A 576716-nucleotide genomic window follows, 5' to 3' on the forward strand; every position below is an offset into this window, starting at 1 on the left:
GTAATTTGTTTTTCTATAATCATATTTTTAAAAATGTGATTGAGGATAGCTTGTATTTCTCTCTTCAAAACTGCCTATTAAAGTCCTCTGACTGTTTATTTGAAAACAGCTCTTAGTCCTGTAAATATGAATCAGTTCCTTATATATCTTAGAAATTATGCCTTTATCAGAGAAACATATAAATATTTTTCCTTTTAAAGCATTTCCCCGCTAATAGTTAATTGCATTAGGTTTATGCAAAGACATTAATTTTACAGTTAAAATGCCCACTGTATCATATAGGATTCTCTTTGTAGCTTGTCTACTCATAAACTCATCACATGCCTGTAAACTGAAAGGGAAGACTTGCTCCTATAATTTGTTTATGATATGACTTGCTATAACTAAATCTTTAATTCATCTGGAGCCGTATCTTGGTGTATTATATGAAGTGTTAGTATAAACTTAATTTCTGCCATTTTTGGTGCATTTTTAAAATCATATAATGAGTCCTTCCACCTAGTTTAAACCCAGTTTGGGGTCTTAAGAAAACATGATGCTTTTGTGTTGGTTTTCTTCTGTGTACTGTGTACCCAATATATTTCACTGCTTTCTCACTCATGTAAAAGGTGAAAAGCATTCAAACCTGTACATGGACTATTGGTGTTTCTTCAATTATTTAGGTCTTTCTTTATTTCTGCAAAGAATATTTTATACTTTGAGTCGTTTAGTCCTTGGATAAATGTTGGTCTGAATAATCCTTCTGTGGAAGGATTTGAACCCAGGTGCCTTGATTCTAGAGTACGGGATCTTAACCATTTTTGTGTCACACACCCCTTTGGCAGCCTAGTGAAGCCTATGGACCCTTCACAGAATAATATTTTTAAATGCATAAAATAAAATATATAGGATTTAAAAGGAAACATCCAGTCTTTTTTTTTAATGAAAAAAGTGTTTTTATTTTGACATCTGAATAAGTGTTGACTCCTCTGGCCTTTGGCATCTTTTCCAACTAATTTATCAGCTTGTTGCACTGCGCCTTTCTCAGAAACATATATGCCATCCAAAAACTTTCTGATATCCTTGTTTGTGACTGGGGTGGGCTGTTGGATGAAGGCATTTGAGTTTGATACAAGTTCAGTATCATTTCCTTCAAGCATTAACTCATTTTCGGGCTTGAAAAACAGCACAAACAACACCTGGTCTCATGCACACTCTTCAGATATATTTTTCACCCAAGAAATTTTAGATTTCAACAAGTGAGCCATTTCTTAAATAACATTGATGGGGAAGTGAGCATACACAGACCTCATCTTGTAATGAAAACCCAGGGTAATACCTTTGATCATGTTTTGCATACATGATCTACACACTACAGATTGTGCACACAGTTGCAAGTTCTTTTTGATTTCCCCACCACTTGTCCACCTGAAGCCTTTTCTCTTCTTTCCAAAGAGACTGAGCTCATCATCGATATCAGGGAAATCCCTACAAAGGATTCCTCTGGGCCCCTTCGCAATAACTGTCCGACCCTTAAGAGAGATGTCAACATTTTCTGGAATGTTGACAGTCTGGTTGCTTACAATTGTCTTCATTCTGGTGGTGAATGGGCCAAAGAGTGGAAACTCCCAGTCTTGAATCTCTAATGGCCTATCAAATATCTTGAACTGGATGTCCTTTGGACATCTTAAATTCACATGTCCAAAACTGGACTCATCTTTCCTTCTTCCTAATTTCTTTAGCATTGTTGATGGTACCACAATACTCCCAGTCACCCAAGATCCTAACCTAGATGCTATCCTCAATTCCTCATTCTCTTACCTCCTTACATCCAATCTATTGCCAACTCCTTTAGATGCTTTCTTATTAAGATCTCTAATATATGCCTCCCTTTTTTCCACATTGATGAAAGCCCTTATCACTTCACACTCAGTCTATTGCAATAGCTTCCAGGTAGTTTCTCTGCCTCATCTCTACCCACTTCAGCCCATCCTCCATTCAATTACACGAGGGATCTTTCTAAAAGGCAAGTTTTGACCATGTTTCACCCCCCCCACTTAGGTCAATTCCAGTCATTCCACCCTCCAGTGTCAAGTACAAAACTCTCTCTTAGGTTTTTAAAGCCCTTCACTTAGGCAAGTCACTGAATTTCTCTGCCTCTGAGTTTCCTCAACCCTTAACAAAATATAAGACCAAGCAAGAGCTATTCCCCAACAAATAGTTTTCAAAATGAATGGACAAACAGTTTTCAAAAAAATTTTGCAAACCATGCATAACATTATGAAAGATTCCTCCAAATTACTAGGAATAATATCCATGAAAGTTAAAAACATTTCTGAAGTTTTGCTTTCAGTCATCAAATAACAAAATATGACAAAAGATGGAGTCAACATTAGAAAGTCTCAGGAATATACTACTGATAGAGCTAGAAATTGCTGTTCTATTCTGGAAAGTAATTTGAAATTATTAGTGAAAAGTGATCCAGAGTACTGAGTACTTATAGGTACCCCCAAGAAAATGTGTCAGAAAGAATGGTCCTATGTATTGTGAAATACTCCTAGCTGCATATTTTGTGGCATACCTTCCCCCAACCAAAAAAGGAAAAAAAAAGCATGAGAGATAAAGGATGACAATTGACCAGGAGAATGCTGAACAAATTGTGACATCTATCATACATGTGTACATATGCATATATTAATATTATTTTCACATAATAAATGATGAATATGAGAAATTCAGAGAAACATTGGCAAGCTTTATGAACTCATGTAGAGTGAAGTAAGAAGAACCAAAATATACACAATGCCAATAATGTAAATGAAAAGAATAATAAAAAAACAAAGTTAGTTCTCTATAATTGTAACAGCCAATCTTGGCCACTTGAAAGAGATGAAGAAATGTACTATTTTCCTTGACCACATGGGGATTATAGGTGAAAAACCTTGCATACACCATCAGATGGGGTCATTATGGCATTTAGTTCTATATAACTTTTTTTTCCCTTTATCATAAGGGAAGACGCACTGGATAAAAACTTTTTCAGGAAATGACTGCGATCACAAGACAGAAAGCATCAATTAAATAGAAGGAACAAATGAGCAAATTTGACAGGATATTTGAGAACACAAGATTTAGTTAGGTTTATAGATCTGAAAGTATAGCTTAGAGATTGACAGGAGGCCCAGAGGAGGGACTATAATTTTGCCAATGAAATCAGATCTCAGGCAGGGGGCAAATGAGGAATATTCAGGGTTGATGAAGATACATGCCAGAAACTATATTGATTTTGGTTTTAGAAATACAGTTCATGACATAATCATTGTTCCACAAGTGGGGAAGTTAACCACCTACCTTGGAACTACAGGCAATGCCAAGGACAAATTCCAAAGACAGGGAAATAAACTTGTCAAAAAATGAGGTGGCAATTTACAATTATGGGGTTAGAGCCCAACAGAAATCCAGAAATAAGGAAGGACATTTAAGTTGCACAAAGAAACTCCTTACTATATTTATTTTCTCAGTAGGAATCCTTTAGAGCTCCTGGGAAAAGAAGGTTCGGATAGATTGGGGCATTGGAATATATTTCTGGTATCTTGATAAGAATGAAGAGTATCTGGTAACTAAAATGCATGTCTTTGGTATAAGAGCTAAGGTTGTATGAAACTATTTCTACATTTTGCAGACAAACAGGACAACTGATACAAAATAGGTTGGGATGATTTTTGGGTTGCCATGATTATGATAATGCAATTCCAAGAATGAATGGAGAGTGACTTTATGGAATGAGCACTGGATTTGCAGTCAGAGGACTTGGGTTCACAACCTAAGCCTGCTACCTACCTCCCACATTAATTTAGGCAACTGCTCAGATCTCTAAGCCACAGTTTCCTCATCTATAAAATGAGGGATTTTTAATGAACATCTTCAAAGGTCAAAGTTTTATGTTTAGGTTCATATGATCTTAGAGTATAGTTTCCCCAGAAGTGTCTCTCTTAGTTGGAGTTGTAAAAACTTGAGGAAAGTTAAACTAGGGGCCAAGTGGCCCAGATATACTTCTAGAATATCTTGACCTGAAATATATGTTTGGCAAAGAGTATTACCACCCCATTACAATTACAATTGCACCATAAACCTCCTTCCTAGGACTCTATAATCTCTCCCATCCTAAAAACAATCAAGACCTCATTAGATGCTACCATCCTTTCTAGCTGCTATCCTCTATCTCTAGTTTCACCTGCAAATTCTTTGGAAAACACTGTCTACACACTTGCTTTCCTCACTATCTCTTCTCAACCCTTGGTCATCTAGCTTCAGATCTCATTGATGACAAACGATGATATCATAATTGCTAAATTTAATGACTTTTGAAATTCTGTTCTTTCCTGACCTCAATGCAATATTTCACACTATTCATGACCTTCTCTTTCTGGATGTTGTCTTTTCTCTATGTTTTAGTGACATTGTTCTTTCTTGGTTCTGCTTCTGCCTGTCTGATCCACCCTATCACCCTATTATTTACTGGATCTTCATCCATATCAGTCCAACCAACTATGGGTCCCAAAGCTCTGTCCTGGGCCTTATTTGCTTTTTCCCCTATACTTTTTTATTTGGAAATCTCATTAGCCCTAATGTGTTCAGCTATGTAGATGACTTCCAGCAGTATGTATTGAAAACTAGACTTTCCTAATCTTTGGTCCTGTATCACTAGCTGCCTGTTGGACATTTCAAACTGAATGTTTCAAACTCAAAATGTCCAAAACAAAACTGATTATCTGCCCCCCCTCATCAAACACACCCTTCTGCTGAACTTCCTTATTATTGTTAAGGACACTAGCATACTTTTTCTTTTTTTTTTCCCAGAAGGAGCTAGGTGATGTTTCAGAAGTTAGAGTTCTGGGACTAGAGTCAGGAAGAAGTGAGTTAAAGTCTGGCCTCACACACTTATTAGCCCTGTGACCCTGGACAAGTTACTTAACTTCTGTTAGCCTCACTTTTTCAAATGTAAAATGGAAGGGGTGATTATAATACCAACCTTCCAGAGTTGTTGTGAGAATCAAATGAGATAATATTTGTAAAGCACTTAGCACAAAGAGGTGCTTAATATATGCTTGTTTTCTTCATTTCTTCCAATCACCCAAGGATTCACTTAGTCGTCCTCAATTCCTCACTCTCCAAAACCACACATATCCAATCAGATGTCAAAGGTAATTGTCTGTAACTCATATATAGGTGTATGCAATTTATATACATGCATATGTAGATGTGCATATATATGTATACACACATATATTTATTTATCTCTAAATAGATATAGAGAAAGCTATATATCCCTTTTTTTCCTCTAACAATATACCACCTTACTTCTAGTCCTTCCAATGTATTATCTGGACTGTCGCACTAACTTCATTATTGATCTTTAACCTTTATGATTTTCCCTATTTCAATTTATTCTCTAGATAGCCACTAACATGATTTTCCTAAGACATTCTGAGTGTGCTGAATAAACTGCATTGACTTATTATGACTAGGATAATATAAAGTCCTCTCTTGGACATTTGGAACTTTTCACAACCTAAGCTCCTTCCTATTTTTCCAGTCTTATACATTATTTCTCTCCAATAACTTTATGATGCAGCCATCCTGGCCAATTTGCTGTTCTTTATATTCAAGCCTCATCTTCTCTCTCATTGTCTTAGTATTGGTTTTTCCCCATGCCAGGAATGCTCCCCCTCTCTACCTTAATGTCTTCGAATCCTTGACTTTCTTAAAGGTCAGTTTAAAAGCTACTTTCTAAAGGAAACCTTTCTCAGTCCCTCCAGTTACTAGTGCCTTCTCAACTAAGGCGACTTTGCATCTTGCGTATAAGTATTTATAAGTGTATTTATTCTCTAGCCTTTGATAAAAGCTCTGCAAAAGCTGTCCCTTGGGCAGATAGGTGGTACAGTGGATAGAGCACTGGCCCTAGAGTCAGGAGGACTTGAGTTCAAATCTGGCCTCAGACACATAGCATTCACTAGCTGTGTGACTCTAGGCAAATCTCTCTCTCACTCTCTCTCTCTCACTCTTTCTCTCTCTCTCTGTGACACACACATTCACACATTTCTTCTCCCCATTAGAATGTAAGGACCTTAAAGGCAGGAATTTCTTTTTTATTTATATTCCCAGCACATAAAAACTACTTAATAAATACTTGCTGATTAATGATTAACGCATATGTTCCTGCATGTACTTTTGAGTGTATCATGTCATCCATGAAAAGCAAACATGCTGGTTCTGATCTAGGACATACAGAACCAGGCAGGTATGGCCAGACAACTGTATTTCTGCTCTTCTACTACTGAGCATAATCCTTTGTCATTGAGGAAGATTGCCCAACAATGTCCGTGGATTGAACTGAAAATTAGAATCCATTTCATTTATTTTAAAATTTATGGGTTTTTTCTCTATCCAGACTGATGATTTTTTTCCATCATAATAAAGGAGGGCTATGGAGATTTTACTATACTTGTCATCTGAACCATCTCAGCTCCCTTGCTGTGAGAGAAAATTATTCAGTTTCATTGAAACAAGTCTGATAAAAACTCAATGACACCTTCAAATGAGAACCTAGTGGCAGCCAACTGAAGCCCCAGGGCATCATAAAGGTGATGGATCATTACCCATAGCTGAGGCTCTATTTTAGTGCTGTATTACAGTGCCAGGTGCTGATTTGGCTTTCTCTTACCTAAAGGTACAGAGGGAAAGGCAGGGAGGGTATCACCTGTTAAAATGACTTATGAGCCACTTGACTGCCAAGATAAACTCATGGAAAATTAACCAATTTGTTACCTCAGTGTTATTGTATATCCACATACTATATTTTCCAAAAATCTCTTAGCCCCAGTAGCTTAAGATAAATTTTCTGTTTATAATGATCATGGGTTCAGGCCTTCTTTTTTGCCTGTGTCAAGGTCAACATTTTTATTTCTAAGATGAAAAGTGCCTCTAGTGATTTAAACATAGAAATCCTTTTGCCTGTTTCTCTGAAGCATTGTCACAAAAGAAATTTGGATCAGTCCTTGTAAGTCAAAAGGATAGGAGTGAGGAGCAGCTTTTTTTGTGAAGCAGTTGGTGTTAAGTGACTTGCCCAGAGTCACACAGCTAGTGAGTGTTATGTGTCTGAGGTCACATTTGAATTCAGGTCCTCCTGACTCCGGGGCCAGTGCTCTGTCCATGGTGTTATCTAGCTGCCTGGAAGAGACAGCTTTTTTAGAGCTTTTATCAAAGCCTAGAGAATGGAAATAATGTTCATACAGATTTTTTTTTGGGGGGGAACTGTATAGGCATTCTGGTTGGTGACGGAAATAGCAGTAAAACCAATTTACTTTCTACCCCCAAAATAGGATGGGTTCAACCTTCAAAAGAGCCAAAAAGAAAGGGTCTTGCTACAGCAATTCAAAATATTTCACTAGGGTTCAAAAGAGAGATTATACACTATGGTTCAGCTTAGAAGTAGAAGATTATCCTAATGTGTTAGAATTCTCTTGCCTTTTAGGGGGCAATTTAATATTTCCAAAAATAATAATAATCCAGATTACTACTTTGAAAATGCTCTGAATAGCTTATGAGGCTGCTTTCTGACTTCTCCCTACACTTAGTATCGCTAACACTTTTAAGATAAATCTTAAAATAGTAGGGCAAAGAGACAAAGAAGACAAAATGACAAAGGTCTATTTTGTTTCTTGTTAAACACAAAAGCTTCCTACAAATTTTGGAAAACATATATTCATAGAAATGGTTGAAACTGCTGATGAAAAGAAAATCTCAGTATTTTGAGGATTCCAATTATCATGAATTGGCTTCTTCTAGTGTAAGTACAAGAGGGAGAGTTGGAAGCCATCACATAAGTAAGCCATCATGGTCATCACAGTCCTTGGGGTCTGGGGTTTCTTTTCTTAAACTAAATATGGTTAATTGAATCATCTCTCTGAGGTATGTTTTGTGTGCTGTCTGTGTCACAGAAGCATCATCTATCTGAGCCTATGGGGATTTGCAGAAAAGATCCATGGAAGTGAATATATCTGTGATACAGGAATGCCTATAGGCCCAGTCATCCGCTGTTATTCTGAAGCTTCCTACCAAAGCTCTTACAATTAGCTTGAAGTTGTACTCAGTTGAAATATTTTTGTCCCTGACAAGTGACTTTTCTTCTTTAATGCTGCTTCTTTGTTCACCTTTTTTGACTGCAGTCTAGCCTAGATAGCTAGATCAAGTGCAAAATTTAATCTTAACATGGTGAGAGCAACTAGGCCCTAGGTTCATCTCCTTTAATTTCTGGTAGAAATGAGATTGACTTTACCAATTGGATTGGCTTTCCCGTGCATTCTAACAGGAAATCTTTTCTTCATATTATTTAGTCTCTCTCAAGTTATTCAATGTGGGCTCTACAGTAGATATTTTTCACTTCAGTGATTTGATCCCAGAATAATTTATCCCCTTTCTTTCTTTTCCTTTTCTGCCCTTGCCTTGCCCTTCTTTTTCTCCATATATTCTCCTATTTTATTAATAATGATAATTAGAAAACAATGAATGTTTTCATTATATGTCACCATGCCAAATACTCATAATCTTCCACTTATATGGAACAAAACAGCTTTCTAAAACACATCAGAATAAACAAAGGATGTGTTGATAAGATAAGGTGTATGCCATCCCCAGATCCTAACTGTTACTAGAGTTGTTCCAAAGATACTTTCAGTGAAGCTATAAGAGAAGAGTTCATCTGTAAAGACTTTCATCAAACAGCATTTATCAGGAGACTTCTGGAGATGGAACCAATTTGGTGGAGTAAAGAAAGTATTCAGAGTAGTAAAGGACAAATGAGTAAAGAAATGAAAGAAAACTATGAAAAGACAATTAACAGCTTGGTAAAAAAAAAAAGCCCAACAGTACTGAAGAAAATAACATCTTAAAAAATGGAATTGGCCACATGGAAAGAGACACACATTCAATTATGAAAATGACTCCTTTAAAAGCAGAATTGGCCAAATGGAAAAAGAAGTACAAAAACTCACAGAAGAAAATAATCCCTTAAAAATTAGAATTGGGAAAGTGAGACATGAAGAAATAATAAAACAAAGTTAAAAGAATAAAAAAAAACAAAGAAGAAAATGTGAAATATCTCATTGGAAAAACAAATGACCTGGAAAATAGATGGAGGAAAGATCATTTAAGAATTATGGGACTAGAAAACCCAAAGAACTCTCCCATTTTCATTGCCGTGGAGCATCCTCCTGTAATCTCCTTTACAAATGAGCTCTGTGGCCTAGCGCCCCTTTCCCCCTAGCCAGATCACCTGTGGTCATCCGGCCACAGCCCACTGCCTGACACGGGCTGCTTGGGAGCATCACTAAGGTTTGCATCATCACAATAAGAACAAGCAACATGGCAGCAATCCCGTCCAGCGGTTCACTCCTAGCAACCCATGACTACTATTGAAGATATCTAGGTTCCACTTCCAGCAACAGCTCCTGTGGAAGTGCTGAGTATTCTGGGGAAGTGATCCTCCATCATCCTGGTCTTCCCAAATCAGACCCATGCCACTCTTGGGCAAGCTTCTTCTTAGGGAAGTCGAGTCATTCATTCGTGACAACTGTATTGGAATCCCCAGAGCACTCAGGAACTTTCCAGGTTGCTCATGGCATGATCACCTGTGACCTGGCTCAGCAGGCCATGAGGAAGCAGCTTGTCAGTGAGCCCAGCAAGACCAGCACCGGTCCTTCTGCATGAGCAGCAGCACCCTTCTTGCTGCTCCCCCCTCTTCTGAAGTGTACTAGGCATCAGAGCCCATTTCCCCCTTCCCTCCCCTCCCCTTCCCTTTTCCCCTTCCATCTCCCACTATTCCCTTAGAATAGACAGGCTGCTTAAGTGTAGAAGTAGTTGTGTTGTGTGTGTGTGTGTGTGTGTGTGTGTTTTAAAGGAAAACAAAAGCAAAACACCAAAAAACAGTAAAAGAAATCACACTTATTGTTTGTTTTTTTACTATCTGAATCACCTATGTGCTTTCCAGCAGCCTCAGTAACTTGTTTACTTTGTACTCAATGGAAACTAATAAACTTTGAGCAGCCAAAAAAAAAAAAAAGAAGAATTATTGGACTACCTGAAAGCCATGATCAAAGAAAGAGCCTAGACTTTTGAGTGTTACTGATGAAAAGGCCAGAGCTAAATAGAAAATTTTACTTTCCAGTACAAGACTCAAGAGAAGCATAAAAAGGGAAACATGAAAGAGGAATCACAAAAGACTTACAAAGGTTAAACTGTTTACCTTTCTGTATGGGAAGATGGTGCTTTTAATTTCTAAGAATTTTATCATTTTTAGTGAAGTTAGAAATGTTCTAAATAGAAAGAGGGCACAAGGGTAAGTTGATTGTGTTGGGATGATGAAAAAAAAATAGGTGAGAAAGTAGGATGCCTTGGGGGAAAAGAGAAGGGAGAGGAAGAATAGGGAAAATTCTCTCACATAAAAGAGACATGCAAGGAAGAGTTTTTATAATGAAGGGGGAAATGATGGGGGGGTGGCCAATGACTGACTGAATTTCACTCATATCTAAATTAGTTCAAAGAAGGAAAATACATACATACATACTTACATACATATACATATTCATACACATTATATGTAGTTGAAGTAAAAAACACCACAGTAGAAATCTTAATCTCAGACAAAAGCAAAAATAGACTTAAGAAAATGGAATAATAAACAGGGAAACTACATCTTGCTACAGGACACCATAGACAAAGAAATAATATCAATTTTAAACATATATGCAACAAATGTTTTGGATCCAAATTCTTAAAAGAAAAATATTGAATTACAGGAGGAAATATACAGTAAAACCTCAACTTTCCTCTCTCAGAGCTAGATAAATTAACCACAAAATAGATAAGGAGGTTAAGTAGATGAATAGAATCTAATAAAAGGTAGACATGATATACTTCTGGAGAAAACTGAATGAAAAAAAGAGTATACCTTTTTCTCAGCTGTACATGACACCTTCACAAAAACTGAGTGTATATTAGGACACAAAAGCTTCACAACCAAATGCAGATGAGCAGAAGCATTAAATGTATCTTTTCCAGTCCATAATGAAATAAAAATTACATTTAATAAATGGCTGTGGAAACAGAGATTAAAAAGTAATTGGAAACTAAGTAGTCTAATCTAAAGAATGAGTGGGTCAAAGAACAAATAATAGAAACAATCCATAATTTCATTAAAGAGAATGACAACAGTGAAACAAAACGCCAACATTTGTGGTATGCCACCAAAAGAATAATTAGGGGAAATTTTATATCTCTAAATGTACACATAAATAAAAGAGAGAAGGAAGAGATTAGTGAATTGGGTTGTGATTTAAAAAAAAACAGAAAAAGAACAAATTAAATATCCCTTACCAAGTACAAAATTGGAAATCCTCAAAATCAAAGGAGAGATTAATAAAAGCCATTGAACTAGTAAATAAAAATAGAAGTCTGTTTTATGAAACAAAAAGCAAGAAAACAGATGGTTAATTTTATTTCAAAAAAAGAAGAAAAGCAAGTTACCAGTATCAAAAATGACAAGGGCAAATGTATCAACCAAGGAAGACGAAATTGTAGCAATTATTAAGAGTTATTTTGCTTAATTATATTGCAGTAAAATTGTCATTCCAAGTGAAATGGATGAATATTTACAAAAATATAAACTACTCAGATTAACAGAAGAGGAAAGAGAATACTTAAATAATCCTATCTTAGAAAAAGAAATTGAACAAGCCATCAAGGAGCTCCCTAAGGAAAAAATCTCCAGGTCCAGATGAATTTACAAGTGAATTGTAACAAACCTTTAAGGAATAATTAATCCTAATACTATATAAAATATTTGAAAAAATAGGTAAAGAAAGAATCCTACCCAATTCCTATTATGACAGAAATATGGGGTTTTGGTATCTAAACCAGGGAGAAGAAAAACAGAAATAAAACTATAGACCAATTTCCTTGATGAATATTGATGCAAAATTTTTAAAGAAAATACTAGCAAGGAGATTAAAACAGTGTATCATGAAGATCATTCACTGTGACCAGGTAGGATTTATAACAGGTATGCAGGGATGGTTCAATATTAGGAAAACTATCAGTTTTCAATTATCAATTGCAATCATACCAAATAACAAAAACAACAAAAATAATAAGATTTTTTCAATAGATAAAACCATTTCTAAAATACCAAGCTCATTCCTGTGAAAAACACTAGAAAGCACATGAATCAATGGAGCCTTTCTTAAAATGACAAGTAGTAAATATCTCTCTAAAACCAAGAGCAAGCATTAACTATAGTGGGTATAAATTGGAAGCCTTCCCAATAAGATCAGGGTTGAAGTAAGGATACCCATTTTCACCACTATTATTCAATATTGTGCTAGAAATGCTAGCTATAGCATTAAGAGAGAAAAGAGAAATTGAAGGAATTAGAATAAGTAATGAAGAAACAAAAGTATCACTCTTTGTACATCTTATGATGATATATTTAGAGAACCCTAAGGAATCAACTTAAAAAAAAAACTAGTTGAAAGAATTAACAAATCTAGCAAAGTTACAGGTCATAAAATTTTTTAGTCACATTCAACTCTTCATGAGGCCATGGACCATAGCCTCCTAATGAGATTTCTCTGGCAAGGATATTGGAAGGGTTTGTCATTTCCTTCTCCTGTGGTTAAGTGATTAAGTGACCTGACCAGGGTCACATGGCTAGTAACAGTCTGAAGCTGTATTTTAACTCAGGTCTTCCTGACTCCAGGTTCAGTGCTTTATCCACTGAGCCACCTAACTGCCTCCAGAATATGAAATAATCCCACATAAATAATCAGCTTCTTTATATAATATTATCAAAACTTAGAAGCAAGAGATAAAAAGAGAAATTTCATTTAAAATAATGGCAAACAATATAAAATACTTGGGAGTCTACCTGCCAAGACAAACCAGGGATTATATGAACACAATTATAAGACAATTTCACACCAAGACAAATCTAAATAATTTGAAGAAATATCAATTGCTCAGGGGTAGGTCAAGCAAATATAATAAAAATGACAATTATAACTAAGTAAATTTACTTATCCAAATTACAAAAGAATTATTTTACAGAGCTAGAAAAAATAACAAAATGCTCTGGAAGAACAAGAGGTCAAGAATGTTGAGGGAATCAATGAAAAAAACAATGTGATAGAAGGTATCCTAGCAGTTCTAGATTTTAAACTCTATTACAAAGTGGTAATCATCAAGACAACCTGGTACTGGCTAAGAAATAGAGTGGTGGATCAGTGGAATATATTAGATATACAATACACAGTGGTACATGACCACAATAATGTAGTGTTTGATAGAACCAAAGATCCAAGGTTTTGGGGTAAAAAACTGCTGGGAAAACTGGAAAGAAGTTTGGCAAAAATTTGGCATAAATCAACATCTCATCATATACCAAGATAAGTTAAAATGGACAAATGATTTAGACATAAAGGGTGATATCATACCTGTCAGATCTATGGAAAAGGGGAAAATTTATGACCAAACAAAAGATAGAGAGGATCACAGAAAGTAAAATACACAATTCTAATTGCATAAAATTAAAAAGTTATTGTGGGGGTAGGCAATGGGGTTAAGTGACTTGCCCAGGGCCATACAGCTAGTGAGTGTTATGTGTGTGAGGCCAGATTTGAACTCAGGTCTTCCTGAATCCAGGGCCAGTGCTCTATCTGCTATGCCACCTAGGTGCCCCTAAAAAGCTTTTAAACAAATAAAACTACGGCAGCCAAAATTAGAAGGAAAATAGGAAACTTAGTGAAAAAATTTACAGAAAGTTTCTCTGATAAAAGCCTTGTTTCTCAAATATATAGGAAACAGAACCAAATTTATTAAAATGAAAACCATTTCCCAGTTGATAAATGGTCAAACATATAAACAGGCAGTTTTCAGAAGAGGAAGTCAAAGCTATCAATAGCCACATTAAAAAGTGTTCTAAATCTCTATTGATTAGAGAAATGCAAAGCAAAACAGCAAAGATACAACCTCACACCTATCAGATTGCCTAACAGGACAGAAAAGGAAAATGACAAATGCTGAGGGGATTTGGAAAAATTGGGACACTAATGCACTGTTGGAAGAGTTGTAAACTAGTCCAACCATCGTGGAAAATAGTGTAGGGATGATCAAGTGTGAAAAACTTAGCTACTCTGATCAAGACAATGATCCAAAACAATTCAAAAGGACCCATGATTAACAGTGCTAGCCCCTCCAGAAAGAAAACTCATATCTGAATGCAGATTGAAGCATACTTTTAAAATATTTCTTTATTTTTCTTGAATTTTTGGTTTGTTTTCTTTTGCAAAATGGCTAATATGCAAATATGTTTCATAATTTCAGATGCATAATCAACATTAAACTGCTTCCTCAAGAAGGTGAGGCAGGCTGAGTGGGAAGGATGGAAATTGGAACTCAACATGTTAAAAATTAATATTATATTTTTACATTTAATTGGGAAATACCTAACAATCTAAACAACCTAAAAATCTATTTTAATAAAATAATTTATCTTGTCCAGCTATATAATAGTCCTTAAAAATTAAACATAAAAGAATAATAGCAGGATAATGACTTGTTTCAGGAATTTTTCCAAGCTCCCTCAAATAACATAACAGCAAGATTCATTCTTGTCATTATCGTAAGCATCATTTCAACTCACATTTGTAGAAAACTTGAAGGTTTGCAAAGCACACATTTTTCTCAATAGAACTACAAGGAAAGGGTTACTGTTATGCCCATTTTACAGCTGAGGAAACTGACATTCAGAGAAGCTACATAAGTTGTGCAGGGTCAGGAGCCCTCTTAGCTCCTTACAAACCTGCCTCTGAGGAACATCCACCCATTGATTCTTCTGAGAGTCAATTATATTCCCTACTCTGGTTATTCTGTCTTCTTCATCATATCTCCAGTCAAAGACTCTCACAGTGCTTATGCATTTCAAAAACATTTCAAAAACAACTGTCACATGCCTAGGAAGCTTCCTTTTGACTTCCACAATTTTAAATCCTGAGATCTCAGAGCTGGAACGAGGATTTGTATGCCTATGGCAATGATTGAAATAGTACCCCTATTTATTACTGAAAATGGACAGTTCTGAGCTTCATTGTAACACACAAGATGACATAAAATAATATGTACCACAGAAAGCAGAATTATCTGACATTATTAAAGTGTTCAATTTTTCAAAAGTAATGTTAAAAGTATCCTTTCACTGGACTCTAGGTGACTCCCTACCTAAACTGCTCTTTGTTTTGGCTTTGTTGAAACTTAATACCTTTATGTTAATGCCTCACCTTAAGCAACTTTCCTAGTTGGGGAGAGTGACCCTTAAGTCGATATGAATTTTAGGGTGCAGAGCATTTTGCCACAGTTGCATGCGTTTAGAATACTTAGCATTTATTATTTAAAATAAAGTTTCTATTGATATCCTTTGTTTTTATATCACCCACACTTCTGAATATATTCCTTCCCTGAACCCCTTCTGGAAAGTAACTGCTTATAACAAAAAATAAAAAAGAGATGGAAAAACAGTTGATGAAAACTAATCAATATATTGAAAATGGCTGATGTTTGTAGCCAAAGGTGTGCTGGCAAATATCTGTCAATGAGCTCTCTGGGTAGGGGGAGTACAAAGAACACACTTTTAAATTTAATCTGCATTATTAATATTTTCTCCATCAGTTTCTTAAGTCTAGACAAAAACAAAATAATAAATCAAGTCCTCATTTGCAGTATTTGCCAGTTTCTGAGTTGTAAATACACTGAAAATGTACCAATCCAGAACACCCTTGTATACAGTATACCACATCCATAGTCCTTCTCCTGCTCCCCTACAAAGAAGTAAGGCAAGGTGCCTTCTCATGCCTTTGGGTAAATTTGGCCGCTGCAGTTTTACAGAATTCGGTTTCAATTGTTTTATTGTTTTTTTTTCCATTTACATTGTTGTAGTGATTGTTTTCATCGTGCTCCTGGTTTTGCTGACTTGTATCAATTCATATAAATCTGGCCATGGTTCTCCATATTCATCCTATTTATTGTTTCTTATTGCATATAATATTCTGTTACATTTGTGTACCATATATTGTTTAGCTATTCCCCAGTCAGTGGGTATCACTTCATTTTCAGTTTTTTGCTACTAAATTGATACTCATTATTAAATATTATTTGATGCTAATGAATTAATAGAATAGCATACTAATTAGTCTCCAGAAATCCAGTCTCTTCCCCCATGATTCTGTCCCCCATACATTTACCAAACATATTCCTAAAGTCTGGGTCTGACCATATTTCCTTGCTTAAGAATCTTACTTAGGATGCTCCCTTTTATGTATATAATAAAGCACAAACTCTTATGTTTGACCTCGAAAGTATTGACAATGTATCTCCAGCCTATTATTCCAGGTTGATTACATGTTGTTCCCCATAATGAGTTGGATGTACTAGCCAAACATGCCCAATTACCATCCCTTGTGTAAGACATCCTATCTCCCAACAACGTTCTATCTCCTGCCTCTGTGACCTTTGCACTCTGTGTCGTCCACTTTATGCCTAGAAAGCTCTTTACTTCTTAGCATTTCTAGCTCTCTTCAAGACTCAGTATTTGTTGTGTGATCTCCTTCAAGATGCTTTTCCAGCTTCCAACAGTTGTCAGTACTTGGTTACTTTGTACTTTTTTTTTGTGCCTAGCTATCTATATATTCTATTATTTACTTATCTGTAAATATCATGTATGGCAGAGATGTCAGACTCCCAGGCTACAAAGGGATGAGGGACCCCCAAAACTCCTGAGGAGCCTGAACTAGGTTAAAATGTAATTGGGAAGTGTTTAACAAAATAAATAAAAATACAATACAACATACATAATTTTAACATGTAGTTTTCTAAAGCAATTGGCCATACAAACGCCTGGTAGATGTTCCTTCTCAGAGGCAAGGAATCACTGCCACCAGAGAAGACAGGGAAGAAAAACCCTAAGCCAATATAGCCAAAGTACTGTAATCTTGTTATCTTCTGCTAAACACATTTTCACTCCCTTGTATATTGTAATAAATCACACACAAGGACTAGTCATCTGACCAGGGCACACCAGCACTGAAATCACTCCGACTATCACCTAGAAACCTGCACAGAAGCAAAATCCTTGACATTCACTTCTAGTAATCTCTCGTGTCCAGTCCCAGCTGATCTTCTCCACCCTGATGTTGTTAACAGGATATGCTATTTTTAGAGTGTGAAGAACACCCATCTTACATAAGCAGGCTTGATTACAGTCCCAACCTCCCACAGTCAGACTTCAGATGGAGGTAACCAAAATTAGCAGCTACGTGCCAGGTAGTACCTAGCTTGACCACATTTGACCCAACTCTTGCCAGTGCCTTACTCAGCTCATAAGAGACCCACAATGAACACTTTTTCTGGTCTGGGGCAAGAGTTGTGTGTGGGAAAACCGTCTGCCAGAGGCTGAAATTGGGTTATTTGTCAGACAAAACTATTCATTTCTCATTCCCCAAAGCATAAAAAAAAATCAGGTTCTTCCAAAAAGAATAAACATAAGACATTCTGGATAAAACACAGGAATATTGGCACAAAAAGGATCCATGTGTCCCCCAAACCAAGTGATATTGGAACTGTAAGAAACTCAGAAGAACCTTCTTGGTTTTTGCTCTTTTCTGTCCTTTTCCAAAGTTTCTGTTTTCAGTATTTATCTTCCAGCTGTTAGTATTGAGTTTCCAAGGAAGATAACTGAAGCAATATTAGAAATAACACCAAAATTGAGGTTCATGTGTGGAAAGCACATGGGTAAGGAAGAAACTGCTGCTTAGCAGAAATGCTGCTTACTCTGAGTGAGGTATGTATCCTGCAAAAGAATCCCACCATAAGAAGTGCTTTTTGTTGAAGCTTTGTTATGATCAATTGTAGGAAGTGGCCCCAAAGACCTCATTCAGCTCACAATAGCTTGGCCACTTTCAGCCCAGCATCTAGCCTTTTCTTTCTTGTGTTGTCCTGTATGTGCTCAAGCAAATGATTCGCAGTGCCTGTCCACATGTTACTTTGCTTCTGCTGTTAGCTGAATGAATGTATCTTTCCTATTTTTCCTTCTATTAAAGTAGGTAAAATGCATCATTCATTCTTTTTGACCTTTTGAACTTTTCTGCTTTATGTTTATTTTTTATTGTTATTTTCACTAAGTGAACATTTATTAAATGATAATTCTTTGGCATTAACTTCAGATCTGGTGTTAGCATCTATTTAGAATAGATTTCCTTTTAATCAAGAATTATTGAAAGGCAAATATATGAAATACTTACCTGAGAGGTGAATCATTTCAAGTTAAGCTTTCTAATTCCTGAAATAGCAGAATTTGGAGAAAACAGTGCATAGTCTTCCTGTTTTAATGTTTTTATTGATACATTTTTATGTCACCATAATTTCCTCCAATATCTGTCTCCCACCCTCCCCAGAGAGCCATTTCATATGACAAATTGTATTTTTAAAGATGAAAAAAAAAGAAAAAATCAGCATCACTGTATATTGGAAAAGTCTGAAAATAAGACTAATGTGTAATCATTCTGGACCTCCATTTCTGACAATGATTGGTGTAGAAATTTCTCACATTTTTTTTTGAGCCAGATTTTGCAACATTTGTAATTTTGCAACATTCATTTGGGGGCTTTTTTGATGTGGTTGGTTCTTTAACTTTACATTGCTGTGGTCATTGTATATAATGTTTTTGTGGCTCTGCTTACTTCACTCTGTATAAGTTGAGGTCAATCTTTTCATACTTCTCTATATTCATCACATATGTAATCATATAACACCATTTTCATGTAAACAATTTGTTTAGCCATCCCCCAATTCATGGACATCTATTTTGTTTCCAAATCCTTGCTATTACAAAAAGTGCTGCTGTACATATTTAGGTGTAGATGGGGACTTTCTTCTTACCCATGGCCTCCTTGAGGTATAAGCCTAGTAATGGAATCTCTGAGACACTGACTAATTTTTCAATGGTAGCTAGAAATTAAATCCAAATGTCTAATGAAATAATACTGATTCATTTAGGTTCCTTGGATTTAACACAATGGTGATACCATTTTACAAGTGTACTTTTTTATGATGAAATTCATAACCTTCTTGATGACCTGATTAAAAAAGCATCCTGGCTAGGGCAGACCTATGCCAGAATGAGTTCAAGCAGAGAATCACTGAGTTATTAGATATCTTAGATCAAAGATGTAAACAACCTCTGGCCCTCATGCCCCAGTAATGCTCCTGAGAGCAAAGAGAACCAGATTAGAAGGTAATTGGAAAATATTTAAGCAAATAAAATTTTAAAAAATAGAAAATGGGTATTAATACATAGTTTTCTAAGCCAATACTGCTCACAGGGATCCATATGTAAGTGGCTCCTTTTCTGTTAGAGTTTGACACCACTGCTGTGGACAGACAAATTTGAAATTACCTTGGAAACTTGCTGAAGCAGGTACATGTTGGTAGTTATATCTTTGCAGAAAAGCCTTATATAGACTTTCCCCAGGTAGCCAAACCCTCAAACAGTATCAGAGAACTGTTTCACAATTAAACGTGGCTTAAGGAGATTCCAAGAAAAAGAATCTCTTACTTATTCAAACTCTTTTGCTTCTTTTCTCAGTGAGTGTAGATGGGTTTCATCATTTTTCCTCTTTTCATGCTTTTCTGTGATCCTATGTCTTTAACACATTTCTAGTAGGTTTGTTATGCTAATCACTCTATTCTCATTCAGCTCATCCTGAAATCCCCCTTCGCTCCTCTCTTAGTTTATAATTTCTTTATAATGTCTCCCAAAGGACTCAGTGAGTCCCTCACTGATAAATAGTTCAACTGGCTCATTCTAGGGGTCCAATCCTCCCATCAGGAATTACCCTATTCCCATGTCTCACTGGTAGCTCACTTCTACCAGGTATGCTATGAGCATTTAGAATAAATCTTTATTCAATGCAGCTGCATTTAATTACATTTCAATTTTCCTGATTTCAAACAGACTGATTACCTGAAAGTTTATCATACCTTTTGGCCTGTGAATGTTTTCACCACAGAGGGTATATACAAACCTAAGGTAAAGGGACTAGCTACTTTGGAATTTAAGTTATTTTTGGTTCCATATTTTAGTTTACCCCATCCCCTTTTCTTTAGCTCATATTCCTTTCACTATGAGAACATAGAACTCTCAGAGTAAAACGAAATGCAAATAACAACTTGAAGCTTTCCATGTCTCTAGATTTTGCCCAGAGATTTTCCTTGCAATAAATTCTTTTCTTTTTTTTTTGAGACACTAATCCCAAAGGTCAATTCCCCTGAGCTGTTTCTTTTTTTAATTTTTGAAGCTGGTTATTTCATGCAGTTTGTTATTTCATTCTCTACAAAAAATTCAGCTGCCCTAATATCTCTTTATGAAGTTGAGGAGATGACCCTGAGTCCCTAAAAGCTATGTTAATGGAGCCCAATCTCTAGCAGGTTTCACCAAGCCAGAAAGGCTTTGAGTATGAGGTTGGCAAGTGACTAAATCTTCTCTCCAAGGACCACCCCAGCTAAATATGGAGCAGTTCATCATTGGAATGTTAGCCACTAGGTGATGATTTCTTTGGCCATAGCAACCCATGAAACAGAAACAAATACAAAACAGCCTCCAGTTCACCACAGGACCATTTTAATTCTGCAGGAACCATGGTGAAAAGCAGAGCAGAGGATACAAAAAATTATATGATTCACAGTGTACATACAGACATTGATTTGATTGTTGGTACTCTTAATGTGAACTTTATCTCAACAATCAAAGAATTAAAGGAAATGAGACTCATCTATATTGATATTATCTGTTTAAATGTAAAGGGACATATTTTTAAAAGCTGCAACCAAATAGAAGGACAAATCACAGATTGTCCTCAAGTGAATGGAGTCTTAGTTTCATTGGTCATCCAAAGATATCAAGAAATATTTCATGGGATACCCGGTAAGGCCACCTCACCTTATGGTACTCATAAAAACCAAAGCAAACACACTTCCATGAAGATAACTATATCTTAGAGGCAAATATCTATTATGGAAGATGAAATAGAGAAATTCTATGAAGAACTTGACAAGGTCTTCAAAATTAAATCAATATACACATTTCACACCCAGTACTTCAATGCAAAATGGAGTACAAGGGAGGAAAACTATGTTGGAAAATACATTTCAGCATCAAGATCATCTAGGGCGGGAGTGCTTTACCTTTTATCTGTTGTGACACTCTGGGAAAGCCTGTGAATCACCTCTCAGAATGATGCTTTTAAATATATAAAATGAAAGAAAAAGCATTACAAAGGAAACAAGTCATATTGCAATAGTTATCAATAAAAAAAAATAGCTTCATGAACCTCGGGTTAAGAACCCTGGTCTAGAGGTTCAGGCATACATGGCAAACACTGAACAACAGTACAGAAAATAAAAAGCCCTCATGATTTGATTATATCGTGACAGGGAAATTGACTGATCGCTGAAAAGTCATTTCACAGTCAGTTGTATGTGTGCAGTTAGCTCACCAAATGGTCAAAATAAATACCCAAATCAATACCAAATTACAAAAAAGGGAAAAATTAGAATACAGTGCATGCTATTGGAACACCTACAGTTAAACCTATTAAAACAATTGACCAAAAAATAGGAAACTTTTCAGAAGTAAAACAAAAACAAAAACAAAACTGTCACTATATGTTAAAGAAGTTCATTGAGTACAAAAGCACTACACAATAAGTTCAAAAGAAATCAGAAATCATCACATGTAGCAAACATTTAATATCCTTACAAAGTGGAATTAAATAATGCAAGGACAACCCTGGTTTAGAGAAAGTCATTTGAAAATCATTAGTATGGGGGCAGCTAGGTGGCGCAGTGGATAGAGCACCAGCCCTGGAATTGGGAGGATTCGAGTTCAAATCAAATCAGACAATTGACACTTACTAGCTGTGTAACCCTGGGCAAGTCACTTAACCCCATTGTCTAGCAAAAAACAAACAAAATGAAAAAAAAATCATTAGTATGGGGGACTATGAGGAATATCACCTCATCAAGGAGTGAAAAGCAGTTAAGAAAATGATCCTGTAGAGAGACGGATTCCTGGATTTGGGCTCAGAGCATCTGAGTTTAAATCCTGGCTCTCCCACTTACTCCCACCCACTGACCATGGGTGAATCACTCCTTTAAATGTGAGCTCTTCAACTACTAAATGAAAAAGTTGGAATAAACTGATTTTTTAAGGTCCTTTCCAGGTCTCTGCCCATGATCCTAGGTAATGGTGCAAGAAGAAACACAATAAGATCATTTATAGATGAAACATAAAAAGGGACAACAAATAGATCATAAGTATAATTATGAGCTAGTAATTCTGGGAGTGGCTAAGTGCTTATAAACTCAAAAAAGCTGGGATAATATTTGAAGTCTTAGAAATACATGTTTTAGAAAGTAAAAGGAGACAAGATGATTATTGAAAGTCATGAAGCTTCATAAAACAAGTTGCTTTGATGATTGATCCATGATCTTATTGGTGAAGGTACTTTCTTCAGTGGTAGAGTACCTACCTCTTCATGTTTCTCATTCTATATAATTATTTCTTATGGAGGAACTATCCAATATACAGGATTAGTGATGTCAAACTCCAATAGAAATAGGGGCTCAGTAATTTCTGTACTTAATATGAGTAGGTGGAAATGACATTTAAGAAAACAAACATGAGAAGAGCAACTGGATCTGGACAAATGCACATAAAAGAAATTTCTTCTGGAAACAACACAATTGTATGGCACTTGGGAACCATTTTTCAAGATGCTTCATAGAGAATGAAATCCCAATAAAATGGAAAATACAAAATAATATATAATATAAATATATAATATAAATATATAATATAAATATATAAATATAATATAATATATAATATAAATATATAAATAAAATATAAAATACAAAAAACAAAAGTGACCCACAAGGCAGGACTGCTGACATATATGTCTACTTTCTTATCTCTTTTTACAAGATGGGGTATCCTCTCCTGCTAACTTCATGAAAACCTGAAAAGGGAATACACCAAACTTTTAGCTGATTTTCCAAAACAGATTATTTACTAGAGTGGTACACACTATGTTCTAGTGAACAGAGGGCTAAATCTGGAGTCATTAAGGCTAGGTTAAAATCCAAATTCTGACATTTGCTAGTGATGTGACCATAGGGCTGCTGCTTTACTCTGGAAAATGATGATAATAATCCCTGTAGTAGGCATCTCACAGGCTTATTAAGAGGTCAAAGGAGATAGTATGTGTAAAATGTAATGTACATATAAACCATTTGTGTAAGCCTGATATAGTGAGAGGAAAGAGTCCAAGCTGGACTTGAAGTCAGACAGATGTGGGTTCCAATCCCTCTTCTGGCACTTACTGGCTATGTGACCTTGAGCAGTCTGCTCATTCTCTCTCAGTCTAAATTTTCTCAACTGTAAAACAGGGGAAAGAATACTAAAATCACATGGCTGTTGTTGTGAAGATCAAATAAGATAATTATATAAAGTACTTTGCAAAAAATAAATGGATGATGATGATGATCATAGTAGTTCCATATTCATGGTACCAGAGAAATTGACTTTTGGGGGGTATGCCAGTAAATGTAACAATGGCATCAACTTATTTCCTCCTCTATGGCTGCCTATAGGCACACTATAAGCTGGCATTTATATAGCATTTCAGGGTTTGCAAAGTGCTTTACAGGGACAGCTAGGTGGTGTGGTGGATAGAGTGCCAGGCCTTGAGTCAGGAAGACTCATCTTCAGATCTGACCTCAGACACTTAAAGCAGTTCCTTCCTATTTGAACTAATAATTCTTGCACAAAAATAGGTGTTTAGCTCAATTTTTTTCTTCCAGTTGCTAAAAGGGGTATAAGTGCTAGGAGCACTGTTGAAATTTTGCTGCCATTTGTCAAAGATCTAGTTGCACTACCTTAGTTATAGTTCTACTAGGCTATATTGTCTTCCTAACATTGATGTCCACAAGAAATGGCATAAAACTTCAGTCATCAAGAATACACATGACCAGAAAGGGAGGTTTATTATAGTTAGGTTATATATCACAAATAAAGAATTACAGTACAAGTGTTATTCTAGAAAACACAAAATATTAAAAGAAGTCCTCCAGAACACAGGTAGTAAACATGTGTACCCTAGACACAGGCTGCAACACTCCCAGGTGAGACCTGAATGATATCAAAGTGTAATTGGGAGATATTTAACAAAATAAAAAATGTAATGAAACATAAATAACATTACATTTTAAGATTGTCCATATGTAACACAGGGATTTTTATATATGGAATGGCAGCCCCTATTTCTATTGGAGTTTGACATCACTAATCCTGTATATTGGATAGTTCCTCCATAAGAAATAATTATATAGAATGAGAAGACATGATGAGGTAGGTACTCTACCACTGAAGAAAGTACCTTCACCAATAAGATCATGGATCAATCATCAAAGCAACTTGTTTTATGAAGCTTCATGACTTTCAATAATCATCTTGTCTCCTTTTACTTTCTAAAACATGTATTTCTAAGACTTTCAAATATTATCCCAGCTTTTTTGAGTTTATAAGCACTTCAGCCACTCCCAGAATTACTAGCTCATAAGGCATTTTCTGGAGCCACTACCCTTGCTCTAATTTCACTGCCACCCCTCCTCATTCTTGACCATAGATTTACTTAATTCAATGTACATTATCCTCTACTCTCAACTCCTATGCCCTTTAGTCCTTTCACCCCTCTGGTCTTGCCAAGCCTCACTCCTACACCCAATAGCCTCCTCCTGTGGTGTTACTAATGAGCCACTGAAGAAAGCTGGAAGATCACATTATCTAATATCAACTAAGCCCTCACTTCAGCAAAGTAGACTTTTATTACTCCAGAATTTACTCCTTATTTCACTCCTCACAGAAATTACTTTAAAACTCTCCACTTTTTTAAGGCCTCTATACTTCTTCCACCTTTCTTTCAGGTAAAGATTTTGTCTCTTATTTTACAAAAAAAATTGAGGCCACTGATACCAATTTTTCCATTCTTTTCATCTGAAAACCTTTGACATAAACTTCTGCTCTTTCATCCTTTTCCCCAGCCTCTGACACAAATAGGTGGCAGCCCATTTTCTTTCTAAGTCTATTGCCTCAATATTAAGTTAAGCCCATCCCCCCTTCTCCTCCAGCATATTGTACCTTCAATCACCCAATGTCTTCTCCCTCCATTCTCTCTAACAGCTCTCTTCAACTCCTTATCTCTCTTTCCAAACCCCTTCTCTCCATTCCTACTCCCATCTCAAACATATAAAGAACCTATGATTTGATCATCATAGGGAACTCCCTATGATGATCAATAAAGATCAAAAGTGGGGGCAGCTAGGTGACACAGTGGATAGAGCACCGGCCCTGAAGTCAGGAGGACCTGAGTTCAAATCCAGCCTCAGACCAAACACTTGACACTAGCTGTGTGACCCTGGGCAAGTCACTTAACCCCAATTGCCTAATATAGATAGATAGATAGATAGATAGATAGATAGATAGATAGATAGATAGATAGATAGATCAAAAGTAACCACTCTCTTCACTAATGCAGATGGCACCCCATCCATAACTTAATAGCATATTAATAATTAATTAAAAAATTTTAAAAAAAAAAGAAAAAATAGTGCATTAATAGGTCATAGGATCATAGATCTATGACTGAAAGGGGTCTCAGAGATCATCTAGACCAACCACCTCATTTTACAAGTAAGGAAAACAAAGTCCATAAAAGGTAAGTGACTTGCTTAAAGTCATAGAGGTAGGATTTAAGCATTAATCCGCTGACTTCAGTGTGCTTTCCACTTGAGAAAATAAAGGTTAGGTGACTTGTACAGAGTCACATTGCTAATAAATAAGAGGAAGGATTTAAATGTCAGACTTTCTGACTTGAAACACCTCTCTGTTCATGTACTTTTACAGTTATGTTATACTGGACATAGCTCTTTGCTTAAAATGAAAAAAAAAAACCAAGAATCAAAAACAGGGAAACAAAAAAAAAAACCTCTCACACATCATTTCCTGTAACCTCCCCCCATGCCCAAGTCCATGTAGTTCTCAAATGAATACCTCTTGAAATTCTACACTCAAACTGAAAAACCTAATTCTAACCAAGAATCACTTAGTAATATCTATTTTAGCTTTTCACCAAGGTTTTATGTCTGCTTCTATAGTAGTAAGTCGCCTTCCAACGCTAAATTTTAAGAGCTTAATTCCATTAGCTCTATTAAAGCAAAATTATTATAAGGTAAATCAAAATTTCTATGGAATTTAAACACAGCCTACAGAATAGTATTTAGTAGCTTCTAGGAGAACTCTGTTAACAAGACCATGTGTTCTCTGGACTTCTATATCCACCCATCCACTTAGAAGAGTTCACTAAATAAACTGTTAGGACAAAGTAACCTAATCAGATGCCATTATAAGTCAAGTCAAGTCAACAAACATTTATTAAGTCTATATGCCAGCCCTAAGGATTAAGGACATAAAGAAGAACAAAAACTAGTCCTTAGTCTCAATGAACTGACAGTATAATGGGTATAGAAGATAACTCCACTGCCTCATGCCATACTGAACTATAGCAGATCTCAATATGTCTTCCTGTGTCATTAATTCTGGCCACTCACTCAGCCATCATTTAATGAGAGCCTATTCTGAATACTGTGTACTATGAGAGGAACAGAAAAAAAAATCATTCTGCAAGGAATGACAACTTTTTAAACCTACTTTGGCAGATAAGGTAGTTACATATATAGCTAGAATGATATAAATATCCTAAGAAAATATATTTCTAAACCTTTTAAGTAAACTTCCAGATGTTTCAAGGAAGAGAGACCACTTCTATAAGGGAAGTAATATTTGAGTTAAACTTTAAAGGATGGGTAGGGACATATGGGAATCAGAATGAAAAGCATTCCAGGTGGAACTGCAAGCATAAACATTGCAGGAAGTGGGAAGTTAAAAGTTGTATTCAAGAAATTACAAGTAGTCTAGTTTGTAGGGACTATAAATTGAAAAGATAGTGGAATCAAAAAATAATAGAATATTAGAGCTGAATGGGACTATAGAGCAGTGGGAGATAAAACCACATAATTACAATCACATATTACTTCCACATTCTATGCAGGAGAAACAAAAGAAACAGAAAATAATAAAAATGATATCTTGATCATCCATGTAAGAACCCTGAAGAAATAGTATATAATAGAAATTGTCTGCTCACTACCCACTTACAGTCTACTGTAGAGATAGATCATATACATGAAACACTATGAAAATAATTATGAAACAGAAGTACCAACCACAAGAAAACAGCATTTGTCCTTAATTATTAGAGGGCATGAAAGGATATTTTTGGACTTGATAGCAATGCACTGGATTCATTTGAAATCCCTGATATTTTCTCTATGATTTAGTAGTATACATAGAATTTATTCAATAAACGAACAGTTATTAAGCACATACTATGTGCCAAGAGCTATGCTAAAATCTGGGCATAGAATGAGAAAACAAAAACAAAAACAAAAACAAAAAAACAAAAACCTGTTCCTGACACCAAGGAATTTAACATGTTGTTAGGGGACAGGGGAGTGGTTTAACACATGAACGGAAAAATAAATACAAAATATACTATACCTGGTGGTTGCTCTGTGTGTGTATGTTTGTGTGTGTGCTATTGACTGGCTGAAAGTTGTGACTATCCTAGCCTTTCTACCCCCTTTGTCTATGGAGATTTAATCAACCAAACCTGTTAAAACAAATTTGTGGGGGTGAGAGTGGGAGTTTAGCCTAGGGACACTATAATGGCACCTAATGTCTTTATTGCTCCCTATCTTTGTTAAGTTATGGAGTTTAGATTAAACCAGAAGTTAAAAGTACAATTACAATTACAATTACTCAAAGCCTCCTCCAGAGAGATTTGGCTCTCTGTATTAATTTAAATTTACATTTATCTCTAGCTAATCCCTGACTACTTTAAAGTCAATAAAACTTCAAGTTTTTTTTGGGGGGGTAAAGAAACTAGTAGAGCATGGTACAGTGTCTGTTAATGAAGAGGTAAAGGAAGGGAAGTTGGAGAAAAAACAGGCTTTTATTGGAACTTTTGTCAGCCTTTGAATAGGGGAATACAACTCAGGCTTTTGGCCTGACTCTACTGTTCCAAGACCTCTATAGATACCAATGGCCTTCCTCAGCCTCTTCCTTCTTTGCCATAGTTCAGCTCTAGTCTCAGTTTCTCCTTTCTTCTCTTATCTTCCTTTGTTCCTTTCCAATTTAAATCTTGCACTGACTAGGCTGAACTCCTTGAGCTGCTGCTCCTCAGCTATTGATATCCCTACTATTTACTCTCAGTGTACCTCTCATCGACAATATTGCTTAAAAAACTCTGGGGTGTCACTCAATTCTACCTTCTGGCTTAAAGTTCTAGATAATATCAAATTACTTCTCAGGTCTGAGAAGGGAACCTTGTCCTTTTGAACTACAAATCTCAAGATTTCAGTCAGTTATCAAACCTCTATTACATTCCTCCCAGAGAATTGGAATTTTTTAATCTCTTGCAAATTAGGATGTAGTATACTTGACATCTAGAATTATCACATTGCATTAGCGTTTGATAGAACAAGGATGGTTAACCCAGTGTCCCAGGGAATCCTTTTATTGTACTATTCATAGCAAAAATGTATCAATAATACATGTAATAAAACTAATATCACTTGATATGCCATTTTGGTGGCAATAGAGCTGAATGTCATATATTACATACACTATATTTCAGCAACATATGCGTATTCATCTAATATAAAAATATGCATAACAGCAAACAGAATTTTATTTTTTTAAATTTAGTTCTTTTAGTTTTCAACGCAAACAGAATTTTTTAAAAATACAAAGTAAATTGAGGAGAGAGGAGGGCACTAAGAGATGGGAGAATCAGGAATGGTCTCATGCAGGAAATGATATTTGAGTTAAGTCTTGAAAAAGTCCAGAAATTTGAAGAGATAGAGGTGAGGAAGGAGAAAATGTTTGGAGGGAAGGACATCTGGAAAAATTTTATGGAGACAGGAGATGGGCAACAGCAAACAGTCCAGTTTGACTAGGACATAAAGCATGTGAAAGTGAATAATATGCAATGATCCTGGAAATGTTGATTGTAGCAACATAAGGAAAGGCTTCAAATGCCAAACAGAAGAGCTTTTATTTTATCCTAGTAGGAACTGGGAGCCAACCAATGGAGATTCTTGATCACGAAATTCACATGATGAGATATGCTTTAATAAAATTAGTTTGACATCTCTGAAGATGATTTGGAAAGGTGAGAAACAGGACAGGGGAGAGAGACCGATTATAAGGTGAATCATAATAAACTAGGAAGGAGGTGATGAGAGCCTAAAATTGAGTGGTTTCTAGTTGTTGAACTATATAGTTTCTAAAGGAGAAGACCAAGATCGAAAATAGGAGTGTTGGTGTTTGTATTTTCCAGGCTTTATTCAATAATGAAATTGAATGGTGAGAAGAGATCCCAAACAAATATCCCTCTGTAGTGATTCTTTTTTTTTTCTTTTTGGTTCAAGAGTTCGAATTGTTGCCTGTTCTTTCAAGTGTGGCTTAAGTGTTTATTAGTCTGGGCTGGTGAGTGTTCCCTGAGTAAGATGTTACTTGAATGCCAAAGAGAAAATCTTCTGTGCTCAATCCAATCTTCCATCATTATTCCTAGAAGATTCTTGTGACTAATTCAAGAGCTCCTATTATTTAGCTCAGTTTTATAGCTGATTTCTCTCAAGAACTGATCCCTTAGAGCCTTAACTCTCTATAGGACCTCTGATTGAGAGATAATGGAAGGTAGAATGTAATGGTGTTAAAAATTTATGTCCCCATTTTGGACATTAACAAAAAAAAGGATGCAGCCAAATGAGCTAGCCATAAAAAGGCAATTGCTATGATGCTGCTTTGAATACTCGTCACAGTCTCAGGGAAGATCAAAAGCAAAGAAGCACAGAGAATTTATGACAGAGATGCTTAAAGAAATAATGAAACAAAAAGAGCTGTCACATTCTTTTCAGCAACAAAAGAAAGCACTTGAGATTAGGCTGTGACAGCCCCAAACAATCACAAGGTAGAAAGGGCAGCACAGCAAAATTGGGCAGGGGGAGGGGAGATGAAGGGGGAGGGAAGAGGAGAGGTCAGTGTTCTCTTTGCTCTTTCAGGCAAAGACTAAACAAATGATATCTGAACAAACATGAGAAATCAGCTTTGATTGAAGCAAATAAAATTGCACAAAAATGCAAAAACTTAACTATATCTTCACCCCCAAAGAATTTAAGTTAAAAATGGGAGTATATGGGTATGAAGGAAGATGAAAACTGGATCCTGGTCTTTCCCATTCAAGTATGACATCCTGGAAGTTGGACCAGAAAACTTTGCTTAGACAATTTAAAAATGTAGTCTGGAGATCCTTGAGATTATAATATCAATGGGATAATGCATGGATTTCCAAACTTTTTTGCTCTAGTTTGTCTACAGTTTTATTAAAGTTTTCAATTTTTAAAATTTTTTTAAAATTATTTTTAAAAATGTAAAGAGAACTCATGAAATCTGTACTAGTCAATAGATAACTCATTGAGTGTATTTAATAGAGTAGTGATGTGGTCATATTTATGCTTTAGGAAAATCACTTTGTGTATTGATTGGTGGATGGATTGGAGTGGAAATAAACTCAAGCCAGGGAGATCAGTTAGGAGTCTCTTTCAACAATACAGGTGAGCTATCAGGCTTGAACTTGGGTACCAGCTCTGTGAGTAGAGAAGAAAAGGTAGAGATGACAGAATTTGGCAACTGATAGAATACATATGGTGAATGCATGTGGTGACTTGAGGATGACACCAAAGTTGTAAACTAGGGTGACTGGAAGAACAGTTGTACCCACAAAAGAAAGAAGGAGGTCAAAAGAAGGGTGAGTTTGGGAGGGAAGAAAATGACAAAGACGAGATCTGCAATATAGATTACAAGTCTACTCATCTTGTGTAACTTACCTTGTGTCTCACCAAAAATTAGGAGACACTCTTATTCACTGACCACTGTCCCCAGAGGGCAAAATCTATGCCTGGCACTACCACAATATGATGAAGGGTGGGGAAGATTTTGGCTGATCAATTCTCATCTATAATTGGAGGAGAATTGATGAGTTTTGAGTTTGAAGAGCCAAAGGAGTAGGTGGTTTGATTGTATTGTAGTCAATCCCTAGGATTAGGTACCTCAGAGATATAGCTGATATTACTACCCTCTGGTTGATTAATAAGAGTCAGAGAAAAAAAAAGCCTGATAAATAGATATAGAGAATGATAATATACATATGTATTTATATTATATGTGTGTGTCTAGTGGTAGCCATCTCTAAGGTGGGAGGAAGGGAAGAAAAAAGGGAAAAAAGAAATTTGCATGGCAACTTTATTATATATTTTAATGGAATAGTAAATTATAGATAACAGATTTGTAGCTTCATGTGCAAAAAAATTAAATAAAAAAAAGAGTCATGTCATGGCTCCTCACTTTGGAGACCACTGTTATAAAAGATAGAACCATGAACTAGGAGGCAGGCATACCTGAGTTCTAATTCTACTTCAAATATAGCTTCAGACTAGTTGTGATAGCAGTAAGGTCACTGAACTATTCTGAGCCTCAGTTTCCTCAGTTTAGAAATATAATCCCTATGTCCTAGACTTATTATAAAGTTAAATGAGATATTACATGTAAAGTACTTTGTAAACCTTAAGGCATTATATGTGTCAGCTATTTTTATTATTGTTATGATAAATTTGAAAATTCCTAAATGATTCTGTGATCTTGAACATTTGCTATTTTTTGTTTTAATGTGTAAAGTATGCCTGTGAGAAGATGACTTTCTAGAAATAATTTGTCAACCACATATTGTGGTGAAGTGGAAAAACCACAGGGCTAGAAAGTTGGAATCACTAGGTTCCAGTCCCAAATCTGGTGCTGCCTCCCCTCCCCTCCCGAAGACTGCTGTGACATTGGGAAAGTTACTCAGCTTCCAGGGACATCAGCTCTCTCATCAGTAATTTTTTTTTAAGTTATACTACATTTTCTTTAAGGTCCCTTTCATCTCCAACAGTCTATTTCTCAAAATTTTGATTTCTTTTTTTATAAAGAGAACTCTGTTCTTCAGGGTTCTACTACCCCAAAAGTTCGTATCTGTTTCTGAAGTATCTTTGCTGTTAGGCAATTTTGTCTTTTGATATATCTCTCAGGAAGAGGGATATTTTATTTTTTGCTGTTTTTTTTTTCAGTAAAAGACTCATTAAATCAGAAGCAGAGATTCAAATGAAAAATAAATGGTGACACCTCACACCTCCTATTGGCTAATGTAACAGAAAATAAAAATGATAAATAGAGGTCATGTGGAAACATTGGGACATTAATGTATTGTTGGTGAAGTTGTGAACTGCTCCAACCATTCTGAGAACAATATGGACCTATACCCAAAGGGCAACAAAACTATGAATACCCTTTGACCCACCAATACCACTACTATATCTATATCCCAAAGAGATCAAAGAAAAGGGGGAAATACCTATTTGTACAAAAATATTTATAGCAGGTCTTTTGTGGTGTCAAAGAATTGGAAATTTAGCAGATGCCCATCAGTTGGGGAATGGCTGGACAAGTTGTGGTACTAGTTGTTGTCTTTTTTGCTCGAAGAAGACCCTGACATCACTGTGTGAGATCCTAGGTATAGTGTGTATCCAATTGTGGCTGATCAGACCAATAGGAGCTCAGAAGGCTCTACCACAGGTTGGAGCAGAGATATCTCTAACTTTGCCCATCTCACACTTCTTTTGAGCTATTGCAATTCTGCTTTGCTTATAGATCACAATGCCTTCTTTGATGTAGGCACACCATGCTGAGCAGTTCTGTGCCACTATCTCCCATGTATAACAGTGGTTTCCAAACTTCTTTAGAAATATCTTGAGGATATCTTTGTATCATTTCCTTTGACCTCTGTATGTACTGCCTTGTGTGAGTTCTACATAAAATTATCTTTTAGGTTTGGCATTTGAACAACATGACCAGCCCATCAGAGTTGTTCTCTTCAGTAGAGTCTGAATGCATGGCGGTACAGCTTGAGAAAGCACTTCCATGTCCAGTACCCTATCTTGACTGACTATCTTCAGAATTTTCCTAAGACAATTCAAATGAAAGAGAGTTCATTTCCTGGCATGCACTAATATACTTTCCAGGTGTCACAGCATACAACAATGAGGTCGGCACAACAGCTCTGTAAATCTTCACTTTAGGAGCTTCCCAAATACTGAGCTAGCTCTAGCAATGCATGTGTCAACCTCATTATCTGTGTGTATTTCCCTGAAAAGTTTGCTACCAAGGTAAGTGAATTTATCCACAGCATTCAACATTTCTCCATTTGCAGTAACTGATGGTTCCACGTATGGTTAGTGTGCTGGCTGATGCAGAACCTTTGTTTTCTTGCTGTTAATTATCAGGCCAAAATTAGAACAAGTGGCAGAGAATAGATTCATACTCTGTTGCATCACAACATCTGCATTGAGTGCACAATCAATCATATGTGAATAAAAAGTTGTACATCAATTCTCACTCCATTTTAGTCTTGACTTTTGCAGCCTCTTCAAATTCAGGTGCCATTAGTATGGTGGCTAACCTTGATGCAATTTTTGTCCTTATTGAAGGTGTCGATAGCATCACTGAAAACATCATGCTAAAAAGAACGGGAGCAAGCACGTAGCCCTGCTTTACTCCAATGGTGACTGGGAAAGCATGAGAGCATTGTTCATTATCCAGAACCTGTGCAAACATGTACAACAAGCTGTGGCACCTGATTGTGATGGAATACTATTGTGCTATAAGGAAGGATGAGTAGGATGGTTTCAGAAAAACGTGGGAAGACTTACATCAGCTCATACAATATGAAGTGAGCAGAAGCAGAACATCGTATACAATAACAGCAATATTGCAAGGATGATCAAATATGAAAGACTTAGCTACTCTAATTATGACAATGATACATGACAATTCCAAAAGATCCAGGATGACAAATATTATTCACCATCAGAGAGAGAACTGATGAACTCAGAGTGCATATTGAAACATGCATTTTCTTTTTACTTTCTTAATATGTGAGTGTATATGTGTGTGTGTTTTCTTTTGTAACATGGCTAATATGGAACTATGTTTTCAATGACTTCACATGTATAATCAATGTCATTATACTTTCCTTCTCAGTGGGTGGGGGGAGGTGCACAAGGGAAGGAGATAATTTGAAATTTTAAAAAAAAATTAATAAATGTTAAAAAATATACATGTACGAAATATTTAATGAAACAAATAAAAGATATTTTAAAAAGGAATGGTGATGGTTGCCACACCTAGCTCTCATTTCTTCTACCAACACCTCAAGTAATTTCCCATGTACATATCCTATGGCAAATGTCAGTTAGGAGGGTTTTGACTTCAGATTGGTGGATTTCCTTCCATATTGGGCTATATCCTGCCATAATTCCTTATCCTTATCAGAATGTTTCTGGGAATTAAATAATTTGACAGGAGTTTTTTGAACCATTTCATATTGTCTTTGGCTTTCGAAGCCATGTTATTATGCAACAACTAACGCATGTACAGAAAGGCCATTTGGTAACCTACCAAATTCTACCCCATGGTCGTAATGATGGCAGTAGTTCTTAATTATCATTGGTGATTTTCAGTCTGTTCTGGGTGACTGTGATAAACTGAACTATTGTGTTCTCATTTTTCTAGATTCCCTCCAAAAAAGATGTTCCTCTCAATGTGTGAGCTTTCTAATCATGTAAGTATGGGAAGAATTTTCATGATCCTCCTACCTTCTCCATTACCTATTCTCCCTGTCCCTCAGACTTGTGACCTAGGAGTCCTCCTAGATTTCTCACTGTCTTTCACCGTACCTCCCCATATCCAATTTGGTGCTAAGGCCCATTGATTTAATTTTGGAACATCTCTCAAATGTATCCCCTTCTGTCTTCGGACGCTATCAACACTTTAGTGCAGGCCCTCATTGACTCATGCCTGGATTATTGCAATAGCCTGCTGGTGGGTCTTTTCTGCTCAACTCTCTCCTAACTGCTATAATCCATCACCCATTCAGCCACTCAAGTGATTTTCCTAAAGCACAAGTCTGACCGTGTCACCACTACCCCACACTCAATGAACTTCAGTGGCTCCCTGTTGCCTCCAGGGTCAAATGCAAAATGATCTGTTTGACAATCAAAGCCCTTCATAACCTACCACCCCTCTTTCCTTTCCTGTCTTTTTCCCTGGCACATACTATGTGATCCAGTGACCCCCTGGATGCCATACAAACAAAACACTCCATTTCCCAGATCTGGGCATTTTTTTCTGGCTGTCTCTCATATGTGGAGTGTTTCCCCGCTTCCACTCTGACTACTGACCTCCATGGCTTCCTTGAAGTCCCAACTAAAATTGCTTCTTTCACTGGAAGTTTTCCCTAGTTCTTCTTTATGTTTTAGTGCCTTCTCTCTGTTAATTACTTCCTATTTATCCTTTATATAACCTGCTTTGTGTGTATGACATATATATATATGTATATATATATATATATGTAGATGATAGATAGGTAGATAAATTGATATAGATATAGATATGTGTGTGTGTGCATATATGTGTATGTGGGAATATAGATATAGGTAGATACTCACACACACATGTTTGCAGGCTTTCTTTCTGATTAGACTATAAACCACCTGAGATCAGGGACTGTCTTTTGCCTCTTTTTGTATCCCTAGTGCTTGGCACAGTACCTGACATGTAGTAGGTGCTTAAAAAATGTTGAGCAATTGATTCACTAACAGAGAAATAATTAAGAATGCTTCATCTTGATCATCTTGCCTATTCTGCTGCCAATATGATTTTTACTGAAGCACAGATCTGGCCTTGTCACTCCCAAACTGGGTTAACCTAACTCAGTTGCTGCCTATGGCCCATAGGACAAAATACAAACTCCTCTGTTTACCTTTTAAAGCCCTTCACAACCTTGTCCCAACATGCCTTTGATGCATCAAAATACACATTGCTTTAGATTTCAGTCCCCATTCTGCACTCTGAGATCAGAACAAACTTGCATTTTCTGTTTCTCATGTATACTCTCTTCCATTTTTGTGTCACTGTTTTTATGATCCCCCAGGTCTGTAATGCTTCCCTCCTTACCTCCATCTAATAGAATCCTTCTTTTCCTTCAAAATGCAGATCAAACACCATTTTCTACATAAAATCTTTCTTGATTTCCCCAGCTGCTATTTACTGACTTCCTCTCATACCATCCTGTATTTAACTCATTGATATTCATTTATGTTTATTCTCTTTATATTTAGCTGATATATGTATATACATATGCATATATGTGTGTGTATACACACACAAATACATAGATGTATGTAAAAGCTTTATAAATGCTTTTTAAAGTATTTTAAACACAATATATATGTATATAAATATGTGTATGACATTTTATACATGCATATTACATCATCAGAAGTAATGAGTTAGGACAGATTGCAGGCTCATAAAGCTTAGAGATCAAAGGTATGACTCCATAGGGTCAATACAGCTTCATGTATATGTGAATATGTGTGTTCTCCCCAGTCAGAATGTAACTTCCTTATGATTAGGATTGTTTTGATTCTTTATAATAGTAATTCTTTATAATTGTATCCCTTTTGCCCTACCATACAGTAGGCATGCAATAATTACTTGTTGATTCATTGAATGATTAAAGCAAAAAGTAAGTGGGTAGGAGTAATTGTTGGTGCAGAGGACAGCTCACACCAAGAAATCTAGCCCAACCATAAAAGAATTACATCTATACCCATGCAAAGGTTGGAGGAGAAGCCAGAAACTAAGAGAGGAGGGCCATAACAACAGAGCATTTGAGGTAAAGTTAGTTGATGTGCATATATGTCATGGTCATAGGCATGTCACATTCAGCATAGAGTATTACAAGATCAATAAAGCAAAAAGCATGGGTACAGTAGTCTAGTAACAAATAGGGAGGTAGATTTTCACCCCAGAAAAAGTATTGGCACCTTGGGCAAAGCTCTGTTGACCCTACCCTATCTGTGTTTTTTTTTTCTCTCTAAGCTTGATAGGCTTCCAATCTGTCCTGATTTATTACTTCCTGTAGTTCATTTATCTGGTTTGAACTAACACTTCTTGAGAAACTCTTCAGTAATAAAACAATATATAAAAATGAGCATACAGAAACAGGATGAGATGTAAATTTTTAGTAGAAAGTATTATGTAGGATTATGGATTTAGAACTGGAAGGGACCTTAGAGGCCATCAAGTTCAACATCTTCATTTTAAAGATGAGGAAACTGAGGCATAGAGTGATTACAAAGAATCACACAGCTAGCATATAAAGTAAGATTTATATTTAACTTAAATTGATCCTTTTACTTTACCAGTGTCTTTTTAACCTCTTTCTTGGACATATACCTCTTGGCTATTCATATGGTAGGGAAAAAATGCTAAAAATAAGTTTAAGGTTAGTCACCTTCAAGGAACAAACATGAATTTGGACAGATTAATGAATCTCATATTGTGAATTTGTCAAGCTTCTCAAGCAGGCTTTAATGATCATTTAATAAGCTGTTAATTCATTTCAGTGATATTTTCCCTGAGGCACATTTTACCATTCATTTGTTAAATTGTATGTAATTTAATGTAAACAGAAAGGCTCTGCTTCATTTAGCCCAAGTCATCATTTTCATTTATTTAAAGAGGAATTTGATAGAGACTCATTTTAATAATATCTAATGGTGTTTTTTTTTAAGAGAGGGGAGGAGAGGAAGGAAGGGAGAGAGGGAGGGAGAGAGAGAGAGAGAGAGAAGAGAGAGAGAGAGAGAGAGAGAGAGAGAGAGAGAGAGAGAGAGAGAAAGAGAGAGAGGAGAGAGAGAGAGAGAGAGAGAGAGAGAGAGAGAGAGAGAGAGAGAGAGAGAGAGAGAGAGAGAGAGAGAAATGGCTTTACATTTGGCAACTATTCTCCTCCTTGTTCAGCAGAATTCATATATCATCTGCACTGTGAAATCCATCAACATTTAAGGTGTCCTGAGCTGAAACCTGTTGGATAGCCTTGTAATATTACAGCAGGCTAGCTGAATTTAAGTTTAAAGACATGACTGCTTATAGAATAACTACAGATCATGAAGGCTGATATTATCTGTTAGGTTCACAGTTCACTGAGAGGTGCTGGGGAGCTAAGAATTTTAACCCTCAAGTCTGATTGTGTAGGTAGTGTCCAGTTTGATATCTTGAATAATTCAATCACTGATTAATTACAGAGGCAAATATTTTTAAAGTTGTGAACACAAAAACAAGGTAAAAATTAGCTTTTAAAGTCTTTGAGCTACATGATGTTTACTTTGGTTACATCTTATTGAAGTCCATAAACGTTTGTTTATGAGCACTTTCTTCAAGGCCTAAGACACTGCTGCATGAAGCAGTATGCTTTTAGATTCAGAGATTTTACCATTAACTTACAGGTACAGGGGGCAGGAGACTGATACTGTACCCAAGAAGAAATGTGTAATAAGATTTAGAAACAAAAATTGCACATTTTAAGTTAATTTTAAGGATTTGGAAAATAAAGGATATGTTTCTTACTTCTCTGTTTTCTTCTGGAAACTGAGGGAATGACCATCAATTGGGGAATGGCTGAACAAGTGATGGGATATAATTGTGATGAAATACTACTGTGCTATAAGAGATGACAAGCAGGATGGTTTCAGATTAAAAAAAAAACTGGAAAGATTTATATGAATTGATGCAGAGTGAGATGCAGAACCAAGAGAACATTGTGCACAGTAATAGCAATATTGTACTGATGATCAACTGTGAAAGACTCAGCTACTTTCATCAATACAATGATTGAAAATAATTCCAAACGACTCATGATTAAAAATGCTACCCATCTCGAGAGAGAGAGAACTACTGAACTCTGTAGAATTAAACCTACTTTTTCACTTTTTTTGTTCCTTCCTTCTTTGTTGTTGTTGTTGTTGCAACATGGAGAATATGGAAATATGTTGTACATGATTTCACATGTCTGATATATTTCTTTCCTTATCTATGTGGGGGGGAGGGGCATGAGATGGGGGATAGAATTTGGAACTTAATTTTTTTTAATAAATGCTAAAAATATTTTTAAATAAGTACTCTTTGTTTGCCCCTTCAAAATATCATGACTTCTTCAACATCAACTCAAAGGACAATGCTTACCCTCTTGTTAACTTCCTGTCCACTCTCTTATCTCACCTGTAATAAGCTTGTTCATAGTGTGTGAAAGAGGAATGTCTTTCAAAGAAGAAAGGTATGATTTGATTTTGACAAAGCCTTTCAATTCTTCATTAGAAGGAAAAAAAGATGAAACTTCTGGAGACAAGGCACCAATTCGGGATGTTCCTCATCATGGATACGTCCAAAAAAGTTCTTCTTTTCCATTTTTATCACTCATTTCCCCTAACTAGTATTTACAGTCCTAGAGCCTGAAGTCTTACTGTTCCGGAGTCTCTCTCCAGGTGACCAAGGCTTTTAATTGTAGTTGGATGGGCAAACCTACCCATTCAACAGTTTAAACTAGCAGTTCTTAGCCATTTTTGTATCATGGAACCCTATGGTAATTTGGTAAAGCCTAAGGATCCTTTCTCAGAATGTTAATTGTCTATATTCACAATTGAAAGAAATGAAAATTTTTGAACAGAAGTTAGTGAAAATAAAAATATGCTTTTGCTACCCAAGTTTATAGGCCCCTTGAACTCTATCCATGGACTCTGAAGGGGAAGAGGATTCCTCGGAAAGCTTCATTATGCTCCAACATAGTATCTATCTCACTTAGGTACTACAGTATCACCTCTTCTGGGAATGTTTGCATGTTAACAGGGGATGATGTATTTAGCCCAAGCAAACAAGAATCTAATAGTGGAATTTCACACATTGGAGACCTACGTTCTATGGCGCAAAAACTTTTCTAAGCAACTGGAAAATCTTACAATGTGAATGGCTACCTTACACAGCCTCTGCAGTCCAACATTCACCAACACTTTCACTCCTACTCTTTTCCTAGCATTGATGGGTTGAAAGACCATTTTCATATCAGTCACTAAGCTTATGAAACTTAGTTCCCCTGTTTTAAAAGGAAAGCATGTAGAGTTAGTCGGTCAGGACAAATGATATCCCCAAGGGAATAGTTTTTCTATGAAACACAAATTGGCAATTTATGCAAAGAATTATACTGAATGGTAAAAACAAATCTAATTTTTTGCTAATGATGGACAAAAGAAGTTTGTATTCCTAATTTTCTAAATCTTGATTCATCAAATATATATATATACATATATTTAAATTTTATCTGAGCATCATAGATATCATTTTCTTTGACTGAATAAGGCCAACATTTCCATTAAAGAAATTATTATAACAAAACCAAACCAAACCTTAGATTTCATAGTTATATCAATGTACCATCATAAGGAATTAGCTGATCAATTAACCAATAAAGTAAATAAATCTCAGGAGATAATTGTAGGAATTTATTATTTACATGTATAAATATTTTTGTGCCAATGGTAGAAGCACTTTTCTGCTTCTGTAAAAGTAAGATAATGCCCTAGTAAACAATTCTGATATCAATTGAAAGTAGCCCTCATTTAGGGGCCTGCTTCAGAATGAGTACTTTCCGGCCTATACATTCGCACAATAACCCCTATTTATATTGGGCTTTAAGGTCTAAAAGGAACTTTCTTCACTATGGTGCTGTAAAATAGGCCATTGTTAGTCACAGATTTAAAACTGGAAGATGCCACAGTGCTCATCTAGGCTGGCACCCTCACTTAACAGACAAGCAAAATGCAGTTCATCAAGATGAAATAACTTGCCAAGGTCACACAGGTAGTTAAGTAGCAAAGCTAGGTTGGAACTGATTTGAAGAGGTGCTTTTCTGTTTCCGTGCTGGGCATTCTTTCCATTACATCATACTGTCCATTTTACAGACAGTGGCTTATTAGGCAGGCTAAATGGCTTGCCTAGAACCATACAAACAATAAATGTTGGAGCTGTAACTCTATCTTCAGCTTGAATTTTAAACTCAGGTTTTATGCTTTTCAATCTAGTGATCTTTCCATTGTACTACACTGAGATGCTCTAAAGATGGTTTGATTGTAGTTTCACTGTAGGACAACAGTATGATTCTAAATTAGGCCAGGGGGTCCCTATTTTGACCCTCTCTCTCTCTCTCTCTCTCTCTCTCTCTCTCTCTCTCTCTCTCTCTCTCTCTCTCTCTCTCTCTCTCTCTCTCTCTCTCTCTCTCTCTCTCTCCCCCTCTCTCCCCCCCTCTCTCTTTTTCTCTGTCGTGTCCCCCTGCCTCCCCCTTCCCTCCCTCATTCCCAAAGGACTCTTGAGTTATCCCATCTAAAAAACCCATTCTGTGATGTCTCATTCACATGATTGTGCAGGACTAATAACAAAATTCTATTCTCTCAGTAAAGATACTAAAATGTCTGGTATCATTCAGTTGATTCGCTATTTTTTTCTCGTACCCTTGATTACCCATAATCCTACTTTGATCATTCTGTGTTTCCATATAAGTCCAACCCTACTAAATAGAGGAAACACGGCTTTAAAAACCTAACTTGTAACACTACTAAAAACAAATTTCAGAATCCTTTTTTCCTCTTTTCTTCCTTTTTAGGAAGAAGACATTCTTGTCTTTTTTCTTCCCTTCAGCTCTGAATGTGATAGAATGATGCCACCTGCTGCCAATATTCAGGAATTGTCTGAAGCATTGTTGTATAGGCTTAGGTTGCCACCTCCTGGCCTAATAATATATTGCATAGATCCTTATCAAAGACGTTAACATTGGTAGATGTTCCCAGCAATGGGAAGATGAGACATATGAGAGACAAAATATGGACCAGAAAATAAGATAAATTTGAAATTTAAAATTTAATAAAACTTTTTATAAAACATTACACAGCTGAAATTGAAAATGATCTGAGGGGACTGAACATTTAAAACAGATTATGGAAATAACTGCATCAAATTTTCACCCACACCATTTCACAGTCCAAAATAATTCTCTTACTTTGGACCAATGTTTGTTGGTTTGTAAAACAAGGGATAAAGTAATGCATAGCTATGGAAACAGTGCTGAATCTGGAATAAGAAGGTGTCAGTTCTAGCTCTAAGTATGTGATCACATGACTCACTTTTTACAAGCAACTACAGATTTATTATTTTTAGATATTTAGAAGACATTCTAGAAATATAGTTTGAAAAACCCAGTTTGAAAAATCCAGCAGAATATATAGGAAAGCACAAGACTAGACTTCGGAGCACTCCATTTCTAGCTCTGGAGCTAACCTCCTTGGTTTTTTTTTTTATCTGTAAGATGAGCTGTTCAGTTTGGATAATGACAAAAATGCTTTCCTCTGACATTCTATGCTTCTATTGACTAGGCTGAGGGTTGATTTCCTAACCTGAAACTATCCCCATTCACTTGACCCTGCCATTTACTTAGTACACCTCTTTGGTTTCACCATCATTTGTGGGGAAATAGTAAAGGCTCAGCCTTGGCACCTGGAACTGTATCCTAGAATTGCTGGTTTGGGGCTCTATAATCTGGGAAAAGCGTTGGGGATACTGTGGGTAGAGAGGCCATACAATAGCTATTTAAGTGCATTTTCAGTTTTAATTCTTTTTGTTGGCTCTGTGCTTAGATGTAAAAATCCACTAAATATAGGGTCAGTGCCTAGTGCTTATCCATCAACTTTCGTAGGGGTTGGTAAATATGGGAGCTCAGAGCTATTCTGATTGGTTAAATCTACACTAACCATACCCCTCAAAGACTAATGAGATGAGCACTGCCATGAAAGAGATGCAGAGCTTGGAGAAAGAAGCTTGTCTACTCTCTTAGATCCTTAATAAGATACCCACTTCAATGGAACTCCCTCTGATCTTGAGTAAACAACAAAATTACTGGTTCTAACTATGAATAAGAACAATTTAAGGGCAACAAAGTCACCTGTTGATTGAATCTATAATGCCCATCTAACCATATCTTTCCCAGCCTCTCCCTACTCAAAAATGTTTGTTCGTTACTGTTTTGCAAGAAAATACAAAATCACTGGCTCTAATTCTTACTTACAATATCACTAATGTGAAAATATGTTTAATAGGAATGCATATGTATAGCCTATATTAGATTGGGGGAGGGAGAGAAAAATTTAAAACTCAAAAGCTTATGGAAGTGATTGTTGATAATTAAAAATAAATTAATTTAAAAAAGAAGAAAATACAAAATTCTGAGAGGCATTTATAGCCCTGCACAAAATATAGCACTCACCTGTGTTTCCAATCATCTCACACTGTTTTTCTTCATGCAATCTCTGTTTTAGCCAATGTGGCTTTCTGCTTCTTCCTGTGCAAAATATTCCATCTTTTGTCTACATGATTTTCACAGGTTATCTCCCATTTATGCAATATACTCCCTACTTACCTCTGTCTTGTAGAATTCCTTGCTTCCTTAAAAGCACAATTTACATGTCTATAAGAGACCTTTCTCAATCCACCCAGCCATTAACACTATCTTTCTCTTGAGGTTAATTTTTATAACTTCATATTTACTTTTTGGTATACATATTGTATCCCACATCCATCACCCAAATAATATAAGCTCCTTGAGTCCAGGGACTGTTCCTTGGGTCTATTATAGTGCGTCGTTGAGTGTATAATAAATGTTTGCTAAACTGAATTAAATTGACTCTTCAAAGGTACAGATTTCTGTACCCATCTTTGAGATACTATTTAAAAAACAAAATCTTTAAAAACCTACCACTGATAACAAATGCTTTCACTATTTACTAAGTAAATTTGCTGCCAGCTATCTCTGCTATAGCTATAATTTCACTTATGAGACAGGTGTATGTTAAGATTCTTCAAAACCTTCACATACCCATTAATTCTCCTACTTGTTCAATGTAATGTAAAAAGGAAGATCTAAAGTTTTAGTAAGTTTAGTGTAAATAAAGTCCAGACTACCAACTCAAAGTTTTAACCAGATTCCTTTGCTTTTTGTAGCATAATTATCTGGAAAAGAAGTGATCTCTCTCATTCTTCTACCATCACCTTCACATTCCTACCTAACTTGTAGGTCTTTGGAAATAATAGTAATAATAACACCTTTAAATTATGTGTGTGTGCATGCACATGTAAGGGAGACCATGGAAAAGTAGCGGAATGCCAGCCAGGGTAATGTACCATGTGTGTCTTGAGACCTTTATGATAATTGTAAATACCCAGCAAGTGCTGAATTGGGCTCTTGAGATACCACTGGTCTGGTTAGAGTCACTGTCAGGGTGATAAAACTGTTCTTACAAATAAAGAAAAAAAACATGGTGTGACACAGGGTGGTATTACTCATGATGATCTGCTTAACATGAGTGATAATGGATTGACTAGCTCTCCTTTGTGTTCTGGTAACACAGAACAAGTCAAAATCTCCAACCATAGAAATATTACATTTCCTGTGGCATTGATCACTAAGTTAGGCAAACCATGAGTGTATGTGAAAATAGACCAAGGAAATGAATAGTTTCATTGTATTCCAGTATGATATCATAACAAAATTGGGGGCAAATCTTACCAACAAGAGGAAAGAACTTAATATATCTCTTTTTCAATGGCATCAACAACTCTAAATTACAAAACAATGTGTTGCTAACCAGTGCAGGTCAATCATCAAGCAATTGGCATTTATTAAGTGCCTACCACATGCCAGACACAAAAAATAATTCATTCCTAATCCTAGATTAGGGGAAATTATATATAAATTTGATGCACTACTAAAATATGAAGAGGAGAAAAATTAAACAGCCCAAGGCAAATGAAAATCTTCACTTAATGTGAGCTCCAGAAATGACCCCTAATAATGATGCGGATGATAAAAAGAAGACATCAGTGTTGTTTTGAAACGAAGATGAGCATATTTTTACTGGAAAATTAAATACCCTTTTTGAGTTTCACAGAATGATCCATTAGAATACTGATTATAACTTCCCCCTAATAATTAAAAAATCTGGCATCTACTATAATCATCATTAATGAAAACATTGTCCCACAAAATTTAACAAAAAATACAAAAACATTTCAGGACTTACAAAAAAAATAATACATATGGACATTATTGCCATCATAAATAAACAAAAAAAAAACTAATGCAAAATGTAGAACTATTCACTGTGTCACCTAGCTGCCTGATCATAAAAAATAAAACAGACAATTTAAATTGCGTATAGTGAAAAGCTTTGCTTGTCTCCCTAAGTTACCACTTTTATTTTTTGTCATTTTTGTCCATTTGAATTTTCTTAATAAATTCTCCATTGATTACTAGTGATTGGAAAAAAAATTGTTTCATATGGTTATTGATAATTTGAATTCCTTCTTTTGAAAATTGTCCCTGACCATTTATTTTTAAGGGAATGGCTTTGCTCTTATGTATGTGTTTTTTTTCTATTCTATATGTACTTTGAATATTCTGTCTCTATCAGAGATATTTGCTGCCAATTTACCCCCAATTTATTTTGTTCTTATTCTAGCTTCTAGGTTGTTTTTTTTTATAGAAAGAATGGTGGATATAAACAAAAAACAGCAAAGTACCAATGATAGATTGTCCAAAACAACACATAAAAAAATATAATCCAAGAGAAATTGAATCACAGAAGGACATGCATTGCCAAGAGACATTTCCTAATGGATAAGAGTTCAAAGGATACAAATGATTCTAAAAAAAAAAAAGACTTGCAAACTATTAACAACCATGTGAAATTGTTCCAAATAACTAATAAGAGAGATGAAAATCAAAACAACTTTTTCACTTTGCACCTATCAAATTGAACCAAAATGTCCATATTATTTGAAAGAAGGAAGGAAGGAAAGGATGGAGGAAGGGAAAAAGGAAGAGCCCATATGTACTAAGTGTTTATGTCAGAAATTTTGTAGTGAAACAAAAAACTGGAAATAAAGTTGAAGCCAACCAATTGGAGGATGACAAAAATTGTGATAAATGAATATGATGTAATTTAACTGAGCTTTATTAAATGCTAAATATGAAGAATTCAGAGAAGAGAGGGAAGACATGTTTGAAGTAAGCAGAACCATTAAAATAATATATAAAATGAGTAAAATTATATAAATAGAAAGAACAAACACTAGCAACAACAAATGAGCACAAGCACATTGTAATTATCATGACTAAGAATGGCCCTGAAAAAGAGTAGAGTATATTCAACTACCTCCTTTCTTTAAAAAAAAATGAGGTGATGTGGGTGAGGGTCACCACATATACTGAAAGGCTTATTTAAGTTCTTGTTTGGTTTTGCTGAAGTGTTTTTTCTCTTTAAAATCCTTTGTTATAAGGGATGACTAAGTAGGGGAGGATGGAAGTATTATATTAAATGGTCACTAGGATTAAGGGCTTGATGTAAACACCATGCTTAATATTCATAAATCAAGATCCTGTTAAAAGGTTTTATGTACACATGCGTGTATTTAAAGGAGGTGGCTGGCTGCATAGGGAGAGTACGAAATACCAGACAAACCTAAAGATGTATTAATATTCACATAATGTCAAAAAAGCCAAATGGAAGGCTCCCACCATATTGAGTGGACTTCCTAAAGAGTACTTAATATGGAAAATAGGAGTTGCAAATGATGAGAAGACATGCAATGGGTTGCAATATGCACAATGAAAGGAAAGGTCAAATCAATAAGATTACTGACAGGGAGGATAATTATCAAATTATACACATTCATATTGTTAAAAACAAAACATCTGTTGACCAGTTACAACTAACAGGCAGATACCTACAAGCTAGATTAGCTGAAGCAGCCAGGAGTTCCAGGAGAGACAGGCAACAGCATGTATAAAAAAGGTCCAACTACCACCGGCAACAACTTGACCACCATTTTCCCTCCTACCCTGATGGAAAACCCAAGGAATAGCCTCAGGAATAACAATGTTTCTATCCCAGTTTCTTCATACATCATCCTGGGAAGCAATCCTTGTGATATAATAGCCTAGAAACTATTCTCGCTTGTACTACTGAAGATCCTCAAAAGAAAGTTCACGTCACAAGGATATTTGGCTTTGATAAATGTCTCAACATTACTGATATAATTTTATCAGTGGAAATGATGTTTAAAAAGATGGTATTACTACTTGTTTTGCCACTGAACCCTAAGGATCCTGGGACTTTTCGATCTAATTTACATTTAAAATCCCCATATGTGTTTTCTCTCTCATTAGAATGTGAGTTCCAGGGGCAGCTAGGCAGCTGGGTGGCACAGTGGATTGAGCACCAGCCCTGAAGTCAGAAGGACCTGAGTTCAAATCCGGCCTCAGATTGAACACTTGACACTTACTCGCTGTGTGCCCCTGCACAAGTCACCTAACCCCAATTGCCAAAAAAAAAAAGTATGTGAGGTCCATGAGAATAAAGATCATCTTATTTTCTGTTTGTATCCCCAACACTTAGTACAGTGCTTTGCACATAGTAATTACCTAATAAATGAATACAACCTCCCTTCTAGGCACTAAGAATACAAAGATGAAAAATAATATAATTATGCTCAAATATGCATAATAAAAGAGGCAAGAGTTACACTCAAAGAACTCCAGAAAAATTTAAAGTGGAAGCAAACTTTCCTGACAGGAGGTTATCAGGGAAGGGAGTATCATCTGAGCTAAGACTTGCAAGAAGAGAATGACTCCAATAGGCAGAAATACTGAGGAAGTGCATTGTCTGCATGAAAGATGGCCTGCATGAATGTGTATAAGCAGGAGGACAATGGTGGCAAATAGCTAGTAGTATAGTTATTTAATAATATGAAATATCCTGGAAAAGTAAGTTGTAGTCAGATGTTTATGTGGTGTTGTTGTTGAGTCATTTCAGTCCTGTCCAACTCTGTGACCCCATTTGGGGTTTTCTTGGCAAAGATACTGGAGTGGTTCTGCCATTTCCTTCTCCAGCTCGTTTTACAGATGAGGAAACTGAGGCAAACAGGATTAAGGGACTTGCCCATGGTCACACAGCTAGTAAGTGTCTGAGATCAGAATTGAACTCAGATCTTCCTGACTCCAGGCCCAGCACTCTAGCACTGCACCACTAACCAGATTAAGAAAGAATCAAAAAAGAGCAGTAAGAAGGGTATAAGAAGAACCAGGACAGTATAACGACATGAAAATTGAGGGAGAAAAAATTTTTGAGAAGGCAGAGATGTTCAATGTTGTGTAAAACAATGGAGATATTAAGGAACAGATGGACTTACTCCTCTTTGTATCCCCAGTACTTAGCACAGTGATTAGGGCAGAGTAAGTGCTTAATAAAAATCTTATTGACTGACTTAAAAAGGACATTGTATTTGGCAATTTAGAAGATCATTGCTAACCTTGTAGGGAAGTGTTTCTGTAGAGTTATTGAGGTAGAAGTCAAATTTTATTTACATAAGAAGGGAAGGTGAAGAAGTCGAGGTAACAACTATGGACCACTTTGAATAGTTTGGCAGTGAAAGAGAGGAAGAAATAAAACAGTTATTTAAAGTGATAACAGAATAGTGGGAAGGTGGTTGCTGTAGTTGTTATTTTCCCAAGCTGAGAAGATGAACATGTTATAACACAAGGGAAAGAGCTGGTGGAGAAAGGGAGAATGAAAAAATCAAGAGCAAGGAGAGAACAAAATCTGAAAAGAGGTAGAATCAAATGAGATCAAGAAAATCTAATTTTTTATCCCTTTTCAGGATATCCATACCATGGTCAAAAAAAAGAGAAGGCTTGTGATAGCTAATGTAGAGAATTAAACTTCTCATGTCATAATTTCAGAAAGAGATGTAGGTAGGTGGGGAAAGAGATATATTGGACAAGACATCTTCTTGGCACTTCTCAAATTATACCATACAAGAAACCAACTGTTCTACCCCTCAAAATGGCTGACCCTGTTTCTGACATTCTCTCCTTACCATTTTCTTTCTTTTAATGCCTTATCTCTCTCTTCTCAAATATTATGCTCAAGTATAATTTTTACATATTTTCCACAGCTCTCCCCTAGGCTCACTTTGCTCTAGCTTGTAAATCCACTAAATTTTTTACCAATTTTTTATAAGTGACTTAAAGAATCAGACCAGAAAGTTATAATTTTGGCCACTGAGACGGGTAGGTTCAAAATGAAAGTCAGCTGTATCAGTAATATTTGTTATTTATAGTTAAGTAAAAATATAGTGTGAATGAAGTTGGAAGTTAGGAAAACTGACTTCCAGTCCTTACTCTGTCACTAAATAGCTGTGTGACTTTGGACAAGTCATTTTACCTCTGTGGATGTATTTCGTTACCTGCCAAGTGAGGGATTTGGCATAGATTATCTCTCAAGTACCTGCCAGCTCTGCGGTTGCATTATTCTTTTCCTTACAGATATAAGAATCAATTGGATAATAGTAAAAGAAAATATGTGAGATTCTGAGGAAAATAGGCCACATATTAACATGGTTGTTTGCCTTTGTCACTAGAGAGTGATATGAGCAAAGGCAAAGTTGGGGAGTCATCCCATATGTAAGTAATACTGGGCCTGGAGTCAGGAAAATCTGAGTTTAAATTAAGCCTGGGACACTTACTGGCTATGTGACCTAAGGAAAGTCATTTAATCCCTGCCTGCCTTAGTTTCCTCAACTGTAAAATGGAGATAATAATACCACCTACCTCCCAGGGTTGTTGCAAAAACCAGATGAGATGATACTTGTAAAGTATTTAGCACATCTGGCACATAGTGAACACTATATAAATGCTTATTGATTTTCTTCACTTCCCTTTAAAATGTGTTCTCTTCCATAGTTATATTGCAGCTCATCTCTAGTAATTATCTCTTCCATGTATTCCAATAGAATATAGGTGTCTCAGTTAATTTCCACAACTGGAGAAATAGTTCACACATAGGCAGTGCTGGTCAACATTTTCACTTAAATACATGAAGGATACATGGAATGATATTGTCATTTTTATACATAATCACTCATCATTATACAACTTCTCCTGGCTAATTACATATTTGTAAAGTATTGAAAAACCTCTCTACAACCAGCATGTTCCTCTTTATTTCTCTTTGAGTAAATGGTAAATCCAGTTCTTTGAAGACTAGTATACTCATGACTTACAACACACAACATTATTGGAAGAATATTGGTATTAAAAGGATGAGATTTGATTCGGAGAATTATGCAATCATTTTAGAGAATCGTGCAAACTGCCGAAGACAACCCAGCCTGCTTTTCTTCTTTAGTCCAATTCTGGTCTCAGATCATTTTCTATTTGTAATTTCAATGCCAGATTATGTACTGATGGACAGGCTCTATAAGTTGCCATGGAATTTATTAAGCACCTATTCTATGCTAGGCACACAAGAACTGGCAGACACTGTTTTTATTCAGCTGATGGTGATGATGATAACACATTTATATTGCTCTCACTATGTGCCAGGCTCTGTACTAAGCTCTTCATAAGTATTCAATTCGATCCTGACAACAATCTTTGTAGGTCGACACTATTGTGGTCTTCATTTTATAGTTGAAGAAGCTGAAGTGGACATAGGTTAAATTACTTGCCAAGGTTTACACAGTTAATAAGTGTCTGAGGCAAGATTTGAACTTAGCTTTTCCTGACTCCAGGCCCAGTACTTTATCCACTGAGCCATTTAACTGTCTCTGTATGACAATCAATTTAATAATTTAACTTTTTCCCAGTTAATTTGAACACCACTGTATAGCCCAGGTCTCTTGTTATACAGGCTAGTAGTCTTTCCACTATTCCATACTATCCTTCGACAAGTTTTTGGTGTTTTGTAAATGGGCTGCTCTATTGGACAAGGGCAGCAGGGAGGGGAGAATCTACCTAGATTTTAGAAGTAGGACCTCCTGATTTTAAAATGATTGGAGTCTGTCTGCTTTCCATATGTGTGTTGGGGTCCATCAAGTAGAGAGCTCTGCATGGAGGGCAGTGAGCCAGTGTTCTTGCCCTGTTCTTTGGCAATGTCCCTTGCTATAAACAAACAAGAAAACATCAGACTATTAAACTGTTAAACATATCCTTTGATTGGAAGACAACAGAAGATGAGGATGAGCTAAAGGAGTGGGGTCCAAAAGCAGTTTTCCAGGCTCTTTTCCATGTATCCTCCACCCTCTTACAGCTGCTAGGTACTGGCCTGTGCATGTCACTGGACGGGTGTCTGTTACCAAAAACAAACAAGCAGACAAAAAACCCCATTACTTGAACATTACTCTGTAATGTGGCTTAAATGTTATGGAAAGTTAATTCCTAAATCTAAGTCACATTGAGAAAATACAACTGTAGACTTCACATCTGGTCTTTCTCTATTCATGTTATTGACTTGGGTAGAGATGATTTCTATTACTGTTCTACTTCTCTCCTCCCTACCCCACCCCAAGAAAGAAATATAACTAGAATTTAGTAAATTCCAGTGATGTATAGTTTCTTTACCAACTATTGGTTCTGGTGATGAAATCCATAGCATGTTCCCCCAAAGAACCCTCACCGCACACCCTCTTTTCAGATCTTTGGAGAAAGTTCTCCTACAGTTTTTTGTAATCTTTTGGAGATAGCCCAAAGTACAGTTGACTTGCTTTAAAATATATACCTCTAGAGATTAGTGAGTGAACATTAATAGAGGGTAATACATTCATCCTTAGTAAAGTTGGGCCCTTAAGAGAACAATTGCTGATTTCCTTCCCTCATTACTTCAATTATCATAAAAGACTCTGATTCTAGTTTTGAGCATTCAGTTGGATAAAGTATGGTACAAATCAGTGTCCAAATGCTGCAAATAAATGGACATCATACCTATTCTATGTTAATTCAGAACACCAAGCTGCACAAAAATGGGCACCATGTTTTACAGCCACAGCCAACACCCCTAGGATGGACTACCATCTTGCCTGTGGTCCTGAGAGAGGGTTGGAGACAGCATCTGGTCCCCCAATTCCTTTCCTTAGCCCACGATGAGCTGTGCCCCTGCTCAACAAATTTATTCCTTTCTAACAATTCTTTACCCCTTACCTAAGTCTAGACACTTCTGGTCAAAAAAGTCTCCTTTCTTTCCAATCTTTTGTTCAAGTAGGGCACAAAAGTGATATATACTTTCTCTCTTCTGGCATTTCTTGCTTACTAATTGAGTTCTGCCAAATAATTACCAGTCCTTTTTGTTTGTTTGTTTGTGGGTGGGTGTGGGTGGTACATAAGCTTGCGATATCATTGGTTTAGGGAAATCCAGGCAAGAAAATTACCTTTACCAAAGCAGAACAGCAACTGTGACTTCCAGAACATAGTTATATTCCCTAGCTACCACTCCTCTACACATGTCATCTCTCACCTTGAATATGAGCTCTTTGAAAGCAGTTACTGTATTGATTTTGTATTTATATCACCAGTACTAGCACATAAAAAGTGTTTAATTAAAGGTTTCCATTCATTCATTCATTCATTCACTCATTCATTTATTCACACCTGGAGATTTAAAATCTTAGGGAGTGTCCTGGGGTAAACAACTTAGTTGTGGTCATATAGGCACTATAGTTTTAAAATAAGACTTTAATCCAGCTCTTCCTGACTCCAAGGCCAACCATTTATCAATTATGACATGTTATTTCTCATGTTAATCCCCATGTTCAAGCAGGTTGTAAGACCTATTCTGTCCCTTCTGGAATCTCTTACTTACCAACAGAGGACTAAGGATTAGCTTCAGTCATAAATATTGATGCAGTGATGTGGAAATTACTTGGAACAAGCAATAACTTCAATTTACTTTCACTTTGTCCCAGGAATGGCCATACTTGTGTGCTTGTAGGCTGACTCAGAATATATGACCTTAACTACATGAAACCAGATTAAGTTAATTTCTCCATATTTACAAAATTCTCTGTCAGTTGAAGGCTAGGTGGCATGCTCCACACATATTTCATTGCTCTCTTTTGATGTGTTTTTAATTCAGCAGTTTTAAAAATAGTTATTACTCCAAGGAAATGTGAAACAGTTGTAGCTCTTATAGAGCAGATTTCAATGAGTCTTGGAAATTCAAGTATTTCATGGATCATTTAAGTCCACAATGGAAAAAATACCAGGTATACTAAGGCACAAAGGAAAGTGCCACACAAAACAACAACAACAACAACAAAATATCAAGAACTTACATAATGTTTATGTGAAACAGCCTAAACAATCCTCCAAAAACAAGCAGAAACCTCCAGAGGGGACTAGAAAATTAAAGGCCTATTATTAGTTCCCATAAAACACAAAATAGATTTTTTGAAGCTGGAAAAACAGTGAGAAAGCCAATAAAAAACAGCTCTTAACTATTGCTGTGAAGAATGAAAAATGTTCATTATGGGCAAGATAATAGAAACACTAGAGTGCGATGATCAAAAAAAAATGAAATTTTTACTGAATTGATTCCCTTTCTTTCAAGGCTATATCAAAACCATTCTCAGAAAAGTTTAGGTAAACTTGTAAGATATTCATTAGACTGTAAAACAGCCACTCAAAAATGTGTTAGTGGATTCTTCTCTTCTAGAGACCTGTAAGTCTTAGCCCTATTGAGAGAATGAAGAATTCTGATAAACATATTGATAAATATTGAGAAGCAGAAGTTTTACAGAATTTCAGAAATTCCAAATTAAAATGAGTTACTTGACCTTGTACCATGCCACATGACATGATTGGTTAAGAAATGTATTTAAAAAATAGAAATAAACATCCTTCAATGTCATTGGAATTTACTTAATTCAAATTGCATTATTAACCTGTAAACAAAAATTTTGGAAAGTTGAACACATATTAAGACCCAGAGGAGCCAGGTCCTCCACATATACCCCCAATAATGCTATATACACATGAAGGGAAATGGAGCAGCATCCCAAGAATGTCACTTTTGACTGAACCAGATAAAGGAAAGTTAAAACACATGTGTACACATAAATATACACACAAAGTTTATCATAGAAGTACCTTAAACTCAACAGGCAAATAGGCAAATACAGAAAGAGGGGATATGAGGACTCTAGGATCAAAATGTAGAGCAGGAAGAGACAGATAGACAGACAAAGACAGGCTATGACTGGAAAAGGATGAGAGGAAGAGAAGAAGGATAATTAGGCAGAAACAGACCACTGCCATTATAGTGTTAGTCTCATCAATTTCTTTATAAAGAGAGGAATGAGGGAGGGGGAGGCAAAGAGAGGAAAGATACAAGAGGATAAGGTGGAGGGAAATAAGTAATGATCATAACCATGGATGGTTTAAACTCAGCCAAAAAATGCAAACAGGTAGCAGTATGGATTAGAAAATAAAACCCAATAACACGTTGTCAACAAGAAATACAATTAAAATACGAAGATTCACAAAGATGTAAATAAATTGTTGGAAGAATATCTATTATGGTTCAGGGAAACTCAAAACGGTTTGGGTAGCAATCATGCTTTCAGATATGGTATTAAAAATAGGCAGAATAAAAAAGATAAAAAGGGATAATGCATCATGCTTATAGATACTACATATAAAGAATTAATATCAATAATGTTTAATCAAAGCTTAATATATATCACTGAGTGGCATTTTATTTAAATACTTAAAGGAAAAGTTAGTCAAATTGCAGGAAGATATAAATCTATCATGTAAGAGAACCTTATTGTACTCTCTGGAGAACAAGACAAATCTAAAGAAATAACAAAGCAAGAAATAAGTTAAGGGAGTGAATATAACTTTTAAAAAGTTATCTGTGTGTTTGCTTAGTGGAAATAGAAAGAAGTTTATATGTTTCTTTGTTGCTACTCTACCTTCATAAAAAATGATTATGGATTGAGGGATAAAATGTAAATGGACAAATGTACAAATATGAAACACATTCCTTAATTACAATGTAATAAAATTATATGCAATGAAGATATTTCAAATAAATGATTGAAAAAATAATTAAAGCCTAAGTAATTTAATCCAAAAGAATTGGAACAAATCTTTGAAATAATAGATAATTTTATCAAAGAAAATGAGACAATGTAAATTTGGGATGAAGCCAAAGCAGCCCTTTTTTAAAAAAAAATCTGTCTTTAAGCTCTTTAATAAATAGAACAAAAGAACACAAGGACATGAAAATGAATCAGAGAGGAAATACCAACAACAATTATAAAAAAAAATACTAAATACACTAAATATAAAATCAGCAATTCTGAATATGAAAGAAAAGATATGCAAAATGAAAATCGAAATATATTTTGATACAAATAAAACAAGAAGCATTTAAAACAATGAAACAGATAAAAAATTAGTCTGATTTTAAAAAGAGGGAGTGAACAAAATTATTTTTACCAAAACTTGACTATATCCAGTTCTGTTTTAACACATGTTTTGAAAACATGAATTTGTATTAACATAGTGCCCTATTTCACAATAACTCAGAAGCTGCAACTACTCTAATGACCAATTCTAGGAATCTTTGTTAAGGTGAACTGCTAGATTTATTTGATTATCTTCTGATACAGTAAAAGCTGTGGGTGCAAGGGGACTGATCCAAATCACCCCCACCTCCCACTGCCATAGCCTGAGGTCTGGAAATGCTGTTATTGTGGGATTTTTCATGGTCTTGGGCTGGTAGGGGGATTCATATATTGAGCTATTGTAGAATTGACTGTATTTTTCAAAGGAATGTGCAATAGCCAGTGGGGAAAAAAGTGTGTTTTCTTGATAAATAATGAAAGAAAATGTTTCAAAATCTGTGAACTCAGAGCCAAATCTGATTTTAAAAAAATATTTCAATAAGATCAACTTCTGGGAGCCAAGATCACAGAGTAAGCAGTAAATTGCTCTCATTCTTCCTTATTAACCTCTGAAAAACTCAGAAAATGGTGCCCCAGGAAAAATCCTGGAACAGCAGAGCCAGTGGAAAGACGGGGTAGAGCAGTCTTTTAGCCTGGGAGACTTGGAGGATTGCCAAGAAAAGTCCATCTCACTCATGTAAAAGGAGAGCCCATACCAGGATGGGAGGTGTCCCAGCAAGCCAGCAACAAGCCCCACCTCAGCAAAACAGCAGGAGATCCTGAGCTTCAGGGTGATGGAGGCCACAGGAGCCAACACCAGCACCTCACCACATGCCTTAGCATAGCCAGGGGAACCAGCTGACTCCACCTCAGAAAACCACCATATGCACCAACTCAGCCCCGGGCAACAGGTGTCCTCCAGCAGCAGACCTCTCCATGCTTCAGTGTAGCCCTGAGGAATGCAGAAAACTCCCATATGGCCTACGCATATTCTAGCTACCACCACTAGGACCCCAGCTGAGGACCAGGTAAGCTGCCAGATCTGTATGACCTCCAGCTGCCAACACCTAAGGTCCCAGCACAGAAAACCAGTGACCAAGCCCCTGGCCCACAGCACAAGAAACCTGAACAGTTCCCTCTGTGCCCCAGAAGCAGAGATCAGCTTTAAAAGTCAGGAAATAGGCAAACATCATGAATAAAAAGGAAAAATTAACATTGACTATGGAGAACTATTATGGTGACAGGGAAGATCAAAACAAAACTCAGAAAAGGACAACATTGTCAATATGACCTACATCTGAAACCTCCAAGAGGAATATGATCTGATCTCAAGCCCAAAAAATCTTCTTGGAAGAGCTCAAGAAGGATTTTAAAAGTCAAACAAAAGAAGTAGAAGAAAAATTGGGAAAAGAAATGAGAGGTGTGCAAGAGAAGTCAATGGCTTGGAAGAAGAAGGAGAAAAATTGAGTGGAGAAAATAATTCCTTAAAAAATACAATTGGCCAGATGGGGGAAAAATCCACTGAAGAAAACAGCTCCCCAAAAAGAAGAATTGGCTAAATGGAAAAGGAGGCACAAAACCTCACCAAAGAGAAGAACTTTGTAAAAAGTAGAATTGACCAATTCGAAAAGGAGGTGCAAAAGCTAACTGAAGAAAACAATTTGTTAAAAAGCAGAATTGGGCAAGTGGAAGCTGATGACCCTATGAGACATCAAGAATCAGTCAAAGAAAATTAAAAAGAAAAGAAAAAAAAAAGAAAATGTAAAATACCTCATTAGAAAAACAACTGACCTGGAAAATAGATACAGAACAGATAATTTAAGAATTATTGGTCTACCTGAAAGCCATGATCAAAAAAGAGTCTAGACAGCATCTTTCAAGAAATTATAAAGGTGGGGGCAACTAAGTAGAGGAGTGGATAGAGCAGTGGCCCTGGATTCAGGAGGACCTGAGTTCAAATCCGGCCCCAGACACATAACACTTACTAGCTATGTGACCCTGGGCAAGTCCCTTAACCCCATTGCCTAGCCAAAAAAGAAAAAAAGAAAAGAAAAAGAAATTATAAAGGCAAACTGCTCTTAGGTGCTAGAAGCAGAGGGTAAAAAAAAAAAAAAGAAAAAAGAAAAGAAAAAGAAATTGTAAAGGCAAACTGCCCTTAGGTGCTAGAAGCAGAGGGTAAAATAAAAATTGAAAGAATCCACCAATCATCTCCTGAAAGAGATCCCAAAATGAAAACTGCAAGGAATATCATAGCCAAATTCCAGAATTATCATGTCAAAAAGGAAATATTGCAAGCAACCAAAAAGAAACAATTTAAACATCACGGAACCACAGTCAGGATTTTGCAGGACTTAGCAGCTTCTACATTAAAAGACTAGAGGGCTTGGAATATGATATTTCAAAAGGCAAAGGAACTTGGATTGCAACCAAGAATCAACTACCCAGAAAAATTGAGCATAATTTTTCAGGGGAAAATATGCATATTCAATGAAATAAAGGACTTCCAAACTTTCATGGTGAAATTTTCTCTTCATGATGAAAAAACCAGAGCTGAACAGAGAATTTGAGCTTCAAATACAAGACTCAAGAGAAGCATAAAAAGGTAAACAGGAAAGAAAAAAAAACATATTATTTAATAAGATTAAACTATTTACATCCCTACATGGGAAGATGATACTTGTAACTCTTGAGAACTGTATATTTATTATGACATTTAGAAGGGGTATACATAGATGGAGGGTGTGGAAATAAATTAACTTTGATGTGATGATAAAAAAAATAAGGGGTGAAAAAAAGGATTGTACTGGGAGAAGGGGAAAGGAAGAGGCAGAAAAGGATAAATTACATCACATGAAGAGGTGCAAATACCTGTTACAGTAGGGTGAAAGAATGGAGGGAGGTGAGCAATGTTTTAATGTTAATCTCATCAGATTTGGCTCAAAGATGGAATAACATAATCATTTAGGTATAGAAATCTAACTTACCCTATAGGAAATAGGAGGGGAAAGGGGAAAGAAAAGGGAAGGGATGGATAGAAAGGAGGGGTGAAGGGAAGGAAGAAATACTAGGGAAAAGAGAAAGGGGAAAGAAAAGGGAAAAGGGCTGATATAAGGGAGGGCAGATTGAGGGGTGGTCAGAAGTAAAACACTGGTGATGAGGGAAATGGAGAAAGGACAGAGAACAGCATTAAGTGGGGGGGGATAGGATGGAAAGAAAGACACAATTAGTAATCATAACAGTGAATATGAATGGGATGAAATCTCCCATGTAACAGAAGCAGATAGCAGAGTGGATTAAAAACCATAATCCTGCAATATGTTGTTTAGAAGAAAGCACATTTGAAGCAGAGAGATATATACAGAGTAAAAGTAAAAGTCTGGAGCAGATTATATTATGCTTCAGCTGAAGTAAAACCAAAAACCAAAACCAAAACCAAAAACAAAAACAGGGTTAGCAATCCTGATCTCAGACAAAGCAAAAGCAAAAATTGATATAATTTAAAAAAGATAAGGAAGGAAACTACATCCTGCTAAAAGGTACCATAGACAATGAAGTAATATCAATACTAAACACATATGCAACAAGTGGTACAGTGTCCAAATTCTTAGAGGAGAAGTAACTGAGTTACAGGAAGATATAGACAGCAAAACTATACTAATGGGGGACCTCAACCTCCCCCTCTCAGAACTAGATAAATGTAACCACAAAATAAATAAGAAAGAAGTTAAGGAGGTGAATAGAATTTTAGAAAATTTAATATGGTGGATCTCTGGTGAAAATTGAATGGGGATAGAAAGGAATGCTTTTCTTCTCAGCAGTACATGGCACCTACCCAAAAATTGGCCAGGTACTAGGGCATAAAAACCTCACAATCTAATGCAGAAAGGCAGAAATATTAAATGCATCCTTTTCAGATCATGACATAATAAAAATTGCATGTAATAAAGACTAAAAATTAATTGGAAACTAAATAATTTAATCCTAAAGAATGAATGAATCAAACAACAAATCATAGAAACAATCCATAGGTTCATCCAAAAGAATGACAACAATGAGACAGCACACCGAAACTTATGGGATGCAGCCAAAGCAGTGCTTGGGGAAATTTTATATCTCTAAATGCTTACACGAATAAAATAGAGAAAGAAGGGGGGAAATGAACTGGGAATGCAACTAAAAAAGTTAGGAAAAGAAAAAATTAAAAATCCCCAATTAAATACCAAATTAGAAATTCTGAAAATCAAAGAAGAGATTAATAAAATTGAAATTAAGAAAATTATTGAACTAATAAGTAAAACTAAGAGCTGGTTTTGTGAAAACAACAACAACAACAACAATAAAATAGATAAACCTTTGGTTGATTTGATTTTAAAAAAAAGAAAGAAGGAAACCAAATTACCAGTATCAAAAATGAAAAGGGTGAATTCACCGCCAATGAAGAGAAAATCAAAACAACAATTAGGAGCTATTTTGCCCAACTGTATGCCAATAAATCTGACAATTTAAGTGAAATAGATGAATATTTACAAAGCTACAAATTGTCCAGATTAACAGAGGAGGAAATAAAATACTTAAATAACCCCATTTCAGAAAAAAAGAAATTGAACAAGCCATCAATGAACTCCTTAACAAAAAAAATCTCCAGGGCCAGATGGACTTACAGATGAATTCTACCAAAAATTTAAAGAACAATGAATTTCAATACTATGTAAAGTGCTTAGGAAAATAGGTAAAGAAAGAGTCCTACCAAATTCTATTTATGACACAAATATGGTCCTGGTACATAAACCAGGAAGAGCAGCCAAAACAGAGAAATAAGATTATAAGCCAATTTCCTTAATGAATATAGATGCAAAATTTTAAATATTAGTAAAAAGGTTACAGCAATTTATCATGAGGATAATACACTGTGACTAGGTAGGATTTATACCAGGAATACATGGCTGTTTCAATATTAGGAAAACTATCATCATAATTGATGATATAATTAAGAAAATTAAGAGAAATCATAATTATCTCAATAGATGCAGAAAAAGCTTTTGACAAAATACAACACTCATTTCTATTAAAATAGGAATCAATGGAGTTTTCCTTAAAATGATAAGTAGCATCTATCTAAAATCATCAGCACTATATGTAATGGGGGGAAGATAGAAGCATTTCCAGTAAGGTCAGGGTTGAGAAAAGGGTGTCCATTATCACTACTATTATTCAATTTTGCACCAGAAATGTTAGCTTTAGCAATAAGAGAAGGAAAAGAAGTTGAAGGAATTAGAATAGACAAAGAAGAAACAAAGCTATCACTCTTGCAGATGATATGATAGTATACTTAGAGAATCCTAGAGAATCAACTAAATATGATTTGAAAAAATGAACAAATTTTAAAAAGTTGCAGGATATAAAATAAATTTACATAAATCATAGACTTCTCTTAATGTTACTAACAAAGCCTAGCAGCAAAAGATAGAGAAATTCCATTTAAAGTAACTGCAGACAGTATAAAATATTTGGGAGTTTACTTGCTAAGACAAACCCAGGAACAATATGAACACAGTCACAAAACATTTTTCACACAAATAAAGTGAGATCTAAATAATTGAAAAAACAGCAGTTGCTCACAGATAGGTTGAGCTAATATAATAAAAATGACAATTCTACCCAAATTAACTTGCTTATTCAGTGCCATACTAATCACACTACCAAAAACTTATTTTATGGAGCTAGAAAAAATAATAACAAAGTTCATCTGGAAGAATGAAATGTCCAAAATATTGAGGGAATTAATGAAAAGAAATGCAAGGGAAGGTGGCCTCACTATACCAGATCTAAAACTGCAATCATCAAAACTATTTGTACTGGCTAATAAATAGAGTGGTGAATCAATGAAATAGGTTAGGTCCAAAAGACACAGTAGTCAATGACTATCGTAATCTACTGTTTAATAAACCTAAAGACTCCAGCTTCTGGGATAAGAATTCATTATTTGACAAAAACTGCTGGGAAAACTGGAAAACAGTATGGCAGAAACTAGGAATACACCGGCATCTTATACCAATCTTGGTATCAAGATAAAGTCAAAATGGGTACACAATCTAAACATAAAGGGTGATACTATAAGCAAATTAGGAGGGCAAGGAATAATTTATCTGTCATATCTATGGAGAACAGAAGAATTTATGACCAAACAAGAGATAGAGAACATTATGAAATGCAAAATAGATCATTTTGATTATATTTAATTAGAAAGTTTTTGCACAAACAAAGCCAATGCAACCAAAGTTAGAAGGAAAGCAGAAATCTGGGAAACAATTTTACAGCCAATGTCTCTGATAAAGGCCTTATTTCTAAAATATATAGATAACTGAATCAAATCTATAAGAATACAAGTCATTCTCCAACTGATAAATGGTCAAAGGATATAAGCAGGCAGTTTTTGAATGAAGAAATTAAACTATTTATAGTAATATGAAAAAATATTCTAAATCACTATTGATTATAGAAATACAAATAAAAAAACCTCTGAGGTACCACATCACACCTGTCAGATTGGCTAACATGACCAAACAGAAAAATGATAAATGCTGGAGGGGACATGGGAAAATTGAAACACTCATGCATTGTAGGTAGAGCTGTGAACTGATTCAAACATTTTGGACAGCAGTTTGGAACTATGCCCAAAGGGCTATAAAACTGTGCATACCCTTTGATTCAGCATACTACTGCTAGGTATGTATCCAAAGATATCACAATAATGGGAAAAAGACTCATGTGTACGAAAATATTAATACGCAGCTCTTTTTGTGGTAGCAAAGAATTGGAAATTGAGGGGATAGCCATCAATTCAGGAATGGCCAAATGTTGGTAACTAAAAATAAATAAATATTTTTTTAAAAAAATTCAATAAAAGGAAGACACATTGCATATTAAATATTAACATATAAGTTTTATTTTATTGCATATCAGTGTATTTTATTATTTTGCTTTGTCCCACAAAGCATATTTCATGCCATTATAAATATAGTTATTCCACTGAAACTTCTCAATCCAAAGTTATTCATGATCTCTTAATTGCCAAATCCAAATCTAAATGTTTTTTCTCAATGCTCATTTTCCTTGATTTTCTGTATCCTTTGACACTGTTGTTCATTCTCTCCTCCTTGATATTCTCTTCTCTTTAGTTTTGGGATGCCAGTCTTTACTGCTTCTCTTCCTACCTATCTGACTGCTTTTTCTCTGTTTTCTTTGCTGTATTCTCCTCCAGATCAATTCCTCTTACTATAGCTTTCTCTCATTGTTCTGTCCTGGGTCCTCTTCTCTTCTCCTTTTATATTACTTCCGTTAGTGATCTCATCAGCTTCCAAGCATTTAAATACCATTTCTATATGATTCTTAAATCTAATTTTCCTACCTATTTCACTCTTTTGTTATTTTGTTTAAGTCCTTCCATGTGTTTCTAAGATCATTGAGCTCATCATTTCTCATAGCACAGTAGTATTCCATATACCACATCATATATCACAATCATATACCACAACTTGTTCAGTCATTCTTCAACTGATGGGCAATTTCCAGTTCTTTGCCACCACAAAGAGAGCTACTACAAACATTTTAAAACAGGTTCTTTTCTTTTTTCCCTAATCGTCTTTGGAAATAGACCCAGTAGAAGTATTGCTGGGTCAAAGAGCACAAGGAATTTAATACCTCTTTGGGTATAATTTTGGATTGCTCTCCAAAATGTTTGGATCAGTTCACAATGCCACCAATAATGAACTAATGTCCCAATTTTTTCACATCCCCTCCAACATTTTTCACTTTCCCCTTCAATCATTTCAGTCCCCTTAAATCATCTGATAGGCATAAAATGATATCCCAAAGTTGTTTTAATTTGCATTTCTTCAATCAATAATGATTTAAGCAGGGGTGGATAGCCTGCAAGATAAGTTGAGGTTTATGGACTAGATTTCTTTCTTAAGGACCAAGCCTTAAACCCAAATCGCTCTGGCTCTCATTAAAGGCCAACAGTAGATCCCAGCCCAAGCCCCACTTGGTCTTTGTTTGGGCCCTGATGTCTCAGAGTGAATATAAATAGCAATTATTTCTATTTTGACCAGAAACCTTAAGGTTCTTCTCCTCCCAGAATGATTTTTTTTGACAAGGTAAAAGAGGCCATTCTTTGCCTCATTTCTTACCTAGCCTTAATTACTGAATGTTCATTGCCTCAGTCAAACTGAGACCTGGGAAAGACCTTAACTTTAAAAGGCCAAGGTCTCCCACTGCATCCAGTGACATCTCCAGCCATCCTGATCTATATCTTGCCACTGGGCTAAGATGGCTCCAGAGTAGAAAGTTGAGGCTGGTGACTTTGCATAGCCCTCCCTCACTTAAATCCAATTAATTTGCAAATCATGTCATTACTTGCCTGTCATGGTCCTCCTCAAGAGCAAAGGACAAACAACATCCTCTTCCATTCATCCATTATAGATATTCTCCTAAAATGAAAGTTTGATCATGTCACTGTTCTATTCAATAAATTCCAGTGTCTTCCTATTGCCTTCAGGAGCAAATATAAAATGCTTTGTCATTCCAGTGTCTTCATAGCCTAGGCCCCTCATACATTTCTAGTCTTCTTATACCTTACTCCTCAACATGTACTCTACAATCAAGTGACATTGGCTTCCTAGTTGTTCCACAAACAAGACACTGCATCTCTCAGATCAGGGCGTTCTCTCTAACTGCCCCCTATACCTGGAGTGCTCTCCTTCCTCCTGGCCAATTGCAGACCTTCTTGGCTTCCTTTAAGTCCCAACTAAAATTCCATCTTCTATAGGAATCCTTTAACAGGAATCCTTCCCTAATCCCTCTTAATTCCAGTGTCTACTTTCTGTTAATTATTTCCTATTTATTTTGCATGTAGCTTGCTTTCTGTATATTTGCTTGCATGTTGTCTCCCTTTCAGTTGCAATCTCCTTGAAAGCAAAGACTATCTTTTGCCTCTTTGTATGCCCACTCCTTAGCACACTGTCTGGCACATACAGTGGTAAGCATTTAATAAATGTTTATTGTTTGATTTATAGGTTCAAGTAGGAAAGCATCTCAACCATTTCCAGGAGATAGCATACAGAGATACCTACAATGATGAACCTAGACTGAAAACAAACACCTAATTTCCCTATTACGCAGCTCTTCCTGACAAGCTTATTTTTCAATGTGCCCCAACTACTTTTACAACAACTTTTATTCTCTGAGAATCATGGCCAGAGTTGGCAGCATCCATTTTGAAGCAACCTTCAGTTCATAAAGCTAGAATACACACTCAGATATTGCCTTCCTGTCCAGATCAAGGAGTCTTTTATCACCAAGTCTATGTGTTTAATCTAGGACTAATCTGAACGGCACTTGTTTATAAGCAATATAGATTTTATATTTGTCTATATCCAGAGAATTTTAACTCTTTGGTGACAGCAAGTGCTCTTTTAAAATTCCCCAAGTACAAAAATACAGTACCAAACAAATAGCCCTTCATTTAAAATTGACTAGGATAAAATTCAAGGTGAATTCAGTCCTCATGAAAAGACATTGTTCAAATTCTTTCTGGTAAATTCATAAAACCTTTATAGAACTTGGTCAAGTGATTAGAATGGCTTTATGAAAAAAGTGAGCATAGAGGTTTGGTAAGAGGCAAAAAAAGACAGAACAAAAAGTCCTTACACCCCTGAATCACTCTGTTTCTTCTGAAGATGAACTTTGATTCTTGTATTTTAATGTTTTGATTTAGCTATGATTTTATTGATGTAGCTACTGTCCTCACTAATAATTAAGATCACAATCATACAGTCATTCCAGTCTGTCTCCTAGGATTATAATATCATAGATTTAAAAGCTAGAGGGTACCTTAGAGACCATTGAGTCCAATCCCATATTTTTTCAAATGAGGACACTGAGGCACAGAGAAGTTAAGTGATTCCAAGGGTGTAAGTGCCTAACAATCTACCCACTATACCAAGCTGCCTTATCTTATACAAGCTAATAAAAGGACCCAAAAAGTCAAATAATTTTAAAATATATTTATTATTTGGAGTGTAGGAAGCACCTTTTCTTGTCCTCTCCCAAAATCCCCTTTCCCTTTTCAGTTTCTCAATGTGTCAATGGATTCATAATCTCAAAGGTACAGGTGGAGATCACAACCCATCTATGCCTTTTCATCCTGGGTGCTTCTCATCTTCCTCTCCCAAAGTTCCTCCAAAGCATCTACTTGATATATTAAAGGCCTTCTTGTAGGTTAGGGGTTCTTACCCTGAGGACCATAAACCCTGAACAGATGGTTTTCGAGGGGTCCATGATTTGCAATGGGATAAAATACACCTTTACTTTAATACAATATGTATTTTGTTCTATGTGTTTAAAAACATTAAGAAGGGCTCCATAGGTTTTACCAGACTGCCAGAGATATTCATGACAAGCAAAAGATGGTTCAGAATCCTGTTCTCAGTCTTTTTACATCTTACAGATATCAATGCAAAACTCATACTATCTATTATCAGTCCTTTTGGCTACCCGAACAGTTCAGATTGCTTTAATCATCTTACATTTCACCTTTTTCTTGTCCTATTGCACTGGTCCACTCAGTGTTTACATTATACACTCACTCAGAATGCAATAAAAATCAGCTTATCTTTACTTAGAGGCAAAACATATTATAAAAGTACAGACAGCAAATAAACAAGATTTAAGAGTAAGCCATGCCAGCTTGAGGCAAAGGAAGGGGAAGAAATGGAGGGTGGGAGAATGAAGTAAATTAATCCCACATCATTGTAGCAACAAATTCTATTCAGACAGATCACTCCTTAAGGGGGTCAGTAAACCAGGCTAGGTACTGGCTGATTACAGTAGGTTCAGAATAGCAGTCACCTTCCTTTGCAATTGGCTAGCCACTGATACTGACAAGCATCTACCTACATGTACCCAAGTCTCTGTCCTCTCTGAGGACTTCAACAATTCCAGACTTCCTCCATCCTATGTGGCTTCCTCCTCCCACAAGCCTTCAGTCCCTCTTTGCAGCTAAGAAAAACTCCACTTTGCATAAACCCATTATCTGATAACATTAAAAAATGTGTCAGAGCTAGTTATAAATGGATCATTAATTAACAGCATAATCAGTCCATAAAATTATCCTCAGACCAAGCATGATGATGCCCCCATCCACTTCACAGGCCCAAACTCCAGAATTTCTTTTCCCTTGAATTGCTCCCATCAGGAAGCAGACAAAGATATCTGGCCAATGTTTGGTTTGCTTCTTCTCTACCCCAAGGGAAAAATATCTACCATAAATCCATATCCTGGAGTGTGGTGCAGCTCCTTACCAAAAAATTAGCAAGGTGATGGAGTAAAAAGTTGCTCTCACCCTCCCCTATCAACCTTTGAAAAGCCAGAAAATATCACCCTAGGAAAAAAAAACCCTAGATCAGCTGAACTAGAAGAAAGATGGGGAACAGCAGTACAGCAGTCCAGCAAATGGGTCTCCCAGTGCCTCAGCAAAAATAAGGGAAGCAGCACTACAAAGGGCCCCAGGCAAATAAGCACCCTGCAGCATTCATCTGAAAGGAGCTGAAGAAAGCAACCTAGAGTCTTCCTAAAGTCCCAGCCTTGCTGATTCCAACCCAATACCAGGTAAGCTATCAGAACTCTACAGCCTCCAACTGTCAACCAGGACGAGATCCTGAAGTCCAGGTGGTAGGCAAACACCAACACCTGTGCCTCCTAGTGCCTCAGTGAGGGCAGGGTGAACCAGTGCAAACCAGCTCAGAAAACCACCAGGTGCCTAGGCACTCTACTGCAAAGGAATCTCCCAGTGCATTAGCAGAAACAAGGGAGGCAGCATTGCAAGGGGCCCCTGCCAGATAAACGCCCTGCAGCACCCATCTAAAAGGAGCTGAAGAAAGCTAAAGGAAAGGAAAAGCAGGCAACCTAGAATTGCCTGAAAGTTCCAGCCTTGCTGATTCCAGCCCAACATGAGGTAAGCTGCCAGAAACCTACAGCCTCCAATTGCCAACATAAGAGGCCCCAGCACACAAAGCCAGTGACCAAGACCTAGGCTCCCAACACAAGAAGCTTGGGTCAGTGCCCTCTGTTCCCCAGCAGGAGAGCTCAATCTCTTTAAAGGCCAGGGAATAAAGAAACACCATGAGTAAAAAGAAATGTACCATGGATTCATATTATAAAAAGAGTGAAGATCAAGACAGAAATTCTGAAGAGGACAACATTGTCAACAAACCCACATTTGCAACATCAAAAGGGAATATGAACTGGTCTGAAGCCCAAAAAGCCTCCTTAGGAGAGCTCAAGAAGGATTTTAAAAGCCTAACAAAAGAGGTAGAAAAGTCCTTAAAAAACACAATTGGCCAATTGGAAAAAAAGTACACTGAAGAAAACAATCCCTAAAAACACAATTGGTCAATTGAAGAAGGAAGTACAAAAACTAACAGAAAAAACTAATCTGTTAAAAACTAGAATTGGACAAATGGAAACTAATGACTCTATGAGAGAGCAAGAATCAGTCAAACAGAAACAAAAAAATGAAAAAATAGATGAAAACATAAAATACCTCATCAGTAAAACAATCGACCTGGAAAATCGATCCAGGAGAGACAATTTAAAAATCATTAGACTACCTGAAAATCATGATGCAAAAAAGAGCCTGGACAGTATCTTCCAGGAAATCATAAAGGAAAACTGCCCGGAAGTCCTAGAACCAGAAGGTAAAATAACCATAGAAAGAATACACAGCTCACCCCCTGAAAGAGATTCCAAATTGACAATGCCAAGAAATACAATAGCAAAATTCCAAAATTACCAGATGAAAGAGAAGGTGCTGCAAGCAGCCAGAAAGAAACAATTTAAATATCATGGAACCACAGTCAGGATTACACAGGACCTTGCAGCTTCTACATTAAAAGACAGGGTGGGAAACATGATATTCCATAAGGCAAAGGAGCTTGGATTGCAGCCAAGGATCAACTACCCTGCAAAAATGAGCATGATTTTTCAAGAGAGGAGATGGATATTCAACAAAATAGGGGACTTCCAAACCTTCCTCATAAAAGACCAGAGCTCAACAAAAAATTTGATCTTCAAGTACAAGATTCAAGAAAGACATAAAAAGGTAAATGGGACAGAAAGATACAAAATGTTGTTAGTAAGGGTGGACTGTTCACATCCCTACAAGGGAAGATGACACAACTCTTGAGAACTGTATTGTTATTACACCATGTTAAAGGAGTATACATAAAGGGGGTGGATATTAGTTGACTTTGATGTAATGATAAAAAAAAATCTAATCAAGTGGGTTAAATGGATCCAAGTAAGTGGATTAGTCTGATCTTAGAAAATGTACTGAGAAAGGAGGAGGCAGACAAGGGTAAATTACATTACAGGAAAAGACAGAAAATCCTATTACAGCAGAGGGAAAGAAGGGAGGGGGTGAGCATTGTTTGAACCTTACTCTCATCAGATTTGGCTCAAGAAGGGAATAACATAATCAGTTAGGTATAGAAATCTAGCTTTCCCTGTAGGCAGTAGGAGGGAAAAGAGGAAAGAAAAGGGAGGCGGGATAGAAGGGAGGGAAGAAGCCTTGGGGGCAGAGGGAAGAAAAGGGAAAGGGATAATAGAAGGGAGGAGAGACTGAAGGAGGAGGTGGTCAAAAGCAAAACACTAGTGAGGGTGGGAAAGGACAAAGGAGAAAGAAAAGCATAAACAGGGGAAAAAAGGATGGAGAAAAAAATGCAGGTAGTAATCATAACTGTGAAAGTTGAATTGCTATCCTTTTTTTTCTCTTCTGTTGACTTTTGTTTCCTCTTCTGATGGTTCCTCCTATTGGTTTTAATTTTTACTTACAACTTCACTAACATGAAAACATGTTTAATAGGAATGTAAATGTACAGCCTATATCAGATTGTGCACCGTCTTGGGGAAGGTGGGGAGGGTGGCAGGAAGGAAGGGGGAGAAAAATTTTTAACTCAAAAGCATATGGAAGTGATTGTTGATAAATCAAAATAAATTAATAAAAAAATAAATAAATGAACAAATAAATGTTAATTAATGGACTGAATTGTTCTGAGATTTAAAAAAAGAAAAAAAATCACAGGGGCTTCTTTGAAATCAGGGCAGTGGGTAAGGTCTCCTCTACAACCAGAGCTATTTAGTTGCTCAGACACACTCCTTCATTGTACCCTTTTCCTTTCACATCAGTCAGGTTCATGAGCAGGAGAAACTGTCCCTACTGGGGCACCATAGTCTTTCTCAGCAGCCAAAGAGCGAGAATTCTTTGCTCTGCTAGCAGGATGTTATCTGTTTTTCTCTTTCACTTTCTTAAGCTCTGACTCTGTGGCTTACCTCTAAGATCACCACCCATCTATCTGCTGGCCTTTTCATTGTAATAAATCTTGAGATGCAGATTGAGTAAATGGATTATACCAGAATGACATTATGCTGGCAGGGGGCAGTGCCTGACTGATATAATGCTAACAGCTTTATCAAATGACAACTGTGTAAAGAATAATACTCTTCCCAACATTATGGAAGGAATAGAAAAAAGAATGTGACATAGGACCCTGTCCTTGATGCGCTTACACTCTTAGCTGAAGAAATATATCCTATTTACATGGAAAGCATAGAGGAAGCAGTGTGAAAATAAGTGAAAATTAGTATTATGAAAAGTGAGCACCTCCCTGAGTGTGTATTGAACCCACAGTAAAGGAGCAATCAGTCAGGTGCAATGAAAAAGAATAAATAATGTTTAAGCATTGAACAAAATACTGAGTAGAGAGTCTGAGGTGGGGCAAAAGAGATGTCTTTCAGGCCTTTTCTTCTTGCTTTACAGTGTTAATGAAAACATCCTTCACCTTCAGACACAAATGCAACAAAAATCTTGACCAGCGGTCACTCAGGTCTTTTTTTTTTAAAGACTATGAGATTTTTTGCTATACAACAATGGAAAATATTTGTTCCCAACCACCTGGTAAGCTAATGTAGAATTTCAATTCATACCAGTCCTCCAGGTTCCCAGAAGCAGGTACTCAGCAACTTCCATAAGGATGAGATACAATCTTAGGTGGCCTACGCATTATTCAAACCCACCATTACATTGATAACCATAAAAAAAAAACAGGAAAACTTGATGTTTATTAAAAGTGATTGAACATTCTGCATGAGGTCCAAGGGGAGAAAAAAAATTACTAAGGTGGAAAGGGGAGCAAAAAGAAATGTCTTATTACAGAAGGTCAAATTAAATAATTCAGTGTTGTGCTAAGGGTCCATGAAAGCAAGTAGGTTATGGTGGAGATGTTTATTGTGAAAACTAATGTCAGATCAAACACTGCATTGCTGACAGTCCTTGGAATTTAAACATAATCTGCTTCAGTATTTGAAAACATTATCTCTGGGGTCTTGTTTAGAAAAAAAACACGTTGTACTAATTTGGGAATACGGGTGTTTTTAGATGATCACGAGTAGAGAATCTGAATTGTATTTGGATAAGTGTTGCAGAATGACCTCCATTTGGTTCACTTCAGAGTCCCCATAGGGCATGGTGGTTTAAATATTTTTTTTCCTTCTGGACTACATTCAAGCTGTGAAATTTCCTAAATATCATATATGCTTTTATAAACATAAATAATAATCATCTTGTAGTATGTCAATATTTAGAATAATATTCTGGATTTTCTTAAAAGTGCAAGATATGATGGAGTTATGTATGTAGAGATAAGGGACCTATTTTGAATTCTGTCTCTGATACCATCTGTGTGACAATTGAGAAGTCACCTGAACTCTCAGTGCCTCATTTTCTCATCTATAAATGACCAGAATGATGGTGATCTCCTGATGAATGCCTGAGATTCTGCCTATTCACCCACCCACATCAATTCATTCTAGGCTGTTACCTGGCATTTTCTCTCCCCTCTGCCCCAATCTCTCAGGTTCAAGGTAACCAAGAAAACTGCCAAGACTGGAAATGTTCATTTCTCAGGACCTGTGCATAGGAAAGGAAACAGAAAGGCAGAAAAAGGCAGCAAGGTACCCAAGGTCCAGGCCCAGGACTTCTAAGGCAAGCACAGGTTCCAAATGCCATGTGCTATGCATTGCACATATATAATTTGCAAATTAATAATTGCAAATATATAATTTATCTCCCTCCTCTCAGTCAGTATATATATATATATATATATATATATATATATATTAGATAGATATCTCCCAATATCTATATCTGTGTCTATATATCTATATATCTATATATCTCTATATATTGACTGAAAGGAGGGAGATAAATTCCCTCCCACTCCTCCTGCAAATCCAAGGGACAAAACATATTGAAAAAAATTCCAAAAAAGAAGGCCAAAATTATTTCTCCTTAGCTCCTAGAAATTCTTGGATAAAAGTCTCTTCTTTCCTCTCTCTCTGCAGTCCAGACTTTTTGACCACTCACTTCTCACCCGTAGTAACCCACTTTTGCCCAGGTGTCTTAGACACATAGTTGATTCTGAATCTTTTGAATCTATTCAGGAAAATGTCCCCCCTATTGACCTTGAATATTGTGGCTTGGGGTGACTGGGAGTAATTTTGGAGGTCAGTAGGAACCTAGATTTTAAGTAATGCTTAGTCAATGCTAAGGCAAAAGAGCATTAAAATAATGATGGCTTTTTATGCCATCGTGGGGCTCCTTCCCCAATTTTCTTACAGATCCCAAGCTAATGATAAGGCAGAATAAATTTTGAAATAGAATCTTCAGTGAACATAAAAGCAGCACAGAAGTTAATCACTATTCTTATATAGCTGATGGTTGACTTCTAAATGCTTGGCTGTGAAATTCATGTGTTAACAGAAATGGAGGAATGGACAAAATAGCCTTACATCGTCAGAGCACAAGCAGTTAGGACGAAGTAGGAGGAAGGCAGGTGGTTTTGAGAAACAGATGAACGACAAATACCTTTGATGATTTGATTAGGTTTTTTTTTTCCTAATGCTAGTAACCTAATGCTATCACTAACAGGCACTAATCAATACCACTAAATACAGTCACTGAACGATGCCCTGCTCACTTACATCCTAAATCTAGCTCTGGTCATTGGTTCAATAGCTTTGAGTAAGTCATTGTGTCTCTTGTTCTCAGTTTCTTCATATGTACAGTGAAAAGAAAACTAGAATAGATGGTGCTAAAAATTCTTTCCACATCTAAGTTTTATAACCATTGCTTTTGATTCTAGGACATCAATCAATACATAATTTGTTAAGGTAATCTAAGGCCAAAATGTAATCTATACCTATCCTCTTACTAGTTTGGGTACTTTTTACTGTGTGTAGAATTAGCAGTTAATAAAAGATTGGAATCTACATTTAATCTTGAATAGAAGTTTCATTCAATTTTACTATTTTAAAATTTTTAATAATTTAGTAAATTTGAGAGTATTGGGGATAATGTTAAAAATAATCTTTGCAGGAGAAATTTAATGAATTCAGATTCAGTGGTGAAAAAATACAAAAAGGGTAAATTGCTATTTTAGTTCCATTTTTTTAAGTCGACTCAAAGTGCTCTGCTAACTGTGGAAGGTATGCCATAGGTTTGATCTATGATAGAAAAGTGAAGAGCTAACATAATTTTCCTAATCAACCAATCATACCAGGGTAATTCAGATGAAAGCTATTTCTTCCAAGGGTACTTTTAATAAGTATCTCAATTCTCCAGTAGATTGTGGTAGAGAAAAAATAAATAGAAGATACATGTGTATGTAGAATAATGCTATTTCTCATAATGCCTAAATGAACAGATGACTCTATTAACTCAGTATCTTTTCTTCCTTTGAACATCTTCTCAAGACTGGGAGCTTCTCAGTATCTAGTACAGTGCTTCATTAAGAAAAATAGGTGATTAATAATTGTTTGCTGGATGAATAAACAGTTCATTCAATATACCCACTGATGTTCAGGGAAAAAGGGGTCAGTGGGGATGGGGGGCTTAAGGGAATGAAGTCACTGTGCCTTTGTTCCCTAGATGATAATTTTTAATTCAACCTACTTCCTGGTAGTAAGGCAAATAGCTTTAGATAACTGTCTGGCCTTAACTGAAAAGTATGTCTTTAAGAGAGACCAAAAATTTATGAATCAGTCCCTGTCCTTGAGAAATTCAAAATATAACTAGGGAAAACTACTAATTTTGCCCAATGTCCCTTTAACTTTGAGAAACTATTTCCAATCTCCACTTCTTCAGAATATAGAGCTTTGCATTTCATATTTTATTTTCCCTCATAACTTCAGTCATTGCAACTTTAAAGTGTTATGTAAACACTATCATTATTACTATTATTATTGCCATCATCATCACCACCATTACCACCACCACCACTACTATCATCATCATCATTATATCCATTTGCAGTCAGAAGCAAGACAACTAGCTTTAGAGTAAAAAGATCTGCTTAAATCCTGCCTGTCACTTGCTACTACTGTATGATTTGAGAAAAGCCACTTACCCTTTCTAGTCCTCTGTTTCCTTGTCTTAAAGTGAGAAGGTTAGATTAGAGTCTAATCTAGGGTCTCTGCTACTCTAAATCTCTGATTAACTGCTTTTTTAAAAGATAAAATAAGGCATGTTATGTGATAAAATTATCCATTGTGTCAGATCGCTCTTGGTTTCCTTTTCCTTGTCTAGGACAATAATTAATAATAATAACAATAATAATAATACTTTGATATAGCACTTGCTATGTGCCAGGTGCTATGCCATTTGACTCTCACAGAAACCCTGTGAGGCAGGTGCTATTATTATCCTCATTTTATAGATGAGTAAATTGAGGCAAACAGCAATTAAGCGCCTTACCTAGGGTCACAAAATGAGTAAGGTCTGAGGCCACATTTGAACTCACGACTTTCTGACTCCAAGCTCAGTGCTCTATCCATTGCACCACTTTGTTGGTCCCAAACTGTTCTGTCTCTCCTAACTGGTACACTTTTAAGGTGAAGCCAAGAAGTATGACATAGTAGCAGGAGCCCTCCACCTAGATTCAAAAAACTTGGATTTGAATCCTATCTCTGCTTCTTACTTCCTATGTACTTTTTTTTAATGTTGCTTAGCTTCTTTTTCCTTCATCTCTAAAATGAGATTGCAGAGCTAAGTTATCTCTCAATTCCCTTCTAGTTTTAAATCCTATAAGCCTATAAACCATGAAAAGAATTGTTAGACTTATAGTCAGAGAACCTAAATTCAAATTCTTGGGAACAAATTGCTTACCTCTCTGGGGTCTCATTTCCCTCATCTGTAAAATTAAGAAATTGGACTAGGTCACCTTTAGAGTGGCTTTCAATTCTAAACTTATTATTCCATCTAAAAGTATTAAAAACACTGATATTAAGGAATGAAGTTGAGATATTAGCTCCCTCTTCAGGTGACTTTAGGGAAAATGGTAGAATTCTTTAATCTCAGTGACAATTTTATATAAAATTTATATAAATGTCGAGATCTGGCAAAGATTGATATCTCTCTGTCATTGATATGCTTTTATTTACAAATGAGAAAAAAAATCTATGATATGTCAAACTTGGCAAACATGAGGAATCCCCATTTTTCAACATTTTTTTCCTCTTAAAAATGATTAGACTTCTCAGTGTGTATATAAACCCAAGTCAATAAAACTTCAGTGATAGTACTGATTGTACTGATATCCCCCTAAACTTATTCCACACCTCTTTCTGCCTGTTTGATACTTTCTGGCTCTTCATCTTTTCCACTTCATCCAAAGTGATACATTTTAGATCAACCATATTTATCTTCCAGCCATCACGGATTGAGTAGAATAAAGATCTTGACACCAATTTTGTTTTCCTTCCTCCCCCGCCCAGTCCTTTATTACAAAAGACAAATAGCCTAACACAAATGGATTTTTATCTCATGCTCAATAAATCCTGGATGTGTTTTCTCTTATTCTTTGTCCCATTGCAAGGAGAATTCTATTAAGATTAATACGTAACTCAGTCCAAGGCTGAGCACCAGACTTAGGCAGTGATAGATTCCCTTACTATGTCTCCCCAGATCATGTGCTTCCTCTAATAAGTGGTGAATTTCAAGCCATTCTGTAAATGCACCTGATATATTGGAAATCTGTGCCTTGGTATTGTTAGAATGTTTTTCATATTAATGTTCACAACAAAGATATAATATTTAATGTATAATGTTTTGAGGCTTCTGATCAGGATTTTGGAGGACTTCTCTCTTTTGGATTCTGTTATGTGGTACAATAGATGAGACTTGGAGTCAGGATAACCTGGGTTGGAATATGAGATCTGAAAGTTATGTGATCTACAGCAAGGCACTTGGCTTCACAAAAACTCAGTCTCCTCATCTAGATAATTAGAATAAAGATGCCTATAATGCCCACCTCATAGGATTGTCATAAGGAATATGTTTTTGTAAACCTTAAGGCCTATGTAATTCTGAATTGGTATTCCTTTTGAAAGTTATTTGAATTGTTCACAGTTGGGTATATTTTGGGGTATAGAGAGAAAAACAAATTTAGATACCAAGTCTATACATCTATGTCAGACATCTCCAAATATAGTCTAGTTCATTTTGCTGAATGGTTACATTATTAAAGGACTGAACTTATATGAAAAGCAGTACAATGGACAAAAAGATAGCTTCAGAATCAAGATGACCTGGTTTTGAGTGCAACCTCTGAGATATATTGACTGTCTGATACTGGTTGTCATTTAATATTTCAGTGTTACAGACAGCTATCCAATAAATTAAAGAAAAAGTGCTCAACTTGGTTGGTAAAGGGAGTTTCTTCACTGGGACTTCCCTTCATGTATGAAATCACAGATTCAAACAAAAAAAATCATTAATATAGCCACCTAGCATTGCAAATATATGTCCTAACAAGGAGAAAAAGCATATATGGCTAAGACATGATCAAATGTTTATTCATTAGGTTTTAAATTTTTTGAGTGACTTTAAAAATGCCAACAACCCAATAAGGACCAGTAGGCTGAATGTGACAATCATCTTCCATCAAATCTTGGCCCATTCAATGCAAGAACTGGACAGAAATGTGTTTGGCCCTTTTATCTTTATTCATTTTAATAAATGACATGAAGCATCAAATTCTGAATCAATAATAGTATGTCCATTCTAGTATTTCAATAACAATCTGTCTTACTCCAAATATAAATATCATAACATATATACCTATCTACACTCACTGCTCTTTCTAAAATTATTTTTGCTTATCTTAATATTTATCCTTGGAATTTCCACTCATGTGACCTTGATCACAGAATACAAGAAATTTAAAGTGGTCAAAATACTTGAAAGGAAATTCATTGTTCTATCTTTTATAGAGTGTAGAGATTTTTTTAAAAAAGTGATTATTGTAATGGAGAATCAGATCAGCAAGTTGAAACACATTCCATTTTTAAAACAAATCAATAAGCATCGATTGAGCCCATCTGAGGAGTAGCAGAAAAAGTGCCGAACTTAGAATCATTTTGACTAGAATTCAGATCCCATCCCTTACAATTACTAGCTGTGTTACTCTGGGCAATACACCTAAACTTTATGTCTCTGGAACAATTCTGTAGAATTTATCTAATAGTTATAAACTAATTATCATATTTTTTGGTAAAGAGAGTTTCCAAACCACTTATTTTGTAGGCTCTGGGAGAGGGCAGAAAGATAAATATAGGAAGGAACCCCTACTCTCAAGAAATTCAAAATCTAATTGCGTAGAATTGTTTGCTCCTGCTATATGGCCCTTTTCCTCTGATAACCTAATCCTTACTGTCACTTAATAATATTAGGCTTTGAATTTGTGTTGTACTTTTCCTTCAAAGAACCCGAAGTACTTATACATACAGTAGCTCATATTTTCATGACATCTCTTAGAAGTAAAAAAAAAGCAGGTGTGTTACACTTTTTTTTTTAAGACTGGTATAACAAAGACAGAGATAAATTAAGGAATATGGTCATTGGGAGAGACTAGTCACTGGGAGAGAAAAGACTGGCCTGCCTCCCAATCTATTTCTATGTCTATTTAGCTTGCATTGGTTTACAATTGAGTGAGTCATACTACCCAAGTTTCTGCCAGCTTGTGATTCGGTCTTGATTATGGTACATTTTTGTACCATAATCAAGTGATGTTAGCCCTATCATGTTGGTTGAGTCTTGGTCCATCAATGCAACAATGAAGTTGGAGCTTTTGGTTAATGTTTCTATTTTTTGTCTCTTCTCTAATTCATAAATATAATCCATAGTTATTTTGGTGATATTTTTATGTTTCTTGTGCTTGTATTAATTTGCCTAATGTACTCCAGGCCCTTGTGAGAATAAATGAAGTACCAATTTAGGTTGTCTGATGACAAATGGGTAGTTACTATGTGGTTGTTTGGTAGCCCACTTTGGAATAACTCAAATTAATTTTTTTCTTTATATCAAATCTAAATTTTCCTTTCTGCCACATCCACACCCTGAGGTAAACACATTAGATTTAATGGATAATAATGATAAATGCTATCAAAAATCCTTTATACCCTTATCTATTTCCAGGTCATATAAACAAGGAAATGAAAAACACTTTCAATGGAAGGGGTTGGAAAATATACTTGAATGTAGAAAGCATAGACATACAAGAGTGGTATTTGAAACAGAACACAGAGAAATAAAACTGACATGAGGAGGCAGCTAGGTGGTGTGATGGATAGAGTACTGCCCTGGATTCAGGAGGACCTGAATTCACATCCAGCCTTAGACCAAACACTCGACACTTACTAGCTGTGTGATCCTGGGCAAGTCACTTAACCCCAATAGCCTAAAAAACAACAATAAAAAAAAAACCTGACATGAGAACACATCAGCTAATGGATGTCTCCCCCATAGTTCATATAAGTTTTAAACCCAATGGACAATCTCTTCTAGCCATTTGCTTGTTTTGTTAGTATTATTCTTTCTAACAATAATCAGAACACTCCCAGAACTGGGAGAATCAGGAAGGACTTCACCTACAGTGTCAAAAAGCCACTTTGTCTTATCCAGTTGTTTGAATTAGCTTGTCTAGATCCAAGTAACCTATGCGTTCCTGAGATAATGAGAATCCACAGCAGAAAAACCAGGACACTAGTCTGAATTGATCAGATAATTTTAGGGGAAGCAGCTATTGATGAAAACTAGGTTTAGGTTAGGTCCAATCACTGCTTCACATCCATTCTCTATGCCACCAAGGGAAAAAGTATGAAGGCTTACATGTTAAACTCCATCACACTGCCTCTTCCTTAAATCTTCCCAAGTTCCATGCTGTTCTAAATTAATATCCACAATTCTGTTTCCTCTTGGAAGGAGCACTGGATTTGTAATCAAAAAGAAGTGCCTGGGTTCATAATCCACTTCAGTGATATTTACTGGCTGAATAACCTTGAAGAAGTCATTTTATCTCCTAGTTTCCTTATATGTAAAAATGAGGCGGAGACTCAATGATTTTTAACGTCTTCTAGATCTCAAATAGATGGTATTCTAAGAATGTATTAAACTGTGGCTTTTATTTGTTATTGAACACTTTTTCTTTTGGCTTCAGAGAAGACTATTAGTACCTATTTTGGTACCTATCTCTTCCACATTCTGGGACTGAGGGATGGCAGGGTGGTGGAAAGACTTGTCTAGGGGCCTGAATGAACAATATTGTTCAATTCCACCTTAGTGATTCAACTTCTTACAGGGATATCATTGATTAGTTCTGTAGTCAGAATTTAGCTGATGGGAGTATCGATGACGTGTCAAGCTGAATAAAGTACAGTTCTCTTTTTTCATAGCTTTACTAACCCCAGAGGAGCAGCAAGAGAAAAACATTCATTTGACGGTGGGCAGTGGGGAAAAAGACAATCCATAAATCAGTGGTTACATTAATAGAACTTAAATTTCATGTGATAGAGTTGTTTTACACACACAACAAATTAAATGAGATGTAAAGGTAGAAAATTAATCAAATTACAAAAATAATAAAGAAAAAAATTACTCAAACTAGTAGGTTACTCATAGAGTGAAATGACTTGTGATTGATTAGCAGGGAGTTCTTTTCATTGTTTCCAATGAATCGATTCTGAAGAGCACATAAGTGGTTTTGCAGTTAGTCACACTTAGCTTCATATCCCAGTGCTTGTACTTTTCTCTATTTTCTCATGTCATTTCCAAAGTCTTAGGAACCTGTGGTCAACCACAGAATTTGACAGACAAGTTGATTTTCTGGCTCTTCTGTATTTAGCTCTACACTTAGGAGAAAAGAGGATTCCTACGGTTCCATGATCAGAGAAACAAAGGGGCAAGTTGGAGTTTTCATGCATTATCTAGCAAATCCTTAAAACCATTAACCACCTTCCTAAACCAGCTTCTCTAAAGCATTTCCTCTAAAGCTGTATTAAGTGCAGAAGTTAACAAGTGTGGGCTGTCAAAGTATGAGCCTCTTGGAGAAGATAGCCATAACCAAGGGGATCAATACAATAGAAAAGAGGTCAGGAAAAGTAAAACATTTTTGAAGATTCTCAAGATGCTCTCAAACTTTAAAGACTCTCTTAATATAATGAATATCTACTTTTAAAAAGTTTTGATATTTTGATAGACTTCTTATCTCATTGATGAGAGTACTCTCTTGAATGATGTAAAGGAAAACCATCCATGTAGACTTTCCTATCCATATCCTACCTGGAATTTTCTAGGGGGGAGCATCATCTGAGGGATTTCTTCTAGGTCTCTTGAATTTATTTAGCTTACAATAGAGCAGACAGGCCATCCTTCAGTTATCCAATGTGGCATAGGGGGTGAAGTGCACAATTGGGAGGCAGGAAGACCAGAGTTCTAACCTTACCTCAAACTGAAACTGTGTGAACATGGGCAAATCATTTCACTTCTCTGAGCCTCAGTTCCCTCATCTACAAAATGGGGGTGCTAATAGCTATAATGCCTGCCACATAAGTTTGTTGTGAGGATAAAATGAGGAAATATATGTGAACCACAGGTAACCTTAAAGTATTATATGAATACAAATGATTTTCACACTTTTTTTTCACTAAATGATCAACCCATTTTTTTTCCTCCCCTGGTGATTCATCTCTTTGATGACATTCTTTATAATAATTCCTCTGCACAATTCTTTATTAGTATTATTCATTTCATTCACTCACTCCATTAATAGCATTCAAAACCACAAAGTGTTTCTCTAATGCCCTTTGGTTGATCTCCAGTTTTAATCATCAAATCCTGAATTAAGCACAACACCCAATCTTAAGCACAGAAAATTAAGTATTTATTTTAAAAAAACCCAGCCTAAATCATCATGTTGTTTGTTTCTCCAAAACTATTCTCTCACACTCCTTAAGGCTGCAGGCTACACGTCATAGAATTGTGTGGCTGGAAGTTACCTGGTGTGTACTAGAGCATTTAGAGGCCCTGTCACATTTGGGGAAGCTCCAGCTCTAAAGGGTACTCTCCTCTCTGCTAGTCAGGCATAAAGCAACAGCTTGAGGATTTGGTGGTGTCTAGTACTGCATTGGCATTTAAAGGGAAGATGTGCCTAAAACTAAAGCTTCCCAAATGACCCCAAGTAATTCCTGCTCTGCTCTGTGCTGGAAAGTCACTTTGCCCAGTTTCTGGACAAGGTCTCATTCCCTTATAATGCTGCCTGGACATCTTGACAACCCCATTCTTTCCTTCCTCCATAATATTATACTAATAATGTGAAAAGAAAAGTACAACATATACTTAGATGACCTCATAAAAAAATGACCTAAGCAAAGCAAGGAAAGTGATAAACACCATTCCATAAATGTAAATGGAATGAACAACTGCCACACAAAAAGTACAGATAAATGTTACAGAATAACAGAGCTCAAGCCTGATCCCAAAGAAGAAATAGAAGAATACATTTAACCTTACTCTTTTGCAAAGGTGGAGGGTTCAACTGATCAATATTGATCAGTTTGCTTATTTCCATTAATAAATTATTTCTGATAAGATATAGCTCTATGGGAGCATAGAAAGAACGGGAAACAAGATGAATCTAGGAAATGTTAGAAAAAAACAAAAATATCAATAAAATCTATTTTTTTTAATCTAGATAACCAGGAAGCAACATTATTATTTTGTAGTCCATTTCTATAAAATTGCACACGTAGCCCCTTATTGTACTTTAACCATGCTATAAAGATTATTTCAGTCACTCAATAATTGTAGAAAAAGAGATACTACAACTCTTCTTATTATTATGTTTCCTTTAAGCATAAAAATATGTACATGGTATTTTAAATTATATTTCCATATAAGACAATCATTTAAGACAGGTAGTATTTTCATTTTACAGATGAGGAAACTGAGGATCAGAGATGTAAAATGACTCATCATAAGTTACATTTTAGAGTAGTGATCAGAACCCAGTTCTCCTGTCTCTAAATCCAGTACATTTTTTAAAGATGAGGTCTCTTCATCTAACCAAGACTAGAAGTATAGGGGCTACTCATTGACTGATCCCACTATTACTCAGCTTGGGAGCTTTGAGAACTGTTCTGTTTTTGGCCTGGGCTAGATGCTCTTCCTTAGCCCCCTGCTCTCAAGGGCTCACTATATTGATATCAGACTTAGAGCTCATCTTATTGCACCTCAGTATTCTTGACCTCAAGAGATTCACCACCCTCAGCCTCCCCAGTCCCTGGGATTATGTGCAACCATGCTTTAATTTGTAGTTTGTTTTCTCACTGAAAATAAAAGCAAGTGCTCTTCTTCTTTCATAGAAAATCCATTCACAGACTTAAAACCTGATGAGTTCTCTCTGAGAGACACATAAAGAAATGACTTTGTGTGCTGTATAAAATAGAAACCCACTCCCTAAAAATCAATATCTAGGCATTTATTGGACAGCATTTCTTTAATTACTAAAGAAGTAAAGTTGCATTCTTGTACAAAATTGTTGAAAAGGGAAATGGCTGTTCATTCTGGAGTGGTGCCAGAACTCATTCAAGCCAACGAAAGACAATTATTAAATAGAACAGCAATGTACTGTAGTGGAAAGACTGCTGCAATTGAGGTCAAAAGAACAGTTTTTCCAGTCCCAGTGCTAATTCTTACTAGTTATGTGTCTTTTAATTAAGCAATTAAGCATTGATTATGTACCTACTATATGCCAGATACTGTGATTAGTACAAGAATATGATGAAGGAGGAGGGGGAGGAAGAGGGGAAGGAGAAAGAAAAGAAGAGAAGATGGAGGAGAAAGAGAAGATGGAGGAGAAAGAGGAAAGGGAGGAGAAAGAGGAGAGGGAGGAGAAAGAGGAAAGGGAGGAGAAAGAGGAGAGGGAGGAAGAGATAGAGAGAAAGAGGAGGAAAGGAAAGGAAGAAGAAGAAGAAGAAAAGAAGAAGAAGAAAAGAAGAAGAAGAAGAAGAAAGGAAGGAGGAGGAGGAGGAGGAGAAATAATTCCTCCTTTTAGGAGATTGCCTTCTTTGGTGGGGGGAGGGAGGGGCAACATATATATAAAAAAGCTATTTAATCTCTCTGAACTTCAGTTTCCTCATCTAAAATATTGAATTTTTTAAACACTACCTACTTAATAGGTAGTGAAAGATCAATTATCCTTAAGGCACCCTTCACTGTGTACCTACTCAGACTTTGGGAAGCAGAAAAATAGGAGAACAGTAGAGCAAGAAAAGTAAAGAGAAAGAAGGTGAAGAGTGAAGGGAAGGGAAGCTATGCAAAGGATGGGAAGGGTGCCCAACAATCCTTGGCATCTGCTTTGAAGTGACAGAGCAACAGGAAATCTGACAAGAGAAGAACCATCTATTTATTCCTCATTTTCCTGAAGTACTTCTCAGGACATTTTAGGGGATACATTTATATCATGTTTATACAATACTCATCAGTAAGCAAATCACATTTTAAAAATCAATAGTCTGGGGGATCATGAATCAGCAAAATAACAAACAAGCGAGGTAGTGGTCAAATAGAATTTTAGAAGGGTGACCACATTTTAATGGCCAAACAATTTAAGAACTGGGATCCTCTCTGGTTTTGGCAGGACTACCTGGGAACATTCTGCACACTAATAAAAAAAAAGTATTACCTTTAGTTAGTCCTTTAATGCTGATTTCACTTGCATTATTTCATTTTACCCTGTATGTCCTGTGAACAATCCTGTTCTTTCCCTCCTCCATAACATTATACTAATAACAGTGGAAAGAAGAGAAAGAAAGAAAAGAAAAAAGGAAGGGAAGGGAAAGGAAGGGGGAAGGGGAATAGGATGGGAGAGACAAGGGCAAGGACAGCGGTAAGGTGAGAAGGAAGGGGAAAAAGAAATAAGGCAGCCACAGTGCAAAAGGGCTTAATTTCTTTCTCTTGCCAAAGCCATTCTCTTATTCTGTGGCTTGAGGATGAAAACTGCAGCAACACAAACCACTTCTTTTAGGAAAGAAAAGATGTCAAGAAGTTAAAGGTACAGTAGATTGGCAGACATGAAAATCTGCTTTGTAACATCTTTAAGCTGTGGCACTTCTCCTGAGTTCTTCAGCTTTAGCTTCCCTGCAGTGTAAATACCATTTCCTTTTCAGGTTTCTTATATTCCATGGGTAGCAATTAGAGAAGGCAAGGTACAACATCGTCTTAATTTTTTTATCGAAGATTGCTAGGGCATGATATAAAAAGCATCCTGTAGGCAGTGACTCCCATTACGTGTTATCATTATCATTTTCCATTTTATTTATGTTGAGCTGCCTAAGTGTTTTATTTCAGAGGGTTCACTCTGCTCTTCCAATTTTACTAGAATAAAACTGAGATCAGTTCAGGCCATTTTTAAGGACACAATCAAATGCACAGTTTGAAAATCTGGGTTTATGAACGACCATCGTTAAAGTGGCTGGTATCCATTTAAGAAGTTGCTCTTAAACATTCAAATACATACATTTAAGCTAAATGCCCACTTTAGATTAGATTTTAACTCACATGTGTTTTTATCTGTCTATTTCAGTCATGCCTGAAGTATGTTGCATAAATTCCAAAGATTTTACTGTTCTTAGATTTTAGTTTGTGATAAATATTCAAGGAGAGAGAATTTGCATTTTGGTTACATGTTTTGGATATGAACAAGAGCAGAGATAGTTGTCCATTTTTAAGGTTTTAATTCGGTAACTGTGCATTAACTTTTTAAAAGTCAGACACAAATTTAAATTGGATTATCAATTTAGATAATATGATATACCAAGAATGGAATGGAAATCTACATGATTTTTTTAAAAAATTAACTCATATTTCTTCCAAAAGTGAGGGACACAAGAGATAGTATCATCAGTCTGTAGCAGCTTTATTTTTCAGTATACTTATGTTCTGAAGGATTTTATTTTTTACCTGCAGGTGGCAATGCAGGCAGATGGCTATGCCTGAATCTATCCCCCATCAGACTTCCTTTGAAAGGCTGATAGGTTTTCAGAACAGGCAGTGAAAGAACGGCTACTCTTTGAATTCTTATCCCTCAATTAAAATGAGATTCAAACTATTCCATAATATGCCACTCAATGTGTCTGCCCTATCCTAATCATTTTCTGTTTGTTGTTGTTGTTGTTGTTTCTATCTACTTTCCCCCCTGTATATCCAATGTTACAAGTAACAGTGGAATAAAGGATCATAAAGGACATAGAGCTTTAAGGACCACAGACACCATCTAGTCCAACCCTTTATTTTATACATAAGGAAACTGAGGCCCAGAGAGGTTGGGATTTGTCCAACACAAATACAGAAAGCATCTGAGGGAGGGGATATTTCAACCAGATTCACCATCCAGAAGACAGTATGCTTGCTGCTTTGCAGCCTGCCATGAGTTGCTGAAACAGAATCTTCCAGCCCTTTCCTATAGCCTATACTTCAGCCAAACACACTGTCTTGTCACTCATCAAACAACCTGGGCTTCCTATCTCTGTGTCTTTGTAGTGTTCTCATCAGTCTCCAATATTCTTCTCCCACCTTGGCTACTTGTTCAGGTCCCATTCATCCTTTAAGACCCAGCTAAACTCCACAAAGCTTTCCTTGATTGCCTCCCCTAAAGCAATTTGGTTCTTACTCCCTCACTCAACTGTCCTAACACTTTGGTTTAAGCTCTGTTTTTGTACTTACATGTTCTAACTTGTGTCATGATTATTCCCGGATGTATCTTATTCTTCTTCGTGAACTATCAATCCCTTTTGTCTTGAGACTGTTTCTTATTCAGCTGTTTATTCTTCCACAAAGTTCTGCACATAATAGGTGCTCAAAAATATTTACTGGATGTATAAAAGATTGGTCATGAATTGAAACCATTGCAATATCTTTTTCCCCCTTATTCAAATCCTGGGTTGAATAGTGAAGTAGAAGAAATTATCCTCTTTTTCAGTCTTAGAACTTTTCTCAGTTTCCTTTCCTTGTACTTTTCATGGGGCAGCCACAACATTAATATCTACTGAATGAATTAATTAATTAATCTCTAGGCATTCAAATGTAAAGCCTCATGTTAAAGGTTCTCTCCTGACATGAAAGTTCTACGTATATGTTGGACTCCCATTTTGCTGGGAATCCAGTGAAATTAAGCATATGGCAGTCCTCCAAGGGAAGCTACCAACCCTCTTTAAAAACATTCAAGCTTATAATATTTCTAAACATAAAACAGTTTAGTTATATACAATAAGGGACACATAAAAGATATGTATGTCTGCCCACAGAAAAGCACAAGCTTTCTACCTCCAGTGTAACACTCTCCACCAGGAACCTTTATAACCCCTGACATATAGTACTATCCTATAGTACTGTCCCCAAGGAAAGGGGCGGCAGGAATTTTCTCCTCCACATAGATAAGTATTCTTTTGGCTGGAAGTTCTCTTGTAGTGATACTTCTTGTTTGGTATTCCATTACTATCACTGTCCTCCCTTTCTGGTAGGGAAGTCCTTCTCAGTGGTATTATTGCTCAACTTTACATCATGGCTCACATCATTCAGCTCTCCTTCAGCAGATGCTGTTAGCTGCTAGCTCTTAAGGAGCTGACCTTTGAAGTGACTTCTGAAGATTCTCAGATAACCATATTATACAGCTCTTTCATACATGAATCTTACATCTCTTGAAATATTTATTAGGTGAATAAATGATTGGTCATGAATTCAAACCATTGAAATATCTTTTTTATTACCTCTTTTGAAACATTGTATTTTTTATGCCCAGGTCTCAGAACAATCCTCTTTACAACAAAGGTCTCTCTAAGTGACTATCAGAAATTCTCTTTCTTGGACTACACAAATTAGTTTAAATCTCTGGGTCGGCTTGTGGTGAGTCTATAGCCATTTACTTTTACCCTCTTCAAACTTATAGGCAGTAGGCTTTCTGCCCACATTGGCACCTCTCACTGAGTCATTTGGTATTCAGAAAGGCACTGATGGTCTCTTTTCCTTCTTCTACCTTTCTTCAGGGCAGCTGGGCCAGATTATAAAAATCTCCAAATGGGATTGGGAAGTGGTAGATTCAGCAGGTACCTGAGGCTGTTTTCAGTAGGAGATACTAATTCAGTGGGAATAGGGGTACTCCACTCTATATTTTTCCCTATCAAAAAAAATTGTGGTCCCTACAAATTACACTGGGCTCCTATGCACAGTTTATACAAGGTCATAAGAAGTTACGTTCTGTGCAACATATTTGCATCACATGTAGTCTTGAAGTTACATTGGGTTTTTTTGGGGTTTTTTTTTTTTGCTTTTAGGCAATTGGAGTTAAGTGACTTGCCCAGGGTCACACAGCTAGTAAGTGTCAAGTGGTTGGTGTGAGGCCGGATTTGAACGCAGGTCCTCTTGACTTCAGGGCCGGTGCTCTATCCACTGAACCACCTAGCTGCCCCAGTTACATTGTTTTTCACAAACCTCTTATAATAATCACTGTTTCCCATAGACGTCTTCTGTCATGGCCAGGTAATGAGTGTTTCTGCCTTTGGGTTCTATTTCTCCCTCAATGCTGTGATACTAGTGTATGTGACCCATGTATTTAACAGAAATTTGGGACAACAGATACTCTGTACACCACCCAAACCCCAGTTTTATTGCTTTCTTCCCTAGACCTATTGTATCTCTCCTTCTCTCCTTCCCTCCCTCTCCTTCTCCCTCTCCCTCTCTGCCTCAAATAATTTCCTCTCTTGATTCCTGCTTTTACTTCTACCACCCATATTTAAAGTTATATTCAATTGTTCTTTTCATTGCTGCTCAATGAAAATCTTGCTCTACCTTCCCCAAAACCAAATTATGTCATCTTTCTTTCTAATTCTTCTGTTCTCAGCAGAAACTTTTCTCCACTCTGCCCTCCTTAAAGCATATAGCACTATCCATATGTATTTCCTATTACATGTAATATATTTATGGCCAGATAAGAATTTGTTATTATTATAAATATTATATCAATTATGGATAACTTTTTAAAGTGATAATTCTGAAAGTATACATTCATGATGCTTGTATCTTGGTGGTTCTTTATCAAATACCAGAATTCATCTAGATTGAGAGTCTTTGACCTGGGATCCATGAACTATTTTTCATTTGATAATTGAATCTCAATATAATTAATTTCCTTTGCACTCTTACATATTTTAATGCCTTTATAAGCATTATTCTGAGAAGTGATCTATAGGTTTTTCTAAGTTTCCAAAGAGATCTGTGATCTAAAAAGGTTAACCTCCCCTCTCCCCCATGATCTAGATATGTTCATAATCCTGGAAATGAAAGCTGAATTCTGAGAGTCATTGTCAGGACCTTTAAATTTCTACTTAAGAAAACAGATCCATTAACTATGTTACTGTACAGGAGACCCTCACTCAATACTTTCCTTCCAAGGAGGAAAGATTATAATGGAGAATTTTTAAAAGGTTGTGTTGGAGCCCTAGGGCTTTGGAGGGCTGGGTACCCTTCTAATCAGAAACAGACTTCTCAGTTAAGCAAAGCTTCCTTCTTCATCCCAGGAAACATTGTTCTGGATGATATGATTCCAGCTATAACTAAGAGGGCCTGCTTCATGGAATGGAAGAGCTGAGGAGGAATCATCTAGTCTGTTCCTTTCATTTTACAGAGGAAGCTGAGGCCCAGAGAGAAAAAGTGAGATCTTCATTTAGGAATTGCTATTTTGGAAATGGTCTTTCACTCTGAGACACTGTTTTGTTTTGTTCTGTTTTCAAAAAGCAGGACAGAATCCAATGTCTCTTTAGCATGCTTCCCTAATGGGGGTTATCTTGGAAAAAATAATTCAGACCAATACTTCCAGCCTTCAGGTAGTTCACATTTTAAGAATGTTATATAGATCAGTTATAGTTTTTTTCTCTTATATACAGTTTTTCTTTGGGGGAGCAGATGGAATATAGGATAAGGAAGAAATAAAATAAAACAGTATTGTGAAGTGTTTTACAAACCTTAGGGCATTGTATAAATGTCAGCTATTATTATTACTAATACAAATTATAAAATTCCCCATTTTTAAAACCGTAGAAGGCAAGAAGAAAAAAAAGAATAATTTTTAGTTAACAGGTCCAGATGAATTGTACTCTGAAATACTGAAGGAACTGGCAGATATTGAGCCAATATCATCAGTCTTCAAAGATCATGAAGAAAGAGAACAGTGTCTCAGGACTAGAGAAGGGAAGATTCCCCATTGTCAAAACAGAAATGGGTGGATTCTGCACAATGAGCTAGATTTTGATTCCTGGCAAAGTTCTGGAATTAATTATTAGACAGACAGTTAATGAACATTTAGAAAGGGAAGCAGTAATCACAAAGAACTAGTGTGACTTTGCCAGTAACAGGAATGATAAAATTACCCTTACTTCCATATTTGGACAAATTTGCTAGACTATCAAATAGAGTGATGATACTTCTTTAGGTTGCCTATACCTTATCAAAGTATTTGACAGGGTTCCTTTTGCTGTTCTTGGGCAAAAGATATAGGGTTAGAACATAGATTAATTAGATGGATTTTAAAATGGTTGAATGGGTAGATATGCAAAGTAATCATTAGAGTTTTGATGCCAATCATTAAACCAACAACAATTGATTAAGCACTTCCTATGTGTCAGGAACTGAGGATACAGACATAAGGAATGAAACAATTTCTGCTTATGAGGCTCTTGTCATCTAATAGGAGAAACAAGTAGATATATGAGTGTACACATAATAAATATAAAGAATAAATGCAACTAGATGCAAAATTGTTAAATACAAATACAAGGTACTTGGGGAGGGTGGACAATAGCAGCTGAGGGGATGAGGAAAGGTTTCATGTGTGATTTGTTGCTTCAATTGCATTATCAAGAAAGAGAAGGATTCTATGAGGAAGAAATAAGGAGGGGAGTACATTTCTGGATTAGAGGATGGCCAAAGGCAAAGATACAGGGTACAGTATATGGTTTGAGAAACTGACTTTGGCTGCACTTCATAATGCAGAAGAAGAAGTAATGTCCAGTGAACCTGGAAAGATAAGTTGGGGCAACTGCGAAAAGCCTTAAATGTTAAGCATCAGAATTCATGTTTTATCTTAAAGGGAAGCACTGGTGTTAACTACGTAGGGGTGTGACATGGTCAGACCTATGATTAAAGGAAATTATTTTAACAGCCACGTATAAGATGTACTACAATGAAGATTTCAACTTGAAATTGGGTCTCCAGTGCAATGCTCCAGGCTTCTATGCTTGGACCTGTTCTATTTAACAGTTTTATTATTACTTAGATAAAGGCATAGATAGCATGCTTATCAGCTGTGCAGATGACACAAAGCTGGAAGGTAAATCTAACATACCACATGACACAGGAAGGATTCAAAACAGTCTTGACAGGATACAATATCTGGCAGGATCTATTAAGATATCATCTAAGTCTTATGTTTATTTTTAAAAAATCAACTTCATAAAAACTAGAATGAGCAGATCAGATCAGATACTCATCTGAAAAAGAATGTGAAAGCTTTAGTGTACTACAAGGTTAATATGAGTCAGCAGTGTGAGATGACAGCCGAGAAATTTAATTTAACCATGGGCTAACTTAAGGGAGCCATAGTGCACAAAACCAAAGGAAATGCTGCCCTTTACTCTTCATCCTTTACTCTGGGAAGACCACATCTGGTGTGTTGTGTTTTGTTCTGGAAGCCACATTTTAGGAAGAATATTGATAAGGTAGAAGGTCTTCTGAGGAGGGAGAGCAGGATCATGAAGGGCCTAGAAATCATGCCATAGAAGCACCAGTTGAATGAACAAAAGAAGTATAATCTAGATAACAGAAGAATGGGGGGGGGAATGGGGTTATTTTCAAGTGTATGAATAACTGTTTCTTGGAAATGGGATTAAGTTTATCCTTCTTGACTCCTAAGCACAGACCTAGAAACAACAGGGGAAAGTTTCAAAGAGGCAACTTTAAGTTTGACATGAGAGAAAAAAAATCCTAATAAGAGCATTCCCAAAATGGAAGGGGTTACCTCACAAAATAGTGCAATTCCCTTTCTCTGGAGGTCTTCAAGTAGAGAGTAAAGGACTACTTGTTCTTTTTCAAATATATATATATATATATATATACATGTATATATATATATATATATATATATATTCATTCATTCATTCATTCATTTATTTATTTATTTTTTTAGATATTTCCTAATTACATTTTTAAAAGGAAATTTGTTCCAAAATCTCTCTCCCTCCAGCCTCTCTGCCACCCATTGAGAAGGCAAGCAATATGCTACAGATTATAATGTGAAGTCATGCAAAACATATTTTTATATTAGACATGTTGCAAAAGGGAACATACACACAAAGAAAAATAAACAAAGCCAAAATGTATGATTCAATCTGTAGTCAAGAGTTCATCAGTTCTTTCTCAGGAAGTAGATAGCATTTTTCATTATGGGTCCTTTGGAATTGTCTCGGATCGTTATCATGATCAGAATAGCTAAGTCTTTCATAATTGACCATACTTACAATATTGCTGTTATGGTACTGTTGGCTTCTTCTGTACAGTTTTCCTCATTTCTGCTCATTTTCCATCAGTTCATATGAGACTTCCCAGGTTTTTCTGAAAGCGTCCTGCTCATCATTTCCTATAGCAAAATAGTATTCTATCAAAATCATGTACCACAACTTGTTCAGTTTCCCAATTGATAGGCATCCCCTCAACTTCCAATTCTTTGGGGGAAAAAAGAGCTGTTATAAATATTTTATGAAACAGGTCCTTTTTCCTTTTCTTTGATGTCTTTGGGATACAGACCTAAGAGTGGTATTACTAAATCAAAGATTATGTTCAGTTTTGTAGCCCTTTGGATGTAGTTCCAAATTGTTCTTCCAAATGGTTGGATCACTTCTGAATTCCACCAACAGTTCATTTAGTGTGCCTATTTTTCCACATCCTCTCCAGCATTTGGTATTTTCCTTTTCTGTCATGTTAATCAGTCTGATAGCTTTGGAAGTAGTATTTTAGAGTTGTTTTGTGTTTCTCTAATTAATAGTTATTTAGAAAATTTGTACAGGTGACTAATGATAACTTTGACTTCTTCCAAAGCTGTTTATATTCTTTGACCAGTTATCAATTGGGGAATTTGCCATTTGTTCTGTATGTTATAAAGGGAACTCTTGTTCAGTCATAGGTTGGACTAAATGGTCTGTGAAATCTTTTCCAATTCTGTGATTCTATGAACCTGTGAGTGTCACAGAATCCTTAAAGTGGGAGTTGTTAATGTTATTTTGCATCATGGATCCCTTTGGCAGGCTGGTGAAATCTATGAATTCCTTCTCAGAATAATGTTTTTAAAGGCATAAAATAAAATTCATGAGATTACAAAGAAAATCAATTAAATTGAAAGAAAGATGTATTCTTTTAGCCATCTAAATTGAAAAATCCCTTGAAATTATATCCACAGACTAGACTCCAGGTTAAAAAACCCTGACATAAAGAAAAGTCTTCCACTCATCCTCCATCTCCATCCTCACTACCTTAAGAAATCACTGCATAGGGGCAGCCAGGAGGCTCAGTGGATAGAGCACCTGCCCAGAAGTCAGGAGGACCTGAGTTCAAATCTAGACCTCACACCAAGCACTTGGCACTTACTAGCTGTGTGACCCTGGGCTAGTCACTTAACCCCAATTGCCAGAAAGAAAGAAAGAAAGAAAGAAAGAAAGAAAGAAAGAAAGAAAGAAAGAAAGAAAGAGAGAAAGAAAGAGAGAGAGAGAGAAAGAAAGAGAGAGAGAGAGAAAGAAAGAAAGAAGGAAAGAAAGAAAGAAAGAAAGAAAGAAAGAAAGAAAGAAAGAAAGAAAGAAAGAAAGAAAGAAAGAAAGAGAGAGAGAGAGAAAGAGAGAGAGAGAGAGAGAGAGAGAGAGAGAGAAAGAAAGAAAGAAAGAAAGAAAGAAAGAAAGAAAGAAGGAAAGAAGGGAGGAAAGAAAGAAAGAAAGAAAGAAAGAAAGAAAGAAAGAAAGAAAGAAAGAAAGAAAGAAAGAAAGAAAGAAAGAAAAAGAAATCACTACATAAAGTATCTTGAGGCAGCACCAACACCAAGCCTTGTGCCTCAAAGAAAATGCTTCTGATTCTGCTTGGCTGCATTCCAACTCAAAAGGATTCTATAAAATTGTGTTTCTTTTTATTCCAGTGTTTGAATTGGTGTGGCTGCAGTTCTTAAGGAAGGAACCTGTTTAGTCAGTTTTAGTTTTTCATGTGCCAGTTAATTATTTTCTTTCTTACTCCTTTTCGAGGAAATAGTTATATACACTAAAAGTGTTGAGTGATATATATATCACTTTCAACTTTGCAAAGCTATTTATAAACATTATCTCACTTTATCCTTAAAACAGTCCTGTGAAGTTGATGCTACATATATTATTATCCCCATCTTACAGATTAGGAAACTGAGTCACTGAGAATTGAAATGATATTTTTTCATATATACAGGTTGATCGGCATTTAATCTCAGTCTAGGGAGCATTCTTTCTGGGTCTTGTTTCCTGGGCATGATGGTTATTACTAAAAAGACATAGTATCAGTATGTCCTTATACCCTACCCAAGTGGAGCTGAGATGACTAGTAGGTGGCCCTCAAGATATGAAGCCTAGAAATTGGTAGCAGAGAGCTATCAGTGAGTCAGCAAGCATTTATGAAGTACTTACTTTGTGCCAGGCACTTTGCTAATCACTAAGAATTTGTTTTTAAAAAAAGGCAAAAACACAGTTCCTACCCTCAAGGAACTCACATGAGGAAGACAGTATGCAGACAATTATGTATAACTACATATACATGTGTGTGTATACATATATATTTTTATATATCTCCACTGTACCACCTAACTGTATTTATGTATGTATGTATGTATGTATGTATGTATGTATGTATGTATGTATGTATGTGTGTGTGTGTGTGTATGTGTGTGTGTGCAGGGGATGAATGCCAGGCCTGAAATCAGGAAGAAACCAGTCTTCCTGAGTTCAAATCTGGTCTCAAGAAAGTCACTTAACCCTGTTTGCTTCACTTTCCCCATCTGTAAAAGGAGCTGGAGACAGAAATGGCAAAGCATTCCAGTATCTTTGCCAAGAAAACCCCAAATGGGGTCACAAAGAGTCAGACACAATTGAAATGATTGAACAACAAGTATAGATCTATATCTATATTTCTATGTATATATGGGAGGCAATCTTATAAAGAAAGGGGAGGTGGCAACTGGTAAGGCATCTTATAGGCAAGATTTGGGACAAACCTTGAAGGCAATTAAGGAAAACCAGAGAGCAAAGAAGGAAGGAAGAGGGTATCAAGATTGCCAGCGAAGAGGAAGATGATACCAAGATTGACAAATAGCCTGGATGACTGGGAATATGGTGGTGTCCTCAGCCACTAATAGGTAAGTTTGGAAGACAGAAGAGTAAAACCAAGTCAAGAGGATCACTCTCAGGAGTCATAAGAGACTAACAGGGATCAGTAGAGATGTCACACCTAGTATGGGACAGACCCAGTAATATCTCTTTGGTTCTGTAGCATTGGAATGCAAGTTTCTCCTCCATATATGTGCTGGACACCTGTATTTCCTATGTTTGTGTCCCTCATGCATGATCTTTATGTTTGATGGTGTTTGTATTTAGGGAGAATATGCTCCAGGGTTGATGGGATGAATGTTCTATCATAACTGTTCTCATTATGCTTTTTTATTTAGTTCCTTTGCTTGGAAATTAACTGTGTCCTTTGGCTGAGTGTAAAAAAACACAGTGGGGTGGGATGGCATCATGAGCTCTGATTTTGAGAATACTGGGAATCCGTAGGTTATATTAAACCTGATATGACTCAAACACTATAGGCTGGTCCTCTATGGGGGATTCATTGAAAGTATGAACAAAAATCACATAAGATGAGAAGGCACGGCCAAGTCATAGCTCTAGACTGGGAAAGGAAGTACCCAAATCATTGACAACACAAATCCATTCTAGTACCATCAAGTAAAATGGAGACATTGGTGCTCAAATTGCATTAAAAGACTATCGTGGGTACTGAATGAGATAATGCACAGAGCCTTCTAAGTCATAAATTATTCTATTAATGTTAGTTATTTTAATTATGGTCTAGCAACTATGAAGCAAGGTTAAGCAGAACCTCTACCAAACATCCAGTGGAGCAGAAGAAATGTGTTCCTAAATTTCTATAGCTCAAAACAGTTAGGAAAATAGGTACAGTGTATTTAAATCATAAAGTCCCTCATCAGAATAGAAAGTAGACACATTGCTCTTATGTATCACAGACCCTTGGTTATGTACATATTTTATTGACATTAAATAATAGCTTCTATATACATGGCACTTTAGATATATTATGCATTGCAGAAACATTTTGCATACATTAACTTATCTGAGCCTTACCATCACTGCATAAGGTAGATAGGACAAGTATAATTATCCTCATTTTTACAGATGAGAAAATTGAGGCCCTGAGAAGTTGTGATTTGCTTGAATGACATAGGTGTCAGAGACAGGATACAAATGCAAATCTTTGTACTCTAAGGTTGAGCACTTTTCCCATTACAGCATACAATGTAGAAATGTGCAGAACTAACATGTAAAGCTCATTCCATGTGATTCCTCTTACTTTACATACTAGATCTTTTTGACCATGCTTATTGTAGCTTAAATCAGCCAGAGTTTGAAATGACCCCAGTTTAAATTCAGTCAGTTAGAAGCAGAAGGCATTTGACCAGAGTAGAGATTTTATATATCTCAGAAAAGATATGGATATGGGCTGAACCTGGAATATTAGCACTAATGCTCTTGGGACTAGAGAGAAATTAAATATTAGAGGTTTTAAAACTGAGTCTTTCATTGTCATTCATAGATGTATTTAAAGATTTATGATTCCATCTTTGTGGGTGTTCTATTAATACAGATTATAAACCTTTACTTTCATGAGTTTCTTTGAAAAAATAATTCCCTAGTGAACAGCCTTTTGGTGATGAGCATTTTCAAATAAGTTAGATTGGTTCTCCTATTATTCATACACAGTCCACCTGATAGCTTGTACCAAAACTTTTCTAACCTGGCAGGGCCACACTTTCTTCTACACTAATAGAACCTACCAAAAGTGAAGCTGTCTTGTGCCATCATGAAACATTAAATTTATCTCTTCCCAAAACCAAGCTTGGAAAATGCTTCATGGAAGTCTGTTACCAAACCTAATCTAATTAACTGCCATTATTGCCATTTTTTTCTCCCTAGCAACTACTCTGTGCAAAAGGCAAACTGGAAATAGCATTCAATTTGGAGTCACCGGGTCTGAGTTCTAATTCTAAAGCTACTATTTATTATTGTACAATCATAATCAACTTCCCAGCAAGCATTTATTAAGTGCTGTTATGTGCCAGTCACTGTACTAAATGTTGGAATACAAAGGAAGGCAAAAATAGTGTGCTCAAAAAGCTTATGTTCTCATGTCTATGCAGCCATTTCACCATTTTTTTTGTGAGACAGTTGGGGTTAAGTGAGCCATTTCACCATTTTAACTCTGTTCCCTAGGTTTGTGGCAGGTCAAAGAGGAAATAACTAAGAAAACAAAGGTTTGAGCTTTTGAGCATATTGAATTATTAATCAGTGCCTTCCAATTGCACAATAAATCAGGGCCAAGCTTCCTCAACTTTGGCACTACACCCCAAATATAGGGTGAGACAGATTTGTATGTACTAAAAACAGTTAATCAAATAATACCAACTAATTAAAAGAAAACAACTAACCAGGATACAAATTAGGTAATCTGATTTCTATTTGGAGAAAAGATTAGGGGCTTTCTGGGAGAGGGAGAGCAAACAGGTGCAATTCCCTGAAATCAGAAAAAAAAAAAGGTGTCCCACTCCTCCTAAGTGTGCATTCAATCAAAGGAACATAGAAACAATAACTTATTGATCAGCCAGTTTTGAAATAAGACATATGGATTGCTTGAGATGTATAATTGTGAAACAACTCCTTGAATCAATCTTCGGATCTTACTGGGCTTCTAGGCAGCATAACCTAGGTCCTCAGTTAAAGGTCTCTGAGCAGCATATACAGGTTGTACAATTTCCCAGTCATGTAAAGCTAGGCTCAAACAATGCAATAAGGTTTTGTTGTTGTTTTTTTAGCAATTCCTACAACTGAATAAAGTTTTCTCACAAGACAGAAATTGGACATACCCATAATTGAATAGAAAGGTAACAGCTAGCTCCAGAATTGAGTCAAGATGGAGTCAGCGTGGTTCACTCAGTTCCCACAATTCCCTCGATAATCATTAAAATCTCTTTTAGCTTCAAATGACATATTCCCCTTAATAGATAGTCAATTCATCTTTGTACCTTCTGTACTTAGCACAATGTGTACATACACTACTAATATACTATTAAATCTGTTATCTTCTCAATGTGGGTACTCTATACAGTGCATAAGATTTCAATCTATCTTATTCATGCGCTCTTGAAAATTCCTCACAACAGATCCATCCCATGTGCCTTGGGGTTTTCCTCTGGTTTTTTATTTTATTTTAAGAATTACAAGGATTTCAATGATTCATATGACATATCCATCAATTATCCCTCAGGTGCTTGCTCTTGCTGCAGGACCAGCCCATCTCTCTTTTTTTTTTTCCCTGTGTAATTTTTCATTTGTAATGTGTTTTAGCTCCCCACTCCCACAAGCCTCTCTATTGCTGTTTGGGTGGTCTTAAATATCATATTTGGTCCTATTCCATGATATGCAGCCATGCAACACCCTAAGAAAAATACGGTTTCATAAAATAAGATTATTGATGGGTATGTAGTAGGCATTTAATAAATGCTTCTTGAATTCAATTAGAGTCCTGGATAATTAGCACAAATCTTCTGTAGAACTGCCTGACTTTGGGGTATTTTAATCACTGGCTGTCAGAAGCTTTTTCAATTAATTCCATGCTGTTAGCTAGTATGGAAGAAAGGCAAGGGAGGAATCTTGCATATTATTTGGATAACTGTAGTGTTAATGAATTATAATGCCTTAGTAATTACATTATTTTTCCTATAAAAATTGTGAATTTAATTTTATCATCTTGTTCCCAGCAAAATTTCCTTGTATTCTCTTTTCAACTTCTCCTCCCCTTCAATTTTTACGCAGTTACTGATCTCCTGCTCTTTCTCCAATTCTTGACTTAAAAATCTACCTCCATGTCCTTTCATACTGAGAGACAAATGACTAAAAGCAGTTTGCCCCTCTCAGGATTTCCATTTTAACTGGGACCAAATCTTTAAGCTAAAAGCAGAAAGCCCTGGATGGTATTTCAGGAGACAGCCAGCAGGTGGAGTGAGCTCTTTTTGAGCCTCAGAGCCTTCTTGGCACCAATAGCATCATATCGCCTGTGAGTAACCCACTCTCCACCACCTGCATTTTGTGCCCCTTCATTTGGAGGCCTCCAGAACCTGCCAATCAGAAGACCAATTAGCACTGTGATTGTAGTACCTCTTTGACTGTTTCCCTTTGGTCTCTGAAGACTCTCTTGTTTATGTCCTGGAGTTGGGGAAATTCTCTGATGGGGCTCACTCAGAACCTGCAACAATAATAACTAGTCTTAGAACGACAATGCTGTTATAATTAAAACTTCTTTTTCATCTCCCAAGATGCCCAGACATCTTTTCAACTCTGTCTGTGGAGCTTTCCCCTTAAAATCGCAGCTATGTCAAGGCAAGGAGTAGGAAACCCAAGCATCATAGCAGGGTGATGAAAAGGGGGAATTGTGGTTTGGCTGCTTTGGAAGCAGATCCCAAAAGCTCCCTCCTCCCAAAGTGTCATCGGCTGTTAAATAATTACCTATACTGAAAGCACCTTCCCCAAAATCCTTGCTCAGGCTTAATTCCTTTTTGCTAAGGGGAAGGAAAGCCAACTCAAACCTAGCAACTTATAAACTGATGTTCCAGAGAACTTAGGCCTGCAAGAAATTTTCTTAGGCTCTCTGACATGTCGTAAAGAAGATGGAATCTTTTCACTTAAACAGCAGTCTCTGCACTTAAGAAAAAGCTGGACTTTCAGAATTCAACAGCTGATAGTTTCTGCCTTCGTCCAATATTCCACTGAATAGGTCTTCATTGTTTGTTTACCACCCAGGATGCCTGTTCTAATAGAATGGATGGATAGATATAGAGAGGTATGCATATACATAATGCATTTATAATGACTGTTGTTATTGTTGTTCAGTCATTTCATTCATATCTGAATCTTTGTAACCCCATATGGGGTTTTCTTGGCAAAGATACTGGAGTGGTGTGCCATTTCCTTTTTCAGCTCATTTTATAGATGAGGCAAACAGGATTAAGTAACTTGACCAGGGTCACACAGCTAGTAAGTGTATGAGGCTGGATTGGAACTCAGGAAGAGGAGTCCTCCAAACTCCAGACCCCCTTGCATTCTATCCACTGTGCCACCTAACTGCCCTCATCCATATGTAATAACTATAACAGTATAAATAAATATGTATATATGTATATATGCATATGTATGTATGTATATATAAATACAGGTACATGAAAGATATGTGTATATATGTATATAATTTTTCAAATTATGTATTATATATATATATATATAAATATATTATATGTATGTAATTTTTTCCTTAAATCACTGAATCCTGGTGCTAAAATGGGCCTCAGAAATCATAGTGTCTGACACATAGTAAGCACTTAATAAGTGTTTATTGAGGGCAGCTAGGTGGCACAGTGGATAAGCTCTGGCCTTGGAGTCAGAGTAGCTGAGTTCAAATCCAGCCTCAGACACATGACACTTACTAGCTATATGACCCTGGGCAACTCACTTAACCCCAACTGTCTCACCAAAAAGGCAAAAAAAAAATCCATAAATAAGTAAATGTTTATTGAATTAAAACTGAAACCCAGAGAGGTTTTGTAACTGGTTCAATTTTTGGCAGCTGGGTGGCACAATGGATAGTGATGGGCCTGCAATCAAAAGGACCTGAGTTCAAATTCCGCTTCAGACACTTACTAGCTGTGTGACCCCGGGCAAATCGCTTAACCCTGTTTGCCTCATTTGTAAAATGAGCTGGGAAAGGAAATGGCAAAACTCCATTATCTTTAGCAAGAAAACTTGCAAATGAAGTCAAAAAGAATTGGACATGACTGAATGAAAACAACAATTTTCCCCCATCATTTTAAAGGAATGATGTTTTCACATGATCATTAAACAGTTTCTAGTTAGATATTTACTTTTTTTAAAAAATCATGAAACTTCTAAAAGAATTGATCATATGAGAATCTTGCTATCTAAGTAAATGTACATGAGCACATGAAAAGCAGTGGTGAGAGACCACCACAAAGTGGTTTGAAAGAACACAGAAGAGGGAAGTTAGGGGGTAATGAAGTACTCTTCAAATTTGTATATACCCAGTTGTGTTTGGAACCCTAGTTCTGCCTTGATTCAGGGATTTTCTTCACTTTTCTTTGCCTTATTTTTTCCATAGAAAAATTGGAAAGATAAATGAAAACTTTTTTTGTGAAAACATGAAGGGTGGGGAGAGGATGCAAAGGAGAAAAAGAAACTATGCCCTACTTTAAAATGTTTTAATAATGCCTTTATTTGAACGTTGTAGCTATCGCCTACTCTCCTCCCAGCTTTAAAACTGAATTCTCCCTGATTACAAGAAAAAAAAACCTAAGCAAAAACAAAAGATACTGAGAACCGAGAAGCATCTGAGTATGTATGCAATATTTTGACCTAGTAATCCCTACTTTGCTCTCTAGAGGAATTTGTGTTTCACTACCTGTTTTCTGGAATTATTAATGGTTTTTCTGTTTCTCAGAGCCTGCATTCTTTTTAATCATCTTTTCATTTATTTATGCTGTTGTCATTATATATATATATATATATATATATATATATTATATATATATATATATATTCTGCTTCTTGTCTTTGTATCAATTAGTGAAATTCCTTACTTTTTTATTGAATTTTCCATATTTGGCAATTTTGCTTCATGAATTGTGCCCTGAGTATAGTATGTTCACCTTTACGAATACCATTATGACAATTGGCTCTCTGATGAGGGTATTTCCACTCCAGAATAAGAAGAGACAATGTCACAGTGGGTCTCCTGCTGCTGTTAACCACCTAGAGACATTTCTTCATCCTGCACTGTTTCCTTGTGTCTTCATCTTGTAAACCCCAGGACTCTTCAGCTACATCTCTTGGTATCACCATCACCTTCCTTTCTTTCTATATGTGGTCCTGTCTCCCTTGCAGAAAAGAACCAAGGTGTCCAACACCTAACCAACCCTTCTTCCTTTTGAAACAAGCACACAATTCTTCTGTTTCTAGTAATAACAATAGCGCAACTTGGGAGTCAGGGGTCTTGACCTATGATTTCAGTAAAATCATATAGGGTTTTTAAATAACAATCAAAAAACAGAGAAGTTGCGAAAGGACAAGGACACCTAAAAATTATCCTTGGCCTCTAATAAAAATGGAAATCTAGAGCTGATCTTAGCTATACTTTCTTAGCTTCTGTGTCAGTCCTGTACCAGTCCTGGTTCAGTTCAATGCTAGACCAAGCTCTCAGTCACTCATTTCTAGTAAATGGAGCAGGCACCTGGGATCCAAGAGACCTCAGTTCTAGGTACAATTCTGTCACTGATTAGCTAAGATGCAGTGTGTTGCCATGGGCATTATGCTGCTTTTAGAGTCAGTCAACTTAGGTTCAAATCTTGATTCTCCTAATGAATGACTGGGTGACACTGAGCAAGTCAAATGCCCTCAGTTTCCTCATCTGCAAAATATAGCAGTTAGACTAGGTCAGGGTTCTTAGCCTTGAATCTGTGAACTTGAAAAATACATGTTTTAATAACTGCATTATGATTGCTTTCTTTCTTAATCCTATGTATGTTTTATGCATTTAAAAATATTATTGGCAGAAGGAGTTCATATGCTTCACCAGATTGCTAAAGGGGTAATAGTAGGAAATAACAGGAAAAAGGCTAAAAACTTGCCCTAGATAATACCAGGTTCCGAGAAGCTCTAAATCTATGTTATTTAGGCAAACTGAGGAAATTTGGCTAGATGATTTCCCAAGTCATTTCCCTATGTTCTATTCCAGATTCAGCTAAATGTAATAGCTAGTATCTTCTCTTTGTTAGTTTTACCTGTGAGCTTGGTTATGAGTTTGAGTCTCTGGTTAAGGAAAGCACTTTCCTATTAGACCCTAAGAAATTGTTCTTTACTGTTAAATTTACACTGTGAGCATTTACACCTTGGAAACTGGTAAACACTACAAATTAGGGTTTGATTTATTATTTTGTTGATTGTCTAAAAGACTTAAGAAAGTAACGGAGAAAATATCAATAATTCAGATTAAAATTGAAAGTGTTTCCTGCATGCATTCTCTCCCCATCACTTCCCACTGAATTGGTTGTTAAACATCTTATGGGAATACCCCTTGTTTCAGTCCATCCTGCACTGATATTGGCAATTATCTTCTTCACTGTTTCCCCCCTTCCCTACAAAGGTTCCATGCTCTGAACATCCTATCTCACTTATGATTCATTTATCTCTATCCTTTTTGGTTTCTCAGCACGTTTATTAATTAGTTAAGTCTGCTTCCACCTTTAGTAAAAGCTCAGTTCCTTAAACATTATTGAAAACCAGCATTTGCATTCAGCCTTTGACGACTGCCACCTTCTGATATACAGAGTTTGTCTGTATTATAAAATTTTCCTTCAAAGATCAAAAACAGATTACTCTTTTTATTCCCGTTTCAAATCTTGTTGGATATCCTGCTTAGTTTCTGTGTTTCTGGGTCTGAGGGATGCCTCTAGCCCTCAGCTAACTAGTAGTGTTGAGATGACTGACTTCCTAACTCTAAATATTAGCAAACAGAGATTAGAAGTCCTCCTCATTTGCTTGATTCATCACTGAAGACCCTGGGGTTTCCCAGGATCCTGTCACTGCAATTTTACTATACAAGAATACTTTCAAATAGACTAATAATACAATTCCCATAAATAGTAAAAGGAGGATCTTTTCCTCAGAGATGACTCAAAAAATAATACTTTGCATACCAAATTATATGAATACTATCATGTAAAAAAATTCCACACAATTGTGTCCATGTAGAAATCACTTTCCAAAGGGAAAATATTTTTGTTGTTATCTATATGTATAATATCTCTTATGACTATGTTTGAATACAATGTAAAATAGTCTTGAAATGTTTAGGTTTTGCAAAAGGTCATATTGATGGTTTTATTTGGTTCCTCTTATTGTATCAAACCAGTTTTCAAGTTTGCTAAAATGGCTTTTAATCTTTGAGATTTGGTTAAGTGGTTAGTGATGGAACAGAGGTTCTATCTCATCATGGCTTCCTGCTTTCTATTTGAAACCACAAATGCTGCTAAAATTAGTCAATGGAAACCATTTGAAAATGCATCTTCAAATTAAGGAGAAATTCACTTGGGGGTGCACAGGGTATGTGCATTCATGCTGTTCTATGATTTGGATATTGGTGAGTCTCTCCCATGGGAAAAGCAGGCCAGGAGTATTTATATGGAACCAACCAGCAAAATGCAAAATGTCATTTTATTTAAACATCCTGTGGGCATGCAACTTTTTATTGAAGTATTTCTGATAGGAGAAAATGATGGTAGAGGCATTGATACTTTCTATCTATAAGAAGTAAATAAATCATTAAGTGATTTTCAGCATGATGCAGCAGAGATAACTGACTATTGTTAAGAGGTATGGATTCAAATCCTATACGTGATGGCAACTACCTCTCTGACTTTTAGCAAGTCACTTAACCTCACTAGGCCTCACTTTCCTTCTGTAAAAGTAGGTGGGAGTTAGGCTAGAAGGCCTCAGTGGTCCCTTCTCAATCAAGATTAACCTCACTAGGCCTCACTTTCCTTCTGTAAAAGTAGGTGGGAGTTAGGCTAGAAGGCCTCAGTGGTCCCTTCTCAATCAAGATCTTTGAATCTTTCTTTTTTTTTTTTTTGGAAAACATTCCAATCATGACTTTGGCAAGATGAGCTCTCCTGGAGGCTGACTTGCTAATTTTCTATGGTAAGCATCTCTCTTTGTTCAGTTGGTAAAACAAAAAAAGACACAGCTTTCAAAACAAAACAAAGCAAAAAGAAATGAGAAAAGGACCCATTTCTAACCTAATCCATTGGAAAAACAGTTCCCATGGTAAAATAACAAGATGCTACCCTTCTGCTCCAGACCTAGAAGTTGTAGGGCGTCTCCAGAACAATTGATTGACAATGATTAGGAAAGTCATAATGACCTGAGCAATCTTGATTTCTATGTCCCAGCTGGCTTTCCGTATTTCTGAATGTATCACACCAGTTCATAGAATTATCCTGTGACTGATCATTTGCACTGTTTTTGCACATCCACAACTCTTGCTACACAAGGTACATTTTGCGAGATGACTTTAAACAAAGCTTCTCAGCTAATTACTGGCAGCCTGGTGTGTTCTTCCTGCTTTGCTGAGAGTGGAGATAAACTGAAGGCCATTTAATAGAGCTGGTGGTTTTTCTTTGCCTTTCCTGTTTGGAGAAGGACATTTGCAGCTGTACTTAGTCGCTGACTCACAGAGAGCAGCGGACGTTTTCAAACCTATCATATCGACCTCCTAAACCCCAAGGCCATATTCTGTGCTTTCAATGCACATGATGAAACCCCCTAATGGCAAAAACGGTGAGGGAAAAAAGGAACTTGTACATTTCTAGAACCCAGATTTCAGGACACAAACATTATAGACTTTCAGTGGAAAAAAAAAACTGGCACGTTTATAAATGCGATGAATAATGTGATAGTTTTAAATGATGAACTCTTAACTTAAATTTTATTCAAAAAAACTTTTATTAAGCCTCTATGCAAATAGATCACGGCACATTGTGATGGACAATGAAGGAAAAACAAAAAGAAGTAGTTTGTGGTCCGCGTCCTTGAGGAATTTGTGGACTAGTAGTATTATAAGTCACATAATAATAGAACACAAATACAAACAAGGTATTATGGTAGGTCAGAAGAAAGAAGGGTCATTTCTGTTAGGAAGGATGAAGGAAGACTCCATTAAAGGGATAATGTTTATGATGGGTATTGAAGGATGGCTAGGAATTCAATTGGTAGGTATTGGGAGTGTGTATTTCAAGAATAAGGAATTGTGTAAAAAAATCACGGCATTGGGAAGGCACAAGATATGAATTGAGTCTGGCTTAAATGCCAGATTATCTCAATATTGTATTACTTTTATCAATGAAATCTCTTTAGGGAAATGAGCGAATTATCAAAACAGAAAACACCTTAGGAAAAAGTAGAATTCCCCAGTATTCTCTAAAGATAGATTGTATTATCTGTAAATCATAGTCATCAATTTTTGTTTCTTATTTTGCTGCTAGACCAAAATCAACTTGAGCTAAGGAAAGTAACTTAACTAAACTTTCTATGTCCTTCTGATAGGAGCAAGACTCTAAGGCCCTACTATAAAAGATGAAATAACTGAGGAAACAGAGGTCCAAGCTTCTGAGTATATCAGTTTATTAAGCAGTGCGTGCCTATTGCATAACAAATAGGGATCAGGCCTCCTCAGCTTGGAACTGGACTCTGGATACAGGGGGAGACAGATTTTTATGCACTAAAAGTAAATAATCAACAGAATATAAACCAGCATAAAAGGTTGGGTAATCTGGTTTCTATTTAGAGGAAAGATTTTCCCATTTGGAAGTTGGGAGAATGGGCAGGTGCAGTTCCCTGAAATGAGAAAAAGAAATGTCCCACTCTTTTCCAAATGTCTATATTCAAAGGAACACAGAAATAGTAACTGATTTATCTGTATGGGACCAGTTTTCAGATAAAACATAAGGGTTGCTTGAGATATATAATGGTGAGATAATTTCTTACATCAGTCTTTGGATCTGACTAGGTTTCTGGTCAGCATAACCCAGGGGTGGGGAACCTGTGACCTTGAATCCAACCTTCACAGAACAAATCCCCTTAATAAAATGATTTGTTCTGTAAAACTTGGACTCAGTCAGAAGGTTGCCCAAGGACCTAGAAAGCCACATGAGGTGGTCCAGTTTCCCAGCCATGCAGGTCTAGGTTCAAAAAATGCAATAAAGTTTTCTCACAAGACAGAAATTGAACTAGTCTTCATAATTGAATAAAAAGGGAACTAACCTAGCTCCAGAATTGAGTCACAAGATGGAGACAGTGTGGTTCACTCAATTCCCAAATTCCCAAAATTTCCACACTACCCTACACAGACTAGTCTGGTTTTTCCTTGAAAGACATTGGAACTGTCCTCAGGACTTAATTGGCTCCAGCGACTGAAAGTTGATAAAATTTCCTGGTGGCTTAGTTTTAAAAAGCCAGGGCACAGGGACTGACCACCTCTCCACTTAGGCTCTGACTGACTGGAAGATCAGCAGAGACAGCACAGGAAAAGGGGTGCTATGCCCAACTGAATCAGTACTGTATCTTTCCTGCTATGGTTAAATAAATCTCTTTTAGTTAAATGTTAGGTGTTCTATGAGTATCTCATTTTGTTCCAATCTCTACCTACCAGACCAGACCAGACCGGCTTCACTCAGACCTGTCCTATTATATTCTCCTGGAACCTAGTACAGTGCTTTGGACATAATAGGCTTTTAATAAATGTTAAATGAATGAATGAAGAAAAACATGAATGTCAAAGTGTGGCAGGCAATCGAAACAATCAGTCACTCTTGTCTTGATGGAATTAACTAACAAAATTCTATCTAACACATAAAATGTTTGCTTTTATCAGGTGAAAACACATGTATTGAATCAAAGCTTCAGACTAATTACAGGTAACCTAATTAATTAACTTGGAAAGGAGTAGTATGATTTCAGTCATTGGATTACATGAAATAATTCTACACAGGAAAGTATAATAGGATTGATTTAAGAAACTTTGCTATACCCTGTGGAGCCTGTATGAAAATAGTAAGCTGGTTTGGATTCCAACTTTCTAGTGGCAAGCCAGGAGAAAGAGCAATTACCTGAGAGTTAATCAGTATGAAAAGAAGGGGGGAAAGTGCCTCTGTCTCCTCTTTACCACACCCCTCACCCTCTATCAGGAGATGAGCTTATGAACTTCAAAGAGTCAGAAAATTTGAATTTCTTATAAGTACTCTAGCAGCATCTCCAGAACAGCACTAATTGGTGGTAGCACCTGCATCAAAAGCAAAAGACAAATTGAGCATACTGAGGAAAGAGTAGATTTAGGATTCTACAAGTTATAAAATGCCTAAATGGGACTCCATAAAAGGAGAAAAAGACTTCCAGCAACCAGGAACCATGCCAACATCTTTACTGGAAGCTTGACGCTTCACCCTCCTTTCTCTATGCTTTGACTTCTTCTTCACTGCCTCCTAAAATAACCAGATATTCTACATTCTTAGAAAAAACTGCAATTGACTGTTATTTTTCCTTTCTCCCCTCCCTTTCACTGTCAAAATCCAAGGAAAAGGCTATCTATACTCCTTAATTTCATTTCTTTACCTCCCACTCATTTCATATCTCTTTGCAATATGGCTTTGATTCCACCTATCAGCTGACACTCCTTTCTGCAAGGTTGTAATAACCTCTTAACTACTAAATCCAATAACCTTTTCAGGACTCATTCTCCTGAACCTTCTGACACTGCTGACCTTTCTCTCCTTCCCTCTCTTCTCACTGATTAGTTTTGGTTTTTTTTGTTTTTGATAGTGTGCTCTAAAGCTTTTCCTTATACCATTTTCACTGCTTCTCAGTCTACTTTTCTGGATCAGCAACCTGGTACCACCCACTTTGTGTGACTCTACTCCAATGATCTATCTACCTAGACCTTCTCTTCTCTATATATGATGTCTCTTTGTTATCTTTTCCACTCCCATGGGTTCAGTTATCATCTTTTTACAGATGATACCCAAATCTATACAACCAATCCTCATCTCTCTCCTGAACTGTAATTGTGACAAAATTTCCTCTATTTGTATCTAAAATTCAATATGTCGAAAAGAGAAATCATTATTCACTCAAAATACACACACACACACACACACACACACACACACACACACTTTCCCCTAACTTTCTTAAGTGTATTTAGGGCACTAACTTAAAATCATTCAGGTTTATAACCTTCAAATCATTTTTGACTCTTGTCTCTCTACCCACATGATCCCCACGTCCAATCAGTTGCCAAATATTTTTGATTTTATCCCTTTCCTACCTTCCTACCTTCCGCTGGCTTTTTCTCTCCACTCACACAGCTACCACCTTTGTTCCAAATCCCAACCTCCTTAGTCATTCACTTGCATCTATCCCTGCTACAAAATTTATATTCTTAAAGCAAATATTAACCATATGACACTCCTACTCAAGAAGGTTCAGTGGCTTCCTGATATCTCTGAGCATACAAACTCCTCCTCTGCTTGATATCTAAAATACTTTACAATCTGCTTGCAACCTGTCTTTATAAGGATCTCATAACAATTCCCTTAGCACAAGCTTGATTCCAGCTGAACTGGAATATTTGCTACTCCCTGTATACAATATTCTATCAGTTGACTTTACACCATTGTATAGGTGATTCCCATTCCTACAATACTTTCCCTCTTCACCTCTAATTGGAAGAATTCTTTTAAATATAAAGTCTCCCATAAGTTCCCCCAGCTAGGTTATTTTGTATTTAGTCTGTTTATACTTATCCAAGTATATGTTATTTTCCATCAGTAGAAAGTAATATACTTGAGGGTAGGAGATGTCTTATTCTTTTCTTTGTATCCTCAGTACCTAGCACAGTGCTTGACATAGACCAAAATAAAGAAAAATAAAGTGCTCTGTAAATACTTTTGTGCTGAATTGAAAACAAGACTCAAAGAGAATTTAAAGAAAATATGTTCATTTTATACATATATGTGTAAATACTATTTATCTAATTAATACTGTCAGCTCTAAAAATATAAATAGTTACTTTAAAAAACTTGGAAGGAATATTGAAAAGTAGTCTACCTGCTATTATTTCTCTAGTGGGAAAACAAACAAATAAAGAAGCTGGCTAACTTGAGCAATATACCAACTAGTTAGTACTCAACCTGGGGCCACAAACAAGACCTCAGTACCATACTGATTCACAGTTTCCAGGATGTGCTATAGTGGAAGGCCTACTCTGTCAAAAAAAAATATTAAGGAAATGGAAAAATAATACCATTAAACTTGTATTGCCTTGAGGTAGCCAACATCTTATATCTTTGTCTTCCCCTCAGCCCATCTGTTATTATTAATTAAACTTATCACAGGTGTTAGATAAGCATGCCTAAGAAATGAGAAAAAATAAGTTGACAATAATTTCAGTTCATTTAGATTCAGTTAATATATTGCTTGAGTTTGATTTTTTCTTTTCTTTTTAATGTTTTGTTATATGGGATGGCTTGAAGAGTAAGATGTATGGAAGGGACACATTTGGAAATGAAGATGATGGGAAAACAAAATATTTACATAAAAAATTTAAAGGGTGGGTCTTTACAGCAGCCTCAGTTATAAATCATATCATGTCTACAGTAAGTCTTTTTTCTTATCTATTTGGTCCTTTTAAAAGTGAAAGAACCACAGTATTTTTTATATTACATACCCACTAATAATCTTGAGATGATAATCATTGACACCCTATTTGGAGGAGTCATGCTTATTGCTGGTAAAGGTCAGATTAGTTAAGAATGAAATCGGATATTTTCCCAGTAGTCTAAGGAGTTCACTTGTACTTTTTTTCTTTTTTTCTTTTTTTTTCTTTGCTAGGGGATAGGCTAGAAGGAAGGAAGGGATAGAAGAGAGAGAGAAAGAAGGAGAGGGAGGGAAGAAGGGAGGAGGGGGAGAGAGAGACAAACAGAGACAGAGACAGAGCAGAGATAGAGACAGAGACAGAGAAATTGTGATTCTGACCTAGAAACTCTACTTCATAGCTTTGTGCTATGGACATTTGCTTGTTTTTTTGGAGATAGGCCAATCATTCCTAAACACTTTGGATTCTTTGTTAGGTTCAGGATATAACTGTTTATTGTGCTGAAATTGGCATCTACACATTTTTTTAAGAACTCAAAGTCAAAGAGTCATAAAATCGTAGAATTTTAGAGTGAGAAGGGATCTTAGAAACCAGCTAATCCTTTCATTTGGCAAATGAGGAAACTTTGGCACAGAGAATTAATATGATTTGAATAAAATTAAAAAGCTAATTAGTACCATCTCTAGAACCAGTCTTCTGATTCTAAATCCAGCTCTCTCTGAATTTTTTTGGGGAAAAAAATTGACATTTATATCACAAAGTGCATTATGTACATTATTATATTTAATTTTCACAACAATCTTGTGAAGTAGCTACAAGTATCATTATTCCCATTTTGCAAATGAGGTGACATGCCCATCATAAAGCAATTAATGTCAAACATAGGATAGAGGCCATATCTTTCCTGGCTTCAAATCTAGCAATCTTTCCATTATCATACATTGCCGATAATTAGTTTCAGGAATGAAAAAGTTGTTCCTAAATATATGAGCTCATATAAGGTTCAACTTCTATGCAAAGGGATAAACATTGGATTTTGTTGAATGGTTATGAAAAGTTTCAAAAATTGTAAAAGAAGTTCCCTTTAAATGTTAACAGAAAATAAGAAGCTTTTGAAGGCAGATAAAATTATAATCAGCCCTCAAGCTCCATAGTGTGTATGTGTGTGTGTGTGTGTGTGTGTGTGTGTGTGTGTGTGTGTGTAGGATGTCTCTCTTTTTTTTTCAAAAGCAGAAAACAGAAATATTGGTTCTCATACAAATTAAAGAAAGATACCATGAAAACTTCATTTTGTGATGGAACCAAGCAAAGATAGAAACATTTTTTAAAGCCATAGTCTTCTATTAATAATGGTCATATACTCTGTTCCAAACAAGGCACAAAGAACAAGAAAAAAAAATCTTCCTTTTGGTTTTGTGGTATTAGTCTTATATATGTTATAAGTAGCACTGAACAAAGTTATAATTCCAGTATTTGTAACTAATGGCTTACACTGTTTGCATTCTGAAAGAAAGCAGTAAATGTTATTTATTCAGAATGATTGGGAAATGGGATATCCAAGTAAACTGATCATTCTGATTAAGAAACAACTCCAAACCTGTATGCCATAACACAGATTAGCCATTTTCAAACTACAATTCAACAAAATATTAAATCTAGATTGAAAACAATGGAATGATTCCAAAGGTACTTTTAAAATTTTATAGTAATCTTGATTCATTAATATAAATGTAAATAGATATAGAGATTATTAAATCAGGATAGGTTTTCTATGTAGGCAGAGTAGGTCCCAGTTATGTGATTTGTGGAGTCCTGAAAATCACCACTCCCAGACTAAAAACAAACAAACATTTTCACTAATCTATTGCCATTTTTTGAAATTCTACCCTTGAAAATTAATTTCTTTGTTTAAAAATATCCTGTACTCTTAAAATTCATATACTTTTTGAAGAGGCACTATAGTAAGCTGTTGCCTGTTTCTGACTCTTTGTGGAAATGTGGACTATACTTTCCATGGGGTTTTCTTGGAGAAAACACTGGAGTGGTTTGCCATTTTCTTCTCCAGTGGATTAAGACAAACAGAAGTTAAGTAACTTGCCCAGGGTCACACAGCAAGTACATGTCTGAGGTGAGATTTGAACTCAGGTCTTCTTGACTTTAGGATCAGCACTCTATCTACTGAGCTATCTAGTTACCTCCTAATCATTTCCTAATATTTCAATATGAATTAGTTATAGGGCCATTTGTCCTCATAACAAATAGTTAATAAAAGATTCTAATGGATTGGAAGTTTTAAATGAATGAATAAAACATTTATTATGCCCTTTAAGGGGATATGAATAGAAAATAAAACAATCCCTACTATCAAAGAGCTTACATTCTAATGGGGAGACAAAACATAGATGTTCTTAGCTTCAGGTCAGATAGAAAAATCCTATAAATGTAGAGGCAAAGAAGATTGTAATGCTTCATCTTTAATGTCATTTCCAGTAATGAAATAATATCAAATTCTGATTTTAAACCATTTGACAATGCCAAGGATTTTGATGAAAACCTTTTCCTTTTCTGGCTCTTAAGTACATGTGACTGTGGTACCTATAGGAGCAGTTGCCAAACTGTGTCTCCACAGGGAAAGCTGAGGGAAATCTGTGATGATGGCTTGAGAACACTGAGCTAGAAATATTGTCATTCCCAGGCTCTTGAGTTCAAGGTCTTGAGATGTCTCCAAGAGGATCTGAGGGAAGATGGTGGTCAAGGTGCTGGTGTCAGTGATGGCCTGACTTTGTCAGCATGTATATGTGTGTGTATTCATTCATTCATTCATTCATTTATTCAAACATCTGGCCTTTCTGATGTCCTTGTTCTATGGGTGAATAGTTTCTTGCTGTGAATTGTAATTCCACTGAGTTCTTCCTTTGGACACTGATTATATACTTCATTTTCTCATTTCCTCCCTTTAGCAGAAATGTCACACCTCTAAGACTGCTGCTAATTCTGCCTTTTTCTTTTCTTGCCACATTTCATAATTGGATACTCATACTGGTTTCTTGGTTAACAGGAAAACCAGTTATTCATAATGTGCCTAACTGGCCATAAAATTATATACTCATCTATTGATAGGATTGTAATGCCAGCTCTATTAAAGATTGTGAGGATCCTAATTGGCTTTCTGGTCTCCCAATGTATTGTGTACCACACATAAACTGATGCTAAAATGCATGCAGAATATCAAATAAAGCAGTTTAGATTTATTTCAGAACTGTAAGCTCTTCCCTAGGGAAGTAATTTTATTAGTTTATGTTGCTCCCAAATTAATCTATTAAAACACTAGGCAGCATTGACAAATAATCACTATTCCAATGGTTCTCTAAAATTAGGGGGGGAAACCTGTCACTTTTCAAAAACTACTGACAGTAATTATCTAGAATGGAGTAAGTAGCCAAGTCATCTCAGACAAAACTTTCAAGCATTCCAAATTTGACCAGATAGGCATATAATCAAAAGGAGGAACTGATTTTTACTCTGGTCCCAGATGTGAAAATAGCAAATCACTATTTTTTTTATCCAACATAAACCACGTACATAGCCACGTGCTTGAAAGACAACATAAATGGGGTGTGTGGTCTGAATGAAAAGAGATTAAAACTTTAGAGGAACATGGGAAGAAATTGTCAGAAATGAAATATCACACTTGTTAGTCAACAAGTCAATAACAAGAATTTATTAAGTGCCTACTATGTGCCAGGTACTCTGCTATGTGCTAGGGATACAAGGAAAGGCAAAAAAGAATTCTTGTTTTCAAGGAACTGTCTAATTGTGGAAAGAACATGCAAACAACTATATAAAAACAACATATATTTCTGGGGGTAGGATGTACAAAATCAACATAGGATGGGTGCTAGAATTAAGATAGATCAGCAAAGGCTTTTTTGGCAGAAGGTAAGAATCTAGCCGGGACCAGAAGGGAGTTAGGGAATCTAGGAGGTGGGGATGAGGAGGGAGAGAATTCTAGGCATGGGGAACAGCCAGTAATCAGAGTTGGGAGATAGAGTGCCTTGTGTAGGTGATAGCAAATCTTGTTCTCTGTAATCCGGTTTTACTGGCTTATAGTGTTCACAGAAAGAAATAAAGCTGAAAGATTAGGGTTAGGGTTAGGGTTATGAAAGATTCCTTAAAAGTCAAACAAATGATTTTATATTTGGTCTTGAAAGTTATGGGGGAATCCATGGAGTTTATAGAACAGGGGATTACATGATCAGACCTGTACTTTAGGAAGATCTTTGATAGCTGAGTAGAAAAGAGATGAGAGAGAGGAGACACATGTCCAGGACACCAACCAGGAGACTATTGTATTAGTGCAAAGGGCCTGCTTTAGGCTGGTGGCAGTGTCAGAAGAAACAAAGGGTAATATATGACAGGGTTGTTTCCAAGAGAATCAACAGAATTTTCTTTGGTAAAGATAAGAGCTACCTGTCCATATAAGATGGGGCTGAAAGAGGAAATAGTAGCAGAAAGCATCTGAATGATGATGTTGATGATGATGAGGGAAAAGACAGAACTCTTTGTGAATAGCCTCAATTTTTTTAGTGAAATATAATGCAAGGTTCTCAACCGAGGGTATTGAGATGATTTTAAATAGCTATTGTGGTGAGTGGGATAGTAAAGAGATTAGCAGGACGTATTTTTTTAAAAAGTCTTTTGTTGAAGTAAGGGACCAGTTGAGATCATAACATAAATATGTAGAAGGCCCATTGAACATGGTTTCATGATTTTTCTCCAGCTTTGTTCAGAACTCAGCGTGAGAGTAAGAGAGAGTGTAGCAGAAAGTGGGAGTGATTTCAGGCTAAAGCTTGGAAAGGCAATATTGGCAATAGAATAAGGGAACAAGGAACTAAAGACAAGAGAATTGTAGTGTTCAATTGGTTTACCAAGGGGAAGGGATTAAAGCATACCAAATTCAGGGGTGGTAGCCTGGGAAATAACTAAGGGGTTGAATGATTAGAAGTCATGGTAAAGATAAAGAAAAGAGTTTGGAGTTTCAAGGAAGATGGAGAAGTAGAATAACAGAAGATTATGATGAGATAAAGGAATTTCAGAATTAATGAACATGGAAGTAAAACACTTGTGGTTGATAAAAGCAAGATCAAGGTATGACCATCTCTCTGTGGTACACAAGTATGTTAAGGAACTGGGATGTTAGGGTGTTTGAGGAAATATCAATATATATGTTAAAGTCCCTACTATGAAGATAGGAGTTGGAGAGGAGAGAAAGGTTGTGATCCAGACACTGAACTTCTTCAGAAAGGAGAGATGGTTTCCTGAAGGTAAGTGGATAATAGCTACCATACCTTCAATTGAGTGATAAATGTGGATTAAACAAACCTCAAAAGAGGTTACTGAATCATATTGATAGGGGAGAGCCTGGAAATAGTAATGGGGAGCAAAAAACTATTCCAGTTTCCTCATATCAACCAATAAGTTGGAGGTATAAATAAAAGTCCAACCAGTGGTGCAAAGGGTAGCCAGAAAAGTTGTGTCATTAGGAAAGAGTGAGGAAGTAAAATGTTAAAAGATGAAAACAAGTTTATTGCATATAGATAAGGCATTCCAAAGAACAAATTAGAAGGGGTGGTTGAACTTAGAGTAAGATGTTAAGGGGAGGAGAATGGGAATAAGATAATGGTCAGTAAGCAGTGGAGAAAAGGGTTTAAACAAGAACAGCTGGTGGTTCAGAACCACTGAGATGTCAAGAGAATCATGTAGTGGCAATATGTTAATCACTGAAGAGTCAGTTCACAGTAAGTTGTTATCTTCTTTTGTTTGGTTGAGGGGTGGAGTCCTCCCAGGGCATGAGGTGGTGTGGAGATCAAAAGGGAGAAGGGAGAGATAACCAGTATGGAAGTATAGGAGGCTGGGAGCATGATGACTAAAATTCAATTCAATTTCACAAACATTTATTAAGCACCTATTATGTGAATGGCACTGCCAAGTACTTTAAACACAAAAACATCAATGATCCCTGACTTCAAGGAACTTACATTCTACCAGGGTTTTTACCACATACAAAGCTAAGTATATATCAAGTATATGGAAAATTATGGAAAATAATTTCAAAGAGGTAGAAGGTACTAACAACTGGAATAGATGGAATCAGTTAAGTACTTATGCAAGGCTTTGAAAGACCATGGCAATTCTGAGGCAAAGTTGAGGAGGGAGTGAATTCCAGACAAGGTGAGACATGTAAAAACATGGAGACAAGAGATATAATCTTATGAGCAGAAGCCAGGTAACAGCCTGTTTCACAGGAAAAAAAAAAGAAAAAAGTTGAGGGGAATAAGATGAAATAAGACAGATGAGGTAAAGGGGAAGCATATGCTACATGCATTTGAGCATTATCTTGTTAGAGCATTTTCCCCCGAAAATTATGAACAAAAGGTGCAATCTAAGGATTTTATGTTAACCTAGAAGCAATAAGGATCCTTTAAAGTTTTGTTGGTTTGTTGTTGTTGTTGTTGTTGTTGTTGTTGTTTTAGTAGGGAAATATAATAACATGATCATAACTATTGTAGGAATACCAATTCTATAATTCTGTGGACAAGGGATATGGAAAGAGAGGAAACAGGGAAACTAATGAAGAAACTATTACAATAGTTCAAGTAAGATGAGTTCAAGGATTGAAATAGGATAGAGGCTGTATGAGTGGAGAGAAGGAGAAATATAGGAGAGATGTTGTAGAGATAGAATCAACAAGACTTGGCAACTGATAGCATATGGTGGGGGAGAGTGACAGAGAGCGAAGAGTCAAGGATGACCCCAAGGTTCCAAGCCCTGGTGACTAGGATAGTAGTGTCTAGAGCTGAAATTTAAAAAAAAAAGTTGAATGGGATATAATAGGCTTGGTGGAAAAAGGTAATTAATTCTATTTTGGACATGTTGATTTTGAGATGACCGTGGAATATTCAAGTGATAAGGTCTGAGGTCAGGGAATAAAGTTCACGGTAAAAACAAAAAATAGTCTTAGGAGTAGTAAGCCAAAAGGTTGAGATTAATGTCATCAACTAAAAGAATTTTACAATCTCAGATTATAGTGTTAAAACAGTTACAGATCATGGTGAGAGCAAATGAATAATCCTACCTGTGTGTGATTGAGGTAGAATGAAGGTGAGGTCAGGGGTATTTAGGAAGTTCATGAACTGAAAGTCAAGCATATCCAAAGAAATAGCAATGTGTATACTATAGTCAAGGGCTGGCGTAGAAAGGAAGACTAGGAGTCAGGTATTGAACTCCTTAAGAAAGGAAGAGAATGAAGTGAAGGCTATGACTTTGACAAGAATTTGTATTGGTTGACATATGGAATGAACTTCTGAGGAGAGTTATACAATGATCTTGGTAAAGAGTATGAGAATGATAATGTAGAGCAAGTGGTAAGCTTCCTTTGGAAGCATTATGAGAAGAAGGGGCATCAAGGACTAGTGACAGCAAAGGATCCAGGGTCTTCAGGGTCTTTTGTTAGCACAAGAAGATGGAAGGAGTGTGAAGTATAGAGATCCAAGATAAAAAGAAATGTCATCCAAAAAGGAGGAGTACCAGGGTATACAATGGAACAAGAAGACAGAAGATATAGATTGCGGTGGGATAGGGTTAAGATAGATAAGAATGAGAGTGTGGGGGAAGACAGAAGGCAAAGAGAATTTTTCCCTCAGCAGACGGGACAACGCTAAATTGCTCGGGTAGGAGGAGGGGAAAGCAAGAAATTTGCCCACCATAGCATGGAAATGGCCATTTGATTGGGGCCACCCAGTTTGGGTCCTGCAATAAAGAAGCACAGAATCATTTCAGGGCTCACTGCCTCTGACTTCCAGATTGAGATTGAATAATGATTTAGTAAGTGATTTAAATTTAAAATATAGTGATTTAGAAAAAATACTATACTGAACTATTATTTTGCCCAATCCAGAGCCTCATCCTAAAATGGCAGAAAATAAGGATGGGTAAGAGATATCTTGAATTTGGCAGAGACACACATACCTTGATAAGTAATATAAAGACATTGAACAGTTTTGTGTCTTTTTTATGAACTTCACAAACATGAGCATTTCCATAAGCGAAGAATAGAAAGAAGATAATATATGAAACTTCAAAGTTATATTATATACAGGGGTGTGTGTGTGTGTGTATTTTCTTTCAAAGTAGCGTGATCTGAAGCTACTACTATTTTTTTGTTTTTTGACAAAATCTACCAGTGACACTTCAACTTAATATGAGTTGAGGCCAATAATATCTTCCATTTGTACAATGCTTCAAGTTTTGCAAAGCTCTTTGTTGCAAGTACAGAAGATGAAGGATTCATAATGCACCTACTACTCTGTGTGAAGCCCTATGTTAGGTATTGGAGATACAAAGATAAAAATAAAACAATCTCTACCCTCAAGGAGATTACCTGCTACTGGAAGGATGGATATGTCATGGACAGAGACAGATATAATATTAGGTAAACAATCAATGGGGCAAAGGATAGCTCAAATAAATATTGTGGGGAAATTGCAACAGGCAGAGAAACTAACATCTAGGCTTCATAGAGGAAATAGCATTTGAGCTAAGCCTTGAATCAAGATTAAAAAATTGGAAAGACAGAAACAAAGAGGACTATATATTCTAAGTATAAAAGATAACTTTGTGAATAAGCTTCACTCAGCAATCAGAACCTCAGTCAGACCACCAAAAGCATTAAACTAAACACAAGACCAGGCAGAGTTTCCATCTGGGGGCAAATTGGACTTGGGGTAAATTATTTTTCTGTAATTAAACACTGTAATGGAAAGATCACCATTCTGTTAATTTCCGTTGCTTATATTATTTGCTGTTAAATGTTTAATTTTTTTTTTCAAATGTAGGCTGTGTACACAGAGACCCAGTAAGTTCATGATGAAATGAAAAGCTTAAACATCCTCCATAAATGGTGGTGTAGGTTTAATGTTTAAGTAGAGATGATGAAAAGCTGAAAGTTTGAAAAAGATCCCCTGTCATAAATGATGTCTTAAGTGACTGAAAAAAATACTTTGATTTTGATGCTTCCATAAATAAATGTGATTCAATAAATTACACTCAACATCCTGGGAATATTAGCACACACTAATAAAAGTTAACATATCTGATTCTACTGGATATTTTGTGGGTGGCAAATTTCATGGCCATTAAAGATCCCATTTCTAGTCCCTTCATAAGTGACCTAGGGTACATTAGTAGCATGAGAGAAGCAATGCTTGTGTGGGGGGGGGAGGGGGAAATGGAGAAAACCACAGTATGACCTTGGGAAATTAACTTTTCTGAGCTTCAATTTCCTTATGTATAAAATGAAAAATTTGGATTATATACTTCTAATGTTCCTTCTAATGTCCAACAGTCAATGTTTCCAGAAGCCTCCGGCCGAATACATTATCTCTCAGTTTGATTTTTCTGACATACAGACTAAAAACTACAAGGTGATCCTCTATATCTCTTTCAATATGTGCTTTTCTCTTTGTTTTGCTATGTATTGCAGTATGGGTCTCTCTCTTTTATTACTGTTTTTTTCTCTCCCTTCTGTGTCCCACTCTTACCTTATCTCCTTTCCATCCTTTCTTTCCTTTCCTTTCTCACTCTCTCAACTGAATTACATTTTGTTTTCATTATTTGAACATGTTTTCTGTTCTTTATTTTTTAAAAGCTATTGAGTAGAATATCTAATTTTAAAAAGATGCCTTATGTTTACTTGAATTTTCTTCCATGCCCCCCAAAGTGAGTCGTCTTCATAGAAAAGCAAAATAATTTTTTTCTCCCATTTGCTAGAAACTAAGCATTTTGCTCAGTTTAAGGGTTAGACTCATTTTGATTTCATTGACCTACTATTTTGGGGCACAAATATTTTCAGAAGGTAGGAAGAAATTATTCTAAAGATTTGCCTACAAAAATCTGTAAGCCTCATAATTGTATACCGAGCATACTTGCTTGTAAATTACTGTTATTACATATTTATATGGCACCTTCTATTTTCAGAGTGTTTTTCTATCCATTAATTAGTAGATTCTTAAGTACTTCCTCTAAAGACCAGTATTTTGATCTCCACTTTGTAGCTAGGTAAATTAAAGCTCGAAGCTAATTGTCATGTATAGTTGAGGGGTCAAGATTGGGGCTTCAAGACTTAAATCTATGTCTCGTCTTTATGCATTATGCCAAATTGTTTTTAGTGTCATTGATACATTTTAAATTCTTTGAGAAATCTAATTGATTCAAAATAGCAATGTTGTTAGAAACAGCTTACTTTTCCCTCCTCTTCCCACCCCTTCTACTCTTTTATTTGGGTAGGTTTGTGTTTGATTACCAAACCTCTGGACAGAGCCCTAGCTAGGAATCTTTGTGCCTGGGGCAAGTAACACAAATTGTGCCCAGGGCAGGAAGTATGAAGTACACCCTCAATTGAGTAATGAGGTGGCAAACTGACTCATAGGGAGGAAACACTCTTGTAAATGCTGGCTTGATGACACCAATAGGCAGAACTTCCTGAGAGGTCTGGTAGTAGAGTTGGGGGAAGAAAACTCACCCCCAATCTTTTATTTGGTAGCTTATTATTTTGACTTATTGCTCATTATTTTTGTGTTGTTTTCCCCATTAAACTAAAATTCTTGAGAGCTTTTGTGTTTCTTTGTATCTCCAGGTTTAGCTCAGTCATAGTACCTGGCACAAGGGAGGCACTTAATAAACATTTATTGACTGACTGACTGAATGATGGGCTGATAGGTTTAGGTGGTCTGTTCACGAAAGGCTGGAAAAACGGTTTTTTGAAAGGTTCCTCTTCCCATAAAAATAAATGAGGACAGGAATTTTTGACCCAGGTCTTGCAAATTCACAGGCCTTCTTCCTTTATTGAGTTTACAATACATGTTTCCTTTATCCCATAGGAACTGGGGTGACTAGAAAGGAATTACAGGATATTCTACTTTAGCTGCCATTGATAACTTCGGCAAGCAAGGCAGCATTGTTTTGATTCCACATCAAGTGACTCTAAATTGTTGTTTATAAATGCATTGCAGGCAGTGCCAATTGTGATAACAGGCGAGCAAATTCTGGCCAATAGTTTGCTGCTTGAAATTGTCACAAGCCAATAAATATTATTAAAACACTGTTCAACTAAGCAGAAATATCCCAAGAAAAGATGCATGAAAAATAAATAAGGATGTAGTTCTGTTAGAAGTACCAAAACAAATGTGGTGATTGAGAAACACCAAAGTAAATTAAATTATATTGGCAACATGTTGGTTCCTCCCATACTAACCATCTTGGCACTAACAGTCATTCAGAAGTCTAGAGACAAAAGATCCCCTGTCACAAAACCAGAAGATTATTACCTCCACCATAGCTAATTATAATTTGTTTGGCTAGTGCTCCTTGTTATATTTGGTAAGGAACAGATTAATTTAAGAAATCAGATACAGTAACAACATCTTTAAGTTTTATTAAGAGCATATTATAAGCACAGAAGTGTTCTAAGATTGCATGGAAAAGAAAAAAAAAGTTTTACTGTGAGTTCTTTTGGCAGAACAAGCTATTAGACCAAGTTTTACAGTGTTTAGAAACAATATATATATAAAAAAAACCCCTACAATGTCTATCTCTGAAGGATGGAGAGCATCATGACCTTAGGTGGCTATATTTTCAGTTATTCATCTCTTATTTTTATATAACGTATAGAGCTTTAATCTTTTACTTTCACAGTATACTTAGATGATACAGAAATCACAGAGTAGAGCTAATAACTCTACTTGGGAAGGAAATGAGGGCTAGAAACTTTACACATTGTTAATACATTGTATCATGGTAGTATATAGCCCTTAAAATTTATGCTTGCTATTTCTACTCATAACATTAATACTCATTTTTTTCTGTTAACCCCTGAAAATTTTTCCATGCTATTTTTTTTTCTTATGAAGAACCCCCTTTAAGTTGGAGCTACTCCCCCAACTCCCACTCACATTACATGAATACATCATCTTCATGTTTCTGCGGTTAACCCTGAAGCTCAGTGAGGTTTCTAGTGCTTTTCTCATCAGTTCTGGTGGTGGGACTTCCCACTGATTATCAGCCAGACTTAATTAGCTTTTATAATGTAGGTTAAAAACAGTGGATAGAGTGCTGGGTCTGGAATCAGGAAGACCTGAGTTCAAATTCAGATTCAGACATGTGCTAACTGTGTGAAATTAGGCAAGTTATTTAACTTCTGTTTGCCTCAGTTTCCTTACCTGTGAAATGGGGATAATAATAGTACCTATCTCCTAGGATTGTTGTGAGGAGCAATAAAGATAATATTTAGCACCATACCTGACACAGAGTAAGCACCATATAAATGTTAGTTGTTTTATTATTATTATTATTACATAGTGAGATCAGTTGTTACAGAAATAATCCCCCCAAATTGGGAACGTACTTAGTCCTTGCACACACGAGCTCTGCCAAGAGTAGATCTGTTATTGTTATTGTTATTGTTGTTGAGGGTGATATCTTGACTCGCTTGTGAACCGGATTTAAGTGAGGCAAATCTTCTCTTCACTTTCCCCTCCAAAGTCATTAAAGTCCAGTCACAAGACAAAAGTCAAGAGGACCAGTGATGGGCCAGGATGCAGTAGGTGACCTTGGCCTTTCTCAATTAAGGTCTTTTGGGGCGGATAGATGGTGCAGTGGATAGAGCAGCCACCTTGGATTCAGGACACCTGATTTCAAATCTGGCCTCAGACACTTGACACTTACTAGCTGTGTGGCCCTGGGCAAGTCACTTCACCCCATTGCCTCACCCCACAAAAAAATGAAATAAATAACTTAAGGTCTTTTCTAGGCCTCAGTTTGTCTGAGGCAATACCCATTCAATAGCAGATCTAAACTTTTAAAATATAGTAATAAATTGCAAGGTGGCTAGGTGGCAAAGTGGATAGAGTGCCAGGCAAGCAGTCAGGAAGATTCATCTTCATGAGTTCAAATCGGGCCCCAGACACTTACTAGCTGTGTGACCCTGGGTAAGTCACTTAATTCTGTTTGCTTCATATTCCTTATCTGTCAAATGTGCTGGAGAAGGAAATGACAAAGTATTCTAGTATCTTTGCCAAGAAAACCCCTAAATAGGGTCATAAATAGGCCAATAAGTACTTAAGAGTCTTGAAGCTTCCTTTCCCTATGTGTCTCTCAACCGCCAGTGCAAATATCTACAGCCATGGCTGCTCCCAGGACATTACTTGTAGCTCTAGTGGATACCACTACCATTGCTGATCAGATCCACAGGTATTTTAAGTTTCAGTAGGTTGTCCCTGGACAATCATGGTGGGGCAAAAATTCTTACTCCTTCCCCATATTTAATAGATTTGACCACCACTCATCTGAGTCACTCAAAATTAATTTGTTATTCTTATACATTTGACTGATTTTATGTATGTGGGATTGATTCTCTTTAAATCTCAAGCTATTTCCTGTGTGATGTCATTTACTTTAATGACCGAAAGTCCCTAAATTCCTTTCAAATAGATTAAGGACTCATTCACACCTAGTTTATTGTTGATGTTTGATTCAGTTCAGGTATTTGAGAGTTTTGCAATTAATTGGAGTGGAGTGGATCCCTATCCTTATGCATGTTTTGTTCTAAATTATTTCTAAGTATTTCTATTTATAGACATTTTGATATTTTCCTTCTTACTTTCTCTTTTGTTTTCTTCCCTCCCATCTCAATTCTATTTCTTTCTTGTTTTTCTTCCTCACTTTCCTCAACATCTGGGCTCCATCTTTTATTTCCTTCTATTTTTTCCTAGTAGATGGTCCCGGAGGGAAAAAATAAAAAACAAAAACAAAAACATAATGCATCTTGATTTTAGAGGCTCTGTGTTCATATCCCAGTTATTTACTATTTACATGACCTTGGGCTAGCCTCTATCTTTCTGGACCACAGTCTCCTCATCTGTAAACTGAAAGGGATCAACTAGGTTATATCTAAGGATCTCCTCCAGCTCTAGTTCCTGTATTTCTTGGTAATCATTTACCCTTCCCTCTGTTAGGGCTATTTGTCTGTAAAGTGTTCTGCAAAGCTTAAAATGCTGGCTATTTTTATTATCATTAATTAATGCTTTATCCTGGAAGAACATCCTTTCCTTGCTCTGAATGTCCTCCTTCTGCTATGGCCAAACAAAACTTATTTTCTTAATTTTGGAGAAACAACCAGGGGACCACCTTGAGTTAGGTCCAGCTGATGAAAGCATTTTAATAAACTTAAATGAAATAGGCTAGTAGAAGGGCTGTTTTCAGGAGAATTGGTTTCTCTTATTAGTTCTGACAGTTGCTTTAATCCCTACCTTGCTCCAAAATACTCTCTAAATTCCTTTCTCTAGTTTTTAAGGTCCTCCATAATCTTGTCTTATGTTAGTTTTTCAACATTATTTCCCACTATACCTCCAACAGAAACTTTCAACTCTAGTCAGTCCATTGTCTTACAAATCCACAGTGCTCTCCGTGGAAATAAATTTTTTCTCCTCTTTACCTATATAAGTCCTACCCATTAATTGAGGCCTTAGTCAAGATTCTTCTCTTCCAAGAAACTAACCCTCGTGTTCTACAGAATGTTATTCTCCATATTCCCCACACTTTTTCTAAACCACTCTATTTTTCCTCTACTGACATTTAAAATAATTACTTATATTCCCTCTGCAACACTTTCATTCTTTACTCTCTCTCCAACTACATGCTCAACTTTTGAAAGAAGAGACATACTTGTGCTAGGTAATATGCTCTCCTAGCTCAATACTGAGCACACAGTCATAGAATTGCTGAAGTAGACAAAATCTTTGAAGTCATCTACTTTGATCCATTGCAGGTACTCAATAAATACTTAAACACATTTTATTGATACCTTTCATTTTTATATTACATTCATTTCCAAACACATCCCCCCCTACTACCCAGAGAGCCAGCCTTGTATGAAAGATTAAAAAAGAAAGAGGGAGGAAATCAGTTCGGTAAAGTAATGGAAGCATAATTTGACTTTGGCAATGTATTCAGTATTCCCCACTTCTGCAAAAAAGGGAATTAGATCTTCCTCTAACAACATTCCCTCCCATACTCCTAACTTCTCCCTCTCTCTATATATACAGGTTTTGGTTTTCTATATATTGTTTACCTGGTTCCTTTTACTTCACTTTGAATCATTTCATATGTGTTCCCTATGTTATCTGAATTCTTCATAGTCATTTTTTTCTTATGAAATAGTAACATTCTATTTATCCACGAACCAAGATTTATTCAGCCATTCCCCAATGTCTATCCCTTTTGTATCCAGCTTTCTGCTATGAGTATCTTGGTGCATATGAAACTTTTCTGCCTCTGACCTAACTAGCAGTGGGAACTGAGTCAAAGAATATGAACATTTTAGTCACTTTCTTAACATTACTCTGAATTGCTGTCCACTCAGTAAATATTTTGTGATGGGGAGGGGAGGAAAAGAGCAGAAGGAGGAAGGAATAAAGGAGGAAGGACTACAGGGATGAAGAGAGTTAAAACAGTGAAATACATGGCGAGCAGCATGGGATGACAATTGCATCATTGGTTCTGGGTTCAGAGGACTTTGGTTTCAATCCCCGTCCTGCTGCTTTCCTACTTGTGTGGCTTGGGTAAGTCACTTAACATCTCTGAGTTTCAGTTTCCTCATCTTGTAAAATAAAGAGGTTGGTTGTACTACATCCTGTCACAGGACCCTTCCAGCTCTAAACCTATGATTCTGTGATTAAACCTTGCTGTCCTTCAGGTTTTAGTCAGTGAAAGATGTTCCTGTAATGTTTTTCTATAGAGATGTGTGAAAATACATAAATAAATAAATGATGCTAACTAGCATTTACACTTCATATTCATTATCTCACTTGAACCTCACATCAGGCAGGTATTATTACATTTTTACAGAGAAGGAAACTTAAGCCTAAAAGAACCAGGCCTGTCGATTAACACAAAAATTTGCTTGGTTTCTCCAGGTCTGCTTCAATTCTGGTTCTCCTTTAAATGACTTGTTCAGGGTCACACACCGTCTTAGGCAGTATTTGAATTCAGATCTGCCTAGTTCCAAGTCCAGAATTCTATTCATTAAGTCTTCTAGCGAATATCTGAAGCGTTATAAATGAAAGGCCTACAAAATTTAATTGTTTATGTGATACATTGTTGAAAGCTTCTAATTCAACAAACATTTATTGAGTGTGCCTACCCTGCACAAGGTGCCAGGATTACAAAAACAAAACAAAATAACAGCACATATAATGTCAGATTTTTCAGGTATTTATTCCCGTGAGCCGATCCAGACGTAACGAGCCTGAAATATTCTCTCTTCCTGCTCGCTCCATGACAATCCAGGTACCTGAGAGTATGGTAGACTAGCCAACACGCTTCCGTCTTTTTGGTCGGAGGCAATTTAAAGTTCTTGGGCAGGACTGTTTCCCTTTAAGAGACTGCTCGCGTGTGAGTGAGTGAGTGTGTGTGTGTGCATGTGTGAGTGCTGGGAAGTTGCAGCTGTTGCTCGTGATGCCTGCTCCGCGGCCGCCCCTTTCGCCCCTCCCGCCCGGCAGCCCGAGTCCCTGGGGGAGAACCTTGGCAAGCTCTCTCCGTGCATGAGCGGCAACGGCCCCAGCCGCCAGTGCGACGCGAGCAGGTGAGCTGAGCGCGGAGCTTTCCGACCAGGTTGCGCGGCTGGCGCGGCAAACTGAGCGCCCTTCACCGGGGGCTGGAGCCCTTGGCTCTGCTGGGCTCCTGGTGAACGCTGACATTGGGCAGGTAAGGCACTTTGTACTCCCTCGGATCTCTATCGGTGTGGGGACTGGATGGGAGACTGATTCCCGGCTTCGTAGCGGGAATGGGGAGAAAGTTGGTGATGGGAGAGGGGGACTCGCCCCTTTGGGATGCAGCTCCGTTGGAGCTCTGTGGCTGCAGGTTGCCTGAAGCGCTTTTAGGACAGGAAGCACTGACTGGCAAGGTAATCTCACACAGAATAGGTGTAAGTGAGAGTTAGACGAGGACATTGGACTGTTGAATCTGGGCTAAACCAGGTAAACTGCGGGAAGAGAGTTGTCTTCAGGAAGGACCTCCTTTGGCTCATTTAAAAGGATGCAAACTGAGTCCGCATTGAGCGTTAGGGACCGAGACACTGTAAAAACCTCTTTCTCCTACTGTGTGGTTAGATTATTAACCCAGATTCAATGGCTTTGAGGCTTCCCCCAAGCGCAGACATGGTGAATTCACTTTGAGTAGTTCTGTCCTTGGGAGATTCGTTTGTTTAGAAACATGTAAGTAGAAAACACTATTACGCAAATTACATACTTCCTCTGTTCAGACTCTCAGGAAAACTATAAACCATGTATTGAGGCAGACTTGGTAAAGGTTAAAATGACTGTAGTTACCACTCCAAGCAACATTCATGTTTGCTAACCAAATCGTGCATTATCGAACTTTAAATCACTCGAATTTTCACAATTGGTATTTTATCTTGTCTAAATGAAGTTTAGAGGAAGTCTTAGAGGTGTGAAGATCTAGCCATTTAAAGCATGTACAGGAAGTAATATTTAGCGTAGTCATAGTGGAGTATTTAAAACTCTCTCTCCTATTAAACCTGCTTAGGAATACGCAGAATTGCAAACCGGTTTTCTCTTGATTTGACTTTTAGTTCTCCCCAGAGCGTTTGTTTTGGTTACACTAGTGAGACTTTAAAAATCTGACACTAGGCAACTCTTAGTGTTTGTCTTCTTTGACACTGAAGTACAAAGTTGTTTTAAAAATTAATTTGTATGTGTGCAAAAGTAATCGTCAAATGGATATTTAGTAAGCTGCCTGGAAAGCTTTTTAATCTGTTTTCAAGTGCTTAAACATTGAGATATGACATCTTTTACAGAGTTTGAAGGCTATGTTGTGGAAACACCAAATTCTAAGGAGATAATAAACATTTATCAAATTCAAAGCATATAATAAAATGTTAAGGAACAGTATTTTATGGGGTTACAAGCCTCTGTGTGTGTTGTTCCCATATCAATAAAATGCACTCTTACCTGATAGGGATAAACTAATAGGTTTTTTATTCTTTAATCCTATTCTTTTTCTAGTGGGCGGAGCAAACCCTGTGTTGCAGGCTATAATCTGTTCATGCCTTCTCACTTTGTATAACTCTTGTCAATACATTTCCTGTAAATCCTCCACAGGAGTTTCACTTAGTGTACTCCTGATTTCACACTGTGTTGCAAAAGAGCATGTGGGCTGTCCACTGGTTTTTCCCACTGGCTTACCTTTTCTGGTCACACATTACTTGAAAAGATGGGCCTTTCTTTAGTGGGGAAGCTTTGGGTTGTTACAAATTTTGTACAATTTAAAAAATACAATCTAGCCCTCTCCTCTTTTCTTTCTATTGAATTCTGGTTCCTGTTCATTGTCCATCTGTAATGATTGTTTAAAATGGTAATGTTGGTAGTGTTGATAGACTAGTTGGATGGTTTCTCCAACTGTGTATCATAGACCTAAGCAACCCTTGGAATGTAAGTTCTTACCTTGAATAAGAAAGTAAATGGCAAATTTGAAAGATAGCATTGTTTGTCATATTTCTACAAGGTCTCAGAAGGGTCCAAAATGGAACTAGAAAACTGCAGTTAGTGACATTGCAGGCAGATTTTCTAAACAGTGATATTTTTGTAATAATTAGTTTTCATTCCTATGAAATAAAGTTCATTATCTTAAAATATATGTAACTTAATATTTATTGGCAGAATTTTGATTAGATATTTTTCAAATGTGTCCTATGCCTTGTTTGGTGGGGAAAGGCCAGAAATAGTAAAATAAAGTGGGAAAAAATCCAGAATTTATTAAATTTATGGTTTAAGTAAATGAACTTTAATGGCTTGACCTGTAAGTTGTTTTTAGTGGATATAATCTCCTTGATAAAGTTCATTATTCGCTATAGAATGGGAAAAGACAGTAACCTTTAAGAATTCCAAAGAATTTTTTCTAATGGAAGTAGGGTATTTCTTTACAACTTCCTAATCATTGCATGTGGTTACATTCTAAAATGGAGGTTTTAGATAGTTCGATAAATATGGTTTCATATCTGCCAGATATATTGAATTGGATATTCTGCCTGGATCAAATTTAGTGCTAGTTTCTAGCATTTTCATTTGACTATAAAATAAATGACACACAGAACAATTTGTTAGAGAACTTGAAAACCTTTCTGGAAAAGAATTTTTTCTGAAAATGTTACTTTAAATTAAAAAACGTTTTATAAGGACACGGATGGAATAGTGGAGCTGTTCAGAAAGATCAAAGAGTGATAAGCATAATAAGAAGGAAACCTTGTCTTCAAGACACCAAGTGGAAGAACTGTCAGACGGCCTAATTCTGTTTCTAGCTCTACTACTAATCCACTCTCTCTGCTTTGGTCAGTCACGTCATTTTTCTGAGCCTTGGTTTCCACTGAAAATGAGTTTTCAATAGATAACTTCTTAGCCTCCTTCCAACTACCTTCCAAAAAAAATCTATTTTTCTAAATGCCTTATATTTTGAACAGAGAAAGCCAATGTTGGGCATATAATAAGGTAAGAGAAAGAGAAGGTATACATGCCAACCATAGGTCTGACTCTTCTTATTATGGGACATTTCCTTGACTTGGATCAGCACAATTCTTCCCTCTCCATCATTATTTTGGGTACTCTTGAATCATGCTGCTGGTAAGAGCTCAATAACCTGTCCTCTGGGAAGTTTTTTACAGTTTAATTTGAATGCCAGAATCACAGATAACAGAATAATAAGTGTTCTACCTAAAATCAACTTTGGAAATCATTTAGTGAGTAATTTGAGGTCTAGAGAGGGCCTTAGCACCATAAGTGTCTCAGAGAGGACTAATGCCCCACTATCCAGATTTTTAATCTAATGCTTCTTCCACATCTTTGACCTTTTCCATTTCCATAGAAGAACTGAGTTTTTTGATTTGTGGCAGTTAAGTCATAAGTCTCTCTAGAATAATGATACCCTATGAGTTTTCATGACTAATATTATATTCAGTAAATCTGTTAACTCATTAGTGATGATACCAATAATGTTAGGCACCAATAATGTTAATATCATACATTACCAATGAATGTGAATTTTGTTCTTAATTGTAGCCCTCATTCTTTAGAAAAGTCTATTTTGACCATCATAGGTAATTTTAGTTTAGACAGAGGGGAAAGCCTGCTTCCAAGAAGAGAATCCATGAACCAGTCAGATTCTTTCCTTCTGACTCTGAAGGATGATACAATTTGCCCACCTTTCTGAATCACAAAGGGAGAAAATATCCACTTACTTTCTGCTTTAGTACAGGTCTCGGAATTCTCTTCTAGTGCCACTGTAAAATTTCCACTGGGGCTTTGGACACTTTAATTGGTCTGAATGAAAATGATTAGTAACTAACACAGTCAATATAACAATGTTAGCGGCATATCCATTAAAATTCAAAAATAGAATGTAAAAATTGAGTGTAAATGTGTGATAGGAATGTAAATCATACCATATTGTAATGCAATATACAATCTGTTTCGTGTCTTACTAATTTGTTTTCATGTCACCTATTTATTTTTATAGTCTGCTCATCATTTCTCTTTAATAAACTACATAAATATTGCATCCCATAACTCAGTAGCAAGCATAAATTCATATGTGCAAGGCAGAATTTCTTATTTCAACTGAAACTTGTCATGATACTGTCCCTGGAACTAAGGGTTTAATGACAAAACTGCAAGCATTCCTGCCCTCAAGAAGTTTAGAGTCTATTTGGGGGACATCATATGTGTACAACTAGACTACCGAGAATAGTGAGGCAGGTGAAAGCTCTAATACTTAGAGGCAGGGGAGAGGGTAAGGAAGATTAACCTGGAGAAGGTTATACCTTACTTGAGCCTTGAAAAGAGAAAAAAAAATTCTGAGGAGAAGGGAAACCCATTCCAGGCATAGGGGGTGGCTTGTGCAAACACACAGAGCCGAGACATAGAAAACCAAATTAATGAAAGAGCTTTATTATTGTGGGTGAAACAGATTTTAAGAGTCACTTTTCTAGAAAGTAAAGGGGTCATCACATGATTTGATGTAACAAATAGGTCTATTTTAACTTATTTTTCCTACCTAGATTGTATGTCCCTTGAAGGCAGTGAACTTTTCTTTCTTTCTTTATTTATTCAACCATTTATTTTTTTTATTTACTTATTTATTTAATTATTATTTATTTATTCATTCATTCATTTGTTTGTTTATTCATTTATTTATTTTTGTTATCTCCAAGGCCTAGAAACAGTACCGGACATGTAGCAGCTTAATAAATGCTTATTGATTGACCAGTTAAAAACTGGAAATAAGGAAACACTGCATGTCCAAGCTAACAAAGTAAAATATAGCATGGACAAATATAATATCCCATATTTAGTTTCAAAAATAAATTGCATAAATCAGGGTGGGGATCCTGATTTGACCACTTACTACTTGTATGACCATGTGCAGGCACCAATGACCCTTCCAGCTCTAAATTTTATGTGCTAACTCTAAATGCTAAAAGTCTCTGCTTCTGAATTAATCATATTACATGTACTTAATTAATAATCATCTAATAAATTTCTTGAATTGGTATTCCCTTAACACTACTTCTGTAAATGTTGTGAAAATGTTACCTAAAACTAAGAAATTAAGAGAGTAATAGCATTATTTTTGGTGAAGGGGGAAGAATAAGTGGAATAAGAGATCATAAAATAATCTTTGGTAAATTTCCCATTTGGGGGAATTTTCAATCATGTCCATATTTTATATAAAGAGTCTCCAAATTATGTGAATTGAAAGCTTATTAGCAAAGAACAATGTCTCACTTGAACCACAGAAACCTAAATTTTTGGGACTGTTCATATAACTTGTTGTCAAGATGACAGGTTTCAATGAAATCTACATTTTGATTATCCTGCAAGTAACATTTTACTCACATTTACCATTTCATTTATGGGAACAGAATATTTGAATGATTCTTCCACCAAAAAACAGCCTCCTTCTTTATAAAACACTCATTCTCTTTAACCTTGCTTGCTTTTTGATCCTTTCACTCACTTCCTTATATGTTTTAGTATTTTGAGTCATTCAGGAGATCTCGGCAGTGGGTATCCTCAGGATTTCAGACCTGTTTAAACAAGTAACATTTCTCTGACATTTTCTTCACCTTCCTCAATCCCATGTGAGCTGGCACACAAATACCTGGCTTCACCAACTCATAGAGGCATTGAAACTTTGGACTGAATGGAGCTGTAGAGATTATCTAGTCTAACTCTGTCATTTGCAGAGCAGTAAGGGAGGGAGTGGAGTTATCCAGAAATGTGGTACATTAGCAGTTTACGGGATTGATCTGAAAAAAAAATAAAAACAACAACACAGCAAATGTGAAGAAAGTACACAGTCAGTTGCCTTTAAACAACATAAACTATTTATGTGTGAGGGGAAAAAAAAGAGACTTTGCAGGTAGGGTGTGGTTCTCGTCATTAATAACAAATTGGTTTTTGAGATATTTCCTTCATTAACTTGTTCCTCCCCATCTCCCAGACTTCTGTTTTAGATAATTTAAAAAATTTATATTCAACTCCCTGATTACTAGAGTTTTGAGATTATTGTTTTTACTCCGTGTTCTGTGTCAATATGTGCTGTTTGAGTCATAATTTTTTTTTCTCCCAGTGGAAGAAAGCTCTTACTAAATACATTGAAATAACTATTGGGTGTTTTTACTTCTTAAAATTAAAAGCAATTTCAATGGCCTATCTGTTCAAAAAGCATAGTGAGGAAAATACTTTTTAATCTGTCGAAAATAATTCTGGCTTTCTTAAGCAGTATGATTATCCATCTATTTTTCTTCGGAGGCAGCATAACATAGAGCAAACAGCCCTGAACTACAAGTCAAAAGACTTGGTTTCTAGTCCCAATTTGGCCAAGGCCACCTTCATCAAGTAGGGACCCTATCTCCTTGCTCTTTCTAGCTCTAAGATAAAACAGTACTCTCTGAGGTTGTTGTACTGTACTCTTAAGCCTGAGTGCAGAAGTTAATCCTTAGAAAATGCAGATTATTTTGAACTATACAAGACAGGTGGGGAGTGGGGAGGGGGCAGACAGAGACAGACAAACTGAGAGAGACAGGTAAAGAAAGAGACATAGGCAGGCACAGAGAGACACTCAGACACACAAGTAAGAGATGTACAAGCACACAGTGGCACACACACATATATATACATACATACACATACTATATATATAATATATATTAGGCGTAGGCATTGTCTGCATTGATCGATTGATATATTCCTTTTGTGACATTTCCAGCCATGTGTGATCATGAGTAAATGTGACTGGTTGCTTTGATAAAGTTGTCCTTCACCTGACCCAGGTGATCCAATAACATTACTCTCCAAAAGAATCCATGGAGCAAGCCAAGAAATCATTTAAGTAGACACTAGACAATAGTTTGTTCACATGAGATATAGACTGCAGTTTGGTTTTAAAATAACATATTTTCTCCTGCAAGTAAAAATGTATTGGCATGTCAAGGCCCAAACAAAAACACATGGATGCCTGTTGTGGGTGTGGGTGTAGTTGTGATTTCATTGATGATAGGGAGCTTCCCTATGGGGGAACTGGGTCTACCAGTACAAATCAGTAACTATTCTACAACTTCTAGTGTTAGCCAGTAGCCTGGGGCACTGAAGGTGACTTTTCCAAGATATCACACAGCCAGTATGAGGCACAGGTGAAACTTGACCATGAGATGCTAGGTTTTTTTAATCTAATACTCATCAGCCTTGGTATAACAATAGAGCAAACTCTGGAATTTATATGTTATGTATATATACACACAGGCTCACATACATATATATATATATATATATATATATATATATATATATATATACACACACACACACACACACACACACACACACACACACACACGCGCACACACACACACACACACACACACACATAGACATACACACATATATATCCAAGATGTCTTGAGGGTCTTGTATAGCTGATGTTATCTTTGGGTGATGTTTTTCCTCAAACCAAATGCAAGTATTGGTTAACAATTTCAACTAAGAAGGCAACTAATAACATTCAGCAGATTGCCTCCATTCTATAAGCTAAAAGAGCTATAATGGTCTAGCTCTTTAATTCTGAGATATTTTCTGTCTTTCTCACAAAACATAGGACTGAAACAGTCCTCAGATCTTAGGATCTGGAAGAAAGTCTCTGAGTCTGAAGTGTCAGTCAATCAAAAGTGGGAGGACATAGTTAAGCCTCATTATAACTGAAATCTGATGCCCCAGATACAGTCCTAATGCACCTTTACCAACAGCCATCAAACTTGTTATTCCAATAAGTTTACTACAGTAAGAGGCCAGTTATTTCCCTCCTGTAACTTTATCTTACTTAATTTATTGAATGGAAAGGAGGGAAACACACATTTACTGAGGTGAACCTTGAAAGGCCTTTTTGATCATGCACTGGGCAAGTCTGTAGAGTGCAGACACTCTTGCTTTGCCTGGTGTTTCCTTCCATTGACCAGAGATTCAAAGAAAGAAAGCTGATTTGGCCTTGGAGAAGAGTAAGCAAAATTCCCTTACCTCTTTTGCAGAGGTGGGAAACCATGTGTTGTGTACACAGACTTTGCTGATGGCTGGTTTTGCTGAATTGTTCTTTTTTTTTTAAGAGAGATTATATTTGCGTATGAAAATGATTTAAAAACGAGATATAATTAAAAAAATAATAGTTTATTATTTCCACAGAAAAGAAAAAAAGGATCCAAATGATCAAAACAGCATTTCAAAAACTGAATAGAGGCATATTTTTAAATAATGACAAATGTTTTAGTAGGCAGGGAAGATTTTCTAAAGCAGATCAAGTTCAGTAGTTAGTGGGCTATGAAAGCTCTGTTCAGTTTTCTGAATTTCCATCCTTCCTTTTTAAAGGAATACTAAATATTAGTATTTAGTTAAATAGTTAATAAAATGCTAATTAAAGGAATATGAAGACTAAAAACTTAATACAAAGTTCTAAAGATAGAACTAAAAGCTGAAGTTGGTTGTGTGTCCATAGCAATGCATTGTGTCATAGTTATTCAATGTAGACAGAGAGCCCTTTGGGAAGTTGTAATCAGAGAAGGCTGATTTTCCTTAATCCTATTCTGCCCTCTCATTTATTCTAAGTGGGGGTCTTCACTGAGCTTTAGAAAGACAACAAGGATTTGGCTAGCCTGAGGCCATTTTCGTTTTGTTCCTTTTCCCAATTATTCCTTGTGGGAAGGGTACCTAGTTCCTATATTTGATACTTCTGATGTTGCCCAACTAGGACCCCTTACCCAGCACAAGAAAGTAGTATTTAGAGTCATCGGTATGTAGGTGGTACAGTGGATAGAGTACCAGGCCTGGAGTCAGGAAGACCTGAGTTCAAATCCGGCCTCAGACACTTACTAGCTATATGACCCTGGAAAAGTCATTTAACCCTGTTTTCCTCGGTTTCCTCATCTGTAAAATGAACTGGAGAAGACAATGGCAAACCGCTCCAGTATCTCTGCCAAACAAACAAACAAACAAAAAAAAACAAACCTAAATGAGGTGATGAAGAATTGGACATGAATGAAAAGAGTGAAAAACAACAACAATTTAGCATCATCATTCAGTGAGTGTGCCTTTATTAAGTGTCGACTACATGACAGGCATTATGCTAAGTGCTGAGGGTGTAAAGAAAGACAGAGGACCATTCTCACTTTCAAGTAGTTCACAATCTAAAGGGGGAGAGACAACATAAAAATAACTATTTTCAGACACGATATAGACAATACGAATTGGAGATAATAAATAGGGGGAATGTCCTAGGAGTATAGAAGATCAGGAAACATTTCTTATAGAAGATGGTTTTTAGCTGAAACATTAAGCCTTTAAGGAGGCCAAGGAAATTAGGAGGTGGGGGTGAGGGAGAATATTGCAGGTGTGGGCAACCGACTATGAAAATACACAGTCTGGAGATGGAGTTTTTTTTTTTAATATAAATTTATTTATCTGTAGTTTTCAACATTCATTTCCACAAGTTTTTCAGTTCCAAATTCTCACCCCTCTCACCCCCTCCCACCCCAAGATGGCATGCATTCTGAATATCCCTTCCCCTAGTCTGTCCTCTTTTCTTCTCTCCCCTTCTCTTATCCCCTTCCCCTTCTATTTTCCTGTAGGGCAGGATAGACTTCTGTACCCCATTTCCTGTATTTCTTGTTTCCCGGTAGCATGTGAAAACATTTTTTTAAACATATGTTTTTAAAACTTTGGGTTTCAAATTTTCTCTCTTCCTCCCTCCCCACCTACACTCATTGAAAAGGCAAGCAACTCAATATAGGTTGTGCATGTGCAGTTATGCAAAACATGTCCATAGTAGACATGTTGTGAAAAACTAACTCTATTTCCTTAATCCTATCTGCCCTCCCATTTATTCTATTCTTTCTTTTGACCCTGTCCTCCTCAGAAGTATTTACTTCTGATTACCCCTTTTCCCAATCTGCCCTCCTCTCTATCATCCCCCTGCTCTCTTGTCCCCTTCTCCCCCTATTTTCCTGTAGGGTAAGACAGATTTCCATACCCAATTGAATGTGTATGTTATTCCCTCCTTAAGCCAAATCCTATGAGAATAAGATTCACTCATTCCCTCTCACCTTCCCCCATTTCCCTCCACTGTAAGAGACTTTTCTTTTCTGTTTTTTTTGTGAGATAATTTACCCCATTCTACCTCCCCTTTCTTCTTCTCCGAGTATAATCCTCCTCATCCCTTAATTTTATTCTCCAGATATGACCCCTTAATCTTCAACTCACCCTGTGCTCTATCTATCTATCTATCTATCTATCTATCTATCTATCTATCTATCTATACATAATTTTTTCCCTCCAACTACCCTAATACTGACAAAGGTCTCATGAGTTATAAATATCATCTTTCCATGCAGGAATGTAAACAGTTCAATCTTAATAAGTCTCTTATGATTTCTCTTTCCTGTTTACCTCTTCATGTTCCACTTGAGTCCTGTATTTGAAAGTCAAATTTTCTATTCAGCTCTGGTCTTTTCATCAGGAATGCTTGAAAGTCCTCTATTTCACTGAATGACCATTTTTTCCCCTGAAGGATTATACTCAGTTTTGCTGGGTAGGTGATTCTTGGTTGTAATCCTATCTCCTTTGCCCTCCAGAATATTATATTCCATGCCCTGCGTCCTTTAATGTAGAAGCTGCTAAATCTTGTGTTATCCTGATTGTGTTTCCACAGTACTTGAATTGTTTCTTCTGGCAGCTTGTAATATTTTCTCCTTGACCTGGGAACTCTGGAATTTGGCTATATATTCCTAGGAGTTTTCCTTTGGGGATCTCTTTCAGGAGGAGATCTGTGGATTCTTTCAATTTCTATTTTGCCCTCTGGTTCTACTATATCAGGGCAGTTTTCCTTGATAATTTCTTGAAAGATGATGTCTAGGCTCTTTTTTTGATCATGGCTTTCAGATAGTCCAATAATTTTTAAATTCTCTCTCCTGGATCTATTTTCCAGGTCAGTTGTTTTTCCAATGAGATATTTCACATTGTTTTCTAATTTTTCATTCTTTTGGATTTGTTTTACAGTGTCTTGATTTCTCATAAAGTCACTAGCTTCCAATTGCTCTATTCTAATTTTTAAGGAAGTATTTTCTTCAGTAATCTTTTGGACTTCCTTTTCCATTTGGCCAATTTTTCTTTTTAGGGCATTCTTCTCCTCATTGGCTTTTTGGACCTCTTTTGCCATTTGGGTTAGGCTATTTTTTAAGGTGTTATTTCTTCAGTATTTTTTTGGGTCTCCTTTAGCAAGCTGTTGACTTGTTTTTCATGATTTTCTTGCATCACTCTCATTTCTCTTCCCAGTTTTTCCTCTACTTCCCTTACTTGCTTCTCAAAATCCCTTTTGAGCTCTTCCAAGGCCTGGGACTGATTCATATTTTTCTTGGAGGCTTTGGATGTAGGAGCTTTGACTTTGTTGTCTTCTTCTGGTTGTATATTTTGATCTTCTTTTTCACCAAAGTAAGATAATATAGTCTGACTCTTTTTGCTGCTTGCTCCTGATCTCGGCCAATTACTTGAGTATTAAACTCTTTGTTAAGGTAAGAGTCTGCTTCCAATGTGGAGAATGTACTGTCCCAAGCTTCAGGGGTTTGTACAGCTGTTTTCAGAGATACTTGTAGGGACCTGTAAATTTCTAGTTCTTCCAAGGTGGTATGATAAGGGAGGTGTTTTCCTTTCCTGGCCTGTGACCACAAGTATTCCTTTCTGTCCTGTAACTATGAGGAGGGGTTCCTGTCCACAGCCACTACAAGCTCCACCTCACCAGTGGTCCTCCTCACCCCAGCACCGCCACCCAGAACTGTGACCCAGATCCAAACATGGGCAAAGCAAGAGATTCCTGCCTCAGCCCTGGCAAAGAGATCCCTGCAGTCCCTCTCTGATCAGCCACTGGATTCCCCCTCATTCTGTGGGCTGGAAGCCCCCAGGGCCATGCTCTTGGAGAATGGAGCTGAGACCCTGCCTTCCTTTTTCAGCACCGACAGAAATAGACTTTTCCCACTGACGTTCTAAGTTGTCTTTGGTATTAGTGGATTGAGGAGTCGGGAAATCTTCACAGCTGCTCCTGATTCACTCCTCTGAGGCCTGCTCCAGGTTCGCTGCAGCCTGCGTGCCTAAGCCCGCGCTGCGCTGTGCTCCCAGCCCGGCACGATACACCTTTCTTTTCAATCATCCTGGTTGTCTTCGGCTGGAAATTTGTTTCACTCTGTCTTTTTGTGGGTTCTGCTGCTTCAGAATTTGTTTAGAGCCATTTTTTATGAGCATTTGAAGGGGTTTGGGTGAGAGCTTAAGCAAGTCACTGCTTTCACTCCGCCATCTTGGCTCCGCCTGGAGATGGAGTTTCTTGTGGAAAGAAAAAAGAAGCCAGTGCAACTGGATTACAGGATATGTAGAAGGGAGTATGGTGCAAGAAAACTGGAGAGAAAGGGAGGGGTCAAAGTTGTGAAGAGCCTTCAATGTCATGCCAATGAACCTGGAGGTAACAGGAGTCACTGGAATTTATTGAATAGGGATGTATCTCCCAAAAGTCTTAGAAAGGTTTTGAACTTTTAAAAACAGAAAACCGCACTAAAAATTTTCGGACACTGCTATCACACTAAATACATTTCATGACCTTTGGGGAATTCATTCTAATTGTAATGAAATGTTAGAAGTCATGACTGTTTAATCTTGTTTAGTAATTACTCCATGTTAAGATCTTATTTGCAACATTTTAGCCTAGAGTGAAAGTGTGCTATCAAGCTGCTATTAATTCTTGCCACCTAATTTTACAGTTGACATTCTCTGTTAAACATTAAATGAGCATTCCAAGAAAATTAGAAAAGGTTAGAATGGGGCAACTGTACACTTAAACAGTTATATATTAAAGTTCATTTAATAAAATTGAGATGGACATGGATATGATCAAAATATAGGGAAGATAAAAAATGCCTTAAAAAAAAGCAAGATTGTTTTAAAACTGGCAAACTCCATTTCATTCAAGAAATGTCCTCATCAAGCATTTTAAATACAAATGACATCTTTGATATTGGGTAACTTTTTGGGGAATATTGACATAAAGAGGATTAGTCAGTCAGCATTTATTAAATACATGCTATCTGCCAGTCACTGTGCTAAGAACTTGTGGGTGCAAAGAAAATTATTGGTAGGCTTAGTCTTCAAAGAAGGTACCTATGGCTTAACAAATGGAGAATTGTCCTAAAGTCAAGGAAACCTGGGTTTTAGAGTGCCAGCCCTGGAGTCAGGAGGACCTGAGTTCAAATCCAGCCTCAGACACATAACACTTTTTAGCTGTGTGACTCTGGGCAAGTCACTTAACTCCAATTGCATCGCCAAAAAACAAACCTGGATTCAAGTCATACTCATTAGCTATACTGGCACAGTGCTTGGCACATAGTAGGTGCTTAATAAATGTTGGTTAATTGATTGACTCTATGACCCTGGGCAAGTCATTTGACTTCTCAGTTCTCTAAGCAACTCTAAGACTGTTCCTTGCAGAGAAGGTACTGATATGCATGGGTGGAGTGAGTTTTCCTCACCCAGAAGTTCCCTATTCTGCTGAAATCACAAGTTAAGTTTTTATTCCAGTCTTCAAAAAATCCATACTTCACAAAGTATCTATTTAATCATATATTTTAACTTTAATTTGAAAGCAGGAAGGTTATAATGACTGTTCTCAGCTGGCCTGAATTCACTTTTGGTCATTCTCATTTGGCTCATTCAAACCTCAGGCTTGGGGAAGAAGCAGAGAGGAAGAGGAAGTCCTCACACATTAATTCCCTGTTAATGCTTTTCTCAATTTATTCCGCAGTTGTTGGTGGAAGGTAATTGCAGTTTTGAAATATCAGAGACCCCCACCAAACATTAGTAATGGCAGCTAGTTGGTGCAATGTATAGAGTTCTAGGCTGGAGTCAGAAGACTCATCTTCCTGACTTCAAATCTGGCCTTTGACATTTATTAGCTGTGTGACCCTGGGCAAGTCACTTAACCTTGTTTGCCCAAGTTTCCCCATCTGTAAAACGAGCTAAAGAATGAAATGGCAAACCATTCCAACATCTTTCCAGAGAAAACTCCAAAATGAGATCACGAAGAGTCAGATGCTACTGAAAAATGACTGAACAACAGCAAACATTAATGGAAAAAGAAAGTACAGCAAATGGCTGAGGATATTGGAATTAGTCATATGGGCCTTTATGTTTTGGTCATATGAGATATCTGTTATCAACTTACTGGCTATTTTTTTGTGAAGATGATTAGATAAGTAGTTGGTCTGTTTTGGAAAGGATTACTGGAAGGGAAAGTGCACTTGGGGTAGGGCACTGACAATTGGCTTTCCATGTTTACTTCACTTTATTGTGACCTTCAAAGAAGTCAGCTTTCCTTATTTAATTTATCTATTTTGTATCCAACAGGACTGAGTGTCAATATAGCATAAATTTTTTAATAATTAAGGAGCTGATTATATTAAAAGTGTGTTTTAAGTTCTGTACATTTATTTCAGTTTCTGGTCTGTCAGTATTGATTATAATGATAGTAAAAGGAATCACTGAGCAAAGTGACTTATAGGAAAATTAATTTGTCTGAGGTTTGACCACTGTCTCTCTTCCCATGCTCTTCAAGTGCAGAGTCTCATATATTTCTTCTGCTCTAGGACCCTTGGACTGAAGAACTGGAGCCTAGTAGTTAGATATTCTCAACAAGAATATCTTTGAAGATGTCTTAGATTCACAATTGTACAAAATCCAAGTTGAAAATGACTCCTATGTTTTGTGATTCTTGGTAATATTTCCTTTTCAATTACATTAGCCTTTTTGGAAAGGTCAGAAATGGAATGACCCCTTCTTAAATTAATTTCCTATGTAAACACCCTCATTTCATATTACCTTTTTAAGCTGTTTGTAGAAGATGTATTAGTCCTTCATACTCTTAGGTAGTCAGAACGTGTTGAGACACCTGCCGGAAATAGGAGCTTTCTCTTCTTACAATATGATCTTTCAACCACAGATTTTAGTTGTTTTGTAATGCTTACAGTGTTTGAATAATTTTGTGTACTTACAGAAAAAGGTGCTAAAAACAGAAACAAGCATATAGGCTTCTGCCCTGAGAATGAGTAAAAAGACAAAAAAAAACACTTGATTAATGGAAAGCATATACAGCAGTGTAAACTGTGCTGTGGTTGTTTAAGCACATGCATTTTCTTTCCAATCGATTAACTCTCATCTTGGGGGAGAGAGAGAGGGAGAGGGAGAAGGAGAGGAAAAGGGAGAGAGAGAAAGACAGAAACAGAGGCAAAGACAGAGAGGGAGAGAGAGAAAAATAGAGAGAGACAGAGAGAGAGACAGAGACAGAGAAATAGACAGAGAGACAGAGAGACAGGAAGAATGAGCAACTAAGCAAAGACAGAAGCACAATTCTAATTACCTAATTTTGGTACCTCAGAACAGAAAAAGTATGATGACATTTAAACTACAGATTTGTATGAAAGTGGAGGTAGCTAAAATTGAATTTTAATATTGACTTTAAAATAGAATTGGGACTTCTGGTGCCAAGAATGAGGAAGGAACCTTTGAAGACCTCCCAAATTCTACTGCAAAAAACTAGAAAACTGCCTCAGAATTGATCTAGGATCAGGGAAGCAGATTACCAGCCTGGCAGAAAAGGTTTGTCTCACTGGGGTGGGAGGGGAACTAGGTCCAAGAGCAGCAGCCAGCCTCACAACAGGGGGCCTCCAGCAAGGCCTGGGGCAATCCATAAGAGAGGTTCTGTCCTCCTGTAAGCCAGGAGTTCCCCAGGCAAGTGAGTAGTCTGTACAACACAGCAAGGGCCCACACTAGCTACCCCCCCCCCAGCACAGGCCATCCGGGAGACCTTGAGCCCATTGCTGGTCAGTAGTGAAGCCCCACCCCCTGGGCAGGTAAGCAACAAAATTACTCCTCTAGGGCCTGCCAGCAGAGAGGCCCTGTTTCCACAGCAACCCAGCAGTAGGGCCCCTACCTCTGGGGCAGACCTGCAACAAGATCCCTCCTCCAGGGCCAGCCACCAGGAAGATGCTGTTACCATAGCAACCCAGCAGCCAGGCCCCACCCCTGGAGCAGGCCAGCTGCTAAACCCCATACCCAGGGGAGGCCAACAAGGAGGCCCCTCCCCCAGTACAAGCCAAAAGGGAAGCCTACCCTCCAGAGAAAGTAAGCATAAGACCCAAACCCCAGCTCAAAAAGCTGGGAACAACAACAACAACAAAAAGCTGGGGACAGTGCAGGACCAGAGCCTCAATCTCACACAAAAATATCAAGTTAAAAGGCAGAAAAAAATAAAAATGAGCCAAAAAAAAAGAGCTTGACTATAGAAAGTTATTATGGTGATGGAGGAGATCAAGACATAAATTTAGAAGAGAACAATGGTGTCAAAATGGCTACATGTGAAGCCTCAAAGAAAAGTGTAATTTGGTCTCAGGCTGAAAAAGAATTCCTGAAAGTGCTTAAAAAGGATTTTAAAAAGCAAATTAGAGAAGTAGAAAATTAGAAAAAGAAATTACAGTAATATAAGAAAATTATGAAAAAAAGTCAATAGCATAGGAAAAGATATACAAAAATTTACCAAGGAAAATAACTTCCTAAAAATTAGAATTGTTCAAATGGAAAAGAAAACACAAAAGCTCACTGAAGAAAATAATTTCTCAAAAATTATAATTGAACAAGTGGAAATAATGACTCTATGAGACATTAAGATACAATAAAACAAAATCAAAAAAGCTTTAAAAAATAGAAGAAAATGTGAAATTTCTCTCTGGAAAAACAACTGACCTTAGAAAATAGATCCAGGAGAGATAATATAAGTATTTTTGGACTACCAGAAAGCCATGGAAAACAACAACAACAACAACCCTGGACAATATCTCTCAAGAAATTGTCAAAGAAAATGACCTTGATATATTAGAACCAGAGGGCAAAATAGAAATTGAAACAATCCACTGATCACTGCCTGAAAGAAATTCCAAAATTAAAACTCTCAAGAACATCATAGCCAAATTCCAGAGCTCACAGATCAATTATAAAGTATTGCAAGCAGCCAAAAAGAAACAATAGAAATATCATGAAGCTACAGTCATGATTACACAGGATTTGGTAGCTTCCCCATTAAAGAACTGGAGGACTTGGGATATGCTATATTGAAAGACAAAGGAGTTAGGATTACAACCAAGAATCACCTACCCAGCAAAACTGAATATAATCTTTCAGGGAAAATAATGGATATTTAACAAAATAAAGGACTTTCAAGCATTCCTAATTAAAAGACCAGAGTTGAATTAAAAAAAAATGACCTCCAAATACAAGAGTCAAGGGAAATGTAAAAAGATAAAAAAGTAAACAAGAAAGAGAAAAAAGGAATTCAATAAGGTTAAACTATTTATATTTCTATATGACAAGATAACATTTGTAATTCTTAAGAATTTTATTATTATAAGAGCAGTTAGAAGGAGTATATGTAGACAGAGGGTTTAGATGTAAAGAGACTTTGATGGGATAATACCCTCCACCCAAAAAAAAAAAAAGGGTGTGAGAAAGATAATTGCACTGGAAGAAGGAGGAGGGAGATTGAATGGGGTAAATTGTCCCACATAAAAGATGCATGTAAGTTATTATGATGGAGGGGAAGGGGGGGCATAGGGGGGTGGGCAAAGCTTAAACATTACTCTTATCAAAATTGACTCAGAGAGGATAACATACGCATTCAGCTGGATACAGAAATCTATCTTACCCTACAAGGAAATAAAAAAGGGACAGGGATAATAGAAGGGAGAGGGGAGACTGATAAAAGGGATGTTATATTGGGGAAAGCAGTGATCAGAAGGAAAAACACTTGTGAGGAGGGAAAGGGTGGGGGGTAAGAAAGAGGGGGCATAAACAAGAGAAAATAGCATGGAGGGAAATAATTAATTATCATAACTATAAATGTGAAGGGGATGAACTCATAAAATGGAAGTGGATAGTAGAATGGATTAAAAAACATAATTCTAAAATTTGTTGTTTATAAGAAATGCATTTGGAGCAGAGTAATACACACCAGATAAAAGAAGGGGCTGGAGCAGAATCTATTATAAAAATATACCTTTGATGCAGCTAAGTCTATGTCCCAAAGACATACAAAAAGGGGAAAAGGACCTATTTGTATAAAAATATTTATAGCAACTCTATAGCCAGGCTGACTCCTCCAAGGATATAGTGTCGATACAGTGTCTCCATCAGGCAGAGAATTCACTGAATTCACTTGAGTTTACTCATGGAAGCTTCCCATGTCTTGGTTGGATGGATTAATTTGCTGTTAGACTGGGCCAGACAAGTCATTCAATAATTAGGTACAGCTGCTTCTGATGTAGGTATGCCACTTGCTGCTGGACTGGGCTGGGCAGACCACTGTCACTCCCTGTACAGCTGCTGCTGGACTGAGCCACTAGGCTACTAGGCTCTTCTCAAGGCACACTGGCTCTATTAGATGGCTTCATGTGCTGGATTCTCTAGATTTACCCTTGGAAGGCCAGCTGAAATCTCGCTTGGCTGGGTACTACTGTACCCTATTTAGGTATAGTATTTCAGTGCTCTTCTCAACAAGTGCTACTGTGGGCTTTTTGCTAGGGCCATTGTGTTTAGTCTAGGATTGGCAACAGCCTTTCCTCTTACATGCTTTCAGGGCATTAGCTCTTGAGTTTTTCACCTCTAGACAATAGATATAATAGATTTAACTTCCCTTCCTTTTAGTTCAACACTAGTCTCCATCACTGTGGACTTCCTGGATTAGGGTGGTACACCTAATTCAGGGCAATTATACTGAGTGGCTAGGGTCAAGGTTAAGATGGCTAGTCTCTGCCTTACAGCCAAGTTCATTGGTTCATTGACTTTTTCACTCGCAATTGAGCTATTCAAAACTCTGGTTCTTTCGAAGGAGTGGAAAGTTTATTTTATTTCTTCAGACCTTTCTTTGCATTTCAGTCATTTGCCACCTCCCTACCTTCAACTTTGCTAAAGTCTCCCTGGGGCAAACTATTACATTCAGATGATCTGTTTTTCCAGAATTGGTACCCTTAGGAAATCAATATGTCAAACAGAAAGAAATTTCTGTTGAATTTAGATTTAGTTTGGTTTAAAATTGAGCAGATTCTTATTGCAAATTTTACTGTTAAATGTTAATTTTGATGGAGGTAAGAGACAATAATTCTGTTCTGTTGTGATTATAGTGCAAAACCTACTACTAATCATAGAGACCAGTATGCAAGACTTTTTCCTACAAGTTTCTCTTCCTTAATGTCAGATACGGGTGATGGCCGAAATACAGAATTTCTCACGTTATCTCTTATGTGCAGTAGCTCTATGTCATGGTTTATTTGTTGTGTAATGACCCTTGTTAGCCTTTAGTTGCTATGTACATATTAGCTCACTGATATCACACATTTTTACATCTATTTCAGATTTGAATTCTGAGTTTTTCTCTCTGCTTTATATATGTATAGTGTCTTTTTGTATGTTCTTGTGAACACATGCAATTCTTACATATACGCATGCCTGTGCAATACATAGGATATGGATAGGTCTATATTATTGAAACACATGGACACATAAAGCAGAAGCAGAGTGATATAACTGAGTATTGTATTTGGCATCTAGATGAGCTAGGTTCAAATCCTGACTAATATTTTTTTAGATGTTTGCTTTTGGGTAAGTCACATAACTTCTTTGTTCTTTAGGAAATACTATGAGAATTTATCTACTAAGTTATAGGGACAGCTAGGTGGCACAATAGATAGAGTGCAGGTCCTGAAGTCAGGAAGAGTCATCTTCATAAGTTTAAATCCAGCCTTAGACACTTACTAGCCCTGTGACCCTGGGCAAGTTACTTAACCCTATTTGCCTCAGTTTCCTCATCTGTAAAATAAGCTGGAAAAAGAATTGGCAAACCACTTCAATGCCTTTGCCAAAAAAAACCCAAATAGGGTCACGAAGAGTCAGACATAATTGAAATGACTAAACAACAAACCTAACTCATAGATTGTTACAATGGGCACTCATAAAGGGGTTACAATGCCATGAGTTTTCCAGAATCAAATTTATACATCCTTCTATGTGCAAGAGGCAATTAGGTGGCAGAGTGGATAGAGCGCTGGACCCGAGGTCTGAGCTCAGGAAGACCTGATTTCAGATCTAGCTTCAGACACTTACTTAATGTATTACCTTGGGCAAGTCACTTAACCTCTACCTGCCTTAGTTTCCTCAACTATTAAATGGGGATAATAATGGCAGCTATCTCCCAGAGTTGTGAAGATTAAATGTGATTGTGTTTGTAAAGCACTTAGCACAGTGCCTGGCATATAGTAGGTGCTTAATAAATGTTTCCTTCCTCTTACACTTTTTTGTCTGTATGCACATATATACATATGTACATGCATTTACATGCATACTATATATATACCCATGTGCATATATGTATATGTGTATATTTCTATATTTCTATAGTTCATGTGACCTAAAGACCAAACTTATTAAGCCTATAATGAAATAATGAACCTCAGTGGTTTAGTTGCTGCACTGCACTGGCTGTGAAGGATGTATTCCATTCTTCCCCTGTGATCCTGAAGCTATTTAAAATTTCACATTGTGAAAATACTTTCAGAGTTGGTGTGGAAGCTTGTGAACCATGTATTTTATATGTGTGTGTGGTTTGTTTGTTTTGCATGATGCTAAGTTTATTTAAAAAAAATACGTTAAGGCAAATCACTGGACTCCCAAAAGGATCAATGCCTTGAAATTACTTGTAAAACAAAATGTTTCTAAGTGGATTTATGACTTAGCAATGGGAACTGGGAGTTGTTGCTTTTTTTTTTCTTTTTTCTCTTTTTGTTGGCTCTGAGTGGGTCTTTCATATTAAGTGATCTGAGCTAAAAAAAAATCTGCAAATAAAATCATTCAGAAGCCAACGGTAGCATTAAGGAGAAGGGGGAGAGGAGGAATAATGCATTTTTATTTTTATACTTATGTATTGAAATGGTTATGGAAAGGCCTGAAAATAGCAAGCTAGGCAAAACATGCTAGCAATTTTAGTGTGAATATTATCTGTTATGAGGAAAAGTGGACGGCACTATGTTATTAAGCATAACTCAGTGTCAATTATTTTTAAGATGATGAGTGTAGTTTGAAATCCAAAGGGTCTATTTTCAATAAGTACAGCATTAATAAAAATACACATTTTATACAATCAAATCTTATCTATTTGGAACCTTAGGGAAGAAATCATTCTACAGAGCTCTCTTCCAGATACCTTATGGTTTATCCTTGTAAGCATAAATGTTGCAAAACATTTTAACCAATTTGAATGGAAATCTTCCTAAAATAAACTTTCTTGCCTCCTTAAACAGAGTATATTGAACATTTTTGAGCCTTTTCTTGATGACTCAGGGTCATCTCTGAGAATCAGTTATGTTACTGTCTATTATTATCATGCCCTTGGGAGATATTGAGATATGTAGAGATGTTTGTTCCTACTCTAAATGATATTAGACTGTTGGGTTTTTGGTCTATTTTTAAAATTGTTTTTTTCCCCTTGTTTCCTCACCAGCTTTCATCTGTAACTTCAGTGTCTGTCTCTAGATTTTTGCTCTCTCTTCTATTTTTCTGTATCCTGAGAAACCAGAAAATGAAGGTTTGTAGAAATCTGTGTAAAATGAGAGAAAATAGGCTCAGAGTCAGGGCCCAGCAGACTTCTCCCAAGGAAATCTTTACTGTATAGATTTTATGATATCATCTTTTTTGTTCAGAGGATTATTATCATGTTTGTTTTAAAATTTTTGATGCTTATTTTTTGGTTTTTGGCTGTTTCCAGACAGATGAAATTAATGGATAACTGAGTTCAAGACCGATAAAGTCTTATAATAACTTTATTAATATGCATAATGTGAAGCTGTAATATTATATTGTACTTTATTTGTCCTCTACTTCCAATAAAACTTAGAAACTGCATTTGACCCATTTTTGTCTCTACCTGGCACAAAATGCAATGTGTTACACATAGATGCTAAGGAAACTAATTTTGAATTCAGTTACCAAAGTAAGTACACTCCTTTTTTTGTTTGTTTGTTTGTTTGTTTTGCGAGGCAATTGGAGTTAAGTGACTTGCCCAGGGTCGCACAGCTAGGAAGTGTCAAGCTTCTGAGGCTGGATTTAAACTCAAGTCCTCCCAATTCCAGAGCCAGTGCTCTATCCCTTGAACTACCTAGCTGCCTGCCCCAGACTCCTTTTTTAAAACAATTTTTTTTGACAGATCTGGATTGTGATTTCAACAATGTAGGGGGCTCCTTGTGTGGAAACACACTCCACTGATGAAGATTTAGAACTCAGCTGCAATTTATTCTTTCAGAGAATTGATTAGAGCCTTGCAAGATAAGGCAACTGACATGCTAAAATTCACACAGCCAATGTGTCAGGGGTAACATTTGAACCTTGGTCTTCCTGATTCCAAAGTTGGCCCTTTAACCACTAGTATGATATGGTATGTGGAAACAGTATTGGCTTTGGACCTCAGTTCAAATCCTAACTTTGTCACTTAATACTAGTGTCACCTTGGGAAAAATCACTTAACCTATCTGGGCCCCAATTTCTGTATCTGTCAAATTAAGTGTTTTAACTAGGTGGTCTGTTAATTACCTTGTGATTCTTTAAGATGAGTGTAATTATTTATTCTTTTGTGCTTTTCAGTTGTAGATGTTTCATTACACTACACAGGACCTCGGTAACAATTTAATTAAACACAAACTTAGCAGCTACTTTGAGCAAGAACATTGCTCAGGAAGAAAGGAAGGATTAAAAAGTTGAAAGTAAATATGGCCAGTGCCATAAGCTGAATGCAGAGACGTAAACATGGCCTCTTGTCACCTATGACATTCCCAGTCTGAATTAAACTAAAATATTATTAGGACATACTTAACAAAACAAAACAGAGTATAGAAACTAAGTCAATATGTGATCCCCTGGGATCCTTAGGTATGAATTAGTAACCCCTATTTTTATTTGAGTTTGATGCTATTGCTGGAGAGAACCCATAGCTATCTACTGGAGCTATGAACAATTGTTCCAGAAATATTGCTCACCTACATATGTGAACCTATAGAATTAGGCTGGTATTTTTAGCATCCCTCTTCAGCATTTATACCACAGGGTTGGTTCCTAAATCTCCTATGTTTCCAGAGTCTTTTTATTTGATATAAACAATTAGAAAGGCACAAGTAAAATGTAACTAGTTAAACTGAGAGGATGAGCCCTGGGCTACCCACCCTCTAACATATGTGATTGTGGCTATATATCCCAAAGCAGCCAAACATGAGAAAGGCTACAGTTCTTGTACCAGCCACTATTTGAATCGGCACCATTAGCGTTTACTTCTCTTTTTATATTCTTTTGTCTTGAACAAATCCATGTTTTACACATAGGCTTCTCTGTGACTTTTAAGGGTGTTTTCTCTTCCTCTTCCAATACTATTCATTCTACTCGAATGCTAATATTCTGTGTAATTAGAGAAATTTAGAAGAAAGTGGTACTAGGATTTAGCATTCTATAAAGAATCCCTAAATGTAGTTTGGTTTCCTAATACTTCCTTATTGAAGCAATGAATTAAGGGGAGCTGTTATTATTATCCCCTTCACAGACAGACTTTTAAATAACTTCAGGGCCACATGGTAAATTGATAGCTTAACTAGCACTGAAATTTAAATACCTAATTCTAATAGAATTTTAGGGTGGGTTTGGAAAAAGGACTTTTAATAATGCCAGAGTTATTAGGTTATTGATAGCTATCAAGCTGTAGGATTGGGAGAAAGGAACTTGCGAGTTTAAATTAGGTCTGTAAAGTAAAGCTCAATAGAACGCTATTAATACAGAATCCTAGCTTTAGAGCTGGAAAGATCATCTCAACACCTTTATTTTGCAGATTAGGATGCTGAGGCCCACCTAGGGACAGTGGCTTGCCAAAAGGTCACACTGGTGACCAAGAACTCCAATCCTCTGAATTTAAATACAGAATTAACTAGATCTTATGTAGCATTTTAAGGTTTGCAAAGCACACTATGTATTTTATTTGATCTTCATAGCAGCCCTGTGAGGTAGACACTATTATTATCCCCATTTCACAGATGAGGAAATTAAGGCAAACAGAAGGTAAGTGACTTATTCCAGGTCACACAGCTAATAAGTGTCTGAAGATTTGAACCCATATCTTCCTGACTTCAGGATCTCTATCCACTGTTCCACCAGCTACCTCAGTAATTAAAATATGACAGATTCAAATGTCCTTGCTATGAATGTTAAAGACACTTTTACATTTTTTTTTCTTTCTTTCAGGGGCAGCCATAGCTAAATAATTTATTACCAAGTAGTAAATCTGCTACTGATGAATCCTTTGATACATAACCACAAGGTCAATAAACATTTATTATTGTTGTTATTCAATCATTTCAGTCATGTCTGACTCTTCCTGTCCTCCATTTGGGGTTTTCTTGGCAAAGATACTGGAGTGGTTTGCCATTTCCTTCTCTAGCTCATGTTACAGTTGAGGAAACTAAAGCAAACAGGGTTAAGAGACTTGCCCAGGGTCTCACAGCTAAGAAATGTCTGAGGCCGGATTTGAACTCAAGTCTTCCTGACTCCAGGCCTGGCACTCTATCCACTGCACCACCAGGCATTTTGCTAGGCATGACAGTTATTGGATGTCTGTGTTGCAGATATAATAGGTAAGGGCCAACTACTAAAACTTTTATTCTTCAAAACCTCTCCTAAACTCTACTCTGTCACTTCCTGGTGACATGGAAGGAGTCAATAAAGTACATCTTCTGACAGATACTGCCAAACTGGAAAAAGCTTCTTATATTTGGTAGCAGGAGACTCAGTGTCTGTTGTTCAACATTTTTTACATCCATACCTGTTCTTTCCTCTCATACAGTCACCATGCTAGTTTGAGCCTTCTTACCTCTCTTCTGATCTAGTGAAATTGTTTCCTCATAAGTCTTGTCACCTCAAAACTCCTTAATCCAAACTGTCCTTCACACTGCTACCAAAGCACAGGTTGGACATGTTCCACCCCTCACCCATAAAAGTGGTTTCCTGTTACCTTTAGTCTAAATACACAATCCTTTCTCTGTCATTTAAAATTCTTCACAACTACATATGTTCCACAAGCATACATATAGGCACTCTTGATGAATTTCAGCCACCATCCTCATGCTTTTACATGAGCTGACCTCCATGCCTGGGATGAACTCCTTCCAGTTTTGGGGACCCTTAGTTTCCTTCAAGACTAGGCTCAAGTGCTCTATAGCAGGCTTTTTAATAGTACCTTCAGCTAAAGATGCTAGTGCTTGGTGATCTAGTAGTTAGAATGCTGGACTTGTAGTAGGAAAACCTGAGTTCAAATGTGGCCTCTGATACTTACTAGCTGTGTAACCTAAAGCAAGCCATTTAACCTGTCTCTCTCAGTTTACTCATTTGTAAAATGGGGATAATAATAACATGAACTCCCATAGGCGTTTTATGGATCAAATGAGATATTTATTAAGTGCTTTGCAAACTTTTAAGTATCATGTAAATCTTAGTTATTATTGTTATCATTTGTATGTGTCATATATCTATATATCAATCCATCCATCTATAGACATATATTCCCCCTTTAGAATGTTAGCTCTTTGAGGAACATGACTATTTCACTTTTGTTCTTGTATTGCTAGCACTTAACACAATTCCTGTTATGTAATAGACACTTAATAGATATTTGTTGATTGGCTGACTTCAGGGACGGGGAGCCTCTGGCCTCGAGGCTACATGTGGCCCTCTAGGTCCACAAGTGTGGCCCTCTGACTAAATCCAAATTTCACTGAACAAGTCCCCTTAATAAAAGGATTTGTTCTGTAAAACTTGGACTCAGTCAAAAGGCCCCCCAAGGACCTAGAAGGCCACATGTGGCCTCAAGGCAGCAGGGTCCCCACTCTTGGACTAGCCTAATTAAGTTCAGAGTAGCTTATCATCAGTTGGTTAAAGGATGATAATCTTTTCTGTGGCAGGAACTCCTAAAAATCTACGTGAAAACGAGTTGTGTGATCTATGGAGAGTACTCACATCATGAAATTGCACATTCTTGAATTATTGCAGGGGTTGTTCAAAACATAAAACAAAACAGAACAAGACTTTTGTGTTATTGCACTTCTTCAGAGCATTAAAAGTGACATTTGCTTCCTTAACTAGATTGCTTTTATTGAACTGCCCAGCCCTGGTTTCTTTCATCTTCAGTCTCTTGAAATCAGGGTTGTGCATGTGTTCTCAAAGGAGAGGATGAATGGGTCAGAAGGAGGTGACATTTTAGAAAGTGTTTGAATACTTTCAAAGTGGTTATGCATCACCATTTTTTAAAGAATAGTTTTATGATCTTTCATACAGTCTCCTTTTTTAGTTCCTGTTTATAACTAGAGTTTTAGAATTTCTACTCTTGGGTGTTTATTGTCACTTTGTAAAAAATCTACTTGTATGGTTAGCTCTTATTCAACTCTTATCATTGGCTACATTTTTTATTGGTCTGGAAATCACATTTTGTTTTTAATTTTTAAAATCTCTGGAGAGAAAACTAGTGAAATAGACTTTTCTCAACTGTATGTTCAATTCTTGTGTAAACTTTTTTTTTTTGTACAAATTTGTAACTTCATCAGTGTAGAGAGCTCCTCTTGAGGAAGTGAGAAAATGAGGAAATTCCCTCTACCAATGTATAACTGCAATGGTTCTACAACCTGGTCTTAGAGTTACCTAGGCTGCTGAGAGATATTTTAAGTGATTTGCTCAGGATCAGGCAGACTGTCAGAGGCAGGATTTGAACCCAGCTTGTGCTGACTCTGAGGCCAGCTGCAGTTTCCTTATTCACTATACCAATCTGGCTCTACAATAAACTTTCTGCATTTGTCAAATATGAATAGTTTATATGTCTCTCGCAAAGACTTCCCTAGTGGGTATAAATAATGCAACACTTATTAAGGTCAAGGCACTGTCCTTGGTGCTAAGGGTACAAAAACAAAGTGAAGAACAACAATACCTTCCTATAAGAAGCTTAAGTTCTACTGGGCATAGTGTATTTATTTAAATAAATCAATTCAAGGTAATTTGTCTATGTAGAGAGCAGTAGGAACTAGGGCATTTAGGAATGGCTTCTCATTGGAGGCTGATAGTAAGTTGAGCTGGTGAAATAAGATAGGAAATATAAGTGTCAGAGCTGAGAAGGTGGGTATACTCCAGACCCTTCACACTGAAGCTGGTGATGGAATTCTGAATTTGGAAAATATTGCACTTGTCTTATGTGATCATTTCTATATGTTGATGAATGTGTATTAAAAAAAAGATGAAGCAAAATATATTTTGTATTCTTCAAAATGTTTTCCATTCTGACAGTGGTATATTAGTCATTGAACCCCAGGATGTGATTTATGGTTATTTGTCTAGGGTACGATTTTTTTAACCGGTGATAATGTTTTAGCTCTGTTACTTGGTGGGAAGCTAAATAAAGTCTGTCTTTGGTGTTCACCTAAAGTGGAATTCTTCAGGTGGGCATTTTTATAAAAAGATGTTGTATTCACAAAAGCTTAATGAATGAAATTATACGGTTTGACAAATTTCTTACTAACAAGAAGACACTCAGTTTCATTAAAGTAAAAGGAAGGGAACAAGCATTTATTAAGTGCCTACTATGTGCCAGATTCTATGCTAAGCACTTAACAAATTTCTCATTCTCACAACTATCCTGGGAGGTAGTTGCTATTATTATTTCCATTATACAGTGGGGGCAACTGAGGAAGACAGTTTAAGTGACTTGCTCGAGGTCATGCAGCAAGTGTCTGAGGTTGGATTTAAACTTAGCTTTTCCTGATTCTAGATCCAGTGCTCTGTCCATTAAGGGACATATTCCTCCTTCTTCTAAAGGGCAATATTCAGTACTGAGTAGCAAGCCAACTAAAGATAATAACCCACTGAATCTTCCCCTTACCATCTCAGTGTCAATACTTTATTAAAAAATAGCTCTTTAATCATAAAAAATAACATTTTTTAAAGAAGCTAATTATAATGGGCATTAATAAAGCTTTTTAAAAAAAACCTCTTTAACCTTGTGTTTAAACTGCTTCCTGTTTCTATAAAGGGTGGAGTGTTTTTCAAATTCACCTGCAAGGCTTTGTAAAGATTTACACAATTTTTATGTGACATTACTTAAGGTGGGGGAGGATGCTATAATCCTATTGCTTAATATCTTGAAAAGTAAGCTTTCTTATGTAATTTGTCTTCCTTTCAGCTATTGTGATAGAAGTAATAAAAGTTGAGTTGGCAAAGAATATAAGTCCTCTCTTTATGCCTCACCCAATGCTTGTGGAATACTTTGTGGTGTACTAACTAAGGAGTAGAGAGCCTTGCTTACAGTATAGTATGCTTTCCTTAAGTTTTCACAAGTGCTTGTAATTTCAAGACACATAGTAAATACTCCTTTATTTAGAATATGAACAGTTGGAAGATACAAAATGTTGTGTTTTGCATACTCTAAACTGTTTTATGAGAAAGTAAATGTAAGAAGACAATAGCTGGTATTTTGAAAAAGTAACTCCTAAAATTACTTGCCATATCATGTGGTCACTACTTAGTCAAATTTTCTCCACATTATACATCTATTATACCATATAGTAATTATCATTATGCAGAGGAAGGGGCTAAAAGAATAAGCATTTATGTGGAGTCTACTATCTGCCAAGTACTAGACTAAGTGCTTTTTGCAAATATTTTTTCAGTGATCCTCACAACAATCCTTTGAGGTAGGTGCTATTATTATTCCCGTTTTACAATTGAGACAACAGACAAATAGAAATTAAGTGACTTGCTCAGAGTCACACGACTAGTAAGTATCTGAGGCAGATTTAAACTCAGGTCTTCTTGACTCCAGGCTGTTCAAGACAGCAAACATTTATTAAGTGCCTATTATTTGATTTTTTTTACTCCAAAAGAATTAGAGCAAGTTCCCTAGCATATGTGTTTATTTTGAATTTAATAAATACCAAGATAATGAGCATTTTCATATATAAAACAGATTTTATATGAAATTACTCCATATCACTTGCTTTATATTAAAATATATAATAAATTCAACCTTACTTTAAAAAAAAACTTATCCTGCTTTTCTGTGCTTCTTTCAGAGCTTCCTTCCATACTCTTTTGTTTACTTTTAAAAATATTTCAAAAGCCTTCCTCTTTTCCTTTCTCTTTCTTTTGTTTTTTCCTTCCTTCCTTCCCTCCTTCCTTCCAACAGTGATACTCCTTCTGCCCCAGACTTAATTGGGGGAAGGGAGGAGAAGCTTATAATGAGGAGTCAAGCAAAACAAATGCACACTGTTCATGTCCAAAAATGAATGTTTCCTTCTACACCTCAGGTCCTTCACTTGGGTAAGATTAAGAATAAATACTTTCTGGTCTAAATTATGCATTCTCCTTCTAATTCTTTCTTCTAGAGCTTTCATTTATACTTTATGTCTTCTGGATATTCATGTAGTATTTATGGAAAATACATTTTTTTCTTTTAGTCTCTGCTTGTACTTGTTGTAGAATTGGATTTTGAGGTATCTTCAGATCTTTATAATAGTTCGTATCTTCTCCTTCCTCATGTCTCCAGCCTGATATGGGGTGTCTGCCAGGGCCAAGTGATTGTATCTTGCTGCACTTTGGGGTGGGCTGGTCAACTCTGCTTTTATTTCAATGAGCTAAGTTCTTGAACTGTCATCCATCTCCTTGACTTGGGTCCTGGGATCTTTGAGGTACAGATCACTGGATCTTTTTGGCCTAGTTCTTTGGTGTCTCACTCAGGAGACGGTAGTATGGACCTGGACTTAGAGAGCCCTAGAATGAGCTCAGCAGTGCCCAGATTGGTTGCACTGTTCCCAGTGACTTCCAATGTCTGTTCCTCCTTTGAGATTCTGTCTATCCTGGAGTTGCCTTCAGAGAGCCCTCCAATGTTGTTGCCTTTGGATACTGAGCCTTGCAGACTAGGTGTCCCTGGTCTACCTGGGAGGCTGCTATTTTATTTACCTGTGCTGGCACTGGTTTTGTTAGTAGCCCCTTTCCTTTCCTTTCTTTTTCTTCTGATTGATTTTCTATGCAGCTCTAGGACAGAAGAAGTCATGTACTATGGTTTTCTCATTGGATTTCTTGATTATTATTTGGCATAGTTCTGGAGTAGGTATGGTAGAGCTGGACTGCCAGTCTCTTTTCAGGCAGCCATCTTTAAATACCTATTATTTGCAAAGTGTTCGTGTTAGCAGGGGGGAGATCAAAGATTAAAAAGAGTACTACTTCTGTTCTCCAGAAAATTAAGATCTACTTAGAACTGACACAGAGAAACAAGTATATTCACCAGTGAGTATAGTTATATGCTCAGAAGGAAAGAGGAATTAGGATAAAGTACTAGAAGAAATTCAAGGGATAGGAAATCAATTGGTAGCACCAGCCACATAGAAGAGGTAGTACCTGACTGGGACTTGGAAGAAGTGGAAGAATGTACCTGTAATACTAGCTTTGTGGCCTTGGGCAAGACTCTTAAATTCTCAGCACTTTAGTCTCTTCAACTGAAGAAATGAAGGGGCTTGGTCTAGAGTAACAATCCTGTTATATAGCCACCTCTAAACTATGCTTTCTATACTTTGTCCTCCTCTTTCTCCTCCTTTTTCTCTTTCTCATGTTCCTTTCACCAGAGCTCTGATTCCCACCTCCACATCCTAGGCTCTGATTGGTAACATTTCACCTTATGTTTCCTGGTCCCAGGGCCACCATGCCACTTAGTGGCCATCTCCGAGCCATGTACTGTATGTATACTCTAACTCTGCTATATATGATAAATTCTACTATTATCATAGAAGATCTCAAGGATCTAAGTGATTTATTTTGCTTGTATTTGTAGTTCAAACACTTAATATAGTGCCTGGCTCATAGCAAGTGTGCAATAAATGATATCTTCATTCATTCATATGTGAAAAAAGTGCATTCCAGGCATGAGGAACTTCCTGCAACAGTGGGCAGATGTAGCAGGAGGCAGGATGAGACCAGGGAATTACTGCTAGTCATGCCATTTATCTGCAAGGTAGAATATGAAAAGGAGTCTAATGAAATAGTACTAGAAAGGTAGGTTGAAGCCAGATCATGGGAGTCTAAGCTGTATTTTCCCTATAGGTAGTAGGGAATTATACCTCCCAAAAAACTGAATAAGAGCTCACTCTATTGAATTAACGAGTTATTGGTGTTACCTGTGTTATTCATAATAATATCTGTATTTAAGGAAAGGTCATTTGTCATAGATGTGAAGATTGAGTTGCAGAGGCCAGAGATAGGAGGCAGGGTGTCTAGTGAGAAGGATATTACAATAATCCAGGCAAGAGGAATGAGGGCTAGAATGGTGACAACAGAAGTAGAGAGGAGGAGACAGGTGCTAGAGATATTGGGAAGGAATAAGGGACAATTCTTGGCATATGATTGAGTGTGAGTGATAAGAAAATAGGAAGAGTCAAGGCTGATTCACAGGTTCCAAGCCTGAAGGTCTAGATGGATGGTGGCACCATTAATAGTAAGGAGAAGCTGAGAGGCACTAGAAATCACCTAGCCTTCAGAATCATCATAGAAAAATTCCATTATTTTCAAGGTCAATGTTATCTTTATTGTGCTCTACTTCTTTGAAATGATAATATTAGCCCATTTAAACAGCATCTTACATCTCTGTGAGACAGGTAGTGGAAGTGTTATTATTGTCAGTTTACGAATCAGGAATCTGAGTGAGAAGTTGTGTAGCAAAATTCAAATCCAGTTCTTCTGTTTCCTGATTGGCGTATGTTCCTTTGGTAAAATTCAATTGATTGGACAATGCAGTTAATGTTACGTGACCCAACTATTTTGAATAAATAGGAATTGATTGACTTAATACTTTGGTTGTGAAAGGATGTTCTGGTCATAAAAGTCCATCGTAGGTGAGAAGGAAGAATTTTTCCCCCATATTCCACTTGATCCCTGATTAGGAAGAAACAAGGAAGGATACAAGTATTTATTAAGTGCTTACTGTGTGCCAGGTGCTGAACTAAGTACTTTGCAAGTATTATATCATATGATCTTCACTACAACCCTGGAAGGTAGGGCTATACCATAGTTATAACTCTTCTGTAGTTGAGGAAACAGAGGCAGGTGAAAGCTAAATGGCTTGCCCAAGGTCACAGAGCCGGTAAGTGTCTGAGGCCAGATTTGAACTATCTTCTTCCTGACTCTAAACTCAGTACTCTATATATTTCACTACCTAGCTCCCTTTGAGTAAGTGGAAGTGCATCTGTACATACTTATGGGAGATGTGCATTATGTAAAGTATGAGAGTAGGCAAAACTGGTACTATGCTTTGCAGTTTGCAAAACATTTTATGAGTGAGTTCATAGGGTCATAGATTTTGATCTAAAAAGCGTCTTAATGATTATCTAGTCCCATCTCTTTATTTTTGCAGATGAGGAAATTGAAGCCTGTAGAGTTTGTAAATTCCTCAGTCATACTAGTAGTAGGTGCCTTATTCAAGATTTGAACTCAGGTCCTCAAGCCAAATTAGACATTTTTTCCCCTGCATCATGCTGTCCCTACTATTCACTCCTAAGTTTATCATCACTGGAGATAACAACTTCAACTGCAGATACCTTTTCTTGCAAGAGCATTTCCCTTGTTTTAATTTGCATTATTTTGTTATTAAGTCTTCTACCATGAAAGAAGAGAATCTGTTTTGAAAATCTATTATTCTAAAGAGAAAGATAAATCCTCCTATTTCTCTAATTTCTGATTCTTTGTATGTAATTCTGTACCTTCCTCTGCCTGATAGGTATTTTAAGGTAGATGTGTTAATATTAAGCAAAATAAACAGTACACTAGTGATTTAGTGTTATAGTGAAATTAATTTATATTTGTATTTAATTTGGGTGGTGTCCACTGTAAATTCTCACTTGGGAAGTTAACTTTCAACTTAAAACTCAAACATTTCAAGGCTTCTTGATTTTACTTGTATTAGCAGTCCCTCCATTAATACAGATTCCTTCTCCTTGGGGACCTAGTAAATGTTTTCGGTACTGTGGCTCAAAAGTAACCCATCTTACAGGGAACTAGAGGATGAATTTATTCAAACTTAGTCATATTGGTCTTAACAAACAGCACATCGTTGGACCCTTATTTGAAGCTTTTCCAGGTTATCTTCCACTGGCATTGTCTTGAAGGATCCAAAGGGATTGAAGGAAGACTTTGGTAGAGGATTCTTAATTTATTTAAATCCAGACTGGCAAGAACAATTAGTAAACTAGCACATTCTTTTGTTGAACTTCAGTTCCCAAAGGTAAAATAAGTTAGTTTGTTCTAGTATTTTGATAACTGGATCATAGACATTTGCATAGTAACCTCTGACTAGCAGTTTTGTTCTCTATGTAAAATCAAGATTTGTGAAATGAGTGTATCCATAATTCCAATTGAGTTCATTTCTTAATTCACTGGTAATCATAATGGACCATGTTAATCAAAAATAAAAATAAAACATTATTTCTTAATAATGTAAACTTAGGATAATTAATAAATATGCTGATTTTCTTTTCGGTTATAGGCATTAGTGAACATTATTGTAACGAATCCATTATTGTTTGCCTGAAGTTTGTACCTCTAATTAAGTTATTATAATGAAGTCCTTCTACTTCAGATTTCTTAATGTGGCATCTGTAAAGTACTTTTAAAAATATTTTATAGCACTTTCAATGCAATTTTTTCCATTGTAATCCTATTTATTTTATTTTATTCACCTAAAAATATTAGACTGAGAAGTTTATAGCTTTCACCAGATTTCCAAAGGGGTCCAACATGTGCACACGCATGCATGCATGCACATACGTGTATACACACACACACATACACATGCACAGAGGTTAAGTACTCCTGTTCCTTTTAAATAAACCCAAATTAAAACAAATTCTTGTTTTATGACATATTTTAGAACTTTTAAGATTTTAGAATTTTTAAAGGATATTTTAAAGCATGATCTTTCTTTCATGTCATATTTAAACTTCAATATATCATCTTAGGAGGTCAAATAAATTTTCCTGGAGCTATTATAAAAGACTTTAATGTTTATAACATAAGGATATGAACTTACTATAGGCAGATTCTAATTATCTAGATCTTTTAAATCATTGATCATTATAGGATATTTCTCTACCAATATATTTTTATGCAGAACCATCCATATTGTTTTAAATGATAAAAATTAAAAGCATTTTAATAAGTAAACACCTTATTGTTGCTGTAGCATGATGACAAAATATTCCTTCACTAAAGTCATACTTCAGTACCTCATTGAATCATGAAAGTAACCCTGAGTTTTCAAAGGCTATGCTAGCAGATTACAATCCCTGGCAATTCCAATAAACAGGAAGGTCTATGACTGAAGCAGTCAACAGATTGTGATTTTCATAGCAGGATGATTTGGCTAAGTTAGCAGCTCCTCATAAGTTAACATCATAGATTCTAACCCCCTGTTATGTACAGACAATGAAATTAAGACTCATAGGATCATATGTTTAGAAATAGAAAGGGTATTAGAGTTCATCTGGTTCAAACCTTTTTTCCCCACCCGCATTTTCAAATGAAGAAACTGAAGTCCAGAGAGGTTGTGATATACCCAAGGTCTAATAGTCAGTGACACAGTTAGGATTTTCCCTCAGTTCCTCTTACTTCAAATTCAGTGCTCATTTCATCATGTTCTACAGAAAGTTTAATGACTTACTCAGGATCACACAGGCAGCAAGCTGCAGGGGGGAAATTGAACCAAGTCTTGTGACTTCAAATCCAAAATTCTTTCCTCTATACCTTGAAGCTTACCCTTGAGTTGCAGAATGATGGGGTTGTTTTTTTGTTTTTGTTTTTGTTTTTTGGTGTGGAAATGCTAGAAAGTTTGTGATCTGCCTTGAAAGAAAGTGACCCCACATTGACAAAAATTATATTGAAGTATTAAATTAATTATTGAATACCTTAATATAGGTAAAATTGACAAGTAGTGTGTCCTTATTTTGACCTAGGGTTGTTTTAAAGATATTATTTTAAATTAAGATATATGGATATATGTTCTCCTTGGTTGTCTTTTTCTACATTTAAAAATTAAATTTTAATTTTTCTTTTTCTTATCAAAATGTTCATACATAAATATTTTGATTTAGAAACAACAACAATTGAGGATGAGATCATGAATCTGTACCACATAGAGCTTATTTTTTCAAGTATACATTAAATATGACACAGTTGTAAAAATACTGCCTTCCATGATTGTGTCCCCTTCTGTTTTCTTCTGTATATTTTATTTTTTTCCTTAATAGTATTTTTTTTCCCAATTACATGTAAAGATAGTTTTCAACATTCTTTTTTCTTAATTTTGAGTTTTAAGCTTTTCTCCTTCCCTCTTTTCTTCCCCCCATTCTTTAGACATCAGGCAATCCAATATAGGCTATACATGTACAAACATGTTAAGCATATTTCCATATTAGTCATGTTGTGAAGGAAGAATCAGAAGAAAAGGGAAAAGCCATGAGAAAGAAAAAAAATTAAAAAGTGAAAACAGTATGCTTCAATCTGCATTCATACTCCATAGTTGGTTCTCTGGATGTGGATGCCATTTTCCAACATGAGTCTTTTGAAATTGTCTTGGATCATTGCATTCCTGAGAAGAGCTAGGTCTGTCATAGTTAATCATTGCACAATGTTGCTGTTGCTGTGTACAATGTTCTCCTAGTTCTGTTCACTTCACACAGCCTCAGTTCGTGTAAATCTTTCCAGGATTTTCTGAAACCCAACTGCTCAGCATTTCTTATAGCACAATGGTATTCCATTGCAGTCATATACCACAAGTTGTTCGGCCATTCCCCAATTGATGGGCATCCTCTCAATTTCCAATTATTTGCCACTTGGTTGTCTTTTTACTTAATAATTATATTAATTGTTTAAATTGGTAGATAAATTAATCATAGCTAAAACCACTAAGCATCCTTTATTAAGATTAATTAACTTACAAACTAAATGCTAATTTTATCTTTAGTTGGGAAAGCAAATTGAGTACAACTGTAAGATTTATGAAAGGAATAATAGTGGTGTTCATAGGCTCAATTACACATGTTACATATTTGACTGCTTTTAGGGCACATATTTTAATAAGGCTCACCATGAGTTATTGAGCAATATCCCAGTTGCAAAACAAATTGGGCATATAACTTGTTGAAACAACAAAGAAAACTCTTATTGCTTCCTACTAATAGACCTACTATCAAATCTTTGTTTCTCTGTTCTGGAGTTGTAGGCCACTAATAGTAAGGCTCTGGTGTTCTGGCAGTGTCATGGGTTGCATGTTGGACATAAGTTTTAATGAAATCATCTACTTCTATGTTTAGATCTCAAGAAAAGAAATCAGATTGTCACTTATAAAATGTATGCTTTTAAATTTTTGGCTTGCAACATTTTCAGTTAACAAACATTTATTAAATACATACCATGTTGTAAGCATTGTGCTAAAGGCAGATGATGCAAAGAAAGGCAAAAAACATGGGTTTTACCCTCAAGGAGTTCACAGTCTAATGGACAAAATGGCATGAAAAAAATTGTATGTAGAAACTATATAAAGAATAAGTGAAAAGTCTTCTCAGGGAGAAGATACTAGTAATAAGGGGAAAGTGGACATAGAAAAGACTCCTACAGGAGGTGTAATTTGAGCTGTGTTATAAAGAAAGCCAGAGAAGCTGTGATCTAGTGTGTTTTCTACAGTTTAATGATGGAGTAAAATGCAAAAGTAACTAACCTGGCCAGGAGTGAGGGTTACCCAAGGGAGTGTTATTTAAGCCTGGTACATTCAGAATATATAGTGCCTAAGCCTTAAAATGGCGTAATTCCAATTCTGTTGAGGATTTTATTATTTATTAGTTATGTGTGTGGTTTCACTTTTAATTGCGTACATGAGTTCTAAAATTGAGTGAGAAAGCAAATGAGTAGTTTCTGTGGCTGGAGTTATCTTAGTCATTAAATGATCTAAAACAGAAAATACTACTCAATAAGCTTTGAATCACTAACCAGGATAGTATTGATTTTAAAAAAGAGTTTGCTATATCATAAGGAGAACCTAATATAGACACATAAAAGCAGGGTTTGTTGAGTTGAACTGAGTCGCAGCTGAATGAACCTGAAAGGGCCAAGATTAAATCTTATGCTTTCCATTGATGTTTATTATTCCATTCCCTATCTTCCTCCACGCTCCTTCAGCTTCTTTTTGTTGTCTGAGCTGGCTATGACTGGTGAACGCAGATTAAATCTGGATCTAGATTAGAATCTGGCAACTTCTGGTGTCTTTCAGTCTTTTAGTTACCCATGGATAGCATAATCAATATAATATAAAGCAATATAACACAAAACTTCCGCCACTATGAGTTAACTGAATGGTTAGTTTAATTGGTAAATTTCTAACGTTAACACAAATTTGACTAACTAGATCCCTGAATTAAACAATATTTCTTCTTTGTCCTCTGTTTTTGAAGGAGAGAAGGACTACATGGGAGTAGGAGGAATGATAACAGACTTAGGGTAAAAAAAGAAACAGAAAAAAATTATCTGAACTGGCATCTGAAGTGTGTGATGATAGGGGTAAGGGGGGAAATGAGGGAGGGACCAGAATTGAGCATTCACTTAGGGTATCATTGATCAAAGAAGGAAGAGGCAAGCAATAAGGGATCAGATGCCAATGATTTTCCAACCTTGAGATCTAGTCAGGCTTAGTTACCAAAAGGTCAAGACATTCCTTGCTTCAAGTTAGGGTTTAGAAATTGGGGAGTTAGGAATTATAAAAAAAGAGAGAGAACCTGGGACCCAAGAGCCAAAGACCAAGTGTTCTATAACTTTTGACTACTCTGGGAAGGGAAGCTGACCCATGGTGTCAAAGTCCAGAACTAAGCCTTTCATATATAGTGGATCATTTACAATGGGATTATATAATAATAGGATAGCCATAGAAAGAGAGAACCCTTGGCAATGATAAAAATTGCACCTGGAGAATCTTATTCACTGGATGCTTTGAGAACATTCACTGTAACACTTCACTTATTTACCACAAAAAGAATGTCCAGGTGTTAGGAACGGTAAAATTCTCTAGCATGAAAAATATATTCACTTATGCAAATAGACATTAAAAAGTGCCCCTCATATTTCTGTCTGAGTTTTGCTTCAGACTACCTGCCTAGTTAATACCTGGTTCCTGCCTCTGAATAAGGAAGTATCTTCTGGAGGCAAGATTTGAGTTACAGAATGAGGAGACTGTAATCACTTTCCCTGATGCCAGTCCTAGCCATATCCTTTTTATCTATTTCCTCCCCTATCACTACAAAGGTACAGAAGAAGGTTAATTGTCTCTAAGATCCCTCCCATCTCTTGATTCCTATCATCCTTTGATTAAAGGAGCAAGATAATTTGACAATTCACTTAAACAAATATTTATCATGTCACAACACTTCACTAGGTACTGTGGATGCCAAAATTGAAGGAATTCAGAGAGTCTGAGTTCAAACTTCTCCTAGTCTAAAATGAAGAGAGAATAAAATGACATGATTAAAAGGTAGTTTAGGAGAGGACTTCTCACAGATGTAGAAAAGCTATGTAAGTTGTTAAAAGAAGAGGATTGTCACTGATGTTACTAAGTATGGCTGGTAGCCTCCAAACAAATCTTTTGAGTGCCTATTAGGAGTAAAGTCCAACTATATGCTATGGGTGTACAATATATAAAATGTATATCCTTTAATTCTTTTCCACAAAGAACATATGAGGATCAGTTGTCTTTTGTCATTTTTACCCTCCTTGGCCTAGGCAGTATTTAACACCACTAACCACTCCCTCCATCCTGATGTTCTCTCTTCCCTTGATTTCTATGACACTTGGACCAACATTCTCCTACCTCTGAGTAGTTACCTCTTTATTTGTCTCCTTTTCCTCTACCCATTACCTAAATGTAGGCATCTTTCAACTATAACGTCAGCATTATAGTTCAAACTCTCTAGCTTTTTCCTAGACCCTCTGTCTTTCTTGTGATTTTCCTTGGAAACATTTACCTAACTAGTTTCATTATCCCATATCTTTCAACCCCTTCCTCTGTTCTACTAAGCCCCATTAATCATCCTAAAATGTATTTGTGATTATGTCAGTTCCCTTGATCAGAAGTCTTCAATGGTTCTCCGTTGTCTATTGCATAATATCTAAACAACTCAGCCTGGAATCCATAATCTGGCCCCAATTCTCCTTAGCTAATGTCTCTCTGTCTTGGACCCTATGCTTCAGTCTAACTGGACAACAGAAGAATGAATGCCCTTTCTTTTCTGTTTCCAAGACTTTGTACCATTTTTTTTCTTCCTAGAATTTTCTTTATTCTCTTTTTCTGCCCCATGACCTTTTCTAGCAGCTTCCTATTAAATTCCTATCCATTCTTGAAGTTTTACTTTAATTGCCTCCTTTTTAAAATAAAGCTTCTGTGATTTTTGAGCAGTCACTCTTTTCTCTGAACTCCAGTAGTACTACATAATGATGATTTATATCATTTATATCATATGTTAAGATAGAAAATACTTTATAAATATTATCTTATTTGATGCTCACAAGAAGCCTGGCAGGTAGGTGCTATTATTACCCTCATTTTACAGATGAGAAAAATGAGACACACAAACATTTGCCCAGTGTCACACATCAATGCCTGAAGCAGAATGAAAACATATCTTTCTGACCGTAAGGACTGTGTTCTAACCGTTGTACTGCTTGGTAACATTTAGTTATTCTTTTTTTGTCTTTTATTTATTTATTTATTTGTTTGCTTGTTTGTTTGTTTGTTTGCTCATTTATGTATGTATGTATGTATGTATGTATGTATGTATGTCTCTGTGCTTGTGCGTGTGTGTGTGTAGTATATATAGTATGCCCATTATCTCTGAATACTAGAACCATATTTTTTTTCTCATCTCCCAGAATGTCTATTATAATGCTTTGCACCCAATAGGCAGAAAAAAAGTATTGAATGAACTGAACTATCTCAAAGAAATGGAACATTTATCTAATTTTTAAGCATTTGTAGAACAAGACCTTCCATTTTGTTTTTCTGTAGTCTGTTAAATCATGTCTATGTAGAATGTTAAATTACATCTGTTAAAAATCAGATTTTACTACATTTAAAAAATCAGTGTATAGCTCCAACCATTCCTCTTTATTCCATCCTTTCTAAAAAATAGGACTGATCTGGTACCACTCTCCTTATACTTGAACATGTTTATTAAATTATCCCTATACTTCTATTCTCCCCAGGTCCAATCTTTACAATTTATTCATTTTTCCTTATAGATTAGGGGTTCTTAGCCTAAGAGGGTCTTTAGATAGATTTCAGGGGGTCTTTGAACTTGGATAGGAAAAAATACATCTTTATTTTCATTACCTTCATGGTTAAATTTAGCACTTCTTTTAATTGCTTTAAAACAGTATTCTGAGGAGGGGTCCTTAGGCTTTATTTAACAAAGTGGTCTTGACCATATTTTTCAAACTTATAATAATTGAATTTGTGTGCCTCTGCAACTTCTCTTAAATTCTTACTGTTCTTCTGAAACTAAATAAGCCAACTTTAGGTGTTGTACTCTTACATAGATCTGACTATTTCCAAATAGAATCACAAAATTACTTTGCAGTTTCTCCATCACTGACTTTTGTTGTTGCATCATTTTTCTGTCATGTCTGACTCTTCATGACCCTATTTGGGGTTTTCTTGGCAACGATACTGGAGTGGTTGTCCAAGAGCAAATTTCATGAACAGTTTCTTCACATATATGCTAACAGGATTGCATTTTTAGTTTCTTCTTTTTGCCTCTTTTTTTAAAAAGGCCAAGTAGCTTCCTATCCCTTAATATCTTAAGTAGAACTTGGGCAAAGGTAGTTAACAAACATTTAGTTAAGTGTTTACTGTATGACTGGAAATATGAAGACTTTTGTGAAAGATTGATTGTATGAGGTAGCTATGATCCTGTGTAGTTTGACTCCTGATAGTTCCTACTTTACAGACCAGCCATACAGTCCAAAGCACAAACTTCCCTCCAATCCCACTTTGTCATCCAAATATCTATAGTCACTTTGATCCTGAGCAAGTTTTTCCAAGTTTGAAAATCTGAGAATAGTTAAAAACATAATCAACTGCATTACTATAATGTGTGCAAAGGGAAAGAAAGGAAGCAAGAGTTTTTGCATGAATTGGAAAACAAGGCAACTTTTCTCCCCACTGAAATACTTGGGTAAACAGAGGCTATTGTTGATACTTGAAATGATATCTTTATAAAAATGATGCCATTGGAATGGGATGCATTAGAAACTCCAGAGTTGACAAGTATTGGAGAAGAGTCAGTTAAGTTACAGAAGTGTACATTGTTTTAAAATTATTTCATTGGCAGTGATCTGTAACTTGACAGAAATCCAGTTTATTAATCTCAGCCGACCTTCTAGTCCAATGGATACAGAAAGTGTTCCCTAATATAACATACCTTACAAGTAATTGACCAGCCTCTGCTTGAAGGCTTCGGAGGTAGTGGAAACACCACCTCTTGAGGCAGCCCACTTAACTTCTGGGCCAAGTTTTTTTGTTTTGTTTTGTTTTGTTTTTTCTGACATCGAGCCTAGCTACATTTTGGGGGTAACATCTCTCCGTTGCTCCTGGTTCTGCCTTCTGGATTCCAAACAGGAAATAAGGATAAGGACTAAACCTGTGATTTCATTGGTAGAGGAAAGTCTCAGTTAAAGAAATGTCCTTTATCAACACAGATCAACACTTTCTCTGTACTGTTGTTGTTTTCTTGAACAGGACTGTAAGGACGAAAATAAATTGTATTTCTGACTTAATGAACAAATTAGAAAAGGTAGTAATTTTCCATCTCTCTTATAGCTATATTCCCATTAGGATTTAGAAATATTTGTCACAGATAAATCATGCTATCCTCTACTCATGTACATTGTTTTCCAGGTGTTTTATGTGTCTAGCTTATAAACTCATTTAGGTAAAGGACCACTTTGTCCTACTGTTTGTGTATTATTACCATCCTCTGTAGGATATTCCTGGAAACAGAGTTCAGTGTTATAGAAACAGAAAGGAGAGAAGGTAGGTTTCAATGTTATTCCATTCCTACTAAACGAATATCCCTCCCTCCACATTGTTAAAGCAGAAGTATAACATTTTCATGCAGGAGTAATAGGTGAACATAGTAAAGTTTATTAATATAGAATAAGGGACTTAGTCCATCAAATTTATTTTTGGCATGCTAGAGTTATCATTTTTCTTCTCTTTGTGTTTCTCTCTCTCTCTCTCTCTTTCTCTCTGTCTCTCTTTTGTTTAGAGAGAGTGTAATTATTCCTATATTAGATGGTGGAAAATTTCTGCAGTGGACTTATGCAGGTTAGGAAAATATTTTGGGACCAGAGTGCTTAAGATACTATGCGTTCAATAAACCAAAGAAATGCCTGTAGTGGTGATAAATTGTGTCATGTTGTTCAGTCATCTCAGTTGTGTCTGCCTCTTTCTGGGGTTTTCTTGGCTAAGGTATTGGAGTGCTTTGCTATTTCCTTCTCTAGCTCATTTTACAGATAAAGAACTGAGGCAGACAGGGTTAAATAACTTGCCTAGGGTCAAACAGCTAGTAAGTGTTTGTGGCCAGATCTGAACTCAGGTCTTCCTGACTCTAGCCCAGTACTCTATCCACTGTGTCACCTTCTGTAGTATAATTATATTAAGGTATGTTTTCAAATTTTGAATTTATTCCCAGAATCATCCCTTCTTTTCATTTGAAATGATGGGGCTGTGATGTGGGGGGCAGAGCCAAGATGGCGGAGTGAAAGCAGTGACTTGTTGAGCTGTCCCCCAAACCCCTCCAAATACTCATAAAAAATGGCTCTAAACAAATTCTGAAGCAGCAGAACCCACAAAAAGACAGAGTGAAACAAATTTCCAGCCCAAGACAACCTGGATGATTGATCAGAAAGGTGTATCGCGCCGGGCTGGGAGCGCAGCGCAGGATGGGCGTGCAGGCCGCAGCAAACCTGGAGCAGGCCTCAGAGGACTGAATTGCGGGCAGCTGTGGAGGTTTCCCGACTCCTCAATCCACTAATACCAAAGATAACTTAGAAGGTCAGTGGGAAAAGTCTGTTTCTGTCAGTGGTCAGAGAGGAAGGCGGGATTTCAACTCCACTCCCCAAGAGCGTGGCCCTGGTGGGGGGCAGCTGCTTCCCAAGCTTCTGGCCCGTAGACTGAGGGGGAATCCAGTGGCTGATCAGAGAGGGACTGCAGGGATCTCTGTGCCAGTGCTGAGCCAGGAAACTCTTGCTTTGCCCGTGTGTGGATCTGAGTCACAGTTCTGGGCGGCAGTGCTGGGGTGAGGAAGAGCACTGGCATGGTGGAGCTTTTAGTGGCTGTGGAGAGGAACCCCTCCTCACAGTTATGGGACAGAAAGGAATACCTGTGGTCACAGGCCAGGAAACAACTCACCCCTTATCACACCACCTTGGTAGAACTGAAAATTTACAGGTCCCTTCAAGTATCTCTGAAAACAGCTGTACAAACCCCTGAAGCTTGGGACAGTACATTCTCCACATTGGAAGCAGACTCTTACCTTAACAAAGAGTTTAAAACTCAAGTAATTGGCGGGGATCATGAGCAAGCAGCACAAAAAGAGTCAGACTATATTATCTTACTTTGGTGAAAAAGAAGATCAAAATATACAACCAGAAGAAGACAACAAAATCAAAGCTCCTACATCCAAAGCCTCCAAGAAAAATATGAATCAGTCCCAGGCCTTGGAAAAGCTCAAAAGGGATTTTGAGAAGCAAGTAAGGGAAGTAGAGGAAAAACTGGGAAGAGAAATGAGAGTGATGCAAGAAAATCATGAAAAACAAGTCAACAGCTTGCTAAAGGAGACCCAAAAAAATACTGAAGAAAATAACACCTTAAAAAATAGCCTAACCCAAATGGCAAAAGAGGTCCAAAAAGCCAATGAGGAGAAGAATGCCCTAAAAAGAAAAATTGGCCAAATGGAAAAGGAAGTCCAAAAGATTACTGAAGAAAATACTTCCTTAAAAATTAGAATAGAGCAATTGGAAGACAGTGACTTTATGAGAAATCAAGACACTCTGAAACAATTCCAAAAGAATGAAAAATTAGAAAACAATGTGAAATATCTCATTGGAAAAACAACTGACCTGGAAAATAGATCCATGATCAAAAAAAGAGCCTAGATGTCATCTTGCAAGAAATTATCAAGGAAAACTGCCCTGATGTAGTAGAACCAGAGGGCAAAATAGAAATTGAAAGAATCCACAGATCTTCTCCTGAAAGAGATCCCCAAAGGAAAACTCCTATGAATATTATAGCCAAATTCCAGAGTTCCCAGGTCAAGAAGAAAATATTACAAGCAGCCAGAAAGAAACAATTCAAGTACTGTGGAAACACAATCAGGATAACACAAGATTTAGCAGCTTCTACATTAAAGGACCTCAGGGCATGGAATATAATATTCTGGAGGGCAAAGGAGATAGGATTACAACCAAGAATCACCTACCCAGCAAAACTGAGTAAAATCCTTTAGGGGAAAAAATGTTCATTCAGTGAAATAGAGGACTTTCAAGCATTCCTGATGAAAAGACCAGAGCTAAACAGAAAATTTGACTTTCAAATACAGGACTCCAGTGGAACATGAAGAGGTAACCAGGAAAGAGAAATCATAAGAGACTTATTAAAATTGAACTGTTTACATTCCTGCATGGAAAGATGATATTTGTAACTCATGAGAACTTTGTCAGTATTAGGGTAGTTGAAGGGAAAAAATTGTATGTATGTATATATAGATAGATAGATAGAGGGCACAGGGTGAATTGAAGATTAAGGGGTCATATCTGGAGAATAAAAGTAAGGGATAAGAGAGGATGATACTCGGAGAAGAAAGGGAGAGGTAGAATGGGGTAAATTATCTCACAAAAAAAACAGAAAAGAAAAGTCTCTCACAGTGGAGGGGAAAGAGGGAAAGGTGAGAGGGAATGAGGGAATCTTATTCTCATAGGATTCGGCTTAAGGAGAGAATAACATACACATTCTATTGGGTATGGAAATCTGTCTTACCCTACAGGAAAATAGGGGGAGAAGGGGACAAGAGAGCAGGGGGGTGATAGAGAGGAGGGCAGATTGCAAAAGAGGGTAATCAGAAGCAAATACTTCTGAGGAGGGACAGGGTCAAAAGAAAGAATAGAATAGATGGGAGGTCAGGATAGGATTAAGGGAAATAGAGTTAGTTTTTCACAACATGTCTACCAAGGAAGTGTTTTGCATAACTGCGCATGTACAACCTATATTGAGTTGCTTGCCTTTTCATTGAGGGTAGTTGGGGAGGGAGGAAGGGAGAAAATTTGGAACTCAAAGTTTTAAAAACACATGTTTTAAAAAAATGTTTTCACATGCAACTGGGAAATAAAAATACAGGAAATGGGGTACAGAAGTCTATCCTGCTCTACGGGAAAATAGAAGGGGAAGGGGATAAGAGAAGGGGGAGAGATAGAAGAGAAGGAAGACCAGGGGAAGGGGTGAAAAAAAACAAAAAAGCAAAAAAATAAATAAAATGATGGGGGCCAGTGAGATCATATAGGTAAAGTACTTTGAAAACTTTAAAGCTTTATGTTGACAATAGTTGTTGGTTACCATTTCCTCCTCTCTGGTAATTGGTTGTTGGAGTCACAATACTTTTATGCACATGTATTGCTTTCTTAACCACCTGAGATATCTTGGAATGTAGGTGGGAAGGATTCTCACATTCAAGTCTGGGCCTATTATTAGACATTCTCTTAATTGCCCTGATCTGCTGAAAAGTGTTTTCAGTGTCTCTACTTCTATAAGTCCCAGAAGCATGCTTATTTGGAACTCTCATACGGTGAGAAACAAGGATCTTAATCTTAGAATCCCTCTCTTTTCACCTCTCCTACACCTCCACTTGCAGAAATCTCAAGGAAAACCAATCATCCTCTCATTGATCCAGCTAGGACATTTGAAGTATGGCAGGTTTTTCTCTGTTATGAGTAACTTTTTTTAATTAAGAAGTGACATGTCTTTATATATCTTTATATTAATCTAACATAGTGCATGACAGAATCAAGATCCAAAAAGATTATGACAGACTAGAATACTGCCCTCTTTCTAATTAGATTCAATCAATAGAGATAAATTAATCTCATGAATATATTTTAAAAGTTAGCTTGATGAATATGTAATGGTGGAGGTGTGTATGTTTAAAGAAGTTTTTTCTGAAAACAAAAACTGGTGATTTTGGTGGACTGAAAGCTCAATTTGAGTTAATAGTGTGATATGACACCCAACAGCACTAACGAGACATTAGACTGCATCAGGAGAGGCGTGGATTCCAGGAATAAGCAAGTATCTGCCATTTTGTACTTTGCCCTCATCAGACTACATCTGGAGTACAGTGTTTAGTTCTGGTAACTACAGTTTGATGATAGCATTTATAAATTGGAGAACACCCAGAGGAAGTCAACCAGAAAAATTAAAGGCCTGAAATACATGCCATATGAATCCATGCCACAACTGTGGATGGTTAACATGGAGAAGTGATGACTCTTGTGTGCATGATAGCTGAAATCAAATACCTAAAGAGCTATTTTATGGAAGGGGGAATTAGTTTTGTTTCATCTAGCATTAGAGGACAAAAGTAAGAGTAATGTTTAGAAACAGCAAAGAAGAAATCAATTTCCTAACAATGACAACTGTACAGATAGTGGTTTTCTCTCTCATCGTTGGCGTTTAAAATGGCCTGCATGACCACCTGTTAAGTATGTTGGAGTGGAGAGATTCTTTTTTGTGTATGGGTGAGACTAAATGTTCACTGAATTCCCTTTCAACTCTGAAGTTCTGTGATTAGGCAAACCATCAAATGTCTGAATCTAGGATGGTAATTTTGTTGTTGCTGCTGCTGATGTTTCCATTGCCCATTTTGAATAGACTACATAATTACTTCTGACATATTACTTGATTTCTAGACTTTAAGTCTATATCTTCATGAGGACAAACAAATATTTTGAAAAGAAAAAAAAATGGTCCACACAGTAATGGATGTGGTAAGGGGTATTTCATTCAACAGGCATTTATTGAACATCAAATATATGCACAGACCTGTGTTAATCAATATAAAGGTACAGAAAATAAATATTACATCACCACTGTAACTTTTTTAAGATTATAAATTGCAGATAAGCATCTGACTTAGATTAGTAGAGGCAATTTCCCCATCCAGGAATTCCCTGCGCTAATGAAATCACAGGTTCAGTTCTTTTCCTATCTAAACTAGCAAAGAGACTGTAGAGAAATACAATTGTTACCTTCAAGTAGTCATAGATGTTGAGCTTATTTTTGTTCCAGAGAGTAGGGGTAAAGCAAAAGATATAAGGAGGCATATTTTAGCTTTGGTACAAATAACTAGACCTGTCTAATGATGGGATGCTCTGCTTTGTTTAATAGGGAGCTTCTCAGAATGGCAAGTGATTGAGTAGTCCTTCTTTGAGGGTGGCATAGCATTTTCACATTGTTAGAGATTGTCCCCAATGACCTCTGATCATGCCTTGCAGTTCTAAGCCTGATTCTCTGCTTCTTTATAATCCTCCCCCAGTAGCTCTATCTGTTTGTGATACCTCTGCTGCCAGAGCAATTTCCTGGGCACTGAAAGGTGAAAGCTAAATATACTTTGTCAATTTGAGTCATTGATTTTGTCAAAGATTTGAACATTTGTTTATGCACAGATTACATTGTTCACATTTTAATCTGAGTCTTCTGGAAAGTATATATTGGATGTGCTGTTCTTCAGTTCATTTCTCTCATGCTCCAGGCAGGATCACCACTAATTCTGTTTAATTGAATTTTCTTGGCTATGTTTGCTAGCCTGTACTTTGGGATCTTTTGCTCCTTAATGAAATTTACCTTTTCTGTTTGACCTTGTTTGTTTCTCCTAACTTGTCTGTGGTGAAAAACTATTGACAACAATTAGTCCTCCTCCAGCTGTTGTCCTATGAATCTTTAGGATTTTATTATTACATTTTCCTCTGTGTCTAGGTCTTTGTCACATAAGCAGGGAGTGTTTGGTTGGAGCACATGTAATGTTTAAGAAACTTTTTTATTACACTTGACACATTTGGATTTGAGGACCAGAAAACTAATTTTAATGATGACTTGATATGAGGAAAGGTGAAGAATTTTCTTTCTGATCCTTAAACATACCTTTGTTCTATAATCCTGATCATGTTTTCCTTGACTGACCAACACATTTTGAGGAGAGAAAGCAAAAGGTATGAATAATGGAGAAGAGAAAATGGAAGAATATGCTCTTCAGTGATATATAGCTATTTGGGAGAGGTAACTGTAATTAAATTGCCAGAAGAAGAACTAGAGGGCCCTTCATAACCAAATGAAATGTTAACCTTTGACAGAATAAGCTGAGTTGGGTGTTTAAGGCTGGGACTCCTGGCTGGCTCGATGAGATCACCATGAAAGAATGGATGAAAAACCATTTGTAAAGTACTCACTCTGTGTGCATTCTAAACTATTAGAAAACAAATATGAAATATTCACTTCCCTCAAGAAGCTTTTTTTCCAATGAAGGAAACAATAAATATAGGGTATTGGTGGCCAGAAAAGGGAATGTCATTCTTCAGAGTCAGGGAGCATGAGTTGATCCGTAGGACAGCGGACTGATGTGCCTCTTACAGGACCAGTGTCAGTATAGGTTTAATTACTGCTCCTAGAACAGGAAATGAAAAATGCCGTTTCTCCTAAGCTGAATGGGATGTGAGACATGATCTGCTGTGTGGTAAATCAGGTGAAATAGGTGAGTTTAACTCACTCAGCAACTATGACAACTCTACCCTAGTGTACCCTAATACAACTATATGTTCCAGAACAGAGTGGATTAACTTTCTCAGGGACTGGAGACATAATTTCTGGGAGTCCAGTCTGCAGGGAGCTAATTCATGTGGGGAGAAAGGATCAAATAACCTAGACCTCAGCCTTTCAGGTTCACATAGCTTGATTTAACCTGGGTGATTGGAGGCTGAGTTTAATAAGCCAGATTTCTGAATCAGAATGTGAATTTATGAATTTATTAGAAAACCTGACCAGAGAATTATGACTTGCCGGGTTTACAGGATGCTCTGTTTCTGTATGATAAATCTGATCAAGGAAACAACATCAGAAAATTGTTTCAAAAACAAGATATCAGAAAAAGGAAACTGGATGTTGCCAAAAGGATCTTTACTTGTAGCTAATATAGCTTGGTGAGTTATACTTCCTTAGTTTAGGGATATTTTTGTCAAAAGACATGGGAAAGTTATGTAGATTCACAGTGTTCTTTGCTAGTCCTTCTACAGCATTCAATAAGTATGATAAAGAGTAATTCCTTTCTTTTGCTTCTTCTTTTACTGTAACATTACCTTTTGATGGGTTATGTTTGCCAAGATTATAACTTAGTCTCCATTAATTCTTTTGGGATGGATTCTCCCATATGGGAGCCTGAACTGTGAACCATTTTGAAATTACAGTTTTAAGTGAGGATCACATCTAATCTCATTCATTATTTTGTTGCTTCTTCTTTATATTAGTATAGAGAATGTCACCATTGATTTTATTCCTTAGGTTCTAGGATCCATTCCCATCTTATCCCTTGGACCTCAAACCCCAAGAAAAAGCATTATATAGTGGAAGGGATATTGAATTAAGAACTGGAAAATATAACCCTATTGTATATTATAATATTTTCCCTTTTTTAAACATTTATTTTTTGATGTTCAATTCCAAATTCTTTCCCTTTCTCTAGCTCCTACCCCACCAATTGAGAAGGCAAGCAATATGGTACCCTTTATATATGTGGAGTCATGCAAAACATACGTCCATTTTAGCCATGTTGCAAAAAAAAAAGAAGGCAAGAAAAATAAAGTGAAGAAATGTGCTTCCATTTGCACTTAAGAGTTCAGCAGTTCTCTCTCTGGAGGTGGATAGCATTTTTCTTCATGAGTCCTTTGGTATTGTTGTGGACCATTGCACTGATTATAGTAGTTAAATTTTTCACAGTTTACGATTGCTACGATATGGCTGTTACTATGCATAAAGTTCTCCTGGTTCTGCTCACTCTGCATCAGTTCATGTAAGTCTTCCTAGGTGTTTCTGAAACCATCCCCTTCATCATTTCATACAGTAAAATAATATTCTATCACAGTCATAGACCACAACTTGTTCATCCATTCCCCAGTTGATGGGCATTCCTTCATCTTCCAATTTGTTGTCACTATAAACAGAACTGCTATAAATAGTTTTGTTCATATAGGACCTTTTTCTTTTTCTTTGATTTCTTTGAGATACAGACCTAGTGGCAGTATTTCTGGTTCAGAGAATATGCATAGTTTTATAGCCTTTTGAACATGGTTCCAAATTTTTCCCCAGAATGGTTAGACTAGTTCACAATTCTGCCGAAGGTACCTTAGAGTGCCTATTTTTCTATGTCCTCTCTAGCATTTATCATTTTCCTTTTCTGTCATGTCAGGCAACCTGATAGGTACCTCAGAGTTGTTTTTAATTTGCATCTCTTTAATTAGTAATGATTAAGAACATCTTTTCGTATGCTATTTGTAGCATATGAATTCTTCTGAAACCTGCCTATTTATATCATTTGACCATTTATCAATTGGGGAATGGCTTTTATTTTTATAAATTTGACCCAGTTCCCTATATATTTGAGAAATGAGACCTTTACCAGGGAAACTTGCTGTAAATTGCACCCCCACTCCCAACTCCCTGCTTTTCTTCTAATTTGGCTGCATTGGTTTTGTTTGTGCAAAAACTAATTTAATGTAGTCAAAGTTAAACATTTTAACTCCTGCAATCCTCCCCTCTTCTCATTTGAATATGAACTTTTTCCTTATCCAAAGATTTGAGAGGCAGTTTTCCCCATTTATTTCAATACTTTCTAGTGTTTCTGAAACCATCCCCTTCACCATAGTGTTGTATTTTGTCAAAAGCTTTTTCTTCATCTATTGATAAAATCATATGGTTTTTGTTGTTTTTGTTATTAATGTGGTTAATTATGCTGATACTTTTTCTAATATTGAACCAGCCTTGTATTCCTGGTATAAATCCTGTTGGATCAATACCGTATATCTTTAGGATATAGTGCTATAACCTCCTTACAAGTATTATATTTAAAGTTTTTGTGTACATATTCATTGGGGAAATTGAGCTAAAGTTTTCTTTGTTTATTTTTGCTTTCCCTGTTTTAAGTATCAAAATTATATTTGTGTCATAGAAGAAAATTGGTATGACTTCTTTACCTATTTTTTAAAAATAGTTTATTTAGCATTAGAATTAATTTTTCTTTAAATGTGTGATAGAACTTGCTTACAAATCCATGTTGTTCTGGGGACTTTTTCTTGGGGAGTTTATTTCTTATTCAGCTTCTTTTTCTAAGATAGGATTATTTAAGCATTCTGTTTCCTCCTCTACTAACCTGTACCATTTATATTTTTGTAAATATTCATCTATTTCATTTATATTGTCAATTTTATTTGCACATAATGGGGCAAAATAGCTCATAATAATTGCTTTAATTTCATCTTCATTGATGATGCAGTCACTTTTTTCATATTTGATACTTGCTAATTTAATTTTAATTTAATCTTGTTTAGTTTTCAATCAGATTAACCAGTGGTTTAGTTTTTTAAATAAAACCACCTCCTATTTTCATTTATTTCTCTCAATGTTCAATTTTTTAACTTTCAATGTTATTAATTTCTCCTTTGATTTTTCAGGATTTCCATTTCGGCATTTAATTGGAGATTGTCAACCGATCAAATGGGTTTGGCTGTAGGGCAGATTGCATATTCTTTATTTATTTATTTATTTTATTTTTTGGCTAGGCAATGGAGTTAAGTGACTTGCCCAGGGTCACAGGGTAGATTACATATTATTGAATCTGAATAAAGTTTCTTGAGCACATTCTACACGTCAAGCATCTTGTGAATGGTTATGTGTCTGCAGGATTAAACAAATACAGGTTTTGAAAATGTTATGCACATATATGCCTACAGAGAATAATTATATATATATATATATATATATATATATATATATATATATATATATATCTATCTCATATATATTATAAAGATATTATCTCGTTTGATCCTCACAGTAACCTTGAGAGGTAGATGCTATTATTATCCCCAATTTACAATTCAGGAAACTGAGGCAAACAGAAGTTAAGTGACTTGTCCAGGCCCACACCAAGCTAGTAATTATCTTAGGCTGGATTTGAACTCAGGTCTTCCTGACTCTACCCACTCTACCACCTAGCTGCTTTTCCTATTTCAGCTCTTTACTTTTATTTTGAAAGTTCATCCCTCAGACAGGGCAACAGAGTCATGCAATCTCTATTAAAGATTTTCTCATGGTTTTAATTTTTTTGCTGGTAATTTTGAATACTGTGGTATTAGAGATGATGTTCTGATTAATGTGGGTGGGCAGTTGACCTCAAAATTAAGGACATCAGTGGGGAATACCTTTTCCCTAATATTTTGGTTTTGGGAATGGGAAGGTGTCTATGCTGATCATACCAGTTAAAGTAGTTGAAACTCTTTTAATCTATAAAATGTGTAAATAATCCCTAGGAAAAATTTGTCATTATGTCTTCCCTTGGGAGGAAAAGAAGGAAAATAGTTATCTAGATCATGTGTTCCGTGCTTTGTATGTTGCTTTTACTTGCCTGGTACTATTGTGATAAAGTCTGAAGGCCTCGACTCATAGCCAAAAAATATTGCATTTTCCCCAGTGGGAAAAATTACTAATTGAATTGTTCTCATTCTTGAGTCATTTTGGTGGAAGATCGGGAAATACAAATTGTATTTTCCTCAAAGTATTTTGCTCTAAAGTCAACCTATTTAGAAAGTTAACTACCATTCTTCCTATGTTGTGTTTTATAGGATTTGTTGAAGTTGTTTTAAATTGAAGCACTCCCCAACAGAAAGGATTTTTCATAGCACCTCATGCAGCCATGGATCTGGATAAACCATCTGTCTGGGGCTCGTTGAAACAGAGAACTAGGCCCTTGTTACTCAACTTAAGCAAGAAGAAAGTGAAGAAAAACTCAGGCAAAACTCTGGACTTAAGAGAAAGTTGTCGTTTGGATAGACGACTGAGCCTGTCTGTACCTGACATACTAGAGGCTGGGACTTTGGCCCAAGATGAACATTCATATTCAGGGCACCAGGCCTCATTCACGTCTGTACCTCATGGCCTTTCCACTGCAGGAATATCTCTCAAGAGCAGCAGTAGTTCCTTGAAACAATCTGAAGAAGACTCAGAGTGGAGCCAGGAGGAGGTAGCCCAATACAATGTAGCTGAAACAGATTCTGAAGACATGTATGCTTCTGTATTGGAGGAGAGAAGAGCATCTAGTGATGGGATCTTTGAAGCACTTCAGAAGGCAAACCTGGGAGGTGACATAGTAGAAGAGACAGAGGTGAGTAGGTTGGTGTGGAGGAAAGGACTTTATTTCTGTGAAATTTAGTCAAGATTTGTTGTTTGGGATTTATGTTTGAATCAGAATAGGAAAATAATGTTTTACTAGAATTTGTTAATGGAATGTTGACATCACTAAATATTTCCATGAGTTGTGGAACTGACATGCATAGTTTTAAATATTTTAAATCTTTTCCACAATATACTTTAGTTTATCAAATGCCATACTTGATATTTAGGGATTTTTGTTGTTGTTATTGTTTTAATGTTGAAAGCCTAAAATGCAATCTAATTCAATTCAACAAGCATTTATGCAAGCATGGAGAATCTGAGGCCTTGAGGCCATATGTGGCGCTTTAGGTCCTCAAGTGCAGCCCTTTGACTGAAAGTGGTTTGGATTCAGTCAAAGGGCCTCACTTGAGAGCTTAGAAGGTCACATGTAGCCTCCAGGCTACAGGTTTCCCATCCCTGTCATAGACTATGTAAAAGATGCTGTGCTAGGCACTGATGATGCAAAGGTAAAAATGAAACAGTCCTTATCCTCAATGAACTTTTATACACACACACACACACACACACACACACACACACACACACACACACACATGCACATCTACACATACATATGCAAATATATGCATACACACACACACACACACACATATACACATACATACACCCACACACACCCCCACAGGTACTCAGAGAAATATATATAGACTAGCACAAAATTAGTACAGAGTAATTAGAGGTGAGGAGAGAGCACCAACAAATTCAGGAAAGGTCTTGTGTAGATAGTAACCCCAGAACTAAGCTTTGAAGGAATTTATGGATTCCATGAAGTAGCGGTGAAGAAGGAAGGAAAGTGTTCCAGGGTAAGATTGGGGATTGAGGGAGGGAGAAGAATGCTTATGAGAAAGCCCAGGGGTGAGATATAATCATGTTGTATACAGAAGGTGGATGTGCTTGCAAGGCCTGATGTGATGGCATGGGAGGAGAGAGTTATTTATAGTAAGTCTGGAAAGGTAGGTTTCAGTCAAAGTGTGACTGGCTTTAAATGCAGAGCAAAAGAATTTGCATTTTATCCTCGAGAAAATAGGGAGTCACTTAGCTTCCTGAGCAGTCCTGAAACTGTAAGATCTTCAGCTCTGAAAGTCCCTTCTCTGATCATATGCTTCCACTTTTCTGGCCTCTTGTTTGCTTTTTACCACCCTCTTCTCTTACCTTATCACTTTTGATTTGACTTTATATCCCTCCCTTCATAGTCTTCTTATAAGAAAAAAAAGTTTAATTTTGATAACTTTCTTTTATTTTTACATCACCTTCATTTTCAGATACCTACTTTCCTCCATGCCCAATGAGATATTCCTTGGGACAAAGAAAAAAGCAGGGGGGGGAAGGCCAATCAGCAAAATGAGCCCATCACCTATGTAAGCCAATGTAAGCAGTTTTTCACACCTAGAGTACCCCACTTCCATGCACATTTTCTTATTTCTAGGCAGCTAGCTGGTACAGCAAATAGTGCACTAGACCTGGAGTCTGGAAGACCTAAGTTCAAATCTGACAGAAATCTTTGCTATTTGTGTGAGCCTGGGCAAGTCACAACCTTGTCTGCCTGGTTTTCTTTGACTGTAAAATGGAGATAACAACATTTTACTGCTCAGGATTGCTCTAAGGATAAAATGAGATAATATTTATAAAGTGGTTTGCAAACTTTAAGTGCTATATTAATGTTCTTGTTGTTTTAGTTGTTAAGCGATATCCAGCTTTTTGTGACCCTGTGGACCATAGCTCACCAATATTCTTCGGGCATCTTTCTTGGCAAAAATACTGGAGTGATTTGCCATTTCCTCCTCCAGAGGATTAAAGGAAATAGACGTTAAGTGACTTGCCCAGACTCACACAGTTAGTGAGTATCTGAGGCCAGATTTAAACTCAGGTCTTCCTGACTTCAAGCACAGCATTCTACCTACTGAGCTACCTAGATAGTTAAATAAATGCTAACAACTAGCTTTTATGTAACTATAATACATAATTATAATATAACATAGTTATTTGTAATCATAACAACATATCTTAATTTTGTATAATAAAATATTTAATGATAATATACAATATATTTGTAATAGTTATAATAGAGTTTATATCATACTACTGTCCTTACTGCTTAATACAATAATTATAATCATAATTCTCTGGTGATCATGAGCCCACTGGATTGGGATGGGGGCAATTCCTTTCAATTTCTGACCACTGCATTTGCTACCTACATCTATATTCCAGGATTCCTAGTATCTTTTCACTTAGCATGCTACCAAAATTGTATCCAAAAAATACCTAGTTTTGTTCTAGAGGGAAGCAATTAGTGGGGACTGTTACATAGCGGAATTCTTAGCTATGTAATGAACACGGCCAACATAGTATAAGGTGAACTGCCAAGCATGTGACCCACTGACTTTTAGGAAAATTCAAATAATTTCCATTGAGTTTTTATAAAGCTTTTCCTAAAGCATACACACCTACACATACACACACATACACACACACACACACACACACACACATTCACACACACACACACACACATTCACACACCCATAAATTGGAGGTACCTATCAAATACCTGCTTCCAAATCCAGTATTCTCCTCGGCACTATAAGATTAGAGTTTGTATAATGAGGTGGGGCAGAAGCAAAGAGGATAGGCACTATTAGATGAATAATAAAAGCTGGAATTTATTAAGTGCTTTACAGTTTAGGAAACTGAGGCAGGCAGAGATTAAATGATTTGCACAAGATCACACAGCTAATATATCTAAGGCAGGCTTTAAACTCGAAATGTGATGTATGGACCACTGAGAAGTACCTGCGACTCTTTTGCAGAGTTCATCAGGGCAAAATCATTTTCATAATGATACCTTAGCATTGTTTGCCTATTAAGTGTAAAGACAGATTTTCTTTATATACTTCAACAAAAATATTATATCACAATGGATTGAATGTAGATGCAGATATGAAAATCCAACTGTCTTCTATTAATTCAATCATTAAACAAATTTTAAAAATGTAAAACAATGTCACTCTTACTTTTGGGGGGAAATGCTAATTTTCATTAAATGTGTAATTTATATTAATTTTGCTGAACCTCATTAAAATGAAGGGATTTTACTGGATAACTCCTTAGGTTTCTTTCAGTTCTGAATTTACAATTCTATAACTCTAATATATCAACTAAATCAGACATTATAAACAATGTTGCACATTTGTATTCACCTACCTTTTCAAAAAGGAAATGAGGAACTTTCCTAAATCCCCCTTCTTGTGGTTAAGCTCTATCATTACAATTTCATAGAATTTATTTTAGATAGCTTTGTTTTTATTGTTCTTTCCATTTGTATTGCTTTCATTTTCATGTATATTGTTTTCCTGCTTCTGCTTATTTCACATTGCAACAGTTCATTTGTCTTCCAATACTTCTGTACATTAATCACAGTCATCATTTCTTATAATCTATCAACCAATCAATAAGCATTTATTAAGCACATGCTATATGCCAGGCATTGCACTAAATGCTGGAGATACACAAAACGTCAAAAGACAGTCCCTGTTCTCAAGGAGCTTATAATCTAGAAAAGTAATATTGCATCTCATTCCTATACCATAATTAGTTTGTATAATGGCTTATCTACTGCAAACTTTCTTTCCAGGTCTTTATTAACTTACACAAAAAAGTGCTGCTATAAATATTTTATTGTCAATGGTATCTTTCTACCTCTTTGGGCCATATGCTAACAGTGGGATATCTGCTAAAGTGTATGGACATGTTAATCCCTTTTTAAAGCATGACTAATAATTCCAAATTGCCTTCCATCAACCATATGTTAATGTGCCTGGCTTTTCATAACCCCTCAAACTTAATTTTTCTCATCTTTTGTTATCTCTGTTTTCTACATATGAGGTGAAGTCCTTGCATTTCTTCTATTATCATTATTGATTTGAAGCAATCTTTCATATTAATAGTTTCTAACTCTTCTTTTGAGAACTGTTTATTCCTTTTAAGTATTTACCTGATGAGGGCGGGGCCCAAGCCAAGATCTTCACCCTTTGCCTCAAAGGGAATCTGACTCACAGGCCCCAGACCCTCATCTCCCTTTGAAAGCCTCAGGCTCCCTTTTGTCTACAGGCCCCAGAAAGGCCTTCTCTGGTCTCAAACTGTTCCTTATCGACTTCCTTTATCTCCTTTTGAAAGTCCTAACCCCACCTTGATTTTGTGCAGATGCCTTTCAAACTTCTGCCTTCCTGTTCCTCCATTATCTATTCCCATTGTCTATTCAATCTCTCTGACCTCCCCAATTAGAATTGTTACCTACACCCTTTACCCAACCCCCTTCTTGGCCACCCAAAGTTACTTTAGTATTTAAGATCCACCTTGGCCCTCATTTAGATGCTGAGAATCTCACGCTCTAAAGGCTGAGAACCTCTCATGCCCTCTTGTCCTTACGGGCATCACCTGGCCTATATGTTTTACCACCAATAAACTTTTCCTCTGGCTGAAGAAGATTTGAGTTGAATTCTTTCAGGCAGGGCCTGGTACCACGATCTTGGGGTCCCAGCACCCCAAAACCCCTAGACCTCTTCATACCCATTGGAGTCCATACTGCCTTTGTTTTAGCAACATCAAGTATTACCTAAAAGCAGTTCTAGGGACACTTTTCTTCTCTGCATAAAAATTCTTTTTTTTTCTTTGAAATTTTCTTCATTTTAAACTTAATAATTATTCAGAATTTTCCTCCTCCTAACAAAAACCCTACTAACGAGAATGTAGAATATACTAATATTATTATATTGCATTCTGCCTTTGGTAGAGGGAGCTAAATGATAGCTACATTTGATGGTATCTTAAATTAAAAAAAAAACTACCTTAGGGTATACCCAGTTTTCAGATGGAGACAGTATTGTACTACCAATCAGAAGATCTAAGTTCAAGTGTGCCCTCTGGCACTTACTAACTCTGTTGCCTAGTGCTACTCAGGCTATGTCCTGGCTTCTGTTTCCTCACTTGTGAAAAAGCCAGCAGACAGCCTAATATAGTGTTTTGGGAGCTGGCCTAGGAGTCAGTAAGATCTGAGTTTCAGTCCCACCTCTGACACAGACTGGTTATATGATCAGTTACTTCACTTCTTAGTGGCCTACACAACTTGTTGGCATGCACTGGTACTATAGATAGAATTAGTTTCTTTACTGGGAATGCCACATTTGGAGATCAAAAATCATAACCAGGGGAATGGAACATCCAGCAAACATTATATCCAGTGCCTAATATATTCAAAAGGGGGCAGCTCGGTGTCATAGAAGATAGAGTGCCAGGCCTGGAGTCAGGAAGACTTTTCTTTCTGAGTTCAAATCTGGCCTCAGACTCTTACTAGCTGTGTGACCCTGGGCAAGTCACTTAACCCAGTTTGTCCCAGTTTCCTAATCTGTAAAATAAGCTGGAGAAGGAAATGGCAAACCACTGCAGTGTCTTTGCCAAGAAAACCCAAAATGGGGTCATAAAGAGTTGGACACTACTGAAAAAACAACTGAAAAATATGTTCAAAGCTCTGTGCTAGACATTATAGGACACCCACCCCTTCAGTCTCATGGAATAATTTAATAATGTGGGGACAAAACCAGTATGTCTGTATTTGTAGAATCTGTAATTTGATTACTGTTGGTATCCCTTCCAAACCCTTTTTTTCCGTCTCTTCAGGTCTCCAGGCCTTGGTAGATAGCATTCATAAGTTGCGGTGTTTTGGAAAAAACAATGATTAATTGGTGACCAATCTTTCCATGAAGAAGGTTGCAGGATTTGGGGGGCTTAGTCTTTGTTCCTGGTGACAACTATACATATGGTAAAGGAAGCTGTCTGTCAAGAAAGAGGAAGTTGTTAACATATCAAATGCTGTGAAGTGGTCAGGAAGAATGAATACTAAAAGAAAAAAAAGTCATTGCATTTAGCCATAAGGAGTTTTTAGCTACTTTGGGGAAAGCAGTTTTAAAAGAATAGAAGAGGCAAAAGTCAACTTCCAAAGGGGTTAAAGAGCGAGTGGATGATAACGAAGTAGGAAACCCTTCCAATTTTAAGGTTCTTTGAAGCAAATAGCCCATTCTTCTGTACTTTAAATATTCTCATTGCGGTAGGATGAAAACTAATATTCAAAGAATTGATCAGGCAAGTAGGAGAGGATAGACCACTGGACTCAGAGTCAGAAATACCTAACTTCAAATCCTACCTCAGATACTAATTTGTGTGACCCTGGACAAGTCACGTAATTTCTCTTAGCCTCATATGTTTCCTCATATGTAAACTAGAGATAATAATAGCATATATAAACTAGAGATAATAATAGCATATGTAAACCAGAGATAATCATAGCATAAGATAAAATGTAATTATCTTTATTAATGATAGAAACACTGCAGGTTGCTCAATCATATGCAACCAACTTTGTTTTTGTATTATAATGATAATAGGTCAGTATACACAGGATTTTAAGTTTGAAAAGTAGTTTGTTCACAACAACCCTGTGAGGGAGGTAGTGAACATGTTATTTTGCTATTTAAAACTGAGGAAATTGAGGCTTAGAGAGGTTCAGTGACTTAGCCATGGTCATCACAGAGGCAGGAACCTCTTTTCCTTAGTTCTGCCAGTATCCTTTCCACTCTAACACTTGGTCACTTTCTCTTATTTAACACAATAGGAGGACAAAATGAACTATAGAATGTTATTGTCCTACTAACTTACGTTGAAAGAAAAGAAAAGATTGCCTAAATAACCCTAGATGAATCCAAATATTAAGTTAATCAGGACACCTGATACTTCAAGACTTATAGATAGTTCAGATTTTACTTCATTTAGTTTCAGAAAAGAAAAGAGAGAAGTTTTCTTTATTTTGCTTTATCATAAAGGTAATCCTTATTCCATTGTCTGAATCTGGAAATGTACCTAAAAAGAACTGTCACTAAGAGCAGCTCACTAGGACTATTAGCCTGGCATCATATTTCACAAGCATTGAGTGCCCTCCTATGTGAGCATTCCATTCACATTCGTTACAAATTTCTGTATAGCCATTTACTTCTAAATTCTTAGGTCAAACAATCAGCTTTACATAGGGGGATAGAATGTTAGAGCCAGAAAGATCCTCAGATATCCACATCCTCATTCTACAGATAAGTTATCTGAGGTCAAGAGATGTCAAATGACACAGATAATGAAACGTGGTGACATAGCTAATGAGAGACGGAACCAGTTTGGGAACCCAGTTCTGTACCATCCAAGTTAAGTTCTAAAATTTCTACATACCATATTGCTTAGAGAACGTTGGAGTTATACTTCCACTTTTCTCTTTCAAACAAAGAGATATCTTTTAGCTATTCTATCTCCTGCGTTAAGCTTCCCTGTCTTTACAAACTGCAAAAGAAAGAATATGAGGAATGTTAGCAAGTAAAGCTTAGGAGTCCAGCTCATTTCTTTTGTCCAGTAATTCTTTATTCCATTATCTCCTTCTCTCCTTTCTGTGCTCATTAGACAACTTGGGGATATGGATTTTCTGTTTATTACAATATGTGCCTCAAGCATTCATGTATTTGGAATACTAATGCCTTTAAGTTTCAGAGCTAAAAGAAACGTCAACAATAATCGTTGGTGAGATTTTAGAGGGAGTTAGATCAGTGAACTGGAGGATATCTAGTAAGCAGTTTAATTAGAGTGATAATCTAGTTTTTAATAGCAATAGCTTCAGGCTAATTCTAAATTTAAGAATGAACATACTTTTTTCCAGTTTATGAGCAAATAGAAAGAGGAAGATAAAGATTGAATTAGCAGCCTAATAAATATTTTAAGTTTCTTCTATTGACATGATTGTGCCATTCTATTTACATTGTTTGCATGTATACATATTATACGTACTTATACATATATATGTATGTATATATACATTCAGGTATATATGTCTGCTACTACTTTGGTACCAGTTAACAAATTAGAAAGTATTTGTTTACAATTTCAGGCCCTATATTTGTTGTCAGAGGAGTAGTTCGGTTAAGTTCAGAGATGTTAATCTTGAGAAGGTTGTTTACCAGATGATGAATTTATTTGAGCACAGCAACTCACAAAGATGAGGACCAAACATTGTACTCCCTTGGAATAACCATAGAATAAAATGTATAGGACTACTTTGTGGATTCAAGATCTCATCCATCTGCCAAAATCAGAGGTCATACCCTACAGGTTTTAACCTTTTCACCTCTGGAATTTTTGACCTGGAGCAACACATACTGTCCTGATTGTGTCTGCCTCATCTGTCCCACTATTTCAAATAGGCTCCAAACATTCTTCACTTCATTTCCTCCTCTGCAGCCATCATCCTGATAGCCTTATCAGTCACCTTGCCCCCAGACTTTATGCCTCCAAACTTTAGTACTGGAACCATGATCAAATCAGCTCTGCCTCTGTCCTTAGAAGATATGTCAAGCTACTTCTCAAGCTACTCCACTCACCATTCCTGCAAGTTTCTGGACCAGATGTCCTCCTTTGGCTACCCTTGTCCTATGTGTGTTCTCTCCCTCATTAGAATGTAATAGGGAAGTGACTGTCTTTGCTATTATATTTATATTCCCAGTGCTTAGCCCATCCATTCATTCATTCGTCTGGGTGGTATGCCAACCACTGGTTTAAGATGCAAGCAACACACACTTTGATGCTTTGGATTATTCTTGTCTATGCCTTTCCATAAATCCTCTTCAAAGTAGCATCCAGGCTGCCCATTTGTTTACTCTCACTCTTGTTTATGTACAGGTCATCTTTTTTTCTCTTTACAGATATGTCTTGCATGTCACTTATTATTCATAAATCATCATTAGTAATATCTGGCAGCTTTTGGAGCATTATCATTTGCTTTTCTATTATTCTTTAGGTTACCTTGAGTTCAGATTCATTTAAGTTCCCATCTTGGTTTACAGCCATCTTGTATTATGCAACTGAAATAGTTGAAGATAAAAACATGCATATGTTTATTCTGCTAAAATAATTATATGTGCTTTCTGTTGAAGAAAATTCAATTCAACAGATTGAACAAATGTTTCTTAAATTCCAAATATGTGCTACATATTATGCTAGTCACTGGAGATACAAAGGCAAAACTTTGTTTTGAGCATCCATCCTCATGAACCCTATATTATCCTAGGGCATACAACATATACACACACAGACAAGGATGCAGAATGGCTAGTTAAATCTACTTATTTCATTAAAATCGAGTTAAGATGTCACCTCCTGCATGTTCTTAACCAATCTCTCAATCTTTCCTTACTCCTTCTGTAACTTTTTTTAGCTCCATTCCCTTTAACAATAAATGAAAAAAAAAAGATGCAGAATGGAAAATTGAGGAGAAAAAGAATATTAACAACTGGGAAATTAGACAGGGCAAGTCTTCATGGAAGAGGCAATACTTGAGTTGGATCTAAAGGAAGAGAAGGATTCTGAAAAATATTCAAAAAATGTTTTTATTGATTTATTTAAATAAAATAATTAGAAATTTTAAATAGCTACTTAAATTAGCTTTGGTAAATAAAATAGCCAAGTCATTAAGTAATTTTCTGATCTAACTCCACAAAAAATTTAAAAAAAGATCAACCTCTGAAAACCCAAAAATATCACCCCAGAAGAAAAACCCCCCAAAATAGCTGAATTAGAAGAAAGACGGGGAACAGCAGTGCAGTAGCCCAGCAAACGGGTCTCCCAGTGCCTCAGCAAAAATAAGGGAAGCAGCCCTACAAAGGGCCCCAGGCGGATAAGCACCCTGAAGCACTCATCTGAAAGGAGCTGAAGAAAGCAACCTAGAGTCTTCCTAAAGTCCCAGCCTTGCTGATTCCAACCCAACACCAGGTAAGCTGTCAGAATACAGCCTCCAGCTGTCCACCAGGAAGAGATCCTGAAGCCAAGGGGGCAGAGCAGGCAAACACCAACACCTGGACCTCCGAGTGCCTCAGTGAGGGTGGGGGAACCAGTGGAAACCAGCTCAGAAAATCACCAAGTACCTTAGCAAAGGAATCTCCCAGTGCATTAGCAGAAACAAGGGAGGCAGCATTGCAAGGGGCCCCTGGCAGATAAACACCCTGCAGCACCCATCTAAAAGGAGCTGAAGAAAGCTAAAGGAAAGGAAAAGCAGGCAACCTAGAATTGCCTGAAAGTTCCAGCCTTGCTGATTCCAGCCCAACATGAGGTAAGCTGCCAAAACCCTACAGCCTCCAATTGCCAACATAGGAGGCCCCAGCACACAAAGCCAGTGACCAAGACCTAGGCTCCCAATACAAGAAGCTTGGGTCAGTACCCTCTGTTCCCCAGCAGGAGAGCTCAATCTCTTTAAAGGCCAGGGAATAAAGAAACCATGAGTAAAAAGAAACGTACCATAGATTTATATTATGAGAAGAGTGAAGATCAAGACAGAAATTCTGAAGAGGACAACATTGTCAACAAACCCACATCTGCAACAACAAAAGGGAATATGAACTAGTCTGAAGACCAAAAAGCCTTCTTGGAAGACCTCAAGAAGGATTTTAAAACTCTAATGAGAGAGTAGAAAAGTCCTTAAAAAATACAATTGGCCAATTGGAAAAAAAGTACACTGAAGAAAACAAGTCCCTAAAAAACACAATTGGCAAACTGGAAAAAAAGTACACTGAAGAAAACAAATCCCTTAAAAATACAATTGGCCAACTGAAGAAGGAAGTACAAAAACTAACAGAAGAAAACAATCTGTTAAAAACTAGAATTGGACAAATGGAAACTAATGACTCTATGAGAGAGCAAGAATCAGTCAAACAGAAACAAAAAAATGAAAAAATAGATGAAAAATAAAATACCTCATCGTAAAAACTGACCTGGAAAATCGATCCAGGAGAGACAATTTAAAAATCATTGGACTACCTGAAAATCATGATGAAAAAAAGAGCCTGGACAGTATCTTTCAGGAAATCATAAAGAAAAACTGCCCGGAAGTCCTAGAACCAGAGGGTAAGGTAACCATAGAAAGAATACACTGCTCACCATGCAAAAAGAGATCCCAAATTGACAATGCCAAGGAATACAATAGCAAAATTCCAAAATTACCAGATGAAAGAGAAGGTGCTGCAAGCAGCCAGAAAGAAACAATTTAAATATCATGGAACCACAGTCAGGATTACACAGGACCTTGCAGCTTCTACATTAAAAGACTGCAGGGTGTGGAACATGATATTCCAAGGCAAAGGAGCTTGGATTGCAGCCAAGGATCAACTACCCTGCAAAAATGAGCATGATTTTTCAAGGGAGAGATGGATATTCAATGAAATAGGACTTCCAAACTTTCCTCATAAAAAGACCAGAGCTCAACAAAAATTTGATCTTCAAGTACAAGATTCAAGAAAGACATAAAAAGGTAAATGGGACAGAAAGATACAAAATGTTGTTAATAAGGGTGGACTGTTTACATCCCTACAAGGGAAGATGACACTTGCAACTCTTGAGAACTGTATTGGTATTATACCATGTTAAAGGAGTACACATAAAGGGAGTGGATATTAGCTGACTTTGATGTAATGATAAAAAAAATCTTATCAAGTGGGTTAAATGGATCCAAGTAAGTGGATTACTCTGATCTTAGAAAATGTACTGAGAAAGGAGGAGGCAGACAAGGGTAAATTACATTACAGGAAAAGACAGAAAATCTTATTGCAGCAGGAAAGAAAGGAGGGGGGTGAGCATTGTTTGAACCTTACTCTCATCAGATTTGGCTCAAGAAGAGAATAACATAGTCAGTTGGGTATGGAAATCTAACTTGCCCTATGGGCAGTAGGAGGGAAAAGGGGAAAGAAAAGGGAGGGGGAATAGAAGGGAGGGAAGAAGCAGTAAGGGCAAAGGGGAAGAAAAGGGAAAGGGATAATAGAAGGGAGGAGAGACTGAAGGAGGAGGTGGTCAAAAGCAAAACACTAGTGAGGAGGGAAAAAGAGAAAGGAGAAAGAAAAGCATGATGGGGGAAAAAGGATGGAGAAAAAGACTGATAGTAATCATGACTGTGAAAGTTGAATTGCTATCCTTTTTTTTCTCTTCTGTTGAGTTTTGTTTCCTCTTTCTGATGGTTCCTCCTATTGGTTTTTATTTTTACTTACAACTTCACTAATGTGAAAATATGTTAAATAGGAATGTAAATGTATAGCCTATATCAGATTGTGCGCTGTCTTGGGGAGGGTGGTGGGGAGGAAGGGGAGAAAAATTTTAAACTCAAAAGTGTATGGAAGTGATTGTTGACAAATCAAAATAAATTAATAAAATAAAAAAAGGAGGGAATAACATACACACAAAAAATTTTTTTTAAAAATTTAAAAAATATCATAATGATGTACTTTCTAAAGAAAAATCTGCATCTTGATTTATAAAATAACACATTGATAGTGTATCAGACAATGAGTTCAATTATTTATAAAGATTAGTGTAATTTTTATTTAAAAAAATCCTAAATTAGTCTCAACTCAGATCCCTGGTTTTCCTTTTTTTTAGTGATTATTTTTGCCTTTCTCAAGCTCCAGCAGTACCAAGAATAACAGTATTTACATAGCATTTGATATGTCAAATATAATGGTTCTGGGAGATAGGTTATTCAAATAGTATGAGAATCCATATTTTACAAAGGAAAACAAGACAAAACCAGGCTTAATGAGATGAAGTAACTTCCCCACAATGTTGGGACCAGGTCTTGAATTGGGTACTCCTTCCATTATGCACATGCCCATTTGCTGAGCTAAAAGGAGATATGAATGTCTGTTAATTAAGCCCTATTTGGAGAAAGTAAATGCTCTGTTTAACCATAATTCCCAACTTTACTAGTTCCTTCTATTTGGGAGTAACAATAAAAAATGATGCTACTGGAGGTAGAATTGGTCACTGAATCTTGAGAAGTTCTCAGGGTCTATAGCCATAAGTGATCCTCACTACCTGAGCATTTGGTGGTTGGGTGTGTTTTGTTTAATTTTTAGTTGTAAAGTGAGAAGAAAGGTAGAGGGAATCATTAAGTTCAATAAAAAATTATTAAGTAGAATGAATATTTACTATGTCTAAGATATTATGTTTGCTTTGGATATAGAAAGATAAAGAAGGACACTCCCTTAAGGACTTTACAATCAAATTTCAGAGAGTAGGAATAAAACATGTATACAAATAATTACAACACAAGGTTGAATTTAATAGGGACAAAGTCAAGGTTCAGACAAAGTATGGTAGAAAGATTTGAGTGGGGAGAGATAATTTTCAAGTGTGTGTGTAGCAGGGATGGTAAGGAGGTGGATAGATGATTTCCATGGAATAGTTAACTGAGCTGTGCTTTGAAGGGAAAGAAAACTTTAATATAACTAGTGATGGCATTCATTACAGGTGTGGTAGCCAGCCACATGGTCTCTTGCTAACAGGTTTTCCTGCTTCTACTCTCTCCATTGTCCAATCTCTTTCATTCTGTTAGCAGAATAAACTTCCTTATGCATAGATAGCTAAAAACCTTTATCTCCTATTACCTGAAGCTTCAAACTCTTTTCCCTGGAATTCAAGGCCTCCATTATTTAGCACCACCCTACCTTTATAATCTGTCTCATATCATTCCCTTTGTTCCTTCTATGTTCTTTGTTCCTGTGTAGCCAAACTAGACAATTCCTTGTCCCCAAACATGTCGTCTCTGTGGTTTTTTGTTTTTGTGTTTTGCTCAGTCTTTTCCATCATGCTGTAATATCTTGCTTCCTCCACTTTGCTGAATTCTTTTCAGGCCTTCAGGTAAAACCTAAATAATAGTATCATAAAATATGATTAAAGATATAAGCCTGGAATTGTCTCAGAGGCCATCTAGCCTATTGCCTTCATTTTACAAATGAGAAAAGTCGGCACCAGAAAGGTTGAGTCACTTGCTCAAAGCCACAAAACATCAGAGTCAGAGTCAGCATTTGAATGCAAGTCCATTTGACTCCAGAGTTCTTTCTGCCATACCCCACAGCCTCCCTCAAATATTATCTACTCTCTGAAGCTTTCTCTGATCTTCAACATTCTACTATGGACATCACATGAAACTTAGATGCATTTATAGCTGTTGTTCAGTCATTTAAGTTGTGTCCAACTCTTCAATGACCCCATTTGGGATTTTCTTGACAAAGATACTGGAGTGGTTTGCCATTTCCTTTTCAAGGTCATTTTACAGATGAGGAAACTGGGGCAAATAGAGTTAAGTGACTTACCCAGGGTCACATAGATATTACATGTCTGAGGACAGATTTGAACTCAGGTCTTGCTGACTCCAAGCCCAGCACTCTACCCACTATGTCACCTAGCTTCCCTTAGGTACATTAAAGAGATCCAAAATAAATATATAATATATTTTATAGCTATCTGTTTCTTTTCCCCTTACTGGATCGTTGAAGGCAAAGGACATGTCTTATCTAAACTTTGCATCAACACCATACTTAGGACAGTGTTCTACATATAGTAAGCATTTAGTAAATGCTTTTTAAATAAATCAGTATTTAGTATTATTAATTTATTTTGATTTATCAATAATCACTTCCATAAGCTTTTGAGTTTTAAATTTTTCTCCCCTTCACTCTTCTTCCCCTAGATAGTGCACGATCAGATATAGGTTATACATATACATTCCTATTAAACATATTTTTTTTAAATTAATCAATTTATTTTGATTTAGTATTTAGGATATCTGCTACAAAATGGCATATGTTCCAAAGTAAAAGTTCATGTTTCAGGTATTCTACATTATGATTGCAAATTTTTAGCTTCCCTTTTAGGATCATCATCCTAGTCCTACTTGTTATTTATGGTTATATCTTAGGGCTTGCTCCTAGAACCTTCTTCTGTCTTTCAGTGATTTCATTAGTTTTCATGAGTTCAACTCTAACTTCTATGTTGACGGTTCCTAGATCTATAGATAGATTCCCAAACTCCCTTCTAAAATGTAGCTATGTATCTCCAACCAAATCAATATTCCTAAAGCACCTGATTAATCAATAGACATTTATTAAGCACTTGCTAGTGCCAGTCACTGAGAAATACATGTATAAAAATAAAATGGTTTCCTTTCATAATATGCTTCATTATCATCAACAAGCATTTACTGTACCTACTTTGGGGAAGTGTGTTAAAGGGCAGAAGGCAGATTCTGGCCAGAGTAATAATTCAGGGAGATCTACTCAGGAGAACAGCATTTGGCTATTTGATATGGCACATTTTTCCCCTCTTAAATTTTGTTTTTCATTTCTAACTTCCATGGAAGTCATAAAGGCTATAATCAGTATAATTTTTAGTGAGCAAGGAAAAAGTATGTTTATAGATGTGTACGCACACATTTTATATGCCACATAACCATAAAGATAGGATATGTGTATGTAATATATATTGTATAATATGTGTGTGTGTGTGTGTGTGTGTGTGTGTGTGTGTATTCATATGTATTTCAGGGACAAGGAGGAGATTGGTTAAAAAAATAATATTAGAACTACAGCTCTCAGTAGACTGCACTTTAGGCTTTTTATACATTTGTATATGTCAGGATATTGAAAGTTATCGTTCCCCCAGTGGCAGTAATTCTGCCTTTTTGTGCATATGGAGTATTTTCTATTCCTCCATAAGGCAATCATTTTCTTACCTTTATATGTATATATAGTGTGTGACAGTTGCTGTTGCTGTGGGAGCCATAACTTTAAATTCTGTGACTTCTCTACAAGTGTAACCTCCATCATAATGGTGAGTTAATGGAGCTTGTTGCCTGTAATGCCCTTGTTGTTTTAAGGAGAAGAGTATTGTACCTGTCCATTTAGAAGTATGTAAATAAAATAAAGCGGTTAAATGGTGTCACTTCCTTACTTGCATAGAATCATCCTGTGGTGGAAATGTGTAAAGCAAACCTGGAGAGGCAGTGGGATGCCATAATTTGAGTGAGGTAGGTGAAAGGAGCTATTTAGATATACAACTTATTTTTTTTTTCTGGAATAGAATGGTTGTATGTACTCCACCCAAGTCCTACTCTGAGACCCTGCCTTTGTTTAGAAGGCGACCCTAACTTCTGGCAGGTTTTACCAAGCAGTAAAAGCTTTGACGGAAGAGCCTGACAACAATAGACTCTCTGACTTTTATCTGAGAACATCAAAAGGTTATCTCCAGAAAGCTGGCTATCAGATGTTGGGGTTTGGGGGCTATTGGCACTTGGGAAGAACATCTGTTAAAACTTGTAAGGGTTGTCATCTGTTGGTAGGAGGAGTTACCAACACCCGCAGAATAATTGATCTTTTGAGACGTTAAAGGAGAAATACAAGAGTACTGAGAAACAGGTTCTAAGGACTCTTTTCTCAATACCACCATAACCTAAGGTCAGTGGGAGGCGTTGTGAGATACAAAGACAAAAATGAAGTGGTCACTACCCTTGCAAAACCTACATTGTATTGAAGGAAATACCAAGTATCCTCATAAGTGGGTATAAAAGGCATACAAAGTTAAGATAAGGCAAATCAGTAGCTAGGGAAGGGCAGGATCAGGAAAGGCCTCATGTACTTTATGCTTGAGTTGAGCTTTGAAAGAAGCATGGAATTCTAAGAAAGGGGAGTGAAGAGGGATTGTATTTGGGTTTGGGAGAAAGCCAATGCAAGGCAAAGAGAAGGAAAATGAAATGTTATATATGAGGAACAAGCAGCCAGTAAGCTAATTTTGTGGGACATGTTTGTGAACTGGGGATAATATGTCTGTAAAGATAAGTTGGAGCCAGATTGCAAAAGGCTTTAAATAACTTTTTTCATTCCAATCCTCTGCTTAGCACTGAAAACCCTTCATACCTTTATATCTTTGCTGCCTCCTACCTTTCCAGTCTTCTCATGTCTTATTACCCACCATATACTTTGTAATCCAGTGACATGGGCCTCCTTGCTGTTCATCACACAAGATACTCTGTCTGCCAACTGTATTTTCACTAATTGTCTCCCATTCCTGGAATTCTTTACCTTCTCATCTGTGCCTCCTCACATCCCTGGCTTCCTTCAAGTCCCAGTTCAGATAGATAGATAGATAGATAGCTAGATAGATAGATAGATAGATAGATAGATAGATAGATAGATAGATAGATAGATAGATAGATAAAATAAAAACGGTGAGACTGTCCCAACTGCCGAGTTACATTGGAAGACACCTTTGGTGAAAGGCTTTTACAATGTTCCAGAGAATAAGAATCTCTTTACAGATTTTATTCTCTGGCTGAGTCTTTCTGGAGGAGAAATCAGTAACAGTAGTGGAACAAAGTCACTGCTCATCCTGGAACTTTCAGAATCCCAGATAATGGGGTTTTGTATAAATGTGAATGCTGGTAAACTGATAAGCTAGTTACCTACAAAGCACCAAACCAACCAACAATTTTGTAAACTAAAGCAAAGCTAATTTAAAGTAGAATTAGGCTCACTCTTAAAATGCGATTGAGGAGATTGCATCTTACAAGTATAGAAGAATCAAAGTCACAACAACTATGCTGAGTGGGCCTGATTGGCTTTGGGTGAAGCTTTCCTTATATGGCTTTTCCCAATGGCAAGATCAGATCCATGTAGTCTTCTTCATGAGGTTGGTGCTTTATTGCTAAAGAATACAGGGGTTTTCTCACTTGTTTGCTGGTTCGTTTATGTGTTCCAAGAGGTCAGAGATAGTCATTTGATTATCAGTTTCATGGGGGTATATCTGCAGACATATTTGGATGATGATGTATTTTATTGAGAGTGGAGATCCTGGTTAACATTGAAAGAAGCATAACACTATGTATGGAAATTCAAGAAATACTATTAGTGAAGGCTCCATTTCCCATTCTGAAGAAGTGAATGGTATCTGGTTGTTAATTCATGGATCATATTTAGCATGGTGTTGGACTGATGTTTGTTCTATGTGCCCATATTTGTGAAGTTCTGAATATGAGAACATACAGACCCCAAAATGGAGCCAGAGGTAGACATGACCTGTGGCATCAGGCCAAAGTTCATGTTATCAAGCTTCTCTCCTCCCATCCCATATCCCCGGAAGCCAACCTAAGAACCTGGTGTTCTAAGCATTTTTCTGATTTATTTATATTTTGTTTCCAAATGTGCTGATGAGACCACCAGCTTAGAAAGCCAAAGGGATGAATCATAGTAAGTTTCTTTTATAATTTGTATTATAATTACATTTATATTATAATTTATAATCACTGTTTCCTTTATAAAAGATCCTTGAAAGCAGGGATTGTCTTTTGCCTTTCTTTGCATCTCCAGCATTTAGCATAATACATAGCACACAACAAGTGCTTAACAAATGCTTCTTAACTTGATTTGACTTATTGGTAACTCTGTGAGTTAGTCAGAATATTATCTCCATTTCATAGAAGAGATGATTGAGGCTTACCGAAGTTAGTTGATTTATCTAGTATCATACAACTAGTAGCAGAATGAACAGATCTTCTTCTTAAATCCAGTGTTCTTTCTACTACATTCTCATGTCTGTCTATACTCAAATAATTGATGAAATAAGGCAAGAATTCACTTTAAAGAATCTAAAAAAAATAAACGAATTTTCTGGTTGTAATCCACATCAGTAACAAACTGTTTGGTACCAGGTAAGAAATAGCCTCGGTTCCTTCATCATTAAAACTACTTTTAAATGTGATGACTACAGCAATTATGGATGGAATGTTAGCATTTTGAAGCCCAACTTCATTGAACATTAAAAATCTAATATTAATCCAGAAAAAAAATGAACATTTCTAATTTTAAAAGTGAATAATGTGGAATTAGGGTTCTCAGAAGTCTGTGAGGTAAGTCACTGGTATTTAGATGGCCTCAAGGCAGGGTTAATGAGTGATGCTCCACAACTGGGAAAATAAAAAAAGTTTTGAGAAAACTCTCAAACCAGAACTCCTAATTCTATAATGTTTACTTTGATAGAAAGTCTTGACAAAATTAAGAGCCCTTCTAATTTCTATAAGATCAATCAATCAATCGAATCCCTGCTATGTGTCAAGCATTGTGATCTGGGCTGGGAATACATACACACACAAAGAATGATCCTTACAGTAAGCTTACATTCGAATTGATGGTATAAAGGAAAGAAGCATTGAACTTGTAATCAATAGTCCTGGGTTAGAATCCTAGTTCTAACTCTGACTAGTTGTGTGACCATGGATAAGGAACTCAAAAATTCTGCTTCTGTTACCTCATCTATTAACCAGGAATAATAATAACTACCTCATCTCTCCAAAATAGCTGACTTCAAGTATTTGAATGACTGTAATGTATTATATCTACTCTATATGGTTATGGGAGGCAGAACCAGGTCCAATGTATAAAACTGCAAGAAGGTGTATTTTGTTTTGAGTTATGAGTTAGACCAGTAAAACAGGGAGTCATTAGAACTTTTCAGTCAAAGGTTGATCAGTTGGTCATTTGTCCTGGATTCATGTATCAGATAGAAGTTTGAATTAGATAACTTCTGAGCTCCCTTACAACTGAGATTAAATTAAATTAGACAGCGGGTGCAAGGGCACTTTAACTATAAAGTTCTATGAAAATTTAAGGAAGCATTGCTAACCACATGTTTCATTAGTCTGTGGCATAATTTTCTGAGTATCTTGGCATATTCAAATCAGGAAATGAGCTGACATATTTATAAGCTGCGTTTATCCAGAGGAGTACAACTGGGATACTGAAGATCCATGATGCTGTTCAGCATGAGGATCACTTGAATGAACTCAGGAGAGTTCATTTATTCTTAGATTTGGGGAAAGGGAACATGGTATCTATCTTGAAATATCCAAAGGGTTTTTATGTGGAAGGAGGTTATATTTATGGCACTTATGGTGCTGGGAACATTTAGTGGAAGTTAGAGAAAGTCATATTTTGAATCAATAAATAGAAAAAAATTGAAAAAAATTGAAAAAGAATATGTGTGTGTTTGTGTGTGTGTGTGTGTGTGTATGTGTGTGTGTCTTTGGCAATTATTGCTGTCTCAAACTGGAGTGCATTGCTTGGGGAATAATGAATTTTTGGTCCCTGAATCCCTTTCAGTAGAGACTGAATACTGTAGATTAAGAATATTGTAGAAGGGATTTATGATTTTGGGAGTGGTTAGACTAGATGACTTAAGGTCTTTTCTAACTGCTTTTCTCCAATTCTGTGTCATGCAATGATCAACTTATTTGGAATATGTCTTTAAATCAGAGCTAATAAAAATTCCCTTTCCAGTTTAGTAAATGTGTAATCTAACAGCTTGAGACAAGATTGCAAATTCCACAAAGGTATAGTTTAAAGTAGTGCCATCAGGCCTCATTTTGAAAAGCTTCCCATTTTATTTTCCTTACTTATATTTCAGTTCCTGAGTACAATGTTCTGCCCAAATTGTTCTGTGAACTGGTCACCCACATCATACCACAGTTTTACCACACAAGAGTTAAAATGCTAAGTATTTCCTAGATTCGGCTGACGTAAAATGTGTAAATGACACATTTGCAAAGTGAGAGCCCTGGTGGAGAGCTGTCTTCAGAATCTTCTGATCCAGGCATAAGCTTTTAGCCTGTCAAATGTTCAAAGGTGATGAAGCACTTTCAGACATCTTTCTATGTTATTAGTCTGCTTGGTTCTTTGATTTATTATCAGGGTTTTAAAAAAATTTTTTTTTTTTTAAATAGCAGAATCCAGGTGGATCTAGTTATTTGGATACTTCAATGACCTCCCAGCTTTTTGAAGAGCAATCTGTGAGTTTGTGGTTATTTTATTTTTAAGTTCTCTAGCACTTAAGTAAATAATTCTAAGGAAATATTTACTTGAAAGCAAAGTTAGGTTTGGATTTGTTTTCGACTCTGTATAGATATTGAACACTAACCAACCTCATTTATAGAGTTTTAAATCATTTTGTAATAAACATACAATGACTTGATATCAACAATTTCTGTAATTCTCAGGATGTTAAATTTTGCACGACAATCTCATGACTGAGTTACAGGATGGTATTTGATTTAAGATAGTAGACAGTTAAGTGCTGACCACAGACAGAGTACTGGGCTTGGATAAGGGGAGAGACTGAGAAGGCACTGCTTTGTAGGATCTGACAATCTAATGGGGGTACAATCCTACTAGAGAATGAGCATCTATTATGTATTTATCATTTCTTATGTAATGATAAATACATAATAGATGCTCATTCTCTAGTAGGACTAGAGAGGAAACAAAACAAAGGACTACCTAAAGTTTAAAGATAATATTCATTACTAATGGAGAACAAAAAAGATTTCACCTAGTAAATGGTACATGAGGAATAGGATTATACAGTCTGAAGACTGAAGTGTGTATGTGTATAGAACTCATAATATACCTATCAACATTACACCCTTAAGAAGAATTATTATCTTTTTCCTTCCTTAAGGAAGAAAACACAGTTTGCTTTTGCTTTTGTTTTGTGCAGTGTGTCTGTGTCTATGTGTGTGTGTTTGCATACATGCATGCGTGAACACATGTGTGTATTCTCTTGCTTACAAATCGGGGAAAAAAAAGCAAATGGTTTCTCTATTTCCTATAGACTCTTGAAGAAGCAGGAGATTGCTTAAGTAACCTCCCCAGCCCTTTTGCTTACCTCCTCACCATACACCTGAAAGAAGGCAGGAACCTTGTCATTAGAGATCGCTGTGGTAAGGAATCAGTTTTATTTGATGCACTTTTTATGTTATTTTCTATATTTTCCTTTCAACTCTGGTATTGAACTGTTAATCCGCCAAATTCTGCCTTTTACTCCTTCCATATGTATTTAGACATACGTATTTTCAAGTAGGAAAAGAGGGTAAACTTGTTCATTAAGTTTTTAGTGGTGTTAGTTTTTTAAAAATGCTAATAAATGACTGTGTGGGTGCACTTCTGCACATCCTCTAACTACTGCCTTTACCTGTACTTTTCACAGATAGTATTTTTTTGGATGATTACTTTTTCAGCTACATTTTACTTGTAAATTTGATGTTTTCTAGAGGATTCCAGAGACGTCTTGTTGGTCATATTAGGAAGCAAGATATCATTAATGAAGAAAAATGGGGAGTTGAGAGCCTTAAAAGTTCTTAGAACTTTTCTGATAAAGAGTAACACTTATCTGTGAAGAAAAATCTTTGGCCTATAATGCATGCCTATTTGTTTCCTGCCTCTCTATCGAAGTTTTAGCCTGGCCATCCTCAATATTGAGATCTGAATTTGTCACTGTAGAATAGATAGGTGGAAGTAGCAATCAAGTGAAGAAGTGATTGAAATCATAAGAAATTGAAATGAAGTCATTTTTAAAATTTGAGTTTGCTTCTACCAAGCTAATTCTCCAGTGTCCTCGAATGTCAAGAAAATGTTATACTCTTATTCTTACAAATTTCATCTCCAAATTGAAGGTCTGATGGTTTTCTGAAGGGAGACTTGTCATGGCATGGCAAAAGACCTTTATTTATTATTTTTTGTTGTTAAGCTTTATGATAATGAAGGTAGTCTAGGTGTATGAAATGAATAAAGGACCTGAGTTGTAAGACAAGCTTTATTTTGCCTTCTAGGCCTATCCATGCTTCTTTTATGATCTTTTTTATTTTTTAATTGAGAATATTATGTAATGATAAATACTTAATAGATGCTCATTCTCTAGTAGGACTAGAGAGGAATATTAATTTGATAGATTAAAAAGACAAATCAACACTGAGAAACTGGTTATTTAGAGCTTTGGGCCCTAGCATACATTTCTGCTTGGTGGAAATTGGTTTAACTCATTTCAGAAACATTCACTTAGTTCAAGAACCTGTGAAGAGTAAAATAAACTGTATGACCAATGCCTGTGGTAAACCATAGTCGAGTCTTGATTTCCCACTTTGTTCATTATCTTTCTTAAACGTTTACATTCTCATCATCACCAATCGAATTATTCCAATAAAAGCAATATGTACAAAGTGTTTTGGGAATTCAGAGAAGGACAAAGAACACACATGGCCTGAGGAGATTTGTGAAATGATGTCATTTGATCTGTTGATCGAGTTGAACAAGGATTGGGAATGGAAAAGGCAGAGCTGAGGAATGAATGCCATTCTGGAAAGAGGGAACAATGTGAACCTAAGGCCCAAAGATAGGAAAACAAGGAGTATGGCTTCTTTAAAAGTCTCCTTCCATGCATATGAACTTCTTTTTTCTTTTTTTCCTTTTTTTATATAAATTTATTTGCTTTTAGTTTTCAACATTTACTTCCACAAGATTTTGAATTCCAAATTTTCACCCATCTTGCCCCTCCCCTGACCCCAGGGTGGCATGCATTCAGAATACTCCTTCCCCTAGTCTGCCCTCCTTTCTATCTCTCCCCCCCTTCTCTTATCCCCTTCCCTTCTATTTTCCTGTAGGGGACGATATATTTCTGTACCTCATTTCCTGTATTTCTTATTTCATTTTTAAAAATTTTTAAAATTTTTATTTCTTTTTTTGGGTTTTTTTTTCTTTTGTCTAGGCAATGGGATTAAGTGACTTGCCCAGGGTCACACAGCTAGTATGTGTTACGTGTCTGAGGCTGGATTTGAACTCAGGTCTTCCTGAATCCAGGGCTAGTGCTCTATCCACTGCACCATCTAGCTGCCCCATCCTGTATTTCTTATTTCCCAACTGCATGTGGAAACACTTTTTTTTAAAACACGTGTTTTTAAAACTTTGGGCTCCAAATTTTCTCCCTTCCTCCCACCCCACCCACCCTCATTGAAAAGGCAAGCAACTCAATACAGGCCATACATGTGCAGTTATGCAAAACACTTCCATAGTAGACATGTTGTGAAAAACTAACTCTATTTCCCTTAATCCTATCCTGCCCCCCATTTATTCTATTCTTTCTTTTGACCCTGTCCCTCCTCAGAAATGCTTCCTTCTGATTACCCCTTTCCTAATCTGCCCTTCTCTCTATCATCCCCCTGCTCTCTTGTTCCCTTCCTCCCCTATTTTCCTGTAGGGTAAGACAGATTTCCATACCCAACTTAGTGTGTATGTTATACCCTCCTTAAGCCAAATCCTATGAGAATAAGATTCCCTCATTTCCTCTCACCTTCCCCTGTTTCCCCTCCACTGTAAGAACCTTTTCTTGTCTGTTTTGTGTGAGATAATGTACCCCATTCTACCTCTCCCTTTCTCCTTCTCCTAGTATAATCCTCTCTCATCCCTTAATTTTATTCTCCAGATATCACCCCTTCATCTTCAACTCACCCTGTGCCCTCTATCTATCTATCTATCTATCTATCTATCTATCTATACATACATATAATTTTTTCCCTTCCCACTACCCTAATACTGACAAAGGTCTCATGAGTTATAAATATCATCTTTCCATGCAGGAATGTAAACAGTTCAGCCTTAATAAGTCTCTTATGATTTCTCTTTCCTGTTTACCTCTTCATGTTCCACTTGAGTCTTGTATTTGAAAGTCAAATTTTCTATTCAGCTCTGGTCTTTTCATCAAGAATGCTTGAAAGTCCTCTATTTCACTGAATGACCTTTTTCCCCTGAAGGATTATACTCAGTTTTGCTGGGTAGGTGATTCTTGGTTGTAATCCTATCTCCTTTGCCCTCCAGAATATTATATTCCGTGCCCTCCAGTCCTTAATGTAGAAGCTGCTAAATCTTGTGTTATCCTGATTGTGTTTCCACAGTACTTGAATTGTTTCTTTCTGGCTGCTTGCAATATTTTCTCCTTGACCTGGGAACTCTGGAATTTGGCTACAATATTCCTAGGAGTTTTCCTTTGGGGATCTCTTTCAGGAGGAGATCTGTGGATTCTTTCAATTTCTATTTTGCCCTCTGGTTCTAATATCAGGGCAGTTTTCCTTGATAATTTCTTGAAAGATGATGTCTAGGCTCTTTTTTTGATCATGGCTTTCAGATAGTCCAATAATTTTTAAATTCTCTCTCCTGGATCTATTTTCCAGGTCAGTTGTTTTTCCAATGAGATATTTCACATTGTTTTCTAATTTTTCATTCTTTTGGATTTGTTTACTGTGTCTTGATTTCTCATAAAGTCACTATCTTCCAATTGCTCTATTCTAATTTTTAAGGAAGTATTTTCTTCAGTAATCTTTTGGACTTCCTTTTCCATTTGGCCAATTTTCTTTTTAGGGCATTCTTCTCCTCATTGGCTTTTTGGACCTCTTTTGACATTTGGGTTAGGCTATTTTTTAAGGTGTTATTTTCTTCAGTATTTTTTTGGGGGTCTCCTTTAGCAAGCTGTTGACTTGTTTTTCATGATTTTCTTGCATCACTTCATTTCTCTTCCCAGTTTTTCCTCTACTTCTCTTACTTGCTTCTCAAAATCCCTTTTGAGCTCTTCCAAGGCCTGGACTGATTCATATTTTTCTTGGAGGCTTTGGATGTGGGAGCTTTGACTTTGTTGTCTTCTTCTGGTTGTATGTTTTGACCTTCTTTGTCACCAAAGTAAGATAATATAGTCTGACTCTTTTTGTGAGGTTTGCTCATGATCCCAGCAACTACTTGAGTTTTAAGCTCTTTTTTAAGGTAAGAGTCTGCTTCCAATGTGGAGAATATACTGTCCCAAGCTTTGGGGGGTTTGTATAGCTGTTTTCAGAGATACTTCTAGGGACCTGTAAATTTTCAGTTCTTCCAAGGTGGTAGGATAAGGGTCGAAGTGTTTACTCTTTTCCTGGCCAGTGCTCTGGTCTTTGAGTGACCAGCCACAAGCAGTCTTTTCTCTCTTGGAACTGTGAGGAGGCTTTCCTCTCCACAGCATCACTACAAGTTCCACTGCCAGCGCTCCTTCTCACCCCAGGACCGCTACCCAGAACTGTGACCTAGATCCAAGCATGGGCAAAGCAAGAGATTCCTGCCTCAGCACCAGCAAAGAGTCTTGCGGTCCCTCTCTGATCAGCCACTTGATTCCTCCTCAGTCTGTGGGCCCAAAGCTGAGAACATAGCCACTGCCCGGGTGCCCACATTCCACGCTCTGCGCTCTGAAGTTGCCTCTGACCTAGCTCCTCTCTCAGCACCGCAGAAACAGACTTTTCCCACTGACCTTCTAAGTTGTCTTTGGCATTTGTGGATTGAGGAGTCTGGAAACTGCCACAGCTGCCTGTGATTCAGTCCTCTGAGGCCTGCTCCAGGTTTGCTGTGGCCAGTACGCCCATGCCAAACTGCACTCCTCTCCCTGCCCAGCACAATATGCCTTCCATCCAGGCCATCTTGGGCTGGAAATTTGTTTTACTCTGTCTTTTTGTGGGTTCTGCTGCTTTAGAATTTGTTTAGAGCCATTTTTTATGGGTATTTGGAGGGGTTTGGGGGAGAGCTCAAGCAGCTCACTGCTTTCATGCAGCCATCTTGGCCCCCCCCCATATGAAGTTCTTTTAAAAAATGTTTTAGGAGTCTTCTGAATGTAGGATTTTTAAAATATTGGCCACAGTGCCTCAGGGAAGATTACATCCAACAGTTCTCACAATTGCCTGAATGTGGCTGTTAGTTAATGTTAAAAGTTTGCTTGTTCTTTAAACCATTTTGATGGAGTCATTTTGAATTTTTATCTTTGGGCTAAAATTTATCCAAAGTTATCAGTGTAAAGTCAAATTCTATATGCCAAATATATTTATACTCTTGCTTTCAAAAGTTCTAAATGTATAGAATTTAACGTCAACCACTTGGGATACATTTTAGTTTAAAGATAAATATGAAAATCATCGTTAATGGTAAATTAAATTAATAAAATTTGTATTAAATATTTCTAACAACAATTCACAAACTACAGTAAATTAAAGGGTAATGACAGAGCAAATGTTAATGTGGAGGTAAGAGACAGAAATTTGTATGTTAATAATACAATGTGAGGGACAGAAGTTGAAACTAAAACTTAAAGGTAACATACCTTACAAAGAATCCAGAAAAGTAAAAATATCTTTCCTGGGCTCCAGGTACAGAGCATATTGAAAACACAGTTCCTCTAAACAGAGACTGAGCCAGAACTCAGTCAGTGAGTCTACTGAAGCCAACCCCCAGGGAAAGAAAAAACAAGCCCTCTGGATGTTATGTCCAGCTTGGCTCCTTCACCTCAATTTTAAAGTCCATAAAATGTAATATGCGTATATATTATTGACATTGCTGCTTAATTCTTAGTTATTGTATCACTCTTCTCCTATCTAGTAATCCAGTTTTGCAAACATCCCAACTTCTTTGTCAATTATGAAACTATTTATTTTTAAGTCTTGTGCAGTTTGTATTCTGGAAAATTTCAACCCCGTGTGTGTGTGTGTGGGGGGGGTGGGTGTATGGGTGTGTGTGTGTGTGTGTGTGTGTGTGTGTGTGTGTGTGTGTGTAAAATAATAACAACTGATCAGTTCATGGAGGACTAAGCTGTAGTCTTAGACCAGTGACCTTTCTCAGATCCTTGCCTATAAAGACTGACTTTGCATAGATTTTTAAAAATTAATTTCTTTATGTCTTTTGTTTTTACTTTACTATTATTTCTGAATATATTTTACTTTGAATAAAGAATGACAAAAGAAGAGCTGGAAGAAGTTCAGCAAAACTGAGCAACCACCAGTGGAGTCTGACAGTCTATGAGATATCTTACACATACGGCTTCCCATATTCATAAAGAAGGGGGGGCGGGTCCTTGCATAGGTTTTCCTGAAATTGTTTTGCTATATTTCTCTTTTGTTCCTGAGTAAAATTTGGCTTCAAGAGTTGCCTATTTGTCTTCTAAAAGCATTAATCAAGTGCCAGACATGTGAAAGGCATGTGCTAGATGATGGGAATACAAAGACAACACTCAAAAAAAGTTTGCTATTGTCAAGGAGATTACTCAACTTTTCTAGATTTTATCATCATATTTCTTGTTAACCAGGTGGGTAGCTACTTCTCAATGCAGGAAAATAATGGGTTCCTAATTTCCCCATCATGAGGCTGATTCAACAATCTTTTCCCACCACCCCTAAATATCCATTTGGGACCCACTTAGTAGTTAGATGAGAACTTCATTAATATGGCTTTATTATATAAAATTTATTGGTACTCCAATTAGGAGATAGTCAAAATGTAGGGACCAGCTAGTAGTTCAGGTTAGTTACAGCACATGATACATTTGTTGTGGGAGATTAGGGTGGTCAGAGGTTATTTGGGGGATAGTAGAGCAGTGTTTTAGTCCGAGGCTGAAAAGTTTGGATTTTACCTTATTTTCTATCATTTATACCATTGCTCATCTCCATTACATAAGAGAGATGACCATATCTCTATTCCAATTTTCATTGTCAGCGTGTGGAAATATTTTTATTTTTTATTTCTTCTCAGATTTATGCCAAGAACATGACTTGTTTTGGCCTGTTTGAGATCTAAATTATGGGCCATGTTTTTGAAGTGGTTGAAATACATAGCATGTAACCTTATTGTTTCAAATTATATCAAATAGCGTTTGATACCTGCTTCAGATGATTTTGTTGGTAGATGATATTGGTCTGGCTACATCAAATGCTGGAACAATGCAGAGTTTGTTTGAAGAGATCCATAACCTTTCAATAGGTTGGCCTGACCATTCACTCTGAAAGACTAAGTGAATGAGAAATGTATTCTCCTTTGCTTACAACATATATTTGGATGAGGGGCAGCTAGGTGTGCAGTGGATAGAGCACCGGCCCTGGTTTCAGGAGAACCTGAGTTCACATCTGGCCTCAGACACATAACACTTACTAGCTGTGTGACCCTGGGTGAGTCACTTAACCCCATTGCCTAGCCAAAAAAAAACCCCCAAAATTAAAAAAGAAACATATTTTTGGATGGAAAACCTGTAGCAGTTATCTATCAATATGTATATAGAGAGCAGACATACAAATGAACAATGAAGTGTACTCAGACTTAAAGATTAGGAGGAACACGAGCTGGATTTTGTTCAGGGAACTGTGAATGTACTTTAGTGATGCCAAGCTTCTCCCAGAAAAAAGGACCATCTTTTTAATGCTAACTCTATACCAGCGTTGTTTTATGCTTCTGAGACGTGAAACTCTGTCTCTGTATTGTTAAAAGGAACATTCTAAAGAAGGTAATGGAGAGGTAAATGGGTATGCTGCAAAATATAATCATTGAGGAATTTAGAAGAAGAATAGGAGTAAAGAATGTCAGCAGGAAAATGTATGACAGCAAGAGAACATGAGCTGGTCAAATGATAAGGGTAAGGGGTAGCAGGTAGACAGTCCAAGTGCTTTACTAGTAGAAGGTGAGGAGAAGCGTTCATGGTAGGTAGATGCCCTGTGGTGAACATATACAAGAACAAATATCAGAGTCACAAGGGATGTGCAGGAATGGATAGGTTTCAATTCTGCATCATGGAGTGAACAACTGCGTTGATTGAGATCACAGACACTTTTGAGTAGGTAACCATTTTTAACATGACAAACACAAAGCATGTTAGGAAAGTGTAATGAGCAGGAGAAATCACAGAATACTAGAGCCATTAATAAATCTAATTTATTATCTTCATTTTACAAATGAAGAAATGTAGCCTACAGAGATCTAGTGACATGCTTATGATCACACAGACGGATCACACAGTGGAAAAATTAGGACTAGAATTCAGGTCTCTGGATTTCTAAGCCAATTTTTCTGGCACAAATAGTCATGTGCTGCTCTCCTTACTCTGCTAGTCATCTTTTTCAAATTTTGTCACTATCTACTTTCTGTCTATGCAACACCTACAAACCACAACAATATTTAGCACCTTTGTTCTAGAGACATTCTTAGATAGCTACGTCTGTAGATTGCTTTGATACTGAGATGAAAGTCAGCATTCAAGTACATTACTCTATCTTATTTTGGGCCACAAGGTCTAAGGTATAGGTTGAAGGTATATAAGGTATTGATTGAAGGTATAGATATTGACCAGGGACTCAAAATGAGAGAGACACATTGAAAGTAGGTTTCAAACTTGTGGACCTAATTACAAAGTACTCACTATTTTTGTACTTGAACCATCAAAGTACAGTCTACATTTCTCAACCTGGAAGAAAAACAATTTGTGGCTAACTTCTCTATTCTTTGGAAGCAGTCCAATGCTCCTTGGAGTGCTATATAATTAATACCTCCTTGATACCTTTTCCCTGAAGATTGTATTTGTTCTGAAATTGGACCTTTTGCTATGAAAATTTGCTTTTCTTCATGGATGTCAGGTAGAAACAATTTAGGTAAACAAGGAGGCTTTTATAATTAGAAGGAACCTCAAGTATCGTACATTTAAAGTTTAAGCAGTAGATGATTACTTCCATAGAATATCTTATTAGGTGATTGTAGGGGAAAATGGAGATGCTTAGGAAGTTGTTTGTTTTTTTAATCTACTATATTTCCAGTGGATGTCAGAGAAGCGAAGAATCAAGCTATTCACCTTGAGGCATGAACAATTTTGAATACCTCAAATGAGGTTCTTAAAAGGAGCCTAAATTGTCATTATGTCAGTATAGGAAACCTGCTGTCAGTGAACCCATCCAAAAAATATTGGGACTGACAGGAAGGTATTGCTCCCATCATCTGTTTTATGGTACCAAAAGGAATTCGGCAAGGTGCTATAGAACTGATATATAACAGGGTGAAGACTTTAGCCAAAGTATGTACTTCCCTGGCTTAGACAACAAGGTCCTTTGTTTGTTTTGATGTTGTCTTGTATGTTGTCTTATTTTGAAACGCGGAGGTTTTTGAGATATTCTGGGTGTAATCCCTGACAATATTTTCTGGAAACAAAAACAAAATATGTTTCTAACTCCTTTGGAAGAAGAACATGGACTCATCAGTGTTTGGCTCATCTCTATATACTCTTTCTATAGGGATTTATGCTGCCTTAGTCTGAATGGAATGTATGTACTTAGAAAGCACCAATAATTAGTGGATCATAAAACAGTACCAGCACCGATGACATATTGATGAGCATACCTTTTCTTCCACACATGCTTTTCCAACTCAAGCTCTGAGAATAGTAATTAAATTAACACTGACCTTCCTAGAAAGGACATGTCAATCAATGACTAAAACTCTAACCTCCATTCATATAATTTCCCTGTCCAAAACAATCTCCCTGGCCATCTCTTCCCTATGGGTGTCATCTTCTCCTTTAGAATGTGAACTCTTTAAAGATAGATACTGTCTTGCTTATTTTCAGTTGTGTCTCCAGGCCTTCATACAGAGCCTGGCTTATAGTGAGCTAGTAATAAATATTTTATCTGTTGATTTATATAGCTCATAGCAAGACTCCTACATCAATTATGATAAATAATAATCTATGACATGTTCCCATGTAAAATACATGAGCATTTAGACATGTAAAGATGACTAAGGGACAAGGAGGAGTCTGATTTGGGTAAGTATAGACTCTGAAACCAAAGTAGGACTCTCTACTCTCTCATCCCATAGTTCTGCCAATGGGGTCCTCACTGTTTGTTAGGGAAAGCCCATTCAACTGCTGGGTACTTCTATTTTTAATAAGATATTTACTCTGAACCAAAAAGTGCCTCTTTGATTTGTACCTTAATTTTTTTTCTCAATAGCAGCACAAAAAGTGAATAATCCCTGTTAAAAGACAACATACACACCCTTTCTCTGTTTCTCTGACATGTATACGACGCATGAAGTCGATCTTCTCTCACATGCAGCAAGGTTTTTAGCAATCTACATATATCAATCCTGTGGAAAAAGACATTGGATATGTGTTACAAGTAGAAAACAAAACGTCTAATGTATTCTAAAAAATGTACCAAACCTCAACCCCTTAGCCTGCTATTTTCTTCATTTCCTTATTAACCTTCTCACATTGGGTTCAAAGGTCATGTTCTGATATCATCTAATAACTTATGATAAATACAGAAATGACCTCAATTAATTAATTCTTAGCCCCCCCCCTTCCTGGTTTCTTTTTTTTTTAAAGGAAACAAAGAAAAAAACCCTCTTTTCCCCTAACTTTCTCTCCTCTTTCTCAAACTCCACTCTCATAGAATTAGAAAAACATTAGTATTACTAGTTATCTAATTTATTAACAGTAACCACTAATGTGAAGACATAAATTGATATTTCAATAATGTATCTGCTGTGAGAAGGGTCACAACCAGATACACCTCTAGGTATTGGTTGAAACTTCCATACGTATTGGAACCACCGTCTCAAAGTAATACAGTTCTGTCAACATACCAGTTAAAGATCTTTCAAAACATCTCCACAGCATAGCTACTCTACACAAGGAAAGTTAGTGTCACATTACTCAAAATGTCTCCTTAGGCTTTCTCAAAGATGACAACTCTCCAAGTCCCTCATAGACTTTGTCTTCATAGGTGACAGTTAACTTTCTAAGTTTCTTTGTGAAATAAGTTGTCTTATTTCTCTCTCAGAACCTTTACAGAGACTTTCTCTAAGTCAGGACGGTAATGTACTATAGATTACAGTTAACTGGCCCTCTCTAAGAGTTTTGTTCTCTCTCTTAAAGGTACAGAAACAATGACCAAGGTCTCTGTCAGAGTGGCTATTTATTTTGCAGTTACACATATAAAAACACCCAGAACATTTCAAAAACTTCTGGCAAAACACACACACACACACACACATATACATACACACATACATATGTGTGTGTTGTGTATATATTTATATATATTCACAAATATACATATATGTGGCAGGGGAAATAAAGAATATCTTATGGTCCTCTTTGTGATGTTCATATCGCACATTGAGGACCTGGGCAATTTCGAAACCTGTTACACATTTTTGAGGAAACCAAAACATAAATCATACCTAAGCTTTATATGTATTCTTGTTTCCTTATATATGTAAACATACATGTATGTATGTGTATATATATGCATATAGATATATATACTCTTCACTGTACCACATTACCTATACATAATGTGTGTATAAATAAAATACATGTACCATACAGATTAACTGTGTAATACACATATGTAGACCCATGTATGTTTATATATTGCCATTTGGTGTGTGTATGTACGCATGTATATTGCGTATGTGCGCATGTATATATGTGTGTGTGTATATATATATATATATATTATATATATATATATATATATATATATATATACAAATATATGTGTGTGTGTATGCATATACATATATATAGTGTGTGTGTGTGTGTGTGTGTGTGTGTGTGTGTGTGTATACTATAGAGAGGCAGTACGGAATAGTGGATAGAGAAACAGTCTTGGAGTCAAAAAGACCTGGGTTCAAATTCTATCTCTAATACATACTGACTGTGTGAAGCTGGGCAAATCCCTTAACCTCTCAGTGCCTTCAGAAAATTCTGAAAGATTGTAAATTGCAGGGTGATCCCAGTTTTGCTTTCTCAGAGAGGTTTTCCTAACTGAAAGCTTCCTATAAGAATGAGACCATAGGTCTGCCTTTCAACAGCCACTCCCCAAAATAAAAGCTCCCTCACATCCTATAATTATGCTACATGAGGTCAAGGAATGTATCTTACTTAAACTTTATATCTTCCCTGGTCCAGCATTTTACATATGCTAGGTGCATAATAAATGTTCAGTTGATTCAGGGGATTTGAGAGGAGGGATGCAGGGTAGAATTATGGAGTATTAGATCTGGAGTAATATGCAGATGTTACAAACTGAAGCCATAGCCGAGAATGATATTACTGAGGAAATATAAGTAGAAGAAAGACAGAGGAGGAAGGACAACAGAGGCTCACGTGCTCTTCCCACCTGGAGGGTGAGAGGATGATGAAGAATTAATGAAAGTGATTGGAACAATGGTAAGAGATGAGTTAGAGATAGCAGAGCCACAGAAATCAAAGGGGAGGGAAGAAGGAGATGGGACAAGCAATGTAAAATGCTTGTTATATTCTGTGTGTGTGTGTGTGTGTGTGTGTGTGTGTGTGTGTGTTCATAATACAAATTTATAAAACTGCAAAATAATCTTGTTGGGAAAGTTACAGAGGTCATAATTAGATAGCATTACAAATAAAATACTGGACTGTTCCAAAACTCCTTTCTTTATCTCTTTTGTTGTATCTTAAATTCTTCCCTTTTCCCCTGTACCTCTCCTTTTCTTCCCTCCAAGGAGAAAATCATGAGGAAGATCAGTTCCCTACAATGGCTTTATTCTCCCAAAGCATTTGTTTATCAAAGACCTGAGACTGAGCTGTGTACCCGGTCTTCTTGAATGACTCCTTGAGCAGAATAGATGTGATATTATTAATTCAGGGAAGCTTCTTTGAATATTTCTTGATTTGGATGTTTTTACATGAAGAGAGCCATAGTGCTATATAATTTAGTTCTGAGTCCCTGGCTTTCAGAGCCAAGAACATGCTATTATTTGCTCTGAAATCTTTCCAAAGGTGAATATTGAAAGTATTGATGGTTCCCTGGGATACAATCTCTGTGGATCTCAATTTCATCTCTGCAATGAGAGGGCTGGACTAGCCATTAACAGAAGGCATATGTAAAACTTTTTATTCCATGTATCACTGAATTTCAATCTTTAAGTCTGTCCTATCATAGTACAGTTTGTGCTAGCCATGAACTATCAACCTATATTTGTGTGTTCCAGACGATTTTCTGGGATTCCTTTGAAAAACATTAGTTCCTTTGTTCGAATACTCTTCCAACCTTGCGGTTTGGGAGCTGATTACAATAGGTTGCCACTTCTAGATAGAGAAGTACAGTATGTTGATGCCCTCTCGTGGCCATTTCAAATGCTGCAATAGAGAAAAAAGAACAACTCCCAAAATAGTAATCTTAATAAAATAATTTGCTAAATTTCCCTAGAGGGTTAGGCCCAGAAATTAATAGATTAATGTAATTTTGTTTAGTGTGAATGTTTAAATGTTCTTGTGAAAAGTCATGAGCTGTCTGTTAAGGTAACTGTAGGAACTGGCAGCCAGGTTCAGAAATAGACAACTGTCCATTTTTCAAGCATAGCCATAGCTAATTTTCAGATGATAAGGAAGACTTTGAGTACATAATTATGAATGTGTACATATGTGTGTGTGTGTGTGTGTGTATTCATAAAAGGCATTCCTACCAGTTGGTTTATAGGTTTTTATTTGTAGAGATTCTGCTTATATGCATGAATGCAGGATTTGTCAGTATGATGAATTACTTATTAAATTCCAGGTATTTTCCAGGGGCACAACTACCTCAAAGAATCTTGCCCAGGGTCACATGGCTAATAAGTGTGAGGGGTAGGATTTTAACCTAGAACTTCCAGACTTAGGCTTAGCGGTTTTTTCTTACAATATGCCAAGTTGCTTCTCTAACTCAGGAATAGTAGATAACATTTTACGTAAGTGTCGTGGTAGAAATATAACCAGACAAATAGGCAAAGGACCTGATTTCTCATTCTATCTATAATGCTACCTAGTCTAGTCTATTCTCCTCTGCCTTCCATCTCTAAAATTATGATTATACTATGATTCTGTTGGTGAATGATAGATTTTTTTAACATGCTTACTATTTATTAATGAATGATAGATTTTTTTAACATGCTTCCTATTTATTAATGCCCTATTTTAGTTAAAAGAACATTTATATTGCCTCATTACTTTTGGTTCCATGTAGTCACGTGTATATACTGCTTTTAAGAAGATATAAAGAATACATTAAAACAAAAGAAGGAAATGTATTTTTGTCAGTTATGGATGAATTCTAGTGACCATTGTGGCAAGTTTAGTTTTGTAGACAAAGATTTTATAGACCATTTAATGTGTTTCAAGAATTTGGAACTGTTTCTCTAACTCTTGTAGCTCATATCACTTATGTTGCTGTTTTTACATTTACTCTCCTTCTTAGGTTCTATTAGTACCATAATATTACTCATTCCTAGTCACTTGTTTTTGGTTTTTCATTCTCCCATTGTTTTGGCTGTCCTTCCTGTTTTACCTTGCATATAATCATATTGTTTTTAAGTGAGTTTGCTTGGCTTTTCTATACTGTCTGAAGTGGCTGCCTATTTCCCTTTACTGGCCTTTCTCAGTTTCATCACTTCCTATTTCTTTGTGTGAAATGTGGTTTCTCTTTAATTTCGGTTACCATTTTAGGATGTAGCATTTGTGTCTAGTAAATTCCAGAGTTCACTTGTGATTTCATATGGCTTAATTGTCCACATTGGTAATTAGGTGCTACCAGTTTTCTTAAATGTCATCATCATCTCTTGCCTGGAATTTTGCAAAAAGCTCCCAATTGGTTCGTCTGCTTCAAGAACCTACGCTCTTCAATTCATGCTCCACAGAACTACCAAAGGGATTTTTCTAAAGTGAAGATTCAACCATGTCACTCCCTTACTCAATAAACCCTAGTGGCTCCCTGTTGTGTATAGGATCAAATATAAATTCCTGTGATGGAATTTAAGGCCTTTTCACAACCTGGCCCCAACCTACCTCTCCAGGCTCATTCTATATTATTCCCTTCCTGTAGTCTGGCCCAACTGCCTTCTTACTATTCCTCACACATGGCCTTACATCTCCTGTCTCTGTATCTTTTCCATGATATATTTTATGATTCTTCCTTCCTCATCCTCCCTTCCTTAGAATCCCTTGTTTACTCCAAAACCCAGCTCAAGTACCACCTTCTCCATAAAGCCTTTCTTCATTCTCCTCAGCCATTCAACTTTTATCAACCCCCATAAATTACCTTGTATTTATTTTGATATATATTTAGATATACTCATAAATATACATTGTCACTTTCAACAGAATGTACACTCCTTGAGATCAGAGAAAGAAGGTTTTTGCCTTGATATCTCCAGTGCTTAGCACGGTGCTCTGCACATTATAGGTGCTTAATAAATGCTTATTGATTAATTTGATTGGTACCATAGTCATAGACAAATGCAAATAAAGAATTGCTAGTTACTCATTAATTCATCTGAGCCTTTTCACTTCATTCTTTCCCCCAAGTGCCAAAATAAAATATAAAATAAATTTAAGAAAACAGCAATCAAATATTGCTCATTCTACTTTTGCTGAAATCCAAGTTAAAAACATACAGTTCCTAAGCAGACAATTTCTAAAGAAACATTTTCAATCTCTCTTATCAACAGGTTCCTAGGAATCTGGCTAGCAGTGAGTATTCAGTCTTATAGTGACCAGAATACTTTTGCCACCTAACTTCCTTTGGGTGCTGCTATTAAAAACAATCAGTATTTGTAAAGTGTGTTCAGACGATAAAGAAAGGTACTATATAAATAAGGATATTTAACTTGGCCTTGATAATTTACCTTTGATTAGACTTCATTTAAAAATTCAGATTTTGTTTGTGGAGCAGTCAGAATTACATGATTTTGGACTACTGTTCTCATGCTGAGCCCTATTATTCTGTTTTACAAGATTAAACCCTGATACCCTTAGGGGGGAAAAAAAGGGAAATATGAGGATAGAGAGGGAGTGAGCTATTAGGTTATAGCTCTGAAATAATGGTTTGCCATTTGGGGTAGAGAAGAACAGAAAACAGCAGGTAATAGAGTTAAGAAAGAAAGAAAATAGGAGATTTTTTCTTTTTTTTTCTTTTATTAATTTATTTTGATTTATCAACAATCACTTCCATATTCTTTTGAGTTGAAAATTTTTCTTCCTCTTCCTCCCCGCCACCCTCCCCAAGATGGTGCACAATCAGATATAGGCTTTACATTTACATTCCTATCAAACATATTTTCACATTAGTGAAGTTGTAAGTAAAAATTAAAACCAATAGGAGGAACCATCAGAAAGATGAAACAAAACTCAACAGAAGGTAAAAAAAGTGATAGATTCGACTTCCATAGTTCTTTCTTTGGATGTGGACAGCATTTTCCATCCTGAGGCCTCTGGAGATGTCTTAGATCCTTGTAATGCTGAGAAGGGTTCAGTTTAACAATATTAGTCATTGCATAATGGCTGTTATTGTGTACAAAGTCCTCTTGGCTCTGCTCACTTCACTCAGCGTCAGACCATATAAGTCTTTCCAGGTTTTTCTGAAGTCACCCTGTTCGTCATTTCTTATAGCACAATAGTATTCCATTACATTCATATACCACAACTTGCTCAGCCATTCCCCAATTGATGGGCATCCTCTCAATTTCCAATTCTTTGCCACCACAAAAAGAGCTGCTATGAATATTTTTGTACATGTGGGTCCTTTTCCCATTTGTTTGATCTCTTTGGGATATAGCCCTAGAAGTGCTATTGCTGGATCAAAGGGTATGCACATTTTTGTAGCCCTTTGGGCATAGTTCCAAATTGTTCTCCAAAATGGTTGGATCATTTCACAACTCCACCAACAATGTATTAGTGTTCCAATTTTCCCACATCTTCTCCAACATTTATCATTTTCCTGTTTTGTCATGTTGGCCAATCTGATAGGTGTGATGTGGTACCTCAGAGTTGTTTTGATTTGCATTTCTCTAATCAATGATTTAGAGCATTTTTTCATATGACTATAGATGGCTTTAATTTCTTCATCTGAGAACTGTCTGTTCATATCCTTTGACCATTTATCAATTGGGGAATGGCTTGTGTTCTTATAAATTTGTCTTAATTCTCTATATATTTTAGAAATGAGGCCTTTATCAGAGAGACTGGTTGTAAAAATTCTTTCCCAATTTTCTACCTTCCTTCTAATCTTAGTTGCATTGGCTTTGTTTGTGCAAAAACTTTTCAATTTAATGTAATCAAAATTATCCATTTTGCTTTTCATAATGTTCTCTATCTCCTGTTTGGTCATGAATTCTTCTGTTCTCCATAGATCTGATAGGTAAACTATTCCTTGTTCTCCCAGTTTACTTATGGTATCAGCCTTTATATCTAAGTCATGAACCCATTTTGACTTTATTTTGGTATATGGTGTGAGATTTGGGTCTATGCCTAGTTTCTGCCATACTCTTTTCCAGTTTTCCCAGCAGTTTTTTTCAAAGAGTGGGTTCTTATCCCAGAAGCTGGGGTCTTTGGGTTTATCAAATAATAGATTACTATAGTCATTGACTACTGTGTCTTGCATATTTAACCTATTCCACTGATCCACCTCCTATTTCTTAGCCAGTACCAAGCAGTTTTGATGATTGCTGCTTTATAATACAATTTAAGATCTGGAATTGCTAGGCCACCTTCCCCTGCATTTCTTTTCATTAGTTCCTTTGATATTCTGGACCTTTTGTTTTTCCAAATGAATCTTGTTATTATTTTTTCTAACTCTATAAAATAATTTTTTGGTAGTTTGATTGGTATGGCACTGAATAAGTAAATTAGCTTAGGTAGGATTGTCATTTTTATTATATTAGCTCGGCCTACCCATGAGCAACTGATGTTTTTCCAATTATTTAGATCTGATTTTATTTGTGTGAAAAGTGTTTTGTAATTGTGTTCATAAAGTACCTGGGTTTGTTTCAGGAGGTAGACTCCTAAATGTTTTATAATGTCTACAGTAAGTTTAAATGGGATTTCTCTTTCTATCTCTTGCTGTTGGGCTTTGTTGGTAATATATAGAAATGCTGATGATTTATGTGGGTTTATTTTATAGCCTGCAACTTTGCTAAAGTTGTTTATTATTTCAAGTAGTTTTTTACTTGATTCTCTAGGATTCTCTAAGTATATCATCATGTCATCTGCAAAGAGTGATAGCTTTGTTTCTTCTTTGCCTATTCTAATGCCTTCAATTTCTTTTTCTTCTCTTATTGCTAAAGCTAAGGTTTCCAGTACAATATTGAATAGCATCCTTGTTTCACCCCGATCTTATTGGAAATGCTTCTAACCTGTCCCCATTACATATAATGCTTGCTGAAGGTTTTAGATAATGCTATTTATTATTTTAAGGAAGACTCCATTTATACCTATGCTTTCTAGTGTTTTTAATAGGAATGGGTGTTGTATTTTATCAAAAGCTTTTTCTGCATCTATTGAGATGATCATGTGGTTTCTGTTGGTTTTGGTGTTGATATGCTCAATGATGCTGATAGTTTTCCTAATATTGAACCAACCCTGCATTCCTGGTATAAATCCTACCTGGTCATAGTGTATTATTCTTGTGATAAGTTGCTGCAATCTACTTGCTAGTATTTTGTTTAAAATTTTTGCATCTATATTCATTAGAGAAATTGGTCTATAATTTTCTTTCTCTATTTTGACTCTTCCTGGTTTAGGTATCAACACCATATTTGTATCATAAAAAGAATTTGGTAAGACTCCTTCTTCACCTATTTTCCCAAATAGTCTATATAGTATTGGAATTAATTGTTCTTTAAATGTTTGATAGAATTCGCATGTAAATCCATCTGGCCCTGGAGATTTTTTCCTAGGGAGTTCATCAATGGCTTGTTCAATTTCTTTTTCTGAGATGGGGTTATTTAAGTATTTTTCTTCCTCTTCAGTTAATCTAGGCAATTTATATTTTTGCAAATATGTGTCCATTTCACTAAGATTGTCAAATTTTTTGGTATATAGTTGGGCAAAATAATTCCTAATTATTGTTTTAATTTCCTCTTCCTTGGTGGTAGCTTCACCCTTTTCATTCTTGATACTAGTAATTTGGTTTTTCTTTCTTTTTTTTTTAATTAAATTAACCAAAGGTTTATCTATTTTATTGTTTTTTTCATAAAACCAGCTCTTAGTTTTATTTATTAGTTCAATAGTTTTCTTAATTTCAATTTTATTAATTTTTCCTTTGGTTTTCAATATTTCTAATTTGGTGTTTAGTTGAGGATTTTTAATTTGTTCTTTTTCTAAGTTGTATGCCCAATTCATTAATCTCCTCTTTTTCTATTTTATTTATGTAAGCATTTAGAGATATAAAACTTCCCCTAAGAACTGCTTTCACTGCATCCCATAGGTTTTGGTATGTTGTCTCATTATTGTCATTCTCTTGAATGAAATTATTGATTGTTTCTATGATTTGTTGTTTGACCCAATCATTTTTTAGGATTAGATTATTTAGTTTCCAATTATTTTTTAGTCTATCTTTCCATGGCCCTTTATTACATATAATTTTTATTGCATCATGATCTGAAAAGGATGCATTTAATATTTCTGCCTTTCTGCATTGGATTGTGAGGTTTTTATGCCCTAGTACATGGTCAATTTTTGTGTATGTGCCATGTACTGCGAGAAAAAAGTATATTCCTTTCTATCCCCATTCAGTTTTCTCCAGAGGTCTATCATACCTAACTTTTCTAATGTTCTATTCACCTCCTTAACTTCTTTCTTGTTTATTTTGTGGTTAGTTATCTAGTGCGAGAGGGGGAGGTTCAGGTCCCCCACTAGTATAGTTTTGCTGTCTATTTCTTCCTGTAACTCCCTGAACTTCTCCTGTAAGAATTTGGATGCTATACCATTTGGTGCATATATGTTTAGTAATGATATTACTTCATTGTCTATGGTGCCTTTTAGCAGGATGTAGTTTCCTTCCTTATCTCTTTTGATTAGATCTTTTTGCTTTTGCTTTGTCTGAGATCAGGATTGCTACCCCTGCTTTTTTTACTTCAGCTGAGCATAATATATTCTGCTCCAGCCTTTTACCTTTACCCTGTATGTGTCACTCTTTTTCAAATGTGTTTCCTGTAAACAACATATTGTAGGATTATGGTTTTTAATCCATTCTGCAATCCATTTCCTTTTATGGGAGAGTTCATCCCATTCACATTCACAGTTATGATTACTATCTGTGTCTTTTTCTCCATCCTTTTTTTCCCCCTATTTATGCTTTTCTTTCTCCTTTTTCCTTTCCCCCTTCACTAGTGTTTTGCTTTTGACCACACCTCCTTCAGTCCCTCCTCCCTTTTATTATCCCTTTCCCTTTTCTTCCCTTTACTCTTACTGCTTCTTCCCTCCCTTCTTCCCCCCCCTTTTCTTTCCCCCTCCCTTTTCTTTCCCCTTTTCCCTCCTACTGCCTATAGGGCAAGTTAGATTTCTATACCTAACTGATTATGTTATGCCCTTCTTGAGCCAAATCTGATGAGAGTAAGGTTCAAACAATGCTCACCCCCTCCCTTCTTTCCCTCTGCTGTAATAGGATTTTGTGTCTTTTCCTGTAATGTAATTTACCCTTGTCTGCCTCCTTTCTCAGTACATTTTCTAAGATCAGATTGATCCACTTATTTGGATCCATTTAACCCACTTGATTAGATTTTTTTTTATCATTACATCAAAGTCAACTAATATCCACCCTCTTTATGTATACTCCTTTAACAGGTGTAATAACAATACAGTTCTCAAGGGTTGCAAGTGTCATATTCCCTTGTAGGGGTTTAAACAGCCCCCCCCATTAACAACATATTGTATCTTTCTGTCCCATTTACCTTTTTATGTCCTTCTTGAGTCCTGTACTTGAAGATCAAATTTTTTGTTGAGCTCTGGTCTTTTTATCAGGAAAGTTTGGAAGTCTCCTATTTCATTGAATATCCATCTCCTCCCTTGAAAAATGATGCTCATTTTTGCTGGGTATTGATCCTTGGCTGCATTCCAAGCTCCTTTGCCTTTGGAATATCATGTTCCACCCTGCGGTCTTTTAATGTAGAAGCTGCAAGGTCCTGTGTAATCCTGACTGTGGTTCCATGATATTTAAATTGTTTCTTTCTGGCTGCTTGCAGCACCTTCTCTTTCATCTGGTAATTTTGGTTTTGCTATTTTCCTTGGCATTGTCAATTTGGGATCTCTTTCAGGTGGTGATGTATTCTTTCTATGGTTATTTTCCCTTCTGATTCTAGGACTTCAGGCAGTTTTCCTTTATGATTTCCTGAAAGATACTGTCCAGGCTCTTTTTTTCATCATGATTTTCAGGTAGTCCAATAATTTTTAAATTGTCTCTCCTGATCGATTTTCCAGGTCGGTTGTTTTACTGAGGTATTTTATTTTCATCTATTTTTTCATTTTTTTTTTCTGTTTGACTGATTCTTGCTCTCTCATAGAGACATTAGTTTCCATTTGTCCAATTCTAGTTTTTAACAGATTGTTTTCTTCTGTTAGTTTTTGTACTTCCTTCTTCAATTGGCCAATTGTGTTTTTTAGGGACTTGTTTTCTTCAGTGTATTTTTTTTCCAATTGGCCAATTGTATTTTTGAAGGACTCTTCTACCTCTTTTGACTTTAAAATCCTTCTTGAGCTGTTCTAAGAAGGCTTTTTGGGCTTCAGACCAGTTCATATTCCCTTTTGTTGTTGCAGATGTGGGTTTGTTGACAATGTTGTCCTCTTCAGAATTTCTGTCTTGATCTTCACTCTTCTCATAATATGAATCTATTGTACGTTTCTTTTTACTCATGGTATTTCTTTATTCCCTGGCCTTTAAAGAGATTGAGCTCTCCAGCTGGGAAACAGAGGGTACTGACCCAAGCTTCTTGTGTTGGGAGCCTAGGTCTTGGTCACTGGCTTTGTGTGCTAGGGTCTCTTATATTGACAATTGGAGGCTGCGGGTTTCTGGCAGCTTACCTCATATTGGGCTGGAATCAGCAAGGCTGGAACTTTTCAGGCAATTAATACGAGATGTTTTTAAGACTGAACTACTGAGTAGTGTGTGTATTTGTATATGTGTGTATGTGTGTGTGTGTGTGTATATGTATGCATGCATGTGTTTGTTCATCTGGTAATTAATGTTTTAGTAATGAATTTGCCTACAATAATATAGAATGGTTCTAAAAATATGTAATCAGGTATGCAGTTCATCACAGGGGCTGTACACAAGCCAAACTCCTCTTGGTTAGTAAGTTTTCCCAGAACATGCATTCTGCTGGCCTAGTCATCAGAAATCCAGGGTCACCTCTATACCATGATGAGGCACTATAATTAGACCTTTGTGGAGGAACACATTGTATAGAGACAAAATATATTAAAGACTTTTGAAATTTTTATAAGATACTACATTTAGTAATGTTCACTTATCTGAAGATCAGATTACTGGGAACCTAGGCCATCCCAGGAGCAAAGAGGCAAACATGGAAATAAATACCAAAGTCCTCTTAAGTAGGGGAAAGTAGGTATCACAAAGCTCTGATACTAGAACTTATGTATTTTATTGCATAATATAAGTTTTTTACCTTCTCACTCAGAGCCTTTTTTTAGTACATAATACTGACAAGGTCAATTATTTAGTTTCCTAGCCCATGGCCATTCAGAAGGGAGGTGGCACTGCTACAGTATATAGCACACTGAGGGCAAAGTTATAATTATGTCAGTTATGATAGTTGGTTTTAGTCCAACTGAAATATACAGTGAGGATTCGAATAATTCACTCTGTAGATTCATTATGTGCGCTAATAAAGACCTAGCTGAAAATGTAGAAAAGGAGGATATAAGAATTGATAAAAATATAGCCATCTGGTACCTTCTAGCACAGAGGCAGTCAACCCTACATACCTCAGTAGCCTCTGAGAGCATCGAGTTTTGTTGGTTTTTTTAGGCAATTGGGGTTAAGTGACTTGTGCAGGGTCACACAGCTGGTAAGTGTCAAGTATTTGATCTGAGGCCGGATTTGAACTCAGGTCCTCCTGACTTCAGGGCTGGTACTCTGTCCACTTAACCACCTAGCTGCCCCTAGGGCATCAAGTATTACAGAACAAGACAGCATAGGATACTAATTTTGTTAACCAAAAAAGAGTGGGTTTTTTTAATTGTTGATTTTTGTTTTTATATCTCCAAACAAGACCATCCTCTATAGAACAAAGTAAAACAGTTATAGCAAAGCCAATCAGTCAATAAACATTAATTAATAATAAAAATTAATTAATAATAGTTAAATACTAGTCAATGATATGTCAGGCACTGTGTTAAGCACTAGGGATACAAATAAAAGGGAAAAAAGAGTTTCATTGTGCTCAAGAAACTTACAATCTAATGAAGAAAGACAACACACAAAAGGAAGCTAAAAAAGGGGGTGGGGAAAAGAAGAGAAGGTACTTGGGCTGGGCATGATGGAGGATGCAAAGATAGTAGAAAAAGAAAAGATGGCTGGCCTTGGAAAAGAGCTGTCCAGTCCTCCATCCATTCAGAGGGGTCCCAGGAGCAGAGGGCATTGATGAGAAGTGAGCACTGAGGCCGATTTGATCTTGCAGGATGACAAGGTACCTGTGGATATGATGGAGAAGTCCAAAAGAGGAAAGCTAGCTAGGAAATGAAAATTGAAAGTAAAATAGTTCAGTCAGATAGGGACTGGCATAATAGACATGTCTGACAACATATGCAGCATTCAGTATGCATTGTGTTGCATTTTGTTCAATATGATATGTTTCACTTTATATCCTCTAAGCCCAGTGCTGATCACTGCATCTAATCCCTGTTTTCATTTAAAGTATTGTAGTCATAGTGGTTACTATTCTCTTGTTTCCACTTTTTTTACTCTGTCAGTTCATACAAATCTTCCCTCATTTCTCTGAACTCCTCATATCCTTTTATCCAGGGCAATACTATCCCATGACATTCACATACCATGCCTTATTGAATGATTACTGAGTCAAGGCACTTGATTGTGTTTGTTTTTTTCCTTGAGAGAAAAAGTGTTTTTCCATTTTCATATATGTGGGACCTCTCTTTTTATCTTTGATCTTCCTAAGGAGATTCAAATTCATCATGGAATTGGTGGATCAAAAGATATGATTAATGGTTTTCTTGCATAATTGCAAGCCATTTTCCAGAATTATTGGAGCAATTCACAGCTCCACTAAGAGTAAATTACTGTTCAATATTGACTATGCCATTTATCTTCTTCATAGATTCAGTGGGTCTGATTTATTTCAATTTATACTTCTCATGATTAATAATTTGATACATTTTAATGCAGTTGATATTTTATATTGCTTCTTTTGCAAATGTGTATATATCATTTTAGCCTTTACATAGCTATATGATAGAGAAGACCTCTTGGTCTTATACCTTTGGTTCCAAAAAGGTAATATTGCAGTGTCACTTCATTGACTGAACATATTGAACATATGCTTTTAAATTTGCTGTAGACAGCTCAGATGCAACATATTAGAAACAGGACTCATTTTCCTTTGTATTCCGATCCTCCCCTCTTCTTAACTTCTCTATTTCTGTCAATGATGCCAGCATTCTCCCAGTGACCCTGGCTTACAAATTGAGTCATTCTTGATTTCTCCCCTCTTCTTGACTCCTTCCATCTGATTAGTTGCTAAGTCTTGTCAATTCTACCTTCACAATATCATATATTCGTCTTCCCACCACTCACTGAGCCGTCATTCTAGTAAAGATCCTTATTACCTCTTACCTGAGCTATTACATTAACTTCATAACTGTTCACTCTGTTTAATTCCCTACCAAAATGATATTCTTTAAGAACAGGTCTATTTGTGGCTCACCAGTGACTCACTGTTGCCTCTAGTAAAAAATTCAAACAGCTATGTTTGGCTTTAAACCTTTTGTAATCTATTTCTTCCTAACATTCCAGGTTTATTGTACATTACTCCTATAACTATATTTCAGTGAAACTGGCTTGATTATTGTCTTTCATATAGGACATGCCACATTCTGCCTTCATGCCTTTCTAATTACTATTCCTCATGACAAAAGTAGTCCTTTCATTAATGCCACATAGAATCCCTAGCTTCTTTCAAATCTAAGCATATATCCTCCCCCAGGTAATTGTTTTGCATACATTTTGTATTCTCTTATATGTATATACATTGTTTCCCCAAAAAACTGAAAGCTCTTTGAGGGCAACAACTATTTACTTTCTTTGTGCTACAGTAACTAACACAGTAGTGCCCGACACCCATTAAGCACTTAAAAAATGCTAGGCCAATTGAATTCAATTCAATGGGGCTGTCAAGGAAGGTCTATCCTGGAAAACACAGAAGAAAAGTCTAAGGACTGGTGTGCTGGAGAGTAGTTCAGAATAAGATATGTTTTTAGATGTTGGGCCCTTCAAATTGGGAGACATCTAGAAAGGCAGCAAGTTTTCTAAGATTGAGTCAGTTCAATTTGTGGTAATAGAAATGGATTAGTGAGAATTTTGTTTTAGGAGTAATATTTCATATTCACAGGACTCCCTTTTCAGGAAAGAACACTAGATTTGGGAAAGTTTTCCAAGAGTTGGGTTATATTATGAACAGGAGTACATTCGACAAGAAATTAGGTGCCTACCTCAGAAGGATATATACTCAAAAGGAAAACAATTCATTCCCTGGGGCAAATTTTTGTTTTAGGATTTTTTCTATAATCCTATGTCTGCTGTGTTCAGATTATATACCTTCTAAAGCAGTGATCTCCAAAATTTTGATTGAGTACCTCTATCAATAAAAATATTTTGAGCACACATTCCCATATATGTATATTTAATACTTCATAAATTATATAGATGCAGTACTTACTAGCAATTAGGTATATTATTAAACATTTATAAGTAGAAATTTTAAAAGAATGAAATTATAGTTTATCTTTCAGTCAATAGGAATCCATGGGAGTTTACTAAATCAGGATGTAGTAAGATCAGACCTTCACTTTGGGAAAATCTTTTTAGCCACAGAATGTAGAATGACCTGGATGGTGAGAGACTTGAGTAGCATATTAAGGAATATCCCTAAAATATGGTCCCTGTCCTCAACAAGCTTTATCCTTGTTGGAGAGATATAACTAAAACCTAGAACAATAGTAAAAAATATTAGATTACATATAGCAATTAACTTCTTATTTATGATGTATAGAAAATAAGGGCTGTATGGAAGTTTACCAGAGGAATAAAGCAGTGACATCTGGGGCTATCATGAAAGACTTTATATGAGACAAATTTGAACTGGGCATCAAAAAAGAGAGTATAATTTGGACAGGCTCAAATGGTATTCCAAACCTGGAGAAAACATGAGCAAAAATATAAAAGTTACAGATCCATGGTCTGTGATAAGATGGAGCATATATTAGAGAATAATGAAAATAAAGTTATGCTACAGACAAATAGGTCACGCTACTTCATAGAAAGCCCAAAGCTGAAATGGAGAATTTATGCACTGGAACTAGGGAACCATGGAAGGTTTTTGAATATTTTGATGATGTGGTGAAATTCCTAGTTAGAGAATAATAGCTAATAATAACTAAAATTTATATAATGATTGCTATGTGCTAGATACTCTGCTAAGCACTTTACAATTATTATCTCATTTGGTCCCCACAACAATCAGTAACTTGCCAAGGGTTACACATCTAGTGTCTGAGACTGGATTTTAACTCAGGGCTTCTTGACTTGAGGCCCAACACTCTAGCCTCTATGGCAAGTATAATCTTGAACTAGTATGCAAATTATATTGGTGAAAAGAAAGCCTGGGAGGAGCCAAGATGGCAGAGTGAAAGCAGTGACTTGCCTGAGCTCTTTCCCAAACCCCTCCAAATACCTATAAAAAATGATTCTAAACAAATTCTAAAGCATCAAAACCCACAAAAAGACAGAGTGAAACAAATTTCCAGCCCAAGACAATCTGGATGGTTGATCAGAAAGGTATATCGAGCTAGGCTGCAAGAGGAGCGCAGTTCGGCGTAGGTGCACAGGCCTCAGCTAACCTGGAGCAGGCCTCAGAGGGCTGAATCGTGAGCAGCTGTAGCAGTTTCCAGACTTCTCAACCCACAAACGCCAAAGACATCTAAGACGGTCAGTGGGAAAAGTCTGTTTCTGCAGTGAGAGAGAAGGGTGGGTTCCCAGCTCCATTCTCCAAGCTCTGCCCCAGGGCAGCGGCTGCCTCCTGAGCTTCTGGCCCATAGACTGAGATGGAATCGGGTGGCTGATCAGAGGGGGATGGCAGAGATCTCTCTGCTGGTACAGGATTCTCTTGCTTTGCCTATGCTTGGATCTGGGTCACAGTTCTGGGTGGCAGTGCTGGGGTGAAGAGGAGCACTGGCACAGTGGAGCTTATAGTAGCTATGGAGAGTAAAACCTCACAGTTCTAAGACAGAAAAGAGTGCTTGTGGTTGGTCACTCATAGACCAGAGCACAGGCCAGGAGAGGAGTAAACACCTCACCCTTGATCATAGCACCTTGGAAGAACCCAAAATTTACAGGTCCCTAGAAGTATCTCTGAAAACAGCTGCACAAAACCCCTGAAGCTTGGGACAGAAGATTCTCCACACTGGAAACAGACTCCTACCTTAACAAAGAGTTTATAATTCAGGTAATTGGCCAGGATCATGAGCAAGCAGCACAAAAAGAGTCAGACTATATTATCTTACTTTGGTGACAAAGAAGATCAAAACATACAACCAGAAGGCAATGAAGCCAAAGCTCCTACATCCAAAGCCTCCAAGAAAAATATGAATTGGTCCCAGGCCATAGAAGAGCTCAAAAATAATTTTGAGAAGCAAATAAGGAAGTAGAGGAAAAACTGCGATGCTAAAGGAGACCCAAAAAATACTGAAGAAAATAACACTTTAAAAAATAGCCTAACCCAAATGGCAAAAGAAGTCCAAAAAGCCAATGAGGAGAAGAATGCCCTAAAAAGCAAAATTGGCCAAATGGAAAAGGAAGTCCAAAAGCTTACTGAAGAAAATATTCCTTAAAAGTTAGAATGGAGAAATTGGAAGCTAGTAACAATTTCAGAAATAAAGGCATTGTAACACTAATCCAAAAGAATGAAAAAATAGAAGAGAATGTAAAATATCTCATTGGAAAAACAACTGACCTGGAAAATAGATCCAGGAGAGAAAACTTAAAAATTATTGGACTATCTGAAAGCCATGATTGAAAAAAGAGCCTAGACATCATGTTTCAAGAAATTATCATGGAAAACTGTCCTGATATTTTAGAACCAGAGGGCAAAATAGAAATTGAAAGAATCCACCGATTACCTCCTGAAGGAGATCCCCAAAGGAAAACTGCTAGGAATATTGTAGCCAAATTCCAGAATTCCTAGGTCAAGGAGAAAATATTACAAGCTTCCAGAAAGAAACAATTCAAGTACTGTGGAAACACAATCAGGATATCCAAGATATAGCAGCTTCTACATTAAGGGTCCGGAGGGCATGGAATATAATATTCCAGAGGGCAAAGGAGATAGGACTACAACCAAGAATCACCTACCCAGCAAAACTGAATATAATCCTTCAGGGTAAAAAATGGTCATTCAATGAAATAGGGGACTTTCAAGCATTCCTGAGGAAAAGACCAGAGCTGAATATAAAATTTGACTTTCAAATACAAGACTCAAGTGAAACATGGACGAGGTAAACAGGAAAGAGAAATCATAGGAGACTTATTAAGGTTGAACTGTTTACATTCCTGCAGGGAAAAATGATATTTGTAACTCATGAGTCCTTTGTAAGTATTAGTGTAGTGGGAGGGAAAAAGTTATATGTACAGATAGATAGATAGATAGAGGGCACAGGGTGAATTGAAGATGAAGGTGTGATATCTGGAAAATAAAATTGGAGGGATAAGATAAGATTATACTGGGAAAAGGAGAAAGGGAGAATTAGATTGGGATAAACTATCTCACATGAAACAGACAAGAAAAGGCTTTTACAGTGGAGGGGAAATAAGGGAAGATGAGAGTGAATGAGTGATTCTTATTCTCAGAGGATTTGGCTTAAGGAGGGAATAACATACCCAATGGGGTATGGAAATCTATCTTACCCTAAAGGAAAATAAGGGGGGAAGTGGACAAGAGAGCAGGCGGTTGATTGAGGGGAGGGCAGATTAGGGGATGAGATAATCAAAAGCAAACACTTCTGAGGAGGGACAGGGTCAAAAGAGAGAATAGAATAAATGAGGGGGGGAATAGGATTAAGGGAAATATACTTAGCTTTTCACAACAGGACTACTATGGAAGTGTTTTGCATGACCACACATCTGTAACCTATATCAATCAACATACTTGCCTTTTCAATGAGGGTGGGTGGGGAGGGAGGAAGGGAGAAAATTTGTAACCCAAAGTTTTAAAAACATATGTTAAAAATAAAAAAAAATAAAGGAAGCCTGGAGTCAGCAAGGCTTGATAGGAGTGAGGTAATGGGAATAGGGAGAAAGAAAAAAGTATGAAAAACTTTTTGAAGGAAGAAGTCAACATGATTGAGTGACAATGTGTGATAATGAAGGATATATAAGTAGCTGAAATTTCCCAAACTTGGATGACTCAGAGAATTGTAGTGTCATTGATGGAGTTAGAAAGGTAAGAGGAAGAAGATAGTTTGGTTTCTTTCATGCTTTTCACTTCTCTATAACATGACAGTCAGTCAGTTAACAGTGCTTACAATGTGCAAGGCACTGTGCAAACCACTGGCAATACAAAGAAAGGCAAAAATACTCTCCTCCTGCCTCAAGGAGCATACGTTCTAATGGAGGAGATAAGTAAATGACTAGGTGTGTATAAAACATATACAGATTTCATGAAGGAATCTTAAAGAGAATGTATTGGCAGCTAGGGGGATGGGGAAAGCTTCCAGCCAAAAGTGGGATTTGATCTGAGTTTTATGTTCTAGGCCAATGCCAAGGCATGAGGAGGGAAGATGGAGTGATATGTTGGAGAAACTACAAGTAGGCCAGTGTGTCTGGATCATCGAGCACTTCTTGCTGATTGACTTAGAGTTATTGGTCCAGCTCTGAAGGTCATGCAAAATTGAGTTTTCCTATAGGAATATCCACAAGGTCAAGTTTTTCTTAGGTACTTCCAGACTGCTCTGAGTTCTAACTAGAGTAGATCTGAAACACTGACCCCAGAACTGGCCCTTTTTTTTTCTGAAATTTCAAAGGTTAAGATAAGATGACTTGGACCATTCTTGGTCTCCATCATTCCCTACAGCTGGAATCAAAACATCCTCCAAGAGTTAGGAGCAAAGTGTTAGACTAATTTGCCTTTTTATGACAAATGATCTTTTCTATGATCATTTTTCTAGAATGTCTCTGATCCTTATGAATGTTCTAGGGTGGTTTCTTTCAAGTATTTTTTTTTGGCATGGACAAAAATGACTAAAGCTTCATTTATACCCTTGTCAAGAAATCATTCTAAGCTCTCTAGGTCCTAAGTAGTACTTTAGATTTGATAGTATACAATAGAATGACTAAAAGATTGATTTTTAATGTTTCTGAATCAGATTGTTTAGAATCAAGTTTATTTTGAGGACTCATTTTCACAATACAAATCTATCACTTAAATGCACCACAGGCTACCTTTATAGTATAAGGGTTCACATAACTTCTGATCAAAAGCATCAGTGCAGGCAGTGATAACTATGGCTGAATCTATCCTATAAGAAGTCCTGTTTCCAAAATGATTGTTAGCACTTTCTCCTTTGGGCCTCAGGAGGAACATGACTCATTTATAGGGTCCTTTATGACTCTACAAAGTGCTTTCCTCAAAGCAATGTTGTAAGGTAGGTAGTACAACTATATTATCCCATTTTACAGAAGAGGAAACAAGCTCCAAGTGATAAAAATAATTTGCTCGTGATCATAAAGCTATTGTCAGGACTGGCTGAGACCCAAATCTGGTTTTCTTTACTCCAAGATTATTCTTCTTTTCTCTATATCATGATGCCTTTCAAGGCTCTGTATAGGAAATTCATAAAGGAGATTTTTTGTATTATTATTATTATTAAAGATTTCCATCAAATTATTTTAATACAAACTGATATTCTCAATTCTGCAGTAATTCTGCAAATTTTTGAACACTACCAACTTAGAATAACCATTATTAAAAGTAATCTAAAAAGGAAATGTAAAGCTACATGGTAGACATAAGTGCTGTAGGCTACTGCACCATATTGATGATGACTTACCTATTAGAAGAGCCTTAAAAGATATCACTAGGGGACTAGATGATTAGAGATGCCAGTGGGAAAGTGATGGCAAGAAGAGAGAAAACAGATAACCCAATGGTACATCAATGTCTCCTTCCCCCAGGATATTAACTTGCAAGAGAAAAGTTGCTGACACATCAGGTCAATTCTCCTTGAAGGATTTCTTGAAACACATGAATTAGAATTGCTCAGAATGAGAAGACGTGGAGGTATTGTGACTCCTCTCAGGGAAGGGAAAACTCAAACAACTAAAATAATGGATCTCTCAAAGTATCAAAATTTAAAAGATTTGGATCCTTTAAAAATCATAAAAATATTAAATTTGGGAGGTACCTTAAAGGTCATCTAATCCTATTTATTGATTTTCTGAATGAAGAAACCAAAAGCCAGAATAGTGAAGTGATGCATGAATGAATGAATGAATGAATGAATGAAAAATTATTATATGAAAGGCACTGTGCTAAATGCTGGGGGTGCAAACTAGAAAATCAGGATGGTCCCTCTTCTCAAGGAGCTCGAAGTCTAATAATAGGGACATATACATATATGAAATGACGCATCCAGGGATATACAGGGGACCTTATCCTCCACTCCAGTAATGTCTGAGGCCAAATTAGATGAATATGTTTGCCCCTTAATAGCTGGTTGTACCTCAGTTCTCCAGGACTTTTACCATTCCTGAAGCTATGCTCATTTTCCTCTATAAAACTGGACTATGAGCTTGGTCCTCTGTTCTATTTTGTATTGCTCTATATCATCCAGTAAGCAAGCACATATATTTCATTAAGGTTCTGTCTGACTGCTTCAGGGATGCCCTGGAGCCATTCTGAAACAATGCAGCCTCGGATGCCGCCTGCTTACTGCTTTGTCTGTGTTAGAGACAAACTTTACACACCTAAGGACATATACTTAGGTTTAATTTATTATGTCTCTTCCATTTAGTTCAGTGGAGCTTCTCCATGATATTTGATTTTATCTGAAATCACAAATAGTTGATTTCTGGACCGGTAAACTGGGAGTGATTTTGTTGCTGCAATTCTGCTTTCACTTTTCACTATTTACATTTTGTTTTTGGTTATGAAAATGATTTACCTTGTAGTATATGTGTGTGGGGTAGGGCAAGTTAAAGGGGAGAGTAGCTTTTTGTGGCTTGAGTACAGTTTCATGTGCCAGTTATACTGGGAAATGAATCCTCTAATTAGCATTGGAGCATTTTATCATTGTATCATACTTTAATGTTCATAATATATTGAATGTAGGAAATAGCTAGACCCATACCTCCCTTCTTCAAGAAGGAAGTTACCATACCTTGGTTTTAAAGGGATGGTTACTTATGCTACTCATTTCCTCATATTACCCATCCTGCTGTCTCCTACATAGAGAGGAGAAGGCTAGGGCGGCCTTCAAAGGGTATGATTGTAGTTCAGGCTGCTATGTGGGAAAACTGATTCTCACAAGAGACTCTGTTGGCAAAAGTAGGTTTTCCCATTGACAGAATCAGATAGCAGCATTGTTCCATAATGGAAGAATTGTTAAAGCTGTGGTATGAGGAGTTCTACTTTAGCTTTTCTTTAGCCACGCCATTGACCATTTCCTTTCCTGGGTTTATGTGACCCAACAGTGCTTATCTATGCCACTATGCTATCACTATGATGCTGGATTTCCAGTGATCTAAAAGAGATATACATTATATCTAGATCTAGATCTAGACCTATAGGTGATATTGATATCTTCCCTATTAGGTACAAGCTGGGATAGTGGATATTGTCAGGAATACATGGTATATGCAAGGACCCCAGCCCTTGAGAAACTTACGGCTGCTGATTTAAGTCATATATGAACATGAAGATAACTATATAAAGCAGAATATGATGTGTCATCCCAAGTACCCTCACTCAAAAATGTCCCTTCAGTAAACGTCACAGAAATTTGCACAGCGTATTCACATGCTCTGGTATGTAGGAAAGAATGAATCAGAGGATATCTTAGAACATCCACAACATCTTTCTCTAGTATTTGTGATCCAGGTTTGCTTTAGAAGCCTAAACTTTGATATACCCTTTGCTATTCACCAGGCCTCAGCTTTCATGAAGATTAATTATTTGAGTCTACGAAATTAAGTGTGCAGCAGTTTGTAACCATTGCATTGGGAAATCTCCACTTAGCTGCTAGAGGGCAGCAAGAGCTGCTACAAAAGCATTGCAGGCTCTTTTTGGTGTTCAGCTGTTGTGCTTAGCAAGCCCCAAACAGCTATAATTTTAGTCCATGGATAACCATGCAAAAATAATTTGGAATCTTCAGAGACTTTTTCTGGCAAAGCCTCTTTCATTCAAGAAACTAAGGTTCCGAATGTGTCCACAGAGAAACATTTGGTTACTTTTGTTATCCCAAGGGGTGTGGGAAAGGCCAAACTCCTATTTATCTGTTTTTCTAGTAAAGTTTGTGTAGGATAACTGTGCACAACTATGAATTTCAACCTCTTGCAGTTACTATAGCATACAGTCCAGTGTGTACTATCCCTAAATACATTTCTGGCCTGGTAGATGAATGCTGATTTCCCAAAGAAATGTGATAATATAAAGCGATGAAAAATGTCTAAATTTAAGTCTATTAATAACATTCTTCTTATCCCTTTGTCGACCTTTCCTACTGAATAATTAAAAAATCAAGATCTTACAAAAATCTGAATCATTAAACAAATCCAGTTCCCACATTGGACATGAACAAAAATGTATGTCTTACTTTACACTATAAGTCCATCACTTCTCTGGAAGGAGGTGAGTAACATGTTTCATGCATAGACATTTAGAAATGGTTTGTTATTGTTTTGATAATAGTTCTAAAATCTTACAAAGTTGTTTTTCTTTAAAAATTTTGCTGCCAGTATATAAATTATTTTTCTATGTTGTTATTCTCATACAGATTTTTAAAATAAAGTTCCGTTACCTATGCAAACCTGATTGCAGAAAGGAACTGGGGGAAAAGGTGATATAACTTCATCAAGAAATCATTATTAATGAGAAGAAGAAAAAAACCTTTCATTTAAGATTTTCTAATTTAAAAATCCTTTCTCTGTGGAGAATTGTTCTAATGATTGGCATATACCTTAAGTAATAAACATATTTCTTGATTTCTGTCAGGGTTGAAAATTTTTTATTCAGGTTAATTTTTTGAGGGTGTGAGTCAATGATGTAATATTTGTTATGTGTTGAAACACCGAAATTTATGATTGTTGAACCTCAGAAAAATGATAAATTCTATTTTGTTTACATTCTTCATCACTACCCTTCAGCAAGTTAATTGTACTTTCCTCCCCAAATAGTCTAAATCACTAGGTTTTTTTTCACATTTTTAATTTAAATTAACAACCACCTTTTGAGAAATATATAAAATAGTATTTTTCTGCAATTCACAAATACAGAAATAGAACTAATTAAAATTTAAACAGCATAGAAACTTACAACCATAGGACAGTATAAATGTATATCACCATATAAGATATCTTACAGCATTATAGAAGGTTGGAACTGGAAGGAAGAGATCATCAAGGTTGACCTGCTTCATTTTACAGATGAGGAAACTGAGACCTAGAGATATTTGGAGTTACCTAAGATCACTCAGTAAGTTGCAGAGCTGTGACTTGAATCCAGGCCTTTTGACTCCAGGATATATATTTGTTTTGTTCCAGTAGCCCACTCCTATGTAGGAGACAACAAATGTCTAGCTATTACTAAATGAAATTGCTATTAATATACTCCCTCTTATTCCCAGTTTACTAAGTAATTTGGAAATTGTGCTTTTCTACAATTTTTAATCTTTTGTTGTTGTTCAGTCATTTCAGTCATGTCTGACTCTTTGTGACCCTCTTTAGGGTTTTCTTGGCAGATACTGGAGCAGTTTGTCATTTCCTTCTTCAGCTCATTTAATAGATGAAGAATCTGAGGCAAGCAGGGTTAAGTGACTTGCCCAGGATCACACAGCTAATAAGTGTCTGAAGTCACATTTGAATTTGGCTCTTCCTGATTCCCTGGCCCAGCACTCTATCCACTGTGCCACGTAGTTGCCCTAATTTTTAATCTACTGGTGCTATATCAAGGTAGAATTCATTAGGCTATTTGATTTTCTCCTTGTGCCTGTAACTGTGGGATTTTAGTAAATAAAAAAAAAACTTTTATTAAGTACCTACTGTGTTCCAGGCACTATGCTAAGTAAGGCAAGGAAAGACCAACTGTGTTGCATAATGAATAGAGGGCTAACCTCATAGAAAAATCTGAGATTAAATTCTCCCACTTAACTATTCTGGCTATATGACCCTGAGTAAGTAACTTAAACTTCTCAATGGCCAAGACAACTCCGATATGCATTTGTACAGGGAATTAGTTCTCTATACCAGTAAATCACATATCACATTAAAAAGAAGAAAAGAAAGAAAGAAAAAAGAAAGAAAGAAAGAAAGAAAGAAAGAAAGAAAGAAAGAAGAAAAAAGAAAGAAAGAAAGAAAGAAAGAAAGAGGGAGGGAATAAGGAGGGAGGGAAGGTAGGAAGGAAGGAAGAAGGAAGGAAATAAGGAAAGAAGGAAGCTAAGTAGGAAGGAAGTAAGAAAGGAAAGTAAAGGAAGGAAGGAAGAGAAAGGAACGAGAAAGAGAGGGAGGAGGGAAAAAATCACTTAAGGGTTTTGTGAACTGCAACAGGAAAAAAAATACATCTTTATTTTCACTTACCTCCAACTGAAATTGAGCACTTCCTTAAAATATAAATATAGAAAATAAATTTCATTCTGAGAAGGGGTCCATAGGTTTCATCAGTCTACAAAAGAGATCCATAACACGCACAAAAGAATTAAGAACAGGGCTCTCATTTTATAAATGAGTAAACTGGAATCTAGAAAGGTTCAATGACTTGCCTACAGCCACACAGCTTGTTAGTGGTAGCTCAGACAAGAACGTAAGTCTCTTGACTCCATTGTTCCTTCCATTACACCATATTACCTCTTTTTGCCACAAACCCATATTATTTGTGGAGCTCCCAACAAAAAAGTCAAAGTCCTATTTAGGTGTCATCTCATCATTTGTATAATGGGGGAGGTGTATTGTTGAGCAGCCGAACCCTTTTCAGAGCCTGCCTAGTTGAGATGTTACTTCCCTGACAGTAAGACATTTACGCTCAGATAGAAAACCACTGCATGCACCCAACCCCCCCATCCCCCTTCTCAATTATTTTCCCTAACAATTAATGCTGTACTAACTTGACACTCTTTTTCCTTGTTTGGCTTTGTAAACCATCATCCTTTTTTCTATTAATTCCAGACATTAATATTTTCTTTCACGCAAGTGCTGCTATTCACCCGTGAAGCAGTTTGAACATTATGTAGCTGTCAAGATGCCTAGGGATTACCCAGTATGCCTTGCCTGTGAGAAAGTGACACCACTGAGGCCTAGTTTTGAGATGTTTATCTTGAGAGTAAGCTGACAGGCATGAAGGCCTGATCCCAGAGTGGCAATTTCATTTAATTAAAGGCTTCTTTTTATTATAGTTTTTTTTCCCACTGTTTATATATATATATATATATATATATAGATATAGATATATATATATAGATATATCTATATATATCTATATATATATATCTATATCTATATATATATATCTATATCAGAATGATTGTTAAAGTCTGACTCACCAGAGCCCCTCTGCTGTACAGTAAAAGGGGGAGGGGGTACACTATGTTGCTTACCACCATTTGAGAATGGCTTAGAAAGCATTCATTTTACCATTCTTCTCAATGCTCTTAACTGACTGAGGCCAGAATGGGAGAAAGGGCTGGCATTAGTGTTTCATAGTAACTAAAATTATAGGGCAGATATGCAGATTATTGGGGAAGGTTTTGTCCAAAAAATACTTTTTCCAGTATGACCTTGGCCCCATACCCTTGAACTATTGCCCCAATTACTCTATTCAAGTCTTTTTTTTGCTTGTTTTGGGTTTTGCTGGCCCATTTGTGGAGTGGACTTTCTTCTTAAATAGAATAGCTGAAAAGTACTTTCACTTTTCAGTAATACAAAACAGTTTGGCTAAATAGGCAGATAAAGGTGGCTGAAGACAAATGTAGATTGAAGAATTTTAGGAATTAAAGATTTAATATATTTGGTGGCAGAGTATTTGAATTTATTTTATAACAGTCTTTTTAACCTGTAAGTAATATTGTACCTGATTTCTAGAAATATAAACATTTCCAATATGCAGTTATTGAATGTAATTTTCATTTCCATTTAAAAATATGTGTGTGTGTGTGTGTGTGTGTGTGTGTGTGTGTGTGTGTGTATATCAGTTTCTAAGTTTAAGTTGATATTAACATTATTCTTAAAATAAATGTAACTTTTGAAAGTATACTGGCAAAAGCTTTTATTTCTGTGTAATTGCCGCACATTTTCCAAAAAATTAGATTTGGTACATGCCTTTGAAACCTCATATTTGTCCCATATATGTAGCTAACAATACTATACTAACATCGACTGTTTGTTAGCCAGTGGGTTTTTTTTTTACCTAGTGGTTTGAATGTTACAAACATTTTTGTATTGGAACATTTCTCATGTCTTCATTGTAATTTGGGTTCAGAGGCTGTTGTAATAAGTGATTCTCTTAATCCCCTTGGGGTTCAGTTTAAAAGCACCACAGTAGGTGCCATTGCAGGTCAGAGATGTCAGGTCTGCAGCCAGCTGAGTAACTGGTTTTAAGTTCAGCTGGCCCTTCTGGAACAATATGTTAGGGCTTTATTCCAGGTGCAGAGAGTCAAAAAGAGATATTGACTGTCAATTTAATCTCTACGCCCTCCTTTTCAGTGACCGTTGTTTAGTCACATCTTTTGAATCTCAGTGGCTTCAGAGATTTTTTTTAAAAGAATCTGCAGGTCCTGTAGAGTCAACCATCTGGCCATGCTCTTTAAAGTGGTTTCTTTCCCTTTTGCTGACACCCTGCTGTTCCTGGGAGGTACGGCCTTCTTCCCATGATTTCTGACACTGTCACTTGGTGCCTGTGAATTTTTTTTCTTGAATTAAAAAAGAAAGAAAAGAAAAGAAAACAACACAGAACAAAACTGAGAACTCTATTCAGATGCTACACACTGAAGGGGCAGAAGGAATGTCATTTATCCTGACACATCATCTTTTTTTCTTTCTTGGCCCCCAGGGCCCTCCATATATAAGAGGACTTTCATTGAGACTTTGTGGATGTGGGTTGAGTCTTGAGGGGGCGTAGAAGAACTTTGTTTTGTGATTCCTTGATTTTTAAAAATATCTTATTTCTTCCTGTTCCTTTTTGGGTTTCTTCTTAAAGGTACAAGTGATCCATATGTGAAATTTAAGCTGAATGGCAAGACCTTGTACAAAAGCAAAGTCATATACAAGAACCTGAACCCAGTTTGGGATGAGATAGTTATATTGCCAATACAAAGCCTTGATCAAAAGCTGCGAGTTAAGGTAACCAACTATGGCTGTGACATTTTAACATTGCTTTTGCTTGCCCCTTTTATTTCCTCTGTTGAGGATGAAAGACAAAATTAATTTGAAAAAATGAGTACTTTATATTCAAGTGCTGTGCTTTTAAGATTTGAATACAGGACAAAATTTTGTATACTGATGTCCTTTGCACTCAAGATTATTGGGATATGAGCTACAGAAACCTTTAGTTAGGATAATTTTCTCTGCATTTAAGCTTTCAGAACATAGAAGTTATTACCTGTGATGCAGTGATGATAAGTAATAAAGGTTTCTTGCTAGAAATATGTTTGTACTTAACAGAATGTTAAGGTACCAGTTGCAAGCAACAATTGCTCTAACATCTGTGTTGAAACAGCCAGATGAGTTTTGCTACAGAAATGTATTTAACAAATCTATGCTTATTTGACAAATATGTTCCAAATGGGAAAAAAAATCTACTTGAAAATTACATGTGAAAAGAAGTATGTAAAATGGTCATGCATATGAATTGGGCTTTTTATCATTTTCTTTGGATGTTTCAGGAGGTAAAGGTAAAAGAGATAAAATCCCTGAAGTGAAGTGAATGCTTCCTCTCCTAGGGATCTCTTAATTGTGTCTTAAACAAACACACATATCATTATACATAATATATTATTTATTATAGTGTAATATAATATAGTATAAATGTGTATCTATGCACATAATAATATAGTATATTATTAATTAGTAATATAGAATATTATATAGAGTTCTATATAACTATATATTTTATATGCAGATTTTAAAAAATCAGTTCATAGTCACTCTCATGTTTTATCAGATAATGCTTTTAATAATATATTTGATAGCTATGAGCAAACCATGGATGATTTTTATTTTCTTCCCTTTCAGGTATATGATCGAGATCTAACTACATCTGACTTTATGGGTTCTGCCTTTGTAGTCCTTAGTGACCTTGAGCTTAATAGGTACAGTATCTTTCTAAAATGATTTTCACAAGAAGAACATAGGAAGAGATAATGAGACAATTTTTACCACAGTATATTAGTAGTTATATTTCATCCAAAAGAAATATATTTGAATTTAAATCTTTGGTGATATGATAAGTGAAGGGGGTCATACCATTTGGTAAAAATTTGGATTGGATTTTGAATCACTTATGTGACATGATTTACAAAGAACAAGCATATATATTAAAGCTAAACTGTCACCAAAATGACTAGTAGGAAAAGTAAAGAAAATAACTGGCTAGTTGTTAAGATATTATTGAGCAATTGATTTAATCAATTCTTCTCCCAACCCTCTACTTCTCCTACTCCACCCCCCACTTCCAACACCTCTCCTTAGCTGAATTGGGTGATGATTTTGGATATTGTGCCATAGTTTAAAAGCAAAAGTAGAAGAATTTTTCCATAATTTTCTAATTTACATTATAACATATCCTTTAGTTCCGTATATCTGAAAATGCTAATGCTATTTATTATTGTTTGCCTTTAGAACAACTGAACATATTTTAAAATTGGAAGACCCAAACAGTTTAGAAGAGGACATGGGGGTTATTGTTTTAAATCTAAACCTGGTAGTGAAACAAGGTGATTTCAAGAGAAATGTAAGTGACGGGAATGTGTGTGTGTGAAAAGAAATCTTGACTTCCATCTTTGATTACTCTGCTATTAGATTAAATATTGAGATCTGTACACTTATTTTTATGTTTTATTGATGTAGAGGATCTCTTGGTGTACTCTGCCATTGGGAACAGCCTCTTCTCTGCAATTAATAGTATTAGAGACTTGCCTTGCACACTGAAAGATTATATTATTTATCCAAGGACACACAGCCAGTATGTGTCGGAGCTCAGATTTGAACCCAGGCCTTCCTGATTTAAGGTCCACCTATGTACTTATTATATTATGCTGCCTCTCAGTTATCATTAAAAAGCAATGATTCAATTTATAAGTGGTTATATATTATACTTCTCCCTAGAAGAAGACGCTGTAAAGAGAAAGTATGTTCATTTTGGTTGTGCATATTATTTTAGAAAACTATAAAGAACATATGTAGCTTGTGGTTTTAGGGTTATGTTAATGATAGTCTAAATGATGACTGTAAGTATGTTTTGACAGTTTTGTTTACAATTTATGCTAGATTCCAAATGACCCATACAGTGCTCAGCTGTGAGGAATAATTTCCTTGATCTAAATGTTGCATCATATAGTTGTTACAGTGTTAAATATAAACTCATAGAACTGTAATTTATTTTAACCAACATGTTTTCCATTCATATCTTCTTCAAGATATACTTTTTGAAATATTAGAATTTGCTATAAGTGAATAAAAATAACAGTGTGTATAAATTATAACTAGGTGAAGAATTCCAGGTAACAAACAATGATTTCATCACAGTATTTATGAAGCACGATGTGGATGTGTTCTTTAAATTTATTTTATATTCAATATATTTTATATTTATATATTCAATATATGTTATATTCTATTGACTCTTTTTAGAGAATTAAGCTGTCATAAAAATATTTTTATGATGGATCCAATGTGTAAAGCAATTTTAAAAATACCACCACCTTATAGATGAAAAAAAAAGATGAAATGTGAGTTTACTGGTTTTTATTTTCAGAATAAATTGTGCAAACCTGGGTTAAATTAGATGTTCATCAGTTAATAAAATACTTAAATCTTAAAAAAATAAGTTTATATGTGGGGAAGGGAGTGATTATTGGAAAAGGCATGGGGTTTGGGTACAGGATGATAGAAATGAACTTTATATTTTCCCTTCATTTACCTTTTATAATTTTTTGCTTTTAGTTATCACTACTTTTTGTAATTATCTGAGGGAATTTTACTTTATCTAATAAAATCACACAGGCTTGTAGACTACAGTAGAAGTGAGATGACTACCTAGAATTTCTAATCCCTTATATAAGAATGGTAGAAGAAAAATGCCCAATGTGTATTCAGCATAACTAGGCATGCTTTTTGTCTATGGGTAGACTGAAGCAACAAGGTGAAATAACCTCACCAAAGTCTCTTCTGGCATCATTTGCAGAACTGCAAACAAAATACCAAGTCCTTGTTTTTATGTGTAACTTGCTTGACCATCCATTTGTTTTTATTGGGAATTGAAGTTGTGCTTAAAGTATTTACACAAAATTTAAAATACATTTTGTGTGCTTAGAAAGATTTTTTAAGTATACATAAGACTGGGATGATCTGATGGAATGTCAATTACCTGAGGATCTCCTGGATAAACTTAGTTTTTCTGACTCAAATTTCTTATGAAGGTACTTCATAATAATCTTACTACAGAGAAGAATAACTACAAAACCTCTATATGCTGTACAAAATAAGTGTTGTCTGGAGTAGCCTAAGTCGAAGGGTATCTAAAATATGGTGTATGCCAAATTGTCACAAATAATCAGGTGCTGTGATGCCTTGAGAAATTTACTTGTGTTTATGTTGGAGTCAACAGATGCAAGAGCATTACTTTGTAGGAGGAAGGTTAAGTTGGAGGTGATAGAACCAGTATCAATATACTTGGAATCTTAAAGAAATTAATTTATAAAATTTATGATCTAATTGCTTGAAAAATAATAAAACAGGAATTAAATTTAATATTCAGTTTGGAGTAATGCCATTTGTTGACCTTGAGATTTCAGTGGGGAAAATGGACTTTTAATGAAGAAAATAGCAAAAATACTACTGTAATGATATTTCTGATTTCAGTCTATGAAACGTATTTTCCTCTAAAAGTTACTTGTAATCTCATTCATACTTTGTTGGGAAAGTGTATTGGGAGAGAGAAACATAACATTTACCCAAAGAGTCTCCTCCCCACAATAAACATACCATCATACAAATAATACTAAATGTAGTATGCTTGATTATATCCATAATCAAGATGTAATCTCTAGCATTTATTCAAGTTTTAGCAACCAGTTAGTTGTTTAACTAAGCAGAGTGGAGCTTTACTGAATCAGGCAACAATAGGAATAATGAAAGAATAATATTGAAATAGGATTTTAATTATGAAATATTTTCAACTTGGGTATGACAAATGAGTGTTAAAATGGAGTATGTGTTAAAGCTTCCTCCTGTCTGAAAAAATGTTCTTTCCCTCAGTACTTAAGTAAATTAATCTCCATTTTTTTATTCATTAAGTAATGATCCAGATTCTTCGTAAGTTAGATTTGTGTGTATACACACATACATACACATGCACATACACACACACATACATACATATCCATGTATGTGTATTCCTATGAATCTTTTCCCAACTCTCTTTTAAAATAAATGTTCCATGCTATCATTTATTTATGAGACCTCTCAGAGTTGTATTTCTAAATGGTAGACAAATTTGATTGTTTCAGCCATCTTGAGGACGGATACTAATCAATGAGATCAAGTAGATTTCATGTATTGGATTCTGAACTTGTGTTTGAAGTCTGAATAGTATCTGGAGATACTTTATCTTTGTGATTTTTTTTTTCTCAGCTTGGTACAAAAGTGTAATTGTTTTTATGTGAATTTTTTCAATTGAATTTCAGACATAGATAATGTACTACAGAAGACTATTGTTTTCAACTCTCTCACTGTACTTTTATTGGAACTATCAGAAAATTATTTTATTAAAATTTCTTTATTTCTGAAATACTTTCCTTTGTAAAATAATGCTCACCTTGGCATCGAATTAATTCTGTTTGATTCTGATGAATTAGCTAGAAACTATTGTAATTACAACCCATTTTATTGTTACTAACAGTTCTCTTCCCCCCCCCTTCATTTATTTACATGAAATTTTGGGGAATCCTACTCAACAATTCTTAGAGATGGTCAAATCGGAAGAGGTTAAGTGCAAGTAAGGTAATTTTACTTTTTTTCCTCTTAAATTGCTTAATAAATTCTTTTAAGGTAATGTTTATATAGTCATAACCTAGAGAAACTGAATTATAGGCATAGTAAGATACATTTTTTCTGACATAATTTTTCTGATAAATGGGGCATAATGAATCTTTCTAATTGTATTTACTAAATAAATGACTGATACATTTCAACACTGGAACATGCAAACATTTATACAAAATTTATAGTAAACAAGACTGAATAAAAAGATAGCACATTCAAGTGTGCTTCAGTTGAGAACCAGGAGTACTTCTTCAATTGACTATTATTTTTAGTAATAATGTTTTCCTTACTCTTGGATACATTTAATTTTCTTACATTTCTTTTAATTAAAGGGTGTTTAACTTAGTTTAATTTTTTTTTAAATTTTAGTTCAGTTTTTTGTTTTAAGTTAACTTTAGTGATAATAGAAGCATAAATATTAGAATGTTAATTGAGAAAATTATGTGCTATCTTTTGAAAGCTTATATTGAGTCCCTTCCAGAAATCTGTATTGTATTTCTTTCGAGTGAGCAATTACCTAAAAATCTTCATGAAGGAATATAAAGTGTGTGTGTGTGTGTGTGTGTGTGTGTGTGTGTGTGTGTGTGTCTGTGTGTATAGCTTCTGAACTTATGCTGGAAGTCTATATGTATATGTGTATATATGTATATGCATATACACATATGCATGATATATGTGTGTGCTATCTTATTCACTCAGTCTTATTTGCTACAAATTTTTTACAAATGTTTATAGCTTCCAGTGTCATTAAAACTCTTTTCAGTCCCAAAGTAATTTTTAAAAGAAATATTAGGATATTTTTAACTTATATAGCCAAATACTAATACTAGAAAATATTTAGGGTGGTTAGGCAGAAATGAATAATCATTTCAGCAATTTTGAGTTGACTAATGTGAAACCAAAGGCAAATTATTAAATTCATCTGAAAACTGTTCTGTCAGGTAAATTGCCTTGTTCTGTATCTGTTGTGTCTATATATGTGTGGTATAGTATAAAATGGGGCACTAGAAGTCAATAAAGCTGGATTCTAATTCTTAGCCTGTCACTAACTGGTTAGATGACCTCTTTGGGTATCAGTTTCTCCAACTATAGTAAAATATCTGAATTATATCATCTCTAATATCAATGGCAACTATAAAAAAGTTTGAGTGTTTGTACACATATACATGTACATCTTTTAAGTTTGCAGCTCTAATATATGTGGAATGTGTGTGCATGTGCCTAAAATGTATAAAAAGATATTTTAGGTCTGACAGTTGCTAGATGCTCACAAGGAAAAAAAAGTTTAGTGCTTCAAATTATGCTCTTTGGTTTTCAGAAGAGCCAAAGTTCTGTCTGTGTTATTATCTTGACATATTATATAATCTTTGCATTTTTGGATCCTTTAAAAATAACTTAAGATAAAGCTTTATGTTATCCTGGCAAATCATTTGGTTCCCAAGGCTCTGGTCAATGTCTTAGAATCTTTTAAAGTAAAACTAAAAGGTGCCAAATAATGGTATTGGATTAGGGAAAATATCATGATTCATTTTCCTAAAAAATTCCCTAAACTTTTGCTTTGTTCTATTATAGTCACTAGAGGGTAGAAGAGCATCAGTTCTCACCAAAGAAGGCCTGGTTCAAGCTCTCACACATTAAGAAGAGTTTCTGTAGCCATCTGAAACAGTAAAGAATTTCCCAGAATGCTTTGGTGAAACCTGACAAAGCAGTATTTTCTAGTTTATTGATTCTGCTACTGCACTAAAAAACTAGTACTGCACATCAATAACCATCTTTAGTTAGGGAACTCTGGTCTGTGCAACAGTACTGGCAGTTTGTGGAAGAACATAAAGGCTAGAAAGAAAAATTGTGAGCTTGGGGAATATTGGAGTCTAGGGAGGACAGGAAAGGTTATGGAAGAATGGTCAAAGGAGTGGAGTGGGGTAAAAAAATGTTGATGGCCTGGATAAAGATATCAAAAATATGAAGGAAACATGGGATCCTGGAGAGCAGTATTATCTATATTTGCAGAGCTTGGTGATAGCATTCCCAATTCTCCTTCTACTATTAAAAAAAGGCTTAAAAATCATAGAGCACCCAGGGAATTCTTACTACATAATATACCATATGGTAACTGAATTACTCCAGAATATACAACTAAAGAGAGGTGTGTGTGTACCTGAATATATATGCACTACATACATACATACATACATACATACATACATACATAATACATATACACATATGCATATATACACACACACACACACACACACACACACACACATAGATACCCCCAAATACATATCATGAATATACTAATCAATGATTGGGATTATTGCTTATATGAGGAGGGGAAATGAGAAATGATTTACATTTTTTAATACAAACATATGGAGAAATCCATAGTCACTCATTAAAGACTAACAAAAGGTAATTTAGACAAATATGTGCCAATTAATTTTTGCTCATTTAGGGTTTTTTATATTCTCCAACATTAAATTTTGAGTTTTCTCCTATAATATTTTTTAAAACGCATTCCATAAGGATTTTAAGAGAACAGAGATAATTAAAAAGTATCCCAAATTTTAGGGGTTCTAAGTGACTGTGTTAACTGTGAAAAAGTTGACTTGTTCACCTCAATTTCATTTTACTGATAACTTGGCTTTGTATCCATAATTGCATCCACAATTGTATGAGTTAAATTGCATCATCTTAACCCATCAAACAGAAAGTTCCAAAGCATTACACCTCTGTGGTCTTTCTTTCATACTCTTTTCTTGACATTATATCTCAAGTTTTAAAACAGAATGTGTGAAGAATATTTTTAGTAGACTTGGGAATGAATCTGAACTCTTTGCTATCATTTTCCTATCTTTAAAAAAAAATAACATCAAGATGAATTCTCCCTTTCACTGAAAATTAAGTATAATTGCAGATAGAAGGTCTGCGTTGATAGTGTGTGTGTGTGTGTGTGTGTGTGTGTGTGTATGTGTAGCTATATGTAATCTGCAATACAGATAAATTTACAGAGTTTGCCAAATTTCAATTCTATTTTATATTTTGATGCTATTAATTGTAGATAACTGATAATTGCAATTGATATGTCTTAAAGTTTGAAAAATATCATTACTACATGATCTCATTTGTTTCTCCTAACTACCCCTTAAAGCAAGTAATATTCTCATTATTTTCCCAGTCTTGTACTAAGGAAACCAAGACAGAGAGGCTTCAGTGACATCTCTATCATCACAGAAGTACCTAATTAGTATCTCGGGTCCCTTCTAACTTCAGCAATCTTTTGACCATACCACATGTTTCTAGATATCATAAATGAACCACTGTTTGTCTTATTTTCCTTAAGCTCCTATGTATAAGATCTGAGATCCAAAGAGGAATATCTAAATGTAATGAGGTACCCTTCATGTACAACAAAGAGAATTCTTTTAACTCACTCTGAGAACATATACTGTGAGATACTGGTTTTTAATGGTGCTGAGTTAACCCAGAACTTTCTGTACACTCACTTGGCCTCCCTTGTGACCAGCAGCATGGATTTGTGAGCCAGCTGAATGTAATTTAGCACTCTAGCCCATGTGGAGCATTGTTTTGTTGTATGAAGGTCGATATAAGGGCTGAACCCTAGGCTTGTGACTCCCTCCAATAGCATCCTGCTATTTCCAACATTGGAAGTTCTTGGTTACCATCTAAGTAGCTTGTTAAGAATCCACTGCTGATGCTTTCTTTGTCACTAATTTTCTGTCCCTGAGATGATGGTCTCAGTCACCAGTATCCAGGCAGGCAGTAGTACTATGAAAGGGCTAGGCAAATAAACAATTTGTTTTGCTTGGGGAAACTCTCCCTTTGACATGCAGGAGGGTCTGCCAGTTTGAGTGACAGAGTTGTGAGCTATCCCTGTTCTGTTTCCATGTATTCAAGTCAGAGTGAACTGATTGAATAAATTGGCTAAAAGGTTATTTCTGAATCCTGAGAATTAATTTATCATGAGGCATAGTCATATTCTCTCCCACACTTCTCATCCCGCTTTAATTTTGTTTGTCTGCCTCAGTGTATTTGATTTTTCTAGAAACGCCCTTTGGCATTGGCACATCTCAAGGAGCAAACTCAGATGCCACTGGGTCCAGTGCCATCTCAGCCATCTTCCTGTCAGCTTAAATGGCTTTTCTTCTCCCCTTTCCCAGAGGGCAGCTGCCTCCACTGGCTGATTTGCTTGCCTAATGAGTGATACTCTGGAATTCTTTTTGCACATCATGGTGGTTACAGTCTTGACTTTGACCTAGTCAAAGAGATTTAAGTTCTTTAGTGCCTTCCTTCCTTCCTTTCTCTCCTTCTCAGGCCTTTCCTCCTCTCTCCCCCTCTAACCATACTCAGGCTGCCTTCAGAGTACAATGTAATGCATCATTTTCATTTGATATCTCCCTACCTGCTTATGTATTTTGTAGACTGTAATTTGCAGAAAGAGTGACTTGATGTGGGTTTGAGCACTTTCTTGGCTGGAAATTGTTTTAAACATTTTTAGCCACATGGTAGCTTTCTTAGTATGTGAATAGCTAGATATATAAGAAATTTTTTAAAGACGATGAGGAAAGAAGTAAGGAGAAGTGCTATTTATCTATGATATTATACTGCTCTGTGACTACAAAGGAAAGGGAATATTAGTGGTTCATTCAGATATGGTTTTTTGTTTGTTTGTTGATTAGTTACTTTTTGTATTAGATCAGTGGTTTTGTCTGTTTAGAGAGCTCCTGGTGAGGAACTCCCTCTATCAATGTAGAATGACTCCTACTAGGTCTTAAAGAGTTGCCTGGGGCACTGAGAGGTGACCTGCCCAGGATCACATAGCCAATATGTGTCAGAAGTGGTTCTTCAATCTAGGCTGTCCTGTTTCTTACGTCTGCTATATTTATCCACCACACGTGGTGTCAAATTCAAATAGAATCAAATCCCAGCAGACACATGTTGACTTAAAAACCACAAATTAACATTATCTATGTCACATTGTAACTTTATTAATATTTGTTAAATATTTCCCAATTACATTTTCATCTCTTTCAGGCTTCACTCAGTGTTTTGCTGTCAGAGAGTTTGACGTATCTGCACCATACCACACGGACCATTACATATTACATATTACATTGTTGGGAAAAGGAAAAATGATTCTCCCCCTCCTCTCCAAGTATATTCAAAGATTGCTCATTCACACGCTCTACTTATTTATTGAGTAGGAATCCCTAAATTTAAACACATTGGATTTGTATGTGATTGTACATACTGCTTGTGAAAATTCTAACCTATTTTTACATCTCACAGTTAGAGACAGATTATAAGAGGCAGAGAGAGAATATATTTCCTCTTCCTTTTCCATTTTCACTTCAGTCACACATATTCTCAACCCAATTCTATTTCCCATTCAGAATCCCATCTTACTCTCTTAAAAAAGAAAAGTTTTATTTTTCCTATCCTGAAGTTATGGGATTGCATTTGTAATTTTGCAGATGTATTTGTAAAGACAGCTACGTGGCTCTGTAGGAGTAAATAGTGAAATAAGACTAGTAGTCCTAGTAGGACTAGTTAGTTCCATTAGCTAGTAAAGGTATTAGAGCCAGGGTAAGGCATAACTTCTATCTGCTTCAGTTCATTTTTAAAAAATCTTTGTTCATTTGTCCAGGGATCGGGAATTAAAGATGCTTCCCCACATCCCTTCATCCCCTCTATACCACCAAGTTCTCTGCAAACTATAAAGATGCTAGTGTTCTAATACAGAGCCTAGGTTAAGCCTGGCAGAAATAGGTTAGTGGTAATTGACTGATTTTAATTGTAAAAGGTTGAGCTTCTCTATTTCAATGTTTGATATGTTAATGCATTGGTGGTCTCCCTAATGGGGATAATCCCCCTACTGATATGGATTATGACGTGTCTGGGCTTCTCATCTTGTATTATTCTTATGCTTCTACAACTACTGTTACTATGACTATTGCTATTATACTAACATTATTAGTAGCACTATAACTATATTACTAATACTACTGCTGCCATTGCTACTACTGCTGCTGCTGTTGCTACTACTATTACTACTACTGCTACTGTTACTACTACTCTCAAGCCCACTGCTGCTGCTGCTACTACTGATTCCACTACTACTATTACTACTGCTGCTGCTTCTGCTGCTGCTACTTCTGCTACTAAATTACTACTTCTAATAGTTAAACATAAATTGTACTTAAAGGTTTACAAAGTGCTATATATGTTATCTTATTTGATCTTCGTAACAGCCTTGTGAGGCAGGTGCTATTATTATCCCTATTTTACAGATGAGGACTCCAGGAATACCAGACCACTGAGCTGTTTCCCACCCAGACATACCTACCATAATGTAGGGAAGCATATCTACCATAATGTAGGGAAGCAACTATGTTCCTGTATTCCCTGCTACTGGGAGATTAAGAGAAGTGGGTTGCTTGAACTCAAGAGTTCTGAGCCACAGTAAAACTAAAGTACCTAAGTGCTTTCCAGCATCACTGTGAGGACCCTCCCCCCAGTAGTGGGGGCCCACCAGGCTCTGTAAGGAAGGGCAAATATGTTCAGGACTGAAGTGGAGGAGGTCAAAGCTTCGGTGATGATTATGAGTGCATCAGGCCAGTGAGGGACATTACTGTACTTCTAGGCAAGATAGGGAGATCTAGGCTGGGAAGGAGGAGAGAGGAGCAAAAAGGAGAGGAGAGGAAAATGATAACAAGACCTGGTAACATGCTCTGCGGGTGCTGTCAGGGCAGAAAAAATTCTCATCCCAAGTCTTTGGCACTGCCAAATGTTCAATATCAAACAAAGATATGTTTTATTAGTGGAAATCACATTAAAGAGCCATTTGTGACCACTGTGCCTTAAGGACCATGGGTCCTTCCCACTGACTTGCAGCTGAAATTTCTAGATACCTTATCTCCCTATATTAGAATGTAGGATCATTGAAAGTAGAGACTATCATGCTTTTTTTTTCTATTTGTATCCACAGTCTTTTACACAATTTGATTCATTTCGCTGGACTTTTACTTCCTCTATAGGATGACAAAGTTGGGTCAAATGATTTGTAAGGTATCTTTCAGATGTAATCATAATTTTAGGAAGGACATTTAAAAGGTAGAATTTACCTTGTGTACATACCTTGTGTTATGCCTGATTCTGTTAGCTCCATTTTCTTGTCTCCCTTTGATGCACTGATTAATATACAGTGTGATTTCACAGTGATGATCCACCAAGACCTGACCTCTGAGAATTTGGAAAACTGAGGTTAAAAGATACACCGTTGGTGAAATATAATAATTAAAGCAAAGGTGAGCTTTTAAGTTTGAGGACATTGCTTGGCACTGGATTACATTAGTTTTTAGAGCATTGTTGCTGATCATTGAGTAATCACAAAGAAGTCCTGAGAAAAGGAAGACATTGTGACAGAGGACAGTGTTTGAATTTCGGTTCTCTGGCTTTTTGTGCAAGTTTAAGTTCATACCTACAATTGAGAAAAATATGAAAAATCTCCTCTTAGCTTGTCTGCCAGCCTCAAGTCTCAGCCCTTTCCAGTTCATCCTCCATATACTTGCAACAGACATATATTCCTAAAATGGACAGTTGACTATATCACCTATCAGCTCATTAAGCTACAGTGCCTATCTGTTGCCTCTAAGATCGAATACAAGCTTCGTCCTTTAAAGCCCTTGACAATGTGATTACAACTACCTTTTAAGGCTTATTACACATTCTCTTTTCATACAGTCTATGATCTAGTCAAGTTGTCTCCCTTGTTATTCCTTAGACATGATATTCCATCTCAAATCTTCATGTTTTGTACAGACTTTACTCCTTCCCTGTAATGTATTCTTTCTTGCCTCCACTCTTAAAAATCCTTAGCTGCTTTCAGATGTCAGATCAAGTACTCTCCTACATAAGGTCTTTCATGATCCCCTCACTTTCTAGTGCCCTGTCCCCAAAATTGCATTGTATTTATTAACTTCTTACAGATTTTGTTTGCACTTATACATATGCATGTAGTTTCCAATGATAAAACATGAGTTCTTTGAGGGCAAGGACTATTTGATGTTTGCCTTTGTATTCCCAGTGCCTAGCACAGTGCCTAGCACAAAGCAGGCACTTAATAAGTGCTTGTTGATTAATTGAAATAGCTCAAAATCTACCACCATTTACACAACTCTGAATCCTAGTTCAATATTATCAAATAAGAGCCAAATCACATTTGGTTAGTGTATTGTATGCTCCAGGCATTTTGTGGTAATTAAGCATTTCCCTTTGCTTTGACCAAGAACTATGGAATAAGTAACCTCTACAGGCAAAAGCATGTTGGTCTTCTTTTCTTTTTTTAAAGGAAATAACTTAATGATGACTACCTTACTGTTTAAGTAGACTGAATTCCACATAAAACTTTTTTTAGCTAATGGTGTACATATTTGTGTGACCAAATTATTTTACTTAGACTTCATTTTAAAATTTAATCGTAGAACTACACATAAATCCTTACAAAATCATTTAAGGGAAAAAAATAAAACTTAATTTCCCACACAGGACATGGGAACCAGGAGAATTTATGCCTACAAAATCTGCTTCCTCCAACTTAAAGAAGCTGTTTAGTGTTATCTCTTTTGGAGGTCTGTTCCATGGAAGCATGGATATCCTCATGTCATTCCATAAAGTTTGTTGACAGGGTATAGTAGTTTCACATGATGAAAGTAAGGCCAGGGATATTTTGGGGAAGTGTTTTATAAACTGAATGTTCTTCCTTAACTCTTTCAGATTAGTGATCATCATAGGAATCATCTCTAGGTTAATGTTCACATTCTTTCTTAGATATTGTTAAAGAGGTATTTTTTATCTTCTTTATAGCATTGGCTACCTAGTTCCTAACAAGGACTTGGGGAAATTTTTTGTACATCAGTTGAATTAAAATATTATTAAAATTACTTCCTTTTTGTCAACACAAACCCCTCCTCCAAAAAAATGGCCTTTGAGAGCTCTGAGGACAGTTCTATTATTGGAGTTGGTAACCTCTGGCATGTATCAATCAAACAATCAATTACATATTTATCAAGTACATATGTGCTAGGCACTAGGGATATAAATACAAAGAATGAAACAGTCCCTACTTGCAGCAACTTACATTCTATGAGAGAGACAACATGTGCATATATAAAAAATAAAGTGAATAAATAAAACTATAGTAAGCATTTAAATAGATGGTATTTGATGTTCAATTTAATCCTTTCAACTAGCAGTTGAGGGCTTTAGTAAAGGCTTCATGTAGAAAATGGTGCTTAGTCTGAGTCTTAAAGGAAGAGAGAGTACTCTGTGAGGTAGACTTAAGGAGGAAGTATATTGTAGGCATATGAGATGACCATTTCAAAAGTATGAAGTTGAGAGATAGAGCATCATGTGTGAGGAGCAGAGAGAAGACTGGTTTGGCTGGATGGAAGAATGAAGCAGGCTAGGAGGGAGTAATGTCCAATGAGGCTGAAAAGATAGGTTGGGGCTAGGTTGCTTAGGGCCTTAAAAGCTAAACAGAAGAATTTATATTTTGTCTTGTAGGCAACAGGAATCCTCTGGAGTTGATTGAGTAGTGAAGTCACATGGTTTAGATTGTAAGGAAAATTTCTGTGGCAGCAGTAAGATGGACTAGACAGGGGAGAGATGAGGCTGGGAGACCAATTAAAGGGCCTTTGCAATCATTTAGGGGAGAGGTGATGATGACAGGCTAGAACTAAGATGGTAGTTGTGTGACTAAAGAGGGCAAGGTGGCCTCATTTTCCAGTCCCTGATTGCCACTCGTATTTGCTAAACTGGTATCTATACCTTCCCATTGCAGCCCTTGTCCTGGGCTTCCTAAATTGTTCTACATATTTCAAAACATAATGACTGCATAGCAGGAAAGCATTTATCTATGACTATATGACTTTCCCTATCCTATATTTTTAAGAAATACATTTTAATTAATGCTCTTTTTCAAAATTAGTTTTATCATTATGTTTTATTTTTTAGCATTATACAAGTTTCCTAATGTTTCCCTCTTTCCACCTCCTGGCCCTCAAAGAACAATTCCTTAATCAAAGAGCAGGAGGAGAGAAAAAAAAGTTCAAAAAAACTAACCAACATGTCAAAGAAGACTGATATTTTTTAAGTGCATAACACCCATAATATCCTCTCTTTGCAAAGAAGTGGGAGGAAATGCTTTATCGTATCTCTTCTTTGGAGTCAAATTTGGATGTTATAATTTTAAAGTTTTTAGTTTTGATATTTTTGTTGTTGATATTTTCCTCTTATGTTGTTGTAGTCATTGTATATCATTGTCTTGATTCTACCACTTCAGTTTGCATTAGTTTGTATAAGTCTTCCTATTCTTCACTGTATTCATAACTAATTGGCTCTTACAGCACAATAATATTCCATTATATTTATGTGGCATAACCTTTCACTTTTATATCATTGAAATTCTTGATTTTGCCTTGTGTAATTATCTCCATACCTTGTTTGGTTAAAAATTCATTACCTAGGGGGCAGCTACGTGGCTCAGTGGATAGAGCACCAACCCTGGATTCAGGAGGACCTGAATTCAAATCCCACATCAAACACATAACACTTACTAGCTGTGTGACCCTGGGCAAGTCATTTAACCCCATTGCCTAGCTAAAAAAGCAAACAAAAAAAAATTGTTGCCTAGCCATGGCTATTAATGGTACCTACTTTGATTCTCTTCTGCTTTTTTAATAATATATATATGTATATATATATATATATATACGTATGTATATATATATATAAACATATATATATATATATATATATATATATATATATATATATATCTTTTTTTTTTTTGGGTAGGCCATGGGATTAAGTGACTTGCACAGCTACTAAGTGTCAAGTGCAGCCAATACTCTATCCACTGTACCACCTAGCTGCCCCCAATAGTATAGCTTTTAATATTCAGGTCACATTATCCAGAATTTATTATAGTATATGGTACAAAGTATTGGTCTAAACCTAATTTCTGCCAGACTATGTTCAAGTTTTTCAAGAAATTCTTGGCATATTCCCCAGACAATTTATGTTTGGGGATTCTTCAGTTCAGATATTTTTGATTCTTCCTTCTCTAGTGACTGTTTTGTTGATCTACTTTTTTATATTTTTACAAGTAACAATTTTGATGAAGTCTGCTTTATAACATGATTTGATATCTGTAAGTGCTATTCTTCCTTCATTATTGTTTTTCATTGTTTCCATTCATATTTTAAATCTTTATTCCTCCTAATGAATTTTGTTGTGTTATTGAGCTCTGTAAAATGTCCCCTTGGTAGTTTAACTGGTATTACATTAAATGTGTGAATCAATTTGGATAGTATTATCATTTTTGTTACTATGTTAGAATGTTTCATGGTCCAGTTTGATATCATCTAGGTTATGGGAAAATATCAGACAAAGAAACTTAGGTTCTAGCACTATCTAGCTCTTTGATCGAATTAATAGTGATAGCATTTATACTTCAAAGGCTTCCAATTTCTTTGCCAAGGGTACTCCTTCTACCAGTACACTTCACAAACCCGCTTTAACTTAGTACATGATATATGAACTTTACGAACTTAGCTAGTCCAGCCTTTGGATAATAGATATGTCATTTGTCAATATATATGAAATTTATCCAACTTGCTAGCACCCAACACATGACATAGATGTTGAGAATCCACCTCCATGCCGTGAGATATTAGAAGATTTCAATGGAGAAATGATTATGATGATAATTATCATTATAAATTTATGTTAATGTGGCATTTTACTATTTATATTTATATTCATTTTATCTTACAATTCCCTGTGAGGAAAAGAAAGAAGAAATTATTATTTCCACTTTATAATTGAGGAACCTAAGACTTAGAGAGATCATGACTTGCCTCAGAGAAAGAGGGGATTTTACTAATTTTGGCATGTGTTTCCATTATATTTCACTGCCTCTCTTATATTCTCTCCTTCTGCAACCCTTTGGTAACACCAATGACTAATGCTCCATGCTGTAATTTCAGCCTCATTCCATTTTATACATTAGCAATGGCAATAATCCCTTCAAGGTTATTTTTTTCTTCAAAGTTTTAAAATATGATTTATTTCAACATGAGCATCTTTAATAAGATTCTCTTATACTTTATTACAGAATAAGGAAATTTTAGAATTGTAAGGAATTTTAGAGATTAACTCATACTCATAGATAAGAAAATCTTATCCAATGTCACAATTGCTTAGGAGCAAATGTGGAGCTATAGCTTAGATTTCCTCAGTACTAGTCCATAACTTGCTACCCACTCTGCCATGTTAGTCTCTTTACTCATAAATACTGAAGTATGTCTGTACCTTCTTGAGAGCAGTGTATATATCCATTTCCATTTGCATTACAAATAGATTAGAAAAGCAGATTAGCTGTTTTATGAGGTTTATACTAGGAAAGACAAAGCACTGTATCAAATTGTTCTAAAAATAAAGAGTTAGAGTAAAAACCAACTCAACGTATGTTCATCTTTATTTTATATATTTTTCAGGGGCAGGTTATTTTCCTATGTGAGGATAGTTCTTACAATGCTGCCTGATTTTTCCATTTATGTAAAGTTCCACGGTTCAAGTTGAAGGTAGTAAAATAAGTACAGTGTAATATAAAGGGGTTGGGGGAGAGACAGATAAAATAGATTAGTGTATGATTTTGATAAGTTGTTGGGGAGGAAAAAATGAATCCATATGAACTGAAGTACTTTTGTGAGGTGACCTAGGAAATTAGGACAGAACTGAACGTTTGACAAAGTTCAGGTGGAACGGACTTCCCTTTTGATAGTTCACTTCCCTTTCTTTCTTCACATTCCAACTCTGTTAGGATGGCTAATTCTACACACAGGCTCAGGCAAAGACTCAGGAATCTTAGTTGTACAGCCAAGTGAATTAGAGGAGATGAGATGATTTATTACTGGGAAAAAGGGAGTGCTAGAGGTTAGCACTATAGCACTCTGAGATCATAGATGGGCAGAGCAGCACACACAATGGTTCAGACCTCGGCCAACCTCAAAGAAAGACTTATTACCCTTAAAAGATAGATACAACCCTCCAGTCCTCAGCTGTACAAAATAAATGTGGAAATCATTAAGAATTCTATATGTATACATACATACCCCAACAGTATAGAGGGCTTACAAAGTGAAACTTTATTTTGAAGAGAACTATTTGATAGTTTTTCATAGATATTTTGGAGGAAAAAAATAGCTGCGTGGAAAAAAATGCAATTCTCTTTTCACTTTATGAACCATGCAATAAATATGTCCTCTCCCACCCTGTCTTTGGGAAAAAAAGAAAAAGAAAAGAAAAAAGGAAAAGAAAAAAAATGGACTGGATGCAGCAAGTACATCACATCAAACATAACTGTGTTAAATACTAAAATGTTCAAAGTACGACTGAGATAGATAAAGGCTTTGATGGGAAGTGGATATTTCCCAGGGACATTACAAGCAATAATCCAGATGTTATGGTGTAATGCAACGAGTGTCCATGGATAGATCGGGAGCTCAAGCCAAGCAGCGCCTGCTGTAGGCCTTAGCCCTCCACTCCCATGCTGTTCTGCCATATGGAAGCAATCTCTAGGCCCCTTTAATAACCAGCTTTGGATTCCATTTTCACAGGGCTCATAGAGCTAAGTGGAGCTGTTTTATGGACAAGTTAGATAGAAGCCTTTCCAAGATAAACATCCAATTTGAAATTAGGACATACCAAGCCGCAAAATTATTTTAGGGCATATTTCATGGAAGTACTGCCATTTTTCTTAGGCAATTGCCAGACTGTAGGATGCCCTTTGATCCCTTGTGGACATTACTCCCTTTTTTATAAAAAGGATTTTGAAATAGTTGCAGTGTTTAGGGAGGAATATATCTGCCGGGACTTTGAAGTATGTCCATGGGAACAGTCATGCTTTAGCTTTTTGGCCTGCGAGTCAAACTTTAAAAAAAAAATGCAACTGGATTTATGAATCAAAATCTCATTTTCTTTTTAAAGGTAGGAGGTTTCAGCCTGTGTCTCTAATAAGCCAAATAATGATTTAAAGGGAAGTATATTAACATGTATGTAGAATACATAGGCTTGCATTTGCCTTAATAAGTAAGTGGTAGGAAGTGTAAAGACATTTGTGTTTATGTGTCTTATAAACCTTTATTACTGAATGTGTCACAATCTAATTCTAAATTTCAGCCTTTAAAGGAATTACTCCTTTTCTTATAGCAGATGTATTTGTCTTTCTTTTCAACAGCCTTCAAACTATAGCCTTTGAGTATACTGAGGGAAAGAAAGAGAGATTCATGCAATTTTTCTATAGTGTTTCATTTTTAAGGTTGTCATAAAAGAATAGACCAAACATCCTCTGTTTGCATTGTTGCTTCATCTAATTAAGGATGGGATAGTGATTTGTATTGGATGAGGTAAGCCAGTAGATAATTAATATGGTGCTGACATACCATTTGTTCTGGTAAATTGTGACTAACGTGTGTGAGTGAATCTTTGTTTAAATGATTCCAGAAGATATATTGCACAGATGACAAGAATGAACAAGCTAAGTTAAGAATTCATCCACTAACTTGGATCCTTGGTGCCATTTAAATTTTTTCTGCCTTTCTCCCCTCCTGTTCAAAAAAAAATTTTAAAAAAAGATCTAAATTTTCTAAAGAATCTGGGGTTTTATTTTTTGAATTTTGAAATGAATATCATTCAGATGTCTCCATGTAACCTAATAATACAGACATTTAGACAGACATTTGTGTGCATCTTAGTTATCCTTAGCATTTATTGCCACCTCTTTCATGTTGTGGTATTTGTCTGACACTAAGAAGGCCACTGCTAGGTGGCATATGCCTATATTCCTTGCTATACTAGTGGACTACTTGAGTTTGAGGGTTCTGAGCTGTGGTAGTGCTAGTCAATCTGACAGATAGATAGATAGATAGATAGATAGATAGATAGATAGATAGATAGATAGATAGATAGATAGATATAGATAAAACAAGTCTGGTACCATTCTGGTGAGTGAGCCTCTGAGGATCAAGAGACCACCAGACTAAGGATGGATGCTAGATTTCTAGCTTGGGTGAGAGAAGAGAGACTTTGTCTCCCCCCCAAAAATGCCATCATTTATTGATTTGGGCATTGTTAGCTCTAGCTGCTATTGAGAATGCATTCTTAAAAGGTGATCATTTCAGTGGCAGCATAAGGAACTTAAGTTAAAGTGACAAATTCAAATGTGAAAGCAAAATTCAAAGTCATTAACTCAAATTACCTGAATTTTTTTTTGATAAACTATGCTTAATATTTATTCCACTCTTCATAATCATTCCTTCCCTCTCTTCTTAGTACTAAAATGGTTAAAGGCAAGGGTTAGCTGCTGTGATAAGTGATCAGTCCCAGTTCAAAACCAGGTAAACCTGTGCTTGACTCTGGTCACAAATTAAAATATGGCTAAGGATGGAGATTCCACCTATGAGTTAATTGACACAGGGAACTCCCAAGTAAGAGAACTCTATCCCCTAATGCATAATAGTGAGGCCATATTCTCTGCAACTCATAGTCTTAGAAAGTTGCCTAAAGGATTTAAAGATTCAATGACTAGTCATAGGTGACACTGTTAGTCAGAGGTAGCCTTGAGCCAGGAGTGTGCTGGTTGGTGCCAGCTCCTACTACTCTTAAGAGCTGATTGTTAAATTTTCAGCGAGAGCATTTACATCTCAGAAATCAGCAAATACTACAAATCAAGCTTAATGTATTTGTTTTGTTGATTGTCTACATATATACACATAGACTTAAGAACATGATGGATAAAATATTAATAAGGCAAATTAAACGTAAAAGTATATCATATGTACTTTTTTTTCTGGTGTGCCAGTAGTTAAACATTTACCAGCTCACCAGTTGGCCTGAACCCACATCTTCCTGGCTTTAGGGTCAGCTCTTTTACCACTATGACACAATGTCTCTCACCGTTAGAATTCATTATAGAAAATGCTATCTTAAAATTTTGTTGCTTGCTATTAATATCTTTAAATGAGGCTACAAAGTTTCAAAGTCAAATTCTGAAATCAGATCTATAGGATTATCGAGAGATTTTGGTAGCTAATTCATATATTTTTCTTTTCTTTTTAGTCTTCCTTGATACGCAACCTGAGACTTTCAGAATCCATGAAGAAAAACCAACTCTGGAATGGGATTATTAGTATTACTTTATTGGAGGGGAAGAATATCTCTGGAGGAAGCCTAGCAGAGATATTTGTCCAATTAAAACTAGGAGATCAGAAATATAAAAGTAAGGTAAGTCTCATCAATTTTATTTGAAAATAAGTACCTTTAAGGGTATTAGGGTGACCCTCTGCTTCTTTTCTTGCCCAATCCTTACCTTTCTCTCAGGTTCTGCTATAATAAAAACAATTGCTTTTGTATGTTTAAAAATAACTGTAGTGACTACATACATTTCAAAATATATTTTTCCATATCATTCAAGAAATGTGAAGGCTTGTTCATTTTATGAAATAGTCACAACAAATAATGTTATTTTATAGATTAATTATTTTGAAATAAAGCCAGTGATATTATGTGTGTCTATGTAAATACATATATTCATTCTATTACATGGAGATTCTGGTACTTTTTTTCCTGTAAGTCTTCAGTTTATTTTTTAATGACAAGTCTCATCATCATAACCTCCAGAAAGATTCCAAAGTATTTTCATGGGTGTAGAGGAAAAAAAGAGTCACTAACATAGTACATTGCATTTTTATTGAAATGATTACATATCACGCCATATATATTTTTTGTTAAAAATCTGTATTCTTTGATCTCTTTGCCTTGTCTGCATGGGAATCAAAAATAGTTAGTGATCTATTTTTTCCCAACTATACTACTGTTCATTGCTATTTTACTCTTGATTGACTCAAATATTTTTGGAGAAGTTAAAAAGAAATGCATTTTAGCTTCCTTGCTAAATTTCTCAACTTATATTTACCATCAAATACTCATTTTATTTTTATCATAAAAATATAAAAACTTATATATATATATACATATGTCATTGGCATTATTTTGAATAATTAATCTATTCCATGTATTATATATCATATAAAAGTTGTAGAATGTAAACATGTAAATTCCAAATAGATTCAGGGAAGCATTTATGGACCTGTAGCAATAGTATTTCCCCTACTGTGTCATTTTTAGAACAATACCAACTATTTAATAATTTCCACATCTACAAAATATGGTATAGAATTGAAGCCATGGAGTTTAGAAAAATCATTCCTTCCTTTGCTAGAAAGAGCCAAATAGTTGAGTAAAGGTGTTTACTAAAATATTTAAATAATGCAATTATTCACATAATTTCCTCCTTTCCCCACTTTCATTTGCAAGTATAGATTCTGACAAATCCAGCTAGTGCAACCAAATTTAGTCTATCCTCTGGATTAAGATTCATTGAGTCAAGTCCCAAGTGGGTCATGGAAAGAATTTATAGGAAAATGATTCATCACTAACCTCATTTAGCCCTTTTGACTAAGGTGAAGTGTAGTATTAGTTAAATATCTTGTGCTTTCTCCCTCTGGGGAATTCAGCACTTAATTTGTGGTTTAGTAGTTTTTTCTATTTCTGAAATTTTGTGATTTGATGTATCAACTCTAATGTGAAAAAACGACTGAAATTATTTTAAGTGATGTTGGCTGCAGCTGAGGCTCAGAGTTGCTGAGTGTTTAGCTCTTCAAGGATAATACACAATATAGTTTGAGAGTGAAATACTGGGTCCTACTGCTGGTCTGCTGAGCTCTGTATAAGCTGATGGCTAGTGTTTCCCTTTATCACTCTTACAAGCTCAATTCGTAGTCTAAATGCATAAAATGAAAATGCTTCTAATGAATCAAAATGTATATACATAGCTTAATTAAAATAGGGGATTGAACATAAATGCTTACTGATTTAAAAGTAGTTTTTAAGCTGTCTTTATTACTTGTCAGATTTCCTTTATTTTTAAAATGCTAGAGCTCACAATCAGGCCTTAGTTTAGCCTCTTACTGTCCAGAAACTGGCAACTGACCTGTTACAACATGCCCTGTGGCAGCAGATTGTAAGAATTTTCTTCCCATTCTGATCTCTGGCTATCCTGTTAACTATTCAGTAACTTCAATTGAAAAATCACTGACCATGTATATATCCTGGGTTTCCGGTGACAGACAATATTTTCACATGCTTTAATGTGTCTAGCAGATGCTAGATAGCTGCAAAATCTTTTCAGAAGACTGTTTTCTTTGCATTTTTTAAAAAAAATAACTGTACTCTGTTTAGAGTGCTTACTGATAGACCATGGCAATGAATCATAATATTTTAATGTCTGATTATCAGAACAATAATATCATCCCTAATTTGTTAAATTTATCTATTCTATGTTCTAACATTCTTATTCCATAGTCTGTATAAAAGTGTATTGGCATTAGCTATGTGTTGTTAACAACAATCACAATGTATTTATATATAATATACATATGATAATGAATAATATTCTTTCTCCTTTTGAAAATAATTAGTTCCATTAATAGCCCCAGAAAGCATCTAAGTCGACGGTTTTTTTTTATTAGAGAAATCCTTTAATACTCTTTAATGTGTTATTTTTAATTTTATCAAAAATTTTTGCATGTAACAAACATTGCCATTTGCTCTCATAGAGTGTATATTTAATTGATAAAATTGATGTATGAATACTATAGAGATAAATAAAGTTTTAAGAAAATAAATACTATAACTGCATGTTTTCTAGACACTGTGTAAGAGTGCAAATCCTCAGTGGAGGGAACAGTTTGATTTTCACTACTTCTCTGACAGGATGGGCATATTGGACATAGAGGTGTGGGGAAAGGATTACAAAAAGCACGAGGAACGTTTGGGGACGTAAGTCTTAAATGTCTAAATAATGCCAAAAGTGACACGAAAGATGTATGTTTGCATGTAGTTTGTAGCTGAAATATGGTTTTACAAATTTGTTGGGTGTGAGATGTGCTTTGCTTGACAACCCAGGTGGTGATAACAAAGTAAACCGCTGACTCTGGCTTCTCTGCCAGAAAGTAAGTGCTCAGGCAGCCTCTTTGCATTTTATTTTAATGGTCATTTTGTTATATTTAAGAGGACACAGCATATTTGGTTGGGGAGGGGAGGTGGGGGGTGGGGATGTTGGTATTAAGGATGAAGGGGGTATATAAAACAATGTATTTACTTTTGATACTGTTTAATACAAAAGGAAAGGAATAATCAGTAGACTTTTCTAAAACAAATATAATTTTCCATAGAAGAAAACGGTTCTCTCAGTCAGTAAAACTTTTCAATGACAGTGTAAAAAGAAACCATGGAGACCTAATTTACATTTGTACTTTTTTTTTCACTGCTTCCCTTATTCTATTTACTTTAGCGATTAGACCTCTGTGAAAACAACGTGTTTACAAAAACTTGACCTTTGTCCTCTATGGAATCTTGCCTTTTTTGACTCTGGCATAGGTGGGGTCTTGGTAAAGAGGAGAGCATTTCAATCTGTAGGGTTATATTTTCCTAAAACTTTTTGATGACTTTCATAGCCTTGGCAAGCTTGCTCTTGGGGCTCCTAGAAATCTATATACATCCTAATGGTATTATTATTGTTTCACTGTTTTTGTTTTACTGCTGGGCCTAGCTGGGGCTCACTCATGAATGATGGGAGGGAAATAACCCATGTCATTAGCTAGTTTTAATATAAGTTTTACTGGTACTGTTCATATGGTGAATAGTATCCTTTTTTCACTTATAGGGACAACATAAACTTTATCTCATTTTCTTGGCAGTTCCCTCCGTTTCCACCTCCCACGTTTCAATTTTTTACTGCATATCTAACTGAACAATATTACCCACAGACATCTCAGAAAGTCTGTAGACATGTTTGAATCACACACAGCTGAGAAACCTAGACACTGGCAACACTAATGGTCTTTGTAACAGACCTCTCTATCCTGTGCTGTGAAGATGTTGGTCAGATATCTCTAAGTGTGTAAAATTTCATCAGAACACTATTGGTGATAAATGAGTAGATTTCTATCATATATATATAATATATATAATATATATACATACACTGAAATGTTCTTATGTTTCAGATATCATTGTGAGGTTCCATTTCCTTTACATGATAGGACATGATTTTCCACCCAAATTTGCTTCTCCATGTAGAATTATGTATTTCAAGATATGCCTTTTCGCTTCAAGTTTTGTCATTTAGGCATGCATTTATTATTATAGATATTTCCTGTTTGTAACTTAGAAATATACCTGCACTAGTGATCAGTCTGGCCTTCCTCTCCATGGGCTTTAAAGGATATTTTTTGCATCCTTTTCCTTTTTCCTCTCCTGGGGTACAAGAGATAACAAAGTTCTCTCTCGGGAGCTGGTCAAAGTGCACAGATCACCACTGAACTTTCAGGTGGGGCCAAATCCCACTCTCAACTGATTTCTGTTTATTCTTTTTCTTTTTTTCTTCTTTTCTTTTCTTTTTCTTTTTGCACTTCAAAGCGATCAGTTTGTTAGGATTGTGCAAATAATTCTGATTTTCTAGATTCTTTGCAGTGTGGACTTGCTGCTTTTTTGTCATTAAAAACAACTTATTCATGGGGGGAACAGAGGGGAGACAGAGAGAGAGAGAGAGAGAGAGAAGAGAGAGAGAGAGAGAGAGAGAGAGAGAGAGAGAGAGAGAGAGAGAGAGGGAGAGAGAGAAAATATAAGGTTAACAGAGAGAAAATTTTAGGCGTATTATTTTCTGACTCTGGGGAAAAGGATCTGATGAATGAATGTTCTTTGCAGTAATAGTTTGATAGTTTGATACAAGATGGTTCAGATGTCTCCTAAGAAATGTAAAAGATCAATAAGAAATGGCCTTTTGGGGAAGTAGAAAATTTGGTAGCTACTTATTTAAATCAAGATGTGTTCTTTCTGGGGAAATTTTCCATACCAAAAATTCAATAGTGAAAATGGTTGTGCATCTTCTCTCAGGCTTGCTAATTTTTGTTTTCTTCTGTTGGACTGCTCTAGATACCTACTTTTATTTAAAACAAACAACCACATTTTTGATACCTGGATTCACTTCCTTTAATAAGTATTTCATCCTTTTTACTTCATTTTAAGCTGTTTTCTTCATGCCATAACCTAAATATTGATAACTGCTAACCAACAGATACATAGTTCTATAATTATTTTCCTCAGCCTTTGTATTCTTGGTGCAAATAATCACAATACTTTTACATTTTCAATTAATATGCTTATACTGTACTTTTATTCAGCTTTATTTTATGCCTCTCCTCTGACTTTGATATTCTCTGAATTTTAAAAGCCTGCTTAGACCAAAGAATAGAAAAACATTTTTTATAAACCCTCACTGATACTTTACCATTCCAACCCACGAGATTTTTAACAATTCTGATCTCTGGAAGGCAGTTGTTGCTGTTGTGGTTGATTCCAAATCAAGCCCTCTTTCTACTGGACTATACTGCCTCTCTTAATTAGCACCATCCCTTCTACTTCTCATGAGTAATTGCAAAAGATTATATATGGACCCTCACTATAAAAAGTTTGAGTAACCTTGAATCTGAGGCACTATGGAAAGTTCCTTCAGTTTATGAACATAGATCACCAGTGAACTTTTGCTTCTATTTAGAATCCTTGAAGGGATAATAGAAATTATAAAAGGAAGAGTCAATAAATAGGTCAGAGTTGAGGCAACTTCCTTCCTTTTGTGAGGCATGAGTTAGTGGTGGCTATGACGGAAACTTTAGTTGGACATGTTTGAATTTTCAAATCAAGGGATAATAGTCTGGATATAGAATGACACTTTTTGTTCCATATTTTAGAAGGCATCGCCAGTTCAGACTAGCATTATACTTTATACTGTTATTTTTTTTTTCAAAATTAAATAGTTTCATAGAGATAACAGAAATCATTACAGAATTTCTAGATTAATTTGATCCGGAAAATGCTTGAATGATAATACACAGACCCCTTTCAGCAGCTCTTTCTTAGACACTACTCAGTTCCAGACTTTGTCACATAAAGTTGATATGACATTCTGGCAGTTTACTTCACTGGAGGGGTTTGTTAGTGGCTCAGAGCTGGTAGGGAATCTGGGTAGGAGAGTTCCTTTGGACAGACAAATTGGACCCAGTGTCGTTGATCTGATTTTACAGCCAGACTTGACACATTCATAGTTTTCCTCCTGTTTTTTTTTCTCCCTTAGCCCTTGAGATTTACAGCTTTTAAAACTATTGCACTGTTTTTTGTCTCCTGCATTTAAGTTAAAAGCTGACCAGTCTGCAATATAAAACATAGAATTATGGTAATGAAAAAGGTTAAAAGCTATCATGACAAGTAAAACTTGAGCAGGTTTGGCTGACTGATATAGTAAAATTATGCATGGAATTAAAGCATTAAAATGCAGTAGAATTAATGGAGAGCAGAGAATGGGAGGGCAGTAGCAATGCTGTATCAGCATGTGAACTGCAAATGGGCTGAAGTGGGCATCTTAAATGCTCACTAGATACAGAAAATATTTATATTTAGGACCCTGCTGTCTTTGTCATGTTAATAGATTTGTAAAATTGTAGAATTGGATGAAACATTTAGAGATCACTTATTCCAGCTTTAATAGACAACCTAGAGTAGTAAAATGACTTACCCAAAGTCATATGGAAAATTAGTCAAAGTTGGATTTGGAGATTAAGTTTATTGCCTCTAATCCACTGCATTTTGCTTCATATCACCCTATTTTTGAACTATCTTAATGAAAAAGTGCAGAATGTATATGAACATTACTCAGTTTATTTATTTACTTATTTATTTATTTACTTGCTAAGTAAATCTAACATACTTATATGGGCTACAACAGTCCAGTATTTTATGACAATTTCCCACTGAGTTTGGAATCTTACAATGATGCATCAAGAGTAAAAGTATATATTTAAATTAAGGAAGGAAACAAACATTTACTAATTCAAGTATCCCATAAAAACTAAACACATAATCCTTTAGGTTCCATAGACTCCAGGTTAAGAATCCCTAAACTAGTTGAATCAAAAAGTGTTTATTAAGCATTTACTATGTGCTAGGCATTATGCTTGGCACTTGTTAAAAAATGCAGTGTAAGAAGTGTTTTCATTCATATCAGAATCAGGACTAGTGCTAGAAAAAGGGAAAGGCAAAAGGACTTTTTCCCCAAATGCTTTTAATTGGAAAATGACTTTCATTAAGTTTTCTCAGCTTAAATATATTTTTTAGGTTTTAACCCACTGTTCTTTATTAGAAGTCCTTCTGATTTAAGTGGCCAGCTTCTCACATTTCATGTTCATATGTATTACAAATCCATAAGTATTAATATATTCTCTATATTAATAGTAAGGCATGAAAACTGCTTTAAACCTAACTAGACATCTAGGAAAAGGAAGCAGGATGGTATAGCAGAAACCAATATATCGTAATAAATGAACATGGAAAAAATAATTTAATCAGTCATAGAATACAGAAATATCAGATTCTCATTACAAAAGTCAACCTACAATAAATTAAAATGACAACAAATCAAGATATTATTTTGAAAAGAAAGGCAAGATTTTCTTTGAATTTCATATCAAGAGTCTGATAAACATTACAGTATCTAGCATCTCTCCCCCCAAGCAAGAATAGGTTATAAAGTATCAACAAATCACCAGTTATTGTAGTCTTTTACTTTGGTTAGTGCTTCAGAGTGCCTAGTTGGTGCCCTGCCTTGGGCATCCTTCACCCTCTGGTAAATTAACATCTTGCTGATTCTCATGAAGATGACTGCAATGTTCTGGGTTGAATTCATTCTTGTTCCCCCTCCCCTAATTTGTCCAATGAGTTCCAATTCTTCTGTGAATTCTTAAGATATATAAGTAAACTGGAATAATTCATGATCAGGTTGACTGGGAAGATTATGAGCATGGGAAGGTTTATCTACTGGATGTATCAGTTGATATCCCTTGAGGTCATGTGCACTGTGGATCACTCAAAATAATTGTCCTAGGAAGGCCAGCCTAAATGGAAGATAGCTAGGAGTAGGGAGAAAAAAGTTTGTTCATGGAAGAGTATCAAAAATGATAGTTAGGGATAGCAAATTTGTACTTATATCAGTTATGAGATTATTTGATTAAGAAACACATTTTTTTTTCTTCTCTTCCCCTTCTTTCCTATAAGAGGAACGAAAACTTGGATTGGGGGAGGTGAGGAACAGAAGTGTTTCTTTTTTAAAGAAAGATATGTTTTTAAAAAATTAAAAAATTATACCTAGCTAGGTTCAACTAACCTAGCCAAACCAACAGAAGGTAGACCTTGAAGTCAGGACTACTTCAATTTTTTCCATCATATCCCCAGGATGTAGCTTGGCACAGAGTATATGCTTAATGTATGTTTATTGAGCCACATTAAGGTTTTACATTTTTGGTGAAGCAATGCTTAAAGTTTTTTCATAAGCTTTACTGTTAGAATGACTTTTCATCTAATGGACTTAACTAATAATTACTTTTCATGAGTTATATTGCATATGCAAAAGAGATGTTTGCCTAAATTATGCCTACCTGGTGTAAAAACAAGTCCATTTGGCCATTTCATTCAGTGTAGTAGAAAAATTCACTGCTCAAATAAAAATGGACACACCAGTGTCCCCATGTTATTAGTATCCGAAACTTCAGCCTTGCCTCTGTCAAAGAATTATTTTTCACAATCATATTTAAAATTTACAGATATTTTCTTTTATTTCACCATAAAGTAAAGGCTTAAGTCTTCAATTACATTATCTTAATAAACAAGGTAAAGCATAAAGCCGATAAAATTTCATAGTGGAATGAAAAAAATCAAAAGGTCTGTTTAATAGGGAATATCTGAAAAGCAATATATAATTTATATTCAAATATTTATTTCCTAGAAGTCATTAAGGGACTTTTGCAATTTCCCAAACCAATTCAATCTGGTCTTCTCTTCCCCTTCACCTCTCGGCCCAACTCTTGCATTTCTGTATATCCAAAATATACAGACCGATGAATAAACTCTAGGTCATCTGTACAAATGCATGTCAAGGTCTGAGTAATACACTTTATTTATTGGGCAAAATTGTATTGATGGTAAGGGCACAATGTTTTGTGTTGTCACGAATCTACTCCAATAGACTCTGCATTGATGCACTAGGAGCCAATACAATAATGAAATCGATTTTTATAACCCAATATAGCAAAGCTCCTATATTCAATTATGTGTGTGTGTGTGTGTGTGTGTGTGTGTGTGTCGTTACAGTGTCACAAAATCTGAGTTAGAAGGGGCCTCAGAGGCCTTCTATTCTAATAGTATATACCTAAAAAAGAATTTCATCTGTATACATACCTAGCTTTTATTTGAAAAAGCTTCTAGTGACAGAGAACTCACTACATATCATTGCAGACTATTCCACTTTTGGAGAGCTCTAATTGTTAAGATTTTTTTTCTTTACATCAGACCATTACTCTTAGTTCTGTTCTCAGGAGTCATGCATATAAGTCTAATCTGTCTTTCATATGGCAGCCCTTGAAATACTTGAAGACAGTGATTGTATCCCATCTAAATGTTTTCTCATACATGATAAACATTCCTTATTCCTTCAGCTGATCCCTACGTCGTTTGATCTTGAGCCTCTTCATCTTTCTGATTACCGGATGGTAACTAGACCCTGGAGGCAGCTAGGTGGTTCAATGGATGGACCTGGAGTCAGGAAGACCTGAGTTCAAATATGGGCCTCAGACATTTACTAGCTGTGTAACCCTGGGCAAATCACTTAATCTCTGTTTACCTTAATCCACTGGAGAGGGAAAAGACAAACCACTCCAGTATGCTTGCCAAGAAGACACCATAGATAGTATTGGTATGCTGTGGTCCACAGGATTATGAAGAGTCATATATAACCAAACAGCTTATCAACCCTAGGGAGTTATATACTTTTGACAGTCATGGCACTACTTAAAACATTTTGGAACTATCTATATTGGAATTACATTCTGAAACAACCAAGTAAGTTGCCAAATCTCATTGGTTCCATCACCAGAAAATATCTCTCTCGTTCCCTTCTCTACATTCACATACTTTAGTTCAGGTCCTCATCACCTCTCACCTAAATCATGGCAATGGCCTTTTAATTGGACATCCAACATTCAGTCTCTTCCTTCTCTGATTAATTCTTCATACAGCTTTCAAAGTCTCTGTATAAAAAGTTCTAGTGTTCCCTCTTGATTCTAAGATCAAATACAAACTCCTCAGCTGAACAATTGAGAGCCTTTTATAATCTGGCCCAAGACTACCTTTTCAGACTTCTTGCAATTAATTATCTTTCCCAGATTCTACATTCAATCCAAATAGTATATCTGATGTTCATAATACACAACAATCCTTCTCCCTTCTCTGTGCCTTTGCCTAGGCTAGTACCCATGCCTGGAACACACTCACTCTTTATTTCCAAGAATCCATAACTTCCTTGTAAATTTGGTTCAAATGATATCTCCTTCAGGAAGCCTATATTGATTTGTCTCTCCTACCCTAGTTACTAACATTCTTCTCTTCAGAAGTAACATTATACAACACATGTATGTGTGTATACATGTGTAAATATATGTGTAATATATACATGAACATACATATACATATTTGCATGTATACATAGATAATTTTATATATATCACCATATATAGTTATATAATATTGTCACATATAGATATATATATACATGTATATAAAATCAGATATAAATATATATTATATATAAATGTATATATTATATATAAAGTCTTATATAGATGCTTGTAACTATGTAGACAGTTATAACTATATATGTTGAGAGAGAGCCCAGTATCCCCATGCATTTAGATAACTATGCAATATTCAAAGAGATTCCACCTCCAGACTGCAAGAAATTTCACTGGCTGTCCCTCATACCTGGAATTCTCTCCCTCCTCATCTCTGCCCTCGGCTGCTTTGGCTTCCTTAAAGTACCAACTAAAATCCCATCCTTTACAAGAAGACTTTCCTTATTCCCTTTAATGCTAGCACCTTCCTTGTTTTGAGTATTTCCATTTTACTCCATATGAATCTTGTTTGTGCATAATTGTTTGCATGTTGTCTCACATATTAAACTGAGTTCCTTGAAAGCAGGAATGGTCCTTTGCCTTTCTTTGTATCTTTAGCATTTAGCACAGTACTTGACATATAGTAGGTGCTTAATAAATGCCTGACCATAGACAGATAGATAGATGGATAGATAGATAGATGGATAGATAGATAGATAGATAGATTAGATAGATAGATAGATAGATAGATAGATAGATAGATGGATGGATAGAGATATAGCGTACAGAGAACATAAACTTCTTTAGGGCGAGGGCTGCTTTGCTGTGTATCTTCACACTTCCAGGACCTAATAGTGCCAGGCAGATAGGCTCTTAATAAATGTTGTCGAATGTATGAATCAATGAATGAATGACTGAATAGACATTCATCGGGTTACATTTGTTCCTTCTCAAAATTCAATCTCATCTCTTGAAAGTCATATTTAAAAAAAATCAGTTTGTAATTCCAGCTTGACCACTCACTTTAATCAACAGCATTGATTCTGATTAACTGTTAGTGGTTTCCAAAATAGCAAATTTAACCTTAGAAATCTAATACTTGTTGCTGTTAAGAATACCACTGTATATTTTTGTCTTTGTATCTTTCTCGTCTAACTCAGTGCCTGCTGTATAGTGCTTAATAAATGCTTGTTGATTGATAGATACATCATTTCAGAAACCTCTGTTTTTTCTCACTCCCAATGCCCAGTCTCATTTGTTAAACAAGAAGTTGATTTCTTAAAAGGGAATGTACAGGAATATAAATCTGTATATGCATGCAGAAGTTGGGATAAGCTAAAATAATAATTTTTCTTTTTGAGGAAAAGAAGTTTGAATGTTTTCTCTCAGAAATGACTAAACTGCAAATTTACACAACTGTGCTCTTGACGGAAAATTTTACATTCTTTAAATATACTTGTATATTACCTATATCTCTATATTTAACATTATCTGTATACATATGAAGATAGATGATAAAGGAAAATAAGTCATCAAACCATCTGACCAATGATGATTTATGCTTGTACATGATACTGCTCTGAAACCTTTAATATTCATTTTCATTAGCAACTATGGAGAGAACAGAGCACAGAAAAAAATCTACACATTAAGGTACCAGGTACTACCTAACATTTTCTTAAGGCTTAACCCTCGCAGTAGTAGCACCGTATGTAAACAAATCAAGTGGGGTCCAGGCCAACCTGGAGTGTTTTCAGAGGCAAAGCACATAAATGGTTTAACACCTCAGTCTCTTTTCTGTGTGTTTGCTTCTGTATTTAAATGTGTTTGAGGTTTTCAACATTCTCAGAAAATTGGCTGTTAAGAGGCAGAAAACATGCAATTTATAGCAGATGGGTACAAACTCTGCCAGCAGTACAACTGAAATGGGATCAATCAACAGCACTTCATGCCCCATTTATCCAGAAGAAACCCACCTGGGGGAACCCTGTGGAATTTTTGCCTATTAAGAAACATCTTAACAAGTTTTCTTTAAATAAAAACTTGCCAGTTGGCATTAATCTGGCAGAAAATGGTTTCTCCATTAGCCATCTCTTTGTATTTCTCTTGTTCTCTTTTTAAAACTGTTATCCTTTGTTCTATTTACTTGTAAAAGACTAAGCCTGGAGAGGAGCTCGGATTAATCATGCCCAACCTTTGAAACTCGTTACATTTGTCCAATTGGCTTCATCCAGGTTTTATATACATACATACATACATACATACATACATACATATATACATATATGTGTGTGTGTGTGTGTGTATTTGCAAAGATTAAGCCCTCCTTATTTCTCCCCATTTGCTAGCCCCTTATTTCTTTCCTCTGTCTTCCTTGTTCTACCTCTTCCCCTTCTTAATTTTAAAGTGTGTCAGACCAGCAATGTGTATTACGAGCCTGGGGAACACCTGCAACCTTCACTACCCTTCAGGGAAATGGAGCAATAAATTGGAACCCAGACTTTGTGAGGTTTCTGAAAGAGACTGGCCTATGCAGCACAGTGTGATTTTAAAATAAAAATCAGTTGCTTTTGAATGTTCTAAAGGAAGCATGAGTTAATCACCCCTCTCCCCTTTCTTTTTGATTCACGAAAATGTTATAGGTGTAAAGTGGATATTGCAGCCCTCCCGCTCAAGCAAGACAATTGTTTAGAGCTGCCGCTGGAGAACCGTCTTGGCTCACTGCTTATGCTGATCACACTTACACCCTGTTCAGGTGTCTCTGTCTCTGATCTCTGTGTCTGCCCCTTGGCAGACCCCAGTGAAAGAAAGCAGATTTCCCAACGATATGTGAGTGTTCTGGAGTGACATGTCACTTTTATTTTAAAGTTAAAACAAACATCATTTTTATGATTAAAAAGGAATCTTTGTCCATAGTGTAATTGTTTGCCTCACAAAAGAGGAATTAGCACAGGTGATAAGCAGGTAAAATGAGATGCCATTTTGCATGCTTTTATGTGGTTTGATGTTTTGAAGAGAAAAGGTGTTTTCCAGTCTTAGGTTCTGTGTAAGTATCATACAAAAGAGATTTGTGGATTGTAGGAGCAAACTTTATCTTAGCATATTTACAAATGCAATGGTAATCATATGTATGTTATACCTATCTGAAAGTTACTGACTTTATCATGAAGCATATTTACAAATGCAGTTGTAATCATATGTTTGATTTATCTCTTTGAAAGTTGCTGATGATGTATTCATGAATATTTGCAAAAATATGTAAAGTCCTTATGAATTTTTACTCCTTATGGCTATATGATATCATATGATACCAGCGATTGTCAGTATACAATTTGGCAAGTGTAAGTAATCTAAATGGTCACCTAAACGGTCACTTTTTTAAATGAATATGTTTTGTTTCTTGATTTTATTGTGTATGAGCCTCTACTCTACGTTCTGAGTTTATAAGTTAATTTTATACATCTAATGTTATGTTGAGCTAGTACCTCCTCAGTTAATGGGCATGATTAAGGAATGGTGTTCTAACTGCAGATCAGTCTCTTCATACATATAATAAAATGCCTATCAATGTAGATGATAACACTACTTGTACTCTAAACTCTCTTTCATGTGCCTAGAAGCATTAACTAATCTCTCAGTTCTACTTCTTTTCATTTCTTTTTGTTTGTTTGTTTTGGAGGCAGTTGGGGGTTAAGTGACTTGCCCAGGGTCACACAGCTAGTAAGAGTTTGAGAATGTATTGAATTCACATCCTCCTGACTCCAGGGCCAGTGCTTTATCCACTGCGCCACCTAGCTGGCCCTCAGTTATATTTCTTGGGAATTATAGAATTTAACCAAATACAAGTCATTTAAAAACACTTTAAAGAAAACTTTTGAAAGTTGGAAGTTAATATATTTGATGATTTTTGTTAAGAGGCATTAGAAACTTAAGAAGCTAGAAGAGCTTCTAAAGAATTTTGCATTACTTGATTAAAATTATCAGGTCTAAGAGGCAGTATTAAACATGTAACTCGAAGTTGTTATTGTTGACTAACTTGTAGAATTAACTAAACTTGAATCTTAATTCATTCTTTCACTTACCTTCTACCCAAAAGCTGGCCAGTTCAAAACTAATCATTTCTATTACCTTTACAATGTTTTTTGCAAATGTTAATGCATAACTAAGTGAAGATTATTCTAATTTTCTCATTTTAGATGAAGAGTTAGTTACATTTATTTAAGGATGACATGTCTTCAGTCCACAGTTTCTCAGCCTGTTGAATTTCATTCATGACTGTAAATAATAGCTATTTTATATTTTTTCAGAAATATTTCTGAAATCTCTTTCTGCTACTGCAAAGAGCCAAATGGGCAGATTTTCAGTCCAGGCTCTTCAGGGTATGGCAAAGTCATTTGCCACAATCATTTTAGTCCTGGTTGTTTGAAAGGTTCTGGTTATCCAGATGTCAATTAACCAAAGTGTCACTGTTTAAGAAGCAGTGATAAAAATGTAAATCTGATGCTACTCTCATTCACAGTGATGATTAACAAATGATGATAGAAGATTTGCTTCATAAAAATTGAAAGGAAGAGAAAAATTTCATTAAACAATACTAAAAATAAATACTTCTGACTTTTGAGTTGCTTAAAAAAGTGGATTCCATGTACCTCCTTTGTAGAATTTAAACTCAATTACTTTGGGGGCTATTTTAAATTATTTGTATCCTCAGAGCCTAGCATCATACCATCTGTGCAGTAGGCACATAATAAATGTTTAGTGAATTGAATTGAATTTCCATTGGTAGGGAGACCTATTCAGGGGCCAAGTTCCACTATTTAATGTCCATAAGTTTGCATTTGTGGGATCAGAATAATGTGAACTTTCAGGGAAGTTCAGACTTGTTTTAGCAAAGAAAAAGGAATACTGTCTGTAACTTTATAAAGATTTGCTCTTGGAGGAAGAGGGAGAGTATGTCCAGTGTCACCAGGGAATGACGTTAAAGAGAGATCTTATATGGTCATAATGGTTTCATTTTGAAGATACAGCTGATTAATGCTCAACCATTTGCATTTTATGTAGCAGATATGAATGCCTATTTTGTTAATGGGTCCATTTTCTTAATGGGTTTAGTTGATTTTACCTGCATTTTTGCAGCCCTTCTTTAAGGATATAAAAAGGAAGATAAAATGAAAATGTTCTTCCATAAGATTTAAATGCCATTTAAAGAGTATATCAATGAACTATTTTTGTACTCACTTAATTCCTTTTTTCTCCCCAGTGCTTACAGAACTCCCTGAAAGATATGAAGGACGTTGGCATTTTACAAGTGAAAGTTTTAAAGGCATTAGATCTCTTAGCTGCAGATTTCTCAGGTACAATATATTTTCATTTATTCATTAACATTTATTTCTCTTTTGGTCTATTGGTGTCATTGCTTTTCCACCTTCTTTGTGATCTAATGGCAATGGAAAATATGATGAGCTAGGAATGTTTATAATAAAAGCGTTCTTTGAAAGATAGGCAGGGACTTAATCAAATTTACCTAATATATTCCTTTGCACTGGCTTCTTAGAGTAAGTTTCATGATGATTGGTTAACAGAGTAAAAATAGCTGGCATGCATAATCTTTTTTTTTTTAACCAGGAATTTTACATATATTATCATGGGATCCTCACAGTACTCAGAGAGGTAGACAGTACAAGCACTATTATATCGATTTTACAGATGAGAAAATTAAGGCTCAGAAATGTTAAGTGACCATCAAGATCAAATACTTTATAAGTGGCAGGGCCCAGGCCTAATTAAACTTACATCTTTTGTTGCTAGACCCAATGCTTTTTACACCCTGAGCACTGCCTCAGGCATTCTAATAGCAAAGGGGTTTGAGATTTTAACGGAGTAGGTAAATTATGAGGGTTGCCATGTTTTTAATACTAAGTTAATTTGCAAATAGAACTGATGTGATGGTGGCCATAAAGAATGAGTTATTTTACTTATTTCCTGCCTTTGATCAATTAAAAAAACCCTCCCTAGTTCCAGTGTCTTATCTTATAAGTCCATCTATACTGCAGACAGAATGTGTAACATATAAATTTTGATCATGACATGTATAATATATACTAGAACAACTTCACCATAATGATAAGAAGAATAATTCACATTTATATAGTGCTTTAAGGTTTCCTAAGTACTTTTCTTCTAACAACCCTGTGGGATAGGTAGTGATATAGAGTCTATAGCAGGGGATCATTCTATAGATAAGACAATTTTATGAGTTTCTTTTGGAAATCCACTAAACATAGATTCTTGGATGGAGACAGTGACAGTCATGCCTTATACAAAATTAAACTCTGTAATGTAAATCATGTGGGTGTATATATATATATATATATATATATATATATATATATATATATATATATATACACATAAGTATGTGGAGGGTAAGGATTGTTTATTTATACATATATATATGTATATACACATATATATACATATATATATATATATATATGTATGAATAAACAATCCTTACCCTCCACATACTTATGTTCCATGATGACTAAGCACAGTGTAAGTTTAGGGACAGCAATTTTGGTTCCCATGGATGTTCCTTCCAACACATGGAATTTGGGATTAGAGAGTGTGAAGAGTTCTTTGTAGAAGTCTCATCAGTAGTACTGCACAATTTGGGTCTCTCAGCCTGAGTTGAATTCACATCTGGTATGAGCCACTACATTGGTTCAAAGATGGTAAGGGAGGAGGCATTAATTCATTCATTTAACAAGCATTTATTAAGCACCTATTATCTGCCAGGGATATGCTGAACATGGTGGATACCCAGACAAAGTACATTTGTCTTCAGTTAAATTTATTTATAGACCAGCTTACTCTTTATTTTTTGGAATAAAAATTATTTCCAATCTATCTTTTGTGGGGATCATGTATTCCACAGTGAACTGTTTGAAGACCTAAAGGAAACATTTCAACTCCTGAGTGTAATAAGCAATCCATTTGGTGTCCTGATTTACAAGAAGGTTTAGATTAATTTTTTTAAATCTCAATTCCAGTTCCTTTGATATATTATAAAATGTACCTCAACAGAGTATCTACAAATTGCCTGTGGTTCCATCTGAAGTTAAAAGTGGTGGTACATCATAGTGAGTCCTAGGGGAGTTCATAAAATAAATCCTCATGTTCTTTGGAGACCTCTCATTTAGAAAACTCTGTGAAAATATCTGTCTAGTTGATCTGACCACATGGGTAAGTGTGACATTACAGTTATTCAGGAAAAGAAAGGTTGGCCAGTTGTGAAGAGTAAATAGATTTACTGTAAGAAAACTAGAGGTCCCCTTTTTAAAGATAGAGTCCAGTTATCAGCGATGAATAAGGTCAATCAGCAGTTACTAAGCACTTTTCATATGCCAGGTACTGGAGGATACAAGCCTAAAATTCAATGTCCCAATCCTTAAGGAGCTGCCATTATATGAGAGTAGACATGTACACACAAAAAAGGTAGAAATAGGGACTAGACCTATAGTTTGTCCTAGCAATGCAACGCCATCTCTGAAACTCACAATCTAGAATTGCCTAAAGCACTAAGTGACCTGCCTAGAGTCATACAACCAGTGTGTGTCAAAGGCAGGAGTTGAAACCAGGACTTCCTGGCTTTGAGGCCAGTTTTCTTTGCATTATGTCATATTGTCCCTTATCTTTACAAACATATATACAAAATTAAGTACAGAATAATTTTTGACAGGATACATCCTGGTAGAATCAGGAAAGGCCTTAGAGGGAAGGTGCTACTTCAGTTAAGTTTTTAAAGAAATTAGGAGTCTTAGAAATGGTGAGGAGGGAATAATATGTTCTATGAATGGGGGGAGACTTTGTAAAAGCATAATGATAGGAAATGGAATGTTATATGAGAAATAGCAAGAAGGCCAATTGAGCTGAATTGGAGAGTGCCTACAGGATATCCATTTTAAATTTCCAGACAGGCAACTGGAAGAAATGTGAGACTAGAATCCAGGAGAGAGAATTACTCCATTCTTTTTGGTTTCTTTGCTTAAAAATTTTACTTGAAAATAATCAGCAAGTTATCAAGTATGTGCAGCTAAGAGGTGCAGTAGATAGAGCTCTGTGTGTGGAGTCAGGAAAGATTGGAGTTCAAATCTGGCCTCAGACACTTACTAGCTGTGAGACTTTAACCCTGTTTATCTTAGTTTTGCCTTCTGTCAAATGAGCTGAAGAAGGAAATAGCAAACCACTCTAGTATCTTTGTTAAGAATACCCCAAATGGGGTTGAGTCATTTATGACTGAAAAACAAATTAAGTATGTTCCTCTTAAAGATTTAAAAGTGTCATGCAAGAGTAAAGGATGGAGGGATGGTTCTTTGGAGTCATTCTTACAAAGGATAGTATTACAGAGATTCTCCTGTCAAGAATCAACACAAGTTCACAAAGAACTTTTATTATAACTCCTGTTTTTCATGACTTATAATATTCCAAGATCTCTTGATTCCTAATAAATTCCCAGTCAGGTTCTCAAATTTTAATCAGCAACTTGAGTGAAGGAACTTCACAGCGGCTGTTGATGATGTTACTTTTGGAATCTTCTGGTCACCTAAAAGGGCTGTTATTTGTAATTATGCAAATTGTTTCACAAGAGAAAACTTAAAGGTACTTAAAAAATAGTCATCAGCTTTTCCACTATTTAAAACACTGGCCACTAAACAGATATTCTAGAGTTGATTTTCTTTTGTTCTTAAAAATAATAAAATTAAGTTTAAAAAAAAGTCAAGTCTATGAGATATTTCTGCAGATATTTCTCGTGCAAGCCTATTTAAGAATTAGTAATATCAAGCCTCTATTCAAACTTTCAAACTAGATAAATCTGTTCACATATATAACTTTTAAATATTTTGTCAATAAAGGGAAAAAGTAACTCATTCTTAGTAAGTCTATATATTAGCTATTAGGTTTTAAAATGTGAAATAAGGTAATATTGTCTATATCATGTTTTAAGTAATAATTCTTAGTAAATTTTTATATTCGTTCATTTCTTCTGAAATATTTCAGTATGAGCCTAAAATTATTTACATATTGGTCTTTATGAATTTACTTCCAGATAACCTACTGAATTTTTTATTTCATGTATTATGATAGTTGAATATAGAAAAGAAGTGTTTTTTTCTCATCTTAAAATAATTTATTTTTGCTATTATCATGTCCCTTTTACTTGGAACAAAGACAATCAATTATTTTCAATTCTGAAATTAACATTGAGTATCAGCTCCATAAGTGATTATCCTAATGGAAAAGTTAGTGCCTATCAGATATTTTCTATAGTTTGTCTTACAAACTTATGTCCAGTTGAGACTAAAATCCTCTTTAAGTAAAAGGTTATTCAGTGTAATGTCATTACATTGAGGTAATTCATGCCTGAGCTTTGATTCATGAAGCAAATGATAAATCGTGTTTTGAGGCTAGTGCCAAAGATAGCTGCTGTGTTATAGTGTAATGTGACCAACACATTCCCATTTGGCTGCTACTGTTTAAAAAAAATAGCATAAGTTCTTATCACACAAAAAGAGAATCATAAAGATCAACATTCTCTCCTATGCCATTGAGATATGATGAGTGCTGCAAGTACTGTTTCCATAATAATGCTTCCTTAAATGGTGCCATATTTCCTACTCTCCCTAGGCAAGCACTCAGATTTATGAATGAATATTGATAAAAGTAAAATCAGGGTCCCTTTAACAGCCTAATAAAGAGATAATCAAGAAGATAATAAAGATCTGTAAGGGTTAACTGAAGAGTTATGAAGGAGCTTTAAAACTTTTCATATGGTCAGAAGAGTATTGTAATTCAGTGATGATAACCTTACCATAGACTTTAACTGCTAAGAGGCATCAGTGACCGCCTGATGACCCTACATCTATTGTTCAAGTAAAAGTGCCCATAGTAAGGAGAAAGGATTTTTAAATGGACCTAGATAAACTAATTGCAGAAGAAGCACATAGCATAGCTATATTGTTTTAGGAGACATCAGTCCACATGTTGTCATTTTGGGGACTGGCTGGAAATGTAACTCAGAGAATGTCAATAGGTGAGTTGGAAAAGTCTTCCTTCTGCTTAATGTATACCCTTGAATATGAACTTAGCACTAGGATTCTCCTCCACCCAATTATAAAATCCAAATCAAAACCATTATGCTTTGTTAATAATACAAAGCTAGCTAGCAGGATTTAATGGATGTTTGAGTTACTGTACATATCATGGTTATGAGCACTGAATTGATCCTTGTCTGAAAAATACTTTAAGGTCTCACAAATGCTATCACATAACATTGAGCACACATAGATGATTGCAGGCAAAACTTCTGGGGAATGAAGGCAACCACGGGAAAGTGTGGCAACAGCATTCAGCACTCTTGCAAAACTGTGGGATCCAACTCATCACCAATAAGGAGGACACTGTATAGTTGTCTCTGTAAAACTGTCTACCAGGTAGATTACTGAGAGCATCAAAAATTGATTCTACGTCATTCTTCTAACTTGATTAAGAATGAACTGCTAAGGCGCAGCTAGGTGGCTCAGTGGAGAGAGCTCCAGCCTTGGAGTTAGGAGGAGCTGCGTTCAAAAAAATCCAGCCTCATAAACATAACATTGACTAGCTGTGTGACTCTTGGCAAGTCACTTAACACCAACTGCCTTACTGAAAAAAAAAATCTAGAGTTTTGTTGACTGCCCAACATTTGGAGATTCCTAGTGATCCAAACAAACAAAAGAGATAACTTGAAAAGCTGGCTTTATAATCTGCAGAATAATTTTTCAGTATTTATTTTATCTGGTATTTGTAAGATAAAAAAGTCATAGCTTTTCAGTTTTCTGAAGAATGTCAGAAGGATGAAACTTTCTGTGCTTCATTGAAGGGTATATATGGAAGACAATTTAATAATTATATTAAAGTGAAAAGATAAGTTTGCCCTCCATCCCTGAGAGGAAGAAAAACTTGAATGATTTGATATTGATAACTAGTTGACTTTAATAGGCATTCCAACATCATTAATAAGGTACTAAGAAGTATAAGGAACCTTCTACGACACAAATATATTAGCATCATTTCAGTTATAAACCAGATTTGGAAATAATTTCAGGATTTCAGGTGCCTCCAAACCCTTTACTAGCCTGTTTTTCAGATTTCCTACTCAAAGTGTTATAGGTTCCTTCTCCCTAGAAGTTGCTTATCCAGTACTTTCTGGAAGGGAATCTCTTTCAGGTCAGAGTTTGACTAAATGATTTCTGATATCCCTTCTAACTAACTACTAACTTCCATAATCCAATGTTTTTTCAAGCTATTGTTCATACCTCATAATATAGCTAAACTTTCCCTCCAAAATCCTACCATCCATGATGTGTACATCTCTTTCCCAGTCTACTGTGGGAGGCAAGACCTTCGTAGTTATCTGTTTTCCTACCTCTATATAAGACAGAAGAGAACTGGGAGCCTTGGGTAGAGAAAACGACCCTTTTCTCAATCCCCTGCTTTTCATATTCTCCCCATATAAATACTCAGAAAGTAAGTATCCTTGGTGGTGTATCAGCAAGTGTGGAAATCTGTTCTCTTTCATCTTATTTCTACTGTACGGAGATACAGAAATGAATCTGGCCTTGACCACCAATGGCTTTTGTTTTGTTTAGTTTTTTTTTAACAGGATAATTTGTATAAATATAATTTAAGCTATGTAAAGGAACATATATAATATAAAGGACCAGTAACTCAAGTTCATTCTTCCCGAGGTTCCAATACTATTGGGACTTCTCAGTAACGTTTTTAAAAACCTGTGTTTTCTTTTTCTCTTTTTTTTCCTGTTTTTGCCTGGACCTGTGATTGTACAGAACTTTCTATGAACAAACTTCACCAGCTAATATTATTGGCACCTACGAGATACCTGAGGCACAGAGATGTTAAGTGACTTCCTTATAGTTTCGCAGCCTATATGTGTCAGAGGCATGAGTATTTCTAGTATAATGGGAATATTAATGTTTATTGGTTTTTTTCATTTTTTTAAAATATAGACACCACCAAAATATGTTTGGAATGTGTTTCTTATTTCTGTTTCATGCTTTAAAAAAAGAAGAAAGTATACTTGCTTAATAGGAACATCCACCTTTTAAAAAAATTAGTTCGGTTTTTGCACACTAATTTTTGATAATCTAGATAATAGTTTTGTTAATATGAAACACCTCTTCTGCCTCATTGAATACCTTGGGTATGCATTAAATTGCTATTCTCAATAACTGTTGACCAAAAACAGTATTCAGAATACAAAATTATAGAGCAGGAATGTTCTTGGCGTATTCTATAACATTGCATTTTAAGTAGATTCTGTAAGTTAAGAACAGTGGCTGTTGTCTTTTGAAACACAGGTCTGTGTAGCAGAGGAGAGTAGTTCTATAGTTATTGTTCCCCTGGCATATTAATCAAAAAGTCTATTTTCTTGTTTTTCTTCCCATTGTTGGGTTTTGAAGCTGTATCCATAGCAATACATCTCCTCTTAAAGACGTTCTCATTACAAAAACATTTCTGTAATTGAAATTCTTAGAAAGCTTAATAGTAGCAATTGCATGCTGTTAATATTGTTTGTGAATATCTTGGTGATGTTTACCTAAATCAGGGGGAAAATCACTTTTTTAAACTAAAATACCATAACTAACTTTATCAGGAATTCTACTTTAAGACTATCAGAAAGAATGGTATGTAGTTTATTTAAATTTGAAGAATAAATGTATAGTTTTTTGCATTATTAATCAGTTACATTATGTGTATGAAATGCAGTTCATTCACTGCTGGAGTTGATGAATGGTTCCCTTTATATAGATAAAGCACTTCTCATATTACTGTGTATTTTCTTCATGCCGTCTTGTGAAGTAAATATTACTAGCTCAATTTTTACCAGATGATAAGTAAACTGAGACCCAGAAAGGCTCAATAACTTACTTACCTGTGGTCATACAGTTATAAAGTCTCAGATTTGAAAATCAAATGCAGATTTTTGGACTCCCAAGTCCATTCCTCTCTCTACTGCAGCATGCCACCTCAAAAATTTTAGCAAAGGAGCAGCTAGGTGGCATAGTAGATAGAGCCCTGAAGTCAGGAGGACCTGAGTTCAAATCCAGCCTCAGACCAAACACTTGACACTTATTAGCTGTGTGACCCTGGACAAGTCACTTAACCCCAATCGCCTAAAAAGAAAAAAAATGAAATATTTTAGCAAAGAAGTTACTCAGCTCTTACTGAAAACATTCCAACAGGAATTAAAGGAAAAATGTGATTGTGAACTAAAATGGTCAGGAAAAGCTTCATGGAGGAGAGAGATTTTGAGTTAGGCTTGAAAGAACTATAGATTTTAGATGGGAAGAGATGAAAAAAAATTAGATCAGGGAAGAGAGTGAACAAATACATGGACACTGGAATAACACTTCATGTGTGAAGGGTGACAGCAAATAGGTTAGATAAATTGTTAGAGAACATGTAGTATTAGGTTGAGGAATCTGAAAGTGATCTATTAGGCCATTGTAGGTTCTCCATCACTTCAAAAAGCCTGATAACAAATTTATGAAAGCAGTGTCTTAGAAAGACTAATGTGGCTTATTATCCTGGCCTCCTCACCATCAGCTTTTCATGTCTCTGTTTCACCTCCCAGAAAACTAAAGGGTAGCTCTTACTTCAGCCTTATTTTAATCGTATCACTTTAAGTAGCAGCTACGTGGATTTGGAGTCAGGAAGACCCCAGTTCAGATCCTTTGTCAGACACTTACTAGTTGTGTGACCCTAGGCAAATTACTTATCTTTTCTCACCCTCAGTTTCCTCATCTGTAAAACAGGATTAATAACAGTACTTACCATAATTTTTTTTTTAGTAAGGATCAAATGAAATGACAGGTAAACTTTTCCCTGTAGCCTCCTTGAAGGAAGATTCAGGGGTGTAGAGGAAAAGGAGTAAGTAAGCCTCAGGGAACCAAAAAGCACCTGTAATTTTCCAAATTCCCCAGTGTTGAAAGAATTGTCAGAATTGGGCATACGCTTCTGAATAGGGCATCCATCCTTGTCCTCTATACTGTGGAAGGTGTACCCAGGTCCATGACCTCTAAATGAACCAGTGGACCGATAGCCTGAGAGTGTCAGGCCAAGTGAGAGACAGCCTTATAACTGTCTTCCTGAAATCACCTCCAAGCCTTGCTAGTACTTGGAGAGTGACCCCAACTGCAGGGCATGAAAGAAGAGTGGAGGGAGGCTTACATATCTTTCAGTCTTGGCTGAAGAAGAACTTGGGGTTAGGCAGCTTCCTGTACAGGCCACCAAGAGGTTGAGGTTTAGAGGTTTAGGGGTGCTGAGATCCAAAAATCACAACACATGGGTCCTGTCCAAATGAATTTGACCCAAGCCTTCTTTCAGTCAAAGAAAAGACAAGGTTTATTAGAACATCTGCAATATTGGCCAGACTCTTAAGGAATCTGAACATTACGGAGCTGTTGGCTAGATTATAAGAATCTGAACAGTGGCTAGATTTTAAGAATCTGAGCCCCCATTTAATCTTTACTACAACCCTGTAGGTCCTTATTTTACAGCTGGGGAAATTGAGAAAGAAGTTAAATGATCTGCCTAGTACCACACACACAATTAGCATCTAAGATTAGATTTGAACTCAAGTCTTCCTGGCCCAGGGTTCTATTCCCTGTGCCTCCTAATTGCCTAGGCTGAAAAGGTAGATGAGGGGTTAGACTGTGAAGACTTTAAATAGCAAAGGGAAGAATTGTATTTCCACATATAAGTAATGGGAAGCCACAGAAATTTATTGGATTTGTTGCCCAAAACCTTTGTTCTGAAATTATTTTAGACTGTGCTCTACTTGATTCCAATTTTAAATTATTTCAAAATGGAAAATATTAGTAAGGTTCACTGGAGGCATGAGTTTGAAAATAAACCAGAAATACATTTATTCTTGACATAGTTACGTGGTAACTTTGAGGCTAAAATTTTATCGATAGTCATTTGCCTGGAAGATCTCTAGGATGAAGAAAAAAAAATTTGAAATAAATATACTTTTGCGTTAGGGTGTAGTGCTCAAAAATTTATAGAGGCTGATGGCAAACCCTTCCTTCCTTATGCCACGTGCTGTTACTTTCTAATACTTTTTATTTATTAAAGACGCATCTTTTTTTAAAATGTGTATGTATTTGTTGATTAAAGCTTCTGGTATATCAGTGGGTTCTTTTGTGGAAGATGGACTAAATTGTAAAGTATATCTAAATGGGATTATGTGGTGGTTAGTTTTTTTTTAATTTCCTGGTACACTACCTTCCTTGTTTATACTGTAATGAAGCATTTTAATGAGCTTTGACTGAATTATAATCTAAGAGTTCGTTCAGGGAGTTCCTCAGAGACATATTGGGAAAGTTCGCAATTTCTGAGTAGAAGTCTGTTCCTCATTAGCTGGGACAGCCAGAAGTATGCTTGCTCCACAGCTTCAGTGCCAAACAGAGAACCTGTGTCTCAAAAGGACAGGCCAGAGAATTTGCCCTGCTGTAGAGTAACCCCAGGGCTTTCATTAAAAGTGTCAGTCTGTTTCACTAGAGCAAGTGCTGATCGCATGTCATGTTGGTGCCTCTGGAGGTTAAGCACTGACACCCACTAATAGTCTGACAAATTGTTAAATAGATGATGTAGTTTTGGTTAAAGAAACAAATCACTAAGGCTTGGTATACCTGGGCACGAAATTGTAGAGTGCTTGCTCTCTTGATAAACATGAAAGCTGTTCTTTCACAGAGAAGAAAAAACAAAACAAAAGTCTTTGCAGAAGTGGGAACTTGTTGAGAACTTGGGTTAGTTATGTAGTTATCTGAACATAAAGTCTGATTCCTGACTACTGCTATTCTGGATAGCACTGGGTTAAGTATTCTTTTCAGACATGGCCCATTTGCAGTCCTCTAATCAATTGAATCAACTGATCACTGACCCTAGTCCTACGTCTGTCCATCTCCTTCCTCTTCCTCTGCTCTTTTATATGGGGTTTCTGTGTGTCGGTGATTTTATTGATGTAATTCCTCAGAGTTCTTAGTCACTAAATAAATTGGGGATACATAGAGTGACTCGAATGTTTGGACCACTGGGTTAAAAGGGCTCAATGAAGTCAGCATTAAACCCTGGCCCTAGGTCCTCCTTAGCCATTTGCTGGAAAAGCATCTGTTGTCCTGCTCCCTATTAATTAATTCTTCTCTGTTCTGTGAAGTGCCTATAAGGATGTAGGCCAACCAAATTAGGCATTTTGGGAATGTTACATGAACTCATTATAGAAGCATCAATTCTTTCCCTAATAATAACTTAGGTCCAGATTGAAAGTAAGGATACTTGCATCTCCCTTTACTCATTCTCGGGTTCTACTTTGGTTGTTTTCAATCTAGCAAGGTAAGGCCAGGGGAAGAGAATGGGAAAAACTGGGGAAGAGTCAAAGGCATATCTTCTTTTCATTTTACCCATAGACAAAATGCAGAAGTGGATTGTAACATATACCATAACATATCCTGAAATTAGTAATATCTGCCTCCTGTTCCTTCTGATGTTGTGGGGTTTTTTATATAAATTTATTTATTTTTAGTTTCAATATTTACTTCCACAAGATTTTGAGTTCCAAATTTTCACTCATCTCCCCCCTCCCCCCACCCCAAGATGGCATGCATTCTGAATATTCCTTCCCTTAGTTTGTCCTCTCTTCTATCTCTCCCCTCCTTCTCTTATCCCCTTCCCCTTCTATTTTCCTGTAGGGCAGGACAGACTTCTGTACCCCATTTGCTGTATTTCTTATTTCCCAGTAGCATGTGAAAACATTTTTTTAAACATATGTTTTTAAAACTTTAGGTTTCAAATTTTCTCCCTTCCTCCCTCCCCACACAACTTCACTGTAAAGGCAAGCAACTTAATATAAGTTATACGTGTGCAGTTATGCAAAACACTTCCATGGTAGACATGTTGTAAAAAACTAATTCCATTTCCCTTAATCCTATCCTGCCCTCCCATTTATCTTGTTCTTTCTTTTGATTCTGTCCCTCCTCAGAAGTATTTGCTTCTGATTATCCCCTTTCCCAATCTACCCTCCTCTCTATCATCCCCCTGCTCTCTTGTCCCCTTCTCCCCCTATTTTCCTGTATGGTAAGACAGATTTTCATACCCCATTGAATGCGTATGTTATTTCCTCCATAAGCCAAATCCTATGAGAATAAGATTCAATCATTCCCTTTCACCTTGCCCCGTTTCCCCTCCACTGCAAGACACTTTTTTGTTTTTTTTGTGTGTGTGAGATGATTTACCCCATTCTACCTCTCCCTTTCTTCTTCTCCTAGTATAATCCTCTCTCATCCCTTAATTTTATTCTCCAGATACGACCCCTTAATCTTCAACTCACCCTGTGCCTGCCTGCCTATCTATCTATCTATCTATCTATACATACGTATATTTTTTTTCCTCCAACTACCCTGATACTGACAAAGGTCTCATGAGTTATAAATATCATCTTTCCATGCAGTAATGTAAACATTTCAACCTTAATAAATCTCTTATAATTTCTTTTTCCTGTTTACCTCTTCGTGTTCCACTTGAGTCCTGTATTTGAAAGTCAAATTTTCTATTCAGGTCTGGTGTTTTCATCAAGAATGCTTGAAAGTCCTCTATTTCACTGAATGACCATTTTTTACCCTGAAGGATTATACTCAGTTTTGCTGGGTAGGTGATTCTTGGTTGTAATCCTATGTTCTTTGCCCTACGGAATATTATATTCCATGCCCTGCAATCTTTTAATGTAGAAGCTGCTAAATCTTGTATTATCCTGATTGTGTTTCCATAGTACTTGAATTGTTTCTTTCTGGCAGCTTGTAATATTTTCTCCTTGACCTGGGAACTCTGGAATTTGGCGACAATATTCCTAGGAGTTTTCCTTTGGGGATCTCTTTCAGGAGGATATCTGTGGATTCTTTCAATTTCTACTTTGCCCTCTGGTTCTACTATATCAGGGCAGTTTTCCTTGATAATTTCTTGAAAGATGATGTCTAGGCTCTTTTTTTTTTTTGATCATGGCTTTCAGATAGTCCAATAATTTTTAGATTCTCTCTCCTGGATGTATTTTCCAGGTCAATTGATTTTCCAATGACATATTTCACATGGTCTTCTATTTTTTTCATTCTTTTGGATATGTTTTACAGTGTCTTGATTTCTCATGAAGTCACTAGCTTCCAATTGGTCTATTCTAATTTTTAAGGAAGTACATTCTTCAGTAATCTTTTGCACTTTCTTTTCCATTTGGCCAATTTTCCTTTTTAGGGCATTCTTCTCCTCATTGGCTTTTTGGACCTCTTTTACCATTTGGGTTAGACTACTTTTAAGGTGTTATTTTCTTCAGTATTTTTTTTTGGGGGGGGTCTCCTTTAGCAAGCTGTTGACTTGTTTTTCATGATTTTCTTGCATCATTCTCATTTCTCTTTCCAGTTTTTCCTCTACTTCTCTTACTTGCTTCTTAAAATCCCTTTTGAGCTCTTCCAAGACCTGAGACTGATTCATATTTTTCTTGGAGGCTTTGGGTGTAGGAGCTTTGACTTTGTTGTCTTCTTCTGGTTGTATGTTTTGATCTTCTTTGTTACCAAAGTAAGATAATATAGTCTGACTCTTTTTGTGCTTCTTGCTCATGATCCTGGCCAACTACTTGAGTTTTAAAATCTTTGTTGAGGTCAGAGTCTTCTTCCAATGTGGAGAATGTACTGTCCCAAGCTTTGGGAGTTTATACAGCTGTTTTCAGAGATACTTGTAGAGACCTGCAAATTTTCAGTTCTTGCAAGGTGGTATGGTAAGGGGAGAGGTGTTTACTCCTCTCCTGGACCGTGCTCTGGTCTGTTAATGACCACAAGCACTCCTTTCTATCCTGGAACTATGAGAAAGGTTTCCTGTCCACAGCCACTACAAGCTCCACCATGCCAGCACTCCTCCTTGACCCAGGACCGCTGGCCAGGCAAAGCAAGATATTCCTGCCTCAGCACTGGCAAAGAGATCCCTGCAATCTCCCTCTGATCAGCCACTGGATTCCCCCTCAGTCTATGGCCTGGAAGCTCAGGACGCAGCCACCACCCCATTCCCCACACTCTGTGCTCTGGAACTGGCTCTGAGACCTAGCTCTTCTCTCACCGCAGAAATAGACTTTTCTCACTGACCTTCTAAGTTGTCTTTGGTGTTTGTGGGTTGAGAGTTCTGGAAGCTGCCACAGCGGCCTGAAATTCAGTTCTCTGAGGCCTGCTCCAGGTTCACTGAGGCCTGCACACCCATGCCACACTGCGCTCCTCTGCAATATACCTTTCCGATCAATCGTCCAGATTGTCTTGGGCTGGAAATTTGTTTTACTCTGTCTTTTTGTGGGTTCTGCTGCTTTAGAATTTGTTTAGAGCCATTTCTTATAGGTATTTGGAGCGGTTTGGGAGAGAGCTCAAGCAAGTTACTGCTTTCACTCTGCCATCTTGGCTCTGCCCCCTACTGATGTTGTGTTTGTGAGTGTGCATTTATATACTTAAAGAAATGAATATAGAGTCCCTCTCTTGGTCCTATGTTAATACAGATTAGTTAGTGCAGTGATCTGCCACTACCATCAAGCTCTGCTCAATTCTTTTTTCATCCTAGTCATATAGAGATTCCACAGGTTTTGCCAGATCTATGAGATCACCTTTCTATATCATGGTTTATATATTTAGAGTGGGAGGAAACCTTAGAGGATAAAGAATCCAACTTCATCATTTTACAGGTGATGAAACTGATTCATCGATTAAGTAACTTGTCCAAGGGCTCTGAGGCAGGATTTGAACCAGGGTCTTCCTGACACAGTGTAGCATTCTTTTCTCTACAACTCTTTGCCTCTCAAGCACTGACAACTTATATTAGCATAACAATTGCTCCAAAGTTGTCATTTATCTTTAATGTAATGGTATCATCTCTTTGACTTTCATGTATATTTTCTTTTCAGGAAAGAGCGACCCTTTTTGCTTATTAGAATTGGGAAATGACCGACTTCAGACACATACAGTTTATAAAAACCTCAATCCTGAATGGAACAAAGTTTTTACGTTGTAAGTAAAGGACATTAGCAATAAAATTAATCAGCCTTTTACCTGTGAGAACTTTAACTTATCTGACCTATTAATTTGTGCTGTTTCTTTGTACAGGTTGAGACAAAGGAGTAGAATTTCTATTTGTTGAGGGAAATGCTCCATTTTTTTTATTCCTTAAAATTTTTTATGTTTTCATCTAAATGTGCCCATAGTTAATATTGAAAATAACTATTTTGAACTGTATCATTAAAACAAATTATTTAATAGATAGATTAGCCTACACATTAGCCTCTTTCTACCCAGAATGATTCTAGAGTTAGAAAACCTAAAATATGTATGCCTGGAGTTCAAGGGACTGCAATTTAATAAATACGGTAAAGTCAAAATATCTTAAACTGCATATTTCTTAAAACATATCATCTATGAATTCTCATTGGCTTCAGATGGTTCTTTTCATTCTAGGTAATTTTAACTATCCAACTATTTTTAATCCCTGCCATGTTTCTCAAACTTAATCCAAATAGTTGGGAAGTTTAATAATCTCATATTTACTAGTTTAGATTAGAAGCTATAACACTTGGCAAGAAATTGAGTGCTTATGTTGTTTGAATAAAAGGGGGGTCCATTCTGTTAAGAGAACTGGTAATATAATAAGCTTACAAAGGAAAGAATGGGGTTGATTTGAAATTATGTAGGCTAGAGTAATAGAAGAGCCTGAAGAATGCAATAGCTTTGCTGTTAAAACCAGCAAAATTCCAGGTGCCACAAGCCATTTATTTGGGCACTGCCCCTTAAGAACTATTTCATCATGGCAGATTTCTACTGTAAGTCAATACAGTAAAATTTCTAGATACTTATGGAATTGTTCATATCTTATGTTTCAGCTGTAGGAACTGAATCTTTTAGTCAACTGTTGATTTTAAACAATTTCACCAAAAAGTAATTTCTCAGTTTAATATTACGAAAGTACTATTTTTTTGTACTTTGAAGTAACTCACCCTTACCCTACTTAGTCATCTTGCCCCTAATCTTGTTTCTTTCACAATTCCAGACTGACTTCATGTACACATAAAAGAATGTCATAGAGGAAAAGCTGACTTTTTTATTTTTCATAAGGAAGTCTGAACCTTCTATGATGGAAGGTTTGGGAATACAGTCAATTTGATTTAATTTTTGGAATTTAATTAAATGGTAGTTTTATACTCTAAGGAAATGCAGACTTAATTAGTGAAACAATTTTTTCAGATCTTCAAGGAACAGACTTCATTTTGTGTGTGTTTGTGTATAACACACTCTGTACTTCTTGTTCCAGTCCTATTAAAGATATCCATGATGTTTTGGAAGTGACAGTATTTGATGAAGATGGAGATAAGCCCCCTGATTTCCTTGGGAAAGTTGCCATCCCCTTGCTGTCTGTAAGTTATCATCACGAAAAATATTGCTTCTTTCCACTTTGATGGGATTCAATGGATTAGAGGTGTATATGTATACATATAGATATATACATATATAGATAGATATATAGATAGATATAGATAGATAGATATATCTATCTATATCTATCTATATATGTGTATATATCTATATGTATACATATATCTATATCTCTCTCTCTCTCTCTCTCTCTCTCCTACTCTGTCCATGTATATATATATACACACACACACATATGTGTGTATATATGTATATATGCACACACATATGTGTATATATACGTATATATATATATATATATATACACACATGTGTGTAGATATAGATAGATGCAAGGAGTTAAGGGAAATACACAGAAACACACATATATGTATTTATATGTGATGTTTGTGTATGCATATTGCATATATGTGTGTGTTTCTTGACATGAAACAGTGTTTCATTGGAATGATCTGTGGGCTCTCATAGCAGAAGAAAAGGTGCTTCAATGATCTGGTGATATGTTAGAATTTGGAAGCAGCTGAGGCTGTTTTAATGAAAGGAAGCTTTAAATATATCTTAATGAAAGCACTCAAAGGAGAAAAAGATGACTAGTGTCCTTTCATGGTAATAGGGGAAAGAATATGGTAAAGATGGGTACTAAACACATCTTAATCAATTTGATGTACATGTCCTTTTTTATTCAGTGTATTCTACATTGGTCTTTTATTGACCTTCTTAGTTTCTTGACCAACTTGGACTGCAATTTGTTGGTGGCCATTCTGCCTCCTCTTTAGCCAATGTAGATTTATGTATTTCTTCCCCAAGATATACATTTTTCAAGCTGTTAGTACTTTTCACTGGATAGAGTTAGTCTATATTTTTAAATGATTCTTCTGTATAACATGAAGTGCCATTTGATGTTTACAGGGAAGAGAGAGGATTGGTATACTTCTTAACATCTTTTATTCTATTTTTGATCACTTTGTTAATTTTTCCCCAAGTCCTAATATCCCTGATGTTGCTGGAAGAGAGTGGCTGGAGCATCTGCTCTCCTGTAGAATCTGTTCTTGCCAAATGCTATATATGATTAGCATCAGGAAATGTGGGCTATAGAGGAAAGATCTTAATTTGGAATTTTCTTTTTTTATTAAGACATTGTCAATTATTTCTTAAAGGATTTGTTTTTATAAAGGATTGATTTCATTGATTCAGTTGATTTGAAGGAAATATTTCTCCAATCTAGTCTCTTTCTCTTTGATCCATTGATCTTTCCAATAAATGTACTTACACATTTATCTTCTTAGGTGAGTAAAACTTAGCATCTTTAATTTCCCTCTTGCTCTTAAAAATATACTTAATTTGGATTTTTTGTATATAATTAGGTGGTTTATTTTTCCCTTTAACCTGTAGTGTCCATTTGCTTAGAAGTGAGCACTAAGGAAATAGCCTCCTAGATTTCTTAATTAAGTACTTCTCTCCTTCCCTCCCACCCCCAAAAAGGATTGGTAATTCTCACGTATTTGATATATTTTATATTTCTGGAGTCAGAAATCATCTATGCATCTGTTGTCTTCATAAAATGCCCTGATCCTTTACAATTTATCTACTTAATGTTTTCTTTCTTCTCTTCATTCAAAATAGTTTAATGAGTATCCTATAAGGTCCTGCATGGGATATAACTCATTCTCATGATCTTGGCAGTCATTTATTTAAGACACTGATGTAACACTTCTTATTATCCGTCAGATGTATCTCCCTACCACTAGAGTGTGTTCTCATTAGAGATGTGGTCTCTCGTATTTACTATTTGTCCTTGCCTTTGCTACCCTTGATGTTACCTGGCACAGGTGACCATAATATTTTATTAGTGTCAGCAGAGTGAGTCATTAATAGTAGTGTACTCTTCACTTTACTTCTAGACTGGCTTTTTACCACCCTCACTCAATCTCCCTTCCCTTTGAGATTCACTTCATCTTTATCACCCAATCCAACTCCTTGTTGCAGACTCCTCACACACTTTCTTAAGGAGTTCAGCAACTTGTTCATGGTCTTCTTTTCTATACAAACCCCACCCTTTATAATTGAAGATTTCAATATACATTCATCCATTATCCCCTCAAACATACTAGTCTACTATCTAGTTCTTCAACCTCGTCCTCCTATGATCTCCATATTCACTCCACCTCAAGCACAAACAGGTATGGTCATCATCACTTTGTCATTATCATGCCATGTGTTTCATCTCCATGATACAAAACTCTGACCTTAGCCCCCTGTTTCTTTATCTTTTATTGTGCCTTACCACTGCTAAACCTATTATTCATCTTCTTTGTGACCTCTGGACTTTCTATCCTTCCCTGTTCTCCCAATCCATCATCCCTGCTCTGGCATCTCTTTTCCTTGCAATCTGGACCTTGTGACTGAACAATTCAACATGAACCAGTGGCTATCCTAGAATCACTTACTTCCATGTCCTATTATCAGTCATATTTTATCAAAGCCCAAACAGTCATTTCCCCCTTCTGTTCCTACTGACATGCTCCTGAACACTCCTGGTCTAAGTCAAGCAACTGTGCTGATAGAGTCTGCCACAAATTTATTTTACCTGATCTCAACTGGGACTTCACCATTGTTTGGTAATGTGTTTATTTATTCCTGGTCTACTCTAATACTCCACAGTAGTTGTTCCAAGTTACTCTTTTATCTTTAGAATCCCTGTACCACCTCTTCTTCCCTCCATTGAGAAAATAGAGGTCATCCAGTGTATGAGCTTTCTTTTCTCTCCACATCTCAAATACCTTTTTTTTTTTTGTCGTTCCCTATTCTCTCAATTGGTTTAGCCTGTGATGAAGATGTGGACTTTCTCCTTGTCAAAGGGATTCCTTTATCTGCACCTTGATTCCATTCCCTCTCTTTTCTTTTTGGTTTTCTCTCTCAATTGTTCTACTAACCTCCAATCTTTCTTTATCCATTGTTTTCTTCTGTTTTCTTCTCCCTTAAACCTGCCATTCTCTCCTCATAAACCTCCATTCTCTTTCACAACAACAGTCCCAGAAAGTGGTGTCTGTATTCATTACCTTCATTTTCTTACCCTTTCACTCAATTCTCAGGCCTTTGTAATTCACTTTCCTACCCTACCATTTACTTGATGATAACACTAGCTACTAATAATAATCCTTTGCATAGCTCTGTAAGGTTTACAGAGTACTTTACATATCTTAACTCATGCTATTATTATCTACACTTTATTGAAAAGGAAACTGAGACATAGTGAGGTTAAATGACTTTACCAGGATGTCAAGGTCTTCCTCACTCCTAGTCACATCCACCCAGCTGCCTCTCTCCAAAGTTACCTCCACCAGCTTTAAAGTGTCCAAAACTCGGCATATCTAAAATGGTACTTACTTTGTTTTCTCCACAATATCTGTCCCTTTTTGAAGCTTCTATTTTTCTGTTGAAGGTAACACTCTCTTTTCAATCAACCAGGTTCAAATCCTTTTAGGCATCCTATTTAGTCTCCTTTCTTCAATACTCATGTCTAAGGAGTTGCCAAATTTTTTAAACTTAAACTCTGCATCTCTATTTGTCTCCTCTCCATTCACCAGTCTTTTACCCTAGTTCAGGACCTTGTCATCTCTCATCTATTTCAATAGTCTCCTAATCAGTATTCTAAGACTGTTTCTGAGTATTTTGAGGCAAAGAATTGGTTACTCTTTTGACTTCAGATATTACCTTGTGATTAACTTTACTTAAGTGCTCACTGGATTACTCTGAGAGAGAAGGCTACTTTCACTAACTTTGCAGAGTTAACTTTAACTCACCGTCTACCTATGAAATAAGGATTCTCGTAATACCAGAGAGTACCTATGGAAAATTCTGAGTTTATATAGCCACCGAATCACAGAATTTGAGAGGGCGCCTGTCAACATAACCATAACCTGAAAGGAATCCCCATATGCAAAACATTAGTTGTTATACTACAGAAGTTGCATAGTTGCATTGTCTATTAATGTTGTCTTTTGTGACTAAAAAAAAACAACTTATTTTCAGTGGGAAATGTGATATTTTGATTAAAATATTTTAACTGCTACACTTCCAGGTGCTGAATATGAAAGTTTAAAACCTGTATGTACATTTAAATGTACCTTAATTATTTCATACTTTTGTTTTGGTCTGTTTCCTTGTTCTAGATTCTTATAATTACATGAATAAAATACATAATTATAAAATTGTTGCAGTTTATTCTTTCATGAAGTTTAGCATTTCACATGTTAACTATTCTTCTACCTAGAGAAGACCTTAAATGTTTTCTACTCATGACTCCTTCAGCACTTCTTAAACTGTGGGTCATGACCCCGTATGAGGTCGTGACACATATTTTAAGAAGAACTGACCTAGTCCGGTTGTTCTAGATTGATTTTGCACTGTGTAGACAGTAGAATTACATAGAGATTGTTGAGAAAGATTGATAAGAATGAAAACTCTTAATGACTTCAAGCCATCTAGAGAATCTAGCCTTTATTATTTACATACAATAAGAATGATGAAGTAATTAGATTTTACCCACCTGTCTTATCAGTTTATCAACATATGTATAACACAAGACTATGTAAGTCAATATGTTGTAATTATTTAAAATCAATTTTTAAAACTCTTTAAAACATGTTTTTGAATATAAGAAAAATGATTAAAAATCTCTTAAAATATGAAGTCACTAACTTTTTAATATATTCTACCTTATTAATCTTAGCATTTGTTATTTTGTTAAAATTGTCATTTAGCAAGGTTTCTGCCCATAAGTTATGTTCTACCACAAGTAATTTGCCTGGATTATCAGTATTAAAATATCATCAGGTGTGTAGGTGAATTTCCAGAAATAGCATGAGGTCAAACGTTGTGAGAAATTGAGATCTTCTTAAGTTGCTTCAGGCTATCTTCCTTACATGTGAACATTTCTCTACACTGATCTGACGTGTTTAGTTATTCAAATCTTAATAAAATAAAACAGACGTGATTGAATGCTAAACTGAAAGAAGTTAGAAGTCATATTGCTTGTGTCACCAGTGGCCAGTGTAATAAAAGCAGAAAATTGAATTGGTGAGAGCTTTCTGATATGTTAGACCTTTACATCTGCCCCTTGGAAGTTCTGGCTTCCTTAAAGAATCAGTTCAAGTGCCTCCTACATAAGGTCTTGAGCTATTTATGCTCTTTCCCTCCCATTAAAATTCATTTTGTGTTTATTTTGTGTATATTTGTGTTTATTATGTATCTGTTTAGTAGTTACTTCCTTCTGGTAGAATGTAAATAAACTCCTTCAAAGACTTCAGAGACTTCCATTTGCATTCACAGCATCTAGTATAGTGCTTACAGTAGGTGTTTAATAAATCTTATTGAATTGGATCCAAATAAGATTGAATTCCTTGATGAAAAAAATGTGCCTTAATAGCTGTAGGATAATTAGATAAACTAGTAACCAATTCATAAGCTATGATATTTTTAAAAACCTAGGGAAAGGGATTTGTGTGTATATCTGTTTTAAATAAAAGTTCTAAAATTTTTAAGGGGCACTCAACATATTAAGCCTGGAACATAGTCTTTGGTCTTACTCAAAATGGTAATATTTTGATAAAGCATCCTTAGCCTATTAGAGTCTGCTCTTATAAGGCAATTGAATGAGTCCACTTTAATTTTATTAAAAACCAATGTGTTGGCTGCCTAGGGCTTCATTTGTTATACTGTACTCTGTTAAATTAGTTGTGGAAAATTCTAGAAAAAGTATTACTTAATTTTTTTAAAGGACCATCATATAGTTATGGCTTTCATTCTGTTAAATTACTTTAAAATTTTGTAAAGCATTTAGGTATGAGAATAAAACAATCATAATTATATAATTTAACATAGGTATCAAAATTATAATTTAAAAATACATGAAAATGTGTTTGGTTTGTTACCTCCATTTCCTCATCTCCTAGTAAATTTGTAATCTATAATAATTTGTTTTCTGACCCCACCACTTACTCAGGTGAAACTATTTTCTCCATGGTTACCTATTACCTCTTTACTGCCAAATCCACTGGCTTTTTTTCATTATTCCTCATTCTCTTTCACCTCTCCACTCTTTTGAACCTGTTGACCACATTCTTCTCCTGAATATTTTCTTCTCCTTTGGTTTCCATAATGCTGGTCTTAGTTTCTTCATACCTTTCTAGCCATTGCTTCCAGTCTCCTTTGCTGCATAATTATCCATTGTCAAGTCACTAACTGTGGATGACCCTCAGGGCTCTGTTGTGGACCCTATTCTCTCTCTACTCCAGAGTAAATAATTTGGATAGTTTTATTTTAATATGATTGGCTGTAGCCTTAAGTATTTTGTTTTATGTGTTTTGAAACACTATTTTTGAGAAGGGGTATATAGGCTTTACCACACTGCTAAAGGGCCCACGACCCAAAAAAGGATAAGACTACCTACTCTATACTTTTTTTTGTTCTTGATAATGCCCTTAGTTCACATGGATTTGAATACCTTTATATGGGTGACTTCCAAATGTATATATTCAGCAATAATCTCTCTCTCTCTCTCTCTCTCTCTCTCTCTCTCTCTCTCTCTCTCTCTCTCTCTCTCTCTCTCTCTCTCTCCCCCTCCCTCCCTCCTTTCCTCCACTTCTAGGCTCTCACTGTCATATATCTGCTGGACTACTTAGGTACCCTGTCATCATCCCAAAGTCAACTTTTCCAAACTACAAATCATAATCTTCTCCTCCTTCAAAATCCATCCTGCCTTATTACTTCCCTACTTCTATGGAAGATACACAACCTTGTTGATGTTATTCTTGAGTTTTCCCTCTCTGACCCACCGCCAGTATCCAGTCAGGTGTGAAGTCTTGTCAGTTCTATCTGTATCATATTTCTTACATTTGTTCCTTCCTTCCCCCCACCCCACATTTATATAGCCACTATACTAGTTCAGGCCCAGATTACCTGTCTCTTAGATCATATTAGTAGCTTGTTAATTGAGCTCCTTGCTTCTAAGCTCTCTGCTTTCTAATATAGCTTCCAGATATCTGCCAAGTAATATTCCTACAGCAGAAGTGCTGGCATTTTACTCCCCTGTTTAAAAATCTTCAATGGCTCCCTAAAGTCTCTAGGGAAAAATACAAACTCCTTAGTGAGCCTTTAATGTACTCCATAATATGTTTCCCAGCTATCTTTTCAGTCTTATTTCATATTACTCTCTTTTATCAATCAATCAACAGGCCTTTATTGAGCATCTACTATGTTCCAGGCACTATGCTAGGTGCTAGAGATATAAATATTATAAGTGAAACAATACCTTAGACCAGGGGTGGGGAACCTGCAGCCTCAATGCCACATGTGGCCTTCTAGGTCCTTGGGTATGGCCTTTTGACTCAGTCCAAACTTTACAGAACAAATCTTTTTATTAAGGGGATTGTTCTATGAAGTTTGGATTCAGTCAAAGGGACACACTTGAGGACCTGGAGGGCCACATGTGGCCTCCAGGCTGTAAGTTTCCCACCCCTACCTTAGACAACTTTCCAACTAAACTGACCTACTAGCTGTTCCTTAGATTCCACATGTCATCTCAGTTGTCTTTGCATAGGTTGTGATCCATTTTTTGAACATACTCCTTCCTCACCTCCACCACTTTCATCTCTAGGATTCCTTCAAGGACCAGCCTAGGAGTTACCTCTAGGAGGAGGCTTTTCCTGATCTCCCCTGATGTTAGAATTCCCTCCCTCCTGAAATTATCCTGTACTTAACAGTTTACCAGATGTCATTCTTCTGCCCCCAATCAAATATCAGCTCTTTGCCAGCAGGGCCTGTTTTTATTTTGGCCATTTCGTCCCTGACGGGTAGTACTATGCCCTGCACCTAGAAAGTACTTGCTGAGTTGAATTATAAATCAATATGATGGAAATGCATTTTTCAATCTATAATTTTAGATGGAAATAACTGAAGTGGAGGGAGTTTTTACATACCCTAAGACTTCTCAGATGTAGTAGCAGAGCCAAGATGGCAGAGTAGCAGGAAGCAGGACATTCCCTACCAAAACTCCTCTAAGCAAATCAAAAAAATGTACTACACTGAATCTTGAGGGTGAGATCCAAGAAAAATCACGATGAGTTACTTTTTCAGATCAAGTTATCCTAAGGAGAGTAACAAAAAGATCTGTGGACAGCGGAGACAGATTCTGTTGAAGAGCATCCCCCCAAGCAACATTCCAGCTCCCAGGGATTATGCCTAAGGAGAAGAGGAGTTCCCAGACTCATACAAGGGGAAACCTCATACAGGCTGTAGTAACAGGTCCTGGCAACTTTGTAGTCCACCATACAGTTCTAAGTCACGGATCCAGGACAGAATGAAGGGGCACGCATCCCGGGATTGCATTCTATGGTTGGGGGAGGTAACAAGAGGGGGATGAGCACAGAACCTATGTAGTATTGCCTTGTGGCTCAGAAGCCAAGAGGGGAGTCTAAATTCTAACTTGTAGTCCAATCTGAAGTCTGCAGAGGGAAAACCAGGGAAGGAAGGTCAGGCCAGTGGTAAACCTACAAATCTGTCACTCTGCCAACAGCTTTACAGATGGTTGCTAGTAGCTCAATTTATTTATTTATTTTATTTTTTTTTTTCCATATGCTTTTGAGTTGAAAATTTTTCTCCCTTTTCCTCCCCCCACCCTCCCCAAGATGGCGCACAATCTGACATAGGCTTTACATTTACATATCCATTAAACATACTTTCACATTAGTGAAGTTGTAAGTAAAAATTAAAACCAATAGGAGGACCCATTAGAAAGATGAAACAAAACTCAACAGAAGGTAAAAATAAGTGACAGCGATTCGACTTCCATAGTTCTTTCTTTGGATGTGGACAGCATTTTCCATCCTGAGGCCTCTGGAGATGTCTTAGATCCTCGTAATGCTGAGAAGGGTTCAGTTTAACATTCTTAGTCATTGCATAACGTGGCTGTTATTGTGTACAAAGTCCTCTTGGTTCTGCTCACTTCACTCAGCATCAGACCATATAAGTCTTTCCAGGTTTTTCTGAAGTCAGCCTGTTCATCATTTCTTATAGCACAATAGTATTCCATTACATTCATATACCACAACTTGCTCAGCCATTCCCCAATTGATGGGCATCCTCTCAATTTCCAATTCTTTGCCACCACAAAAAGAGCTGCTATGAATATTTTTGTACATGTGGGTCCTTTTCCCATTTGTTTGATCTCTTTGGGATATAGCCCTAGAAGTGCTATTGCTGGATCAAAGGGTATGCACATTTTTGTAGCCCTTTGGGCATAGTTCCAAATTGTTCTCCAAAATGGTTGGATCATTTCACAACTCCACCAACAATGTATTAGTGTTCCAATTTTCCCACATCTTCTCCAACATTTATCATTTTCCTGTTTTGTCATGTTGGCCAATCTGATAGGTGTGATGTGGTACCTCAGAGTTGTTTTGATTTGCATTTCTCTAATCAATAACGATTTAGAGCATTTTTTCATATGACTATAGATGGCTTTAATTTCTTCATCTGAGAACTGTCTGTTCATATCCTTTGACCATTTATCAATTGGGGAATGGCTTGTGTTCTTATAAATTTGTCTTAATTCTCTATATATTTTAGAAATGAGGCCTTTATCAGAGAGACTGGTTGTAAAAATTCTTTCCCAATTTTCTACCTTCCTTCTAATCTTAGTTGCATTGGCTTTGTTTGTGCAAAAACTTTTCAATTTAATGTAATCAAAATTATCCATTTTGCTTTTCATAATGTTCTCTATCTCCTGTTTGGTCATGAATTCTTCTGTTCTCCATAGATCTGATAGGTAAACTATTCCTTGTTCTCCCAGTTTACTTATGGTATCAGCCTTTATATCTAAGTCATGAACCCATTTTGACTTTATTTTGGTATATGGTGTGAGATTTGGGTCTATGCCTAGTTTCTGCCATACTCTTTTCCAGTTTTCCCAGCAGTTTTTTTCAAAGAGTGGGTTCTTATCCCAGAAGCTGGGGTCTTTGGGTTTATCAAATAATAGATTACTATAGTCATTGACTACTGTGTCTTGCATATTTAACCTATTCCACTGATCCACCTCCCTATTTCTTAGCCAGTACCAAGCAGTTTTGATGATTGCTGCTTTATAATACAATTTAAGATCTGGAATTGCTAGGCCACCTTCCCCTGCATTTCTTTTCATTAGTTCCTTTGATATTCTGGACCTTTTGTTTTTCCAAATGAATCTTGTTATTATTTTTTCTAACTCTATAAAATAATTTTTGGTAGTTTGATTGGTATGGCACTGAATAAGTAAATTAGCTTAGGTAGGATTGTCATTTTTATTATATTAGCTCGGCCTACCCATGAGCAACTGATGTTTTTCCAATTATTTAGATCTGATTTTATTTGTGTGAAAAGTGTTTTGTAATTGTGTTCATAGAGTTCCTGGGTTTGTTTCGGAGGTAGACTCCTAAATATTTTATAATGTCTACAGTAAGTTTAAATGGGATTTCTCTTTCTATCTCTTGCTGTTGGGCTTTGTTGGTAATATATAGAAATGCTGATGATTTATGTGGGTTTATTTTATAGCCTGCAACTTTGCTAAAGTTGTTTATTATTTCAAGTAGTTTTTTACTTGATTCTCTAGGATTCTCTAAGTATATCATCATGTCATCTGCAAAGAGTGATAGCTTTGTTTCTTCTTTGCCTATTCTAATGCCTTCAATTTCTTTTTCTTCTCTTATTGCTAAAGCTAAGGTTTCCAGTACAATATTGAATAATAGTGGTGATAATGGACATCCTTGTTTCACCCCTGATCTTATTGGAAATGCTTCTAGCCTGTCCCCATTACATATAATGCTTGCTGAAGGTTTTAGATAGATGCTATTTATTATTTTATGGAAGACTCCATTTATACCTATGCTTTCTAGTGTTTTTAATAGGAATGGGTGTTGTATTTTATCAAAAGCTTTTTCTGCATCTATTGAGATGATCATGTGGTTTCTGTTGGTTTTGTTGTTGATATGCTCAATGATGCTGATAGTTTTCCTAATATTGAACCAACCCTGCATTCCTGGTATAAATCCTACCTGGTCATAGTGTATTATTCTTGTGATAAGTTGCTGCAATCTACTTGCTAGTATTTTGTTTAAAATTTTTGCATCTATATTCATTAGAGAAATTGGTCTACAAATTTCTTTCTCTGTTTTGACTCTTCCTGGTTTAGGTATCAACACCATATTTGTATCATAAAAAGAATTTGGTAAGACTCCTTCTTCACCTATTTTCCCAAATAGTCTATATAGTATTGGAATTAATTGTTCTTTAAATGTTTGATAGAATTCGCATGTAAATCCATCTGGCCCTGGAGATTTTTTCCTAGGGAGTTCATCAATGGCTTGTTCAATTTCTTTTTCTGAGATGGGGTTATTTAAGTATTTTACTTCCTCTTCGTTAATCTGGGCAATTTATATTTTTGTAAATATGTATCCATTTCACTAAGATTGTCAAATTTGTTGGCATATAGTTGGGCAAAATAATTCCTAATTATTGTTTTAATTTCCTCTTCCTTGGTGGTAGCTTCACCCTTTTCATTCTTGATACTAGTAATTTGGTTTTCTTCTTTCTTTTTTTTAATTAAATTAACCAAAGGTTATCTATTTTATTGTTTTTTCATAAAACCAGCTCTTAGTTTTATTTATTAGTTCAATAGTTTTCTTAATTTCAATTTTATTAATTTTTCCTTTGGTTTTCAATATTTCTAATTTGGTGTTTAGTTGAGGATTTTTAATTTGTTCTTTTTCTAGTTTTTTTAGTTGTATGCCCAATTCATTAATCTCCTCTTTTTCTATTTTATTTATGTAAGCATTTAGAGATATAAAACTTCCCCTAAGAACTGCTTTGCTGCATCCCATAGGTTTTGGTATGTTGTCTCATTATTGTCATTCTCTTGAATGAAATTATTGATTGTTTCTATGATTTGTTGTTTGACCCAATCATTTTTTAGGATTAGATTATTTAGTTTCCAATTATTTTTTAGTCTATCTTTCCATGGCCCTTTATTACATATAATTTTTATTGTCATGATCTGAAAAGGATGCATTTAATATTTCTGCCTTTCTGCATTGGATTGTGAGGTTTTTATGCCCTAGTACATGGTCAATTTTTGTGTATGTGCCATGTACTGCAGAAAAAAGTATATTCCTTTCTATCCCCATTCAGTTTTCTCCAGAGGTCTATCATACCTAACTTTTCTAATGTTCTATTCACCTCCTTAACTTCTTTCTTGTTTATTTTGTGGTTAGACTTATCTAGTGCCGAGAGGGGAGGTTCAGGTCCCCCACTAGTATAGTTTTGCTGTCTATTTCTTCCTGTAACTCCCTGAACTTCTCCTGTAAGAATTTGGATGCTATACCATTTGGTGCATGTATGTTTAGTAATGATATTACTTCATTGTCGGTGGTGCCTTTTAGCAGGATGTAGTTTCCTTCCTTATCTCTTTTGATTAGATCTATTTTTGCTTTTGCTTTGTCTGAGATCAGGATTGCTACCCCTGCTTTTTTTACTTCAGCTGACATAATATATTCTGCTCCAGCCTTTTACCTTTACCCTGTATGTGTCACTCTTTTTCAAATGTGTTTCCTGTAAACAACATATTGTAGGATTATGGTTTTTAATCCATTCTGCAATCCATTTCCTTTTATGGGAGAGTTCATCCCATTCACATTCACAGTTATGATTACTATCTGTGTCTTTTTCTCCATCCTTTTCCCCCATTTATGCTTTTCTTTCTCCTTTTTCCTTTCCCCCTTCACTAGTGTTTTGCTTTTGACCACCACCTCCTTCAGTCCCTTCCCCTTTTATTATCCCTTTCCCTTTTCTTCCCCTTTACTCTTACTGCTTCTTCCCTCCCTTCTTTCCCCCTCCCTTTTCTTTCCCCTTTTCCCTCCTACTGCCTATAGGGCAAGTTAGATTTCTATACCTAACTGATTATATTATGCCCTTCTTGAGCCAAATCTGATGAGAGTAAGGTTCAAACAATGCTCCCCCCTCCCTTCTTTCCCTCTGCTGTAATAGGATTTTGTGTCTTTTCCTGTAATGTAATTTACCCTTGTCTGCCTCCTCCTTTCTCAGTACATTTTCTAAGATCAGATTGATCCACTTATTTGGATCCATTTAACCCACTTGATTAGATTTTTTTTTATCATTACATCAAAGTCAACTAATATCCACCCTCTTTATGTATACTCCTTTAACAAGGTGTAATAACAATACAGTTCTCAAGGGTTGCAAGTCTCCTATTCCCTTGTAGGGGTTTAAACAGCCCCCCCAAATTAACAACATATTGTATCCTTCTGTCCCATTTACTTTTTAAGTCACGTGGTCTTTTAATGTAGAAGCTGCAAGGTCCTGTGTAATTCTGACTGTGGTTCCATGATATTTAAATTGTTTCTTTCTGGCTGCTTGCAGCACCTTCTCTTTCATCTGGTAATTTTGGAATTTTGCTATTATATTTCTTGGCATTGTCAATTTGGGATCTCTTTCAGGTGGTGATCAGTGGATTCTTTCTATGGTTATTTTCCCTTCTGGTTCTAGGACTTCTGGGCAGTTTTCCTTTATGATTTCCTGAAAGATACTGTCCAGGCTCTTTTTTTCATCATGATTTTCAGGTAGTCCAATAATTTTTAAATCGTCTCTCCTGAGTCAATTTTCCAGGTTGGTTGTTTTACTGATGAGGTATTTTACATTTTCATCTATTTTTTCATTTTTGTGTTTCTGTTTGACTGATTCTTGCTCTCTCATAGACACATTAGTTTTTATTTGTCCAATTCTGGTTTTTAACAGACTGTTTTCTTCTGTTAGTTTTTGTACTTCCTTCTTCAACTGGCCAATTGTGTTTTTTAGGGACTTGTTTTCTTCAGTGTACTCTTCTGTTAGTTTTTGTCCTTCTTCAATTGGCCAATTGTGTTTTTTAGGGATTTGTTTTCTTCAGTGTATTTTTTTTTCCAGCTAGCCAATTGTATTTTTGAAGGACTCTTTTACCTCCCTCATTTGACTATCAAAATACTTCTTGAGCTCTTCTAAGAAGGCTTTTTGGGCTTCAGACCAGTTCATATTCCCTTTTGTTTTTGCAGATGTGGGTTTGTTGACAATGTTGTCCTCTTCAGAATTTCTGTCTTGATCTTCACTCTTCTCATAATATGAATCTATTGTACATTTCTTTTTACTCATGGTGTTTCTTTATTCCCTGGTCTTTAAAGAGATTGAGCTCTCCTGCTGGGGAACTGAGGGTACTGACCCAAGCTTCTTGTGTTGGGAGCCTAGGTCTTGGTCACTGGCTTTGCATGCTGGGGCCAATTATGCTGGGAATTGGAGGCTGTAGGTTTCTGGCAGCTTACCTTGTGTTGGGCTGGAATCAGCAAGGCTGGAACTTTCAGGCAGTTCTAGGTTGCCTGCTTTTCCTTTCCTTTAGCTTCCTTCAGCTCCTTTTAGATGGGTGCTGCAGGGTGTTTATCTGCCTGGGGCCCCTTGCAGTGTTGTCTCCCTCATTTCTGCTAATGCACTGAGAGATTCCTTTGCAGTGGAGTGTGGAGGCTCCTGGTGGTTTTCTGAGCTGGTTTCCAGCAGTTCCCTCTGCCCTCACTGAGGCACTTGGAGGTCCAGGTGTTGGTGTTTGCCTGCTCTACCACCTGGGCTTCAGGATTTCTTCACAGTTGGAGGCTTCAGGTCTGCTACAGCTCACCTGGTGTTGGGTTGGAATCAGCAAGACCCGGGCTTTAGGAAGCTTTAGGTTGCTTTCTTCACCTCCATTCAGATGAATGTCTCAGGGTACTTGTCCACCTGGGGCCCCTTGTAGTTCTGCCTCCCTTATTTTTGCTGAGGCACTGGGAGACCCATTTGCTGGGTTACTGCGCTGCTGCTTCTTGTCTTTTTCTAGTTCAGGTGTTCCAGGGTTTTTTTTTTCTGGGGTGATATTTTCTGGATTTTCAGAGGTTGATAGGGGAGAGTGAGAGTGGCTACCTTTTCACTCTGCCATCTTGGCTCTGCTAGTAGCTCAATTTAGCGACAGTTTATTCTCACCCCCAAACACAGATCAGGAACTTGCAGAACTCTGACCAAGGAAGACATTGAACAAAATTTGCTCTGGCTTTGACCATTTTGAGAATAATGAAAACTTATAGATTCCCCAGCCTGAACTGTCCCTGAGAGTCTGAGAGACACACCCCTCAATAGCCCAAGAAATTAACAGGACCAACCCAGATCTTCCCTCCAGAAATGCCCAGAGCCTGAGCCTAATATAAAGTCCAAAGTCAGTCCAGTCAACAATCAGTCAACAAGCATTATTTACTATATGCCAGGCACTGTGCTAAGTACTAAGAATACAAACATAAGTAGAAGGAAAAACAATCCTTACCCTCAAAAACCTTACATTCTAATTGGGGAAGAGAACACATAAAAGGAAGTTGAAAAAGGGAGATGGCAGGTACTCAGCAGGAGCCCAGTAGAAGTATAGAATGTGGTTTGGAGGGTAATGGGATAAAGCTAACCTGGATGTCTGTAAATGGAGATTCTGTAAAGAGCCATCTAATTAGAGGGACAGATCACTAGGGCAGAGAGTAATTCCAAAATGCCTATTCCGGAGTTAGAGTGAGGCTTCAGGAAGAAGAGCTGGACATGATAGAGGATGTCTGTCTGGTGCTCAGTATGAAGCAGAATAAGTCATAAAGAAGGCTTGAAGAATGATAAAAAGAAAAGAATCCCACTATAAAAAATTATTATGCTGACAAGGACAGAAACATAGAAGAAAAGAATGTCTTTAAAATATCTACAAGCATATCCTCAAAGAAAAACATCTTGGTTCAACTAAATTCAACTAGAATTCCTGGAAAAAAGGAAGCAAGAGTTGCATGTGATTTGTTTTGTTTTTAGATTTAAAATGTTTTTATAAATGAAAAAGAGCACTAGAGGAAAATATAGAAATAATAGCTATAGAAGAAAGAATTAGAAAGGTAATTAACAATTTGGCACAAGCCATATACAACTTTATCCATGCAACAAATTCCATGATAAATTAGAATGGACCAAACAGAAGCCAGTAACTCCATATCACAATAAGAAATATTAACATAAAATCAAAAGAAGGGAAAAAGGAACAAAATATGAAATATCTCATAACAAAAACAACTGACTTGGAAAACATATTGAGGAGAAAAAAATTTTAAAAATCATTGGACTACCTGAAAGTCATGACCAAAAGAAAGAATATAGACATGATATTTCAAAAAAATGTTTTTTTAAAAAATTGCCTAGATCTCATAGAACCCGAAAAACAAGAATCCACTGGTCACTTCTTGAAAGAAATCAGAAAATGAACATTCCCCAAAACTTCTTAGCCAAAATCCAGAATTTCCAAGTTAAAGCAAAAATGTTTTAGCATCAAGAAAGAAAGAATTCAATCACCAACAAGACGCAGTCAGAATCACACATAGTTTAGTAGCCACTAAGATCGAAGAACAGAGAGCTTGGGATATGCCAGTCCAGAAGAGAAAGGAAATAGGCTTATGTTCAAGAAAAACTTATCAAACAAAACTGAGAATAATCCTACAGTGAGAAAAAAGAAATATGGACCTTTGGTGCAAGGTACTACCTTGCATTCCTGACAAAAAGACCAGAACTCTGCAGAAATATTGATATTAAAATATAAGAGTAAGAGAAACATAAAAAGTAAATGTGAACAAAGAATAATAAAGTACTCAGGGAGGATAAACAGCTTATATTATAACATAGGAAGATGATATATGTGTCTCCTCTAAGCTTATCATCATCAAGGAATTCTAATTATTCAGAAGTCCTGAGAGTGGTTCTGTTATTTCACAATGATCTAAAAAGAAGAATGGAAAGGGAGAAGAAGAGGATTATACAAGAAGGGAAGGGAAATGAAGAGTAAGCAAGATTGTGGAAAATTATCTCACACAATTGGAGTGTGCAAGTAGGCCTATACAAACAAGAAAGAATTAGTTGGGGGAGTGGCTGACACTAACCTCACTCTCATCTGAATTGGTCAAAGGAGAGAAGAATGTATACACAATTAGACTGGGTACAGAAATGCACTTCACTCAACAAGGAAATAAGAGGAAAAGGGGAAAAGAAAGAAGAGGGGAAATAGAGAATGGCTAGATTTAAAAAAGAGAAATTAGTCCTAAACAAAGCAAAATGAACTTTAATAATGAACAAAAATATTTTTACTCTTTTGTGGAGGCAAAGAATTAGAATCTGTGGGAGAATGGGTGCCTATCAATGGGGAAATGGCTGAATAAATTATAGCATATAAATGTTATTGAAAACTATTGTGCTGTAAGAAATAATGAAGGGGATGGTTTCACAGAAACCTGATACATGTATGAACTGATGCAGAATAAACAGTACTACAAAAAACAATTTATTCAATAACAACAGTATTGTAACTTTGAAAGAATTAGAAATCCTGATACAATGTAATGATTTGAGAGAACTAATGATAAAACATGCTACCTACTTCCTCATAAAAAAGTGAGTGCAGAAAGACACAAACATATACATATATGTTCATACATGTGTGTATATGTACACTTATCTATCTGTGTGTGTTTAAATATATGTGTTTTTTTCTCTTTTAAAGATAACATGCTAAAATTTGTTTGATATGACTATACATATTTGTAACAGAGATTTTCCTTTTTCCTTTTCTCATTTGGAAGAAGGAAAGAATGAGAGGCAGAGAGGTAGATTTTTGCTGATTGGGAAAAAAACATAAATTAATTTTTAAAAAGACCTCTTATGTGTAGGAGATAACTTTGAAACAAAACAAGAACGATTCTAATAGTAACTGTTAAAAAAAAGTTCCACTTTCTAACAGATTTATATATTTGTACTTTCACATTTTTTTTTGGTAAGTGACCTTAAATTCATTTATGGACTGAAGTCAAATTATGGTGATAAATCAGTGTTATTGAAGTAACTTGATATAATGAGTACATAGTTGTCTTCAGAGTCTGGAAGACCTGGATTCAAATCCAACCTCTGACATACCCTAGCTGTATAATTCTGGGCCAGTCACTTAAACTCTTGTTGCCCCCAAGTAGCTTTCTGAAAGTATGAAATACAGAGAAGAAGCTGATCTGTCTTGGTGTCAGTAATTAATTTCTCCTTAGAAGTCCCCTGCACTGGTAAAATCACAAGTCTGGTATAGAAGTAAAATTGATATACCTTTTAAAAAGTCACATTTTCAATGTATCGGCGATTATCCCCCATCTTTAAGACAGAATCATTTAAATTTTCTGATAAAAGGAATACAAAAAAAAGATACTATTTTGCTAGAAGTTCAAGGGTGTAAAAAGCCAAGGCTTTGCAATGAGGCAAGTTTGTTGGTCTGTGAATCCATCACATTCCATGGGCATCTGTGGGGACAGTAACTAGCTGCGCCTATTACAACAGTTTCAGTTAATTAGGTTTATAGAGTAATTTTTCTAGAATTGCTTGTACCTAATAAACATCCATGCTTTAAATGTGCACTTACATATCCAATTAAATATTTACCCAAGTTCCACTTGTGGTTGTAAGTTTGGAGGTTTGTACACTCTAGTAAACAAATTTTCTCCATCATAATTTTGGAGGCTAACAACTCTGCCCTTAATATAAATGCAAAAACATACAGTCAAATCTATAAAAGCAGCACCATGGTACCCTTGTTAATATTTCTTACTTATCATCATATGGTTTTATCCCCATATCATTGAAAATAGTCCTGATTCTAAATTTATGCTAGAGTGGGACCTAACTACCAACAGATCTGATTTATTTTCTTCCTTACCTTGCTTGGCTTTATAACCTCTTCTCATTGCATTCAATAGGATGGTAACTTTCTACTGTGTATCAGATGGGACAAACTAGGTTATTATGCCATTGCTACACTAAACTATTTTTTTCCCTTTTGTATTCAATAAAAGGTGCCTGATGAAGTAATGTTACTTTGTTTCCAATTATTCTCTTTTTTTTTCATGAAGGTCAAACAACTGAGAAATTAATATGAATCTTTAGTATTGGATTAAACTATAATTGCATATCTTTCCTACATAAGCCAAGCTGATAGTTTTATTCCTTGATATTAGTTCTGATTATCTTCCCCATTGAATCAGTTGGTGATGGTTTACATCAATGCAATTCTAAATGGAGGATAATGATAACTTTTAGCATAAAAGAAATGTTCCAGCTAAGAAAATAGAGTGTTTTCTGTGTCCTTGGACACCAATGTCTTTTGTGTAGGGACCTATATGACCGTTTAACTGTGTTACACAAATTAATGACTATGTATATATTGAATATATGTATATGATGAATGTGACACACATTAATATGTATTCATATATAATATTTATATGTTACGAATATGTATACAATAGACATGTATATGCATCAAAACTATTTTATGTCCTAGAATCACAAAATCTTAAAGCTGAAAGGGGATCATCTAGGCTAATATAATAATTTTTTTTCAAGCAAAGAACCTGAGATCTAGAGAGAATAAGTGAGATGATCCAAGTTACATAATTAGTTGATGTGAGAACCAGGTCTTGAAAGTCTTCTGATGGTCAATCACTATTATGATATCATAGAATCATATTTAATGACTCTTTTACCTTTGAAAGGCTCAATATTTTTTAAAGTTTCTTTTCAGTTAGTTCTCAGAAAACTAGAAAAACTTGCCTCTATTTGTTGTAATCAGAAAATTGCAGCCAATTTTAGCTTAAAGACCCAGTAACAGCCAATAAAGTAGTTTTGGCCACTGTAAATGCATGTTCGTAGAGTTTATTTATCTGTTGGCTCTAAAATGATTTTGGCTGTTTTTACTTAATACTTAGAATTGAAAAATCTGTGAACTCATTGATTTCTCCCCTCCCTCACATGTATAAAAGCAGACATATAAGAATTATGGGATTTAGGATGTCCCAGAGTTTTCCCCCTAGAGTTGAAAGTTCCACCAGAGAAAGAGTAAAAGGAAATGTCTTAAGTATTTTATTGGCTACTGTTTTGCTATTTGAATAGATAAACGCAAAATAAATTTCCAAATTATTTTTATGTAAGACTATGGCAAAACAATTCCCAAGGCAATTGGGCAGCACTCTTGGCAATTCTCTCCTTTCTACTTAAAAAAAAAAAGGAGTTGGTAGGATCACAAATAATGGAATATTTCTCTAACTTAATTCATTAAAGGACCACAAAGTGATACAGGTTTGGGCTTTGTAAGTTAAACTTAGCAAACACACATTGATGCATAGGTTCAATATTAAGCAAGAAAAAAAGTTACTTAGGAAATCAGAAATTACTCTTCCTGTTTGTCATGTTGGTTTTTTTTCCATTGAGACCTTTTATCCCTAAAGTTGTCCAGGTTGACCACTACCTAGATTTTGAGAACTGATGGGAATTGCCAGCAAGTGTGGTATGACTGTAGGTTAAATTAGAGCAAAGCTGGGTCAGCATCAAGTTGGCATACTTTTTTCAGATTAAAAAGATTCCATGTTCAATTAACTGAGACTGGATAAAAACGGAAACCGAGATTCCTGTTTGGACACTGTCCAGGAAGGATACCAGTTCTTTATAGGTCACTTCTTCCTCTTAGCCACTGGCTAGGGAAACTATCTTTCTGCTGAAAAGCTCTGCAATCCAAGGGAGGTGGGTGGCTTTGGGAAGGAAAGTGACCTCTCCCTTGTAATGTGAAATTGTTGTTTCCCTTAGTGAGTTATTTAACTCATTTCCACCAGTGTTTATGTGAACGCTTGCACTAAATTCATGCAATGACAGCAATAGCCATTTAAAATATGGTTGAAATTTCATGCCCTCAAATTTCCCCTGTTATCTTTAATCTTTGATCATTACAATCCCAAATGGAGCGTTTGGTGAGTTGCAGCTTTATGTTGCTACCATCTAGAATTAACTGGTGTGCTTCCTAAAAAGCCAAATGTTTAATCAATACATATACTACTGTGTATAATAAAAACATTGCTGCCATCAAATTTGAAGAGAGAAGGCCTTTAACTTGAGCCAAATACTTTCCAAAATGGTAAGGGAGATGTTTTTTCATAGATGTCTAATGTGCTGGGGCCAACAGGCAGATTAGTGTATGGAACTGATTTCACATACTGGCAGGAAGAGACTATTAAAGGGATTTGTTTATTTTGAATGTTTTTCAGGACATGGTGCATTTTGAACATGTCCTGCACCTAACTTTTAGCTATGTTGATTTATTTATTTAATTTAGATTGTGCCCTGGCTAACAGCAAACATGATCTTTTTAATAAACCAAAATTTTGTTGACCTTTTGGATGTTTGGAAGAGAAGTTCCCATTTCGAATTGCTAATAAAGTGTGCTGATTGTTTTCCATCAACACATTGGCTTTTAGGGCAGACTTTTCAGATTGGTTATTATCATACTGTGCTCCACAAACTGCATCACTGTGGAATTAAAAGTTGGATTATAATAGGTTTAATCTTCAGTTTAATATTTGTTCCATTGGTGGTCATTTTGTATTCTCGGCTTTGAAGAGATGAGACTCTTTGGGTAGCCATTTAAAACCAAGCAGAGAGATTGCTCATCAATACATATTTTATCTTTTATTCATGATAGATTAGAGATGGGCAGCAAAGTTGCTATGTACTGAAGAATAAAGATTTAGAACAAGCATCAAAAGGAGTTATTTATTTGGAGATGGATATCATATATAATCCGGTAAGTCTAAAAGGAGCTTCTCCTTCATGATTCCCTCTAACCAATCTGTTGAATTCCTTGGCATCCACCTGCCATGGCCCTTAGATGTGAAAGTCAAACATAAATCATTCCAGGTCTGGTTGCATCTAAAAGGAGGGGTGACCATTTTTCTTTGGTCTTAAAGCTGAAATGTCTGTCACAAAAGAAAGTCAAAATTATTTTGCTTACTTTATTGTCTGCTGTATGTAATCAAGGAGAGGACCCAATTGTTAAAGTCTGCCATCTTTTGCTTCAGAATACAAGCTGTTATGTTACAGTAACTTACTGTAGCTCATACTAGCATACCATTCATTGTACTTCAGTAATTCTCTCAATTAGTATGCTCAGAAAGTTAACAAAGTAAGTTTTACCCATTTGGGTACACTTTAACAACTGACATCCATCTCTCCTCAGTCACATATTCTGCTTCATATGAAAGATAGGTCAAGAAAATTCCCATGATTACATTATTTAGAACTTCCTGGGTTGTAGGTCACTGCTATTCACTCCTCTCTTCTAATTCCCTCTCTCCCTAATACACATCCTAAATGTGTTTATATCGATATGTATTATTGCAAAGACCAACAAGAAATTGCTTGTTTCCTTTTTTGCTCTGCACTGTAGGCCAGCTCTGATCACTTCTATCTTATTGGTAAGTCCCCATAAGCAGAAAAACTATGAAGAATTAATTTTTAAAAGTTAATGTAATCAGCCTGAAGCTAAATATAAATATATTCTTATGAAAGCACCCATAATTCAGTTTAATGTCATTTAATCATGTGAAAAAATAATAGAAGTAGATAGGGAAAGCACCTAGAATTCAAAATTCATTTGCCTCTTACACTAAAAATCAAGAACTGACTTTAGCTACTTGATGTTGTTAGAAGTTGTGAGGGCAGTTTGGATAACAATGAAAAGTTTAGGAACTCAGTGAACCACTAGAACATTGAGTACAGCTCTGCAGTAGTTAAAAATCTTCCACTGATTTAGAAAGGTTCAGTGAGGGTCTTAAATAATCCTGAGTTTCAACCTGCCCTGCCCAATGGTCTCATTAAATCAAGTCCATTGAAATGCTTGTAATTTCTTCCCAGGCCTTAGCCTCATCCTTGTAGGTCCCTAATTCATTGGTGCTCTCTGCTAAAAAAACAAACCAAAAAACCAAGAGTATCACAATGTATTGGCTTATTACTATTATTATTATTAATTATTATTTGTTTGATGAAAAAGAAGTCAGTGCAAAAGCTGCCATTTTAAAACTTTTTTTTGTTGTTTAGGTAAAAGCAAGCATTAGGACCTTTACACCCAGAGAAAAGCGCTTTGTTGAAGATAGCCGCAAGCTTTCCAAAAAGGTAGGTCAATATCTGCCAACTTATTTGTACACTCAGTCATCATTAGAAGTGGTTATTTGGTGGTGGTCTTTTTTTAAAATTTCTTTTTTAACCTTAAAGCTAACACTTCAATAAGAAATGCAGGAAGGGGATAACCAGGGAATAGGGGGAGAGGAGAGGGAAAGGTAGGAATGAGAGGGAAGAGAATGAGAGGAAGAAAAGAAATCTATTGAATGAAATAGAAGTGATCAAATCATGACACACTCATCTCTCTTCTTCTCTCTCTCTCTCTCTCTCTCTCTCTCTCTCTCTCCCCCCACCCCCTCCCTTTTACTTATCATTTAAGGAACACGTCTTTCTTGATTTGTTAATCACCTGCATTAATGCCTTCACTGTCTGTTCTATCCATGTCTCTTATTGATGGTCCTTTAAAATTAATAAGCTTTTATGCCCATGTTATCAATAGCTAAATGAATAGTATAGGAGAAGAGGATGTATAGCAAAGGGTCAGCCATTGATTCCCTAATATGATCTTCACCCATGGCCTCCCTAATTATTTTAGGTTTGACTACAAGGTTAAATGTTATGGTTTTCTGCCCTCTTTTGAACAAAATACCTTTCCTCTGCCTGATGCACTTAGTTCCTCTCTCATCATTTCAAAGAAAAGTGAAGATAAGGTCGTGCTAAAGGAAATACCACATATTTACTATGACCTTTGCATTCTTTTTCAGAGTCCCTCCCTGTCCTACTTAGAGACAATTCAGGATTTTATTCTGTACCTATTGTCCCTCTTCAGTTGTGTACCAAAGAACAAAGTGTCCCTTTTTAAAGTGTTTATTACTTCCACCATTTCCTGTGTGGGGAACAGCTGTGGATTACATAAAATAGTTAAAAATATCCACAATGGTATCTTATCATTCTTTGGGTTTCTAAAAAACTGTGAAGTATACTTATGAAAAATCCAGAATGTCTTCCGAAATTAAGCAACATTTTGTTTAGACCATTATAATATTGTCATATTTTTCTCAAGTAAATTGTGGATTTTTAGTATTTCATTGCTCTTACTATATTTACTTGAATGCCAAAACTGTATGGTGAAAATGAATTAGTTCTTTTGCAAACAAATTGAAATGAAAAACACTGACCTAGGTAGAAGTCAGGAGATATGGATTCTAGGCCTTGTTTTGTTACTAGCTAGGTGACCTGAGGCAAGTCCTTTTACCTGTATGAGATTTGCCTTATTCAATTCTAAAATAAAGTAGTTTGGTTAGATAACCTCTTTAGAACCATCCTAGCTCTCGGATTCTTTGAATCTATGAACAGCTTTGTCATATTTTAAAATTTTCCTTTTGCAACACACTAAAACCCATTGGGAATATGAGTGACAGTTTTCTAATGGGCAGATTTCAAGTGGTCAGAGGAACAGAAATCATATGGAAAATATCAAATAGAATATGAGACCTAGAAAAAAAAACCTTTAAGCCATCTCATTCAACCCCCTAATTTTTGAAGAGACAGAAACTGAGGTCAAGATAAATTCTGCGGCTTTACCAAGTACACAGTAAATTGCCGTTGGGGTTAGGATCATGGCACAGGTTTACTAGCTGCCAGGTCTTTTTATAATTATTATTATTACATTAGGCTTCCTCTTTCTATGTTTCAACTAGCATGTGTTCAGATCTAATATTTGAACGAGAATTCTCCATTATCTTGCTTTTTCCCTGGTCGAATCTTTAACTAGCATGATTTTTAACATACACATTGTTTCTTACCAGTTTCTTACCAGGCAGAAAACTCAAGAGCATTTCATGGTAAAGCTATTCCTTCCCTGTGACATCTTTAAAACCAAACAAAACCCAGCAACTCCTATGGTTTTATCACCTAAAAAATCATTGTCTTATACAATAATAAAGAGACATGAATTTCTTCTTCAGATGAATCTTTTACTTTTTTCCTCCTGTTGATAAGGATCTATTCAAAATAAAACTTCAGATGAAATCTCAGGATTTTTTTAAAGATGAATTAACAGAGAATGAATCAAAAATATGCAAAAATATATGACAAAATATCATGTTAATGTATCTGAAGGAAGGATTTTCATTCAGCTCATTCTTTTTCTTGTTTTCTCCTTACCATTTATCAGATTTTATCAAGGGATGTTGATCGTGTGAAAAAAATTACTATGGCAATATGGAATACAGCACAGTTCCTTAAAAGTTGTTTCCAGTGGGAATCTACATTGAGGAGTATAATAGCATTTGTGGTAAGTGGTTCTTTTCATGTTCCAGTAAGCTGAAGAGATCTTTTTACTCTCAGTATCAAAAGTGTAGTGGGACCTGATTAATTTGGAGTCTTAGAGAAATATCCCATATCGATGATGTTTTGACCTATAGAAATGCTCAGTACCATCATTAATGGTCTTGGAACCCACTCTTGTACTGAAATTATTCTCTCCAGGTTCCTAAAATATTTTAATTATTAGATTCTCTGGGCTTTTCTCAGTCCCCAAGCTACTTGACCTTTGCAGCTTTGGTCAAACACTCCCTGTTCGATTCTTTTTTCCACTCTTGGTATCTGTGGTGTTCCTCTCCTGGTTCTCATCCCACATAGGTAACTGTTTCTTCTGAGGATCATTTGCTGAATCGCATGATCCTAGATTTAGAATTGGAAGGGACCTTACAGGTCATCTAATCCATTTTACAAATTAGATGCTCCCCACAGTGGAGAAATAGGTAGATATAAATAGAGAGAGTAACATGCGTTTCTATGTAGCCATATATAGATAGATAGATGAAAGATGGCTAGATAGATATAGATAGATGATTAGATAGATAGATGAAAGATGGCTAGATAGATATAGATAGATGATAGAGAAAAGATGGACATTTGGCAATTATCAAGTGGAGATGAAAATCATCTCTATTTCTATTGAAAGAGATATATGTAGATATAGATATATAATTTCTAATCTCTCTCCTGAACTTTAGTCCCACATCACTAAGTAATGGCTATTATCTCTTGGATGTAATGCTAGCATGTATATTCAATATGTTCAAAATGGAACTCATTACTGCCCCCCCTTCCAATTTCTCTATTTCTGTTGAAATCATCATTCTTCTCCTCACCTAATTTCACAACATTGGAATCATCCTTAACTCTTCTCCTCCTTCTCTGATAAATCTTTTCATTTCCATTGTGTGGTTTGCCTCTGCCATACATACACATATAAGTGTGTGTCTATGCATCTTGAATTGTTTTCTTTTTCTCCATTCACATGGTTCCTACTCTAATTTGGCCCCTAATCACCTCTCATTTAGACTTAGCCAATTCCTAATTGGCTTCCCTACCTCCAGTCTCATACTTCCTCTAATCTGTCCTCCACATAGATGCCAAATCAATATTCTTAAAGAACAAGTCTGACCATGTCACTTCTCTACTCAACAATCTTCAGGGGATCCCTATTGTCATTTGAATGAAATACATACTCCTGCATTTATAGCCCTTCAAATCTGGGTGCTGCCTACTTTTCCATAATCTTATGTACTCTACATTCCAGCTAAGCTTGCCTTCAGAATTCATCACGCCTCTTCCAGTTCTCCCTACCTTTGTATAGAATGTGTTCTTGCCTAAAATATAGCTCTATTTTACCGTCCTAACAAAATCCTAATTTCCTTCAAGCCTCAGGGAAGGTGCTGCCTCTTGTGTGAAGTTTTTTCCTGATACCGCTTGTTAGCCCTTTCCCTCTCAACATTATTTTCAATTTACTTATCAGTATGCATGTTGTATACACAGAGAAAGATACACACACACACACACCAAAAACCAAAAACGAAAAACAAAACCCACATAAGATTCTTGAAGATATGGACTATTTTATTTGTTTCCCCCACCCCACATCCTTATTGCCTAGGCATAGTGAGTAGACAACAAATGCCTGTTGAATTGGATCATCATATTAGGCAATGCAATATTGTGTGGGAGTAGGGAAGCAATCAGTAATCATACTGATTTTTCTGGAGACAATGCTATTTGGGATCACTTTATTATTCTTATTGTTTTCTTTTTTTAAGCTTTTATTTAGTATTTTATTTTTCCCCAGTTACACGTAAAAACAGTTTTTTAACATTCATTTTAAAAACTTTGAGTTCCAAATTCTTTCTCTTCTTCCCTCTCCACCCCCTCCTCCCCATTGAGAAGGTAACAATTCCATATAGGTTATGCATGAGGATCACTTTATTATTGACCAACTTATTTGTATCCCATGCACATATGTGACATAAAAAAGAGAGGGTTAAGCTTGGAGTAAAGAAGATACCAGTGCAAATTCCTTCTATGCCACTTTCTAAGGGTGACAATGTACATATTTAGTCCTTCTGAGCCTTGAATTCTCCATCTGCAAAATGTAGATAATATCTATATGACAAAAATAGTGCTAACTTTCCTCTCTAATATTAGTTTGAAAGTTATTTGAAGCTTGAAAACTTGAAATGACATTTCTATAGTACTTCATTATTTAGCTTCAAGCCCCTATGGTGTAAGGTGGGCTTGGGATTGTTATAGACATTTCTAAACCTTCCCTAGAGTGGAAACCTATTATCTTTATGAGAATTATCTTCCTCTCTGATGAGAGTGTGTTGTACTTATTTCTGAAGTTGATCCTATTTTCTACATGGTTGAGGTTACTGACAGCTTTACCTCCAGTTAAGTGGGACATTACTATACTGTTGTTGCTTCTTTGTTTCTTTATCTGTTGTTACTTTGAAGTTGCCAAAGACACCTGTTTCAAGAAAATATTTTAGCATTCGTGTTAATCAAAGTTTCTCCATATTTGTCACTATTTCCTTGATTTGCATCCTCACATTTCTTTAGTTGATGGCTGCTTCCATGCACTATGATTAGCTTCTTGCTCCACCCTTCCCCCAAGTTCCCTTTAAAACTTCCAGCATAGAATTTCACTACTCTCAGGCAGAAAAGAAATATCAAAATTATTTATTTCATGTTTTCACTAGCCTCCAAATGCATCAGTTAGTTGTTACTTATTGAGTACATGGCAATTTGATGTTACCATAGTTTGGGGAAGAGAAATGGTAACCTTAAAAGAATTTCTTTAGGAGAATTTTTAAAATATTGATTAATGGCCTCCAAGATTGATCCAAAGAATTAATAAAAAAAAAAAACTAATAAACACCAATGGGCTAGTGAACTAAAGGAGAATTCTGAAACTTACTTGAACATGGGCAGAGTGGGAGGTCATTTGTCTTTCATTCTGCTAGTAGCTCACTTTTTTTTTTCTTAACAGTGACAGTTTTGACAGGATGCAAAGAATAGTTCAATGTTGGTTACTTTAAAATTTTGGGGATCACAGAATTGAAGATGAACAGATGACTTTGGTAGTCTCTAAAAGTCTAAGTTAGCAAAGATGCAATTTTACTCATGAAAATCCGATATTACATCACAACATGTCCAGTGAATGTTTCCATTGTGTGTCATTTAAAACAAAACAAGGATAGATAATCCTATAGGTGAAAATTCCACCTTGATTATTAGTTGTATAAGAATGGAAGGCTTGAGGACAGGTCTAATACTGTTCTTCCCCTTTTTCCAAATATGTAAAGTTCATTTGAAATGGCTAATTTTATGATAATTTCTCAACTGCAGTTTTACTGACCCATAGTAGTAGGTATTATCACTGACCATGTTGACATATCATTCGCTATATGGTACTTGAGGATTCAAGTAAGAGTTTGAATGAAGTTTGAGGAATATGCCTAATACATGAAATACAGTCAATCATGACATTAGTTGGTACTAATTTGTCCTTCCTAAAAAAGTGTTTGGTCTTGAGGTAGCTCAGGGGCCTTTGAAAGAGTCCAGAGGCCTTTTCCATCTGTTCATCTCACTATTTAGGGTACCCTATTTTCCTAATTGAAAAGAAAAAACATTTGTACCATTGCATTAGTATAATCTAAATGCAAAATATTGCTACTGTTTTTTATTCAAGAGCATGACACTTTCTTCACATTTAAAATGTGTAGCACATTATTAAAAGTTATTGACTAATTTCTTAGTGGTCCCAAGTAAAATATTGATTTATTAAATGATATGATCACGTTTCTAGAGTTTTTTCCTCCCTTTATTAGAAGTTGTGTGAAAGTAATTACTTCTATTACCAATTTCTTCTTTGCTTAAACAGCAACAACAAGAAGACACTAGTATATTTGCTACACTGAATAAAATAGCTATTTTGAATTGAGAGAAATGTGGGCCTTCCTTATAACTGCCTTTCTAGCCTTCCCCCAAAGACCCAAAGTCAGAAGAATTTGGCAGGAAATCTGAAAGGTACTTAGAGATCACAGAATTCAATGGATGGTTTGAGTTTTTCTCCTTATCTACTTTCAAGTTAATATCATTGTACTATTGGCATCTTACATTGTGACCCCCTTCAGAAGACCTGAATGTCATAGAATGATATTTTGTGTATTCTGACTATTAATATTAATATTATATGAAACAAAACCATATTTGTAAAAGATTGATATGTACATGTATCCATGCATAACATAACTTGTAGCAAAATCAGTAATTAAAATACAGTTGATCTCAGAATTCAAATTGGCTTGATTTATGCATGGTCTGAACTTGTTGGTAATCATGTAAGAACTTTATTTTAATTTTTTTGAGCTATCAGAGTTCATTGTAGATTATTCTGAGGATAAGTCTACGTACTTGAGTGTGTGCTCATTCAATTGTTTCAGGACACCTAGGTAGAGCAGTAAATAGAGCACTGGGCCTGGAGCTGGGAAGACCTGAGTTCAAATCCAGCCTCAGACACATACTTGCTGTGGGATCTTGGGCAAGTCACTTAACCTCAGTTTGCCTCAGTCTTCTCATCTGCAAATCTAGGAAATAATAGTACCCATCTCCTAGGGTTATTGAGTGGAAAAACATTTAGCACAGTGCCTGGCACATAGGAGCTATATAAATATTTTTGTTGTTCCTCAGTTGTTTGGTTGTGTCTGACTCTTTGTGACCATATTATCCATGGGGCTTTCTTGGCAAAGATACTGGGGTCATTTGCCATTTCCTTCTCCAGTGGATTAAGGCAAACAGAAGTTAAGTGACTTGCCCAGGGTCACTCAACTAGCAAGTATGTCACAGGTCTTCCTCACTCCAGGCCCAATGCTCTATCCACTGAGCCAACAAGCTGCCTCATATAAATTATTGGTTATTATTATTACAACTACTACTACTATCATTGAAAAGCAATAGTTTTAATAGAGACATTTTGCATCTAAATTAAGTTTTAAAATGAGAAAAAAAAGAAAACTGTTCAGTTGTTTGGTTTTTTTTTTGTTTCAATTGTTGGAATTTCCTTTAAAAGTCACTAGTCATAACATATAACTGAGTAGGAAGCTCAGGTGAACAATGTGACATTTCCCAGTAAGCTACTCTCTTATACTAGGTTAATGTTAAAATTTCTTAATACATTCATTTGATATACAATGTAAGAACTGGTCACATTTTTTTATAAGTCCCCATTGTCAATGAAAGTACTGCAAAGAAATAAGCGTCAAAACTATTAGGTACTAATTAAAATATAGAAAAGTTGATCAGTGTGTAAAGAAGCATACAAATAGTAGCATAATCCCAAAGAGAATCCCTAAGACTGCTAGGGTATGAGCTTATTATTATACAGAAACTTCTAAGAAAACTGAACAGCAGTCTGGCAAAAAACTAGGCTTAGACTAAGTGCTCACACCATGTACTAAGTCAGGCTCCAAGTAGATATATGACTTAGATATAAAAGGTGAAAAAATAGACAAACTGGAGGAACAAGAAAGAAAATAATTTTGGTAATTCTTGATAGAGGAAAGAATTCATAACCAAATGTCAGATCAAGAGTATTGCAGAAAATAGAATTGAAAAATTATATCGCATAAACTTAAGTTTTACAGGAAAAAAATAGCTTAATTAAAATTATAAATCATTAACTAGGAACAATTTTGGCAGTAAGTTTCTCTGATAAATATCTGATATGCAAAATAGATAAGGCACTAATTCAAATATATAGCAAGAAGAGCCATTTCCTAATATATAAACAAAGGATATAGACTGCCAGTTCACAAAGGAAGAAAAAACCTAAAGCTATTAATAGAAATACACAAAAAATGTTCCCAAAAATCAGTGGTAAGAGCAATGCGAATTAAAACAACTTTCAAGCTCTACCCCCATATACATCAGATATACGAAGATGAGGGGGAAAAAAAAAAGAAAATGACATTTGTTGGAAGGCTTCAGAAAAGTACACATATTGATACACTTTTGGAGGAGTTCTAAATCAAACCAGTCATTCTGGAAAGCAATATGGAACTATACATCAAAATCCCTAAAATGTGTATACCCTCAGTAACACTACTGTCATGTCTCTAAGCTTGGCAAGTAAATTAATTGTTTGCCAACTGAGGGACTTTTAGGCTCTTTTGGTATCCTGAGTATGGCCATTGATTTACAACAGTTAAACTTGTATGTGAAATTGTTATAACCAGCATGAATGTCCTTTCTTCTAGCTACCATTTTTGTGTCAGTAACATCTTTAAATAATTCAGGTTAGGATTGTTTTGCCTGCCACATTTTTTCTTGTCTTTATTCAGCTTTCTATTAGTTTTGATTTTTAGTGAGTCACTATACAAGTCTAACTGTACAAGGATAGCTAATTCATTAATAAATTCTATATTTATGTGTACTTTTCTTTTCTTATGAAAATATAATCAATTTCATTTTGTTTCATGATGTTGTATTTTGTGCTTACATGTCAAATGCTTTCTGATTATTTTCCTGAATATGGTATCATAATGTATAGACACAATGTTCTATACAGTCTACAAGTTCCTTAACCCTGAATTGTACTACCCCATATTCTTTTACATCTTCACCAATTACCAAATTGGCATTTAAGTCATCAAATATCAAAGTATATATTGATTTAATGTGAAACGTCTTTACTAAGTTCTTCATCAAATTCCTCTCTCTCTTCATCTTCTACAAAACATATTGGTGCACAAGTTAAAATATTATCATTAAGTTCCTCAACAATAGTGTTTTTAAGTAAATTTACTGAAAAAAAAATCAGTAGCACTAAGAAGTGAAGAGGAACTGAGATACTGATACTCCCAGTGTTGCCTAAATGTTATGGGATCAATGCATTTAGATCTGGAGGGGCCTCAAAAATTATTTAGTTCTACTCCCTTAAAAGATGGAGTTTCAATCTCTTTGGACCATCAGAGTGGTCCTACTCAAAGAGAACTACCCATGGTTCAACAACAACCAGTAAATGAGCAGAGTAAAGGATACAACAGACAGGAGGCTGGCTGAAAAGTCCCTCCCCTAGTAGAATTACCATTGAGATTCATTGCAATCATTTTCATGATGGTCTTTATACAAAAGACATTGCAAACACTGAAGCAATTCACATGAAATGATGCTTTGTTGCTTTTCCTTTGAGTGTATTATAACACCAAACCCAACACAATTTGACTCTCCAAGGAGAACCTGTAAACCTCCTTCAATTTAGCCTTTCTTTTTCTGGTTTTGTTACCAGCAAGAAAGTCAAGTTTGATATAATTCTATTCCTCTAATATTGTGAGATTGCTACAATTTGGTTCCTCTAATATTGTGTTTATTAACTAGTCATTGCACAACAAAATAACATTTAGGGTGCTAATTGCTATGTTAGTGTTTATAAATCATCTAAAACTTGTGTAACTTAGTTTCTCTACCTCCTTATTCTATCCCTCCTCTGTCACTGCAGAAATGGAAGGACTTGTAGAACTAAAGGCTGTTTTGTAGTTTTCTTTTTTGCATGGGTTTGCAATAGCAAAAAAAAAAAATTATCAAGTAGCTAACCAATAAAGATAAACCTCTCTGTACTTAGACAAGCTGATCCCCAGAAAGCAAACATACACTGTTACTGGGCCTACACTTGAAGCCTTTAAAGGATCATAGATGCTGCAATAATCCAGAGTCATCTCTTTGATGAAATATAGAATAATTTTTGGCAGCTGAGGGACACAGTGAATAGAGCACTGGACTTAAAGTCCAGAAGACCTGAGTTCAAATCCAGCCTCAGATACTTACTAGCTATGTGAAACAAGTCACTTAACCTCAGTCTGCCTTAGTTTCTTCATCTGTAAAATGGGGATAATAATAATGCCTTCTTCACAGAGTTGTTGTGAGCATAAAATGAGATAATATTTGTAAACTACTTTAAAAAATCTTAAAAGTGCTTTATAAATGATGCCTATTATTTATACATAACAGACGGATATATTACAATATTATTTAAATAGTAGGCCTATTCATTTTAAAAGAATGCATTTTTATGCAATTAATTGAGGCCTACTCATATGATATAAAGTAAAGGAAGCCCATAGTAACTAGAATTAATGGGTTCTTATTTTCTGTTGACAAACTAGAACAATATTTGAGGTTAAAAAGAAATCAATAGTGTCTAGCTATATATACCATATGAAAATAGGTTTTAAATGCCTATGAACAGTTATTTTTCTATGAATAGTAAACAAAGGAAAGGGTTTAATTTTCATCGCTTAAGTTAAAGTTATTTAATTACTTAAAGAATTTTAAAATAACAAGAAGAACAACAACAATTTTTTTCTAGTTGGATGCCACTACATTTGTGAAGTGGAGGTATATTTTTCCATAGATGTGTGTTTTTCTGAATATATTGCTGAGGAAAATATTATAAGAGAAATAAGCTTTTTCTTACTTAAAAATGCACGGGGTAGGGCAAGTAGAAATGGAAAAAAAATGTGACAACGAAGGTCAGAAAGGAATGAAAAGTTGACTTGTATTTTTTTCAGAAGTGATGATAGTAGGAGAATATCTATTTGGAACCTTTAATAGGTGACTCTAACCACTGCACTTAGTCTACAAGAATATTCAATAGATTTGACCTTTGAGAGGGGAATAAAAAATAGAGTATAACTATGTTTGGGGAACTGACACTTTAACAAACTGACGGTAATAATCCTTTAGGATCCTCAGTCATTTGCAAGGGTGCAATCCGTGAACAATTAATTTTTTCTTTGTATGTTGCAATTACTGATTTATTCACAAGTTAACCTGGCTGCATTTCACTAAGCTTACAGGTTCTATTTGTATATTCATTCCTGCCTCTAAAACACTACCTTCCCACCTCACCCCAACAACGTATGATATAGATGTTATAAAATAAATATTACTGTCTATTCTGCTTCTCTTTTTTGCACTTCTGGTTTGTCAGTATGCTATTGACACCTGAGAACATTTCCATCAACAGAGACTGTTTTTAAGGGAAAGGCCTTTTGGCCTCATTAGGTGTCAACTTCATTTACATATGTGCTTTAAGTAATATTGCAGTGTTGACACAATTTTTATTTTTTCTAGCCCATTGGAAAATATTTCCCAAAAACTCATTAAAAGGATTAGCTGAATAATATATTTTAATAAACTTTAAAATATTTTAAAGTCAATTTTTATAGAGTGTTTGAGGAATTATCCATCATTGCACATTATGATTACATTTTTATGCAGCATAATTGCACCTTCTATTGACAGCATTTCAGGCGTCAACAATAATTATGGCCTTTAATAAAATTATAGTAATTGAATTAAAAAGATAATCTGTTGAAAATTAAAAGGACATTGTAAACTTTTTAAATGCCTTTGTTGTTGCTGTTTATATTTTTTTCCAATTTTAAAATGGATTTACAGCTAGGGAGAAAAGTGCAGGTATACTAATTAGAATCCCATAAAACCAGAAAAGTATCAGCATATCTCAGTGTTGACCTACCAAAGTTGCCTGCTAGGTTGTAGTCTCTGAGTAACATGCAATTCCACTCATTCACCTGGGCTCTGTCATATAATAACAAAGTAGTGTTAGCTAACCTTTGTCATTATAGGCCTGATCCCTCACTTTGTCAAAATAACTTTATCACTGCCTTCTACCTTTCTTGCTTTTCGAGTTTGGGGCCTCATGAGCAACAACTTTGTACCATCTACAGCCGAAGTGGGTCTTCTCCTTTTCAGCTGTCACTTATTGTACACTATAATGTGATCTGTTAAGTTCATTTCACTTAAGACTTAAGCTGCTGATTTTTGAAGCAAGGGTCTAGAAATATAACCTAATATTGAATTGAATTTAACTCTGGTTATAGGTTGATAATGAAGAAGGTACTTCAAAAAATAATTAGCTAGAAAATTGTAATATCTAAACACCATCATGACGCTCTAAGAGCATTGAATGTGTATATGTGTGAATATATTCCTCATCCACTTTTTTGACCTATTATAAGTGTTTTTGTACTTTATATGGTTGTAGAATCAAGCGATTTTGGAGTTTAAAGTAACTTAGCCATCTAGTCCAAGCCATGCTTCACTGAATTCTTCACATTCATAGTTTCTAATGGTACTGTAAAATTCCATTACATTCACATACAATTTGTTCAGCCAGTCCTCAGTTGATGGTCATCTGCTTTGTTCCAGTGCTTTGTTACCACAGTAATTACTCTTATAAATATTTTGGTCTAGAGGAACATTTTGTCTTTGACCTTCTTGGGATTTATGCGTAGCAATGAAATTCTGCATAAAAGGGCATAGACTCTATAGTCACTTTCTCAGCAGAATTTGAAGTTGTTTTCCAAAATGGTTGAATCAGTTCATAGCTACACTGCCAGTGTATTACTGTGGCTATCTCATGTTAATGTGACTATGGAAGATATTAAAGCTTAAAACTATACTAAGATTTTTAGAATGCACTGTTTCAATAACCCCAAATATTGGCTGCTCCCCATCTTTTATCATATTTGCCAATTTGCTAGGTGTAGGATGTAACCTAAGGGCTGTTTTGACTTACATTTACCTTATGTTTTGGAACAGTATTTACTTAGTTAATAACTTTTGGTTCTTTTTTGAAAACTGCTTGTTCATATAATTTCACCACTTATACACTAGGTGAGAGCTCTTGGTCATGTATGTATACATACATGCATACACTGATACACACATATACATAGGTAGGTATATTTGTATATGTATGTATGGATGGATCTATATTATTATTTATATATTATGAATATCAGACCCTATCAAAGGTATCTTCCTAAAAGGTTTTCCCCCAATTAGCAGCTTTTCTTTCTGTCCTAGTTGCATTGATTTTGCTAGTTCAGAAGCTTTTCAATTTCATGTAATCAACATTATTCATTTAATGTTATATAGTTGCCTCTATTTTTTATTTACTTCAGAGTTAGTACCTAGCTATAGATGTGGAAGGCATCTGATCTGGTATTCTTCCAATTTGGAGAGGGGGAGTGATATTTAGTAATCAGGTCATGTATCTTTTGAGTTTATTGTAGTATATGATATAAGAAGTTGATTGAAACCTAATTTCTGTCCAATTAGAAGCAAGCAACATTTTAAAAATGCTATTTAATGATGCATATACCTATATTTCTTTCCTTTCAGCCAAATTGATTTGTTCCAAGTCAAATATTTTCATATCAAGTGATTTCACTGTACTTGTTTTAGCACATCCTATATGGGGAGAGTAGATTTTCATTTTTAAATGACCATTCCAGATTATATGAATAGTTGAAGTACTAGAGTCATCAGTTAGAAGTTCAATTATTAACTGTGCTCTAAATTAAATTACTTAAATGCTTCATATGTTTGGCTTTTTTATGTACCAAAAAGGGAACAAGACTCAGTAACTTCCCAACACTTAAAGTAACATCTATTCTCGGTTGTGGATGTTTTCAATAAATTAGACATTAAAAATAAAGTTTTGATAATATCCTTGCTTCCTTGTTAAAGCACTAAAATGTCTCCACAATTGTTGAAAATCTTTTGTAAAAGTTCAGGAGTGACATTATTGCAAAAAATAGGAACTTTTTAATTAAACATTTTATTAAAAACTTTTCCTTAAACATCAATGTAATCGATTGAAGTTGCTTGTACTTAAGTAAATTCATATCAATTAGTGTCAGTGCATGAAATATCATTTGCATTTTCACGTTGCTAAATGCAGGTAACATTTTCATTAGCAGACTTTGTTCATTTATTTTTATTAATTTTCCATCTACATGTAGTCATAATGTGTATTTTATTATACTTCTGAGTTTTTATTTTGCTTTGCATTATTTCATGAAGCTACTTCCATATTTCTTTGTATTCCTTATACTGGTCTCAATTGTGTTGTGGTATTCCATTATGTTATTACATTTTATTCAACCATCCATCTATTGTTAAACATTTAGATTGTTTCCAGTTTTTGCTATTACATATAAACTGCTATGTTTGAGCTATCCCCTTGTTATAGATTTTGATAACATTTTGAAGGGATATACTCAACAATGAATTATTGGTTCACAGAGTGTAATTATTTTTGTAACATTTTCTAGCTACTACAAAATTTTTTCCCAAAAAAATTCTCCATGTTTTCAATTTTGCCAGAAATGGAATAGTGTACATTCCTTTATAATACTGCAAATATTTATTTTGTTGCTTTTTAATTATTGTTTTAGCAGTTTGATGGCTATGATGTGATTCCTCAGAGTTATTTAATTTTATATTTCTTTGATTATTAATGAAGTTGAACATTCTTCTTAATATTATTTGTTAAAATCATGTGTTTTCTTTCACAAATTGTCAGTTTATAGGATTTGACTCTCTCATTATGAACTGACAATGACATTTTCATGAAGATGTTTTGTATACTTATATTTGGTATATGCTTATTTGATTCAAATTACTAGGGATTTGAGTGGACTGGTTTGTTCAAAATGTCAAATTCTATATCACACGGCTAAATTTTTTTCAATGAAAAAGCCAATTAAAATTGTAATTTTAAAACCTTATGCCTCTAGTTATCATAGTTCAATTTAACATTTAAATCCCCCAAAATATTGCTCCAAAAGTTATAAAAAGATTGAATGTATGAGGCCACTAAGTTTTGCTAAACTGTCTCCAGCTACTTTTCACTGTAAATTGGATATTTTTTTTTTACCTTTGGTTGGATATCTTTTCATTTGCTTGGACTCTAAGATCACAGTTATTACATATAAAATATAAAATAACCCCTCCTTTTTTGTAACTAAAACCTCTAAATATGAATTTAGTTGTTAATTTTTATGATATGATGCCTGAGAAATTCACAGAATATGACTGAACAATTCAATTCGATAAACATTATACACCTATGATATGTAAAATACTTTGTTAGGTACTTGGGACACAAAAACAAAAGTGAGGCCCTCCCCACCTTCAAGGAGCTTATATTTTAGGGTATTTGTGTATATGTTTTAATATTTATACAAATAAGCATAAAATAAAGTGATATGAGAGGGCCACTAAGACCTGGGGGAATCAAGGAAGACTTCATGGATTAGGTGGCATCTAAGTTGACCCTTAAAGGAGGAAGCAAAGTTCTTTAGAGACAAATGAGGAAAAAATTATTCCAGGCATAAGTCTGTACTAGTTCAAAACAGCAGAAAATTGTGTGCAATGAAGATATTATAATAGGTTAACATTGTAAAGAGACTGATATAAGTCTGACATAAGAAAAAAAACTAATATTACAGCTCTCCACAAGTGGAGTGGGCTACCTCAGAAAGTTGTGGGTTCCTTCCTCATAGGTCTTTAAATAAAGGCTAGATGAACATAGGTATTTTGTAGATTGTGTTCTTTGATGGAGCATGAGTTGGAGTAGGGGTCCCTTCCAAATCTGAAATTCTGTGATTTTGAGTATCAAGTATAGGAAAAAGCTGTTAATCTAATTTGTCCTAAAGATCATGTAAGAGAATAGTATAAAATGTTGGAAAAGCAGGGATAGCATTTTAAGGACTAAAGTGATATGGTAACTTCTGGCAACTATGTAGAGGATGGATTGGATAGAGAAAAGAATATCAATATATACTCATTTACTTTTATATTAAGATAAATCTGTGATCTTAACAATGGTAGCATTTCTCTGCTTATGTACTCCATGTCTTCTCATCCTAAAAAAATTTTGGCCATATCTTTCCATAATTCCTCCATAAACAAGCTTACATTGAACATTCCTCTTATTCTTTCAATATTTCATTGGGTACCAGCATTCAACTACCTTCTTTTCTTATGTGTTTCCTGATGATATATGCCTTCCACAAAACTTTACATATGAAGGTCATGTTTGTTGTTGTTTAGTCCTTCATATCATGGGTGCAGTGGACAAAGCACTGGGCCTGGAGTCAGGAGGACCTGAGTTCAAATGTGGCCTCACTTCAGACACTTACTAGCTGAGTAACCCCTACACAAGTCCCTTAACTCTGTTTGCCTCAGTTTCTTCATGTGTAAAATAAGCTGAAGAGGAAAATGTCAAACCACTCTAGTATCATTGCCAGGAAAACCCCAAATGGGGTCATGAAGAGTTGGACACAAATGAATAACAATAAGGTCATATAGACAAATTATTATGAACATGGCCACTGCTGGGTGATCTTCCCTTTTGATGAAGGGCTGAACTTAGTTTTGAAGGAACATCATTGTTACTCAGATCCTTTCTTAAATGTACTATGGACAAACATTATCCGTAATGGGGATAAGCTATAAGACTTTCCAATTAGATCAAGGGTAAAGCAAAGATGCTCATCGTCACCACTATTATTTAATATTTTTTTTCCTAGAAATGCTAACTATAGCAATAAGAGAGGAAAAGAAATTAAAGGAATTAGATGAGGCAATGAGGAAACAAAGCTATTACTCTTTGAAGGCAATATTTGGGTATACTTAGAAAATCAACTCAAAAACTAGTTGAAATAATTAAAAACTTAAGCAAAATTGTAAACATGTGAAATAAACCTACATAAGTCGTGAGCATTTCTATGTGTAACCAACAAACTCTAGCAGGAAGAGATAAAGAAATTACATCTAAAATATCTGTAGACAATATATAACAACTAGAGAAATATTAATTACTCATGAGTATGCAGAGCCAATGTAATAAAAATGACAATTCTACCTAACTTTGTTTATTCAGTGTCATACTTATCAAATTTTTTAAAAAAATAGGCTTTTGCTTTTTGGTGAGGCAGTTGGGGTTAAGTGACTTGCCCAAGGTCACACAGCTAGTAAGTGTAAAGTGTCTGAGGTTGGATTTGAACTCAGTTCCTCATGACTCCAAGGCCAGAGCTCTATCCACCAAATTTTTTTTTAAGAGCTAGAAAAAATAATAACAAAATTCATCTGGAAGAACAAAAAGTCAAGAATATCAAGAGAGTCAATGAAAAAATATGACAGAAAGTAGCTTTGCAGTACCAGATCTTAAACTGTATTATAAGGCAGTAATCATAAAAATAATCGCGGACTGGCTAAGAAAGACTGTGATGGATCAATGGAATAGATTAAGGAAGCAATACACAGAAATAAATAATAAGAGTAATTTAGTATTTGACAAAACTGAAGATCCAAGATTTGGAACAAGAAATTCTATTTGCTAGGAAATTGTTAGGAAAACAGTTTGGCAGAAACTAGGTATAAACCAATATCTCACAACATATACAAAGAAAAGTTCAAAATGGGTACATAAAACATCAACCAAAAAAATGGGTACATGATTTAGACATAAACAGTGATACCATAAGCAAATTAGGGGATCATGGAACATTTTACCTGTCATATCTATGGATAAGGAATAATTTATAACCAAACAAGAAATAGAGAGCATTATAAGATGCAAAATTGATGATTTTGATTACATCAAATTAGAAATGTTTCGCACAAACAAAACCAATGCAGCCAAGATTAGAAAGAAAGCAGGAATCTTGGTGGGGAATGGGGAGTTTATATTAAGTTTCTCTTGATAAAGTCCTCATTTCTCAAATATATAGAGAACTGAGTAAATTTTATAAGAATATAAGTCATTCCCCAAATGATTTATGGTCAGAGGGTATGAACAGGCAGTTCTCAGAAGAAGAAATCAAAGCTATCTATAGTCATATGAAAAAATGCTCCAAATCATTATTTTGAATATTATTTTATTTTCCCCAATTACATGTAAAGATAATTTTTAGCATTCATTTTTACAAGATTTTAAATTCCAAATTCTTCTCCTTCCCTCCCTCCCCTCTTCCAGAAATGGTAGGCAATTTCATATAGGTTATACATGTGCTCTCATGTAAAACATATTTCCATATTAGTCACAGATCAAGAAGAAACAGATCAAAAGGGAAAAAAAACATGAAAAATAACAAGGTAAGTGAAAAAAGTATGTTTTGATCTGCATTCATAATCCATCAATTCTTTATTTGGATAGGAATAGCATTCTTCTTTGTGAGTTCTTTTTACTTGGCTTGGATCATTGTGTTGCTGAGAAAAGTTGAGTCATTCACAACTGATCAATACGCAGCGTTGCTGATACTATATACAATGTTTAATTAGTTCTGCTCATTTCTCTTTGCTCAGTTCACACAAGTCTTTCTAGGTTTTTCTGAAATCTTCCTGTTCATCATCTCTCATGGAACAATAGTATTCCATTAATGTACCACAGCTTGTTCAGCCGTTCCCCAATTTATAGTTCCTTCAATTTCCAATATTTTACACCACAAAAAGGGCTGCTATAAATATTTTTGTACATGTCAGTTCTTTTCCCTTCTTATGATCTCTTTGGGATACAGCTCTAGTCGTGGTATTGCTGGATCAAAGGGTATGCACAGTTTGGTTGTCCTTTGGATACAGTTCCAAATGGCTCTCCAGAACAGTTGGATCATTTCACAACTCCACCAACAGTGCATTAGTATCTTGATTTTCCTACATCCTCTTCAACATTTATCATTTTCCTTTTTTGTCATATTAGCCAATCTGATAGGAATGAAGTGGTACCTCAAAGTTGTTTTAATTTGTATTTCTTTAATCTAAAGTGATTTAGAGAACTTCTTCATATGCCTATACGTACCTTTGATTTCTTCATCTGAAAACTGCCTGCTCATATCCTTTGATCATTTATTATTTGGAAAATGGGTTGTATTGTTATAAATTTGATTCAGTGTTTCTCTATATATGAGAAATGAAGCCTTTATCAAAGACACTTGCTATAAAGATTGTTTCCCAGATTCTGCTTTTCTTCTAATCTTGATTACATTGGTTTTCTTTGTGCAAAAGCTTTTCAATTTAATATAATCAAAATTATCTCTTTTATATTTCGTAGTGCTCTCTATCTCATGTTTGGTCATGAACCTGTTACTCACTTAACTTCTCCGTTAAGAATTTTGATGCTATAGGGGCAACTAGGTGGCGCAGTGGATAGAGCGCCAGCCCTAAATTCAGGAGTGCCTGAGTTCAAATCCGGCCTCAGACACATAACACTTACTAGCTGTGTGACCCTGGGAAAGTCACTTAACCCCATTGCCTACACACAAAAAAAAAGAATTTGGATGCCATGCCACTTGGTGTATATATATATATATATATATATATAAATATTTAGCATTGGTATTACTTCAACATCCATGGTACCTTTAAGCAAGATATAGTTTCTTTCCTTATCTCTTTTAATTAGGTATATTTTTTGCTTTTACTTTGTCTGATATCAAGATGACTACCCCTGCTTTTTTTCACTTCAGCTGAAGCTAAATAGAATCTTCTCCAGCCCCTTACTTTTACTCTATGTGTCTCTCTGCTTCTATTGTGTTTCTTGTAAACAACATATTGCAGGATTATGGTTTTTAATTCATTCTGCTGTCTGCTTCCATTTTATGGGAGAGTTCATCCCATTCACGTTCACAGTTATAATTACTAATTATGTATTTCCCTCCATCCCATTTTTCCTCCTGCTTCTCCTCTCCTTTCATCCTTCCCCTCCTCATCAGTGTTTTGCTTTTGTCTATCACCTCCTCCAGTCTTTTTTCTCTTCTGTCAGTCACCCCACCTCGTATACTTAATCTTCTCCTCTCCTACTTTTCTGTTGGGTATGATAGACTTCCATTCAATCTTTTCTTCTACTGTAATAGGAAATAATTTACCCCATATATATTTACCCCAATAATCTACCTCCCTTCCTTCTGCATCTAGTGTACTCCGCTTTTTCATCTCTTACTTAGTTTTTTTGTGTCCTTCCTTCAAATTCATCTTATACCTGTACCCTCTGTCTATGTATATTCCTTCTAGCCATACTATTAATGGTACAATTTTTAAGAATTACAAGTATCGTCTTTCCACGTACGGATTTAAATAGTTCAGCCTCATTGAATCCCTTATGTTTTCTTTTCCGTTTTAACCTTTTTAGGCTTCTCTTGGGTCTTGATATTGTATATAAAATTTTTCATTCAATTCTGGCCTTCTCTTTATGAAAGCTTGAAATCCCTCTTTTTCATTGAATGACCATTTTCTCCTTGAAGTATTATGCATAATTCCACTGGGTAGGTGATTCTTGATTGTAGCCCTAACTCCTTTGCCTTTTAGAATTTCATATTCCATGACCTCTGATCCTTTAATTTTGCAGCTGCTAAGTCCTGTGTAATCCTTGTTGTGGCTCCCCAATATTTAAATTGTTTCTTTCTGGTCACCTCCAATATTTTTTTCCTTGACCTGATAGTTCTGTAATTTATCTATAATGTTCATTGAAGGTTTTATTTTGGGATCACTTTCCTGAGGTGATTGGTGGATTCTTTCAATGCCTATTTTGCCTTCTGGTTCCAGGATATCAGGGTAGTTTTCCTTGACAATTTCTTGAAAGAATATGTCCATGTCCTTCTTTTGATTATGGCTTTCAAGTAGTCCAATGATTCTGACATTGCTTGGAGGTGAATATGGGAGAGTTAGAGTGATTTACTGCTTACTCCACCATCTTGGCTCCTGGAAGTTTCCCTCTAAATCACTATTGCTTAGAGAAATGCAAATTAAAACAAATCTAAGGTACCACCTCACACATATCAGATTGCCTAACATGAAAAGGAAAATAATAGATGCTGTAGGGGATATGAAAAAATAGGAACACCAATGCAATATTGTTGGAGTTGTGAACTAATCCAACCATTCTGAAGAGCAATTTGGAATCATGCTCACAGGGCTACAAATGTGTCCATGTCTTCAACTTAGCAATACCACTACTAGATCTATACCCCCAAAGAGATCAAAGAAAAAGGAAAAGGACCTATATGTATAAAAATATTTATAGCAACTCTTTTTGTGGTAGCAAAGAATTAGAAATTGAGAGGAGGCCCATTAATTGGGAAATGGCTGAACAAGTTATGGTATATGATTGTGATGAAATACTATTGTGTTATAAGAAATGACCAGAAAAAAAAACAAAAAAACAAAAAAAAAAGAAATAACCAGTAGGATGCTTTCATAAAAACTTGGGAAGACTTACATGAATTGATGCAAAGTACAATGAGAAGAACCAGGAGAACATCATATACTGTTATAGCAATATGGTCATGATTATCAACTGGGAATAACTTAGCTATTCTCAGCAATATAATGATCCAACATAGTTCCAAAGGATTTATGATGAAAAATGCTATCCACCTCCAGAGAAAGAACTAATGGACTCTGAGTGCAGATTGAAACATATTTTTTAAACTCTGTTATTCTTGGTTTTTTTTTTTGGTCTGCACTTTCTTTTGCAACACAGCTAATGTGAAAATGTTTACATATATAATCTATATAAAATTGTTTGCCTTCTTAAGGAGGGGCAAGGGAAGAATGGAGGGAAAGAATTTGGAACTCAGAATTTAAAAAAAACTAATATTGAAAATTTTTTGTTTACATGTAATTGAGATTTTTGGAACATAAAGGAAGCTAGTAGGCAGAGATGAGGAGGGAGAACATTCCAGGCATGGGGAAATGGCCAGAGAAAATGCCTGGAGCTGGGAGATGTAGTGTCTTGCTCACAGAATATTAAGGAGTCCATTGTCACTAGAATGAAGAGTAAATGGGGGAGGGAGTAAGGTATAAGAAGACTGGAAAAGTAGGAGGAGGCTAGGTTACGAAGGGCTTTGAACTCTAACCAGAGAAATCTGTGTGTGATCCTGGAGGCAATAGGGAACGATGGGAGTTTATTGAATGGGAAGTGATATAGTTTGACCTATATTTTAAGAAAATCACATTAGTGGCTGAATGGAGGGGAAAACATAGTCATTATTACTTTTTTCTATTCATTCTGTTTTATACTTATGAAAATTGACATCAAGGATACCAAATATTTACAAATACCATGCTAGACTTGAGGAAAGATAGGAAGATGAAAAATACATTGACCTCCCCCTACCTCCACAAAGAGTTTTTGTACTAATTTAATCTATTGTGTTCAGTCAGTCAAAAAGCATTTAATAAATGAACTATGTGCCAGGCACTGTGCTAAGCACTGGGAATATAAAGAAATGCAAAAATGTGGTTCCTGCCCTTAGAGAGCCTACGTTCTAATTGGGGAGACAACTTGTAAAGAAATAAGTACATACAAGATATGCAGAGTAAATGGAAATAACCTCAGAGGGAATCCATGAGGGAAGAGAATGTGGGAAAAGGAGGGAAAGACCTCCCACAAGAGGTAGTCACAGAGACAAGGCAACACCACTAAGTAAAATGTTAAGATATCTTAGGGACTTCATCTTAGCCTTGAATTTCAACCTTTCTCTCTGGAGGTACTAACACAGACAGACTCATATGCATTTTTACTGGCCTTTTCTTGACCTTGCTCACCCTGTGGTGGTGCTAATTAGGACAGAAGTAGCCAAAAGGCAGATAGCAGCATTAAGGGGGTGGAGATATAAAGAGGCCAGTTAATCCATAACCTATATGACCATCCTCTAAACTTGGTTTTGTTTTGGTTTTTTTTTCCTACCTACAGATCTGAATTAGTGATTTTGCTTCCCCTAGCTGTTTTTATATGCAGAACCTAAATGCGCAAATATTTTGTGCAAAGGAAAAAGAACATTTAGAAATGATAATAATAAAAAGAGACGTGGAGTGTGTGTGTGTGTGTGTGTGTGTGTGTGTGTGTGTGTATGTGTATGTGTGAGAAAACAGACATAACTGACTTTCTGCTTGGGTTGTGACCTGTTGAAGAACCATGCTCAGCACTTACCTTTCTAGATAATTTGATATTGCCTTTTTTTGTGGTCAGAGCTTTGTCGTTTGTTTCTAAGCTGTCATTTTTATTAGTCTCCCTGGCTGATCTTTTTGGGCTCTCATCAGGTGGCGTGTGTGTGTTCTCCATTGTCTGCCAGGTCTTGGCAAGCTACGGGTTCTTTTGTAGCTGTATGATGTGGGCGTGCTTGCAGCGGTAGCCTGTAATTATACCCACCACAGGTGACAGTTACCAGAAATCCTTGGTAATAATTTCAGCTGCCTGATCTGATGTTTATGAAGAGAAGGGAAGCCCTCTTTGTGGTCTGGTTAGAGTTTGCTATAGGATATTATGCTTTGGCTCTTTGATTTATGAAACCTTTATAGCCTTCCCTTATCCTTCAATTGCAGTTACGGACCTAATATTATTTAAGAAGATTGGATGATCGCCTCATGCTAATCATTAATTTGCTTTTAAAAAATACATGCAAGATTTAACCAATACCAAAGTGGATAGGACTAATTTGTGATACACACACACACACACACACACACACACATACATATGTACATACATACATCTATAAAACTTCCACAATTTATTAATTTTCTCAGCACAAATAATTTTACCTCCCTCTACCTCCTTGACTTGCCCTTAAGATTTCACTTTAATGTTTAAATACAATAGGTTTTCATTTCTTTCCAAGCTCTTTTAATTCTATCTTTCAGCTCATTGTCAAGCACACTTGGTTTTGCCAGGCAAAAGATCACACACAGTTTAAATCAACTTAAGCTTAAAAAAAAAACCCTCCAACAAAACACCTGCTGCTTTAGGTTGAGAAAAGTGTAACCAGAAGATGTTATAGCTTGGGGGCCTTAGAGATCCAATCTAATATCCTCATTTTGCAGAAAACTAAATTGAGGCCAAAGGAGATTAAATGCCAGCTGAAAGTTACATAACTTCATAGAAACAGAGCCAGAACTCAAATTCCTCTCTTGATTCTCAGTCAAATGTCATGTGTCACTGGGCTATGGCGAGAATCAAATGAGATAATATATTTAAAGCACCGTGCAAACTTTAAAGCACTATGTAAATATTGGATATTTTTATTATTGTTCATTCTATCTCATATATTTCTGATAACAAAATAATACAATTATGATTTTCCTATAGGGTTATGAACTACTCCCAGAGAAGGTGGTGGTTGATTTTGTTGACCAGATAAAAATGTTCCTTGTCTTCCAAAGCCCTAAATTTCTGTCCCTTCCCCCCTCCCAATGCTTGCTGACCACACTCTTTTATAATGTTGGACATCTTTACCCAGAGACAATGGTATGTCACATAGGAGAAACTGAGGTCTGACTAATTGCAAACTTATGTGCATGTATGCGTACTTGCTCTTCTGATCAATGAATTAATCTTTTTTAAACTCTTTTTTTATTTTATCAAAATAAATTTAATTGATGCCTTTTATCTGAATAGCATAGATATTTCCAAATTATGCCCTTACCCCAAATTGAACCTGTTTCTCTAACAAAGAAAAAAATTAGCAAAACAACCAATAGGTGTGGTGACTGTGTAGACAGCATTCTTCCTTTGTGGTCCTTGTACTTGATCAGATGAGCTCTTGGGAGCATTATTGGCTTTTCAGTCACATAGAATATGGCTTCATCTTAGTGATCTCTTCATTTACATTATTGTAGCCAATGCACTAATCCTATTAAGACTCTACAAGTATGTGTCTATAAAGAATCATTTCAAGAAGTCTTTCAGTTAGCCAACATATCAGAATCATATCCACAGCTTACAGAGCAATAGTGTTTTAAATTTTCAGAAGATTTCATACTTGTTGTCCTATTTAGTCATCATAATGACCCATCTTTAAAGAAGCTAGTAGAATTTTACAAATGAGGGAATAAAAGTTGAGAAAAATTGAAGTGACTGGGTTATGGTATTCCTTTCCAAATTAAATGATGAAACTATTTTTGTGAAAATTGAGCACTGAAATGGCTATATTTGCTTCACAGAAAACTTAATATAACTTTTAGTTATATAACAAAATAAATGCCTTAATACTAACTTAGTAATACATATGAATGCTAGAATATTATAGCTTTAGAGGAACTTCAGAGGTTATCTAATACTGCTCCCACATTTTACATATGAGGAAACAGGCCAAATAGAAATTTTGACTTTCCCAACATCATTCAAGTTGTAACAGGCTGAACTGAAATTTGAAACTAGATTCCCTGACTTCAAACCATCACTCATTTCATGATACCACAAAGCACCTAAAATACACAGTACTACACTATTCAAATACACACTTTGGGTAGAAGTACATCAAGTGTTTTTATTTTTTTATTATTATGGAGCATTTTCATATAAAAATATCTCATGTTTTCAAAATACTATCATATATACATCTCTATCACTAGCAACTCATACAGAACAATTGGCTTAGAAATTGTAATTTTCCATCTTATAGGTAACTTATTTTTTCCTTCAACACAAGAGCACTATAATTTTTAAATGAGAAAGTCAGTTTATCCTATTTCTTCCCTCTAAAATCATTTCCAATCATCAAATAACTAAAACACCCAAAACATAAGGTTTTCAGAAAGAAGAAAAATCCTGTAGGTGGCGATAGAATCTCATAAATGACTAACATTTTCTTGTATATTTCTCTAGGCTATTTCTTGAGGATTTTAATTTGTACTATTTCTTTTAATTTTACTCAAGCATCTCCTAGTAAAAATTTGGACCACTGGCAAAATTTTGTTTATTATAAAATAGCTATAATCTTTTCTTTTGTGATTCTTTCCCTTATACTTCAGAATTCTATTTGACAAAGCTAGTTGATTTTCATGGGGCGGGGGGGTGGTGGTAAGATTTCATGTGGCAAACATATATTTTAAAGCTTTTTAAAAATATTTTTGTTTTTACTTTCGTCACCTGCAGCTAAAATTTGATGCATATGTCAAGGGTTAGATTTTGCTTCAAGGAAGTCCCTTGTTATTGGATATGAGGTTGCTTAAGGATAACAATAAAAAAAAATCCCTCAAATCAAATCATTGTATCAAATCCAATTGCTTCTAGAGTGCATTTCCCTCCTTAGCTACTTCTTCAGGGTTTATTTTTATCTGAGCATGACTGAAAATTCCTAGAAAACCATTTTACCAGCAGGGGAAAATACAACTAAAGATTTCCTTTAAAAAATAGGAAAGACATTTTTAATATTGTATGGCATTTTGTCTTGTTTTTGTCTTCTACAGCAACCATTATAAAGTAAAGTTAAAACATTCAGCAAATGTGAGTTTCATCTTTCCTGCTAGTTAAGTTTCAGAAGTAGATTAGTTTCTTTCTCTGTTATACATTTACACTTGCCTCTTTTTCAGCTTAGGTTTCAAAATATTAACTATGAAATGATTTGCTTAAATGTAAAGCCAATTTTCAGTAGTATTATTCTCCTGCTAATTTGAAAACCTTTACAGTGAACATTTACCAGAAAAAAATGTGTTGATTCTAGGAAGATATAATTATTTTGGTATAAATGCTCTAAGGCTTTAGATGCATAGTGTCATCAACTGACAAGTGTGATGGTCTTGTGCAAATTATATGAATTTCTATCTTAGAGTCCTCTAGGTATTTCACAATACATTAGTATATAGTTCAAATCCAAAAGATTCTTGCAATCCATAGAAAGAGATCTATAATTTTCTAATGTGAGGGGAGGAGGAGGATTCTTGGCTTTACTTACTTTGTCAATTCTCACTTTGATTCCTTATAAAGGGAGAAAGAATGGAAAATAAGTTGACCCATTTGAAAATCCATTTTGCAGCCTTTGTATAAAGAATATCCAGTATTCTACCATTAGCAGCTGACCAAAATTTAATCTATTAAAAATCTATAGTGGTAAGCAGTTCTTGAATGTGTTTATAATAAATGGTAAAAGCAAAGCTTACATAGTGAGATTAGCAGTTGGAACAGGATATGTTCATCAGGAAATAGTTTATTGCCTGACTAGAGCATCCTGTGGAACAGGAGTGACCTACAGAATAGATGAAAATGTAAAAGCTCACAGTACGGGATTCTTCTTTCCTCCTCCTCCTCCTCCTCCTCCTCTCCTCCAGACCTCCCCCCCACCACCACTTCCTGTCTTCTGCATATTACAAAGTTCTTTATCCAACAGTTTAAAATGAACCTGTTATTGAGTACCACTAGTACTACCCATATGGTTATCAAAGGTCCAAGAAGTATTAATCAATAGGCCACTTCTTTTGGACGCCTCTTATAGTCAGAAGAACAAAAACAAATTGGTCAATAATGTGAAATGCTGCTGATGATTGTGTTTGTCTGTGTGCATGATTATCTGTGTGTACACATACACCACACAGTGGTGGTTTGCAGTAGATTCCTCTGTTGCTATTCAAAAATGGTGAGAGCATCAATCTAGAAAGAGTAGACAGGTAGTACACCAAGAATAATGCCTCTTAACCTGATACCTGTGGTAACACATACAGGTTATTGTTGTTGCTATTGTTTGTCCTTTGTTCTTGAAGAGGACCATGACATCAGAAAAGTGATGTCATGACTTGCAAGTGAATTTGGATTTAAGTGAGGCAGGACATACAAAGTCACTATGAGATCAAACACTCAGACTAAAAAGCCTTAGGGAAGCATTATGTGTCTGAAGCCTGATCTATTGTCTGTGAGGTCAGAGAGTGTTAATGCACTCTGCAAAGATTAGACTCCCTCTCTAATTGCTCCAACACTTCCTTAAAGGATTTAAACTGTCAGGAAAGGTGATGCTTCTTGTCAATTTTTGTCTTCTGACTACAGTTGAAGTTTATCTGTCTTTCCACTGAGACCACTGGATCAAGTAACCCAGCCAGTTTCAAAAGTGTAAACTCTGAATTAGGACTGAAAGCAATGAGTGACATTATTTACAGCTCAGTTATTTTTCTCTCTCAATCTCTGAGAGGGAGATTTCACATTTTACATTCCATTTGTGTTGTTTACATTGTGAAAAGATAGCACCTCTAGGTTGAAAAATGGGAAGGTTTTTTTTTTAAAGTCTTAGGCTTTAATTTCACTTCTGACCAGATTTGTTTTCATGACCTGCTTTCCACTCCATAACTTCCAGTCTGTCATTTTGCATTTAGGTTATTTCAGTAAAAACTAAGAAGACTGAATGAAAGGGTGGAACAGGGAGAAGGCGAGAAGGAGGCAGATTATGAGACTGGTGAACTTGAACCCTCATTTAAAAACACAACCTATAGTGGTAGTTTATATTGCCAAGAGTTTATCCAAAATTTGGCAGGCAGAAGACCAAACTGCACTTGGAAGTTGGTAACATTTGGCTGGAATGTCATTGTAAATTGAAAATGTCGTATAAGCACATCTTAAAACCTGCTTCCTCTTTCTATTAGGGAATTTTTATTCTGCTTTATATGTTTGCATCTTACAATAGCTGTTTTTCTGACCTAACATTCCTTATGTTTGTATAATTATAATTCATAAAGTAGACCTTCAGTGCCTTTAATTCATATTTAGTAGTATGAGAGGAATTTTTAAAGTTATCCTTAATAAAAATTTGGGAATATTCAGTTCTGTAAAACCATATACGTAGCCTTGTTAGAGTACATGGGAGTTGGTAATTATCTTACATGGAATTTTTTTACTAAAATATATAGTTGGAACCATTTTTCCATTGAGACAAGAATTTCCATTTGTAACAGTTTGAAACCTCTAATAAATATAACCTAAAATCTGCAGAGTTATGTTTGAGTTTCAATAAGAACTGAGAGGATTCCTCAAAATGGTAGCCTGGTTGGTGAGTGTACCAGGACTTTAAAAAGGGAGGGGGGCAGGGAACCCTTGTTTGTCCCATGGGATTTTCACACTTTTCCACTGATGGCACTGTATTTTAGTCATACTGCAGAAAGCTGTCAGTGTATTCTTTATGTGTCTCTTATGAAGACTCTGAGCAGATGACTAGAACAATTGCTGGAGGGGGAAAAACACATTTGAATCGAAATCTAAGAGGAGAATTTGTCTAGTATATCCTGATCATTCTCTCGCACGGACACTTCCCTCTCACTTTTTCATATTGCATGTTATCTCACACTGTTGGTGTATTACACTGAATGTTTCATCTGTATATAAAAATTAAAAATTCAAACAAAAATCTGGCCCACATGAAGAACAGGCCCTTTGGGCATATGGTTCATTATGCATATTCGTTTAATTACTAAAACACTTGGGATGTCTCTACTGCCCTTGCTTTCAACTTGCGAAGTTGTATCTGTTCTGTAGCAAAGAATATGTAGAACAGAATTCTGCTGAGAAGGATTTTTAAATTCTTTTCTTGCCTTAAAAAAAAAAAAACAGGATTGAGTCTTTGGAAGAATTATTGGAATTCGGAGTGGTGGTATGATCCACAGTATGAAAGAAATTATAATGTGTATTTCTTTCCTTTGCTCTCCTTTTTCCCTTCTCCTTCCTTTCCTCTCTTGCTCCCTCCCATTCCTACCACCACCCCCTGAAGGCCAGTTTTTACAGTGGTTAGCTCATATTAATGTGAGTAGCAAAGTAATGTGAGACTAAGGATTTAGGTTTCAAGCACATTCCCTCAGAGCACCTAAAGCCTCACGGTAAAGCTGTATAAGTTTTATTGGCTAGGAAGGGATTGCTGTGATAGTGTGACTTTAATTGATTTTCAGGGCAAACAGGTGGTGATGGTTTAGACATCCCCTGGCCTCACTGCCATTCCTAATTTGGGGCTGCACATATAATGGCTTTATTAAAATAAACAATCTTCTGGCTTTGGTTTTACCTGAACATCTGCCTTGTGGTTTTAAAGGGCCTTTTAAAATATTTCCATTCTGTACTTAAAAGGATCTGATCTTAGAAAACCCCAGAGCTGAAAGTTCTTTATTTTCTATTCATATTATCAACCTTTCTTATTTGAAATTGAAGACATTAAAATGTTATTATTATGTTATTTTAGCAGCTTTTTGTACTTTTATTATGTTACAGAATTTGAACTTAATTTCATAAGCCAAAAAAGTGAACTTTTGTTTTGATAATACAATTATGTAGATATGCACAGACTTCTTTAAAAATATTTTATTGTGGTGGACTTCTTGATTTTAAGAAGAAAAAAAAAACCTCTAGACTATTAGAGATAATCCTTGGACAACTGGTCAAAGAGGTAGGATGAATGCAGTCTTATGGTCCCTCAAAATATATTCAAGCAATTGGTGGCTTTGGGGTTATTTCTTTTTTTTAGAAAAATGTTATGTGTGGTACATGTGGCTCAGTTGCAACTTTTTTTTTTTATTAACTCTTACTATGACCTCAGCACCTAACATATTATAATATTAGGCAAACATCTGAGAGAAACTTGATATCCATTCCCAGTTGGAATTATACTGTGCTACAAATGGTATCCTACTCTAAGAAGATTGGTGGCATCCTCAAAGAATGAACCCTGGTCTGATTTAAGGATACAAATATGGGGTTGAAATAGCTCGGTGGTGCAATGGATAGAATACTGGCCCTGGAATCAGGAGGACTTGAGTTCAAATTCAATCTCAAACCAGACATTTGATACTTACTACCTGTGTGACCCTAGGCAAGTCACTTAACACCAATTGCCTAAAAGAAAAAAAAAACACAAATACAAACATAACTATTCCACACTTAATTCTATTCTTTTAAATTTAAAAAAAATGAGTAAAATGACAATACATTCAACTATGGCACTCTATTACTGTGCTAATGCTAATTATACATACACTTTGTTACAGGGAGTGAGCTTTTATTTCCTTCTTCGTTCAGATCTAATCTTTACTATGAGCATGAGGGAGTCTTTTAAGTGTCAAGTTGAGACTTAGTCACAATTGTAAGCTGATGTTCATTTGACCAAAGTCAAAGAACATTTCTCTTGAATACTTTTTTCCACTTAGAGTCCAATTAAAGCCCCATCTGACTCTTACCATGGATGTTTCCTACAATACTAACAATCATGTCCCTGAAGTGAACGAGACATTTATCTATGTCTTTAATGGGAATTTTTCTTGACCTCTTTAGCTTTAGCAGAAATAAATAAAATTGTGACTCCTCCTAACCCCCATTCCTTTAATCAGTGAAGAGAATTAACTGATAGATTTTGGAAGATGTATTTCTCCCAAATCTGACTTTCAACTGCTCAATTACCAACTTCTCTGAAAATGTATAATGAGAAACTTACCTTCCCATTCCAGACCTGAAACTCTGACCTCGCTAGGGGAAAGAGAACAGCAGCAATGCTTGCACAGCTTTGATTCTTTCCTTCAGTTTCTTTTTTTTTTCTTATTTTCTAGTTTAGAATGAGTTCCCTTAGCTTTGTGTGTGGTGAGGATTTTTTATAGTGCCATAGGCGACTATTTGATTTTTTTTTTCAATTATATAAAACTGTCAAGAAATGTAAAGTACATGGTGGTCAGTAGCATGAGGAAAAAATTAGAATGGTTGGCATTTTAACAAATGTTTTCCATTCAGGACAGGGAAAAATGTTAATTATTTGACTAGAAATGTATGTATGAATATAGGCTAAAAGCAATTTTCCCTTTTCTATTCACCTCACTTTATGGATACACCAGGGAAAAATAGTAGCCAAGAAAAACTTTTCTACCTTGAAGAATACATTCTAAAACTCTACAATTTAGAATCTATGTATTTTTTTAATTCCTAGACTACCTACTAAAAAGGAGGGAATCACTTCTTTCATTTGTAGAAACTTTTGTTAACATTTTACCATGAAAATGATGCATTTTGTTGGTTTTCACAGTGACATTTGACAGTAGTACCAATGGGGAACACATCAATCACCCAATGCTCACCCTACAAAATATAGCAGCTTAAGACCTCCACTTTAGGTTCTGCCTACCCCAAATTGGGGGGGGGGGAAAGGTTAGTAGGGGGAAAAAAACAATTTTGCCTATGAGACTCCTGATATCAATATTGATATTCTTCCTTCATTGAACTTTACTGACCAATTCTTTTGATATCCTTTAGGCAGCTAGTTAGCTCTGTAAGGCAAGTAGGCCATATAGCATGTAGAATACTTGATTGGAGTCAGGAAGCCCTGAGTTCAAATGCTGTCTCAGACTTCTCAATGCATTAGCTTTTTCACCTGTAAAACGAGAGGGTCAAACTCAATGACTTCTAAAGTTCCTTTCAGCCCTAAATTTTTTATCTTAAGAAAATAAAGCCTAGTTTAAATGGAAGATATGTAAGAAACCACAGGGGCTACATTTAAATGTATTATGAGTTTTGTAAAACAAATGCTTAATGAATGTTGAAGAATAATGAACAGAAATAGGAAAGGCAGCTTTATGTTTGATGTAAGAAAAATTTTCTAATAATTAGAGTAAGTTGTTTTCAGTTTTGTTTCTTTATACATGCTTTCTCTGTTCCCACCTATATAAAAATTGATTTACCTGCTCTGCTTGACTTCAGCTCCACAAATACCATACCTTTCCCAGGATAAGTTTATCACCTGATATCTTATTATCTTGGAGACTGATTCAGCTTTGATACTCGGTACCTTCTCAGCACTTTCAGCTGCCTCTTCCCTCTCATTAGAAGTTTGGAGGGCAGAGCAATGAACTCCTCCCTCTTAGAAGCCTCAGACTTTTCTGGCTAACTTCACTTACCATTGGTTGTCACATAGTAGGTGCTTAATAAGTGTTAATTGACTATTAACTAAGTAGTGACCTTCCTCTTTTCCATGGCTAGCATCTCTCTGTACCTTGAATCATACCTTCTCTTACCTCTTGTTTATTGTCAGTCTCTTCAATTCTTCATATCAATTTTTCTCTTAAGCTACCTATGAGTGTATACAGGTCTCACCTAGTTTTTTTTGTTTTTAATTCCACTTGATTGTAATTACTCTTTAACTCTTTAGGTACTTTACAATTACTCTCATTCCTTTTGTTGAAAAGTCTTCTCTGTGTGTGTATGTGTGTGCATACATATATATCTGTATGCACACACACACATATCACTAAAACTTTCCCATCACATTCTCTCTTCTTATCTCTCTTTAATCCAGTTTCTACATCATCTATTCTACTGAAACTATATTCCTGGAAGTTATTAACAACATCCTCATTGTCAATTTCAATGAAATTTCTGAGTTCTCATATTCTCCTTCAAACTCTTTACTCTCTTGGTTACTATGCTTCCATACTAATCTGATTTTCTTCCTATTGCTATGGCTGTTCCTTCTGTCTCCTTCACTAACTCCTTTTTCCCTTCTAGTTCCTAGAGTGTGACATTCTTCACAAATTATTCCTTTATATTCTTTTCTCCATATATACTATCTTCTTTGGGGAATTTCATCTACTGTCACAATCACATGTGGTTTTCATCTTAAACTAACAAGTCTAAAATTGAATTCATCATCATCCAAGCTCTAACATTGCATAGCTCTATGACCATGAGCAAGTCACTTGTCTCAGTTTCCTCATCTACAAAATTAAGATAATAATACTTGTAACATCATCCTACAAGATTTTGTGAGGAAATTTGTATTATGAAGTGCTATGGAAATGGAAATGATGATGATGATGATGATGATGATACCCATTTTCCACCTTGCCACCACTCTATGACCTCTCTAGTTCTATTAATGGTGCCACTGATCGCCAGGTCTTCCAAACTCAATGACTTATAATCATCTTTGGTACATTTTTTTCTCTTCCTTTCCCTTCTCCTATACCATATTCAATCAATCAAAAAACCTAGTCAGTTATTCTTTATAATATCTTGTCTATCCTTTCCTTTTCCATCCCATTGAACTATCACCTAAATTTATAATCATACTACTTTACATCTGTACTGCTTCAATATAATCCAACCTGGTCTCTCAGTGTCCATTCTACAATGCTTCCTAAAACACTGCCATGATTATGTTATCCAAACCTTCATTGACTCTCTATTTCCTACAAGATAAAGTAAAAGATCCTCAGGCTAACAGTCACGGTAGTCTACAGTCTGAACCGACTCTACCATTATAGTCTTAGATTCTTTTATTTCCCCACATATACCTTTAACTCCAGCTACATTACCTGAGCAATACTATCTCCACTGGCTATTTGCCTAGAATGTGTTCCTCCTTCCCATCTACTTACTGAAATTCTCTGTATCCTTCAAGACCCAAATAAAAAAAAAGTCTCCAATTCAAAACTTTTTCTTATCATTTGTGCTAGAGATGTCTTTCCTCCTACCCAACTCCCATAACAGTTATGGTTATTTGTACAGTATTTTGGCAGTTAATCATGCTCTGCTTTATCTCTGTTGTTATCTTAAACTTTTTTGAATCTTTTATGAACATGCAACTTGTCATAGCCTTGTCTACTTGACCAGATTATGAACTAGAAGGCATCTGCTAATGTTATATTCTCTTCTCCATTCTTCAAAGTACCTAACTTGACACTTCAAGTGTAAAAGATGACAAAATAAATAGTTGATGATTTGCATAAGTGCCTTTGAAGTTAGAAAGAAAGAGAGAGGTGGGAGAACTGTGAAGTTGAAGCAAAGTATGAAGGAAGACCCTAATTTTCTTAGAAATTTGTACAGGTTTAAGAAAGCAAGAATATTTAACTTTCCTATATGGTTAATACATTGAAATTATTGGGCTCTTAAGCTTTCTGCAGAGCTGCCCAATTATCTGCCATATGCAGATATACTTTGATTTATGATCAACCCCTATTAGCATGGTGATTATCTATCATTATCATTGTTATCATTATCATTATCACCATCATCATCATCATGTGTTTCAAATTAAATCTTAGTAAATCAATTACATTTTAAACTTACTAGTGACATAAACAAGTTAAACTAACCCTGTAGTACGTTCTTTGTAAGGGTTATTTCATGATGTGAAGTACTGTTTTTGCATATTTAGATTTTATTAAAGTGGGATACCTCGACCTTATTTTATAACCAGTTTTTTTAGTAGAAGAGTATTTCACAGTTATTATAGAGCTAGCCTTGGAGTCAGGCCACTCTGGCCTCTGCTATAACAGTAGGCTGTCTGACTCTGAGCAAGTCATTTGACCTTTTAATGTTCTAACCAACTTTCTAAGACTAAAAATTTCAGACAAAAGGCCAACCTAAATTCATAGAGAGCATTTCCTACCAAGGAATCAGCCTCCTGTGCCAACGAAATCACAGACACACAGTCTCTATACATGTTCCTTTTATTAGCATAGTAGATTTGCATGTGATACATTTACCAGCATTTGGTATTTTCTCTTCAAAATCAGTAATCACTGACTTTATTATATCTGTTTATTAAGTACCTACTATGTGCAAAACATTTCACAAGGCAATTGGGGGCATTTAGAGAAATTAAGATATGTTTTCTTTCCTAAAAGGAATTATGAAATATATCCCAATAATTATATTACAAAATAGAATTTACTAAGAGCAGAAAAGAAATAGAACAAGTAGTCTGCAAGCTGATAAGATGTATCACAGAATTTTGAGCAAGAATAAGCCTCAGAGATGATCTACTCCAATTTCTTCCCTTAACAGATAAGAAAAGTGAAATTCAGAGAAAAAGAAATAATTTACTGCAAGTCACACTGTTAGTAAGTAACAAAGTCAGAATCCAAGTTCCAAAGACAATTTTAGTAAAATGGCTTCTGAAGCACCTTCCAACATTAAGATTCTGTGATTTCCAGGTGGAGGGAACAGGGAAAAATTCATGGTGGTACTGGCAGTATCATAAAATCATAAAAGGTGGGAAAGATTGCAGCAGATGGCAATGAGAAGAGTGAGGTTGGAAAGAGTGTTCCGGAAATAAACAGTGTCATGAACCAATAGACGAGTAGCTTGAGGATGTATATAGAGAACAGTGGCCAGTCAAATTTAACTACGTATCATAGAGCATAGTATAACACCAGAACAAAAATACAGTGATGCCAGGTTATTAGAGAGCTTGAATGCCAAGGAAATACTTTTGACTTTATGTGCTAATCACCAGGGAATCAATAAAGGTTGGGGAGTAGAAGAATGACGTGCTTACATTTTTTTTCATAAAGCAGATTTTTCTGGCAATCACAAAAAGGATGGATTGGAGAAGTTAGTGACTGGACATAAGGATACTGGTTAGGAGATTTTTGCAATAATTTAGCTTGATAGCAATGAAAGCTTGTACTAGAAAGTAGAGAAAGCCTATGAGAAAGCTTTTGGAGATACAATTAGCAGAAAATTGATTGGCTATGAGATAAGAGGGAGAAAGAAAACTCAAAGAAAACACAGGATTCTTTGTGATGGTTGACTGGAAATGGTAGATGCTAATGATAACAATAGGAAAGTCAGAAGAAAGAAGAAATTATAGGGAAAAGTGGTGATTTTGGTTGGAACATGTTGAAAAACGTGTTACTGATGAGACATTCTTATAAAACTTCTTGGTTGTGGATCATCCTAGAGTGAAAGTTAAAAAAAAGGTTTGGGAGCTAGGGGTTAGAAGTTTCTCAGAAATGAGTGAATGAATCAATTTGAAAATGCCGCAAAACCCTGCTGCTATGTTATGGTTTGCTGACTGTTGTTTTACCATACCAAATTCATCCATCGGAACAGGTCAGCTGCATTTACTTCATGGCATTTTCCCCTTTGTTTAATTAGCTTTGGATCCAATATATAGGGGTGCCCTCTAATCTAAAGGTTACCACAATTTTCTTGTTACCTTTTACTTTGCTTTTCTCTTGTGGAAATTTGAATCCAAATCGTCAGATAGTTTCTAAAGTATGCCTCTGTTGTGCCCTTATTTATACCCTATTATGCAGGATATAGTAATCATCTATATAACGATTAATCGCATCTTTATACCACAATGAATCTTCTTCCTCCCAGACTACTGCACTTTAATGGTTAGCAGGCCTTTAGTATGACACTGCCTGAATACAATGATATTTTGAGAGACTATTAAAGGCTTTAGGATTTTGTTTTTTTCTTTAGCTAAATATACTTGTCATCTCATTTCTCCTTCTCCTCTTTCATCAATAACAGTGCTACTTTGCTTCTGTTTGGCAAAGAATATCTCCTGCATCAACTTCAAGTCTTCAGCTATTTCCATTGTTTCCATCATAGAGGCAGCTTCTTTACAGTGAAATAATTGTGATAGAATGTAAGCTCCACAAAGGCAGGGTCTGTTTCATTTTTGTATTCATGGGAGTTCCGGGTCATGTGAGCAACAAGATGGAGGAGTAGACATTTTTCTTTAATCCCCACAAACTTTCAAACTTCTAACATCTCCAAAACAGAAATTATACCAAAGATGAAGCAACTCCAACTGTCTACATGGTCTAGAATACATCAGAATTCAAAAGAAGGTTAAAAAAATAAAAGGAAAAATGAGCTGACACCTCCTCAGAGTTCACTCAGCATCCCTATCTCACGTCCTATATTACTGGCAGCAGAATTGTACTAGCTGACCCAACGATCCACATACAGGCTTGAAACAAAACCCAATTTCACACTCTGGTCCCCCTTCCCTTTTTCCAGTGCCATGGAGACTCTGCCTTCATGCTGCAGAAGTTTTCTTGGGCTGCAACAAACAGCTAGTGCAATGACAGCTCTTCAGGAGCAGCACATTGCTGAGGGCCCCAAAAGATAGCGAACACCATGATAGATGATCTCTTAGCACTAGCATTGAGAAGCTCTGAACTGTCAGTAGAGGACCAGAAAACTGAGGAACAAAGGGAGAGGGACAGGACACCAGGTCAGGACCATCTATGTGTGGTGGGAAGGGGGTGAGTTATAAGGGAGGTAGAAGAAGAGATAAGGGGTCAGTGTTGAATCACTCCACTAAGCCTGAGGGAAAGAGCTCAACATCCAGCTGGGTCAGTTCTATCCACACATAAGTTACTTGAGGCAAAGACCTAGACTGGGAAACTGAATTGTGCAGTGTGAAAGGGGAATGAAAGGCTTTGAGAGATAGCCCCTAAGGAAACTGCCATTAGAGAGTAAGAAAGGGGGTAGTAGAGGAAAATAACTGTGGGGGGGGAGGAAGTTCTGAAATGAAGAAAGATCTAAGGAAGAAGAAAATCCAAAGACCTTGATAAGCAGATAAATCAATAGAGAAAACATTACCAACAGAAGGAAATATTAGAAAAAATAGATAACACTAATGCACTATTGGTGGAGTTGTGAACTGATCCAGCCACTCTGGAGAACAATTTGGAACTATGACCAAAAAGCTATAAAACTATGTATACCCTTTCACCCAGAAATACTACTACTAGGTCTGCTTCCCAAAGAAATTAAAGAAAAAGGAAACTGAACAAGTTGTGGTATATGATTGTGATAGCATACTATTCTGTTATAAGAAATGCTGGAGATAGTTTCAGAAAAAAAAAACATGGGAAGACTTGTACGGACTGGCATATACATATATACATATATATATATATGTATATATATATGCATATATATATATATATATATATGAACTGATGAAGTGAGCAGAGCAAAGGAGAACATTGTATACAGTAATAGCAGTATTGTTGTGAAAGATGTAACTACTCTGATCAGCATGATAATATATGATAATTCCAAAGGACTGATGATAAAAAATGTTGTCCAGTCCCAGAGAGAGAGAACTGATTAACAAGTTCAGACTGAAGCATAAACTTTTTGATTTTCTTTATCTTGCTTTCTTCTTGGGCAACATAGCTAATGTGGAAAAATGTTTTGCATGACTTCACATGTATAATGGGTACCATGTTGCCTGCCTTCTTAATGTGGCACGAAGGAGATGAGACTGAAGGGAAGGAGAAAATTTATGATTAAAACATAAGAAAATATGTCCTCAGGACCTAGTAAACAAGTTCAAATATCCATGAATAAATATTGTAAAACAAAAGAAAATGATCCAACAATTGATCAGACAGAGACCCCTATAGAATGTGAGGAGACCATGGAACCACAACACTGTGTTCCTGAGTGATTCAAAAGAGAAATAAGAATTACAGAAGGAGAATTTATGGCTGTGTTGCAAAAATAACAGGTAAAATAGAAAAACTAGAATCTTTACTGACATGTCTCACCAAATAAAAGAAAGAACAATAGATTAGGAATGCAAATATAGAAAAGTGAAAGAAAATCTAGAAGAAAAGAAGCAAAAAACCCCATTAAAATAAATACGCTTGGTTTTTGTATTCTCAACAGCTAACATGGTGTTTATGAGATAGTAGTTGCTTATTAATTTTGATTGATTTTGGCTTTTTGATTTTTTTGATTTCTTAGTTTTGCTGTAATATGGATACTTTATATTGTCAGAAATTTGACCTCAAAAATAAATTATGTTACTCTATGTAGCAGTAGAACTGACATAGTTCACTGTAAAATCCATCTTTCAACTGATAAAATATTTAATGTATTGTTCTTATGTTAAATATTTAATTTAAAAAATTCCCCCCTCTTTCATTGACTTTTGTGTAGTAATAACTTATAATATGGTAGTGACTGCACATGTTCTTGGTTGAGTTTTCAGAAATATAGCAACTTCAAATTCTTTGACAAGAGAAATGGATGGTCATATAGCACCTCTACCAGAGGTATGCCTTTAAACAAAGCACTTGTTACACTGATGAATAATCACAGTGTAGAATTTCTGGTATAAATATTTAAAACATCTACTTATCATCTCAGTCTTTATTTTTAATGAGTCTAGTTTATTAGAAAATACAAAGCTCATGACTGGTTACGTAATTGACCTAGTTTGAATTGTTGTTTAAATGTAATTTTGAATAAATCAAATTTCATTTGGTTTCAAGGTCCTAGATAATAGAAGTTTTAAAAAAAGTATCTTATTCTTTTTCTAGCTCATTTTTAATATGTTTCTTTAGTTTTGTGTGCTTACAACTGACACAATCATTAAGTAGCATAAAACTCCTTAATACTAATAAAGTAATTATAAGGAAAATCTCAAATGAATTACCTTTGTATTCTTTAATCCAAATCACAGTTCTGCCACTTATTATTTATATGACCTGAGTGGTTTGTAAGCTACTTAGCCACTTTGGGCCTCAGTTTCCTGTAATGTAAAGAAGATGGGCTAGCTTCCAGCTCTTAATGTATGGCCCTTTGAAAATTCATGCCTCTATCATACATATTCTACTGTTATATTTAGGAGTACAAGGTGAGTCAATGAAAAAATTTTTCTCAGTGGCTTGTGGAAATCACTTTCACTATTTGATACATCTGATACAAAAACTTTATACATAGAAATTAGTTATTATAAGCTAGGAAACTCTTTCAAAGTATATTATTTGAAGCTTGGCTTGGCAGAATTTTAAGAATCATTCTTGAATCATATTTCAGTAAACATGGTCCCTCATGATTTCGCTTCAGTATTGTAGCCATATGAGAAAATATCCCACTTCCTTCTCCCACTGAGTTGTTGGATCTCCAGAATCTAGCTCCATCTCTCCTTCATGGCTCTTGGGGTACCACTTGATGATCAGGAGTGATACTTTAATGCCATCAATTTGAGTCTGAATTTGCATGCTTTCCCCTGCCACACCCCTCCACTTGAGATTATCAGTTGAAAATCAATTTAGTCATCAATCCCTAAGTAACTTTTTGTTACAAAACGTTCTCCAATAATCTGGGATATACAGAGTCCAAAGTAAAGTGGGTTCAAGCTTAGAAAGTACAGGTGGCAAAAAGGACAACTCACAGCTTCTGGTTGTTTAAAGTCTTTTTCACTTATTCATAGAGAAATTACACCATTAATTAAATTATACCATTAATGGTATGATTTCTTTGCTGGGCATGCTGTCTCTCCATCTCCAATGAAGAACCAGCCATCAACTGATCTAGGGTTACTACTAAGATACCAATAGGAAAATGAGAAGCCCAAGATCTTTCAGACCCTTAGAAGCTTTTAAGATCCTTCTCTGACCAAGGGGAAGGGGAGAAAGAACTAGAAGGTTAGGTGAAAGAATCTGGCCACAACTGAAGCTAAGGTTTCTCCCTCCCACCAAACAGTTCCTCATCTTAGGTACATTGGAAAGACACTCTTGACCAAGTTAACTAGATGCTTTTTATACAAGTCCCAAAGGATGTAATGAAATCCCACAACCAGTTAGAACAGACTTCCAGTCTTGAGTCATTTCCCTTCATCAACTGTCTTTCAAAAACTTTTCATACTTAGACTAAGGACTATGATTGAAAATGTTTGATTAAGCATCTATCTTATAACTTAATTCAAATGAGGTAGAGTGACTTGATTGAGTAAATATGTAACAACTCTGCCCTTAAACTTTTTGCAGAAAATAGGCTTCCCTATTTCTATGCCACTGATTTTTACATTTTAGCCTATAGTATATATTTTATATCTATCATTCATTCTAGATTAACCCATTATTTTCTAAATGAAAGCAACTTCTACAAAGCAAAAAGATATGATGTTTGAGTAACTAAGTAATGTAGTGTATAGTCTATCAGGGAAGGGATTTGGTTAAACAAGTATTTTTCAGTCTAGTAGAGAGGTTCTTAACCTTTTGTTATGTTTCATGAATCTTTTTTGTTGATCTCATAAAGCCTATATCCCTTCTCAAAATAATGTTTTTAAATGCACAAAATACATGGGATTACAAAAGGAAGCCAATTATATTGAAATACCACTGTCAACTTAAAACAAAAAGTTCATGGAGAGGTGAAGTTAAAATTCACAAAATGAGAAATCACATAACAATTTAAAGACCCTAGAATGATTTTGTAAAGATTCTTGATTACATAACTAAGAGAAAAGAGGAGTTGTGAGGTTTTGGGTTTTTTCTTTTTACATTTAGCCCCACTCATTATAAGAGGATGCATTGATTTAATTGAGTGAATACAATTCGAGGAATCTGGCAGGAGTAGTTAAAAGTAGAGCAGAAGAGGAAACAGGGAGTGGAAAAGCCAGAACATAGAGATTTATGTGGAAAACAAAACAAAACAAAACAAAACAAAACAAAACAAAACAAAACAATACAATACTAGGCTTCAGATGCCAATTTCTGATTGGCTGGAGAAAGACTGATTCTAATTAGGAGGTGGATATTTTGCTGGCTAACACCACAGGTACTTATTCTCTGTTGCCCTCTCTGGTGTGAAAAGGAAAAGCAGGAAGGAGGAATAAAAGTTTTACAGGTGGTTTGCTGCTAAATTGGCTGCAAGTTGATTGGATGGATGATACAGATTCTTTGTAAGTTAAGAGCTAGCTGAGCTTTTTGTCATTATACAGAAAAAGGACAGCCTTGTAAGCTTTGTAGTTCTCTGACTTAAAAGGGACTGCTAGCCTATAAAATAGTATGACTTCCTCCCTACCGTTTTAAAACTAATTATTAGTTAAAGGAACTTGACAATACTTCATCAGTCCTAGAGTAGAAGACAGGAGTTTACCCAGCAGGAAAACTGTGGGGCCAAGAAGTAGAGCAATTAACAGAGACATGGTTTTATGGGGTACAGATAGTTCTAAATGGACTGTTGACAAGAAGGCCTGAATTCCAGAACTAAGAATTACCTTGAATATAAGGACTTCTTTCACTGGTGTCTCCATATTAGTTTTGCTTAAGTGTATGTCCATCCTTCTCCCACAGATACCAGCTTTGTTGATGGGAGACTATTACCCAGGTTTTGTGCAACCTGTAATTTATTGATTTTTCTTGCATTTATTTTATATTAGGCATCCGTGATTGTTATTGCTTTCACCCTCTTAAGTAAATGGTTATATTTAAGATCTAATGGTGTTTCATTGTGAATGCCTAAGCAGTGTAAGTATTTAGATGGAAGTACACTGACAAGGGCTCAAGATCTACCATGGCGATTAGGGAGAGTATATCTCTATGACAGGTAACCTTCTAGGACCTGAGAGAGTTTAGCTTCACGGTGGTGGTGCTTCTTTGGGAATTTGAAACTGCCAGCTTATAGATAGGCTGTCTAAGTGACTTAGCAGAGAGAGAGAAAGAGTAAAGGTGGCTCATACCCCACGTCAGATGTTACAGTGTGGGGATCCATATCCAGGCACACCATGTAGGAATTATATATCCATATCTGACAATGTATGTAATTAATAATGATATTTTCCTTTATAATTTTTAAAGATTCCTTGCTTTCTTAAGTGCCATTTTTACAGAGAATCATATTTCCAATTTAATAATGAAAGTCAGAATAGGTTTGAGTGTATAAAACCTTGTATTAGCTTTTCAGGAACAGACCTGTATAGATACCTCACCTGTTTCTATAAAGTGGTACTTTATAAAGCCTACACACTCTGGAAAAAGACAGAGGATATATTTCTATATCCTTTCTTAAATAAATAAATAAATATATATATATATATATATATATCTTAGTGCTGCTAGTGCCTTTCCTTTGTTAATTATCTTTAATGGATCCTGTACATCTTTTGTCTGTAAATAGTTATTTGCTTGTTGTCTCCTCCATTAGATCAGGAGGGCCTTGAGAACAGAAGTTGCCTTTTGCTTTTGTTTCCTCAGAGTTTCATAGAGTGCCTGACACATGGTACACAGTAAATGCTTATTGACTGATTGAGTGATTTAGTGAAAACTAAAAGTAAGCATTGAATTGGGTTGATCCTGTGATCGATCAGTAAACAACAAGGGATATAACTATAGATATACACACGTATATGCATAGGGTATAAACTATATATGTACATATATCAAATATGTATATCTGTGTGTGTGTATATACGTGTGTGGGGTGTGTATGCATGTGTGTGTGTGTGTGTGTGTGGCAGCTAGATGGCACAGTTAATGGAGCATTGAGCCTGGAGTCAGGAAGATTCATCTCCCTAAGTTCAAATCTGGCCTTGGACACTCACTGGCTGTGTGACCCTGGGCAAGGCACTTAACCCTGTGTTTGCTTCAGTTTCCTCATCTCTAAAATGAGCTAGAGAAGGAAATGGCAAACCACTCCAGCATCTTTGCCAAGAAAACCCCAAATGGGGTCATGAAGAGTTGGGCACAACTGAAAAGACTAAACAATGTTTGTATGTAGACTATATATACATCTAGTCTACAGTACATCTTGTTAACGCTGCTTACTGATCAATCACAGGAACTAATTCAGCATAATTTAGTCCTTAATTTATTTTTCAGTCAGGTAGTCAACATATATACATATGGTATGTATACACACATATATTTATATAACTATATATAAAAAGAATATTTAAGTATAAAACATAAAGCAAATTCATTTATGTACATAAAGATCTAAATTATATTTGTCAGTACCTTCATTCATTTTGCTTTAGGTTTGTCAAAGCTAGGAAGCACACCAAGTTGAACTTTATAAAAGCCTTGACACCCAAAGCTACAGTTTGGGGTGAGAGAGTATCCTCAATTAACTTTCTTTGATATTCCTTTTGGAATTTTTTTTTTTGTGTTTCTTGTGGATTACTACTAATCCTTATAGCGATTTGATGTATTAGTCAATCCTTGATATAAAAATGTGTAAGACTGAAGAAGAGTCATTAGAAGTAACTAAAATTTCTTGAGAAAGGATATTTTTATAATTTCCACTAGGAAAAAAACCATTTCATTTGTTGTGGTAATAGAAGAGCATTTAATGTGATTAGAATAGCATTTGCTTCCTTTGCCTTGGGGTTTTTTGGAACTGAACTGGGATTTTTCATTTTGGAATACATTCTAAGCTATGATAAATTCAGTATCCACTTGCATTGCCTAAACTTCAAACATCTAAAAAGAGTGTATGAAATGTCAATTAATAAATGCCTTATAACTATTACAATAATGAATAATATTGAATCCCTAGTTGTGATGTACAATTGAACAAGAGAGCTGCCTCATTCAAACAATATTCCTGAAGGGTGTATGTGATTTAAATTGAGACTGTCTTCGTCTTTTGCATTTCTGTCAAAAGGACGGCTCTAGTGGAATTCAACGGAAATACTTAGACCCCCTCCTCAGTACTTTTTCAGATGAAACAACTTCCAGCCCTCAATAGCATTTGCTTGAAGTCATTAGGCTTTTTGAAATAGAATTGCATTAATCAGATGAAATCAACTTGACCGGTCACCAATGCTGGCTGGGATGTTCTTTTCAGAGCTAGAACAGAAGTCTAGTCAGGTCTGAGTTCTGGGGGTTTTATTCTATCTGGTTTTCCTCCAAAATGTCTGTTCAGCCTTTGCTTTTTTACTTTGAGTATTAAATATTACTTATAATATGAACCATTTCTCATTTATTTTCCTTCTTTAGATTCAGTTTTTACTTTGGGGTAGGGGTACAGATGACTCATATTTTTAGAAAGCAGATTTTTCCCTAGGTCAAGCTTGTTTTATTCATATATCTTATTACCACATGTGAACATTTTACATTCATATTAAATACCTATTATTTATATGTCTTCTTAGAAGTCTACTTCAATACATGTTTTACAAAGTGAAATGGAAATTTAATGATCATTCAGTTGATTGTCAATAATGCTTATTATATTAATCAAACTACCCACCAAATCTTCACTTTAAACACATTTTAAAATTTATTTTTTAATTAATATTTTCACTGTATTTCAGTGGTAAAAAATAAATTAGAATATTTAGCATTTTCATTCTTCATTGGTCCATTTAAAACTGTCACTCCAATCCCTATCCTTGGAATGATAATGCTCCTTAGTTCTCAAAGGCTGTGTTAATTAAGAACAAGCTTTGGAAGGTTGCATCACACCAGAAGTGTTTTCAGCTTGATCTTGGCAATAGACTTTCCAAGGACTAGCCTAACCAAATTTGCAGATGTCGGTCACTATTAAGTGGGTCACTTGGTCTTGAATTATCTGGCAGCTCAAAATATAAAATAGCCCTCAGTTATATGTGCCTCCCTTTTGATTCTGTAGCAATAACAATTCAAGTAGTAGAAGAGGAGTCAGAGGGTGCTAAATATTATATTTTTAGACCATTAATAAATACTGGCTGTGGTACTCAAACTTAGGAAATCCTTTACCAGTAACCAAAATTTGGCCATTAATGTGAATCTCAACATTTTCACCATGAAACCAGAAGATCGAAATAAGTTGCAACTAAATAGAATGACGGCTCATGGTTCTCATTAGAGAGGCAAATCAGGTAGATGGTTTTATTCTTCATCCAAGGGAAATAAGTATTTTATGAGATATTTGCTTATCTTGTTGTGTTCTGTTCATTATATACAAAATGACCACCATGAAAGAGCGAAATGTTCAGACTTTTTTTTTACAAAAAGTAAGCAAGTAGAGAAATTCTATGAAGTCAACAAAATCCAAATTTAAGTGAATATATAATTTAAGTGAATATATAATAGGTCAGTCAAATATTTATCAAATACTCATAAGGTTCCAGGCCATAACCAATGGCGAGACAAAGAAAGGCAAGGAATTGAAGGTGGTAGAGACTAGGAAAGGCCTATTGTATAATGAAGATTTTGAGGTGAGTCTTCAAGGAAGCCAGGGAAGCTGAAAGACAGAGGTGAGAAGAGAGAGAATTCCAAGAATGGAGAGCAGCCAATAAAAAAGCAGTCTGGAGATGGAATAACATTCAGTGATTTTGTTGGAAAAGTGAGCATTGGTGAGGACAGGGAAAACCATTTTTTAAAAATATGGTTCAGAAGTAGGAAATAAAATAGACCGGAGAATGTTGAAGTACAGAGAAGCCTCTTAAAAGAATCAGAAGACATCGGCCATAGAAAGTATCAAAAGCTCTAAATCTGTCTGTCTGTCTCTCTCTCTCTCTCTGTATATATACATACACACACACACACACACACACACACACACACATATATACATCTGTCTTTCTCTCTCTCTCATACACACATACATGAAATTGGCAACATTTTAACTCATAGGAGTAAAACTGGTTATTAACAGGGTTGTCATTGCTGGATTAGATATAATAAGACAGTTATCTTGTTAGAGAAATCATCACAATTGCTATAAAGCTAGAAAAAAGAATATGAAAGTGAAAATATACTTAATTTAGTTGAATTAATTAAATTGAGAGATTGGTAGCAGCTTTCCCCAAGTTTATGAATACTAGAAATATTAATTAAGAGAAAATATATGGTATGTCTGTTATCCCATGGAAAAGTTGTGCATGCTTCTGACTACCTCCCAAAATAGTTATATCTTGTAGGACTTGAGGGCTGTGTGGTTCTTTATGTTTTTTTTAATCAAAGTGATCCCTGAGTATGCCAAGACTGAAAAAAGAATGAGATGCCTGAATACTGCTTTAACCTAAATTTTACCTGTAATGGAATTGTTGTCTTGGCTTACTGAGAAAATGATAACTTGGGACTGATCCAAACCTTCACAGAAATGGACCCTCATGAAGAAAAGACAAGCAGTTTGAGCAATTCAGGAATGTGAAGCCAAGGCCAAAATGAGGAGTAACATAAAGGAATGATGCTAGTGATCTCAGTGAAGAGATGGTAGGATACAGAGCGAAAAAAATGTCTTTGGGAGATTTAGAAACTCAGACATCTAGAGTTGGAAGCACAACTGCCATCATCATAGAAATGGTCAAATCAGGAAAAGCAAAAATGACATCTACACCAGTGAAGTCTTCAGGCCTATGCAATGCCCTGAAGCATTGGGTCAAAGCGAAAGAACTAGACAATCTCCTCTGTCGTTAAACCTACTGATATAAAGAAGTTATTAATAATGGCAAGTTATTAATAATGGAAAAGGATAAAGAAAAGGTTAAGGACATCAAAACTGATGATAACCTTTCCTTAAAAAGTTTAACAGATGTATATCAGTTGCCCAGAAGAAGCTTGCCTTACTGAATAGAGAGTTGGCTTTGGGGCCAGGAAGACCTGGATTCAAGTTCTGCCCCTACATACTGGTTTTGTGACTCTGAGGAGATCACTTAACCTCTTAATGCTCTAGGCAACCTTTTAATCATGTAAGTCACAGAGAAGATGTTGTCTCACAATGGTGAAGGACATTTCCTAATCTGGGACTTCCTTATACCAATAAAATCACAGGTCCAATTTCTGTCCCTGTCTTATAACAGTTACCAGAATAAGGAGTCCAAAAAAGCTGCAAACGCTTTCCTTAAATGACTAATGGAGGAATGTGGCAGCAAAGGCACTCACTTGTTTACAATATGAATTAATTTTGTAAAATCTTGTGGAGAAGGGTGGTAGGACATGAAATGCAATATTGATTTAAAAATCAGCAATAAGCAGTTTGGAGGGCAAAATCAATTTAACAAAAGCTTGGTAAGATACACAACTAATCTAAACCATCTGGAGGGATTTTAGGGAGGAAACCTGGACAACAAAAAGACAAGATATGGAAAAGACTTGTGGAGAGTTTTTGAATGAACCTTTTTCCCCATCAATAGAGCCTCATAGTTTGGACTGTGGCACAGCAGACCCATACGAAGTAGAAATGTAAGAATGAAAGGAAAAAAAATAAACGATAGGAAAATCAGCTTAACGACATGAAATATACACAGAAGAGGTCAGTATTTGAGTTTACATGATATTGAGGACATTGAGGGAGCAATTCTCAAAGTATCTGAAGGAAAAGGAGATACTCAAAGTGTGAACCTTTTTTTTCCCTTTGTGGGCTGAACCTATGATTTCACAGATACAGAAAACTGCCAAAGGGGTTACTCCCTTAATCTATGCATATTGACATCTACTGTGCCATTTATTGTTTAAAAGAGTTGCCTAGGGGCAATGAAAGATTAGGTGACTTGAGCTTGGACACTCTGGAGAGGCAAAACTTGCATCCAGGTCTTCCTGTCTCCAGGGCTGTCCTCTGTTCATTATCACACTGCCATCACATCAAATCCCATTTAGCTATTCTTGTGATTGTCATTTAAGGAGTAAACCAATTAAGTTCAAAGGGTTAGGGTAAAAGGTGATGAATGTTTTGTTTTCTTTTTCTTACCACATCAGCTCCTGGGAATAAGTGTGTATATATATACATATATATATACATATATATATGTGTGTGTGTGTGTGTGTGTGTGTGTGTGTGTGTGTGTGCGCCTGTGTATGTGTGTGTGTTTCAGGACTAGAGTAAAGAGGATGGAAATGAGAGTGTGATCTAATTCAATAGATAAAAATAATTGATATTAATATGTTATGAGTACAGTCAAGAGTCACTACACTGAAACATCATCTCAAGCTTTGCAAAGGACACGATGATTGTATGATAGTAAAGATACAATATACTGGGGGATGTCATTTGTGGAAACCTGCCTGATAATGTCCTCAAGGATGTCCTTGATGCTTGCATAGATCATTCTCATAAAAATGGTATAGGAATGGGAAAATAAGGATAGATAGATAGATAGATGGACAGACACATAAGTACTGTTAGGTATACATATATATACGTATGTGTGTCTATGCATGTATACTTTCTCATTTATATGCAGTTTTATGAGAATAATTTACACAAGCATCATGGGCATCTTTGAAGATATTAAACATATATGTATATGTGCATGCACATACACACAAATATATATATATATACATACACATATACACATGTGTACATGTGTATTTTATATATATATATATATATATATATATATATATATATATATATATATACATTTCCCATTTCTATACAGTTTTATAAAGATAATTTACAGAAAGATCAAGGACATCCTTGAGAATATTATAAGGGAATAGGTAAGTTTTCATAAATAATAGCCCACAATTTACTGCATTTTTCCTATCATACAAACAATGCATTCTTTGTAAAGCCTAAAATAGTATTTGAATTCAGAGATTCTTGACTGCACTCTTGATGTCTAACAGCCATAATTTGCATCTACTGAATTATATCACATCCCTGATTCCATCCTCTTTACCACAGGCTATATCTATATCTATCTGTCTATCTATCTATCTATCTATCTACATATATGTACCCACACATACACACACACACACATGTGTGTGTATACATATACACATACACATATACACACATGTGTATACAAACATGTATACATAGATAAACACATTTCTATGAGCTGCTATGGTAAGGGGAAAAAATCCATCCCTGTTTGACCAGAGCCCTTTGAAAATAGCCTTTGAGATCTTAAAAAGATTGATCATATTCTGGTTTTCTTGTTTGAAAGGACCTACTACATTTTGTGTACTACTTGGGCGCTACATTTTTAAGAAACCCCATGATAATCTGCTTCATCATCATCATCATCATCATCATCACTAACATTTATATAGTGTTTTAAGATTTTCAAAGTATTTTATTTGATTCTTACAACTAACCTTGAAAGGTAGATGTTATTATCCCCATTTTATAGAAGAAGAAACTGAGGAAAACAGGTTAAGTGACTTGCCAAGGGTCACATAGCTTCTAAGTATCTGAGGCCATATTTGAACTTAGATCTTCCTAACTCCTGGTCCAGAACTATAATCACTTATTACTAATACCACCTACTAGTATAGGCTGGGGGGTGGCAGGAATGATGCAGTCTTTTGTTGATGACATTAGTGAATTCAGGTTCCTAAACTTCTTTTAGTCTGGGAATATCCACAAAACAATAATTTCTGTTTTGATTTCTTATCACTCCATTTTCTGATTGACAATGTTATTAGATAATCAGAGGACCTCATGAAGCAAGCAAACAAGAAAAGAAAGGGAAGGAAGGAAGAGGAGAGGAATGGAGGGAAAGAAGAGAGAAAAGAAACAGAATAAAACAAAAAAAATAGGTATTCTAAAAGCTCAAGGGTAGTTTAGTGGATGGGACTTCTAAAATTGACTGATACCCTGATTAGCTGACTGTTTATTCTTCTAATTTCTCCCCTTCCTGGTGGGTCAAAAGCTCTTTTCATCTGCCTTTTTGTTTTTATTGCATTTTATAGTACCTTATTACTACTTTTTAATAGTGATGGTTTTAGACTTAAATTTTGGGGAAAAAAAAGCAACTTGATATTCAATGCCATGATGATAGATCCCAGTTCTCTTCCTACTATTTTCTCATGTTGTCTCATTTTTCCCCCTCAGGTGTTTCTGGTCACTGTCTGGAATTTTGACCTGTACATGATCCCCCTGGGTTTATTGTTGCTCTTTGTTTATAATTTCATCAGACCCATGAAAGGAAAGGTCAGCAGTGTCCAAGAAAGCCAGGTAAGCCAAGCTCCCTATCAGCTTTGACATTTGAGCAAAGAATAATTTGTTGGTTTAAAAACATAATCTAAATTTGTTTTATTTTAGACATATTTAACAATATTGCCTATTAGTTTCACTGAGGCTATCTTTTTATTTGTATGTAGCAGAGCCTGTTTCCCCTAAGGCATGTCAGTGGCTCAGCCTTCAGTTATGTATCTTTTACACTCTAGAAGTCATTGTAATGTTATGTATGTGGAAAGAATAGATATGTGTGTGTATACATATATACATATACATATATGTGTGTGTATGTGTATATATATATATGTGTGTGTGTATATATATATGTATATATATATATATATATATATATATATATATATATATATATATATATATATATGATTACAACTCACCTCAATCCTCTTTCTAAGCAAGTTACCAAATCTGACTTCATTAGAAGGGTGTGGGTTGATAAAATCCTTTGTATGATTAAATCTAGGTCCTGTACAAGAGATTGGAAAGATTTGCCTTTGCGAATAATTTTCATGCTATTTTATTAGGATGAGATTTATATTAAGAATAATATCCCTGCAGATGGAATAAATTGATTACATAAGAGACACCATGGTCTAGTGGAAAGTATCTTGAGTCAGGAGACCAGAATTTGATTCCCAAATCCACCATTTACTAGCTGAGGACAAGTCCCCTAACCTGCCTGAGTTCCAGTTTCCTCATCTATAAAATGGGGAGAATACTTGTACTATATGCCTTACATAACTGTGAACTCTGTGAACTATACATATTTTACACATATAAGTTATTATTATGATTCCAAGGAGGGAGAGAAGAGGACAAATATGATATATTTTGTGGAAGCACAATGGAAACAATAGAAATTGGCAACAGATTCAATACGAGGGGTGAGAAAGGAGGAATTCAACAAGATTCTGAATTTGTGACCCTAGGGACCAGGAGAATAGAGCAGGTTTAAGAAAGAAAATAATGAATTCCATTTTGAATATGTTGAATTTGAGCTGCTCATAGAGATATCCAGCAGGTAGTTGAAAGTGCAAAACTGGAGTTTAGATAAGAAATTAGAGTAATCATATAGATTTTAAAGTCATATACACAGAAGTGACCATTGAACTCCCAGGAACTGATGCGATGACCAAAGAAAACCATCTAAAGAGAAGAAAGAGAAGAGCTGAGGACAGAGACTTGAGAGATAAATACACTTGGTGTGTATATGTATATGAAGGGTGGTGGGGTGGATGACTACTCAAGAAAGGAGACTGAGAAGGTGCAACCACTGAGGCAGGAAGATAACCAAGAGAGAACAATGCCTTGGAATCCGAAGAAGACATGAATATCCAGAAGAAGAGATGATGGATAGTGTAAAAGTCATTAAAAAGTCAAGAGGGGCAAGGGCAAAGGCCGTTAGATTAGCAATAAATAGATTCAAGGAAAGTTATCTAAGATGATTATTCTAGAGGACAAGACTTAGGGGAACATGAGGGGAAGTTTCTGATCCATAGGTTAAAAGGAGCATCAATTGATTATTACCCCCTACCTTTCGAGGGCTTTTGAAGTAGGAGGGTAGCATCAATGGCAGTTCATTTACAATGTATACTCTCTCTAAACATGGGTGAACTGGGTATGGAAACCAAGCTCAAGGACCAATAGGTCCCTTTTCCTATAGACAGTTGGTCTATAATTCAGTCATAGATAATGATGCACTGAAATAATGTCAAATTTATAATCAGAGGACTTGGATTCCAGTTCTGGCCCTGTACCTTACTACCTGTGTGATCTTGGGGAAGTCATTTCACTTCTTTTGCCCTCATTTTCTTCATCTGTAAGGTGGGTAAATGAATTAGATTACTTTTAGGGTCCCTTCCAAAATTTATAATGCTGTGACTTGCCCATAGTAATATTGCTAATTAAGTATGATGTAAGATGTGAACTCAGGTCTTCCTCTATCCACTAAATCTCTCTGCCTTTGAATAGAGTAGCTCTTTTTTTCTTTTTGTTAAATATTGGAAGTAAAACTTTCTTTGGTAAAAATGTACTAAATAAATAGTCTTTTAAAGAGTAAGAAAATTATTTCTAGCTTGAAAAATAGCCGGGACTTAAGGTTCACCAAATTCTAGATCTGGCATTTTATTTTTGGAAAGGTGAGCTTGAGATCCAGTAGTCAGTGGCATAATAACTTTTCACATTTTTTAAGCTTAACTGGTAAAATATGTACTTCTAAGTTTTGAGGCTGATATGAATCATTTAAGCTAAGTTATTCCCAATCCCTAGTCAGAGATGAGTTTTTTTATTATTATTTTAAAGACCTCATTTGCCTGCATGAAATACTGCCTGCTGACAGTGCTGAGCACTTTATTTCCTTTCATCTGAAGATCTCTGAGTGTCATACAGGCTGCTAGTGAATACTCATCATATTCTGTGAAGTTGGTCAGAATGGAAGCATGTGAAATTCAAGGATAATCAAGTCTTTGGTACCAAATTCTAGCCAATGTTAGTTGGCATTATATGATCAGTAAAGTCCACTCCAGTAAATTCAAGGAGTCATCCCTTTAATCTTACTGTTCTAAAACTCTTTTCATGGAGCATAGAGAGAAATTGATTCTGTCTTGTACTGTTAACTAGGAAGCATAAGGAAGATTTTAGCACTTAAAACAAACCCCAATTTTTAGTATCCAGCATTCCTTTCAAACAGCTATCAGGTGTTAAGAACTAATTATACATAGATGTGTATGAGCTCTCATACTTTTAGTGATATGGTTTAAACCTGCCTATTATATAACAAATTTTTAAAAACTAAACTTAACAGACCTTTTAGTCAGGCAGCTGTTCTAGCACCACCTGAATGAGAGCCAAGTGCCCTCAAGTTCAGATCATTGCCTTGTCTTTTAATCCAATCACCTGTCACCACAGAAACCAAAGCTAAATTATAATGCCATAGAGAAATCTGTATCTTGTTCTTGAGATTGATTATACTAATACTGCTGTATTTTCTACTATCTAATCTTTCAGCACTGTATGAAAGAGAAAGCGCTCATTGTAGCAATGAGCTTGGAATAAACTAAGTGTGCAGTCCTCAGCCTTAATATGCCAACTGGTTCATTTGTCAGAATAAGAACAAAATGGTTTATAGACAGTAGACCTTGGTGAAGAATTTTAAAGGCCATTGCCTTCAAACTGTGGGTACAATTCTAACAGTTATATTTATTCTTAAAAATTTTATATAGATTGTCAAACAATTAAATGCCTACTGTGGGTCAGCTACAATGCTAACTGTTGGGAATACAGAGATAATTGTGAAACTGACTTCTTCCTCAAGATTACTTTCTAGTAAAATGACAAAATATACCTATATAAGTATTTACAGAATATATGTAAAATGAATACATTTGAATATAACTGTTATATGACATATGTTACATATATGTAATATATATTCTAATGTTTATTAGAATATAGCTATAAAATGGATAAATAAAATGACTACAAGTTAATCTTGGGAGGGAAGGCAAAAACAACTCTGGAGACCAGGAGAAATTTCATGTAGAAAGTGGCATATGAGTTGAGTTTTGAATGTAGCCACTCATTCCAAGAGGTAGAAGTAAAGAAAGAAAATATTTCTGGCATGGAGGGCAGTCAATGCAAAGGTAGGCTGCTGGTAGACTATTATATGTGAAGAATATCAAGTTGGCCAATGTAGCTAGTCTATATATTGTGTGGAAAGAAGTAATGAGAAAAAGAACTTTAAAAGATAGGAAAAGATCAAGTGTGAAAAACCATAAATGGTATACTAAGGAAAATATATTGGATCTGAGGTAATAGAGATTCCCCCAGAGTTTACTGAGTAACGAGGATAAGAAGAGGTAGCAAAATGTTTACAATTTCTAGAAATATAAAATAATGAACGGTACTTAAATTTTGAGAGATCTTTTTACAAATATATGAAATATTTTAATGTATGTTTTGAATGTAATTGTCAGTAGGATATAATTAATAATGAATTGTGTTTTTCTTTCAGGAAAGCACAGACAGAGAAGAAGACTATGATGAAGATGATAAGGTGAGTAGATCTAAAGCAGGCCTGCACAACTTACAGCAGCGAGCAGCTTACATTGCAGTATGCCAAAGAATTTCCTCGATGTATAAAAGATGTTTTCCCCTAAATTTTTCAGGGCTGCCCCAAATCCTTTGGTGTGCTGCAAGGGGCCCAAGAGCCATAAGCAGCCACAGGCAGAAAGTTGTATAGGCCTGGTCTAAAGTCAAATATCTATGAGGAGGCTAATTTGGAGATCACAGTAATGTCTAGTCTATGGTTATCTTTAAAAGACAAAAGTGAGAGAGGTAAAACATGATGAAATAGCAAAATAATATGAAGATATATATCTATGTCTGTATATATGTATGTATGTACACACATACATTCAAAGCATTTTAAGATTTTAAGTGAAGCAACCTGAGATATGCCTTTTAGTTTTTGGAGAAAAGACACTATGTCATAATAAAAATAGTTAAAGTATAACAGCTCTTATTTTGGAATGATATTTTCACTCTGTTGGTCTGGTCACCAAATGTGTGAGTCTGTCACTTCCCCAGCTGTTGCTGGCACCATTTTCATCTGGAGATCCAAGTGTGTCTGCCCATTGTTCTCTCAAGGGAAATACTCTTGAACCTGCTGCTTTATTGTCATTAGACTTTCAGGCAAAACCTTATGGAATAAAATGAAGAAAGTGAAATGCCAAATTAGACATCATTTGCTTAATGTACTTCCCTCCTTCCGGGAAACATGTAGAGATTTGAAACTAGGGTAGATAAAACCTAAGAGACTTGATGACTAAATTAGAGAGAAGAAGGAGCATAATAGAAGAGCAAGGCATTGGGGTTTAGAGAAAAAAGTGGTTAAAGCTCAACAATGAGGAGGACAATGCCCAGAATTAGCCTTTAAGTCAAAGGCTATGACTGTGTCAGACTAAAAGCTCAATAAGGTCAAGAAAGGTCATCTTATCTAAACTTTCTATGAATACACATAGTAGGTACTCAATATTTATTTTATTTTTACATTATTTTGCATTTACCATATCAATTCAACTTATATTTATTATATAAATTATATTTATATTATTTTATTTATATTTATTAAATTGAAACAAATTTCATTATATGATAAAGTTTCAAAATAAAAAGTAGCATTCTGTTATTTAGGGCCATTTTGACTTCTGGATTGACAGGACCATAGATAGAGTTCATGGTTAACATCTCATTGTCACAACCACAATAAAAAAAACTGTTTAAGATCCAAGTTAGTTCCCTTGTGTTAGACATTCCCTGAGAGGTAGAGCCAATCATCTTGTCAAAAAATTACCAAACAAACAAACATAAATAAATAAATAAATAAAAGGTGACCAAGATGTTGACCATTGAATGTTAATAAATAGCATGTTATAAAGAAATAAGTTATATAAAACTTTAAACCCTAATTATATCCTAAATGTTATTAAAATACTATAAATTCCTACTCTCAAGCCCATAACCAGCTTTTCTATGGTACACAGAAAATGAGGCGCTGAGATGTTATGTTTAGCCCTTGTATTTGCAGTCAATAAGCATCTCAGGTAAGTTTTGAGCTCAGATCTCCTGACTCCAATACCAGTACTTTTTCCCCCATGACACGATACCTCTCTAATAATCTTATTTAAGTGTAATCTTTGGCTTGGCATTTATTTGAGGAATGAGGGTCTTTTTTATATCAGCCATTAGCATCTTTAGAGAATATATCAGCAAAGTATTTCCCTCAAATATAAAAATTTTACTCTGAGATATATTTTCTCCTACAATTCCATGAACCTGAAATAGATGTTCTTAAATACTCCATCCTCATCTTCTCCCTCCCTCCTCCATTATTACCAAAAGGTTTGATAGCCTTAAAAAAAGCAGCTTCACATTCTACCAATGTGTATTTCTTCACTCCTTAAAAAGACAAATTATAATATTGACTTTGAAAGGAATGAAAATTTGAAACTTTGAAATTCTTATGACAATGAATATGTGTTTGTACACACATCTATATGCATGTCATGACTTTTACTCTCTCCCAATCCCCCAACCCTGTCCTAGTAAGTGCTAAGACTGAGATCAGTATATTGTATACAAAGTTTGTGGTGTGATGCACACACTTCTGTTTGCCATCATTAATGTTCTACAACAAGATATTTACCCAGAACTTTTCTGGATTTTGTTGTATGTTAGAAGTGTCAGACACTGCTTCTGGGAATTGTAACCCACCCTCTAAGAGATGAAGTGTTTACAAATTCTAAATACACAGACATTTAGTTCAAAAACAGAAGAGCAAAAGATCTCTTTTCTACCTAAACTATCAATCTTGAAAATGACAACCCTTAATTGTCAGATCTCCTCCCTACTAAACTCTTAGCCTCCTTGGCAGTCTCCTCAATTGACAAATACATGCAGAGATTCTGGCTGTTTTGAATGTACAGTCCAGACTATAGCACGTCAGTGTTGGGACCTACCATTCTTTTTTAACTTCTGCAATAGGAATTATTGTAAGATTACATTGTAGAAACTTCTTGTTTTCATTTCTTAAGGTATCTGAATATAACTTGTACCAGCAACCAAAATTTGGCTTAGCATACTCGGCTTCCTTTCTTCATCACTTCACTAAGACTTTTCAATGTAGATAGCTTTCTGACTTTAAAAAAGTGAATTTGAAAAGCTAAACTTCAAAAATAGGATGCCCATTCTCTCTTGTAACTAATGGTACATATAAGAAATTGCTTCTTGCAAGTAGAATTCAGTGAGGACCCGGCAGAACAGATAATGGCAAGGTTCATCTGGTAGCAAAGAGATGACATTTTCTATTTGTGTTAGATTTAGCATGTGGAATCCTTCCATATGGGCCTTATTTGTACGGATGGATTACAATGAAAATTGCATTAATTTTCTACACAGTAAAGGTCAGTAATTGAAACATGAACCAAGAGTTTATTGTGTAAAATGCTGTATCCCCATACTTAGGAAAGGTCACTCAAGACAATAATATCTTGTTTTCGTTCCTGAAGGTATAAATAATTGCATTAGAGTTTCTCTCTTTTTCCAGCCCAACAATCACTTACATAGAAGATTTTCAGCATTTACCATTAACATCAGGAGGGAGGAATGATAAGGGCACAAGGAGAGAAATTAAGCTGAAAGAACTTTTTTTTTTTTACTGCTGTTTGGGGCGGGGGTTGGGTAGAGGAAAGTTAAAAACACCTTGCCTACATGGTGGTCTGAAAAAATCTGACTGCCAAAAGTCACAGTAGCAGACTCCAGGTCTTCTACATCTTGTTGAGAGGACTAAGCTCTTCCATGACATGTTCTCCTAAAGGACTACTACCTAAATATAAATTATGGAGAGAAGATACACCTCCTTTGCTCTGAGAGATTAGAAGTGTACGTAATAAATGTTTGTTGATTGAGAAATATTTTGTAATGAAAAATACATATAAATATTAGTTATCTCATCTTTTGACCAGTCGGGTCATCATCATTAACATTTAAGTACTTTTGAAATCAGGGGTTTTTCCAGTGTTTAAATTGGATTGCCTTCTCCAAACTCATGAATTCTCCTACCACTAATAGATGCATAGAGCTTTTGGAGAGAGATACACATGTGTGCTGGAAATGGTCCTTTTTGAGAATTCAGGATGATGACACTTTGGATTAGGTAGGTAGAATGACTTATCTTGTGGCATTTTTACCAAGTAGAAAGGAGATAGTCCATAAGATTGTTATCAGGGAATACCAGTTGTCCTTGGAGGAGACTTTTTTTTCTCCCAAACTGATAGTGAGAATAGTTGGCTGAGTTTCTTTTATCCCTTCCTTGGAAAATGTTCAACTCAGAACTACTTTTTTTTTATTAGTAATATACTTTTTTATGACCAGCTGGAAGGGAGTAGTACTGTATGTTAAACAGTACTTGAAGATTGTTAAGTGTTACTTCCTAAACTAGAAATTAAAAGGAAAGAACTTGGTTCAAAAATTAATTTTGTATGATTAGTTGTTTGCTCATGTATGTATGTGGGAGATATACAAAGGGTAAGAAAAAACCTATCTACATGACATTTTGTAGCAGCCTGATTATGAATTATGGTCAAAGTAATAAAGTAAATGGTCATTTTGATTTAACTCCTTTTAATTTGATTTAATATGATTTTGGCTATGAATTGATTTAATTGCTAACATTTTTACCATGCCATCATAGTTTCAAGACTTTAATAGTAAAATGGATCAGAGCCAATTCTTAATTATCAGTTTATTCATGTTGTGAATCAGAAGGGATTGCTTTCTCCATTTCCTGTAGGCATTTCATTGAGACATCAACTTCTTCAAATTTTCTTTTTAAAAAACACAACCCTTTTTCTCATAAATTTTCAAAGCAGAATTTTGGCTTTTATTACCAATAAAGGTCATATTGGAAAATTTGTAGGACTTATACAAGACATATTTAAACCTACTTTGAAAGCAAGCCAATTGCTCCAGGAAGTTTAGTTACTTTCTGGTTCAGGGATATTCTGAATGTTTCAGTGAGTCCTTTTTACTGTTTTCAGGTAGCCCAACTCACATTTGACACTTTTTGTGCTGAAGAGGAAAGTGTGTGCTTCACAGTACTGTAGTTTGGCTTTTGTGTAGAGGACTTTTAAATGAGTATTATATCCTCCTGTCAACCAAGGATAATTCTCCATTCAAAATGTAATAAAAGAGATTCAGTGTTGCGTTCATAGTAGAAAGAACTCTACTCTTTGGGAGTGCTGTCTTGGATTTTAGTACCAATTCTGCCAATTAACTAGGCCCAGTTTCCTAATGTATGGATTTCAGGCCTTGGACTAGATGCACTCTAAAGTTCCTTCTCACTCCAATATTGAATAGTCTTATGAGTAGTCTGATTTTTAAAGTCACCTGTCCCTCTCTGTATTTTCTTCATGTATCTGTTAGAATGGCAGCTGTTATTTATTATCTGTTATCTATTCTCTACTAAGTTAGCCATGATAAAGTATGAAATGTTTATTAATGAGTTTCTATCACTTCTGCATGGTATGGGAACCAGGGTCTAATTTTCCTAATGTGCCACTTTGTTATACAAAATTTGAAGTAGCAGTTTTTTTCACCTCCTATCAACAACAACAACAACCCCCCAATAAGCTTTAAAGTCCTCAATTGGAAAGTAATCTTTTAAATTCAATAGTCATATTTTAAGAACAGATTTAATAAATTAGGGTTCTGAGGAAAATATGGTGTAGTTAGTGATTTGTATCATGTGTTACATCACATACCTAAAGGATCCAAAGCATAATAGAATCTCAGGCTCTAAGGTTCTCTTTCAAAACAGAAACCCTTTTTTACATTTACTGTTGAAAGAATTCTGTGGAAACATTAGCCCTGTTTAGCTTGCAGTGACAATGTCATTCTGGGTTATCTGCCTCATAGAAGCTTTTCATGAAAGTTTAAACTTGCCCGAAGGCTAGCAAAAGTTCCAAAGAAGATTTTTTTAAAACTGTCCCAGGTTTTTCATTCATGAATTATCATTATTTTACCATTTTTTTTTCTTCATTACTTTTACTGCTTGAGCCCTCTGGCTTGATACCAGATGAGTTTCCTGTTGCGTGCCAAAAAATGTGTTGATGAATACCAATTGTGTGAAAGTTACATGTGCAGTGTGTGAGTGCTTTATGTAATGTACAGGAAATTAGAACAGCATAAAACCACTTAGAACTGATATTGATTCAAAGTCAAAATTCTCAGTTGTGTTCATTTCCCTAACATTGAGTGTAATAGATACTACTTGAGTAGGAAGTGTTCTACTAGAATTTAGAACATCTCCCCCACCCCCATTCTAATAACATACAAAGTGGTTTGATTTTTTTTTTTAAGTGTAAGCTTTCTCAAAGCAAGGGAGTCATAAAGGCAATTCCCAGTACATTCAGATAGAAATCCTCAGAACACTTTCTATTGCTTATAAAGAAAAATTAGCTCATACTCTTGGTGACTTTTTTTTAGAGACTTTTTCCATGCTGCACATCACTTTAAAATCTATCCCTGAATTTTATAGTTCTTCAGATTATCAATATTCAGTCATGTCAGGCTTAGAGACGTGTTGCATTCTTTTGCCAAAACTAGGCATTTTTTAGTCTGATTCATACTTAGAATAACATACTCAACAAAGAACTTGAAGGTAGGGATTTGAATCTATTTTTTGACAAAGTTGATGTGCATTATTTTGACAAATACTACTTAATTTTTAAACATGTAAAATATATTTTTCCCTGGCATAGTCAATCTTCAGCAATGTGTCCCTGTTTTTACTCAGGCAATTAATGGAGAAATGAAGGGTTATTTTTTTTTTCTTAAATCAGACCATGCAGGAAAGATTTAAAGTAACATACTGATTGTATAATTAATTCTCAGTTGTAAATTCATTTTGATGGTGTTAATTCTCTCCCAGAGGCTCAAGACTAGTTTATTTCACCTACAGTGCTGTAATCATCTGAGAAATTAGGAAGAGAAAAGGCCTTGAAGAAAGATTGGACTCCTTATTAAAAAAAATCAGTTGTGACAATTGGGGTTTGGGATTGGTGGAAAAAAGAATAAGTTATTATTCAGAAACAGGCAGAATATTCATTATTAATCTACCTAAACACTCCAGAACATACATTTTAAACCTTTGAAGTCTCTGTTTTTAATGAATCATATAGTTATTATCTTAAAGTCACCAAAGCAGCCCAAGTGATGATAAAATGTCTTGGAAAGACCTTGGTTTCAGTTTATATTTTCCCAAGGACCAACGGAAAAGGAAACACAGGCATCTTAATGTAAAAAGTTAAGTGTTTATGTCATATATGCACAGTTTATCACATTTCCTAGGACCATAGGAGCCCAATTTTTCTTGACAATCCACGATGAAATAAATAGAAAATAATTAGATATGAGTTCTAAAAACTCAAAATTCCTCCCATTTATTTCTCCTGAAATATGACATATGTGTGATTACTTGGTAACTTCTACCCCTATATAACTTTTTAAAACTACTAAGCTATATAAATATTAATTATTCCTCTATGACATAGATCTGTTTATATTGTTATACAGCATATACTGTATATACTGTTATATGCTCCAGAAAATGACATGGTGACATTTATTCTGGTTTTTTTTCTAAAATATAGGAATTTAACATAAGTAGATATTCCTTAGCTCATATTATCTAGTTTATCTACTTGCTTATGTCATTGTATTTCTCTCTTTTCCTTGCATTTTCTATGTTACATATTGAAAATATCAACTCTACTTTTTGGTGCTAGGTATAAAAAAAAAAGAAAGCATCTTTAATTGCTATTATGGCTTTCTGAATGAATCAGTGTTACTTTTCTTGGAGGCTTAGTAGCTGCCGCAGATGTAATGTTGTCTTTGCTAAACTGTGTTATCACCACATTTCGTAGTTCAATTTGAAATGTGTAAATAAAGCCAGCATGATATAGATAGAACTGCCAGATGATCTTTCTTACAGCTCAGGGCAGCATGAGTAGACTTGTCCTGGAAGATCATTTTTCTAAAAATTATGTCATCTCCAGTTTTCTGTAAGTTAGATAAGGTATTTACTCTGGAATAAGTGAGTCTCTGTACTCTGTTGGATGCTGGTACTGATGCCTTATTCAGTATGTAAATCATAAAATTGTAGACTCCTATATAAGTTTTACCTTTACCTAGTTTTTCACTTGCCAAGCATGCCCAGCCCATATCACTACCATTCTTTGTACCAGCAAGTGAAAATACAAATAGATATCTGCAGCTAAATGTTTTCATAGTTCATCCACAAATGAAAGGATCACAGAATCCTAGGAATAGAATTAAAATGGAAATCATCAAGACCATTTTTACAGAGAAGGAAACTGAGGCTTACAGAGATTAAGTGAGTTGTCCGGCATTACACAGATGGTAAATGAGGCAGGATTTGAAGCTAGGTCTTACTGAGTCCAAGTCTAATGTTTCTGCCACTTCACCATGCTGCCTCTAAAATTCATGTTTCCTTAAAACATATACAATGGATAGAATATACAAGATTATGCAGTCCATTGAAAAGGAGAAGAGGCAGAGAGGGCAGAAATAATTTTAGTGCGAACAAAAGATGGAGTCAGCCTAAATTGTATTAAGGAGTTGTGTTAGGCTTTGGGAAATAAAAATATAAAATGTAATCTCTGCCCACAAAGGGGTTATAATTACTTTGAAAGATGGGGGGGGGAAGATAATTTACATGGAACAATTAGAGAATAATTAGAGCTCATGATGACATATGGTATAAAATAACAAAGTAAATGAAATACAGAGAGAGAATAAAACGTATATACCTATATCCTGTGTATTATAATTATCTATATCCTTGATTTATTTGCCAACTAGACTGTAAACTTTATGAAGGCAGGGACTGCCTCTTCTCTGTATCTTTGTCTTATTTCTATATACTCTAGCCTTAGCACAAAGCTCTGCCCCCAGTAGACATTGAATAAATGTTTGTTCCATGAATGATGTGCTATTTGTACAATCAATTAGCATTTAGAATCTGACACAAGAAGCAAAAAGATGTTAAGGCACTAAGAAAACAATAGAGGGTGGAGTTACTAGCCAAGCTTCACAAAAAGAGAAGAGGTGAGTTGGACCTCAAAGGACAGGTGGATTGCGGAAACACTTCAAGAAGTTGTTATAAATCCTCTTTGAAGCAAAACAAAACAAAGAAACCTTCATGGCTTCATGTATTGAGAGGAACTAAGGAGAGAAAGGAAGGCTATTTCATCCAACTGGAGTTATATATGATACTTATAAAACACTGATTACCACAAAAAAAACCCAATGTTTTTTCCCTTTGGGGGTTGATTCAGAGTAAACCTAGAGGCATGTACGTACAAGCGGTTTGTCCTATGGGAATATCTAATTCAGTAAATGTTCTTTAAGTATTTAATATGTACAAGGCACTATATTGGGCACTGAAGATAGACTGAGGAGGCAGAAGTAGAGGGGCATGTGTTCAGAAATGCGTGCACACAAATAATTTTGACATGTACCTGAATGGAATAGGCGCAAAGTAAAGTAAACTTAAAAAGTGCAGGTAAAGTATTATGAGAAATCTAAGGCTAGAGAACTCACTTCCATTTGGGAGGTCAGGAAAGTTTTCATGGAAGAAGCTGAAACTGAGTGGACCTGGAAGGAAGAGAAGCACTTCAGCAGATGAGGATTTCCAGACGTGGGGAATGGCATGAGCAAAGGCACAGTGATGAAATAAGACAGGGTAAAAGCGGAGGATGGAGTTGTTAGTCTAGTTTGACTGGTGTATAAAGCATGAGAAGGGATACCATAGAAGACAGGACTAGGAAGTTTGGCTGGAGCCACACTGTTGAAAGCCTTGGATCAAGTAAGAAATAGGGAGGTGGTAAAATCTTTTGATAGACTTGATCACAATAGTGCGTTAGAAACCCAGTGCATGGATTATACCTCCTTATAGAGAAGATGTAGAATGAGAACTGTTTTATGAACACAGAAAATCTCGGGGTTTTTTTTTCATTTTACTATGCTTATTTCTTAAAAAAAAAGGATTGTGTTTTTCTTTTTTTTTTTCCTAATGGGCAGAGATTGGGGACTTGGGGGATAGAGGGCTTAGCAATACTATTGCCAGAAAAGTAAAAAGAAAAAAAAAAGAAAAGATGGTCAGTGAAGTGAACAGAGTGAACAGAAAATTAACAAAAAAAAAAGAAGGAAATCCAGAAGAAAACACAGGCAGTTGAAAGTAGTATGACGAATTAGAAGAAAACACAGATACGCAGGACTTAATCTATAATAATTAAAAATCACTATTTTTAATAAGTTGAAAGTAATGTATTGAATCTGTTATATGCTTTTATTAAAGCAAATGTACACAATAGAGATTCATGGTTTCACATATCTTCATTTTATGTTCTATTTTGTAAATAGAAATTTTGTGAGGAGAGCCAGAGGGAATTGTTAAGTTCAAAATAAAAGTTTAATTTTTTAAGGTTAGTGTAAAGTATGGTTTTAAGTGGACAGACTGGTACAAGAAATCCAATTAGGAAACTGTTACAGTAATATAGTCAAAAAGAGAAAGAAAAAGAAAGAAAAAAAGGACCTAAAGAAAGTCTTTTGCAATGGGAACTAACAGGAGGCTGCAGTTGCAAAACACTTCAGAAGAAGAGTCAATTAAGCTTAGCAGCTAATTGGACTGTGGAGTGAGGAAGAGAGAAGAGTCAAAGAGAATTCTGAAGTTGCCAGCCAGAGTTTCTGAGTGGCAGAAATAGACAAGTTAGGAGGAAGTTTAAGGGCAAAGATATATTCTTGTTTTATGCATGTTATGCTCTGAGATGCCCCCAACTGTGCAGGTCAAGCATCTAGCTGGAGATACCCAGCAGACAAGTGGAAATATGAGGCTAGGGCGCTATTGAGAGGTTGGAAGTAGAGCTTTATTTGGGATATATATATATATATATATATATATATATATATATATATATATATATATATATATATATATATATATATATATATATATATATATAATATATATATATATATGTGTGTGTGTGTGTGTGTGTGTGTATACATATGTATATGTATATATGTATATATACATATACATATACATATGTGTATATATACATATACATATGTATATATACATATACATATACATATACATATGTGTATGTATATATATACATATACACACACATATATATGCATGTACATATGTATATGTATATATATACATACACACACACACACACATACATATATATATTATATATAATATATATATATATATATATATATATATATGCATGGCATATTTGAAGCCATTGGTAAGGTTGCCTCTACAAAAGTTGTAGAGCTGATAGCTAATTTTTAATAATACTTAATATTTATTTAGTGCTTACTACATGCCAGGCACTATGCTAAACACTTTGTAATTATCTGATTTGATGCTCAAAAGAACCCTAGGACATAGGTGCTATTATTATTTTAATTTTACCTTTAAAGAAATTGAGGAAAATAAGAGTTGCTCAGGGTCACACAGCTTGTAAGTGTTAGAGGTCAGATTTGAAATCAAGTCTTCCTGACTCCAGGCCCAGCACTCTATCCACTATACCACCTACCTGCCCCTAGTTTCTTTTCTAAGTGAGAAGAGGATTAAGGATAATTTCTGGGGAGTTACCCATGCTTAAGGTTATATCATATTTCATTTTCCATACCCTAACCCCAAATAATTATCCCAGCCCTTTTCAAAATGACTACAAAAATGACTTAAGGAGATGTGTTTGCTACTGATATGAACATAATCACTTCCAACAATTAATTTTTTCATTCCAACTTGAGTGCCAAACTAATTTTACTGGAGAAACTATAAGAAGAAGATGTAGGGAAAGTGATCTCTTTTTTTTTCACTCTAGGCAAAGTATATAAGACACTTGATTATTGTGCATACTGATAACATTACTAGACCAAATTCATGTGTTAAGGCTTTTTTTTGCCTCATCTTTAATGTAGAATTAATCAAAGGTCAAGCCAATTAGAAAGTAAGATGACTTTTGTAAGTGTAATTTCTTATTTTGGTTTGCTAACTTAATTTTCTTCTTGATAACAAGAAGCCAACTGGATGTTTGGCTTCGGTGGGGTGTTGGGGGGTGGGGGGAGAATTGCTTCATTAAAAAGGGAAAAATTTATGAAATTGAACCGAGTGGAAATTTTAGTCATTGCTCAAGAAATTGTTTTGACCTAAACTGTAGGCTGTTAGAAAGGGGAAACAACGTCTGCCCTTTGTATCAAATCCCCAAATGTTCTCAAATGTCCCTTTATACACATGAACCCTTATGCAGCAAACATAGATGGGTTTTCATGATTGTGTTCAGTTAATATATGTTTTTGGATTGCTGAGCATGAATTAGGTCAGAGAGACAGCATAACTAATTATCGAATACAAGATGTTGAAAGACTTGGGAGTTTGAAAAGAAAGAGAAGCAAAGAATTTAAAAACCAGATTGAAAAATAAAATTGTCAGAGCCATTAGAGTAGTACAAAGGAGGAAATAATGAGCTTGACTTCTCATATAAAGTATGGGAAAGTAGTAGAAACAACTAAAATTGGAGTTATTGTAGTATTGCTGGGAACTGCAGTATATTCTTACCCAGGGAAGTTAGAAGTGAAGCACCTTCATCAGTCTCTTCAAACCCCTTACCCACAGATCCAAGGTATGAACTGGGGCATAAACAATATATATCTCATATATATTAACAGTATGTCTCATAGCAAAGGTAAACTTCTCTTAAACTGTAGATTCCTTTGGCAGAAGCTACATAGGAGTGATACAGTAGCTCTCCACTACATCTGGGCCTGAAATGGGATGAAGCTGAGGAGATTGATTCTTCTATGATCTGAATGCAATAATCTGAATACCATCCTGGTCTCAAAATTCACTTTGATACAATTCTATTGTGGCTTCCAAATTTCAGTATGAGTTCCAAATTTCAGGAAGAGTATCGTGTGGTCCTGTACTGTGGACATTGTATCTGGTGACCATGATGACATATATATGCAATAGTTAGTTAAAAGAACACTGGCTATAAACCTGTTAGAATGTGTGTCCTTTGTGGGACAAGAATATAGCGGCATGATATAATGAAAGAACATTGGATTTGCAGTTAAAGGACCTGGGTTTAAATCCCAGCTCTGTCATTTACTACTTGAGTGATTTTTGAACAACTCACTTAGCTTATCTGGCTCTCAGTGTCCTCATCCATAAAACGTAAGGTTGAATTAGCTGGCATGCAAAGTCCCTTCCAGATCTAAATCTATGATTCTATGATAATTAGAATACAAGACATATTTTACTTCCAGTTATGTATAATGGTTGCTATTTAGGAACTTTCCCCTTTTCCCCATCATCTGTCTAATTTTTAAAATGTTAATTACAAACAATTATTATTTATAAATACAGCCAACTCTCTCAGTGATTTAACAATAGGTATTTTCTAAGTAAAGCAATAGTTATACTATTAGCAAAATTCCATTCAGTTTGAAAAAGACGTGGAAGATTAGTGGAATAGATACCACATTACTTTAGATTCTATAAAGAAGAGACCAACTCTTAAGCTTCCGTACATGGATTATCCATTTTTGTCAATCATAAAATCCTTGAATTAGAGGATGGCTGAGATATCATAAAGGCTAATCACTACTACTATGAATTATCCATGGCAATGTTTTAATCTCTTGTTGGTTTTCCACAGCTGTTTTCCACTAACATATTTCTGGGCATTGATTGACCTAGGAAACCAAATTACTTTAATATTAAACACAAAATTCAGAAGACAGTGAAACACAGTGGAAAGAAGATTAGCCCTGGAATCAGAGGCCCTGAGTTCAAATGCTAACATTGATAGTTACCTGGTGACCATAGTCATCCCTTCTGGGTCTCACTGTCTTTCTGTACAAAAAATGGAGTTTGAACTAGATGGCCTGAGATCTCTTTGGCCTTTATTTGTAATTATATAACATATGCTGAGGAGGAACCCCACATTGTTTATATTTTTGGCTTTGAAACTATTTGAAATGTCTTAATTGGTTGTTGTTTGAGGTTCTCCTTACCCCATGTGGCCACTGACATTAAATATCATTAAATAAATTAACTTATTGACCATAAAAGATTATCTAGTAAACTGTAATTTCTCATAACTCTCTTCTATACAGTTTCCTAATATTTGACCAAATTTGTTATACTAGAATGACCTTGTATTAACTAATCCTGCTGATTGGCAGTAAGGTTTGATTGTACGATATAAAAAGAAAATAGATATATAGAGATGATCTCAAAGTTAGACAGCTTCACTAAGCTACATAAAAATATATAGTATATTACATATGTTTATAGCATAAATATATGTATGCACATATTATGCCTGTATTCATATATGTGGGTGTATGTGTGTGTATCTATATAGTTTGTTAAAGAATCCTTTGGAAAGAGCACTGACCTTGAAGTCAGGAGGACCTGAGTTCAAATCTGGCCTCAGACCAAATACTTGAAACTTACTAGCTGTGCAAGTCACTTAACCCCAATTGCCTAAAAAACCAAACCAAACCAAAACAAAAACCAGAATCCTTGTCTGAACTCCAAAAGACCTACAATGGGAAATGCTACCCATGCCCAGAAAAAGAACTATGGAGTCTGAATGCAGATTGAACCGTACTATTTACTCTCTTTTTATTTTGTTTTGTTTTATTTTGTTTCTTCTCTCTCGTGGTTCCTCTCATTGGATCTAATTCTTACTTACAACATCACTAATGTGAAAATATGTTTAATATGAATGTATATGTAGGGCCTGTATCAGATTGCTTGCCATCTTGAGAGGGGAGGAAAAGAAGGGGGAGAAAATTTGTAACTCAAAATCTTATGGAAGTGAATGTTGGAAACCAAAAATAAATAAATAAATTTTTTTTAAAAGAATAATAGCAAGATTAAAAAAAATCCTTGTCTGATTCATTTTACTCTATCATAAGCATGAAATTGTATAAATGTGTGAAATGTTTTTTTTTCCTCTCTCCCTCTCTCTAGGAATCTGAGAAAAAAGGTTTAATTAAAAGAATCTACATGGTCCAAGACATTATTACTACTGTTCAAAATGTCTTGGAGGAAATGGCATCTTTTGGAGAACGTATTAAAAAGTAAGTGTTATATAACCTGTTCAAATAGTTAAGGGCAGGACAATGTGACACAAATAGGCCGCAGAAAATATTCAGTTAAATATAAGAGAAATTTTGTTTCCTGCAAGTCCTATTTGACTTTGGATGGTCCGTGGCTAGAAGTGTGCATTCCTCACAATCACTTAACTCACTTAGAAGTGACACAGGAAGCAAATTTGCTTTTTATACTAAATGTTCTGAGTTAGAGCGTAGATGTCAAACTTGCTTCAAGTTTCAAAAGGCAAGGGTCCTGCAAAACGTGGGCCCTGAAAAACTCCCAATTAGATTAAATGTTAATTGGGAAATGTTTAACAAAATAAATAAAAATATGATACAACATAAATAATGTTAACTTGTGTTTTTTTTAAAAATCAATATGCAGCCTATAAGGATCTACTTCTATTTGAATCTGACTCAGTTAGAGGAGTAAGTAAAAAAGTTATTTTGCTTCTGATTCTATAGTTCCTGACTGTTATTATTTTTTTCTACTCTGAGCATTGTGCCCAATCTAATCCTCACTTGAACAGACTGTATTTGTATTCCCAGTGCCTGGCAAAGTGTATGGCACACCATAAGCACTTAATAAATGCCTGTTGACTAAATGAGAGGGTTTTTTTCTTTCTCTTAATAGCATGTGCCTGTTTCTTTTTCAAAAGCAAAGGCACGTCAGCCACACTGTTCTTCATGACATGTAGTGTTGAGTACTTGCTGCTAAATAGTAAGGATAGCTTCTGGTCTCAGCTATGAATACATGTGGATGTGGCATTGATTTTGATGGCAAAAAGGAAAAAAAACCCAAAAAAACAGTGACCTCAACATACTTCCTACCTGAACAAGCTACTTGGGAAATGACATTATAAAATATGAAAATGAAAAGTAGTAGTTGTTATTTTGCTCATTAGAGTATACATAATTTGACAAATGTTTGTTAACTCAGAAGTCAAAGTAGCTGAGAGACAGTGTGGTGTAGTGAACTAAGAACTAGTGTTGGCATCAAGAACACTTAGATTTGAGTCTTACTTCTGATAATCATTTAACTTCCTAGTGCCCCAGGCTTCTCTTTAAATCTGCAGTTCCCATAGCTGGTACTAACCTGCCTTGATAGAGGGAGTTTTTTTTCCCTAAAAGTAAAGGTGATAGAATAGAAGAAGTGTTATATTTGAATCAGAGCTTATGGGCCTAAATTCTGGCTCTGGCTTTTACCGACCTTGTGACCTGGTGAACTCTCAATGAAATTCAATGTCTTCATCTATAAAATAAAGATGCTAATAGTTGAACTAAATACCTTATATGGTTGCTTTTAGAAAATTACTTGTAAAACATAAAATACTATAATTTTAGTTGTTATAGCTATTCTTAACCTGCAACAAAACATTCAAATTATGAATATTTTTTCTACAGCTTTATAATTATCTTTTTCAGATAAATGTATATAAATAGTCTCATTTTTCTATTACCATAATAAGTACCTTTTGGGGATTGGAGATAAATTTTATTTTAATTTATTTGGTCCCAATTGAATCATACACTATTCATCTGCTTATGACTTAAGAGAAGAATTTTAAGAAAAGTAGGATTTCTACTGAAATGCATTATAAATTATCTTCTTCATTTTTTGTTAGGGACAAAAGCAATACTGACTAATATGCACTGAAATTAGCCTCGGAAATATTTTACTTCATGGAAGCACTAGCAGTAGGTAAAACAATAAAGTGGTGATGGTATAGAAGGAGCATCATCACGTAGGTGGCTAAAAGGCTCTAATTGTTTTAAAAGCTTCCATGAGCAAATATGTGCACTGAACGATTGGAACAGAGGAAAGGCTTTTTTTTTTAAAGGAAGACAGAAGAATGATTTAACAAAAATTTACAAGGGCTTTGAGGTTCTACCCTGCCTGTGCAGCTGTGGTGGTAATGTCTGAGACATATATTCCAGTCCATGAACAGGGTACTGTTCTGACCAGCTGCAATACAGGAAGGCTTCTAAAGCTCTGCTGCTATTAATTTGTTTGCTATTCATTTTGATAATAATGACATTAAAGAGCCTTTGTGCATTAAAGTGGGATGTCGTATGTAACTTCACTGGAATTCCATTGTAATTTGGTGTTCATGAACCAGGAAAAGTTTCACCCAACTTTTCTGCTACTGGTAGATCAACTGATTTAAGCAAAACCTTTGGAGTATAAAAGCTTTTTGTATATGTATACTTCTAGTTATATGTAATATCAGAGATACTTTAGACCCTTCATGTCATTACATTATTGCCTTGACACAAATTTATAACATGTTGAATTTTCATTTGATCCCTAGTATTTTAGTTATATTATATGATGTCTCAATCAACAAGTACGTGTTAAACATCTAGTACATAATAACTAGCATTTATATAAGATATTATATATCTTAAGGTTTCCAGAGTATTTTATATATTTTATTTCATTTAATCTTTACAATACCCTTGTGACGTAGGTGCTGTTATTATCTCCATTTTACAGTTAAGGAAACAGAGGCAAATAAAGATTAAGTGACTTGTCCAGGGTCAAACAGCTAATGATTTTATGAACTTTAAAACAATATGTGTATGTATATATATAATATATATGTGTATGTACACATATATATATTATATATTATATATATAATATGTAATATATATGTGTATGTACACATATATATTATATATTATATATATAATATGTATTATATATATGTGTGTGTGTATATATGTATATGTATATATGTATATACACACACACATATATGTATATATATTTGAATACATCTTTATGAATAGATGTTTGATAAATAATAAGGAATTATAAGCTCCTTCAGGACAGATACTATTTCATTTTTGCCCTTGTGCCTCTAGTGTCTGGTTGTAGTTGCTGATATGTGGCAGTAAGGTGATACGGTGGTCAAGGCATTAGACTTAGAAACATAGAGACATAGTTCAAACTCTGCTTCCAATGATTGGGCCATAATACTAATTCATTGCCACATACCAGAAGCCAGAGCTGAAACCTAAACCCCAGTCTTTTAATTCAAAAGCAGAGTTATTTCTAAATTCTATCTTATCATAATAGAATGTATTGCTAGCCAAGATGTACTGCTAGCCAATACAGAAAGTCAAAGACACAGTCTCTGACTTTTAATTGGAGTTCAAAGATTATACTTACATACACATACATATATGTATAACTATACTAAATAGTCATGGTCTAAGACAAACAAGTATAAAAATATTGGAACAGACAAGTACTGCCAGAATACAGCAGAGAAAGTTATTGTCAATAAGGGTGATTGAGGATGGTGTGGTAAAGCAGGCATGACTTGAGCTAGGCCTTCAAAATAAGTAGAAATTTGATAACATAACCGGAACTCTCTGGTGTTCCAGACAGTCAAAACTTATACAAAGACTCTATCAGTATGTGTAAGATACACCTAATAGTAGTCAATAGACAGTTCTGGGACAGTGAAATTCTATTCCAGAATAGTGGAAGATGAGTTTGGAAAGTTATATTAGAAACAGACAACCTTGAATTTTAGGATAAGGAATTTAAGCATCATACTATTAGCAGTGAAGAATATTTTGTGACCATAATATGATAACAACAATAGAATTTATATAACACTTTAAGATTTGCAAAGCACTTTACAGATATTTTATCATTTTGTCCTCACAACAACCCTAGGAACTAGGTACTATTGTTATCACCATTTTACAGCTGAGGAATCTGAGGAAGGCAGAGGTTAAGCAATTTGCTCAGGCTTTTAAGTAAGGGATTAATTTGAAGAAATATGCTATAAGGCTAGATTACTAGAATAAGAGTAAGAATTCCAGTCCTACTTCTGATACTTGCTGGCTCTGTGACCCCAGGCAAATCACATGATCTCTGTGAGTCTCAGTTTCCTCAGATGTAATAAGATGTTCCCCCACAAGGTTGTTTTGAGGTCCAAATGAAATCGCATGGAAATCATTTTGCAAACTCTAAAGTGATAATGTGTAAATATTCTCATCCTCATTGCCATTACTGAAGTCTTTTAGAAAGATTGATCTGCAAGAATTGTATAGAGAGAAATTAGTGGTAAGAAGGACAAGAAGATTGATTTAAGGCAAATATGAGGGGCAGATGTAATGTGTAAATTGGGAGTAGAAAAAAAAGAGCTAACATAGGAAGTTTTAAGGAGGTGCTACAAGCACCATAGGACTGTGGTGACTGAAATTAGTTATGGGAATTCAGTTAGGAAGGAGAAAATCAGACTAGCTTTCTGTGCCTGGGTAACCAGAAAAATGATGATGCCATCTATAGTTCTTTCTACAAAATATGTACTTTGAATTGCTTTGCCAAAAATAGTAAGAAATATTCCTTGATACCTTCAGACTCTTGTGCTGCCTTTCTCTGTAACCAACTGTTCTGCTTCTATCCATTATAATTGTGGAAGGAGATCTAGTCAATGTAAAGGACAGTGTCTCAGTCATACGCTTGTGAAGGTTATAAAGTTATTTATTCTATTGGGAGTATGTATTGAGGATGGAATAGTATTCAGCTAAATGCTCTCACTCCCAAATGAAGTTTTTAAGTCTCTCTTACGAGTAGGTATTTGGAGCTCTGAATATGAAAGGTACTTGATATAGAATGTTAAATGATCCTATGAATATACCTGTTCCTCAGTATTTATTTCCAAAAATAGATAACTAAAATAAAAACAGAACTAATGACCCAGAAGAAATCCCAGGAAATGAATCTTTACTAAGCCTCACTGACATCAAGGCATGTCTATCCTTAAACCTTCAAAGACAGTACATTCCATCCTAGTGTTAAGACTTACTAAGGGCCGATGGAAACTTTTTTTCTAGGATAATTACTGTTATGGTCAAAGCATGCTCTTTTGAATGGACAGTTTCATAAATATAAAGCTGCCAATATTCTGGCAGTCATCTTTCTAAGTGTCCCCTTGGCTTTTCAGAAAAGCAACTCTTACAGTTGCTTGACAGATTTCAAGTTTGTGTGGATCTTAAATAGATACAGCTTGGCATATAGTAAGCACTTAATAGATACATGATACATTGATATTCCAAGATTAATTTAATGTGATACCAAATATTTCAGAAACATCTTTATTAAGTTCCTCATTTTTCTACAGCACATTTAACTGGACGGTCCCATTCCTCTCTGGACTGGCCTGTTTAGCACTGGCAGCAGCCACCGTTATATTGTACTTCATACCACTGCGCTACATCATTTTAATATGGGGTAAGTTCTGCTTGGTTCTTCTCTCATTGAGTTTCAGGAAATAATACAGTTAATTCACATGGTAAAGCATGGACTACAAAATTTAACTGTGCTGTTGTTGACAATTAAATACAAGATTATAAAAATCACCTAGGGTAAAAAAAAAAATCCAGGACCTCCTTGAAATGATGATTTGCCCGGAAGATCATTTTGTGTGTGTGTGTGTGTGTGTGTGTGTGTGTGTGTGTGTGTGTATTGGTACATCTCTTACATAATGTTGAACAAACATATATATATATATATATATATATATATATATATATATATATATGTATAAAATTGTTTGTGCTTTGTCCCTTTGAATTTTCACAGTTATAACTACCCTAGAATAAAATACAGCTGAGCTTGTGCATCTTTGCAAGAAACTCAGTTTTTCATATATTGAATGAGCACCTAAAATGTGCCATCTATATAATATAAAAGTAAATCTAGACCCTTCTAAGGGTTTTCCCAACACTTCATCTCTCTCTGAAGAAAAAACAAAATAAACTAACACAGTCTGTAAATCCAAAAGCATTTAAAGAAATAGTCTATGCCTCCCTGACTAATGCCTCAAAGATGGGGAAACTATTTATGGAAAGAGAAAAAAAAGACACTATTGTATCTATGTATGGCTCTATTGTTTTTTTTTCTTTTTTAGAAACAGAAATGGCAAATATATAGGAAATGTTAGAGCTGTTTTTAATACTCTTGATAACACTTATGCTTTAGTACTCTTGGTAATAAATAGCGCTGGGCATAGCCTCTGGTTAGGCTCTGTGTTCTGCTGTGATATGAAGAGAACTCACCAGGATGTATTTTAATGGGTTTGGGAAGCTGGTTAATTTTGAAAGATCTTTTGAGCCTTGACCCAAATTTCTGACTGAACCTTTTTCATTGGAACTCTATCAATCATGACTTCTCAATGCCAACATCCTGGTTCTTGCTGCTATCTAGTCTCTTACCACTTCTGACATTCTTCAGACTCTGTAACTTGGAGGAAAGCTGTATACAGATGGGACAGTGTCCTCCAGGAAGCAATAGTGTCTGAGACATGGGACCTTTTTTTCTAAGAAGGAGCAAGGGTTCAGCAAAAGCTGATAAATCCACCACTTTGTTATAAAGGAACATGTATAGAACTCAGACAGAATTCTTAAAATGAAATTTTATTTGGATTTGAAAGAAATGAAAATACGGGCTTTTGGAAATGGGGAGACTGTTAGGGGGATTGATTAAATTTTATCTTACTTATCCATTCTCTATTTATGTCATACTTGTACATGGCTAGCCCCTTACAATTTTTCATTTATATGTTTTTCTAGCCAAGGAAGCTTAGCCAACATTTGTTCTTATTGACCCTAATTCTTTCTGCTTCTCTTCTTGCATTTACCAAAATCACTTGAAATAGATTTTTGGGGGGCAGCTAGGTGGCACAGTGTATGGAGCACCAGCCCTGAAGTCAGGAGGACCTGAGTTCAAATCTGACCTCAGACCAGACACTTAACACTTACTAGCTGTGTGACCCTGGGCAAGTCACTTAACCCCAATTGCCTCACCAAAAAAAAAAAATTGTGTGTGGGTATGTGTGTGTGTGTGCGTGTATATACATACATACATATATATATATATATATTTTTTTTTTAAAGGTCCTGGCTACTCCTCCCTTCAATTTGGCTTAATTTGAATTTACATTGTTATCATTGAATACTGCAGAAGGACCACAGGACTTTTTGTTATAACACAAGATATTGATATTGATCCCTTGATCGCTGTGTGCTGCCATTTAGTATGTTTTGTCATTTATTGATTGCATTGTTTAGGACAAAAATCTCAAGCTTTATAATAGGTTATCAACTGCTTTCTCTCATTCTTTTGGGCCTACCATGCTGGCACAGAATATTAAATTATTTTGATAGTAGTACTCATCCTTTGCAAAAGTGTCTTGATTGTAACTCAGTAACCTGATCTTTTTAATTTTAGCTTGCAATTTATATAATGTTTAATTTTCCAGAATTTTTGAAAACTTTTATTTAATTTTATATCACCTGGGTTATTCTTTTTTTCTCTTAATTTTTAATGAAAAGAAAAAATATTACTTCAATATTATTTTTTCAGGGAACTTCTAGTCTTCCATGCACACTCAAAATGATAATTAAATACCCTGCTGGGACTCTCCCCCCTCATTTTGAAGTTTAGATTATTCTAGTGTGTAAGATTCATACAGTATTTACTATAGTATCATGTACAATATATAAACATTTTCCATTATTAATAATAAGCTGATGTCTGGGAATCACCCAGGAAATTTGGTCTCACTATTCACTATGTGATACATTTTTTGCCTTGTTAAATTGTAAATTTCTTGTGAATAGAAACATATCCTGTTGTTCTTCCTTTGTACATTTCATCTTTTTCCCAGTATAGTGCAACGCACACGATAAATTCTTACTACATTCTTTTTAAATGTGAGTAAGGTGTTTATGGGTCATAGGACCAACAAAATGACAAAGTAGGCACTTTCTCTACCTCCTACTTACAAATGCTCCAAAGAAAAAAAAGTTTATTTATGTGTGTGCATCTGTGTGTATGTGTATATATACATATATATCATATATAGTATAGTTACAGGACAAAAACCCACATGAGAAAAAAAGAGATTAGACAAAACCAGAAAAGAGTAATCTATTTTTCTTGGTATATATTACCTTTCTGCAAGGAAAGCCCACCTGTTCTGAAATGTCTAAACTCCCCTAATTGTGCATTTGGACATGAAAATTTGTCTTTACTGTTTTAGTTGGACAAATCAAGTGATAGCTATGATTGTTACATAGTTTATCAAAGTAGCATATCTTGTCTTCTAGCTTTTTTTTCTTTTGTTTGAATTTTCTATCTTACAATGACTTACTATTTCTACTTTTTCTAGAACTCATCTTTCTTAAAGAACTTTCTTGATTCTTCTATATTTCTGACTACTCATTTTCTTTTTCCTTCGTTGATACCTCTTACTTCCTCCTCCCACCACAAGGCACTATCATTGTCCTTCGATTCTTTATCTCCAATGATGAAAATTTAGGCTTGATGTCAAGAAACACTAATAGAGCTGTCCAAAAGTAGAATGCATTTTTCTTCATTGGAAGTCTTGAAGCATAGGCTAAGTGATCAAATATCAGATATGTTATAGTGAAGATTTCTTTCAGTTCTGATGGTGTGGGGCTGAACCTGTGCTAGCTTGAGTTAACCTCCCCAACTCTGCACCTATACCTAGGGTTATTTTGAGCCAAGACATTGGGGAACAGACAAGGGCAGTTTGAGTTAACTTTGTCCCTAAGTAGACTGACCTAATGGCTGGCTATGGGCCCTTTTGGTAAAGAGCATATAAGGATGACTCTATGGATCAAGAAAAGTGTCTAAGAGCTCATTTAAACCTTCTTGTGATATGCTTTTATCTCATTGTAGGCTACATTTCCCTGTAGGTGATGGAGTGTGCAGTAAATTTTTTTTTAAAATCTGAAAACTCAGGCTCTGAGTGATCCATGGCACTGGATACAGAAATCCTCTCAGGATCTACATGTTGCATTAGATGACCACTGAGGTCTCTTCCAACTCCAGAGAGGAGAGAGCATTCAGTAGGAAAATGTAGCCAAGATATTGTTTTATTTATCTTTGTGTCTTCCTCAGCATCTGCCACACTACCTTGAATGTAGTAGGCTCTCAAATAGTTTGAATTGAGCTAAAATATAGAATTATAGACCCTCAGAGTTAGGAAGGATTTTAGGTATCTTATAATCTACCCTTTACCTGAATGGGAATCACCTCAAGGAGATTCCATGAAAATGATCATCTACGTCTCCTTGAAGATCTGTGTAGATAGCTTAGTCCTCAAGGCAGACCATAACCCTTGTGCACAGATTTAATTCTGAGGATTTTCCTTATCTTGAGTCAAAAGATACCTCTCAGCAACTCGTGACTCCTAGGTTTGCCTTCTGGTGTTAAGCAAAACTCAAAAGCTCTTTAGATATTTGAAAACAAATCTTATATCCCCACCTCCAGCCCAATAAAGATATCTCTTATCTGGGCTAACACTACCTAGTTCCTTCCATATGGCATAGGTTCAAGTCCCTTTACCATCTGGTCACTCTCCTCTAAGTATATCCCAGCTTGTCAGTCTCCCTTCTAAAATATTATTCTCAAAACTGAACACAATAATCCATATGTGATCCAACTGACAGGTCCAACCTCCATCATTATAGAGTGTATGATTACGTTAATTCAGCTGATATTAGCATTAGCCTTTTTTGCCTGCCTCATCATATTATTGATTCATTGAACTTGCAATCTACAAAAACACCAATCTCTTTTTTTCACCTAAACTATTATCTAACTAGTTCTTCTCTCCCCTTCCCTGCTTCCTGGGGAGATGATTCTTCTGATCCAAAAGTAGAACTTTGATTTATAAGCACCAAATTTTATCTTATTAGATTTGGCTTATCGTCTCTAGCCCATTTCAATATTTTGAGATCTAGATTCTGTTTTTCCATGCCTCCAAACTTTCTGTCATCTTCATATTTGATGAGCAACTATGTGCTTTGAACATTGACAAAAATGTTGAACATATTAAGATCAAGAGCAGATTTCTGTGGTAATGTGACATTTATCATAATTCCTTGATACTATAATCGTAAGATTTAGATCTGGAAGAAACCTTATAATCTAGTCCACTTTACAGAGAAATTGAAGCCTTGATTTGTCCAAGGTCAGTTGCTATACATAGTAAATATCAGATCTGGGATTCCAACATAATCTTGTCATTTAATTTACATAATTTACAAAGCTGTATTACCATTTAGCCCACTTGTTTGCTTCACACTATTAGACACTCTACCAAAATCCTTCCCAAAATTCAGGTATATTATATCTAAAGCATGATAGATAATTATATGATGAATCAATTTAATCACTGTGTGAAAGGAAATTATTTTAGACAGACTGATCATCTGAATGATCCCATGTCAGCTTGTAGTCATCTCAGTTTCCTTTTCTAAGTGCCAACAAAACACATCTTATTAATTATCTAAAATTTTGAATTGAAAGCAAACTCAAAAGCTAGAGTGATACAGAATGTAGTTTAATATCTTCCTTTCTTCATTAGCCAGTCTCTTCCTAAAAATATTAGGCTAATTTTTTTATGTGAATGTCACATCGCATGGTCAAGGAAGCTGAAAAATGGGGGCAGCATCACTTGTGAATTTGAAAGACAACTCATGGTGTCTTTCTAATAATCCCTTCCCATAGCAGAGAGGACTGAAGGAAATCCTGTCCTTTATGTCTACTTTCCTGTCCAAAACTCTGTATTCTTTTAAATTAACATAGCCTTAGATCTGATAATATCATTTGTGTCCATATTATATGCAAATGATTTGTCCTCTCAAATAATTTTTTACCTTGATTTTTTTGGATTTAGGCCTGCAATAAACTACACATCCTGGGAACCTTCATGGTAGCAAATCTCTCTCTCTCTCTTCCTCTCTCTCTCTCTCTCTCTCTCTCTCTCTCTCTCTCTCTCTCTCTCTCTCTCTCCCTCTCTCTCTCTCTCTCTCTTTCTCTCTCTCTCCTTCACTCTCCCTTTTTTATTATCGAGTAATAACCCAATGCTACTATTCTTTTATTTATCATTGTATATGACCTTAGATTCTCAATTCCCTGGGTTGAGCTAATTCTACTCTTCCAGGGCAAAAGTGGTCCCCTGTGTATTTGTAACTAGGACTATATTTGCCAATAACACTTACAAAAATAGTGATATAAAGCTATACCCAGCGGTGGTCTGAAGGTAGACTACAGAGGATCTGGTCTTTTTTTTTTCTAATCTGACTCCTTCCTTTAAAAAAAAAAAAAGACTTCATATTCTTCCTTTGGTTGAGTTCTTCCCATCAACCATCTTTCATAGGCTTGTAGACCCTTTCAGTATTGTACATTTACTAGTTTCCCAAAAGAGCAAATCACCACATCAGACATTCCTATGCTCCTTGTTATTCTGCTAAAGTATTCAAACTGCATGCCCACAATGGGATCCTGTTTCCATCTGGACTAGGCATTGGGAGCACTTTTTAATTTCCATAGCTTATCCTCATTTCTTATATTGTTTCAAGGGCTTGCTCATCACTGTATCATTTGCCTTTCTTAATTCAAGATGACTCCTGGGTTTCTGGCCCTTGGCCTCATACTGAAGAAAATTGTATGTGACTAAAAAAAAAAATCAAGCCCACAAAACCTTATAAACTAAGGTATGCTTTTGAAATGTTTGATCTTAATATAAATTTTTTATTCTAACTAAGCTTTTCAGTTTACTTCAGACAGCTTCAGTACGTTGTGGACAACTTCTGCCTTTATTGGTACATTTGAGCTACTGTTCAGGTTTATAATCTTCTCAGTCACTAAGAATGCAATGTTTTGATCGGTTGTGATATTATCCTTGCCTTGCTGTTCATTGTAAAGACTCCAGATGCACACACTATATATAATTAACAATAGAAGATATATCTTTTCTCAATACGTCTTTGTCTCCCTTCATCGTTTTCCCTTGTCTGTTTTCTTTTGCCAGAAAAGCCCACAATTAAATTTCTTCAGACCAGCATAGTTGAGTGTATTTTCGTTTAAAGAAGCTATGGAGAAATTTTAGCTAGAAGCATGAATTTTTCGTGGGGGTAGAGGGAAAAAAAGCCCTGGTGGGAACAGCCTTTTGTCAAGGAAAAGGGTACCATTACTGAGCAGCCTTTCACTGTCAAACCACCACATGATCCTGTATTTCTGGACAATGGTCAGTTCCTATTAGCTCTAGGGTAGTAAAGCAGTTGTTAATCTCCCTTTCAGCATAAATGGAGGTTGGCAGTATGGGGGATAATAACACGGAGGAAACCAGAACTGGAGATGAAAGTGAAACGATATTTAATGCAATAAGAAAACCCCCAACCTTTCTTGTGTGTGGAAAAAGTTCAATAGAGAAGTGTTATTTCTGATTCTTTGTATAAGACTGAGTACATGCAAACTATGCATCCACTCAGCATCATTGAGACTGACAGAGCCTTCAGATATGACCCATGTTAAACAAGAATCCTATGGCAAAGCTTTGAAGACCACCTAGAATTTGTCCTTTTAAAAAAAATCATATTTATAACAAACGGAGATGACATATGGTAAAAATAAGATAGCTTAAGAGCCACTGGTCATACATTGAGCCAGATACATTCTGAGAAACAGAGAGAAATGGTGACAATAGGTTGTGGAGGTTACATCTCCTGTGGGAGAAAACACACATAGAGGGAGGGCTCAGTCTGAACTTGCATGTTGACATAAGTTATAGACACCTCTGTGGGAGTTTGCAGCATATTGACATCTTAAATGTTGATTCCACCTTCTAATTATCATCAGCCAAATCCTAAATTAACATTCACTTCACTGCTGAGAAAACTAGAAGTGATATTACAGTGGTTGATAAATAATATGGTTTGTAACCATATTAAGATAATTTTCCAATAATAACTTTTCATAGTTTCTTGCATAATAGACGTGTCAAGTTCTGTTCTATAGCAAAAGGACCTGGGAAAATTATTGAAGGGAAGAAGAGTGGGGTTGGGGTGGATTTAAAAACACAAAACAAAACGGAACAAAGAAGCCAAAAAAACAAAAAACAAAAGAAACCCTCTCATTCCCCTTTCCCTTCTCTCCCTCCCTCCCTAACCTTCTCTCCAATACATTTTGTCTAAAGCCATCAGGCAGGAACATGTTTGGGCTAATAAAGGCCTTTTCCCTTCTGGGACATTTGTTTTCATAGCAGAATAGTCTGTTAATCAGTATATTCCAAAAAAGCACATGAGCTCCACAGTTTCTGCTTGTGTACCTTCTACCCTGCTGCTGAGGCTGTAATGGGATTTTCACAACTAAAGCAAGCTGAGTTCTTTTTCTCTCTTTCCCCCCTTCCTTCCTCCAAAAAAAGGCATTTGTGAATGATTCCACATGACAGCAACATGTGCATGACTTGAGGTCTAGTAATTGTTTTCACACTAATTTTTACTTGTGAATTTCCCTCCCCACCCCCACTCTCATCACCACCACTTGGCCAAGAGAGTTTGCAAAAATATACAAAAATAAAAAAGGCCCTGTGTTTCTGGGTTTGTTTTTTTTTTAGGCATAAATAAATTTACTAAGAAGCTTAGAAATCCCTATGCCATCGACAATAATGAGCTACTAGATTTCCTCTCCAGGGTACCATCTGATGTTCAAAAGGTAAGTAATGAATGACCACCACCAACAGGGGCATCAGGCAGCAGTAGCATTGCCCGCCACTGTGAAGGAAGAATACAATGCTCCAGCTTTTTGAATAACAGAGATAAGAAATCAGAAAATCCATAAAGGGAGATGGATAGCAGGGGAGGCAGCTACAAAACCTTTGTCAAAAGCATAAGATGACTGTGGAAAATTATCCTGAAAAAGAGCTGCTTAAAAATGATCTGGAACTCACACCAAGTGGCCACCGAGCAATGTTTTTCTCACCTTTTTGCTCTCTGGCTTCCCTGAAGGGGATAAAATACACTCACTAAGTGACAGAGATACAATGCCTGGGGAGGTTTTACTTATTTTTTCCCACTTCCAGATGAAGAGATGTTGGGAGGAGGGGGATTATTCTTTTCATTTTATGCTTGCCAAGATTATCTGCTTGGTGGGATAAACTCCCATATTTTTCTTCTGCAAACCTAGGAATCCACAGTCATAGAAAATGTTAGAGCTAGGAAAGAGCATAGACATCATCTAATCTAACCTTGCTATGTTCTAGATGAGGAAACTGAGGTATGAAGAGATGAAGCAAAGTCAAGGAAACATGAGATTGATGAGAGAGATGGGACTAGAATCCAGGTCTCCTGAATCTATTCAATTTTAAGCCCCATTTACTTCTAATAAGTATAGACTAAGGAACTGAATAGAAGGACTCGAGATCAATAAAAAAGCAGTATTAGCAGATGGTTATAATTCAATCTGGTAACGTCCTCTCTTCCCAAATTTATTGAGATAAAAAATCCAAGTAAGATATTGTACATAACTAGTCTTATTTGATTGGCTATTCCTTCTCCTGACCTGCTAGAGTCCTAGAGAAGAGGCAGTATGTTTTGTTTTTGTTTTTTTTGTTTTATAATTTGTGTTTTATTTTTTAATGGAAGCTATCACAGGTGCAGAACAAATAGGAGATAGAGGGTTGGTGCTTAGGGAGACATTTAGTGGTAAATTTAAGAGAAGTAATCAAACAAATGAGCCATTTTCTGAAAGAACCTAAAATCAGATCTTGTTTCTAATCTGTGAGAGATTATAAAATAATTGTCAATATACCCTTGGGCATATTTACATAAAATCATAACTTCAAAAGCTTGTAGACTCCTTTAAAGTGTTTGTAAATTGAGGAAAGAGTTCCTTGGTTATCCTTATTCATTTTCCACTATTATTTGAACAGTGTGTGTTCAATGTGTTGTTGGTTTGTCCTTTGACATTTACATTTCAAGGCAAAGATAGCCCAATTCCTATTTGTGTAATATTTGAGATTTATATTTATAACATTCCCCTAAATGGGTCTGTCCTCCTTAGGGATCATCTCTGAATACTCTAAGGAAGTAGATGCTTTTTTCATTTATTTTCTTGTGAGGGAGTGTTGCTAGAATCTGTGAGATAGAATATACAGTCCTAAGAGAGTTTGGCACAAACACCAAAACTAGTGAGCACATGTGGCATGTAATCCAATATCATAAATTAAAGCCATGACACCATGCATATCTCAGAACTCCTGCTCTGGACCACTTTGTGCTCATGGCTCATCATCACTTATGTAAGTACTTGTGAGTCCAATTCTCTAGTCTTCCTAGTAGTTGAAATTCTCATCAAAACTGTTCAGTGACATATCTGCACACAGACTAAAGACTGATGCTCATAGCATTAAGACCAGTTTGTTGCTGGCACAAGAAAAAAAAGAGGATTAAGGGAAGATATACTGTACCATGAGTAAGAATCTCAGTGCTTCACTGGAAGTACTTTTCAATTATACAATAGACAGTTTGCCACTAGGGATTCTACCATGGTCATATTTATCACATGTGTTTTAGCCATTTTACTGTAAACTGAATTCATTTTAAACAGAAGCAGATATAATTCTTGGGACCAGTATCAGATTTGGCATGTTTTCCCTTTGAGGAAAAATAAATATGTGTAATTTGCTGATATTTTTCAAATTTTGAGATGGTCATTTAAGAATGAATAATTCTGAAAAAGTTATTCTGCTGTACACTTAGACACACATGCTTTGCAAAGCCCCCAGAGACTGTTATTAAACTTACTTATAGGTTAATACTGGCACATACAAAAATAATCTTGTAGTGCTGAGAGCAGGTAGAAATCCATGCATCTCATTAGGAAAATCTGCTTTTAATATTTTGGTTTCATGAAATGATGCATGACTTCTCAAATCCTTCCTGCAATTAATCCCCCATGTTCCTGTGTTTAGAAAATGATTCATTACTTTTGAACCTTCCTTAGTTTCCCTTGGTTCGTCCTTGGGGAGCCATTAACACACACTGTAGTGAGCTTGAGTTACCTAGCTGCAAACGTCATGTCTATTTGTTTTTACAGGTGCAGTATGCTGAATTGAAACCATACAGCAACCACAGTCCCCTTAGGAAGAAGCGGAGTGCTCTCTAGGACACATACCGACTTTGGAATGCAGCATCTCTTTTTTGGGTTTGGTTTGGACCAGCACTAAAACCAGTCATGTCCATATAGTCATTCTGGAAGGGCATATTTGTTTCACATTCTCCCAACTGCCTCCCTGTAGGAACACATGGAGTATTGGCATTATTGTTTTTGCGCAGAGGGTCAGCCCAATTGGTGGAGGCAATCCAAGGAATGTGCACAATTGTTCCATTCTCAGAAGAACTGGAGTGAGACCTTCAGTATTTCGGCTTCCCCATTGGAGAATACCAATGACTAGTTTGCCCAAGGACATCTAGACGTCTTGGACTCAGGAGAAACTTTGACCTTTTTAAATTCCTCTAACAGGTTTACCATTAAGATTTTAGAGTTATTTTTTACATCTTCATTTAGATAATTGTTCACTTAAAAGGTTTTGTTCTAATATATTTGATGCCCATCATCTTTTCAAATAATGTATAATTTAAAATATGTATCTCATGATGGCCAGAAGGGCAAAAAAAGCTGAAGCTTCAATGATGTCTTAGTAGCTATTATCTAGTTGCAATCAATTTCTTGGTGCTGGATGCCATGTTGCTCCATAAGATCCATTGCTGGCAATGGACATGTCAGAAGCAACCAATTTGAATAAATTAAAGAAATACAATCTTCTGACCCACAAAGAGTTTATTTTCAATTATCATTCTAATACTATCTCATTGATTTTTATCTTCATTTGCTTTTGTTTGTCAAAAAGACTCAACACTACTGTTTTAGAAATAATACATTTTTTAAATGTGAGTGAAGGGACAAAAAAAGATAAGGTCTCTGGTGACTAAAATTATTTCTTCCGGTAATTGATTACTCTATGTAAGTGCGTCTCTTCTAATGATCTTCTCCAGTGTTTTATTCTGACATAAGAGGTGGCACTGAATCTCCAAAGGCCTATGTTAGCAAAACCCTAGTTCTGGCAGTTTCTACCAGGATGGAAAGAAAGGTTTAAGACCTGAGATTTAGGGGGGAGAAGGATCTCAGAGGCCATCTAGTTTGAGCACGATGAAATGGTTGAACTCAGAGACTCAGAGACATAGTAACAGAGGTATGATATGAGTCCAGGTCTTATAGGCCTAGGAATAAACTGCATGTTTTTTGCAGGACCAGACTAGCTAAATGTATCATCATGATGTTGGACAAAGGATGAGAGATTTTTGGGGGGAGGGATTGGTGCAGAATGCCTCTAAAATTTCAGCTGTTATTTCTTTCATGTGCTGATGGAGCAGAAGGCCCACAACAGTGGGATTCTTGATCCTTGAAGAATCTTTAAAATTAATTGGTTTATGGCTAAAAAATAAGATTTGTTCATTTAATTCAGTACACATTTATTAAGTTCCTACAACCTCCAGGTACTATGTTAGTCACTGGACACACCAAAACAAAAAAAGACATGGCCTTTGCCTTCAAGGAACTTATATGCCATTGGATTTAATTTATGGACTTCTTTAGGTTGGCTTTCTAATACTGGATCTAGGATTCCTGTTCTGATCATAAGTAATATGCACAATTAGAATTTGTCCTAAAATCCTACTATAGGTCAGGAAGCAAAAGCAATCTAAGAATGGAAAGTAATTTCTACCTGTTTGCCCATCCATCTCCATAATGTTACAGAACATTTGTTGTTTCCCAAATAATTAAAAATGTTTATTCTGTCAAAATGTAGAATTAAATGAAATACTCTTTTCAAATGAAATTTAAGTCTATAAAAATGTATTTTGTTGACACATAACTTCGTATGTGCAGTTTTGTATATATGTATAAAAATAAGTCGGAAAACAAACTAGACTTGCTTTAATAGTTTTAGTATTTTTTCTAGGTTGTAATTTAATAATCTTCAAATGAAATATTTGTGAAAAATGCCAAAGATTTTAAACCTTATCATCCCATGTCTGTTTTTCTTCATATTGTATCTTTCCTGGGTTGTCTTTCTGGCTGAGCCAGATTTCTGCATGATTTGATTTACTTCAAGTTAATGAAGCTGGTTGGAGAGAGCTTCGTAAAAATTACAATAGCTTCAGTAAAGCTCTTACTTGTACATACAATAGATACCCAAGAATCTCTTTTGTTCAACCAGTTACTCAATCTTCTGTGTAAACAATGCCTCATTGTCTCCTTCCCAACTATCATCTAGTTTATCATAGTCTGTTATTTTGTAAGGACCTAAGGCAGACATTTTTAAACAGACATGTGAGATCCGATCAGTCATTTCAATGAAAATTTTCAGCAGCCAAATAACCCCTATTTATTCGGAAGTAAAACCAGTATTTTATCAGCATTCTTTTGTATAGGATTTTCAAAATGAAATAATTGACTGGTCAGAAAGCATAGTAAATTGGCCTTTTTAAATTTTTAAAATTTTTTTTTAACCATTACCTGACTCTGGGACTCATTCATTGCATTAGTTGAGCACACAAGGAATGTACTCTTCAAATAAGCCTGGTGAGCAAAAAATTTCAAATACATCATCTGATAAAGGATCTTTTTGTTATTTGAATAAGCAGACATTAGAATTCAACAAACATTTTATTAGGAAAGAGCTGATGCTTAACGTCAGTCGTCAGAAATGACCTTTGTGTTGATATTAATGTTTTCTAGACTTGTGATCACATTATGTGGGTACTCTTTCCAATCATGCAAATCATAACCCATCCATACCTGCATGTTCTTTGGGAATCTTGAACATAACTTCCCATAAAACCAACACAAAAAGTCCACCCAACGTACAGAGGCTGCCCATGCTTTCTTTAAACAACACATGGACATCAGTAGAGGATGCAAGCTATCTATTGCTTAACCATCTCTCTTTAACTGTACCTGCTAGGTGCAGCAGTGAATAGAGTACTGGGGTTAGAATTGGGAAAGACTGATCTTCATGAGTTCAAATCTGGCCTCAGATACTTCCTAGTTCTGTGACCCTGGGCAAGTCACTTAACTCTGTTTGCCTCAGTTCTTCATCTGCAAAATGAGCTAGAAAGGAAATGGCAAACCACTCCAGTATCTTTGCCATGAAAACCCCAAATGACATCATGAAGAGTTGGACATGACTGAACAGCAACTTGAACTGTGACTGGCTCATTGGTTTTTTTCCAGTCATATATTTCTCTGACAGCATACTTTATATCACTTCTCCTACATAATTTTTCATTTGTAATGTTCTACATGAGAATTAAGAAGGTTAGCTTTTGTTTCAGAAAGAGGGAGGGGAGCAGTCCATCCCAATTTTCTCCTCCTTGATTTCTTTTCTATGTTTCTATCTGAGGTAAGAGTCTGCATGGTACAGTGGAAAGACCACTGAGTCTGAAGTTAGAGGGTCCAGGGTCAAATTCTACTTTGGCTACTTTGTATTGTATGAACTTGAGTGAATAGCTTAGCATCCAAAGACCTCATTTTCTTCATCTGTAAAATGAAAGAGTTGGAATAGAGATCAGAGCTTCTTAAACTTTTTCTACCTGCAACCCCTTTTTGTGTTTCAGCAGCATTCATTGGTGTTGTGTGGGTGTGGCAGCACATAAAGTATGCCTGTTGTATGTTTAGAACCAAGGCTACAGCAAAGTTGTATGATGCAACACAGGCAAGGAGTGCCAGAAACACCTAGGATTAATTATGCATTTGATTTTTAGTTATTTTTGGTCTTTGAGCATTTACCGTTGCCAAATTTTTGTTGGGGTTGCGACCGTTGGTTTAAGAAGCACTGGCCTAGATGACGTCTACTATAATTCTAGATCTTTGATTCTGTGATCCAGAATGAATGCTATGTTTTGCTATTCTAACTTCATAACTATTCATTAAAATATAAATTTATTGAGAGTAGGGATCTTCATTCTTTACATTTGTATCTCCACCATTTAGTACCTGATATATAGTAGGTGCTTAATAAATGCTTGCTGATTGGTCAAAAATTAGTAAAGAAACAAACAACTGTATTTTTCATTCACTTAGTTTTCCCAATGTGCATAGTTAGACCAGGGAGCATTCGAGTGATTACAGAACCTCTTAATGAGATCCAAAATGTTCTAATGTTTGATGCAGTTAGTATATAATAAATAAGTAGGGTTATATGAACAACGCCTTTTATTTCAAAGATAGACACCTTTGTCATGCATATATTTTCCTGTTTTATACCTCACTGGCTTCTCAATGGTAAGGACTGAAGTATTGTATTCTCTGATTTTCTTGAAATTGTGTGATTATCAAGATTTGGTCTACTATGAAAAATCATTTGGATTTTTCTTAAATTTTCATCAAGTATATTCTTAATGTGTGTGTGTGGATTTCCACCATAAAAATGTTAACTAGATGACAAAGTAGCCATTTGGTTCAGTAGTTACTTGATGCTATTTCGGTTGTCTTATTCTGGTAATAAGAGCCAAGATTTTTTTCTCTATGTCTTCAGTAGGTTCCTTTATTTCCAGTCACTCAATTGACAATCAATTCCTTAACATTCTCAAAATTATATTGCCTTGGATCTCCTCTACTATGTATGCTTGTTCTGGTTTCCCTATCTTTGTTTTCTTCACTACCATTTACATCAAGGACTGTAACATCAAGTCCAAATGTGATGTCTCCACCACCCTTGATAGTAAAAAGAATTTATTGTATACATTTTTACATATCTTCAGCATTTTTTCATCTATTGATTGTTGCCCTTGTTCCTATCTTTAAATGGCCTATCTGCTTAATAGAATCACTTGACTAGCTTTCATTAAACTTATTTTTTCCTCCTCGAATTCTTCTCATTGTCATATGAGGGTGATATTGCTAATAATATTCTACCATTCTTCCCCATAAGATGTTACAAACAAGTTTTATTCTAAGCCAATGTACCCACTGGATACAGAATCTCTGCTTCGCAAAGAGAGAAAGTATTTTCTGGCTGAAATTATTCTAGGCTCTTTTGGTCTCATGCCAGTCAATTTACATTGGTTAAACTTCTTTATGAAATTGTCAATGCTTATTCCGCCATTCATTTACCATTTTTGTCGTTACCAACTAGTTTAAGTAGGTCACGTTGGAATTGTTTTCATTATACTCCAGACTTATTCTCATTTTTATTATCCAAGTTTTTATAAAATTTAATTTTTACTCTCACAAATTGATTGTATAATTAGCTGATTCAGAAGTGACTCATACATTAGAAATGGATGATTCTCATAGGACTGAAGACCATTTTCTATTTTATTTTTGATTCCATAGGTTGCTTTGACTAAAGAATGAATCAACATATGACCATCCCACTGATGATGAGATTCTTTGTACTTAGCTATGCTGGTCTTTAGAAGAAGATATGGTTTATTGACAGATTATATAGCATGGTAGAACCTGACAGAATGTAGCAACATTGCTCTTGAGAATCTAGGATCATTTCATGCCTCAATGAGGCACCAAAGTAGGACTTTGCAGACAGCTTCTAGAAAAGTTTAGACAAATTTGTAACCTATAAACCTTTTATATGTTATGAAGGGAAGATTATGGGTGCTAGAGTATGTTCATATCTTCTGAAGGCTATACCAAAGAAAGTTACTACTACTATACTTTCTCCCAAAAACTTTTTAGGCACCATTGTCAAAAATAGAGTTCTAGAATAAAGCAACTATTGGCAACTTTGGAATTTATTATGTAATAGAGAAAATATAATTTTATAACTGGAAGGAAGCTCAGAAATTACATCTCAGATTCCTCATTTGTTAACTCAAGGGATCTGTGACTCAAAGAGGATAAATTATTTTTTCCAAGACCACCGAGCTAGAACCTAGGTCTCAAACCTAGGCTTTACAGCTTTTAGTGATGCCACACTGCCATAAATACCACAAATCCTGAAGAATAAAATTTTGAGGTGACCCAAAGGCCAACAGAAAACTACATTGCAAAAGCAAGCAATTTGAAGTATATTAATATTAGTTGGAAACATTTCTTTATATGACCAACAAAGCCCAGCAGCAAAGTGATGGGTCAGACAAGTAACAAGAGCAAGAGATAACAAATGGAAAGTCTGACTTTTCCACTCATACTCACAAAATGTTAAAAGACCTAGACGACATATGCCAGGAATGCAGGGTTGGTTCAATATTAGGAAAACTGTAAACATAATTGACCATATCAATAACAAAACCAACAGAAATCACATGATTATCTCAATAGATGCTGAAAAAACTTTTTTTTTCTTTACAAAATACACTACCTGTTCCTATTAAGCACAAACACTCAAGAGCATAGGAATAAAGGTAGTGTTTCTTAAAATGATATACAGTCTTTAGGTAAAACCATCAGCAAGGATCATCTGTAATAGGGATAAGCTAGAATCATTCCCAGTAAAATCAAGGGTGAAACAAGAATGCCCATTATCACCACTGTTATTCAATATAATACTGGAAATGTTAGGCTATATCAATGAGAAGAAAAATTAATTGAAGAAATTAGAATAGGCAATGAGGAAACAAAAATCTTGCTTTTTACAGATGGTGTGATGATATACTTAGAGAACCCTAGAGAATCAGCTAAAAAACTACTTTGAAATATTTACAACTTTAGCAAAGTTTCAGGACATAAGATAAACCCAAGTAAATCAATAGTATTTTTATATGAGCAACAAAGCCCAGCAGCAAGAGATAGAAAGATAAATTCCATTTAAAATAACTGTAAAACTATTGGGGGTCTCCCTGCCAAGACAAACCCAGGAACTATATGAACACAATCACAAAACACATTTCACACAAATAAAGTCAGATCTAAACAATTTGAAAAATATCAATTGTTCATCAATTTCCAAGATACTAAAAATGACAATCCTACCTAAACTAATTTACTTATTCAGTGCCATACCAATCAAACTACCAAAACATTATTTGATAGAGCTAGAAAAAACAACAATAAAATTCATCTGGAAAAACAAAAGATCAAGGATATTAAGGGAATTAATGAAAAAAATAGAAAGGAAGGTGGCCTAGCAATACCAGATCTCAAACTATATTATAAAGCAGTAATCAACAAAACTAGCTGGTACTGGCTAAGAACATAGAGTGGTGAATCTGTGGAACAGATTAGGTACACAAGTCACGATAGTTAAGAACCATCATAACCTAGTATCTGATAAACCCAAAGATCCCGGCCTCCAGAACAAGAACTCACTATTTGACAAAAACTACTGGGGAAACTGGAAAATGATAGGGCACAAACTAAGTATAGACCAACATCTCACACCATATAGCAAGATAAGGTCAAAATGAGTTTATGATTTAGACATAAAGGATGACACCATAAGCAAATTAGAAGAATGAGGGACAGTTCGCCTGTCAGATCTATGGGAAAGTAAAGCACTCATGACCAAACAAGAGATAGAGAGAATTATGAAATGTAAAATAGATAATTTTGATTATGTTAAATTTAAAAGATTTTGTACAAACAAAACCAATGCAACCAAGATTAGAGGAAAGCAGAAATCTGGGAAGTGATCTTTACAGCAAATGTCTCTGATAAAAGCCTCATTTCTCAAGTATGTAGAGAACTGAGTCGAATTTATAAGAATACAAGCCATTTCCCAATTGATAAATGATCAAAGGATACGAACAGGCAATTTTCAGATGAAGAAATCAAAGGGATGTATAGACATATGAAGAAGTGCTCTAAATAACTTTTGATTAAAGAAATGCAAATTAAAACAACTCTGAGGTACCACCTCACATCTATCAGATTGGCTAATATGTCAAAAAAAACAAAGGAAAATGATAAAGTTTGGAAAAGATATGGGAAAATTGGGGCACTAATGGACTGTTGGTAGAGTTGTGAACTGATTCAATGATTCTAGAGAACAATTTGGAACTATGCCCAAAGGGCAACCAAACTGTGCATACCCTTTGATCTAGCAATACCACTACTAGAAATGTATCCCAAAGAGATCACAAAAAAGGGAAAAGGACCCACATGTGCAAAAATATTTATAGCAGCCCTTTTTTGTGGTAGCAAAATATGGGAAACTGAGGGGATGGCCATCAATTGAGGAATGACTGAACAGGTTGTAGTCTATGAATGTAATGGGATACTACTGTGCAATAAGAAACAATAAACAGGCAGATTTCAGAAAAACCTGGAAAAAATTGTATGAGCTGATGCAAAGTGAAATGAGTAGAACCAGAAAAATAATGTACACAGTATAGCAACATTGTGTGATGATCATCAACTATGAATGACTCAGCTCTTCTCAACAATACGATGATCCAAGACATTGACAAAGGACTCACAAAGGAAAATGCTATCCACATCCAGATAAAAGACTGATGGACTCTGAATGCAGATCAAAGCATATTTTACTGTAACTAATATGGAAATATGTTTTACATGATAGCACATGCATAACCTATATCAAATTGCCTCCTATTTTAGGAAGAGAGGAGAGCAGGGAGGATGGAGAAAGATTTGGAACTCAAAATTTGGTAAAAATTAATGCTAAAAATTGTCTTAACATGGAATTGGGGGAAAAAACAAAAATGCTATTTTAAAAAAAAGACTCTAGTATGGACTCTTCCTAAACAGCAACATTATAGACAATCTGTGGGAGCAAATGGACAGTGATTGAACAGAATGGATGAGATGATGTAGATTGGTTGAGATATGAATCACTTGAAGAAATCCCACATTGACAAGATCAGAAATCCTCTGAATTACTCTTTCCTTTTGACAATACTACAAATATTGAAAACTGCAACTGTATCTTGCCTATTGAGGCTTCTATTTATTAAAATAAATATTCTTGGTGTCTCATTGATGATTCATAATTATTAATTTAAGTTGTTTCAGATCTGTTCAATTAATTGCCTCTACTCTTACCCTCTCCCCAGCTGATTTGGTCAGGGGGTAGTCAAATTCTTCTATAAAAATTTAAATTTTTGGAGGGAAGCCATCCCAAAGAATGCAGTTCTCCATTCTCACATCTCTTTGTTGTAGAATCAAAACTATTATCAATATTTAAGTTAAAGTGGTATGTCAGGCATTTGTATACTGGCAACCCTTTATTCTTTTATCTAGTCCATTTTTAATGCTGCTTTAGTTTTTTTTTTCCAGGAAGACCTCAATATTATGTTTTGTAGGATGGAGAAAACCAAAAATTTCAGTATATTTTACATTTGTTACCCTAGGAACTTCAGAGATCTTCCATCCAACCACTACTTGAATAGGAATTCTTTCTACAATATCATTAGCAAACGATCACCCAGGCTTCGTTGAAAAATGACAGTAATGGGAAACTAACAACCTATTTCACTATAGAAGAGCTTCCCTCTATTACTGTAGGAACATGACATCAAATGTACTTGGAGGAAAATGAAAAATTAAGTCTATCAGTTTCTTTAACTGTAGGGGTTAGACTGTATCATCTCTAAAGTCATAATCTATCATCACTTAAACCCATCATCCCGTAGTGCCAAATAACATGTTTAGCAGCTTTTAAACCAGATATTTTGGTGTAATAAAGCTATAACTGATACCTGTGTCACTAGTCATCATGCTTCCCAGTGGGTGATACTTAGCAGAAACTGTGTAAAAAAAAACCAGCCAGATCCCCTCTCCAAATTCAACCCTTCCTCAGCTGCAACAAGTTGGAGAAGTAGCCACAAACAGTTTAGAACTCAAAGATTATAGAATAAAATAAGCTATATTAATAAGCATTTACTTCCTATATATGACAGAACGCATGTACACGCACACTCACACACACATACACACACACATACACACACATGGCATCAGGCAATTCTATTGGATCACCACCTGAAGCAAAACAATAATGCTATAATGAAAAATATGTTTCTGGGATATTTATAAGAACCATATGAATAATTCTTTTTCCTGGTTGTTCTTTGCAATGTTTCCCAATTTAACACTGTTGATATGTGCTTTGATAATGAGGTAGTTTCCTTCATTCATTCATTAATGAAGCTGTTGAAATGAAACCACCTCTTACACTGAACTTCTCAACCATTTGATCCACTGTTGTTTATCACTACTCCTTGTTTAGATTCTTTTCAGATTCTACTGAAATTATGGGAATGAGAGAAGTGTGACAAATGAAGGGACAGGTCAAGAGATGTGGAGAGAAATCAAGAATGATGGAGGCTAGAAGCAGGTGGACAATTTAAAAGCTGAGAGTCAAAATAACTAAGGACTAGTTCATGATGATTCCATGGGGGTGGGGGAGAGGGAAGTATCACTTCGTGAAGGAGACAGTGGTGGTGATATGTGTTCTCCCACCAAGTTAAAGCATTACCCCTACTAGCTCTTTTGGAGACACTCCTGGATAGTCTATGAAAGTTCAGCTATAGAAATGTAGCATTGACCTTAATCAAGAATTGACCCTACTTTCTAAAACAGAACTCTTATATACTGATGTATTCATCTTAAACTCAGTGCTTTGAAATGTCATTGTGCCCACCCTAATATGTAGAGTGATGCTTCTGATAGGTATCTTAATTGGTTATGTATTATTTAATATATTCTTTGGCCTGGTATATTGGAAAGGGTAAAAATGTAGTCAGAAGACCTAAATTCTAGTATCTCTATGTCACTGACTAACTATGCTGTGGTGGCAAGTCATTAAGCCTTTATGAGTCTGTTTTCTCACCTACAAAATAAGGATTAGGTTCTCAGATTAATAGAGCTAAAATCAAGCACTAAATGGGGATTATGATTCCTGCATTACCTATCTTATACAGTTGTTATACCCTTTACTTGCTTACTATAAGGAGTTATAAGTCTCCACTTATATCTATTAAGATTTCATATATGCTTTTCTTGGGAAAGATTTACAACATTAATGCCTCATCCATTTTAATTATAATTATTCCTCTTTCTCCCAGTCCTTCATTTTTAACTAATTTTGGATTGCATATAGCCATATGGGAGCATAGGTAAATGGAATACACATGTTTTTAAAACTTTATTTTAACCATTAAGTTCTCCTGCATGTGATACTTGACATGAATTACGATAAAGTAGTGATGTCATGTGATTTGTATTTGGCATCCTGCTGGCCACCTGATAATGTAGGTGAACAAACAGCAGAATGACCAAAAGGGGGAGAAGTTGTAAAAGGAAGAAAAACAAAGTGGTAAAAAATATTACCCAAACTAACTGATTCTTAACAGTCAAGAGTGTTCATTAAGATAAAATAAACTCCCTTTTCAAGAATAATTTTCACTAAGATTTTTGGGGTTTGGGCTTGGGGTTATATAATTGCAGAGTTGGCTGTTTGTTGCTACCCTTGCAGTTTTAAAGGTTTGGGGACATAAAATGAGGCCGTAGAGAAGGGTAGCCTTTATATTTTCCTTCCTCACTCATAAGTTATATTCAATCATTCCTTTAGAACACAACAGAAAAAATGTGCATATGTCCCTGGGTAATAATAGTAACAAACATTTTATAGTACTTTAGGTTTGTAAAGCATTTTACAAATATTATCTGATTTTATCTTCACACAACTTTGAGGTAGAACTATTATCCACATTTTACAGATGAGGAAACTAAGGCAAATAGAGGTTAAATGCCTTGTTCAGGGTCACACAGATAGTAAGTTTCTGAAGCCAGAATGGAATTCAGGTCTTCCTGATTCCAAGTCCAGCACTCCATTGTGCCACCTAGGTGTTTCTATTTCAGCAAGTATTACTCTTCTTCAACCAAGTCCTTCTTTTCTTGCTCCTCTAACAAGACTGATTTCTCTTAGTTTCATCCTGATTATTGTATAACCTCCTCCATTAGCTTTCCTACATCACCCTCACTCATCCCACCCTCCCACGTCCAGTAAACACCGTCTCTCTAGTTGGATAGGATACTGATCAAGCATATTTTACTCCACAGCCCTCTCTCATCTCACCACCACTGTCTCCTTCACGAAGTGATACTTCCCTCTCCCCCACCCCCATGGAATCATCATGAACTAGTCCTTAGTTATTTTGACTTTCAGCTTTTAAATTGTCCACCTGCTTCTAGCCTCCATCATTCTTGATTTCTCTCCACATCTCTTGACTTGTCCCTTCATTTGTCACACTTCTCTCATTCCCTAAGCACCCAGGTTCAATTTTTCTTTCACCCTTTGTTTTGCTTGTCCCTGTGAATTTGCTCCCACCACCAATTAGCATCTTTAAAAAGTACAAATTCCCACTGAACATAGAAGACTGTAGTTTACAGGCCAAAGGGGATACTTGTCATGGGGAAGCAGATATCATCACAACTTGGGGACTGTTTTTTTCCACTTAGTCATGCATGGAATCTCAGAGAAGAAAGTGGGCGACGTAACTATTACTTCAGTCTTTGCTAGGGTGTTTAGTTTCTTTTTTCCATTCCTCAAAATGTGTTTCATCATTATAAGACACTACTGAAATCCCACTCTGTTCATAGTTAATTTTAGTTTAGAGTTTAAATAAGCCTGTTTCTCCATTGAATTTTCACACCTTTAATATCATCCCTCTTTTTGTTACTCCCACTGCAATCACCCTAGTTCAGACCCTTGTCTCATTCTACCTAGTCTATTGTAATTAAATCCTACCCAGCTTCCTTCTCTCTAGTCTATCTCCTCTCAAATTCATCCTCACGCCGAAATAATCTTCCTAGTATACTGTTCTGATCATCTCATTCCTAGTATAATGCTTTTAGTGGCATTCCTTGGCTTACTGAATAAAATACAGATGCCTGGTCTTAGCATTCAAGGTCCTCCAGAGTCTGATACCAGTCTAATTTTTCCAGCACAGTCTTGTATCACTACTCACCAAACATGACTGAGACTTGAGGTCATTGAATTTAGCCCATAACTGTGTTGGAATTCCTTATGTTCTGGTGAATAAGACACTGTACTTGGAGTTAGGAGGGCCTAGGTTTAAATTCTACCCCAGACATAGAGTAATGGTGTAAGTTTGAGCAAATCACATCCTTTTTCTGCTTCAGTTTCCTTAATAGTAGAAAGAGAGGTTGGATGAGATGTCCCCTGAGGTCCCTTCTAGCCCTACATCTATGACCCTTCTAAGGGGTTTTTGTTCCAAAGTGAAGTATTTTGTCCCCCCAGTTCTCATCATGCCCACTCTCCATGCTTTTGTACACGCTGTTTCATGTGACTGAACTCTCTCATACCTCTCCCTCTCCATCTCTGTGGAATCTATTTCAAGACCAAATCCAGATGGCACCATTTTTATGAAGTCTTCTCTGATTGCTCATTGAAAACATCAAGGTTCCTGAAGGCTATGTGAATGAAGCACAATCTTCTTTCTCCAAGATGGAGGTGATTTGATGGTGAACTTCGTGATGGACTATATACCCATTGTCCAAGCACAGATACCAACCCATATCCTTAATATATTGAAATAAGTTGAAGCAGGTAATTTTCCTCATCAAATTGATCCTTTTGAGAGTTTTTTAATGTAGATTTTGTTGGAATATAACTGGCTGGATAGCCCATTATGATCTCTCATAGTTTCAAGTTCAAATCGAGATTTCAGTTCAAGTAACCACTTCCCATTTCTGATTGTTGTGTATAGCACTATCTGCTCACTACCCCCTTTCTCCAGTACTCACTGGATAACTGTTTCTACATGATTGGCACTCTTTCTTCTTCTATTCAAGACTGTGTATGACATGGGTTTATCATCATTGAGTGTTTTCCCAATACTGAACCTAATCACTTATGGCCACTTATAAAATTTAGCAAAGGGCTTAGAGCCTGATGAAAGTACTTTTGAAAGGTCAGTATTTTAGAGAAAACTCAGAAAGACATGATCCTAAAGTACAATTCATGATATGACTCTCAAAATCTGCATTTATTCTGTTCTAGAGATTTCTGCCACTGGGCACTTCCCTATTAAAGGATACCTTACTTTGTTTGATAGAAAGATAACTACAAAGAAAATGTTCCAGGGCAGCTAGGTGACACAGTGGATAGAGCACTGGCCCTGAAGTCAGGAGTACCTGAGTTCAAATCAGGCCTCAGACCAAACACTTGACACTTACTAGCTGTGTGACCCTGGGCAAGTCACTTAACCCCAACTGCCTAAAAAAAAAAAAGTTCAAATGATTGGTAGGCTGGTAAAAAAAAATTGTAATAGACTAGCCTTTTAGCTTATTTTTCAAGGCTTTTTAATGATAAATTTGGGCCTACTAGCTCAGAATATGGGGCCAAAAATATTTAAATCATAAAATTATTCTTGGGATAACTCAGTTTTGATTGAGAAAAATATCCAGAATGATAAATTCATGTGCCACTTAATGGCTTCATATGCATTATCTCATTGGAGCCTTATAGCCCTGTAAGATTAATTAGGTAGATAAAGTAGTAATATGCCCATTTGGCAGATGAGGAAAATGAAGTGATCTGACTTTTCCAAAGTTGGGCAATGAATGAGTGATAGAATCAGGACTAGAACCCAGGTCTCCCGATTTTTTTTTTTTGTCTAGTGATATTTCATCTCCATCAAACTGTATTCCAAAGCCAGAGACTACACCATTTAATCTGGTTCGCCATTTCCTAAACACATGCCACTGGCTAGATAGACTAGAGAAAAACTCTTAGGTGAAATCAGCACAAAATTGTCACTAGCCTTGGAAAAAAAACTCCCAGTGTACGATGGTGGATCAGACCCATCAGCTTCACATAAGAAGGATTGTCCATTTCATATAACAAGGAATCCAAAAAGCACTTTCTTTTCCCTTTTCAGACTGTTTGCATTAATTTACATTATGCTGTCACCATAAAAAATGTAGCTATGAGGGGGTGGAGCCAAGGTGGCAGAGTGAAAGCAGTGACTTGCTTGAGCTCTCCCCCAAACCCCTCCAAATACTCATAAAAAATGGCTCTAAACAAATTCTGAAGCAGCAGAACCCACAAAAAGACAGAGTGAAACAAATTTCCAGCCCAAGACAACCTGGATGATTGATCAGAAAGGTGTATCACGCCGGCTGGGAGCACAGCTCAGCGTGGGTGCGCAGGCCGCAGCAAACCTGGAGCAGGCCTCAGAGGACTGAATCGCGGGCATCTGTGGAGGTTTCCAGACTCCTCAATCCAAGAATGCCAAAGACAACTTAGAAGGTCAGTGGGAAAAGTCTGTTTCTGTCAGTGGTCAGAGAGGAAGGCGTGGTCTCAGCTTCATTCCCCAAGAGCCTATTGGGGGGGGGCAACTCCTTCCCGAGCTTCCAGCCCACAGACTGACGGGGAATCCAGTGGCTGATTAGAGAGGGACTGCAGGGATCTCTTTGCCAGTGCTGAGGCAGGAATCTCTTGCTTTGCCCGTGTGTGGATCTGGGTCACAGTTCTGGGCGGCAGTGCTGGGGTGAGGAGGAGCGCTGGCATGGTGGAGCTTGTAGTGGCTGTGAAGAGAAACTCCTCCTCACAGTTACGGGACAGAAAGGAATACTTGTGGTCACAGGCCAGGAAAGGAGTAAACACCTCGCCCCTTATCATACCACCTTGGAAGAACTGAAAATTTACAGGTCCCTACAAGTATCTCTAAAAACAGGTAAAATGTATAATAAATTTTTTTTACCATTAAGAATAATGGAGCCACCACACTTGTATTCTAATACTACAATCCCAGATGTGCCTATAAAGGAAGCAGAAATGTCACTAAAGAAAACAAGGATAGGAAAAGTAAGACAGGAAAATCCCAAGCATTTTGAGTGGAACCCCATTGGGAAATTATAAGAGAACATAGATATGAGTTGCATAGGATGGGCAGGTATAGAGGGGCTGCTATCTGTATTGTTAGAGGGAAAATACACGTAGATGAGTTCAAACATCCATGGGAATATTTGATAGAACCCCTCCCACAGAAGAAGACCAGATAACTTATGAACAACTAATGGTCTTAGAGAGTTACTTGGGAGTAGTGAGACATTAAGTGACTTATCCCTGATTGCACTTGTCAGAGGCAGGCCTTGAAGCTATTTCTTCTAGCCCTAGAACCACAACTTCAGACTGCCTTCCACCTTGCAGAAAGTAGGCATTTAAAAAGTATTATTTTGAATTTAATATTTCTTGGACTGAAATGTTCCCATTTTTCAAAAACTATATGATTTTAACTTCATATGAATAACTAAAAAACAAAGAATAATTGAAAACATCTTAAATAAACAAATTAGACTTTCACATGGTTATTAAAATGATACTGAATTACATGGTCCTTGTGGGCACATCATAGATATGGCCCTTGAGTTCCTGAGATTTAAATAGGAATATAAACTTGACAGATTTTTTTCCGTGTACTATTATTTTAAAATTGTACATTGACTAGTGCTGTGTGTGCATGTGCATGTGTGGGTATGTAGACCACATACAAGCAAAGTACCCTAAGAAATTCTTCTGTGAAAATGAATAAATATGACAACCCCCCCCCATGGAAGTTGGAAATAGGCTACTACCAAAACTGGTCAATTTCTAGATTAGAAAGCCTTAATGGTATCCCTTGAGAGTGGTGTACCTGCTCTAACCTTCTAACCTACAAAACACCTAGAGATCTACTGTCAAAATACACATTCCTTTGTGACTTTTTATTCATTAATTAGCCCTTCACTTTTTGTGAGTAAAGAAGTCTTTATTGCTCCTGACATCCAAGCCATAGTTTTTCTTTATTATGCTTTCAAGAAATGTTGAAGGAGGGTTAGGAGGCGAAGTTTTGTTTTGTGTTTTCCCAACAACTGCTTCTCTTTCTCAAAAGCAGCTGTTTTCCAATTCAGAGATTATGGTGTGAAACCTCAGTAATTGGTATTTCCTGTTGTTAGAGTTAGAAGGGCTTAAGTTTCCACAGGTAGAATAATGCAGAGATTTAAAGAACAAAGGTCCCAGGAGCTGGTACACTGTAGGTGGGCTGGGCTTGACTAATAGGAAGTAAGTGGATTGTTCCAAAAAGACCCCAAAATCAAGATAGGGGTCAAGCCAGCTCAGACCAGTTAGGGTCAACCTGAGGACATCTGAAAAATGTTAGTGCGCCTGTTTAATGAACTTCATTACTATTATCTGACACACCCCACATAAAATTAGAGCCTCATTAATGAGTCATGGGATGTATGACCAAGGGAGGGGGAACATACTTGAGCATATCAAGGGGAAACATGTAACGAAAGGTGTAACCTGGGAAGGGTTGGACCAATCCCAACCTGGGAAGGGTTGGACCAATCCCAGCCTGGGAGGTTTCGGGCCAAATTCAACTGCATAAAAGCACACTTTCCCTTGCACTCAGGGCCCACCCCTCCTGAAGAGGGGTGGAGCCCGCTTCTGGCCAGAAACGTCTAAATCCTCTGGACTTTCTTTATAACAAATTTTCTTGATACTAAATTTTTGGTGTCAAGCCTATTTCTAACACCTGTTGAATATGAAATTTGGGTATCTAAAGCATCAGAAAGCTCAGTATTAAAATAATTGTTTATCCTTCTCAATGTGTTTTGGTTGTCCTTTCCCCTCATATTATGATAGCTATGTATTTCAGAGAAGGTAATAATGATTCCTTTTGTTTTCCAAGATTCTTATCCACATCCATCATAATCAGGATTCAAATTTCCCACTTTTCTTCTTTTATTATGTTTAATAAAAAGTATCAGAAAACTAAATACTGAGTTTGAGAAGTCACTTGTGGGGTATTTTCTCCACATTCCTGACACCAACAAGGTAATAAATTAATAACTGTGAGGTTACTATTTAGAAAGGGTAGATAGACTGCAGAATGGTACAAGGGTGTCCTCATAGTGCCAATGTGCTTCCCCAAGTGCCCAGACTAGGAATACCAATGAATAGACGGGGAAAGAGGCCCTTGGTAATGGTTTTCACCTTGTATGTTCTTCAAAGGTAGCACATGCACATGCAGGCATCTCCTAAATATTCATTAAAGTTGATACTTCCATTAAGTGCCTCAAAACCAGACCCAAAAGGTCAGCCTCTAGAGGTGAAGTTCAATCCTTGATCTTTTCGGGTCAGACTTCAGCAGGAGGATAATTATGATGGGGATTTGATAGTAGTGATGGCTTTTCCTAGCAAGCACAGGACAGCATGACCCAAAAGACAGAGCTGAAGATTTCTATTCCTGACTTTATCACTGACTTTTTATGTGACCTTGAGAAAATTGTTTCATTACTCTCTATGCTTGTTTGTCCATTAGTAAAATGGGATAAGCATCTGGCAGGGGGATTTCAGATGTGGATAATGCCTATGGAATTTTGGAGAAGACGACACACAAATGACTGATTAAGCCCATTTGGCTACTTGGTACCAATTCTTCAACAAAGTCCAACATAAAAGGTATTTGAAACTCAATGAGTATGGGACTATGGGGTACTTTGTGCGAGGCTGTTTTTGGATTTGGGATTGTCGTCCATGAATGGCAGTATCATGTATTTCCTTTATTTCTGTCTTTGGCTTTTTTGGAGTGCGTGCCCAGGAATGGTATCACCATGCCAAGGTGGATGATGATGATAACAAGAGGAAGAAGAATTTATATATTTCTTTAAGGTATGCAAAGTGCTTTATAAATATTAACTCATTCATTCTCCTTTATCTATGCGCCTGATTTCCTGTATTTGAAACCATGCTTTATCTGCTGGGGGGGTTGTAGGAGACCTGGAATTCATCCTGTAACTTCCCTTAGCACCTGGGGCCTTTTTGCCTAGGAACAATTTGCCACTCCTCTGGCCTGCTAATCCTAGAATATTCTACCACAAGTCCACTCCCCATTTAGTTTTGGTGAGGACCACATACAGCATCCACTTTTTTGTGGAAGGAACTAGGACATTTTATCTTAATTTTTCTTAAGGCTGTGGACTTCTTCCATACCCTCTTCCAGTGTTGTCTTCTATAATTAGAATATAAACTTCTTGAGGGTAAGGACCATCTTTCTTTTTGCTTTTCTTGGCACATAATAAGTGCTTAATAAAGGCTCACTTGTTGATTTCGTTAGTATTATTTCAACCTAAGTTGTCAGTGTTATTACTATCCTCATTTTATAGTTAAGGAAACTGAAGCACACAGAGGCTAAGTGACTTGTTCAGAGTCACACAGCTAGTAAATGTCTGAGGTGGGATTTAAACTCAAATCTTCTGGACTCTAGGTTCAGCCTTCTATCCTCACCAAATAGCTGTGCCTATGGTATGGACATTTTAATGATTTTTCTCATCTAATTCCTAATTGTTTTCTAAGTAAAATCAGATCAGATTCTGATCGTCTCTATCCATCCCTAGGACCACATGTTGTACCTTGCAGTCCCAGTCCTCAGGTAATTTGGGAACTTAATTCCTATGGTAGGATCATGAGGGGGCCCTTGGACCTCCTTCTGAGCTTGATTTGGAGATGATAGATCATTATTTATTCCTGTTGAAGCTAGAGTGGAGCCACCTACAATCTCCAGTCTGTTTGACAAGTTCTCCCAAGAAAAACATGACTTCAGAAATACAGCCCTACCCTGAGAAACTGAGTGCTCTGGTCAGTGGTGTCAAACTCAAATAGAAATGGGGGCCACTAATTTGTACATAAGGATCCCTAAAGGCCACATTTTGACTTAGATTTAAAAGAGAACATTATTTCTCTGTTTTATTGTATTTTTATTTACTCTGTTAAATATTTTCCAATTACATCTTAATCTAGTTTCTGGCACTTGGGAAAGTTGTGGGCCATATGGGGCCCTCAGGCCTTATGTTAGATATCTCTGCTTTGGCTGATGCCTCCCATGTAGCCTATTCTCCACTGTCTCCTGCCTCTCCAAAGGCTCCTTTTTCATAGCCCAGTCTTAGGACCAATGACATTGCCAGGCCTTATGACCTAGACTTTGTGCCCATGTGTTGTATTGCCAACTTTTAAGAATCCTGCCTTTGATAAATGACGTAGAACAGTCTAAAAGTTGCTGGATTTTAAACCAGAGGATCTGAGTCCGGTTCCTGACTCTATCACTCACTACCTATGTGACCTTGAACAAGTTACTTAATCGCTCTTGGCCTTGATTTCCTCATCTATAAAATGAGAAAGCTGGACTCTATGACCTGTCAGGTACCTCCCAGCTCTAAATCTATGATCTATAAACAGTTGAACCAATTCTCCAGTGGTCTTTTGACTATACCATTCTAGGACGTCACAGGTTGGCAATAATAATGATGCAATTCATTTTGAACAGGCTGTCAGAAATAAAGTTTTATAAATAAAAACTGGAGCCCTTTAAAGTAAGTGATTTGGAAAACTGTCTCTGGAAGCAGGATATAATTTGTTTAAAGTGATGGATCTTCTTAACAATCCACTTAGATTTTAACTGTAACATTACCTATACCACAGAATCTGACCTTTCTGTTCACACTAGCAACTGATTCTGTCTGGACTAGAATTATTAAGTTTGAAACAGAGGGACACTATAAATGGCCATTAATCTGGCATGTTGTGAACAGAGTGTTAAAACTTTGTTCAAAATGAAGAAATTAAATTACCTTTCTTGTTGTGACTTTTGAATTTGGATTCTGCTGAGATGGAATTGACACCCCTATCAATCTCCTAAGGGAAAATTAGGCATCTGATTTGGGAATTGTTTACGTGCTAGTCCATAAACAGAGAAACAATCTGAGGACTGCTAACCAGTTGAATGTCATCACTTTTGAATAGGCTTACAATTTTGAAAGAACATAGTCATTTTTTGCTACAAAAAATACATTCCTGTAAGTTTTGATTTTGTATTGGAATACTCAAAGGATGGAAGTTTCTTTTGTGCAGCTGACTTCAGTGTTATAAACCAGGGTTTCAAGCTTATTATTGGTGAACCTGTGATGGTGAATCTGGTAAAATGAGACCAGATCTAGCATGTGTGAACTCAATTATACTTATGTTTAAACTATATCTAGGTCTGACATTAGATGGGAATTGAGATATATTGGACACATTACTTCATCTCTCTAGGCCTTTTGGAAAGAATAGACTGGATTAGATGATCTCTAAGCTCCCTTCCAGCTTTATGTCCTATGACCTTAGGTCCAATCTTCCTGTTAACATTATACTAAATGGAAAAATGTATTTATTTATTTCTTTGTGCTGACTTAATTAAACCAACTTTCATTAGCACTGTGCTAAGCAATGAAGAAAAGAAACCAATTTTGGATCAGGCCCATATCTATGCTTGCAGCACTGGCATTTCAATAGTTAATATGGCACACGTACAATTTATGATAATACAGCATGAGAAAGAAGTAAGTAAAATTCGATATGAGGTCCAAAGGGGAAAAGGTAATACTTGTTAGTAAGGAATGGAATTAGAAAAAAAAAATCATGGAAGAGATATCTTGCCTTTGAGAATGAAGAAGTCAGGCAAAGAGGTAGAAGAAAAATATTCTAATCAAAATGAAGACTGTGAGCAAAGTCATGGAGGTGGGAAAACATGGGTTGTTCTTATGGCTCAAGCAGTCCAATTAGGTTGGACTATGTGGGAAAAAAGTAGTTTGAGATAAAGCTAGTAAGATAGGATGTTATGAGATTGTGTGGAGCTATGAATTTGACAAAGATTTTTATACTTTAGAGGTATAAAAGAGCTATTGAAGATTTTTGAAACTTATATTCTCAAAGATCACCAGTGTAAATTCAGAGAGCCCAAATCTTGCTCAAAAGTTAGGAATTTGGGGCAGCTAAGTGGCGCAGTGGATACAGTACCAGCCCTGGATTCAGGAGGACCTAAGTTCAAATCTGGCCTCAGATATATAACACTTACTAGCTGTGTGACCGTGGGCAAGTCACTTAACCCCATTGCCTAGCCAAAAAAAAAAAGGTAGGAATTTGGGGGCAGCTAGGTGGTACAGTGGATAGAGCATGGGCACTAGAGTAAGGAGGACCTGAGTTCAAATCCAACCTCAGACACTAGCTGTGTGACACTGGGCAAGTCACTTAACCTCAATTGACTCTCCCCTCAAAAAAGAGAAAAAAAAAGGAATTTTCCCAATAAGGTTGAGCAATTGAGATGATCATAATCTTTTGTCTGAAATAAGATCTCCAAAGATGAAGAGCAAAAAAATATATAGACCATAAGGGCCATTATGTTGGCCCTAGGCTTAAAATGAGCCTAATTATTGTAACAGAATATTACATGTATATTGTTTTCCTGTGACTTGCTTCTTAGCATCACATTAGCTCATATAAACTTTTGTACATTTCTCTGTTTTCGTGTTTGCTATTTCTTATAGCACCATAGTACTACTTTACATTCATATATCATAGTTTATTTAGCCATTCTCTGATCATTAATTTTGGGCATCAACTTTGTTCAAGTTCTTTGCTACCACAAAACATGGTATGAATATTTTGGTGAATATGGCATCTTTTATCAATGACCTGGGAAAAGTGGTATGGGTATTTTAGTGACTTCATTTACATAATTCCAAAGTGTTTTCTAAAAAAGTTGTACAAATTCACACCTTGACCATCAACTCAGTGTGTCTTTCCATAATTCCTCTTACACTGACTATCCCTGTCTTTTGTTACACACACTGTAACTGATCTCTTCTCAGCCCTCATTTTACTTGACTTCTCTGAAGCTTCTGACATTGTTATCCACCGTCTCCTAAATATTCTCTCCCTTTTGGGATTTTGCGGCACTACATACTTCTATTCCTCTCCTTTCAATCTAACCACTTCACCTCAGTCTCCTTTGCTGGCTCATCAACCACATTGTGCCCCATTACAGTGTGCTCCCCAAAGGTCTATCTTTGGTTCTCTTTATTGCTTACCTTGGTGGCCTCAATCAGTTGCCAATAGGTTTAATTTTAACTTCTGTGCAGATTATTCCTAAATTTACATATCTAGTCTTAGTCTCCTGGGAGCTTCATTAATGTGCCCCCAACTTCCTATTACACATTTTAAAGTGAATATTATAAAGACATCTCAAACCAAACATTCTTCAAACTGAATTTATCTCTCCTTTCAAACTCCTTTCCTATGCCTATTAAAGGCATCACCATTTTTCTAGCCATTTAGGTTTATAATCTCAGCACCAACCTTATTTCCTCACTCTCCCTTACCCAGTATATCTAATGACAGATTTGACTACTACAGTCTTTACATCTCTCATATCCAACCCCTTCTCTCTCCTCAAATAGCTACTTCCTTAGTTCATGCCCTTATCACTTTTCACCTAGATTCTTTCTACTACCTCCTAACTGATTTTCCCTGTCTTCATCTCTACCCCATAGCCTATTCTCCTCATAGCCTCCCAAATAATTTTCCTTAAGCCCAGATCTGATCATGCTGCTCCCCTACTCAATAAACTCCAATAACTCCCTCTTGTCCCTAAGATAAAATATGAACTCTTCTTTTTAACTTGTAAAGTCCTTCACAACCTGGTCCTAACCTAACTTTCTAGTATTATTACACATTCTAATTCCTCCTGTACTGTGCAATCCTGACAGACTAACCTTCTTGTCCTATTTACATGCCTTTGCACCAACAGCCTACCAGGCCTGCAATGTACATTCTCTTCCTCTCTGCCCCACAGAATATCTCTCTTATTCAAGACATAATTCAAATGCCACCTTCTATATGAAGCCTTTCCTGATCTCCCCACCTGCTAGTACCCCCTCCCTCTATATACCTATTCTCCCCCTATAAACCTATTCATATATATTCTATCAATAGATATAACTATATCTCTAGCTAAGCAGATGTATGCATATATGTGTATGCTGATTTTCTTTTTGGCAAGGTAATTGGGCTTAAGTGACTTGCCAAGTGTCACACAGCCAGTAAGTGTCAAGTGTCTGATCTGAGATCAGATTTGAACTCGGGTCCTCCTGACTCCAGGCAATATATGTTGTTTTCGTTCAGTCATCTCAGTCAACTTAGATTCTTCATAGCTCCATTTGGGGTTTTCTTAGCAAAGATACCAGAATAGTTTGCCATTTCCTTCTCCAATTAATTATATCGATGAGAAAACTGAGGCAAACAAGGTTGTGACTTATCCACAGTCACATAGCCAGTCAGTGTCTGAGGCTAGATTTGAACTCAAAGCTTCCTGCCTCCAGGCCCAGTGTTCTATCCATTGTGCCACCTAGCTGCCCAAGTATGTTATATCTATATCTTTATCTTTAAATATATATATGTAGATAGATAGATAGATACACATATATATATGTATATACACACATATATGTACACATATGTACTTATTGTTTCCCCAGTAGAATGTAAGCTCCTTGAAAACAATAATTATTTCACTCTTTTTATTTGTATCTCCAGTGAATAGCACAGTGCCTGGCACATAGTAGGTGATCAATGGATACTTACCGATTGATTGCTGATTAAATGCATTAATGGAGAGGAAGAGTTAAAGGTGCATGAGAGAAAAATGATGATTGTAAGAACATGGTCTTGAGTGATTTGAGAGGTGATGAAATCAAAGGTGATGAAATAAAAGGTATAGGTAGAATAATTAGTCTTAATTTAAAAAAAGAAAAGGATGCCTATTTCTCTGAGAAAGGAAGGAAGGAAGAGGGAAAGAAAGGAAGAGAAAGTGAGTAGCAATTATTCAAAATGTTGAGATGGAAAGGGCAGTTAAGGAAGTTCCTGGTTGATGATCTCAGTGTTTTCATTAAAGAAAGAGACTGTCATCTGTTATAATTTTGAAGAGCAAATGTGCCACTTGGAGCTTTAGAAAATAGAAGAAAAAAATTAAAACAATTGAAGTGGGAAATGAAAGAGTAGAGTAAAAGTGTTCCTGAATAACAATAAGGGTCAGCTGAGGTTATGACTCTTATATTTATAGTGAATGAAATCACCTTTGTTTCTTGACTTTCTCTGAAGTGCAGGAGAGAAATCATATCGGTTGACTACATCTAGGGTAGAAGATTAGCAAAGTCAGGAGTTGTGAAATGTCAGAGGATCCCTTAATTATGAGCTAGTAAGTAGGCCCTCTGACTTCAGGTCCCTTATTCTTTCCACTATACTGTGTTGTCAACTGTTACAAAGAGGCAAAGATAGAGGTAGCTTAAATTATTTTTTCTTAATCTAGCAAGGGTTCTGAACCTGAGGTTCATAGAGATCTGTGAACTTCAATGGGAAAAAAAATACATCTTTATTTTCACTAACTTCTAACTGAAATTTAGCATTCCTTCAATAATTTAAAAACAGCATACAAAGAAAGAGTCCATAGGCTTCACTAGATTGCTGAAGGAGCCCCATGACAAAAACACAAAACAAAACAAATAACAAACAAACCAAAACTTCTGATCTAGGGTGGTAGTTAGTGAATGATTAAAGCACAAAGCATGTGATTCAGACTATTTTTCATTTGGTCTTCTTACACCTTACACCACCCTCCCCTCAAATACTTTATGGTCCAGTGACACTGGCCTCCTTGCTGTTCCTTGAAGATGATACTCCATCTCCTGAATCTCATCATTTTCACTACCTGTTTTCCATGCCTGGAATTCTCTCCTTCCTCATCTTTACCTCTTTGCTTCCCTGGCTTCTTACAGGTCCCTCCCTCCTATTTTCTTCTGTTTATCCTTCCCTCTCTCCCTTTCCTTTCTCAAAAGTCTGTTTTGCTTCTCACCACTGCTTCCCTTAATCCTTCCTCCTTTTTTTCTCATTCCCCTCTCCCCGCTCCCCACCCATATCTCTTATCCCCTTCTCCTTATTTCCCAATTGGGTAAAATAGATTCGTATACACAACTGAGTTCCCTCTTTGAAGCAATTCAGAAGACAGTGAGGTTCAAACATTGTCTGCCTACCCCCATTTTCTCCTCCACTTTAAAAGTTTTTTCTTGTATGCTTTTTTTGTGTAAGAACATTTTCTCCATTCTACCTTCTCTTTATCATTGTCCCATTGCATCCCTCTTTCTCACTATATACTTTTTTAGATTATGACAACATAATAGACACAATCCTGCTGCCTCTTTCTATGTAGAATCTAACAATCCTAATAATAATAAAATTCTTACAAGTTACATATGTCATCTTCTCATACAGGAATGTAAACAGTTTAAACTTATTGAGTTCTTATGATTTCTCTTTCATGTTTACCTTTATATGCTTCTCTTGAGTCTTGTGTTTGAATGTCAAATTTTCTATTCAGCTCTGGTCTTTTCATCAGGAATTCTTGAAAGTCCTCTATTTCATTAAATATTCATTTTCTCACTTAAGGATTAACTCAGTTTTGCAGAATAGGTTATTCTTAGTTGTAATCTTAGCTCCTTTGTTCTCTGGAACATCCTATTCCAAACCTTCTTCTCTTTTAACATGGAAGCTACTAAATCTTGTGTTATCATGAATGTGGCTCCATAATATTTGAATGATTTATTTCTGGCTGCTTGCAATATTTCCCCCCTTGAAAAATTTGGTGATAATATCCTTGGGAGTTTTTATTTTGCGATCTCTTTCAGGAGATTATCAGTGGATTCTTTCAATTTCTATCTTACCCTCTGGATCTAATATGTTGGAGCAGTTTTCCTTGAAAATTTCTTGAAATGTGATGTCTAGACTCTTTTTTTTTTATCATGGCTTTCAGGTAGTCCAATAATTTTTAAATAATCTCTAATTAGATAATTGCCATTTTCTTTTCTCATTCTTTTGACTTTATTTTATTGTTTCTTGAAGTCTCATGGAGTCATTAGCTTCCACTTGCCCAGTTTTAATTTTTAAAGAATTCTTTTCTTCAGTGAATTTTTGTACCTCCTTTTCCATTTGGCCTATTCTGTTTTTAAGATGTTATTTTCTTCAGTATTTTTGTACCTCTTTTTACCAAGCTTTTAATTCTTTTTTCATAATTGTCTTATATCAATCTCATTTCTTTCCCCAGTTTTTGTTCTACCACTCTTATCTCTTTAACTCATCTGGAAAATCTTGCTTTCTTGAGACCAAGTAGCACTTTTCTTTGAGACTTTGGTTGCAGCTGTTTTGACATTGTTGTCTTCTTTGAGTTTTATCTTGGTCTTCCCTGCCACTATAGCAGCTTTTTATGGTCAATTTTTTTTTTGTTTGCTCATTTGTCTGGCCTATTTCTTCATTTTGAACTTTATGTTAAACTTTGGCCTGTGCTTACTTAGAGCTGAAAAGGCATTATCCCAAGCTTTGGGATTTTTTAGTGTTGCTGTTTTCAGAGCTAGTTCTGGGAGGTCTGAAAGTTTTCAGTATTTCCAAGGTGGTGTGATCCAGGGAGAGGTGTGGTTATTGCTCTCCTGATCTGGGCTCTGCTGTTTACTAGGAAGGGCCCTGCTCCTCTGTAGCCACAAGCACTAGCACCACTCTCTGCCTTGGAATTGCTACCAAGGTCTTTACTGCCTTGTGACCAACCAGAAGCACTCTTCTCTGCCCTGATATTGCAAACCAAAACAATAGAGCTAACAACCAGCACCAAGTCCCATACCCATTGCCAGCAAAGGGTCCCCTGTAAATTCTCTCTGAGTAGTTATTTGACCCCCTTTCTAAATCTAGGCTGAGAGCTTCCAAAGATTCTGCTGCTGCTGCTATTGCAGCAGCCTCCTAGGCCCCACTCGTGGTTATGTTGTACTTTTGGCCATCCTCAACCCCACATCATAGTCCTCTCCTGCCAACCTCCTAAATTATCTTAGGCTAGAAAAATACCTCATTGTCACCTTTTACTGGCTTTGCCACTCCATAATTTTATTTGAGGAGTTATTTTAAAGTTATTTGGAGGGGAATATTGGGAGAGTTCAGCTGGGTTGCTACTCTGCCATCTTGGCTCCATTCATCTTTCCAAACGTCATTGCAGAATAGGTTTTTAAAAATCAGCCCATTGTCTTCTCAGAGGGGAAGCACATTAGTTCTTTAAGTAGGTGCTGCTACTGCTTGATTAGCTAAATTTAGCTTTTCTTTTTCAGCCCCCTGGATTCTCTGCCTCAACCTGGACTCTCTGTCTCACAGTGCTCTATATTGCTAAGGATTTCTGAGGGCAATTCTTGGACAGCAAAAGTTGTTACCTTCTTTTTCCTAGAAAGAAAGTATCAACATGGGAGAGGCCTGCAGAAACTCTAGTGAAAGTCAATGCTATCCTTTTGCATTTATCACTGCCAGTCTTGCTCTGCATATTTTTGGTATTCACCATGCATTGTTAACAGTGATTGTCATGTAATTTAATCACTGTTCATCACAAGAGCCCGGTTTTTATGCTGAGATAAGCATCAGAAGTCTGCTGTAGGGACCCCAGATCAATAAAGATGTTCCCAGTAGGATTACAAAGAGACTGGGGGTGAGCAGGGCACCAGAATTAATTAAGGATTATTTCTCTTTTTCTCCTTACATTCAATACATTTTTAATTGTTTATCCATTTTCGATGGGTTCTTTAAGAGAAAAAAAAAATCTGCCCTGATGCCCAGACACTTATGTTTCTCCATCTTTGGGATATGGAGCTCCCAGGCCACAGTCATTGCCAAAGCCTACTGTGGTGTTAACTTAAAGTGAAAGAATGTTCTCAGTATTTGAAATGCGTTTTGTTTGTTTGTTTGTTTAAAGGAGCTGGGTGGCCAGCCAAGTTCAAAAGGCTATTTAAACGTTAAAGACAGACTGCTTTGAACTATATGGTATTTGCACTTGATTTAGGATTTGCCTAGGACTTAACTGAATGTGATTCTCATTTTCTGCAAGTTTTCAGCTTTTGAGAGACAGAAGAGCCAGAGAGAGCTTTCTTAGTCTTTAAACAAGTCTGATAAACCAGCATTCTGATGAGTGATGGGTGAAGGAATGAGAAACACATGGGATATAAGGATGAACGAAGAAGCTACTGCCTCTAAGCAAATGTTCTACCATCTAAGGGCTGCTGGAACTGTACTTGGCATACCAATTTCTGGATGTCCTCAGATTATTGGAATTCCTTGAGAAAGAAATATAAAAGGAGAATGAAAGAGAAAAGACTAGATTTTAAGGAGGAGTGAGAGGAATGGAGACTGTAGAAGCAGTCTTAAATAGAGAGGAATGATTTCAGGGTCTGCAAGAAAACAGAAAATAGGAAGGGTGTAAAATGTTTTAGGAAAGGAAACACATTTTGCCACTTACTGAGGACCAAATGAAGTAGAAAAAATGCTGGAGCTGAAGTCTGGAGACATTCAAGTCTGGTGCTGCATTGTGGTTCTGATTTTTATGAAGTATATTAATGATGGGCAAGTCCCTGTCTCTCTGAGCATTAACTTCTTCATCTGTAAAATCAGGATAATAATTATTGCATTTGGGCAGGTATATGGTACAATGGATGGACTGCGGGGCCTGGACTCAAGATGGCTCATCTTCCTGAGTTCAAATCAGGCCTCAGTCACTTAGTAGCTGTGTGACCCTTGGCAAGTCATTTAATGCTGTTTGCCTCAGTTTCCTTATCTGTCAAATGACCTGGAGAAGTAGATGGCAAAGCACTCCAGTATCTTTGCCAAGAAAACCCCAAATGGGTCATGAAGAGTCAGACATGACTGAAACAATAACAACCTATCATTCTAACTAAAATTGAGTATTATTCTTCCTCCCACACACTCTGTCATCCAGGCTTTTCCATGACGATATCTCTTGGTTGGGATGTACTCCCTCATTTCCTCCACTTCACAGAATATCTCTCTTTAAGATGAAATTCAGGCATCACTTTCTGTGAAAATTTTACCTTTTCTGATTCTCTGAACTGCTAATGTGTTCCCTCTCAAACTACATAGTATTCAATTACTTTGTATTGTTTGTATTTATTAACTTCATATTTATCTGTATATGTATATTCACATATATATACACATTACAATCTTAAGCTTTAATAACTTCTGAGTATAAATGCTACAAAACTATAAAAACATCATTTGAAAGTTTATTGACTTTTATATCAATTTAGTTTTATGAATTTTGAGTTATATAGATTTAATTTTAATTTTATCAAAATGGGGTACTCTGTCATTATACTTTGTGCATATTTTTAGATGACAATTTCTCAGGTCAGCAGATTGGCCAAGGAAGTCTTCTTGCTAGGCCATCTTGATCACTTGATCTCTCTTCATTAGACTTTTTCTTTCCGGGTCTCTTTAAAACAGGGTCACTGTCTTCTATCCATGAAAACCTCATTCTTTGGTTTATCTTAAGGCTGAGATTACAAATACAGTCCTTTCAGAAACTGAAGAGCATCTGATGAAAGATTTTACAAAGTTCAAAAATTGACTACAGCAACATACAACACAAAATAATGCTTATATAGAATTTAATAAGAAACATATGAATATTTTAAAATGCTAAATAATTAAGATTTCAAAATTTGTATAAGTTTATAGCATTTATCCTTCTGAAGTTATTAAAATTTAGAACTGCTCTAAGATTTTCAGGATACCACACAAACACACACACACACACACACACACACACATATACACATACAAATACATATATACATATATAGGTATGTATATGTAATCTGTACTCCCCCACTTGAATATAAATTCAATGAGAGTAGCAATTGTTTGTACCTTGGGATTGTATGTATTTGTGTCTCTAATGTCTAGCACAGTGATGGGCACAAGTAGGTGCTTAATAAATAATTGATTGATTGATACTATCAACCTTACAAGATTGTTCTGAGAAATGACATTTTACAAACCTTAAAGCACTATATAATTATGAATAGGAAAATGATGACAATGACCAGGAAGTTCTGTATAGCCATTCATTTGCTTATACTTCACAGTGGTGTGGAAATAACACTAAGTCCTCAGATTCTTTGTTCATTCATTCATTTGTGTCCAACTCTTCATGATCCCATGGACTATACCATGCCAGCCCCTTCCATCCTCAACTCTCTCCTGAAGTCTGTCTGAACTCATGTTTATTGCTTCTATGATTCTATCTATCCATTTCATCCTCTGCCACCCCCTTTTCCTTTTGCCTTCAATCTTTCCCAACATTAGGGTTTTTGTTTTCTAATAAGTCTTGTCTTCTCATCACATGGCCAAAGTATTTCAGCTTCAGCATTTGACCTTCCAATAAATAGTCTAAGTCAATTTCTTTAAGTATAAACTAATTTGACCTCCTCACTGTCCAAGGGACTGTCAAATGTCTTCTCTAGCACCACAATTTGAAAACATTGATTCTGCAGCTTTCCTTATAGTCCAACTCTCATAGCTATTCATTGCTACTGGAAAAACCATAGCTTTGACTATAAGGACCTTTATCAACAAGATGATATCTCTGCTTTTTAGTATGCTGTTTGATTTGCTATAGCTTTTCTTCCAAGGAGCAAGCAACTTTTAATTCATGGCTACAGTCACCATCTGCAGTGATCTTTGAGCCCTATTCTCCCTCTATTTGCCAGGAAGTGATGGGAATGATTGCCAAGATCTTAGTTTTTTAGGTTTTTGTTTTGCTAAGCTTCAAGCCAGCTTTTACACTTCCCTCTTTCACCCTCATCAAGAGGCTTCTTAATTCTTCTTCACTTTCTGCCATCAGAGTAGTATCATCTGCATGTCTGAGCTTGTTGGTGTTTCTCCCAACAACCTTAACTCCAACTTTTGATTCATCCAGCCTGGCATTTTGCAAGATGTAATCTGCACATAAGTTAAATAAGTAAGGTAACAAAATACAGCCTTATCATGCTCCTTTTCCAATCTTAAACCAATCAGTTGTTCCATGTTTGGCATTAGCTGCCTACATACAGGTTCCTCAGGGGACAAATAAGAAGATCTGGAACTCTCATCTCTTTGAGGACTTGCCACATTTTGTTGTGATCTGCAAAGTCAAAGGCTTTAGTACAGTCAGTGAAGTACAAGTAGAAGTTCTTTTTGTTTTGTTTTGTTTTGTTTTGTTTCCTGGAATTCCCTTGCTTTTTCTATAATCCAGCAAATGTCGGTGATTTGGTCTCTCATTCCTCTGCCTTTTCAAAAACCAGCCTGCCCTTTTGGTAATTCCCAGTTCAAATTTTGCTAAAACCCAGCTTGCATAAGTAAGCATAACCTTGCTGGCATGTGAAATGAGTGCAATTGCTTGGTCATTTGAACATTCCTTGGCATTGCCCTTCTTTAGGATTAGGACTTAAACTGATCTTTTCCAATCTAGTGACCACTGTTGAGTTTTGCAAATTTGTTGGCATATTGAGTACAACACTTTAACAGCATGATCTTTTAGGATTTTTTTTTAATAGCTCAACTGGAATTCCCTTTCCTCCAGCAATGCTTCCTAAGGCCCACTTGACTTCATTCTCAGGATGTCTGGCTCTAGATTAGTAATCACATTAGCATGTTTATTGGTGATGTTAAGATTGCTCTTGCATAGTTTTGTGTAATCTTGCTGCCTCTTCTTAATCTTTTCTATTTCTGTTAAGTCCCATTTTTGTCTTTTATCATGCCTATTTTTGAATGAAATATTCCTTTGATATCTTTAATTTTCTTGAAAAGATCTCTTTCCCACTCTATTGTTTTATTTCTTTGCATTGCTCATTGAAGAAAACCTTCTTATCTCTCCTTTTTTTTTCTTACCTTTCCCTTTCCCTTTCATTCTTTCTTCAGCTATTGGTAAAGCCTCAGCAGACAGCCATTTTGCTTTTTTTGGAAATTTTTGCAATAAGAAGTTCATGATCTGAGCTATAGTCAGCTCCAGGTCTTGTTTTAACTGACTGTATAGAGCTTCTCCACTTTTGGCTACAAAGTGTATAATCAATCTGATTTTGATAAATGACCATCTGGTGATGTTCATATGTAGAGTCACCTTTTGAGTTGTTGAAAAATAGTTTTCTATGACCAGAGAATTATCTTGACAAAACTCCCTACTTCATTTTGTATTCCAAGGCCAATTATCTTTTAATTTCCTACTTTAGCATTCCAATCCCCTATGATAAATGTGACATCTTTTTCTGGTGTTATTTCCAGAAGATTTTGTAGGTTTTCATAAAACTGAGCAATTTAGGGTTCTTCAGCATTAGTGGGTTGGAGCACAGACTTGGATTACTGTGATGTTGAACAGTTTGCCTTAGACTTGAACAGATATCATTCTGTCCTTTTTGAGATTACCCCTCAGTACTGCTTTTTTCACTCTTTTATTGACCATGAGAGCTACTCCATTTCCTCTAAAGGATTCTTGTCCTCAGTAGCATATGTAATGATTACCTGAATTAAATTCATCTCATTCCCATCCATTTGAGTTCACCAACACCCAAGAAGTCAATGTTTAATCTTTCCATCTGCTGTTTGACCACATCCAGCTTACCTTGGTTCATAGGTCTTATAGGTTGCCATGCAATATTGATCTTTACAGCACTGGACTCTCCTTTTACCACCAGTCTACATCAGAGAAAAACAGACTCCGCTGGTCCTGACTACCTGGATTGGCTTACAGTATGGGCCCCCTGACCTCCTGTCTAACTGTCATCAAATGGCCATTATATTACCCTGATAAAAACATCAGCAAGTTGCAGTAAATTATGTTTTTAAGCACAGCTACTAAAGACCATCTATAGAAGGGTTGTGATCAGCCTAAATAGGCTGATTACCCACACTTTGAAAATACACACATTTAAAAAAAAAAAGCAAACACGCATTAAAATGCTGAAGTATGAATAGATAAGGGTCATGCATAATAATGTTTTCACTAAAAGTAACACTGAAGGCAGGCTTTGTGATGATTTTCAGGGCTTGTCATTTGAGGTATCTATTAGAAAACGCTAGAGCCAAGTGCTGGCTTTGTCTTGTTCTACTAAACAATAACAAGAATATGTTTGATACCTGAAGGAAGGAAAACTGAGTGGAAACTCACAGTGGCAATAACACTGCAAGATGTTTATCTATCAACTTTCCTTTGATGCAGTTCAAAGGCTTTCACAGATAGTAGTTCTTTTGACCACTAAAAAAAAGGGGAGGAAGATTCATTTGTGTCTGGAGTCAGGACTGTTCATGCATTTTCAATGGGTTGGAAGGTTAGCGACAGCCTAGGGCAGGATGAGGAATACTTATTATTATTATTTAAAAGTATTAATACTTTAAAAAAAAAACACACACATTTTCTTTTTCATGCCAGAAAATCCTTTATCATGGCACAAAGTTATTTGTTTTGGGATAAAGTACATATTTTGCTGTGAAGGCTCAAAGCTTCTAGTGGATCATTACTTATAAGGGGACATGCTTTTCTGTTGTGCTGGACTGGGGTGGAGCATTAGAGTTAAACCTTGCCTAGGGAGCACAAATTCTCTTTCTAGATCTGGTTGCAGATTTGGTCAATGTATTAACCATCAACCAACATCACTACTTCTGTGAATAGAAGTCAATAGTTGGGTTATCTAAGACTCACTGTCAATTTGGAATAGTAAGTTAATAAACATTTATTAAGTGTCTTTTGTATGCCAGACACTATACTAAGGGTATCAAAGAGCCCTCTTCTCTCTTCCCTCTTTACTACTTCACTGGGTGATCTCTTTGGCTCATATGGATTTAATTACCATCTCTATGCTGATGATTCTCAAATCGACCTATCCTACCTTATCTTCTCTTCTGACCTTCAATATTGCATCTCCAACTGTCTTTCAGACATCCCAAGTCGGATGACCAGTAGACATCTTAAACTCAACATGTCCAAAACCAGCTCATTATCTTGTTCCCTAAACTCTCCACTCTGGCTACTGTCCCTATTACTGTACAGGGCAACACCATCTTCCCAATCCCTCAGGTTCCCAACCAAGCTGTCATCCTCCACTCCTCGCTGTCTCTCATCTCTGTATCCAGTATGTTGCCAAGGACTGCCAATTTCACCTTTGCAATGTATCTGGTGTATATGCCCACTTTTCCCCTCTGGCACTGCCACCACTCCGGTGCGAGCCCTCATCACCTCATGCCTTGACTATTCCAATAGCCTGCTAGTGGACCTCTTTGCTTCAAGTCTCTCCTCACTCCAATCATACTCCATTAAGCCACTAAAGTGATTTCCCTAACACAGGTCTAATCAAGTTACAATATTCCAGGACTCCCCTCCTCCACCTTCATAATATAGTAAAATTAGGAATAGCTAGGTACCATGGTAGATAGAGTGCCCATAGCCTAGAATCAGGATGACCTGAGTTAAAATCCAACCTCAGATACTTACTAGCTATGTGACCCTGTGTAAGTCACTTAACCTTTGGTTGCCTCAGTTTCTTCCTTCCTAAAATGGGGATAATAGTAGCACCCACCTCTCAGGGTTGTTGTGAGGTCCAAATGAGGTAATAATTGTAAAGTGCTTAGCACACTGCTTGATACATAGTCAGCACTATAGCTGTTAGTAAAACTCTATGCTCAGGGTGAACTATCTCTCTAAGGAGTATTAAAGGCACAGAAGAGAGTGAGGATGCCTTTTGGCATAGAACAGTAATCTAGAAGACCAGCAATCACAGAGTTTGGAACTGAAGAGCATCTTAGAAATCACTTCACCCTTTCATATCAAATCACAGATTTCAAGCTAATAAGAGACATTAGAGGTCCGCTAGTCAAACTTTGTCATTTTACTGCACCTTCCCATGGTGTTAGGTATGTGCTCTGACTCCTTGCAATAGACCACACACAGTAGCTATTTTTTGGTTCTTATTGGTCCCTATACCTGGGAATTTACGCCAAAGACAATGGGTGATTGAGGCATGAGCATTGCCCCCTAAAGTAAGCTATTACAGCTACAGAACAGTTCCACCTCTCCTTTTCGAGTGTTGCCTGGCATTCTGCCTACTCTGCCTTGGGGGAAGGGGAGTTTTCTCTCTTTCCATCCCTTCCAAGAAGAATGGTGACCACACATATACGGCACCAAGCCCATCAACTTGCTTAGATGAGTATAAGACTAGATCCCAAGTCCAGGCTTCCTCTTCCACTTTCATATGTTATTGTTTTGTTTGGGTTTTTTTGTCGTTCATTCCCCTGAGCATAGAATTAACCAAGTGGTGATTCTGAAAAATGGACATTTCCAGCCTTGTCCTACCAGAGTTAAAGAATTCCTGGAGATCCTGAGTTAGTGCAAGCTTCCCAGCAAGAAGTCCATCTCCCAGCTACCATGCTTCTCTGGGAAGATAACCCCGGACAGGATTATCTTGTACTTGAAGGGTTCTGGAAAGCTAGAAGATCTGGATTTTGTGAGTTGCTTGAACAATATATATCTGAAGTGAATACAAATGATCTGTTTAGTAGTCTTGAAAAGTTGTCTTTATCTCCAGGGAGAGTAGAATAAATGTGATGGGTTATTGTTTAATACTTTAAGTATTTGCATATGCATGCTTATGAGTGTTTCAGTTTTAAGCATGTCTTTTGTGGTAGAGGAAATAATTAGCTGTTCTGTATCTGATATCTACTTTGTATATCCCTTTTCTAGAGGGACTATGCTAATTCCTCTTAGAGGAAAGTCTAAACATGAGTCATACCTGAATTTGCTTAAGACATTTTCCCCTAGAGTTATACTCTGGGGTAGAGGCATGAGGAGTCAGAGAGTGCTGGGGGGGAAGGGTGGAGTAGTGAGGGAGGGGGAGTCTTTACTGCCCTCTTTAGTGTCAGTATGCCCAGGATGAACACAGGCTCAGTGTGACTCCATACTTGGGTCTCTTTTCTTGAAAGGATCTGCCACGTATCTCAGGTAGTATCACAGATGAACAAACTGAAGCCTAGAGTCTCAGACCTTGGATTCAAGCCTAGGTCCTGTGATTCTGAATCCAGCCCTGTTTTTCAAGGTGCCTAATACCATTTGGTCTACCTACCTCATTTTACAAATAACAAAACCAAGGGCTGGGAGGTTAAATGGTTTGTACCAAAAATAATAGAAGAAAAGGCTTGGCTATGAACCCAAATATAATATTCTTTCACCCATGCTATGCTACCTTCTGGCTACTTGAGTTGCTTCTCAATTTTCTCATGGAAGTTCCTGGGAATAAACAAAGAACCATGGGTAGTATCTTTATGCACTTGTCAAGATCTATTCTACATTAACAGTATTTGTAAATGTATGTCTCCCCTAAAATCAAAGGATCATAGATTTAATGCTAGAGAAGACCTTAGAGGTTATGAAGTCCAGCCCCTTCATTTTATAAGTAAGGAGACTGAGGGCCAGAGAGGTTAAGTTACTTGCTTATTGTTACACAACTAGTAAGTATTTGAGAAAGGAATTGAATACACATCTTCTTGACTCCAATCCCAAGGCCCATTGCACCACCTCCCTGTGGTCCTCAACTAAACTCTATTTCCATGAGCTTGGGGACCATGCCTTGCCTGTCTTTGTATGCACCTGGTATAATATGCTATACTCCTAGACATTTGGTAAATGTATGCCATTGAATTGAGTAGCTAAAAATGGAGGTGAACTGGCCGCAAGGCAAGAGCCCAAGTACTGTACTAGTGTGCATGAAATAGTAAAGAATCAGAGGAAGGTCCTCCATACCTTGGATGAATCCTCTCTGGAGAATGGATAAAAAGACATAGACCAGAATCATACAAGACAAGAGTGATTAGAGAAGTTTCAGACTGTACTGGGAGACAGAGGGCCCATGCTTATGAGCTCTCTAATCCATTGAATTACTGAATTAAATTGAATTGAACCCCAATGAAACTCTAATTGGTAACTTTCATGCACCTACTTAATAAAGTGGGTGATTTCAAAGTGTAGGAGACATATTCTTGGGGAGAAGGAAACCCTCCTAGGGTTCCTTAAATCACACCCCTTGGGTAATCAACTAATGTTGGAATAGCACTAAGTCCTGGGAATTGAAGTTTTAGCCACAGCTGTGAAAAAGGGAACAACAAGGGAATGGAATGAGCATTTGTTAAATGCCTACTATGTGTCTGGCATTATGGAAGCATTTTATAAATATTATCTTATTTGAACCTCACAATAATCCTGATATCTAGGTGCTATCATTATCCCTGGGGCAGGTAGGTGGCATAGTGTCTATAGTGCTGGCCCTGGAGCCTTCCTGAGTTACTCGTTGTGTGACCCTGGGCAAGTCACTGACTTACTCTGTTTGCTTTAGTTTTCTTATCTGTAAAATGAGCTAGAGAAGGAACAAACCACTCCAATATCAGAATCAGATACAACTGAAAAACAACTGGATGATTATTATCCCCATTTATCCTTCATTTACAAATGAAGAAACTGGGTCCCACAGAAGTGAAATGACTTGCCCAGAATCAGACTGCTAGTAATTGCCTGAGGCCAGATTTTAACTTAGGTCTTCTTGACTCCTGGCCCAGCACTCTATCCACTGCACCACCTGATTGCTTCATATAGTAGAAAGGGCATGGAACTTGCCCTTGCTCTAGAACAAGGTTCGAATCTCAGTTTGGCTACTTAACAATGTTTTGAACTTCAGCACCTGAGTATTAATGTTCCTGTCTATAAATTTAAAAAAATGATGATACATACTTGACAGGGCTATTATGAGGAGCTTATGAAATAATTTACATAAAGCAATCTGTAAACCTTAAAGTGCTATTTATCATAATAATCAGGATTTTCAGTATTAGTTTCAAAAAAAAAAAGGAAAAAAAAGATTCACTTAAGGCTTTGCAAACTCAAATATGAAAACGTGGCATTACTCCCAGCTCTTACATGGCCAGCTGATCATTAGAAATACTTTTCACTGCAATCTAGACTGGTGGACCTTATATCAAAAGAGTTTTCTTGAAAGAAAGATACTATGGGAGTAAAGAATTATATTATTTATTCTCCTTGGTGTTTATATTGTGCCTTCTCAAGCTCAATTTTCTCTGTATTCTGTGTCTTTCACAAAACCAAACATTTTCCCTTTACAGTAAAGACTGGAAGTGACCTTCGCTGTGTTTATTGCCTCTCTTGCCATGTTAAATCTCCAAGCAGTGCAATGGGATTTCTAAAGGACACATGCATCAAACCTGCCAACTTATCAATTTAGTTGAAAAAATAAAAGTTTATGTGCCCTCACAATCCTGAAAAGTATATTTGTAACTAACACTCTGTGCAAATCACTTTATTTACTGAAACCTATTTCTATGGGAGAATTTTAGATCAGCTGTCTGTTTTGTTCTATCTCTGACATTTTAGATGTTCTCTTTTATTCCCCCAGATTAAATTACTTCTCTTCTTTTTCCCTACATTCTCTTTCTCTGGAGTGTGCTATATATGTTTAAGGTAGGCATCAGCAATGTACATTAGGGAAATAATTCTCAGTGCTAAGAGAGGGCGTTGTTGCCACAAAGTCTGTAGGCAAAATTTTCGCTATTATCACACCTCCTTTTCTGAATGCCTTCTCTCCTCAAAATCTCTGCATCTTGCTTGCATCCCCTGTGGTTCCTGCTTTCTGTATGCATGCCAGTGTCTAAAGATCCTGGCTTTAAATTTATCCCACTTTTCTACCCAATCTTCTCAATCAAAATTCCCGTTCACTTAGTGGGGATGGTGGTAGCTAATCCTTTGGTAGCTGTCCTTTTTATGGCACTTTATGGTTTACAAAGTGCTTTACATTCACAATTTCATTTGATCCTCACAAACACCCTCTAATGTGGGCATGAAAGGTGTGTGTTATCCCTCTATCTACACGGAGAAACTGAGTCTCGGAGAGGTCAGGTAACTTGACCATTGCTGCACATCTGGTGAATGTTGGGTCCAGGTCTCTCCTGACATTGATTTAAATCTCTCTGGTCAGTGCAAGAAAGAGCACCGGGGGCCTGGGGTCAAGAAAACCTGAAGCAGATCTGGCTTCAGATATTTACTGTGTGGCCCTTAACCTCTATATGCCTCAGTTCCCTCATCTGTTAAATGTCCATAATAATAGACACCTACCTGTTATGAGAATCAAATGAGATAATATTTGTAAAGCACTTTGCTGAATCTATATAAATGCCAGCCATTATTTTTCTATACCCAGGAAGCTCACTCCACCCCTAGACACCACCCCTGGAGTGAAAGCCAAGGACTTCACATGCTGGAAGTGCCCTCCTCCCCTGTTTCTTATTTTCTTGTTTTGGCTGTTTACTTCAAGAACTTCCATTTTTAAAGAGGGCAGCCATGTCTTTATCTTCTTCAGGTTCTCCTCTCGGCTTTCACAGTTTTTCTGAACAATGTCCATACTGGTTACTTTTATTTCTTCCTCATTCCTCCTTTCTAGGGCAGCTAGGTGGCACAATGGGTAGAGTGCCAGGCCTTGAGTCAACAAGACTCATCTTCCTGAGTTAAATTCTTGATTCAGATACTTACTAGCTGTGTGACCTTGGACAAGTCACTTAACTCTCTTTGCCACAGTTTCTTCATCTGCAAAATAAGCTAGAGGAGGAAATGGCAAACCACTCCAATAGTTTTGCCAAGAAAAACCCAAATGGGGTGGTGAAGAGTCAGATAAGACTACAACAAACAAAAACAAATTCCCTCCTTTTCAACTCTCTTCTAGTCTCCTTTCATTGGAAAGTAAGCTCCTTGAGGGCAGGGACTATCACTCTTGTTGAATTTATATTCACAGCACTTAGCATAGTAAGCACTTAATAAATACTTGTTGACTAGACTTTCTGCTTTAAATCACCTTGTATCTCTGGTACTAGGAGGATAAGCAGTTTGACTTTCTTATTGAACTAATTCATACTGAGATATGGTTAACTTGATTTAATGAAAAATATGGTGTCGTGAACCGGATAATGTACTAGAAGGAATGCTATTTGGATGTGAGTCCAGCCTCTGTCACTTACAAGCTGTTTGACTTCGGTCAAGTCATGTCACTTAATCTACACGAGCTTCCCTTTTCTCATCTATAAGATGGAAATAAAAACAGTTGTCTTCCTAACCTTCCAGGATTCTTGCAAGATGAAATTCATATGTAAAAGTTCTTTGAAAACTAAATCATTCTATACAATGTGAGATTATTATTAAACCAAAGGAATCTCAAAATTTTAAAATATATGGGAGTAGATGTCATTGTAATGTTTAGTCACTTACTTAAGGTCAGTTACATAACAAGATGAGTTCTGGAACCAGGACTAGAGCCTACATATTGTGATTCTCTGGTCAGTGCAGAAGGCTTGCTGACCTGGAATTTGTCAGTAACCTCAGTTGGCTCTGATATTGACATAAACTTGTTCCAAACTTTAAGCTCAGGTTTACATGGTTGAATGCTGCTTGCTGGAAGTAGCAAAGCATCCCTTTTCCTCCGTCCCCTCTACACTCTGGTGCTCATGCAGACATGAAAACACACACCCACACCCACACACACACACACCCCTCAGGAAGTTCAGTTAACTTTTTTTTTTCTTTTAATGCCTATCGGGCACGAAGGAGAATATCAACATTAGATTGCTATCTCCCAGGGCAGTCACTGATCCACAGTAAATCTGGTGTTCTAAGAACTGTGAAGTATATCTGTAGAATGCCTAACAGTCTATAGTTCCTTGGCAAATGTCTATTAGAGGAGCAGGTAGGTGGCACAGTGGATAGAGCTCCAGCCTTGGAATCAGGAGGACCTGAGTTCAAATTTGGCTTCTACACCTGACACTTCCTAGCTGTGTGACTCTGGGCAAGTCACTTAACCCCAATTGCCTTACCAAAAAAAAAAAAAAAAGGTCTATCAGAATGTATCAGAGGATATTGGGACCTGTCTTCACAACAGTGGAGCAAGTGTCAGGCATATATTCAAAAGACTTGTGCTTGAGTCTCAGCTCTGACCATCGTTAGCTCTGATATTGTGAGCAAGTCAGACCATTTCTCTAAGCCAGAGCTCCCTTCTCTGTAAAAGCAAAATTATTATTGCTGGGCATGGCAATTTGCAATTTGTAATTTTTGCAGTTGGAAATTCTGAGACTGGCAAATCATTTGCACTTTATAAATTTCTATGCCAGAGTGCTAAGTCTATCAACTGGGGCCACTAAGTTTGGTATTCCTTTTTTTTTTTTCAGCAATTGGGGTTAAGTGACTTGCCCAGGGTCAAACAGCTAGGAAGCGTCAAGTGTTTAGTTTGAGGCCAAAACTGAACTCAGGTCCTGCTGACTTCAGGGCCAGTGCTCTATCCACTGTGCCACCTAGCTGCCCCTAAGTTTAGTATTAATACGGTCTCTTCCTTGCAGGGAGTGGGATAGACAGGGTTAAAAAGGTGTGTGTTGGAGGGTGAACCAGGTTGTCTAAGGCAGGGCAAACCAGCCTAATTAAAAAAAATAGAATGAGACCCATGAGTAGCCCCTGCATTTCCAGCCTGAGTATTTAAAAAAAAAAAGATTATAATAATTTGACTGTTTTTATATGATTATCATAAGAAAAGTATTTTTTAAACTATAGAGTACTTTATAAATATGGTGCTATTAACATTCTCTGATTCTATGGTTCTATAAAAAGCCTTTCATAGATATGAGATTTCCAAGCTAATGACTCTTATTTACATATGTAAGGTCATTCCAGATGACTTCTGACTCCAGAGAGAAAGATTAAATTATGCTTAGTTTGGTTTTTAATGTTATGTGAATTGTATTTTATTGTGGTTCTTTGAAAATTAATAACACATATGTGATATATTTGGTAACTATTAACTATAATATTTGATTAACCAAAATGTCTGTTAGCACAGTACAATGAGCACAAAGGTAGATGATCACAGCTGAGGACTGATGCTAAAGCTGAACCCTATTCATTTTCATCCATGCCTGGGTTGGAGTGGAGAAAATATTTGGACAGGACTAGTGGTGAACAGTGCAAAACTGGATGCATTGAAAAGATAGATAGCTAGACAGATAGACAGACAGACAGACAGATATAGATAGATAGATAGATAGATAGATAGATAGATAGATAGATAGATAGATAGATAGATAGATAGATAGATGGATAGATAGATAGATAGATAAGACAGATGGATGGATGGATAGATACATAGATAGATAGATAGATAGATAGATAGATAGATAGATAGATAGATAGATAGATAGATAGATAGATAGATAGGACAGATGGATGGATGGATAGATACATAGACATGTAGATAGATAGATAGATAGATAGATAGATAGATAGATAGATAGATAGATAGATAGATAGATAGATATTGCATAATGTCTGGGAAATTTCAGGGGCAAGTGTGGCTTGAGGATTGGCAAGGTTACATAGCTATGAGGATCCTGGGGATTTCTCCTTTGTGTCCATGTGGTATGTGCATCCTACTTCTGACACCCTTGACAGAGATAATAAGAAATACATGCAGTGTTTCTATACAGGCATGAAGTCATGCCCAGTCAAGCTACAGAAGGCAAGACACAAGCTACAATTTCACTTCTCTGGGACTCAATTTCTTCATCTGTTAAAGTAAGGAATTAAGTTGAACTGAACAATGATGACTTTTAAAATCACTTATTATTATTGATAATTATCAATAATTTTAAAAAAAACTTCTTGTTACCTGTGTTATAGATTTATCCTAAAAGATGCATATCAAATTTCACATGATGATTCTGATCCCTCATTCCTTCAGAAGTGGGACCTAGAAACAAGTACTGTGATGTGATAACACTGGGGAAAAAAAGGGGGGCTTCCTCACAATTAGAGCAATCCTACACTGGAATGGGTGGTAAAATCCCCCTCCTTAGGGGGCTTTAAAGCAGACACAGAAGGCTTAAGTGGGGACAACAGTTATGTAGGGAATTAATGCCCTTCCTCAGAAATATTCATTTCATAGGGTTAGGGAGACAAACTAGACACATGATTTCACTGGTATACAGAACTCCCCATTTTACGGATGAGGAAACTGAGGCAAGTGGAGGGTAAGTGACTTGTCTAGAGTCACCCAACTAGTAAGGGTCTGAGGTAGGGTTCGAACCCAGGTTTTCCTAACTCCAAGTCCAGTAGTTTATCCACTGTACCACCTGGTTGCCCCACCTCTTATTTTTCAACCAAAATAAAAAAAAATAGCGTTATTATATTAGCCCAAGAGAAAATAATAAAGAGGGTTTATTATACAAGCCCAAGAAAAAATAATCTGTCTAGACTGACAAGAGTGTCAACGTCACAAAATCAAGTGAATTGATTTTAGGCAAGAAGACTTCTCATTAAAAGATAGAATGTTTAGAAGAGACCAATGCTGTTGATTCCTTTACCACATGATTAGAACGGGCATCGACCTTATAAAGCCGTGTCTCCTGAAGATTTCTTCTGCTATAAACAGAGTCCTTTGTGGTTAACATTCCTTGGACTTCTGACCCACCTCTCTCTTTTTGAATTTCAGCCTGCATTTGATTCTTCTACCATTTGGTGCTCATGGTGGAGCAGAAGCTATAGGGAGAGGGAAGAACAAGAATGTTAAGATGAGGTGGTGGTTGGAGAGCAGTATGACTTGTGATAATCCACATTTCGCCTCACAGGTAGCCATGCTTATTTCTGGCCTCACCCACAAACCTGTTATCTTTAATCCACTAGCCATAGAGGGCCTTATTTTTATTTCAAGAACAATGGGAATTTAGCTAAACCCTTTCCCCTCAGATTTTCACTTTCTAAATCTTTGAATTTATCCTTTGAATACAACCAAGTCATTATAGGATTAAGAGACAACGTGTGGTGATAGGACTATGGACTTGGAGCCAGGGAAGACCTGGGCTCAAATCTAACCCTCAATATTAACCAGCTGTATGATCCTCTTCTCTTGCCTCATTAGTAAAACTATGGGGTTGGACCAAATGACCTGTTAGATCCCATTCAGTCTATGATCCTACAATTCTGCAAGCAATCATGCCTTTATTATTAATAATAATACTAACTAGCATTTACATAGCACTTTAAGGTTTTCAAAGAGCTTTATAAACATTATTTTACCGGAACCTCACAACGCCTTGGGAGGCAGGTGCTATTATTGTCTCTATTTTATAGGTGAGAAAACTAAGGAAAATAAGTTAAACGACATGCCCAGGATTACACAGCTAGTAAGTTGGATTTGAACTTGGTTTTACTTCACTCCATGTTCAGTGCTTTATCCACTGTACCATCTAGCTGCCTTTAAGAAAAATGTTTTCAAATGGCTGTATTTTTATCTACTTCCTAGTCTTTATTCCATAGCTATTCAAAGAAACTTCATCAATAGGTATTTAGCAAAGAGTTACATCAATGTGACCTCTCCTAGTGAGGTGGTCCTGGGCCTCTCCTATGTGATTAACCTTTAGAAGTAATAAAAATGCACATTTATATAGCACTTCAAAGCACACAAAGTACCTTTCTCACAATACTTCTGTGAAGTGGACAGTACAAGTATTGCTATGCCCATCTTTTAGATAAGATAACTGAGGCTCAGAGAAGTGAGAGGTGACTTATCAGAGATACATAGCTATGGAGGGCCAGCCAAAAAACTTGAACTCAGCTCTCTTGACTTCGTGCTTTCAGCCCTTTCTACTTACTGCCTTCCCCAGCAACATTTTATAACATTTAATAATATTTTGCTTCTGCCTAAGGAGAAAGGGGAAATCATAGAGTTAAAGAAATTTAAATCCTTGAGATAATCCAACAGTTCAGTTTCCTCATTTTACAGATGAAGAAACTGAGTCCCAGATAAGTGAAATGACTTGTTCAAGGTTCCACAGTCAATTAGTGTCTGAGGAAGGACCCTTGAACCCATGCCTCTTAGTACCCAAGTCAATGTTCTTTCCACCATTAATTGTATTATGTATTGACAAGAGGTCCTGAGGAGCTCCAAGGAAGTTCAGAGTTGGGGTTAGAATCCAGATCTTTCATGTAGATGGTGGATAGGGTCATTCAAGCATAACCTTTCCCTTTCCTTCTTGAACCCTGCTGCTGCTTCCTTGTTCCCCTTTTTGCACCATTGTCATCTCTATGGGGTACCCAAAGTAAATCTCCTCCTTTGCAAAGCTGATAGCTGTTTTGGAGATGCTGGCAGGAGCATTGGGAAGCCAAACGCTCCCGGAGAACAAACCTGCTTCCCTTGGCTGTCAGGAGATTTTAGAAATAACACCCTCCTCTGAGGAAGTCAGAATAGCAATGGGAAAGTAAGTAAAACCTATTATAAAACAGTTGTCCAAGAACTTAGGCACGGTGCGGGGTAGAGATCGATACGCTGTGAAGGTTAAATCTATTTTCACACTGTGTTCTATTTCTCAGTTTAATGGTGTTTTAATGTGTCTGTCACTGAGCCCCCTTCATGTTATGCAGGTAGACTCTTTACAAAGGAGAAAGAACCTTGGCTTTTCAAGCTTCACGGTAACATCTTATTTACCAGCTGTGATCTGACACTTTCCTTTCCACTCTGGAGTGATGCCAGGGTCTGTCTCATCCCTGCTCCCCTTTTTTGTTTTCACAGGCTCTCCTTTTTTTCCAAGAAGGAGACTAGCTATCTTTGAATAACTCTGAATTGTGTGTCCAAAGAACTCACAGGGATAACATGAGGCTGTGAAAATGGCAGGTGAGTGGGGACGAATGAAGCAAACTTTCTGTTTTGTGATTTTTACAAAGAAGTATAATCCTACCCCTCTGCCTTTCAGGTGGTTCCTAGTAGTTTCAGAAACACCTATATTTTGCAAGATTTCTGATCTTCCTTGCCATGTTCATTTCTCACTGGGCTTTCCTTTCTTATTTCTGGGCTGGTCGTACTTCCTTTTTCTCTTTTCATCTTAGTTTGTGGTACAAGAGCCTTATCCTCTGAAGCATTTCTCACATGGCCCCCAATTTCTGCTGTTTCTTTAACCGTTTTTGCCTGCACAATTCTCTTTTTGCTGTTCCTGCACACTTTGAAGCCATAATTCGGAAGAGTTGGGGAGAAAGAGGACAGGATTGAAGTGAACAGATTGGGTTTGAATCCCATTACTGTATGACTTTGGACAAGTCATTCCTCCCTTGGGGATTCAATATACTCATCTTTAAAAATGAGTAGGGTGGGAGGTGTGGACTAGAAGACCACTGAGGTCCCTTACAGCTCCAAAGTCCTGTGATTTATGATTAAATCAATGACAATTATGTAAAGTACCACACTATTTATTTGTGTTCAACAAGGGAACCGCATATAGGACTCAAACTTTCATAGATTTGAACAACATTGGCAGAGTAGTCTCTCTGTTTTTTTCTTTTTCATGTCTTTTGAAGAATTAGCCTTTCAATGGTATTCAAATTAGGGGAGCAATGAAAGACTTGGCATCACCTACACATATCTGTGTTGTAGCTTTTGGCTGCCCAACTTATATGCTCTGAGCTCCTTTCCACTCCCTTCCCACTCCTTAGCCCTGAACTCATTTCCGTCATTGCAAAAGTGATCTTCTAGCAACCAAAACAAAATTCCTCCAGTGTTGTGAGGCCAAAGTAAACTCAAGTTTAGTGCACCATGTAATATACCAGAGATAGGACCAACGACCTCCCTCAATCAGACTTTGAAAGTCCATAAGCTTACTTCATGAGGCCAAATCATCATCTTAAGATACAAGATTTATTCTATTATTCTCAGAAAGAAAAGATCTATGAGGGGAAAATTAGCAGGGACATGTGAGAGTAAAGTTAAAAGTTTCTGCTTAAAATACCGAATTCGTCTCCTGCTCCCCTTTCTGGAGCTTCAATCACAAATGAAAAGCAATATGGTGCAGCGTACAGAGTTCTGCCCTTGAATTCAGGAAGACTTGGGTTCAAATCCCACCTCTGAGTGTCTGTGTGACCTGAGGCAAGGCACTTAACTTTTTAGTACTTCAAGCAACTATAAATTGCAGGGAAGGCACCAGTCTGGATTGGTAGAGGAGATTCTTTATCTGGGAATTCCCTATATCAATAAATCCTAGATCTAGTCTCCATCCCTATTCCAAGCACCTCTAAAACACACAGTTTTACTCTCTTATTCCAAAATTACTATTTATGATTCACTCTGTCATAGTCATAGAACTCTGGGATTTTAGAGCTTGAAGATGCATTATAGGCTCTATGGTCCATCTATTTTACAGATGAAGCTGTTGAGATCCAGAAGGGTTAAGAAAATAGTCACATAGCTAGCCAGTGGCAGAGTTAGATTTAGACTTTTTGTTGTTGTTTTTTTAAATTCTGAATTATAACTTTCTGAGAGGTCTCACTAAACTAGTTGACATTTGGATTACTGATTGACTGATTTTTTTAGGTAGAAAGTGTGATACATTTCAAGTCCTAGAATTCCCATGAATCCAAGGCATAGAACTTCTAGAAGTGATATGGCTAGTATTTGGCAACTTTCTCCTTCTATCACTATGGGAATCTTGGAGACTTTTTAAAAAAAGTTAAATTATAAGGACCAATTCAGGCCTGGTTGGACGTAGCGGCATAAGTCAATGAAGAGATCACTTTGGTTTAATTATTCTAGAAAGGTATTGAAGTTTTGTAATATACTGTTATAGTTACTATAAAATGAAGAAGGGGCAATAATTATTAGTTAGTCATTGTTCCTTGTCATCTATTGGGCAAATGACCTCTTTTTCTATCTAAGAGAACAGGTTCAAAGCCCTCTATTTCAGAAATCTGCAGGCATGCTTCTCTGATTTTACACATGGCTTGAATTTCATACTTCAACTTGAGTCTTCAAATCACATTCATTATTGTTCTCTGTGGACTCCATTTTAATAAGTCTATTTAAAAATTCATAATTCAAATGCAAAGTTCTGTGTTGCATCCTGCAAGTAACTTCTGCTATTCACAGACTTCAGTCACTGGCCTTTGATCTGTGTGGCAAAGACTCTATGAACCAACTGACCCCTCACTCCTGTGGCATTGGAGGATTCTCGTGCACAGACCCCTAAGCCAGGAGGTTAGCATATAGAACCTCTCTGTGCTTCCAAAACTGTTAATTGGATGGGAATCTGCTCTATAGGCAGCTGGTTGACAACCACACTGGGAAAAGTCAAAATGGTTATGAAATGTGTTGCAATTCAAGGAGAATTGATAAATGCTCTGGAATACTTTGTGAAATAATTCAATTACTCATTCTTTTCTTGCCTTTCCAAAATCCCATACTCTCTAGGATATAGTCACTGAGTACCCCTGAGTACTATGTCAGACTGTAGCCAAGTGGTTCTCCAACTTTTATATCTATTTCCCCTTGCCTCTTCAAAGCTTTCCCACCATTCTAGGCTCAGCACATTCTGCCTCCTCCTCCTCCATAAAGCCTTTTCTGCCACCTCTGCCCTTATTGACCTCTCCTTTGTCTAAAATCCTATCACTTGCTCTCCCTGGTTTAATTCATATTCACAGGATCATTTTGTTTAGATGGTTTGTTGATTCATTGGAGTTAAACTGTATTCCAAACCTGGCTCTGTCATCTGCTAGCTATGTGACCTTGTGTAAGTCACTTAACACTTAATATTGCTGGGCCTCCACTGTAAAATCAGAGTATTGGAAGGATGACCTTGAAGATCTTTTCTATCTTTACATCTACGATCTTCTGATCTTGTTTCCCATTTATATTGTATGACCCTTTATTATGTATTATGCTTTGTATATATTTGTATTATGCTTTTAAAAGCATAATGTATATTGTATTATGTTTGTATTATGCTTTTTTAAAATTCCAGAGATAACTGGTAAAATGCAAAGTAGATAGTAAATATTTTGCAAATCTATGCTCACATTCCTTTTAGTGCTAACATATTGGGCACATATTCAGTATTTATTATTGTTGTTGAAAGAAATAGTATGACATAATGGAAAAAGACAAACTCCCCGAGGGCAGGACTATCTTTTGTCTCTCTTTGTATCCCCAGGACTTAGCACAGTGCCTGGTACATAGTAGGTGCTTAATAAATGTTGATTGATTGATTGAATTACAGTAAGAAGACTAAGGTCTGAATACTTGTTCTGAGTTTATTAAAGATGTAACCTTTAAGTCAACCTCACTGAATCATGGAGTTTTTGTCAATGTTAAATAAAATAATTTGTGCAAAAATGTGTAATTCATAAATACTATGTGTGTGTCAGAGTGGATAGAATATGTGTGTAAATATGTATATGTCAGAGTGAATAGAAAAATGGACTTTTAAATCAGGAAGATCAGTGTTCAATATCCTGCCTCTGACACTTTGTTTTGTGACCATGGATAAGTCACATAACCTCTCTGTACCTCATTTGTAAAATGGAATTAAGATACCTATAGTACCTACATCACAGAATTGTTGTGAAGTCCAAATGAGGTATATGTGTCCTGTGCTTTGAAACTTTAAAACCCTATATAAATTTCAGTTATCATTATGTCATCTATTTCTTCTCCTCTTCCATATACTGATTCTTCTAATGGCTCCCATGGATGTACCTGTCTGTGCCTCATCTCCACGCAAAACTAAACAGCCTCAAAATGGAATCCCTGCTTAGTATGCTATAGCTCTGGGCTCTCTCAGCATTCCGGTATAATTTAAAGAGAGAGAAACACACTTAATGGGAAATGGAGTTGAGGCAGATTGAGTTGGAGGCCCATCACTTTCATATAGCTATGTGATGTCATAACCCTTCTGAGGTTCAGTTTCCTTTCATGAAATGGGAATAATAATATTTGCACCAGCTATACAGAGTCACTTGGAGAATTCAGTAAGGTAAGAGAAAATAACAATAATAACAATAACAGGTCACATTTATTTGGGCCTTGAAGTTTGCAAAGTGCTTTATATACATTAGCTCCCTCTCCAAACTACCTTATATTCATTTGGCCACTATTAGTATGTATTAATTTTGTTTCCCTCATTTGAATGTAAGCTCCTTGAGGGCAAGGGTAGTTTCATTTTTGTCTTTATTTTTCTAGCTTTTAACACAGTGCCTGGAACCTAGTAAGTACTTGCCATTTGAACCTCATGATAACCTTTGTGGTGGGTGCAATTATTTCCTCCATTTTGCAGATAAGGAAACTGAGACAAAGAGAGAGTATCTTGCCCAGGGTTACTCAACTAGTAAGTATATGAGGAAGGATTTGAACCCAGAACTTCCTGACTCCAAATACAGCAATTCATGTGATTTGACATTGCCTGCGTCAAATGTGTAACTATACAGTACTATTATGTAATTTATCATTAGCTTTATTAATAGTTGTAGTGGTGAGAATAAGGATTGGAAAGGGCAGAAAGAGATTTACGTACCCCCGTACAGTTAGTCAACAGATCACAGCTGTCACCCCTAACCAAGTATCTAGAGCATCACAACTGAGACTCCTTGTATGCAAGGAATCTTAGATATTGTTAGAGTAACTGAGAATGAATCAACACAAATGGAAGCAAGCCTGTTTCCAAATACTTCCATTGCATAATGAAAAGGAAATATAGCTTTTGTTTTGATGTTGCTTGAATATTCAGTCTTTCCCTCATTGTCAATTTCCTGTTCATATCCCTTTGAAAACCATTTCAAGGAATTATTTATTTTTCCTGAATTCTTGGATCATTTCAAGAATTTATTTATTTTTCTCTCCCAGACAGGAAATGTATGGAAGATAAAGAGAGAAAATTTTAGAGACAGCATAAACACATCCTTTAAAAAAAAAAAAACAATTTGTTGCAAGAGTGTTGATACTAAATACGATGGAGCTTGTGCCAGGTAAGTTTTGGGGAAGACATAAATTTGGCATTTAAAAATCATAATGGCAGAAATAGATATGTTTTATATGGGAAAAGTCAGTTGTCAAAGTTTCCTCCAGCATTTTTTCTTTGATTTTAGCTGACACTCTGTGCTTCATGAACCTGCTAAGCCAAGTTGTGTCAGAAAGCACATTAGCAAGCAATGCTTAATAGTTACTGCTTAAAGGGACAATGCCAACTTAGTTTTAGACTCAAAACTTCAGGCTCGGTTCCCTCTTGGCCAGGAATGGGACAGTGGTCAAAAATAGAGCTGTAGTATATATCTATTACACATTTTCACAAAAATTACCCAGAAATGAAATTTGATAAAATACACATTTCCCCTGTATTTCTGGAAACCACCAAACTGTTAACATTGGGCCCTTACACATAGTTTGTGAACCTATTTAAGAGAAGATAATATTCTAACCAGAAATGCCAGCTAAATAGACAGTCAATTGTCACTGTCCAAATGGAGTGAGATTCATTTTGCCCTTCTAACAAAAGGCAATGTTAGTGAAGGAGTTAGAATTTGATGTTGACATTAATAATGCCCTTTCCACTAAAAGCCCATCAACTCCACATTGTTGAAATAGATTGATTTGATAATCAGGGATAGTTCAGATCAGTTCTTACTCTTGACCTCTGTTGAGGAAGGAATTAGAATCTTGGAGAGGTGGCCGCCATTTTTACTTTGTCAGATTACTGTCCTATCCTGGAAGGTCGTGTGAAGGTCAGTGTTAAATAAACAACTGACTTTGCTTAAATACTAGACTTCAGAACAGATAATTAGCCTACAGACTTGTAGTTTCAAGGGATTTTCCCCACTTATTCTTTGAAGAAACTTTTCACTATGGAAAGGCAAGGTTACTATATTGATAGAGCATTGAAAATAAAAGGGTATACCCTATGTCTCCCCACCACCACTAAAAAATAAATAAATAAAATTTTAAAAGGATTTGACAAATGGAACATGATAAGACCTCTATGTTTTGAACATTTTGATGGAGAAAAGAAACCAGATGTCATAGTTATCCTACCTCTGCCTTTGGTTCTGACATGACAGGGATTTTTAACTGTCCTGATCTGTGGAGGCCATCTAGCCCTGGGTAGAGGTATCATGTATTGCTATGTACTATACCTTCTCAGGCCCAAGGGCAAGAATATACAGAAATACATGTGAAAGTCAAAATGTGATTCCTGACTCCACATCCATTGATATATCCACTATGCCTCTATGCCTTTCTAGAAAGCATCCCTTGGTGTCAACACCAGTGAGAAAACACTGGGCTGGGTAGATTGTTTGTTTTGTTTAACCACAACCCAGTATTGTATTTATTGAAATATCCTAAAATTAGCATAATTCGTTAATTAGTACTAATACTTCTCTAGCAATTTTCCTCAGAACAATTGTGTCAACTAATATAAAGTTAATCTTATTCTCATTTTGCAAATAAGGAAACTGAGGCTCCCAAGGTCACATAGCATCAGAACCAGAATCAAATTGAAGTATCCTGATCCCAAATCCAAACCATTTTCCAAGATACCAGATTGACTCTTGAAATATAGGTAGAATGCTCAAAAAGCATTAAATACGGTCTTAATTCTGAAGAATTAAATTGGGCTATTGGTCCCTCTCACTTCAAAACAATAACTGGGATAAAACTAGCAGGGTGGTGGTACTGCAAATAGGGACTGTGGTTGGCTATGCTGTATGAAGACCTAAGAATTTGATACTGACTTACTCTGAATGCAAATGCATGGCAGGGGTGGTGTGAAGGAAATGCACACAGGGCTTGCTCACATTATTCCTGGCTCAGTTCAATATTATTATTAGAGTTGGGAGAAGTGAATCATAGCAATTAGAGTTTGGAAAAAATGATCAAGTCATTTTGAATGCGTCTCTCTATGAACAGAAGACTTGTACCCTTTCCATACTTTCTGGTAAGTTTTCTCTTCTTGTTTTAGGTATCCTAAGAGTTGCATTTTTAAAATTGAATTTAAAATCCTAAGTTCTATCTCAAAACCCAAAGCAAAACAAAAAATAAAACAGAAGGACAAGCTATATGGTTTATATCCATGATTCTTTTTTTTTTTCTGCAGTTGCTCCAAGATTTGCCCTCTTGAAATTAATGTGAAATTAATTAATTGAGGTTGCTAGACAGCATGATAGATAGACCTGGAGTTTGGAAGACCTGAGTTGAAATTTGGCCTCAGACACTTATTAGCTGTGGGCAACTCACTTAACATCTGTTTGCCTCAGTTTCCTCAACTATAAAATGAAGATAATCATAGCATCTGCCTCACAGGATTGTTGTGAGGATCAAAGGAGATAATATTTGTAAAGCTCTTAACATAGTATCTGCCACATGATAGGCTCTACAGAGATATTTACTCCTTTCCCATTCCCCCACTTAATGTCAAAAGTCCAGACTTTGAAGGAACAATATATTGTAATTAGTAATAATATTAATAAACAGCTAATCTAATTTCTATAGTGCTTTAAATATTCCAAACATCACTAGGTATTACTATCTTTCCTATTTTTTCATCTCTATTGCTTACTTTCCAAATTTCTAAAAACTGAAAAGAACCAAACCTTTTCTACAAAAGATACTTTGGAAGCCTGTAGATCTCCCATCTATAGACCAAAGAAAGTTAGACTATTCATTCAAAATAATATCTGAACTAATAAGTGAATAAACACTTTGCCCCAAACTTAGCACTAGCTCGTATGATTGCTATCACAATCACCCAAGTTAAAGCATCACCTAAATTTAGTACAATCCAAATGAAGATTCTGCACCTTAAAGTCATTTCTCTCTGAATGTTTTCAGAGTGCAAGTGAACTTGAGTATAGGACTCCGCAACTCTGCCTCACTTAAATCCAATTCACTCACAAGTCAAAACATTACCCTCATGATGCCATTGGTCCTCTTTGAGAATGAAGGACAAACACCAACGTCTGTGACATTGATAGCAGAATCTGATTCCCTGTCTTTTAGGATATTTTAGGATGCTTTTACTTAGCACAAAGAAGTATTCCTTAATATCTTCTTCTCATTTCCCCTTTCATGGTTCATGCCACCAGATAATCAGTATTTGCTTAAAAAAAAAGAAATTAGGCAAGGACAATATTGTCATAAAAGATGAATTTTATCCAAAAGTTTTATGAAAAATGACAGATGAAAATCAAAATGTTTATAATAAAAATACTTTGCTTTGGAGGGGTTTGGACCTCTGATTTCACAAGTGTGGGGTAACTTCTTGCATTGATCAGTAATTTTTCTGTAACTCATACTTTTAGAGAGTAATTTGAGACACGAAGGGGGTTTAGTGACTCGCCCATGGTCATATAACTAATGTGCCAGAAATAGGACTTGGATCTCCATTATTCTGACTGCAAGTCCAGAACTCTATCCAAAGGTAGCCACATTCCCTTTGTACAATGCCTAATAATGTCTCCAGTGTCATTTATTCATTATAATTACCTATAGAATTCCAGTTCACTTGTGTTGTCCCCTGTTAGGGATCTGTAAGGATGTAGAAGGCCACAGACGGTTCACGAGATCTCACTGAAGGGCTAAGGCCCCTTTTGGGTGTTGGTCCACGAGCAAGGTTTCCTGGTTCGGTGCTCCTGTCCTATGTCTCTTTAATTTCCCTAGTTCCTCATTAGTCATTAACAGTGTATTTGTGATTGGTGGTAGGTAAGTGCACAGACTGTGCCTGCAATGTCCTTGAGCACAGCATGGGTTACACGTCACTGTAACTTGAGAAAGAGTTCCTGTTATTTTACTATATAAGTAAGTGCTTTGCTAAAAATAAACGGAGTTGCTTCCATCCTGCCTCCCGCCTCATCAATGCGTCTTCGAGATAGAAGATCAAGCTGGTCTTGAGTCTTCAAAGTGAGCTGATTGAGCTGGTCGCAACAGTCCCCCAAAGACTTCTGATTGAGGAACAGAAAAATGGGATCATTGACTTGGAACTGGAAGAAATCTGAGAGAGAACTGGTTCAACCACTTCATTTGACAGATAAGGAAACTGAGGCCTAGTAAGGTTAAGTGATTTTCTCTAGTTTACACAAGTAGTAAGTGATAAAGACAGAATTTGAATCCAACCCAGGTGTCGTAATTTTATTAGACATAGCCTTTGGCTTTGAGTTCATAATTATAAGTGAATCAGCTGTCTCTTCCTAATATTTACTAATGTATTTCAATGCTGTTTTATTTGTTCCCTTTTGATAATTATCTAAGAATGAGAGAACTCTTCATAATAATAATAAATGTCGACCACATTTACAAAACACTTTAACATTTGCAGAATTCTTTATATACATTATCTCTTTCAATGTTGGAGTTAATGGAAAAGCCATAGAAAATTTTGTACTGTTTAAAGTTCCTTTCTTGAAGAAAACAGTCAGTCCAATTCCTTGGCAAATTGTGACTATGCTTCCTTTCCCAGCAGGCTCACTGGAGAGCAATGTGTCCAGCGTATTCTGGCCCAGAGTAATCCTCATTTCTAATTAAGGTTATTTGCAAGTCTACTTATCTGACATGTGCATACAGCAAAAAATAAAGCAATGAGGATCCAGCTCCCTGAAATGAAACCTTTGTTTTGAAATCCTCTTCTTTATCTTTTTCTTGTTTAAACTCCGATTGCCTGTAACACAAAAGAAGCCTCAACAATACTATCCATTGCTCCAGAAGCTTGCTGCAGTTACAGTTGCTCAAACTGTTTTCCTATCCCCAGTCTATCCCATCATGGAAGAAGAGAAACCACTCCAAGGAGTGACCCATTCAGCCATTCTATTGACATCTCCGTTTCCTCTGATTTAACATCACTTTCACTCTCAGGTAATCCAGCAGTGGATTTCTCCTTGTCCACATGTAAGAAAGGCAGCTGTACTTAGCAACTGAAATCTTTGTCATTTAACACAGGGCTTTTTCAAGACAGCTAGTGCCTCTTTGAGGAGCAGCAGTTCTATAGAAGGTTTTATCTTGTTACATTAAATAAAATTGTATTAAGAACACTGGGGAAATGTGCAGGGACTATAGTTTAAAATATTGTCCATCCTATCTCTCTTTTTAAAGATGTAGAAACTGAGACTTAAGTCACAAAGCTAGTTATTGGTAGAGTCAAGGTTTGAACTCTAGTCTTGTGAATCTCAATCTTGTTCACTTTTTACTGTAGCATCCTGTTTTGATATGTACTGAGTTTGGGGGAGGGGAGAGTGAAGAAACACTATCTCTTAAACTTTCAACGACAAATGAAATGAATGATAGTGTGGCAGTCATAAAATTTACATGATCTCTGACAAGAAATGCAATATAAAAATGAGCTGTGAAATTAATGAAGATACCTTGGGATCTTCCATCAACCTTATGATTCTCCTATCTGAGGGCAATATGGAATTTTTTCTTTTTTAAAAAAAATGTTACATATTTTATTCTGAGCTTAAGAAATAAAATAAGCATTTCCATAACATACTAGCATAGGTTTGACTAAGTGAGAGGTTGCCCCTCTTTTTTTTAACTTTTTTTTTCATTTCCTGGCAAGATATCTTGTGCTTGATACAATTGCCAGTCAGCCCCTTTACTACCGATAAGGAATTGGAGTAAATTCCATTCATGTCATATCTGGGGCTCTCAAGTTTGTCCCAGTAACTTTAGGGCAGAGTCACAGCATCATAGAAACAAAAGTTAGAACACTTGGAGATGACCACATCTCAAACAGCTACCTTTTTCGAAATGCAGCTTGATCTTTCTCAAAGTAGCTTTATTAATTGATCTGTACCAGAAAATAGACTTGCTTCCACTAGAAGAGAAAGCAAGCAAGCATCGTCATTGCCCAGAAGATATGCAAATGGAAGGGAAAACACAGAAACAATCAACACATTATTCTCCTGACTGCTCCCCCATAGGTCAATGTTAATGGCAGATCCCAGTCTAGAACTAAGTTCTCATGATTCCTGGTCCTACTCACTTTCTACTGTGGCACACTGTCTTGATATTTTTGTGAATTATTTTGTAAAGATATTTTGTAAAATATCTTTGCTATTTTTGTAAAACACACAATTACAAATCAAAACCAAAAAAGCCCTTCCTTTGAAATTTCAACAGATAAATTAAATGAGTTGCTATATAATAGTCACAAAATTAATGCAACACATAGACCCACATCAAGGAAGCTTCCTGGGGAGTCTAGACAATGCAAACAATTCTTTTTCTTAGCTTTAGATGCTTACTTGTGTTTGATTCTTTCTCTGCAAATAACAAAATCAGCTAGAAAGCACCCCAGGTGTTGGCCAGCCTAGTTATTGAGATACTGCTTACACATTCCAGGTTCATGCCACTCCTGTATGGTGATGCAACATAGATTGCTTCTAGCTCCCAGGTTCACTTAAGGCATGGTGTTAAAGGCTGACAATTTAGGTAGCTCTAAGCTTTCATTATTGCCTACTTTCAAGTTCAGGCTATATCTAGACTCTGGAGCAGCATGAACTGTAAGTCTGAACTGACAGACATATATGAAAACCTCCATACATCACGATGAAGACACAAAGAGAAAAGACCCAACACCATGGATGCTGTAAATGCATCATGCATTTCATCATTAACCAGTTTTTCTTACTTTTCCCACACATTCTATTTACCATCCCATATAGCCAATTTGATCCAAGATTAGCTTAATCCCCATTATTCAGCTCAATTCCCACTATTTGGACAGAGTGGTAATTAGTATTGGGTAATTAAGCCTTTGCCCCACAATGCTGACATGAGGAAGGGGATGCTTTCTCCCCATGGCAGTCATCCACATTCCACACTTCTCTTCTGGCCCAGACTTCCTGACGTGACTGCCCTCCATTACTCCCTCAAACACACTGAGCTACCACTCTCAGTACCATTTTGTTGGTGACATGCCCCTACCTGAGATGCTTCTTCCATCACTATGCCAGTGTGACTGCACCCAAGTGGATAATTGAGGTGTATACCCTGTGTTTAACCACTGGCCTAGGGATTCCTACAACATGACATACCCATGATCAAGAGTAATGATTGCTCATTCCAGCCTCTATAGCAGCACTGAGGCTTTGGGATCTCTGTCTCCCTGGTTCCCCAACTGAACTTGCTCCCACTTGCTTAAATTCAATATAGTTATGGTTTTATATCCAGGTTAAATTAATACTTTGTCAGTAGGACCAATGCAATCAGCTGCCAGTTATTTTAGCTATTTGCATCAGCCCTGGCACAACAGAACTGGTCCAGAGAACCAGTATGAAGCACAAGATGGCATCTGCACCTGCTTCCACCTTTGCACCCCAGAGGACCTCAACCTTCCTGTTATGTTGAAGCAGGACGAAAGGGCAGTAACAGTGGTGTATATGCCATATCTAGCAACTCTTGTGTTAGGTTCCCAGGCTGAGGAGGAACTTATATAACGATCTTTGAATAGGAAACCCGACTCTGATCACCTTTAACACAAAGCAGAGTCTGTTTCCTTCACTTCTGTAACTTGTACCTTATAATGAGTCTCAACTTTGCCGTTACAAAATACTCATTGGCATAAGTTCCTATTTCTTCTCCAATCATCCTCCTGGATCCCTAAATAAATATAAATTTGGCTGTTCAATCAGCTGAAAGCCAAGTATCCAAAGGAATGAGGAGTTGGATTCAATTAGGCAAGCAGGGAATTCTCAAAATATGTCATCAATCAATAAACCTCCATAGGCAGTCTATGTGAATAGCCTCTCCTTTACATATGAAGGTGGCAAAAATGACTCAGGATTTTGTATGTATTTTATTAATTTCTTTTCTCCTATTAGAGAGGCACTATGATGTTTTTGAAAGAACACTACACTTGAAATAAAACTTTTGCTTCACCATTCTATTCTACTTCATGCTTTATTAGCTGTGAAGTCTTGAGCAAGTTATTTACCCTCTCTGATTTTTCACCTGTAAAGGGGGGGGGGGGATAATAATACCTTTCTACTTGCATCAGTGAGAGGAAAATGTTTTGTAAAAACAGGAAAATGTTATATGAATATATTATTATTATTATTAAGAATGAATTGTTACACATTGCACATGTTTTTAGTCTTTCACAATGTATAAATCAGTTCTGCTGGATCTTTTTTTCCTCTCTAAAAATATTATTTGTCATATGGGATGGCTCTCAGAGGAGGAAGGAGAGGGATATGTGCAATACCATGGTTGTATAAGAAACCCAAATATCAAAAAAAAAATCTATTTTTTTAGGCAATTAGGGTTAAGTGACTTGCCCAGGGTTACACAGCTAGTAAGTTTCAAGTGTTTGGTCTGAGGCCAGATTTGAACCCAGGTCCTCCTGAATTCAGAGCCAGTGCTCTATCTACTGTGCCATGTAGCTGCCCCTAAAAATATTTTGCTGATTTGATTTACCAGGCATTTTTTAAAAACTGTATTTTTTTTTATTTTGGTGATGCAATCAGGGTTAAGTGACTTGCCCAAGGTCACACAGCTAGAAAGCATCAAGCGTCTGAGGTCAAATTTGAACTCACATCCTCCTGGCTCCAAGGCCAGAGTTTTATCCACTATGCCACCCAGCTGCCCAATAAAAAATTTTTAAAGAATGGATTAGTACTAATCTTAGCCATATTATCTAGATACCCCTCACTTTATGACTAGCCACACTTATTAAATGGCTAAACCAGTTTGGAGGTGTAATTAATAGTTATGAAACAGTATTTGTCTTTGTGTATTTTGTGAAAATGCCCATCAACTTGATTATACCAAAATGATTGAGCTGTATGATAATGGAATATGCACATGCAACTTTTGGTTTTAGTTTTGAGGAGAAGATTGGCAATTTGTAGAAGGATAGAGGATTTTGAACACTGATAGCTAGGTTAACTTACTGAAGAAACTTCCCTTTACTTTTACAAACACATTTGAGAATTTTCAATAGATAAAAATATGTTAAAAGATTGATAGAATTCAAGATCTCACTTTTATTTCTTCTTTTGCATTTTGATATGAAGCCGTTTCAACAACAGGAAAGTTTATAACTTTATTCCTCAATGGAAATTAACTGAAGCTCTGAGTTTCTTGTTGATCACTGGAAAAATGTTTTATCCAATTCTCCTGGGAATAAGGAAGAGACAAAAACTAGGTCTTTATTGTCTCCTCTGTAAAATTGTGGTAATATATTCCTCAGCAAGGAGACTTTTAATGTAATACAAAACTATTTGACGTACTTGCTAAGAAAAAAAGAGGTACCAGAGAAGGTAAAGTGGTTATTATTTTTCAGTGTTTGGTATTTTGGGGGGGGGAGATATGGTACAGAAAATGGAAATATGCATAACGGAATAAAGGAAGCCTTTCTAAATATCAGATTAAATTTGCTCCAGTACATTCCTGTACTAGTCTCCAAACAGTGTTGTATTTCACACATCATGTTTGTCACCTCACTGTGTGGATGCTGGTTTGTTTTCCCCACCCTGTATCTCTTAACAAGCTCCTTGGTGCAGCTGGAATTAATGCTTCCTGTCGTTTTAAATAATGTGACATTGAAATACAATTTTTTAATGTGCTGGCATTTAACATGCCACAATATTTCAGTTATTTTACATTCATTTGGGTGCTCTAGTGTTATTACAGCTGTTATGAAATTCTGACAAAGAGGTGCATTTCTTTCTTCTGTTCCACCATAATTGCTTTTTGCCGCATCTCTGAACCGTAACCATGGCGATCCGCAACATTCATCAGAGGACCTCTTGTTATTTCCCTCGTGTGAATGGAAAACAAAGTGGCATAAATATTCGGAGAAGTTTTTAAAAGGCGGCATTCTCTCTATCTCTTTCTTTCTTTCATTTTTTTAAAGTTTCCAATTGTAGAGGCCCTATTGAGGGGAAAAATGAAGTCGCATGGCTTGGGGTTTTTCATTTTTAAAATGAGAGATTCTTTAAACAGGGTCTTTCTGTAGACAGCACAGGGAGAAAACTAGAACTCTAAGTCTGTGCTGTTGGAAAGAAGGAACTGTTGTCATCACAGAGAAAAGGAAGAAATAAGACGTTTAGTCTTTCCCATTTTGACTAGTGACAAACAAGTCCTTGTTTGGGCTACTTAATATGGCACATCATTACCATATTAGAGTCTTGTAAATTATGTCTGGAAATGGTGGAACCTTCTTATTTCTCATTGGGAAAACCAAGTGTTGGGGGATCTCCTACTGCTGTCTTTCATTGTGGAGGCAATGTTGAAATAACTGGATACTGGCAGGAGTCGAAATTGCCATCTTTCAACAATTTGTGTGTTACTGTGTATTTCCACCCATCTTCCAGTTTACTATACTTTATCACTCTCTATAAGTTCCCATGTCCTTGAGGATTGGATTAGTGTTGAGACTTTGAGGCAGAGCAGTTTTATCAAGTTTCCATTAGATTTTCTGTGGGAAGTAATTTTGTGGTGAGCCTGAGAAGTCCCCAAATTTGGAATGAGAAGATGATGCAGAGCTCGGCATTTTTTCTCACCTACCACCCCCCAACCAGTCACAGGGTACACTGGTGTTTCAATGGTTTCCTACTAACTTTTGGTACATTGCCCTGGCAAATTGCAAGCCCTGCCGCATGCATTAGAAATTTATTTCTTAAGCCTTCCTAGAACTAGTTCCAAAAGGGCACACTTCCATGTAATGCACCGTGATTGACTGAAAAGTTAATATGCTTTTAGGCTGTGTGTATAAAAGTAAAGGGCCTAGAACAAAGTAGGAAATGAATTCATTGTACTGTACTCTGTTCAGCCCAGAGCTAGGATACTGTGTACAGAGCTGGCCACTACATTTTAAGAGGGACATTGGCTAGCTGGAGCAGGTGGACAGAGGAAACAGCATACAGGAAAAGGGAGTGGGGCATGAAACCAAGAAGCAGTATAGTAGTGAACTTGGATTAGCCACAGCTCTGCTATATGTTAATAATATGTATTTGGGCAAGTCACAAGCTCTCTAATCCTCAGTTTCCTCTTCTGTAAAATGAGGAAATTAGACTAGTTGACCTCTAAGTTTTCTTCCAGATCTATAGCTATGATCCTAAGTCAAGAAGGGGTCAGCATATCCATCAGTAAGAAGAATTGTTAAATACATTTCAGATTTTAGTTTTTCAGAGGTCATCTAGTTCAACCCATACAGCATTGAACATCACTCAAATGACATCTCCAACAAATGACCATCCAGGCTTAAAAATATTTTATGGAACCCAACTATTTGCCAAGTAAGCCCATTCTACATTTGGATAGCTATAAATGTTCTTAAAATATTCATTTGTAACTTCTGTCTATTGTTCCTCATTCTGACCTGTGTGGCCAAAAGATATGTCTAATAATCCCTCTTTTTAGGGGCAACCTTCAAATACTTGCAAATGGTTGTCAAGGCCTCACGCCAACCCCTATGTTTTCTCCAGACTAAGCATCTTTAGTTCAGTCCTAATATAACCAATCCTAATATATCATGGTTTTTAAACCCTTCACCAAACTAGTAGCCCAACTAGACCCTCACTAGTTTATCAATGTTTTTTGTAATATCTGGCACCCAGAAACTAAAAAAAATCAGCCAGGAATTTAAATTCAGTTCTTTAGTAAGCTTTGTACTAGAACTTTATATTAAGAATTTTCACATTACAATGAAAGCCTCTTAAACGCAAAGGCTGTTTTTTTTTTGTTGTTGTATATATGTATGTATGTATGCTGGGTCATTGATAGTCGTCTTGACTTATATCTTGCCACCAGACTCTGATGATGTTGGAGGAGAGCATGAGGCTGATGACTCTATAGTGCTGCCTCACTTAAATCCAATTCACTTGCAAGTTAAGAAATCACCCCCTGATGTCATTGGTCTTCTTCTAGAACGAAAAACAAACAAACAACTATATATATTATATATATACACACATATGTATATATATATATATATACACACATATATATATATGTATGTATGTATGTATTTTTTATACCCTATCCTTAGCACAGTGCCTGACATATAGTAAGCACTTAAGAAATTCTTTTTGATGAACTGTTTATAATGTATGTATGTTTTAGTGACTATTTAATATCAACTCATTTATATTAGTAAATCTATAACTTAAAGTAATATAAAAATAAAATAGAATATAACTTTTATGCTTTTATCCTACTTTAGCTCTCTGGAGATCAGCAGAATAAATTTTCTTTAAAAATCATTCTGAATGTAACAAACAGTAAAGAGTGGGGGGGGAGAAAGAGAGAGAAAGAGAGAGAAAGAGAGAGAGAGAGAAAGAGAGACAGAGACAGGAAGAAATAAAGGCAAGGGAAAGAGAGAGAAGAAGAGAGCATTTTTATCTACAAAGCCTATAAAACAGTATTAAATGAGAAACCACAAATCTGTATTACCTAGAGCTCAAAATAACTTTGGAATATTTATTGATATGTTTTAATGATGATTGATTTAAAATATTTAATATATTTGTATATAATATGATATATTTCATACATATTAACTAACAAATTAATATTTGACAATATTGATATCCTTATCTATAATTCCTAACACATCTCCCCTTCCCTTCCCTTTCTCCCCCCAGAGAGTCATCTCTTACAACAAAGAATAAAAAAGATAAATTTAAAAATAAATTAGCAAAACTAACCAACATATCAATTAAGTCCTACATTATGTTCAATGTCTCATACTCATAGTATCCCATCTCTGGAAAAAAAAAGGTGCATTTTCTTCTCTTCTTTAGACCCAAATTTAGTCATTATAATTTTATAACAATCAGTTTCAATTATTTTTTTTTGTTTTCTTTTGTTGTTGCTGTTCCTTCCATTTAAATTGTTGTGGTGATCAAATATATTGTTTTCTTAGTTCTGTTTAATTCACTTTACTTGGATTTCTAAATCTTCCCTTATTTCTCTGCATTGGCCATATTTATTATTTCTTACAAGTTATTATCCATTAAATCCACATAGTGAAATTTGTTTAATCCTTCTTTGATCTGTGTGCATCAATTTTTACAGTTTATTGCTACTGCAAGAAAGTACAAGCAGAATAATCAAATCTCATATATATCTGTCTCTATCTCTATTTATCCTTTCAGTTGTGTCTGATTCTTTGTGTCCCCAATTGAAATTTTCTTGGCACAGATACTGGAGTGGTTTGCCGTTTCCTTCTCCAGCGATTTTTACAGATGAGGCAAACAGGGTTAAGTGACTTGCCTAGGGTCACACAGCTAATAAGAGTCTGAGGCCAGATTTGAGTCTTCTGACTCTAGGTCCAGACAATCTATCTACTGCCACTGTGTGTGTGTGTGTGTGTGTGTGTGTGTGTGTGTGTGTGTGTGTGTGTGTGTGTATGTGAAGTGTATGTACATGCGTATATATGTATATATACGTACCACACACATACACATATGTGTATGTATGTAGTACATATGATAGCCCTTCAAATACTTATCATATGGCATCTATTCCCTAATTTTAAAGACCTTCATAACCACTGACATGCTTAATTGAGATACCTTCGAATCTCTTCATTTTAAAGACCTTCATAACCACTGACATACTTAACTGAGATAGCTTTGAATCTCATCATCTTATTGACTTCTCAATGTACCCCAGTTTGTCAAATGTCTTACCTAAAATATAGCACTAAAGACTAAATATTCCGTGTATTGTCTGGCCAGAGAGGAGGGCAATGAGGCTATTCCCTCTCTAATCCTAGACTCTACTATGAAAGCAGCCAAGACTGTCATAAATAGACAGGGTGGTATACGGGAAAGAAGAGTTGGAGAAGTCCTTGTATGAACAGATTCCCATTGAAGACTGATATGGAGCAGTAAAATCAATTTAAGAGCTACCTCAGGGGATAAGGAAAGTTGAAATCAGAAGTAATTGAAATGGCTAGACCTACTCGCACCCCTCAGACTAGAGTAGAGAGAGAAGTCTAGGATGAGATCAGAAAGCTCCAGCCTCAGTTTCTATTCAGTGGTTTGTTGCTTTTTAAATTTTTTTCCCCTCAGGCTGCACTGTCTCACTCTGGCAGAAATGTAATGGATTATGGCTAAAAGAGTTATTCTTTCCACATACAAATACATTCACAGCCTCAGAGGTTGCCACTCATTTTATCTACAGAAGCGAAAATATATGTTTGAGTTAATTTAATCATCTAATTGAAGGTTACTTCAACTAGATTTGAAGATGATATTGCCGAAGTTTTGTCATTAAATTTTTTTCCATTCCTTTAAGTGTGAGAGGGAAGAGGTTTGAAAAAGTGCTGAAATCTGTGGGCGAAAAGTGTCTTAGGTGGTTGTTAAAGGAATTATGATGAAAATGTACACTAATTTACACATCTGACCCACTTGGAACTGAAAGTTTATTCTCAGTTTTTTAAAAAAGTTCTATAGTAAGTATAAGATAAAGGAACAATTACTTAGGGAGTAGCAGAATTCAAAATATTAAAATTTTTATTCAGATAAGTGCAAAAAATAAAATACAACATTAATAACACTTTGAGGTTTACAAAATGCTTTGCAACCATTCTTAATTGATTTAAATTCTATGAAAATTTGATTTGATTCAATATGAGCATTCGTTAAGTATCTACTACAATATGGGCAAAAACTCTGCAAGGTTTTGGTGATACGAGACAGAAATGAAAAAAATCCCTTCCCTCTAAGAGCTTAATGTTTATATAATAATTGTCAATAGTTAGAATATTATTATATAATTCTTCCTCTTCTGTATCCTGGATGACATTTGTGCCCTGGTGGCATATTTTCTTCCTGAAATTTTATTTATGACTGATATGAAAAAATCATTTCATTGGAAATAGATGTCCCTTGTATGATCCACAATTAAAGGTGTTTTTTTTTTTATGTAGACAAGAGCCCATATCAAAAGATTTGTTCTCAAGGGCCCTGAACCTCTGACATAAGTATATTGGAGAGACAAGGAAAGGATTATATGAAGGTATTTTCAAGACTGCAGCTGCCTGCAACTAACTCTAAGTCATAGATTCATAATTTCTAAATCCTTTGGTGGTGTAAATATTGAAGACTTTGCTATCTTACAGCATAGGAAAGAGAACACACAAGAATTCCTCAAAGGACACACACACACACACACACACCACACACACACACACACACACACACACACACACACACACAGTGAAAGTCACCCAGAAGTACCAGCAATTCATCACCACATTGTTCTGCCATAAAAAGATCTCACCTGGCTCTATCTCCACCCCCCATCCCTCAAGAAACAATCAGATCTTCTAGTGCAGTAAGTAAGTAAGTAAGTAAGTAAGTAAGTAAGTAAGTAAGTAAAAGTAGGCAAGCCTTAAACAACAACTGATAGGTCCTGTTTCTCCTTGCTTTTACTGAAAAAAATCCTGTGCTCTTAGAAGCAGCTGCTGTTTTCCCATCCCTACAGCTCAGCTGTCCCAGAATCCTTATTATAGTAACATCTGGGACTCTTGGTGCATTCATGGGAGTAAGATTGGCCTTAATCAAAGGCAGAGTAATTATCCACCTGCATAGTATGATTTAAGTAGCTCCAAAAGACCTTTAATTTAAAATATTTTTCCCTACCAGCATTTGAAATTCTTACATTATCCATTCCTTTGAGGCTGAAGAATGAGGTTCAAGCTCTCAGGTAGCACACAGCGGTGAATAGAGTGTTTGATTTAGAACTGGGAGATTTGGGTTCAAATCCTACCTCAGACAAGTATTAAAGTCTTTGAGCCTCAGCTTCCTTCTCTGTGAGATGAGGAGGTTGGACATGATGACTTCTAAGGTCTCTTCTATCTCTAAGTCTATAATCTTAATAAAATATATGTTTCCTGGCAGAGGTAACCAACTAAGCCAATAATGCATGTTATTCACCCCTTACTGAGAATTAGATTATTGGCTTGGATAGCCAGTTGTTTTAGGAAATTTCGACTGAAGAAGAACAAATTTTGGGGGTTGTGGGGAATGCCACGGCAACGAAAGCCTGGGAAAGTCACTTAACTTCTGTTTACCTCAGTCTCCTCATCTGTAAAAGGTATGTGTGTGGCGTGATAATAGTACCTACCTTCCAGGGTTGTTGTGAGAATCAAGCAAGATAATACTTGTAAAACACTCATCACAATAATTGGCCCATAATAGTGTACTGTATAAAATGTTCACTATTATTATTATGAGAAGCTTCCAATATCATGGCTTGATCTGAGTAGAAGCCCACGAAAGTTAAGCCGCAGCAATACTTTTTAGATGACCTGGAATTCATTGTTGTGGAACCAGCTAGTCACTGTATCTTGCAAAACCGTCACTCAATGGTTTAGCATTTGGGTGTTATATAACACATAAGAGAAAAAAAGAAAGGAGGGAGGGAAAGTTTCTAGTGGCTAGGGTCAGAAAGTGGTCATTGCATATCAGAAACCAAGAGAAAAACTTTTGTTTATCCTGCATTTATGATGACAAACTCTTCAACAGAATTATGTGTCTGTTGTGGGAAGCTTCTGAGTTTGGGACACAGGAGAATTTTGATTAGATGTGTTAAGGAAAGGTTTAGAGCATGTAGTGTTACATCAGAAGAGATAGAAAAGTGGAACGCTTAAACGTAGGCCCCTGGGCACTCATGGAAACAGCATGTGGGCATTCAATGCTTGGGTTCAATCATTCAAAGTAAAATACGAATAGGAAGTGAGTGGTCTCCAAATTATTATTTTGATAACTGAAAGAAAATTACCTATACCACATTTTCATAGGTTATCTGTACCTGGGAGAATTTCCAGCAGCACATAAGGTACTCTCTGCAAACTCTTCTGACTCCTGTTGAGCAGAAATAGATTTCTTTTGACTCTTCTCTTCTGCCCTAATCTTAGGAATCCATATATTTACATAGCCTACTTCTCTTCTCTTGCACTTTGGAGAATCAGGTCATGTCTTCATGAGACAGCAAACTTTAACTAAAATTCAGATTGCTCAATCTCCATATCCATCAATTGCTGAGTCTTTTTGATTCTATTATATAACCTGCACCCTTCTGTTTACTCACATAGCCCCTAGTTCAGACCCTCACAACATCTTGCCTATACTATTACAGTAACCTCCTCATTGGTCTCCTTGCTTCCAGTCTCTCCCTTTTTCAACCATCCTCTACACAACTGTCAAATTGTTATTCCTAAAATATGTGTCTGAACATGTCACTCCTATGTTCAAAAAACTCCAAGGGTTTCCTATTACCTCTAGGGTAAAATATAAACTCCTCTTCAGCATAGGAAACCCTTCATAGTCTGGCTCCAACCTGTCTTTTCAGGCTTATTACTCTAGCCCCACTTCAAACAGTCTAGCAAAACTGGTTTATTTGCTGTTACCCAAAGCACTGTCTTCCATCTCTATGCCTTTGCATAGACAGTCCCTAAATGCCTGAAAAATGTTTCCAGTCTTGGGTGTCTCCAGTTAAGTGGCTCTACATGAAATATTTTTCAAATAGCCTTCCCTAAACTGCACCAAATAAGGACTTTTTGTTTCGCATTGGTATCCCATGACATTCTTCTATAAAGGTCCCTTTAAGTCCCTACTATGGGCCAGTATACAGCTGTGATGCTGTGCTATCCTACTTGATAACTGATGTTATCCTATGCAACAAATTGTGTAAAGTAAATAGTAGCATAAAGAAGGAAGAGAAATTTGTAAGGTATCTAAGCTATGACACTAAGCCTTAACTCACAGTCTCTGAAAGGCCTTTCTTACTTTGATTTCTCCATCAGAATTCAGTTTGATTTCCTAATTAAGACACCCTCTTCTCTACCCCTTTTATCCTTCTATACCCTGCCCCCAGCTTTACTACAGTATATAGGAAGCATAAACCAGCTCAAATACATGGTTTCTTGCATGGACTAGAAGGGTAGCATATAAGATCGCTCTTCTCCATTTAACTGGATTAAAAAGTAGGTACTTTTCACTATTCCCAGTAAAATAGATAACATGAGCTCTAATATCGAAATAAACTGGGAAGCAGAATCTCAAGTTATTTGTTTGCTGACTGAGTGGGTCTGGCTGTGGCTGGAACTCTGCCCTCATAGCAATTTGTCTTTTCCCTTCTCCCATGTATAAAATATACCTGGTCTGAGGTATAAAATACCCAATTTGTCCTGACCTATGTGACCCAGGCAGTCAGAGACTGAAGGCTCTCTGCCTATGGTTCTCAGCTTAGGGTGCTCCATTGAGAACGCAAGCCTTCAGAGAAATAGAAAATCACAGATTTAGAGCTGGATGTAACCTTAGCCGCCATCTAGACTCTCTGTCTCATTTTAGAGATGGGGAAATGAAGGCCCAGGGAACAAGCTTCCTGCCCCAGGACACAAAATACCAGAGCCATAATTTGAAACCAGTGCCTCTGACTTCAAATGGAGCAAACTTTTCACTGTGCCATACGTATGAATGCCTGCTGTTTTGAAGAACTCTTTAAAGGGCTATCCAAATGTGATTTGTTAGCATTGTTGTTATTGTTATATTGTTCTTCCTGTCCCCTGGGAAACTGAATATCTGATCTCTTAAGTTGTTCCAACCCTATAATTTTTAAGCTTCTTTCAGTTTATTGTGTTGACTCAAAAAAAAAAAACCAACCTGATTTTAATGTAATTAAGTGTGATGGTTTTATAGTGTGTCCCCCCTTGACTTAAACCATTTTTTAAAAGTTTTTATGAGGAGCAAGAAACTGCTGAGGTGGGGCAGTCCAGCTTATGAGATATGTCTTCTAAAATGGGGCTCTATGTCTTTCTTCTAACTCCCTTATGCACACCCTAAATCTCACTGTTAGCTCTTTCCTGGCTTTCTCCTAAAACTCCCCCCACAGACCTCCTGCTCACTCCCCAGACTGCCCTTTTTATCTGAAGGACCCCTCTCAGGGGAAGCTTGAAAGTCCCACAAAAACAGTTACTGAAGGAAAGTGATGTCTGGTCTTTCTAGCTTTCCTGATTCCTTGTTTCTCCTTAGCAATATAGACTGCTTATAATAATGATTTCTGCCATCTTAAAGAATACAAGCTCATTTTCTAGCTCAGACAACTTTGAAAAAGATACGGGACACCTAGTGTTTTATTTTAATTTAATTTCCCCTTCTTTGATTTTTGGCAACAAAAAGTAGATGATCCAGGGGCACATCGTGGGGTTTTTGCTATTTGAAGCTGCCCTGGTTTTTCCCTACACAGTGTATTTGGCAGGATCATGTGGTGAGAAACATTTATTTGCAGGTATAGAGCCTGTAAAATTGTATCAGAAAATTAAAAAATTTTAATTAGAAGGCAGCATCTGTGAACCTTTTGCTAGAAGCCACTGTTTTTGCTGATAAATTATACTAGCTCTGTGGCCCCTTATCCCCCTCCCACCATGTCAGAGACTGTAAAACCAGTCTTTTCTCCCCCTTGTGATACTTGTGTAACAGTCAGATGGAGATTTCTGTGCTTAATATTTAACAAGCTGCTGATGCTTCCTGGAAAACTTCGAAAAATATTTCATTTAGAAAGCCACTTCTGCTTATACATAGGCTTACTTGGCTCCTCTGCTCTCCACCCCACCTCTTCTCATTCTTTTTCTTATTTCCAAAAACTACCAAACAAACAAACAAATAAAGCAAAACCAAGATGGATGTTAAGAGTAATGGGCACTGAAAAGTTCATGAGACACAGTCACTGTGTGCTGTCTGTGAAAACATAAGTCACCATTTGGGAAGCCCACAGGGAGAAAAACTGATTGAAAGTGAGGGATACTTGAGCAGGTACAAAAAGAACAAAACCCCTTCTCAACAACCATGGTCTAATTTTCTCAGCATCAATATGGGGACTTCAGCAGTAGCACATGTCAGGAAAAACCAGTACCAAGAGTCTACTGCAATGAGAGAGTTCTGATAGATTGTAAGAATCTGGACAGCAAGGGGTCATGGCAAGGAGGTCAGTTAATAAATACAAAGGCATGGGCATCCTCAAAGTTAGAAGAAGCAGACTTCAAGGCCTTGGAGATAAGCCCTGGCCTGGAATAGCAGGTAGGGTGGGCTGACAAGGTCTAGAGGTTAGGGGTGCTGGGACCTCAACATCACGACATGTGGGCCCTGCCTGAATGAATTCAACCCAAATCTTCTTTCAGCCAGAGAAAAAGTTTATTAGAGATAAACCATACAGGCCAGAATCTTAAGGAATCTGAACATTAGTGACACCCATAAAGACAAGCAGGCATGAGAAAGTCTCAGCATTTAAATGGGGGCTAAGGTGGATCTTATATACAATGAAGTAATTTTGGGTGACCAGAGGAAGGGCTGGGAAGAGGAGCTGGGTGACTGGAGGAGGAGTTTAGGGAAAATGGGAGTGTCTGGATAGGGTCACCCAGGAATAGACAATGAAGGACTAGGTTTTTATCCATGTAACAAAGAACTGGAAGGAAGAGGTTGATAAGATCAAAGGCGGGGATCAAAGATTAGGCTTCTTCTTTAGGATGGTGAGGACTGGCTTCTTGGGCAGATTGGGAAAGATCAGAATAAGAATAAGAGATAAGGAAAGGCCAGTTGAATGAATGAAGAAGTATAAGGGCCCTCTGGGGCCTACAGACAAATGGAAGCCAAATTCTTTCTGGAGAAAGGGGCAAAGGTCTAGGCTTGAGCCCATACCCCATCAGGGCCAGATTCCAAGAGATCTGAGCAGGCAGAATGGAGCAGATGGGTAGACGGATTCCAAGTGGCCCTACTGACACAGTGGTCCCCATCTGTAATTATGCTGATGTGTCAGTTCAAGACAGGAGTGGGGAACAGTCAGCCAATCTAAAAGGTTAAAGTTCTGGAAAAACAAATAAAGTTACATAAGTAGCCTGCACTCTGACACCCAGTATACTTTCTCTCCTGATCCAATACCAAATCAATAAATCAATAAACATTTATTAAGGCACAGTGGATAGAGTGCCAGGCCCGAAGTCAGGAAGATTCATCTTCCTGAGTTCAAATCTGGTCTCAGACACTTACTAGCTATGTGACCTTGGTCAAATCATTTAATCCCATTTGCCTTGGTTTCCTTATCTGTAAAATGAATTGGAGAAGAAAATGGCAAACCACTCCAACCTTTGCCAAGAAAACCCTAAATGGGGTCATAAAGAATTGGACAAGACTGAAATGACTGAACAATAACAACAAAAGTTCCTACTACATTCAATGTTCCATGCTAAGTGGTTAGGGATATTAAAAAAAGGGGGGGGGCAAAAAATAGTCCCTGCCCTGAAGGAGCTCGTAATCTAATGGAGGAAACAACATGCAAACAAAAATATAGAAAGCAAGTTATATACAGGATATGTAAGGAATAATTAGTAGAGGGAAGGCACAGGAATTAAGAGGGGTTAGGGAAGTCTTCCTGCAGAAGGGATTTTAGCTGGGACTCAAAGGAAGCCAGAGAGGTCAGTAGTCAGAGTGGAGGAGGGAGAGGGTTCCAGGCAGGGAATGAGCCAGAAAGAATGCCCAGAGCAGAGAAATGAAGTGTCTTGTTTGGGGAACTGGCAGGAGGCCAGTGTCACTGGATCAAAGAGTAGGTGCTAGGAAGTGTAAGAAGAATGAAAAGGTAGGAGGTGGCTAGGGAGCCACTGGAGTTTAATTGAGGTGGGGGGGAGGGGAGTGGGAGGTGACATGATTGGACCTGTGCTCCAAGAAAATCACTTTGATGGCTGAATGGAGGACAGGTTGTAGTGGGGAGAGTCCTGAGGCAGGCTGACCCACCAGCAGGCTGTTGCAATAGTCCAAGTGTAAGGTGATGAAGGCATGCACTAGAGAGGTGGCAGTGCCAGAGGAGAGAAGGGGGTGTGTTAGCGATGTTGCAAAAGTGGAATCCACAGGCCTTGGCAGTAGCTTGAATATGGTGGGATAAGGCAGGGGAAGGAGTGAGAGTGAATGAGGACTCTAGGATGAATCTAGCTTGACAGCTGGTTTCCTGCTTCTATCTATACCCCTAGGATTTTGTTCTGAAGACATACTACAAAAAACACAGGTGGCTTTGCATTTTGGTTTGTGTTTTCAAATGAATCTGGATTCAGAACCAACCATCCTTTTCCTAGGGCAGGGTGGGCCCCTTAGAAAAAAAGAAAAAAGTTACCTGACAATTTTATTATATATTTATAAGGAATAGCAAGTTGTATATAATAGATTTGCAGTTTCATGTACAATCATCCTTTTTTTCTATTCTACTACATTATGGAAATGCTTGATTTATTTCTTAAGTTTATTATAAATAAATAAAATTTAAATACACACATACTCTTTAAGAATTGGAATGGAGATCAGAGGCCATCCAGTACTATTTGTATTTGAATCCATTCTGTAGCATGCCCGACAAATGGTGGTCCAGCCTTTGAATGAAGACCTCTAATGAGAGGGTACTTCTGCCTTCTGAAACAACCCATTCCATAGCTTTAACCAATTAACCAATGAATAGAAATTATTAAGTATTTAGGTACCAGGCACTGTACTAGCTGCCTAGGGATACAAAAATAAACAAATGATAATTATTATGATAATTATTATATAGGTTTTGATATAATAATAGCATATGTAATATAAATATAGGTTATATTTTCTGTGTAATATAGTATATACTATAATACATCACATATAATATACATAATATATACAGTTATATATAATATGTAAAATATGATATGACCTATATAACATTAATATGTTATATGTAACGCATTGCATATATAACAATTATATTATCATAACCCACATTTTACTGTATTATATATATTGTTACTACATACTAATTATCATCATTTGTTTTGTTATATATTATACCTACATTACATATTTTAATAAGTTAATATTAAATTCTGCTATTATAATAATTATATTATTATGCCCTATATGTCACTATGTTAGCACTTTATAATTATTATCTCATTTTCACCTTACAATAATCCTGTTGATGAAATAATTAAATAGCACAAGGTCTAGGCCAATTCCCTGGAATTGCTCTGCTAGAAAGCTCCTTCCAAACAAATATTTATGGAACCCTTCATTAAGTTTTGGAGTTCAGCCCTTCAAACAGTTCTCATTCCTTCTAATTGTAATTCTTCCCCTTCCAGCTTTGTTCCTGGCTCCCAGGCTTCCCTCAGAACCATGGACATCCAACCACCCCCATGGCCTTCTAAACATGGAACATCCCTCTGTAAGGCCCACCCCCTTCTCCCATTGGTCAGTTCCTCTTCCGGCTTCGTTATGTGAAGGGCTCAGGGTGGTCTTCCTTGCCTTCCTCACGTTGGTGGTGACTTCTGCATTTCAAACACAGGTACCTTCTTCCTCTCCCGCCCCATTTTCATCTTCCTCTCGTGCACTGGCCTCTCCCATTAGAATGTAAGCACCTCCATGCCCGGGACTGTTTATCTTTTTGCTTTTATTTGTATGTATTTCCAATGCTTGTCTCATACCAAGTGCTAGAAATGCTTGTTTCTTTCCATCCTATACTAGTGTCTACCCCACGTGTCTCCATTTTAGCCATGAGAATAGCATGAGTCTTTTCAATTGCTTTGCTAAAATAAAAAATAAACCATCAAAAGCATTCACCTGGCTTGCCAGTCTTTTTGTACTGCCAGTAAAAGAAATCAGGTGAGTCTTAGGACAGGACCTAATTTTTGATGTAGCCATGCTGGTGCCATCATTGTATTTAAAATAATTGAAAATAAACCTGTAGTCTGAAGAATTGAAGTCACTAGGGCCAGATGAATTTTTAGGTTATTTCTCTTTGTGTCTTCAGTTTCCTATTCTTGAGTTAGCCTTAACACCTGTTCTTATTTCATATATAGAAATTTAGTCCATGAGATCCTACATACATCTTTCCTGAGCCCCTTGAAATGGGCAATACCAGTATAGGGTACATATCAATCAGTCCATAAACATCTTTCTCCACCTGATTTTTCTCTCTTTTTTTGTATCACAAATCGTGAGATGGACTGGTCACTTCATCCTAAGCCACCTGGTATTTCTACTTCAACAATCTTTTCTTCCTTATAATCAGTTGCAGAATAATGGTTTGGTTCCCTCCACCTTTTCACCAATGAACTTATCATTAAGGGAAATGAAGAAATTGTGGCTGTTTTTCTTTTGGGAGAGAGAACTCCAGTAAAATGTCTGAATAATTGAAGTCTTCTGTCTCAACTATGCTATGTCTCCATGACTTGATATTTATTTCCCAAATTCCTCTTCATATCCGGATGGTTAGTATTATGCTCGGATAACAACATCATGGTTATTTGTGCCTCAGTTATCTTCACTCAGATGTTCTCTGCCATATTCTCCTGCTCTGGTTCCTCAACTTCCTCACAGGGGTGTGTCTTCTAAATATCTGTTTCTTTTCCTTTCCCTTCCTTTTATCTTTTCTGTTCCTTCTGAATAAGTTTTTTTTTTTCCCCTTTCAGAGCAGTGTTTCTACTGTGGGTCCTATCTCATCAAGTCATAATAATACCAGTGAGATACAGTTTGCTTCCTTGTGTTCCAATTTCTAGTTTACCTTTCATTTTTTGTATTTTTTTTACTGATATTTTGTGCATTTCTGTATGGACATCTGAAGGCACAGATTTTATTTCTAGCTCCTTTCTTACATTTTTGTCTTTTGTGAATTTCTTGGCATTTTTATTGATTTTTTTTTTTAGATTTGGGCTACTCTTTATAGTACCTGATCCATATTCTCTTTGTGTCTTCCTTTTTTATTTCAAGACTCTAGGCAAGTATATTTTTCTAGCCCCGTTTTTGGTATAGGACATCCTTGGCCAGACATCTGCCATTCATTCATATATGTGTATATGTGTATGTATATTTACATTTATATGTTTTTATATTTAACTTTTATTTATTTAATTTTTAATTTATGGAATAAAACAAGCATTTAACAGTATAATATATATTAATCTGACCATCTCATGCTCCTACTTAGCAATATCCAGTGGCTCCCTATCACTTCTAGAAATAAAATCCTCTGTTTGAAGGATTTCACAACCACCTCCACCTCCCCAAACCTTTCCAAGTCTTCTTTTACCTCATAGCTCTCCTCTCCCCTTCTGCTCCATCATCAGGTACTCTGTAATCTAGTGACAGTGACCTCTTTGCTATTCCTGGAACAAGACATTCATCCTTCCCAGCACATTCTCTGGCTATCTCCCATTCCTGAAATGCCCTTCTTTCTCATCTCTTCCTCCCGGTTTCCCTCAAGTCCCGGCTAAAGTCTCACTTTCCACAGGAAACTTTTTCTGAACCCCTTAATTATATTAATGTGCCTCCCTTCTATTGATTTATTAATTCCAATTTATTCTGGATGTAGCTTGTTTGCATAGTGTTTGCACTTGTTTTCCTTATTAGAATGTGAGCTCCTCAAAATCATGGATAATTTTTTGCCTTTTTTTGTATTGCTAGCACATGATAATGCCTGGCACATAGTAGGCACTTAACAAATGTTTATTATCTGATGAAAAGCCATGGCACAGAAAAGGAAGACAAATCTTATTCTTCAATACCATCTTAACTAGCTGTTCACTTTCCTAATAAAATATTACTTAGTATCTTAGAGTTTTTTCATTTCCAAGAGTATGTATATAATAATATGTGCAAAAGATAATCGATATGATAATGTATATTATCAGCCCTAACATGTTTCAGAAAGGCAAGGTATTTTTGATTGCATGGCCTCTCCAGCTATTTTGCCTTATTTGACTGCTTTAAAATAACTGGTTAATAGAATAGTCAAATCAGCTGTGCAAGTGGAGACATAGCCAATAACCTTATTGCTTCTAATTTAATGTTGTATCCTAATTGCTAGTACCTGGAATAAGAAAAAAAAATGAGGATTGTGAGATTATTAGTAAATAAGCTCACTGTAAAATTTGATATATATAAGACTTACAGCTAAAAGGAGGATCTTGTCTTAAAGTCCTCATTAACAGATGTGGAACCTGAGGTCAAGAGATGAAGCAACTTGGCCAAGGTCACACAAATAATAAGTAGTGTGCTTGATAGAACAGAACAAACTGGAATTTATTTTTCCTCTAGCTTATTAGGAAATCTCACTGAAAATGAAAAAAAAATTATGTAATTGTTATGACTTTCAGTGTTGTTGATTCAGTGTCAGTTGATATGGCATCGCAGTATATCATAGTTAAAAGCCAACTTATATAACCAAAAAAAATACACTTTTAAAAAAATAAATTACATGTTTAGCTGACAACACACATTTAATAGGGAATATCCACAGTTCCTTGCACATAATAGAGACTTAATAAATGCTTGTTGAATTGGATTGGTTATTTCTAAAAACCTCACTTATATTTCAAGCAGTTTGTTTTGTTTCTATTCTGTGCCTGCAATGTGTCATTGCCTAAATTGGTCAGACTGGAGCTAAACTTCCAAGATAATTTTTTGGTAGTGTAATCAATAGTTAGTAAGCAGTCTAAAATCTATGAACTTTAATCACGATCCAGTTCCAGTAATTGTGAATAATTTCATCTAGAGTGTAACAGTTCTTATTGATCTTTCCATTCTTCAGTGTATTCATCATATACATAATTTCTTACAGAACAGTAATATTCCACTACATTCACGTACCTCAGTTTGTTTAGCCATTCCCCAAGTGATGGACATCTACTTCGTTTTCAGTTCTTAGCTATCATAAAAACTGCTGCACAAATATTTTGGAGTATATGGGGACGTTGTTTTCCCTTGTCAGTGGCTTCCTTGGAGAATAAGCCCAGCAATGGAGTCTCTGGTTCAAAGAGTAGGGATGGACATTTTAGTCACTTTATTTGCATAATTCCAAATTGCTTTCCAGAGTAGTTGTACCATGTCACAGTTCTACCAACAGTGTATTAGTGCCTGTCTTTCCATAACCCCTCCAACATTGACTATTGTTTTTGTTTGTTTGTTATTTTTTGTGAATTTGTAGGGTATGATGTGAAGCCCCTGTGTTGGTTGATTTACATTTTTCTTGTCAGTAGTGATCTGGAGCACTTTTTCATGTGGTTATGAATACTTTGCGTTTCATCTTTTGAGAACTATTTGTTCATATCCTTTGACCATTTATCATTTGGAGAATGGCTATTAGTCATGTATACTCATGTATGTATAAACTATATGTATAGCTTATATGTATATATGTTTAATTTGTTTAGTTTAGTATGTATAGTTTATATCTTTGATACCAAACCCTTATTAGATAAATTTGATACAATTTTTTTTCCCCATTCAACGACTTCTTTTCTTATCCTAGGTGCATTAATTTTGTCCATGCAGAGGCTTTTCAGTTTCAAGTTCTCTCTTATACTGTAGACACAACATCATGTCCCTTCAGTTACTTTGATGCTTTTTAAAAGTGGCTTTGTTCATCTTACCCTTCATCTCTTCTGTCCTCCAGCTAATCCTGCTCCTTAGTTTTTCAATTTTATTTTTTGTGCCCCTTTACAAAAAAGTGTTTCCTCTCACTCTCTTCATTATCCAACTTCTCTTTCTGTTTATTGTAGACCTTCATTCTCTGATCCATGACCCCTAAAAATTATCTCTTCTCTCTCTTTTCTCTGCATTCTTCATACAATCAAAACTTCTAAGAAATCCAGTCGAGGCTCTCTCTCTCCTCTAGGCATTTTCTGCTGCTGCCTTGCGGAGCTTGCCCCATGGATTTACCTTTTCCATTGTGCCTTGCTTCTAGAACAGTGCCAATTTGCAGGTGTCTATGGTAGAGCACCCCCCCACCTCCCCATACTGATCTATACCCCTTCTTGTTGACCTTTTTTTTTTTTTTCCATATTTGCCTGGAAATCTTCCTGTGTCTGTGCTTTTCCTTGCCTTAGGTGCCAGTTACCCTCAGAGGTTCCAGCTCCCACCTTCCCAGGAATAGATTTTTCAAGCACCAAATTCCTCAGCCTCATCTAGTGTAAGATCCTTATTTCCCTTTACTGACCATCTCTTTTCACCCATGGGAACGTCCATTAGTAAAACCTCTCTCACTTTCAAAGTAAGGCCTCCTTCCCCCTCTCGCTCCCCCCCCCACCCACGCCCCCCGGCCCAGCACTTTTTAGTACTTTTTAGTATCACTCCCTTACTCATTCCTATGTAGTCCTTTTTGAACAGACCACAGAGGCCACCTTTCCCTTATTGCTGGCCCTTGATTTGACTCTGGCACATTACTCATTCCTCTTTACCACCCGATCTGCCCCCTCCACCCCAACACATACTTTTAAGCACCCTCCCTCCCCTGTAATATAGTCACACAAAAGAATCCTTCACTTCTAGGCAGGCTGTTTCCAGATTCTGCCCATAATACCCCCGTCTGCCTATTCACAGTCACCTCTACCGGATTTCCATCTTTACCCTTGTCTCTGGTTTCACTTTGTTGCTGTACTGTCCTTGCCTGCTGTGCTTATTCATTCCTCTTGCATTTCTGTTGTTTGGGCTGTTAGCGAGGCAAATCATCTCTTCAGTTCTGGTTTTCTTTCTAAAATATATTTCAGACTCTTCTTTATTATTAATGTCACTCTTTTGTCCTGCATGGTTAAGCTCAGATTTGCAGGATAGGTCACCCTGGGCTGCATCCTAAGCTCCAATGCTTTTCAGAACACAGTATTCTGTTCCCTCCTTTTTGTAGTGGGTGTGAAATAGTCTTCAGTTATTAAAAATGTCCTGTCCTTTGTATTTTAAGGTCTTTCTCCTGATGGTTTACAGAATTTGTTCCTGAATTGATTAGTTAAATTTAACTACTACGTGTCTTGGAGTTTGCAACCTCAGGTGTTTTGTTTTTTTTTCCCCTAGAAGCAATTTGTGAATTCTTTTAATTGGAATTTCATTTTCTATGTTAAGAAGGTCTGGTCAGTAGACTTGCTATGATCTCTTATGCAGTTCCAGCAATTGAATTCTTATTTTCCCTTTACCTTGTGACAAAAAAATCCCTTGCCTTGTATTCCATCTACAATAACTGAATCCCTGTCTCATCACTCTCTTACATGAGTCCCTGTATTCTCCCCAGCGCTAACCTGCTTAGAGTCTGCTGTCTTATTCAGACCTGCTACATGGCAATGTAATGGAAAAGTATATGAGGAACAAGAATTTACCTGCATAAAGGAGTAGGGGAAAGGGGAAGGGAATAAGCATTTATATAGTTTCTGCTATTTGCTTGGCTGTGTACTAAGCACTTTACAAATATTTCATTTGATCCTCACAGCAACTTTGTGAAGTAGGACCTGTAATCGCTGCCATTTTGGTGTTGAAGGCAAACTTTGGTTGCTCAGAATGACCCAGCTAATTAAGTGTCTGAGACTACATTTGAACTCAGGTCTTCCTGACTCCAGGCCCAAAGCTCTATCCATCTAGCTGCCTCTTTAGCAGCAAGTCATCATATTTTGAGATGTACTACCAGAGAAGAAGGTGTCCGGTCATGTAGGTTTAAGCAAAGATAACTAATGGATAGCCTATGTGCTCCAATAGTAGCACACAAGTCAGGGAACTAGAGAAGCTCTACTGTGATTGATTTGAAGACATAGATGAGAGTCAAACAAGGAAAATGAATGAATGGGTGGCAATACTTACAATTTGAGGGAATGTCCATTTCAGTGAGATGTGTCAGATCCATCCAGGCTTATCTGAAGTAAGTACTGATCCTAAAACCTGTTAGGTGTCTCAAATCTACTATTAGTCAATCAACCAACCAATCAATCAAAAAGCATTTATAAAGCACTTTGTGTGTTCCAGGCATTATGCTAAGCCCTGAGGGTACAAAGAAAGGCAAAAACAGCCCCTGCCCTCAAGGAGCTCATAGTCTAATGGGGGAGACCATATGTACATAAATAAATACATAAAAGAAATATTTAGGATAGTTACAAGATAACCTTAGAGGGAGAGGCCATAGCAACTGGGGAAACTGGGAGAGGCCTCTGTAGGAGATGGGAGTTTGATTCTTGAAGGAAGCCAGGAAGACTGTCAGACATAACAGATGTCAACCCCAAGCCTTCCTGAATATGTCTACCTATCGTCTACTTCCAGACTCCCCAGTGTCATGCTCCAGCTACCCACCAGTATAGTCACCTGCCAGGACATCCACCTGTTTTCTACTGCTGGACCAACTTGATGCCAACCATTATGCCCCAGTGGGTCTTATCTTACCCTAAGGTTCTCGACATCTCCTGTTTACCTTGCCCTACCTCTGACAAACTCCATTTCTCATAGTAGCCCTCACTTTTGAAGATGTTATCATGAGTGCCCCTGGAGTTGACTTTGAGCCTGATTTTATTCAGTACAATGCAGTTTTAAATATGACATTGTTAGGTAACAGCGGGATGGACAGCATTCCTACATATGTTCATAAGATGTCATCACTACCTGTTGGCAGCATATTGGTTTTTTTAATTTTTAATTTTTTAAAAATTAGGCAATTGGGGTTAAGTAACTTGCCCGGGGTCACACAGCTAGTAAGTGTCATGTGTTTGGTCTGAGGCTGGATTTGAACTCAGGTCCTCCTGACTTCAGGGCTAGTGCTCTATCCACTGCGCCACCTAGCTGCCCCAACATATTCTAATTATATACTAGGTTCAGAAACAGCTCCTTGACTGTTACCTAACAAATGTAGGGGGAGAAAAGAGGAAAGTTATGGGCGCAGCTCCTCAGTGTCCAACACTTGGTGAAGTTACATCAGCTCAGTGAACTGATGGGGTCTGCATGTATCAGAGCCCATTATAAAATAAATAGAAGGTAAAATTTGGGTAAGGGGAGCATTAGACATTGGAGATAGATCAGGAAAGCTTCCTTTAGAAGATAGGATTTTGAAGGAAACAAGAATTCCAAAGGACAGAAGCACCATGGGAGTATATTCCAGTCTTGGGGATAATCAGGCCAAGGTGTAAAAATTGGAGGTGGAATGTCATGTGAAGTGCTCAAGCAAGTCCATGTAAATTATTTTACGTGATGTCAAATTCTCAGTAATGCAAGGGAAAAATTGAAGCCTGAATTCAAGCCTCCCTCTGTTCTCATATTATTATTTTTTTTTTAATCCCAGCAACCCACTACTGTTTTTCCCCTGCCCTCACATTCCAGGCCCACTTGGTCCTAAGGTTTTGCAGATAGTAATGGCTAAAGAAAGAGGCCTCATTACAATCATCCCTTTTCTTAAAAGCAACTGTGAAAAACACATGTTGCAGCTGACATTTACTCTTATGTATTGTTCCCTGGAATAAACCTAATTGTTGATAAATTTAGCCAAATGAACAAGTATTTCCAAGCCTTTTTCTCTTTTCTATGTTGAATTCTTAGGTGTTATTCTCTCTCTATGACAATCATTTAAACAAGACACTTTGAATGCTGTTTCTACCCTCTAAGACAGTCATTTGAGGGAGAAGCTCTGAAGTTCTGTCTCTGAATAGATAAGAGACGGCTGCATCATTCTGGAAGTCCAAATATTACTCTTTTAAAATCAGAGACACTGGTTAGTGAAAAAAAAGAAAAAGAAAAACCCACAAACTGCTGTGGAGTGCTGCATATACTGTCAGGACTCATTAATGTGCTGGTTAGTTTTACTGAATTGCTTTTTTTCCTCTTTTTCCTTTTTATTCTTGTGTTATAAGGAATGATTTTCTTGGTTGGGGGAAGGGAGGAAAATGAAAGTTATGTGAAAAACAAAAGATCAATACAATTTACAAATCAAAAACCAAAACAAAATAAATCCTATTAAGAAAAAAATTATACCTCCATTATTATTTAATGCTATTTTCCCTATTCCCTTAATACTAGTAATTTCCTTCTTAGATAAGCTACTGTTTATCCTATACAAATCCTGTTTGTACATATTGTTTGCATGTTCTCTTCCCCATTAGGTTGTAAACTCTTTTAGGGCAGGGAGTGTTTTCACTTTCTTTCTTTCTTTCTTTCTTTCTTTCTTTCTTTCTTTCTTTCTTTCTTTCTTTCTTTCTTTCTTTCTTTCTTTCTTTCTTTCTTTCTTTCTTTCTTTCTTTCTTTCTTTCTTTCTTTCTTTCTTTCTTTCTTTCTTTCTTTTTTATTTTTTTATCCCCAGAGCTTACCACAGTGCCAGGCACACAGTTGGTGCTTAGTAAATACTTGTTGACTTAATTTGCTACTCCATCTTCACCCTTACCTGTCATTTCTTTTGAATAAAGCATATACCCATACCCATATCTCATCCTGCTATGGAAATCTGAGAAATCTGCCCCTTGGTTAAGGACTTCTAGTTCATCTTAACTGTTGCCTCAATTTTGGATATTTGTGGATAGACATCTCAGATTTTGTTTCCTGTGAACTTCTAGGGTGTCTCCGTTGCTCTTTCTCATATGATATTATAGCCATTTTCTGGTGGATGTACATAAGCAGTTTTCTTCTTTTTCCATCCTTTTCAGTTTGCAGAAGAGTTTTTAATCAGGGGGACTCTTTCTTGAGTCTCTTCATTCACTTGAGGATATTAAAGGGAAAGGGACACTTCCTTTGGAGCTGGATATATGCCCAAACTCACAAATGAGCAACATGCTCCTTGTTGGAATGACACCCCTGGGCCTGGAATGGAGACCAATGCTGAAGATGTTGGTGACCAAGCATCAGTAAGGATAGCTTCTTGATAGGAAGTCCTGCTTCCTCTCTGGTCTGTGAAGCTGCTTGACTTCTCTCTTGGGACTCTCACTGCTTTTTCTCCTTTGAACTACCAGCAAGGAATAGACAGGAATTTTGAACGCTGTTGATAAATTCATTTACCCTGGCAGTATGCTTTCCAGGCATGTTCACATAGATGAGAGGTTGATGCATGCATTGCTAGAGCTAGCTCAGAAAACTGAACTGCTTCTATTTGAATTGTCTTAGGAAGATTCTGAAGATCACCTGGCAAGATAAGTTATGAGATAACTGAGGTCCTCTCTCGAACTGAACTGCCAAGCATTCCAGCTCTGCCGTGAAGAGCACAACTTTGATGGGTTGGCCACTGCCTGAAAGTTAACCATATGTTTGCCTAAAAGGAAAAAACTCGCCCAAGGCAAGTGCTCACATGGAGATAGGAGGATACTCTCAAGGTCTCTCTGAAGAACTTTAATATTGATTGTGAGACACAGGAGACACTGGCACAGGATTGTCCAGCTTGGCATGCCTGCATCAAAGAAGGTGCTGTGCCTTATGAGCAAAGCAGAATCTCAGTAGCTCTAAGAAAAGGTGAGATGTGCAAATCTAGAGACATCACCATCCCAAATGTTCAAACAGCCTATTTGTGCCCAACCTGTGATAGAGCCTTCTGAGCTCATATGGGGCTCATCAACCACAGTTGACACAAAATTGTGATGTCATACTCTTTGAGTATGTAGGACAAACAACAACCAGCAAGGAGGGTGGGAAGGATTTCTCTTCCTCTCCATCTGCAGTGGCGATGGCAGCCTGCACCTCCAGCACAGAACATCAGGAAACAAGCTTGACTAGGCAAGCTTAGGACTGGGCTCTAAGTCCCTGACTGCCTTCTGCCTTTCTGTTTCCTTCCCTGAGCAGAGGCCAATGGAAAGTGATAACTGAGAAATGGGCATTTCCAGCCTTGGTGGCTTCCTCATGAGTTGGCCAGTTTTTGAGTCTGGTGACAGTTCCCCAGGAGGAGGTAATTTCTGTAAGTGCACCCTTCTCAGAAGAGAGTAGCACTTCCATCAGAGGCTTCTAAAGTTGGAGGGAGTGAAGAAGGAAAGAAGCAAGGAAAGAAGGAAGAGAGGGAGGGATTGACATTTATTGAGTACCTACTAAGTACTTTGCTAAGCATTTTTTCTCATTTGATCCTCACAACAACCCTGGAAGACAGGTGCTATTATCATCATTTTATAGTTGGGGAAACTAGGGCAAACAGGTTAAATGATTTGGCCACATTCACACAGCTATGAGTTGTGGCACAGGGCTCTATCCATTGCACCATCTAGCTACCTCTAAAGAAATCTGGGATTTGAGTTGTTTGGCTTTTTTTCTTTTTGGTTCGTTTGTTTTTTGTTTTTGACAGTGCAGATCAGCAAAGAACTGCCTCAGTATCCTCAGAGCAAGGTGTCACCAAACACCATTATTTTCCTCTTTTCTTCTTCAACCCTTATCTAACAACACCTGTGGATTAGATAATCAACAACACCTTGAATATTTATTGGAGGGCAAGCAGCTGCTTCTTCCTCAAAGTATCTAGCTCCCTCCTCTTCAAGAAATACCGTGTTGTGTGTGTGTGTGTGTGTGTGTGTGTGTGTGTGTGTGTGTATATATGCATGTATGTGTGTGTGTGTGTGTGTATGCATGTATGTGTGTGTGTGGTTCCAAGTGTACATTTGTCCTCTCTTTCCTTCTCTTTGTGACATTTCTCCACTCCGGTCTTCAGACACAGATCAAGTTTCTTTCTGCCTCTTTAAGCTACCTTTCCCTGCCTCCTCCCAACTGAAGCCAGTTGTTATGATTATTTTTAGGAGCACTTCATTGTCTCTCATGACCAGGAGTGAGCCCTTTCTCCTTTAGGAGGGAGACCAGCCTGCTCTTGGAACATCGATTGATAGCAATCTTGGTAACAACTGTCCTTGGCAGAAATAGAAAACTAAATGCACTAAACGGCAATCACTTCACAGTCTCTCCTATTCTCCATTCTTACTGCTAGTAAGGTCCTCAGCTCTTCCCTTTCCAATTACTGGTGTTTATCACTTGCCTCATTAGCACTTCATTAACACCTTTGTGCCTCTTTGTCTCAATTTACACTTTTGCCCCTTCCCTACTTCTTTATACCCTTTTATCACCTCTTAACAACTTGAGGGCCACTAATTTCCCTTCCCTTTTTGTTAAGGACAAATTGACAACCACAAAACTTCCTTTCCCTTGGCTCACAAACCTCTTGTATTTTCTTAGCAGTTTTACTTATCTATTCTTATTTACTACTTTGTATCAACTATTTTCTTTTTCTCCTTTTACTTTAGTTTTTCTTTAGATGCAGTCATCCTTATGACTGAGCCTTCTCCTCCTTCAGCTTGAGTCATTATCCTTCAACTTTTCCTCAAGTTCTCCCAAATTTCTCTTCCCCAGATTTAATCTCTGGCCATCTTCAGAAACTCAAAACTCTCTGAATCACCTTCTCAATTTCCTCCTCCTTACTCAAGTCTTTCTCCTGCAGTTCCTTCTGCTAAACAGTATTCTCCTTCAGAAACCATTAAGTAGAAAGTTTCATAGTGCTTAGCAACTTTTAAGTATGGCCTTTCAGAGACTTATTACCTACTTGGGCACAAGGCTGAAGTCTCTAGGAGAACAAACTAATAGGCCAAGGAGGAAAAAAAAGCTTTCTATTTTCAGTTATAGCTCCCAGAATTCAAGTTACATGGAATGTGGTTCAAAACTCAGAGTAACACGCACTGAGGAGCTCGTTTTAAAGTCCTTCAAAAAAGTATTTAGAGGACTGCTGCAATGGAACACCTCTACAAATTGGCCAGAATGAGACAACCTCATAAATGATCTTGGGGGCAGAGACCTATGAGGCAAAGTCTATTTCTAGAATGCCATAAATATAATGGGAAGATCCATTTATAGATACTAATTTCACTATAGAGGTGTACTTTCCAAACCTTTTTTGGGGTCAAAGGTCATAATGGACAAGGACCTGATGAAAGTGTCATGGTAACAGAACAGATTGTGGTTTTCTTATGAAGTTAACAATGCAATCCTTAGAAAAGACAGGTTTTTTTTTTTTAAGCCTTGAAACTCTGATCCTCTACTACCCTGCAATTTTTATATCCTTACTTCTGAAAGAACTTGGAAGGATATAATCTAAAAACACATTTTTATTTATACTAAACAGAAATGTATTTTATTTTTTAAATCAGAGATATAAAGGAAATTTACTATATTGTAGTTAGAATATACCACTTTCCTCACCCACTTTTTTTTTTTAAAGCCTAGAAGCTCTGTGAGAACCTATGCAGATTCTTCACATGGAGAAGAAGGAAAGTCTGTTCTAAGTTGACATGTAAATTGAATTCAGGAACTAGTTTAGAGATTTGGCTCAAGCCTGGTGCTAACTGCAGTTGTGTAATTTTTTTTTTTATGGGGGGGAGGTCAGACAACCTGTGATTTCATAAATGTTAAAACTATTGCTTTTTTCATGTACTACCTAGATGAAACTCTTTTTATCTCACCTATAAAAATGAAGGGACTGGACTGGTCTTTCCAGTCCCTTCTGGCTCTAAATCTGTGATGTTCCTGACTCCAAGGCCAGCTCTCTATCCACTTCACCACACTTCCTTTCCTTGCTGTGTGACAGAGGCTACTAAATCAACTAAATTCATTTTAGCCAGTCAATTATGGTCAACTTTGTCAGAGTTAAGTATATGTAATATATAGCAGCACATAGTTCTGGCAACAACTGATTCCATTCAATGAAATATACAAACTGGCTTGCTTCATACTCTCATTTAAATTGGGATGGTCATAGATTTTAAAAAATGGCATCTCTCACTAAAATCATTATTTAAAGAATTTTTTTTAAATGGGGTGGACTTTCTTTGATTGTAATATAAGCTTGTTATAGGCTTACTATTGGCTCATTGTACTATAGGGGAAAACAGTTGGGTAGAACCATCTGGCATCAGCTTCATTTGTGGGGTACACACCACATACTTCAAAAGAGAAATAGAGATAAAAACACTTTCATTCCACTGTATTCTTTGCCAAGAAAAACCTCAAGCACAACCAAAAGATTTGTAATTCTTAGATATCAGACATTCTGACTTGTGCCTCCATCAGAATGCAAACTAATAGGAAATCATTAGGATATTTCAAGAGAGACTGCCTAATTGAGACTTGAGGCAAAAATAGGTAGCTCTCATTATACTATGATGAAAATCAAGCCCATTCTTTCCAGGAAAGTTACATTATGTTAAGGCCTCCCTGCAATCCTAGCCTTTTATGTTCACACTCTTTGCACAATCAAGTAATATCTGTGAGTCCCTGATTCTCGCTGTTGATACAGTTGCCCTGTGAAAACACTTGCATGTCTGCAGCTGCCCATGCAGGGAACACAGACAAGTCTTCTTCTAGGTTCAGACCCACTTGACTGTTTCTTCTCTTCCCAATTTTTTGCACCTTTCTTGACTACCCAGATTTCTGATCCATTGTTTACTGTGACCTTTAGAATCTACTTAATCCTTCAGTTTTGCCAGACTTCCTGACCTTGAACTCATCCACTCTGCCATAGAACTCTTTACTGATTTGTCATACCTTATTTGAGGACTCCTTATGCTGTAAATTTATCAGCCTGATTCCTTGTTACACAGTGATAAAAAGCAAAATGTGATGTTCCTGACTCCAAGGCCAAATTTTATTTCTTCTTTTATTAGGGGAAAAATATATGTAGAAAGGAGATTTTCTTAATTCTAAAACTCTAAATTCATTTGCTTTCTATTGGCTGAATATTTAAATGTATCAGTGATGTCATGAATGTAGGTATTCCTTCTAGTGATCCAGATCATTAGTTTATGCCTGGGAGGGGCCCATGTCTGAAAGGCAGCTAAGTGGCTCAGTGAATAGAGTGCTGGGCCTCAAGTCAGGAAGATTCATCTTTGTGAGTTCATATCTGGCCCCAGAGACTTACTAGGCAAGTCTGACCTCTATTTGCCTTAAACCACTGGAGAAGGAAATGGCAAACCACTCTAGTATCTTTGCCCAAGAAAACCCCAAAAATGGGGTCATGAAGAGTCAGACATGACTGATTTTTTTTTTCTTCAGGAGGCAGCTAAATAACTCAGTGGATAGAGCCCTGGGCTTGGAGTAAGGAAGACCTGAATTCAAATATGACCTCAGATACTGACTAGTTATGTGACCCTGGGCAAAGCATTTGACCTCTATTTCCCTTAATCCACTGGAGAAGGAAATGGTAAACCACTCCAGTATCTTTGCCAAGAAAACCCTATTATCAGTGGAATAAATCAGATCAGTAGTGGGAAACCTGCTAGGTTCTTAAGTGTAGCCCTTTGACTGAATTCAAACTTCACAGAACAAATCCCTTAATAAAAGGATTTGTTCTGTAAAATGTGGACTTGGTCAAAAGGTGGAACCGGAGGATCTAGAAGGCCACATATGGCCTCCAGGCTGGCTGCAGGTTCTCCACATCTGGATTAGATACACAAGACTCAGTAGTCAGTAACTATAGTAATCTAGTGTTTGATAAAACCAAGGACCTCAGCTTTTGGGATAAGAACTCACTATTTGACAAAAACTGCAGGGAAAACTAGAAAACAAAAGGACACAAACTAAGTATACACTAACATCTCAACAATATGTGTGCATGATTTAGACATAAGGGGGTGACACCATAAGCATATTAGAAGATTGAGGAGTAGTCTACCTACCAGATTTATGGGGAGGGGAAGAATTCATGACCAAACAAGAGATAGAGGGCATTATGAAATGTAAAATAGGTAGTTTTGATTATATTAAATTAAAAAGGTTTTGTGCAAACCAAAGCAACCAAGATTAGGAAGAAAGCTGGGAAATGGTCTTTATAGCTGGTGTCTCTAATAAAGGCCTCATTTCTCAAATGTATAGAGAACTGAGTCCAATTTTTTAAGAATACAAGCCATTCTCCAGTTGATTTTAGAGTTTGATAAATGGTCAAAGCATATGAACACACAATTTTCAGATGAAGAAATTAAAGCTACCTTATAGGCATATGAAGAAGTGCTCTAAATTACTTTTGATTAGAGAAATGCAAATTAAAACAACTTTGAGATACCACCTCAAACTTATCAGATTGGCTAATATGACAAAAAAGGAAAATGATGAGTATTAGAGAGGATGTAGGAAAATGGGAGCACTAATACACTGTTGGTAGAGTGGTAAACTGATCCAACCATTCTGAAGAGCAATTTGGAACTATGCCCAAAGGGCAACGAAACTGTGCATACCCTTTGATCCACCACTACTAGGTCTGTATCCCAAAGAGATTATAAAAAAGAGAAAAGGGCCTACATGTGCAAAAATATTTATAACAGCCCTTTTTGTGGTGGCAAAATATTGGAAACTGAGGGGATGCCCATCAATTGGAGAATGGCCTAACAAGCTGTGGTATATGAATGTAATGGAATATTATTGTGCTATAAGAAATGAGCAGACAGATTAAAAAAAAACAAACCTGGAAAGACTTGTGTGAACTGATGCAAAGTGAAATGAGCAAGACCAAATAAACCTTGTATATAGTATAGCAACATTGTGTGGTGATCAACTATGAGTAACTCAGCAACACAATCATCCAAGATCAGTACAAAGGGCTTGTAAAAGAAAATGCTATCCACATGCAGACGAAGAACCGATGGACTCTGAATACAGAACATAGCATACTTTTTTCATTTACTTTATTATCTATTGTGTTTTTTTTCTTTTGATCTGTTTCTTCTTTCACAACTGTGACTAATATGGGAATATGTTTTACAAGACACCACATGTATAACCTCTATAAAATTGCATATTTAGTCCTAAAAAGGGGAAGGGAGGGAGAAAAATGTGGAACTTAAAATCTTGTAAGAATGAATGTTAAAAAGTATCTTGACATGTAATTAGGAAAAAAATATAAAAGGTACTGTTTAAAACACAAAAGAAAGAAAACCTTATGGACACTGTGGTCCAACGGGACATACAGACACGACTGAACAACAAAAATATCGAGTATTACTCTTGCACATGTCCTTTCATCAATTTTGAAATGGCATCTTCCCTATGTGCTGGGGCTCTTGATTTCTCTTGTCACAGTGGAGCACCCTGGCCAACCACTGATTTTTATTCCCTTTTAACACATGACCAGTCTGTCTTCTTTTTTCAGTAATATGTATTTGATGGCATACTTTCTTCATCTCCTCTTCCTCCTCCTCTTTCTTCTTCCATGGTTTGTATTAGGTAGAAATGTCAATGAAGAGGAAGGAAGATTGGAAAAGCAACTGGACTAGGCCAAGTGTGCACATGGAAAAATCTTGGATCTTATCACTGTTAAATTAAGATGACTGAGAGAATATCAATAACTAGCAAATAATTTCCCCTACATATAACTTTTTATGAGTATAATCAAAACATGTATTCAGGTCATCCTTGTTAAGAGTATTAGAAGGGAACAGAAAGGATTTTACAAGTTATTTTCTAGTGTAGAACACATCTTTACCATTGCATAATTGACTGACAGTAGAGAAAACAAGATCCCATTCTGCTAGCATTTAAAAATTAAAAAAAAAAGATTCAGTTGAGCAAAATGTCATCTTAAGATTTTCTCCCAAAAATGTGCTTGCAATTCCCCTGTCAAAATTGTATAAGATTCTTTGAAAGATATAGAGGAAATAACCTTGTTTGTCAAACTTCTGATCGTTAATATCAAAGGAGGAATAACACAGGGAGATAAATACCTGTCAAAGATGTTTGCCACTGTCATAGAGGAGATCAAGCACAAATTCCTTTTCAGGAATTCTTAACCTGGGCTCTGTTAGTTTTTTTTTTTAAACATTTGATAACTGTATTTCAATGTAATTAGTTTCTTTGTAATCTAATTTATGCGTTTAAGAACATTATCCTAAAAAAGAGTCCTAGGCTTCACCAGACTGACAAACGCGCCCCTGACACGCACACACATATACACACACAAGGGTTAAGAATTCTTATTATAGATGGAGAACTCCTCCTGATGTTTCTGTTTGTGGGATAACGTTGTGCTAACTGCATCAAGGTTCCTTTTACTGAAGAACCTTCAAAGTGAGAGTTTATTGAGGTCCAAGAACCTTGAGATTTGCTTTTCTCTGGGTTATAATTTATTTACCTTTATGTTGCATTTTTTAGTGTCTACCACACTTTCCTCCCAGTAAATCTGTGACATAGTTGTGGTCAGTTTGTGAAATCCTAATTCTTTAGAGTGAGAGATATTTGTTGTGTTGAGGCTTATTTGAGGTTGTAAAGTATCCATGTTTCATCATGAAGGATTTCATCACATTGGGGAATATGTGAAGAAAAAGTTTTCTGTATAGTGTTAGTACAATGGAAATTTCAGTGAAGTAATCTCTTTCCATTGGACAACTTAGAATGGAATCAATAAGAAGCAAGGCTTTTCATGCCTAGGGCTGTCTAGTTAAAATGCTGGTGGTTGTTCCATCCTTCAGTCATGTCTGACTCTTTGTGACCCCATGGACCACAGCATGCCAATATTGTCTATGGGATTTTCTTGACAAAAATACTGGAATGGTCTGCCAATTTCTTCTTCAATGGATTAAGGCAAACAGAGGTTAAGTGACTTGCCCAGGGTCACATAGCTAGTAAGAATCTGAGGCTGTATTTGAACTCAGGTCTACCTGACGCCAGACTCAGTATTCCATGCACTGAGCCACCTAGCATTGCACTGTTTAAGGAGTTTCTACTAAATTTATTCCAAATGAAAATAAACTGTATCTCAACTGCCAACAAATTTCACTCCGTTTTTTGTAGATGGAAAAGGATATTTTAAGAAAGTTTCCTATTTTAATTAAGGTGAAATCTAATCATGTCAGTACCAGTGATCACAACTTTTTGTATTAAAATGTCTTGAGATTCTTCCCCCCCCCCCAGTCTAAATGCTGTATGCAACACAATGATTCTAGCTCATACAGTGTAGAGTGTAAATTCATTTAAATCCACAAAATAGTGTTTGTAGATAAGTAAACGTTTTCTTTTTGATTTTGTTTTAATATTGTTATTGCTCCATGGAATCATTGGCTTCTATTTGGTCCATTCACATTTTCAGGGAATTTGCTGCCTGGGGAAGATTTAGTACCTCTTGTGCCAATCTATTAATTCCCTTTCCCATTCTTTCTTCCATAACTATCATTTCTTTTCCAATTTTTCTTCAAATACTGTCATTTCATTTATTAAAAACCCAACATTTTAAACTCTTTTTTTTCTAAACTCTTGCTTCATCTCTTTCAGGAATTCTAGTTGAGTTTGTGCCCAAGCTGTGTTTCACTTGAGGCAATGCCTGTTGATGTTCTGGGATCATTCCCTTCTGTGTTTATGTCTTGAGTGTTGCTGCCTCCACGGTCACTCATTATAGTGGGGCTTTTTTTTGTTTGTCTGTTCTTCTAGCCTAATTCCTGGTTTCAGACTTGTTGGGTCTGGGCTCTTCAACACTTTTACCGGGAAGGTCTAGGCTGGTCCTGTTACTGCTTTCTTGGCGTATTGAGTATTGTGTTATCCTGAAATCTCAGGTTGAGGCTGGGGACCTGCAAGCTTTTGGTGTTCTCAAAGTGATCCAGAGCAAAGTTGGCTTGCTTCCCCCACCCCCACCCCCCTGATCTGAGCTCTACAAGTTCCTGACTGAGTTTGGGATTGAACAAGATTAAACTGCTACTGGACTGTAGCCTGTAGAACTGTATGCTCTTCTTTGATCTGGCATTGCCACCCTGGTCATTGCAACTACAGACTGGGCTAAAGTGAGACCCTATTCTGTGCCTGAGGTCTGAGCTTCATCACTGCAAGTTCAGTGTTGGAGAGGCTGAAGATAGACATTCACACCTGGTAAAGCTGTGTATTGATCCAGTTGTTCTAGGAAAACAATATGGAATAATGTAGGAAAATTTTCTAAATCATACCCTTTCTTCCAGAGATCCTACTACTGGGTTTTTAATCACATGGAGATTAATGATAACCATGACAAACCCACATATATAAAATATTCATAGCAGCAACATTTGTGATAACAAAAAACTGGAAATAAAACATGTGTCGAACACTTAGGAAATGACTGAATAACCTACACATGATATGCTCCTGTAATGTACTATTACGAAGTCAGAAGGGAGGATGATTATGAAGAATTCAGAGAAACGTGAGAAAGCCTGTATGAAGGAATGACTAGTGAGGGAAGTGGAGTCAAAAGAATGCTCAACACAATAACAACAACAGTGTTGGTAAAGCAACACGAAAGGCAATAAAACTCTGGTCAAAGACAGTGGGCAAGGTAATGTTATTTTCCCATATTATCAAAGGTAAAGCAAGCATCTTGCCTGGACTTCAGTAATCAGCAAATTATATCAGTGGAAAGTAATGGACTGGGAATAAGCTGGCATTTTATTATAATGCTTTAAGGTTTGCAGAGCACTTTATATATATTATCTCATTCAGTCCTCACAACAAATCTGTGACATAGGTGTTATTATCCCCCTATTATGTGAGGAAGCTGAGGCTGAATGAGGTTAAATGACTTGCCAGGGGCACACTGGCATGGATGGGGCAAGATTGGAATCACGTCTTCCTAACTCTGAGTCCTTTGTTATCCAGCATGCCACATTACTGCCTCAGTTATGCTATTAGGTAGCAATACATATATCTCTTCCACATTGAGGGTGTTTGGGGCAGTGCCCCTGCCATCTCGAAAATCTGAGTAAAATTTTTTTGTCTCTCCCTTCATACCAGAGAAGTCTGAATTTTTTTTTCTTTTTCTTTTATGAGGTGTTAAGAGTACCTTATTGTAAAATTTTGCTGAAGTATTTGGTCATAGGCTCTGTGTTGTCTGCTGGCCTTCACATGTCATCTGCGACTTCTGCAAAATTCGCTAAATATTCCCATTTAGTTTCTTGTGCTGACTCACGATATCATGAAACTGTGATGGGAAAAGCCATAATGTGGAAGGGATAACCATACGGCTAAATTGTTTCTGATTAATGTACTTAGAGTATCAACAGGGTTAGTTGGGTAGTTGTTGCAAGGTCTTGGGTTTTTGTTTTTGTTTTTGATTCTGTTTAGACTGATAAATGTTTTTCCCTGGCAGTTTCCATGATATTTTAAGCACGGGAATCAATCAATCAGCATTCATTAAATATGTGCTATGTGGCAGGCTCTATGATAGGCACTGAGGGTACAAATCAATAACAAAACAATCTCCATCCTCAAATATCCCACATTTTAACAGGGGAGACAGCAAGTATATGTAGAATTATACATAAGAGAGAGACAAAGTCATTACACAGTAATGGTATGGAGGGGGTAGCAGGCTGGGGTTGAGGTGTCAGGAGAATCCTCAAAAAGAAGGTGCTTCTTGCCTTTAGCCTTGAAGGAGACTTGTGATTTTGAGAGGTGGGGTGTGCAGAAATGACATGTGAGGCCTGTGGGAACATCTGGTGCTGAGGTCTAAGAGGTGGAGTGCTACTTGTGAAGAACAGCAAGGAGGTCTTAGTACAGGTTTAGAGCTGGAAAGGACCTAGAGGCCATCCAGTCAGATCCCCTCATTTTACAGATGAGGAAACAGAGTCTCAGAAAGGTTATGTGACCTGCTAGGGAAGCGTAGTCAGTATGTGTCAGAGGTTTTAATTAAACCTCGGTCTTTCTGGCCCCAGAGCTAGTTCTTTACCCATTATACCACCCTGCCTCTACGTGCCCAAAATGATTGTTTACAGACCAAGACAAAATATTAATTCAGAAAAAAAGACTAAAATTTTGAACTTTTGTGACCAGGAGCATGGTCCTTGAGAATTTACCCTGAAAACCAGGAGAAATAGAATACTCTCAAAAGAAATAGGAAAATTAGAAGGAACAAATATTTTTTTTTCTTTTTCTGAGGTAAGAGAGTGGAGAGGAGAAAGAATGTGAATTTAGTTTTGGCCGCCTTGAGTTAAAGATTTCAGTTTGTTATCCAGGTGGAGACTTCTGTAGGCAGATTGTAGGACCATGGCATCCTAGATATGGAGATAGAGGGGTTCTTAAAAGCCATCTAGTCCAATCCTCTCATTTTACATAAGAGGAACTGAGGCCAAAGGAGGTTTAATGACTTGCTCAACATCACACAGGTCCTTATCAACAGAAATGGGATTTGAATTCAGGTCCTCTGACTCCTGACCTGAGAAAGATGGAATCAGAATGCAGGAAGGTGTTAGGGCTGGAGATATGTATTTGGGGAGTGATATGCTAGAGAGAAGAGAATTTGACTGAGGGAAGACCCTTAAGGAACAGCAGTACAAAGAGAACAGGGGAAGGATGAAGAACCATTAAAGAATTGAGAATATATGATTAGAGAGTTAGGGTCAAAATGAGGAGAATGTTGTGTCATTAAAACCAGAAGAGGATTATCAATCTGGAACAGGTGCCAACATTGTTAAATGTTTCAAAAAGGTTAAAAAGTAGGAGGGCTGAGAAAAAGGTCATTGTATTTATCAATAAAAGAGGCCATGGTGGACCTTGGAGCAAACAGTGATGGCAGCCAGATCATAAGTGATTGAATCCTGAATGAAGAAGAGGGGGCAGCCAATGTACACTCTTCTTACTAGAAATTTGACCCTGAAAAGGAGGAGAAATAGAGAGCAAAAATAGCTTGAGGGGTTAGCAGAATCAAGGGAAGGCATTTTTAGAACAGGGAAGACATGAGCATATTTGTGGACAAAAGTGAAATTGCCCGTAGAGAAGGAGTGATTGAAGATACAAGAGAGAATGAGAATGATTGATGGAGCCAGGTCTCTAAGGAGACAGGAGTGGGGATGGGATCATGCACATAGGTGGAGAAGTTAGCCTCAGCAAGCAGAAGAGTCTACGAGCTCCAATAATTTATCTTTTTTTGCTTTGCTGATTTTTTAGTGTTTATAAATTGTACCTATGCTGATAGTTTCCTCATTTGTTATACAGTTTAACCCTCATCGTACATAAACACATGCCCTCAGATATTACATCATAATGAACAATAAAGGTGCTGGTTATGAATTGCCAACAACTTGATTTTCTTGTATTCTTACTAAAACCCACATTCTGTGGCATAGGAGGTGAACTTTTCCTGGGCCCCAGATCCATAATTTACTTTTTCTCTAGCTGGAGGTGTATACTGAAACAAGTCGAGCTTTCCCCAGGTCCCCTCCATCTGGAAGGGCCCAACCCAGACATCTTGGATGTCTTCGAAGGATACCAAAAGAAATTCTTTGCTTGAGACAGTGGAATGTGGTCAATTCCAAACCATCTTACAGCTAGTCATATCCCTCACCAGAGGTGTACCCTCATATTGGAATCATCTAAGAAAGGATGTTAAGAGAAATAAAGCTTGTGCCAACCCTGTGTGCTCAGAATCACAAAATATTCCCATAAGCGCTGCAACTTTGTAGTAGGCTTTAGGGTCAGCACACTGGCTACTCATCTTGGCCACCTTCCCAGAGTGGTCTGTTACCCAGCAGAAAAGACCCAGCTATCTTAGGTGCACCAAAATCTCACATGGCCTTTGGTCTCTTACTGCCCTTGTTTTTGTAACTGCAGTGTCACTAAGAACATGATACCTATTTCTTACATGTGGGAGAAGCTTCCATTGCTTCTCCTATTTATTAATGTTGCCTGAAGGTAAACCCTTGGAATCAGAATCACTGGGGTGTGGCTCTGGTGAAAACAATCACATCTGCACTCTTTCTCTCTCTCTCTCTTTTTTCTTTTACACATTTTTATTTAAAGTTTTGAATTTCAGATTCCATCCCTCTTCCTCTTTCCCTTCCCCCCCCCCACAGGAAGCAATCAGATATAGGCTATACATGTGCAATTATGTAAAACATTTCCATATTAATCATTTTGTATAAGAAGTCTTGAATAAAAGAAAAAAAATGAAAGGAAGTAAAAAAATAGCATTTCAATCTGTATTCAAACAATATCAGTTTTTTTATGCTCCGTCATTAGTCCTTTTGGGATTGTCTTGGATCATTATATTGCTGAGAATAGTTAAGTCTTTCACAGTTCTTCATCGAACAATATTGCTATTACTGTGTACAATGTTCTCAGGGTTCTGTTCACTTCACTATGCATCAGTTCATGTAATTCTTTCCGGGTTTTTCTGAAATCATCCTGCTTGTCTTTTCTTATGGCACAACAATATTCCCTCACAATCATGTACCAGTAGCTTGTTCAACCATTTTGCAATTGATGGGCATCCCTTTAACTTCCAATTTTTAGCCACCACAAAAAGAACTGTTCTTTCTTCTCTGACTCCATTGCATTGCCTTTCATTGGGTTCACAGAAAGCAGTGCCTTAGATCAGAGTACACTACCTCTCCCTTCCACCTCACTGCCCTGCTCTGTAATCACCATTCCATCTATGATGAGACAATCCCTAGCTTGCTGTCCGGCTGAGGGAAGGATGATTGCCCTTTGTTGGGGAAGAGAAAAACAAAACAAAACAAACAAACAAAAAACCAAAAAATTTCTTTTGACTTTCATGGATTCTTTATGAATACTTTCTAAAGCATTCAGGAATGGTCCAGGGAAAATTAGGTATGGTGCCCTATAAGGGTTAAGTAAGGCAAGAAAAAAAGAGCATACTCATTCCAGCTGACATGTAAATGAAATCAGAAGTTAGATCAGATCTGCACAACATGGCAGTAGATGGGGGGCCAACATTAAAACAAGCTAAACTTCTTTGGGCTGCAGATAGGCTTTTGGTGGTTCTTTTTCCAAGTAAAGTTATAATTAATGATGAAACTATTTTGCAAATCATTTTAAAAAAAGGGAAATTTCAATTAATATCAATTAACTACACTTATTACTTAAGATTTTTATTTATCATGAAATCACATTAATATTAAAATTATTTTGCTAAGTGGTACAAGATTTAATACATTTTTCAGGTTTTCTTATTGTTTACATTTAGTTAATGGGTTGTATTACACTTGTCAGCAATCAGTTTATCATCAGATACTCTTCACTTCATGGTCATACAGGACAAACTTATATTCTTTTATATTTAAAGTTTTTTTTTAAAATTTAAACACTTTTTAAAAATCAGGATGTAATCCAGAAGCTACAATCAGCAAACCCTTCTTTATGAAGTCACCTTCAGTAAAAGACCTCTTAGCAACAGCAATTTCTTTAGAAATCTGAAAACTAAACTTACTAGCCTCCTTATTTTCTGAATTTACTTTCTTGAAAAACCATTGTTCCCCACTGAGAGTTGTCAACAATTTGGACACTTTAATTTGTTTTTATTGGTGTCTACTTTGCTCAAGTCAGGATGTTTTGATTCAAAATGGCACTGAAAATTGTATTCCTCTGGAATGGCTATTAGTTCTTGGAAAATAAGGTACAATATTTTGTCTCTCGTGTAAGTAAACAAATATTTATTTGTCCACTCTGGAGTAAACTATGATCTGATTGGATCTCCTGTTTCTTTTTATCACCCATTTTACAAAGTTACCCCAAAAACTAATGTTAGAACCAAAAAATCTCCACAGCTATTGCTTACATACAAAGAATACCTTATATAACTTGGAGGGCAGCTGCACAGTGAGGGAGGGGAAGAAGCCCTAGAATTGCAGCAGCGTTTTTTTCGTGCAATGGCTCATTGCATAGCAGGCGTCAGCTGCTTTGGTGCATGGCTACACTCACTTTGTCCCTGTTCAATGCCAGTAATGACCAAAAACAGCAAAAAGATACTTCTCTTGCTCCTCTCAGACTAGAGACAGACTGACAATGGTTGGTTGCCTTGGGTTGCATGACAAACAGGAGAGCATGTGTAATGGTGAGGGTTAAGTGGGGCACAGACAAAGTACTAATTATATCTTTACTTTTTCTTACATATTCTCTATTTTTTGCAGGCTGCCCAAAATCCTTTTGGGGGCCACAAGTGGCCCACGGGCCATGTGTTTTGCAGGCCTGAATTAGATGTTACTGAAGATGAATTTTGCACTTCATGATTTTGCCTAGGAAAGTAAAAGCTGTGTATACAAGTATTTTATGTTATGCATAGCTATGCCAAGTGTAACTTTGTAAAGCTACTCCAGGAGTAGTCTTGTTCCTTGCCAGTTTTGGCAGCTGAGACCATTTACTATGCTCCATGATAGGCTAGTAAAGTCATGAGAAACCAGAGGCAGCTCAGTATTGCACTGGACAGAGAGAGCACTGAGTCTGGAGTCAGGAAAACCTGAATTCAAATTTGGTTTCAGACTTACTAGCCATATGACCCTGGGCAAGTCACTTAACCTTCTGTCTCAGTTTTCTCAACTGTAAAATGGAGGTCATAACACTGACTTCCTTGATTGTTATGAGGATCAAATGAGATGTTTGTGAAGTGCTTAGCACCATGCCTGGCCCATAGTAGGCTTGTTTCCTACCCTTTCCTTCCAATGACTAGAAATCTAGGACTGGAAGGCCCAGCTCCTCAAGAGCTCCAATTTCTAGATCCAGAGATCCTGGACAGAACAAAGATCTGGTTTAAGCCAAGGGTTTCTGTGTCTTCATCTAAAGGGTAGCTGTTCTGGAACTTTCAGTCACCCAAGATGAAGTGGACATTACTTTGCCAACTTGTATGTGGTGCAGCTTTGGGGGACAAATCTGGGCTTTCTTTTCTTGGACTCCTGCATTCAGATCAATCCTATTAATTGTAGTATGTGGGAACTTCCAGTGTGCAACAGTGGTAGATTCATAGCCACTGGGTAAGTATTTTATTGTGCATTTTTCTTGTATGTTATATTATCCATTTTATGTATTGCTCAATGATGTTATTGTTTCTATGCTAAGTATTACATATCATATCTAAGCATCATTTTATTCTTATCATATTGTGATCACATGACTATGGCACAGAAATATCTCCAGTCAAAAAAGAAGTGAATCAGCCAGTGTGTGAGGTTCCTGAGGTATGAACTCAGTGAGGCTGACTTCTGATTGGTTAAATTCACACCACCTTTGATAATTAATAAGCATGGCCCCCTAGGAAGGAAATAGAGCTGAGGGATAGGAAGTTTCTGATTCCCAGAACCATAGACATCTTGACACATAATCAACACTGTCCATTCGGGATGCAAGGCACTTTCACTGGGGTCACCAGGGTGAACTGAGGACTGCCCAGGGCCAGAGCCTATTTATGGGCTGAATATCATCAGGTGAGCAGCTATCAGTGCCACCTGGTGGTTAAACACAGTTAAGAAGGAATGTTTGACTGACACATAAAATGGGTAAATAATAACTCTGGACAATAGTCAGGATGTTTGGTAAGAACCCAAATGGATCCAGTATGAATATGGAAACTCTTGATAATTCCTGTGTGTCTGATGCATGTTGTGGATTGTCTCTGATGTATTTTTAATCCTGAAGCTAATTGCTCAGCTCCTTCTACATACCTGCCACCTGATGTTTTACCTGTGAATATTAACAAATTTAATATTAGCCTAGGAAAACCATAATCTGGAATAGAAATCAAATAGGAATAAAAAGTGTATATAGACACTCAAATATTTTCAGGATTCAGCTTAAACAAGTCCCTCTAAATAAATATATATATTTTTAAAAGAAGCAAAGCAGTATTTTAAAAACTTTTTTAAAAGTCTATTTTTTTCATAGACATTTAAAATACGTATTTGATTATTGTTCTACAATTCCACTGGAACCTTGAAATCTTAAATGCCGCTTCCTCTGACCTGCTTTTGACTTTTCCATAGATGAATTCTCCTCTTGTAATCTTTTGTTTGTACCTCTCTTATGTACTCACTCTATTTTCTATATTACTTATGTGTATATGTATATATAGAGATATATCTATATAGATATAGATATATCTCTATATATACATATACACACATATTATTTATATTTTTTCTTTCCCTCTCTAGATTATACATTCCTTGAGGGTTCATTAATATTTACCTTTGTATTTTCCTCATTACCTGTACATAGTAGGCACTTAGTTATACAACAAGATAGATGGATTTGGATCAGAAAAGTCACGTTATCTTTCTGAGTCTCAGTGAACTAGATGATCTCTATGACCCCTTCCTGCTATGGCACTTAGTATAATAAATATTGTTTAGGAATGTCCAAAACTGAACTCATATCTTTTCCAGCAAACTCTCACCTCTCTCTAACTTTTCTGTTATTGTTGAGGGGACCACCATTCTCCCAGTCACCCAGGCTTATGATCCAGTTGTCATCCTCAACCCCCCACTCTCATTCTCTATATTCAAGCCTTGTTGCTAAGGTTTGTCGATTTTACCTCTTTAACATCTGCTTCTCTCCTTGGACAGTGACACTGCCCTGGTGCAGGCCCTGATCGTCTTCCATCTGGACCATTACAATAGCCTGTTGGGTGGTCTCCCTGCCACAATCCTCTCCCCACTGCAGTTCTTCCTCCTCACAGCTATCAAAGTGATCTTCCCAAAGTACAGGTTTGACCATGTGACACCCCATTCAGTAAACTCCAGGGATACCCTTTCACCTGCAGAATCAATTATAAAATCCTCTGTCTGTCATTCACACACACACACACACACACACACACACACACACACACACACACACACCCCTTTCCAGTATTCTGACACCTTACACCCCCTCAGTCCTTGTGTACATTGTCCTCTGCCTTTCTGTTCCTCAGAATAGGACATTCCATCTGCATACTCCAGGCATTTTCATTGGCTATCCCCCAGGCCTGGGAAGTCTCCCCCCTTTTCAGCTCAGCCTCCTGGCTTCTCTAAAGTATCAACTAAAATTCAACCTTCTATAGGAAGCCTTTCTGGATTCCCTTAATTATAGTGCTTTCCTGCTGTTGATTATTTCCAATTTATCCTGTATATAGCTTGTTTGTACATAGTTGTTTGCCCATTGTGTCCCTTAGATTGTGAACTCCTCCAGAGCAGGGATTGTCTTTTTACCTTTCTTTGTATTCCCAGCATTTAGTACAGTTCCTGGCACATAGTAGACACTTAACAAATGTTTACTGACTGACTAACTGAATACACAACTGTCCTATTCCATTTTATCCTCTTCCATTATAGATAAGACTACCTTAAAATCAGAACTTTTTTGGTGTCAATAACTAAATATTCTTGGGTACGGTGCAGTCTGGACTTGCTTTTTCTTTGAATTTTACTCAGTAGTGAATAGTGTTGTATGTGAGTTTCAAGTTCAGTTGATACTTCATTGTTGTAGCTGAATAGCATTTTTGGAATGAATGAATTTCCCTGAACCAGGTTAGATTTAGGAAAGAGAGGGGGAAAAAAAGAAGATGTATTTAACTTGTTCAATTGCAAATAAAGAACTGCCATTATAAGTTACAGATGAGTTGTAAACTCCTTGAGGGCAGGACTTTTTACTTTTCTTTGCATCTCCAGGGCTTGGCGCTGTGTGGTTAAGTAGCAAGACTTCACTAGACATTTATTCATTATTTGGTTGATTGTAAATGTGTAGGTGGTAAAGAACTGTAAAATTCATTTGCTCATTAGGGCCCAGTGTAAGTAAAATTACTAGTGACTATGATGATAGCATGTTTTATAGTCAAGTAGTTGACTTTATCAACAATAGGCTAATGTACAGGTTAAGTCAATTTATTGAAAATCTGTAATAAACATTAATCAGTTTTCTCTAAAGATTAGTTTCAGCCTCTGGGGAAGATGATTACTATTTCATCTATTTTTATATGACTGTTTCATTACATCCTAAATCATCTTCAATTTCTGATACATTTTTTTCTTCACTTGAAGTACATAGTTTTATTTCCCTTCTGGAATGAGAGTGGCTGAGTCAGGAACCTTAAATTAGGAAGCTGTGAATAAAGAAGAACTTCAAGGATCCAAAGGTTATAGCAGTAGGACAAAAAAAAAAGTGATAAAAACCAGAGCAATCAGAATGAATTCATGAACCCTTGTTCATGTAAATGGAGAAGTAAATCACTGGAGCATTTTCACTTTTTTTTGTTAATTCTGTTTTTTTTCCCTTTTCTTCTTCTAAGCTCATTTGATTCAGCATAATTTAAACTAAAAAACTGGGAGCATTTCAGGTGTATGTATTTTTAAAATGTAATAGAGACTATGGTAGACACAATGGAAGACATTACATGGATTATGGATCTCATGTTTAGAGTGCCAACAGCTAGATGAATGTTTGTCTAAAAAGTTTGTTATTCTTAGCAGTTGGCTTAGTGGATAGAAGGCTAGTTTTTGAGTCATGAAGGTGTGATTCATATCTCCCCTCTGATTCTTACTAGCTCTGTGATCCTGGGCAAGTCACTTAACCAACACTTAGCATAGTTCATAACTTATAGTAGGATCTTATTAAATGCTAGTCGACACTAGCATTTCTGGATCTCAGTTTCCTCCTCTGTAAAATGAGGGAGTTGGAGTCCATGCCCCTGTCTCTATAGTTATAATCCTGTAATCCAATTATTCAGTTCAAAGCAAAAAGCATTTAATGGAATGACATAGTAAGACGATTTTTTTTTTAAATCCACAAATGTGGGGCTAGGTGCTTCTCAGCTTGATATAGGATGATTAGTCTCCATGGAATGCTGCTTGGCTAGACGCTGACTTGATGATCTACCAGGCACTACTTCCTTTGATATGTAGTTATTCAACTGGACTCTGCTCAGCTGGCCACAGAGTCTCTACCATTGCTTTGTTGCTGCTACTTGGGTGGAATCCACTTTTCTCTTGATACAGTTCAACTATCCTTGGTTGTCTTTTTCTTGAGCAAAGAGTCTATGCTGACCTGTTATTTTTAATTTCGAAACCATACTTTTTCTTGCTACAGCTCTTTTAGAAAAAAAAAAAGGAGCAACCTTTGCTTTTAATCCACAAAATTCCTCCCCTACCATTCTCCAGTTTTATTCCCTCAAAGTTTTGGATGCTACTTCTTCTTTAGAGCAAAGAGGAGGAACCTCCCTGGAAGCTAATTCCCTCAGGCTTAATCTTTTCATTGGGCTAAACATTTTGGTGGATTGACTTGACTTCTTTGTGGCTGACCTCACTGTACCTCTTGGTGAACGTTTCATGTGCTTCTTGATTTTATCTCTCCAGGGCTTGACCATAAATTGAGTAAATGATTATTTGGCCAATAATTACCAAAGTCTCTGGTGTTTGAGGTTCTCCAGTTTTCCGAACTTAAATCTCTTTCATTCTTCCCTAGAAATGATTAGGTGGAGCACAAAAACAGTCTTGCCCTTGGGGGCAAGGTCATTGTGTCCTTCCCTTCCTCAGAGACATTTCTGGCCCTCCCTTTCATCTGATGATACAGCCAGCCAAGTCTCTCCCAGGGAATTTGTGACACATCCATACATATTTACATGGCATACAATATAATTTTGATGGGGAGGCTCTAACTATGGAGAGCAAGAAAGACTTCAAGTAGTATATGGCATTTAAGCCAGGTTTTGACTAGTGAAGGAATTCAAGAGGTGGAAGTGAGTAAGGGGAGCATTCCAGGCTCAGTAGAAATCTTGTACAAAGGGAAACACCAGTCCTATTAATTTCTACATCCAACATAATTCTACATCTGTCCCTTTCTGTATACTCCTATTACTGATTTTTTTTTGGGTCTCCCTTCCTCTCACTTGGTCTCTTATATTAGCCACTTAAATGGTTTCCCTGTCTCTTTCATATCTATTTCATCTTCTATAGAGCTGTCATTTTTTTTCTTAAGGCATAGGTCTGAACTATGTGACTCCATTGTTCAAAAATTTTAGGTGGATTTAAGATAAAATAAAATTGCTTATTATGAACACCAAAGTGTTCTACTGGCTCTTAATCTGGCTCTTAATCTGGGTCTTCCTAGTGTGTGTATTTTCTTTTCTTTCTATATTACTCCCTGTAATGACCATTATATTCCAGCCAAATTGGGCTGTTATCAGTCCTCCAGACCTAATAGTCCATCTTCCACCTCTGTGTATTTTGTCACTTTATCGTACCTAGAATATACTCTTCACCTCAGGCTTCCAAATCTAGTATTGGTCATCTTACTATTGAGAAGTACATTAAGAATGGTATTATTTTATAGGTGTTAATTGATTTAAATATGTCCTTCCCCATGAACTTTGACTTCAGAGTGCCAGTAGGTCTCTAAATATGTTCAGACATAGCCTTTTCTTTGATAACTTTATGTTCAATGTCTTTCCCAGAGGATAGCAAGATATTTGTAGTTATTAGTAGCCTTCATTTATTGGTTCAATTGTACCTTCTAGATTCAAGCTTGAAGGCTTTAGTAAGGATCTTTTCTTGGCATACATTAAGAATTTTATACTTATTGAGTTCAAATGTTATTTTAACATGACTGGAAAAAGATTCCATGAGATGAAAAAATTGATTAATGTCTTCTTAAGGGAAATCATAAAACTTGAGCTCATCTGTGTTCATTGTGATTAATAAAATGTTTTGGTTCAACATTTCCTTTGCTTTGGAAGGAAGCCATACTTAATTCTATTTAGGAGACATGATAATAGGTTTTACATCAAGGCAGAAAAATAATTGGCTTAATTAGTCTCCCTCAAAATGATACATTTGATATAAATTGTTTTTGTTATTATTTTGTGGGTGGCATGTTTTAAATGGAGAATAGTTATCCACCTGGATACCAAATGCTTTTGTACTGTTACTATACTTGGTTCTATCATATATTGTTAGCAGTACATAAATCAGCCATGAGTGTAGATCTGAGTCAAAGGCTTTGCAGTAATCAGCAAAGGCAGGATAAATGTTATGGTATGACCAAATAGTTTGTTCAATAATTAATGAATTTTCACACCTGGGAATTTTGAGCATACCCTTTTGCTCTTCAGTTGATATATTATTTTCTGCTGTGTGTTTGTATATATTTAGTGATACAAACTATGTATATTTTATATAATATACAATAATTGACATATTTGTAGAGGTTACTTGTATTCTCATCTTTTGGCAATGGATGTGTGATGCCTTTGATTAAGAAAGGTAAGATTAGGCCTGCATCTAGTCAGGCTGACAAAGCACTTTGCTAACTATTCATGTGCCACTGTGAAGCATTTGAATCAATAATTGGGGATATCACCCCTTTCTACCATTTTCCAGTTTTGCAAAGAAGCTAGAGTTTCACTCACCTCCATGATATAACTGTTATGTTATCTGTTATATTAATAGTGTTCAAGATTTCTGTTTCACCTTTGGTACAACTTTCATTTTTGTTGTATTGGATTTTTGAGAACATAAAGACTACCAGAAATTTTCCACATCCTCTTAGTCTGGGGCTGTCCGTCTTGCCTAGGATTTCTTTATTTTCAAATATCTTTGGTAAAGTTTTCTTTTGATATTGAACTATTTATGTTTTTTGGAGGGTACTGCTTTGACTCCATATATCACATTAATGTTTTGGGTTTTTTTAAATTAATTTATTTTGATTTATCAACAATCACTTCCATGTGCTTTTCAGTTTTAAAATTTTTCTTCCCTTCTCTTCCCTTCTCCCTCCCCAAGACAATGTACAATGTGATATAAGCTATACATATATGTTCCTATTAAACATATTTTCACATTAGTGATGTTGTAAGGAAGAATTAGAACCAATAGGAGGAACCACCAGAAAGAGGAAACAAAACAAAACAGAAGAAAAAAATAGCCAATAGTATACTTCGATCTGCATTCAAACGCTATAGTTCTTTTTTTGGATCTGGATAGCATTTTCCATCATGAGACGTTTGGAGATGTCTTAGATCCTTGCATTGCTGAGAAGGGCTAAGTCTATCAACGTTAGTCATCTTACAACATGGCTGTTAGTGTGTACAATGTTCTCCTGATTATGCTCACTTCACTTAGCATCTGTCTATACAAGTCTTTCCAGATTTTTCTGAAGTCTGCCTGCTCATCATTTCTTATAGCACAATAGTATTCCATTACATTCATATACCACAATTTATTCAGCCATTCTCCAACTGATGGGCATTCCCTCAATTTCCAATTCTTTGCCACCACTAAAAGAGCTGCTATAAATATTTTTGTACATGTGGGACGTTTTCCCATTTTTATGATCTCTTTGGGATACAGCCCTAGAAGTGCTATTGCTGCGTCAAAGGGTATGCACATTTTTATAGCCCTTTGGGCATAGTTAAGGAAAAAAAAACTTTTGCTTTCAATAGTAATTTGAGAACCAACGAATTCTGATATAATTTTTCTTTTCCAGATTCCTTTCCACATTATTGTTTAGTTGTTGTTGCTTTTAATTGGGCAGTAGGGCATCCAACTATCCTGCTGCATATACCAGCTAGATGTTGACAAAATCTTGCAGTGCCTTTCTACAGATATTAAATAGCTCTCAAGCATCTTCTGTGATGGCGGTGTTTGATGCCTATCCCCAGGAGTATTCTTTGATATCTTTGCTTTTGTTCTATGGTTCTTACCATGGCAACAGCTGCCACCTGTACCTCTGTGTTCAGGTCCTAAACTCATTTTACACTTTTAATAAAATAACCTGAGAGGATGTGTTTGTTCCTAGTGGTTATAGTAGACACCAACTTTTAAAAATTACTCTGTTATGTTATAATTGATGCGCTAGTTGGATCCATTCTATCAAACTCAAAAAGGACTTTTCAGAATTCCAGTCTAAGTATGTCCATCTCCTTTTCAAAATAATTTGAGAGCTTGGTGCTTTTTATTATTCTTTCTTTATATATAATTTATATGGTTTTTCATTAAGTGAACATTTTCAACATTGGTCAACAAGCATTTATTAATCACTTACTATATACTAAGTACTGTGGTAAGTGTTGGGAATACAGATATAAGTAGAATCAAAGACAGCCTCTGCCTTCGAGAAAGTTCCATTCTAATGGGGGAAGGCAACAGATAAATAGAAGCTGATAAGAAGACAGTGATAAAGGTACCAGGGAAAGAGGGAGGAATTCAGGAGTGCAGCCTGGAGAGGAAGGAGACATGGTTGGCCTCCTTAATTTGGAGTTTGTAGAAGAGCCATTCAATCAGAAAAGAAAGCTATAGGAAAAGAGGTTATTTCTGATTTGTGAGTTCTAGGACTGAAATCCTAGAACCTTCAGGATACAGAGATGGGGTACAATTGGGACTGAAGAGGGTTTTAAACATTTTCCTTTTTAGTAACCTTGAAATTTCTTCTCTTATTTAGTCTAATCTGTGTTTAGGAATCATGTTATTTGTTATTGTTACTCTATGCTTGATAACAATATGTTGTATGACTAAGAGATGAGCACACTGTGGGGAAAAGAAACAATTTAAAGCCCTTTCTTGTAATTGGTGAGATTTATTTACATTTTAAAAAATTAGATAGTACTATGTGTATATATCTATATATCTGTATCTCTTTCTATATATATGAATTATTAATACCTTCAATGCATGTCATTTATACTCATGGTTTTTCCATATTGTGTTCAGCACCATCTATACTGATGAATATTCAGCAGGTGAAATATGAGTATTTTAAAATTTGCTCTGATGTTTCTTATCTTACTTTCCTGTTGTATCAGAACGTGGAGAACCACTCTCTCATTGTCATCAATTCCAAATTGATCATACCCTTTTCTCTTTCTCAGTCTCTCACTTCTTTTAGAATGCTACTCAAATACTGCAATGTCTCATTTCCTTATCTGCCTAATTGCTAATACTTTCTCTAAAGTGTAGGTGCTTTAACAAATTGTTACTGTCTTGGCTATATATTGATTCTGTATTTATTTAGTCATGTGATTATATGTACACACATATAACATGTGTGTTTTATCTTTCTATATACATATATACATGCACACATATGTGCATATGTGTGTGAGTATGTATTACACACACACACACACACACACACACATGCACACACACTTTTTTTCTCCATCAATTAGAATGTCAAACTCCTTAAGAGTAGAGATTATTTCACTTTTTGTCTTTGTATCCCCATATTGTTTGTACCTAACACAGTGCTCAAGACATAGAAGCATCTTAGTAAATGATGGATTGATTGGTCAACATTGTGATTTTGAATAGGTCCTCCCTTTCAATCTTTTATTCATAGGAGCAGTTTCATCATACTGAAGAAGATGCTTAGCACTATCAATATAATTTTTGGCCAACATTTTGGTGTTCCTGCCAGGCCTTCACAGCTCCCATATTAATCTTAGAGAACACAGAGTCAGTGCTATAGAGCATCTTAGTTCATATTTCCTTTCATTAGTTGCCGTTACTCCCATACCCTTCACATTGATGTTGGGTTGGTGTTTGTGAGGCTTTTTTTTTTTTAAATTTTATTCTTGCTTTTCTGGCCCAGTAGAATGTACATTCATCTTTGAGGACAGCAACTGTTTCTTTTTCTGTCTTTCTGTATCCAGTATATAGTATCATTTCTTGAACATAGTAGGCACTTAATAAATGTTTATTGAGTTGAATCTGGTTATATGGTATTGTGTATGGGGAGAAAATCTAGTTTTTATTAGATTCAGCTTTTTTTAAAAAATGAGTTTACCCTGGATCATGTGTGTAGACAAAGCTAAAATCTCATTAAACTTAAAAGGACAAACAGAATGGACAGCATAAAGCAGCAGTGACACTTGTTTTAGCTTATTTCATTTTCTTGTGTGAAATCATGTGTAACTCTTTCTTATTTACTGCCTTAGACATTTCTCCTGTTTCCCTCCACCACCATAACCCACTTTCCCACCTTTTACCTCAACTGAATAAATTTATTTTTTCTACTCCACTTTTACCATAACATTTAGGACCAGTTTTTTTTTAATAGCATGAATGTCTTTAATTCTTATAGTGTTTGATTCTAAAACAATTGAAAAGTGTTTGAACTCATATTCCTAGGTCCCTATTCTTTTAAAGTCCTCATCTGATTCCTGTCATCTGGTTACTTATTTTAAAAATTCTATTCTAGTTTGTACTACTTATTTTGATTTTGCTTATTTAATCATCCATTTATCTATTTATTTTTCCATTCATTCATTTATTTATTTGCCTGATCATTTTAAAATGTATCTGTTTATTCATCCATTTATTTATTTGCTTATTCATTCATTTATTTTTGTCTAGTTAATTTGTTTATATAGAGAGACGGTCTGTTGTAGTGGAGGGCTAGACTTTGAGATAAGGAGGGCTTTGGGTTTGAATCCTACCTCTATGGCTTACTAAGTCTCGGAACATGTTAAGTTACATCACTCTAAATCTCAGTTCTTCATCTCTAAAAGGATACCTTTCATATCTACCATGTAGCATTGCAGTGAAGATTTATAAAGTGTTTAGTAAACTTTAAAGCATTATGGACATGTGCTTTGATATTATATTGCTGTGTTTTGACTTTCCACCAAATGGGTTTAGTTGCACAGGATGGAGACCCAGCACCTAAAGGCCTCTCTCTCTCTCTCAGGTAAGTGACAAAAGGCATTTTGGGATTTTTATTTATTGAGGCCCAAGGTCCAAGGTTGGAGGGGAACCAATGCCAGCAGAGGACTGACAATAGGTTAGTATATAAACACTGCTGAAACAAAGAATGGGAGTGGTGGTTAGATAGAGGAAAGGGAAAGGAAGGAAGCTAAGGTAGTGAGTTCCGCAAGACTTTGGAGCTTTTGAAGTTTGGCAGAACTTATCTTTGAGAAAACCTTGTAGTGTTCTAAGTTCAAGGTTAACAAAGGGGAAATGTTAATCAAGTCAATACTACATTGGATGAATATTTAGTTTTAACTTTAAAAAAGTGCAGAGTAGAAATAGGATTAGGAATGGAAATTTAAAAAAAAAAATCTCCAAGCATGAGATGGTAGTGATTTTTATTTGTAAAGGGGGTCTGATTTTTAATTTTTAAAAATAAAATGGGTATTAGTGTTTTCTATGTATCAGTACAGACCAGTTAATGCTCTCAAGCATAACTTTTGAAAATTTGTTAATTCAATTGATGATTAGATATGTGCATTTTAACACTTCCTGCTGCCCTTTGAAATCTCTTACAATCAAGATGTTAGATTGCAAGTTATTTTCTGGTTATTAAGATACATCTCTCTCAGTTTTAATCAACAGAAGAACTACAAGATGTCTGATACCACACATTGATGTGAGCTTATATGTGTGTATTTATGTACCCAAATTGATATGCTGTCACATGTTTTAAGTATATATCCTGTGGTGTGTATTATTAATTAGAAATTCTGGCTTAGTTCATCTTTTTTTTTTTCAAAGTGGAAAAAGAAAAGTAGCAGTGGTTCTTTAAATTTCCGAATCCCAGGGGGTGATGGTGGAGGTGTGTGGGGGGGGACATTATCTCTTGCCCTACTGTCAGAGTCTATATGGGAATATTGAAGTCACAGATGCGGAGGGAATGCATCCAGTTGGTAGATAACGCCTCACTGCCCTTTGACCCTCAGGTTAAACTGCTGTCTAGGTTGTTCAGTCCAGTAACCTAGTTCCAAGGAAAGAAAACTGCCAGTCGTCTGTCAGTATGCCAACACACTGAATCTTTCACAAAGAGACAAAGATGCAGTATCTTTGTAATGGCCTTTCCTCTTATTCCCCTTCTGTTAATAGCATTTAGGGGCACTCCAGTGTACAGAGTTTGGGGTGTTGCCCAGTAACTGAGAAACTGATGATTTTTCCATGCCTTGCAGTGAAAGTAATTAAGTAGCAGATTAATCTCTCTTTATGTTTAAGGCTTTCCTGTTAATAATTATACCGACAATGAGCATGATGCTCATCTATCTATCTATCTATCTATCTATCTATCTATCTATCTATCTATCTATCCATATATGTATATATGTATATATGGAGAGAGAGGGAGAGAGAGAGAGAGAGAGAGAGAGAGAGAGAGAGAGAGAGAGAGAGTGAGAGATAGAGAGGTAGATACTAGCATGTCTCTTATTATGAAGTCCTTTACAAGTCAGTATTTATGCACACACATTATGCATACACAAAATAAGTGCCTTCTTAGGATAGACATAGAATCATATGGCCACTTCTTTGGAGCTGGAAGGGATTTGTGAGATTATTTAACCCAATGTTAAATATTATTTTACAAATGTTATTTTACAGAGGTGGAAGCTGAGGCCCAAAGTGGTTAAATGATTCACCCCAGGTCTCTCAGGTTAGTAAGAAATAGAACCAGGGTTCATCCTCTGGATCTTCCAAATTGAGATAAGTCCACTTTCCATTATGCTACATTGATCTATGCATACAGAGACAATCTCTGATTAAACAAAATTGACTTATCTCTAACATTTCCCTAATTATAATAGCCAGGTAAGTTAATCAGTCAATTGTTATTAGTCAGTCAAGAGGCATTTATTAAACAACTACTATGAACCTGTCACTGGATTAGGTGTTGGAGGTACAAAGACAAAAATGACAGTTGCTACTTTCAAAGAGCTTATACACAGCTAGGGGAAATGACATGAATGTAGATACTTAAGTCCAAGATATAGATACTATAAATGCAAGGTCATTTCAGGGAGGACACTAGCAGGATCAGTAAAAGTGTTATTGAGCCTTGAAAGACATACTGAAGTATATTTGGGTTTTGAAGGAAGCTTTGATTCTAATATGCAGAGGCCAAGAAAAGGGAGTGCCTTCTAGGCCTGTGAATGTCCAATTGTGCAGAGAGAGGCATGAAATTGGAGATGAAACGCAGGTCAATTTGGCTGGGCCATTGGCTGCATGAAGGAGAGTGATGTGCAATATGTCTGAAAAGGTAGGTTTGAGCCAGATTTTGAAGGCCAAAGACTTTGTCTGGAGTATGTTCCCCTGTATGTAATAGGAAACAGCTGGAACTTTTTGAGAAAATGAGTAATGTGAGCAAACCTGTGCTGTAAAAATATCACTATGACAGCTGCGGGGAAAGAGGAGAAAATTGAAGCAGGGATGACAATTAGGAGGTTATCGCAGTAGTCCCAATAAGAAACCATAATATCTACAAACACATTTTACATGAAGTATATTCAATGATAAGTATGTCAATAAATATGCTTAGTTGAAGAGTAAACGAACCCTGAGACTCTCTAGTATAGGACTATGATGGACAGTCAGATTAGAGGTACAAGGCTAAGTGCCTGATAAAACCAGTGAGGTGCTTAAACAACTGTTTGTGAGAGGTTAGTGGTCCTTGTTCAGAAAATCCACCCCTCAGCTTCCTTTTGAAAACAGTTTACCCCCTTTTTGAATAACAGAGCTTTTAATTAAGCTGTGTTAAGGAAACTAACTGAACATGTTAAATTTTGAACGCTTTAGTGTGGCCTCAAGACGTTTCACACTTGTCTGTTTTTCCAGTGTCAGAAAACCATAGTTCTTTCAGTAGGTGGTGCTGTCTGCCTTTGAGTCAGACCTTAGCTAATGCCCTGTCCTGGAATGAGGGCAAACAAATAGCTGGAAAGACTATTGATTAAAATGAGACTTAAAGTTTTCATGTATATAGGAACAGCACTGATCTTGGACCACCCCCTTACCCTGATTCTTATGGAAGTTACCATCTTTGCCTTGGCCTCAGATTCTTAGCTCAGCTCAAGTGCTACCTCTGAAAAGAGGCCTTTCCTGATTCTTCCAGTTAGTGGTACTCTATCCTATCCATAATGAATTTGTATTTATTTTGCAATTGGTTATCTAAATACTTGTTACCTTTTCTGATGAATGTACATTCCTCGAGGGCAGGAACAGTTTTAGTTTTGTCTTTGATATCCTAGCACTTAACATGATTCCTAACCCATGAAAACCATTTGATAAAGTCCTGGTGAATTGAACTGAATTGGGTAAAAACTCAGCTTACTGTGGCAACATCATCTACTATATGTTTATTGAACTCAGGCTACCATCTATTCAAGTGCTTGATCATCACTTTATTTCAAAAAATTGTGTGTGTGTATGTGTATAAAATGTATATAGATCAATACATACATACATATATATACACCACATATATATATATAACTGATATATATGATTTTTGAAATGAATACTCTATATATAGATATATACTCTATCTATCTATCTATCTATCTATACTTTGTGTGTGTGTTTCTCTCTCTATACACACACACACACACGTAAATACATATACACACAGAGACAATCTCTAATAAAACAAACATTGAAATGTTCAAAGGTATATGGCATGGCCCTTCTATCAAAGAGTTTATAATATATTATGGAATATGATATGTGCACAGATAACTGAAGCACACATAGTATGTGTAAAATTGGTGATTGAAAACAAAATTCTGTAGCAGTTCAGAGGAGAGAGAGAGATTGCTCCTACCTGAGGTGATTGGGGAAAAAAAATATTTGATCAAAAAATAAGTAAGATTTTGACAAATAGAGATTAGGGGTTGGAAGAGGGCTTTCTAATTCAGGAATGGGAAAAAGTGTGGAGACCAGAAGTTACTCTCATGTGAGAGGACCACTTTGTCTGGAGAAGATGAGGATGGAAGAATAAACTGGGTAATTAGGTTACTTAAACTAGCTTCCAAATTTAATAAGTTTTCTGTCTCTTGCTTATCCTCACCCTAGTTAAAGGATGTTGGACCTTTGCTGTTTAACATTTTTTATCAATGACTTGCATAAAGGTGTTGATGACATGTTTATCAAATTTTGAATGACAGTGTCATGATCTCTCCTTTCCTCCCTCCCCCCCCCAAAAAAAAAGAGATCGTGACAGAATAGAATGATGGGTTAAATCTAATAGGATGAAATTTAATAGAAAATAAATATTGTCTTACACTTTCACTTAAAAAAAAGAATGGCACAAGGATAGAATCAGATGAGGGAAACATGGCCAGACAGTAGTTCACAGGGAAAAGATCTGGACATTTTGGTGGATACCATATGAGTGAGCAGTGTGATATAGCAGCCAAAAAACCCAAACCCTCCCCCCCCGCCACCCAAAAAAACCCCGAACCCTGGTATCTTTATTTACCTTAGCACAGGGCCTTGTACATGGTAAATATTTCATGCTTGTTGAATCTGTTTGTATAATGAACATTTATGTTGTATTTTAAGGTTTATGAAGTATTTCTATAGTTTGAAAGTAGATGATAACAAGTATTATCCCCATTTTGCAAAAAAAAAAAAAGGAAACTGAGACTGAGAGTTTATATAACTTGCCCACCCATAGTCACACAACTGGTAAATTTGTGAGATGGAATTCAAACCTGGGTCTCTTAATTCCATGTCCATATTCTACTACCCATGCTGAGGACAAACTATTTATGTTTCTTCCTACGTGATCCTTCTGAATTAAAATGGAGGGATGAAAATACCCTTCATCCATTTGTTGATGCTGAATGTTTGATGTGTTCCACCCCAGAAGAGGGAGTGTTCCATTTTGAACCATGACAGGAAAAATATTCTACAGAAAAATACGATTGTCAGCTATTGGTTGGGCTGTATTTCTTTAGCAGCCTTTAGCTACCCTCTTCTTCCTCTATTGGTTTATCCACCAACATTTTCAACACAGGAGAAGATTCTTAGAAATGCAGCTGTTCATGTTGATGAGAGCAAAGCTCCATCATGTCTACTGAACCCCCTTAAAGATGGGGCTATGCCTGTATTTCCATCTATGTTGTTTCCTATCTGGAAAGGTGTCTTTTGTCTCTGAATATTTGAAAAAAAAAACTATCCACGTTAGAGAAGTCAAATCGCCCCACCCTGGCCTGCCACCCCTTCACTGAAGTGTCAGTTCTTTGCTCATGTTGTGAATTTGTCCTACTCTCACCTGAGTTTGACACATGAACCTTGCCTGAAGGATGGCACTGAAAGCAAGGTCATGGGAAATCTGAGAGGGAAAGAGTAAGCAGAGAAGCAGAAACTCATTGCGGCTGGACTCTAGCTTAGGCAACCTAATAAAGATACAAGGAGCCAGTCCATTTGTCTTTTAGCCAAACATACTGGAAACCAGGGCCCTAATTAGAACTGTTGTGGTTTATTTATTGTTTTAATGAGCTTTGCTATGTAACCACAGCACCATTATGACTGGGCCATACCACAAGAGAAGGAAGTTCCAGTAATCCTTTTCTCAGCTTTCTTTTTTGTGTTGCTGGAAGCTGCCTCCTTTCGGCCACCCACTTCTCAGGTTTCTGGAGTTGGCAAGACCTTTCCTCTTATACAGTGATGCCCTCCTGTCACTCACTACTGTCTCTCACTCTCAGCCTTTCTCCCTTGCTTATGATGCCTTCTTTACAGATCCATCAGAGATGGCCCAGGGGTTTGTAATGAATACCATTCCTTTGTGGGAACCATTGTGGGAAGAAATGATGGTTTAGAAAGGACAGCAAGCTGTTGGACTGACATGTCACAGTCCCCTGGGTAAGTCGTAAGGGAAAGCTCATCCATTTTACATGATTTTTTCATGAGGTGCCACTAATCAAGAAGATACAGAAGTGTTTTTAGAGGATTATCATTGAGGTATAAGGCTAGGGGTAGGCACTTACATAAAATAATGAAGTCAAATGAGAGACTCAAGAAAACACATTATTCAGTTTGTGTGGAATGTTGAAATGAGGGACAAGAATTCAGGCTTTTAAAGTTCTTTAACATTCATTTTGCCATTGGGACAACTTAGGGGTAGGTGAAAATCTGATCACAAAGAGCTGGCTACATAAAGCATAAACATAGCAGTCTTTCAGCTGGCTCAGGAAGCAGTGTATTTAAAAGGGCACGGGACTTGGAATGGCCTACCAAATACGTGAGCATGAGCAAGTCACTTAAATTTCTTTTAGCCTGTTTTTTGTTGGTAAAATGGGCCTGGAGAGGCAGCATGACAGTGGATAAAGAGCTGACTTTAGAGTCAGGAAGACGTGGCTCAGAGTTCCGTCATACCGACCATATCACCCTGGGTAAATCACTCAATCTTTCAGTACCACAGGCAGCCCTGTAAGACTTTAAGTGACAGGGAAATGGAGAAAAATAAGCATTTATTAAACACCTACTATATTCAAGGCATAGGGAACACTAAAAATTGAAGGAAACAGCCCATGCCATGAAAGATGCAGTCATTTCACCTTAATTTTCTTGGCCCTGGGTCAGTCCATGAACTCATCATGCAGACATACCATCCAGCTGTACCTCACATGTAACTTTCCTATGTAAGCCACCACATTTTCCTGGAAAGTATAACACATATTCCCAGATAAATCAATATAATGTACCAGAGAGGAGAACACTGAGGATTGGGGTGAAGTGGGGAGAGGGTTGGAAAATACCTCATGGAAGAAGTGACATTTGAGATGCATCCTTTAAATACACACACACACACACACACACACACACACACACACACACACACACCCCAAAAAAATCCCCCTTATGACTGACTTTAAGCAAAATGTAGCTATAAACCGAAGCCATGCCTGGACCACAGTGCAGAAGTTGGTTGACCCTTTTACCCAAATAATGAGCAACTATTGGGAGAGTCCTAATGCTGTTTCATTATCTTTTTATTTCTTGCAGTAAATAGAACTAGACTATAACGTGAGCTTGTTTTCCATTTAGGCCACGTGAAGCTGAGATAAAGATAAGAATCTTAAATGGGAAATGAGACCTGTGCTATATACCTAAGTATAATTTTAGATTTTCTTGGAATGAAATTCCAGATGTGGGTAAAAACATGAGACAAAGTTGTGTTAAGTTTATACAATATTACATGTATGTGCTTCTTTTACATTTTTAAAACCCCAGACCAAGCCTAAAGGAATGTGGACCAAAATGCAAGGGTCACATGTTTGCTACAGCAAGGACAACTTTTCTTAGTCATCCTGTCAGAGAAGTGGATGAAATTCTCTAGTTCCTTTCTTTGTACTTAAGGATCAAAACCCATATCACATGTGAGGTCATTATTAATGCTAGTTGGACTAGATGTTCTCCCATTGCCTTTCTAGTTCTAATATTCTATGATGATAATCTTTTCAGAGTTACCCTTCTTGTATCTATCAGTTTGAGAGTCTTTCCCCTTGGTCTTAGAAGTAGAGTTGAGCCCATTAATGTAAAGTCTCTAGTTTGAATCTTCCACCTCCATAGTGATTTTACACAGGTCATCTCCCGTTCTTGATAGACCTCCCACCTCTCTCTCATCTCTGAATCCCTAGCTCCCTTCAATTCTCAGCTTACCTGCCACTTCCTACAGGAAGTCTTGCCTGATTTCCTCCCTCCACCCCTGTTCTTGCTCCCTTAGGAAAACTATGTTCACTTTGTATATGTTTTGTATTTATTTTCCTATGTGCATGCTGTTTTCCCTAGTAGAATGTAAGCTCTTGAGGGCATGACTGGTTTCATTTTTGACTTATATTCTAAGCATCAAGCACAGCAGCTTGTATATAACATCATTAAATACAAAATCCAGTTATCTAGTGACTCAAGTAGAGCAACTGAGTTGAGGTAATAGTGATAATAACAATAGTAATAATAATAATAATAATAATAGCAATTACTTGGCAGTTTAAGGTTTGCAAAGCATTTTATGTCTTAACTCATTTGATCATCACAGTAACCTTGGGAGATAGGTGCTATTATTATTCCTCATTTTACGGATGAGAAAACTGAGACAAACAGAGGTTAAGTGACTAGCCCTGGTAGTTACAGCCTGAGGCCAGATTTGAACTCAGGCCTTCTGTTCTCCAAATCTAGGGTTCTATCTGCTACCTTGTCTAGCTGCTCCTTGCAGATCCATGGCATAAAGAACTTGTCCATCTCTGCCCCACTTTCCAAGAACTTCATTGTCTTCTAACTTCAGTCATTTTGCATCTGTTCTTCATTTGGTGGGGGAGTGAGCAAATACGTTGGGGATGACAGTGCCCTTCCAAAAGCATCCTCTGTTTCACTTCCTTCCAAATAGCATGGGAAATGGAGCACAAAAATACCCTGTGGAAGGTTAAGTGCTCTGTTCTAAATGTAGTGGATATGGAGGAACCAGTGAAGCAAAGGGTGTAGTAAGGGTGGGGAGGGGAGGCAAGGGTTCTCATGTAATGTCTTTCTCCTTTGCTGTTGTTTGGATGTAATGATGCTGTATGACAATTAATATTTTAGTGAGATTGCACAAAGAAAGACGAGACAGAATTTTTAGGAGACTAAACTGAGTAATTAAAAGGGAAGTCCTATGTTCTGACAAAATGGATAAGGAGAATTACTTGGACCCAGGCTAGCTTATTCGGAGGTTGGGCTATATCAGAATGTAGGTAGGCTTAAGGGCCCAGGGCAGGAGGTATTCTGACCAGTGGTGTCAAACTGAAATAGAAACTGGGCTACTAAGCCAGGCATAGGGATCCCTGTGAGCCACTTATTTTTAAAATGTAATATCTATTTGATATTATTTTTATTTTGTTTTCTAGTTGTATTTTAATCTCCGGACTGTTGTGGGCCACGTGTGCAGGCATGTTTGATACCTTTTGGTCTAGAAAACTTACAGGGATCTCTGGAGGCCTTCTGCAGAACCCCCAAAGGAGTCTGGTATCATCCAGACATGTCACCTAATCCTCAAATTAACATCAGTCTCTCATTCAAATCTAAAATCATCATAGAATACCAAGAGACTGCCAAAAAGGTGAAAACTCAAAGCCAGAGGGATTCTTGCAGAGCTACTATATTGGTGTAGAACAGAGGTTTCAAATAGGCTGTATGCAGCCTGCTATACTCTGGAGTGCAGCCTGAACCTGATTAAAATGTAATAGGGAACTATTTAACAAAATAAAGATAAAATAAAATGTAGATACTATTACATTTTAAAACTAAGGCAATATTAGTAGGATGTAGGGATACTTATACACAGATTATTCTCCTCTCCCCTTTCTATTTGAGTTTGACACCATTGGTCCTCAATGTGTTATCCCAGGACTTGGGTTCAGACCAGATTGGCCTTTTGGGCTGAAGAGTTTTCTCTGCCTAGATTGACTTCCTTTTCTTCACTTCACTAGGTCAATGAATCCATCCAAGCTAAGCTTAAAACTTACTGACTTTCTGAAGCCTTCCCAGACCACCCTGATATACTTGGTTATGTTTGCATTTATTTATTTATTTATTTATTCATTTATTTATTTGTTTATTTACTTATTTACTTATTTATTTATTTATTTATTTATTTATTTATTTATTCATTCATTCATTCATTCATTCATTCATTCATTCATTTATTTATTTATTTTCTAGTTGTTTTATAAATATATTTCATCTGTCTAATTAGTTTATAAGTGGTTCAAAGGCCAAAAGCTTTGTTTTTTGCTTCTTTTCTCTTCCCCACAGTTCTTTTAGTGACAGGCATATGACAAATGCTTGATAAACCCTTGTTGGCTACTTTACCAGTGGAGATACTTCCCTGCTCATTGCTCACGTGCTCCTCAGTAGTTACAGGTAAGGTGAATTGAGTTTTTTTTTTTTAATTCTAGGTAAGAGTTGTTCAGTTGAACCCTGGACTCAGAGTTTAGGCAGCTTTCCCTCAAGGAAGCAAGTGTGTACAGTTATACCTTGGAGATATTGTGGGTTCAATTCCAGACCACCATGGTAAAGCAAGTCACACAATTCTTTTGGTTCCCCCAGTGTATTAAAAGGTTTTGTTTACACAATACTGTAATCTGTTAAGTGTGCAATAACCTTGTGTCTAAAAATTATATATGTACCTTACTTTTAAAAGTATTTTATTGCTGAAAAATATGCTAGCCATCATCTCAGCCTTTAGCAAGTTGTAATCTTTTTTTTTGCTGATGAAGGATCTTGCCTCACTGTTGATGGCTGCTGACTGATTAGGGTGGTGATTGCTGAAGGTTGGGATGGCTGTGGCAATTTCTTAAAATAAGACAACAATGAAATTTGCCTCATCGATTGACTCTTCCTTCACTTGAACACTTAGAGGCCGTTGCAGTGTTATTAATTGTCCTAATTTCAATATTGTTGTATCTCAGGGAATAGGGAAGCCCCAGGAGGGGGTGAGAGAGAGAGAGAGAGAGAGAGAGAGAGAGAGAGAGAGAGAGAGAGAGAGAGAGAGAGAGAGACTGGAATAGCTAAGGGGCAGAGCAATCAAAACACACATATTTATTGATTAAGTTCTCCCTCCCTCTTATATGGATGCTATTTGTAGTGCCTCAAAACAATTACAGTATTAAAATTAGAAAATCACTGATCATAGATCATCATAACATATAATAATAATAATAATAATAAAAAGCTTGGAATATTGGTAGTTTTACCAAAATGTGACATAGAGACATAATGTGAACATATGCTGTTGGAAAAATGGTGCCCACAGACTTGCTTGATGCATGGTTGCCACACACCTTCAATTTTTATTGATATTTGTGAAGTGTAATATTTTCGAAGCACAATAAAGCAAAGCTGTGTGCCTATATACATAATCTTAATACATCACTGCTGTAATAATAATGATAATAATAACAATAATAGATATTTGTACTGTGCTCTAAGGTCTTCAAAGTGCTTTACGTATGGTATAGTTTGATACTCATTTCTGTGAGATAAGTGCTATGTATACTATAACCTTCATTTTATAGGTGAAAAAACTGAGGCTCCTCATGGTTTAGTAAATTACCCAGGGCTACTCAGCCAGTATGTGTCTGAGACAGGATTTCAACCTTCTGACACCAGGCCCTACTCTGTTGTACAACAGAGAAATGATGAAGAAAACATTCTGGACTCACAAGTCTATCTTGGAGTAAGTGGAAGAGGTGCTTAACTAGAAGGAATGATGTTTCAAAAGACTTCAAATGGGTAATTAGGACATTGTCACTACTAAGCTGTGAAGAACTGCTCTCTTTAGCTATAAGAGTTGCAGTTGGGAGCCATATCATGAAAATACATTTGTGCAACTTGCCAACATTAGAACTCAGAGATAGTACAATCTTTAAAGACTGTCCCTTGAAACAGAGTGGTGAGGTGGCCAGGGCTGCTCCAGGAGCTGTGGTGAGTCTTTCATCATTTTAAAAGCATTCCTGAGGGGGCAGAAAAAAAGGACGAAATACTGAAAATAAAAGTTAATTAAAAAATAAAATCAAGAGAAATGTGTCTCGGAGGCCACCTCTGTTACAGAGACCACCTGTCATTAAGCATTTTCCTGTCTATAAACCCAAGATTGGAAGCCAATCTACTATTCAGTTCTTTAATTTTTAATGCTTCTCTTCTGGTCTCCAAGGTAGCTATTATAGGCAGAAGCTGTCGCCTATATTTTTCCTTATAGATGTCTCTGCGTGTTTGTAGATGCACGTGTATACACATACATATGTGCTATACATTCAAAAAGTGAGTGCTCAGGATGCAGACAAAAGCACCCTTTGTGAGATTTTTGTTTTCTTTCAATTGTAAATAAATGAGGAGCTCACTCTTGTAATGAACTATCCTTTTCTTCCTCTTGGTGCAGCTAGATGGGTTTAGACAAGGAGGCTGGAAATGTTTGCCTTAGGGTAGAATGAAGTGAATAACATAGAAGTTGGAAGAAAATCTGTAAACTCAATTCTTCAGATTTTTTGTTTATTTCATTGCTTTATGTTATAGTTGTTATAATATATTATAACCATGAGACGGTGGGAACCTATGATTCAAATAATTTAGGGAATAATAATTAAAAAAAACTATGAAGACTTTTGGTTCTTGGACAATCAAATCAGTTCTGGATCTAGCCAGTAAAAATGAGAAGTTAAAAATGGTTTCATTTCTCATTCTGGTAAAATGCAGATTGAATGAGATATCATTCAAGTCAACTAACACTTATTAAGAAAGGAGGAAGAGAGGATGCCCAAGTGCTGGGGTAGACAGAGAGCTGACCTTAGAGTGAGGAAATCGTGGTTGGATTCAAGACCTGCCTCTGACACGTTCAAGCTATGTGACCCTCGCTAGCCAAGTCTCCTTACCTCCCCATACCTAAGCAATGCTTCAAATGTATCTGTTTCAGGCTAGTTAAAGATCTGTGTTGGGAAAGATTTTTTGTTTTGACCAGGCAGTTGGTCGGTAGCATTTATTAAGTACTTACTATATGCCAGGCACTGTGCTAAGTGTTGGAGGTCCATAAGAGCTGTATGTTATTATACGAAATAAATTTTTTTTAAATCAATAATCAGTAAACACAGTAGGATCTTATTATATTCTCTAATACCTCTCAGCCAGTGGAAAATCATCTGTGAAAGCCTGTTGTTTTATTAAGTGACAACAATAAAATTCTGCTGTTATTACTAACAAGAGAACTATAAATTATGCTCAATGTTTACAATGTCATTTTTGGAAGGGCTTTAATTTTGTCGTTTCAGGGTAGTTTTGAAGGTAAGGAAGAAACTCCTGACGTTAGTAAGTGAGGAAGTCTCAGGGGGACTCCAGAGAAGTTATGAAACACAAATTACCATTGTTCTAATTAGAACACCAATTATTAAGTTATATCATGTCTAAGTCCTTTCCATGTCTTCCAGAGCTGTGATTATGCATGTCTTTCCAGAAAGAAAATGGCATTTCCACTTTATAGTGACATGGCTTTGATCAGAGACTTAGCTGATAGAATAATGGAGATGTTGCTTTTACAAGTTGTTTTGTATACCATGGAGACCTTAACAAAAATCCAATGTGAGAAGAACTGATGTGTCTACATGCTAGACAAGTGTTGCTCTGAGGTTGTGGCTAATATTGAACTTTTGTAACAAATTCGGCAGTGCCTCATAGGCTTCTTTAAGACAAAAAATTAGAGTACGCACAGAGGTGGTTAAGTATTGAGAACATGGGTACCTTGAATCAGAACACTCCATAGATAGTTACTATATAGACAGTGGCAGCAAAAAAGGCAACATCTGTTTAATCTTTTCAATCCACCAAGTGATCAAAGAGTTTGCAGATGACAACTGAACGCTTATTTTAAACAATACACCACAGGTTTGTGATAGAGAATTTCATCTACTTTTTCCAGCTTCTGTGTTAAGGGGAATGAACTTCTAATCTAGCAACATTGTTTAAGCTTTTACTTGCAATTCACTGTGCTGGAGACACTAGGACAAGAATGAAATAATCCCTAACCATTAGAGAGGGTAGAACTAGGAATAGTATATTGTTGATAAGGCCCTGGAAAAAGGAAGAACTGAGTCTAAAACCTGCTTCAGATGCTTATTAGCTGTTGACTGTGGACAAACCAACAAATGTTTCTTGAGTGCTGTGTTCAAGACACTGTGCTAAGCACTGGGGATAGAAATACAAGCAGAAAGAAATACAGCCCATACTATTCAGGAGGGCAGCTGGTAGAAGAATGAAGACATGGTGGGCCTAGGCAGCCTTCTTGAAATGGAAGTTCTGGGAGGAACCAGTAAAACAGAGGAAGAGACCTTGGGATGGAGGATACTTCCAATGTGAGAAGTCCAGGGGAGAAATAAATTTGCTGGGTGGATGTTTACGTCATGTAGTAGAGAAATTCCGGAGAATCAATAGTGCAGCCTGGAAAAGAATAAAGGAATGGATAGGTTATTTAACCTCTGTGTGCCTCAGTTTCTTCATCTGTAAAATGGGCTTAACCTTGATAGCCTCTAAGGGCCTTTCAGGTCAGGTCAGGTCCATTCTGAATCTATTCAAAGACTATACAGGAAGGAAGAAAACAAGAATTTATTAAGCACCTACAATATAGTGGGCACTGTGCTAAGTAATCACTTTCCAAATATCTTATTTGATCCTCATGATAACTGTGAGAGTCAGGTGCTATCCTAAGCAATTTTACTGTTGAAAAAAACTGAGGCAAACAAAGGTTAAGTGACTTGCCCAAGGTCACATAGCTAGTAAGTGTCTGAAATGTGATTTGAACTTAGGTCTTCCTGACTGCAAGCCCAGCTTTCCATCCATTGGGCCACCAAGCTTCCTCCCTATACAGAGAGGCATATTTTAGCTTAATATAGGAAATGACTTTATAATAACCAAAAATGAAATGTGTTGCTAAGTAAGATGTGGAATTACCCTTTTTGGAAATGTTCAAGTACTGTCTGACTGATGGGTATGTTATATCAAAGATTTCTGCGGGTCTTGGGACATGGAGTAAATGACCTTTAAGGTGTCTTAAATCTCTGAGGTTCTATTATTCTATTTAATTTTGATTAAGTATCTCAAGGCAGAATGGTTATACATAGCTTCATTTTCACCCTATATGACTCCTACTTCTACCTAGATATCATTGCTGTCCTCCACTGTTCCTAGCCTCAAAGTTGCATACCAAATAGTGTTGGCTGTTTGCTGAAATTCTTATTTAATCCCCCCTTGCCTGCAGCTTGGGCATTTAGAGCTCCCTTTTCAATGACTTTAGTATAGCTCCTAAGTTCTATAGAGTCCAACATGAAAAAAATGGTATTCTTTCCCTTTAAAATGATTCATTGATATGTAACATCATTAGTCATAGTCACCATATAACCTTGCTGCCACCCTTTATCCTTGGCATGTGTTCAATGTCTTAAGATTCCTTTTTAAAATGAAAGCCCTTGGTCTTCAGCCAACATCTTTGACCCGTTCTAGTACCTTTCATTTATGGAGCACTGTGTTCCCCATTGCCCTTTGGACATTTTGGCCCCACAGGTATGACTTTTTGTTTGTTTATAATTTCTGTGAAAGGATCAAAATATACCCCTGTCCGTGGTGAGCTTATAGTAAAGAGAAAAAAAAAATATAGAACAAATCAGTCAGTGATGAGCACTAAATGTATGAATGTGATGATAGTTCATTAAAAATAAAAGACTATTGCAATAGTCTTTTGTTGAGGCTCCATGCCATAAGTTTCTCTTTCTTCCAATCTATCCTCTACTCAATAGTCAGAGTGAGCTTTCTGAACCATATGTCTCACTGCATAACTTCCTCTTCCACCCCTAACAAACTACAGTGGCTCCCTATCACCTCCAGGATCAAAACTTAAATCCTTTGCCCCCTCCCCCACTTTTTTACTTTGTATCACACTTTATCACCAACCCTCCCCAAACATACTCTGTGATCCAGTGATACACTGGCCTCCTGGAAATATTGATAAGATTTGATGAATGCTTAGATACAAAGGAAAATCTAATGAGGAGTAGTCAAAGATAGCCTTGTGGTTGAGTGATCAGTAATAATGGTGTAACCTCACCCAAGATCATCTCTTTTATCTTTGGAGGCTATTTGAGCTGTTGATTAGGCAAATTCCATAGTAGAAAAAGCAAAATACCTTCTTGAGACAAGAGACAGGGTCTTATTTTTTAGGAGAATACCCAGAAACCAGAATACCAGTACTGCATGTACTGGTAGAATGTAGAATACTGAAATCCAAAAGGCTGAGATGAGTAGGAAGATGACTTGGTAAAATGGAAATTCACTGACGGGAAGTCTGAAGTAGATCAGGAAGCCAAAGTGTAGTGAGTGCCACAGAAGTAACTGACTCAAATTGATTCCTCAAAGCTTCAGGACTTTTATGTCAGCTGATTAAGTTCCCTGCCCTAAAGGAATGTGGTCCTGTGTGGGACCATGTGCTCAAGCCCCATTGCTCCTACCAGGATTGTCCCCTGGGCCTCAAGGTTATAGCTAATTAGAAAGCACTGGTGGAAGTTCTCAATGAATTCCATAAATTCTCTTCTTAGGCCCATTTCCCTGATAGTCTTTGGTCCCATTAAAGGTGGTCCCATTGACTTCATAAAGTGTTCTGAAGAATGTATTCTTCATGCTCTTCCATAATTAGCTGTGGTGGGTGAGTACCTGAATGTAGTTTAGGATTGAAGTGTGACTGATGTCATAAAGATCATTTGAACAGAGTGGGTAAAGAGTGAGGAGTGTACTCAGTAAATCAGCCTGTAAACCACCAGACTGACTTTGAATAATGAATTAAGTTGCCTACTGCCTTTTATGACAATTTTTGGAAAGTGAACCTGTTGAAGAACTTTGGTAGGATAGCCACATCTTCTGTGCTGTGCTCTCGAGATCCCTGGGGATGAAATGGTGATTGACCCTCTCACTATGCCCCTTTGGCTTCTCACAGAATACACTATATAAATCAGCCTGGGAAGCCTCTGACTCATCTAGGTAGTCACTGGATGTAGGAACTTCAGTATGTTTTGTGAAAGCAGGAAAACATTCACACACACACACAAAAGAAAACCATAATTTGTATAGACGTACATACTTTGGGTAGAAGAGTGGACTGGATAATTATAACATAAGTGTACAGTGGGCAGTAGGGTAAACCATCTTGGTCAGTCTGCCACCAAGATGATGATGTATTCCTGGAATGGGGACAAGTCTGTGTCAAAATCAAATCTACTGCTATCCAGGGACAGAGGAAACAAAGATTACAGTAAGCTTGCTGGCTGCCTACTAAGGCCGTGGCCCAAGCATATACGTCACATGACTGTCTGACACTGTGTTGTAGTCATTAGAAGTTATAGGCAGCTGTCTGTAAGTTTTGAACAGTTCCTCTTTGCCCACCACTAGCTGTCATGGCAGAGATGGCTTATCACCCATCAAGTCACACTGAAAGCAAACAGAGGTGCCAACTATATTCAAGACCCATCTTTCCTTGGGTGCAGGAGTCTGTAAAGTAGGAAAGCAAAAATGAGTCTAACAGGCAATGTTATATTACTACTGTCAAGTTAAGCTTTCATAACTGTGTATATAGTTCAGTGACTGGACAATTACAATCTAAAGAAAAACCCATCAGGGTGATTGATTGTGAGTATCTGATTTCAGACTTTAGCAATAGCACATCTGCCTATAGACTGCAGTGCCTGAGAATAAGAAAAAATGATAAATTAAAAATATATAACGCCTAATGGCTCAAGCATTAATTGAGCTTCCTTGGGGTGTAAGGTGTTCTAGATCTATATTGCCTGTGGGAAGGACAAGGTTACTAAATCTACCCCCCCCAAAATAAAATGTTGTGGCGGCTCTTAATATATCAAGATGTAGAAGCTGAGCTAGACTGGTCCTCCAAGTCATTAAATATTCCTTCTGCCTCTGGTATCTCCTTGAAAGTCTTTTTTAGGTGCTTTAGCAGATCAGTGCATGGTCTAGCCACATAGACTCATGTGGTTCTAAAATAGTGGCTCATGAAGAACAGCAACCATAGCATGTCTTTGTAAAGGTGGGAAGTCCACCTCTGTAGTACAATCTTCGTTCAACTTCAATACACACATGTGCCCCTGGGAGCTACATCTCTTCCTTCTCAAATGGCCATCTTCCCAGCTTGGCAAATAATCTACTCTGGCACACATGCTAGACAACGTGTTGGAATAATCATGCATGCTGAGTGGGATCCAGGGAGTAGATGAGGATTTCGATGAGAGGAACCCCCACTTCCTTGGTAAAATATTTCTTAAAATACGGAATTCATGATACTTCTAAATTTGCTTTGACAGACCTGTGATATCATCGATGTAGGTATTTCCTCCAATGATGTAAATTGCAACCTATCTCCGCCTATCTATTTTGTGTGACTTTTACCATGTCCTTTCATAAGCTGCCTGCCAAGAGCTCCATTCATTGTACTGGGTGCTTTCTTCTATATCTCTTGATATTACATGGAGACCAATGGACCTTGATTGTCTATTTGGTTATCCTTCATTATTGCTATGTGATCAGTCCTCCTCTTTTTTCGGTCATGCATATATCTCCGATGGCATCTTGTATACTATTTTTCCTGTTCAGTTCTTCAAAAGTAGTATGTTGTAGTCAATCAGTCAATAAATATTTATTGAACACTGAGGTTTCAGGCAATACACTAATTGCTAATGATACAAAGAAAGGCAAGAGATAGTCCTTGCTCTCAAGGACCTCATGGTCTAATAGGGCAAACAACATGTAAACATTTTGTAAAGAGCTGCTAGGTGGCAATTTAGCTAGAATGCTAGGCCTGGAGTCAGGAAGACCTGAATTCAAATGTAGCTTCAGACACTTACTAGCTATGTGACTCCAGTCTAGGCAAAGCACTTAACCTCTGTTTGCTTCAGTTTCTCTATCTATAAAATGGAGCTAATAATAGCACCCACCTGCCAGGGTTATCATGAGGAGGAAATGAGATAATAATTGTAAAGCCCTTAGCATAGTACCTGGCACATGGTAAGCACTATACAAAGGTTAGCAATTCTTATTTTTTAAATAACAATGTGCAAACAAGCTGCTATTATAGAGGATAAATTGGACCAACAGAGGGAAAGTTGCTCATAACAATCATGCACCTTTCTTTTGCCCTTTGATGGTACTGATTCTGTAGTATGCATCATGAGTTCAAATCCAGCCTCATACACTAACCAGCTGTGTGACCTTAAGCAAGTCATTTAACCTTAGTTTCCCTCAGTTTACTCATCTGTAAAGTAGGGGAAATAATAGCATCTTCCCCTAGAGTTGTTGTTTAGATAATATGAGATATTTGTAGAGTATTTTGGAAGCTTTAAAGTGCTATGTAAATATATCATGAAATTCTGTATTTCATATGTTATGAAATGACCCACAGTCCTAGGGCACCACCACAAGAATGTCTGAATCAAAAAGACAGGCTTTTGTTCCTTGGAATCATTAAAAGCACTACACAATTTCTAGTCCACTCTCCTCTTGTTCACCTGGGGGCCCAACTCACTGCCCATCCATGTCTGTCCAAGATATATTTACTGATAAAACACTTCAGTGGATTGCCCATGTAACTGTATATCATAGTATACATAATTGGTATTCTTCATCCATTTTCCCCTCTCTGTGTCTAGGTAGGTGAAACTATTTTAAGTGATTATGGCCTCATTTGAGAAGCTCCAGAGTATTTCAGGCAGGACTTAATGCAGTCAACACAATGTCATCTAAGAGAAGAGTCTTCTGGAGAATGTCTTTATCTATAGGGAATCCTTGCTTGGTCTCTGCATTGGACATCAACCATGGTGGTGGCAAACGCTTTGTTCAGCATATGTCTGCTCTTTTTATGCCTCACTTAATATTAATAATCAGAAGGTCCTTGAACAAAGTTCTCTCCCTTGACATCCTTCAAGGGATCTTCTATATGGTATTACATGTAAAGGAGACACCATGTTGGAAAAGAACCTTTATTTTATTTTATTTTTTTTGTTTTGGCAGTTGGGGTTAAGTGACTTGCCCAGGGTCACACAGCTAGTAAGTGTCAAGTGTTTGATCTGAGGCCGGATTTGAACTCAGGTACCCCTGACTTCAGGACCAGTGCTCTATCCACTGCTCCACCTAGCTGCCCCGGAAGAGAGCCTTTAAAACACATTTTTCCTTCCAAAATGAAATATTTTTGTTGTGCTTTTTTTAAACCAACAAGAAGTAAGCATGGTAGGATCTTGCATTCTCTATGCCTTTTAGTTCATTGGGTGACTTTAGAGATAGGATCTGCTATGGAATATCATTTTTAAAGTCTTTTCCCTTCTTATACATTCAGCATAAATTCATTTGATGCATATGGAGATTATATAGATAATTCTTATAAAATTTGTAGAAAGAGTGCAGGAGGAGATATGTAATAATACAATAATAACCAATATTTATGTTCCAGACACTGGGTTAAGTGCTTCACAATTAATATTTTATTGGATCCTCACAACATCCCTGTGAGGTAGGTACAATTATTACCCCCATTTTCCTAATGAAGAAACTGAGGCTAACAGAGGTTAAGTGACTTGCCCAGAGTCCCACAACTAGTAAGTGTCTGAGGCCAGATTTGAAACCAAGTCTTTCTAACTCCAGACCCAGAACACTATCCATTGTGCTCCCTGGCTGCAGTGTATTGGTATTTTCATAATTACTTTTTGGTAATAAAAAAATTAATTTTTTTATATTCCTCTCAGATTGTTTGAGAATAAATCCTTGAATATCCTTAGAATTCTATCACTTCCAGCATATACCTCTTGTTTAATTGGTTTAGTCTAGCTGGTGTTCCCATCTTCCTGTAACGTTAGAGTCTTGATGTAGAGGTGCTGTTATTGATGGCAAATGAGTTTTTTTTTTATAAAGAGTCCTTGCAGATCTTTTTCATTTCTCTCTTTTTATCTTTCCTCCAGTTTTATCCTTAAATTGATTAATCAGTAAGCAATAACTAATCAATAATCAAAATCATAGTTTATCAAATTTCTACTTGAAAACTTGTCAGCACGCTGTGCTAAACACTAGATACACCCATGCCAACTTAGATGGTCTCTCACCAAACCATCTAGAAATGAGTTTGTTCCCCTACTACTTGTTGCCTTTTTATGAGGCAATACTACTCACTATCTTCCACCATTTTCCACTATAAGATTAATGAATGAGTTTGTATTCTATACTGTGAGCTAGGCTGTCATATTTTCCCACTTTGCAAAGAGAGGAAGTAGTTGTTGTGTAAGAGTGTTTCTGGGTTCTTATAAGGTCATTATGACATTTGATTAGCATTAGTTAAATAGTCTGTGTCAATGTTTGCTCATTTATCAATTTTCAATTTTTTTTTTCTCTTAGCAGAAGCAACATGATGTAGTGGATAGACTCTACCCTTGGAATCATAATGATATAAGTTCAAATCCTATCTCTGACTCATATTATCTGTGTGATTATGAGTATGTCACTTAATTTCTCAGTGTTCCCATAAAATTGGATAAGACAAGTTGCCATCTGCATTGGTAAAGGAAGTTTCTACCCTAGTGTTTCCCTACGGCAATGAAATCATGGGTTTGGACCAAAAACAATACAAAACAAAACATACAACAACTTGTTTAAATAGATTAGACTGGCATTGCCTCAATTACATGTCATGTTTTCTTATTTTTAATTCTTTCTTCTAGCTTGGTATTGATTTTGATCTTTGCTCTAAGAAATTAGTGGGATGACTACACAAAGCTAGTTAGTTGAGAAATGACTATCACAACAGTAACTATCCATTTCCTATCTATTGAAAATTAATCAGTTTCATTTTTGTGATGTCATTTGGTATTCAATATGTTCAATGCCACCTTACTTATCTGAAAGGAAATATTTTTGTAGATAGGAATGAGATTTGTTAGGTCTTTATGTTTTTGTTCTTTTTTTGTTTTTGACTTCCGAATCATTTTCCAGTATGTTTTTTCACTATCATCCCCCACATCTATCTTTGTGCTGAAGGCACTGAGTGTTAAAAATATATGTTATTTTTATTTGGAAAGTTTTATTGAATTCTTCCTATAATTTATCTACCTCCTTATCCTCTGGTAGTCAAGTTGTAATTTTCTTCATGGTAGCCTTTTAGCAAATACTTATAATGAATATTGCAATTCTAGATGACCAAATGTCCCATTAAACAATGTTTCCTTTGGATGCATGATAAAACCAACTTTACCAGCTTGTTTATTTGCCTCTCCAAGGATGGACCTTTAGCTTCAACTTCTTCTTTCTTCTGATTTCATTCTTAGTGAGAATGTTAAGACTGATGTAAGTAATTTCTTCTAGTATTAGGCCTGCTCATTAACTGAAAAAGGACCTTATATTTAGAGTATTAGCAGCTAAGTTAATATGTATAGATGACCTAAAAACTAGATAGTTCTTAGCACCCTCTCTCCCCTTTCTACCATGTGGTCACCATCCCTGCAGAAGCAAATGGAGGCCGTGCATAGAACTGAGGACCATTTAATATTTTTTTTCTTTATTTTATGTATTGCCATAGCCAACAGTTTATCACCAGTTGGCTAATTCCCTGTTGATGCACCTTTTTTTTTTCATACTTATCTAGGCTGATCCTTGGAAATCAGACAAAATCTCTTTCTGAGAAACCACTGTCACCACCACCACCACCAACAACAACCTAATACAGTTAGGTGGTACAGTGGATACAATGCTGGACCTGGAGTCAGGAAGACCTGTGTTCAAATGTGATCTCAGATACTTAGTAGCTATATAACCTGGGAAAGTCACTTCACCACTGTCTGATTTAGTTTCTCTATCTGAAAAATAGGGATAATAATAGCACTTACCTCCTAGGGTTGCTATGAGGAGAAAGTGAGATAATGTTTATAAAGTGCTTGGCAATAAAGAACTATGCAAATGCTAGCTATTATGCAGCTGATAGGCAATGCACCTGGCTATATTTGGAGCAGAAGGTGACTTTTCTTGAGTCACATATAATGGCTGTATTTTTACTACATCAACCAAACCAGCTTAACTAGTACTAGGAAGAAAGGAGAACTGGTTAGGCTGAGTACCTTGCAGTATATTTTTTACCCTGACTCATATGGGTTTATTTCCCTGGGGCACTGGTCTGGACTAAAGTGGATACTTTTGCTTGTCTCAGATATCACTAAGGTGTCATGAGATCTTTGGGGCATTAACTCTTGTTGGGCCAGAACTTAGTGAATAAAGTTTGAACTCACGATAGCTGGTATCTATTCAAGGGTTAATGTCTTGAGGGTTAAAAAAGTGGATTGTGGGGTTGGCAGTAAAACGTGATCAGTACGATAGTAGAGAGAGACCGATGATATTGTTGTCCCCTTACCTATAATGGCAGGCAAGCTGGTTTGTGGGCTAGGGGGTATACCTGCGTGAGATGAACTTTAAGCATAGATGGTGGGGCTGAGCCACTGCAAATCTTTCCCATCATTTAACTTGTTCCTCATGGATGGCTTAGGAGAGGGCTAAAAGATCTGCAACAAATATGGCAGTAAGGGAGCCCTATTCACCCTGGTCAAATCATTGCAGATATATGGACAATCCTTCCGAAAACTGATTTGCCAGAACAAGGATATTCTATTGCAACTCCTAATTTAGGATCAATATCCTTCTCTGTCCCATTGAATCCTCTTTTTTTTTTAAAGAAAAATAAGATTAAGTAAAACTGACATGGCAATGTATTTTGACTGCATATGCAACATCCTACACCAGCAGACCCCCTCATCTCTGCCAAGAGAAGGGATGTGTGTTTCATCATCTGTCCTCTGGAACAAAGATTGCAGAAGATTTCATCTGAGCTCAGCTTTTGCTGAATGTGTTATAAATAATGCCCCACAAATAAGCCGTGGCATAAAATGTACCATCAGTGACATACTTAACTGGAAAAGGATGTGAGCCAGTCACTCTTACTCTAGTAAAAATAAAGGAAAACTGATGGACAGACATAGAACTGATGTTTACAAAATATTCCAACTCCTAGAAGAGGGCTTCCAGGGTATTGGGTAAGTCACTCATGTAGTATTTATGGGAATGCATGGGGAAAAATATTGTACAAGACGAACAGACATAGAATAATTTGGACCTGAAATTGATGAATGGAGTGCCCACAACAGTGATATCTTAATTTTCATTGATGTATTGAAATATGCATTTGCAGTATAGTAAAATGTCCATTATCCATCATTCTGTTATACAATATAGTCTATTATCTTTACAGTCTATTAAATCATATAATATAGTAGGGGTGAAAATGCAACATAACAGCAGAATATTATCTCTATAAGTAACATCTTAAAATTGCAGAGAAGGGTCTGTTATAAGGCCTAGGTCTTTTTCAGTCATCTTGACACCCAGCTGCTTTGGTACTTAGTAGGATTAGCTTCTTCTAGCATACCTGAAACATATGCTTAAAAGGTTTGTAATATATTGGCATTTCTTTTCAAGATGTATTCAAAAGTGTTATGTAGAAATTTGGCCTAGACTACAACATCATCAGGATGAGGGACTCTTCCATTGGTGCAGATTGGCTACTCAACTGTAACTTAGCATCTTAGAGAATTGCCTAGGAAACTGAGAGTGTAAATGACTCACCCGTAATCACAAAGCTATTATGGGTAGTATAGACAGGACCTGAATCCATACTTTCCTGATTCCAAGGCTGGCCCTTCATCTGTTACGAACTACTGCCTGTCTGCATGGAAATTGCTTCCCATTTATAGTTGTTGTTGTTGTTGTTCAGTCATTTTCAATGATGTTCAGCTCTTTGTGACCCCATTTGGGGTTTTCTTGGCAAAGATACTGGGGTGGTTTGCAATGTCCTTCTCCAGCTCATTTCACACATGAGGAAACTGAGGCAAATAGGGTTAAGTGACTTGTTCAGGGTCACACAGCTAGAAATTGTCTGAGGCCAGATTTGAACTCAAGAAGATGAGTCCTCCTGACTCCAGGTCTGGCACTCAATCCACTCCATCACCTAGCTTTCCTTCCCATTTATTACTTTAGGTTAAAAAAGTTCTTTAAAGGCAACTAGGTAGGTCAGCTCACCTACCCCCTTTTTTCATTAAACGTTTCAGGTCTAGGCTAAGATCCCTGAAGTTATGGTCAGAGAAAAGGAGAAGAGTTTGACTTGTGAATTTATATATTTTTCCTTGCTTTATTATTTCAAAATGCTTTAGCACTGTGGCGATAGATACTATAGAAACTGTCAGGCAGACAAAATCAGAGGCAGGTCCAATTCCTTGTCTGGTGGGCCTTCATGAAGAGCTGATCCTTAGATTTTGGTGGCAGGTAAAACAATCAATAGATATTGTTGGTGGGATCTCTAAAGTGCATGGAGATCACCTGGTATTAAAACAGATGCAGCATGAACATGAGGGCATGTATTGCCATTTTTAATTTTGAAAGCCAAAGAGAATAAAGGAAAACCTTGGAAAGAAGTCAAGGAATAACTTGCCTGCAAAAGCCCAATCGGTGACAAGGCCTCTGCTGCAGCCAGAGGGCCACCACTCAGGGCTGTCTGGGCAGGGGATCAGAGGCTGCACTATCAGTGTGAAGTCCTCCAGGCCCCATCTCCTTGACAGTGTGATTTAAAGAAAGCTGTTCTTCCTCTGTCCTTTCCCTGCTCCTTTGGCCTTGAACACGCAGCTGCCTAGGAGAGGAAGGGGCTTTGAGATAAGTCTGTGTGTGTGTGTGTGTGTGTGTGTGTGTGTGTGTGTGTGTGTGTGTGTGTGAGTGTGTGTGATATGTGATGACTAGTTTTATAACATATACAATGAAAAATGTTTTCAGTGCTGAAAATTAATCAGCTTCTGGTTAAACAGAAATAATATTTTGCCATAGAAAGCAGTTCTGTTTACTTCCTTATTTATGACTTTTTTTTTTGGAGGGAGGGAGTTTGCATTTTACCTCCCAGACAGAATGCCTGCATCTACTATGTAGTTCACAGGAGCTTTCAAATATGAAAGTTTCTTGGGAAGAAATGATGCTGTTATTTTATATAATTTTTTGATATAGACCCTAAATGAAGTCTCTGAAGAGGAATATGTCTTTTCTAACAACCATCATTTTTATATAAAATAGAAGGTATTCATATTATGTCTTCATCTTCTATATCTCAACTAGTAACAATATCAGAACTACTCCCTCCTGACAACTATATTCATTTCTCATTAAAGATATTTCATGTTTTATTCAGGAATTTAAATGAAGCTATCAGAGCCTGTAATAGCATCAGTTTGGTATAATTGTATCTCACTGATGCCAGCCTCAAGAGTTCTAATTAATATATATTTAGCTCCCTGGCTGTCTTTAGACCAAATGGTTGAATGTGGAAGACAGGAAGAAAAAAAAATTACATTTAGATTTGGGCAGGAAAATCTTTTTGAAAGAGGGAGTTTTTTGGTAATTGTGCAATTCAAGGCCATTTGCTCCTGCCTATTTCCAGATCAGAAATGACTTTCAAGCCCCTGAGTTCTTTATGAAAAAGATAACATGAGATCATTTTTTTTGCTGACCACACATGCAAGTTATTAATTTTTTTCAATTTAGTTTTTTTATTATTATTTTTCACACCAAGGGATTTATTTGCATTCTCAATCCTCTTTGGGTTCTCCCCCCTCCTCCCTTTGTACTTCCAACCCCACATTATTAAAAATGATATTGTTCAGCTTTGCCAACATGAAAATGAATGAAGCCAGCTTGGGATTACTTGTCCTCCCTTAACCTATAATATGAAAAGAAGCTAATTGGGTATCAACCGCATTTCTATTGGGGTTTGCCATCCTTCCTCATTTCACCAACTACATACCCATTTTTACTCATAGGAAATGAGGCTAGGGAAATTTCTGGTGCTACTTAGAGATTGGAATTCATCATACTTGCATTCACTTATAAGCCTGGAATCTTTTCTCAAATCACTTTAGTTCCTGTGACTCTCAGCCTGGAGTTTATAAATCACACCTGGGGAGTGCTATATTCGGGGATCAAGACCTCTGGCAGCTTGAGACATATTGAATTGCATTGTGCCATGGAGTGTCATTAGGAGTTTACAGTAAGAAAAAAAAGGAAAGGCCTTATAAATAAGCTAATTCATTGGCACTTATATTTTTAAAGGCTTTCTTGAAGAAGAGAGAGAGGATGATGATGTTACTTGCTACCAGTTTTATTCACATCAGCAATAGCTAAGGTTCTAGCTCTTCAGTAGGAGATGAATTGGAGTTTCAAGATGCCCTGTTCCAAAAGTCTGAGTTTTTATTTAACCAACTGTTAAGGATCATTTAGTGGTTTATTTAGCTCACTATAAACTTACAATGAATTCGATTCATGGAAAGAATTGCTTAAGAGCCTTGTCTGCTGTGGCCGTAGTAGGTAGGATTACTGTCCCTTTTTTCCATTCTAATCAGTTTAGATGATCTTCTGAAGAGCCTTGCTTGAGGTTTGTGGATATGAGGACTTGCTGACAAAGAGATTTCTGATGGAAAGTTTAGTCAGCAGCTACATTTTTTTCTCTTCCCAAATAGCACCGTCCTATGTGAAAAATCATCTTTCTAAAATATGTGTGTATGAGAAAGAGAAAGGGGAGAGAGAGAGAGAGAGAGAGAGAGAGAGAGAGAGAGAGAGAGAGAGAGAGAGAGAGAGAGAGAGAGTGAGAGAGAGAGAGAGAGCTTGCACAGAGGGACAAAATTTATTTCCAGAAACATTAATACACAGCCTTATTGGAGACTGAGTCTATATGTCTAGACTCAGAAGGGTTTTATTATCTAAAACTTCTCACTGTGTGGTCATGATGACAGGTGTGTCATGAGGAGAACAATGACCAGAAACAGATGCGTGGAATATTCACTAATGTGTCAGCAACTCCAACTCATCTCAGCAGGAAAAAAAAAAAAAGGAAAGAAAATAATCTATATTTTCATGGAGCCAACTTCCATGCCAAAATGAGCATCTGTCTAGCTTTTGTGTTTGGTGCAAACAGGACTCACACACACAAAAATAATGTCAAAAGTTCAAGGGGTGGAGAGTTGAAAATCCTCACATGGGCGAATAAATGAGGTCTGCTGATTGGCTGGCCTTCACGAAGCTTTACATGAAGTGTCTCCTTGGGACTGAGTTGATGTGTTGCTTTGATACTCTGCCCTCGAACTTCCATAACCTGGATTGGAATGTAGCCCGGTCCTAAGAGATTTAGGGTCACTCCAGTTTGATAGTGTAAGGTCAAAAAATGGAATGAAGCGAGGATATCTCAATTGAGATTTGAGTGTATAAAAGTATAAATCAAAAAAGCAAAATCCTTGAAGGGACACCTTGCAGCTGTCTCGGCAAATGAAAGCCTTCAAAATAAGCAGATACAGGACCAAGAGAATACCGTGGCCAGTGCAACGAATGACATCATCCATGTTCTGCTTGAAGGATATGAAAATACAAGGGAGCACAGGGAACAGTACAGAGGGCATTGTTACAAGGGTAACCGGGTGCCGGCTAGGGATCGCACATAGGTTTTTAGACCATTTCAGTGGCAATTGTGAAAACATCCTTTTTAAAAAATCCTTTTCTTCAAGTTCTTTGTGGCAGGATGCAAATCGGAAATTCTATCCAGTGACCCAAGGAAGCATCAGAATTGAATCTCTGGTGTCTCTTGTTCTGCTTTGTCCTTGAAAATTCTGGTTAAACCCAAAGTTCAGGAATTCATTCATGAAGGGAAAAAGAGCATATAGTTTTTTCTCTGCATTTAGTCCTAAATACCACTGTCTCATTTGGCTTTAGGATAGTCATAATTTTATGTTTATTTAAACAGACATATCTGTAGTTTATGGGCATATTCCAGAATAGAAATACACATAGCTTGAAGTGCAGTTCTTATGGGCAAACACCTGATCCCCTTTAATAAGAGATAAAAGGGAAACTATTCCCTGGCCATTTGGAGACGTTATGGCTCCTTGCTAGTAGATAGTCTGGTTGTTTGTACTTCCATCACCAGAACATGGCAGCGTGTGTACTGATCCTGCAGGTAAAGTGATCGTGAATGGCTCGTGCGGATGCCACTTAAACCCACTCTAGCAGAACTTGCTGGAATCAGTGAGTGTTCTGCAATCATGATTACCAGAGAAGGTTTAAGAGTTCAGGATGTGCACAGCTGCCAATCATCTGGGATCAGGGTAGTTCTAATTGCTGTTCAGCTGCAGCAAATCCAGTTCTCTATATTTCAAAAAATTCCAAGAAGTTTCCTGTGTATCCTGCTTTCAGTTAGCCATTTTTATCATGGTAAAAAAAATTGTACTCAGTACTCTTTTCCCCTTCTATTCCCTTCCGTTCTTGTCTCTTGTCTGTCTGTCTGTCTATCTGTCTAATCTTGAGCCAGTCAGACCTGAGCTTCAGTCGTACCTCTGACATACACTTGCAGTGAGACCCTTCCTCAAGGCAGTTTTCTTCTGTATTTTCTTTTTCAGTGCTCTGGCCAACTTGCTACAGAAAAGCTGCCGGCCTGCATTGGCAGAAGTTTCCTCATCTCAAAGTTCTCTGCACCAGTGAAATAGCAGGTCCCTACATACACACATGTAACACACACACACACGTAACACACACATATTTAAAGTGAAATGAAAAAAAGTGAATATGCGTAATGAGGAAAACAAGATTGATTTGGGGTGGGGGGGGGACTGATATGGGAAGGAGGCATTTTTGCATACATTTAGACTTCATATTAGTTTAAGTGCACTCTGGCTACCATTCCATACAAATCAACTAGGGAGAAAATCACAAATTATGTACTTGCAACTCAAGAGAATAAAGGATACAGAACATATTAAGTCACCCCTCTAGCAGACATCCACATAGAACTTGATAAATCATTTAAAAAGTGACAACAAAAGGAAACCTGATCAAATGGCTGTCCAAATAATTATAGTTTACTCTTCAACTTTCTCTCACTGGAATCACATCATTTGAGTAGTCAACTCGCCACAACTAATTGTTGCTATCCAAGAAAAAGAAAAAGACTCATTTTCATACAACCACCTCTCTTCCAAATATCCAAGGTAATAAGGGAGATGGAGACAAGAGGACAGAGAGAGAGAGGGAGAGAAGAGGTAGAAGTGTATTCCCTCCATCCTAGCTTCTCTGGAGCTCTCTGTTCCACATGCTTATATACATCAACACACGCCTACACCCACCTGCGCACATACATTTTAGGTGGTGGTTTTCACTTCCTGGTGATTGGAAAACTGACCCTTGAAGTCCCATTCACCCAAAACAGTTCAGACTGCCATGATGTTTCTCTGAATCATCCTCAAAAGGAATGAAATGGTTGAGTCTCACTTCACCTTTGTACCTAGCCTGCACTGTTAAGTAGAAGGAGCTAAGAGGAAGGAAGAAAAGAGCAAAAGGCAAGGAAATCTATGATCTGAAAAGTGAACCTCTAAATAATCAAAAGTTGACTATCTTTCAAGTTTGATGAAAATGGAGTCCAGTTTGCCTTTCAATAGATGCTGTATCTCTTTGAAACGCCATGGATGTGCTAGAATGTTGTTATTGGCTCAGAGGCCACTATTAGCTCTCATTTCTTCTTTAAGGCAGCTCTCAGGCTTTACCTATAGGGCTTTACATGTTTATCTTTCTCCTAAGAGTAACTGAGGAATTAACTTGAAAACATGCTCAGGGTTCACTGGCAGTAAATGAACAAGGAAAACTGGCTCTCACGCTATTCTCTTTCAAAGCAAGAGAAAATTGCCATCCATGCATCCTCATATCCAAGAAATAGATATTTAAAAAAAAAACATGTTGAAATTAAAGGATTAAGCCTTGATCCTAACCTGAGTCCACTGTTTCTTTTTTAAACCCGACCTCAGTTAACATGTAAACTCAAATCAAGAAAAATCATCACCCTTCAGCTGAAAATAAAATTGCCTAAATATTTCAACACAGCCACTGTTTACTTTTGCCATTAGAGGCTGTTTTCCCCTCCTTGCTCGTTACAGGATACTACTCAGGAACATGTTTTCCAAGGCTAAGAATCAGGCCAGTGGCTGCTGATGTTAAAAGGACATGACATATGCACAAGGCAGGGCAGAGGGGCTGGCTGCACACATTAAAGTCAAACACATCACAATCCGATTAGCAGAAATGGACTGGGAATATCATCTCTGGATTTCCTCCCCAAGTAATACATGAGCAATTTTTGTTTCTTTTTGAAATAAGCAACTCTTTTTGATTTCCCTATTATTATCTTCTCTTTTTTCCTTCCTTAGTGTTGATTTCTCACTTTGTATAATTGAGGACAATTCTGCAATCCTTCTGACCTCTCCTATTCAACAGGTTTTTTTGAATGGAGTGTAAAAATATTGAATGAGGGATGAAGTACATTTTCATATTTCAGAACTCAGCATGCTTTTTTTTAAATGCTACATCTTAAGAAAAGGACAATTTTATCCACTAGGGCTTTTCTTTTTTTTTTTTTAAGCTTTCTGCATCAGTGGAGGGAGTACCTACAATGATGAAATCATAGCTCAAATATCAAAATAAGATTACTTATAATATTAGAAGGAGGGAAGGTAAGAGAGAAAGGAAGAAAAATCATATGGCAGAAAAGTCTACAGATGCATGTGGGAGGCAGAGAGTTCAAAACCGTTTCTTTAATGAACAAAACTTTCATTAGAATTCTAAGTGCCTGTATGTTGTGGTATTTAGAGTGGCAATGGATCTTTCATATCTAGCATTGTGTGCTTATTTTATGGATGAAGAAACTGAGGTTGAGTGAGGTGAAATGATTTGTCCAAGATTACACAGGTACTAATCAGAAAAAAAAACCCAGGATTGAAACTTGACCCATTGACAGCACACAGTGATCTTTCCATAACAAAATGAACTCACGTTCCTTGCCTGTCATGGTTTCTTTAGCTGAAGGTGAAAGTGACCTGTTCTAAGGCAAAAGAAATAAATGTGTATTTACCTTGCAGAACCAGGGAGCAATGATTTAAACTAAGCCAAAGGGGAAGAACTCTAGGGCTTCTTTACCCACTAGGTTGTCTAAGGGAAAATGAAGCAAAGGGGTAACAGGAATGGTATGTGCAGGGGGCGGGGGGGGGGAGTTACAAGAGAAACTCAGAGGAGGCTGTGAGCTGAACTGGCTTCCTGAGCTGCTTCCATCCTGAAACTTCCTATGCTCCTCTAATCTCGGCACAGCTGTTTCCTCTGTAATCTCAAAACCCAGCTGGCAGTGTGTCTCTACTCTTGGATTTATCTGTACAAAATGTACATCAAATCTGTCCTTGATAGGACATTTTCTTCTTCCTTTTCCCATCTCCCTACCTCTGTTTGGATTCCCCTTACTCTTTAAGCATATCATAGTTAGAAAACAGTTACAACTAGTTAGGACTCAAACCTTTAACGTTTTAAATGATAGGGTAAATACAAAGATGTTTATGATCTACAATAGTGAGTTTTGTTCGTAAACCTGCTATGAGACAAGGATGGATGGGCGGGTAGGATGATGTCACTAGTTTGTTAAAAGGAAGTCAGCAGAATGGGATGAAGCAGGTGGTCAGGGGAGAGGTGAATCACACCTCAGGTTTTTATGCCCCTGAAGCAAGTTGTAAAAGGTTCTTCTTAGGACAGAATAATAGGAAACAAAGTTTGACGAAGTGGTGATTTTTAATAGTTGAGAGATTGTATGAGAAAGAGACCACCTCATTTAACAAGTTAAGAGGATAACTACCATTAAGAATCTACATTTGATCTGTTTAAAGAAATACAAACACCTCTGTAGAAATTAAGTAGGCATTGATGGCTATGTATGCTTAATATTTTAATAGTTTGTTTTTTGTAGAGAATACATTTTTGACCTTGACATCCAGTTAAACTGATCCTCTTGCTCTTCTTCAGTTGTGACATTCTATCTCTTTTCTCTTATGTTCATACTTTCTCCCCATGCATACTTCTTCCTCATCTCCGAAGACTCTTACTTTCCTTCAGAACTCATCTGAAATACCATTTCAGATATGAGGCTTTACTTATCCCACCTTTGCAAAAATTGCTTTGTATTTACTTTGAAAACATTTTACACATACATGCATGTATGATGCATGTTTTTTCCTTGAATAGAATTTAAGTTTCTTGAGGAAGGACTGTTTCATTTTTCTCTTTGTATCCCTAGCACCTTGTATAATAGCTGGTAGACAGTAAGTGCTTAATAAATGCTTATCAATTGGTTGATTGATGACTCTGTTATACACTCCTGGAGAAAGTAGACAGTTGGTCTACCAACAACCAGGAACTACCACTCTTTTTGTGCTATGTTGCCAAAGAAGGAGTAAACAACATATCGTAGGGGCTGGTCTTAGAAACTCAAACCTAAAAAGTAACAACAACTATCAAGGACATATTATTGCTAATTTTTTATTTGTTAATTCAATTAACTATATGTGAATAAGGGAAAGCAAAGTGAATATATTTGTGCTATTAATAGCAAAATTCATTTGTCTTTACCTCCAGTAACAGGGAATTTTTATTCTTTTATAAAGTATCTCATTCTGTTTTCAGGAAGCCCTAATTATTGGAAATTCTTTCCTAAACTTGAATTTAGTTATTCACTTAATGTTTGCTGGTTGATTTGTTACTTCTCTTCATTGGTCTAATTTCTTCCTTCTTCACCCCTCCTTCTGAAGCCACAGAGAGTAAGTGATCTGTGCCCTTTGATGGAACTATGCAACTCTTGTTCATATCCTTTAATATATTTTGCAGTAGGTCCATATACCATGCCAAGAACTTCCCTATTGCTCTTTTGGCATTATAGAGATATCAATGCAGCACATGTGTTGTCCGTTTAGTATTCCTAATTTGAGTTACAAGATCAGCCTGCCTCTTTTCTAGTCATGAATCTTCTTGATATCTGGAATTAATTGTTCATAATAGGCTATAGTCTTTTTATACCCACCATGTGTCACTTCATGGCTCCTTGATTGACCCACAATTTTGATTTCTTGGAGATTATAGCATCTTTTATGATTTGCAACTAAAAAGCATCATGGGAAGAAAAGTAGTGTTAAAAAGATGATATTTCCAGAGGGAAGCTTTGAAACTAACATTGAAAAAGCTGTGCAAATACCCAAATGCTTATGTGGAATCACATACTTTATTGCTTCTATTCAATCCTGAGTGGTCCTGGTTGTTAGCCATTTGTAGCATCTTTCTACTGTATATGGGCTAATGGACTAGCTCTATGGCTCCTTTAATAGGATTTGCTGTTGTTGTTCAGTCGTTTTTCAGTTGTGTTTGACTCTTTGTGACTCCACTTGGGGTTTTCTTGGCAAAGATACAGAAGTAGTTTGCCATTTCTTTCTCCAGTTCATTTAACAGATGAGGAAACTGAGGCAAACAGGATTAAGTTACTTGCCCAGGGTCACACAGCTAGTAAGTCTCTAAGGCCAGATTTAAACTCTGGAAGATGTCTTCTTGACTCCAGGCCTGACACTCTATCCACTGTGCCACCTAGTTGCCCTTTAATAGGATAGCTATTTTTTAATTATTTAGTAGGGACCCTAGGTACTCTAGTAATAGAGTGCTGGACCCTGGAGGAGGAAGACCTGAGTTCAAATCCAGCCTCAGACACTTATTAGCTTTGTAACCCTGGGCAAGTCATTTCATCTTGGTCTGCCTCCATTTTTTCTTGTGTAAAATGGGGATATTAGCATCTATTTCCCAGGATTGTCGTGAGGTTAAAAACAAGATTGTCTGTAAAAGCTCTTTGCAAACCTTAAAATGCTATTTTTAAAGGCTATTTTTAACATTATTAGGACACCAGGATCTGGAAATATGCATTCTTTATATACTCTTTTTTTCTATATAAATAGTTGGGTCAGACTCTTTTGAGAGACTTTGGACCTCATTTTAGAAGGTACTGAATCCTCCAGAAATCAATAAAGTCAGCTTAATCTTATTTGCAAAAAGGAGAAACTGAAGGAGCATATTTCTTCCATATGTACTCTGTGCTAGACATTTTCCATGACAAAGGTAAATACTTTTAGTAAATAAACATCTTCTGTTTCATGTTTTAATATTAATAATAAGGTGATCCTGAAAGTTATTTCTTTTGTTCCTTCTTTGGTAGGCCAGCCCTGACCCAGGCTGGGCTGGTACCTCTGGTACCTATATCTGATGGTTAAACAAAAGGAGATTTACTTAGTCATACTTGGCAGGGGAAGGATAGTCAAAGCAGGGAAAGTATCCTCACTGAGGCACAGTGTGGACTCAGCTGAGCATGGCTTCTTTGTTGGTCATACTGGTCTGTCATTCAGAAGCAGGAAGGAGAGAGAGATCTGGGGTAACCCCTTGTACCCTAGCTTTTGTATTGAAGACACTAGGAAGCTATAGTACTTACCCAAGCCTTAGTTCCCTGAGCAAACCAAGGAAGGCTGCAATACTTTTAAAGGACAAACTAATTTATCAGTGCATAGGGTCAGGAGTTTACGATAACCTAGCCCTTTCTGTTTGGCAGGGTCCAAGAAAATATGGCTTCTACCCCCCCCCCCACGCCCCATGGTGGCAAGGTCCTACAAGTCTTCAAGAGGAGAGTTGTCAAAGAGGTCCCCATGGGCTGCATGCAGCCGACAACGCTCCTGAATGCAACATGAACCAGAGAAAATTGCAATTGGGAAATATTTAACAAAATAAATAAAAATACAGTAAAACATAGATAACATTTAATTTAAAAAACTATGTCAATACGCACCCTGCAGGAATCCTTATGTGTGGTCTAGTGCCCCTGTTTCTATTTGAGTGTGATGTCACTGTTCTACCAGCTTTGGAGCTGTTACTGTATAGCCCTGATGCAGGGATATGAGAAGCCTGGCAATGAGCGTCATTGGAGGAGAAAAACAAAGACCACAAGTGAAGTAATGGTCCCCTGAAGGAGTGGTCAGATATAGAAAAGAATGAAGTACTATGGCCTCTCCCCCAGTATTGGAGTCTGACCCCTGCCTTCTATCATGCATGAGCATGGCCATGGGTATTACTACTTCCCCAGTGTGTCTGCCGCTGCCACTGCCATGACCTAACTCTGCCCTCCTGTGCTGGACCTAGTAACTGTCTCATTGTATAACAAGCAAAGTAGTGCTCTTCACTTCCCCCACCCCCAGAACATCAGGCCTTCTCACTGCCTCCAGTGCTATCACTGACCCTCCCACCATCTGGGCAAGGAGCACCAAAACTAGGGACTTCAGCCCCTAAGCACTTCCCCCACCCTTTGCCAGGGTCTGAATGTTGTAAGTGCCGCCATCACCATCCTGAGCCAGGAACTGCTGCTGGTGGTATCTGAGCTCTGTCTCCTGTTCTGTGGCTTGAGCACTGACCTTTATGTTGAGACCTACCACTGTCCCCTTGTGATAGACCAAGAGCTGTTTTCCTGTGTCGGGATGTACTAGTTTTGCCCAGTACCACGAGAGAGGACAGCTGCTCCTGGTGGTTTAATTGAATTGGTGGCAGTTCCAAGGGCTAGAACTTGGGTTCCTCTTCCTGGCAGTACTCTTCCTCTTCAGGAAATTCTTTTTATTGCCATTCACTCTTGACTGTGGGATGTGGGAGCTCTTGACACCTCAAAGTTGCAAGGCTGTCACCAAGGCTAGAAATATCCAGCTTAGAATAACTCACCTACGCCCATGGAGAGATACAAAGCAAAAGAAGTAACCAGAGGCTCCCTCTAAACCATCCATGTGCTCTAGTTGTCACAACAAATATTTGTTTATATCCCTAATCTGGAAAGGTGTCTTGGTTTTTGGGGTGGATAAAGCATTATCCTTTTTACTATATACTATATATCCTGTACTTTCTTCATTCCAAAAAAAAGCCAACCTGGACAGTTCCTAATGGCCTCCCAATACAATATAAAAAAATTCCAAGCAGTTGCTTCAGGCCAATTCTTAGACAATCCCCAAATTCCAGTCTCTAGGGGCAGAAGTAGGGGTGGGCAGGCTTACCACAACTTGTGGGCCTGGAAGTCACTTTCACCCCTTCCCTCCAATATAATAATTCAAATGGAAATTTACAACGTGTATCATCTTCAGAGCAAGGTTCTTAAAGGGAGAGGCCACATTTACATCAGTCTCAAGTTGCTGCCTGTCCACAGACAGTTTTTTTTCCTCTAACACTCACAAGACATTGGGTAGACGTAGGTAGAAACACTTTCACAAAGACAAGAAATGTGGAAGCCACCCTGTGCTTCCTGTGCATCCCTGCTCTCAGACCTCAGTGAGATCATTCCAATACTGTTGAATATTGCCAAATTTATGAAGCCAAGACTGACTCATGCTGGTCTGATACCTTAGGTTCAAAATTGGAACAAAATGAAACACAGAACATCTGACTTAGTCAAGAAACAATTATTAATGCCCGCTGTGTGCCAGGCACTGTGTTAAGTGCTGGGGATGGAAAGAGAGGCAAAAGACAGCGCCTACCTTAAGAGCTCACAGTCTAATGGGAGAGGCAACAAGCAAACAAATATGTACAAGCAAGCTGTGTACAGGATAAAGAGAAAATAAATAAGAGGGAAAGCTCTGGAATTAAGAGGGGTTGGGAAAGGCTTCCTGTGGAACATAGGCTTTTAGCTGAAACTTAAAGGAAGCCTGGGTAGTCAGTAGGCAGAGATTAGGAGGGAGGGTGTTGATGAAAAGGTTTGGAGGAGCTCCCCTGATAGCGAATAGAAAAGGGAGGTTTAGTACGATTGCCTAGCAGCAGTTAAGGTTGTGTAACAAATTTATAGTGGACCCAGTCAGAATGGTTGTGTAGGAGCAAAGGTGGTGGATGGTGAGGGTGATCCAAGGCTGAGGCTTGGCAAGGTATGATTGGCAGTACAGTAATGTTAGGATATGGACTTGAGGAGAGGACAATGGAAAGTTGGACTTGTTCATCAGGAGATGAAGATGGGGAAAAGAGGAGAGAGTGGCTAGTGTAGGAGTGATGGCCTTGGAAATGACTGATGGATCAATGGACTGATTGGAGGTCGCAGTATGGACAAAGAATTTGGTTTGGTAAAGGAAGGCAGAGAGAAGTGGAAAACCAATAGATCATAGTCAGATGTGGGAGATTTACTTAGCAATAGCAGAAGAAGTTTATCTACAACAGGAAAAAATTATTCAGGAAGGACACAGCATTGATTCAGTTTAGTGATGCTTCCTTGTGCTGGTATTGGTCATACTCCTCTGCTGGTTAAAAACCTGAAAGAAATGGCAAATTCTTGGGTCTTGACTTTTGTACTTTGTTCACCAAGAAGTTGCATTAATGGCTTGATCCTTTCTGTCCTGAGATAATTTCATTTCTTGGTTTTCAATATATTTTAAGAAAAGTCTAGCTTAGTCTTCATGAGGTAGATAGCCTTAGGAAAAACTAGCTCACCTCACATGGCAAAATGCTAGGAAATATTACTTCTACCTCAACTTTGATAAAGGAATGCCAGGTGATTTTAACATGCATTCCTTCTAAGAGGGGCCTTTAAACTTACATTTTGTTTTCTGAATCAAATGCTTTTTTAGAGTCAGAAAACAATAATCAGAGGGTGATCTTGCAGGATTTGGATCTGTCAGTTGTGTGCCTGCAAAGATGTGTTCTGATTTAAAATTTCATTTGTGAAAGACTGCCTGGTCCTTTTTTCTTATTTTCATCAAGGGTATAGGCACAAAGATGGTAAATCAGTACAATATTTTCCTTCTCATTCCAGTTCTGTCTTTCTCTAGAATTCTTTGGGCTATTATGAGGATTCACAAATTTATCACTTCGAACAAAATAGAGATTATTGCTTGCAATTCAGTATGTGCTCCCTTTGGGAAGACGAGATCGCTTTAACGTCCTTTTTATTCTCAAACTTCATTAAGCTTGTACTAGTGGTTGACTGAAATTAGTTTTGTAGATTATGAACGCATTTTGCGAATTTGTCGTTTGTAGATTGTATTAAGCTGACCTGATTTACTTCTGCTTAGAGAAATTATGTAATTTGCATTCATTTCTAACTTTTAGATTTTAAATATTTGCCATTATGAGCTTTGTGCAACCTGGAAAACAAATCCCCCAAAGGATTATTATGTCAATGTCATTTAAAAAACCAAATAATTTTGACTTCAAGTGCTTAGAGCTTTAGTACTTGGAAAACACTAAATGTCTCTAAGGGCTGTAAAATTCAATTGCATTTTATAAGCATTTATTAAATACCTACTACATGCCAGGCACTCTACTAGGCACTGCGGATACAAAGGCAAAAAGGGCAGTCTTTGCCCTCGAAGAACAGGCATTCTACTGGAGAGAAACCATGTATACACAGGTAGGTAAATATGGAAAACCTTTCATATTATATATAAATATAAAAAAAATTTTCTCTAGAACTGTGATTTTACTAGCATGGCCAATTCCCAGTGAAGACCACCCCCCAACCCTCCTACCCTCACTTCCCAGCACAGATTGGTGACTTCTTTGTAACTTACAGCCTTGGAGAGTCACTTCAGACACTGAGACATTATTCATTTCCAGGGCCATATGGTTGGTATTTGTGAGAGGCATCACTTGAATTTGGGTCTCCTTATCCTAGATCAGCTCTTTATTTCCTAGGCCATCTTGCCTCTCTTCAATGTATGAAATCTGTTAAAAATGAAAATAAAATAATTTCAAAGGGAAGCAGTAACAACTAGGGGAATGTGGAAAAGTCCCTTGTAAGAGATAGACATTAGGAACAGCTTTTCTTTTTTTCATTTTTATATGAACAATAATTTTCAAAAAATAAAACATTCTCTTCCTCTCCTCCTTAGTATGGTCTTCCTATTCTCATTTATAGTTTCTCATTGGGAAGGGACCCATTTCTGCTATCCATCCCATCGTCTTCAAGCTTTTCCCAAGTGAATAGCAGCTGATTTATTTACTTTTATAATTTTTTTAAATTTTAACTTAAATACAGAATAAGAAAAGAAAAAATAAACATTGCCATGTACATAGCAGTACATGAGAGAGGATGCGATATAAAGCAATAAATTTCTATTTCAAGAAAATCTATGTAATAAATACTACACATTGTTTTCAAAGCTTCCCACCTTTTCTTTGCTTCCTTGTTGGTTTTCTTTTGTTCTCTTCTGTGCAGTTGTTAGTGTATTTCCCCCCCTCCCCCCAACACCGAAAAAGGCTACGATTAAGCGTGGAGAGACATACATACACATACATATATATGTATATACATAGATATTTATAAACATACATATGTACACATATACACTCATACACAACAATGTAAGACCATACCATGCTTACTTCCACCTGTCATCTGTTTCTCTGAAAGTGGATAGCATCTTCCTTCATAAGTCCAAGTTTTTCCATGTTTTTCTAAGTCAACCAGTTCATCATTTCCTACACCACAGCAGCATTCTAAACCTAGTCACATCCTATCTGAGAGATTGTCTATGAAAGTTTTTCCCCAATTTTCTGCATTCCTTCTAGTCTTGGCTACATAGTTTTATTTATACAAGAAAATTTTAATTTAAAATAATCAAAATTATCCTTTTTTGCACTTCAACAATGCTCTCCCTTATAGTTTAATGTCTGATACTGCTGAATCTACTTCCTTTACACCTTTTTTCCTAGCTTCTTTGAAGTTCCTGACCTTTTGCTCTTTCAAATGAACTTTGTTATTATTTTTCTAATTTAGAAAAATAATTTTTAGTAATTTAAATGGGATGATATTGAATAAATAGATTATTTAGGTAAAATTGTTATTTTAAAAATTATATTGGCTTTATCTACCCAATTACTTCACTCATTTAAATCTGAGTTTATTTATATAAAAAGTGTTTTATATTTATGTTCATATAGTTACTGTGTCTGTTTTGTCAGGTATATGCTCAGTTATTTTATACTGTCTAGGTATTTTAAATGGTCTAAAACAGTACTGAATAAAATTGCTGACCCATAGTGTAGTTTCTGTAGTTTTCACTTTTGATTAAATCTATTTTAACTTTAACTTTGTCTGAGATCATGATTACTATCCCTGCTGTTTTTTACATAATAAATTCTACTCTTGCCCTTTATTTTATCTTTGTGGGTATCTCTCATTTTTATAATGTTTCTTGAAAGCAACACATTGTTTAATTCAAATTTTTAATCTGCTATTCGATTCAGTTTTATGGTAAATTCATCCCATTCACATTCTAACCTACAATTACTTGTGTATGTTTCTCCTTCCTATTTTTCCTCACTGTCCTTCTCACTCTACCCTATTTGTCCTCACTCCTATGCTTTACTTCTACCCACTACCTTGCCTTCCTATTCCTTAACCTACCCACTCCTCTGAAAGTCCCTCCCTTATCCTCTCTCTCCCACCCTATCCCTTTGCCTTCTCATTTCTTTCTGAATTTAGATGACTTTTATACCCATATACATGTATGTGAGTATGTGGCTATGGTATTCCTGAAAGTTTTCCTCCTGGGATTTTCAGGTGGTGATTAGTGGATTTTTTTTCGATTTCTATTTCAAGACAATTTTCCTTGATAATTTCTTGCAGTATTGTGTATATGCATGCATACACATATACATATGTATGCATCTATGCATATATATAAATATATATTATATATTTATATATTATATAAATAAATAAATGAAAATATAAAAATGCATATATATAATATATAATATATGTAATATATATTATATACACACACACACACACACACACACACACACACACACACACACATATATATGTATATATATCTTTAAGCCATTTCCAATGAGAGTGAGGTTCCAGCACTACCTGCCTTCCCCTTAGTAGCTTCTTCTGTACCAATTTTTCCTTTTATGCCTCATTTGTATGAGATAATTACTCTTTTTTATCTCTCCTTATGAAGTTTTATGTTTTTAGAATCACTCCATCATACTCAGCTCAGCCCAAGCCTTTCTTTCAAACTGCCCAAATAATGATGACCTTCATAAGAGTACTGATAATATTTTCACATATACAAAGTAACCTTAATTGAGAACTTTGTAATTGGTCTTTAATGTTTATCTTGTGTTTCTCCTGGATAGTATAGGTCAAATGTTCCCTTAAATTTGGGGGGTTTTATCACAAAAACCTGAAAATCTTTCATTTCATTAAATGTTAATTTTTTTTCAATCAGTATTATACTTAACTTTGCTGAGTATGTTACCCTTGGTTGTAACCACATCTCTTTTGCCCTATGGAATATAGTATCCCAAGGCCTAAGGTCCTTCAGTGTAGTAGCTGCTAGGTCTTGTGTAAACTTTATTGTAGCCCTATGATATTTAAGTTGTTTTTTCTTTTAATCTTGTTGCTTCTAATATTTTTTCTTTAACCTGGGAGCTTTGAAACTTGGCTATGGTATTCCTGTAAGTTTTCTTCCTGGGATCTTTTTCAAGTGGTGATTAGTGGATTTTTTTTCTATTTCTGTTTGATTTCTTGTTCTACAACTTCAAGGAAATTTTCCTTGATATTTTCTTGCAGTATTGTATCAAGATTCTTTTTTTAAATCATAATTTTCAGGTAGTCTGACTATTCTTATATTATTTCTCCTCTATCTGTTCTCTGGATCAGTTGTTTTTCTGATGAAATGTTTCACTTTCTCTTCTGTTTTTCCAGTCTTTTGATTGTGTTTTATTATTTCTTGGTATCACAGAATGTCATTAGCTTCCCCTTGTCCAATTCTAGTTTTCAAGGAATTTTTTTCTTCCTTAGGTTTTTGATTCCCTATTTGAAGTTCATTGACTTTCTTTTCATAATTTTCTTGATCTTCTTAGATGGCTCTTATTTCCTCAATCTCTCTTATTTGATTTTTAAAGTTCTTTTTAAAATTCTCCCAAGAACTCTTTCTGTGTTTGGGACCATTTGATATTTCTCACTGAAAAAGGCGTGGCCTTTTAGCTCAATTATCTTCCTCTGAATATGAACCCAGTTCCTCTCTATCCCCGTAGTAACTATCTATGATTGGGTTCTTTCTCTTTTACTTACTCATGTTTTTTTATTTATTTATTGTTTTATTTTGTTTTTAGCAGCTATTGGTGTAACCAAGTTGTAGTCCTGAGGTATGGAGAATGATGCCTCAAGTCTCAGGTCCTTCTTACTGTTATTTTCTGAGGTCTGTCTCAGAGCCCAACCTTGGGCTCTCCTCTCCACTGCTAAGCCATGGATAGGCTCCCCAGCCACACTGTCCTGCAAATGATCTTGCCCCCTGAGGACCCTCCGTGACTGCAAACAACAGCTATCCTCTCTGCCCTAGAACTGAAACCAGGGCCTCTCTTCTCCTGCAAGTGCCCACAGCCAACAGGGTCCCTCCCCTCACTACTGCGCTTACCAGGTGTATGCTAGCTCCTTTGCCCTGCAGCCAGAGCCAGGGGCGTGTCTGGTCAGCACAGCTGTGCTTGGCGTTTTTTGATAGTGGAAGGTCCTTTGATCTTCTACTCAGCCATCAGACCACCCCTTCCCCACCTCTGCCCCTAATTAAAGTTTCTGCTAGTCAGTCTAGAGGTGTTTGCATTTCACTCAGGCTGAACCTCCCCTAGAAATATTTTTCTTTCCTGGGGTCTTCTCAGATTGTCTTAGGAGGGCAACTGCCTGGCTCTTCATTTCTGCTGCTCTGGGGTGAGATTCAGTTTTTTTGGGTTTTTTTGTGGAGGAAATTTGGAGAGCTGAAAGTTTTCTGACCTACTCTGCCATCTTCCCAGAATCCTCTCTAATAGCAGCAGATTTAGCAATTTCTGAATGTTTGAAAGAGTTAAAAAGATAAGGAAATACTGTCCTAGGATCTGGTGATAGGAAAAGACCTACAGTTCCCCAGTTCATAGATTTAGAGCAGGAATGGTGGCTTAGAATGTAAAGAAACCAAGGCCTAGAAAGTGACTTGCCCAGGATGACATAGTACGTAATAGTCTGAGGCAGAATTTGAATCCAGTTCTTCGTAAATCTACATCCAGCATGCCACCTACTGTACCAGGTGAGTACATTTGTGTTGATCTCTGAATTTGCTAAGAATAAGCCTTGCAATTTGAAATTGCCCTGTTGATAGGACAATATTGGGAGAGAAGATAAGACAGGATGGGCTGGCAAAAATACGTTACCCAACTAAGCAGTGCGTGTGCAGAGTCTCTGTACTCCTCCATCTCATCTGCATCCCTGGCTGAAATTTCTTTTCCAGAAAAACTGTGCTGCTGGGCCATTTCTTTCATATTTGTGAATACTCTCTCAGGTCAGAAAAATCAGATTGCCTCATTTAAATTTAATTTGAATTTCTGTTTGAAGAATCAACCTGAGACATCAAAGTGAGCCAAAGAAAAATGCGCCACAAAATAAAGATCAAAATGACTTCTGAACACTGGGCTTTTGTATCTGGAAATATTCAATCAAACTCTGATTTCTTCCATTGTTAAAATTAAAAAGATAATAGTACAGAGGAGTTTAAAAAAGAAACTGTAATGTAAGTTTGACACTGCATTTAACCTACATACAAATGATCACAGCCTAATTGGAATCATCTATTTCACTATAAATATACCTAAAAAATCTCTCTCCATCCCTTAATGACTCAGGTTCTTCTGGTCCCTAATCTGCTCCTTGGGTATAAGTTTGGGAGCTACATTAATTCTCTCAGGCCCTGAAGGTATCATTTAATACACTGTCACAGATGCCTAATTTGTAGCATGGGAGTAGTTGAGGTGCTGTGCTGAGGCTTCGTCTACACACACAAACCAGTCAAATCGTTCAGAGTTGGCAAACCAGGTTCTGTGTAGAGATGTGACCTAGGAGGATACAGCCCTGCCAGGATAATGGTATGACTTTCTTGCAGTTCTTGTTTTAAAAACATAGTTTTTTATTTGTGAAGGGCTGCAACTGTTTTTGAGGCACCTTGCCAAAAGGTAAGTCGGATTTTTACCCAAAAAAAAGACAAAAAACCTTTTGAGGCACAGAGATAATTTCCCATCAAGATTCAGTGACTCACTTAGAAAGGGACTCCTAATTATAATCAATAGGCTAAGGGTATTTCTGCATGCCCCCACTTTAGATATTTTTGTGGGTTTGTGTGTATGTGAGCTGTTAAAATTAAAAATGAATTGAAGAAACCCACAAACCTTTTTGACAATTTAATTAATTTTATATCAGATATAGGGGTGTGCGTGGGGGATGTGGGAGGGATGGTTTGCATGCATGTGTATATGTAATGATTCCCAACTACATTACCTCAAGTTATTGTATCACATACATGAAGAAAATTTTAAATGAACTAAAATTATTTTGAATAATCTTTTTTATGTAATCCTACAGTCTTTTTTGGGATGATTCCCTTTTAAGGCATTTACGATACTCGTGTTGGGAATAAAACATGTAGACATAGCCTAAACTGCCCATGTTATAGTCAATTTTCATTTTCTAAAGAAGAGAAGCAAAACAAGAAAGAAAAAAGAAAGAAAAAAGAAAAAAAAGGGGGGGGGCAGCTAGGTGGCACAGTGGATAGAGCACTGGCCCTGAAGTCAGGAGGACCTGAGTTCAAATCCAGCCTCAAACCAAACACTTGACACTTATTAGCTGTGTGACCCTGAGCAAGTCACTTAACCCCAATTGCCTAAAAATTAAAAAAAAAAAAGAAGAGAAGTGATAATTCTCTTTGGAGAGAGGTGGGGAACTACTAGGGTAGAAGGTGGAGTACATTGTCAGAAGACATTGAATTTGGAGTTTTGCTTAATTTTTCTTTATCTTAAAGGAGGGTTCAATTCTAAGTGGGAGGTAGTAAGGGGAGGTAGTATTTTCAGAAATGATAATTGATATAAAAACAAAGGACATCAATAAAACTTATTTAAGACAGGGAGCAGAGAGACATACACACACAGACAGAACTGAATTTCTAAATATTGTGAATTAGGAAGTTCTAAAGATTTTTAACAAAAAACCTATTTGCAAACAGATTACATAGCTGGTACATAGCACTGCTTTTTACCCCTAAAAGTCATGAGTGAATATGATTAAAGAAGTATTTATTAGTCAATACTATTTGGGAGAAAAATACCCCTTCTGCTAAGTGGAAGCTTTATAGTTTTCTTCCTACGTTTATGACTGATCTTTCTCTTCTTTTTTTCTGTGGCTCCCTAAATTTGAGAATTCCCCCATTGTTCTGTCCTTAACTCTCTTTTCCTCTTAATTTTTATATTCTCTATCCATTCTAAACATTTGGGCTATAGATGATTTCCACGTTATAGCTCCTGCGCTGACCTTTTTCCTAAACTCTTCTTCCACTTTCCAGCCTCCTTTTGGATGTAGCAATCTTATTCATTTCCCCCTCAAGATTCCCTAGTTCCATACTATTGTTACTATGACCACCAATCTTTCTTTCAGAAATGCTGACTCAAAATTGAATTCCTTGTTGCCTTCTGCTTCTTTAATCTCCCACACAATCAGTTGCCACATCCTATAGGGTAATCTAGTGTACCTTGTATCAGTGCCTTGTTTTCATTCTTACAGAATTCACTCTAGTTCATTTTGTTTGTTGTTCAGCTGTTCTAGTCCTGTCCATCTCTTTATGACCCCCTTGTGAGGTTTTCTTGGCAAAGATACTGGAGTGGTTTGCCATTTCCTTCTCTAGTTCATTTTACAGATGAGGAAACTGAGACAAACAGTCTGTGCCCAGAGTCACACAGCTAGGAAGTGTCTGAGACCAGATTTGAACTCAGGTATTCCTGATTCCAGGCCCGGCACTCTATTCAGTGTGCCACATAGCTGCTCATTCACTTTTTGAACCCTTATTCCCTTATGACCAATTTATTGCAGTAGCCTTCTTACTGATATCCCAATTCAGCATCTCGTCTTTCTCTGTCTGTCATATATATGTATATGTGTATACGTTAAAAAAAAATAAATTACCTCCTAGGATAGTTGTGAGGATAAAATGAGATAACATTTATGAAGTGTTTTGCCAATCTTAAAACACTACTTATATATGCTATTTTTATTACTACTGCTACTGACAATGATTGGGATCAGTTAAGTGTTTTAGCAAGTAACTTACACAGTCCAGTCAATGTTGTAAAATTAAGATGATGATACAAACACATGTTTATGTATACATGCACATATGTATATATCATGTCTATATGTGTATATACATACATACATGTGTGTGAGTATGTCTATACACTTGAGAAGGAAATGGCAAACTACTCTAGTATCTTTACTAAGAAAATCCAATGTTCAGTATTAGCATACTATACTCCAAGGGGATCACAAAGAGTAGGTCATGACAATGACTGAACAATTTTATATATATATATGCATACACACATATGCACATATACATGTATGCATATGTATATTTATTATGTAGTTATATGCCTACATATCTTTATCTATGCATTCACATTCATATACACATGCATAGATTACTATACCTATGCCTGGAACATTGTCTCTCCTTAACTCTGCCTACTGGCTTCCCTGGCTTTCTCTAAGTCCCAAATAAAATTCCACCTTCTGCAGGAAGCCTTCCCCAAATCCTCTTAATTTTGGTGGTGTCTTCCTGCCATGAATTATTTTATGTTTATCATATCTATCTATCTTTCTTTCTTTCTTTCTGTCTGTCTATCTTTCTTTCTGTCTTTCTTTCTTTGTATATATTCACTTGCATGTTGTCTCCCCCATTGAATGTAAGCTCCTTGAGGGCAAAAACTGTATTTTGCCTCTATTTATAGCACAGTGCCTACACATAGTAGGGATTAAATAAATGTTGATTGATTTAACACCTTAGCTTATTCCATTATATCTATCTAGAATATCTACAAGAACATCTGCTTTCTTCCTTTGATGAAATTAGAGTGATCCTTTCAAGTCTCTGTCAAATGACAGTTCCTATAAGATCATACATTCTATGATCACCTCAGCCAGAAATGAGAGGATCGCAGATCTAGCATTGAAATGGCCCAGCCTAGTCCAACCACCGTCATCTTACAGTTGAAGAAACTGAGGGCTGTCCATGACCACAAAGATCGTAATTACCAGAGGGGAGAATTGAACCAACGTCCTCTGACTTGGGTACCAGTGCCTTTCCCACTATACCATGTGATCTATTCCTCCTCAGAACAATAGTTTCTAGTTTATGGTACAAGTGTGTTGCCTTGTAACAGTTATTTGTGTATTCTCCTGGTGGGTTGTAAGTCCTTTAAGATCATGGACTGTGATTTAATTATTGTTTTCTTCCACAGCCCCTAGCACAGTACTCTGTGCTGGTAAATACTCAATTAATAATTGTGAAAGCCATTAAATGGACACCTGCTGTGTGCTAGATATAGTGGCGGTGGTGTGCGGGGTATGGAAGAAGTATAAAATGTTGTCCTTCATTTCTAGGGGAAACTGGACTTAATCACATGTAAAACAGACCCTGATTTTACGAAGAGTGAGTTGGGTAGAGGAATATTTGCCCAAGGCCTGGTTACTTCTTGGCCAGCCCCACTAGTGGTTTAAAAATCTAAACCAGTAATAGGAGAATAATGGAAACCTGGAAATAAAGAGGCAAACCTTTATCCAGACAGCCACAATCCATAGGGAAAGGCAAATTATTTTAATTATAAAGGAGGCCAGTCCTCCCCAACCCCCTCCCCCCCAGTCAGAAGTACATTATTCTTCTTTTCTGGCCTCATCTTGAGAAGTTAAAAGAAAGGAGAAATACACAAATAAACACAGACATGCATATATACATATACATATACATATACATATACATATACATATACATATACATATACATACACATACACATACACATACACATACACATACACATATACATATACATATACGTATATATTTGTTGCATGTGTAGTAGGTGCAATAATATAAAAGAATATTCTAGCACTATATTATATGTATATAATTTAATACAAGTATGGTAATTTCCAAGCTAATGGGAGAATAGTTCACAACCCTACCACCTTCAGGAAGAAAAGGTCTCTTGTATTTCACTCTCTAGTCACTATCACTCTAAATGGAAAAGCCTCTCTCTACTTTCTCCTCTTTCAGAGCTGGACTGTTCCCTACAGGATAATACAAGTGCTTTGTCTGATCCTCTTTTTAATAAGTCCAGTAATAGGGGTTTCCACCATTTCCCCTGGGATATTTTTCCATGTCTATGTTATGAACTCACTGTATGGATTTTGAAAGTTTTTTTTTAATTTTAATTGACCAGTCAAGCAGCAGAGAATTGTCTGCTAGCTCTGACTTGGTGGAATCTGAGATTGTTCTGAAATTGGAAAAGCTTTCAGACTGAAGTGGGGGAAGGAGAATTTCCCAAATCCCTGCCCAGTAAAACATCTCATTTATCCTCTAAGCCTCATCCCATTGGATTTCAAAAGTACTCTGTAACCTGAAGCGCCCTTTGTTTCAAGGGACAAGAAATAATGGACTGTTTCCAAGTGAAAAGCAGGCTTTACCTTCTATCAGAATCTATTTGTACCTGCCTGTAACACTGTGTGATAGATATCATGTGCTTTTGGAAAAAGTAGGGATGTTCTTTTTCCATTCTTCCATTTGTGCTACCAATTTGCTTCCTACTCGACTTTTGAACCTATCTCTGTGTTTCAATTTTTTGAATCACAGACAAATAGAGAAACTTTAAGCACCAAATCGGTTTGAATTCTCATTCTTTATGGTATTTTTTCTCTTATAGAGAATTTGTTTTTGAAAGTAAGAAGAGCATCACGTGTTAGAATGGTGATATGACATTGTGGAAAGAGTGGGCAACTTGGCATCATGAAGACATTAGGTTTGAATCCTGTCTCAGGCACTTACTGAGTGACCCTAGGCACGTCAGTTAACTACTCTGAGCTTCACTTTCTTCCTCTACAAAATGGGGACGATAATAGCACCTGACTCAGAGGATTATTGTGAGAATCAGAGGGAATGGCTATAAAGTGATTTGTAAAAATTATGGCACCATATAAGGGTTAGCTGTTATTATGATAAGGAGTACCTTATTTCAGAAGCATTTAATTTGTGGCCAGGTTATCAAGATCTGGAGGTATAATCAAATTAGGATATGAGACAAATTAGTTCTGGTTCTTGAGGGCAGAAAGAGTTAATGCAATTCAGTTCTTGAGAACTCAGCTTTATCCTGCACTGTTTGTGTATGTCCAGGACAGTGTGCTGAGTGCTGGGCTATTTGTACTAACAGGCGTGCTAATATGATGTATTAAATGTCATGCTAGCATCGCTGGGTATGCATATCTCTCCTGTTGTACTGCCTGTTTATGCTTATTCAGCCCTTTGAATAATTTAACACATTTCGTACTCTAAATTACCCACAACAATTTGATGGGACTGCTGGCAGTTTACTTGAAACACTCAATGTTAGGTCAACAAAGGGTCCTAGCTCCTGCTAAATAGAAGTACACTTTCTACTTAGAAAAACATAATTATATTTCTCCATGGATATTTTTAAGAAGGAGACTGGGATATGGGAGCCATGTGTTTTCATCTGGTTGTCAACCTGGAAGAAGCACAGTGACATAAGGGTTAAAAAATTCTGGTGGGGGGGGCACTAAGGTAATAGAAGAAGAAGGGAAAAAAAGCTAACAATAGAGTCAAATCTGTGCTCTAAGTATATGAGAGAGAGAGAGAAAATAATTTACTTAATAATTCTGTCTGTTCTGCACCCTCCTTTCTATTTAATCCATATGTGAAACTCTTAGGTACCCAGAGATAGATTTGCTAATATTACCCATATCCTTTGGATGAACAACAATAGTATAGATACTGTGGCCAAGGGCTGTTTTTTCATATTTTTAAACTGTCTTGAAACTCTTCCTAATGTTTGCTGTCCTCAGTTTACCATTTAGTCACAAGCAATGAGAGTAGCTAAAATGTTAAGGTCTCTTTTCTCCAACATCTCTGAGTAGAGAGATGCTACATTCCTTTGATGCTCTAAGAATACTTTTGACAAAGAATAGCTTCTTCCTCTGCCTCTTTCTTCTCTTTCCCTTTGCAGAGGCAACACAGGATGAAAAGGGCAGGCATAGTGTACAAAAGGTGAGCTTTTTCAATTAAGACTTAAAATTTGAGCTTTGATGATGTATCCCTCTGTATGGAATTCTGGCTGTTCTAATGACACCAGCCAAGGAAATGCTCCACAGACTGATGATTCCAGGTACAGTCGGCTCAGCTATTTGTGAAATGACAGCAGGGCCCTGATTGACTGGACCCTTTCAGCCTGAACTCCTCTTCCACTCTCAGGATATGCTGAAAAATCTTCTTGAGGATTTGGGCAAGTCATACACAAACTGAGACTTTGTAATGAAGTGGTTGCTTATCATCCATTTTACCCCCCTTCAAAATAGTCTGAGCCTGCTCTGTAACCTTGGGTCAAAAGTATTTGGGGTGGAGGAAACTCATGAAAAACACATGCTTTGGGAGGTTAGAGTGTCATCAGTTTAAGAACATCAGATTAACTTATGGGAAAAAAAAAAGAAAAAAAGAAAATCTCTAAGTGTGAGAGGATGGCCAAATTTTATAGATATATTTAGGCATAAAAATGTGTGTGCATACATATCTCTAGACACATGCATGTGTGTGTATGTATATATATATATATATATATGTGTGTGTGTGTGTGTATGTATGTATATATGCATATAGATGCACACATACAGTTGGGATTTTTTTCCAATGGTATGTGTTGTTTTTTTTTTTTAATAGCAGTAGGAAAACAGTTGAGATTATATAATCCCACTGCTATTGCAGGAAAAAAAAATGCTTATGTAGTTTTTGAAAACTTAACAGCACTTTGGAAATACTGTGTATAGTCTCTGCAGAGCTCCAACCTCCAGCTGAAAGGATTATGTGTGTCTTATTTTTGTTAATGAAGGAAAAAATTAAGCCCAAAGAGAAATGTAGTCTGTAAAAAGTGCTGCCTCTATCAATTAGGGAATCTCGAGTGATATCTTACTATACATACATACATACATACATACATACATACATATATAATATGTATATATATATATATTTAAATTTTCTGAACATTTTTAGTACTTCCTTTTGTATATGATAATTTTGCCCTTCAAAAACATAATTATTTACTTGTGGTTCTTACCTCTGAATAAAGGTGTATATTTAATGGAAAGCTTTCATTCATTCCATTGCTTTTGCTAAGATTATATATGACAGATAACCTTAATCATTAATGGTGTTCATTGGACTATTTCTAGATATTGTTGTAAAAATGGCGAAATATGTGTGTTATACATGTATGTGTATATATTTCTATACTATATTGTCATATATGTATGTGATAGAAACATACACACATGTAATATATGTGTTATTTTGTTCTAGACATGACTTCAACTGTGTTGGCAACTCTTGGGGTAGAAACTTCCTTCACTGATGCAGATCATAGCAACTGATCTCCAATTTATATAATCTTAGAAATTTGCCTGGGTCATTGAGCAGTTCAATGGCTTGTTCGCAATCTAATATGTGTCAGAGTGGGATTTCAATCTGAGTCTTTCTGACTTCTCTGCTAGCACACTATTCCCTGTACTATGTTGTTCCTCCTATCTGTATTAAAATACTCTCATCATGTATCTTTTCCTTCTGAAGAACTGGATAGCAGCTACAACACAGCTTTTACCAAAGAAGAGGCTACCATTGGGTTACATATTTGTCTTCTCAGAATGACTTCTTTGTCACATTTTCTCGACATACAAGATGATGTTTTCTAAATGCTAGTACCACAAATTACTGAAGAATTAGAAAATGGCAAGAAGTCTAGATGTTTTACCAGTCTGCCCGTGTCCTTTGCCATCACCGTTTTCAGAGGTGCTTATACCCAGCACGGTTTTGCTACTGAGAAGATAAAATGGATTTCTAGCTTTCTAGGGCTCTCCCTCAACATGAGATTTATTTTTGTATCAAAACTTAGCAGCTACATCTTGACACCCAGGGCAAAGATGCACAGAATCAGAATGTGTAATTTTCATTTAGTTGTATATCTCATTTCAATGCAAAACTACTCAGCAAATTCAGCTAACAGTTGTTTATCACCTACTTCTTTGAAAGATGCCATGCCAGACCCTGGAGAACGAAGGTGAAAAACAACACAGACCCTGCCCCCAAAGAACTTAAAAGCTACCAGGTGGTTAAGCAGAGCTTTAACTAGCAATTTTGACAACAGGGGCAAACAGTACTAAATGTACCTTTAAATTATCTTTGTAATTCATTATGCAAAAATTATATTAAAAGCATTCTAAAATATTATTATATCATGAACAATATATAATAATGTAGTATAAATATAAATTATGTCAGAGGGATAGTTACTATGCATGTCACAGATGGGTATATTTAATAGTATTCTATTTTAATTGATTATTCTTACTAAATATGTGTTAAATCCAGTTGTTTCGATCAAAGGAGTACATGCATTGAATTTTATGTCCTCTAAATTGTTATGCCTGAAGGCAAAGCCCTGACTTTGGGTCTAGGAATATGATACAAGATAGAATGTGGTATGGGTAAAGTAGAGATCTATTCGGAGTATTATTGTAACATTTGAAGTGGGAAAATTTGGTTTCAGCTACAGGCATCAAGAAGAGCTTTCTGAAGGAATGACCCCTGAGCCAGAGGGAGATAGACCACTTTAGAAATGGAAGGAGGGGGCACTGTGGCATAGAGTCAGGACACTGTAGGACAAGGGGGAGAGCTACTAGACTTAATTGTATCTAGCTCTCAGTCTTGTTGATATCATTGGGGCTTATGGGTGGGTAACAAGTGTTAGTGTTTCTATCTTTTGACTCCTTCTTCTGAAGATTATTTCTAAATAAGGTTCAAGAGGTCCATCTACTCAGAAGTGTAGCTGTTATACTTTTTTTTTTACCTGTAAACAATAGATTTTCCACATGAAATGAAAGGGCAAATACAATTTGCTATCAATTTTGACTCAGTGGAGTGATATAGCATATAATCTCTATTATTTTTTCTACTGTTTGATGGTAACTGTTGCTATGTAATGCCTTTTCCACTAAGCATCAGTGATCTAATGTGAGGGCTTTGAGAATAGGTTTCATTATATAATTAAGCCCTTGGTGTACTGACTTTCATGTTACAGAAGTTTCAAGTATATATTTCAGGGGAAGAAAAAACCTTACAGAATAATTCTTGTTAACGTTAAAAGTTTGAGGTATTCAGGACCAACTACTGATGCTAACAGAGAGGAAAGTGTCAACTGTGTGATCTGAGAGACAGGAAAACTAACAACCTTGGGCTATATCAAAAGAAGCATGGTGTTCAGGACTAGGAAATAATAACATCCCTGTGTATATGCTGGTCGGACCATACTTAAAATACTGCATTAAGTTCTAGGTGCTACATCCTAGGAAGGAAATTGATAAGCAGCCAGTATAGTGAAGAGCCTCAAATTCATCCCATATTGTTGTTTGTCCTTTGTTCTCAAAGAGAATCAATAATATCAGGAGGAGGATGTCTTGACTTGCAAGTGAATTGGATTTAAGTGAGGCAGAGCTGTGCAAAGTCATCAGCCTCACTTGCTCCTCCAGAGTTGTTGGAGTCCAGCAGCAAGACATAAGTCAGGACAACTGGTGATGGCCCAGGATGCAATGGGAGACTTTGGCCTCTTTAAGCTAAAGTCTTGCCCAGGTCTCAGCTATAAGGCTGGATCAAAGGAGCTGGAGGTCTGTCTTAGAGGAGAAAAGACTTAGGTCATGATGGCTGTCTTCCAGTATTTGAAGGGCTGCCACAGGAGATAGACATTTAAAAAAATCTTACTTTTTCTTAGAGGATAGTAGGAGAAAGCAATGAGTGGAAATTACAAAAGGACACATTTCAGGTATATGTAAGAAAAATGTCTATCAGAGTTATCCAAAGGCATTGGGAAGTAATGGGTTTTGGCTCTCCCTCAATGGACATTCAGCAAGAGGCTAGATAAACACTTCTTACATATTAAGTAGAAGTATTCTGCTGAATAATGATGAATGATGAATTATTTAGTTTTATTTCTATGCGTATGCGTTGGATTACACTTGGCCATGTGGTTGGGTTGTGTCTGGCTCAGAATTAGGAAATTTCGGACTTGGTCAGAAAGCTTGAATATATTAAAAAGATGCAGATGCTAAGAAGAAACTCCTTTGCCCTTAATGCCAACTCTTGTAATGCCCTCTAGATGCTTGAGAGGATATCCTTTCCTCTTTGAACTAAAATTTTCCTATTTTCATCTCCAAGATTGGATGGTTTTCCTCTCACTGAAATAGAATGAACTGCCTCTGAATGTTTTGGATATGTTGAATCTGAGATGCCTATGAGATATCTAGTTTAAAATATCCAGTATATGACCAGTGATACTGAATTAGAGCTCAGGAGAAAGACAAGGCTTTGATGTATAGGTCTGCTAATCGTCTTCATAAAGATGGTCATTGGAACATAGAAGCTGATGAAATCACCAAGTTTCATAGTATAGAGAGAAAAGAGAAGGGGTCCCAGGATAGTGCCTTGGGGTACTCCCACAGTTAATGGCTATGATGTGGAAGAATATCCAGTGAAGGAAATTGAAAAGAAGCAGTTAGGCAAGTAGAAGAACTGATAACAGTGTCAAAAAACCTAGAAAGGAGAGTGTCACGGAGAAGGTGATTATCAATTTCAAATGCTACAGAAGAGTCAAAAAAGTTGAAGTTAGATACAGTGAAGTCTTCAGATATTTGAAGGACTAATGTGTAGATGAGGGGTTAGATATTCTGTCCTCTTGCGAAGGGTCAACGAAAAATCAGGGACCAACTGGAATAATTTAGTTATTCAGAAGTATCATTTCAGATTTTGGTTCAGTATATCAGGAGAGCAGATTTGGAGCAGAGCAGAATAGAGAGCTGGCCTCAAAGTCAGGACAAATAAATTAAAACTCTAAACTCCTTGAGAGTGAGGAAGGTTTTTGTTTGGTTGGGTCTTTTTGCTTTTTACCTTTCTTTGTATCCCCAACACTTGGCACCATGCCTGGAATACAATAGGTGCTTAATAAATGCTTGTTGACTGACTGTCAGGTCCCACCTTTGCTACGTAATGTTTTGTATCCCTGGGCAATTTCCTTTACCTGTTAGTGCTCCCAAACAATTCCCAGAAGCTATTAGTTGCTGAACAATTTCTAATCAGCATTGGAAGAAAGGAATTCCTTTCTGGGTAGCCCTACATGCTAATGAAACCACATGGCTGACATGGAGAATGATCATAACAATAATGAATATAGGATATTAGAACCTAGAGTCTGAAGGAAATTTTTTCTGAAGGGAAAAAAAGTCTTATAAAATGTATGCTATTATGTAAAATATCCTAAAACCAAAAGCTAAAGGAGGCAGCTGTCTATGTGCTTAAAATATTTAACCAACAGCTGAATGATCGTTGGTCAGAGGTTTTATAGAGATTATCCTTACATTGGGTAGGAGATTAGATTAGATGTGCTCTGAGGTTCCTTCAACTCAGATTCTATAATTATAACAAACTCAAGTAATGGCTAAAAGGCATCAAAAATACTTCACTCTATTACTAAATGTGTGAAGACTTTTAGATGAATTATTTAGTTTTATTTCTAAGCACATGTAATTGCTTTTTCAAGTTAATTTTCTTTTGGGGACTAAAACTTTTTGCTTGTATCTCTCCTTATGAGAATAACATAGTGTCCGCCATTGGAGAGCCTAAGAAATAGCATAAATAACATTAATAACCCAAAGAGGAACATTATCCTAAAATATTTTTTTTAGGGGTCAATTTTTGAGAAAAATTGAAACATATTGGAAAACAAGGGCAAACAGAATGCTGTGTGGCAATGTGAGATTTTTGGTATTCCATTTGGTATAAATATTATTTTTGCTATACACAGAAAGCTGGATTGGATAGGACTTGAATTTCTGTGCACAGGTGTTTCGGTGGGATACTTCTGATTGAGCCAAGCATAGTCTGGCCAGTGTGGGGAAATGCTGGATGGCACATGAACCTCTGACATCAAGGTTATCTTGGGAAGTGAAGGTTAAGACAGAAGGTGAAAGAAAATGAATGGCTTTAGAGTCAGAAGGCTCTTCAAGGCTGCTCCTTTCTGCTTTGGCCTTGGGACACTGAGAGCTCCCCTGAAGAAGGAAGGTGGAGGAAAAATGGTCCCAATCTGGAACAGCCAGGGAGAAGGATTTCTGAGATCTCTGACTGCTGTGCCTTTGAAGATGACTAAGCCAAGGCATAGTTCAGGGGTCATTTGATTGCTGAGGCAAGCCCATTTCACCCTGGTCATTGGCTACTGGTTTCTAGTTTCCATTAGGAAATGCCACAATCCCATTAATGGGATCTGTGGAGAAAGGAAGTTTATATCACTCCAGTGAACTTTCTAATCTTTTTTTCCTCTGCTTCTCAGAATTCACAAGTGTGAGTGTGTGTGTATGTGGGTGTGGGTGTGTGTAGGGTAGAGATTAGACACAGTCTTCCTTTCTTAGAGGATAGAGGTGGGGGGAGATGCTGGTGGAGACAAGGTGGGTTGTAGAGGCACGAGTGTTAAGAGTACTAATGCTATTCCGATTTGTCAATATCTCAGTGGTTATTGGTTTTTTTTGGTTTGTTTCTTTTGTGTTTTACCAAATTCTCCCTCACTCCCTTTTGGTAGTTTTTCAAATCTAACAGATCTGTAAATAATGGCCTATTTGAAAAAAAGGATAAAGAATTGTCAGTGAATGAGGAGAAATGAGCTAATAAGAATAACTGGCATTCTGGGAATAATAGGAAAAGCAGATCTGGGAGGGACTACTCATATCCTATTGCATGGCAATCTAACCAAGTCATAGAAGCACAATGGAACAGTTTATTAAATTGAGAGTGATAAACATTTGTTCTGAGCAAATTTCTTAACAGAAATAGCCATTATTCATAGGATGAGAAATGCAAACTTCATTGTTGTTAGTTCCTAAGTTGTAGAATTCTTCTGAAACATAATGACAGAAGATGTCCAGTTAAGAAGTAAATAGTAAATCACTGAAGACATCTTCTTGCCATTCCAGAATATTCATGTGATAATTGGCTATAATTGGCTTTCTTTTGTAAACCAGCATTCTTTACCTGCAGCTAGGATCAACATTCAGAATGGAGAAAAATCATTCACTACCTTTGAAAATATCAAAAATATCTCTCCAGTCCCTTCTAGATAGACTCACAGCTGCCTGTTTTTTTAAAAATAATGTTTTATTTTTTCCCCAATTACATGTCAAGACAATTTTTAGCATTCATTTTTACAATATTTTAAGTTCCAAATTTTTCTCCCTCCCTGAAAATGGTAGGCAGTTTCATATAGGTTATACATGTGCTGTCATATAAACATATTTCCATATTAGTCACAATTGTGAAAGAATAAACAGGTCAAAAGGGAGAAAACACAAAAAAGAATGAAGTAAGTGAAAAATATGTTTTGATCTGCATTTAGAGTCCATCAGTTCTTTATCTGGATGTGAATAGCATTTTTCTTCGTGAATCCTTTGTACTTGTCTTAGATCATTGTGTTGCTGAGAAGAGCTGAGTCGGTCATAATTGATCATCACACATTGTTGTTATACTGTGTACAGTGTTTTCCTGGTTCTGTTCATTTCACTTTGCTTCACATCATACAAGTCTTTCCAGGTTTTTCTGAAATCTGCCTGTTCATCATTTCTTATTGCAAAATAGTATGCCATTACATTCATATATCACAGCTTGTTCAATCATTCCCCAATTGATGGACTTCCCATCCATTTCCAATATTTTGCCACCATGAAAAGGGCTGCTATAAATATTTTTGCACATGTAGGTCCTTTTCTCTTTTTTATGATCTCTTTGGGATACAGACCTAGTAGTGGAATTGGTGGATCAAAGGGTATACACTTCGACTGCCATTTGGGCAGAGTTCCAAATTGTTCTCCAGAATGGTTGGATCAGTTCACAACTCCACCAACAATGCATTAATGTCCCAATTTTCCCACATTCTCACCAACACTTATCATTTCTTCTTTTTTGTCACATTAGCCTTTGTACATTTCAGTTTGAGTGTTTTATGCTCTATTACATGATCAGTTTTTGTATAGGTGCCATGTGTTGCTGAGAAAAATGTATCTTTTCTGTTCCCGTTCAGTTTTCTTCAAAGGGTCTGTTGTATCTAACTCTTCTACTATTCTATTTACCTCCTTAGTTACTTCCTTTTTTGTTGGATTTATTGAGTTCTGAGAGGGGACTCCCACTAGTATACTTTTGTTGTCTATTCCTTCCTGTAACTCACTTAACTTCTCTTTTAAGAATATGGATGCTGTACTACTTGGTGCATATATGTTTAGTATAGATATTGCTTCATTATCTAGGGTACTTTTTAGCAAGATGTAGTTTCCTTCCTTATCTCTTTTAATTAGGTCTATTTTTGCTTTTACTTTGTCTGAGATCAGGATTACTTCCTCTGTTTTTTTTTTAACTTCAGCTGAAGCTTAACAGATTCTGCTCCAGCCCCTTATCTTTACTCTCTATGTGTCTCTGTACTTCAAGTGTGTTTCTTTTTTTTTGAATTAATTTATTTTGAATTATCAACAATCACTTCCAAAAGCTTTTGAGCTTTAAATTTTTCTCCCCCTCTCTCCCCACCTCCTCCCCCAAGATGACGTGAAATCTGATATAGGCTATATATATACATTCCTATTAAACTTATTTTCACATTAGTGATGTTGTAAGTAAGAATTAGAACTAATAGAAGGAACCACCAAAAAGAGGAAACAAAACACAACAGAAGGAAAACAATAGCAAATAGTATGCTTTGATCTGCATTCAGACTCCGTAGTTCTTTCTTCTTTTTGGATAGCATTTTCCATCATGAGACCTTTGGAGATGTCTTAGATTCTTGTAATGCTGAGAAGGGTTCAGTTTAACAATATTAGTCATCATATAACGTGACTGTTACTGTGTACAACATTCTCCTGGTTCTGCTCACTTCACTCAGCATCAGACCATACAAGTCTTTCCAGGTTTTTCTGAAGTCAACCTGTTTATCATTTCTTATAGCACAATAGTATTCCATTACATTCATATACCACAACTTGTTCAGCCATTCCCCAGTTGATGGACATCCTCTCAATTTCCAATTCTTTGCCACCACAAAAAGAGCTGCTATGAATATTTTTGTACATGTGGGTCCTTTTCCTATTTGTATGATCTCTTTGGGATATAGCCCTAGAAGTACTATTGCTAGTAGTCAAAGGGTATGAACGTTTTTATAGCACTTTGGGCATAGCTCCAAATTGCTCTCCAAAATGGTTGGATCATTTCACAACTCCACCAACAATGCATTAGTGTTCCAAATTGCTCTCCAAAATGGTTGGATCATTTCACAACTCAATTTAGTTTTTAGGTAGTTGTTTCCTTCAGTGAATTTTTGTATCTCCTCTTCCATTTGGCCAATTCCACTTTTCAAGCAGTTGTTTTCTTTTTCTAAGCTGTTAACTCTTTTTTCATGATTCTCTTGCATCACTCTCATTTCTTTTCTACCTCTCTTGTATGATTTTTGAACTTCTTTTCAAGCTCTTCCATGAGTTCTTTCTAGGGTTGAGACCACTTCCCATTTTTCTTTTAGGTTTCGCCCATAGGTATTTTGATATTGCTGTCTTCTTCTGAGTGTGTCTTCATCTTCTTTGTCAACATAATTACTTCTTATGGTCAGATTTTTGTTGTTGTTGTTTTGCTCTTCTTCCTTGGCCTTTTTTCCTTTTTTTTAAATTTGAGTCATGCTCCCAGCATGGAATGGGAACTGTCTCAGGATTCTTGTGCCAGTGGCTACAGGTGCTGGCAGTTTACCTGGTACTGCACTGATGTTGCCCTGAAGCTCATGCAGGACCCTTGTGTCTGGTGCTGTGTTAAAGGGTTGGAGTAGGGGTCTGGTGCTGCTGGAAGCCATAAGGGTCTAGTAACTTACTTGGTACTGAGCTAGGGTCCTAGTGGTGGTGTCTGGCATGTGCTGAAGCCAGGGGAATGTTTCTTCATTTTCCTGGGGCTACACTGAAGCACATGGTGGTCTAGCTGCTGGGGACTGCCTGTTAGCTAAGGCTATGTTGGTGTGGCAGGGGCCCAGTTCCGGCCTCTGCCTGTTTGCTTAGGCTTACTTAGGGTTGGTGTTTACCTGTTTGCCTGGGGCCACATTGAAACATGAGGAGGTCTGGCTGCTAGAGGTTGCCTCTTTACTGGGGGCTATGCTGAAGCATGTGGGTGAACCTGGAGTCTTCCCATTCTCCTGGCCATATTGAGGCAGGTGGTGGGTCCTGGTTTGGCATATGTCTGCTCCACTGAAATAAGGCTCGGGATCTACTGCTGGTTCGCCGAGATGGGGCTTGCTAGGATGCTTCCTGTCCTGAACTGTGCTCCCCTTTTACCTGAGTGAGACAGACCTTTCCTGCCAATCTTCCAAGTTTCTTGGGCTCAAAGATTATTTCACATCATCTTTTTGCTGGTTCTGTTGCTCAAGGATTTGTTTTGGGGTGCTAATTCATGGTTGTTTGGAGGTAGATGTGGAAGAGTTATGGCTATTTACTGCTTACTCTACCATCTTGGCTCCCTGAAGTCCTTGTCCACAGCTTTGTGCTTTTAATGATCAGTGCTTTGAAACATCCAATATTCTAGGTACTGTTCATACAGTGGCATCTGTTGTTGGGGAGAGATGAGTGGGTTTAGGGTAGAGTATTCTCTCTGTGATCCATGTCCTCACTTATTTTGAATTTGGAGTTAGAAAAGCTGGGTTTAAATCTTGATTCTGCCATTTACAATGAGGAATAGATGACATTGGGTAACTCATCAAACCTCTCTGAAACCCAGTTCCCTCATCTGTTACTGAGGCAGAGTGGCAGACTAGGTAAAAAGTTAGCATTGGAATCAAGAAGACCTAGGTTCTAGTGCTGCCTCTGACTCATATTAGCTGTTTTGGCCTTGGACAAGTCAAACTCAGTGACTCAGGCAACTCCCTAAAACTAGAAGTGTTAAAGGAATTCTAAGTCTACACAAGCAGAAGGAGTTTTCATACCAGGAGTTCCCTTCACTGATGAAGTCAGAGGTGTTAACAACAAAAAATGAAGGGCCTGGACTAGATGATGTCTAAGGTCCCTTGCAAGTCTAGAATCCTGTGACTCTAGGACCTTCACTCTATCACTGCATAATACTATAGAACCTCTTGCTTGTACAGAGCCATGAGTATATGTGTCCTTTTCCATCTATAGGCAAAAATACTTCTCATGAGCAAAGTCAGTTCTTAAAAAAAAAGAGAGAGAAATAAGTGAATTGTATCTTTGCCAACTACTTCATCCATCCCATTCTGTAGCTTCTCACCTTTCTCTCAGTTATAGTCTTCCCCACCCATAACCCCAACTACATCGCATGATGTTCATTCTGAGAAAAGAAATATGATAAGCTCATTTACCCTAAGGTGTTAGGGACTTATGGGCATTTATATGTTAGAGGACCTCAGGGAGAACCAGTGTTGCTTCACACAGGAGAATGGATCCCCAACAGTGCAACTGTCGATCCTGTAGTATTGGGTAAGGCAATATTTTGTGGTGGGGGAAGCTTTACAAGCACCTCTCATGCCATAGGCTCATAGATGTCTATCCAGTCTGTTCAGCAAGGCTGGCCTTGACGTGCATATGCATTCTCTTTCCCTAACTACATATTTTATTTTTACATTGTTGTTTGCATGTTGCCTCCCCCATT

General features: G+C 36.4%; 1 protein-coding gene across 5 annotated transcripts; it reads left to right on the plus strand.

Annotated features, from left to right (window-relative positions):
* The first annotated feature begins 126273 nt into the window (after window positions 1-126273).
* Window positions 126274-411594, plus strand: MCTP2 (multiple C2 and transmembrane domain containing 2). Of its 5 annotated transcripts, none has more exons than XM_020964224.2 (23): window positions 126275-126569; window positions 179630-180168; window positions 200911-200976; window positions 201798-201906; window positions 240269-240411; window positions 241303-241379; window positions 241909-242020; window positions 245254-245289; window positions 261538-261702; window positions 264188-264318; window positions 274676-274862; window positions 277294-277387; window positions 292075-292177; window positions 293472-293574; window positions 315252-315353; window positions 316646-316720; window positions 318843-318962; window positions 367869-367991; window positions 372025-372066; window positions 386668-386777; window positions 391940-392049; window positions 400250-400347; window positions 402730-411594. In XM_020964224.2, the coding sequence occupies exons 2-23, from the start codon at window positions 179701-179703 to the stop codon at window positions 402796-402798; spliced, it is 2643 nt and encodes an 880-aa protein (XP_020819883.1). In that variant the 5' UTR covers window positions 126275-126569; window positions 179630-179700; the 3' UTR covers window positions 402799-411594. The 5 variants fall into 5 exon arrangements, with proteins under 5 accessions (XP_078007288.1, XP_020819883.1, XP_020819897.1 ...); XM_020964238.2 differs by having other exon boundaries at window positions 200914-200976; XM_078151162.1 differs by lacking the exon at window positions 400250-400347 and having other exon boundaries at window positions 126274-126569.
* Window positions 411595-576716: the final 165122 nt, after the last annotated feature.

Source organism: Phascolarctos cinereus, unplaced genomic scaffold (assembly GCF_003287225.1).
Source record: "Phascolarctos cinereus isolate Bilbo 61053 unplaced genomic scaffold, phaCin_HiC Scaffold_3;HRSCAF=262, whole genome shotgun sequence".
NCBI classification, from domain to species: Eukaryota; Metazoa; Chordata; class Mammalia; order Diprotodontia; family Phascolarctidae; genus Phascolarctos; species Phascolarctos cinereus.

What these genes read in the sequence shown, in the direction of transcription:
- MCTP2 (XM_020964224.2), top strand. Translation starts at nt 179,701, where the DNA reads ATGGATCTGGATAAACCATCTGTCTGGGGCTCGTTGAAACAGAGAACT. An exon ending in CTTAGCTGCAGATTTCTCAG is followed by an intron (nt 277,388 to 292,074) that starts GTACAATATATT and finishes TTTTCTTTTCAG; the next exon opens with GAAAGAGCGACCCTTTTTGC. An exon ending in TGGAACAAAGTTTTTACGTT is followed by an intron (nt 292,178 to 293,471) that starts GTAAGTAAAGGA and finishes TTCTTGTTCCAG; the next exon opens with TCCTATTAAAGATATCCATG.